General features: G+C 39.2%; 2 protein-coding genes, 4 long non-coding RNA genes and 3 pseudogenes across 50 annotated transcripts, besides 18 other annotated features; 6 read left to right on the forward strand and 3 right to left on the reverse strand.

Annotated features, from left to right (window-relative positions):
- H3P13 (H3 histone pseudogene 13) lies at positions 7,876-8,713 on the reverse strand (annotated as a pseudogene).
- Positions 11,203-11,282: a silencer, noted in NCBI's record as "silent region_14922". NCBI's record gives its function as "represses an Ori minimal core promoter by ATAC-STARR-seq in GM12878 lymphoblastoid cells {active_cell/tissue: GM12878}" and the evidence as "EXISTENCE:reporter gene assay evidence [ECO:0000049][PMID:35858748]".
- Positions 11,293-11,632: a silencer, noted in NCBI's record as "silent region_14923". NCBI's record gives its function as "represses an Ori minimal core promoter by ATAC-STARR-seq in GM12878 lymphoblastoid cells {active_cell/tissue: GM12878}" and the evidence as "EXISTENCE:reporter gene assay evidence [ECO:0000049][PMID:35858748]".
- Positions 11,293-11,944: a biological region, named in NCBI's record as "H3K27ac hESC enhancer GRCh37_chr3:179370658-179371301".
- Positions 11,301-11,944: an enhancer, noted in NCBI's record as "H3K27ac hESC enhancer chr3:179370658-179371301 (GRCh37/hg19 assembly coordinates)". NCBI's record gives its function as "activates a minimal SCP1, AML or CMV promoter by ChIP-STARR-seq in primed H9 embryonic stem cells {active_cell/tissue: H9 hESC(primed)}" and the evidence as "EXISTENCE:reporter gene assay evidence [ECO:0000049][PMID:30033119]".
- Positions 11,471-147,832, forward strand: USP13 (ubiquitin specific peptidase 13). Of its 6 annotated transcripts, none has more exons than NM_003940.3 (21): positions 11,471-11,824; positions 40,309-40,434; positions 48,672-48,732; positions 59,439-59,560; positions 65,365-65,507; positions 67,204-67,388; positions 78,371-78,465; positions 79,833-80,020; positions 88,620-88,691; positions 89,047-89,140; positions 98,678-98,803; positions 100,628-100,781; positions 103,474-103,648; positions 110,716-110,804; positions 113,163-113,285; positions 115,483-115,509; positions 119,543-119,686; positions 122,433-122,599; positions 124,126-124,279; positions 140,170-140,254; positions 142,479-147,832. In NM_003940.3, the coding sequence occupies exons 1-21, from the start codon at positions 11,657-11,659 to the stop codon at positions 142,570-142,572; spliced, it is 2,592 nt and encodes an 863-aa protein (NP_003931.2). In that variant the 5' UTR covers positions 11,471-11,656; the 3' UTR covers positions 142,573-147,832. The 6 variants fall into 6 exon arrangements, with proteins under 6 accessions (NP_003931.2, XP_011511571.1, XP_016862915.1 ...); XM_017007425.2 differs by lacking the exon at positions 11,471-11,824 and adding an exon at positions 12,089-12,181; XM_011513269.2 differs by lacking the exon at positions 115,483-115,509.
- Positions 86,690-87,269: an enhancer, noted in NCBI's record as "H3K27ac-H3K4me1 hESC enhancer chr3:179446047-179446626 (GRCh37/hg19 assembly coordinates)". NCBI's record gives its function as "activates a minimal SCP1, AML or CMV promoter by ChIP-STARR-seq in primed H9 embryonic stem cells {active_cell/tissue: H9 hESC(primed)}" and the evidence as "EXISTENCE:reporter gene assay evidence [ECO:0000049][PMID:30033119]".
- Positions 87,270-87,848: an enhancer, noted in NCBI's record as "H3K27ac-H3K4me1 hESC enhancer chr3:179446627-179447205 (GRCh37/hg19 assembly coordinates)". NCBI's record gives its function as "activates a minimal SCP1, AML or CMV promoter by ChIP-STARR-seq in primed H9 embryonic stem cells {active_cell/tissue: H9 hESC(primed)}" and the evidence as "EXISTENCE:reporter gene assay evidence [ECO:0000049][PMID:30033119]".
- A 949-nt stretch (positions 147,833-148,781) lies between the features above and the next one.
- Positions 148,782-154,327, forward strand: LOC124909464 (uncharacterized). Its single transcript, XR_007096183.1, has 2 exons — positions 148,782-151,055; positions 154,112-154,327. It is a non-coding gene; the product is annotated as an uncharacterized LOC124909464 (long non-coding RNA).
- PEX5L (peroxisomal biogenesis factor 5 like) lies at positions 153,389-395,368 on the reverse strand. Of its 38 annotated transcripts, none has more exons than XM_024453591.2 (17): positions 332,447-332,656; positions 331,590-331,749; positions 330,025-330,096; positions 259,101-259,166; positions 256,573-256,677; positions 246,104-246,215; positions 238,360-238,554; positions 233,785-233,908; positions 232,758-232,854; positions 217,493-217,588; positions 178,291-178,407; positions 174,292-174,435; positions 170,232-170,302; positions 167,902-168,099; positions 166,703-166,868; positions 166,105-166,262; positions 153,389-160,463 (listed from the first exon to the last, which is right to left on the reverse strand). In XM_024453591.2, exons 2-17 carry the CDS (start codon positions 331,680-331,682, stop codon positions 160,259-160,261), a joined length of 2,019 nt encoding a protein of 672 aa, XP_024309359.1. In that variant the 5' UTR covers positions 331,683-331,749; positions 332,447-332,656; the 3' UTR covers positions 153,389-160,258. The 38 variants fall into 38 exon arrangements, 37 of the variants coding, with proteins under 37 accessions (XP_024309359.1, XP_024309358.1, NP_001336318.1 ...); XM_024453590.2 differs by having other exon boundaries at positions 332,443-332,656; NM_001349389.2 differs by lacking the exons at positions 331,590-331,749; positions 332,447-332,656 and adding an exon at positions 395,010-395,368.
- Positions 170,043-170,092: an enhancer, noted in NCBI's record as "active region_20871". NCBI's record gives its function as "activates an Ori minimal core promoter by ATAC-STARR-seq in GM12878 lymphoblastoid cells {active_cell/tissue: GM12878}" and the evidence as "EXISTENCE:reporter gene assay evidence [ECO:0000049][PMID:35858748]".
- Positions 241,640-241,699: an enhancer, noted in NCBI's record as "active region_20872". NCBI's record gives its function as "activates an Ori minimal core promoter by ATAC-STARR-seq in GM12878 lymphoblastoid cells {active_cell/tissue: GM12878}" and the evidence as "EXISTENCE:reporter gene assay evidence [ECO:0000049][PMID:35858748]".
- Positions 256,625-280,330, forward strand: PEX5L-AS2 (PEX5L antisense RNA 2). Of its 3 annotated transcripts, NR_110061.1 has the most exons (4): positions 257,968-258,008; positions 258,622-258,675; positions 260,357-260,517; positions 279,981-280,330. It is a non-coding gene; the product is annotated as a PEX5L antisense RNA 2 (long non-coding RNA). The 3 variants fall into 3 exon arrangements; NR_110059.1 differs by lacking the exons at positions 257,968-258,008; positions 258,622-258,675 and adding an exon at positions 256,625-256,782; NR_110060.1 differs by lacking the exon at positions 258,622-258,675.
- Positions 300,747-300,826: an enhancer, noted in NCBI's record as "active region_20873". NCBI's record gives its function as "activates an Ori minimal core promoter by ATAC-STARR-seq in GM12878 lymphoblastoid cells {active_cell/tissue: GM12878}" and the evidence as "EXISTENCE:reporter gene assay evidence [ECO:0000049][PMID:35858748]".
- On the forward strand, positions 315,169-338,475 carry LOC124909463 (uncharacterized). The gene is made up of 2 exons (XR_007096182.1): positions 315,169-315,291; positions 337,992-338,475. It is a non-coding gene; the product is annotated as an uncharacterized LOC124909463 (long non-coding RNA).
- Positions 320,345-320,394: a silencer, noted in NCBI's record as "silent region_14924". NCBI's record gives its function as "represses an Ori minimal core promoter by ATAC-STARR-seq in GM12878 lymphoblastoid cells {active_cell/tissue: GM12878}" and the evidence as "EXISTENCE:reporter gene assay evidence [ECO:0000049][PMID:35858748]".
- Positions 372,786-373,285: an enhancer, noted in NCBI's record as "H3K4me1 hESC enhancer chr3:179732143-179732642 (GRCh37/hg19 assembly coordinates)". NCBI's record gives its function as "activates a minimal SCP1, AML or CMV promoter by ChIP-STARR-seq in primed H9 embryonic stem cells {active_cell/tissue: H9 hESC(primed)}" and the evidence as "EXISTENCE:reporter gene assay evidence [ECO:0000049][PMID:30033119]".
- Positions 395,434-395,483: a silencer, noted in NCBI's record as "silent region_14925". NCBI's record gives its function as "represses an Ori minimal core promoter by ATAC-STARR-seq in GM12878 lymphoblastoid cells {active_cell/tissue: GM12878}" and the evidence as "EXISTENCE:reporter gene assay evidence [ECO:0000049][PMID:35858748]".
- Positions 431,766-432,431: an enhancer, noted in NCBI's record as "H3K27ac hESC enhancer chr3:179791123-179791788 (GRCh37/hg19 assembly coordinates)". NCBI's record gives its function as "activates a minimal SCP1, AML or CMV promoter by ChIP-STARR-seq in naive H9 embryonic stem cells {active_cell/tissue: H9 hESC(naive)}" and the evidence as "EXISTENCE:reporter gene assay evidence [ECO:0000049][PMID:30033119]".
- Positions 437,108-437,632: an enhancer, noted in NCBI's record as "H3K4me1 hESC enhancer chr3:179796465-179796989 (GRCh37/hg19 assembly coordinates)". NCBI's record gives its function as "activates a minimal SCP1, AML or CMV promoter by ChIP-STARR-seq in primed H9 embryonic stem cells {active_cell/tissue: H9 hESC(primed)}" and the evidence as "EXISTENCE:reporter gene assay evidence [ECO:0000049][PMID:30033119]".
- Positions 460,494-460,994: an enhancer, noted in NCBI's record as "H3K4me1 hESC enhancer chr3:179819851-179820351 (GRCh37/hg19 assembly coordinates)". NCBI's record gives its function as "activates a minimal SCP1, AML or CMV promoter by ChIP-STARR-seq in naive H9 embryonic stem cells {active_cell/tissue: H9 hESC(naive)}" and the evidence as "EXISTENCE:reporter gene assay evidence [ECO:0000049][PMID:30033119]".
- Positions 469,037-469,940, forward strand: LOC124909465 (uncharacterized). Its single transcript, XR_007096184.1, has 2 exons — positions 469,037-469,101; positions 469,827-469,940. It is a non-coding gene; the product is annotated as an uncharacterized LOC124909465 (long non-coding RNA).
- Positions 493,092-493,593: an enhancer, noted in NCBI's record as "NANOG hESC enhancer chr3:179852449-179852950 (GRCh37/hg19 assembly coordinates)". NCBI's record gives its function as "activates a minimal SCP1, AML or CMV promoter by ChIP-STARR-seq in naive H9 embryonic stem cells {active_cell/tissue: H9 hESC(naive)}" and the evidence as "EXISTENCE:reporter gene assay evidence [ECO:0000049][PMID:30033119]".
- Positions 520,318-520,408, reverse strand: RNA5SP149 (RNA, 5S ribosomal pseudogene 149; annotated as a pseudogene).
- Positions 523,843-524,343: an enhancer, noted in NCBI's record as "H3K27ac hESC enhancer chr3:179883200-179883700 (GRCh37/hg19 assembly coordinates)". NCBI's record gives its function as "activates a minimal SCP1, AML or CMV promoter by ChIP-STARR-seq in primed H9 embryonic stem cells {active_cell/tissue: H9 hESC(primed)}" and the evidence as "EXISTENCE:reporter gene assay evidence [ECO:0000049][PMID:30033119]".
- Positions 524,344-524,844: an enhancer, noted in NCBI's record as "H3K27ac hESC enhancer chr3:179883701-179884201 (GRCh37/hg19 assembly coordinates)". NCBI's record gives its function as "activates a minimal SCP1, AML or CMV promoter by ChIP-STARR-seq in primed H9 embryonic stem cells {active_cell/tissue: H9 hESC(primed)}" and the evidence as "EXISTENCE:reporter gene assay evidence [ECO:0000049][PMID:30033119]".
- GAPDHP36 (glyceraldehyde 3 phosphate dehydrogenase pseudogene 36) lies at positions 570,621-571,644 on the forward strand (annotated as a pseudogene).

A 576,716-nucleotide genomic window follows, 5' to 3' on the forward strand; every position in this document is an offset into this window, starting at 1 on the left:
CCTTCTGCCATGAGTAAAAGCTCCCTGAGGCCTTTCCAGAAGCAGATGCAGCCATGCTTTCTGTACAGCCTGTAGAACTGTGAGTCAGTTAAATCCCTCTTCTTATAAATCACCCGGTCTCAGATATTTCTTTATAGCAATGTAAGAATGGACTAATACAGTCATGTATTAAACTTTGCCCTATACACTTCTTGAGGGCAGGCATTAGAGCTTTGGATTTCAGCTCTTTCATTTCCTATCTGCTAAATGATGACAAAGGGCTAGAAATTCCTTAGCATAACATAGGGGAAGGGTCTCAAGAGACAGAAATGCTGAATTTGCTCTATAAGAGATATTTTCAGTGGGCCTAGAATCTTTTTTTTTTTTTCTTCGTCATGATGGAGACTTGCTCTGTAGCCCAGGCTGGAGTTCAGTGGCACAACCTTGGCTCACTGCAACCTCTGCCTCCCGGGTTAAAGTGATTCTCGTGCCTCAGCCTCCCAAGTAGCTGGGAGTACAGGCGCCCACCACCATGCCTGGCTAATTTTTGTGTGTTTGTATTATTATTATTATTGAGATGGAGTCTCGCTCTGTCGCCCAGGCTGGAGTGCAGTGGCATGATCTTGGCTCGCTGCAACCTCCGCCTCACAGGTTCAAGTGATTCTTCTGCCTCAGCCTCCTGAGTAGCTGGGACTATAGGTGCGTGCCACCATGCCTGGCTAATTTTTAGTATTTTTAGTAGAGACGGGGTTTCACCATGTTAGCCAGGCTGGTCTTGAACTCCTGACCTCCGGTGATCTGCCCGCCTTGGCCTCCCAAAATGTTGGGATTACAGGTGTGAGTCACCACGCCCGGCCTGTGTGTATGTATTTTTAGTAGAGACGGGGTTTCACCATTTTGGCCAGGCGGGTCTTGAACTCCTGACCTCAAGTGATCTGCCTGCCTCAGTCTCCCAAAGTGCTGGGATTACAGGCATAAGCCACTGTGCCCAGCCTAGAATATTTCAAAGGCAAGTTACTAATGATTCCAACAAGTCCAGAATGCTGGTGACAGGATTTACTGATGTGGGCTTTCTGATCCCTGTGGGGATGGGGGGAGTCCTGGGTGGACATTGTGGGTGGTAGTGATTTACTACCAGGAGGAAAGCCAGGGTGGTTTTGATATTAGGTAGCGGTCTAAATGTGATTAGCAAATCTCAGGGAATGGCTAATTCACAGATAACTCTGGCTGTGGTTCATCATGGGGGTCCCAGGAGTGCAAGCAGTGGGCATACCACTAAGATCTCATATCCCACCATCCCCAAGCTCAGCAAGCAGAGGTCTAAATCGAGCCACCATGCTAGATAGTCGTGATCACAGCCAGGAGTTAATTGGCACACCCAGAGTTCCTTGACTGAAGGAGAGGGAGTGTTCCTTGAGGAAAGATGCTGCAGAGCTATCAAATATGGACAGTGCATAGCTGGGTGTGGTGGTGTGTGCTGATAGTCCCAGCTACATGGGAGGCTGAGGTGGGAGGGTCACTTGGGTCCAGGAGTTGGAGGCTGTGAATAGCCACTGCACTTCAGCCTGGACAACATAGCGAGACTCCCATCTACAAAAATATATATGAGCAGTGTGAAACTTCCTCCTGCCCTTCTCTGCAGCCACTCCTCTAGTGACTGTGCTCTCCAAATCTTTTACAGCAAAACTGGCTCAGAGCAAAACTGGAGCCAGTTGGAATGCCATTCCCATCTGCCAGCATGGAGGCTTATTGGGGGCTGAGTATATATGGGGTTCTGACCCTAGTTCATTTCATGGTAGGCCCACTGGGACCCTAAGCTCATCCTGTGACTGTACCACAGTTCCTGAAAGTATTATTGGAATTCATAGCTGCAATAATCTCTAGAATCTTCACATTGGCTCCCTGACCTGTGAAGTAATTACTATAGTACGAAGGACCAAGAGGATGAACTGGTGTTCCCCGTCCCTAACAAAATAGAAATATGAAACAAGACTGCAATCCTAGTGGAACTGCAGGAATTTATGCCATTACCAAAGATCCAGAAGAAACAGACTTCGTGATTCTATTATATTCCCACCCTCTATCTTGGCTTTAAATATAATAGAGAATGATGTTGGGTTATGGTAAAGTTAACAAGGTGGTGATTTCAATTTGGTTAATATCCCAGGGATGGTCTCACTGAAGCAAATTAATATATCTCCCCGCAGGCCTTTGGTTTGCCACTGCTCATCTGGTGAAAGCATTTTCCCCATTAGGATAAGCAGGTTTGCCATTACCTGAGGGTATGCAGCACAACTTTACTGTCTTACTCAAGGTCAAGTTCATCATCTTCAGCTCTTTATCACCAAGAATGAGGAACTCAGCCAGGCACGGTGGCTCATACCTGTAATCCCAGCACCTTGGGAGGCCGAGGCGGGAGGATCACTTGAGGTCAGGGGTTCAAGACCGGCACGGCCAACATGTTGAAACTCCATGTCTATTAAAAATACAAAAATTAGCTGGGCATGGTGGCGGGTGCCTGTAATCCCAGCTCCTTGGGAGGCTGAGGCAGGAGAATCACTTGAACCCAGGAGGTGGAGTTTGCAGTGAGCTGAGATCGCACCATTTCACTCCACTCTGGGCGACAGAGCAAGGCTCTATCTCACAAACAAAAACAAAACAAAAAAGAATGAGGAACTCTTTGGTGAGCTTCTTTGGATTTTGGAGGCAATATGTATCATATTTAAATAGCTTGCTTTGACCCATTTACTGGGAAATCTGAAAAGCAACCTTTGGTCTCATGGTTAATATTTTATTACTGTGTCCACACTGAGCTTCTCTACCTGAATGGAGGACAAGACTCCCTGTGTGTGCATGGAACTTGTGGTGGGCATGAGGAGCGATGGTGCTGTCAGAAGGGCCTGAAAGACAATCTGACTACCTCTGTATCTTATGAGTCAGGCTCCTGGAAGGACTGTGGGGAGTCTTTCACAGCATGAAACCAGAAAATGTGAACAGGCATCTCACATTTCCTCTTAAGCTGAATAAGAGCTTACCTCATCCTGATGTTAAGAGGTGCTCAAGGAGTTTGTTCATTCCTGTGAACCTACCTTGTGGCTAGGTGGCTCATTTATAAACCTAATAGCAGAAACCTGCTTACTTTTAAATAAACAGTGAAAGAGGGAAGCAGATAAGAAAGATGGCAGATGAAAGTGAAAACTGATATGATCACTGGCAGTATATAAAGTTAACATTTCCCTCTTATTCACAAAAAGAAGTGGATACTCAGCTGGGTGTGATTGGCTCACACCTGTAATCCCAGCACTTTGGGAGGCCAAGGAGGGCAGATCACTTGAGCTCAGGAGTTCAAGACCAGCCTGGACAACATGGTGAAACCCAATCTGTACTGAAAATACAAAAATTAGCCAGGCATGGTGGTGAGTGCCTGAAGTCCCAGCTACTTGGGGGACTGAGGTGGGAGGATTGCTTGAGCCCAGAAGTCAAAGCTGTAGTAAGCCGAGATTGTGCCACTGTGCTCCAGCCAGGGTGACAGAGTGAGACCCTGTCTCAGAAAAAGAAAAAAGAAAACAAACAAAGAAAAAAGACTGGGAGCGGTGGCTCACACCTGTAATCCCAGCACTTTGGGAGGCCGAGGTGGGCAGGTCCCTTGAGGTCAGGAGTTCGAAACCAGCCTGGCCAACATGGTGAAACCCCCTCTCTACTAAAAGTATTAAAAAATTAGCCTTGAGTGGTGGGGCGTGCCTGTAATCCCAGCTACTTGGGAGGCTGAGGCAGGAGAATTGCTTGAACCCGGGAGGCGGAGGCTGCAGGGAGCTGAGATCGTGCCACTACACTCCAGCCTGGGCAACAGAGCAAGACTCTGTCTCAAAAACAACAACAAAAGTGGATACTTAATGCAAAAGACTAAGTTAACAAATAAAAGCACAAAGAAAAAACCAACAACAGAAATAACTTTATCACCCAGAGATAACCACTGCTAGCATACACCCTATTCCAATCTAGACTTTTATCTATGCTATAAATATGACATATGTTTACGTATTTAAGCGGGATAATAGTGTATATATTTATTTATAGTCTTTTTTCAAAGTTTTTATTATGGTTATCATCTTTCCATATCAATACTTTTTTTTTTTGACAGAATCTTGCTCTGCCATCCAGGCTGGAGTGCAGTGGTGTGATCTATACCTTCTGGGTTCAAGTGATTCTCTTGCCTCAGCCTCCTGAGTAGCTGGGAATACAGGCATGTGCCACCACGCCCGGCCAATTTTTAAAAATATTTTTAGTAGAAACGGGGTTTCACTGTGTTGGCCAGGCTGGTCTCGAACTCTTGACCTCAGGTGATCCACCCGCCTCAACCTCCCAAAGTGCTGGATTACAGGTGTGAGCCACCGTGTGGCCGTCAATAAATATTCTTATGCCACATGATTTTCATGGGTACATAGAATTCTCTCAAACAGAAAATGGCATACATTTCTTAACCAGTGCCTTAGTGTTCTACACGTAGTAACCAGTGCTTCTTGCAGAGGCTACCTGCGATTATAGAAAATTTTATGAGTACGCCTCCACAGTGAGTCTTACCATATATGGCTTTGTAGGATCCCTGCATGTTATTGGAAGACATCTGAGATCAAGAGTTATTCTATGTATTAAAATAATTAAGATTTTCTTCTCTGTAGATTTTCCCAATTCCCCTTTTTGACATTCGTCATAGTAACTAATATTTATATCACATTTTAATGTAACCTCTGTCAGTTCTTGGAATAACATTTGTGCAGCAATTAATTTTCCTAAAAGACACAATGCAGACTGCAAAACAATTTTATTACAATGTCACTGATGTGAGTCATTCATTTGGGAGATACTTATTGAGTGCCTGAAATAAAACCATCTAGGCTGGCAATATTCTACACTGAGTTTCCATAATGTGCCCCGCCAGAAAACACTAAATCTTAAAAGGTTTGAGAAGATAGAAATAAAAGGGGAGAGCTTTCATAACGGCTAGGGAAGAGTAAGCTGAGCTCACAAGATGTGTAAGAGTGGGAGGTAAAGTCTGAAAGATAGATCATTGCTGGGTGGAAGAGGCCCTTGAATGCCTCAGTCTATCTTTTAGTCTATCGTAGCCTGGGCTCCACCCTGAATCGTGAGAGGAGGGTTTGGAGCAGTAGAGTGACATGGTGGCCTGACACACTGATGTGGCAAAAGTCAGTTCATAGTCTTCATGTCTCTTAAAACCTCTGTAGTAAGACTTTGAATTTATGTTGGAAAATTGTTTACCCATCATTTCTTTCCTCTTGCTCATTGACTGGGATTCACATACAGAAACTAGCCTAGTAGTAAAACAGTTATGAATTCATATGTAGGCTGGGCACAGTGGCTTGTACCTATAATTCCAGCAGTTTGTGAGGCCAAGGTGAGAGGATCACATGAGCCCAGGAGTTCAGAACCAGCCTGGGCAACACAGCAAGACTCTGGTTCTAAAAAAAAAATATTAGCCTGGTACAGTGGTGTGTGCCTATCGTCCTAGTTGCTGAGGAGGCTGAGGTAGGAAGGATCACTGGAACCCAGAAGCCCAGGAGTTTGAGGCTGCAGTGAGGTTTGATTGTGCCACTGTGATATATAGCCTGGGCAACAGCGTGAGATCCTGTTTCTAAAAAAAAAAAAAAAAAAAAAAAAATTCACATGTAGAATCTGCAAAATTAAGTTTAAATATTCCAGTAATTGAACCAGATGTTTTCCTAAAATGTCATGATTAACACAGTGGTCATACGTCAGTGAAGCTTCTTTTACTAACATTTTTGTCTGGATAATTTTTTTTTTTTTTGAGATGGAGTCTTGCTCCATTGCCCAGGCTTGAGTGCAGTGGCACGATCATGGCTCACTGCAACCTCTGCCTCCCAGGTTCAAGCAATTCTCCTATCTCAGCCTCCCAGGTAGCTGGGACTACACTACAAGCGCCTGCCACCACGCCTGGCTAATTTTTGTATTTTTAGTAGAGATGGGTTTTCACCTTGTTGGTCAGGCTGGTCTCGAACTCCTGACCTCAGGTGATCCGCCCACCTTGGCCTCTCAAAGTGTTGGATTACAGGCGTAAGCCACCGCGCCCGGCTGATAACTTTTTATATTACAAAACAAATGCGATATCATTGGAAACATTTTGAAAATAGAAACAAAATCTTATAACTTAATCCCAAACATAACTATTTAAATTTTCCAGTCTTGTCAAAATGGCTATTTATTTTTACCCAGTTGCGATAATGTTATATAAGTATAGCAAGCATGTTAAGCAGCATTCTATAAACATATTAAATCATTCATTTTCATAATTATCATTTTAAGTTTGTATAAGCATCTTTGAGTAGATGTATCTAATTTAATAATTTCTCTATCTTTAGATGTTTTCTATTTTTCCCTGGTTTGATTAGAACTTTCCATCTGGTATGCCATTGGCATTCTGGTGCACAGAGATGGATTCAGGTGTGGTATCTCCTCAGTCCTCTGAGAGGCCGTGGATGGGACCTGTGGTGATCAGAGTCCTCAGATTAGTAGGCTCTGGCTAAAAGACACATCCTTGACTGATTATTTCAGTGGGTTGTACAAATATCATTTTCAACGTGTGCCATTATATGAAAAAAGTTGGAATGCGTTTTTATAGTGATGCAACTTCAATTTCTATTACTATTACTAGTCATTGAACTTGTAGTGTTTTTACAATTGAGTTTTAATTACTTTTTTATAGTTTAATGTATTTTAATAGCAAAGTTACAGGAACAGCACAGAAGACAGACAACATTTAAAAACATGGGCTAGTTGCAGTGGCTCACGACTGTAATCCTAGCATTTTGGGAGGCCGAGGTGGGTGGATCACAAGGTCAGCAGTTCAAGACAAGCCTGGCCAAGATGGTGAACTCCTGTCTCTACTAAAAATACAAAAATTAGCCGGACATGGTGGCGGGCACCTGTAATCCCAGCTACTCAGGAGGCTGAGGCAGAGAATTGCTTGAACTCGGGAGGTGGAGGTTGCAGTGAGCCGAGATCACACCACTGCCCTCCAGCCTGGGCAACAGAGTGAGACTGTCTTAAAAACAAAAACAAAACAAAACAAAACAAAACAAACAAAAACCAAAAAAAATGTACTTGCATGTAGGACAACACAGAAAGTATAGTGATGGAATATACTGTATGATAAAAATGATACAAACACCATTTAGTTGCCGTCAATAAGAAATTTACTTGTTTTTAAAAAAATCCAAATGCTGGCATTGTCCAGAAAAATTTAACACGTTTATTATAATTATTATAAAGTTAAACTGCTGAAACTTGTTCACTGAAACATTTTGACTCGCATTAATGCTTTACGTCCCCACATTTATATTAAAAATTCACACACAAATGAAAATGGAAAAACTGCCAATACCTGATTTCTGTCCCCTATTTTTCCACTCGCAATCATATATACTTAGTACGTTTTGACCCCATGGGAAAAAAAAAATAGATAACGTTCAGAACTACCAACAACAGGTAAAAGAAATTGTGTGTGTGTGTGTGTGTGTGTGTGTGTGTGTTAGAATGAAGTGTTTCCCATCATAGTGGCTTCTTTTTTTTTTTTTTTTTTTTTCTGAGACAGGGTTTCGCTTTTCTTGCCCCAGGCTAGAGTGCAATGGCGCGATCTCGGCTCACTGCAACCTCTGCCTCCCAGGTTCAAGCGATTCTCCTGCCTCAACCTCCTGAGTAGCTGGGACTACAGGCATGCGCCACCACACCTGGCTGGTTTTGTATTTTTAGTAGAGATGGGGTTTCTCCATATTGGTCAGGCTGGTCTCGAACTCCCGACCTCAGGTGATCCGCCCGCTTCGGCCTCCCAAAGTGCTGGGATTACAGGCGTGAGCCACCGTGCCCAGCATAGTGGATTCTTAAGCACATTCTTCAGGTATGTGGTGTGTTAGCTGGATGTCTTTTGGCATAATTGTTACATGTTCGGCATGGATAGCACACAGGTTGGTGTCTTCAAAAAGACCAACCAGGTAGGCCTCACTTGCCTCCTGCAAAGCACCAACAGCTGCACTCTGGAAGTGCATATCTGTTTTAAAGTCCTGAGCAATTTCTCGCACCAGACACTGGAAGGGAAGTTTGCGAATCAGAAGTTCAGTGGACTTCTGATAACGTCTAATTTCACGAGTGCCACAGTACCAGGTCTGTAATGATGAGGTTTCTTCACCCGTCCAGTAGAGGGCGCACTCTTGCGGCGTTTGTAGCTAGTTGCTTCCTGGAGTTTTTTTTGTTTGTTTTTTTTTGCTTTTTGTTTTTTTTTTTTTTTTGTTTGAGACGGAGTCTCACTCTGTCGCCCAGGCTGGAGTGCAGTGGCGCGATCTTCGCTCACTGCAACCTCCGCCCCCCAGGTTCAAGCGAGTCTCCTGCCTCGGCCTCCCGAGTAGCTGGGACTCCAGGCGCCTGCCACCGCGCTCAGCTATTTTTTTTTTTTTTTTTTTTTTGTATTTTAACTAGGGACAGGGTTTCACCATCTTGGCCAGGCTGGTCTTGAACTCCTGACCTCGTGATCCACCCGCCTCGGCCTCCCAAAGTGCTGGGATTGCTTCCTGGGTTCTTTACCACCAATTGATTTTTGGGCAGTCAGCTTTGTACCAGCCATGGTATAGTGACCTCCTTACTTAGACCCGTTCTTCTGCTGGAGCGTGGCGAGTGACAGGCGGCGCTGGTGTTGGAGAGCGATGGCTGAGTTTTAATTAACTTTTAAAGCAATACTTGAGGCCGGGCGCGGTGGCTCACGCCTGTAATCCCAGCACTTTGGGAGGCCGAGGTGGGAGACCAGACTGGCCAACGTGACGAAACCCCGTCTCTACAAAAAAAAAAAAAAAAAAACAACAAAAAATTAGCCTGGCGTGGTGGCGTGCATCTGTGGTCCCAGCTACTTGGAAGGCTGAGGCGGGAGAATCGCTTCAACCCAGGAGGCGGAGGTTGCAGTGAGCTGAGAGCGCGCCATTGCAGTCCAGCCTGGGCGACAGAGGGAGACTCCATCTCCAAAAAGAAAGGGGGGGAAAAAGCAATACTTGCACATAATACAAATGGAATCATACAGAAAGCTACAAAGTGGTAGTGTAGTAATCTGTTTTCACGCTGCTGACAAAGACATACCTGAGACCGGGCAATTTACAAAAGAAAGTTTTATTGGACTTACAGTTCCATGTGGCTGGGGAGGCTTCACAATCATGGTGGAAGGTGAAAGGCACGTCTCAGATGGAGGCAGACAACTGGAGAGAGCTTGTGCAGGGAGACTCACGTTTGTAAAACCATCAGCTCTTGTGAGACTTATTCACTATCACAAGAACAGCACGAGAAAGACCTGCCCCCATGATTCAATTACCACCTACTGGGTCTCTCCCACAACACGTGGGAATTCAAGATGAGATTTGGGTGGGGACACAGCCCTACCATACCAGGTAGTAAGTTCTCCCTTAACCTCAGGCTTTCAGTTCTTCTCCACAGAGCCTGACTAGTTTCTTGTGTATTGCTCTAGAGACATCCTAAAGCCAAACAAGTGGGCATGCATACACATATGTATATTTTAAGGGGCTACATTAAAAATATTTACTACAAGTACAACCAACTGGAATGAAGGCCCATGGTATATAGGATGTGCCAAAATGCCTACTGCATATTATCAGCCTTGCATGTATTCCTTGCTTTTATACACTAGTTTGCTTAAATTGCTTTTATCATCTAGTAATAATTTGGAGATTGTTCCACATCAGCACACGTAGAGCAACTTCATTCTTTTCAATGGTACTGTATTTTAACCACTTTCTACAGAAGGATCTTTAGGTTTTCCCCAGACGTTTGTTACTCGAAACAGTGCTCTAACAAATATCTTTACACAGCCTTAATTTATCTGTTGCATAAATGTCTAGACAAGGAAATGCTGGGGAAAACAGTATGCACATATAAAGTTATGACTGGTATTATTACATTTCCTTCCAAAGAGGTTTATCGTTTTTATCCCCACCAACAATGTAATGAGGGTCTACTTCCCAAACCCATGCTAACTCAATATATCTTTACCAGCCCAAAGGATGAAAAACAGTGTCTCACTGATTTAATTTGTATTTAATCTAAGATTAAATTTTAAGTTTTGTAAAACCAAGTTTATCTCTGTAATTGGAGAAAACATCATCCATTAACGTGAAAGGTAATAAGCTGATGAGACTAAATTCAAAGCAAAAGCTCGCTGAGAGGATCTGCCCAATGAGGAAGATGACAGTAGTGTCTGATTTTTTGCTCAGTGCCACCTCCTCCTTTTCCAACAGATAGCATTTGGGAGTGCTGAGTTATAAGAAAGTGTGGTGCGCTCGAGGCTTGCTTGAGGGTATGGAAATCTTGAGATAGGTCTGGAGAACCAGGGAGAGTTAAAAGAGAAAAAAAGTAAGAAAAAAAAAAGAACTTAAGGACTATCTGATCTGAGAGAGGCTTACAAAAATTAGCGTTTTGGTTCACTATTTCTCGCTATTTCTGCATTTCATTAACTGGCAGGGATCACTGGATACTCTGTCATGAATACATATGTTGGGTGTAGTTAGAGAACCTCAATGTCATTGAACCCGTCTTGTGGGTTTTTTGGAGAGAATGAGAGTATGCTGGGAGACATGCTCTGCTTGCAAATGATCAACCCCCGAGGCCAACCCCATTCATCATTTATTTTGAGGAACTGATGATCAAGACAGGAATATGTATGCCTGCCTACAAAATCCTCAAATCAGGCCACTGAATGTTCGACATGAGAACTTTGAATCACATAGAAGATACTCCAAAGGCAGAGAAAAATAGAAAGCCTTCCGACGCCCTGAAAAAATCTTGACCATCCCTGACTTCCCCCAATATGTAAGAAAACCTGTATTATTATTACACACACACTCCCACACACACCCCGCCCTCCCCCACACACACACCCTCTATCCTCACTCGATCTTATTCTATTCGCTCTATTTTTGAGCCTTGGATGTTAAAGTAAGGAACGAAGCTTAGTGGGGAAGCACTGAAGTGCATGGCGCAAATTTAGATTTAAGCCTCACGTTAGATTTCAGATTTGCACATCGAGTCCCGCCCCTATCCAATCCGGGGACGTCACCGCCCTAGTCTTCGGCTGTTTTAAAAGCAAGCGGTTTTTAAAACCCCCAATCCTGCTCTTTGTGTTGGCCTCCTCGGAGTTGCCCCTCTGCAAGCCAACAATTCGGGATAGAAAACACCTCCGTGGTGTTTTCCCGGGGCCCTCCCGCGCCGCGTTCGGCCGCCAGCCCGCTCGAGCTCCCGCGCCAACGCCTCAGGGGTTCGCCCTCCGCCCCCCGCCGCCGCGCCCGGCCCACGCGCAGGGCCCCTCTCCAGCGCCCCCTCCCCGGCACGCTGCGGCTGGCGCTCCCCAGCCCCGCCTGACGCTGCAGCTGGGCCGGAGACTCGCCATTGGATTAAAAATAGCGTCGCCAGTCCGCCCCAAGCCCGCGGTGCCCGCTCCCGCCCCGCAGCCCGCTCTCCCCGCCCGCCCCGGCTCGGCCGGCTGCCGTTGCCCGCGCAGCCCGCCCGTCAGCCCGCTCGCTGGCGCCGCCGCCGCCGGCAGACCCCGCGCTCCGGCTCCGGCTCGGCTCGCTCGGCTCCGGTGCGCGCCGAGGCCATGCAGCGCCGGGGCGCCCTGTTCGGCATGCCGGGCGGCAGCGGAGGCAGGAAGATGGCTGCAGGAGACATCGGCGAGCTGCTAGTGCCCCACATGCCCACGATCCGCGTGCCCAGGTCCGGCGACAGGGTCTACAAGAACGAGTGCGCCTTCTCCTACGACTCTCCCGTAAGTGAGGCGCCTCGGGGGAGGGTCGCGGGGCCGGCGGCCTGCGGCACGTGAAGCCGGGGGAGAAGATGCGCAGTGGCGGCCGGGACCTCTTCTCTTCCTCCGGGCGGCAGAGTTGGCTCAGGAACACTGCAGTTCGGCAGACACTTAGTGAGCGCCCCAGGGCTGCTGCAGCCGAGGACTGGCTCGTGCTGGTGGTTTTGCTCCGCCAGCCTCCCCAGGCTGGAAGGGCCCGATTCCCAGCAGCTTGCACACAGCCCCGCCGCCGTTTAAAGATAGATGAAATACAAGAGTTCCCTGTTCCGAACTGCACGTTGCAGATCGTTTGCGTCCTCCGCGGGGCAGAGCGCAGGGCGGGTAGGTGGACGGGATGATCCCCCCACACCCCGGGACACACACAGCCCTTCTTTTTCTGGGACCACTTGCTTTGCTCAGGGATCCCCACTTCTGGACAATTCTGATTTGCTCTCTGAGCTTTTCTTCCACCAGTTCCCATTTCACCCCACTCCTTTTCTTGTCTTTAGAATGTCAGGGCCAGGCGCGGTGGCTCACGTCTGAAATCCTAGCACTTTTTAAGAGGCGGAGGCGGGCGGATCGTTTGAGGTCAGGAGTTCGAGACCAGCCTGGCTAATATGGCGAAACCCCATCTCTACTAAAAAAGAACCCCAAAATTAGCCGGGCGCGGTGGCGGGAGCCTGTAGTCCCAGCTACTCGGGAGGCTGAGGCTTGAGAATCGCTTGAACCGGGAAGGAGGAGGCTGTAGTGGGCCGAGATCGCGCCACTGCCCTCCAGCCTGGGCGACAGAGCGAGACTCCGTCTCAAAAAAAAAAAAAAAAAAATGTCAGACGAAACCTTCCGGTGCCTCCACTCGGGCAGCAGAAATAGGGGATCTACTGGATTGCGATGGTTTTCTTAAGCCTTCCCCACCTTGCCCTTCTAAATGAGTCACTTGGACTGACATGCGCAAGTATAAATTATTAAAAGTTCAATCCCGAGTCGTGACCTCGGAGAATGAGGAGGAAGCTGAGAGGGATCGCCGCCTTCCACCCGGGGCGGTTGGTGGTGGTTTTCACCTGGTTCTATGTGAATGTGTGAGAAGCAGCAGGAGGGTGAATGTCCCTTTCAAAAGTCAAAATGGGCTTCAAAGTGACTCAGCTGTCTGGCGTTTATCATGTCTTTTTGAGGACCAGGTTATTTTTATCCACCCACTTTAGATCTCATATGTCACCCGGCAGATCTCAATGCATTGGGAGGCGCATGGATTGGATGGACCGAGGCAGGTCTCGCAATGGTCTAATGTATTTTATTCATAGCATGTGGACTATTGTCAGAGGGGAAAAGAAAAGTCCAAATGAGCGGCAACATTTCCAAAGTTTCCTTTATTATCTGTGGGTTGATTTTGGCTGGCTTCAAAGCACTTTTGCTCGACACACACTGGAGTATCAGAGTTAGTATCCTCTCTGTGACATTTAGTTTTTTTATTTATGGTAACTCCATATCATTTGAGGGATGAAACCTAACTTAATTTTTGATTGTTTACTTTTTTTTTCTTTCGAAAAGATCCACAGAGTGGAGTGTGACAATCGGCAGTCCTTTTTTAGGATGTTATCCATAAATTATTTGAAAATGCCATTTTCAGATTGTATGGCCAGTGTTGGGCAGTTCCCACTAATAGCTTCTAAAGGTGGAGAGGGATGATGGTCCTAACTTAAGCAATTGACAGATTGTTACCTCCAGGAAGAAGAAAGTGGCCTAAGTTTTTTAGGATAGCACAACATGGAAAGTGGGTCAAATGACTTTCCCCATGTTTTGATTTGGGCTCTTCTTCAAGTTCTGCTTACAAACTTTGCTCTTGGAAGTTTTTGCTGCATAATGCAGTGGATAACAGGTGTGGGAAAAAAGGCTGATTGTTTTAATTCATTTCCACAAATAGTTATTGGGAGCTTACTGTGTGTGTTTCTAGAATGTTACTATTCTAGAAACATCTCGTCCAGTGTAGACTGATGATTGCAATCATATCACAGCAGTTCCTTAGGGGAGACTGGGATTATTTACAAGGCTGATGAATCAGTATATTTCATTATCTATGTTTCAGGGGAGGAAGGGAAGGTTTGATAATATTTATCTTAAAGCACAGTGCGTGATAATGGGAAGGTTTTTTTTGTTTTGTTTTGTTTTTTTTTTGAGTTTTGCTCTTGTTGCCCAGGCTGGAGTGCAATGGCACAATCTCAGCTCACTGCAACCTCTGCCTCCTGGATTCAAGTGATTCTCCTGCCTCAGCCTGCCAAGTAGCTGGGATTACAGGCGTGTGCCACCACACCTGGCTAGTTTTGTATTTTTAGTAGAGGTGGGTTTCGCCATGTTGGTTAGGCTGCTCTCGAACTCCTGACCTCAAGTGATCCACTCACCTTGGCCTCCCAAAGTGCCAGGATTACAGGCGTGAGCCACTGCACCCAGCCAGTATTTTGTTATGGTATGTAACACTATACTATGAATCCAATAAGGGATTCTTCAGCACCTACTATGTGCCATCTCATACATGCATGACTGTAAGGAGCATAAAGAGCAAAATCCATTGGTGCTAAACACGCCAGAAACTTTAATCCACAAGTGCCACGGGATGTCTTAGGGAAAAGGCCAAAACCAGCTGAGTGGAAAAAAGAAATCATCCCTGCATTGGTTACTGTTGAAAAAGGTTATGTACAAAGATGGCTAGAAAATAAGGGAGATCAACATTCAAGGCCAGGGAAATTATATGTGCAAAGAAGATACAACGTGTGAATATTTCCCACTAATTTGCCTGTAATGTATTTGGAATAAAAAGATACATTTGGCAAGTAGCAAGAAGTGAGGTAGAACCAAGTAGAGAGTAGATGATGGGGGCCTTGAATCTGGAAAACATTTGATCTTGATTTTATATGGTCAGTTATGGAAAGCTATTCTTGGTCATGTGATTTAAAGTGGTGTTGGAGGAAGATTGTGAATCAACAAATTCACAGTGTACCTACCATGTCTAAGGCACTGTCTGTAGACCTTTGCCATTCTTCACCTTTGTGGGATATGAGTAGTGTATTAGTATCTCTCTTCCCTTCTTCCCACCTCCTAGGGCTTAACACATAGCAGATGCTCAATAACAGCTATTTTGGGATGAGTGAGAATTTGTTTTTCACCTACCTCTTTGATTTCATCCTGGACCCACCCTCCCACCTTGACGTGTAGGTTCACCTCTCCATGGTTTGGTTCATTGTGCAAGGTCTGTAATGCACCTTCCCAGTGGAGCTTCTTTTCAAGACTGAATTCAAGTGGTTCTTGCTCTATGAATCATTTCCATATTGCCTTCCACCAGACCCCATAAGCATTCCTGTCTAACCCCCAGTGACATGTTCACGTGCTTGTCTCTGCCTTTGAGTGCGACCTTCCTGGAGAGTGGGGACTTTGTGTTATTTCCAGCAGCTGGTCTAGCATCTGGTATATATACCAGGAGCTCAGTGAATGCTTTGGAAATGTATGAATTCCATGGAGTTACAGGCCCTGCACATGGTGAGGATAAAACATATGGGAAATACTGAGAAAGGAATCATGGGGGATTACCACATAGAATGAGGTGATTTCATTGATTGTTGGGGACAGTCGTGAAGGAGAGAGCCCAGACTGGCAGTGTTTGAATCCTATCTCCGTCACTCAGTGTGTAACTTCTCTGAGCCCCAGTTTCTCCATCTGTAAAATGGAGACAGTAACAACCTATCTCAAAAGGTTATTTTGTGGATTAAATAAATTAATACATAAAGTGTGTCTGGCCAATTAGTAATCACATACACATTTGCTTTAAAAAAGGAGGAAAGGCCGGGGCGCGGTGGCTAACGCCTGTAATCCCACCACTTTGGGAGGCCGAGGCAGGTGGATCACCTGAGGTCAGGAGTTTGACAGGAGGTGGAGGTTGCAGTGAGCCAGGATTGCACCACTGCACTCCAGCCTGGGCAACAGAGTGAGACTCCGTCTCAAAAAAATAAAATAAAATAAAAAAATTAAAAAGGAGGAAATAGAGAAGAATGGAAGGAAGAAAGAAGAAAGAAAAATAGTCAGTCATGGCCGGGTGCTGTGGCTCCCACCTGTAATTCCAGCACTTTGGGAGGCTGAGGTGGACAGATCACAACATCAAGAGATCGAGACCATCCTGGCCAACGTGGTGAAACCCTGTCTCTACTAAAAAAAATACAAAAATCATCTGGGTGTGGTGGCACGCACCTGTAGTCCCAGCTACTCGGGAGGCTGAGGCAGGAGAATCGCTTGAACCTGGGAGGCAGAGGTTGCAGTAAGCCGAGATTGCGTCACTGCACTCCAGCCTGGTGACAGAGGGGAATTCCGTCTCAAAAAAAAAAAAAAAAAAAAAAAAGAAAGAAAAAGAGTTAATCACAAGTTGTAAGCCCAAGAGTCTGGTTGTCAGGGGTTGTGTAGGAAGTTTTGTGTGCTTAAGTGGAGGAGGGATGTCTTGGTTCACACTTCTGCTCATAAGCCTCCCTGGACCAGCATGGAAATCTCCTCTCATCTCTTTGGTTGTTGAGCTCCTCATTTCTATGAGTGTACTTTGTCCTGTGTCTCTTCAGTTTCCAGGTGGTCAGTTCCAGTGAGGCGAGTCTCTGGCTTGTCCATGTGTAAGACTCATTTCCTTTTCTTTCTCAGCCTCCTGAGTAGCTGGGATTACAGGTGCCCACCACCACGCCTGGCTAATTTTTTGTATTTTTAGTAGAGACGGGGTTTCACTATGTTGGCCAGGCTGGTCCTGAACTCCTGACCTCGTGATCCGCCCACCTTGGCCTCCCAAAGTGCTGTGATTACAGGCGGGAGCCACTGCACCTGGCCAACTGATTTCCTTTTCTAAGACCACCTTCCTCTTGTGATCATTTGTCTGGGCTCTCTCTCAACCTTCATCTTCTGCTTCAGACTTCATCCTTTCCTCTGAATGCCTGCATTACGTAGAGTCTGTGTCATGCCGCACAGCGGTTCTAGTCTGTCCTCATAGTTGGCTCTCTTGTGCTAATTCTGCCCCCCTCCCCACCTGCATTGTAAGTGGAGCTGTTTATGCCTTGCCTTAGCTTGGGTCAACTGAAAACGGGGAGGCTTAGACAAGGCAGTTTATTTTGGAAAGTTATCCCAGGGAACAGAAGTGGAATTATGAGCAAGAGAATAGTGACAAAGAGAAAGAAGGAAAGCCAGTCCAAGAGTGAGTTATGGAGCTGGCTTCCACAGTGGGCAGCTAGAGCTAAACCTCACTGGGGACTCCTTGGGTAACTGCAGAATGTGCCTCAGAATTGTCCACTTGAGATGGAGCTGGGGAGAGTACTGTATTTATCCACTGGCTCCCATCCCCCATTGGTCAAGGTTTGTTCTAGGGGTGGAAAAGCCCTCGCTCTTCCAAGTCTGTATTTATAGGCACTAAGCCTGCAAATGGGAAGTATTTTGACAAGCTGAGCAGGACCAGCAGCAGCTGAGAAGCAAGAGGTCCTCAGTGCAGCTGAGGCTAAGACTGTTGGGCCACACCTGCTGTGACAATCAGCTGCATACAGTGGCTGAACCAAAAAGGTGGCCGGAGGGGATATGATACTCAGCATAAATGGTTGCCCCTTACTCCCACCTCTTCTTCCCTTCTCGCATTGGGACTGTTTTTTAAGAAGGAGCTTTTTTCCCATTTTTGAAAGCTCTGAGATGGCTCGGTGATATTGAGATGTCACTGTTGGTTCTTTGTCTTCCTGGGAGTCTTTGGAAACTCTGATGGACAGGGGCCATCAGGTGGGAGTGGCTGGTTTAGATATCCACCAGGAAAGACTTTGAGATCTCCATCTACTTGTGGGAACACTTCATGTTAGGGGCTCAGTGAATCCTCTGTCTTTCTGTCCTTTCTTCCACAAGTATTTAGTGGTGTGCCTGGTATTCTCTCAGGCATTGCCAGTAATAATAATGACATCTCACATGTATATAGAGCAGTTTTCAAAGCGTGCTCCCTGAACCAGCAGCACTAGCATGTCTTGGGAACTGCTAATTCTGTTTCAGAAGATCTGGGGGTGGGGGTGTAGCAGTCTGTGTGTTAATAAGCTCTTTGCATGATTCTGAGACATGCCAAAGTTTGAGACCGAGTGATAGGGCACTTACTAGGTGCCATGCATCATTCCAAGCCTTCTAATTATTGCATATATTATTATACCTACATGAACTCATTTAATCATCACAACAACCCTATGTTATATACTATTACCATTTTGCAGATCAGGAAACTCAAGTACAAAGATCACCCAGAGAGTAAGTAGGAGAGCTGGGATGTGAATCTGAATTGTCTGACTCTAGAATCTGTTTTTAAAAAACCATTTTGGCTGGGCGCGGTGGCTCACACCTGTAATCCCAGCACTTTGGGAGGCTGAGGTGGGTGGATCACCTTATGAGGTCAGGAGTTCGAGACCAGCCTGGCCAACATGGTGAAACCCCGTCTCTACTAAAAATACAAAAATTAGCCGGGCTGGGTAGCGGGCGCCTGTAGTCCCAGCTACTCAGGAGGCTGAGGCAGGGAGAATCGCTTGAACCTGGGAGGCAGAGGTTGCAGTGAGCCAAGATCCCGCTATTCCACTCCAGCCTGGGCGACAGAGCGAGACTCTGTCTCAAAAAACAAACAAACAAAACATTTTAACTCGATTTAATTGTACAATTCAGTGGCATTAAATTACATTCGCATGGAAACATTTTAACTCGTTTTAATTGTACAATTCAGTGGCATTAAATTACATTCGCATTGTTGTGTAACTATCACTATGCATTGTTGTGTGAATATCACTACTGTCGATCTCCAGTTTTTCATCCTTCCAAACTGAAACTCTGTATCCATTTGACAATAAACCCCCACTTCTCCCTTCTCCTAGCCCCTTGTAATGTCCATTCAACTTTCTGTCTCTATGAATTTGCTTATTCTAGGCACTTTATATAAGTGGAATCACACAGTATTTGTCCTTTCGTGTCTGGCTTATTTCATTTAGCATAATGTTATCAAGGTTCAGTGTTGTAGCATGCATCAGAATTTCCTTCCTTCTTAAGGCTGAATAATATTCCATCATATATATGTACATGTATTACATTTTATTTGTCCATTCACCTGTTAATGGACATCGGGTTGTTTCTACCTTTTGACTGTTGTGAATAAAGCTGCTTCAGTTGTTGGTGTACAAGTATTTGTTTGAGTCCCTGTAGATTCTCTGCATTTTACCATTGTACTATGCACGTTGCCTTGCAGTCAATGAGACTTCCCATCATAATGTTTACTTGTAGGGAGAAAAAAAAGTTAATTTAGGATCTCTGTGGAAAACTCTTCCTCCTGATGGATAAACTGATACAAGGTAGTAAAGCAAAATTTCAGAGCAGACAGACTTTTTTCCACTTTGAAGATATAAACTTAAAGTAAATCTTATTAGTTTCACATGTCAAAAGCTTCCTTCCAAAAGCAACTAGCTGAAAAGTTGTTCTCGAGCAGTGATTCTCAAGCTTTTTGACCTCTTTATACTCTTTAACTATTTTTGAGAACCGCAAAAAGCTTTTGTGTGATTTCTGTTGCTATTTACCATATTAGAAGTTAAAACTGAGAAAAATTTAAAACAATTTGAACAATTACATTCTATTGGCTTTTGAAATGATGTCATTGCATGTCACGTAGCCTTGGGAAAATGCCACTGTGTGCTATGAGAGAATGAGAGAGAGAAAGGCAAGTAACTTCATGTTATGAAAATAGTTTTGACCTCCCAAATTACTTAAAGACTCTGGGGTGTCAGAGGGTTACCAGGCCTTACTTTGGAAACCAAAGTTCTAGAGTTTAGGCAAGAAGATATAACCACTTATTCCAGTCACTTACCTCACCTGAAATGTAGCCTATGGGTTCACATTAAATTATTATCTTAATTTTAGCTCAACCATAGATGTCATATGTTGCATGCACATTCTTTTTGAAGCAAATTAAAATTTAGAGAGTTTGATTGACACTTTTTGAAAAAATTAGAGCTACTTGAGCTGGGAATTTACTATTTCATAGATAGGATTTTTTTTTTTTTATTCTCTGAACTGTGAGTTTCATTGTAGGGTGACCTGGCTGGGCTGTTTCTTTGGGGAAGCTTAAATGTTAGTGTGATTTTTTTTTCTTCCTTTGGCTACCAGGTAGGAGACTATTCTAATCTCTTGCCTGGAAAATACAGGCCTGTCTACCAGTATTTAGGGAACTGAGTGGGAGTGGAGGGTGAAGGTGGTCTCAGCATCTGGGTATTCGATACCAGCTGGATATTGCCTGTAGGTTCTCAGCTGTGTCCCTGCTTTGCTAAGCTTCTCCCATCATTGCAGGGGCTGGCTCCTGGACATTGCATTTCCCAGAGTCCCTTGGTGGCAAGATTCTGATACTGATTTTTCCAGTAAGAGATTTAGAAGGCAAAAGAGAAGGAGAAGCCACTTTGCTATTGCAACTGTGGCACCTGGTCGATGTGAGGTTTTCCTAGCAGCATCTGAGTGTCCTTCTGGGACACAGTTACCTCAGTGGTGGGGATTCTGACGTCATCTGTGCAGTTTCTTGTGACGCTTGTACATCCTGAGTTCCTGAACATAGGCAGTGATTTCTCTGACTGTGGCTCTCATGCCCTTTCCATGATTTTTTAAGCTTTTAATTTCCTGTATCAAATCTCTTCCTGCCTGTAATACCTGAATAGCATCTATTTTCTGACCAAATCTGGACTGATACACATACATTCTCTTAGTCCCCATGTTCGTGATGGTGCCTCTATTCTTAACTAAGCTCATTCTTCCCCAGCGCTGAAACCTTTGTTTTTGTCTGCTTTAGAGAATCACTCTCTAGTTCTTTGCCAGGAGAGGGAGGGGCCTCTTGGAGTGGAGGTGAGGTTTGGGGCTCTGACGGCTACATAGAAAACCTTTCTCTTTATTTTAGCTCCTACTTCACCCCATCTTCCAGAGTTATCTTGAATTGCCAGTTCTGGAGTCTTTTGGGCATTCTGGGGTGAAGATCAGGTTGGATCTTGGCTTTCCCTGCTGCTGGCCTAGGATTCAGCTCTGTTGCCATCTTAGTCTTTTAGCATTCATTTACCTGCCGTCCAGCTTTCCAGACTTTAGTGCTATAGCTTATGTCTTGAAAAAATCCCTTTGCTGTCCTTTGATTGGGGTTTCAGAAAGGAGTGAAATGGATGTCTTTGTGTCATTTGCCATGTGTACCCTAAAATCCTGCTTTTCTAAAATCATAATCAAGAAGTCACTTGCTGTCCCTTTTGGACAGTAGTTCATTACCTTTAAAGTTGTACCATTTTTAGAGCTTTGGAATGTGAGAGATGATGCTGATCCTGTCAGAAAGACTTTTTGGAAAAGTTCATGTTCTCTGCTCATTTTGGATCTGGACATCTGTGCAACTCTGAATTCTCTTTTTCCTCCCCTGCATTCCTCTCCCTATGGACTGGAGCTCAGTTAAAGGAGCGGCCATCCATTTTAGTGCCCCAGATTGAGAGGTGTATGGTATCATCCATTCTACCTCCCTCTCTCTCTTTTTATTTTTTAAGTTGTGATAAAATACATATAACATAAACTTTACCATCTTAACCATTTTAAAATGTACAGTTCAGTGGCATTGGAGTACATTCACACTGTTTTGCAGTTATCACCACTGTCTGTCTTCAGAATTCTTTTCATCTTGCAAAACAGAAACTCTGTACCCTTTAAACAATGACTCCCTGTTCTCCCCTTTTCTCAGCCTCTGACAACCACCATTCAACTTTTTGTCTCTAAGATTTGGCCACTCTAGGTACTTTATACAAGTGGAATCATGCAATATTTGTCCTTTTTGACTGATTCATTTCACTTGGCATAATGTCCTCAAGGTTAATCCATGTTGTTGTGTCAATTTTCTTCCTTTGTAAGGCAGGATAATATCCCATTGTGTGTATATACCGCATCTTGTTTATCCAGTCATCTGTCAGGGACACTGGGTTGCTTCCACCTTTTGGCTCCTGTGAATAGTGCTGCCATGAACATGGCTATCTCACTGTCTCTTTTAGCATCATATCCCATCAGTCACCAAATTCTGGTATATCCTCCTCTCTCCCTTGCACTGCTAAGGCTCGGGCCCTCATCCTTTCTCACCTGGACTGTGGCAGAAGCTTCCTAACAACCACCTTACTTTCCCTTCCAGTCTGTCACACTACACTCTTGGATATTTTTAAAATAGGGGTCTGATCATCTCATTTGCCCGCCTTGAAATCCTCAATGGTGCCATTCAGACTTTTCTAACATGGCACATCACCTCAGTTTACCTTGTTGATCCAGCTTTCCTGCCCCTCTGCTTACTTTCTGTCTGTCCCAAAAGACTTTCCATTCTCTAGGTGCTCCATGCTCTTGCCCCTCCATGTGCTTGCTCATGCTCTTGCGTTGGCCTGGAATGCATTCTCTCACCCTCATCCTCCTGGAAAAGCCCTGTTCGTCCTTTAAAGCCAGCTCAGATGTTCTTTGTGAGGACTCCTCCCATCCTCAGAAGCTGAGTTAGATATCTGTTTTCCTTTGCCTTCACTTTGTACATCTCTGTCATGGGTGGGATACAGATTGTGGGGATGTGGAATAGCTGAGGTCTTGGAGAATTAAAAGGAAAAGAGTAGAGAACTGAAAACTACACAGTTTGTGAACCTGTGCCATTAAGCCTGCATCTTTTCTGATTTTCTGGGTGTGTTTTTTTTTTTTTGGAGTCTTGGTCTGTCGCTCAGGCTGGAGTGCAGTGGCATGATCTTGGCTCACTGCAACCTCTGCCTCCTGGGTTCAAGCTGGGATTACAGGTGTGTACCACCATGCCCGGATATTTTTTTTGTATTTTTACTAGGGATGGGGTTTCACCATGTTGGTCAGGCTGGTCTCAAACTCCTGACCTCAAATGATCCACCTGCCTTGGCTTCCCAAAGTGCTGGGATTACAGGCATGAGCCACCGCACCCAGCCGCCAATATGATATTTTCATGTTATCTTATTATCTGAAACATCATAGGTTTGACCCTTGAAAAGCCAGGGAAAAGTGTCTCGAGTACTTGCTGAATGTTTTATATGTTGTGATTCTAGGGTGCTTGGTAAAAGATCCCACATTGGGCCCCTCAGGGAGATGACAAGAGGACTGGGATCTATGGTTGCAGATCAGGCCTCTGTCTGGTCTGTTCAGTATTGTGGTGATCAGTTAGGACTCCCCTTGTTCCCAGGCACAGGGAAGATGTGAACAGGAACACCTATTTTTAGGGCTAGAACAACAGGACAATGTAACAATGACAAGAATTTAATGAATCTGAATACGCCTCTGGACAGAGATGTTGCTTGAGGTGCAAGATAGTATGTGCCTCATGTGGTAAGATTAAAAAGGAAAGATGGTGCGTGGTGGCTCACACCTGTAATCCCAGCACTTTGGGAGGCTGAGGTGGGCGGATCACCTGAGGTCAGGAGTTCAAGATCAGCCTGGCCAACATGGTGAAACTCCGTCTCTACTAAAAATACAAAACTTAGCCTGGCATGGTGGCAGGTGCCTGTAATCCCAGCTACTCAGGAGGCTGAGGCAGGAGAATCGCTTAAACCCAGGAGGCGGAGGTGCAGTGAGCCAAGATCGCGCCATTGCACTCCAGCCTGGGCAACAGAGTGAGACCTTGTCTCAAAAGAAAAAAAAAAGATTAAAAAGGAAACATTCTGCTTTGTGTTAGTTAACAAGTGTTAATACTGACTTATGGCTTCCTGTGCACTCTGCACTGCAGTTGGTATTATAGGGGTAGAGAGGGTGTAAGTGGGAGGGAAACAGAGGACCATGGCAGGATCTCTATCGTAGTGGAGTGTGTATGCTAATTTCAAGTGTCTATTATGGAAAGTCTGGCATGAGGACATAACCGCTTGAGCTAACTCCAATCCGTCAAGTGTCTATTATGAGTCAAACACTATGCCAGGCACTTTTATGTACGTCATCTCATTTAATTATGATAGTAATTGGCTTACATGTTATAGTTACGATTTTGCCCCTGTTTTACGGATGAGGAAATGGAGAGTCAGAGAGGTTAGGTAATTTGTTCAAGGATTTGTTCAAAGATGGCTTCATGACAGAGGTGGTCTTTAAGCCCTGATGAGTCATGAAGTTAGACCCTGCAGCACTTATAGGATATTTAAGGCTTTTCTTTTTTTTGAGACAGAGTCTTGCTGTGTTGCCCAGGCTGGAGTGCAGTGGTGTGATCTCGGCTCACTGCCACCTCCGCCTCCTCGATTCCAGTGATTCTTGTGCCTCAGTCTCCTGAGTAGCTGGGACCACAGGCATGCACCACCATGCCCAGCTAATTTTTGTATTTTTAGTAGAGGCAGGGTTTCTCCATGTTGGCCAGGGCATTCTTGAACTCCTGACCTCAAGTGATCTGCCTGCCTTGGCTTCTCAAAGTGCTGGGATTACAGGCATGAGCCACTGCACCCAGCTGGATATTTAAACTTTAAACAGTGTGGTGCTTAAAATTTGTGAGAGGAGATTTTAGACCTGGGAATAATCAACAAAATCTAGTAGAGTTACTGGCGTGGACAACTGGATGGAATCCGAAGAGACAGTGCTTTGGAGGGGTAGGGGTGGACAAAGGTATGGAGTTGGGACCAACTTGGCTTGTATGTGAGATAGTAAATTGTCTTATGGAAGAGAAGATTCCTGGGGAGACTGGAAGGCAAGGTTGAATCCTCTGTGGGATGTGAAAGAGGTTGGTCTTGATAAGGTTAGACCTGAGGGACCAGCCACTTATGAGCAAGGGAACAGCATGAGGATGGTGGTCATTCCGGAAGTGGAATGAGGAATAGGTGGGAGTGGCTACAGGAAGCAGGGTTGAAAGTAATTCACATATTGTATCATTTGTGTAAAGCTGCTGAGTTGCTCTTTTGGAGGTGCCATTTGGGGCAGGTTCTGCCATTGAGTGTCCAGCCTGTTCTTTGGAAGAAGCCTCAGTTAGTGTGAATTCTCTTTCTAGGTCCCCAGTTTCATTGCTGGACAAAAGCTGATTAGGGCGAGTAGGCTGTGAGAGCCTCTAAGTCTTGCAGCTCCTTCACCAGTGTCTCGGAGCCCAGCACTTTGGGTCTTGCCACTGTTTTTGTCAGGGAGCTGTCAATCTGGAGTGGCCACTTCCCAGGGACTCCAGCTGTCCTTTTGCATTTGGGGAGTGGAGCTGGCAAAGCCTGCTGAAACCTCTCTCCTGCCCCGCAGGAAAGCTTGGCAGGGTGCCTGGCACAGGCTGCTTACTTGAGTGGGGCTGCTGTCCTTTGCCTGTCCCTCCTGCTTTCCTTGAATGAAAGTCTTGAAAAAAAGAGAAACTGCTCTTTTCCCCAAGCCCCCACGAGAGCATGTGCTTGCCGACAGCCGCCCACCTGGCTCCTGTCACCAAAACGACATCTGCTTCTCAGTAGCACCAGGCAGCCCGCAGGGGGCTAGACTGGCCTGGGCTCAAATCCACCTCCACTTACTACTTAGTAGCCATGTGACTTCAGCAAATGCTTTAATGTCACTGAATTCCTGTGAGCCTTGGTTTCCCCCTCTGTAGTAGTGCCTTACCTTGCAGGGTTGTTGTAATCACAGCTGCCCATTCAACATATCTTATTGCTGTCCTCTCTGGAACTCTCCTCTCCCTAGCTCTCACTTTTAAGCTAGTGGATCTGTAGCAGAGGTACTTGCCCTTTTATCAGTGGTTTAGTGAGCGGTTCCCTTCGAGAAGAAGATGAAATGGCATTTACGGAGTCTTGGGGTTGCCGAAGAGAGACATCTTTTACTCGGTAATTCTGCATAAGGCTCTCCCCAACAGTGAAAGCTTTTGCTGGCCTCTTTGATGGGAACTCTGTTCTGGGCCATTATTCATACTCAAATTCAGATCAGAGGGATGGGCTTTTATGGGTTAGCCTGGAAATTCAATCTTCATGTTTATCAGGGGGATTTCATCCTGAAGAAAATCATCACTTTTAAAAAATAAAATAAAAATAAGAAATGACTCTAAAAGGTGTACTGTTGACAAGGTGGTTTCACATTTTCTTTTTGTATGTGTAAGCCGGGAACTGCTGCAGGTGCTCAGTTGAGTGTGTTCGTATGCCGATGGTTTCCATGTTCCCCATTTGTCCTGAAACTGTTGTAGTAGCTGGACCTCGTGCCCTGCCCCTGGCCTTCCCCAGCTGCAGTGGGGGACAGCATCCTCATTGCTCAAAATACCCAGAAGAATGATTCTTTTTTTTGAGACAGAGTTTCGCTCTTCTTGCCCAGTCTGGAGTGCAATGGAGCAATCTCGGCTCGCCGCAACCTCTGTCTCCTGGGTTCAAGTGATTCTTCTGTCTCAGCCTCCTGAGTAGCTGGGATTAACAGGCATGCGTCACCACACCTGGCTAATTTTTATATTTTTAGTAGAGACGGGGTTTCTCCATATTGGTAAGGCTGGTCTCGAATTCCTGACCTCAGGTGATCTGGCCGCTTTGGCCTGCCGAAGTGCTGGGATTACAGGTGTGAGCCACCGTGCCCGGCTGATTCGGTTTTATACTTACCAAAAAAGTTAATAAATGATGCCTCAGTAGAACAGTAAGTTTATAGTGTAGTCAAAACTTAGTTGTTCAGCCTCTGCCTTTAGCTGTGCAGGACCAGGCTGTACAGCTCTAATGCGTAGGAGTCCTCTGCAGAAAGGGAGACACCCAAAGTCAGAGCAAGCTGGAGGAATCATTACTGCATTAACATTTCAACATTTATTTATTTATATTTTTTTTAGAGATGGGGTCTCGCTATGCTGCCCAGGCTGGCATCGACCTCCTGGGCTCAAGTGGTCCTCCCGCCTCAGCCTTTTGAGTAGCTGGGACTACAGGTGTGCACCACCATGCCTGCTGCTGGATTAATATTTCTGGTTTTTTCTTAACATTTCATGGCCACAGATGTTTTATCAGTGTTTAGCAGTAAGGCCTATACTCTCCTGGGATTACATGCGTTTGTTCTTTCCTACTTAGTTTATGTGAACACATTTACTTCAATGGATCTGCTGTTGAAACCAAGATTTTGGATTTTGCAACTATTGTATGCTGGTAATTCTGTTTTACTGGTGACCTGTTTGGTTATTCCCTGCTATCCAGTCTATTTTCTTTCTTTCTCTGTTTATTTGTTTTTTGAGACAAGGTCTCACTCTGTTGTCCAGGCTAGAGTGCAGTGGTGTGATCTTGGCTCACTGCAACCTTGACCTCCTGGGCTTAAGTAGGTCTCCTGCCTTGGCCTCCCAAAGTGCTGAGATTACAGGCATGAGCCACTGCGCCCAGTCCTATCTTCTGATAGTGCTTTTTCTCCATTATATTTCCCCCTTCTGTGTGCTTGCTGCCCTTGATCTGGAATCTTGTTTTACTTTCTTATTGTTCACCTGCTTCTTATCTATGGGTGATTAATTTGCTCATTTGCTTCTTATTTATGGGTGCTTAATTTTTGCATTTTAAAACTCTTGTCTGGTTTGCTCTAGAAGCGAGAATATACTGGAGATCTGTGCTCTGGTTATTGGAACACTCATGTCTTTCATTCGGACATGGAAGTACCTGAGAGGTTGAATTAATAGGTAGGTGGTGGCTTGATGAAAGCAAAAGTTGGGCAGAGACAGGAGGGTGCTCTTATGGACTCAGTAATGAATCAGAACCATTAGGAGTTGTCCTCACTTCCACCCTTTTCCACATGCCTCTACATCTAATCCACCTCCTGGGCTAGTGCGCTCTATCCTAAAATTATATCCTGGCTGGGCGCGGTGGCTCACGCCTCTAATCCCAGCACTTTGGGAGGCCAAGGCAAGCAGATCACCTGAGGTCAGGAGTTTGAGACCAGCCTAGCCAACATGGTGAAACTCCATCTCTACTAAAAATACAAAAATTAGCCAGCATGGCGGCACACGCCTGTGGTCCCAGCTACTTGGGATGCTGAGGCACGAGAATCTCTTGAACTCAGGAGGCAGAGGTGCAGTGAGCTGAGATTGCGCCACTGGACTCCAGCCTGGGCAAAAGAGCAAGACTCCGTCTCAAAAAAAAAAAATTAAATAAATAAATAAAAAAAATAATATCCTGACACTGCCCGTTTCCCTGTCTCTGCTGTCAGCCCCCTTCCCTCCTCCTCCTGCCATCTTCCCCAGGCTAAGCCACCATCTGGCCTTGTTTAGACAGAGGCTGTCTAAAAGAACTTTCTGAGATGATGGAATTGTTTTGTGTCTCAGCTGTCCAGTAAGGTAGCCACTAGCCATCTTTGGCTGTTGAGCACTTGAAATGTGGCCAGTGCGGTAGAGGAACTGAATTTTTAATTTAACTTAATTTAAATTTAAATATGCACATGTGGCTGGTGGCTACCATATTAGACAGTGTGGGTCTAGACTATAGCCTCTCAAATGTATATTTTCTTGACCCCCCCCTCCATAATTCTTCCACAGTAGCCAGAGTGATCTTTGAAAAATGTAGATGAGATCATGGCACTTCTCACTTTAGAAGCCTCCAGTGGCTTTGCTTCTGCCCAGTGTGCACCCAGCTCTCCCCTGGCGTGCCAGGCTTCCTTGAGCTGACCTTTGCAGCCCTCTCCTCCTGTACTGTCGCCACCTTTTTCTCATGCTTCTCCAGGACCCTGCTGGCTTCCTACCCTCAAAGCAGTAGCCAAGCCTTTTCTGGAGTGGGGACCTTTGCACATGCTTTTGCATCTGGAGAGGGTACTCTTCCTTCTTTGCTTGCCTGACTGCTCATCATCTTTGAAGTCTCAGCCTCCTAGAGACAACCCTGTCCCCCATCTGTATAAAGACCCCAATCCTCAGGCTCCTCTTATCACTGCTGGAAATTATCTTCGATGTCTCTTTCTTGCGTGTTGCCTGTCTCTCTTTACTAGGACTTAAATGTCATTAGGGCACCACCCTTGCTGGGTCTCTGATGTCTTGCATTGAGGGACTGAACACATTCCTTCTGCCGCTCACCCCCATGGCCTTCTTTTGCCTCTAGAGAAGACATCACGGCCTCACTCTCACGGCTTCTTTTCCATTCTCCACATTGAGCATCCCCTTTTGTAAACATGAGTGGGAGCCAACTAGAGTACAGTGTTCCCGATTAGTTTCATTTTTCCCAGTTGTAATCACAGTCTCATTTGCCTCCCTGAGGTTACACGCCGTATCACCTCTATTTTACTTGTTCCTGAATTTCCTCAGCTACAAATCTCAAGATATTCTCTTATTAATATCAAATTATTGGCCGGGCGCAGTGGCTCATGCCTGTAATCCAGCAATTTTTTTATTTTTTTATTTTTTTTGAGACAGATTCTCGCTCTGTCACCTAGGCTGGAGTGCAGTGGCATGATCTCCGCTCACTGCAACCTCTGCCTCCTGGGTTCTAGCGATTCTTCTGCCTCAGCCTCCCGAGTAGCTGGGATTACAGGTGTGTGCCACCATGCCTGGCTAATTTTTGTATTTTTGGTAGAGACGGGGTTTTACCATGTTGGCCAAGCTGGCTCGAACTCCTGACCTCAGGTGATCCGTCTGTCTCGGCCTCACAAAGTGCTGGGATTACAGGTGTGAACCACCATGTCCGGCCAATCCCAGCACTTTCGGAGGCCAAGATGGGTGGATCACTTGAGATCTGGAGTTCGAGACCAGTCTGGACAACATGTCGAAACCCCGTCTCTACTAAAAATACAAAAATTAACCAGGTGTGGTGGTGGGCACCAGTAATCCCAGCTACTTGGGAGGCTGAGGCAGGAGAAACCCTTGAACCCGGGAGGCAGAGATGGCTCCACTGCATTTCTGGGCAACAGAGTGAGACTCTCTCAAAGATAAAAAATTAAAATCTCAAGTTATTGCCACCATGCTTTACTTTGAGTAGTGGGAATATACAGCCCCCATAAAGCTGTGTGGTTGGGAAGCCAGGTTTGAGAAAAGGGAGCATATCTAAATACATTCAGTTAAAAAACTTTTATTTATATTTTAATTAAAAAATGAATCTATGTTCCTGAAGAGAAATTTAAAAATACCAGAAGAAAACAGGAAGAAAAAAAATTCCCACATTGTCTCCCCATGCTGAGATAACAACATACGCCAGGAAGAGTGTGCATGTCATGTATATTATAACATCATACACAGTGTTTTGTTACCTGCTTTCTTAGCCCAAAAATACTATGTACTTATTTTTCTATCAGTAAATACTCATCCACAAGTCAATTTTAAATAGCTGAAGAGTGTTACATTTCATGGAGGTACCATAAATTATTTGGCAAATCTGTTCTTGGCCATTTGGGTTACTTCTTTTTATAATTACAAGCAGCTCATTTGGTTAATTTTTTTTTCCTGTCCGCTCTTTTTTGAGTCGATGTTCTAGAAAATACGGTGTTCTGGTCTTCTTGGCCTTCCTTTTCCAAGGGTGTGTGAGTCACCGTCTTCCCGCGGTGTTAGTATGTGATTTGTCCTGGCGTGGATTTGTTGTGACTCCATCTACCTACATCATGTTTCTCTTTGCAGCAATGACCGCTTGTTTTCCACAGGAGACACTGTTCTGTAGTTATAAAAACAAGTGTTACGCAGCGACTGTTTCCTGAGCGCGTTGCTCACATAAGCTCATGCTCCCTTCCTGTCTTCCAGTGGGAAGGCTGGTTGCCAAGAAAACATCATCATAAACAAAGTTCTCTGAACACCTACCGATTGACAAAGTAGTGTATTTTTATTTAAAATGACTATTCACTTGCTACTCTGAAACATGTTGCAATCTTGACCTTTATATTTGCCACCGTTTTAACATTCTTTTAAACGGCAGGCAATATAAAATCAGTGACTTTGTCTTTGATGTTATTTCTGAATAGTACATAGAGGGATACAATACAAAGTAGCAAATGAATGGCTAAGTATATACTGTATGTATATTGAAATGCATTGAAGACAGGATTTTAACAATACATGGGGCTTCTAATGCTGCTCCTTTCTTTTTCTTTTTTTTTCTTTTTTTTTTTTTGAGACAGTGTGTCGCTCTGTTGCCAGTCTGGAGTGCAATGGCGCGATCTTGGCTCACTGCAATCTCTGCCTGCCGGGTTCAAGCAATTCCCCTGCCTCAGCCTACTGAATAGCTGGGACTACAGGTGTGTACCACCATGCGCGGCTAATTTTTTTGTTAGCTGGGACTACAGGTGTGTACCACTATTCCCGGCTAATTTCTTGGTATTTTAGTAGAGATGGGGTTTCACCATGTTGGCCAGGATGGGCTTGATCTCCTGACCTGCCTCCCAAAGTGATGGGATTACAGGCGTGAGCCTCTGAACCCGGCCAGTGCTGCTCCTTTCTTACCGTTTGATTATGGGGCTGGAGAAGTTGTCAAGGGAAATCATTATAGAGCCCTGTGCAGTATTTCTTGACTTTCTTCTGATTTTGGATGTCAAAGTCTTGCATCTTGGTCAAATTTCTGGTTAGTGCATCATAAAAATGATCATTAGAATCCTATTTAGCTTAGGATTGTGCACAGAACTGCACATTGGTCATTCTGGGCTGGGTGTCCTCTGAGCACCGGAGGCAGGTAGGATCCAAGGTGGGACGGTGGTGCAGAGAAGGCAGCCACTTTCCTGAAGAACCATGTGAGACTGGCTTGGTTACAGCAGGTGGGAGAGCTGGGGCAGTAGGGTTCAAGTGTCCAGGCTGCTAAGAGTGACTTCAGCCAAACAAACCTGAAAAGCTAGAATTTCTGCTGGTGCCTCAGGCTGTTTTTCTATGCGTGGCCATGAGTTTTATTTTGAGAATTCCCATTGTTTAGTCGTGCCAGAGACTTTAAGTGGAAGCTGTATTATGATGCATTTTAAATTCAGATCAGAAGGGCACTGAGGAATAGTTTGAGAGAGAGAGACCCAATAACAAATAGTGGAGACAAAAACTATCATTCATCCTACAAAAGTTTGTTCAATCCTGCCCTGTAGCAGGTACTGTTTTTGGGATTCAGTGGTGAATATGACACAGTTTTCCTGCCCCCCCTGCCCTGTACCAGGTACTATTTTTAGGATTCAGCAATAAATGATACAATTTTCCTGCCTTCAAGGAGCAAATGTGTATTTCAGCTTCTAAAGGTACTGGCGGCAAACTCAAGGAAGCCTGGGTTTCTCATAGCGATAGATTTCAATGAGCATGACACTGATTGTGAAATGAAAGCAGATTTAGGGTCAAGGACTGTCAGAAGAGGGGCTGAGCAGGGAGATGTGGGAGTAGTTCCTGGGCAGAGACTGGCAGAGTGTGGCGTTTGGGAAGCGCCTGCAGTGAGGAGGCATTGATGGGGCTGCTGTGAAGGCTGCAGGCCTGACCTTGTGTCCTGAAAGTCTTTTAGATAATGCTTTCCTGGCGGGTGAGACACTCTTAGACTTGGGCCGAGTTCACCTAGCCCTAGACAAGTGCTACCTAAAGTGTGTCAGCTGACTGGGCTGAGAGATGAGTACAACACTAAGAGTAGTGTTTCGAGATTTCTTTCTTTCGTTTTTTTCTTGAGACGGAGTTTCGCTCTTGTTGCCCAGGCTGGAGTGCAATGGCGCGATCTTGGCTCACCGCAACCTCCGCCTTTCGGGTTCAAACGATTCTCCTGCCTCAGCCTTCCTGAGTAGCTGGGATTACAGGCATGTGCCACTACGCCCGGCTAATTTTGTATTTTTAGTAGAGGCGGGGTTTCTCCATGTTGGCCAGGCTGGTCTCGAACTCCTGACCTCAGGTGATTCACCCGCCTCAGCCTCCCAAAGTGTTGGGATTACAGGTGTGAGCCACTGCGCCCGGCCTGTTTTGAGATTTGTATAGCAACTTGACATTGCAGCCACAGCCAAGTGTGTGACCAGTGGATCTGTTTGCCCAGGACATAGACCAGTTTGGGTTTTGTGGAACTTAAGGTGTGTGGTGAGTAAGACCATATCTGGCTGGAGCTTTGAACTAGTCATGTGCAGTGGGAACATGTGTCTTTCCTTAACAAATGAAAACAACACAAAACAAAAAACAAAAACAACCTCATCCATCGTGACAATAGTTGGAGAAGCACCACTGTAGACCAAGCAAGACTCATTACACACAATTCATAACTTTGTCTTTTTAAATAATGTTGCAGTATTTTCTTGTGCTTATATGTCACAGTTTCTTAACTCCTCTATTTGGGGCCATTGCTACATTATTTTATTATAGATACTGCATGTGTGAATATTTTTGCACAAATTAGTTTTTTTTTTTAATTCTTCTCTCGGGCCTGTACCCAGAGGGGAAATACTGTGCCAAAGGGTCACTGTTTTTTTGCTCTCTAGAAAGGCTGAGCCGATTTATATTGTAGGAGAGGATATACGGGTTTTCTCTGTGGCTTCAGGCTGTGCAATTTTAACAGTTTTTGCTGGTTTATGAGGCATGTACCTGTGCCTTGAGATTGTTTTAATATGCCTACTTAAGGGGGTTGTGAGGATGTGATGGTTTGATTTTAATATTTTCTCACATTGGAAACTAAATGGTTTTTTAAAAAATTCTTTCCTAGCACTTTGGGAAGCCGAGGCAGGTGGATCGATCACAAGGTCAGGAGATTGAGACCATCCTGGCTAACACGGTGAAACCCTGTCTCTACTAAAAATACAAAAAATTAGCCAGGCATGGTGGCGGGCGCCTGTAGTCCCAGCTACTCGGGAGGCTGAGGCAGGAGAATGGTGTGAACCCGGGAGGTGGAGTTTGCAGTGAGCAGAGATCACGCCACTGTACTCCAGCCTGGGCGACAGAGTGACACTCCATCTCAAAAAAAAAAAAAAATTTCTTAAGTTGAACTTGAATGTTGACATTCCCTTTTAAAAGTGGGCTGAATATATGAGTCTGCTCTTTTTAGTTTTGTAATTGCTTATTTCTTGGATCTATTTGGACTTTATTACCATGTTTCGTATAAGTTGTAGATCTAGGTTAATTTTCTTCTATACTGATGTTAATTTTCCTAGTAACTTTTATTGGTGATTCTTTTCTGCATTTTTGTATCTCCTGTGATTTGACATATATTAAATAGTTATCTTAGAATGAATATATTTGTGGGGCCTCCATTCTTATGCTACCATTAATATTTTAAAAAAATTTACCCAATGCTATATGAGTTTTATCTGTAACCTATTTTATTATTATTATTATTATTATTATTATTGAGATGGAGTCTCGCTCTGTTGCCCAAGCTGGAGTGCAGTGGCATGATCTCAGCTCACTGCAACCCCTGCCTCCCGGGTTCAAGGAATTCTCCTGCCTCAGCCTCCTGAGTAGCTGGGACTAGAAGCGTGTTCCGCCACGCCTGGCTAATTTTTGTGTTTTTAGTAGCAATGAGGTTTCACCATGTTGTCCAGGCTGGTCTGGAACTCCTGGCCTCAAGTGATCTGCCCATCTTGGCCTCCCAAAGTGCTGGGATTACAGGCTTGAGCCACTGTGCCCAGCCTGTAATCTATTTTAATTTAATAGAGCTGTCTACCACCATTACTTTAAAAAAAGTTTTATTTTGTATCCTGCCTGATATGGTTTGGCTGTGTCCCCACCCAAATCTTATCTTTGAATTGTAGTTCCCATAATCCCCACATGTCGTAGGAGGGACCTGGTGGGAGATAATTGAATCATGGGGTTGGTAACCCCCATCCTGTTCTCGTGATAGTGAGTGAATTTTCATGAGATCTGATGGTTTTATAAGGAGCTTTTCCCCCTTTGCTCAGCACTTCTCCTTCCAGCCGCCCTGTGAAGAAGGTGCCTTTCTTTCCCTTCACCTTCCGCCATGATTTTGTTTCCTGAGGCCTTCCCAGCCATGCGGAACTGTGAGTCAGTTAAACCTCTTTCCTTTATAAATTACCCAGTCTCGGGTGTTTCATTATAGTAGTGTGAGAATGGACTCATACACTGTCCTTTGATTCTTCCAGTTGCATTTCACTGTCATCTTGAACCTGGCCTGATTGCTTGGCTGCCCTTTTGTCCACATGGAGGCATGCGCTTTACCATGCTTTCTTGGGTGGTGATCTTAGTGAGAAGATGGCTGGTTAATGAGAGGATGAGGTTGAGGGTTTGAAACTGTGAGTCAAGAAGCTTAGCTTGATTGTGGGCTGTATACCATTCTCTGTGCTTTGGTCACAAGGAAATTGGGAGACAGTTATCCACATAGACTTTTTATCAGGATTGAAAGAAGCTGTTGGGAGCAGAGGCCATCGGGTGCTGACTCTGTATGTGAAAGACAGTGTATGATAGGACCAATATTTAGGTATTAATAGGGCAAGAGAGAAGAAAGCATGGATTATTAGACTGGGGTGTTTGTTTGTTCTATATGTGACAGGTTTGAAAGGGTTTTCTGTGTTAATGTTCCCTGAATTTTAAGAACTACTGGTGAATGTATTGGGCAGTGCCTCCCTGTCAGCACTGGCCATGTAAAGGGGCACACACTACCTCTGTGGCCAGCCTTGGTGTCCAGTGGAACATGCCTGTTGATGTTTTTTTTCCTCGCTCTATTGCGCAGGCTGGCGTGCAGTGGCATGATCTCGGCTCACTGCAATCTCTGCCTCCTGGGTTCAAGCGATTCTCCTGCCTCAGCCTCCCAAGTAGCTGGATTACAGGCACCTGCCACCATGCCTAGCTAAGTTTTGTATTTTTAGTAGAGACTGGATTTTACCACGTTGGTCAGGCTGGTCTCGAACTCCTGACCTCAAATGATCCACCTGCCTCGGCCTCCCAAAGTGCTGGAATTACAGGCGTGAGCCACTGTGCCCGGCCACCTGTTGATGTTATAATGAAATCCTTCCTTATGTGGCCATTCCTCTCTGAGTGTCAAATAATTTTTCTCTTTGATTATGGACTTCGTGACATTATCAAGCGGCTTCAGAAATTGAGAATTCATGTCTGGTATGTTAAATTTCTGGCCGGGTGCAGTGGCTCACGCTGTAATCCCAGCACTTTGGGAGGCCGAGGTGGGTGGATAACAAGGTCAGGAATTGCAGACCAGCCTGGCTAACATGGAGAAACCCCGTCTCTACTGAAAATACAACATTAGCCGGGTGTCGTGGCGCATGCCTCTAATCCCAGATACTTGGGAGGCTGAGGCAGGAGAATCACTTGAACCCAGGAGGTGGAGGTTGCGTTGAGCCAAGATCGCGCCATTGCATTCCAGCCTGGGCAACAAGAACAAAATTCAATGAGAAAATAAAATAAAATAAAATAAAATAAATTTCCATCAGATTCCCTAATAAGTAAAAAACTCTTGACAATGAAATTAGCAAAGACTATGATTACTTAAGAAACTATAGACTCTTGGATATAGAGTATTTCTATATTTTTCTTTAGAAAAATACTGTCCTTGAACATTTTTGTTCTTCTGATTGCTAATTTCTTGGTTCTTCTACTAGTTGCCTAGTGTTTTTTTCTGACAGATTAATATTTGTTACTCCCAGCCTATGTGGCTGTCAGACTCACTTATTCTTCCTCCTGCTTGTTTTCCCCAATTATAAAATGATTCAGATAATGAGATAATAATAATTAGCCCATAATGTATAATAAACAACATTTATGTATTGCCATATAGCACAGAAAGCACTTTGATATATTTCACCCCCTTTAAATTTCATGCAACTCTGTGTCGTGGGAATTATTGCTACGGCCATGTTTATAGAGGAGAACACTGGAGCTCAGAGCCCTATATGGCAGCCTGCCTTAGGCCAGAGAGCTAGCTGGTGACAGAGCATGACCTCTATTACAGATCCCATATTTTCCCCAGTAAATCTTCTGGTTCAAATTCATTGACTGAATTACATTTTATTAGAAGAGAATGGAACTTTTTAAAAAAATCACAATGGATTTAATGAATAATTGACTATTATAGTGATGCAGTATGTTTTTCTTAGGAGGTCTATCTATCCAAAGAACATGTTTATTTAGAAAACTCTTGAAAATACTTACCTAATCTGTTGATTAAATGCATGTAATGTGTTGTCTCTAGTTGAAGGACTTTTCTAATTTTATTTAAATGATTTCAGGTAAAGGCAGAAAAGTTATCCACAAGCACAAGCTATATTATAATTATAAGCTTTTTTGGATGCTATTTTTTTTTTTTGAGACAGGGTCTCTTTCTGTCACCCAGGCTGGATGGCACAATCATGGCTCACTGCAACCTTGACCTCCCTGGGCTAAAGTGACCCTCCCACCTCAGCCTCCTAAGTAGCTGGGACAAAAGGCTGGCTAATTTTTGTATTATTATTTTTTTGTAGAGACAGGGTTTCTCCATGTTGCCCAGACTGGTCTTGAACTCCTGGGCTCAAACAATCTGCCTGCCTCAGCCTCCCAAAATGCTGGGATTGGATGCTGTTTTGAAGTCAAGCTTTAAAAATTTCATTTGCAAGTGTTTGTTGCTAATGTCTGAAACTGCAGTTGACTCTGGTCTATTAACTTGTATCCTGTGATCTTGCTAAATTCACTTATTGCTCTTACTAGTTGTTATTTTCACTAGTGTGTGTAGATTCCTTAGAATTTTCAATATGGCCTGTACTGTCATTAGGAAATAGAGACCACTTTACTTCTTTCTTTGTGATCTTTATACCTTTTATTTATTTATTTATTTAGTTTGCTTATTGCAATGTATATGCTACAGTAGGAGGCACATACTTGAGTTAATGCTGTTAAGTGTTCACATTGTGAGAGGACTGTTTATATCCTCACTTAGAAATTCCAGATACAATGTTAGAGAATTTGATTATTAGAAAATTGTTTAAGTTAACAATCTTTATTGGAGTTTTAAACAATTATTGGAATTTTAAACAATTTTTTGGAATTTAAAAAATTTTATTGGAATTTAAACAAATTTTAAACAAATAAATTTTAAACAAACAAATTTTAAACAATTTTTATTGGAATTTAAACAAATTTTAAACAAAATTATTGGAATTTTAAACAATTTTTAAATATATTTGTAATAAACATCAATGTTTGTTTTGATATTGTACTTTGTGCTCTACTGAAATGCACTGTAAGGAATTTTGTAAGGTATTTATTGGCAATTTTGACAGGCATTCAAAAGTTAGTTTTACATTATTTTATTATTATTATTTTTATTATTTGGACAGGTGAGACTAACCATAGCTTAAGAAAATCCACTTCCTTTGAGGAAAGGTTGGCTAATTTTGTAGCCTAAGTTTACAGAAAAGCATGTTAAGCAAAGTGAGAGAAAACAAGAGATGAAATTAAGATAGAAAATCAAGTATCTAAAATTCAGACATATCCTTGACTGTTCATTGTAGCAGTATGTCTTTAACTAAATAATATTATGTGCTTTGAAATGTGGCATAGAGGGATAAAAGGAGAAATAGATTCAACTCTAACACTTCCATGCTGTGTGAACTTGGGTAAGTGACCTATCCTTAGTTTTTTTTTTTTTTTTTTTTTTTTTTTGATACTGTTAAGTAGAAATAACAATAAGCAACTTGCAGTGGTTAGCATTAGAAATAATATACATATACATAAGATGGGCATGGTGGCTCACACCTGTAATCCCAACACTTTAGGAGGCTTAAGTGGGCGGATTGCTTGAGCCCAGGAGTTTGAGACCAGCCTAGGCAACATGGCAAAACCCTATCTCTACAAGAAATGCAAAAATTAGCTGGGTATGGTGGCACGTGCCTATAGTCCCAGCTACTTGGGAAGCTGAAGTGGGAGGATCTTGGGCCCAGGAGACTGAGGCTGCAGTGAGCCGGGATCCTGCCATTACACTCCAGCCTGGGGAACAGAGTGAGACGCTGTTGAAAACAACAACAACAACAACAACAACAACAAAAAGAAAGAGAGAGAGAGAGAAAGAGAACAATATACATGAAGCATATCAGACATGCAATAACGTGCATTATAAGATTTCATCCTTTATTATGTACTTATTGTTATTGCAGATTGAGCATCCCTTATCTGAAATGCTTGGCACTAGAAGTGTTTCAGATTTTTAAATTTTTTGGATCTTGGAATATTTGCATTATATTTACTAGTTCAGCATCCCTAATCTGAAAATCGGAAATCCAGAATGCTCCAAAATCTGAAACTTTTTGAACAGCAACATGATGCTTTAACAAAAATGCTCATTGAAGCATTTCAGACTTTTGGATTAGAGATATTCAAGCTGTATTTATTACATTTTTTTTTCCCCCAAGACAGAGTCTTGCTTTGTCACCCAGGCTGGAGTGCAGTGGCACTTAGCTCACTGCAACCTCCACCTCCCAGGTTCAAGCGATTCTCCTGCCTCAGCCTACCGAGTAGCTGGGATTACAGGCACGCACCACCACGCCCGGCTAATTTTTGTATTCTTAGTAGAGACGGGGTTTCACCATGTTGGCCAGGCTGTTCTTGAACTCTTGACCTCGTGATCCGCCTGTCTCAGCCTCCCAAAGTGCTGGGATTACAGGCATGAGTCACCGTGCCCGGCGCTACATTGTTATAGTTTATTCATGAATACTGTCAAATATCATGTGTCACCAAAAGAAGGGAATAATATCTTTGAAGAACCCTTTCCTGCTAAAAGGACCTAAAACTTTGCATTCCTCACCAATGAATGAGGAAGAACGATAATAAAATATCACAGTGAAAATTTTGCCAACTTTCTTCTATCTTTCTCTTCCTTTGCTCTATTGTCAGACAAGCATGTTTATTTCCTAGAGCCTCTGAGGTGAGAACCTCACTGTGAACGTAGCCAGCATTTGGGAAACGATTGCTCGGCTGTCCATAGGAGCACTTGGAGCCAGGGCTGGGGTGAAGCCACCGCTGTGGGTGTCTGTGGAGCTGCCGAATAGTCATTGATGATGACTACAGTGTTGTGACCAAGCGAGTTACAGAGAAACGCCACACTTTGAGACAAATTAAAGAGTCCTTTATTAGCTGGCGACCGAGAGGCAGCTAACGCTAAAAATTCTCTCGGCCCCTGAGGAAGGGGCTAGTTTTGTTTCTATACTGTGGTCTAAATAGGCGAGGGGGGATTTTAGCTGAAGCAATTTTTACAGAAGCAGAACTGGCAAAAAGTTAAAAAAGTAATTGGTTACAAATGTAGTTACAAAAAATAAACAGTTCCAGGTGCAGGGGCTTAAACTATCACAAAGAGATAAATGCAGGGGTTTTGGGTGCCATCCACCGAGCGCGTCCTCAGGAGCTGGCGGTGCAGCTTGCCTCAATATCTTATCAGTAGGTACATTCCTGGACGTGCTTTGAGTCAGTTTACACTAGTTACGCCTTAAGGGAGGGGGGTGAAAGGGGGCTGCAAGTGAAGAAACTAAAATGGAGTCTGTCCGGCTCTCTGTCTGCTAGGACAGAGTCACTTGGGTTAAAACAAGGTAGGGTATCACAGCAGGAGCCTCGGTGGCCCTTTGCCAGGCCTCGTCTTCAGCGTTTGCCTTCCTTCCCTTTCCCTCTTTCTACATCTGACTACTGGGCTAGGTGTCGTCGGCTAATGTACTTTTTCTCTTTCTTCTAGAATTCTGAAGGTGGACTCTATGTATGCATGAATACATTTTTGGCCTTTGGAAGGGAACATGTTGAAAGACATTTTCGAAAAACTGGACAGAGTGTATACATGCACCTGAAAAGACATGTGCGAGAGGTGAGAGCGGCACTTTCAGAGAACTGGCCTTGATGTCTTCCCTGTAACGTTGTCTCAGTGTGCTTTCTCACGTGGAAATTTGACCATGCCCACATAACTTCCGATTCCCTTTGACGATGAGAAACAAAAACAGCACTGCTTGCAAAATCCAGAGAGTCTCCCAAACCTTATCGTAACCAGTTTTATTTTTCTTCCTCTAAACTTCTGATTGGTGTTTTTAAGAATACATAGATTGACTAATTGGAAAAAAAAAACCGAAACTAGGTTTAAAAATACAGAAAAGTACAGAGACACCCATGGATCCAAAAATCATAAAAAAAAACCATTTGAATGTTCCTGCTTCAGATGTGTTTTGTTTTGTTTTTTAGTATAAGAAATAGAGCTTCCTTAAAAATTCAAGTTCCTTTTGTCCCTCTCCCTCGCCAGAAGTAACCACTGCTTTGAACTTTTTCTGTGTCATGCATGCCATTATATTTTATTAACAAATGCATATTCAAGAACAATATATAGTATAACTTTATATGTTTTAAAGATGTAGATAAATGCTATCATACGCCTAACTATAATTCTGTGAAGAGTTTTTCCCCTCGGCATCCAAATGTTTCATTTCTTTTGGAATCTGTCCATGTCGAGATACATCTGGATGTATTTAATTCATTTCAATAGTTTGGTTTTTCATCTTATGAGTACCTTGTAATTTATTTTCTTCTCGTATTGATGAACATTTAGATCATTTCTATTTTTTGCTACTGTAAAGAATGCAGCAATTAACATTTTTATACACTTCACCTGGGGGTACATGTGCCAGAGTTCTTCAGGAAATAGATCTGGAAGTGGTAGTGCAGGCTCATGTTATGCTTATCTTTGTTTTTATTAGATAGTGCCAAGTCTCTCCCCAGAGTGATTGTACCTATTTACACTCTGATCTGCAATAATTATGATTTCTTGCTTTCCCACACCCTCACCAACCCTTGGTCAGAGTTCTGTTTTTGCCAAATATTTAGATGAAGTGGCATCTAAATATTTGGCACATCTCTTTGTACTTTCTATTCTGGTTTTTTTTTTTTCTTGTTGGATTTGCCTATTTATATTTTTGGCCTATTTCTTTATGGATTTATCTTTTTCTTATAAGTGTGATGAGTTATTTTTACATTCTGGATACCAAACCTTTGTTTGTTACATACTAGATTTCCTTTGAGTCTGTGCCTTACTAAATTTCCTTTGAGTCTGTGGCTTGTCGTTTTACTTTGTTTATGAATTATTTTGTAGAATAGAAGTTGTAAGTTTTGAATTAGTTAGATTTATTAAACTTTTTGTCGTATGAGTTGTGCTTTTTGTATCTTGTCTAAGAAATTGTTTCCTACCTCAAGGTCATAAAGACATTTTATACTAGTCTGTTTTCAGTTGCTGATAAAGACATACTTAAGATTGGGCAATTTACAAAAGAAAGAGGTTTAACAGACTTACAGTTCCATGTGGCTGGGGAGGTGTCACAATCATGGTAGAAGGCAAAAAGGAGCAAGTCACATCTTACGTGGATGGTAGCAGGCAAAGAGAGAGCTTGTGCAGGGAAATTCCCATTTTTAAAACCATCAGATCTCATGAGACTCGTTCACTATCATGAGAACAGTGCAGGAAAGACCCGCCCCCATAATTCAATCACCTCCCACCGGATTCCTCCCATGACATGGGGGAATTGTGGGAGTTATAATTCCAGAGGAGATTTGAGTGGGGACACAGCCAAACTATATCACATTTTTTACAGTTGTTTTTAAATTTTTATTTAAGTGTGTGTGAACGTGACTGTTTTAACATTTTAGGTCTTTAATCCATCTATAACTTATTTTTGTATTTGTATGAAGAATGGGAATCTATTTTTTCATATTGATAACCAGTTGTTTCACTATTCATAGAGCAGTACAACTTTTCCCAGTAATTTATAGTATCACCCTTTTCGTTTTATTTATTTATTTTTTGAGACGGAGTCTCTCTCTGTCACCAGGCTGGAGTGCAGTGGCGCGATCTTGGCTCACTGCAACCTCGGCCTCCTGGGTTCAAGTGATTCTCCTGCCTCAGCCTCCTGAGTAGCTGGGACTACAGGTGCGCGCCACCATGCCCGGCTAACTTTTGTATTTTTAGTAGAGACAGGGTTTCACCATGTTGGCCAGGATGGTCTCGCTATCTCGACCTCATGATCCGCCCCCTTCGGCCTCCCAAAGTGCTGGGATTACAGGTATGAGCCACCACGCCTGGCAGTATCACCCTTTACACACACACACACACACACACACACACACACACACACACACATTTTGTTTGTTTTTTGAGACATGGTCTCACTCTGTCACCCAGGCTGGAGTGCAGTGGCGCCACCACGGCTCATTGTAGCCTCAACCTCCTGGGCTCAAGTGATCCTCCCACCTCAGCCCCCCAAGTAGCTGAGACCACAGGCATGGGTCACAACATCTGGCTAATTTCTGTATTTTTTGTAGAGATGGGGTTTTGCCATGTTTCCCAGGTGACCATGGTGCTCCGTCTTGTGCTCCTGAGCCTAAGCAATCCACTGGCCTCAGCCTCCCAAAGTGCTGGGATTACAGCTGAGAGCCACTGTGCCTGGCTACCCTTTTTATATTTTAACTTGCTGTTCACATTTGGGTCTCTCTTCACTCTCTCAGTTGTGTTCTGTTGATCTTATTTGTCTGTCTCTGCATTGGTATGGCAAGCCTTGATATCTTTTAGTGCAAGCACTTTTTCCATGTTTATTTATTTTTCTTTCTTTTTTTTTTTCTGATGCTGTGGTTGAAGCCATATTTATTTTTTTTTCCAGAATTTTCCTGGGTATTTCTAGCCATTTATTTTTCTATATGGATTATGGAATTAGTTCATCTAGCTTAAAAAATCCTATTGGGATTTTGATGACAATCACATTGAATTTATAGATTAACCTATAATCCACATCCTTGTGTAAGCTCTATGAGGGCAGGGACTTTCTTTGGTTTTGTCCACTGCTGTGTCCTTAGCACTTAACAGTGCCTAGCATATAGTAGGTGCTTCATAAATATTTATTAAGTATTTAACATATCGTACCTCTTTTTTCACATTTCCTTTTTGTCATTCAATAATTTTTGTAATTTTTTATAAAGGAACTCATATTTTGTTAGATTTTTTTTTTAGTACCCTATAATTTTTTTTTTTAACCATTACTGCCATCCTTTATTTTTTACACATTAACTGGTTATTGATGGTATTTGGAAATATTGTTAATTAATAAATGTTGATTTTATATTTAGCAATGCTGTTCAACTTTTACTTTAGTTATAATAGTTTGTGCACGATTTTGGATCTTCTCAATGGTCAATGCTGATTTGAAGTTTCTCTAATTTCTCACCTTAGCCTTCCTAATACAGTCTCTGTTTAAGTTCCTAACAAAGAAGAGGGGGAGAGCAGGAGGAAGAGAATGAAGAAAGGCCAGAAAGTCAGATAAGGCATAAACTCAATGATCAGGTTCAAAATAATTTTGACTTGCTACTGAATGATTTCCACTCACTAATTCTGTTAGGTGGTACCTAATAATTCTTGTGAAGTCTGTTTTGTGACTTAATATAAAGTGATGAAATTTTAGAAAACTAAAAAAAAAAAAAAAAGAAAGAAACAGAGGCCCAGAGACTTAGTAACTTGCTCAGGGTCACAAAGTTAGCAGCAGAACTGTGGAATGCTGGTAAACTTGTACAGTTAGCTCTGCCTCTGGAATTTTGAGTTAAATGTTTCACTCTCTGACCAAAATTTCTACTCATTTTTGCTCTTTCACTCATTTATTCCTATTTTGATCATTTGTTGTAGGTCCTGAAGACCTTCAGGCCCGTGACTTGTTTAGCTTACTTCTCATGATTCATTTTTTTCAACATTCTGTAATCCACAGCACCCTGAACTGACTTTTATTCTCCTGTCTTGCCTCCTTAACTGTCCTCCAGAACTCCAAACAGTTGCTCCATTGATGTCACTGTCTACTTCCATGCACAGACTGCTGGAAACCCCACACTATGATGGGTTTGAGCGTGTCACATTTTGGGCCTTTCCTCTTCCATTGCGCCCTCTCCCTGCCCAGCAAACCTTCTAGTCTGTATCCTGTCCCACTCCCGTGAGTGGCCATTCTAACCTTTGGATGCTTTCCTTAAGCCTTTTCTATACATTCCTTGGTATCCTCATCATACTCATAAAATTATCTTGACTTGTACTTTGCAGGAAAAAAGGGAATCCCTGGACAGGAACTCACTTAACTTATTCCTTGTGTCCTGGAAGCTCACTCAGTGGCTCACACCTGTCATCCCAGTGCTTTGGGAGGCCAAGGTGGGAGCCTGGCTTGAGGACAGGAGTTTGAGACCACCCTGGGCAACATAGTGAGACTCCGTCTTGACAAAAAATAAAATAATTAGCCTGGAATGGTGGCGCATGCCTTAGTCTCAGCTACTTGGGAGGCTGAGGCGGGAGGAATACTTGAGCCCAGGAATTTCAGGTTACAGAGTGAGCTATTATCAGGCCACTGTACACCTGAGCAACAGAGTGAGACTCTGTCTCTTAGAAAAACAAAACCAACGCCACACAACCATCTTTCTAATTTGTGTCCTTCTTCAGTCATTGCATTCTTTTATTAAAAGCTTCTTTAAAAACTTTTCTGATCTGGTCTGTACTACATCTGCCACTAAGACTCAACATTGCAGTCTGATCTTGTTAATCCACTAACACTGCCCAGGTTGTCAGTCACCTCTTAGGTGTCACACTTGGTGGATATGTTTTAGCTCTAATGTTACTTGACTTTTTGAGTATTTGCATGTTTGAGCTTGTTTTCCTTTGGAACTGTTCCTCTCCTGTTTTCTTTGACACCATTCTTTCTTGGCTTCCGCTTATCCTTTCTCAGTTTCTTTCACCAACATCTCTTCCTTTGTTTACCTCTTAGTTATCGGCATTTCCTAGGATGCCATTTGGCCATCCTGTCTTCTTCCTCAGAAGGATACTTTTCTTCATCAGGGTTATCCATATTTTTGTTTAACCACTTTCTCTAAGCTGATGACATTCAAATTAATATCTCTCTGGAGGTGAAGATCTGATCATCTTATTCTGATCTGGATTTTTCTACTCCAGCATTTCATAGGTACTTCAAGGTTGGTGTGCCCAGACTGAACACAGTATTCTCTTGCTAAAAAATTTCCTTCCTCTTCAATTCTGGAGACCTAGATATTCTTTGATCTGCTTTCCCTCTGTGTCTTACTGGTGATCTTGTTACCTGGGCTTCCCAAATAGCTCTGAGGTCCACCCTGTCTTCTCCATTCCTGCTGTTCTTGTCTGAGTGCTCATTATCCTTAAAAGGACTAGTGCTGGCCAGGTGCGGTGGCTCACACCTATAATCCCAACATTTTGGGAGGCTGAGGTGGGTGGATCACCTGAGGTCGGGAGTTCGAGACCAGCCTGACCAACATGGAGAAACCCTGTCTCTACTAAAAATACAAAATCAGCTGGGCATGGTGGCGCATGCCTGTAGTCCCAGCTACTCGGGAGGCTGGCGCAGGAGAATCGCTTGGACCTGGGAGGCTGAAGTTGCGGTAAGCCAAGATCATGCCATTGCACTCCAGCCTGGGCAACAAGAGTGAAACTCTGTCTCAAAAAAAAAAAAAAAAAAAAAAAAAAGGACTAGTGCTGTTGCTTCCTGACTAACCTTCCTTCCCTCAAACTTGCTGCCTTCAATCCCACCCAGTCTGCACACTGCTCCCAGAGCCATCTTTCCAAATGCACATATCTATGGCACACTGGCACTTAAATCTCTGATGTTTCTCCCTCTTCTACAGGATGAAGTCCAAACTCTTTTGCATGTAATTATAAGGTGCTCATGATCTGGAGCCTGCAGCCTTTCTAACCCTCACTCTTATTTCACCAAGTTTGTGCTCCAGACATAGCAAATCACTTCTTCTTTCTGGAGCACACTGTGATTTTATGCTTTTGTGTATGCTGTTTTCTCTGTCTAGGATGTCTTACTTCTATCCCCACTCCCCTCTTACCTGTTTTACTCCCTGTAATCAGGATATCCATCCATCCATCCATCCGTCCATCCATCCATCCATCCATCCATCCATCCATATATCCATCCATCCATCCGTATATCCATCCATCCGTATATCCATCCATCCATCCATTCATCAATCCATCCATCCATCCATCCATCCATCCATCCATCCATCCATCCAACAAATATTTACTCAGTAGCTGCTATATGCCAGGATTGCTGCTGCTCTTACCAGCCCTGCCCACACCCTTTTCCTCAAATGAACTGCTCATTTCCTCCTTACGATATGACTGTGCCTTTTTTGAATCTTTCTTAGCACTCATCAGAATCTGTGGTACCATTTGTTTACATATATGCTCCCCTACTATGCTGGCTAGCTCCTTAAAAGATGGAACATGTCTTCATTCAGTTGGAAGTCTGAGCTCCAGCATAGAATCTGACACATGGGCACAGTCATATTTGCTGATGGAGGAGTTTTATTTTCTCAAACCTTGTTGATTTTGGTTGTTGACTGATGCAGAGGTGATGGTCTTTAGAAGGAGGTTCTACTTTTTTGCAAGTCTAAGATGTGAATCTCACAGTCTGGGACAGGCTTGTGTTCTAGCAAGTTTTCATGCAACCCCTCCTTGTTATCCTTCCGGCATCATGCAGGAAGGGAGGAGGCAGTGAGACTAAAATAATTAAAAGGACACCATACAATTCTGTAGAGAGATTTCAGGGGACCTCCAGGATTGTTAAAGGTGCTTTGCAATAGGTTTTATTTCATCCCTTTTTGAAGCAGTTAAGTGGAAAGGGGGAAGAAAGAGGCTCTGAGATAATAGAGGAGCGACTCTAAGAGAGGAGATGTGCATTTGGCATCAGTATTTGGAGGGACAGGTTTTTGAGAAAGTGTTCTGTAATGCAGATTCCTAAGATGTGAACTGTAAACCTGTAGTAGAAGCTGTAAAAACTTAATGTGAGAATCACAAGGATGAGTCAGCCTTCAAAGTCAACTATTAAAATGTGAGAAAGCAGACTTAGGACTCATGAGAGGACAAACTGAGAAGCAGAAAATGTGCAGCAAGGTCTCGACACCTGTGGCTGCTTGGAATGATGCGGCGTTAAACCCACACATGGTGGTCTGCTGGAAACATGCTTTTTTCTAGTAACTGAAAAAACATACACTGTGGAAATATGGTTTTGGCATTATACTTGATTTGAGAGTAAAATGTTTTGTGTGAGCATCAGATGAATGGCCTCTTTTGTATTACCACTCGATGGGCATTTTATTTCATTACTGCTGATGGCTTCCATCATAGGTAGAAAATACACGATGCTGGGTGGGGTGCGGTGGCTCACACCTGTAAGCCCAGCACTTTGGGAGGCCGAGGTGGGCAGATCACGAGGTCAGGAGTTCAAGACCAGCCTGACCAACACAGTGAAACCCCGTCTCTACTAAAAATATTAAAAATTAGCTGGGTGTGGTGGCAGCCGCTTGTAATCTCAGCTACTCGGGAGGTTGAGGCAGGAGACTCGCTTGAACCCAGGAGGCGGAGGTTGCTGTGAGCCGAGACTGCGCCACTGCACTCCAGCCTGGGCGACTGTGTGAGACTCCATCTCAAAAAAAAAAGCCAAAAAAAAAGAAAATACACGATGCTTACGATGGCAAACATAGCCACTTGTCGGTGCTCCAAAAATGTTTAGGGAGGTTAGATTGAGATTTCACATGACCAGACTATCAATGACTATTGATATTTATTAAGCCTTTCAACAGTAGTTGTTAGGCATGCCCAGGGCCAAGCACTAGAGACCCACTGGGTAAGCAGGAGAATAAGATCCTCACCTTCTGGAGCCCCATCATCTTTCCTGAGTTTTTCAATGTCAGGCCTGGGCTCCTGCCCTCTTGGGAGCAGGTGCTGATTTGAAATTTAAGTATCGACTTCACCTTGATCCCTGGTTTCCATTTCTTTTTCCAGAAGCGTTTTCTTTATAATTTAATAAAAATAAGCAGGTGGATAGCATTGCCCTTCACCTACCTGCATTAACCTGGGTCAGTTCCCTGTTTATCCTGGAATTGCTAATCTAGATGGAATATTTCTTCTTGGCCTTCTGTAAAAACTAGGAACCTCTGAGATGTGCTTTTCCCTCACAAAGATGTTTATTTTATAGGCCGCATTTTAATGATCTTTTGTTTTCTTTTCAGAAGGTAAGAGGGGCGTCTGGTGGAGCGTTACCAAAAAGGAGGAATTCCAAGATTTTTTTAGGTAAATAGTTATCAGTAGCATGCTCAGATTTTGTGTTTGTGTGTGTGTATATGTGCATACTCATGTGCATCTTTGATTTAGAGTAATAGGTTGTTTATTGCTGTACAATTTAAGGATGAGAGGCACAGATTTAAGGCCCGCCTCCACTTTGCGTTTACCTACCAGTGAAGTGTGCTTTTAGCCCTCTTAGTTGGGTTTAGTGCTTTGAAGCAATTATACTTACAGTGACTTGAGAGTAATTATAATTCTGCTTCAGTTCTGTTTATTGCTTACTTTATTTTTATTTTTTGAGACAGGGTCTGGCTCTCTCGCCTAGGCTGGAATGCAGTGGCGCCATCTTGGCTCACTACAACCTGCGCCTCCCGGGCTCAAGCCATTCTCCCACCTCAGCCTCCCAAGTAGCTGAGACCACAGGCACACACCACCACGACTGGCTAATTTTTTGTACTTTTTGTAGAGACGGAGTTTCACCATGTTGCCCAGGCTGGTCTGGAACTCCTGAGCTCAAGCGATCCAACTGCCTCGGCTGGGATTTCAGGCGTGAACCACTGCACCCGGCCAATTTTTTGCTGACTTTCAATAGCTGGCTCTTGCAGTGACTCACGCCTGTATTCCCAGCACGTTGGGAGGCTGAGGCAGGAGGATTGCTTGAACCTAGGAGTTTGAGATCAGCCTGGGTAACATAAAAAGGCCCTGTCGTTACCAAAAAATTAAAAAATTAGCCGGGTATAGTGGTGTGTGTCTGTAGTCTCAGTGACTTGGGAGGCTGAGGCAGGAGGATCACTTGAGCCCAGGAAGTTGAGGCTGTAGTGAGCTATGATTGCCACTGCACTCCAGCCTGGGTGACAGAGCGGGATCCTGTCTTTAAAAAAAAAAAAAAAAAGAAGTCAATTTTTTTCTTTTTATTTCTAAAATTAGCCAAACTACAGACTTCATTCAGATTTCATAATTTTTCTCCCGCTCATGTCCTTTCTTTGTTACAAGATATGATCCAGGGTTCCGCATTGTATTCAGTTGTCATGTTTCTTTAATCCTTTCCAGACTCTGATCATTCTTCAGTTTTTCTTTGTCTTTAATAATTGTGACACTTTTGAAGAGTGCTGGTCAGTTATTTTGTAGACTAGACCTCAGTTTGGCTTTATCTGATGTTTTCTCATGAAAAATGTGAAGTATGTACGTATGCATTTTTGGAAAGAATCCTACAGAGATAGTGTGCCCTTCTTAGTGCATGGTATCAGGGGTACATGATGTTAACATGTTGTCATACTGGTCATGCTGAACTTGATCATTGTTAAGGTAGTGTCTGCTGGGTTTCTTCACTGTAAAGTTATAGTGTAATTAAGAAATATTTTGAGAGTGATACTTTGAGACTGTGCTAAATATTTTGTTTCTCCTCAAAGTTTTGCTCACTAATTTTAGCATCAGTGGACCTTGCCTGCAATAATGATGGCTCTAGTGTTTGACTAATGGTGATTTGAAAATTTCCCTTATTGGAAGGGCCAGTTTTGTTTATGCAAGTGACTACTGATTTCTATATCATATAATTATGGTCATATTAAGCTTCTGATATGGTTTTCTCAAGCGAAAAAGTGGTTTGATAATATTTGACCAAACAAGTTTATGTGCCTAAATGCCTCAGATTATTGTTTGAAAGGATTTGCAAAATTGTTTCCATAGTATGATTTCATTTTTGTAAAAAAATCCTATACATACATATACATATGTATATACAGATATAGACATGTATATGTATGTATGCATGCATGTATGAATGTATATCTGTGTGTGTGCACACACTTCTACACACACATACACATGTGTACATATATAACTGGGAGATCAGAAGAGTCTGGAAGAATACTCCAAACTGTTAATAGTAGCTCTTTCCCGGTAATAGAATGGAAGTGATTCTGATTTTCATCTTTTTGCTTCTCTATATTTAAACTTTTTCTGTAACAAACATGTTACTGTGATGAAAAGACACATGAATTATTTGAAAAGTGAAGCCATTGAAAACTGTTGTGGAGCTGAGTTTCTTTCCTGGTTTGATTCTCAGTTACTCTGTGCTGGATCCAACCTTGCTGTCTTCTCCTGCTTCTCAGCTCATGCTTTTCTGTACGAGGCTTATCTGCAGTTGGTTCTTCTACCTTGGCCAATCTTCCTTACTTCTCAACCTGTCTTTGGACCACAACCCAGTTTAACCAACTAAACCCAAACCAAGCTAGCATGAACCCCAAAGCTGAAATTATTGAATATCTTCTGATGCTTTGGTTATTAGTCTTCCAGCACCTTTGCACTAATATAGATCATATGATTTCATTTGAATTAAGTAACGTCAGCAGGTTCTTCTTGAAGGCAGAACTAACTAAACATTTCGACTTACCATTGTTAATTTTTATTATTTTCTTTGGTTGAATGAAGAAGTTAGCTGACCTTGGCCTTTAATTTTTGTGTCTTCTTTTCATAAGACCTGGAGGTTTGATTTTTTTCTAGTGATTATTTTGGTTGTAGAGGATATTGTCAGGAAACTGTTTTAGAAATTAATTTGAAAGTTAGCACTGAGGTTTTGTGCTTCAAACTGTGTGGACCCCTTCCTTCCATTCTTCCGTAGGGGACTACCTACCATTTTGTTTCAGTGAGGCTTTTTCTACAGGTTATTCTCTGTATTCAGGCAAGATTTCATATCTTAGAAAACCACAAGGTGCATATAGAACTCACAGCCCCAAAAAAGTGTTCTATGACTATATTAATTTAAAAATGAATGCCATTAGCCCCACATTCCATTTCTCCCTATTGTTTTATATCCAGGTTCTTTACAAATTTACCTCCGTCATCCCAGTAGGAGTTCTTTCTTTTTCGGTTTTTGAGACAGGAACTCATTCTGTTGCCCAGGCTGGAGTGCAGTGCCACAATCATAGCTCCCTGCAGCCTCACCCTGCCAGGCTCAAGTGATCCTCATGCCTCAGCCTCCCAAGTAGCTGGGACTACAGGCACACACCACCACACATGGTTAATTAAAAAAAATTTTTTTTAAAGTGATGGGGTCTCACTGTGTTGCCCAGGCTGGTCTTGAACTTCTATGCTCAAGCAATCTTCTGACCTCAGTCTCCCAAAGTGCTGGGATTACATGTGTGAGCTGCTGTGCCTGGCCAGGAAGTTATTTTTTACAGGAATTCATTTTTTGCAAGTTCTGATTTAAAGCCCCCTCAACTGATGCTTCTCATCTCCTAGGAACAGGCACTTTTCTCTTGTCACATTGGTCCCAGCCCTGAGTTAATGTGACCTATAAATTAATTTCAGTGATGGGCTGTGTATTAGGGTTACATCTGGTTTATGTAACGGTAAATTTAAAACACTAGTAACTTTGTTTATTTATTTATTTATTTATTTGAGCCGGAGTCTTGCTCTGTCACCCAGGTTGGTGTGTAGTGGTGTGATGTCGGCTCACTGCAATATCCGCCCTCCGAGTTCAAGCAATTCTCCTGCCTCAGCCTCCCGAGTAGCTGGGATTACAGGTGCCCACCACCATGCCCAGCTAATTTTTGTATTTTTTTTTTTGTAGAGACGAGGTTTCACCATGTTGGTCAGGCTGGTCTCGAACTCCTGACCTCAGGTGGTCTGCCCACCTTGGCCTCCCAAAGTGCTGGGATTACAGGCGTGAACCACCACACCTGGCCTATTTATTTTTGAGACAGCATCTCACTGTGTCACTCAGGCTGGAGTGCAGTGGCATAATCATGGACACTGCAGACTCGGCCTCCTGTAGGGCTCAAGTGAACCTCCCACCTCAGCCTCCCAAGTAGCTGGGACCACAGGCATGCGCCACCATGCCTGGCTAATTTTTGTATTTTTCTGTGAAGACAGGGTTCTGCCATGTTGCCCAGGCTGGTCTCAAACTCCGGGGCTCAAGTGATCTGCCTGCCTTGGCCTCCCAGAATGCTGGGATTACAGATGTGAGCCACTGTGCCCGGCCGATTCTGGTAACTTTAAACAAGATAGATGCTTATTTTGCTGTCATGTAGAGGATGTTGGGAAACAGTAAGTGTGGTGATGTGATGGCCTCATGTTCACCAGGGATCTAGGCTCTTCCCATATTCCTGCTTCACCCTCCATCCTGGCCCATGATTTCCAACCTCATGGTCACCTTACGGTCCAAAATGGCTACTGGAACTCCAACCATCACATCCTGATTCTGGAAAGCATGAAAGAGGAAAGGGGAGGCCGGGCGCGGTGGCTCATGCCTGTAATCTCAGCACTTTGGGAGGCCAAGGTGGGTGGATCACCTGAGGTCAGGAGTTCGGCAGCCTGGCCAACGTGGTGAAACCCTGTCTCTACTAAAAATACAAAAAATTAGCTGGGCATGGTGGCACATGACTGTAATCCCAGCTATTTGTGAGGCTGAGGCAGGAGAATTGCTTGAACCTGGGAGGCGGAGGTTGCAGTGAGCTGAGATCGCACCATTGCACTCCAGCCTGGGCAAAGAGTGAAACTCCATCTCAAAAAAAAAAAAAAAAAAAAAAAAGAAACAAAGAAAAGAGGAGAAAGAGGAAGGACAAAATAGTCTAATCTCCCAGCAGAGTCACCTTGCCTTTGTCAGCCTTCTCATAGAGCCCCCAATCAGTTTACGCCTCTCTGGCAGAACTTGGTCACGTGGCCACATCTAGCTGCACAGGAGACTGGAAAATAAAGCCCACCAGCGGGCTCCGCTGAGTAAAGTTGGGGTCTCTTATTAGGAAGAAGGGGACAGTGGGTATTGGGAGGCAGCTAGTAGCCTCTGCCACAGACTCTTTCCCTCAAAGGGATGCTGGGATTGTTTCCTCATGGAGAGGAAGATAACTCAGAGCTCTCTTGCAGTTTCTCTGTTATTTTTTGGCTAGGAAGTACTATTTCACTGGTACTGAAATGAAATTATGATGCTCCTTCTTCGGCTTCATGAAGCAGATGTAGGTGGCCAATGCTTTATCTTGGGTGGAGGTGTTTTATTCCCATTCATTTGATGACTTTGTGAATAATTCCTTTTCCATCAGCTCAACAGTGACATTGAAACCATTGAATCATTTGGTTACAACCTGCAATTGACTTTACAAGGGAAGCTGAGGCCACTGGCTGGTGCCAAAAGGCTTCCTGGTGTCCTGAGCAGCACCCTGCCTCTCAGTGGTCAAATCACTTTCCCTCCATATTACTTTGATGTTCATTCAAGTGAAATGACCTCAGTACTAGCTTTTGCTGCTATTTTTTTTTTTTTAACTAGCAACGACAATTATTGGTAATTGAAAAATCATTTAAATTCTATACTTTTAAAACATTTAGGATTAAAATTTTTTTTCAATATGTACCTCATGGGTAAAGCTTAAAATTGAGAAGTTATAAAGGGCTCCTCAGTGAAAATTAAGTTTTTTTCCCCTCCCTTCCCTGTATCCTAGCCACTTGGTTACTGCCTCCAGAGACAAATTTTCTGTGTGTACATCTTTGTATATATTGTGTATTCTCTCAGCGATTGTCTATACATAAGTAATGCTTTTAGATTTCTTTTTTCTGTAGTCCCTAGGGAGCCATTAACCCTTCGGCTCCCAAACTGTGTTCTGAGGCACCCTGGAGTGCTACAGTGAGCTCACCAGGGCACTGAAGGATATTTTAAGTCTCTGAGGGAACATATTGGTGCTCAAACATTGCATGAACTAAACACAGTGTAGTTTTACTATTAGGTTACCCTGTATTCCTTCCAATAACTCCATATCTTTGTAAAGCTGGAGTTTTTTTTAGTGGTTTCTGTGGTAAAAGTCAAGCACCATGTGAAAATCAATGTGAAATAGGAAATAAGGGTGGCAGTGGCTGATCCGATTCAGGGAAGTTGTGCATTGCCCAACAGCTGAACACATCCCATTAGTGAAGGACTGGGGCTATTTCAGAGTAAAATATTTTTTCTTTCAACTTATACGTATTTTTTGCTAATGGTTAGTTGTTAGAACATAAATACTTAACCAAGTTTTTTTGATCTAACTACTAAATAAACAGAGCCATTAGGCATTTTTTTTTTTTTTTTTTTGAGATGGAGTCTTGCTCTTGTTGCCCAGGCTGGAGTGCAATGGCATGATCTTGGCTCACCGCAACCTCCGCCTCCCGGGTTCAAGCGATTCTCCTGCATTAGCCTCCTGAGTAGCTGGGATTACAGGCGCTGGCCACCACACCTGGCTAATTTTTTTGTATTTTTAGTAGAGACGGGGTTTCGCCATGTTGGCAAAACCTGACCTCGAACTCCTGACCTCGTGATCTGCCCACCTTGGCCTCCTAAAGTGCTGGGATTACAGGCGTGAGCCACTGCGCCTGGCCAGGCATTTCTTTTGGCTTAGGGTTGCTGTGAAAAAAATTGCTGGGATGCTTAGGGGTGCTGTGAACTGGGAGAGTTCAGCTAGAAAGGGACACTATTAGGTTGTGTTGTAGAAAGATAACTTGGAAAAATATGAAAGTTGGTGAGTTTGGGGTATAAGCTGATATGAAGGAGATAGTAGAGAAGCGAGGAGGTAAGGGAGTTCTGGATCCTTCAAGAAATACCCTATGGCTCATAATGTGATTCTGCCCTAATTCCATATATATATATTTTACAATAAAGCTACAGATATGCATAGATATATAAATAACTGGTAATGCATTTAATTTAAAAAATACCATATGTTTGATACATCATAAAAAACAGTGTTAAATATTTACATCTTTATGGAGTCTGTCCTAGTTTTCACAAATAGGTGTAAAGGAGTTCAGTTCTCTGTGTCTGAAAGTGGAACTTCCAAGGAGCCACCACTTCACCTCAGAAAACTTAAATTCCACTTTTTTTTGGCTTAGACCAGGTGTTTAAACTTGTTAAGGAATAGATTGAAAACAGAAAATTTGTGCAAAGTTTCGCTAATGGGCCTGTTCAGAAAGTTCATCTGCCCCTCTGATAACCAGAAGGTTCTAATAAACTACATTTTGCTATTTCTTTCTGAAGTGGGTAAAATAATATGTTCTTTTGAAGGTAAATAGTTGGTTAGATTTTGCAGCCCTTGGACAGATCGCTTACCTCCAACAATTAAAGTTAATATGGTCAGGGTGAGAGAACACTGACCTGGGAATCAGAGCCCTGGCTTTGTGTAGGGACCCATTCTTTCCTTCACTGTCCTTCATAGCTTAGGCATCTTGGGGAAATGGGTAGTCCTAGCCACTTCTCCCAGGGATCTGGGAGGATCATCAAAGCAGAGTTTATATTTATTTATTTATTTTTAAACTTAGAGAAGGCTTTCTTGGGTATTGCCACTTAATAGCCACAATAGAAGGTAGCAGCTGGGGAGAAGTTGGGGGTCCCTAGGGTATGATTACTCTGTAGCTTCTTCAACTAAATATTTTTGGGGTGATGAGACATGATTTAGAGATGTGGAAATTTTAGGTTATACTTAGGGCTGTGGGGTCATATGTGTTCAAGAGGAACCTTAGATTTGTCCCCTGAAATCAGAATGTATGTTACCTCTGATGGACTTTTCCCTAATTTGGATTAAGTTTTTTGGGAAAGATCATGCCCCTCTTCCATTCCATTGAATTAAAAGTAAAAGTAAACTTAAACTAAGTGTAAAGAAGCACAACAAAGTTCTGCTTTTCTGCATGACAGCAGTCTTGCTTCCTCTTAAACATCTGAGTCGCCAATTAAAATACAATGCAACTCTTTTGATATTCTTGTTTTGCTGTTGTTTTTAGCATGTTGATGTTGTTGACTTCCTGAAGTCCCCATTCACAGACATTTACAGGGTGTGTAGTGTGTGCCAGGCACAGTACAGGGGCTAGGAACATAGGAGGTAAGACTCATTTCCGGCTCTCTGAGCTGACAGTCTAGAAGAATTTGAAGGTGATAACTTCTGAATACTCAGATTTCACAGAAGATCCCCACATGGTACCATGGTCTTGCAGCCAAAGGGAAGGGAAGGCACTTTTGGTTGTGTTAGTTGTCAGGAATAGGGAGAAAGTGATGATGATGATGGTGATGGCAGATATTGTTTGTGGAGTCCCCTAGTACCTACCAGATCCTGTACTAGGGTGCCTTAAAACTTTATCTTGTTTAATCCACTTAACAGTCTTGTGGGGTAGATAATATCTATGGTTTACAAGAAGAATGAACTTAGAAACAAATTTTCTAGGGTTACATAGCTAGTAAATGCCAGAGTGGGGTTTTTTTTTTTCTTGTATTATATTTATGCCAGGTAAGATTTGAATTAACTTTAAATGAGCATGTTTTCTGTGGAAAGGAGACAGATAATATCTTGTATGAGCTGAATCTGCACACATAAACACAAGATTTATGCCCTGGTTACTTAAAATTGTTATATATACAATATTATAATAAAGAAAAATTTAAGAATAAAGTTCACTCACTCTATTTCCATTTGTTTAGGTTTCTTTCTCATTTTTGTCTATGAGCATAATATAAAGTCTTTACAGTGAAGATGAATTTTGTGTTTTTAGCATTAACATAGCATAAACATTTTCTGTTCCTACATAGTCTAAATAACTATGATTTAAATAATATTCTATTGGGTTGAATACTATTTTTTTTTTTTTTCTGAGATGGAGTCTTGCTCTGTTGCTCAGGCTAGAGTGCAGTGGTGCAATCTCGGCTCACTGCAACCTCCTCCTCCTGGGTTTAAGCAATTCCCTGCCTCATCCTCCTGAGTAGCTGGGATTACAGGTGCGTGCCACCACACCCGGCTAATTTTTGTATTTTGAGTAGAGACAGGGTTTCACCATCTTGGCCAGGCTGGTCTTGAACTCCTGACCTCGTGATCCACCTGCCTCGGCCTTCCAAAGTACTGGATTATAGGTGTGAGCCACCATGCCTGGCCGGGTTGAATACCTTTTTTTATTAAACATTTAGATTCCAACTTAAAAAAATATAAATATTGAAGCATTCACATTTTCATAATATATAGAATCTTTCTTTGAATTATATCCTTTAAATTAATGCCTGTACTTACTAATTAAACTTCTTTAATATTACATTTTGTCAAATGAACCTCACTTCTATTGCTACCTAGTAATGTTTGGTTTGGTTCTTTATTTTGGTATTTCTGACTCTTACAATTTAGAATCTTTTATTAAAACATTGAAACCAGGCGTGGTGATTCACGCCTTTAATCCCAGCATTTTGAGATGCTGAGGTGGGGGGATTGCTTGAGGCAAGGTATTTGAGACTGGCCTGAGCCACATAGTGAGATCCTGTTTTTACAAAAGATAAAAAAAATTAGCCAAGCCTGGCAGTCCTAGCTTCTCAGGAGGGTGAGGTGGGAGGATAGCTAGAGCTTGGGAGTTTGATGTTGTAGTAAGCTATGATCACACCAGTGGACTCAAGTCTTGGCAACAGAGTGACACCCTGCCTCAAAAAAAAAAAAAAAGCTTAGATTGCATTTTAGCTGTATCTTATTTATTTTATTTATTTATTTATTTATTTATTTATTTATTTATTTATTTTTACTACAAACTGCCCTACCTTTGGGAATTTAAGAGCAGAGCTGTACACAAACATATACTAGGTTTTTGATTGAAAACATACAAGGTAATAACAGAATCTAGATCCTTTGGTTCTCAGGTGGGTGCTCCATTAAGTAAAATAACTTTCTTCTGTCTATAGAGCCTATGTTTCTGTGTGTGTTCATGGGCCTGTTCATGTGTAGGTTTGTGTGCATGTGAGTGGAATAGCTAGCTCTTTGTCACCATAGTTCCAAGCATAAATATACAAACATGATCTGGGATGCTGGCATCCCTGTGAAAGTGATGCTGAAATGTCCATATACATATTGTGACAAGACATTTCCCTGAGCCTTCGTTTAACCTTTACCAGAGATGAACCAAGCAAAGAGGGGACGACCTGATAGGTAACAGGCTAGAGGAGCTCATCTTCCTTACTGAGAATTCTCCACAGCTGAGGACAATATGACTACTCACATTATAGGGCTTCCACCTCGGATCTACTAGGCAATAACTCAACACTTTAAGAGAGGGAGAGGGAGAGAGCAAGAGGGAGATTTTGTTTTTAAATAATAGCTAACATTTATTGACTACCTATTATATGCCAAGCCTCTTGTTCTCGTTTATCTCCTGTATAAACTATGTGAGATACATGCTATTATCTTCATGCTATAAATGAGAAAACTAAGGCTTAGAGAGTTTATGACTTGCCCAAAGTAACATTAAGTTTTGGAGCTAGTCTTGAACCTAAGTTTGTCAACTCTAAAACCATACTTCCATATTATGATGTTGCAAAAAAAAACCCCAAGAAACCAAACAACCATTCCAGCCTATTGTTGTGAAATCAGGAACCAGGTACCTGACACATCGTAATTACCAATCCTTGCCTTTTTAAGAGTTTCTAAGAAATTTTCTTTCTGAGAAATTCCTTCTGAGAATTGAGTATCTTGCACATTTGTCTATTTTAACTGTAAAGCTTTATGAAATGGCTCAGTCTTCATACATCAGTCACTGATACATAAGTATTCATAACTTGATGGAAAGGCCTGCTATTGGTGGTTGAGGACAGATGGACGGCCCTGTCAGAGGAGAAAGTTGTAAATGTCACACCCTTGGTATTTCATCATCACCTTGGATTTCTGGCTTTTCCAGTGAGTGCTGCCATAGTGTGGGATATTATTTTCCTCACTTCTTGTTCTTTGTTTTTGTTTTCTCCTCAGATCTAGATACTGATGACGATTTAAATAGCGACGATTATGAATATGAAGATGAAGCCAAACTTGTTATATTCCCAGATCACTATGAAATAGCACTACCAAATATTGAGGAGTTACCAGCCCTGGTCAGTGAGTGTGCACGGCTGCTAGCTAGATGCGCATGGCTCTGTGTCAGGTGTGTGTGCGTGTGCGATGTGTGTGTGCGGGGGTGGGGTGGGGTGGGAAAAGCCGGTTGAATGAGAGAAGAGGATGAAAATGAGCATGAACACGCACATACCTCTTCTCTTCTGTGACAGGAGTCTTGCCGGCTTACATTTCAGTAGTGCTGGGCCTTTTGCTGTCTCTTACTTCAAGTGCTGTTAGGGCTTTGTTGCTCATTAGCTGGTCTCTTCCAGGTTGGGCTGGCTTCTTGCCTCCTAAATCACAATCTGTTCCTTAGATTTTCAAACTCTGCACCCCAGATCTACAGGGACTGCTGGAGAGGGACTCTTTTCTGATCAGAAGGATAACAGTCTTTTTATCATGTTTATTATGTTGGCCTTCCATGTAACATTTTGTTTGGAAAAAAATAGAAGTGCTCCACTGCTGAAACAATAGCGACGCAGTTACAAAAAGAACAAAGCATTTACAAACTACAGATCTGCGGGAGCTCTGGGATTAAGTGAACCTTCTTTTCAGTTTTACTCCCTATGTGAACTAAGACTACTTCCTAGGTTTTAGATATTTTTAGCTGTGAGCTTCCCCCTTCCTCTTCCCTTCTCTTTTCTTCCTTTTCCTTTCTTTCGAATCCAGTTTTGTGGACGGACCGTAATTTTCTTGAATGACTTGAAGCTGGATCTGCTGGTAGTGATAGAGGGAAGCCAGGTTTTGTTTTCCTTCGATTCTCGCGTGCTGGAAGTGGGCGCAGAGTTCCTGTGGGGACCCTGTTTTTCCTGCTCTTTGCTCATTTCTTGTATTGCCTGTACCACTTTGTCCTCTTTCCTTTTTTTTGTTTTGGTCTCCCATTTCTTTTTCTTTGTTTTTTTTCTTTTTTGAGACGGAGTCTCGCTCTGTTGCCCAGGCTGGAGTGCCGTGGCGCGATCTCGGCTCACTGCAAGCTCCACCTCCCGGGTTCACGCCGTTCTCCTGCCTCAGCCTCCCGAGTAGCTGGGACTCCAGGCGCCCGCCATCACGCCTAGAGATTTTTTTGTATTTTTAGTGCAGATGGGGTTTCACCATGTTAGCCAGGATGGTCTCGATCTCCTGACCTCGTGATCCACCTGCCTCGGCCTCCCAAAGTGCTGGGATTATAGGCGTGAGCCACCGCGCCCGGCCTGGTCTCCCATTTCTTTTCCTCTTTCCATTCTGTGCACACCTTGCCTTCCCAGAGCCTGGCCACAGATGGCAGTGGGGCCAGGGTGGGTTGAGTTTAGACATGCCTGTTCATTTTTTCCCTCCTCAAACCATGCCAGAACCAAAGCCAGCTCTTTAGGTCCCAGAGTCTTCTGGACGTTGCATGACTCTCTCTGTAGCCATCTGCTCACTTGTCCCTGCCAAGAGGGGACATTTGTGCTTGGGGTTTCCATGTCACTAGGGACTCGGTTTCCACCATTCATTCCCTTTTGCCCCAATCTACTTTATATCTAAGATCACAGAAATCAGAATTTTGTGTGTATTTATTTATTGTGCCTCTTCTTTTAGTACTAAGTGCACAGTGTTCAGTAGGGCATACAGAATTAAATTACCTTTGCTTTCTCCAATTCCATGTTGACTCATGTGGCTGTTACCAAGGATAAAATATATTAGTGGACAAAATGGCCTTACCTCATCCCATTACCTGAAATTATATACCAATGCTTATATTTCTGTAATACTGAGAGTTCTTACTGCCTTGTTTAATATAACTCTTATTTCTGCTGTCAGAAGAGAAGAAACATTGTGAATAAATGTTATGATAAATTATTTTCCTTTCAGCCCCTCATGAATAAGTCTTTATGTTAAAAAAATTAATAAAAAAGCCTTTTCTTATTGTTGTACTTGGAGTATAATTTGAAATGTGAATAGTCTTATTTAAAATAAGAGAAGTGCCATAGAAATCTGAATCCAGCAAGATATATCATCATTTTTACTATAGAGTCTTTTAGTATTAAGAAATACTTTAAGAATGAAAAAAGAAGAGAGAATTATTTGGAAGATGAGGGTGGGGAGATAAAAGGAAAAGCCTGGACTTATCTGATGGTAATGGATAGGATTTATCTACATAGAAGATGCTAGTTACTATATTTTCTTTTCATGCTTTTGCTATATTTTTGGTGTTCGACAATTCTCTTTTTAAACTGTTAAATAGCAAAAATTATTGAGCTCAAACCATCTAACCAGGTGATTCTTCCTTCATCTTCTGAGTGTTTTAGCACAGAAGAATTTCATTTTCAGAGAGTGACTCTATAGGTTCTACCAGAAAGTTAAAGCACCTCTGGGTGATGCTGGGTTCACAGAGACATAGCACTGTGAGCTCGGCAGGGGTCTTAGAGCTTGAAATCCAATGCCTTCATTTTTGACATCAGGAATTGGAGCAGTGGTGTGCTTGTAAATGTTTAACAACAGGCTCCCTAGGGAAAAAAAGCTCTGTTTTGTAGTGTCTGCTGATTCCATGGTGTAAATACTCCCACCATGACTGATTTCAGGTTATCAATATGACGTCACTGAATGCGGTGTTGGAAAGAGATTGGTAGTAGCAGACCATTGTACAGAATTTCCAGCATTCCGCTGACATGCATGTAAATAAAACCTCAAGAACACATAGATAATAATGAGATACAGTAAAACAATTAGGAAGTGAAGAATTTTTGATTATATGTCACCTTTTGAAAACATTTTATTTAGTCGTAAGTTTTTATGATTTAACGTTTTATAATGGCTGTGTTTAGCAACCATCTTGCTGAATTTCTTAAAATTTAAAGCTGGACTCTTATGAGCCAGTTTGAGCCAGTTCCAGTGCAGAACTGAACTGGAGGCTTACAAAGGCATGGGATGGAGCCAGGACTAGTACCAAGGTCTTTTCGCATCACTTGAGATAACATATCCAGGGAAAAATAGTTCACAGTGTGATTACAGGATGATGGATCCTGACCTTCAGCTGTCACCCATAAAAAGGGCCTTTAAGTGATTTTGGATGATATTCTGAAAACACTGGATCAGTGTTTGATAGGCCCAGAAGTCTAAGGATGTTTTGTTGGTTGTCACCCACAAAGATATTCAAGGACAAAGGAGAAGATTCTATTTGAGTCTTGTTCAGAATCACAGTGCACTGCAAACCAGAACGTTTAGAAAAGATCTAGTAGGGGTGGAGACAGTCCTAAGGAGGACACAGACATGATTTGGGTAGTTGATGAAACAAACAAGGAGGTTATAATAGGTCACACTCAAAAGATTAGGAGGCTACACAACAGCCTCCTTACTGTGGTCTTTCCTTCACGCCTGCCCTCTTCCCTGCACAGCAGCCAGTGTGATCTTCTGTGAAAATTAGATCCTATCCTTCTTCAGCTTAAAACTCTCAACGCTACTGACCGATGACACTGGGCTACTCACAGTCAGGAACAAGGAAGAAGTCCTGGCCAGAAGTGCTAAGGTGGCATGTCCCAAACCCATAAAGCCTGGAAGGGGCTTGTGGTGAACTCAGCTCTATTTTCTATGGGCATTTCTGGAAGGTGATGGGGGATGAGTTTTCAAAATGGAAAGAAAAAGCTAATTATACAACAGCATTTGTAGTGGGAGATAAATGGGCTTTTGAAAGGCTTAACTATATTTATTAAGTCCCGATCTCTAATGGATTATAAGCTTGTTGAGGCCGGGGACCTCCTCCTTGTTCCTGACTGTGAGTAGCTCAATGTCATCAATCAGTAGTGGTCAGTATAACCTTGGAGAGTTTTAAGCTGGAGAAGGATAGGATCTAATTTTCATAGCAGATCACTCTGGCAGATCACTCTGGCTGCTATGCAGAGAAGAGGGGCAGGGCTAGAGGGAAGGCCACGATAAGGAGGTTGTTGTGAAGCTATCAGGGAACCATGATGGTGGCTAGGACCAGGAGAGGTGGGGTTGGAGTGGACATGAGGCCCATCGCAGGGCTGCTAGAATTGCCTGTGGGCTAGGTGGGGGTGAAATGGCAGCTGAGGGAATTTCCTCCATTGTTTCTTGTTCCTTCCTTGGTTCTAGGGTCAGAAGCCAGGACCCAGACACATGGGAAACTGCTACTCAGGGGAAAATGATCAGCTCACTGTGCAGGATATGAGTGATGTAGATTACAAATTTTGTTATTTATTTATTTATTTATTTACAGTTTAGTGGAGTTTATTATATTAGAGTTGGGCATCCATCACCACTATCTAATTTTAGAAGATTTCTCTTGCCCCACTAAAAAACCCATACCCCTTAGCCATCATCCTCCAGCGCTTCCTCCATGCTCCGCCTGTGGCACTCACTAATCTACTTTCTAGCTCTATAGATTTGTCTACTCTGGACCTTTCATATAAATGGAATCATGTAATATGTTGCTATTTGTGACTGACTTTTTCACTTAGAATATATTTTCAAAGTTTATCTATGTTGTAGCATGTATCAATATTTCATTCTTTTTTATTGGCAAATAACATTCCATTGTATGTACATACAACATTTTGTTTTACATTCTATTTGTTATGTCCATAAGCATTTGGGTTGTTTCCATTATTTTTATTTTTTATTAAAAAAATTTTTTTTTGAGACAGGGTTTCTCTCCTGTTGCCCAGGTTGGAGTGCAATGGTGTGTTCTCAGCTCACTACAGCCTCTGCCTCCCAGGCTCAAGCGATCCTCCTGCCTCAGTCTCCTGAGTAGCTGGGACTACAGGCGCATGCCACCACACCTGGCTAATTTTTGTATTTTTAGTAGAGATAGGGTTTCACCACGTTAGCCAGGCTGGTCTCGAACTCCTGACCTCAAGTGATCTGCTGGTCTCGGCCTCCCAAAGTGCTAGGATTACAGGTGTGAGCCACCATGCCCGGCCCCATTTTTTTGATTATTCTAAATAATGCTATTATGAACAGTTGTGTACAGGTTTTTGTGTGGACACATATTTTCATTTCTCTTGGATATATACCTATGGTAGAATGGCTGGGTCATGCGATAACTCTGTTTAACCATTTGATGAACTACTGAACTGTTTTCCAAAGTGGCTGTACCAGTTTACTTTGCAACCACAATGTAAGTTTTTAAAAGATAGCTAGAAATAGCTTATAGCATTAAGCCAATAGAACATTGGCTAATAGGCATATGGCCAGAATCAATTGGGTAGGGAGAGGGCAGAGAGTCTGTTTTCCTCCTCCCCTGTGGTCAGTTGGTGCCGAGCAGTTCATCACAGATTTGCTCATGATGTGGACTAATCTGGCACAGAGACACCCAGGCATGTCCCTGTCCAGGGTCACATTTGCACCAGATTAAGAAATGGAGCCATGCTGCTTACATTCCATTCAAGTGCCCTTGACCACATGCCATTGTGTGATGAGTTGAGGATATTGGATATCTGAGTGTACATTTGTTATGAGGAAAACACACCACTTGGGTAAATCCTGGGCATTCCTGTATCTAATTTCACCCTTGCAAATTGTTCACCTCCTACTTTTCACCCTGCTTGCTAAGTGGTAGGAATTGTTAAATCTGACCTCTAAGCTTGGGCTTAGAAAATGAATTTAGTTTCTTGCTATCTGTGACATTGTCAATACTACAAACACTAGGCCAGGGACAAAACCTAGCTTGATCCAGGGAAAGTGCAGGAAAACAGGATCCCTCTCTTGCGACAACTACGCTGTTTGCGTTTCTTCAGTTTTTAAATTCATATTCTAGTGAATTTGCTATTCACTAGCAAATCGTTATTTTCTCAAACTGTTTTTATATATTACATCTGGGTTTGTCTTATAGGTAACAATTGCTTGTGATGCAGTTCTCAGCTCAAAATCTCCATACAGAAAGCAGGACCCAGACACGTGGGAAAATGAATTGCCAGTATCTAAATATGCCAACAACCTCACCCAGCTGGACAATGGAGTCAGGATTCCTCCAAGGTGAGAGTCAGATAGCAGAATGGAACTTTACTCCCTAAAACTGTCCAAAGGAATATTTGTTTTCTACTTCTTTTTTGAATAGGAAGTTATATTTTTTCTTACCAGATGCCTTTTATTAAAAGTAAATATAAAACTTCTCTAAAATTGTCTGTAGCTTTGTAGTAGATGCTGAATGTGCCCAGTCCATACCCCTAAGCCCTTCCCTGCCCTGAAGCTGCCAGTTGCAAGCACTTGCAACGCTTTGCATGAGAGCTTTTTCTGCTTGCTGAAGCCAGTTATGCCAGTGCACGGGACAGTCAGAAACATCAGAGTGAAGCTCCCTCCCTCCTCCTGGAGCAGCCCTAAACCGGTGACTGTGGCATGGGTGGATTAATACCCCAGTTTTCTGCCCCTGCAGGTGGGATATCTGTCTCTTGCAATTCCCCATGTGGCCTGAGCCCCAGTCGCCCACAGTGTACATTTGCTCACTGACATATCCTGTACCAGCTTCCTACCCTTTCTTGTCTTTCTTCCCCACTTCCCTGGGATCACCTCCCGGACAAGCCATTTACCTTCACTTTTTTGTCTCAGAGTCTTGTTTTAGGGCAGTCCAACTTACAAGTCTTTGGTTGTCACATTTTGGCTGGAATACTCTTTGGGCTCCATTCATATCTCCTCTTATTAGGTGCTGGTGTGTTTACAGAGGCAGGTGTTGGCGGATAGGCAGATGGATTAGGAATGTGTCTGATTTGGTTGAATCCTGACAGTTGCATGGCATTCACCTTCTGTGTGGTCTTTGGAAACGAGAGTTACTTCTGGACCTCCATTTCTCCGTTTGTAAAAATAGAGATGGTAATACTGATGCTGAAAGGTGTTTATTAGAATTAAATGAGACTTCTGTAAGGTACTTGGCATATAGTTGACGTTTAGCATTTAGTCAAGTTGGTCTCCTTTCTAATTAATTTAGATTTGCAGTGTAGTCGGATTTGTATAAACTAGCTTTACTGTATGTGATTAATGCTTTAGAACTTTAGTCATTTATACACACAGGATTCTTAATATTTTAAACTTGTTCAAGCTCCATTGTCCCTCATAGAGGAGTTTTAAGGAAATGAACTCCTCTCCTAGCCTGAAGTTTTGTGTCAGTTTTCGAAAGTAAAAAAGCCACTTGGAGATGCTGGGAGGGGCTAGTCCACATCTGGGAGGCAGGCAGGGTGCTGAGTGATCCTGCTGCTCTGGGAGAGGAACAATAATTTTTTTTTTTTTTTTGAGACAGAGTCTTGCTCTGTCACCCAGGCTGGAGTGCAGTGGCACAATCTCGGCCCACTGCAACCTCCGCCTCTCGGGTTCAAGCAGTTCTCCCTGCCTTAGCCTCCCGAGTAGCTGGGATTTGGGATTACAGGTGCCCACCACCACACCTGGCTAATCATTGTATTTTTAATAGAGACGGGGGTTTCGCCATGTTGGCCAGGCTGGTCTTGAACTCCTGACCTCAGTTGATGTGCCCGCCTCGGCCTCCCAAAGTGCTGGGGTTACAGGCGTGAACCACCACGCCCGGCCAACAATGTCTTGAGGGGAGAAAATGGGGAAGCATCAGTCTCTGTTATTCCACTGAGCCTTTGTTGTGACCTGCCTACTTGAAACCCTCTGTCTTCTTAGATGTTAAGTTTTAAAATTATGCCCTGGCTGTTCTGACTACTCTCCAATGGCTTTCCAGTGGTTGGAAGTGTGCCAGATGCGACCTGCGAGAAAACCTCTGGTTGAATCTGACTGACGGCTCTGTCCTGTGTGGAAAGTGGTTCTTTGACAGCTCTGGGGGCAACGGGCATGCGCTGGAGCATTACAGAGACATGGGCTACCCACTAGCCGTGAAACTGGGAACCATCACTCCTGACGGGGCAGGTGAGTGCGCCTTTACCGACTTTGGGAACATGCAGTGGCTTCCTCTTAGATTTAACCAATCCCTGAATCCAGGTGGTTGGAAGGTGCAGGCTCTGGATGCAGACAGCCCAGGTTTGAATTCTAATTCTGCCTCTTATTAGTTTTGAGGTCTTGGGCAAGTTTTCTAATCTCCCTAAGCTTTAGAATCCTCATCTTGAGGATAACGATGATGATACCTCTTTCCTGTGTTTGTTAGTGTGCATAAAGCATTTAGCTCAGTGCACGCTGTAAGGTCCTAATACAAGTTGCTGCTGTTGTTATTATCCTTCTGTGTATCTCTTGGCTAAGGAGGACAGAGCAGGAAACAGGATTTGTGAAGTGAGTGTGCATAATCAAGTCTACTGTTAGAACAGCAGGAGGAAGCCCTGGAATCCATTACAGGGATTAAGTATCATTTTAGGAACAAATGGATTAATTATGGAGAATATGAGTTTTAAAGGATACTGTGCATTAAAAGAGTCCCTGAAATCACCTGGCAGTGATGGTGTTCACATTCTCCGGGGGATTAGAATTGTTTCCTTCTTGCACTGTCAGCTTCAGAGTTGGTTCTGTTTCTTTTTGTCCTCACATGGTGTGCTTTGAAACATTAGCTTTTGGCCATGTTTGTACAGTTAATACCTTCTACCATTTTGCGAGGGAAAAAGGCAATAATATCAGGATCAGTAATGAGAAACTTAAATATTGAGCAGTGGCTATGAGAACCCATCATCTAATCATCATTGGAAACATTTGTTAAACACAGATCTGGACTGATACCCAGCTGGTCTTCTCCATTTTCCCAGGCTTTATTTAGTCTCTGTTTCTTCTTTGCTGTGAGGTAAGATGTTTTTAGGGGAAATATAAAAACATGTCTTCTCTCTTTTCTCTTTTTTCTCTGTTATTTTTCGATGATGGAATTAGCCTGCTTCAGAGTTAATTGCCCAAGATCTTTTCATTAAATAAGGGGACATGGCTCACCAATCATTGTTTTTTCATTGAACCGGTGTAGTTTTTCATTTGATACATAACTGAGGACTGGCAGTTAGGTCGTGTCAGGATTCTTTGGTTTCACATTTTAGAGAATTTTCCTGCTTTCAAGTTTTGTGGAATTATTTTAACTCATTAAAGACAAGTAGCTGAGAAATCCTAGCTATTGGTACCAAAGATTTTCCCCCAAAGTGAATAAAGATACACAAGCCCAGGTCTTATCCTAAATCTTCCAGGATTGAAAGGAAATTCAAGACAAGCGTTTGGATTCAGGGTTACAGCGCGGTGTTTACAGGTGATTGTTATTCAATGAGTGGGTGTTGAATGACTTTTCTCTAAGCCCTTCTCCTTGTCCTTTTAGGGGATTGTAGAAAGATTTGCAATGTAGGAATTCTGTCGGATAAAGTTGCAAGGGGACAATAATTCAGATTTTCCGACTTTCTATGCTGTCTTGTGTAGTTGCCTTTATATGACCAGTTATTGGAAATTCAGTTCTCAGAACAGCCTGTTCAACACTATAACTGTTCGTATATGCAGCTTAGTTCTTCTGACTTTTTAGGATGAAAGCAAGTCTATGTCTTACTCATCTTTGGGTTCTATACAAAATCTTACATGTCTTAGGCACAAATACTTTTGTTAATTGAACCAACTGGTATATAAGCATTTAAATACAGTCCTGTGTCACTTAAGGATGGTGATATGTTCCGAGAATGCATCATTAGGTGATTTCTTTGTTGTGTGAACATTGCAGAGTATACTTGGACAAACTTAGATGGCATAGCCTCCTTCACAACCAAGCTATATGATGTAACCTGTTGCTCCTCAGCTACAAACCTATACAGCACAGTACTGTACTGACTGCTGTAGTAACACAATGGTAAGTATTTGTGTATCTGGACATATCTAAACATAGAAAAGATACAGCAACAACATGGTATAAAAGATAGAAAATGGTCACCTGTACAGGGCACTTACCGTGAATGGAACACGCAGGGCTGGAGGTTGCTCTGGGTGAGTCAGTGAGTGAGTGGGGAGTGAGTGTGAAGGCCTCGGACTTTAGTGTTCACTACTGCAGACTATAAACACCATACACTTGGCTACACTAAACTTATGAAAACATTGTCCTTTTCAATAATAAATTAACCTCTTACTGTAATGTTTTTACTTTATGAACTTAATTTTTTTAGCTTTTGGACATTTTTGTAGTAACACTTAGCTTAAAACACAAATACATTATACAGCTGTACACTTTTTTTTGTTTTGTTTTGTTTTTTGAGACAGAGTCTCACTCTGTCACCCAGGCTGGAGTGCGGTGGCGTGATCTCAGCTCACTGCAACCTCCACCTCCCAGATTCAAGTGATTCTCCTGCCTCAGCCTCCTGAGTAGCTGGGAGGTGCCCCAACCACGCCCAGGTAATTTTTGTATTTTTAGTAGAGATGGGGTTTCACCATGTTGGTCAGGTTGGCCTTGAACTCCTGACCTCAGGTGATCCACCCACCTCGGCCTCTCAAAGTGTTGGGATTACAGGCGAGAGCCACCATGCCCAGCCAAATTTTTTTTTAAAATATCTTTATTTTATAAGCTTTTTTCCATTTTTATTTTGCTTTTTAAACGTTTTTATTAAAAACTAAGACACAAACACACACATTAGCCTAGGCCTACACAGGGTCAGGATCATCGGTATCACTGTCTTCCACCTCCACAGGTTGTCCCACTGGAAAGTCTTCTGGGACAATAACATGCATGGACCTGTCATCTCCTATGATAACAATGCCTTGTTCTGGAATGCCTTCTGAAGGACCTGCCCGAGGCTGTTGTACAGTTAACTTTTTTTCGTATATAAGTAAAATAACAATAAAAGTATAGTATAGTAAACACATAATATGGTAACATAGTCATTTATTATTATTATCAAGAATTATGTACTGTACGTAAAACCATATGTGCTATACTTATATGTGACTGGCAGCGCAATAGGTTTGTTTACACCAGCATCACTACAAGCATGGGAGTGATGTGAGTAATGCTGTAATGCTACAACATGATGGTTATATCACTAGGTGGCAGGAATTTTTCATCTCCATTATAACCTTATGGGACCACTGCCATATATGCAGTCCATTGTTGACCAAAATGTTGTTATTCAGTGAGTGATTGTAATTAGATTCTATTTAAATGTATGCTAATAATAAAGGCCAAGAATTAATTCTATTCTTTGTGTATCTTTCGTTTTCTAGAAGCTTTCTTTTCTAATGGGAAACTTATTTTAAAATTGCTAAATAGAGTAACTCTAGTTTCTTTTCTTTCAGTTTTAAGAAAGTTTTATATTTTCCTCTTGATTTTGCAACAAACAGATATTCAGTGTAACATATGTAGAAAACAGAGATAAAAGTTTAGATAAATCAATACAAAATACTAGTAATACCACCCTGTAGACTACTCACTGTTAATAATTTAGGTATTTCATTTTAGTCTTTTCTCTTTTTTTTAAAGGGTTAATCAGTTCATACACACACATGTACACACGCACACCCACCTCACATTTTTACAAAAATGTGATCATACTGTATAAAGTTTTATTCCTTATTTTTCTCTATTTAACATTATGTTTTTCTATGCTATTAAATATTCTTCAGTATTTTATGATGGTTTCATAAATCATTTCACTATTCTGTAAGTGGTTACAATTTTTTTTCTATTCTGATGAACATCCTTGTATATATGCAAATCTTTGGGTGTTTGTCTAGTTATTTCTTTAGAATAAATTGCTGTGACAAAAAGAGTTAAATCTTTAAAATTTTCAGTTACCAAGATTCTCTTTTAAACAGTTGTAATAATTTACATTCCCATCAACAGTGTATGACAGTACCCATTTCAACAAATCCTTGACAACTTTTTTTATTAAGACTTAAAAAAAAAACCTTTGCTAATCTGGTATCTTGTTTTAATTTGCATTTCTGATGAGGCTGAATATTTTTCTTAGTATTCTTGGCCATTTGTAGTTCTTTTTTGTGAATTTCTTAGGCCAATGTTTTTGTAGGTTTAGGTTTTTAAAAATTGTTTTTTAAGAACTCTTTGATTATTAAGAATATTAACCCATTGTCTTCCATAGTTGTTACTGTTTTTGTGAAGAAGAAATAACTTTTAAGGTTTTTCTTGTCATATAATTGACAGTATTTGAATGCATCTGTTTCAATCATAGAAAGTATAAAACATTTGGCAACAGCAATGCAGATCGTATACACTGTGATAAGGGTTGTGAATTCATTTAGCTAAAATAATGTTAACTTTTTGAAAAAGATCAGGCTTTGATTCCTGCGAATATTGTGCAGAGTCAGTTTTAATAAAAGTATTTTCTGTCTAATTGTAATTTCATATTAGTTTATGGGATGCATACATTCTATTTTGGTTTCCTTTAAATCTGTTTAATAGATCGCAAGCTGTAACATATTGTTTATTTAAAAGCCACATAAATTAATAAAAACATGCATAAAGTTTCCTTAAATGTCTAATGATGAGCCTTGTGGACATTGAGGCCCAGGGGTAGGGTGCCCTCTGTCTGGGGGTAGCCATCTCTCGGTGAAGTTTCCACTGCTGAGGGTCTGCTCTTCCACACTCGCTGGGCTCACTCAGTCCAGTTCAACTCACAAGAGACGAAGTCTCAAAGTCAGGGCATTTGTTTTTTAGTTCATAATGAGAGCCACAACTGCCAGTAAGTAGGATGTTTATGTCCGCTTGACCAGTACATTCCTTCCCTGTGGGAAGCTGAATTATATTTAGAAGATTGCTTAGTGAACGTGGAATCCAAGAAGGTTGTGGACTCAAATATTTAATGGTAGTGTGATCTGATCATCCTGATTTCCTTTCCCCCAATAAGGACATATTTGTCTAATGAGACACTGCTACTCATCCTTGAGGTCTCAACTTAGATTTAGTTTTTCAAAGAAGCCCTGGTCCCTCAGTCCAGGCCAGAGTGGTGGCATGCATAGCAAGAACGGGCCCCACATGAAATTCTACTCTGGGTCCCCATGGGTACAGCAACAAACAAACCAAGAAGCAGATCACTACACAAACAAACAAAAAGCTTTCCTCTGTGGGAGGACGCATTGTTTCGGCGAGGCAGGGATGAGGTTCTTGGTAGAAAGGGAGTAGGGCAGGACGGAGACGGGATAGGGTGTGTTTTTCTTCCATCACAGAAACTAGTTTACCCGAGAAGATGCTTTAGTGTCTTGGGTGATTGTAGGAGAGTCTTCCAGAGATGCCCAAGGCAGCTGTGAAATTGCCTCTTCTATTGGCTGTACCAGCTCCATAGCATCTCAAGCTGGTCTTTCTTCTTTGGTCATCTTTACCCCCGACCTGGGCATAAGCTCCCTTGAGTTTCTCCCAGCCCCAGGGTTTGGAATCAGGGCACGGACTACTTCATGTTAGTTTTGGCCTGGCCTCGGCCCCTGCTGTGTGCCTCTGTGGTACTTCCTGCTGCTCTGTCATGGTACTTTCCACAAGACCCTGTTAACAGTTTATTTAATGGTGGTCACCCAGGACGGCAGGGCCTAAGGCCACATTTCTTGGGCACTGTTATATCTCTAGCATCTAGTAGTGTGCCTCACACATAGTAGGTGCTCAGCAAATATTATGGAGCAAACAAATGGAGGAAGACACACCAACAAAATCTGCTTCTATTTGGGAGGCTGTGTTTTGAGGATTGCTTGGGCCCAGGAGTTTGAGACCAGCCTGGGCAGCATAGTGAGACCCTGTCTCAAAAATTTTAAAAAAGGCAGAGAATATTGGCTCCTCTGATTTACCTTTTTTCTACTTTACTGACATCTTTTTTACTCTTACCTGTTTTCCTTTCCTGACTACAGTCTAGGTTTTGTCTGTCCTGGCGGTTCTCTTTCTTTTCCTTTTTCTTTTTTTTTTTTTTGTTTGAGGCAGGGTCTCACTCTGTTGCCCAGGCTGGAGAGCAGTGGTGGAATCATGGCTTACTGCAGCCTCAACTTCCTGGGCTCAAGTGAGCCTCCCAGCTCAGCCTCCCAAGTACTGGGAGCACAGGTGCTTGCCACCACACTCCATACTCGGCTAATTTTTTTCCATTTTTTTTTGTAGAAATGGAGTCTTACTATGTTGCCCAGGCTGGCCTTGAACTCCTGGGCTCAAGTGATCCTCCTGCCTTAGCCTCCCAAAGTGCTGGGATTATAGATGTGGGCCACTATGCCTGGTCCTGTTCTCTCTCTCTATTTTTTTAAATTGAGACAGAATCTCACTATGTTGCCCAGGCTGGTCTTGAACTCCTGGGCTCAAGCTATCCTCCTGCCTCAGCCTCTAAAAGTCCTAGGATTATAACCTATTCTCTCTTTAAAGAGATCCTACATGCTGGCCTCATTTAATTTGTGTTTATTTTTCTTTCTTTTTTTTTTTTTTTGAGATGGAGTCTCACTTTCTGGCCCAGGCTGGAGTGCAATGGTGTGATCTCAGCTCACTGCAACCTCCGCCTCCTGGGTTCAAGCAATTCTCCTGCCTCAGCCTCCCAAGTAGCTGGGATTACAGGCACGCACAACCACGCCCAGCTAATTTTTGTATTTTTAGTAGAGACGGGGTTTCACCATGTTGGCCAGGCTGGTCTCGAACTCCTGACCTTGTGATCCGCCTGTCTTTGCCTCCCAAAGTGCTGAGATTACATGCGTGAGCCACTGTGCCCGGCCTTGTGTTTATTTTTTTAGTGTAGCTGCTGGAGTTGTCTTGTTTTTCTTCTTTTCCTGTCTGTTGCAGATGGCTTAGAGGCACACAGATGTGAACTCCCGGTGGAGAGATGCAGTTTGGGTGGACAGATCTGCACTGACTCTGAGGAGAATCTCTCTTCATTTTCTCCTCTCCGATTTATTACTTGGTGTTTGACCAGGAGCTTTGCTTTTTCTCTCCATTTGTGAGAGAAGGGCACCAAAGCTGGCTTTCCTAGTTTTTGTTCTGTTTTGTTTTGTTTTGAGACGCAGTTTCACTTTTGTTGCCCAGGCTGCAGTGCAGTGGTGTAATCTTGGCTCACAGCAACCTCCGCCTCCCAGGTTCAAGTGTTTCTCCTGCCTCAGCCTCCCGAGTAGCTGGGATTACAGGCATGTGCCACCACGCCAAGCTAATTCTGTATTTTTAGTAGAGACGGGGTTTCTTCATGTTGGTCAGGCTGGTCTTGAACTCCCGACCTCAGGTGATCCACCTGCCTTGGCCTCCCAAAGTGCTGGGATTACAGGTGTGAGCCACCGTGCCCGGCCTTCCATAGTTTTAACACAAGGACTTGCTGAGGTACATCCTTACCTCTCTCTCCCTTCTACTTTCCTGTAGGGGAATCTGGAGGGAGAATTTGGACTTCTGCCATTTTCTGGGGCCTAGGATAAGGGCATAAAGTCACATGACTAAACCATGAGACCCTTCACACCAAACCAGCATTTCTTCTAAGACTATTTGAAATATTAAACTTTAAACTTATGAGGGCAGGGACTCTGCATATCTTATTTAACATTATATCCTCAGGGTATACATGTATTTGGTATTTAGTTAATATTTGCTGAATACGATGAATGAGTGAGTTAACCTTGGTGGTTGAACAAGGATGACCCGCGCCAGGCATGCTAGACTTAACAGCATAGTCCTAATAGCATACCGTCCAATAGCATCGTTTTAATCTCTGGGAATTACTTAGAAAACATTTTTTCCATCAAAATATAATAAATTTAGAAAAAACAGAGGAGAAAAAAAGACATCTTCTCATTCAGAGATTACAAATTATTATTACCATTTTGATCTGGGTTCTTACAGATTCTCAATCTTGCTTCTGGTTCATCTCTATCTCTGTCTCTGCTCTCTAAGCTTTTCCTTAATTAATATTTGAGCTTACTGCACATACTGTTTCCTAGCATGCTTGTCACAAAAGGATATTCTTGTTCTAAAATTTTTTTTTAATCTTTTTTCTTCCGCAGATTGCTGCCTCATGCTCTTGTGGTTTAGTTTGTCATTTAACTTGAAATGAAAGGATGACTGGTTTGCTTCTAAAATGAATGCAGTTACTCATGAAACACTGCTTGGGCTATTCCTGGGAGGATACCTCTGTGAACTCCCTAACTGTGGTTCTTGGCTTCAAGTTTTAGGCCAAGCTGGGGAGCGTGATGGATAATACTTGTCAAAAGTTGCCTATTTACTACCATAGTTTCTGCACTAAGACCTGACTTTGCTAAGCTGAGGTTGGGAATAAAATGAGTTTCCCAGTGAAAAACATACAAGACAGCATTTTCAGCCACTGAGGCCACTGAAAACTTTTTTTCTCTGACTACATATTTATAAATTCTTCCTGATTGCCAAGTTTGAAGATCACAGTTCATTTTCAGGTTTCTTGTATGTTACTCACTAAACACTTTTTGTCTTGGGGATGAGAAATAACTATAGCATTTGACCAAATCATGTCATATTTTTGGAGCAGTTAATGGCTGGAGGTATGAAATATGATTTTCTCAATGTGGCAAGAGCCTAATGGGTTACGAACTGTGGAGGGCTGTGTGGTTTTCACTTATTTCAAAATCCTAGGCCAATGCCAGTGGTTCAATTCTGGCAGTTTTATTATTTTCTAATACAGCCCTGATCATTAGAGGCTTAAAGTCTTAAGTCTTCAAACTATCTCCCTAATTAATAACAACTAAAGTGCCTAGGGAGTGCCATTTTCACCTTGAGCTAGTATTTAAGTGGAATTTTTTGATCCCTTGTCATAGATTAAAAATACTGTTGATGTATTTGTTTCAATTTATTAGTTCAAAGGTTTTTGCTTATTTTATTAATATTTAAACTTTTGGAAATGTTTCTTAATTGGGCTGAGATTTTGTCTTTTGTTTCGCTTTTGAGAATGCTGAATTATATTTAAAAAATATAAATGAGGGTTGCTATCCACAGTTATCATGGGCCTCTGGGGGAAGAGGAATAGAAAAGACAACTACACAATGTTTAACTTATTAATAATAGACTGAATTTCTTTGGGGAGCAGCGAGTCTCCATATATCTGGGTATGGGACAGAAGGTCACATAGCTTCTATGCATTACTTTTTTTCCTCCTGGTGATGTTCCAAGGAGTAGGGAGCTCCTTGGACAGTCTGTCTTATACTGTCCCTAAGAGTGATATCTTCATATTCATTTTCCTTGTTACAGATTTTGTTTTTCAAATATAAGAGCAAAGAAATTGTGGGTTTTGAGTCTTCATTCCTTTTAAGGGCTTAGGTTGGTTCTTCACCAAGTCTGTTGGTATCCTGTTCTGATACATACATTTTTTTCTTTTTTTTCCTTCTTTAGAAACTTTTTTTTTTTTCCTGTTTTTTGGAGACAGGGTCCTGCTCTGTCACCCAGGCTAGAGTACAGTGACATTATCATAGCTTACTGTAGCCTCAAACTCCTGGCCTCAAGTGATCCTCCTGCCTTGGTCTCCCGGAGTGCTGGGATTACAGATGTGAGCCATGTACCTCGCTGGTGTCCTGATATACCTTCATAAATATTCTGTTGTAGAGGGAAGAAGATTGGGCCAGGAGTTAGACTACCTGGGTTCTGGGCCACCTGTGGCCTTTATGAGCTTCTTTTCCTTATCTGCAAGATGGGCTTGAAAATGTCTCTTCTGTCCTCTTCACCACACTGTGTGTGAGGATGGATAGGGCAGCGGATTGGATAGCTTTGGAAAACCAAACAGTCCTCCAACTTCACTGTGCACCTGAAGATCTCGTTAAAAATGCAGATTCTCATTCAGTCGGCCTGAGGCGGGGCTCAAGATTCTGCATTTCTTTTCTTTTCTTTTTTTTTTGAGATAGAGTCTCTCTCTGTCGCCCAGGCCAGTGGCACGATCTTGGGTCACTGCAAGCTTCGCCTCCTGGGTTCACGCCATTCTCCTGCCTCAGCCTCCCGAGTAGCTGGGACTACAGGCGCCCGCCACCACGCCCGGCTAATTTTTTGCATTTTTAATAGAGACGGGTTTCACCATGTTAGCCAGGATCATCTGGATCTCCTGGTCTCGTGATCCGCCTGCCTCGGCCTCCCAAAGAAGATTCTGCATTTCTAATGAGCTCCCAGGTGAAGCTACTGCTTTGAGTCCATACACCCCACTTTGAGAAGCCAGGTTCAGTCAAAAGCCTCATGTTGTCAGGTGGGATATTATTATCCGGAGGAAAGAGGCAGCCCACCTCAGCACAGAGCTTACCAACACTAGCGTCTCTCAAATGGCTGGGATGTGGATCCCAGAGGCCCTGGGGCAGTGGGGCAGGGCAGGGCTGGCTGGAGTCTTGAGTATCCCTGGAATACCAAACATATGGTCATTTTCTGTGTGTACTATGAGGTGGGCCATTAGGGAAGCGCCACACAGTCTTCACAGATCTCTCGCTGGTTCTGTGAGATGTGGACCTGAAGGTAGGAAAGAAGGGATGTCGGGGGCAAGTGGGAGGTAGAGGCGGTGAGTGGTAGGTTTGAGAATACAGAGGGTTTCATGGGCAGAAATTCATTTTCTCAGATGGAACAAGCTGCCCTGAGGGCCTGTGTGTTCTCTCTGTTCCCCCGGAGGTCCCCCCTGCCGTGGCGGATGGCCGTCATCCCCTCCTCCTGTGCCCATCCCTCTTCCTGAGCTCAGAGTTATGCCACTGTGGTTTTAGTTAGAAAAATCAAGTGTTAGGCATTTATACTTGTATACTTATTAGATACTGTTCTTTTTTGTTGCTTTTCTTGTTTTAGAAAACTTAAAAAAAACTTTCCAAAATGTGAAAAGAATGACATATAGGTATATTTACAAAAAATGCCTACATATTATTTATCATTTATCATTCGTCTTTCCTCTTGTTGAATGTTAGAAAGTTTTCGTTTTGTTCAGTGATATAGCCCAAGCCTGGTGTACAGTAGGAGTTCAAAAAATATGTGTTGGATATTCAGTGACTTGATTACTGATTGCAGTGCTTATTTTCTCTTCATCCGCTAGATGTTTATTCTTTTCAAGAAGAAGAACCTGTTTTGGATCCTCATTTGGCCAAGCACTTAGCGCATTTTGGAATTGATATGCTTCATATGCATGGGGTGAGGTCTCCTTTTGTTTCTGTTTCCATCTTGCATGGGGTAGGGGTGGGGAGACGGCAAGGGAACTGCTTGATTTATTTAATATATAATTCCTCTAACGTGGATCTTCATTTTATAGGTTTTAGCTTTTAATTGTTGCATTTACTTCTTGCATTTAATTAGTAGATGTTTTCTTTTGGTTGCCAGCTTAGATTTTTTATGCTGTAATAAAAATGGCACCTCATCAAGTACTCTTTTGGTTTAGTTGGAGTTTACTTGCAAAATTAGTCTCCTTTGATGGGCAGTCGTGTGAATCATTCTTTGTTCGCGAAACGCAGATGGTGTAGGGAGATGACCTTTAAAATTATCTGTGACCAACATCACTTTCATTAATTTCAGGGAGGGAAGCAAAGCTCCTAGGGGATAGAACGAATAAACCAACACATTACTGTTGATAGAGAAGCTCTGCTTCATTTAATACTGTGTTTTCAAATTGATGTCATGACTATATAATATTTTTCCTTTAAGGAACTATTTCAATGTGCGTTTCGTTTTAGCCCTTTCCTTCCAGGTCGCCTCCCTCTCTTCATGTTCCTATTCTCTTTGTCTCCTCTTTGTCACTCATTTTTACTTTTTTGTTTAGTTTTTTCTGCTCTTCTTTACACCTCCCTCCTTTTTGTTTGCTGTGTTGCATTGAATATTCCCTTGAATTTAGTCTCCTTGCTTCTTTTTTGATTCCTATTTGTTCTTCATCCTCCTCCTATCTCTTTCCCTTTCAATCTTTCTCTCTTTAAAATCTTTTTTTTTTTTTTGAGATGGAGTTTCGCTCTTGTTGCCCAGGCTGGAGTGCAGTGGCGCGATCTCAGCTCACTGAAACCTCCGCCTCCTGGGTTCAAGCAGTTCTCCTGCTTCAGCCTCCCGAGTAGCTGGGACTAAAGGCATGTGCCACCACACCCAGCTAATTTTTGTATTTTTAGTAGAGACGGGGTTTTGCTATGTTGCTCAGGTGGGTCTCGAACTCCTGACTTCAGGTGATCTGCCCACCTCAGCCTCCCAAAGTGTTGGGATTACAGGTGTGAACCGCTGCGCCCGGCCTCTCTTTAAAATCTTTTTCATGTGTGTTTTAAAAATTGTGGTACAATATATATAATATAAAAGCTACCATTTTAACTGTTTTTAAGCGTGCAGTTCTCTGGCATTATGTACATTCACTTTGTTGTGCCACCATCACCGTCTCTCAGTCTTTTTTATTTGCATTGTTTATTTCTCTATGTAATTGGGGAAAAAAATGGCAGAAACATCCTATGCTGTTAGAAATAATTAACGGGACATGACCTTTGAATGGGAATCACATTTAAAGTTGTTTTTCTTCGATGACTTTGTCTCAGACAGAGAATGGGCTCCAGGACAATGACATCAAGCTGAGGGTCAGTGAGTGGGAAGTGATCCAGGAGTCGGGCACGAAACTGAAGCCAATGTATGGTCCTGGCTACACGGGTCTGAAGAACCTGGGCAACAGCTGCTATCTCAGCTCTGTCATGCAGGCCATCTTCAGCATCCCAGAATTCCAGAGAGCGTAAGTGCCTTCCATGCAGACCAGGGCACGCGGCACCTCCCTGCCCCATCTAGGTCCAGTCCACTCAGTGTGCGCTGCGAAGCCCATCTTTATTGCTTCAGGACATTTTGCCACCTTTTCTCTGGCCTGCCTTCTACAGAGACTGGGTGAGAACACTTGTCAAGTATTATGGGGATCAGGTGAGATAAGAAGAGCTTTGTGGCCGGGCGCAGTGTCTAACGCCTGTAATCTCAGCACTTTGGGAGGCCGAGGCGGGCAGATCACGAGGTCAGGAGTTCAAGACCAGCCTGACCAACATGACGAAACCCGTCTCTACTAAAAATACAAAAATTAGCCAGGGGTGGTGGTGCACGCCTGTAATTCCAGCTACTCAGGAGGCTGAGGCAGGATCACTTGAACTCAGGAGGCAGAGGTTGCAGTGAGCCAAGATCATGCCACTGCACTCCAGCCTGGGTAACAGAGCGAGAATCTGTCTCAAAAAAAAAAAAAAAAAGAGCTTCGTAAACTCAAAAACACCATACAAGGGTTTGTTATTAGTAATGGTTTCTGCTTTTTGACCATCACCCTATGTACCAAGAATATATTAATCATTAATCTTCACAGCACATCTGCCAATTCCCTCCTATAGATGCGCTAGGAGAGATCCGGTGGTAGGTCTGGTTAGTGTCTCTCTTGTGGGGGACTGGAATTTCCTGAAGGATTTAGGGCTTTCATTTTTTGCTACTTACAGTGTGGTTCATAGACTAGTGCAGCTCCTTATACTGCTGGATGTGGGCCTTCAATGAGATAAGTTTGGAAATCGAGAGTGAGCATTGGGAAATTGTAACAATTTGATGTTGCTGTTGTGTTTTACAAGTGGCATTTCATTTTTCTAATAATTTCTTGGAATTGTATTTTTTAACTTATTTTTAATTATTATGGGTACATAACAGGTGTATATATTTATGGGGTATATGTGATATTCTGATACAGGTACGCAATGTGTAATAATCACATTGGGGTAATTGGGGTATTCATCACCTCAAGCATTTGTCATTTCTTTGTATTAGGAATATTCCAATTTCACTCTTTTAGTTATTTTAAAATATACGACAAGTTATTGTTGACTGTAGTCACCCTGTTGTGCTATCAAATACTAGATCTTGTTCATTCTACTTATACTTTTTTACCCATTAACCATCCTAATTGTATTTTTAAAAAGCATCATCTGTCTGAGTTGAAATAAACAAAAAAACTGACCCTTTACCGCAGATAATTTGAGAGGCACTGATTTAGGTGCTCCCTGACTGTGCTTGTACAAGACTGCCTTCCTCCTCCTACACCGAGGGGGACAGCAGCTATGTCTGTGGCTGTTTTCTTCCTTGGGTGTACTGAGGACAGGGAGCTATAGAGCCCAGGGGCTGTGGCTGGTACACTCTCAGGCAGCCACTGCCTACGTGTAGAGAATCATCCTAATGTGTTCCAGAGGTAGGTTTCCACCTTAGTTTAAGTGCGGAAGAGGACATATATGTGCTGAGGCAGGCAGGTGACATGCCAGGAATAGTCCAGGTCATGTTTTACCCATGTGGAGTTGAAATCCTAATGGCTTTAACGGCGGTTCATCAAAAGTATGTCACATACCCTTCTCTTTCCTCCCTTGGTGTTTGGAGACATACCTCTTCTTGCTGTTTTCTGGCTTTGAAAATTTATGGTGCATTTTCTATGTCTATTTTTCATTTTTTCATCCAGCCAATAGAGAGTGAGTTCTTTTCTGCTAAGCAGTGTGCTGAGTGTGTGGGGGTCAGTGGTGAACACAAGGACATGGTCCTCACCCCCAGGCATGAAGTAAGCAGGAGATACAGGCATTAAGAAAATAATCATAGTAACAACTGCATGCTTATAAACATGGTACATTCCATGATGGAGAAAGGAGGGAGGTGGTCAGAGAGGAGCCTATGAAGAAGGGACACACATCCTGATGCATGTGCAGGAGGAGTGAAGACAGGCTTTATGTTTTTGAGAATTTAGTATTTGAATCTCTCCCTAGTCTTGTTTCAAGAGTCTTAGAATTTTATATTACTAATATTTTACATTCTCATTCTATTTTCTAAACATTTACTAGATATATGAGAACATGAGCAATGAACTATTCATACATGTCTTCAGTCTTTTCACCCTTTGACCAAATATCACTGGATTGAAATACTTGTTCTTCTCACTTCTTTTTCACCAGCAGGTCTAACTCAGTGGAGTTAGATTCAGGAGCAGTGTCTTCATTTTGAAAGTAGAAAAAGTGACTCAGGGCCTGGCATGGTGGCTCATACCTGTAAACCCAGTACTTTGGGAGGCTGAGGCAGGAGGATTACTTGAAACCAGGAGTTTGAGGCCAGCCTAAGCAGCAAAGTTAGATCCCATCCCTACAAAAATTTAAAAAAAAAAAAAATAGCCGGGCGTGGTGGTGCACACCTGTAGTCCCAGCTACTCGGGAGGCTGAGGTGGGAGGATTGCTTGATCCCAGGAGTCTGAGGTTGCAGTAAGCTGTGGTTGTGCCACCGTACTCAGGCTGGGCAACAGAGTGAGATCCTGTCTTTAAAAAAATAATAAGAAGGCCGGGTGCAGTGGCTCACGCCTGTAATCCTAGCACTTTGGGAGGCCGAGGTGGACAGATCACCTGAGATCAGGGGTTTGAGACCAGCCTGGCCAACATGGTGAAACCCCGTCTGTACTAAAAATACACAAATTAGCCGGGCATGGTGGTGTGTGCCTATAATCCCAGCTACTCAGGAGGCTGAGGCAGGAGAATTGCTTGAGCCCAGGAGGCAGAGGTTGCAGTGAGCCGAGATTGCTCTACTGCACTCCAGCCTGGGCAACCAAGTGAGACTCTGTCTCAAGAAAAAAAAAAAAAAAAGAAAGAAATAATAATAAGAAAATTAAAGAAAGGAAAGAAAAAAAGAAAAATGACTCAGAAAGATTAACTGGCTTATGAACAGCCGTAGCATAATTAGGGAACTTGGCCTGATTCCTTGGTACCCTGTCTGCCATTTGAACCTAGTTTACATTTCAAAATAATTTTTATTGAGGATTAAATCTAAATAAACTGGTATACAAATGGAATGACAACCAAGGTAGATTGCTAGATAGCAAAACTACATCTTTTTAAGAATTGCTAGATTACAAACAGGAGGTATAACATCTATGAAAATTATCTAGCGTTTCTTCTGCATTTTAATTTAATTTTGTTACAATGGAAGATTTCCTTCATCAGTTAGAAAAGGGATATACATTGATAGCAAAATGGACTTCTCTCTTTTTCTCCCTGACCTCAGGTACCAGCAAAGTGAACTTTTCTGACATGAAAGATTTATTTTTGGCTGGGCATGGTGGCTCATGCCTGTAATCCCAGCACTTTGGGAGTCTGAGGTGGGCAGATCACTTGAGGTCAGGAGTTTGAGACCAGCCTGGCCAACATGGCAAAACCCCACTCTACTAAAAAATTAGCCAGGCGTGGTGGTGCGTGCCTGTGACACCAGATACTCGGGAGGCTGAGGCAGGAGAATTGCTTGAAGTTGGGAGGCAGAGGTTGCAGTGAGCCCAGATTGTGCCACTGTACTCCATCCTGGGCGAGGGAGTGAGACGCTGTCTTGAAAAAATAAAATTTATTCTCTTTACTCTTCTATCTATCTTGCCTTAAAGCATAAGCCTATTCATTAGTGTTCATCTTTCCAGTGAGTTTTTTTTTGTCTTGTCAAGTTTTGAGATGTGATTAAAACTGGATCATAAGAGAGCTCCTGAGTTCATCATGTTATATATTGTTAGGAATTCTTCAGTATAGTCCCTGCATCTAAATAGTTTAACTCTGAAGTTTGGTTTATGTCTTGTTTGTCCTTTGAATGGGACTGGCCCAAAGAAGCATGCTCTGTTAATTTTCCTCTAGGTACATAATCTGAGCTACAACTTCTGAGTCTGTGGACAGCAGGTGCCTAGAAGTTTCTAGTAGTTAGGGAATCCAATTAGAAGTCATTGCCAAGTAATAGTGTATCATGGTTCTCTGCTAGGGTTTCATTGCAAAAATGCTTTTTCTGTTTGGTTATTGGTACTCAGTTATGGAAGTTAATCGTGTGATTGTGTGACATAAATGTATTCATTGAACAAATATTTATTGAGTGTCTTTTACATGTCAGATGCTGTTCTTGTGCTGGAGATGCAGTGATTTAGATAAAGTTGCTGCCTTCATGAGATGACATTCTAGTATGTAATCTCTGGAAAGACAGATACTAAACAAGATGTATTAGTCTGTTCTCATGCTGCTAATAAAGACTGATTCACTCTCACGAGAACAGGATGGAAAGACCTCCTCCATGATTCAGTTACCTCCCACAGGGTCCCTCCCACCACACATGGGAATTATGGGAGCTACAATTCAAGATGAGATTTGGGTGGGGACACAGCCAAACCATATCACAAGTAAATTATAAAACTGCAAATAGTGATGCATGCTAAGAAGAAAGTCAGTCAGAAGCAGATGGTAGGGAGTGAGGAAGGGTGGGGGCGGCCCCTCTTGTTTTATCTGAGGGTCTCGGGAGGCGACTTGTCAACAGGCTTGAGAAGGAGCTGCCAAGCAAGGATCTGTGAGGCAGCATCCCAGGAAAAAGACAGCAGAAGGCATGACCTTGAGACATGAGCAAGTCTGTCATGCCCTGGGGCAGCAAGAGGGACAAGTGGGGATGTTGTGGGCTGGGGGAACACAGTGGCAGATGAGGTCAGAGAAGTGGGCAGAGTGGGCACATGAAGGGCTGGAGAAAGGGATCTGCTTTTGGATTCTTCTTCCTAGAGCTTTCAGGCGAGAGTCAAAGACAACAGGGAAAGAACAACACAAAGTAGAGGGTGTGAAATAGGAAGTGAATTTAAGAAGTGAAAGGAGTGATTGTGCATTATGATTGGAGATCAGTGTTAAAGCTGGCTTTGCTCTGTTAGGATAAGCTTGCCAGGAGGGATTATAGAGTGCTCCAGGGGCAGTGGATGGGCAGACACAGCCAGCAGAGTGGTTCCGAACTTGGCCTGGTGCCTGGCTGCATGGGTCCATTCTGGGCCTCATTACTCCCTCCCTGGTAGGCTTTTTTTTTTTTTGAGATAGGGTCTTGCTGTGTCATCCAGGCTGAAGTGCAGTGGTACAATCACGGCTCACTGCAGCCTTGACCTCCTGGGCTCAGGCAATCCTCCCACCTTAGCCTCTCGAGTAGCTGCAATTATAGGTATGTACCACTGCACCCAGCTAATTTTTAATTTTTTTTTGTAGAGATAGGGTCTTATTTTGTTGTCCAGGCTGGTCTCAACTCTTGGGTTCAAGCAATCTTCGCCCCTCGGCTTCCAAAAGTACTGGGATTACAGGTGGCTTGGAGACTTTTGAAGCTACCTAATGAATTTGCATCCCAATTTCTCACCTCTCAAATGAGGATAATGATAACAACAATCTCTTCCTCATACGGTTGCAATGAAAACTCAACAGGCTAATATAGGAAGCCCTCCAGAAAACGGTAGCTGTCACTGCTGTTACCATTATTATTCATTTTGAGATTATTGGAACAATTTTTAATGTTTTTTTTTTTTTTTTTTTTTAATTGATCATTCTTGGGTGTTTCTCGCAGAGGGGGATTTGGCAGGGTCACAGGACAATAGTGGAGGGAAGGTCAGCAGATAAACAAGTGAACAAAAGTCTCTGGTTTTCCTAGGCAGAGGACCCTGCGGCCTTCTGCAGTGTTTGTGTCCCTGGGTACTTGAGATTAGGGAGTGGTGATGACTCTTAAGGAGCATGCTGCCTTCAAGCATCTGTTTAACAAAGCACATCTTGCACCGCCCTTAATCCATTTAACCCTGAGTGGACACAGCACATGTTTCAGATAGCACAGGGTTGGGGGTAAGGTCACAGATCAACAGGTTCCCAAGGCAGAAGAATTTTTCTTAGTACAGAACAAAATGAAAAGTCTCCCACGTCTACCTCTTTCTACACAGACACGGCAACCATCCGATTTCTCAATCTTTTCCCCACCCTTCCCCCCTTTCTATTCCACAAAACCGCCATTGTCATCATGGCCCGTTCTCAATGAGCTGTTGGGTACACCTCCCAGACGGGGTGGTGCCAGGCAGAGGGGCTCCTCACTTCCCAGTAGGGGCGGCCGGGCAGAGGCGCCCCTCACCTCCCGGACGGGGCGGCTGGCTGGGCAGGGGGCTGACCCCCCCCCCACCTCCCTCCCGGACGGGGCGGCTGGCCGGGCAGAGGGGCTCCTCACTTCCCAGTAGGGGCGGCCGGGCAGAGGCGCCCCTCACCTCCCGGACGGGGCGGCTGGCCAGGTGGGGGGCTGACCCCCCCACCTCCCTCTCGGACGAGGCGGCTGGCTGGGCGGGGGGCTGACCCCCCCACCTCCCTCCCAGACGGGGCGGCTGGCCAGGTGGGGGGCTGATCCCCACCACCTCCCTCCCGGACGGGGCGGCTGGCCGGGCGGGGGGCTGACCCCCCCACCTCCCTCCCGGACGGGGCAGCTGGCCGGGCAGAGGGGCTCCTCACTTCCCAGTAGGGGCGGCCGGGCAGAGGCGCCCCTCACCTCCCGGACGGGGCGGCTGGCCTGGCGGGGGGCTGACCCCCCCACCTCCCTGCCAGACGAGGTGGCTGCCGGGCAGAGACGCTCCTCACTTCCCAGACGGGGCAGTTGCCGGGCGGAGGGTCTCCTCACTTCTCAGACGGGGCGGCCGGGCAGAGACGCTCCTCACATCCCGGACGGGGCGGCAGGGCAGAGGTGCTCCCCACATCTCAGACGATGGGCGGCCGGGCAGAGACGCTCCTCACTTCCCAGATGTGATGGCGGCCGGGAAGAGGCGCTCCTCACTTCCTAGATGGGATGGCGGCCGGGCAGAGACGCTCCTCACTTTCCAGACTGGGCAGCCAGGCAGAGGGGCTCCTCACATCCCAGACGATGGGCGGCCAGGCAGAGACACTCCTCACTTCCCAGACGGGGTGGCGGCCGGGCAGAGGCTGCAATCTCAGCACTTTGGGAGGCCAAGGCAGGCTGCTGAGAGGTGGATGTTGTAGCGAGCCGAGATCACGCCACTGCACTCCAGCCTGGGCACCATTGAGCACTGAGTGAAGGAGACTCCGTCTGCAATCCCGGCACCTCGGGAGGCCGAGGCTGGCGGATCACTCGCGGTTAGGGGCTGGAGACCGGCCGGGCCAACACAGCGAAACCCCGTCTCCACCAAAAAAATACGAGAACCAGTCAGGCGTGGCGGCGCGCGCCTACAATCGCAGGCAGTCGGCAGGCTGAGGCAGGAGAATCAGGCAGCAGTACCGTCCAGCTTCAGCTCGGCATCAGAGGGAGACCGTGGAGAGAGGGAGAGGGAGACCGTGGGGAGACGGAGAGGAAGAGGGAGAGGGAGAGGGAGAGCCAATTTTTAATGTTAAAGAGAAAAATTACCCAAACACTTGTTAAAGATGATAAGGCAGACTTTATTCAAGGGGGTCCATGGCCATAGGTATAGGAGCACTGCAACAGGGCCTGGCAATGGGGGAGACATTGGACTCAACTCTGATTCCAACAAGGTCAAGTGGGGATTTATAAACAAGGAGTTGGGTGGGGCCAGGGGATGGAAAATCACAAAGAAGAAACGTCAAGGATTAGCTGTTTCTGGCTACCCAGACTTAATGGGATTACTGCTGAAGGCAGGCCAGGCTGGTCAGACAGCAAGGATGGGTGATTTTCACTAAACTGACTTAGCAGGATGCTTACTTAAACTGGATCTACAAGGACAGAGAGGGAAGCCCAAGGACGGGCCCAGTCAAGCAGAGGCTTCAGAGGAGCCTGATGATGTTTTGGTTAAGTCGAGTCTTGTCCCTAACTGTACTGTTGTCTTTATTTATTTATTTTTTTTTGAGACAGAGTCTTGCTCTGTCATCCAGGCTGGAGTCTGGTGGCATGATCTTGGCTCACTGCAACCTCCACCTCCAGGGTTCAAGTAATTCTCCTGCCTCAGCCTCCCAAGTAGCTGGGATTCCAGGCACGTGCCACTGCACCTGGCTATTTTTTGCATTTTTAGTAGAGATGGGGTTTTGCTGTGTTAGCTAGGCTGGTCTTGAACTCCTGACCTCCGATGATCCACCCGCCTCAGCCTTCCAAAGTGCTGGGATTACAGGTATGAGCCACAGCACCTGGCCTCTGTACCACTGTCATCGAGGTGGTGATTATTGTGATGGCTTAGCCAGTGGTTCTTAACTCTGGTTGCGTGTTAGAATCACTCAGGGAACTTTTAAAAGAAATTCCAAATCCCAGGCCTCAGTCTCACGCAATGAAATTGGAACATTTAGGGGTGCTTCTGGTTTTGATATATGTAAAAGAAACTCTTTGGGTGAATCTAACTTACAACGAGGGTTGAGACCCACTGATAGAAGCATAAACGTTTCAGGAAGGTCATGAGTGCTGGTAGGGGTAGAATCTCATGAAAAACTTTTCTTCAGGTAGATTGTTTAGTTTGACAAAGGGGCAAGAAGGTCTTAGCAAGAATTTTGATGGCTTGTTTTGGTTCTGTTCTTCTTGCAGTTGCTATGTTTTAACTATTGCCTCTCATTTTCTAGGTATGTAGGAAACCTTCCCAGAATATTTGACTACTCGCCTTTAGATCCAACACAAGATTTCAACACACAGATGTAAGTGCCAGATTTGTATTTTTTTTTTTCTAGAAAAAGCATCCAATAAAATGTTCATAGTGGATATCTCTGGGTTGCAAAATTAAAGGCAATTCTTCATGTATTTTTAAAAAAGTGTTCCAAAATGAGAATGTGTTACTTTTATAAGAAGATAAAGTTATCTACAAAGGACTGAAGAAAATTTGAAACTGGTATCAGTATGAAGCAGAATCAAATAAATAAGTTATTTGTGTGTAACGCAGATCAAATGCTCCACCTAACAGCAGTTGTACTTATTGATATTCATAGATAAATTTAATATTACTATGGAAAAACAACAATGACCTTTTTGTTTCTGTTTCTCTGTCCTGGCCAGGACTAAGTTAGGACATGGCCTTCTCTCAGGCCAGTATTCAAAGCCTCCGGTGAAATCTGAACTCATTGAACAGGTGATGAAGGAGGAGCACAAGGTATGTGTCCGAGCGTTTGCCATGTTGACATGTAGGTAGGGAGGAGCTTTAGAATGTGGGTTTCCTATGATTTGGCACATGGTGGCCATAAATTTAGCAAGCTGTCAGAATAGTAATGTCATTTCAGTGTCTAGGGTGCCTGTCTGTATGCTCTTAAAAATTGTGACAAGGAATAGCCAGGGTTGTGTTTATAGAGACAGTTGCTTCATGGATTATACATGTGTGCCATCATTAACCATCTTTAGAAACAGTATTCTTTATAAAATAGAGCTGAGATCGAAGGACTAAATCTCATAAAAATATAAACATTTTCCCTTTGGTAACACAGTCTCGGCACTTACAGTGTCTTCCTTCTCCTAAGCCTCAACTTTCTTGGCTAGAGTTTCTCAAGAGTCTGGTTGTTAAAAAACAACACACAGGGTCAGGCATGGTGGCTCACACCTATAATCCCGGCACTTTGGGAGGCCGAGGTGGGTGGATCACCTGAGGTTGGGAGTTCGAGACCAGCCTGGCCAACATGGTGAAACCCTGTCTCTACTAAAAATACAAAAATTAGCTGGGCGTGGTGGTGCACGCCTGTAATCCCAGTTACTCAGGAAGCTGAAGTGGGAGAATTGCTTGAACCAGGAGGTTGCAGTGAGCTGAAACTGTGCCACTGCACTCCAGCCTGGGCGACAGAGTAAGACTCCATATCAAACAAACAAACAAACAAAAAACAACACATAGATTCCTTAGTCCCTCCGTAGGACTGAGGAATCAGAATTTCAGGGGAGGGCTTGGCATTCCTCAGGTTTGGTAAGCTGCCGGGTGGTTCTTAAGCAGGCTCAAGTAGGAGAAACTCCGTGGGCCAGTCGTTACTAATTAATAGAACCACTGAAAGATAGGCTTGATGTTTTAATGGCCAGACCTGCATTTCCACTGGACCCTCCCTATGCTGCTTGTTGTACAACTCCAGAGGGTACTACTCATAACTTGGTCTTTTTGAGTGGTGCCCTTGGAATTGTGTAGTGCACAGCTTACGCATCTGTGTTTGGCACCGTCCTCTCCCGTTGCCACAGATGCCCTGAGTGGAACGCGTGCCCCACTTCCCCGCCACCTGCTCTGGCTTCCTAGTATCCTGTCTTGACTTACTGGGCAGGCTCGTTCAGTTCTGTGTCTCAAGTGTTTATCTTAAGGCAGTCCTTCTTAGCCAATACCTGTAGACTGAGAGCAAGAATCAACAGTGAATAAATACCCTCTTGTTCATCAGGAAGCCAGCTAGTTGTGGAAATGGAGCAAGCAAGAGAAGGGAGATTGTGGAAAGAACATATAGAGGCAGCCTTGGGGATGGGGAGAAAGAAGTAGGTTGTAAAGAGGGTGGAGAGGGAAACAGACATTCTGAATGGCAAGCCCAGGAGACCAGAGGGGTATGGGAATAGGAAGAACTGAAGTTCTCAAGTTGCATTGTTACCCAGCATTGTAAGATAGCAAGGTCCTTATCCACCAGAGGCTGGAAGGCTCCCATCTGAGATACAGTTGAGGAGGTGGCTTGAGGGTAGGGCTGGAGTATGGGGTTATCCAGGCTTCTTCTACTTCTGTGCTTCTGTGAAACTTTGAAGAGGTGATTGTGGATAAACCTCAGTCCAAAATTGTGTTATGATTGGATTGGTTCTGCGTTCTCAAACAGGCGGTGTCACTTCTTGCATGGCTCTTCTGGGGCAGGGTCCATGCTCTGTGCTGGTGGTGAAGGAGCTGGGAGTCGGACTCAGGAGCCTGGCTTTCCCTTCTGGTTCTGCAAGGAGTTGTGTGACTATGGGCAAGTCATGCCACCTTCCAATCTCACCATTCAAGTGGCAGAATTGATCTAGGTGGTGGTGGTGAATGTTTTAGGCCCAGGAGTCCCCTTTCTAATGTAAATAAAATCATGGACCTTGCGTGACCGTTTCTGTGCTCTTGGGATCTCCTCATTTGAGAAAATGTGAAATGAAAAATCATCAATTTAGTGCTGTTTGGAAATAAAATTTGGTTTTGTTAATATTACAGTGTCCTTTTATGTTAAAAAAAGTAGTTCTTATATGAGCAAGGCACACTATCTATGCAGTCTACAAGTAGTATCTGTTTGGAGCCCTTGTCTCTCTTCCCCCACTGGATTCGGTGGCTGTAGTGTAGTAGCTCCTTACATCTCCAGGGTCTGAGGCTTGTAGGTGGGAGCCACTGCTCTGGATCAAGGTATGTGACCTGGAAGCACTTGGGCCATCTCTGGGATGTGTTTTGCTTGGTCCACACATAAAATCTAAATTTCCATCTTCTCTTAACCATTCAGAACGTCTGACAGTCCCAGGCCCGCAATGACAGCTGGAGCCAAGGGGCAGCCCTCCCTTCACACAGGACACACAGTCCCCAGCTGGCTCCGGTCCCTTTGTGACTCATGACCTGACTGGGACTCTGGGTATTTGGATTTGTGACCCTTGATCTAGATGACTTGTGAAATCCTTTCCAGCCCTCAGGTGCCACGATCTAGTGGTCTTGAAGAAAGAATCTTGATTATGAGAAGCATATATGTGCATCTAGGCAGGGGCAGGGAGGGCCCATCCAGCTGGGTGGGAGACAAGTCGGTCTTTGGTCCAGCATCGGTAATATTTCTTTAACACTCAAATAGAGCTCACATTGACCATGATTTTCCTTGTGGCCCTGGGGGTGTCCGTTTCAAGCTGTTCCTTGAATAGACAAATAATTTACAGCAAAAATCTCCACTTTCCTTGACAGTAGAAGGAATTAGTTTCTCAGGCATCACGATTTTCACTGGCAGTTGGTTTCAAAGGAACCAATTTGTGAGACTCTTTCCTTTTCTCAGTTATCAGAAGCCCTTTGGAAGGATGGTCCTGTCCCAGGCCTCTGGTGTTTGTGACTTATAGATGAGCCTGAAATGCCCCAAGAGAGGGAAAGAAGATTCACTGAAACAGAGAAGGGGATAGATGATGAGAGGAATGTATGGTGTGGGGGAGAGAGCATGAAGGATGGGTCAGAGCCATGTGGCAGAAACGCCTTTTTACGGGGCCACCACCACGCATGGTCTTAATAACTAGCATCACATAGTGCTTGCAAAGGGCCAGGCTCTTCCTCTATATTCACTGATGCGGAAACGGATGCACAGAAGCCTTGCCCAAAGTTGCAAAGCCAGTGAGTGGCAGAGCTGGGAATTATATCAGGCAGTTTGGCTCTGGAGTCTGTGTTTTTGATCACCGCATTATCCTACTTCCCTAACAGTTGTTCCAAGACTTATTTCAGGCTCCCAGTGCCTCAGTGTGTGGATGGTGGCAGGTGGATGACAAAAGGGGGCGTTTGAAGTTTGCAGAATTACCAGGTAGCCCAGTTATGAGGGTTTCTCACTGGCGTCTTCCAAGTTGAGTCATTTCTAGAATATATACTTCCCAGTATTAAATTAATCTGCTATAAACCAAGGTTAAATCTAGCTTTTTATATATGCATGCTTAATAAACATTGTCATGCATAAAAAGGCAGCAGTATTTATTTGTGGTACCGCCATTTTTACTTAAATATGTTGAATTGAATTTTAAGATTAACTTGCACTTGCAGTAGATAATAGTTACTATAAAAGGGCATTTTTTTCTTCAAAAAATATTTTCTCTATCTTTATGCATTCTAAGGCAGTGCTTTCAAATGTTTTAAAGCTGAACACTCTACCTCATTTCTTCCTCCAAAGATAACATATCTTAAATAACTCTGTATTCTGAATAAGCTGCATTTCTTAAGCGACAATTTATTTGATTTCTCATCTAAATAATCCTCAACACATACTTGCTGGTCTCAACTTTTCATCAACGTGAGATAACCAGTGTTCTGCTTCAAGGTGGTATAATTTTAGCTGTGAACATAAGAGCTTTGTTTCCCTTAACCTCTATTTTCCTAGGTTAGACACATGTAACCTTTCTGATTCACCTTTGAAATATGAGTAATAGTTCGGGAATGCCCCTGTCCTCTTAGCTTAGGAGATTTGGGGTTTGGGCCTGGGTTAAACACTTACTGGTTCAAGGTTTATTGTTTAAGGTTAAAAATTTAAATCAACAGACTTCATACACTTTTGTTTTAGGGACAGGCAGACATGTGTCTATCTTCCTTTTATCCTGTGGTTTAAAAGTATCTGTGCAAGTATTGCTGTGATGTGATAAAAGCCTCAGTCTTGCTGCTTGCTTATTAATTAAAGCATTCGGCTCAGGGGAATATGGTGGACTGTGTCTGGCTGTCTGTGTGGTGCACTCTGTTAAACAGAAAGTCCTGTGTAAGCATTTGGGAGAGATTCTGAACACTGAAGGCCTCCCTCTAATTTTAGCTGATCTGTTTTGCAATTGCTGATGGAGAAAGTAAGTACAGTATCTTATTAATATGACAGATTCCTTAGTTGGATGCTATTTTGGTGACTTCCTGGGTCTCTGTGTTATAAAGTTAGTGGTCAGGACTAGCCATTGCCTCAGGTGTCTGAGAGCCAGCTCTCAAGTGAGAGTGTGTGTTCCCTGAAGGCAGGGCCGACTCTTGGTCAAGTTGGGTCTCTGCCTCTCATCTTGTGAGGTGTTGGGCCCATAGGGGACACTCAGGTGATGTCACTGGCTCATTGCTAAATGGGAAACATGCTTTCTGTAATCTAATTCTTTGGTTCTTATTTTGGATTTTTGGTTTCTTTTAGGGAACTGCCTTGTCCAGAGCCTGACCTTTTTTTTTTTTTAAAGGAAAAATTATTTAAATTTGCATATATATACAAAAGTAGAGAGCAAAGTATAATGAATCTCTATGTACTTGATGTGCAGCTTCAATAATCATCCTGCAAATCTGGTTCCACCAGTTTCCCTAAACTCTTCACTCTTCTCTTTCATTTCCTTTCTCCTTTTCTCATTTTTTCTCTTCCTCTCCTTTTCCTTCCCTTCAGTATTTTAACATAAAATTTAAACATCCTCCTTTTCACCTATAGATGTAGTTATGCATCTGTAACTATAATACCTTCTTTCTTCTTTTAACATAAATATTGTATTAAAAGTTTAAAGTGTCCAGCCAGGTGTGGTGGCTCACACGTGTAATCCCAGCACTTTGAGAAGCTGAGGCAGGAAGACTGCTTGAAACCAGGACTTTGAGACCAACCTGGGCCACACAGTAAGACCCCTGTCTCTAGAAAAAATAATAATAAAATAATTAGCTGGGCACAGTGGCGTGTGTCTGTAGTCCCAGATACTTGGGAGGCTGAGGTGGGAGGATCACTTGTGCCCAAGGGTTTGAGGATGCAGTGAGCTGTGATTGCACCATTGCCATCCAGCCTGGGCAACAGCAAAACTTCATCTCTTTAAAAAAAGCTGTTTGAAGTGTTAAAAGCACAGCAGCAAAATTAACAACCATCCCTTAGTATCACGAATACCTAGTCCATCTTCTGATTTTTTCCTGCATTATCCAAGATATCTTTCTAAAGTCCCCCTCCTTTTCTTTTTGCAAACTATTGATTTGTTGAAGGAGCTGGACTATTTGCTTTAAGTTTGCTCTAAAGATTGCTTCCTTGAGGTATTGTTTGACTTGTGTTTGGTATAAGGTCGCTAGATCTGGAGGCTTCATGAGATTCAGGCTCAACTTTTTCAGAGCCTGACTTTCTAATAACTAGGTGTGAAGTGAGCATATTAATAGTTGACCACGGGAATTAGTAAGACGTCCCCTCTGAAAGCAGAGAGTAGGCATGGGGATGGGTGTTAGCAGATGGGACCAGGTGATGATCAAGGCACTAAGCTTGAAGTAGATGAGTTTGAGCTAAGATGCTCTAACCCAGCTGTGAACCCCAGGAACTGGTCTGCAGCATGATGTGAAGAGGAGGAGGTAGCATCTGGTTAGGGAGCTTTTTCAAATAACTTCTAAATGATCGACAACTCTCAAGCAATAACTTGACTGTTGAATAGAAGATTAAGAAAAGTTGGTTAAGGAAAACGAAGAAATGAAATGGTCACAGAAGTGTGGGAGGGGAATGGCTGAGAATGGGCCACAGTCCAGGTATGGGGCTGAATTTCTAGTGTTTCCCACCATGGTCTCTATTGAAACTTCTCCTTCTGGTTGTATGGCCACATGATGGCCCAGAGCAGCAGCTAGCTCTTCAGAATTTACTGGCTTGTTAAACTTCCCAGAGCGGCTGCTTGCTATGGTCTGTGTTGGGGACTGGCAGCCACACAAAACTTGAATCACAGATTATAAGAAATAACACTATCAGCAGCAGGCAGTGAATGCATGCTGATGTGAATGCCTAAACAGAAATGCACAAATGCCAAGGGATTTATTCCAAGTGGTGCCTCCATACTCTTCAAAGTGGAGAAATAACTGTTGGACTGGCTTGTGATGTTGGCCCTAGAGTTGTGTAGGCTTGAAGAAGGGTTATGCAGACTCTTGATGTGTTGTCTTCTCTTTAGCAGCTAGTAGGATGGACTCAGGGACCTCAGAAATGAGATGTTGGCACATGTATACCAAAAACAGCATAAGGACACTAGAGAAAGGGAGTGGAGAGATTTTTTAGCTTTGTGACCCTGGACTTAATAACTCTGTGCCTCAGTTTCCCCATCTGTCAAGTGGAGAAAATCATCATCACCACCTCATGGGGTTGGGTGAGTTAAGAAAAATATATATGTAAAGTGTTAAGAACTGTGCCTGGCACGTAGTCGGTATTCATCCAAGCACCTGAGATTTTATAGCTCTCAGTAAATATCTGCTTAATGAGTACATAAATGTTAGCCATTATATGAAGCTAGGGCATTATTATTGCATGCTCGTGTCAGCTGATACTATGTGATATATATCAGCACTGTGAATGAAGAAAGTCACAATTTTTACATAGGTTTCAGGAGGTGTATATACAGGTAGTAAAATTAATTGTCAGGTAGTAAAATTAATTGCGCTTTGGCTAGCGCTGGAAGCACAACTGAAGCCGTGTATGTGTGTAAGCTGGTCATTTATATACAGGTTGTTAGTCCTTAGATGCCCAAATGCTGCCACTTTGAGGAATTCTTTGAGAGCTACCAGTGGTGTTTCAGGTCCTCTGTGGTGTTCCCTAACATTTGTTATCGATGCGTGTGTATGTCTCTCATCTCCTCTGTTGTCCGTAAGCTCCTAGAAGGCAGAATCTCCAATAGTGCTCTGCATGAAGCAGGCAGTCACTAAATACTAAATGCCCAGACCAGATTATGTTTTCAGCAAGACAGGGAAATTCATCAGATTTTTATTAGAAAACACTGCATAGAACATGTGTGTTGGAGGGATGTTATATATGGAGCTGCCTCTTTGTCGCAGGGAGATAGATAAAGGAGTTTTCTCATCAGCTGTTGCATATGACTGTGATTCTGCAAACGTGTCATCGTCCCCAGACTATAGGCATGGACCTCCATGAGAATTCGAGGAGGTGTAAGACATGGCCTCCACCGCAAAGGCTGCAGAGACAGACCAGAAGCAGGCTGAAAGTTAAAGAAGGTAGAAGGCATTTTGTGCTCTGGACTTCAGAGGAGAGGAATATGGTCTGCAAGCTAAGCAAAGGGAGGTTTTATGGAAAAGTGGGTGGGTAGCAGCTACAGCCTTTGCAGAGAGGACATAAATTACTTCTTTGGCTCAAATGACAAGGTGAGGTTTGTATGACTGAGACCTAAGTGTGCTTACTTGTTTTTGCTACAGACAGCCTGGAACTGGAGTTAGAGCCACTCTGGTTAGGCTTTGTTAGCTGCATGGCAGTTGGGTGTTAAGACCACTTTGAGTTGAAAGGCCTATCTGGCACTTCTCTGCCAGTCTCAGCTTCCCGAGTGAAGATAAGACTAGTGTCCGCTTTCTAGGGTTACTACAAGTATTAACGAGACAGTAGGTATCACCATTAGTAGATGGGCTGAACTTGGAGGAAACATTTGGGAAACAGCTTTATCAGGTGCACATCTTTATTGCCAAAGGTGATGTGGAATCTTCCTACCTGCCTCTTCAGAGCATCCTGGGCAGATCCCCTAGATTCCTTGTGATTTTCTGTAGGTTACCCGTATTAAAGAGCCAGTTTTAGTCTTCTTCATTCTACCTAGCTCAAGAGTTTCAGAAAACAGCAGTGCTGAAGCATTAGTGTCAGCATCTAATTTTGTTTTGTTTTGTTTTGTTTTTGGTTGTGGGGGCGGTCTTTGCTCCACTTATTTGCCTCTTTCCACCCGCTGCTGGCCCCTCCATAGTCAAGGGTCAAGGGGATTGGAGATTAGAGAAGTAGGCAGAGTCTTTTCACTTGCCAAGTGCTGGTGGGCTCCCTCTGGGCTGCCACATGTCTCCTGTCATGGCTGGCTTTTTTGTGGGGGAACATTGGTGGTTCTTTAGAGCTGCCTCCCCGCAACTGTTATACCACCCTCAGGGACCTTACAAGGACCTTTCCCTGATGCTCTGTCCAGCTGGCCTCGGCAGCCGTCACCTCCTCCTGCCCTGAGCCTTCTCCACTGGCAGATAGCCTGCCCACTTCTGTAGGGTCCTGCATGGGGCATTTGGCTGCCTTCTGAGCTGTCCTGCTGGTCCCCCACGAAATCCAGCATCCTCGTCCTGCCAGAGTTGCCCTGCTGCCTGTTCTTCCCCCGCAGCCTTTCTAGCAGCTGCAGCCAGGTGAGGGGCAAGCCCTCTACAAGCTCCTGGAACTCCCTGTGCTCTGGTCCAGAAACAGTATGGGGTGGGCTCGTGAGCTTGAGCAGCTCTGCAGTGCTTCACTGGGCCGTGCAATGCCATTTTTCTTTCTTGTAAGTGCTCCATTCTTCAGGAGGGGTCCTCTCCTATACCCTCATGGAAGGGAAGGGGAGATGCTGCAGAGCTCTCCTCTCATTTATTTATTCATTCATTTATTTATTTATTGAGATGGAGTTTTGCTCTTGTCGCCCAGGCTGGAGTGCAATGGTGTGATCTCGGCTCACTGCAACCTTCACCTCCCGGGTTCAAGCGATTTTCCTGCCTCAGTCTCCTGAGTAGCTGGGATTACATGCACACGCCACCATGCCCAGCTAATTTTTTGTATTTTTAATAGAGACAGGGTTTCGCCATGTTGGCCGGGCTGGTCTCAAACTCCTGACCTCAGGTGATCCACCTGCCTCGGCCTCCCAAAATGCTAGGATTACAGGCATGAGCCAACACACCTGGCCTCTCTTTTAACTTCCATCGGAAACCTCTCCTCCCAAGCTTGCTTTGAAATGGGCTGTGACATTTGGTCACTGCGTAGCAAGTCCTGTGAGAATGAGCCGAGTGCCTGACTTTAGAAAGTGAGTACTTTCTAAAGTGTGTGTCACCTATTGTCCTAGTTTTAAGTAAACAGGAAGAGTCTCATCCTGTGTTCTTCATAAGGTTCATAGTGCAGGGCCTGGCACATAGTAAACACCCAGCGAGTATTGGCCACTATCATTATTTACCTTCTTTGGGCTGTAGTTTTCTCATCTGGAAAGTGGAGTTTATGGTGGGTTCTGCTCTGCTTGCCGCTTAGGGCTGTTAATTTGCATGAAAGTATCATAAGTCCATTTCATTTTTATACATTAGCCACAGCAGAACGGGATCTCTCCGCGCATGTTTAAGGCCTTTGTAAGCAAGAGCCACCCGGAATTCTCCTCTAACAGGCAGCAAGATGCCCAGGAATTCTTCTTGCACCTGGTGAATCTAGTAGAGGTGAGTAGTCAGTCTTCACGGATGCTCAGCGGGGTTGTAAGAGGGTGCCGAGCCACTCAGTGCAGTCTGCTGTGGCTTGATCAGAATGCCTCCCCACTCTCTTTCTTCAATCTCTCCTGTTAAAGCTGGTTCAGAATCAGATCCCTGGAAACTCTCTGCTCAGCCAACTTGATGTGACTGCTCTTCACACTCCAGTTTCCAGACACTTGTGGATCTCTGTGCTTCTTTTAACCTGTATGTGTTATAGGAGTGCTTGCCAGTTATTCCATTCACAATTTATTTTTTTCTGGTCTTTGTGACAAAGTTCCTTAAGAGCCCTGCGTGGTATTTGGTGTCCTCCTGCCACTGCTCAAAGATGATGAGTCTGCTTACATCAGAATCGAATGCCATTAAAAACTTTTTTTTTTTTTTTGAGACTGAGTCTAGCTCTGTTGCCCAGGCTAGAGTGCAGTGGCACAATCTTGGCTCACTGCAACCTCTGCCTCCTGGGTTCAAGCAATTCTACTGCCTCAGCCTCCTGAGTAGCTGGGATTATAGGAGCCTGCCACCACGCCCGGCTAATTTTTGTATTTTTAGTAGAGATGGGGTTTCACCATGTTGGTCAGGCTGGTTTTGAACTCCTGACCTTGTGATCCACCCGCCTCGGCCTCCCAAAGTGCTGGGATTACAGGTGTGAGCTGGAAAGCCACTGAGAATTCCTGAGTAAAGCCTTTTTTTTTTTTCCTGGTTACAACAGTGTTCTTTGTGGAAAATATAGAAAACACAAAGGAGAACATCAAAATCCCCCTTAATGCCACGCCCTGCAGCCAGCCAGTGTTTTTTGTTTGTTTGTTTGTTTGTTTGTTTTTGTTTGTTTGTTTTTGACAGAGTCTTGCTCTTGTCGCCCAGGCTGGAGTGCAGTGGCACGATCTTGGCCCACTGCAACCTCCGCCTTGCAGGTTCAAGTGATTCTTCTGTTGTTTGTTTCCTTGTTAGAACTAGGCTGCAGTGGTTTCTCTTGTCTGCCTCAGGGTTACTGATTCACATGTCTGCTCAGGTCCATGATCTTTTCTAACTCTGTTTATCATTTATTAGTGATAACTTTTTTTTTTTAGAATAAAGCCTCCCGAGTAGCTGGGATTATAGGCACCCACTACCATGCCTGGCTAATTTTTTTGTATTTTTAGTAGAGACGGGGTTTCACCATGTTGGCCAGGCTGGTCTCGAACTCCTGACCTCAGATGATCCACCCGCCTCCGCCTCCCAAAGTGCTGGGATTACAGGCATGAGCCACTGTGCCCGGCCAACAGCCAGTGTTCACAGGTTGGCATCTGCCCCTCCCATCACTTTCCAGGTCTTATGTTAATTCTCTACATGCTCTTCTGTAAGCAGTGTTTTCACTTAAATGTTTGCCACATCATCACATCTGTTAACAGAGCATAATTTCTGTTTTATTTGTACCTAATTTACATGAGTGTATTTATATAATCATATTGTACATGTTTTTATGTTTCCAGGGCAGCCCTTTATTTTTTTCCCTTTCTCTTTTGATTGGCTTCTCCTCCTCCTTTCTTCTCATTCCATGAATTTCTCTCCCATGGTTTTTAATTTAATAATATTGAAATAGTAATCCATGATGAACTATATTTTATTTTACCAATCCCCATTTTTGGACTTTAGATAAATTCCAGTGTTTTTCTATTAAAGTGCTTTGGTGAATGGGCATGGCCAGAGGAAATGTTTAATAAAGCCAAGTGTTTACACCGGGTTTAGAGTTCATTTTCTACTAAGTCTTAGTGGCTCAATATTCATACATTTACTAACCTGATACAATCCATCCTTCAGAGGAACCGCATCGGCTCAGAAAACCCAAGCGATGTTTTTCGTTTTTTGGTGGAAGAACGCATTCAGTGCTGTCAGACCCGGAAAGTCCGCTACACGGAGAGGGTGGATTACCTGATGCAGTTACCTGTGGCCATGGAGGCGGCAACCAACAAGGGTAACAATTCCAAAGCGGGAAATTGGTACTGTGTGTCTTCATATGGGAAAACCCTCAAATCAGAGAGAATGGTTTAGTCACTGAAGTGTGTCAGGAGTAGACCCAGCCCAGGTGATGTCTGCTTTGCACATCTCTTTTCATCTCTTTGTTAGTTCCCATGTGACTTTTCCTTTGAGAAGAATCAAATGCATCACAGGTTTTATGGAGGCGTTATGGTTGGAACCTACGTCACTGCCTATAAATTTGGCCAACTACTGAATATGGAGTCAGCATAATTTTGGGGAAAATTATTGGTAATGATGTATGTAGAAAATTCTTTAACACTGTCATTTATAAGTTGTGCTATAAAGTCTGAGGGAAATGATCAGGACTGCATTTTTTAAAGTTAGACATTCGAGCAGAGGTCTCTTGAAATAATCCAGCTTTGGCACATGAGTATTTGAGCCACCTCTTCTGGGAGATAAATTGTGTCAGGGTTCTTTGTAGAAGCAAAGCCCATTAGAAGGGTCTCTGGGCTTTGGAAGAGAGAAGGAGGCAGAGATGTGGCACTCATGTTTGGTGCCTTCTCCTTCCATCAGTCTAAGCTGGTTCTTCCTAGGCAGAATAGACAAATGGCATTTCTTCGAATTAACATCGTAGAAGCAAAAAAGACAAAATAGCTGCTGGATTGTGCATCTCCTGTGAACTAGTCATTTTTGTAAAGTTCAGCAATTCCACTATGCAGCCATGAAAAGGAATGAGATCATGTCCTTTGCACATGGATGAAGCTGGAAGCCCTCATCCTCAGCAAACTAACACAGGAACAGAAACCAAACACCGCATATTCTCACTCATAAGTGCGAGTTGAACATTGAGAACATATGGACACAGGGAGGGGAACATCACACACTGAGGCCTGTTGGTGGGTGGGGGGAAAGGGGAGAGAACTTAGAGGACAGGTCAGTAGGTGCAGCAAACCGCCACGGCACACATATACTTATGTAACAGACCTGCACGTTCTACACATGTATCCTGGAGTTTTTTTGTTTTTTGTTTTTTTTTTTGAGAATAAAGAAAAAAAAATTCAGCGGTTCCCTGGATGGCCCTTTTTGCTCTTTCTTGTGTGTGGGGGGTGGTGGGTCAGTTTATGATGTTAGTTGGAAAGTGATGATTATGATGATTTAAGATGAAACGATTTTCATTTTCTATATGCTCATGCAGTTTTTGATCAGTTTCAAAATCCTTTTGGTGTAGAAACAAGGGAATGGGAGTCTGCTGTTTGTTTCCTTGTTAGAACTAGGCTGCAGTGGTTTCTCTTGTCCGCCTCAGGGTTACTGACTCACGTGTCTGCTCATGTCCATGATCTTTTTTTAACTCTGTTTATCATTTATTAGTGATAACTACTTTTTTTTTTCAGAAAGGAGATTTATAATTTAGTCTCTGGAATTTGACTGTTGGGAACACCTAATGTTAGCAACCTAGATATAAGTACATCATAAACTGATTGGGGACAGGGGAATGAATTTTAAACCATCTAAGATGTGTTTAGGAAAACACATATGTGCGTAAGTGTACCTACAAACTGATAAATAAGGAGTTTTTTTTTTTTTTTTTTTGAGTAATACAAAAGAAATGACCAGAAAGGCCATTCAAATTGACATAAAATTTTGACTACAGGCTAGTTTCCAGGACCAGATCTGCTGGTGCTTGGGAGGTTCCTCTTTTTCCCTTAGTATTTAATCATTTGAGTAGGAATAGCACAGAGGCCTTCTGGGTTGGTAGCCCTGATGTCTGAGGTGTTGGGTAACCTCCACAGGAAGTTGTCTCGGCAGTGTTGGTTACTGTCATGGGTTGTTTGATGGTGGCTAACTGCAGTCCTGTAGTTATCCTCCTCCTTGGCCTCACAGGGACCCATGTGGGACCCATGACCTCTAATCATAGTTGCTGGTGGAACCAAATCAGAAAATGTGTAACACTCGATCTGGCTCTTGCCAGGCGCTTAGTGGTGGTTCTGTTTTTTTTTTTGTTTTGTTTTGTTTTTTTCTGCCTTTGGTTATTTTATTTTAAAACAGCTTAAAGTTAACAAGAATGTTTTTGTTACTTTTGTGTATGTGTGTGTGATCATTGGCAAAAATTGATCCCCTTACACAATGTAACATCTCTTTCTGGCCTTATCTGTTGGGTTGTGGAGGGAGTGCTGATCAGAGTTTTAAGTCCAGCTTTGCCAATAATTGGCTGGTTTTGACTTTGGGCCTCAGTTCTTCAGCAAGGCAGTGAAGGACTGGGAAGACGTGAGCCCTTGGACCTTTTCTGGCTGTGAAATACTCTGATGCGAAGGCCTTGTGTTGGGAGGATGGCATTTGAATAATCCCAGTATTGGCCTTTGGACAAACCAGGTTCATGGGCATTTATATCACACACATGGTCTGGCCCTCTCACCCACCCAGGCCAGGCCAAGCTCACACTTCCCTCCTGTCAGTCGCAAAGGGGAGCATGCAAAAAGATGTAAATGGCTTGATACCACCTGTTGGTGCAACTCTAAAGACAGCCCCAGAACAGCCTTTCAGCAGGGGCATCTGGCTCTGTAAAGGGCGACAAATAAGCAACTCTGGCCCAGCGCAGAAGCCTTCAGGGAAGACTGTCCAAAGAGGGTGCTTTTCATTTCCACAGGGTAAGAGCGATTGCAAGGTCTTTGATTTGCTCTTTCACCCAGATGAACTGATCGCTTATGAACTAACGAGAAGGGAAGCAGAAGCAAACAGAAGACCCCTTCCTGAGTTGGTACGTGCCAAGATACCATTTAGTGCCTGCCTTCAGGCCTTCTCTGAACCAGAAAATGTTGATGATTTCTGGAGCAGTGCCCTACAAGCAAAGTCTGCGGGTGTGAAGTAAGTGTGTGTATATGTGGTGGCAGTGGGGTGAGGAGGGGCCTTGAGGGGTGGGGACAGGGGTAAGGGAAAGGGGGTGGGTGTTATTTGTGTCTGTGTGTGTTTGTTCATGTGTGATGGATGGGATTATGGTTCACACACCCTAACTGTCGTCAAACTTCACTTGTGTGAGACCTGTCCAATAAAACAGGCCTGTGATTTATATTACGTGCTAAGGAGGGGTTTTCTTTTTTCTTTTTTTAAATGTAAGGTTGTGATTTATTCTCTATTAGGAGCCTTCCTTCCTTCCTTCCTTCCTTTCTTTCTTCCTTTCTTCCTTCCTTCCTTCCTCCTTCCCTTCCTCCCAACCTTGACCCCACCCCCAGCCCCTCTCTTACCAAGAGGATACAGCCAAGAAACAATCCCCTACCCGCAAATGGCAAGAATGACATTATTCATGAAGAAATTACAAAAATGCTGAAGACAGGCCTCCATATTTAAACTCCATTGTGCTATATTTTAACTCCATAATTAAAGACTTAGTCTAGAACTTGGTTGGCTATGTTTCTCCTTGGAGACTAGGAGTCTCAGGACATCTCAAAGTGGACAGGAAGTCTCCTGAGCATTGTTGAAACGAGCCGCTCAGGGTTTAGTCAGATGTCTTGTTTTCACATTGTGAGGCTGGTTGTCAGACACATAAAAGTTTTTTTTTCTCCGTCTGCCACCCTAGTTGATTTGATGCAGTCGAGTCCTTGCCAACACACTTCATATCACTGCACTTAATTGGAAAAAGAGTGCTTGCAGTGGCATAAAACAAAGGGAGGTCTGAAAGTTTGGCTCCAGGAGTTTTGCTACGTTCAGATATTCTTTGGCCATTTTTCTTTGAGGCTAAGATTGAGATTTTGGCTAACATAAAGGGGATTAAAGGATGGAACGGCTGGTGTGGGCTGTTTTTACCATGGCCTCAATAGCAGTTCAACCTATATATATATATATAAAATTTTATATATAAAATGTATATATATAAAATTTTATATATATACATATAATATATATAAGTATTATATATATTTTTTAGAGGGAGTCTCGCTCTGTCACCCAGGCTGGAGTGCAGTGGCATGATCTTGGCTCACTGCAACCTCTGCCTCCCAAGTTCAAGCAATTCTCCTGTTTCAGCCTCCTGAGTAGCTGGGAATGCAGGCACATGCCACCAAGCCCGGCTAATTTTTGTATATTTTTTTTTGTTTTTTTTTGAGACGGAGTTTTGCTTTTGTTGCCCAGGCTGGAGTGCAGTGGCACAATCTCTGCTTGCCACAACCTACGCCTCCCAGGTTCAAGTGATTCTCCTGCCTCAGCTTCCCGAGTAGCTGGGATTACAGGCCTGTGCCACCATGCCCGGCTAGTTTTGTATTTTTAGTAGAGATGGGGTTTCTCCATGTTGGTCAGGCTGGTCTCGAACTCCCAACCTCAGGTGATCCTCCCTCCTTGGCCTCCCAAAGTGCTGGATTACAGGCATGAGCCACCGCACCCAGCCAATTTTTGTTTTTTTAGTGGAGACAGGGTTTCACTATTTAGCCAGGCTGATCTGGAACTCCTGACCTCAGGTGATCTGCCCTCCTCAGCCTCCCAAAGTGCTGGGATTACAGGCATGAACCACCATGTCCGGCCTCAACCTATATTATTTGTTCTCTGTGAAACCCCTCCCTCAGGCTTCTGCTATGTTTCAGATTGTAGAGTTCATATGTTAAAAACAGGAAAGCAAAAACAATTTATTTCAAAAAGGAAAAACAAGCCATATTTGTTAAAATTATTTTTAAAAAGCTCCCTATCCAAGGGAGATTAATAGTAGTTCATTCAGGTATCAGTTGCCCATCACTAAGTGAGTTTTTATCCTAGGACTGCTCAGTTGTAGGTGTGGGTGGTTGTGTGTGTGTATGTTGTGTATGTGTGCACATGTGCATGTGCCTGTTTGTGTCCTTGCAGATAACAGTTGTTGAGTTCTCAAGTTCAGTGTGAGAGATAATTTATTACAACTCAGAGATATCTTTGGGCAGTTAGACCTCTACACACTCTATTAGTGATGGAAGCAATTTTTTAAAATCATTGACAGTAGGTTTAAGACTGATTCCTCGAACATTTATCCTTTTCTCTTTGTGCTTTTGTTGTGATTCCATTTTGGAGGTGGAAGGTGATTGTGGGGTCTGGAAGCTTCGAAATCCCCAGCATCAGGTGTGAGCTGCCGACTGGGGTATTGTTCACTTGCCTGGCCCTCGGCCACCCCTTTCTGCTCTTCAGAAAAGGGGCCTGGTGTCTTAGAAGTGCAGGATGTGACACACTGTCTGTGCCTGCCTCTCCCTAGAAGTGTCCTGCTAGGAAGCAGCCTTTTCAACACCTGGAAATGGCCCATCTTTAAAATGGGGACTGAGAGGCATTAGCTTTCCACAGAGAGGCAGATTCCCTGAGCCCAGGGCTAGTGGTCAGGAGACCTGGATTCTTCTCCTGTGTCTACCTTCCACGTTAGCTTCTGTCCTGGGGCAAAGTCACCGCCCAGTGATTCCATCTGTAATGGAGAAATGATGCTCTCCTGAATTTCTCCTCAGATGCTACAAAATATTCAGTTGTAGGCAGTGCTAGCATATCTATCTAGAATCCTGGAGGAGGGGTTTCTGCTTCCTATAGTTCTTACAAGGAGCTTTTACCTTTTCCTTTTTGTCTGCATACACACATGCTCTTGCATGTGCCTTTTATATACATGAGAAGAATTAGTACTGGGTGTATCCAGTTGTTAGTAATTGAAAACTGGTCCTTGTGGGAAAGAAAAAGATGATGTTAAAGGTAATAAAGCAACTATCATTTATTGCACATTTGTTATTGCCAGGTCATGTGTTAAGCACTTCCCATCAATTATCATATTTCATCCTCTTAGTAGTCTGAGGTAGGTCCCATTATTTTCTCATTTTATGAAGGAAGAAATAAAAGAAGTAATTGGCCAGTAAGTGGCAGGCATGGGATTCATTCCAGTCTGATTGAGTTCAAACTCTAAATGCCTGCTATCAAGCACCCCCATATTCCTTGTCATGCTTGCTTATCCTTACATTTTTGTAGAGCCTTGCTTTTTCTGTATTATGCTTTATCATGTTTCAAATATTAGTTTTGAGAAAACCAGTTCAGTGGATTTCTAAGAGATGTTATTTTTATTTCCAGCAATGTAGGCTGTGATTCAGTCTATGTTTTGTTAATTTGGGGCCTTGGGTTTTTCTTTTGTTACACCCAGAGCCTGAAGACCAGGAAGAGGCAAAAAATGTCCTAAAGATCTTGGCGGATCTTGCATCAGTATGGGCCAGGCCTTAAGACCCTTCTCTTAAATGATCATGAACAGACCATGTCTGGGAAGAATATTAGTGCTTGGAAAGTTTATTCACCCAGCAAATATTATTGCTCACTTAGTATATTCTAGGCAATGGGTTGAACAAGACCTAATTCCTGCCCTCAGAGAGCTCACAGATGAAGAGTTGAGAGGGAGAGATTTTTACTTACCCATTCTCATTTATAAAGAGAAAAGCATAGTGTGGGGTTGCAGAGCACAGACTCTAGGTAGATGCCCAATGTTTGAATGCCCAGTCTAGAACTTATTGGTATGCAACCTTGGCCAAGTGATCTCACTGCCATAAGCCCAGCTTCCCTATCTGTAAACTGGGGATAATAATGGTACTTTCTTTACAGGGTTGGGGTAAGGATTAAGTGAGATAAGCCATGTAAAGTGCTTCACACAGGGCAAATATAGGATGGAGTTGTTATTTCTGTTATGTTTATCTTCGTTTTTTTGTCTTTGATGATATAATTTGAGTGTGGTGGATTAATGGTCATATTTTCAACCAGTAGACAGGAAGATTATGGTTTTTTTTAGTTGTTAGGTTTTCAATACTGTAGACATCTTAATGTCTTAATGTCAGGAAGAGGTACAGTTTATATTTCTTTCTCAATAAAATCTTTATCGTATTTTTGCCTTAATTGTGATTTAGTGAACAATCAATATATTTTAAATAATGCTAACAGGTTGTTAACAACAACACAGTATTGTTGTTGGGACATATTCTAAGCACTTTATATGTCTTAAATCATTTAATTCCCATAACAGCTCTTTGAAGAAAATTTGCTGTCTATCTAGATCTCTTTGAATGATTTACATTCTAATGATCTTTATTTAAAACATATCATTTTTCAAGAAATATTTTAATTCCAGAAATTAATTTTAGAAATAAAAGAATAAGCTGAGCATAATTTATAACTGTGCTAGATTTAACTAACTTGATGTCCCCAAACTGCAATAAATGAATGCAAAGCATAACTTTTGAGATTGATTTGAACAGATATATATTGAACAGTTACTACATGTGAGCGATTCAACTTGAGACCCTATAGAGATTACAAAGATGAATAAAGAATGTTTTACCCAATAGGGCAAATATTATGTGAACACCATCTAAATCTACTTTCTGGTACTTTTAGATTGGCGGCTACCTATAACACAGTGATGTGTTAAATTATCCCTGCCCCAACCTTGAGTTATTCCACTACCGCTATTATGGTATTACAGCTAACACTCCGCCTAGATACTGACCACAGAGCAGCTTCAAGAGTCTCAGGGATCCTGAGTCATATTTTGGAAATTATTGGTTTACCAATGTCTTTTGGTTGATTTCACTGTTATGTATTTTCCAGATTTTAAGCTAATATGGTAGGAAGAGTAGGTAAGAAAAAGAACATTTTTACATTAAAATATCATGGCCGGGTGCCGTGGCTCACATCTGTAATCCCAGCACTTTGGGAGGCCAAGGTGGGTGGATCACCTGAGGTTAGGAGTTTGAGACCAGCCTGGCCAACATGGTGAAACCCCATCTCTACTAAAAATACAAAAATTAGCTGGGCATGGTGGCAGGCACCTGTAATCCCAGCGACTCAGGAGGCTGAGGCAGGAGAATCACTTGAATCCGGGAGGCAGAGGTTGCAGTGACCCGAGATCACGCCATTGCACTCCAGCCTGTGCAACAAGAGCAAAACTCTGTCTCAAAATAATAATAATAATAATAAATATATATATGTGTGTGTATATATATATATATATGTGTGTATATATATATATATATATGTATATATATAAAATATCAGACAGAGTTTGTTGTTTTTTTGGTGCAGTTGAGGACTTGGTGACATTTAAATAAGAATAATGTGTATTACTGCTTCTCAGAAGATAGAAAAACCTAATTAGAGATAATATATAATTTCTGGAGAGTGAGCCTGGCTAATAGTAGATTAGTTGCTTGGGATGATAAAGCTCCTGTTTTCTGAATTGCCTTTATTCTTCTACCAACTTTGTAATGGAGAATTTGAGATACAGGGAATTTAAATAACTTGCCTGGAGGTAAAATACAGATAAGTGACAGTTCAATTCAGCATCCAAGGCTTTATAGCTTTTACCTCTTTCATGACAAAATAATCATGCTAATTCCTTAGGTATATACAATACTTTCTAGTGCGCCAAGCGGTTTCACATCATTTCATGAACATTGCACGGCCTGGCAGGTAGACATGATTAGTAAGTCCATTTTGTAGATGGATCAGGGAGTGTCAGTGGTTTGCCCAGATTTGGAGTGAATGAAGTGGCATTTTCAAGACCCACATCCACATCGTTTGACTGTTTTTTGCCCCGTGTTCTGTCCCTGCGCTGTGCCTTTTCTCTGACACTAGGGGGAAGCAATACATTTGCATTTGTTTTCTAACAGAAGATGCATTACAAATAGAAGGCAGTGACTTAGATTTGAAAAGTGGAATAGGGGAGGATATTCTAGAATTTTTTATTTTAAAAGGTATCTGTGATACCTATAAACAGCTCATTTTCTTTTTTACATATACCTACCACACCCACATTGACTACAAATAGAAATGGTTGTTAAAAACAAAATGATAAATGTGGAGTGAATGAGCTGGAACTAGGGTATGAATTTGGTGTACAGGTTGAACAGTCTGTGTATAAAATTGCCAAATCCATGCCCAGGAAATTGAGCCTTTCTGAAAGTTTGAAGAGGATTCAAGATACTGGTAATGTGTATTAATTTTAAACTTCAAGGCCCAGATTCAGATTTTTTGGATACTTATCCCATAATATGTCTACCCCTAGGATCCATGTGGCCATGGATTAAGTACCGCAGTATTTTAATGAGGCCCTGGCATTTCCAATAGTCAACCTCAGCCAAAGTTGCAGTAAGCCCTTCGTCCGCCAACTCTGCGCTATAAGACAGTGACTCTGTGTGGAAGTGGAAGTGGAGGTGGGGGTGTTTCAGGATCACCTGGGGAGACTTTTCAAACCCCACATACATGTATACCAAGCATGCATGCTGTAAACAGTTAAAACTATGTATACTAAACTCTAGCAAGGATTTCAGAAAAAATAAATGGTTGAAAAGCACTTTTCAGAAATATAGAACACCACAGCAAAGTAAAAGTAACAATTTTGAAACAGGTCCAAAAGCATTCTTTTTTTTTTTGAGATGGAGTCTCACTCTGTTGCCCAGGCTGGAGTCCAGTGGCATGATCTCAGCTCACTGCATCCTTTGCCTCTGGGGTTCAAGTGATTCTCCTGCCTCAGCCTCCCGAGTGGGGATTACAGGCGTGCCCCAATCCCCACTAATTTTTGTATTTTTGTGCCTGGCTAATTTTTGTATTTTTAGTAGAGACGGGGTTTCACCATGTTGGCCAGGCTGGTCTTGAACTCCTGACCTCAGGTGATCTGCCCACCTCGGCCTCCCAAAGTGCTGGGATTACAGGCGTGAGCCACCGCACCTACCCAAAAGCATTCTTAAACGATAACATTCTACATTAAACATTTTCTTCTTGTGAAGAGGCCAGGACAAATGAGCAGGGGAGAGCGAATGTGTGTCCACTTACATGTCTGTGTTTGCATGTTCCTCCTCTTCAGTTCAGCCATTGGAATGGCCAGGTGTGCCTCAGACAAAGTTGATATGCTTTTTGAACTGTATTCACAATTCTTATTGCCTTGTTTCATTGATATATCCCCTTGTGTTTCCCAGAACATCTCGCTTTGCTTCATTCCCTGAATACTTGGTAGTGCAGATAAAGAAGTTCACTTTTGGTCTTGACTGGGTTCCCAAAAAATTTGGTAGGTATCTTTTGCGTGCTTTTGCTTAAAACATCAAATGAGCCATTTAAACAACATGGCATGTGAAAGAGCCCATGTAGTTGGCTGCCACAAACAGTTCCATTTCATTCCATCATTCTCACCTTTCTGTTTTGAATCAGAGTATATGATAAGAACTGACAATAAAAATTGCCATCTGCTTACCCACCCCTCCAGTTATGGTTTCTGGAATGACCAAATTCTAAGAGTGTAAACAGAATCCTCACATTGTCAAATAAACAGTGCTTTCCAAACTTTAATGTGCATATGAATTATCTGGGATCTTGGTTAAAATGCAGATGCAGATTGGGCAGGTCTGGAGTGGGCCTGTGATTCTGTGTTTCTAACAAGCTCCCACGTGATGCTGATGCTGTTGGTGCTGCTGGCCCACAGGCCACACTTTGAGCAGCCAGTGGTTGAAGATGCAGTCTCCTCATAGGATCTCTCCTCTGCCTCTGAGCAGGCAGGTGTGGCTAATGACATTCACTTAATAAAGTAGAAAAAAAGCCAGTTGCATTAGACAGTAAAACAAAAGGATGTGATTTTGGCTTCATGAGGCTTTCTTCGTGCTAATTTTTAAAGTTCCTGACCATTGTTAGAGGTTAATTTTCCAGACGATACATAAAAGCCTTTCTCCAGCATTAAGATCTAATACAAAGGGTGTTACTAGGTTGTCCTCAGTGGTGTGGAAGAATGTACAGTTTCTCAAGCAAGAACCTTGGACTATTTGCCAGTCTTTTAAAGTTTTTATGTTTTTAAGTACTTAAGAAAAAACCCAACTCAATCTTACGCTGGTTAACTAAGCACTCGTCTGAAGGGGATAGGTAAAAAGGATGTAGAATCGGCTGGAGTGATTTCCTAGAGACCTCCGGCACTAACAGTTACGCAGCACTTGTTTGCCACGTGAAATTGTGCTGGGCTGTTACTGATCCTGCAGGAGATCCTCCCTTTTCCTGGCAGAATAGTTTTGTGAGCAGGGGAAGGCAGAGGGCAGGATGCTGACCACTCAGCTTTTCTTCCATGGACCTGAAAAGCACCTGAGAGAAAAAACTTTCTGGCTCTGAAGGCTTTGAATTGCCTTGGAAATAGTTTGCTTATTTTATTTGTCCTTGGAATTTCTGTAAAGGAATACAAAATTTGAATCATATTTCATTGACTTGCTGAATTTTAAGGAACCTCAAAATGTTCTTGAATGAACCTGAATTTTTCTCTTAAGGAGCAGTTGTATTGATTTTGATGGTGAGTTTTTATGTTTGGTTTTGCTGCCCCCTGAAATTTAAATTTGCTTTTTTAAACTAAGCTTTGTTCTTTGGGTTGTTGTTTTAAAGTAGGATTTATGTACCTGGTATCATAACTGATTTTGGGGACAGTATTTTCAGGTTGTTTGCTAGCCCAAAAGATGTATCCTGTACCAATATTTGAACCCATTTTTCATTATTATCATCTGAATATGTGCAGCACTAAATCTTGACAGGGTATTAGTCTGACAAATTTTGTATTTGAATAAGTCAACACAATAACAGAGCCAAGAAGTTAAAAAAAGTACTGTAAAGATAATACACTTGAGATTCAATTAATTTCTTTAAAACTTCATTATTTATTCAATATCTTAGTTAGAATATCCACAGTACCCATCATGATCTGAGAACGGGTTGCATCATCAAATGGGGTTGCAAACTCAAATGCCTAACAAGGACAGGGTAATCTAAATGAAAGAACTGGGCTGAGTATAGGAGGCTTGTAGCTAGCTATCTTGGTCTTGCTTGGGTGTTCCCACTTTGAATAAAAAGATGAACTAGAAAAACTGCCATAAGACTCAGAGTAGCACAAATATGATGCTCAGGGAGCAACAAGGAGCAGTGGGGTCTGTGTCAGACTAACATTGCACCATTGTCTAGGGTAGAAACTGAAGATCAGCTCCCGATGGTTGTTACCATATGAGAATGTGCTACAGCTTTATGCTTTTCAAAATAAGCTGGAAATCTGGATTTTACCTTAAATCTTCTGATTTAAACATTGGAATTTGTTGTCCACACTTTTAAAATATCAAACAGATTGTGTCTGGGCCACACATGGTCTATGGGCTGCCAATTTGTAACCTCAGGCTTAAATGATTTGCTCTTGTTTGGGGTGAAATCCTGCCACCCACTGTATTTTTCCCTGGGTTCTCCACTAATATCTGGTTAGTCTTCATGAACCTGCTGGTCGAGCAACATATTCTAGGGAATTGAAAAACATCCCTTAGCTCTGTCTAGACACATGCATGTAGAGTTATAGTGCTGGTATTATAATAAGGTGATTATGGAGAGCCCAGTGGATATAATCTCTCTCATTTTGCAGATGTTTCTATTGATATGCCAGACCTACTTGATATCAACCATCTCCGAGCCAGGGGGTTACAGCCAGGAGAGGAAGAACTTCCAGACATCAGCCCCCCCATAGTCATTCCTGATGACTCAAAAGGTACCATCTCCTGCCAGGAGAATATGCGCTACCCTCCCACCCTGTTCTATAGGAACAGTCTCTTTCTTCCACCACTGTGTTGCTGCTACCACCACCACCCATTGGTGGTCTAGCTGCCTTGCTGTGATGTAACCCACCACCGACACAGGAGGGAGGCATGGCTGCAATGGTAAACATAAAATAGACATTGTAAGAGGCACAGACCCATCATGTGTGGTTGAAATGGACAGTTTTTTTTTGTAGGCTCTTAGTCTAGGGAAGCTGTGTCATTCTTGGGAGTACCTTTGGACAACCTAAAGGGGAAATTGAACAGCGTGAGTTGGTTTTAAAACTGTGATGGCATCTCACCTCCCCAGCTTTTTTACTGCATCATAGAAAGGAAGAGATTTGAGTTTCTCTTTGACTCTGTGACCCCATCACTGGTCATTGTTCAGAACACATAACATTTTTTTTTTTTTGAGGTGGAGCCTTGCTCTGTTGCCCAGGCTGGAGTGCAGTGGCACGATCTCGGCTCACTGCAACCTCCACCTCCTGGGTTCAAGCAATTCTCCTGCCTCAGCCTCACGAGTAGCTGGGACTACAGGCGCGTGCCACCATGCCTGCTTAATTTTTTTTTTGTAGTATTAGTAGAGATGGGGTTTCACCTTGTGAGCGAGGATGGTCTCGATCTCCTGACCTCGTGATCTGCCCGCCTCAGCCTCCCAAAGTGTTGGGATTACAGGCGTGAGCCACTGTGCCCAGCCTCATAACTTTTTAATGGAAAAGGATATGCCAAAAATAGTTGTCTCACCTTTGTGAGTTCAAAAACAGTGTCAGAAAAATCTTGGTTTAACTATTAGCTCAGTTATCCTGATGAAATCAGTTTCATTCTGGCTTTGTTTGCTCACCTGTTTACTGTTTATCTTCCTAATGAGTAGATTAACTCATAACGACAGAGCACTCTGGGACCCTCTGCTAAAGGTTTTCCATCAGTTAAGCAGTGAAGGTGACCATGGTCAGGTATAAAGGAAGGGTAAGATGAGTCTAGAAGGAGCAAGATAGGATTCAGATAGGCATCTGTATTATGTTGTTCTCTAACGCTGGGTCAAATGCTAAATTATAGAGAAAGAGCAGAGAAGGGACATTCTAGGTCACGTAGTACAGGTGGTTCATTAAAGGGGTCAAAGAAGGATCAGCATGGGCATCAGATAAATACAAGATGGTTTATTAGTACTGCTCCAGCTCTCTCTGATGTTCATAATAGAATCTTTGGTTTGTAGTTATACAGAGATCTTAGAAATACAGAGAGGGCCAGGCGCGGTGGCTCACATGTATAATCCCAGCACTTGGGGAGGCCAAGGCGGGCAGATCACGAAGTCAGGAGATTAAGACCATCCTGGCCAACATGGTGAAACCTCACCTCTACTAAAAATACGAAAGTTCACTGGGCGTGGCCACACTTGCCTGTAATCCCAGCTACTCAGGAGGCTGAGGCAAGAGAATCGCTTGAACCAGGGAGTCGAGCCGAGATTGCGCCACTGCATTCCAGCCTGGCGGCAGAGCGAGACCCTGTCTCAAAAAAACAAACAAACAAACAAACAAACAAACAAACAAAAAATACAGAGAGAGGCTGGGCGCAGTGGTGCATGCCTGTAATCCCAGCCCTTTGGGAGGCTGAGGTGGGAGGATCACTTGAGCCCAGGAATTTGAAACCAACCTGGTCAGCATAGTGAGACACTGTCTCTACAAAAAATAAAAAATTTAAAAGTTTGCCAGGCGTGGTGACTGGTGACATGTGCCTGTAGTTCCAGCTACTCAGTAGGCTAAGCCAGGAGGATCACCTGAGCCCAGGAGGTCGAGGCTGCAGTGAGCCATGATTGCTGTACCACCCTCTGGGTCTGGGCAACAGAGTCAGACACTGTCTCCAAAAAAAAGTTTTTTTTAAAGAAAAAATAATAGAGACATAATAGGGAAATAGTAGTTTGTTAGGATAATAATCAAAGCATCATGTTTTAACTAACCTAAACGCCTGAAAGCTATTACTTTCTCTTATTACTGAGGCTGGGGTGGTCTGCGTGTGGTTGAGGGATTGACAACAGTGTGTGGTCCCCAGGAGTGGGGAGGGCATTGGAAATGCCCTGGATCAATGGGTTTTCTTTTTTCTAAAACTCCTCAACATGGTTTGGTCTCATTTTCTGTCCTCTCCCTTAATTTCCAGATCGCCTGATGAACCAATTGATAGACCGTATGTATCTTTAAAAATGTTTCTCAATGTCCTACTGTTGTTATTAATCTGATGAATTTGTCTGTGAAAGTTCAGTAAAGAGGCATTGTTCTGTACGTGTGTGTGTGCAGCTTTTCCCAGGTGGGAACGGCTCTGTGTCTGCTAGTCAGTGACATGCTGATCAGGTGGCCCATGGGGCTCAGGAGAGTGACCATTAGCATGAAGCTAACTAGCCCTGGGTCAGAATCTTGGCCTGTGGTTTATGACTGTGTGACCTGGAGTAATTTACTTACCTTCTCTGAGCCCCAGTTTCCTCATGTGTGAATGGGGCTAGCCATGGCTACTGAGTAGACCTCTTTGTGCAATGGTGGCACAGTGGTCAGTCACTTTTTCCTATCCTGCTGTCAGACACATAATGAAGACACATAGCTGACAGGACACAATAGTGTTAATTAATGCTCTCAAGGATATTAGTTTGATTGGATTGTTTGTTAATTTTATAGCCTTTTAGTTCCTAATCCTGTGGGAGTTGATACTCTTGGTTTTCTACAAAGAACATAAAAAATAAACGATAGACAATATTTAGATATTAACTAGGAGAAAGAGAAAGCATTTAACACTAGATACTCTAAATCTTTTGGTCTGTAAAGTCTTTCAAGACAGTAACTAATATTAATTTAGGAATCTGAATCTTACACATTGCGAATGATTGATCATGTAGCTTAGACCTCTATGTCTCCTTTCTTGAAACAATTATGTTTTGCCGATTGTTAGAGGAGTAATTAGAGTCAGCAAGGGTCAGCCTGCCATGATCTTCACATGCAACCTGGTAGGACAATGGGTAGCCTGGGACATACTGTTCCCACTGCGAATAATCTAATTGTAATAGCCACTGCTAAAGTTTTTGAATGCTTACCATGGATCATTTAGCATTTATTGTTCCATAAATTCTTTCAACGGTCTACAACTCTACTTTTTATAAAACAAGGTCCCAGATCTCACTGGGACAGGTCTACAACTCTACTTTTTATAAAAAAGGTCCCATATCATGGTAGGAAGGGCAAAGCAGGTGACATTTTATAGAGGATCAAACTTCCTAGATCTAGGAAGTTTTGGAGACCGAAGACCTGGGACCAGAACTAGGGCTAGGAGTTACCTTGCTTCTCATGCCACTAGACTATCCTGGCATGTGAGAGGTTTGCTGGTTGCGCCTGATGCTGTGGAGAGCTGGCCTGCAGGATCTCACTCCATGGGAAGTGATGGGCATTTGGAATTAACTGTGCCAGAGGAGCCTGCCTCTGACGGTGAGAGCATGCAGCCATTTTTTAGTGTTGCTGATTTGGCCATTTATTTCCTCCTGGATCTAAGCATGCTGTCTTACCAACAATCAGGAGAAAATAAAACTATCTGTCATGAACTGACATTTGCATCCTACCTTTCTTAAATTTTTTTTTTTTTTGAGACGGAGTCTTGCTCTATCACCCAGGCTGGAGTGCAGTGGCGCGATCTCGGCTCACTGCAAGCTCCGCCTCCCGGGTTCACGCCATTCTCCTGCCTCAGCCTCCCGAGTAGCTGGGACTACAGGCGCCTGCCACCACAACCGGCTCATTTTTTGTATTTTTAGTAGAGACGGGGTTTTACCGTGTTAGCCAGGATGGTCTCCATCTCCTGACCTCGTGATCCACCCGCCTCGGCCTCCCAACGTGCTGGGATTACACACGTGAGCCACCGCGCCCGGCCCTTAAAATTTTTAAAAGAATAACTTTATTTTCTCATTACAAAAGTAAAAAGTCATTTAGAGATTATGGAGTAGGCAGAAGAATCATCCATGGTTCCATCACCCATCTATAACCACTGTTGACATTTGGAGTATATCCTTCTATTATTGTGCCTGGCTCACTTTATTTTTCACAAAAATGGAATTACACATTTCTTTTTTTTTGAGACGGAGTGTCACTCTGTCACCCAGGCTGGAGTACAGTGGCACAGCCTCGGCCCACTGCAACCTCTGCCTCCCGGGTTCAAGCAATTCTTCTGCCTCAGCCTCCCGAGTAGCTGGGACTACAGGTGTGCACCACCACGCCTGGCTAATTTTTTGTATTTTTAGTAGAGATGGGGTTTCACCATGTTAGCTAGGCTGGTCTCGAACTCCTGACCTCGTCATCTGCCCGCCTTGGCCTCCCAAAGTGCTGGGATTACAGGCGTGAGCCACCGCGCCCAGCCGGAATTATGTATTTCTGGTCTAATATTATAAACATGTATGTTTGAGATTATATCTCTATCTATATATCTTTTAAGACTAAAGTCTTAAAAGTTGTTGAAAGGTGCCCTGCAGAGTTTCATAGTTTCTTTACTATAGGATTCTTTATTACAGAACTTTTGAGTCTTCACTGTGCTAATGCACATCATGAATTTCTAAGGAGAGGATAGACTATGTAGGTTTAAAAACTTATCTGATCACAGAAACTCCGTTTTTGATTCAATGGTTACATCTCTTAGAATACTAGGATCCTGTAGAACACAATTTGGGAATCACTGTTGTCCAACATTATTGTTTTCTGAACATTTGACCTGGATAGGATGTTCTATGTATCTTCCTTGTAAGAGAGCACTTTGGTAAATGCATTTTTTTTTTGAGACGGAGTCTCACTCTGTCACCAGGTTGGAGTGCCGTGGCGCGATCTCAGCCCACTGCAACCTCTGCCTCCCGGGTTCAAGCGATTCTCCTGCCTTAGCCTCCCAGGTAGCTGGGACTACAGGTGCACGCCACCACCCCCAGCTAACTTTTGTATTTTTAGTAGAGATGGGGTTTCACCATGTTGGCCAGGATGGTCTCCATCTCTTGACCTTGTGATCCACCTGCCTCGGCCTCCCAAAGAGCTGGGATTACAGGCGTGAGCCACTGCACCCACCTGGTAAATGCATTTTCAATACAAAATTTTTGTAGAACAGCTATTTCTCTTCTCGGTTCTTTTCCTGATTGACAGAAAATTGACAGAAGTTTTAGTAGAGTCCTCAGGACATGGAAAACCCAAGGGATATATTTTATATTCCTGTTTTTTCTCCTCTTTTGGTGTAATTTGAGAACAGTGTGTATGTGTATGTATCTATACATACACACAGATTTACACATACATCTCTATCAGTATCTATATGTTATTAACACAAGAAAACAAAAGCCTCTGTATCTGAGCCCAAGTTACTTTGTAAAGCCGTCTCTTAATGTTTTTTTTTTTTTTTTTTTGAGACGGAGTCTCACTCTTTCGCCCAGGCTGGACTGCAGTGGCGCTATCCCGGCTCACTGCAAGCTCCGCCTCCTGAGTTCATGCCATTCTCCTGCCTCAGCCTCCCGAGTAGCTGGGATTACAGGTGCCCACCACCACGCCCGGCTAATTTTTTGTATTTTTAGTAGAGACGGGGTTTCACCGTGTTAGCCAGGATGGTCTCGATCTCCTGACCTCATAATCCGCCCGCCTCGGCCTCCCAAAGTGCTGGGATTACAGGCGTGAGCCACCACGCCTGGCCTCTTAATGTTTTAAGCTTGTATAATTAAAAAACGAACTTTTTCCTTCTATACTTAACATTTGCACTCTCCGTTTTCCAGAGCTGCTTGCTTCCTGTGATTGCCAGATGTATCTATAGGCCTGCAGTAACTTTCTGTGAGGTTTAAGGAACAGGCTTTTAGGCCTGTAGATAGAGCTTTCTGTTCAAGTTTCAGTCATAGGAGAGGCTGTCATAGAGGTCTTGAGAATGCTCTGAAATCGTTCTGGGAATACACTAAATCTCCCCATATGAAATTAGAGAATCGTTTTTCATTGCTTGCATTGTCCAGGTAATTAACCTGGTTCCTATGTGGGTCAAAGATATAAACTTAGCCCAAATAGCTTTAATATTTGTGTGGCTTAAAACAAAACTAAACAAAGTAAAACCATTATCTACACCCAACAGAATAGCACTTTCTTTGGGTAGCATGTGGATAGGAGAGTGGAGAGTAGCTAAGACAAGAAGCGACAGTTTCCTCTTTCACACTAGAATATCCTGTTGTGCTCTGTAGCATCAGACATCGATGAGTCATCAGTGATGCAGCTGGCCGAGATGGGTTTCCCGCTGGAAGCATGTCGCAAGGCTGTGTACTTCACTGGAAATATGGGCGCCGAGGTGGCCTTCAACTGGATCATTGTTCACATGGAAGAGCCAGGTAGGTGGCGAGAAAATGGAATGGCTTTGGAGTCTGATGTGACCCTCAGTGATGCTGAGTCCTGGTCCTTCCAAGGTCCCTGTGGATGTATCCCTAGAAAATGACTTTATAGTTCCTAATCTCCTGCAGTGGAGGAGAAAGCCAGTCTTTTTCTTCTTCTTTTTTTTTTTAAAAACAGCAGCTTTAGGCCAGGCGTGGGGGCTCATGCCTGTAATCCCAGCACTTTGGGAGGCCAAGGCAGGCGGATCACGAAGTCAAGAGATGAAGACCATCCTGGCCAACATAGTGAAACCCCATCTCTACTAAAGATACAAAAATTAGCTGGGCATGGTGGTGCGTACCTGTAGTCCCAGCTACTCAGGAGGCTGAGGCAGGAGAATCGCTTGAACGCAGGAGGCGGAGGCTGCAGTGAGCCAAGATTGCACCACTGCACTCTGGCCTGAGTGACAGAGCGAGACTCTGTCTCAAAAAAACAAACAAACAAAAAAACAACAAAAAAAACCCCAAACAGCTTTATTGAGATATAATTCATCCCTTTAAAGTGTATAAGTCAGTGGCAAAAAGACCAATAGAAAGATACGGGATATACTTCTAACTAAGCGATGATGAAAATTTGAAATGGAAACATGGGCATGAAGAAATGGAGGATGTTTAGTTAGCTTTTTCTTTTATCTACTTTATTAAGCTATAATGCATATATTCATCTGTTTAAAGTGTACATTTCAATGGTTTTTCATAAATTCACAGTTGTGTAACCATTACCACTATCAAATTTTAGAACATTTTGTACCCTTCAAAAGAAATCTCATACATAATAGCAGTCACTCCCCATTTTCCTGCTCACCCCAGCCCCTGGCAACCACGAATCTGTTTTCTGGATCAAGGGATTTGCCTGTTTTGGACATTTCATATAAATGGAGTCATATAATAAAAGGTCGTTTGTGTTTGGTTTCTATCACTTAGCATAGTGCTTTCAAGATTCATCTATGTTGTAGCATGTGTCAGTACTTCATTCCTTTTTACGGTAAAATAATAGTCTGTTGGGTCGGGTTTGGTGGCTTACGCCTGTAATCCCAGCACTTTGGAAGGCCAAGGCAGGAGGATCATTTGAGGTCAAGAGTTCAAGACCAGCCTGGCCAACATGGTGAAACCCCATCTCTATTAAAAATGCAAAAATTGTCTGGGCATGGTGGCGGGCACCTGGAGTCTCAGCTACTTGGGAGACTGAGGCAGGAGAATTGCTTGAGCCCAGGAGACGGAGGTTGCAGTGAGCTGAGATCACGCCACTGCCCTCCAGCCTGGGCAACAGAGTGAGACTCCATCTAAAATAATAATAATAATAACAATAATAATAGTCTATTTTATGGGTATACTATATTTTATTAATCTTTATCAGTTCATGGACATTTGGGTTATTTACATTTTTTGGCTTTTATGAACAATGCTGCTATAAACATTTTTTACAAGTTTTTGTGTGGATGGACATTTATTTTTACTTCTCTTGAGTGGAATTGCCATGTCATATGGTAACTCTATATTTAATTTTGAGGAACGACCAAACTGTTTTACACAGTGGCTGAACCATTTTACATTTCCACCAGTAATGAATGTGAGTTCCAATTTCTCCATATCATCACTAACCCTTATTATTATCTTTTTTATCATACCCATCCCAGTGGGTATGAAGTGGTATCTTGTGGTTTTGGTTTGCATTTTCCTAATGACTAATGATGTTGAACAACTTTTCGTATGTTTATTGACTGTATATCTTATTTGGAGATATGTCTATTCAAATTCTTTGCCCATTTCTAATGAAGTTATCCTTTTATTATTGAGTTCTAAGAGTTCTTTACAAATTCCAGATACGAGTTTCTATGAGATATATGATTTGTGTTTTCCCCCCCATTCTGGTGTTTTTTCACTTTCTTGATGGTATCCTTTGAAGCACAAACATTTTTAATTTTGATGATGTCCAATTTATCTTTTTTTTCTTTTATCACTTGTGCTTTTTGTGTTGTAAATAAGAAACCATTGCCTAATCCAATGGCAAAGACTTACTCCTGTGTTTTCTTCTAAGATTATTATAGTTTTAGCTCCTATATTTAGGTCAATGAGCCATTTTGAGTTAATTTTGTGTATGATGTGAGGTGAGGGTCTGACTTTATTCTTTTGTATGTGGATATCCAGTTGTCCCAGCATCATTTGTTGAAAATAATGTCCTTTCCCCACTGAATGGTCTTGTTGAAAATCAGTTAACCACAGGTATATGGTTTTATTTCTGGAATCTCAATTCTATTTAATCGATCCATATGTCTGCCTATATACCAGTACCAGACTGTCTTTTTTTTTGAGACAGAGCCTTGCTCTCTTGCCCAGGCTGGAGTGCAGTGGTGCAATCTCAGCTCACTGCAACCTCCGCCTCTTGGGTTCAAGCGATTCTTGTGCCTCAGCCTCCCAAGTAGCTGGATTACAGGTGTGCACCACCATGCCCTGCTAATTTTTGTATTTTTAGTAGAGACAGGATTTTGCCATGTTGGCCAGGCTGGCCACGAACTCCTGACCTCAGGCGATCCACTCGCCTTGGCCTCCCAAAGTGCTGGGATTACAGGCATGAGCCACTGCGCCTGGCCCAGACTGTCTTGATTATTATAACTTTGTAGAATCATGTTTTTCCTTGTTAGTGTTGTTTCAGGACAAAAAAAAAAAAAAAAAAAGGAAAAGACTTGGGTGTGGTTATTTTTCTCAGATTTTGCTGAGCCGCTGACCATGCCTGGTTATGGAGGGGCAGCTTCTGCTGGAGCCTCTGTTTTTGGTGCTTCTGGACTGGATAACCAACCTCCAGAGGAAATCGTAGCTATCATCACCTCCATGGGATTTCAGCGAAATCAGGCTATTCAGGCACTACGAGCAACGGTGAGCATGAGAGACTGTGTGTGTGTGTGTGTGTGTGTGTGTGTGTGAATTTATTTCTGTAGCAGTTGAGACTTTCCAATGTACTTTGATCATTTTGATTCATGTTTGATTCATCTAACTGTGAATCTCATCATAGCCCATAAAGATTTATTTGCATATTATAAATATAAAGCTAAAATGAATGATTTTCACACAGCGAATGAGATAAATAAATCTGGGGTAATATGAGCAAACTGAAAGAAACTTGATATCATCTTGAATGTTTGTTAACAGGGGGTCAGAAATTTGACTTGGAGGCTGCTTGTGGCCCTAGAGGAAAGAGGGATGCATGAAATTCCATGTTCAGTAAGAAGTCCTTTAGGAGATAGAATGCTTTTCTGATACCAAGACCTTGGGTAAATGTCTCTTAAAAGTCCTCATAGAAAACTGAATGGCTCCTTGGAATTCTCTGCTGCTGTTTCTCTCTGCAGAAAGAGAAGGTTCTTCTGGTAGCCATGAACTTCTTGATACCAAGAAACAAGGGACTCTGAAACTACAGGGTAGACAATTCCCTTCTGCAGTGCTGATATCTGTTTAATCTTGAGGGAAGGTACTTAAAAAACAAAACAAAACCCATCCTTCCTGGTCACACCATAATCCATTTTTGAGTAGATATCTGCTCTCAATTACTTCTTGCCTATCCTGATGGGGTGCCTGCTAGGATCCGTTGCTGAGGTCACAGTGGCTCTTGATTGTCTCATGAGGATGTGGCTAGGACAACCTGTCTCCCTTTAAGATGATTAAAATATCTCAACCAGAGTTTGTTTTACTTGGGGTACTTTCTTGTGCTCCACTCATTTTATTTGCCTGACTGTTTCATTAGAGGTTTTATATCTATACAAATTCTTTAACCTGCCAGAAATATCACAAGCTGAGAAAGATGGAAATATTTTTATGGTCAATTAGTTTGAAGTACATGGAGTTCAGTTTAAACAATTATACTTAACTAATCAGTGTTGTTGTCATTAATCAAGATATTAATCTTGTCTTTACTGGAATTCAAACATTTTACCAACATTCCAGGAGAGAAGGCTCTAACATAATACCACACTGGCATCCCTCTATTGTTCAGTTATCTGCAGAAAATACAGTTGGTAGAGAAGGTAGTGTGTGCAATTAAAGTGGCTTTAGAAAGAGCTGCACTTAAACAAATGCCATACCCTTGGTTATTCCACACCTATTATTATCAGCATCTTCCTGCAGAAAAGCTGAGCTAACATTGATATAAACTTTGGAATGCTGATCTGCTGCTTAGAACTCTTTTCCAGTGAATCCAATTACAGATGTCAGCTGGGAGACTTGCAGAATGCCATGCCAACTGAACGTGCCTGTCATGCGGAGTCAGAGCTTCTTACTCAGTGGCACTTAGGACTAATTAATTCAGACCTCCTTCCCTATCTGCCTGACATCTAGTTGAAATGGTCAGGACATAGTGAGGCCTGAGGCTGCATGCATTGTAAAAACATCTGTTTCTTTTTTGTTGTTAGAATAATAACCTGGAAAGAGCACTGGATTGGATCTTTAGCCACCCTGAGTTTGAAGAAGACAGTGATTTTGTGATTGAGATGGAGAATAATGCCAATGCAAACATTATTTCTGAGGCCAAGCCCGAAGGACCTAGAGTCAAGGATGGATCTGGAAGTAAGTTCTTGCCTTAGAGGCTGTCTGAGCAGTCAGAACTATACGTTCAGCTCATGCCCTTCCCTCCCACCACAACATAGTCAAGCCTTTGCCATCATTCAAAAGTTAGCACAGATCCCATCTTCTTCGTTTTTTTTTTTTTTCTTTTTTGAGACAGAGTCTCACACTGTTGCCAGGCTGGTGTGCTGTGGCGCGATCTCGGCTCACTGCAACCTCCGCCTCCCAGGTTCAAGCCATTCTCCTGCTTCAGCCTCCCGAGTAGCTGGGATTACAGGCATGTGCCACCACACCCAGCTAATTTTTGTATTTTTAGTAGAGACGGGGATTCACCATGTTGGCCTGGCTGGTCTTGATCTCCTGACCTCGTGATATGCCTGTCTCGGCCTCCCAAAGTGCTGGGATTACAGGCATGAGCCACCATGCCTGGCCAGATCCCATCTTCTTAGAAATGGTGCAGTTTGCCACTTTGCATAGGCCCCGGTGATCTGATAAAGTCATGTCAGAATCATGTTGCTTGGTCATGTTTGTGCCCAAGTTTAGGGCCAACTTTGATTTTGTCTGTTCCTTTGAGGTAAAATTTCTTCATGGACCATGGGAGCTTTTGTCAAAAAGAGAACATTTGTTTTCATGGTAGTGTTTTTTGAGTAGTAGCAAAGTGGTCTCATCCTTGATCATATCGTTACCCGTACCAACTACTAATAATATCCTGAAGGGGTGTCTCAGGATGACAGGAAGAGGCGCCATAGGCCGTTGTTCTGCCTTTTAATAGCAAACACTTATGTATGTCACTATGTGCCAGGCACTGTTCTAAGCACTTTGCATATCAACACTCATGTAATTCTCACTACAACTGATTTTACAGGTGAGAAAATATAAGCATAGAGAGCTTGGGTACCTTGCCAAAGGCCACACAGCTCTTAAGAGATGGAGCCAAGATTCAAACCCAGAATCCTTGTTCTTAACCTTTGTGATATCCTGTTTCTTGGGCTGTCATTGCCTGTAGAATAACATTCAGGCTCTTTAGCTTGGCATTCAGCACCTCCTCCAGTCAGATCCAGGCCACCTGGTCTCCCAGTGTCACTTCTATACTCCCTATACCTGCAGCTGAGATGCCTGGGACTGTAGCCACACTCTTAGCCTACTCAGCTGTCAACAACTCTCTTCTCACTTAACCTGCAGACTCAGGTTAACCCCTATTTGTGAAATGAGCCTTCTCTCCCATCACTGCACACTAAAATTCTCATCATTATTTAGAACTTGGCCACAGATTCCATTTCTCTGGACTGCCTTCCTAGATCCTTGTCATAATCAGCTCATGCTTACCTCATATGCTAGCAATAATTATACCAGTATGAAAAATACTCCCATTTGTGCCATCTTTAATCCTCACAGTAACCTTATGAGGTACATACCATTATTATCCCCATTTTACAGGTGAAGAACCTGAGATAGAGAAGGCTAAGTAATAGCTTGTCAAGGTCTCATAGCTAGTGATGGATAGAACCACAATTCCAGTGCAGGCAGTCTGCCTCCAGAGCCTGTGCCTGTAGCCACTGTAATGCATTGTTAGTTTTTTTTGGTTTTTTTTTTTTTTGAGACAGAGTCTCACTCCATCACCCAGGCTGGAGTGCAGTGGCACGATCTTGGCTCACTGCAACCTCCACCTCCCAGGTTCAAGCGATTCTCCTGCTTCAGCCTCCCGAGTAGCTGGAATTACAGGTTTGGGCCACCACGCTCCCTTGTTAGTTCTTCTGTTGTTGGAGGTATCAAGTTGATCTTGCAATAAAATTACTTCTGTAGGTATTTGTGTCTCCCATTTGACTAGGAGCTTGCCCAGGGCAGAGGCCATTTGGCTTTTATAAAACTCATGGTGTCTAGCATGGTGCTAGACACATAGAAAGTACTGAGTAAATAACAGTTGTATTTAACTAAATCTACACTAGCAGCATTTGTTCCTATAATCATATAGTGGCAGATTTACTCATTAATGTTCTTTCCAGACCTAACATGTACGTATTCATATACAGATAGAAAGAGACGGTGGGAGGGAACTGTCTTCTTCTTTTTTTTAATATAAAATAGGAATTTCATCACTGAAACTGTTTCAATGCCAACTGGATAAGAAAGGATGAGATGTCGTTCTCCCAATTTCCATACTCATTTAAAGTATCTGGTATTACTTTTCAGAAATTACTAGCTTGCCTAAAATATTTAAAGCTGTAACAGACAGGTTACTCAATAATGTATGAGCAGGATTTATCACTTATTACACATCCATCAGTTCACTGCTTCATTGATTTTCCATAATGGGCATTTCCTTGGAGAGGATGAGTCCCTGCGGAAGGAATTAACCACAAGATGGGGCTGTTGTAAAGCTGCCAAGGTTTGGCTGCAGAGGGAAGGCGGGTCTGATCTTTAGGGTTTCCTTTCTTCTGATGGAGCTCGGAGGCAGCAGCCACTCTCTCACAGATGGTCAGTAATGATAAAGAACAGCCACATCATCTCCTCAGGGCTTACTCTACCTCAGAGTGATCTGTAGATATTCCTGCCACTGCTGGATTTTGAGGTGCATCCTTGAATAGGATGCTGCCAGGTACCCTTTAAGGCACTATGGGTCAACCAAGGGATTGAGGGTGAGAGTAGCGAAGGAGCACTATGAGATGCACTTAGAAATCGCATGCAAGATATGCAGGATATAAAGGCAGTAGTAGATGAAACATTTAATTATGAAGACAGAAAACAGAAACCTAATTTGCCAAATGCATTTTGAGTTTGATTTTACAGAACCACAAATGTTTTCAAAGTAGCTTCCCCAGCACTGTGCCTGGCCCATGGTGAGTGATCAGCAAATAACTGATTGAATGAAGAATTAAGTGAATGCCAGGAGGTAATAGACTTTGATAGCATTTTTGCTGCTTCCACAAAGTTCTATATAGAGGGGTTGGCAGTATACTACTATGTTACATTGCATGAATCAAAGGGAGGGGAAAACATGACTTCCTGTACTTTACTATATTAGCACACAAACTCATATTGTGAGTTGTTGCTTTCTTTTTCCTTTGTAAAAAAATTAACACTTATATTGAAGGATATATATTAATTTTAGCAACTTAAGGAAATATAGATATATGAAAAGACAAAATTAAAAATTACAATCTTACTCCCCGGCAATAATGACAAAATAATGTTTTGTTTATATTCTCTAGACCTTTTTAGACAAATGTATAAAAATGAATATAAATCTAAGGTTGTTTAAATATAACATTCTATTCTATATATACATTGCTATTTTGTGACTTGCTTTTCCTTTAATGTAATTAACATGTGATTAACATGTGATGAGGCTATGATTAGCCTGTGAGTTATGTAGGTGTACATGTATATACATCTATATTGTTGAACATATATTAACAATATTCTATTATAAACATGTACCATAGTTTATATACCTAATTCTAGGTTAATTAGGTATCATTTAAATAAAAGACCACATTATTACAGAAAGAGTTTCAAATAATGAAGATATTTCCACATTCAGAAGATGACCACTATGATTTTTAAATAATGAGGTTTTTTTGAGACAGAGTTTTGCTCTGTTCCCCAGGCTGGAGTGCAGTGGCATGATCTTGGCTCATTGCAGCCTTTGCCTCCTGGGTTCAAGTGATTCTCATGCCTCAGCCTCTCGAGTAACTGGCATTACAGGCATGCACCATCATACCTGGCTAATTTTTTGTATTTTTAGTAGAGACGGAATTTCGCCATGTTGCCCAGGCTGGTCTCCAACTCCTGAGCTCAGGCAGTCTGCCCACCTCTGCCTCTCGAAGTGTTAGGATTACAGGTGTGAGCCACTGCGCCTGGCCAAATAATGAGTTTCTTAAAGGATGAATTCAATTCACAGAAGTACAGCATATGCCTAATGTAATCCCTATCCAGGGAATAAAAGCTTGTTCAGCATTTTCCTCCTTCCATCCCTTCCTTCTTTCCTTCTTCTACTAAAAATAATATTGTGATAAACAGCCTTGGGCCTTCATTTGATTATTTGTTAAGGGAAGTTTCTGGAAGGGAAGTTTGTGAGTGAAAAATACATATTTTTAAGGTTTTAATGCAGATTACCATCACGTGACTCTCCACAAACACAGCAGGGGGCCACATCCTGGTCACACTGGTGACTTTCCGGTTTCCCCAACGTTCCCCAGCAGTGCTTTTGGTTGAGTGCTTTTTATATTTTTTGTATCTTTATTGCCTAGTTATTTTTCTTCTCGTGTTAACAGCTTATTTCCTTTGGCCAGTTTCCCACTTTTATTGAGGTTGTCAGCTTTCTTTTATTGATTTTTATGAGAGTTTCATGTACTGTAGATTAGTTTGGGAATACCTGATCACTTTACAATATTGAGTTTTTCTAGCCAGAAACATATGCTTCTCCTTTGATTTATTCGCCCCTTTTCTAACTCTTGCAAAGCTGTATGGTTTTCTTCATAAATATGCTAGGCATTTCTAGTTTAGTTATATCTCGAAATTACATTTTCACTGTTACTTATGAATACAAATTTTCCCCATTGTATATTAAACATTGCTGCTAAATTATATAAAGGTACCGATTTTGTAATTGGCCATTCTCTAGGGGTTTGACTGGCATTACATTAAATTTATAGGTTAACCTGGGAAGATGTGTGTTCTGTTTAGCTAGGTTGTTTAAATTCCCAAGTCATTTCTTTTTACTTTTTCTGGTTGGTGAATTGACTGAGGTATATGACTTGAGAATTTTTTTTTTTTTTGAGATGGAGTCTCGCTCTGTCGCCAGGCTGGAGTGCAGTGGCGCCATCTCAGCAAACTGCAACCTCCAACTCCCTGGTTCAAGCTATTCTCCTGCCTCAGCCTCTGGAGTAGCTAGGATTACAGGCACGCGCCACCACACCCAGCTAATTTTTATACTGTTTTTAGTACAGATGGGGTTTCACCATGTTGGCCAGGATGGTCTCCATTTCCCGACCTTGTGATCTGCCTGCCTTGGCCTCCCAAAGTGCTGGGATTACAGGTGTGAGCCACTGCACCCAGCTGAGAATATTGAATACAATTAAAGAGTAGGGGTAATTGGTGTTTGAGGAACCAAAACAAACAAAATAAAAACAACTTCAGTTTTCAGGGTTTTAAGTGGCAAGAAGTCCAAGACAAATCTGTCTAAGCAAAAAGGGAAATATTTTCTCATGAAAGCTGGCAAGTCCTGGGGGCACTGGGCTGCAGGCCTGCCGTGATTCAGGACTCAAATCCTTTTAGCTGGATGGGCCCCTTGGCTCTGCTTCCTCTAGGTTGGTTCCAGTCCCAGACAGGCTCTCCCTAATGGCACAAGATGGCTGCAGCGCCTCCCACAACTATATCTTTCCAGGTTAAAATCTAGCTAAGTCTTGTCCCAGAGTTCTCAGCAAAGGTCCTGAGAGCCTGAGACTCTGTGAGACTCCGTTATGTGCCCTGTCCTACTCCAAGTCACTGAGGCAGGTTGATTCAGGCCTGCATTATGGGCCTCACTCCTAGAACCTGAGGGTGGAGACATCTTCCATCCTCTCACCTGAGCTGAGAAGGGACAGGTTGATCTCCTTCAAGCACTGGTTCAAGTGTGGTTCGGACTAATAGAATCACCTGAGAACTTGTTAGGACTGATGTTGCCCCACTTCAGACCTGCTGAATTAGGAACTCTGGGTGAGGCCCAGTAATCTGTGTTTTAACAGGACATCCAGGTGATTCTGATGCAGCTTAAACTTGAGAATTACCACCTTAAAAGCAGTGTTAGGTTACTGTTGCTTTAAGAAGGAGGGTCGTGGCTACTGGGACTTTGTCACACCAGGTTAACACTGAAATAATAAGGTAGGTGTTATGAAGTGGAAAAAAGCTATTATTACAAGGGTAGGGATTAAAGAAGTACAGGTATCAAATTTTTCCTTTTAGGAATATGTTAATTAAAAATCACTGTTTCCATTTTTCTGAATGTGGAAGTAATGCTACTGCATGAAACGATTATCTAAATGGCGTCTAATTTGTTTAAAAAGGTTAGTGCTATTAACACTTGATGAAATAGTGGCTGTCATTTCCTGAATGCCTCCTCTGTGCCAGGCACTTCCTTGACCACTTTTCCTTCACTGCTTATAGGGAGGTATTCTGATGAGGAAGTGGTGACAAAGCTAAGTGGTTTGCTAGTGGTAGAACCAGGTTAGAATTCAGGCCTGTTTGATTTTGAAGGCTGTGCAGTTTTTCCTTTATCCCCGATTGAGTCATCTTATTTCACATTTTGTATTGGAATGGAGACGAGAGTCTATTTTCTACCATGTTCTGCACATTTTAGGGCTAGCACCTAACTTTCTGTTGAGTTTTTTAAAACTTTAAAGCTAGAAATCAGGCCGTCACTCTGACCTATCGGGGCTTCTGCTATGTGCAAAATCATTTCTGTTTTCATGTTTCACTTAATGAGCATTTAATTTTTCTTAAGAAAAGAACTCACTGATTGCCAATGAAATTAACATGTGATTAGGCTGTGATTACTCAGAGCCTGCTCTGGCTCCTTCAGCCACTTTGGTGTAATGGTTTAGATGTCTCCGATGCTGCTGAGATTTTCCAGGCAGGGAGCAGAGAGGCGTTCATTTGCATAACGCTGGGGTTCCTGAGGTGCTGAGCTCCCTGAGGAATGCCACCCAGAAGAGGATCTAGGGGGCAAAAGGTACAGCTCCCCAGGGAAGCTAAGCCCCAGTGGTCGACTGGAAAGTCACATAGACACTTCATGCCACTGGTGCTAATTCTCCTCCCACTTAGCACTTGTTGCAGTTCCTAATTTTTTCAGCGGTGCTGTTGAAAGTTAAGAGGCAGCCACTCTTGAGTAAACTGATTTACACTGAAGGATAAATGATGGAGAACTATTAGACTTGGAAGGAAGTGTTTGCCTTTCGGAGCATTCGGCATTGTAACCGAGAGACTGGTAATTTGGAGCTGGCTAGGGTTGGGGGAAGCAATTCGTAGACCCTTTACAATTCTGTTGCTATCAGCTGCCTTCCGATGTTATTGATTTACCTAGGTCTGTCTTCTCTTTTTGAGAATTCAGAAATTTCTGAAAGCTCCAAATACTCCTCCCTCCCACACTGTTTTTTCTCAGAGAGGGCATGAGGGGAAATCAAGCTGTTGGAGAGATTGAACTTGTTGTATATTGCGCCTGATATACTTTGGATGTTTGTCCCCTCCAAATCTCATGTTGATATGCAAACTGCAGTGTTGGAGGTGGGACCTGGTGGGAGGTGTTTGGGTCATGGGAGTGGATCCCTCATGAATACCTTGTGGGGGAAAAGCATATCCCAGATAAATACCCAGATATTGGGTGCTTATGAGGCAAATGTTAGTAAGTTGGCAATTTTATTTCCCCCGCTTTGTACAGAGGGAGTTAGAGATAGGCAATGACACAAATTAATCAAGTAAAGAGCATTGGATGAGAACCCAGTTTTTCTCACCAGAGGACTGCTGTGCCTCTGGGGTCTTGGTAGTTATTTTAGGGAGTGTTTTGATGTCTCTGTGTTCTGAGCACTCTCTGTAGACTAACTAAATAATGCGTCATGCCCTGATGAGATACTGCTGCTTTGTAAATATTTTAGATGCTATAATGGCTTATAAAATTAAATTCATTTAAAGACACTTCTGAATCCAGAGTTGCTTTTGGTCATTACACTTGTTAAAGCATAATTTTCCAAAAGGCAAGATCATGACTTTCAGGTAAATGTAAAATGAACACATATCACAGATTTTAAAAAACTCATTAATTAATGAGAGAATCAGTCAGATGTTACTACTGGTTTAAAAACATTTGTGGAACTAGGATATTTAAAGACAATTTCAAAAAGAAATGTTAGGATGAGATTGCCAGGTTAGGTTAAAAATTAGTCAGTGTCTGTCAGGACCATAAATCCTTGAAATAATTATATTACCAGTTTATACCCCAATTTATAAATCTATACATCCTTGAGGATATGTGTTCTACTGGACAGAATTTTTTTGTATCTTTACTAGATAAAAATCTACAAGTTAGCAGGTAACATCACTAAATATGAGATCTTTAATCAGTAGTGTGTTAGTAGTTTTATAGTCATTGCTGTAAGAGAATACCTGAGAGTGGCTAATTTATATAAAAAAAGGAGGTTTGTTTGGCTCATAGCTCTTCAGAGTATACAAGAAGCACAGTGCTGGATCTGCTTTTGAAGAGGCCTTAGGAAGCTTTCAGTCAATGGAAGGCAGAGGAGGAGCAAGCGTGTCACGTGGCAAGAGAGAGAACAAGCGAGAGAGAAGAGGTGTCATGTTTTTTTAAACAACCTCTTCTCCCTTGAACTAATAGAGTGAGAACTCACTTATTACCAGGAGAGGGCACCAAGGTATTCATGAGGGATCCACCTCCATGTCCCAAATACCTCCCACTATGTCCGGAATTGGTGGGTTCTTGGTCTCACTGACTTCGAGAATGAAGCCGCGGACCCTCCCTGTGAGTGTTACAGTTCTTAAAGATGGTGTGTCCGCAGTTTGTTCCTTCTGATGTTCGGACATGTTCAAAGTTTCTTTCTTCTGCTGGGTTCCTGGTCTCGCTGGCTTCAGGAGTGAAGCTGCAGACCTTCACGGCAAGTGCTACAGCTCTTAAGGCAGCACGTCTGGAGTTGTTCGTTCCTCCTGTCCGGAGTTGCTCATTCCTCCCTGTGGGTTTGTGGTCTCGCTGGCCTCAGGAGTGAAGCTGCAGACCTTTGCAGTGATTACAGCTCATAAAGGTAGTGGAGACCCAAAGGGTGAGCAGCAGCAAGATTTATTGCAAAGAGCAAAAGAACAAACCTTCCACAGTTTGGAAGGGGACCCAAGCAGGTTGCCACTGCTGGCTCGGGCAGCCTGCTTTTATTCCCTTATCTGACCCCACCCACATCCTGCTGATTGGCCCATTTTACAGAGAGCTGATTGGTCCATTTTACAGAGAGCTGATTGGTCCATTTTGACAGGGTGCTGATTGGTGCATTTACAATCCCTGAGCTAGACACAGAGTGCTGATTGGTGTATTTACAATCCTCTAGCTAGACATAAAAGTTCTCCAAGTTCCCACTAGATTAACTAGACACAGAGCACTGATTGGTGCGTTTACAAACCTTGAGCTAGACACAGAGTGCTGATTGGTGCCTTTACAAACCTTGAGCTAGACACAGAGTGCTGATTGGTGCATTTACAATCCTTTAGCTAGTCACAAAAGTTCTTCAAGTCCCCACTAGATTAGCTAGATACAGTGCTGATTGGTGCGTTTACAAACCTTGAGCTAGATGCAGAGTGCTGATTGGTGCATTTACAAACCTTTAGCTAGACACAGCATGCTGATCGGTGCATTTACAAACCTTTAGCTAGACACAGAGTGCTGATTGGTGCATTTACAATCCTTTAGCTAGATGTAAACGTTCTCGAAGTCCCCACCAGATTAGCTAGACACAGAGTACTGATCGGTGCATCCATGAACCCCAAGCTAGACACAGAGTGCTGATTGGTGCATATACAATCCTCTGGCTAGACATAAAAGTTCTCCAAGTCCCCACCCGACTCAGGAGCCCAACTGGCTTTGCCTAGTGGATCCTGTGCCAGGGCCGTGGGTGGAGCTGCCCGCCAGTTCCGCGCCACGCGCCTGCACTCCTCAGCCCTTGGGCGGTCGATGGGACTGGGCACTGCGGAGCAGGGGGCGGTGCCCCTCGGGGAGGCTTGGGCCATGCAGGAGCCCACCACGGTGGGGGCTCAGGCATGGCAGGCTGCAGGTCCCAAGGCCTGCCCTGTGGGGAGGCAGCTGAGGCCTGGCGAGAATTCGAGTGCAGTGCCAGCAGGCTGGCACTGCTGGCGGACCTGGCACCCCCTCCACAGATGCTGGCCTGGGTGCAAAGCCCCTGACTGCTGAGCCCATGCTCACCCAGAACTCAGTGCTGGCTCGCGAGCATTGTGCGCAGCCCCGGTTCCTGCCTGCGCCTCTCCCTCCACCTGCGCCTCTCCCTCCACACCTTGCAAGCAGAGGGAGCTGGCTCCACTCTCAGCCAGCCCAGAGAGGGGCTCCCACAGTGCAGCGGTGGGCTGAAGGGCTCCTCAAGCGTGGCCAGAGCAGATGTCACGGTCGAGGAGGTGCTGAGAGCGAGCAAGGGCTGCCAGCACGTTGTCACCTCTCACCACCAGGTCCCACCTCCAACATTGGGGGTCACATTTCAACATGAGATTTGGAGGGGACAAACATCCAAACTATATCAAGTAGTAAATAGTGAGATGAACTAAGTTCATCCCCCTAGATCAGGAGCCAGCAACTTTTTTCTCTAATGAACCAGATAATACATGTTTCAGGTTTTGTGGGCCATATACATGTCTGTCTCATATTCTTCTCCCCTTTCTTCTCCTTGGCAGTACAGGAACAGGTTGTGGGCCAGATTTGGCTAATGGGTCACTTACCAATCCCTCCCCTAGATAATCTTTGGGTGGCCTTACCTCTATATGACATTGAAAGGGTATGCTGCCCACCTCTTTTACCTTCCAAGTTTCATAAACTCTTTTTAAACAGTCCTTTCTCAAATAACAAAATCAAAGAGTACAATTGCTGTTAGGTTGGGTAGGGATGGTAGTGTCAACATTTGATGTTAAAAAATCTTCTTCTTAGCAAGGTTGGGAAGATTTTCCTGGAGTTCAAAAAGGACAAGTTTTGTGGGGAGGAGAAATGTTAGTTTCAGACACAGTTTAATTCTGCCCATTAGGAGGGACACTGTCCACTAGATGTGAGACATAGTGGTTTTGTCAGTTTTGTCTAATTCTTCCAGGTACTTTGAAGGTTTTTCTGTTGAAAGTTTTTCTAACATTTTTCAAATGTTAGAAATTCCTTTTTAAGTAAATAGGAAAGGCAGCTTGAGATAAGATAAACATTTCAAAATTTTGACTTTCATCAGAAAAACTTAAATATTTTTTAGTGTGTGTTTTTTGGAGCGTGTTTTAGAGTGCTGGTTTTTTTTTTTTTTTTTTTTTTTTTGGGAGGACGTCTCTGGGAACTTAGAGAAGAATCAACAGTAGCTTCTCTCTCTGGTGAATTCACCTTGACTTTCTCTTTGGAGACAAATATAAATTGAGATTTATTACCTGTTTAGTTTTTGAAAATGGGTTGAGAGAGATTCTCTTTTGTTGTTGTTTCCTAGCAGGAGGTCGTGAATAATGCATGGAGCAGTTGCTTATATTGATAAACATGGTTAATTTAAATAATAGGACTAAGATTTATGCTAACCTTTTAAATTTTATTTTTGTGGTTCTGAGTATGTACATGAGTTGTTTTTAAACAAAGAGAGGAAAATGCTTTTGGGGGGGCTTTAGTGACATGTTTGGATATAGTGGGATGTATGGATTTGTCCTTTCTCTGTGTCTGTTTTGTCAACCCATTGGCTGTGTTGGTATCTGTGCTTTGTTTCACTGATGTGACCCTGTCTTATGGTGGGAAGTGCTCAGTAAACACTCTGTTGAATTGCTGAAGCCATTGTTTTGCAGGACATCCTTGTGGGGAAAAGCCTTGATTGGGGTATTGTATCCTCTCTCTCTCTCTTTTTTTTTTTTTTTTTTTTCTTTTTTGAGACAGAGTCTCATTCTGTCGCCCAGGCTGGAGTACAGTGGTGCGATCTCGGCTCACTGCAGCCTCAATCCCCTGGGCTCCAGCAATTCTCCCACCTCCGTCTCCCGAGTAGCTGCGACTACAGGTGCACGCCACCATGCCTGGCTAATTTTTTTGTATTTGTAGAGACAGGGTTTTGCCATGTTGCCCAGGCTGGTCTCAAACTCCTGAGCACAAGCAATCCATCCACCTTGCCTCCCAAAGTGCTGAGATTACAGGCGTTTGCCACCATGCCTGGCCTGTATCCTCTCTTCATTTCATGAAAATTCTTAGAGAGCAGCCACATTTTTGGGAGAGCAGTACTGTCTCTTAAATTTAAGATTAGGAATTTGATATAGAATTAATCCAAAAGGGCTTAAAAAGCCAACAGGGGCCAAGAAACACAAGGATCTCAGCTCACTCCCTTTCTTGCTTACATAGGGAGGTAAAGGTGGGTTCTTAGTGTGGGAGACAGAACTGGAGGGCAGACAAGGGTAAGGTGCCTGGATCACTGTTTCAAAAATAAATACCAGGCAAAATGATTATCATTTACAACTTTTTTTGCCTGGCTTCTGATTTCAAACCTGGGATTTTTTTCTTTTCTTTTTTTTTCAGTTGATGTGATAGCTAGCAACAGAAATTTAGTTAATTATGGGAAAGGCAATCTTCTCGGATTCATTTCTGATTAAATAATTATTTCACCAGTTTATACCCCAATATATGCTTTGGTAGGAGGTTTACAAAAATATATACACTATAAGAAGATACAAAACAAGTGAGGAAATGAAGCGAAAGGAGTCATTCCTTCATTCATTCATTTATTTATACATTTAACAGATACTTATTAAGTACCTACAGTGTGCAAAGCACTGTTCTCTGTGCCTGAATACTCAGTAAACAAAACAAACTCCCTGTCCTTATGGAGCCTATTCTAGCCTGGGGTAAAAGCTGATAGACAATAAATACGTGCACAAGTAAGAATGTGACATGGTGGCTGGGCATGGTGGCTCATACCTGTAATCCCAGCACTTTGGGAGGCCGAAGTGGGTGGATTACCTGAGGTCAGGCGTTCGAGACCGGCCTGGCCAGCATGGCGAAACCCCGTCTCTACTAAAAATGCAAAAAAATTAGCCGGGCATAGTGGCGTGTGCCTGTAGTCCCAGCTACTTGGGAGGTTGAGGCAGGAGAATTGCTTGAATCCCGGAGGCGGAGGTTGCAGTGAGCCGAGATCACGCCATTGCATTCCAGCCTGGGTAACAAGGGCAAAACTCCGTCTCAAAGAAAAAAAAAAAAACGAATGCGACATGGCAGGTGTTACTTTCTGCTGTATGGACAGGAAAGCAGGATAAGGGAAACGGGAGCAACAGGAGTGAGGGCGGGTGTGGAAGGAGGGTTACTATTTATAAGGAAGGTTCAGGAAGGCCTCTCTGATGAGGTGACATTTGGACCTGAGATCTCAATGAAGTGATGAGTGAGTCACATGACATCTGAAAAAAGAGAGTTTCAGAAAGAAAGAGCAGTAGGTATAAAGGCTTGAAGGTATAACAGCTTGAAGGTCAGGGCTTGCCAAGCATGTTTGAGGAGGAGCCCGGAGGCCAAGGTAGCTGGACCAGAGTAAGGGGGATGAGGAGAGGAGGTAAGAGGATTTCATAGGCCACTGCAAGAGTGAGATTTTACTCAGTGATACAGAGAGCCACTGGAGGGTTTTGGGGGCCGAGTAATGACCACAATTTGACTTCCATTAAAAAAAAAAAGACTAATGGGCCTGGCGCGGTGGCTCATGCCTGTAATTCCAGCACTTTGGGAGGCCGAGATGGGTGGATCATGAGGTCAGGAGATCGAGACCATCCTGGCTAACATGGTGAAACCCTGTCTCTACTAAACATACAAAAACATTAGCCAGGCATGGTGGCACGCGCCTGTAACACCACTTGGGAGGCTGAGGTAGGAGAATCACTTGAAGCCAGGGGGTGGAGGTTGCAGTGAGCCGAGATTGCGCCACTGCACTCCAGACTGGGTGACAGAGCGAGACTCCATGTCAAACAACAACAACAAAAAAAGAGAACAACAGAGTGCAGCCAGAAAGGCAGCTGCGCCCTCACACGTTCATGGGCAACCTGGCACTAAACCGTTGGTAGATGACCTGCTTCTGGGTCGGGGTTTTGTACGTAGCAGAGCAGCTCCCTTGCTGCAATCTGTTGAAAGTCAGCCTTTGACGCAAGGGTTTGTTAAAAAAAAAAAAAAAAAAGAAAAAGAAAAAAGAAAGAAAAAAAACCACTCTGGCAGCTATGGTGAGAATAGTTGGTGGGGGAAAGGGAGGAAGCAAGGAGTCCAATTAAGAGGCCATTGTAGTAATTCAGACAAGATATTATGGTGACTTGGATGAGGGGCTACAAGTGGAGATTGTATGAAGCATTTGGATTCTAGATACAGGATTTGCTGATGGATTGGACTTTGTCTTGCTGATAAAGGGTGTGAGAGAGAAGGCAAGATTTTGTCCTGAGTTATTGGAAGAATGGAATTGCCATTGACTGAGATAGATAAGGCTGAGTGGAGAATGATCAGCAAACTAGGAATGGAAGAGATCTTCCTCAACGTGATAAAATGTATCTACAAAAACCCCACAGTTCACCTTACACTTAATGTGAAAGACTCAATGCTTTCCTCCTAAGATCAGGAAGAAGATAAGGATGCCCGCTTTTGACACTTCTGTTTAACATTGTACAGGAGGTTCTAGCCATTGCAGTTAGGCAAGAAAAAGAAGTAAAAGTTATTTGGATTATCAAGGAAGAAGTAAAACTGTCTCTATTTGCAGATGACATAATCTCATATATAGAAAGTCCAGAGGAATCGACTAAAAAATGATTAGAACTAACAAATGAGTTCAGCAAGGTTGCAGGAAACAAGATCAATATACAAAATTAAATTATATTTCTATACACTAACAATGAACATTCCAGAAATGAAATTAAGAAAACAATATCATTTACTGCCATAGACTAACATGATATCAGCCAGAGAGAGAAAGAAAGAGAGTCTGGATAGGGGGGGAAGAAGAAGGTTTGAACCCCAGATCACCAAAATTCAAAGGTCGGGGAGATGAAGGGAAGCAGTAAGGCAGTAAGGCAGCTGTACAACCAAGAGAGTCATGTCCTGGAGGCAAGTATTTGAGAACGGAGGTCATCAACAGAATGTGATGCTGCTGAAGAGTGAGTAAGATGAGGACTAGGGATTGACAGCTGAGTAAGTTGAATGAGCCTGAGTGAAAAGCAGGAGAGAAAGAATGAGAGACAGAGGGGTAAGAGAAAAACTCTGTCCAGAACCAATACTTCTTTTGGAAAATGTAGTAAAAGTGGAGCACTAGCAAAATCAATATGCAAGCCCATTTTTTTCCTTATTAAATTCAACAGACATACATTTTACTCTCATTTACTCTAAAGTCTTGTAAATGTGTTCTCTCAGTTTCCATACTACCTCATTGTAGTCTGTAACGGTTTGCTGAGTGGACTGGTACTTGTCCATGGAAGCCACTTTGGCAACATGAACTAAAATGGATTCAACATGGATATCATAGAGTACTGGGTATGATGCAAGAGGTACCTGTTAGAGAATAAACATTGGTCTCATCCTCTCAGAGGCCATATATCTCTTTGTTCAGAAAACATGAAGCCTGAAGTTTGGTCCCACCTACGTTATAATCATGAGCAAGTGAAAAATCTTGCACAAAGCATTATCCTTTTCTACAAATGATAACAGTTATCTGCTCTCTTCCTTATAATTTTGACATTTGTTTGGTATTTCAGTCTGAATTGCTCATTTAAGTTTTATACAACCCTGCGAAGTGGGTGGATTTTTTTTTTTAATCCCCACAAAGAAACAGGCTCAGAAAGAGGAAACAACTTGTCCACCCTCGTGCTATTTGGAAGTGATAGAGCCAGGACTACCCTTTTAGATCCATAAGCTTGCCACCAGACCGGGCTGTGGGATTTTTTAAATCCCTTTCCACATTTGAATTTAACATCAGCTGTGCTTTGATAATTTATGTCCTATTTTTTGATCACAAATTTGCAGGTTGAGTTTAGTGTCCCTCTGAGTATGTGTGTGTTGTCAACATAGCAAGGTAAATAGACCTTGTCTTTCAAATCTAAACAGTTGCTGGATTATACTATGGTTGGTTTTAAATTCTAACCAGAAGTGCTCTTCATTCTGGAAATGCTGCCTTGTAACTGAGTTGTTTCCTCTTTCACAGCATATGAGCTATTTGCATTCATCAGTCACATGGGAACATCCACAATGAGTGGTCATTACATTTGCCATATCAAAAAGGAAGGAAGGTGAGTCATTTTTAGAAGGTAAATGTTAGCTGTGATTTATTGAGTACCTACTATATGCCAGGCACTCTCCTAGGTACATTGTATGTTATCTTATTTGGTTCTCACATTGGTCTTGTAAAGGGTATACTGTTAACGCCCTTTTGCACATCAAGACACCGAGACTCAGGGAGGCTGAATAGCTTGACCTTAGCTAGTAAGTAGCTGTGTGAGAGCTGATATTCAAAGCCACTTTCAACTATCATACCAAGGTGACCTCCCAAAATAAAGATGCATCCTGCAGCAGAATGTATGCTGTAATTGGAACCTCCCTAGGATTGCCATATTTAGCCAACAAAAGGAAACAAGACAGGAAAAACCAGGATGCCCTATTAAATTTGAATTTCAGATAAATAATGAATAATTTTTTAGTATAAATAAATTTCAAATATTCTATGTCCCAAATATTATATGGGGCATGCTTCTACTGAAATTTCTTATTGCTTACCTGATACTCAGATGTAACTGGGTAACCTGTGTTTTATCTGGCAGCTCTAAACCTTCAGTGCTTTGCCTTACTACAGCCTTGCAGTTGGCTTCTCAGCCTTCTTAAGTAGAATTGTTAAGTGTGTAGTGAACCGGAAATGAGACAGTTGTGGAATGAAAGGCTGCTGCTTTCTTCAGAACCTTCTCCCTGGGCTGGATCCCTACAGGACCTACTGGTGCCCTTCCTGCAACTCCAAACTGAGTAGCCTGTGGGTTGGCACTTCTGCTTGAGGGCAGTGCTCAGGCCATGTGGATGCTGGAGAAATGCCTGAGGGTGGCCTCTTGCTCCATGGCTCCCACTGCAGGAGTGGCCATTTCCCACCTGGACTCCATTGTGTTCTTCTGTGGTGTGTCTTTTTAGTTTTGTCTTCTTAACTTGGTAAAATAGTTGAGCACAGGAATTTATCTCTTTTTTTTGAGATGGAGTTTCACTCTTATTGCCCAGGCTGGAGTGCAATGGCACAATCTCAGCTCATTACAACCTCCGCCTCCCAAATTCAAGCAATTCTCCTGCCTCAGTCTCCCAAGTAGCTGGGATTACAGGCATGTGCTATCATGACTGGCTAGTTTTGTATTTTTAGTAGAGATGGGGTTTCACTATGTTGGTCAGGCTGGTCCCAAACTCCTGACCTCAAGTGATCCACCCGCCTTGGCCTCCCAAAGTGCTGAGATTACAGGTGTGAGTCACCGCACCCGGCTGGGACTTAATCTTTGTGGTGAATTGTTTTTATTACAAACACGATAGCGCTTTAAAAAACACTTTATGGAATGAAGTCAAAGAAAATAAAATAAAAATGCTTTTTAAAAGAAAAATAGCTTAATTATAATTTTAAAAGCAATAAAATTCATAGTAAATAATTTATAAATATAAAAATATACAAAGAATATGTACCCTGGAAGCCTAACAATAACCATTGTCTACATTTTGATATACTTTTCTTTGTTTTATTGTCTCACTGGAAGAAAGTATATATATGTCTATATGCACACATACTACATATAAATAAACACACGTATTTACAACTTAACTAAAAGCTTAAAGTATGTGCAGAGTGCATACAATTTTTTAACCAGTAATTTCCCATTTCATATTATATCATGGTTATTTTCTCACTTTGCCAAATATTCTTTGAAGAAATTTTAATAGTTCTATAATAGTTCACTGCATGGATTTTTTTAAAATTCTGGTTTTAAGCTAGTTTTATACTAAGACTGAAATAAGCATTGTTGTACATAATTCTTTGACTCAATTTCTCAGGCTATCTATGGATTTCTATAAAGGGAGTTATGGGATCAAAGGTTAAAATGTTTGGAGGTTCCTGATACATTTTAGTAACTACTTTTTGATGGAGCTTAAGAATCAAAAAGCAGTTGTAGCTGGGTATGATGGCATGTGCCTGTGTTCCCAGCTACTCCAGAGGCTGAAGCGAGAGGATCCCTTGAGCCCAGGAGTTCGAAGCTTCAGATTGTGCTACCTTACTCCAGCCTGGGGAATAGAATGAGGCCTTGTCTCTTAAAAAAAAAAAAAAAAAGCAGTTGTGATTCCCTACCAGCATTCTGTCCCTTTTTATACAACGAACTTGAGTATAGTACCTTAAAACATCATGGTTAAGTGTTGTGCGCCATATGATTTAGTGACTTCTTTGTGTAAAGTTTCCTGGAACTGACTTAAATCCATCAAATGCTTCTGTCTTATTTTCAGATGGGTGATTTACAATGACCACAAAGTTTGTGCCTCAGAAAGGCCCCCTAAAGACCTGGGCTACATGTACTTTTACCGCAGGATACCAAGCTAAACCTCAAATATAAAAATTGGCGAAAAGAAGCCATACGCCTTTTTAATTTGCCAAAAAAAAAAAGAAGAAGAAGAAGTTGAAACAACTAGACATGAAGGAATATATGGGGTATTTATCGTTTATTTAAAGAGCACGATCAGTTGACACCTTCTGAAATAGAACTGAGAAGAAATTTCTATTAGTGATGATACACTATTATATTGTAGATAGTTTTTATAAATGTTCAAAAAGATGATGATATTTAAAAACAAAAAAAGTATTCATATTGCTGGTGGAGGATCTGCCATCAGCACATCAAAAATGGGGATGTGCCCCCAGCCCTCTATTTTGCTTTGGGGGTCAGTGATAGTGGCCTCTGGAGAAACCAAATAATGTGGCCAGTGGTGTGGCCTTACCCACAACAAATGAAAAGCCCACTTGTGTTTCATATAGAAAATCAGCAGTTGGGTGGGGCTTTATTTGTGACATAATTTTTTTCATGACATACAATAATTTCTGATGTATCCATGTAGATATTATGCTCTGTCCATAATAGAGCCTCTGCAATGAAAGATATTTTTAATTTGTCACATTAAAATTCATAATACGATTGTGTGAATGTGTGTGAGACTGACTGAGAGTGTGAGACTTTTACTAGAAAAGTGAGTCCACTAGAAAATCTGTGACAAGTTGGTTTTTAAAGTCTGAACAGTTGATATTAAGCATATCTGAAAAAAGCAAGTAAATATTTTAACAAAACTATGACTCAGGAACCTTCGAGAAGATTAGTTCCCCACTTAGATTTTTAAGGAGTAAAAAGGGCTGAGTTATGCCTTTAAGTGCTGTCAAGAATTCACTTGGGTTTGGGACATTTGCTGGTGTAATGCTAGATGCCCACAGCAGCATAATATTGTACTTTGTCAAAGGTAGGTAAATTCTCTGTTTCTCAGCAGCCCTTTCCCCAAAAGGTATGGTGTTTATTTTTAGTAAAAATAGCTAATCTCTTTTTACCATCTCACATGATAACTCTTTGGAGTCATGTCAAGTGCCCCAAATTTGTCTGTGATTTTCCCATCTCTGAGCTCTTTATCTGCCTCCGTTTCCTTGTTTTTCTGGGGCCAGAGTCTCATCTCTGCCTTTTTTTGGTGTATCACCTTCTGACTTGCCTTCATTGCTTGTCTGATGTGACCAACAGTGTGATCTTGGACACACTAAGGATTTTAGATGCAAAGAAACTTTATACAACATTATGAAAGACTATCCTTTCCATTTTGGTTATTTCAGCATTTTAGTTGCAACCTGGGATTAGATTAGAGTTTCCAACGTGATGAAAAGTGGAATGATAGCATTCTATAATTTCCATAATTTTCCTACTGGTCCGTACCAAATTCTAGAGTCTCTGGAGTTGCTATTTCAGAGTATTTGGTCAAACGAAAAAGAATTTATTGCTGTCTGTTTAACATGTATTTGTTTGGTTGAAAGGATCTTTTTAGAAACTGTAGGAAAATAAACAGAACCAACCAGGTGAAACAAAGCACAGACATTGGGTTAGGATGTAGTGAGTTGTGAACAATCAGGATTCTGGGTGTGATGGGGGTCCCTGTCTCATAGGTGATCCTTTGGTGCCATGTGACCGAGAGACATGGTGTCTAAGGCCCATGGCCTGGAGACCTGGGTGCTGCTCCTAGCTGACTGTGGACCTTGGGCAAGTCCTTCATCCGTCCTGTGCCTCACTGTCCTCATCTGAACAATGGTATGATGACACCTGCCCTCTCTTTCAATCATGCTTTGAGGATACAGTGAGATTGGTTACAGTGAACCTTCAATGAGTAGAATGTGGTATGCCATGGTGGGTTGTAGTAGATGGTGCTCCCTGCCTTTTCTCCTCTGTTTTCCTCAATTTGGGAACAAATGAGATTGGCAGAAGGAGGGAGCTCACGGTGCAGTACTTTTCTACCAAAGTGTGCCCACTGGTGTCACCTCCTAATGTTAACTTGGATTTCCTAAAGCAGTCCCACTCTGTTATGAGAGTCACTGACTCCCGTGGACATCCCCACAGTAAGCAGCCTTACAAAATCCAGTCCCCTTAGGGCAGAGTGAGTGTCATAGAATAATGACTCCAAACCCACGTCAAAAATGGCTTGTTTTCAGCGATGTTATAAAACAAAGGCCTGTTTTTTGGAATTGGGGGTGACTGGGTGGTTTGGATTGAAATGTGGACAAAGATAGCATGTGTATTTTGAATAAAATAAAAATTTTGTAATAAAACTTTTAAAAATCAGTGATGTAAAATCAATATTTAAGACTATAGGCTATAAATTGTTTGATTTCATTAACTAGCCCTTTTGATGCCTAGACATGTTGTAAAAAAATTGTGCTATGGCTGCCTTTTCTTCTGCCCCACAACACAAAGGGCTATTTCTACAAGGCAAAGTTTTGTATATGTGCTATTCTTTACTTCAGATTGAGAGTTGGGAAAAACTGGAGTAAATAATGGGTTTCTTACTTGCTTAAAAGCATATTTATATGTGTATCTCAATATATACAAGGCAGGTTCCCCTATAAAAGTCTGGAATGTACTGCTTAATTTTACACTTGTGTAGACACGATTATTTGTGACTGAAAAGTGGAATAACGTGTGGATTTTGTCAACTCATTATCAGTCTGTTAGCAGTCCTCTATGTGAGGCATGGTGGTCTAATTGTGAAATTCTCCCTGTATATGGGTGTCTGTGTGAAAGACAGCACTTTCTTCCTGTAAATATCTTTTGATATCCATTTATGTAGAATTCCAATGAATATGTCTTTGGAAAAGGTAATGTATCAAAGTTTTTATTTTGCCAATTGATCTAAATGCCCATATAACTAATCAGAAATCCAGTTTGGTTCAGATTGGGATTTTCTTTTAAAGAAAAAAAAAGTATGCAGAAAAGACTATTGGAAGAATCATGTGTTAGTGACACTTTACATCAACGTTGCTTCAATATTTTGGAATTGACCAGGCTGCTTTCTCCTACCTGCAAGAGAATGTGCCTGACATTTCCCAGTGCTTACTTTGGGCTATAGGAAGTCCAGCGGGGATAGCTCGAGCCTCTTGCTCCCTGAGTCATTTATTCCCTTTACCTGAACAGAGCCTTACCTGCAATTCATAGTGAGAGCACCTGGGTCTGTATCCTGACTCCACTCTAAGTGAGGTGGGACTGAATCACTGTACCTCTCTGGGCCTTTTCATTTGAAACAAGTGGGTTAGACTAGATTAGCTCCAAAGTCCTCTCTTGCCCTAACATTTTATTTTTATTTTCCTGTGGTTACCACTAGGGTCTGACACGTAAAATGTGAGGGATCACTTAGAGGTTTGGATGTTATATTTTTGCATTGTTACAGCTTATACTCCCCAGTTGAGGACCTGTGTCATTCTTAGTGGCCCCACGACCCCTCTGTTTGTATTCCTGCTCCACTTATCTATACTTTTTTGGGTAATCATCCCACTTTTTTTTTTTCTTGAGATGGAGTCTCGCTGTGTTGCCAAGGCTGGAGTACAGTGGTGCAATCTCAGCTCACTGCAGCCTCCTCCCGGGTTCAAGTGATTCTCCTGCCTCAGCTTCCCAAGTAGCTGGGATTACTGGCGCACGCCACTACGCCCAGCTAATTTTTGTATTTTTAGTAGAGACAGGGTTTTGCCATGTTGGCCAGGCTGGTCTTGAACTCTTGACCTCAACCTGCCTCAGCCTCCCAAAGTGCTGGGATTACACGCATGAGCTACCGCGTCCAGCCCCACTTTTTTTCTACTCTTGAAAAAAACAACTTTCTAGTCCATGAGGTACTTTGGCTCCATCCCCCTCAAAAACAAAACAAAAAATCCATTTAAAGTGTCCTCCTAGAAAAGCCTCAGAACTGCCTTCAACTACATCTGTCACCTTTATAGAATATTTTGAAATTCTGGAAGAGGATGGGAAACAAAATTCTAATTTAGCTAGAGCTGTGATCCCCAAATAAGTGCTGACAAAATTGTCTACCACAGAAAGGCCGTCCTTGTCATCTTGTAGGCATCACTGCTGCTAAATCACATCAGTACATGCCTTCTGTGGGGAGATGGCAGGGGGCAGGGGCAGGACCAGGGGATGGGATTAGATAAAGTGTGATAATGTCCTTTAGATAAAAGAAATCCTACGCTATAGAACAAGGTTCTGTACTCTTGAGTTGGTGTCTGAGATCACCTGCACAGTGTTACAGAGATTTTCCACTCCATAAATCACTCTAAAAGAGTTTGCATAAGACTCGGTAGACCTGTGCTATTCAATGTGGCAGTCAACAGCCATATGTGGCGATGACTACTCAAAGTTTGGCTTGTTCAAATCGAGACTGTGTTGTACACATACAATACACACCAGATTTTGAAGGCTTGGTACCAAAAAGGAATTTAAAATATTTCACCAATATTTCATATTGATAACATGCTGAAATGACACTATTTTGGATGTACTAAGTAAAATATTAACAATTTAATATATTTATATAATTGAAATTAAAATTCTTTTCACCCATTTTTATTTTTTTAAAAATGTGGCCCCTAAAGAACTTCAAATTAGACATGTGGATAACGTTATACTTCTATTGGACAGCCCCACTCTAGACTTACATGGTGTGGGGTAGGCAGTGAAATCCGTAAATAGGAAACGCAATTCTGCAAAGTATCTAAATAGACAGAAACAACACAAATATTTTTGCTGGAGTCAGGAGCACTGTGAGGCACAGAACATCTCCCAGAAAGCAGATTTTTTTTTTCTGCCGAAAAACCAATATATATATGTATGATCCCAATTAAAAGACAAAAGCAAATGAGCCCCAAACTGCCTGTCTTCAGCTTTGCCTGGGAGCTGCTACCTTTGCTCTTCTAGCATCTTCTAGGTACCAAGGATATTAGCCACTTGAGGGTGTTGGGCATATTTGTTTCATTGTAGGCAAAATCCTCTTGTGGTTTCCCCTCCCCAGGTATTGTTGAGTCTGTTCAAAGCTGGGTGTGTTGAAACACTGCACAAATCCTGCCACTCTTGATGTGCCGCTTGTCTCAGCCTTGGCAGAGGCTGAGTCTGTTCCTGTGCCCACCTGTCCAGCAGGTTTTGATGTTGGCTCCTGAAAGAGTTTGTATTTATTTTATTTTGCACTAGTCACAGTTGTTGTTAAACTGTATCAAATGTTTTGGGAGATTATTTGCCTGAGATGGAAAGAGAGATGGATGATTTATTGCTTCAATTGTTTTAAATTAAAAGCTATTCTCACAATCTGAGGCCCTTTATGGCTCTTTTTTTCTTTAATTTTGAAAAATGCCAAGTAAACGGATTCTGCCATTGATTGTTTTCATCTGTCAGTGGAACAGGTAACTTGAGACAATGACTAATCTTATTTCTTTTTAGGGGTTCTTGGCGTTACCAGGCAGCCATCACAGTGGACCATCAGTGGTGGCACATTGTTACCTCTGTGGAGGAGGGAGGATTTGGGGCAGGGCGGAGTCTCCTGCCTTGGACTTTATCTGCTGGATGTCATGTCACAGATCTTTCTCTTGTTCCCTAGATCTTGGTTTGCTGACAGCCCCCTTAACACATATAAAAGCAGAGTGGGCACACGCTATGTCCAGAGACTTAGGCATTTCGATGACACTGTGTCTCTAAGGCGTATGAGTTCTCTCTTGCTGCTGTGACAAATTATCATGAACTCGGTGGCTTAAAATAATACATGTATTACTATGCAAATGGTCTTACAGGGCTAAAATCAAGGTGTTGGTAGGGAAGCTGTAAGGGAGAATCAATTCCTGCTTTTTCTAGCTTCTAGAGTCTGCTCACCTTCCTGGGCTCCCGGTCTCCTCACAGCATTGGCATCACTGCAGCCCCTGCTTCCGTTGTCACATCTCCCCTGGCTGACTTACTTCCCTCTTATAAAGACCCTTGTGGGCCAGGCATGGTGGCTCACACCTGTAATCCGAGCACTTTGAGAGGCCAAGCCAGGTGGTTCACTTGAGGCCAGGAGCTCAAGACTAGCCTGGCCAACATGGCAAAGCCCTGCCTCTACTAAAAATATAAAAATTAGCTGGGCATGGTGGTGCATGCCTGTAATCCCAGCTACTTGGGAGGCTGAGGCAGGAGAATCACTTGAACCTGGGAGGCTGAGGCTGCAGTGAGCTGAGAGAGCACCACTGCATTCCAGCCTGGGCAACAGAGTGAGACTCCAACTTAAAAAAAAAAAAAAAAAGACCCTTGTGATTACATTGGTCTCACCCAGATAATCCAGAATATTCTTCTCAAGATCCTTAACGTAATCACACCTGGAAAGTTGCTGTTGCCATGTAAAGTAGTAACATATTCACAGATTTTGGGTATTAGCATGTGGACATCTTTGCTGAGGTATTATTTTGCCTACCACATAGGATATGTTAATCGGTGCTTAAAAATCCATTCGATGCTCAAATTTTTTAGAAGAATGAACCTATGTATTTTTAAAAATCCAAGTAAATGACCAGCTTCAGTGTTCTGCCTTATGTTTTGATGAGGGGAATAAAACAGTGAGGGAATGATTGGGATAGTGAAGGATTATTTGCCACCAGAGAATGCTGAAGTTTTTGGGACAATGTTTGCAAGCCCCCTTCTAACTCACCTCCATTTGCTATATCTCTTCGTGCCTAATGGGGGATTTTACCAGTGTGAATATGCACTGTTGAATTTTTGGTCCTGCTTTTCAAATGCTGTCAGTGACAAACTTCAGTTGTAGTGGGAAATTTAATAGGAAACAGTGAGCCATCTCATCCCTCATGCAACCAGTCATTTAAAAATCAACTAGGAAAAGTCTTTCAGTGTGGTAGGGAGGTAGGGTGGTATAATTGCAAGAGTGGAGGCATACAGACTTGAAGTCAAATCCTGTTTCCAACACAGACTAGCTATGTGACTTTGGTAAACACATAATTTCCTGAGATTCAGTCTTTTCATCTGTGTAGTAGGCATAATAATAACTGAGGTGAGTTACATAAAGTATATGACAATCTGGTGAACACAGGGCATTTTTATGTCACATTTTCACCCATTTAGCATTGACTCTATGGAGGTTTTGACCCTTTGTTTTAATCTAAAAGATTTTTTAAAATATCAGAATTATACGAACATTGATGACTTTTTTCCAAGAGTATTTTTCTGGAGATAATTTCGTTAAGTCAGTTAATTTTGTTAATTTAAATAGTATGGCTCATCATTCAATAAATAGTAAACATCTACTATGTGCTATGTATTTTTTTCTTAGAAGATATCTGTAAATAAAGACAATATTCCTGCCTTTGTTGAGTCTTATTTTTTGGCAAGGAGAGACAGATAGTAAACATAAAAAATAAGTAGATTCTATAACAAGAGGTATTAAGTGCTATGGAAAAAAGAAAACACACCAGAGAGGTGAGGGTGCAGATTGCAGTATAAATAGCATACTTAGGAAACAAATCATCTGGAGGTGAGATTTGAACCAAGACCTGAAGGAAGTGAATGGACTCATCCAAGGGGATATTTGGGGAAAGAATATGCTTGGCAGAGGAATTAGCTGGTGCAAAGGCCCCACAGTGGGGCATGTCTGCTATGTCAGAGGAGCGTCAAAAGGATGAGTATGGCTCAAGAGAATGGAGTGATGGGGAGAGTAATGGGAGAGGAGGTCAGAGAGGGGCCAGATTGCCTGGACCTGGGAGGCTTTGGGAAGGGCACTCCAAAGTGCAATAGGAAGCTATTATAGGGCCTTGTGCAGAGCAATGACCCAATCTGACTGAAGTTTCATAAATTCTTTGTTCAGACTAGATGGTAGGAAGGCAAGGATAAAGGTTGGGGCTCCTGTGGTCAGCAACGTGGGAGGATGATGGCTCAAACAGGGCAGGAGCAGTGAAGCTAGTGAGAATGGTCAGATTTGCGATACATTTAAAGGTAAGACCCTGAGGATTTCCTCATGCGTAGGATGTAGGGTATGAGGGAATTGAGAGTAGCTAAAGCTAACCCCAAAGTTTTTATCCTGAGGAACTGAAGAGTGTAGTTACAATCAACTAAGATAGGGAAGGCTTAGTGGGATTGGGGTGGTAATGGTGGAGAAAGATGACCGGAAGTCCAGTTTAAGATGTGTTAAGTTTGAAACGCCTATTAGAACTCCGTGGTTGATGTTGAGTAGGAAGCTGGATATCCAACTGATTTTGGGAGAGAGTTCTGGACTAAAAATAGAAATTTGGGACTTGTTGGCATCTAGATGCTATTTGAAACAATGGGACTGGGTACAATCACCAATGGAGGAAGACAGGAAATAGAAGTCCAGGGACTGAACCCTAGGGGATTTCCACCTAAGAAGTCAGGGAGAGGACAAGCCAACAAAGGAGACTGAGAGGCGTGACCGTCAAGGTGGAGGAAAGCCAAGAGCATGGTGCCTGGAGTGGAAGCCAGGAGAAGGAGGTGTCTTACTGAGGCGAGAGTGATCAACTTTCCAATAATCGTTAATAGGGTATGTAAGCTGAGGACTGACAATCAAGGTCCTGGGTGATCTCTGTGGGAACGGTTTTGGAAGCACGGTGAAAGGAGTGGGTTGAAGAGAGAATGGGAGGAGGGAAATTGCAGATAGTGAATGCAGCCAACTCTTTGAGGAGTTTTACTACTATGGGAAGCAAAGATGGGAGTGGTGGCTGATGGGAAATGGGGTGAGGTCAAGAGAAGGTTTTTGTTTTTAAATGTGAGAAATAAGATGGTCAAATAGAAATAGAAATATTGAAGATGTAAGAGAGAGACGGAAGATGTCCTTGAGCTGATCTGATGTCCTTGAGCAGGGAAAAGGTGATGGGATCTGGTGCCAAAGTGGGGAGCTGATTTAGGCAAGGACATAGAAAGACCATGGCAATAGGAGGAAGGCAGAGACCAGGAGTGCAGCTGCTGGTGGTGAGGAGACACACTGCTGAGAGTCTGACAGTTCTCTTTTGCCTGCTTTATTTTCTCAGCAAAATAGGAAGCAAATCCATCAGCTGAGAGCGAGGATGGGGGAATTTAGGGATTTGAGGAGAGAGGAGAAAGTGTGAAATAGTTATCCAGTTCAGCTATTTCCAAGCTTTTGAATTTTTTTCTATTTTAATGAAATTAGTATAATTGGTATCAATTCTGTTAATTTTAGGAGGGCCATCTTGAGTCATCAGTTAATTTTAAGCCTTATTGATTTTTCCTTATGAAAACTTCTGCTATTGCCGATTCCCTTTTGCAGCCATTATTTCCACCAGGTCCAGCTTTACTAGTGAAATTTTGCAAATCTAAATTTTGTCAAGAAGAGTTTCTCCTTTTGTCAATTTTTAATCAACAGCAGACTTTACCATGAGCAATGTTAGCTATCATATTGGTTATTTTTCTCAAGCCTACTTTTTCCTGGGTCAGTTTTTACAGTTCGTAGAATTAGATGTGATCTTTAGTCCACTTTTAATCTAGGAGTGATTTTTTTTTTCACCATATACAGTTTTTGCTTTTATGTTCATTATATGCAGTAGGCAGAAACTTGGGACAAGAATATCCATTGGAGTTAAATGGCAGAGTAGAAACGTCGAGCCTAGGAATCTGCCACAGTTTCAGTAAATATCAGCTGCTTCTGTGTCCCCCTTTCAAAGAACTCCAGTTGCTTCATTTCCAGATGGCTCAGGGAAGCAACCTTAAGCATGGGGCCTACTGAGGATCAGCAGGTTAGTTCCACAGGGAAAAATACTAAAATTAGCTGTCAGTTCCCCAAATTCTGATGCATTAAGATGATTACCAGGTAACATTATTTATTATAGATGTAAGAAAGAAAAAAAAAAGTCCTTCACGAGCCCTAAAGTGTTGGGTCATTAAGATATTACTTTAAGGAAACTTGTAAAGAATATAAAGAACTCTTCAACCTTCAGTTTCTCTTATATACACATGGAGAGAACGCAGCTATTTCAGGAAATTCATATAGTTTACATTTAAAAAGTGGAAGTAGGGGATATGAAATAGGCTTGAGATATTCAAGGAGTGGGGGAGAAGCCTCAATTTATCACTACGTAGTTGGATTTTTATCTTACATAGCGCAGCAGCGAAGCGGGAAAGAAATATGTACACCTTGATTTTATAGGGGAAAAAATGGAATTTTATGAAGGTCAGGGGCTGCCTCAGATTGACAGATGGAACAGTGACAAGTGAGAAAGGGATGCTCCAGTCTCTTGCTGTATAGCTCTCTTCGCTTAGCCTGCAGTTCCCTCCCCTGCCAACCTGACTCAAGGACTTTATTTTGAAAATGGTTTGGAAGAACAGAAACCTCAGTCTGAACACCGTCATCTTTGCGTGGAGCAAATTTGCCCTTGAATCTGCTCTGGGAAGGCCTCCCATGATCTTCCACCTGCCAGGCTGTCTACTAAGGTCGTGCAGCTCACAGCCCTCACCACCCCAGCCCCCCTTCTTCCTGAATGCACACTAAGCTCATTGCTGCCTTGGGATCTTGCACAAGCTATTGGCTCTGCCAGTAGCGTTGTGCCAACTCTACCTGTCAGCAAATCTCAGTCCAAATGTCATGTAAGAGAAAACTTATCTGACCACCTACAGATAAAGGAGCCCCTCCACTCATTCTCATAATAACTTATTTGCCTTGTTCTAGTACGTTGTAGCACATGGCATTCTTATTTGTTAAAGTATTTGTAGGCATCCTTTCACAGAAATCTAAGTTCTTCAAGGGCAAGTTTGATTTCATTCACTTACTACTGTGTCCTACGCCCAGAATGGTGTCAGCACATAATTTGTATCTAAATATTTATTGACTGACCAGAAAACCAAAAGACCCTAAAACTGAAATTTATTTTAATATTTTTATTCTAAAAAGAATCACAAAATTCAATTTCAGGTTAAATAATATTTTAGTCTTAAAAAATTAACAAAGGAGGAAGATTTTTAAAGTTTTGTTTTATATCCAAAAATGCATTCCTGATTTCCAGATAGCTCATGCAAAATCATATGTAGTGATATTCAATATTTAATAAAAGGACCTTTAGCCAGTAGTACAAATTGGATTCCATTTGATCAGAAGGAGTTCTGATCCCCAAATCCCATTTTGAAAGATTCCTGAAAAGACCTCGAAGCCGCAGACAAAGTTTATTTGAAAACATAGTTTAAAATTGCACAAATATAAATACAATTTAATAATGTGAAAAAGGGAAGGCATGCTTCCAATAATAGTACAAAAATACTACCTTAATCTTGTTACGCAAATTAGAAGCCAACTGAGTAAATTAAACACATCAATATGATAAGAGGTTATTTTTATGGTAGTAATTTTATTTCAAAGAGCAACGCAGGGAAATACTAAGATGAAGCCTTAATACCCAACAGAGTTGTGCTATGATACATATTATTTCACTAAATCACTGATACAGTATCACATAATATGCCAATCACTTTAAAATCCCCTCCCCCCCATTGCCATTAATTTACTATAGGTCACTTAATTTGAATTGGTATTAATTTAGTAACGCAATGTAAACATTTAAACTTAAATTTTTTTCTTGTTATCTATTTCAGCCTGAAAATGAAATCCCAAGACTTTAAACATTTATGAGCATGAGGAGGAAGCATCACAGAAGAATTGTCTCAAAACAACATTTTTAGATTAGATTAGAGATGCAATATTCATAGATATATAAAATATGTAGAAATGTCTTTTCTAAATAGTTAAATGTTTGTTACAGTTTGTAAAAAGTTTAATAAATTAATCAGTTTTTTTTCAACCAATGTAAACAAATTTGGGCAATGTAAATTGAAAGTTTGGGTTAGATGATATATAGGGAACATGAAAGGAAGTTGGTAAAAACTTAAGTTTGCTGTATTTCCCTTAACTACTGGTAATGTAGTCCATCATGAACACATTTCTCACATGGCAGAATTCTTGTATGGTATCCATGCAGAAATGCTATATATCTCAGTGAAAATGCCAAATGCTCGAATTACCGAGCTGAGTGTGTATACCTCTTAGTCTTTTTGTGTTATACCATTTCCCTTTCCAAGAAATCCAAAGAACACGACCCCTCCCCCTCCCCCAATGAATGATACACATTTTATAGTTGAGCAAAGAACTGCCTAATTGTTGTTGTTGTTTCCATCTTAATATTATTTTGAGTGCAGGCTTCTATTAAGTATCCCACGGAGCTCATCAGGGTTTTGCTCTGACATTCTGCAGCATTGCAAGTTAGTTTTCTCTTATAGAGAAGGTCCTGAGAAAACAGTTCTGACATTGGGACACTTGTCTCTAGACTGTGTTATTTTGGTATTTCTGCAGAAGCTGCAGGTAGTGGAAACTTCGTTCAAGGCAAAATACCACATGAGAGGTTGTTAAACCTCACAGTTTAATTTTCTGTGTTTTTTTTTTTCCTCTTAACTGTTTAATGCCTCCCCACAATCGTCTTTGCTATGTGTGTTATGTGTAGAATTCTGTCTTTGAGTTCATGGTATGTGTGTGAGGGTACCGGGGTATATGGAGTGAGTAACAAAGCTGTTACTAATGTAAGACCACATGGTCTCACTGAGCTTTGCTCTCTCCCTTTCTGGTCTCCTCATAAAATAGGGGTTATGGGAAAAGGCAGTGAGAAGATTTCAGAGTTGGTTCTGAGTGACCGTGAAATCACCTCATCACTCCCTAAATATCAGTGTTTTTAGACCTGTTGATCAAGTCCAGTTTCTCAAGGGACATTTAGCCCAAGCAGCTCAACTACCATACAAACAGGGCTGTATCAGAACAATGTTGTGATACCCCACACACTTGCTATGTGACATTTATGAAAATTAAGGCCCCATATCTACTTCGTTGTGTGATGATTTTGATGTGCCTGACATTACCCCAACCTCCTCGCCTTATTTAGAATATCAGTTTTTCTAATTTATTCCCAAACTTTTAGAAAAATTTTGAAATGCATTATTAAGAATTTAAAGTCGAAACCTTTATGTGCTGAGGCAGTCAACATGATTTAGTTTAGTAGCATTCAGACACTTGGATTTGTTTAAGTTTGGGATCTGTTGTGCCTCAACTGGTTTTTGAAAAAGTGTTTAGATGTCCCAGATTCTTCAGAGGATTAGTTTGGCACTGGTAACACTGTAGAAACCAGATGTGTGAATATCTGTAAAGTTCAGTGTGATAGCATGAAAACAATCTCAAGGATAGGATAAGAAAAGCAAATAGAAAAACTGTAACACAAAGTTCATAAAAATGCTCCCTTGTATAGAGGCAAGGAACAACAGGCTAACCTATGAGACTTAATCATGCACTGTGTAAATTTAAATTCAGTCAAGTTATCTTGCATGCTTTGGTTAATATTTGAGTAGGCAAATTTGCAATACTAATGCATGCAATATTTTTGTACCTGAGGTTATACGTTTTGCTTTTAAAAAATTGCTTTTTTACAAACTTTATGCCAGAGTTTATCTATGAACACTCTTTAAAAAAAAAAAAAAAAATATATATATATATATATATATATATCTACTTCTTAGTTCAAAACAGTTTAATTTCAACCAGTTCTATAACTATTGAGATGATGATAGGGAAACTGCAGTAAAATGTGGATACGAAATGAATTTGAAATTATTTTACAAGGTTGAAATCATAAGTGTGCACGTGTAATAATTTCTAAAATAAGAGGGTTCAAAAAGGATGGCATATAAAGTAAGCCTTTAGAATACCCTGTTTCTAGAATGTTCTAGAAGTATCTCAAGATATAAAACAACAACCACCACTGCTACAACAACTAGCTTAAAGTACAGTCCAATCTTGGGGAACTGATTCAGGGCAAATGAGGAAGGGTCTCAGAATGATCAACTTGCTTTCTCTGTATTCCCAAGCTCACAGACAAAGTTTATGATAAAGAGTTTGGAAGCTTTTATTATAAAAGTGGGACTAGCTACAACTGTATTCAAGTCTTGCTTGTATGGGAAGAATATACAAGAAATATTTATCTATACAAGTATTTAGACATGGGTCCCACGTTCAATATAATAGTATCTTAAAGAGAAGAATGAGGAAAGTGGCATGAAACTCTAAAAGTGAGTTTGTGAAACGTAAGTGGACATTCCTACCCAGTTATGTTTCCTTACTTTTCTGTTCTAGTAGGAATCCAGATTGACTGAGAAAGCACGGTGCATAGTATTCTATTAAAATTTCCTGGTGGACGAGATCTACCCATTTTTCAGGAGTCATGGGGAGTGAGTTTTGGAGGAAGTAAAGGGAATGAATCAGTATGATTGGCCCAGTGAGAGGGATTTTTATTCCTCCTCCTCTCCCCTATCCCTCTGTCTCCTCCTCACCAGGAAGGTACAACAGCATGTAGAAGTAGCCTACTAGAAATGGTTATATTTTGAAACTCAGCAATAATCACTGGCTTTCTCTTTATTTTCATCCAATCTACAGGCGAAGTCAGTCCCTGGAAGTCACCTGTATGTAACTGAAGTCACCCGTATGTAGCCATTCTAGTAAGAATACCCTCTTCTAGGAGCTGTTAGGCTGTTATACATTAATACATGAAAAAGGAAACTCAAAGCCTTCTCAGAGTACCTCAGAAGGGAAATAAGGATACCCTCCCCTTTCAAACGGAAAGAGTAATTTAAATGACAATTTCATGCCATGAAGATAAGATGCCAAAAATTGTTCTGCCAAAAAATAAAGTAGATGCACTTCTAAGAAACAAAACATTTACTGTATATGATTTATACAAAAAGACTGTTCTAAAGTCTTGCTACTGATTTCTTGGTGGTGCTCTATTCCTATAAACTGTCACTTTTTTGTTTTTTTTGAGACGGAGTCTCGCTCTGTCACCCAGACTGGAGTGCAGCGGTGCAATCTCGGCTCACTGCAACCTCCGCCTCCCTGGTTCAAGTGATTCTCCTGCCTCAGCCTCCTGAGTAGCTGGTATTACAGGTGCATACCACTACACCCGGCTAATTTTTGTATTCTTAATAAAGACGGGGTTTCACCATGTTGGTCAGGCTGGTCTCGAACTCCTGACCTCGTGGTCTGCCCGCCTCTGCCTCCCAAAGTGCTAGGATTACAGGCGTGAGCCACCGCACCTGGCCTGTCACTCATGTTTTAATAATGGTTTTAACTTAATTTTATAAAAAATATTATTGAAAAATGCAACTCTTTTCCTCTTGGGCCGTAATTCTGGACTTCTTGACAGCCTATAAAAATCTTAGATCTGACAGATACTACATACACTAGAGAAAGTACTACTAAATGCTCTGCAAATTGCCAAATAATGGTAAGAATGGAAGATTGTTTAGTCTTCCCTAAAACAGCTCCTTGGAGTTTGTGTTCCAATAGCAAAATAAAACTTGGGCCACAAAATTTGCCACCATTTAGCAACAAATTAATTATTTGACATTTATACTAGTTTCAGGCTTTAAATCCAGGCTGCAGATTCAGCTGCTGCTCAAAGTATAGAATGGCATCACAGAACACTTACAAAGTTTGCTTTGAATCCTTTGTTCAGAGGCTATTCAATCCTTTGTCCATGAACTATTCATGCCGACTTTCTGGTCAAGGTACAGAGATGGCAGGAGGAAGGAGCAGGGAAGGAAAGGATGCTTAATCAGGCATATTCAAGCAGGCCCTGCCATGGCTTGGAGGCTGGCCCCAAGAGTCCTTACCAGACTGGGTTTCTCGAATTCTACAATTCTTACAATACCATTCTTGAAAGCATTGTTGAGCTTTACTTTGCTGCTGAGACTGTAGAGAAGCACGGTCTGAGACTGGGTGGTCGCTGCTACCCATGATGAGTGCCTGAATGCCTCTGCCTTCTGCTGACCAGCTGGAGCTACCACCTGGCCCAAGTCAACTTTGACAATGACTATCAAAACCTGGCACTCCTCACAGTGGCCTCAGCTTTTTGTCTTTATAAACTAGAATAGGTTATAACATATGTAAGCCTCAAGGACTTGTGGTTTCTGTTAACTTGAGGCCCTCTCACAACCCAAGGACTTCAGATGTAACAGAGGAGAGGATTTTATTCCTGTACCTCGCATTCAATTGATAAGCACGTGTGCACATTTACTCCTCAGTAGAAGCTTATTCCCCAGCCAATTAGACTGTTTTGATCCCAATTCTGTGGAGTCTTTTTTGTTGTTGTTGTTTTATTTTTTGTGGGTAGCTATAATCATGAGCGGGATGAGCTATTATTATCAAAGAACATAAATAAAAAGTTGTTAGGATTAGCTACTGTGGGGAAGGTTCTAGACGAAGGAAGGAGACCAGGTAAAGAAGAATGGGATAACTTCTATACCTGACATTGGGAAAATTATATTCTGATTAGCATTTTGCAAAAAATGTTCCTAATTCTTTAAAAAATGTATCTTTCAAAATAATCACCAAGCCCCAAACACATACAAAACACTGTGGAGAACTAAGTGGAATTCAACCAATTAAAACACCACTGCTAATAGAAAATTCCCAATACTTGCTAAATGTTCAAAGAGCCAAAGAGGCATGCATCTTTCATATGAAATCACTGGCATTCAGTGAGATTTGGTTTGAAAGTGTTGCTCTTCTATCACTTAGAATGCAAGGGGATGAACAGTGCAGATTATTATGAAACTAAGAAAACATAATTTTTAGGAAAAAATGTTATTTATCACTCTTAAGAAATATTATTTAAAATATTTATGGTTTAAAAGGAATATTGGTGTGCAGGGCAAAGCCAGTAAAGTATGACACTTAAGCAAGTTAATTTGAACTCAATAGAAATCACGATACCATCAAACTTTCTTCCTGCAGAGAATGCATGAAGAGACAGTACCTTGTGTCTTACTTATGTTCATACAGACCCAGAAAGCACGTGAATGAAAAGATCTGTTTGCCATATTTACGCCTTATGTCATCGTATCTGCTTTAAGAAAAACACTTCTTCAAAATCCTACACTATGAAAAACTGTCTTCAGGAATTGTTTATTTGGTCCGTTGATCTAGTGAGGCTGAGTTCTTAAATCTTTCACCCCCAAGTTAAAAATTGGAGCAACAAAACAAAACTCCAGCAAGGCATAAATAAGATATTAAAGTGCATATATACAATACCAGAAAAGTTTAGATTGGGAACAGCAAAAATTTCTAGTGCAAAAACTGCTTTTGCCAGCAAAGCTCCCTCTCTGGAATCAAAGGGCTACAGTAAAAGTTAAAATTGGAACAGGTTTAAGCAATGTCTGTCTTTAGTCACAAGTTAATATATGTGCATGCACCAATGGCCCAAACTATGTTCAGTCTTGCAAAAGAAGACAGTTCAGAAACAGTCAGAATTTCCCAATCTGAGGCAGTGCTTTTTCCATGTTTCCCATGAACAAGTTCCTCAGATGTGTCATCAGCTGCAAGGGGAGACAAAAAACCCAAAGAACATGTGTTGCAATATGCTTGCAACTTGTGGAAAGAGTATTCAACACACAGTTACTTTATCTTGGTTTGTCTTGAGTCTCTTAATTCTTCTTTTGAGCCTGACTTTGACTCTATATACAACATTTTGTGCTTTTGGATCTGAACAGAGACTGGGCATTGTCCACAGGAATTAATTTCCTTGGGCTATATGACCATGGCCTTTTGAATATTTGATTTATCCTTTTGAAATTCATAATAAAATAGTTTTTGATTTTTCAGTACAATCACACAGATCAGGGATTATTAGTACTGGTATTATTCTTTCTTCAAGGATCCAAGTTGAAAGCTCTTAAGAGGACATCCAGGTCACCAAGATTAGCCGCCTGGAAGAGTTCTGGTTGGTCCATCAGAGAGAGCGCAATTCTGAGGGCAGCCCAGATATTCCCAGAGATTGCAGGATGAGGAACTTGCTGCTGATTCCTGCTCTTTCTTTGCAAACTGAGGGCAGTGAGAAAATTGCTGACCGCTTCTCTAAGAAGGTAGAAAAACATATTTTAAAATGAGTCACATTTCAGAGTTAGCAAATGTAAACAAAACAAAACAAAATTGGATTAAGTGATTTTAATCTAAAATCTTAAATCACCTCTTACGTGTTCTGGATGATCAAATGAACAACTTTCTAATTCTCTTATATTCTTTAGTGAGCAATCATTGTTAAATACAGTGAGGTCAGAAAGAAAAAAGAAAAGCAGGCTGGACATGGTGGCTCAAGCCTGTAATCCCAGCACTTTGGGAGGCCAAGGCAGGTGGATCACTTGAGGTCAGGAGTTCAAGATCAGCCTGGCCAACATGGTGAAACCCTGTCTCTACTAAAAATACAAAAAATAGCCAGGTGTAGTGGCATGCCCCTGTAATCCCAGCTACTAGGGAGGCTGAGGCAGGAGAATGGCTTGAACCCAGGAGACAGAGGTTGCAGTGAGCCGAGATCACACCACTGCCCTCCAGCCTGGGCAACAGAGTGAGACTGTCTCAAAAAAAAAAAAAAAAAAAAAAGAAAAGAAAAGAAAAGAAAATTTTATTTTAGGAATGTCACGTGGGAGAGAAAGAATAATAGCAAAACCATGCAAATTCATTAATGCATTCGATTTTCCTCTGCTCTAGGAATGATTTGAACACTTAATGCATTTGCAGATTTGATTTCTATAACTAGGTTTAAGAGGAAGAATATAGCCCTACTTAAAAACAAAGTGGTCTAATTTTTCCCATTAGTGCTAGATGTATGGAACACAGCTAGAGTAGATTGAGTTTATTACTGGGCACCTGTCTTGAATCCCAGTTATTTAGCAGTAGGCAAATTTCTTGTTTTTTTTTTTTCCAAGGATTACTTTCCCTGAGTGTGTAATAGGGATAATCAAAGGCATTTAAAAACTTTGTGAGGTGCAGTTGAATCAATCTACATGAAAGCTCTTATCACTGAGTAAGATCAATAGTCCTCAAAGTGTGGTCTGGAGAAGCTTGGGAATCAATGAGGTCAAAATTATTTTTATGATAAAGCTAATATGTTATTTGATTTTTTTGCTTTCATTTTCTCACATGCTTACAGTGGAATTTTCCAGAGACTACATGGTGCATGATATCGCAACAGACTGACTGCAGAAGCAGGTGTGAGAGTGTGTCTTCTAGTAAGCAAGATATGAAACAAACTTGCAAAAATGTGAAACAATGTCACTTTTCCCACTAGACTGTTTGTGTTTTGGAAAATATTTTTTGTAAAAAATATTATTTATGATAACATGTAGTGAGTTTTATTCTTTTTAAATGAATCTTTAACAATGTTTTCAGTTTAATTTCCAATACGGTAAATATTGATAGATATAACCCACATAAACAAAAGCCCTTTTAGGTTCTCAATAATTATTAAAAGTGTAGAGGGGTCCTGAGAACACCAAGTCTGAGACAAGCCGAGTTAGATGCTGTCTGAAGTCCTTCTAGCTCCTCTAGCCCACTAGTCCACTCTGTTGCTCAGGTGCCAGGTGCACCTGCTGGGTCTGCCCTCTTCAGCAGCCCCATTTCACCCCAACCTTGTTGAGTATATCTGACACACTGATCCTTCCGAAGAATAATCATGCCACTTTAATTTGCATCCACTTTACTGTTCTCAAAAACTTTTCATACCCTTGATCTCATTTAATCCTGCAAGGTAGGTAATAAGCATCTGGTAAGAAACTTTGAAAATGAGACTGGATTTCTAATTCTAATGCACATAATCCAGGGATTTGCTCATCTATATTGTTAGATCTGCCTGAAAATAAAAGGTAAGTGAGAAATGGTCATGGTGTATGTAGCAATCTGGATAATGGAATGGAGTAGGTGTTCTAATCACCCCCTCTTCTGGGTTTCTTGTAATCAAGCAAGAGAGGGAGATTTATAAATGGATGGACATAAGGAGCCTACTTGAGTAGACCTTTTTGCCCCCACTTCACAGGATGGCAGCTCTACTGATGTCTCCCAGTTTTCTCTCATAGACCCAGACCTGCAAGAACTCGAGGGAAAGGAAGATCTTGAAAGCCTCTCATTCACTGGGTGCTTCCAGCTCCAAGTGTGTGGTAATGGTTTCAGAGGGATTTGGAGAGAAACAGAATAGTCGAACTTACCTCATCAAACGACTCCAGTTTTTATTGTCCCCCCATAAAGATAGTCTAAACCTGCTCCCCTGCTTGTGAACTCAGAGTCCTGTTGGGGGACTCAGAAGGTTGTACATATATATGTGTGAATAGTTTTCAAATGTTTCACACATGTATGTATAAATAATTTTAAATGTTTGTGTATATTGTCATGATTAATAAAAAGCCCATTCATTTAAAAGCATCACGTTATAGCTTTCCCTCATTATACTCACACTAAAAATATTACTATCAAGCAGGATGAAATTTTCATCCAAAGGAGTCCTCATTTTTGAAAAGGTTAAGACTCATTGGTCTAAGCTGTAGTCTGGAGCTCTATTGACAAAGGTGTAACATTTAGAGCTAAAGCCAAGTTTCACACCAACAATTTCCTCTCCTTATTTTAATTGTATATGGTACCAGGGTAGTGTTTGCCTTTGACTCTTTATGGAAAATGTGATGACAAGCAGCAAATGTTACAGCTACATACACCGACACCTGCAGTTCTTGAGGGAGCGGTCCCAAGACGTTTGTGAAGTTGAAAGTACTTAAACCAGCTCCTCGCTTCCTTTTGAGCTCTTTCTCTATTGAGGGTTGTTATTTCCTGAGTATGCACTTATACCTCAAATTATACTTCTTTTCAGAATTCATTTAAGATTTATGTCTCTCTCTCGCCGGGTGTAGTGGCTCATGCCTGTAATCCCCGCACTTTGGGAGGCTGAGGCAGGCAGATCACTTGAGGTCAGGAGTTTGAGACAAGTCTGGCCAACCTGGTGAAACCCTGTGTCTACTAAAAATACAAAAATTAGCCAGGCATGGTGGTGGGCGCCTGTAATCCCCGCTATTCTGGAGGCTGAGGCAGGAGAATTGCTTGAACCTGGGAGGCAGAAGTTGCAGTGAGCCGAGATTGCACCACTGCACTCCAGCCTGGGTGACAGAAGCCTCCATCTCAAAAAAAAAAATTACGTCTCACTCGATGGTCTTTTTTTTTTTTTTTTTTTTTTTCAGGAAAAAGCACAAAATTCTTACCACTTCTCAGATTTCCCCCACCTGGCATGACAATAAAAGACCCACAAAACTTAGTCGATACGTTCCAAAGTAGCCAACTGAGTAGTGTTGCCAGATTTAGCAAATAAAAATACAGAATGCATAGTTAAATGTGAACTTCAGATAAACATCCCTTGGTATCCGTGGGGGATTGGTTTCATGAACCCCTGAGAATACCAAAATCTGAGAATGCTCAGGTCCCTTGTATAAAATAGCATAATATTTGCATATAGCCTGCACACACCTCCCATATACTTTAAATCATCTCCAGATTACTTATAACTAATAAAATGTAAATGCTATGTATTTGTCATACTATATTGTTTTTTAAAAAGTTGTGTTTTTTAAGAAATGTATTCAATCCACAGTTGGTTAAACCCACAGATGAGGAACCCATGGATATGGTGGGCCAATTGTACAGTAACATCCCATGCAATATTTGGAAAATACTTACACTAAAAACTTATTTGTTGTTTATCTGAAATTCAAATTTAAGTGGGCATTCTGTGTTTTATCTGGCAACCCTAAAATTGACTTGTTCCAGTATGGGAGACTTTCTGCTTGAGGATTTAAAATTTACACCTTAACGGAGGTGGCCATTTTTACCTGTCATGAGCCTTCATGGGTCCCTGAAAACAGTAACCCTGCTGAATTTTGTATCTGTGAATGCCAAGAAAGTATTTTATTGGCCACTCAATTATTGTTTTCTAACCCTAAGAAGTTATAATTAAGAAAAACTCATCTAGGAGCTTTATAAAAGCCTCCTTTAATTGAAAAAAAATATATAAAATATACATAGTATATATATAAAATGTATGTAATATTTATATATTTCTTTTGTAAGAACAATTATAACAATTACATTATATGTTTTATATATATATATGTATTTTGTTTTACATCTCCCTTGTTCTAAAAAAAAAGGAATCTAAGGTGTCTCATAAAATACATATACACAACATATCTAGAAAAAAAGTGAATGAAAGACGTAAATAGGAAATCTGGCCGGGAAAATCAGATGAAGCCAGGAATGAAGTTAGGATACAAAATAGACATCCGCAGGGCTTGGACAGCTGATGTGTAGGGGGGTGGCACAGAGTCAGCTCTGGGCTTTTGCACAGCTGATGTAAACAGGGCCTCTGCAGTGGCACATTTCACAGTGTCCATAAAATAAAGCAAGCCGCTTGGTAAGGAGTCATTCAGCTCTTCCTGGTTTTGATCTGAGAAAATTCTCTTGACACAGTTAATCTAGTGACTAATGCTCTTTGTAAGAGTTTTTTCGTACAGTGCAACAACTATTTTCTAGGATCTCAATGTTTGCCAGTGGCAAAATGCACCAATGCAGTTCAGAAGCAGTCATTCTTTAGATGTCAAAAGAGTGAAATCTAGTTATACAGTTCTCTGATGACTTACTAAATAAATAATAGTAATAAGGATGATGATGGCAAAAATAATAATCATCATAATAAATGCCTGCTAGGCATTGAGCATCTGCTCTGTGCTAGGCAATTACATTTAACCTGTACAAAATCCTGAAAAATAATCATTACCTCTTTCTCTCTCTTTTTTTAACAAGTGAAGAAATTGAGGCTAAAAATTATAGACCAGAGTCACAAAACCGGTACATGGCAGAGCTGTGATTTTAACACAGGCTTGTCTGATTATTAAAGCCTGGCTCTTTCAGAGAATGAGAAAGGGTTTACATCTTTTGTGGGGTTCAAAACTAACATTTAGTTCTTTTTCCAAATTATGAAAGTAATACCGGTTTATTTAGAAAATAGAAAAAATGGGAAAAGAAAGAAGAAAAAAGATTACCCATACTTTCATTATCTGAAAGAAATAAAGGTCATTTCTAGGCCCTGGTAATGGGAAAAAGAAAGAGAGGACGCAGACCTTAACGACGAAGGACGAGAATGAGAAAGGCATTTTAAACTATAAGCCCAGTTGTGTTTTTTCTTTTCTCCCAACTAACTTGATTGGTATATTAGGTTTAGAAAACCTGGACTCTTAGTTTTGCTTTGCTAAACACTGATTCTGGGACTTTCTGAAAGTCATTTTGCCAGGTCCCCTTGCCCACACCCCCAAGGCTCTTTTTTCCTTAAGTGGAAAATGAAAGATTGACGGGTACTATTTCTTGAAGAGTTGCCCTTGGGGGTGTTGAAAATGCTGATAACTTGTCCTAATCCAGGCCAACTGAATCAAAATCTCAGGGGCCAGGAATTGGGAATCTGCATTTCCCAAGATGCGGAGCCAACTGCTGCTCTCTAAAGATTGAGAACCAGAGAAGCACAGGGTTCCTGCTCAAACAGGCCTTGGGATCTGAAGGCTCCACATTCACCCTTAACGGCAGGAGGAGGAATACTCCTACCAAGGCAGGCATTTTTACTTGGAAACAACCTTTCAGATTATTCGACCTCAGTCCTGGGCATGGCCTTCATCCTTGGCCTGTTGCTGTACTTCACCTGTAGGCGCCCAGGTTGATGCAGCTTATTCCTAGGTTGTATCTGGACCGGATGAATCCTGGCTGAATCTCCAGTGCTCGCGTATAGGCCTCCACGGCTTCCTCGCTGCGGTCTCCGTTCGCCAAGGTCGCCCCGAGGCGGTTCCATAGTGAATAGTCCTGATGACAAAATCAGAACTTTCTAACAACCCAGTACAAGGCACAATGACAGAGCATTCCTGTATTTCTCTGCAGAGAAAGGAAGATGGCTAAAAATTTATGCAGTGCTCATGGATGGAGACCATGGCCAGGTGAATTACTAAAAAATCTTCACGGACAGTTTTGTCAAATGACTTTCACTCGTCAATGAACAGCTACCATTTGATGTTGTCATCAACAACATCAATTAGTGTTTCTATTTTAGGTATTTCAATATTAGTGTTTGTATTTCAGGTATTTCAATATTAACAGCCACAGTAGCACATTATTATTAGTACCCATCACTTTAAACCATTGGAGTCAGGGAAATAAAGTGCAGAAGAAATGTAGACGGTGTAGCCTGTGAAAACTTATTTGTTACAGAGAACGCTGTGGTTTCTTGCTGTGCTGTGCTGTCTTACCTCTGGCCGAACAGTTAAGGCAGCGTTAAATGCATCTATTGCTCTATTAAATTCTCCACTCAGGTGGAACAGAACCCCTAGACCTGTCTGCAGGTCTGGGTCGATCATATCTCCATTTTGGTGGGCAGCTTCCAGATATAATTCCTTCACCCCTTCCAGAACAGAGCTACAAGAGAAAAAAAAAATTAGATTTGTAATCCAAATAGTCAGAACATAAATGATTTACTGTTAAATCCCTTGACTGTATTTCAAGAAGTCTCTTCGTTACAGACTGGAAAATTTTGCTTAAAATACCTTAACTCAATGAGAGGACTATTAATGCTGAATGTTTTAAAATATGGTTGAATTTCATGAACTATTTTGTTGTACACGGATACAGACTGTGCTAAGTAAGGTCTTCACGAGGCGAGTTCTGTTGACTCTATGAGTGCCAATGTGGAAAACCCCACAGCTAAGTTTCCCAAGGCCTCAGTGAATAAGGATTTAACATAAGGATTTATTGCTGATAGAAAACAAAATTTCTAGGCCGGGCGTGGTGGCTCACGCCTGTAATCCCAGCACTTTGGGAGGCCGAGGCGGGCGGATCACGAGGTCAGGGAATCAAGACCATCCTGGCTAAGGTGAAACCCCGTCTCTACTAAAAATACAAAAAATTAGCCGGGCGTGTTGGCGGGCCCTTGTAGTCCCAGCTGCTCGGGAGGCTGAGGCAGGAGAATGGCGTGAACCCGGGAGGCGGAGCTTGCAGTGAGCCGAGATTGTGCCACTGCACTCCAGCCTGGGCGACAGAGTGAGATTCCGCCTCAAAAAAAAAAAAAAAAAAAAAAAAAAAGAAAACAAAATTTCTAGAAGACGAGACTTTCATTTTCCCCATTCCTAATTCTCAGGCTGGATAAAACTTGGAGCATTGGTATTTATTATACTTCACCTTGGGTGAATTCTGTGTCCAAAGCATTTGACTTTAAAATGTGGCACTCAGATAAATGTCTGTGAGTGCCCACAATGTAGATCATGTGCCCGAAGGTTGGCCCTGGTCTAAGCATTAATCTTTCTAACGAGTGATGCTCCTCCAGCAGAATACTGTCCTGCAAACCATTCTGGAGTGGGTGGTGTCTAGGGTGTGAGGCTCATTAGTTGCCCTTTAGGTGATTCATTGTATATATGGGTGTTTACTGCCAGCTGTAATATAACGAGAAGGATACCTATCAACTGGGGACTTAGACATCCGCCGGGTGAGGCCTGGAGATCCCTTCTTGCTTTTCACAAGGTATTTGTACTTTGGATTTTGCTTAATCCAATTCTTCAGAGCGTCACAGGCATCCTGCTGATGGCCAGTGTTAGTATAACTCACAGCCAAGGCCATCAAAGCTTTTAAGTTGTTGGGCTGTAATTCTAAGCACCTGAAAAAAAAAAAGAAGCCAATTTCAGATTTTTTTTTGAGCCACAATCTAACAGTTCTTCAGAAAATGTGGGGGGTCTTTATTAACTAAATACTGCAAAAGCATTGGTAAGCTTGCTTATGTCAAGTTCCTGGAAAGCACCATATTTATCCACATAAAAATGGAGACCTCAGCATATTTTTAAGAAAGTTAAAACTTACCCTAATGATTGCTAGGTTTGGTAATTTTAATAAGTAGCTTTAAAACTATGTGGCTTATCCCTGCACATGATTTATTAGTGCTTAATCTAATGAGATCTCATGAGAAATAGGGGATATCATTATTTTAATGCTGCTTTTTTTTTTTTTTTTTTTTTTTTTTTTTTAGACAGAGTCTCACTCTGTCACTGAAGCTGGAGTGCAGTGGTGTGATCTTGGCTCACTGCAACCTCTGCCACCTGGACTCAAGCGATTTTCCTGCCTCAGCGTCCGAATAGCTGGGATTACAGATGCCCACCACACCCAGCTAATTTTGTATTTTTAGTAGAGACAGGGTTTCCATGTTGGCCAGGCTGGTCTCAAACTCCTGACCTCAAGTGACCCGCCTGTCTCAGCCTCCCAAAATGCTGGGATTACAGGTGTAAGCCACCACACCTGGCCTCTACTACCAATATATTAAATATCTATTATCCCCAAAGAGAACTGACTTGAATGTAGACATCTAGATATGAAAGATTTTACAGTCTTTTGCAAAGGAGAGGGAAATTCCTGTGTTTTCAGAACTACTGATGTGGGTTTACAGGAGACACAGGCTAAAGCTACTCCCCCTCATTCTATTCCACTGGCCTCTAGCAAGGGATTTTCAAACTGAAGTGCATGTGAATCATCTGGGGTGTCTTATAAAATCTTCATTCTCATCCAGTAGGTCTACTGGGGTGGGCCTGGGATTGTGCAGGTTTGACAAGTTCTCAGGTGATGATGAGGTCTCTGGATAAGACTCTGAGGAGCAAGCCCTAGGCAGGACATAATACCACTCTGTGGTGGGCCTAATCTCCCAGATTATCAGCACTGGGTAGAGAGGTTCTTAATTCTGGATGCACATTACAAACACCTGGGAGTTTTAAAACTATTGCTGCTTGGTTCCCAGCCCTGATCAATTAAATGATCATCTCTGGGCTGTGCTTGGGCATTATTTTTCCCCTCCAAACGATTCTAATGTGCATGTGTATACAGGGTTAAGAACCACTGACTCAGAGCTCCAGATGTGGAGTTGGGAGATGAGGGTTCAAGTTCTGTCTCTGTTACATACTCTCTGTGTGACCTTGACCTTTCCTGATCCCCAATTCTCTCATCTGTAGGAAAAGGCTCTGAACGCAGGGCCACACCCCAGGCACCGTTACTTCATCAAATACCAACAGAATCTTGAAATCTAGGATTCCAAGATTGTAAAGCCCTAGAATTGCAAGAGTCTAGAATTCTTACAATCTGATATTCCAAAGCTATAGGATTTATACACATACATTATGTATGTACATTCATATAAACACCATACATATAACATATGGAATGTATGTGTGTGTGTGTGTGTGTGTGTGTGTGTGCATATGTATACGCACACATATATATTCTCTTCCTATAGCACTATATTAAAGGCACTCAAAATAAAAGGTAGGGAAAGTGGAAGTCTATTTGGCAGAGGCTACTTTTCCAGGGTTTAAATAGGAGCTCTAGTCAAGTAGGGTGTAATATTACACACACCCACTGTTCCCATCCCTCCTGCTCCAACGTCATCCAGACCATTAGTCAGTACTCCACTTATTTTTTTTGAAGAATATTTTCAGATGTTTCAGAAGGCTAAAACGTTAAAAGGAACTATTTATTCAATGAGTCTACTTTATGACTGGGTTTAACACAGGCTTTCTCTGGTGCCAGTGAATGTCCATTGATTTGTAGATAGTAAGACATTGTTAGGAACATGACTTCATTCTAAGTTGTTTTTCAGAGCTAAGTGTGAGTGATATGCGGTATCTCAGCACTTATCCTTTACAAATTCTTTACACTGTACTTCAGTAAAGATCAAAAGACAAATCTGAAACAGGAAGTTCATTAACAAGTATCCACCAGGCCCATGATTTTGCACTTAGCTTCCTTTACCTCTGGAGGGCGACAATAGCTGCTTGTTCATTTTCATTCTCCGCCTGGGTTATCCCGAGGAACTGCCATGCCTACGAAAGACAACTGATGTTAACATTGCAAGATGAAGCAGAATTACTCATGTGCTTCAGTTGGTTTGTTGACCTGTGATGGATCCCCTATGCAGAGCAAGCTGTCTCATATGTGAGCGCTATATAAAAGGGAAAAATATTGTATGCATTTCTTCATTCAAACTCTCTTGTGACACCTGGCTCAAGATCCTCTGTCATTATTTCCAAATTCGTTCAGTATTTATCCTTTCCTATAACCCAGTGCGATGGAAACCTCTGAATTTCTGAGATTTCGTTATATTAGGTATCTTAAAACCAAAGGATAAATATATAAAATTATACGATTGTGAGGAAAAGGGGTGGAAATATAACCCAGAAATGTAGCTAAATGAAATTTACAATAAGGAATCTCAAGATGTACAATATTAACTTAGCTTGTATGAATGAAAGTCACTTACTAGAAGAATTCACAGGAGATTTAGGAACTAGGAAAAGCAAAACAAACAAAATCTCCCATGATGTGTTCATTCCTCTAAGGTAATCACTGTTAAAATGCACAAAACATATAACACAATCATAATGTAGACATAATTTTATAGTCTACATTTATACATTTCATCGTACCTTAAGCCCTTTTTCATGTTTTTACAAAATCCTTGTAATTTTTAATTTGGATTTTGTTGAATGGCTATTCCATTATTTACTCAACAATTCCCTTATTGCTTTAAGTTGGTTGCAATTGTTTGCTATTGTAAATAATATGAAGAACATCTTCAAGCAGATAGCTTATGTTTTTATATCTAGAATTAAAGTTTTTAACACAGCAAATTTTTCTCTGTATACTCATAAGAACAATAACTCTCACACTGTTATAAGAGTAATACACACAAGCAGAAACCTCTCATTACACACATTGTCTTCAAATTTGCTGGGGGTGGAGGTATATTAGGGTCTTAAGGTTTAAAAATGTTTGGGGAGTGTGTAACTCTCCTTCCCAAGGCTGGGAGAGTTACACACTCCCCAAAGACTCTTACACACTCCCCAAACATCATTTTAGATTATACCGTTTTAAAACAAAACTCTATGAAAGCACAGTTATCTTAAAGTGCCATTTGAATGGTTTTGGCTTTTCCTCTCATGGGTTATAATTACATATACCTTATAAACTCATAAAAATACTGATTATTCCTCCCTCCAAATATCCTTGATTCTTTTAAATCTCTTAAACATACAGACAGCAACCTCTATTTTGATTTCACCTTTCATATATCTTAGAATGCTTCTTAAGAAAAGATTGATGAAATAGTCTTTCTCTGGGGACGTTTTTCTAGCCTTTGGCCATGGTGTCATTTTCACTGTCTGCAGTGTTATTACTTTAACTTTGAGGTCTCCATAGGTTCAGAAGCCCTGGGTCCTTGTCTGGAATTTGTTAGTTACCACAGGCCCTCATTTTCTTATTTATGAATCTGAGATCGTAATATGTCCTTAAAAAAATCTTCCAGGGCTGTTGTGTCAAATAATGTAATATATTTGAAAACGCCTTGTAAAATACATAGCATTTATGTAAGATGACATTATTATTTTTAGGGGGTGGCCTATAGTTTCATATTAGTGTAATAATTTCCTCTTCTACAACGAGAATATATCTTTCATTTTATTTATTTTTGAGACAGGGTCTTGCTCTGTCACTGAGGCTGGAGTGCAGTGGCACGATCTCGGCTCACTGCAACCTCCGCCTCCTGGTTCAAGTGATTCTCCCACCTCAGCCTCCCGAGTAGCTGGGATTACAGGCATGAGCCATCCCACTCAACTAATTTTTTTTTTTTTTTTTTTTTTTGAGACGGAGTCCCGCTGTTTAGCCCAGGCCGGACTGCGGATTGCAGTGGCGCAATCTCGGCTCACTGCAAGCTCCGCCTCCCGGGTTCACGCCATTCTCCTGCCTCAGCCTCCCGAGTAGCTGGGACTACAGGCGCCCGCCACCGCGCCCGGCTAATTTTTTGTATTTTTAGTAGAGGCGGGGTTTCACCTTGTTAGCCAGGATGGTCTCGATCTCCTGACCTCATGATCCACCCGCCTCGGCCTCCCAAAGTGCTGGGATTACAGGCGTGAGCCACCGCGCCCGGCCATTTTTTTTTTTTTTTTGTATTTTTACTAGAGACGGGGTTTCCCCACGTTGGCCAAGCTGGTCTCGAACTCCTGGCTTGAACTGATCCTCCCGCCTTAGCCTCCCAAAGTGCTGAGATTACAGGCATGAGGCACCACGCTTGGCCTATCTTTTAAAAATTCTAATATTTTGGTTCAGAATTTCAGCTTTCAGTTCAACCCCATTTCACTGTAAGCCTTTTGAACAAGATATTACAAGATTTAAGTAGTGATCAGTTTACTCATTCTTCCTACATAAAGTACAACCAATAATAAAAATGAAGGCTAAATATTGATGTGCCAGGCACTGAGCTGAGCACTTTATTTGTGTGCACTAATTTAATCCTTGCAACACCCAATGAGATAGTTACTATTAGGATTTCCATGTTACAGATGAGGAAACTGAAACTTAGAGGGTTTAACTGATTTGCCCCAGGTCCCATGGCTAACAGGTAGAACAGGGATCTGAACCTATGCAGTTGGGATAGCACAGCCTAGATGCTTAACCACTATTCTACATTGCATTCTCAGCACCAGTATATATACCGGTCGCTACAATTTCTGCAGATTCCCTTGGGAATATTCTTTATATGATGATTCCTGAAAATTACAAATGAAAGAAGAAACCATTATATTGACACTATCTTATGATAGGCCTTCACAGGTTTAGGAATCTAGGGGATTAGGACTGCAGAAGCTTTTTGGTGGTCTCCCAGCCTCTGTCTCTAATCACTCTTCTCATCTCGGAGAAAGGGGTTTTTCTAACATGCAATCTGTTGGTATGTCTCTCCTGAGTACAGGCCCCTAGTGGTTTCCCATGGCTTTCAGATGAATTTCAAATTCTTGCCTATCTCTTCTTGCCTTCCCTCTACCATTCTCTCCTCCCCTCTTCCTCTTAACAGGATGCTTCATGCCCCTCTGCCTACCCACATAGCGCTCTCTTGTAACAAAAACTTGACTCCCCTATTGCCTTTAATTCCTGCCCCCACCCTGGCTTCACTTGTGCAGAAAGGCTGGATGCTTTCTAGTCTCTCAGCATCCTGTGCACACTCTGACATTGCATTTATTACACTACATTGATGTTTTTACTTGTTTTCCCAGATAGACCATAAAGATGTTTTCCACCTGATATGTTTTCTCAGCTTTTAATAGTTTAAGCCAGGACCTGGTCTAATTTTTGGAACATAGTATGTGTTCAATAAATGTGGCGTGAGTAAACCAAGGGTGATGTACAGTGTGACACAAGAGCCAGACATCACTATATACTGTCCCTTGAAAACTACCGCTATATACTGTCCCTTGAAATCTACCGCTGGGCGCGGTGGCTCATGCCTGTAATCCCAGCACTTTGGGAGGCCAAGGCCGGTGGATCACTTGAGGTCAGGAGTTCGAGACCAGCCTGACCAACATGGTGAAACTCTGTCTCTACTAGAAATACAAAAATTAGCTGGGCGTGGTGACAGGCACCTGTAATCTCAGCTACTAGGGATGGTGAGGCAGGGGAATCGCTTGAACCTGGGAGGCGGAGGTTGCAGTGAGCAGAGATTGCGCCATTTCACACCAGCCTGGTTGACAGAGCAAGACTTGTCTCAAAAAAAGAAAACTACTGATAAGCCTTCAGGTTGGTAATTTTGATTTTTCTTTTCCTGCCCCCAATCTTTATTTATAGGCACTGTAAACACTGCCAATTAGAAATTTGGTTAGAAAACGGGTACTTATTTGTAACTTTTAAACAAGTAGACTAAGCTAGGTTAACTCCTCTGGGAACCTTTACTTGATGAAAAGCTGACCCAGCAGAGTTCTGTGTTATCTGTCCCTTGTTAGCACATGCCCTTTCTGAGTCTGGCAGAATGAAGGGAGAATGACACCTCTGCATCTCCAGGGTCCTGAAGAATTGCTGCTTCCATGAACAGGATGGTGACTGGCAGATCCCCTTCCTTCAGCCTTTTTAAGCCTTCTTCAAATGCTCCAGGCCAGTCCTTGAAGGGGTTTTCAGTGTGAAAGTAATATCCCTGCAACACAGAAAAAGGCCAGTGCATGAGCCATTGATTTCTCTTCTCATTCTCACATTCAATAAGTTCTCATTAAAAAGTCAGGAAACAACAGATGCTGGAGAGAATGTGGAGAAACAGGAACACTTTTACACTGTTGGTGGGAGTGTAAATTAGTTCAGCCATTGTGGAAGACAGTGTGGTGATTCCTCAAGGATCTAGAACCAGAAATATCATTTGGCCCAGCAATCCCATTACTGAGTATATACCCAAAGGATCATTCTACTATAAAGACAAATGCACACATATGTTTACTGCAGCACTATTCACAATAGCAAAGACTTGGAACCAAACCAAATGCCCATCAATGATAGACTGGATAAAGAAAATGTGGCACATATACACCATGGAATACTATACAGCCATAAAAAGGATGAGTTCATGTCCTTTTCAGGGACATGGATGAAGCTGGAAACCATCATTCTCAGCAAACTAACATAGGAACAGAAAACCAAACACCGCATGTTCTCACTCATAAGTGGGAGTTGAACAATGAGAACACGTGGACACAGGGAGGGGAACATCACACACTGGGGCCTGTTGAGGGGTCGGGGGCTAGGGGAGGGATAGCAACAGGAGAAATACTTAATGTAGATGATGGGTTGATGGCTGCAGCAAACCACCATGGCACGTGTATACCTATGTAACAAACTTGCATGTTCTGCACAGGTATCTCAGAACTTAAAGCATAATAAACAATTTTAAATTAAATTTATTTATTTTGATTAATTATTATTTATTTTAAATTTAAATTTCTGCTTTTCCTTATTATGAATATAGTACATTTTCATTGTATAAAGTTTAGATAATACTAAATAATATAAAAAGATACAAAAAGTTACCTGTAATGCCACAACCGAGATACGACCACTAATATTTTTGAGTTTGCTTTCTTCTGATATTTTTTGTTCTTTTTGTTTCAACAGTTTCCCCTCAAGATTTTAAAAATACTGATTCTTTAGACATGTTTTTGCTAAGTGCTACCACCCATACCCCGAAATATGAATCCCACATACTGTATATCTGTTTACCTACTAGGGCCCTTTGGAGAACTACAAACCATTGTCATAGCTAAGAATTTTTTTGCCTTCACCCTGAACCAGTTTTTGCCTGTTGGGGGCTATATTGCCCCTGTTGAGCATGCATGTTTTAAAGTTAAAGATTTTTTTTTAATTGTAAAAATTTAAAGAATACAGGATGTATAAATAACTGGTATTTTCTATGAGCATATAAATTAAACAAGTAGGCACATATTACATAGGCAGTCTTGTAGCTTAGGCCTCGCTTAGTTTTATATTGTGATTTCTCTATGTTATTAAAATTATTCCCATGGATAGGCTATATTTATTTACTCAATCCCCTATTGATGAACATTCAGGTTATTTTAAAGTTTTTGTTATCATAAATAAAACTACGGTGAAAGCCTTATGCACAAATCTTTGCTGCATGTACTTATTACCTTAGGATAGACTCCCAGAGGGATTTATTAGGTTAAAGGTTATGAGCTATTTTTAAGCCCTTGAAATGTGTAGCTAAATTGTTTTTGAGAAAAATTTGTCCAATTTAAACTCTCATCTGAAGTATCTGAGAGATGTTATTTGTTGCAATTTTACTTGCATAGATTGTCATAAAATCTTTTAAATTTGATAGATACAAATAAGCTAGTGTGTTGATGATGTTACTAAGGTTTAAGAGTAGATCAAGTGGAGGCCTTCAGTCTCCATAGGTGCTTAGAAGGACAAAATGCCCCATCAAAAGCCACAGGGTGTGACTGGCTTATGTGGGGTTAGTGTGGGTATGGGGTTCTGGGAGTAAGGGGCTATGGAGCTCAGGCAGACCTCGGGGGCACGAGTTACAGCCCAGAGTCTGATGATCTGAATCAATGTCCTGTGTTCTCACTTAGCTATGATTTCCTTGTGGAAAAGACAGTTACTTTTAATGAGATGGTTGTTCTAATTTTATGAGATTGCCTGGCCCATTGAGGGACAGAGTATTTGGAGGAGAGAGACATTTTAATGACTATGTAGATTGCAGATCTACTAAAATCGGAGACTATTCGTCATCACATCCCCAGTACTTAGTGTAAGAGTAGATACTCAATAAATATTTGTTGCATTAGCAAAATATCATGAATGCTATCCAGAACTGAATATTACTGAGACTTCCTCCGCCACAAAATAATAATATATACTTATCTATATATAGTTTTTCTTTTATTCTTTTAATTAATTAATTAATTTTTAATTTTTGTGGGTACCTAATAGGTATATGTATTTATGGGGTACATGAGATATTTTGATACAGGCATACAGGCATACACGTATGTGATGTGTGTAACAGTCACATCAGGGTAAATGGGATATCATCACCTCAAGCATGTATCCTTTTTTTGTGTTATAAAGAATCCAATTATACTGTTTTAGTTATTTTAAAAGGTACAATAAATTATTGTTGAGTGTAGTCACCCAATATGCTATAAAATACTAGATTTTGTTCATTCTATGTAACTATGTTTTTGTACCCATTAACCATCCCCAGTTCCCTACCCCCCTCCCCTGCCCATTACCCTTCCCAGCCTCTGGTAACCATCATTCTACCCTCCATTCACATGAGTTCATTTGTTTTAAATTTAGCTCCCACAAACAAGTGAGAACATATGAAGTCTGTCTTTCTGTGCCTGGCTTATTTTACTTAACATAATGACCTCCAATTCCATCCATGTTGTTATAAATGACAGGATGCCATTCTTTTTTATGGCTGAATGGTACTCCATTGTATATATGTACCACATTTTCTTTTCTTTTCTTTTTTTTTTTTTTAAGACAGGGTCTCATTCTGTTGTCCAGGCTGTGTACTGACACCATCACAGCTCACTGCAGCCTTGACCTCCTGGGGTTGAAGTGATCCTCCCACCTCAGCCTCCTGAGTAGCTGGGGACTACAGGCGTAGTCCCCTATAGTCTCCTGTAGAACTGTAGAACTACAGTTCTTTCTTTTTTTTTTTTGGTAGAGACAGGGTCTCACTCTGTTGTTCAGGCTCACATTGTTTTTTATCCATTTGTCTGTTGATGGACACTTAGGTTGCTTCTATATCTTGGCTATTGTGATATATGCTCTTTTAGGTAAGAAAGTTCCACATTTTTCTTTCAAGTCATTTACACTTATTCCTCAGTGTTCCCCCCAACCCCACCAAGTGTTTTTAAATGCATAAATCCTAGAGCAACTGGGACTTCATGAGTGATTTGGCTGGTTGTTCACTGTACTTGTGCATTTGCTGGGGCTCCTATCAGGGGAGTACCTCTAAGGAATCCTCTTGGGACTTTACCTGGTTGTGTGAGAGCATCTTTTCCACAGAGTTTCTTTGCTGGCTATATAATGACCACCTGTGAAATATAGCCCCAAGTCTCCACTTCATTCCCATGCCACTGGTATCACTTCTGTTGTTGGTAAATCAACAGCACTCACATGACTGGCTGACAAGAGTATTGTGACATTAGACCAATTCTTGTTCCAACCCACCCTCAGTGTCAGCTAGTTCAGTAACTGGCTAGCAGTCAGGATCCAAGCTCTGGTCAGCTGCCAAACTGTCTGTCTGAACACCGATAAAAATAAGAGCATTTCATTCCAACTTGGCTGCCTTCACACGTTGGATAATTACGTTGTCTCATTCTATCAGAATTTCTTCTAGGTCAGATTGACATTAAATTGTCTTTTTAATTACTGTGTTTTTGACAGAATAGCTATTGACTAATCTATAAAATATGATCCAAAAAGGTGGAGAAAAGTAGTCAGCATGTATAGGAACAGAATTGGTTACCTTCTCACTAGCCGAGATGGTTACTTGGTTCTGGGCTTCTTGGTTCTCAGATATCCAGTTCCTCCGAGCCATTTCTTCCCATTCTGCTTGCATCTTATCCCAAAACTCTGTATCTGACTGGGAGACAGGAAAAATGAATGGAGATGGATTTAAGAACATGCCACATCATCTGTGTTTTTCTTCCCCCCCTAATAGATAAAAGAGGCTTCTGGGGAGGAATAAAATGGCTGATGACATCCAACTGATAGGCGTGGCTGAAGAGCTTCTGGAGGGTACTCACTGGTCAGAGTGTTGAAGTGGATTAGCTGTGGTTTTCTCCAGCAGGAAAATAACTACCATCAGAAAGACCAGGACCACATATGCCAAATTCAGCTAAAAACCCACTAGTTATGTACAGTTTCATGTGTGGGCACTAGGCTACATTTTAGGAAGGGCAGTCTCTCCCAGAATTGCTCCTAGCATATAAAGAATTAGAGCAACTGCTTTGGGACTGGCTGAGCAGTGACTTGGGAGGACAGCCAGGTATGGACAAGAGAATGAAACATTAGTTGATCCTACTCTGTGTCAAGCACTGTGCCAGCAGAAAACAGAGCCTGGAGGGTTATGGTCCCAAAGCTAGGACTCACAGGATCCGAACCTCATCTGCCTTCCAAGCCCACACTTGTAAGCTTATGGCAAACTTGGTCTGCTGGTGCTAAAGAATGAGGGACCCTGGTGTGAACCTGACTGAATCCTCTTCAAGGACTTTTATGTGGCAGGATTTTTTGAAAAATGCTACTTTGTTTTTGTTTCCTTGTAGTTTCCCACACATCTTCGGTAAGGGAAATCAGGCTGTTTACTCTTCTTTACTTCAAGGGAGGTGTGTGTTCCTAGACTGAAGAAGATTTTTGCTGCAAGAGCTGTCCCTGGTTGACTCCTATTTTATTAAGCCTGAAGAGAGTTCTTTGGGTGGCCCAAGGGGCAGGAGGAAGAAGCAAACATCTTAAAGAATTTAAGAGAGACAGAATTTTCCAGGGGTAGGGAAAGAGATGGAGGGTGGCAGGTTCTGATTAGTGGGAGACTGGTGCTCAGTTTTTAGCTATTTCCCAGGCAAACGAGCTTGATATCAGAGAGGAGGACTGTGGATATATAAAGAAGGCTCACTTGAACCCCTGTTCTCACATGGCCGGGAAATAGAAAGTGAATTTCAAGGAACCACTTTGGCCTTGGATAGCTGTTAGTGGTCACCATGACAGCCAGAAGCGGCGGGGCGGCGGGTGGGGGAGACTCTGTCCTTGTTTTCTGACACTACATAAGCCTTCCATATTTCATATTTCATGCCCTAGAGTAAGTTCTCTACCAGCCTGCTAAGAGAGACACTTGGAAACCACTTTATTTTCTTTAAACAAACAAACAAAACAATGAGTATTCCTTGAACACCTGAATCTGGGACTGAAATTCATACTCTTTACAAATTGCAAATCTCAGTGTCTATGATTCGAAATCCTGTGACTTGTTGATATACCATCACACTGACTTGAGGTTAACCTTCACCTTTTAATCTTCTGGTCTGCCTGGGCTGTGGCTGCCCTGAAGCAAGAACTCTTCTTCAGAGTTGCTTTGAGTGGTAATTATAATCTTATTTCTTTTAGATACAAATGTTCATGGAATAAGAACCAGCCCAATGTGATAATCCCAGGCTACTAAATAGTAGCTCTTGCTCTTGCTTTATTATGTCCAGAATTCTCATTCCTCTCACAGAAACGGGTTCTGCCCCTTTGGCAAAGGCCTCCTCTCAACAAGGCAGCAGGCATCTTGATAATCTATGTCCATGATGCTGGAAGCACATGGAATGGCTACTAGGTATCCAGGTTCAGCTCAGAAATAAAAATCAAAATTTATTTTTAATGGCTTTTTCTAGTAGAATAACACATTGTGCAAACAGAATGATCTCAAATATACAATAGCAATGGCTAGATAAAAGACTAGGAAGAAATATGCCACCATGTTAATAGAAATGTGCCTTTGAATGAAGAAATAATGAGGGATGTTTTTCCTGCCTCTTCATACTTTTCCTACTTTCTGAATTTTCTATGATGAGCATACTTTGCTTTTATAATTAAAAAATAAGGTTAAACAACAAAACAAAAATATCTTTCCTTTTTTTAATACCACAAAACCTGAATTATTAGATACTAAAAACTTTGGAAAATATTTGGGGTAATTCATTTTTTAAATAGCTTTTCAAAGATGCAGGTTTAACCTGTCTGCAGTAGAAGGAAAGACAAATCTATCAAGTGAATTTTACAATGTTTGCTGACTTTCCCAGACTCCCATTGGGTGATACGAGAGGCCAATGACTGCATATACTTTCCAAGGCAAATACATTCATCTAGTGAGAGTCCTTGGAATTTAAAGCATATTACAAGTCTTCTGCATGAAAGAGAAGGATTTGATAATGTGTACATCTGAGTTACCAAAGGATGCATTACCTTTGTTGCAGCTTGAAATTAGAGCAGTAGATACATAAATAAGGCTGCTTTGGAAAACTGAGAGAACCTCAGCTGAGGTAGAGCTGCTGGGCTCTCACTTAATGAGATACACCAGAACTCACTGTTACCACTTAAAATGAGTTACTGCTGACTAATTAAAGTGCAGAGCACAGTTTTCATTTAATTACAGAAGACTACTTTTAGTATAATCAATTTTCATCCTGTTGCAGAATCCAGACTTCATTCACGTAGCTACAATTAACGCTGCTTCCTCTCACTATTTTAAATGAATTTTAGAGAAACCTGAAACATATCTGAATTTTAAAGACCTTCGACATAACTGAGGGGATTTTATTTATTGATGATTTTCTTAGCTCTTCTGGGATTTTGGTAGATTGCTGTTTATACTCTGTGTAACAAGCTATCTGCTTATATCAGAAATGAGCTATTATTTGCCATCCATATCCATGTCTAAGAATAGTTCTCTGATGATAAAATATAGTACATACTCATAAAAACATTGGGATATGCAGCATGGTGGTTAAGAATAGCAGCTTTCCCCTTGGATGGACCTGGGTCAAATTCTTGTTCCATCATTGCCCTTTTGTGAATCTCTTAATATTTCTAAGTCTTATTTTCCTTATATTTAAAATGAAGATATAATAGCAATTTTGGTTAGTTGTTATGACAACTAAATGAGAAAATGCATCCGTGGCATAAAGTTCATGGTAGGTGCTCAAAAAAAGTAAGTGTTCTTGCTAGTGTCTTTGTAGTATTGAGAAAAATATAGAGAATAAAACAAAAATCACGCACAATCGCAAAGCTCAAATATAAAAGCTGTGCATAGTTTGGTGTTTTCATCTGCTGTAAAAACATATTCTTCTTCTAGACATCTTCCTTCTCTTCATTTAAATCTTTCCCTTCCATCTAATTACTCAAAAATAAGATCAAGGTTAAGAAAATTATGGTAAAACCTCTATAATGGACTGTTACGCAGCAATTAAAATGATGTTTATGAATAGTTTATTATAATATTGAATAGTTCTTGAGTTATAATGTTTCTTGCTAAGTAGTATAATCACAATAACAGAAAAACAACCACAATAATGATTTGGGGGAGAAAAGACTAGAGAAAGGCGCTGTATAACTCTTTTATGGGATGAGGTTATTAGTAATTTATCCCATCAGTTTTTAATGTACTTTTTACCATTTTCCAAATTTTCTATTGCTAGCATACGTTATTTTGGTGGAAAAGTAAGATTCGGTTTAAAAAAATGCTTACTTCTTTTCAATTTCAGTTTCTCCATGATGTTTTCTTCAACATTCCCACACTAGAGCAATCTTTTGCCTCTGAATTCCTTCATCATTGATATTCTGTGTTAGTGGTTTGAAAGAAGAAAGATGTGTGCTTGAATTTGAGCAAGTCACTTTAACTCATCTGTAAGTTATTTTTCCTCATTTGTAAAGTGAGAAGATTGGGTTCATTAGATAGCAGCTCAGGCATCTTTGTCTACATGGATTGACTCAGATCAGAATAAGGCAGAAGGAAGATCTTAGCACAGAATCACATTTTTTTTTAAAGGGGCCTTCTAGTCTATTTAATAATCTCCAAAAATTATACTTTAAAATGTTTTCCCAAAAGTACATTGGACGTTATTTTCCTTCACTTTTTTGATTGTAAAACTGGAAAACAAAATTTTTTTATAAGAACCAGGGCAATATTAATTAAATATTAATTATATTAAGATATGAAGAATAAGAAAAGAAGCAATTTATTTTAGAACAGGAAAGTTTAAGGGATGGCAGCATATTATCAATTCCAATTCACCAGTTTATTTTAGTCATCTAGTTAACATAGAGCTACTTTTGATTTTGTGGTCAAATGTAATTGTCAGTTAGAAAGATCCTGGGGTTGTGCTGTAAAGGAACTAATCAATGTGAGATTAAGTGCCAATTCTTCCTGGGAGGAGTCTGGATTTCTTTTTGCCTCTTTAGACTTCCATTGATTAACTGTCACTGGATCAAAACTTGAGAAAACCAAACCAAACCAAACCAATCCAAACAGCTCTGCCTATGCAGAAGAAAAGAAAGTAGGCCAGGTGTGGTGGCTCACGCCTGTAATCCCAAGACTTTGGGAGACTGAGGCAGGTGGATCACCTGAGGTCGGGAGTTTGAGACCGGCCTGACCAACATGGAGAAACCCCGTCTGTACTAAAAAATACAGAATTAGCCAGGCGTGGTGGTGCATGCCTGTAATCCCAGCTACTCGGGAGGCTGAGGCAGGAGAATCACTTGAACCCGGCAGGCGGAGGTTGTGATGAGCCGAGATCGTGCCATTGCACTCTAGCCTGGGCAATCAGAGTGAAACTCCATCTCAAAAAAAAAAAAAAAAAAAAAAAGCAGTACTTCTTTTACATGACAAGGAATGAAAACCACTATGCAAGTTTGGATTAAAAATTTGCCCCAACAAACAATTTTGCTGAAGTGAAATTATGTGCATATCAATGTGGGGCTTCACTGCCCTGGGGTCCAGTAGTCCAGGCTGGCCAACGGTAACTGAGTGTTTCTACTCACCATATTTCCTGTTGAGTAAGAGCTCAATACTAGTTGAAGATTTTATGTGGCTGCCCAAAGAACATATTCAACCCAGAGCTACATCACAGATGTGCAGTGTTCTCATGGAGGATGGGATAGAATTTCAATTGGTCAGAATTAGTTTGAGCTCTTAGTATGGTGCTGGGTGTCCCATGTAGTGGTCTCATTGACAAACTGGAATCTCTTCAGGCATGAGTGACCTTGGGCAGGAGTAACCCTGCTGATGAAGAATGGGTAAAGGAGCAACTCACCTGCTAACACAATCATCAGGGGGATGCTGAGAGCTGAGCAAACCAGCCCAGCTTTGTTTTGCAGATGGCAGAACCAGGATAAATGAAAGGCAATTCCAGGGGGACAAATTTTTATCAAATGCAATACAAAACTGCCTGAAAATGAAATGGGCTCCTCAACCTTAGAAGTCTTCAGGGATGGAATGACCAATGTGAGGAGTGCTGTAAAGATGATTCACAAATCAGATGGAGGTTTGACCCAAAGAATTCTTTGGTCTCTAACAACTGTGAGTGTCTCTGGTTGCAATGTTATTAATGAATTGATTTACTGAGCCAAACGGGAAGGCTCAAAATTAATCAAATCTCTGTGAGATAAACATGGATCTGTCATGCATTCCCCTTTCTCAATCTAAACAGTATAGGTCTCAATATTGGTGGGGGTATGCTGGAAAAAAAAAGGAGTTAAATTTTAAAAAGAAATGAACAGTGTATGGAGGAAAACAGATGGGCTTTGGCCTCAGGTAAAACAGGCTGTAATTCTGGCTAGGCTCCTTGTCACGTGACCTTATGCAACTTAGTTCACCTCTTTAACTCAGTTTCTTCATCTGTAAATTGTAAAAAATCTCTTAAGAGTAAGCGTTAAGCGAAACAATGTATGTGAAGTGCTTAGAACTTGTAACATCTAAGAGCTAAGGAATCAGCAGTTAATGCTATTTTATTGCTTGGAAATGAAAAATAATATTTCCCAGGATACAGACGGAATGCAATCTTATAAACTATGTGAATTGTGTGGTTCAGAAGTATGGCAAAACAAAAATATTGGTACTAGCACTCAGATTTTTCTAGTGACGGAGTCAGCCATCACTCCAGATGCTGGCAGGCACCTGGACAAACAGCCCGAGGCTCTCACCAAGCAATGTGCCAGCAGGGTAGCTGCAGAAATGTGGGGAGGAAAGACTGGAAATGATGGGAAGGGGAGGAATGAGCACAGGAGGCTGGAAATAAACAATATAAGGTTCAAGAAGTTTGGTAGAAGGAAATCAAGAGCCATTTCTAACAGAGGAAATCCTAGATAGTGTTCTGTTATTTCCTTTCTCTTCCTCCTTACCCAGCAAGAGGGCAAACAGAAATGGAATATTAAAGAACAAAGAGCAAAGTATGTTGTCTAAATAGGAAGGGGTCACTTTTGAAAGGCTTTTAGCATATTCATTAGCAAACGAATGTCTTTGCAGAACTGGAATTTCACATGATTATATCTGTGTTCTTGGCTCCTGTGGTATTTGCCTTCACAAAAAAAGAACTGCTGTTAATGTGCAATGGAATATGCTGAAGCTTTCTGTGCTTCAGGCATAAGGTTTTGCAGGGCCAGTTTCTCAGTGGCTGTTTTTTATTGCAGCAAGTAGGGGCTGGTGACTAGGGCTCCTTTACCATGGGCATGAGGAGATGGGGACATGTAGACATGGGCAGAGGGTCTTGGGGTTTGAATCTTGTCTGTGTTCCGTATGATAACAGGTTATGTGATGAAAAAAGCCAGCAGTGAACTAGAGGAGTGGGAGTCAGTTCCTGAATGGGTTTCTTTTTCTTTAGACATGTTTACAAGTCATGAAAACTCACCAGGAAGCTCTCTACTTGTTTTAAAAAATAAAGTATTGCACATGTTTACTAAGCCTAAACTACATGTTTGTCACTGTGCATTGCATTATGAAAATATTTAGGAAATGAAACAAGCCAGAACAAAAATATCTAGATGTGGATGCTACCCTCAAGAAGCTCAGTGCCTAATGATAAAATAAAAATAGTGGTAACTGTAATTCAGGACAGGGTGAACAATAAAATGCAAAAAGAGATGAAGTTACTTGCTCAGTCTCACACTATCATTGGTAAATGATACAACCAGAAATCAAAATACTTCATTCTTTTCTTTGACAGTCGATTGCTTCTTCCCCAAATGGCTACAGCAGTTTTTCTGGCTCCCATCTCTCCAGAACCTTGTCTCACTTCATTAAGAGTTTGTCTATTGCTCTGTCTTTGAATGCCTGCCTTGACAAATAGAACACAATGGGAATACCCGGGCGTGACTTTTGAGGCTAGGCCCTAAAAGGTGATACAGTTTCTGCCTACCTCTTCCTGAGGACACTCACCCTTGGAATCTAGCTACCACCTTGCAAAGAAGCCCAAGCCTCAAAGGCCCCATGGAGGTGTTCCAGCCATCAGTCTCAGGGATGTCTCGAGTAACTACAAGCATAATCCATCCAAGAATCTGTTTGTGAGTGAGTGTGCCTTCAGATGATTCCAGCCTTCTACCCTCATCTTCAGCCTTCAAGCCACTCTGACACCTTGTGGAACAAAGATGAACCATCCTCTCTGAGCCCTACCCAAATTACAGAGTTTTGGGCAAAACAAATATTGTTGTTTTAAGCCACAGGTGTTGGAGTAATGTGCTACACAGCCATAGTAATTGGAACATCTTTTACTACTTTAGGCCAGAGGACTGGAGTGGGGGAGGAAGATGAGGCTTAGAGAAGGGACTTTACTCTGGAGGCTTCTTTGAAGGGTTGGTAGGCCAACGAAATGTGTTAGTATCTCCCAAAAGACTGTTCTAGGAACAGAGTTCTGTGGCCAAATGAGCTTCAGCTACTTTAGGTTAAGCTAAAGGCTGCAAATTGGTAGCCTACAGGTCAGATCTGACAGAAAATTCAGTGACCAAACTTTAGTCAATCTCCCCCCAGCCCTTTTCTCAACTAGGCTTCAATCCCAGGTTTCCATATCTGTCCTTGTGAAGTCTAGTTTTAGCAAGAATCCTGCTAAATCAGTCTAGACAGAATTCCTCTCTTGATATCTGATTGCCTCTACATCTGACCAAATTTTTCATTCCCACCATCCCCCAGGTGATGTCTGATCACCTGGCCTGCCTTCAGCAAAAATCCTAAAAAGGTAGGTTCAACCAGAATCCCCCCAACCCCTGATGTCTCTTCTTAGTAATTTCCCATTCACTGATACCCACCCTTCTTTGGCTGGATCCCTGCTTGTCCATGCTGTATTCGGAACTGAGCCCAGTTCTATGCTGAGGTCTTCCTCCCCCTGGCACCCACTGCAATAGTTCCTGAATAAAATCTGCTTTTACTGCTTTAACGACTGTATGTCTCTGGTTTTCCTTAGCAGATCTAGCCAAGATACATGTTTTCTCCCTTCTCATCCTGGATGAGAAATTTCACATGAAAACCCAGATTTCAGACATTTTGTGAAGATCTGTTAATACAAGACCCACATTTCTAGAAGCAGCAACTTTCAGATGCTGCATGTAGTCTCTGCCACAGTCAGCACCAGGTCCATACCTTTACCTGCCTGGCCCTGTAGCCAACTGAGTTTGCAATTTCTGGACATAAGGAAACAGGTTCCTTACTGTGTAACTTCCCAGGATCTTCATATGTTAATGTATATTTTAAATCTCTGAGAGGGGTATGTGAGCAGCAGTCTCCTAAATGTATTTTACCTTTAACTATGTGTATGTGTGTGTGTGTGTGTGTGTGTGTGTTTAGGGTTCTCTAGAAAATGTTGAGATAAAGCCTTAGTGTATGAGCATCTAAAGTTCCACAAAAACAGAGACCTTTGGTGGGCTAATTTTTGTGTATCCTGCGACCAGCTTTCAGGAATAAGAGTCTATGACATAGTTTGTTTTACGTGATTGCTTCCAGTGAAACTCATCTCCAATTAGCCAGCAGGTTTTCTCATCCTCACATCTGCTGTGTGAATCAGAATTCTTCAAGATTTTGTTGCTGTTATTATTCTAGAAAGGGAAATGAAACCCAGAATGTGGAGAAAAGAATTAAAATAATTTTTGGTGTGTTTTTGAGAAGAACACTCATTTGACATATTCATCTTCTCAGTACTAACCAGTAATTTAAAATGACCTTTGAAACTGCATATAATTATGTATACAGAGTAGACAAAGACTGGAAGAAACATGAAAAAATGAAAACAGTTAATTTATTAGTCTAGTGGGATTGCTGGGGAGTTTCTGACCTCTCCAAACCTTTTCCAATTTCCTTTACTATTTTTGCTTTTCTCTGGACTGTTTCAGTTGATGCTGCCATACTATAGTTGTTTTCAAAACTTCTGAAGTAAGAGAAATTCTCTGATAAAGAAATTGTTTTCTGATGACCAAAAACTTTTAAGTTCTGTGGTTGGTTCAGGGCCTGCAAAATTAATAGCACCAAACAGTGCTTTATATTGGGAACAGTGATTAAGAGCAGGAATCTTGGGGTTAGATCAGGTTAGAATCTCAGTACTTAATGGTGGTGTGACCTTGGACAAGTTACTGAATGTCTCAATGTCCCAGTTTCTCCACCTTAAAATGGGAGTAACACTTTGCTGATAGGGCTGTTGTGAGCACTGAGTGAGATGAAGGAATGTAAAGTACTTGGCTTAGAACACAGAAAGTGCCCACCCGGGGGCGGCATTTATAGCTACAACTAAGCAACCTTATGTCTAGGAATGAACGGGTTCTTTTCTCCCGTTTTCCTTTGATGCAGGCAAACGTCAACAGAGGGATTAGTTTAGATGCATTTTCCTTTGTAATATTTTCCTTGGTGATAAATAATTTAAACTTGCTATATCTTTTTTTTTTTTTTTTTTTTTAAGACAGAGTTTTGCTCTCGTTGCCAAGGCTAGAGTGCAGTGGCGTGATCTTGGCTCACTGCAACCTCCACCTCCCGGGTTCAGGCGATTCTCCTGCCTCAACCTCCTGAGTAGCTGGAATTACAGGAGCCTGCCACCAGGCCTGGCTAATTTTTTTTTTTTTTTTTTTTTTTTTGTATTTTTAGTAGAGATGGGGTTTCACCATGTTGGCCAGGCTGATTTCGAACTCCTGACCTCAGGTGATCCACCCACCTTGGCCTCCCAAAGTGCTGGGATTACAGGCTTGAGCCACCGCCCGGCCTTAAACTTGCTATATCTAAAGCCCATATAGATACTACCTTTTACTTTGTGGAAATAGTATTTTCCTCTCATTCTTTCAGAATATTTGGAGGGGGGAAAAAACCTGTTTCATTTTGGCAGAGAAAGTCCAATTTAAAAAATCACTTATATTGTATTGATCATATTGCCCTGATATTCTGATTTCCTCCCCCGCCCCCCCCCTTTTTTTTATGACTACCTGATTGTCAAAATGGTTGACCAAATGTAAAGACAAAGTCTGGATCTGGCTTCTTATCTTACGAGGCTATTGGGTAGGAAAATGGTTGAAGCTGCTTTGACGCTGAAATCAAACTGGCTGACTCAACAGCAAGGCAAGGATTCTGAAAAGCTGGAGGGAGCTTCCAGCCATGGATCTGGTGCTGGTGGCATCACGTGGGAAGGTGAATGTGTCTGTGTTACCTTGAGCTAATATACAGCTATTCGTGCCTAATGTGGAACTAGGTAGTTTCTGTTATACCCACCAATGCCTCAAAAAATTCCAGATGGCCAAAATCATCCCATATTTTCCTGGTGTATTGATTTATTGGCCTATGAGGATTAATTTGGACAGGACTAGAGAAATATTTTCTCTTCCAAGGATACTAGGCATTTGATCTAGCTTCTTGGCAGCAGCTGCCTCATTCCTGGTATCAAAACAAAGAGAGGCTCCCCAAAAATGCCAGGCCAGAGACTCTACTGGCCAGAGAAAAAACCCCACTCTCTGAGAACTGTTTTCCACAGATCCTGACAGACAAAGGGGAGGAGACTCTAGATGGACTGACATTCCTCCATTTTCAGTCACTTGCCTGTATTAGCAAGATTTGCTAGACTTTAACAAATGATATATATCTGCATTCATCTCGGGGCTATTATGTAAGTAAGATCACATTTGGAAAGCAGGTCTACCATTTTAAAAAGAAATATGGCTGGGCACGGTGGCTCACGCCTGTAATCCCATCACTTTGGGAGACTGAGGCAGGTGGATAATGAGGTCAGGAGTTCAAGACCAGCCTGGCCAAGATAGTGAAACCCATCTCTACTAAAAATACAAAAATTAGCCGGGCATGGTGGCGGGTGCCTGTAATCCCAGCTACTCGGGAGGCTGAGGCAGAGAATTGCTTGAACCCAGGAGGCAGAGGTTGCAGTGAGCTGAGATTGCACCAGTCCACTCCAACTCCAGCCTGGGTGACAGGGCGAGACTCTGTCTAAAAAAAAAAAAAAAAACCTACAAGACCGCAGTGCTTTTCTAATGTCTTTATAAGATAGATTTTTTAAAAATATGGAACCTCTTTGAAGTAATTCATAAAATTTGAAGGGTAGCATCTTCTCAAAGTAATCATATTACACTTTCACATTAAATTAATTTATTCAGAAACATTATGGTTAAGCCTACTACGTGGGAGGCAGTATTTTAGTCACCAGAGTGTAGCAGTGAGCAAGAGAGATGCTCACCCTGCTGCTGGAGTGTGCAATTTGCTGGGGCATAGACAGATGCAATACAGCATTATAAGGGCTGGGGTAAGGGGGAGGAAAGGTGCTCTGGGAGAGGAGAGAACCCAACCTAGACTTAGGAGTTCAGGAGTCTTCTTGGAAGCAGATAACACCCAACTGAGACTGTAAGGTTGAACAAATGTCAGCCATGTAATGGCACGAGGAAAGAAAATTTCCAGTAGGAGGAACAGCATATGTAAAAGCTAGGAGAAGGATTACAGGACCCATTCTGGGAACTGATTATGACGATGCCAGTGTAGACCTGAAGGCAGAAGGTGTCAGAGGTGAGGATATAGAATATTCAAGATCAGAAAAGACCTTATACAGTTAGACGAATAAGCTTGGACTTTGTTCTAAGGACAAGTGTAAAGCCATTGTTTAGATCGGTGTTTTAGAAAGATTACTCTGGTTGAAATGAGGAGAATGGAGTACATAGGGCATTCTATTCTCCACACCGAAGACAGCAACATGTTTATAAGGCTGTTACAGTTGTCTATATAAGAGATGATAGTGACTAGGGTAGGGTGCTGGCAGTGGAGAACGAGAGAATTAGGTGGATTTGAGAGATCTTTAATAGAATCCATAGGACTTGGTGTTTGATTAGATGTTGGGGTGGGGTTGGGGGAGAGCTACAGAAAGAGAGAGAGAGACAGAGAGAGAGAGATAGAGAGGGAGCCTTCTCACTTGGGTGATCCTATTCACCAACTACCTGCCAACAAACCTTCCTGCTTACTTACCCACCCACCCACCTGCCTACCTACCCACCAACCTACCTACTTATCCACCCACCAACCTTTGTATTTACTTACCCACCCACCTGCCTACCCACTAACCTTCCTACTTACTTACCCACCTACCTACCTACCCACCTACCCACCAAATTTCCTACTTACTTACCCACCCCCTCACCTACCCACCTACCCACCAACCTTCCTATTTACTTACACACCTACTCACCTACCTACCTACCCACCAACCTACCTACTTACCCACCCACCTACCTACCCACCTACCCACCAACCTTCCTACTTACTTACCTACCCCCTCACCTACCTACCTACCCACCAACCTACCTACTTACCCACCCACTTACCTACCCACCAACCTTCCTACTTAGTTACCCACCCACTTACCTACCCACGTACCTACCTACCTACCCACCGATCTACCTACTTACCCGCCCATCTACTCATCTATCTACCCACAAACCTACTTACTTACTTACCTACCCTACCCACCTACCTACCTACCCACCAACCTACCTAGTTACTTACCTACTTACTTACCCACCCGCCCACCTACCTACCTACTTACATATTTAGCTTTGTAACTAATCTTCAACTGTTAAACTAAATAATGCCTTCTTTGAATCATAGCTTAGGCTAAGGATGGGAGTGGAGTGGGGAAAGGAATAGTTATGTTTTCTTTTCTTGCTTATTGTCTGATAGAATCTGGGCCTTAGGACATCCAGTCCAACTCCTCCTTATGAGGATGGATTGTGGGCAGTAGGGCCAAAGAGAGATAAATTAGGAAGCAATTGCAGTAATCTGGGTTTAGCCTGTATGATTACAGTGGGAATGGAGAGGAAAGGGTGAATCTAAGAGGTTTTCTGAGTGAAGAAATAAGAGGATTTAGTGACAAAACTGCATTACTTCTTACAAAGAGCAACAATATTGAATATGTATAGTTTTAAAAGAGCTTTCAAGTGTCTCAACATATTTGACCTTTACAAGTTACTTGTCCAAGGTCAATAGCTAGTTAATAACATAACCAGGGCCAGAACCCACATCTCTTAATTCTTACTCTTGCACACTTTTCATTAATGCAATCTTGCTTCCCCTCAACCCTCTCTGCCTCTCTAACCTGTTCTTTGCTTTAAGGATCAATCAATATTGTAGCTTGGCAAATATTATCTAGGTTGGACAAAAGAGCAGAACAGAGCCCTTCTGTTTATCTCTTGTCACTTAATTTTCTGAGACAAACCAAGTTCATTCTGTTTAGAAATAGAAGGTCAGTGATTCCACTCTCAGCCTCTTTTCTATCAGGAATGAAAGAAACTAAGTGGGATGTTAAAATGGGACTCTTTCAGTGTTGGCTGTGGTTCCAAAAGAACGAAAAAAGAAAAAAAGAATGAAGCAATAGGTGCCTGACTACCTAGTCTACCTATGCTGGACTTGCAAAAGGAATGGTAAAGTCTCTCTCTCTCTCACACACACACACGGTTTTTCATTTACAACATTTATAAATTTTTTACTTATTATTATTATTCTTGCCCAGGCTAGAGTGCAGTGGTGCAATGATGGCTCACTGCAGCCTCAAACTCCCTGGCTCAAGCGATCCTTCCACTTCAGCCTTCCAAGTATCTAGGGCCACAGGCACATACCGACATGCGTGGCTAAATTTTATTTTTATTTTTTTGTGGAGACAGGGTCTCCATATGTTGCCCAGATTGGTCTAGAACTCCTGGGCTCAAGCGATCCTCTCTCCTTGGCTTCCCAAAGTGTTAGGATTATAGGTGTGAGCCACTGCACTCTGCCCAAATACAGATTTTCAACATTTCACCTATAACTCTGATAAAATGGCTAAAGTTGAAGGAGCCAAGGGAGAGTATTTCTAGGAAAAGAATGGTGAAGGATGTGTTTCTCATGGATCAGATCTGGGCCACCAAGGAGTGAGGCCGCCTGGAGCCATCTTGAATTCCACCCAGGTGCCTTCCTGGAAGGGTGAGGATTGGTGACAGTCTCACTGAAACTGCAGTTGGATATTCCCTGCAGGAATCTCTGAGGGACCCACAGAAGCAGAACATGAGAGAATGTGCTTGTGGTAAACATCCATCAAGCCCAGAGAGCACCTAGGCTGGCTCATGACTGTACCCACCACACATGGCTGGGCTCCTTTGCTGCCTCTCACTGCTTTGGGCCCTGCCGTGGAGGCCTTGGAGACTGTGGCTAGTGAGCAGAGGGGGAAGGAGTAGGGCCGGGAGAGAGAAGGTTGGGCAGAGGACTAGGCCTAAATGTGCTCCTAGCTTGGGGAGTGGGAAACTCTAAATTGTGAATATGTAAGAGTCATATAATTACTATAGAGGACTGGATGTTTTAGTGATTGAAACAATACTGTCCTTGAGACCAAAAGTGTCTGGAAGCTTTTTATTATCTTAGAATGATTGGAAAAGCTATGGGACTGTTATGGGTTGAATTGTGTTCCTCAAAATGATATTTTTAAGTTCTAACACCCAGAATTTATAAATATGACCTTGCTTGGAAATTGGGTCTTTGCAGATGTAATCAAGTTCAGACGAGGTTCTTAGGGTGGGCTCTTAATCCAATACGGCTGATTTCCTCGTAAGAAGAACATGTAAACAAAGAGAGGAGATGCCATTTCAAGACACACGAAGACATAGAAGGAAGATGGCCTGTGAAGATGGAGGCAGAGACTGGAGTGGTGTGGCTACAAACTAAAGAGCACCAGGTTCCTGGGGCTACAGAAGCTGGAGGAGGCAGCTATGTTCTTAGACTATGAAGCTGAAAAAGCCAGTTCCTGACCTCAAGGGTCTCACAATCACTTGGAAGGAACAGCTGGGGTGTTGAAAAGTATTCTGCACCAAGTCAGAAAACATACACTCTTGTCCTGGTGCTACCACTCCCCTAGAGATGTGATCTCAGCCAAATCAAATAACCTTTCCTCACATCCAAATGTTTGGAAAATATTTCTGTAAGTTGTGAAGAGTTATACCAGGGTTAGGTGATGTTATTGTTGTTGCTTTTTTTTTTTAAATAAAAACACTTTTCTTATATCATTTGAATGTTCACAGAGATGTGAGACAATATATCAGTCGGTAATGGTTGCTGCTAACTAGCACAGCACAAAACAATCCTAAGTTCTGAGAGGACAAAACAGCAATAGTGGCTTTGTCTTTTTTCTCTGGGAGGCAGAGCTTGTGATTTATTTTTTAAAAGTATATTTAGAATCTGAAGAACATTGCTGACTCAAGAGAAATGTGAATTGAAGGTCATAGTTGCATCTAAAGTTATGCTGTCATGACTTTTGAATAATTAAAAGATTGTTTTCAGGGATAATTGTAGTCCCACATTTTAACTAAATATTTAAGGAAAATAAACGATAAACATGCTCTATTTTCATATGGGGAACTCCAAAGAGCCCATTAACTGTCCAGATGGCCCGGAATGGGATTAAAGCAGATTTAAATTAGGGATCACTGAAATCTTCAAAATTAGATTTAAGTGGGTGTTAGGAGAGTATTTTAGAGACTTCCTAAAATTCACTCAAAATATGAGAAAACAATGATTTTTATTTCATTTAGGTATCTGTATTGGTATTTTTTGATCAAATACTTCAGAAAATTTTTAGAAAATAATGTAGGCAAACCAAGTTCATTGTAGGCAAATTAGACAAATACATGAACAAAAAGAAAAAATAACCTTCCTAATTTTACTGTCTAGATGTAATCACTGAGAGCACTTCAGTATATCTTATTTTAGGTTTTCCCCTTACATTTACATGTAAAAACCGTTGCTCGTCAACTCTGAATCCAAGGGCCAGTTATTTCCTTCTGTGAGCTCTAGTTTTCTCATCTATAAAAAGGAGTTAAAATGCCTACTTCACAGGATAGTCAGGAGGAGCACATTTTATAACACTTATAAAATATTTGGCAGAGTGGCTGGAACATAAGTGCTCAACAAACATTAGATGTATACTTATTTTGTGAAAGTAGAACTTTACTGTGCACATAATTTTATAATCCTTTATTATGGATATATTTACATATCAATAAAGAGGCCATTGATTTGCACTGAGCTCCTATACTAGGCCCAAGAGACCAAATCAAAATGGAGTCACTCATGCTGAAGTTACAGGCCACCAAAACTAAGTGATTTATTTGACCTTTTGAGAAATCAGGAGAGAGAGAAGAGACAGATCCCCAAACAGGCCTCTTTTGGGTCCCTGTTTCTGTTTTCTTTAGCCTCTTTTTTGCTTATAAAGTCAACTTCTTCTGCACAGCTCATCAGATAACCTTTTCTAAATTTTTAGAATTAGGTAGACGCTATGCTTATTCATGAATCACAAATAAAAACCAATTAGATCATTTAACCAAATTTGTTGTGGTTTTGTCTTTTGACAGTAGTCATGGGATTATTCAGGTGGTATATTTTAGACTAAAGTCTGAAGTCTACCTTGGTTTGGGCTTCTTAGCCTTGAGAGATTTTGAAAAGTCTAATCTGAGATACCTTATCAAAAATGCCAGCAAAGCAGACTTAAAAAGAGCCTATGTGGTCAATCACTATTCATGCTGCAGTTATGTAAATAATCAGGCCAAGTTTGATGAGACTATTTTGCAAAAAATTAGTCTTACTTTGATTATCTTTGACAGAAATGGGGGTGACTATAGAGAGAAAAATTATATTTTAGAAGAAAAACTATAATACATTGTTGTTAGATTGTATTCCTATTCATTTCTTTTGAGTTTTTGTTATCTACCTGTAGACTGGACTGGATCCTAAATTCTAGTTTCTTTCAATATCTGGCTATAAATTTTCAACTAAGAAAAAGAATTGCTCTGTTCCTGAAAACCTATAAGCTGAAAGTGAACAATTCAATAGAAATTTCAGGGAACAAGTCTCATTCCTTATATGTAGGCCACACTGAGTTTACCAAAGTACCTGATGCCGTAACTGAGACCTTCAAACTGCAAATCAGAATGAGAAGTTGTTGACTTCCTACTGTGAACAGCTTTTCCCAAGACATTGGAACAAGACTCCTCATCATGATGAGACTCTTAACTCTCTTAATTTTTCTTCACTTATGCCTACCTCTTTCACTTGGCAGGATAATGCTGTAACTTCACAATCAGTAGCTTCTGTGAATAACTTGATGAAGCATTGGATCCATTATGTCATCATGCCATACCCAGATCTTTATGCAGCCTAAGAGATCCTTTAGTCCACCCGGTGGCTAACTTTAGCAACATCCCTTACATAACTGTTTGCTCAATTGGTACAAGTGGTCCCTTTTATAGAGTTAGACTTTTAGACTAACTTGTTCGCACTATCTGTTCTGATTTAACCCAGTCATGGGATGCTAAATAGTGGAATTGCTACCTACTAGCTGAACATGGAGAAATCTGTGCAGTTGCTGGCATTTCTTGTTGCACACGGATAAATACGTTGGGTATTGTCAAAACTCAGTTGTAAAAATTAATAAACAGGCTGCTTGGTTAAAACAGGTAGACTCCTCATCTGGCTCACTGTTGGATCTATTAGATTTTAGTTGATTTAGTTCGTGAGAACCCTGGCTAAGGAGTGCATCCAAACTCTCAGTATTATCCTCCTGATGGCCATAGAGTAGTCTTCCTGCTGTGTTGCATTCCCCCAAAAGTTTTAAATGTTTGCATGTAGCCATCCATCAAATACCTACCTTGGCCTTCCAGTGTTTGCTGAAAAATCAAATTTTTAGATACAGACTGTCAATAAAGACGTTATGTATCTTTTCTTTCAAGAATAATCTTAAAATGTTTTTGAAATTCTTCAAAATTTCTGGCCTTTTAGTGGCATTCCTTCTTATTACCTAGTACTAATAACGTTTTTTTCCACTTGTGTTTTGTCTGTTTATTCCAATAACAATTTGAGAAAAGGAAATTAAAAACAGGTAAAAATCAGAGATATCATGTGATTCAGATTTCAGAAAAATTAAAGTTTCCTTAAGTTGCATTTAACTTGGTTGTACTGGGCTGCCTCTACATACTGATATGTCCTCAAAACACAAACATTCAATTTCAAGAGTATTAAAAGTAATGGTGACCTTTACTATAGCTTCTCTTAAACAAATATCAACAGTCACTTTTTTAAAAGCCAAACATTCATTTGCTTCTGATAAGTTCTGTGAGTTTGACTAGGAATTAAAATGTTTAGATTGTAAACCTATGTCTTTTATTAGGCCTGGGAAATTTTACATTGTTATGTACAAAACATCACTATCCTTGTTGCTGCAAGACTTGGGTTTGCATCTTGACTGTTGTCTAACTAATAACTGTTAGAATTATTTTGAAGATTAAGTAAGATAGAAAATGTGTGTGCAAAACAGTACAAGCTTGACAAATAATAGATGCTTGATACTTGTAGAGGATGGTAGGATAAGAGCAAATAAAGATATTTCTCAAATTAAGGAATTTTAAAAAGAAATAATTTAGCCATCTATTGATTGTTTTTACTTAAGAAGGAAACGCTTTATATATATATTTTAAAATGTTATCTTTTATCCTCAGTGTTCTGACATAGCTTGCTCTCCAATGACAGGCTTTTAAGGAGAAAAAGTTTCCAACACAGGCTGTTAAATGTATTCGTTGTTATGGAGAACACAATCTCTAAACTAATCAGCAAATCCAGACTCTGATAAAGAAAGGCTTTCTCATTTGAGAAAGAAAAAAAAAATCTATTTTTTTTTCGGTAGAAAGACAAGGGGATACATTTTGCAGGTGATATATGAGATGCAATGTTACTGATTTTCTTTTCCACTTGGCCTTGAGGTAAGGAAATGAAGAGATTCAAGAAAAATTCCAGTTCCAAGAAGATGATTGAAATCTGTTTACAAAATTAGGTGTGGATTAAAAAGCAACTGACATAAATTAAAGGTTTTCAACTAAAGACTTAATTGTTCCTAGGCTTTTATACTGTTTTCTTTAAATACACTGTAATTCAGCATCATATTTTTCAAATGGTGACAAAAATACCCACTGTATTCTTTAGCTAAAAATTACATTAAAGATGAGTTGAGACCCACTTCGCAGTCAGGCTTTTACAGATGTAACTGCTGGATTCCAAAATAATAAACATTGTCACTTGGTTAAATTTTTCCAAAGGAAATAAGACAGAAATGTCCAATTGAGCGCTAGATTATTAAATCTTAACCAAATGTAGCTATTGGCTAAAGTCTTATACTGAGAAAAAGAAACAGGATTCTTTGGGTCCATTCACAGAAGGTTGAGTTCTATTTTTCAATGCCATAGAAACTCACATAACTTCTGTAGTTTTTCTTCACTTGCACTGAGTAATTTGTGATTATACATCCGTGCACCATCCTAGGGAATGGAGATACAGCAGTAAGACAGGGCTTCCTGCTTTTAAGAGTTTCCAGTCCAGGGGAAGGATATGATAATAAAAATACACAAATAAATGAATAATATAATTTCACATAGTTATTAGCACTGCAAATAAATAATTGTTAGAATAATTATGGAAGTTCTTTTTGTTTGTTTTTGTTTGTTTTTAAGAAAAGTTGATCAAAAAACACCTCTCAAAGAAGGTAACTTCTGAGCTGATACCTACATAACTTGGGTAACAGCATTCTAGGCAGAAGATGCAGAGATGAGAATGAGCCTGGAGGGATGAAAGGGTAGAGAGGCCAGTGTGGCTGCAATGTCCTGTGGAATGAGGAGGAGGGACAAGAGGGAATGACAGCAGGGGCCAGATCAGGTCCCATGGGCCATAAGTAAGAATTTTGCATCTTGTTTTATTTGTAATGGAAAACTATCGTCAAGTTGTTTTTTGTGTGTGTGTGTGTGTGTGTGTTTTTTTTTTTTTTTTTTTTTTGAGATGGAGTTACTCTCTTGTCTCCCAGGTTGGAGTGCAGTGGCATGATCTTGGTGCACCGCAATCTCCGTCTCCCAGGTTCAAGTGATTCTCCCGTCTTAGCCTCCTGAGTAGCTGGGATTATAGGCATGTGCCACCATGCCTAGCTAATTTTTGTGTTTTCAGTAGAGACAGGGTTTCACCATGTTGGCCAGGCTGGTCTCGAACTCCTGACCTCAGGTGATCCACTCACCTCGGCCTCCCAAAGTGCTGGGCTTACAGATGTGACCCACCGTGCCCAGCCTACTGTCAGGTTTTAAGCAGGGAAGTAATAGGATCTGATGTACACTTCGAGAAGAGACTCGGAGTGCTGTGGTGAGAGGGGACTCTAAGGGAGCAAGACTGAAAGGTGGGAGACAAAGTAGGAGGCCATAGCAGTGGTTCAGGCCAGAGATGCTGCTGGTATGGATTAAGGTTTGAGCAGGGGGGATGATAGAGGTGGTTTGATTCCATTAGTTTGGAGGTCTTTCCAACAGAACCTCCTGCTGCATTAGCTGGGAGCCTGTAGGAAAAGGCAGGGCATCATCCGGGACTGCAGTGTGAGAAGATCATGGTGCTATTATTGAACTGGGGTAGGAACTGGCGTGAGACGGAAAATCAAGAGCTCGCTTTTAGATATGTTAAGTACACAATGAATATTAGACACCCAAGTAGCAGTATCGGTAGGCAATTAGATATTCATTCAATTTGGGATCTCTGAGGAGAGGTCAATATTGAAAAATCAGATTAAGAGCCATCAGGATATTTAAATCTATGAGACTGAAAGAGATAGCTAAGAAGAAAAAGTAGATGGAAAAGAGATACAAGTGGGGGAGACAGAAAAGGAGACTGGGAACGCATCGCCAGTGAGGTGGGAGAAAAACGAGTATCTACCACAACCCATTGCTTGGCACAGAGCCCACATTCCATACCAGTCTGCTGACGAAAGCTTGAATGATTCAGTTTCTGCCTCCTCTGCCTGCTTCTTCAGCTGATCTCCCACCAGCCCCCGCCCCAACCTGCTTTCTAACCACACACTCATCTGCGCCTCTGTACATTTGCATGTATTCTTCCCTCTGCTTCGAAGGCCTTCTCTTTCCATTCCACTTCCACTCCCTGTTCCAAATGTGTGTGTGATGCCTGTTTTTCCCTCAAGTACTGGCTCCTATGGGAAACCTTCTGTCTCTGCCAGGCCAGGTGAATCCCTTCTATAGGCACTCAGAGGACCAGGGGCTTACTTGTGTTACAGTACTTAATATATTATATTAGGATTCTTAATTATCTTTATTTTCTACCAGATTCTGAGCAAGTTGAAGGCAGAGATGGTGTCTCTTATTTCAACATCTCTCATGCCTAACATAGGGTCTGATAGACAATAGTCACTTAACTATAATGCTATATAAACAAATGAATGCCTGATTAAATTTTGGGAGATTTAAATTCATTCAACTTCTTAAAGTACTTGAAGTTGTTTTCCCTCACATATGTAGTACACTCAGATTCTATGAACAGGTTACTGCCTTGTTTATCAACTCAGAACAAGGTGGCACAACATGATCAGAGATTCCTATTTTGTGCATATTTTACTGAAACAGGAGGTGCCTTCTGTATGTGTCACCTACATATTTCATACAGGAAAAACCTCCTTCAACAGGGCTTTAGAAATGTATCAATTTCACCACCACAAATTAGATGTCACTGGTATAGATGAGATAAATAGCACACAGCATAGTTCGTCATGTCATAAATGTTCCTTGGCAGTCAGCATACTTTAGTGGATTTATGTAAAATGCTCCTGTTCCTTTGAAAATACTCCAAAGGTCCTGTAAAAATCATGAAGTGGTCCAACAAACTGGAATAATTTTGCTGGATCACAATGCTGCTCAATTGATCTCATTTTAACAATGGGGTAATATTATACATGCACCAACTTTTCAAAGCTTCTGCCTTCTAGCCTGCTGCTGCTAAGGTACAGGTGTAACACAGCTGTGATGTGGAACCAAGTCTTCCCATGCAGTCAGATTGAGTCAGGGCTCTGTCATCAAAGCTCTGTAACTAGGACGGGTAGCTGTTTCTAGTTTCATTTGCAAATGAATGGACACAGCAGGACTTCAGAAGGGTTCACATCGAATGGTCATAAATATACGAAGAACAAATTTAGCACTCTCCAGAGCTAGTGTTAAGAGCTAAAACAGGAAACTATTTAATAAAAATTTTAAAAGAGGGCTTATGTTTATGTCATTCATCCTTCCTGAATCTTGGTCCAATTTGAAGAACATCAAACCATATTTTAATAAATATTTTATAAATATTTTTATAAATAGAACAGTATGTAGAGTCATTTTATTGAACTTTGAGCATCTACCCAGAATATGCTTTGTAACATGTCCCTTGTAATTAGTTTTGTTGAGATGTGTTAACTTCAACGAATATACTAAAGAAGGCAGGAAGACCACTGAAGAGTGATAGAGAAAAATCTGAGAAAACTAAGGAAAGCACCATCAACAGCAACAAAATTAGAGGATGAAAATACGTTGTCCTCAAGAACTTCACAGGACATAGATTAAGGAATGATTTTTGGCAGAAATTGGAAAACATACTCTGGGCAATATAGTAATGAGAAATCCTGCATTTCCCCCCTTACTTGGAAAGGGACTTGTTAGGTAAAGATTTGGCAATGACAGAATTTAGTTAGGAGTGAAAAACAACTGAAGCTGGTGATGTAAGTTCATGCAAGGAACTCAATCACAAATTCAATCATACTAGATGTTCTCTTTTCCCATCATGGCTTAAATTACTGGAGCAGAAATTTAGAGTAGACATAAAGAAAATATATTCTGATTGAAACGACTGCAAGACATCGAAATAGGTTACCTAGGAAAGTTTTGGAATATTCTTTTTTAGTGATTACTAAAAAAAGAACTGATACTCAGGGCTGGCCCTAGGCAAAAATGAAGAATCATAGACACAGATCATCACGGCAGGACAGCCTTAGAAATCATTGAGTCCAGAGATTCCCAAACTTGTCTGCACATCAAATCACCTGAAGATCTTTTCAGAATTCCAAAGCCCGGGTACAACCAGGACCCAACTAAATCACAATCTCTGGGGATGGGACACAGGCATCAAGATTTTTGGAAGCTCAGCAGGTAGTTCCAATGGCAGCCGAATTTGGGTATCATGATGTAATCTAATGGTATCATGTTATAGATGAAGAAACTGAGGCCTGCAGAGAGAAAGGGACTTTTCTAAGACTGCTGGGGCAGCAAGTAGTGGAGAACTAGAACCTGTCTCCTGACCCTGATCTAATACACAAGGTATATTTTAAGAAAACAAGCAAACAACATACCTTATAAAATGAATATGTTGTCATTATAGGTAATTTTTTTAAAATATGGAAATTGTCAATGAAAAATAATTATTCAATCTCACCATCCAGAGATAAATTATTAATCACTGTTGATACTTTTGCATTTCCTTCTACTCTTTTTCCAAGGTTCTGATGTACTTTTTAATTTTTGTAAAAGGTCAGCCCTTATGGGAAAGGCTTTCTGGGAAGTTATAGGTACAGATAGTGCTTGGGGATACTGGGCCACATATCTATCTACCTTTGCTTCCCCTTCCTCCCATGGACACACAGCATGAGGTCCCATCTTTCCTGACACCTGCATGTAGCCTGATAATTAAATGGGTTCAGGATGGATTATGCAAGTTCTTCCTGAGTAATGAGGCAGAGACCAGGTGTAAAAGGCATCCTTTGCAGAAGTGGTGTCAACCAAAGTTGTACACCCATATTCAGGTCTCTGGAACCAGAGGAAGCTAGACTGAGAAGCTGCATCTGCTTCTGCTCATGTGACCACTTCACTTCCATTATGCTCCGGATCCTTGCCTAAATAAATCCAGAACCCTAACTTTACAGTGGTCTGTATATATTTGAGTGCGTGTGTGCATGTGTGTGTGTTCTCACCCATTTCAGGCAACCTGAAGGATGCAAAGCCGTTATTTAGAATGGGGTCATGTCTTTATTACTTGATCCAAATAACCACTGTGATTTGGTGGATCTGTAAAATGAAACTTCCCTGATGAAAGAAATAACTCTAATTTTGAAGACCATATTGTATTATTGCCACCTGGCTAGTTAAAACTTCAATCTAATTTATGAGGTGACTCTTAATTCTGATTCTTATAATTCAGTGTCTATTCATGATAGGTGGGAAGCAAATGCTTTAGCATCAAAAATAGATCATTTTGGAAAGGAAGACTGTCTTTAGAAGACCAAATGAGTCATAGACAAGGAAGCGGTTAACTTCAAATGCATCTTTCAGCTGGGCGCGGTGGCTCACGCCTGTAATCCCAGCATTTTGGGAGGCCGAGGCGGGCGGATCATGAGGTCAGAAGATCGAGACCATCCTGGCTAACACGGTGAAACCCTGTCTCTACTAAAAATACAAAAAAAATTAGCTGGGCTTGGTGGCAGGCGCCTGTAGTCCCAGCTACTCGGGAGGCTGAGGCAGGAGAATGGCGTGAACCCGGGAGGCAGAGCTTGCAGTGAGCCGAGATCATGCCACTGCACTCCAGCCTGGGCGACAGAGCGAGACTCCATCTCAAAAACAAAACAAAACAAAAAATATTAAATAAATAAATGCATCTTTCTCCAGTGTGTTCTTTATTCACCTTGGAGGCTACATTAATATCTTTAACAAACACCTTGCTATCATTACAGAAACATACCTAAGTTTAACTCACCCAGATTGGTCATACTTATTCTGTGAAAATTAAATCTTTTTTTCACATTTACGTTTAAAAATCGTGTGATCTATCTATTTCTCTTCTGTAGCCAGATCAGATATCTAATCCTGTACATATTTGCATAGCCACTTCATCGATGTGAAGGACAGGGATTCACCCCTTTTATATGGCTACTCCAGCTTTTTGATGTGGGAAACAATTTGTGTCTAATAATCCAATAATCCAATATATTCTGATTTTTTGGGGCTTGAGGTTATTTATTCATTTTTTACTCTTTTGATACAAGGTCACTAAGATAGGATATCCCTATAAGTGTTTTATTCTCAGATTTTACCATATAACTCAGCTTTTTACAGGAAATCACATACATATCCAATTATTTGCTTGTGGCTCATGTATGGTATGAATACTTTCTGGGTATGTTTTAATACTCCACTGCACTTTCCTTAGTCTCTTTCCATGCCTCCAATTCTCTCAGTCCATTAAAGGTAGCTCTGCCCTTGTCACTGACTGCTGGATATTTCCAAGAATATCAAGTAATTTTAATATACATTAAAACAGATTAATAAGAAAAATCTGAGATAAGGAAAGAAAAATATATTTCCAACCAAATTCCAAGTTCAGATAATTTCTAGTACTGTTTACTATCTGAATTCAGAGTTTCCTTCTTCTATCAACAGCTCCAAGGAAAAGTGCAAATGTGGTTTCTAGTTCTGCCTGCCAATAATCAGCAATGTATATTTGTTTCCAAGTCCCTTAACATCTCTGGATTTCAGCCCCTTCTCCACCATGATGGGTTGGGCCCTATAAATCCCTGGTATGAGGCCCAAACTTTAACATGGCCTGTGACATTTCACAGGACACTACCAGGGGTTCCAGAGAAGACCTCTGGGAATGTCATTTATATCTATGATGGGCCAGGCGCGGTGGCTCACGCCTGTAATGCCAGCACTTTGGGAGGCTGAGACGGGCAGATCACCTGAGGTCAGGAGTTTGAGACCAGCCTGGCCAACATGGTAAAATGCCGTTTCTACTAAAAATACAAAAATTAGCCGGCCATGGTGGTGCGTGCCTGTAATCCCAGCTACTCAGGAGGCTGAGGCAGCAGAATCACTGGAACCCTGGAGGCAGAGGTTGCAGGGAGCCGAGGGCACACCACTGCACTCCAGCCTGGGTGACAGAGAGAGACTCTGTCTCAAAAAAACAAAAAAAACTATGATAGTTAGTTTTTAAAATTTGTTGTTGATACATAAGAGTTGTACATATTTATGAGGTATATGTGATGTTTCGTAGGCATACAATGTGTAACAATCAAATCAGGGTAATTAGGCTATCCTACACCTCACACACTTACCATTTCTTTGTGTTGAGAACATTTCAAATCTTCTAGCTATTTTGAAATATACAATAAATTATTGTTAACTATAGTTGCCCTACTGTGCCATTCAACACTAGAACTTATTCTATCTTACTATATTTTTGCACCCATCAACCAACCTCGTTTCATCACCCCCACCACCTCCCCAGCTGTGATGGTTAACTTTATGTGTCAACTTGACTGGGCCATGGAGTGCTGAGGTATTTGCTTCAACATTATTTCTGGGTGTGCTTATGAGGGTATTTCTGAATGAGCCTAGCATTTGAATCAGTAGACTGAGTAAAGCAGATTGCCCTCCGCAGTTGGAAGAGCATCATTCAACCTGTTGAGGGCCTTAATAGAACAAAAGGCAGAGAAAGGGAGAATTTACTCTCTCTACCTGGTTGCTTGAGCTGAGACATTGGTCTTCTCCTGCCCTCAGACTTGGTCTTACACCATCAGCTCTCCTGGTCCTCAGGCCTTCAGATTTAGACTGAGCTAACACCAAAGGTTCTTCTGGTACTCAGTCAGACCTTTGGACTCAGACTGGAACTACACCCCAAACTCACCAGAGTCTCCAGTATGCAAATGGAAGATCTAGAGACATCTCAGCCTCCACAATTGTGTGAGCCAATTCCTGATAATAAATCTAAATATGGAGATATATATAGAGATCTACATATGAAGATCTCGCTCTCCCTGCCTCCCTCTCTCTCTCTCCCTTTCTCCATGTGTGTGTGTGTGTGTGTGTGTATATATATATATATATATGTATATCCACCCACCCCACCCAACCAATAGGAGATATGTCTGTATATATTGATATATCTCCTATTGGTGATATAGTGTGATATTGGATGGGGTGGGTGGATATATATGTGCATATGTATTTATATATAGATATCTGTATATTGATTGATATATAGATAACTGTATATTGATTGATATATAGATATCTGTATATTGATTGATATACAGATATTGGTATACAGCTATATCTCCTCTTGGTTCTGTTTCACTGGAGAACCCCGACTAATATAAGATCTAAGGTACTGATGACTGATCACCTGGGAAGAAGAGGTATAACGGGTTGCCCTCATGGAAAAGGATTATTCTCTTAATCAATAGGAAGTATTTAGTTATTAAACAGCTATATACCCAGCATATTAAAGCATATTATATGAATAAAGTCAAATGAATAAAGGAAATTCAAGATGTCTCTTTGCCCACAGGGAGTTTACCAACTTTCCATTGAATCCTGAATGGTTGTGTATTTGATGTTCTACATATTAAACCAATAAGCAGCTTAAGTGTTTTTAGTCAGAAAAGAATATTTAGTCATTCAGTATTTTGATTTTACTTTATAAAAAGTTTTTTTTTGAGACAAGTTTTGTTTTTTTTGAGACAGGTTCTCTCTCTGTTGCCCAGGTGCAACAAACAGGAATCCCTGCAGCCTTGACTTCCTGGGCTCAAGTGATTCTCCCACCTCAACCTCCCGAGTAGCTGGGACTATCTGTATCACCATGAGTGGCTAATTTTTAGATCTTTTGTAGAGATAGGGTCTTGCCATATTGCCCAGGCTGGTCTTGAACTCCTGGGCTCAAGTGATTCTCCTGCCTTGGTGTTCCAACGTTTGGGTATTTTTTTTTTTTTTAAATAAAAACCAGAATAAGCAGATAGCTGACTTGAATATAGAACTAAAGACCAAAACTATTCTAACCCCTGGCTTCACTGTAAGGCAAAAATAAAGTGTGTAACCTGCAGATCTCATTATTGTTCCTTTTCAATAAACAACGAGTAACAGTATTCAATGCTACAGAAAATTTTATAGAATACTGATGATTGATTTATACAGTGCAGCACTGCTAAGAAAAATATAGGATTTTGAGCATTCGACAGAAATAAAATTATGTTATTCTTCCTATAGAAGCAAAAATTTGGCTGGGTGTGGTGGCTCACACCTGCAATCCCAGCACTTTGGAAGGCTGAGGTGGGCAGATCACTTGAGCTCAGGAGTTCAAGACCAGCTTGGGCAACATGGCAACATTCCGTCTCTACAAAAAATACAAAAATTAGCCAGGCATGGTGGTACATGTCTATAGTCCCAGCTACTCAGGAGGCTGAGGTGTGAGAATTGCTTGAGCCTGGAAGGAGGCGAGGCTGAACTGAACTGAGATCATGCCACTGAACTCCAGCCTCAGTGCCAGAGTGAAACCTCTCTCAAAAAAAAAAAAAAAAAAGAAAAGAAGAATTAATAGCAACTTCTCTCGACAGTAAAATAAATGTGTGCATGTGACAGAGAAACAGAAAGAGTGATGGTTTCTAATATTCCCACAACTCAAAGTTTATTTAGAATATCAGAGCTGGAAGGGCCCTGTGGCAGAAACTACTCATTGCCAATCAAAATGCCCTCAAATTGTGGTAATTGAATGGTGGCCATTTCTCAGCTTCCCTTGCAGTTTGGGGTAGGGGTCAGTGGGGATGGTGGTGCTGTGGTGTGCTTGACTAAGACCCTGCCAATGGCGTGTGAGGAGATGAGATCTGAGTCAGAGCTTTTAGGAAAGTGGAACTGCCTCCTCAAGCTCTTTCTTCCCTGCATAGAATGGAGCAAGAATTGAACATGCAGATGAGGATGACACCCTTGGGGATGGAGGAGAAAGAAGTTACAAGGAACAGGGGACCCTGGATAATGGCATGGGGTAGGTCTTCCTGCTAGTTTGGGACTTTTATTGCACACGAAAGAAATAAAGTATCTTGTTTGGGCAATTCCATTTTGGGGAATCTTTTATAGCTACTAGTGTTACCCTAAGTAATAAATGGACCTCAAGAATCATCAATACCAGTTTCCTAAACTTTATAACTTTTGTCATTTCTGTACTTTATTGCTATTTATACAATGTATTTTGTAATTAATACAGTTCTATTACTTATATAGGCAAAATCTACTTAAGCCTTGCCTAAATTATGTCTGTGAAATCGCCAGTTTGAAGTGCTAATTATATTTTTAAATATATATGAAAATAAATGCACAATTATTAAAATAAAATGTTCATCTGTTTTCCATCTGATCTCATAGCACATGAAATCCAATTTAATTTCAACCACGCATTTTACTAATGAAAAAGCTGCGGCCCAAATGCCATATTTTCAAAATTAGACTGAGGACCTACATCTAGTTTGAGACTTTTTCCACATACCTTATTATGCTACTTTCCTTTTTCTTGTAAGTTTAACATGTGATTCCTGGGCACAAAGCCTTCCAAGAAATGATTCAAACTACTTGCAAGCTACTGTCCCACTGGTGTTTAGAGACTCTCTTTGAAGAGAAAAGAGTAAAAGTTATTGTCCTGGACATGCCAATGGACAAACAGAAGCACAGAATAGTCTGTAACTCCTCAAGGCTGGCTCACATAGAGTTTATGTCTTTTCATGTTCACTTTCTTCTCCATTTATTTGCTCGGTTAGTATGGATTGATGAGATCACATCCAGAATGCAGATCGTGGATTTCTCAGATTTAAAGTTAAGGGAATTTTCCAAACTACTTTTTGGTCTGGAGGTAGTCTACAAATCTGATGGTCTAGAAGACTTATCAGTGAATAACTAAGGTTTTGTTAGAATGGGTCAAATTAAATATTTTTATTACTTTAGGATTTATATAGTAGATATCAAAAAGAAGTGAAATGATATGGCAACTACCCATAATTCTGACCTTAAAAATTTAGAGATAGACTGTAAATCCCTCTTTTTTAACTGATCACTTATCCACAAATTTATCTAAGACTATCTTGCCTTATACTTTTTTTTTTTGTTTTTTTGATGGAGTTTTGCTCTTGTTGCCCAGGCTGGAGTGCAGTGGCGTGATCTTGGTTCACTGCAACCTCTGTGTCCTGGGTTCAAGTGATTCTCCTAACTCAGCCTCCCAGGTAGCTGGGATTACAGGCATGCACCATCATGCCTGGCTAATTTTTGTACTTTTAGTAGAGACGGGGTTTCACCATGTTGGTCAGGCTGGTCTTAAACCTCTGACCTCAGGTAATCCACCCACCTCAGCCTCCCAAAGTGCTGGGATTACAGGTGTGAGCCACCGTGCCAGGCCTTATCTTGCCTTATACTTTTATCCTTACCATCTCTCAGCATTCATTGCAAGTGATTCTACCATTATTCTTAACTCTGCTTCATATTGTTTTTGGAAGTAAAATTTTATTTGTTTAAAACAGAAGAAAATCTAATCAATGTGAGAGCAAAGGGAGTTTTGCCATTTTCCCAATGAACTCACACAACATATGATTTATCTACATTTGACTTGTGAAGGATGTTAGCTAACATGACAAACCAATCTTTAGGAAATCTCTATTTTAAGCAGTTAACTTCAAGATTTCTTTAATATTGCCCAAAGAATGTTTTCATACATTATCAGAAGATTTTCTCCTTTTTGGATACTGAATCTAAGTTAGAATGGTTTAAGGAATGTTTAATGCATCAGTTCTTTCCACTTCAAAGAGGTAATATTGTCATAGAAAGCAAAAGAAAATTTGAGGAGGTGCTAGAGATGGATAATTTTCTTGCTAGGAGGACACCCAAGTTAGCAGTTTCTTATATAATCCTATATTAATAAAAGCAGTTCAAGAATGGTCTCCAATTTTGTTCAATAACTTGATATTTCTGAGATGCCTATCAGACCTATAGTATATACACTGGGAATAATTTCAGGTAAAAACAAAATTTCTATATGGAAAGCACTTTTGAGTTTATGTCACTGAAGCTGGGTTTAGCTGTTGTGTTGTTTTGAGTATGGCATCTGTTAGTTAAAGTTAAAGAGAAGTAAAGAAAGTCACTGTCAGCCTGTTTGGGCTGGTATAACAAAAATTCCATAAACTGGGTGGCTTATAAACAGCAAACATTTATTTCTCACAGTTCTGGAGGCTGAGAAGTCCAAGATCAAGGAGCTGGCAGATTAGGTGTCTGGTGAGGGCCTGGTCTTCATTGAAACTGCTTTCTTGCTCTATCCTTACATGTTTGTAGGACAAACAAGCTCCCTCAGATCTCTTTTATAAGGGCATTTTCCACCTTCATGACCTAGTCACTTCCCAAAGGCCCCATCTCTTCATACCATCTCACTGGGGATTGGGCTTCAACCTATGAATGCTAAAGGGGCAAAACATTCATACCATAGCAATCACCTGTATTTCTAGGACAAGGAATTACTAGTTAGCAGTAAACTTTTTCACTGCCCATGTTCTTATAACAGTAATTACCAATTTGCTATGATTTTTCATAAAATGCTGTGGGAGGCAATGTTAGCTTGAAGCCTTGAGGGTTGTGCCCTCTGCAATAGGACATATAAACGGAAGGTTAGAAAGCTGCTTTCAATGAAGATTGTCATGAAGAGAGGTCTAGGAGCTTTGCAGAAGAAAATGCAAAAGTCCCCAGCCAGATCCTTGGTGAAGGGCTGAATGTCCCCTAAGGAACATGGACTGTCACAAAAAAGGTTTTCATTCATTCTCTTTTGGGGATCAGAGAGGACAAGCTTAGAACCAGCTAGATAGTAGGGGAATAGTTTGAAAAATTCCCATCCAGAATGAATGAATACATTGTTTCTGTGCTACAAGGGTAATCTTCCAATTTTGGGAGTATTAAATGGTGTTAGGAATGGAGATGAGGAAGAGAGTAGTGGAATGGGACGAGGCTGGGGACTGTGAGGAGTAGTTATCGAATGCTGCTTAACAAATCACCATACACTTAGCAACTTCAAGCAACACGCGTTTACTATGTCACACTGTTTCTGAGGGTCAGGAATTAGGGAGTAACTTAGCTGGATGGCCTGACCTGGGGTCTTTTATGAAGGTGGAATTAAGCTGCTGGCTGGGCCTGCAGTCATCCCAAGGTAGGGTCTGGAGAATCCATTCGCAAGATAGCTCCCTCATGTGGTGTGGACAGGAGACCTCATATGGGCTGCCAACAGTCTGCATGATGTGGTAGCTGGGTTTACCCCAGAGTGAGTGATTGAGAGAAAGAGCAGGGAGGAGGCCACAGTATATACAATGACCTAATCTTAAAAGTCACACACCATGACTTCCACTTTATTCTATTTATGAGAAGTGAGTCACTAAGTCCAGCCCACACTCAAGAGGAAGAGAACTAAGCTCCCATATTTTGAAGGGAGTATCAAATAATTTGTGGACATGTTAAACTATCACAAGTAAGGTTTCACGTAAAGCTAAAGAAAAGAGAAGTGGGGGACGAGAAGAGCCAGAGTTCTAGAATTTAAAGGTCTTAGTAGAATTTAATAGTCTCAACTGATTTGCCAGAAGGATGTAAGGATATGCTTCCTGTTCTTGCCTCTGATGACTGAACTGTACTCTACTTTGTCCATACATCCTCATTTTTTCTCATTTACATATTTCATTATTCTTTAAAAAAATTTGCTCATAAGAATACCTCCTCAGGGTAAAAGTAGAGCTGTGAAAACATTGCTTAAAAGGCATAAAACAAGCATTATAATAATATTAGAGTTAAGCAGAACGTGATTTTGAATCTAGGGGGAAAAGTTCATCCTTTGTTAGTCGGTCAGTAAGTTAGTCATATACCTTAAGCACTCACTAGTGAAGAGATGTTTAGATGAAATAGATGCATTAAAATAATAAATTGTTAATTTGTTCATTTATTTATCCAGTAAAAATTTGCACCAGACTCTATGGCAGGTGCTGGGAACATAAAGAAGGATGAATAAAGAAGGAAGTCACAATCTGGTATGGGAGATCGACATGAAACCCATAATAACTATATCACATGGTAAGCTATACTTGAGTGATCACCTGGTTTGTATTTGTCTGTGATTCTTCACCTTAATTACTCCTTAAGGACAGAATTGATCTTATTCAATTCTCTATTACTAGCACCCAGCACAGTGCCTGGCCCATGGAAGCAGCTAAGGCATGTCTGATGAATGTGTTGCTAAATCCAATGTATTCTAAATGTTGCAGCACTTAGAGAGACTAGCTAAACACAATACCAGATGCTGGCTGGCTCTCTTTCCCTTCCTGCTAACGTTGATGAAGGAGGTATTTTTGGCTTGTGGTTGCAGTGTGCTGACTTCTTACATGACCTTCTCTCTCCTCTGCAGATGAAGCATAATTCTCTGTAGAAATCTCCACTCCTGGGAGGCAGCTTTGGGCCTCACTGAGCTCTGGGAGCTCCTTCGCAGTTTGTCACTCCTGTGCCTCCCTGTGCATCCTTCCTAGGGACCTAGTGGACAGTGCATTTAGGCTGCTGGCTATAAGGAAAATCCAGGGGGAAGCATAGAGGAAGCTCCTCTCTCTTTTGTTCAGGGAAGATGCATTTTATTTTTTAAGCCCAGAATGGGAGTATCTATCTCTTTGTCCTAAAATTACAATACTTTAGGTAGAGACAATTTTTCTTTTCTCTTCTTCCTCCTCTTCTTCTTCTTCTTCTTCCTCTTCCTCTTCCTCTTCTTCTTCTTATTCTTCTTCTTCTTTTTGGAGGTAGGGTCTCCTTCTGTCATTCAGGCTGGAGTGCAGTAGCATGATCAGGGTTCACTGTAGCCTCTACATCCTGGGCTCAAGCGATCCTCCCACCTCAGCCTCCTGAGTATCTGGGATGACAAGTACGTGCCACCATGACTGGCTAATTTTTCTGTCTTTTTGTAGAGATGAGGTTTCACCTTGTTGCCCAGGCTGGTCTCAAACTCCTGGGCTCAGGCAATCTGCCTGCCCAGGAGTTTGAGACCAGCCTTGGCAATATGGTGAAACCTCACCTCCCAGAGGACTAGGATTACAGGCATGAGGCACCACGCCAGACTTGATGTTTCAATACAATGTTAAGATATGGAGGAAAAGATCCTCACCCATATAAGGCTTAGCTAGAGCTAAGAGTTCAACGTGAGCTTGAGGAATGACAGTCTTTGCACATAAACAGGTTCCCAGGTCATTTACTACAAACAATACATGTTCATGTGGTTTTAGTTGTCTTTTCTCCAACAGTGGATAATGTATTTTAGGGCACTTCAGCCAAAAACTTAGTCGATTTGCACATTTCCAGGTATTAATATAAGTAAAAATGGGTTCATACCATCTAAAATACAAAATATGCCCAATGTTACTGGCAAGATTGGTTGGAGCCTGCATTCTTATAAATGTGTCTCTCTGACTGACATCAAGACCAAGACAATTACAGAGGACACTGCAGCCCAGTCCCAGGCAGAAATCTGTATGCTTCAGGCAGAATTGTTTAATGTCAACTATTAAAATGGAGATACAGTTATGTTGGAAGGTTATATGGCACTTTATATACAACAATAGATAGATGAAAAAAAGCGTTACCCATACAGAGTGATTAACATTAATTAATGAATGAATTTCATTCATCCATCCATTCAGTCAACAAATATTTATTGATTATTCGTAGGCACCAGACATTGTTCTAGATATTAGGGTACAGTGGTAAATAAGAGACTAGGCCCCTTTTCTCATGGAGGCTACATTTTTAAAGTAGAAAGACAGATTATAGACAGATAAATAAATAAAAACAAACAAGAAAGGACCCAGTGATAAATACTAGGATGAAAAACAAAGGCCTAGGTGATGCAATGGCAATTGAGTGATCAGGTTCAGCTTTTCTGAGGTATTGGCAATGCAGCTAAAATTTGAATGTCAAGAAGGAACCTGCCACCTGAAGATCGGAGGAAAGAGTGTTCCATATAGACAGAAGAGAAGGTGGGGACAGTGGGCAGTAAACTTGGGTGTGGGAGAGGAACAGAGAGAAAGGCAGAAGCCAAAACACCTGGAGCTCAGTAAGGGGACTGAGAAGAAGAAGAAAGAGTGGAGAGGTGGCCAGGTGCCGATCATGAGGCAGGATGATAACAAAAAATGGAATAGAATGTAAAATAGGAAGAACGTTGGAATCAGATGATATAAAAACATAAGGCAGAGATTTTGGAAAAATTCAACTTGCTCCAGGCATGATTTTCATCTGGAGCTTACTAGTATTTAAAATTGCCTCTGATGAAAGCAATCTGCATCACCATTCTTTGTCTTGAAATAAAGAATAAGACACTTTTAGTCCTTTTAAGAATCTTATATCCCACTGTAGTGTCCATGACTTACAACTTTCCCCTTGATTATCAACATAATACATCTTTATGAAAGAACATTTGGAAAATACAAATAAGCCAACAGGAGAAGCAAAAATCCATTCCAAATCCAGCCACCCAAGAATAACTATTGCTAACATTTGGGCACAGAATCTGCTATGGTCTGAATGTGTTCCCTCAAATTCGTATGTTGAAACCTAACTCCAAAGGTGATATATTAAGAGGTAGGGCCTTTGGGAGGTGATTAGGTCACGAGGGCGGGGCTGTCATGAATGGGATTAGTGCCCTTACACAAGAGGCCTGAGGGAATTTGTTAGCCTTTTTTGCCCTTCTGCCATGTGAGGACCCAGCAAGAAGGTGCCATCTATGAGGAATGGGCCCTCAGCAGACACCAAATCTGTTGGCAACTTGATCTTGAGCTTTTCAGCCTCCAGAACTGTGAGCAATACATTTCTACTACTTATAAATGACCATATCTCAGGTTATTTTGTTATAGCAGCTCAAATGGACTAAGACAAACTCTATGTTCATACAATGCAGTGGTTCAGAATACAAACTCTGGAGTCTGGGTGAGAATCGTTGCTTTGCAACTTGCTAAACTTGTTTTTCAACTTGCTAGTTGACTTTCAGTCTATCTTAATGGCTTATAAAATGCCACATAACTGTCTGCAAGGTCTTTAAGCCTCAGTTTTCTCTTCTGAAAAATGGAATAGTAATCTTACTTTCTTCATAGCACTGCTGTGATGATTAAAGGACATAAGCCATGTAATTTTCCTGATTTAGTACCTCACACATAGTACATTCTTTAACATGTTACCTATTATGCTGTTATCATTTTACAAAGTTGGGATTATACTGTAAAACTTTCCATATATAAACTACTATTTCAATTATTGCTAGACATTTTTAATAGTTACATAGTATTTTGCTATAAGGATATGATATAATTTTAGTTAAACTCTGTTATGGGATACTTCGGCTTTTTCCAAATTTTCACTATTCAATGAAATTCTACAGATAAAATATTGCAACTTTCAAGTTACGTCTCTAGGATAAATTCTATGAAGTGGCTGGGTCGATGAGCATAAATATTTCCAAGACTCTTCTGAGGCATATTATTATGTCTTCCGCTATGAATTTAGATAATACCCTGGGTAAGAATAATGTCTGGAAGTAAATATGTGTGAAGTTTTGGAGGCATGATTTACCATCAGCTTAATGTAAATACTTTATCTCCTCCTTCCCCACGCATTCACACACTTTTTTCTCCACACCTGTTCACACCTTCTGGTGGGCACCATTTCCCTTCATTCCTTAGGGAGGCTTCCCAGTACCAGGCTTCTGGTTAAGCAACTCTGCTTATAGTTTTCTGATTTGCTGGGAATTCTGTACTTACCATTCTTTTTACTTGAAGACATAAACTTACAGGGTTTTAGTATATTGGGAATCCAAGCCCCTCAACTTACAGGTGATATGAAACTAAAGTAGAATGAACAAGTGGTTTGTCCAAATTGGTCCTGTGGACCATGCTATTGTTAGACTGCTAAGTAATGCTGGATCATTTCTTTATCTTTAGAACCTAGATCAGCAGCCAGTACACGTAAACAGCCAGTATGGTTTGCTGAATGAATAACTACTTGAAGTAACTTGAAGCCTTCTAGGATTTTGTAACTGGAAAGGATCATAGAGGCATGGAAACTGAGGCCTAGATTGGTTAATGAGATGTAGGTAGTTATATAACTTTAGTGACAAGTTGGGATAACAACTCAGGTCCCAGTACAGACAAGGAGAAGCCAGGAGATGTGGCTTGCTGGGGTGAGATGGGCATGAAGAGGAAAGATTAATTCTGACTTGCTCCAGAGGGGGTAAAACCAAGACCAAGCAAAACTGCAAGTTGCTGGTAGGCCAATTTCAGCATAAGAAAGAACTTTTTGATAATTAGTACTGTCCAAAATGGAAATGGATTTTCTTGAAAAGAAGTGAGTAGCCCCTAATTGGAAGTGTTCAAATAAAACAGGGTAATAATTTGTGAAGTGTTTTAATAGAAAAAATTTTTTTGGTTTGTGTGTCTGGTGGGGATAAACGACTTCTAAGGTCTCTATCAAAGCGAAGATTAAATGATTTGTGAATATATGTATCTTGATAGATAGATAGTCTTCCCTTGTTGATCTGTTACTTTGTAATTAAGTCTTTTGAATGTGAATTCATTATCTTTCTCATTACAGATACATTTAAATGTCTTTACTTACCCAAGATTCCATGGGTTTAAAATAATCGTTTTAGTGGTATTTCAGTGTGCTACACACAGTAGGAGTTCAAAAGATAAAATTTAAATTAGCTCTTAACTTTGGAAAACCTACATTTAAAGTAAATTGAGCTACAGGCTCCATGCATTTGAACAATTTGATTGAACTCAGCTGGTCTCAACCAAATACATCAGTTGATCACATTCAAGAGCACTAAATATTCATTAGCTTTTTTTTAATTAAAAAAGGATAAAATTAAGGAATTTGGGTAGATGGTATTGTGGTGAAATAAAAGTGTTCTCTTATTGGCTTTCTGAATAATAACCTGAAATTATGGCTGGAAGTCTTTCCCAGAATTGAAAGAATCCTTTAAATATTAAACTGCAAATATAATTTTATTGCGCTTCAGGTATAGAGGTACTGAAAGACCACCCTTTCAGTGTAATCCTTTCATGCAAATTCTAGGAAGACAAGTCATATAAATGAACCATATTCCAGAAATGCTTTCAATTTTCAAGATTTCATATCCATAATAGAAACGGAGTTTCCAACAAGTTCATAAGTAAGTTCAGTGAAAAGCTCCACACTCAAATAGCAATCTAGCAAAGCTTTGATGAGTAGCAGAGATAGCATCTGTGATGCACTCTTTTTGAGTCTACCCGGGAAGGAAATGCATTAAAAAAACAGCAAAAGTTGCTTTCTGTTTATTTAGGTTTTTTTTCTTCCCTTTCTTCTTTTCTCCCTCCTTTCTTCCCTCTTCCCTTTTCTCTCTCTCTCTTTCTTATTAGAAGACTAAATACAGAAATCAATGTTCCAATCAGGTATTCATTTGAATTATCAACAATTTTTGGACATTCTTAATAATAAAATTTGCTCAAGTCAAGAGGGACAATCCATTAGCTAGAATATTCCAGCCATGCCCTTTTCTCGCCTACTTAGGAACATATATATCACACGGGCAGCAAGATCTTCTGTTTCAGACATTGTGCTAGATGCTAGAGAGATAAAAATATAAAGCATGAACCTTGGCCTCACAGACACCTAGCAAATCCATAGCATTGGTTCACCATAGAACCTAGACTAGACTCAGAGTTCTTTCTGACCCAGGACTCCTGACAGTCATTGCTAATCTATCACTGCATTGGCATAAGAGGTAATATATATTTGTCATCCCTGGTGGGAAATCAAATGTTCTCTGGTACATTGATTATACCAGATTCTGTACCAAATGATTGTCTCATTTTGACAATCATAATCATGGCTATTTCATGTCTATAATGTAAGACCCATTTCATTTCTATCTTGCTGAAGTTTGATTTTTCAAATGCCACTCTCAGGAGCATGAAACAGAAAAAACTAATTTGAAGAAAAGTTACCTCCACTGCTGCTTTTGCCCTTTCAAACTCTTCTTCTAAGGAGTGGTTTCTAGAAAGTAATGCGCTTCCCCAGCGATGTTCTTTGGTCAGTCGAGCCTGAAATCAATCATACACATAGTGTTATAATATTAGAATCACATGTTATTATAGAAATATACAGGTGCTTTTCCTTTTCCCATTTCACTTCCCTAGAGTTCAAGAATCATCTGTGACTGATGACATTTTTGGAGTACTGTGCTGGTATGATGTTGCCTAAACTGAGATGCTGTCAAAATGTGTGTGAGCATGCATGCGTGATTCTTCCAACAGTGGGTCTCAGCCCTGGACATATTGAAACCACTCCTCAGGCCTCATCTCCCAAAGATCTTATTTTAATTGGTCTCGATTCCAGGCCTTGATATTTTAGTTAACCTCTCCAAGTGATTCTGATACGCAGCTAGGATGGGCAATCTCCATTACAAGTCTAGCTTTAGAAATTGATATTCAAGCTTTCAGCTTGTGAGGAAGATCAGCCTCCGGTTAAAAACATAAAAGCTGCAGAAATGAAAGTGTGGCTTCCAGGCCTTTCTCCGTATGTACACAGCAGATCCTCATGCATAGTTCTCTTCCTTCTGCTTTCCCTCTGTTGGCACTGTCTTATGTCTCATTTCTTAGGATATTGCTCTCTATTAAATAATAATGAATCACTTAGATAAAATCATGTCTGATAAGGCCAACTGCTTTGCCACAATTAATAGGCAATGTAATATTTACACATCTTAACTTAGCTAAATGCAAATATTTTCAGAAGACCTTTCCCCAAGAGTCCGCTGTAGTTTTTAAAATGTTATTAATTTTTAATTTCACAAAAATTGAATACTTATTTCGAAAAAAAATTAATCATAGAAAATAAGAGGTGGACCACTAGACCTTTTTCTCTGCAGTTACATAAACATTTAAACACATAATGTGTATTGTAATATGTACAGTAATATGTTTCAAAAACATATGAAACATAAAAGGCATGCAATTCTTCAATGTTTTCACTCAACAATTTACCTTGGAGAGTTTCCATTTTTGTTTTTTGTTTTTTTTGGTCAACCTCTGTGCTCTACCAGGGGATCCATGAGGATAAGAATCTTGTTTGGTTACTTTTGTACTCCCCATGCCCAGCACAGGGCCAGACAAGGGATGAGTGCCCACATACGCCTAAGGGCTGCAGGATGAGGCATGCACTGAGACACAGTGAGGCCTTGGGGAATAGGAGGAGAGGGGCTTGAAATGAATTTCCCCGGTCCCTTTTATTATAGAGTGGAGGTGGGGTAGGGAGGGTGACTTCTTGGTATGTGTGTTAGATTGCTCTGTAGCAGTGATGCTCAACCCTGGCTTTCCGTGGGAATTACTTGAACAGGCCTGGGCCCCACCCCAACCAATTAAATAAGAAACTCTGGGGGTGGGACCCGGGCCTTTGATGTTTGAAAAGCGCCTCTGGTAATTCTGAAAAGCAGTCATGGTTTGAAAACCACTGTTCTACAGCAAAACTTTCCTCTTCACACAGCACTTGCCCTCCAGATAGCTCAGCTGCTCTTCATTCATTTCTCTACCATTGTTGGTCCTGAAGGGGACCCCCCTCTTCTATTGTGACACGATAGTACTACCAGACACCGCTCTAAGTAATTTAGACATTATAATTTATTTTGCTTTTTTGGAGACTTCATGAGGTAGGTATTATCAACTCCATTTTCAAGATGATGATGTTGAGATACAGAGAGCTTAATTCGCTTGCCCAAAGTTATACAGCTAGTAAGTGGCAGGGCTGGTACTTCAAGGCCATGCTCATAACCACTGTTCTACACTGCTTCTCCCAGGAGGCTGTGCTCACCCAGTCATACCAGGAAGACAGAAAACAGAGAAAGGCTGCCCCTGGGGGGCCGTTGCATAGGTGAGGAGTCAACAACGAAGCCCTAAGAATACTGTGGATTGCAAGCAATAATGAAGTAATTATGACCGTAAACAACAGTGTTAGTCTGTGTTTTGCTTTAATAAATGTGGAACGTTTATTTATTAAAACATTAATTTATGTTTCCTCCTCTTTGTTGGGAATACTTCTGTATCCTCAGTATCTCCTAGCAGGCAGTAGGTGCTCCATAAGTAGTCAATAAATAGTTGTTGAAAATACGCTGTCAATGAATAGATGCGTGAATGAATTAAAGATATTTTCTTTCCTTAGCCCCAGAAGGTGTTCTCAGTCAAGGTTCTCTGTTCAATCCAGGAGGCTAAGGAGGAAGTTATAGGAGACTGAAAGGGGTCTTGTTTTTTGTCCTGGATCTGGAGTGGCAGAGGTCTGTGCTAGCAAGGTCCTACTGCCTGGGCTTTAGAAGTGGGCAATGGCAGCTGAATGCCGGAGGGGCCTGCCTAGGAAAATGCAAGGCCCGCAGGCAGCACAGGGGTGAGGCGCCTACAGGGGTGTCTGTGGTCAGAAGAGGGAAGGGTGGCGGGGTACCTCTGGGCTTGCAGGAGCATCAGCGCCTCACTGTTGGGTGGGCCAGGCTCATGGGCCACCATGAACAAGTAGCCTCCTTCTTTAGGCCCCATGAAAGCTACTACCTCCTCCTAACCCAGACACCTGACACAGGGAGGGTGACCTGAAACATAAAAGTGAAGCCAACTATCATATCATCCTGGCAAGTAGGGTCTTAGAGCCAGATTTAATATCAGTAAATAAAAATAATAAGACGTTTCTTGTACTCCAGGATTGTGGCAGCCAATTTATACTCTTTGCAAAAGCAAAAGAACTTGTGATAGAAAAATGTATGCCCAACTTTGAAAGAGGCAAATTGAGGTTGTGTGATTTCTTGATATCATGTGAGAGAATTTTCTAAGTCTTCTTGACCCTTGTGTTAGTTTCTTATGGCTAGTGTAACAAATATAAACTACCACAAACTGGTTGACTTGAAAGGACAGAAATTTATTCTCTCAAAGTTCTGGAGACTAGAATTCCAAAATCAAGGCATTAGCAGGGCCACGTTCCCTCTGAAGGCTCTGGGGGAGAATCTGCACCACGCCTCTCCTAGTTCCTAGTGGCTTCAGGCATTCTTTGGCTTATGACTGCGTCACTCCATGTTGCCTCCTCTTCTCTCTCAAAACTCCGTCTGCCTTACTCTTATTAGGTACATGTGGTTGCATTTAGGGCCCACCCAAATAGTTCAGGAAAGCCTCCTTCTCCAGAGTCCTGTAATTTAATCATGTATTTTGCTATATCTGGCCACCATTCAGCCAACTACAACCCTGATCTGACACTTTTGGGCCACAGTATATTCGATGAACAAATATAAACAAATATAAAGGGGAAGACAGTTCACAACCTTTTAGGATTAAGTCGTTAGGATGCTGTAACCTAGTAGAGATGTTAACTCCAACGGTGATATCTTATTGTCTTGTAGAAAGTTAGCCGATCTTGTATCTAACTAGGGAAACTCATTTTGGCATTTATTTCCCAACTGGCTTTATAAAGCTCTGTTCCTCATTGTTTTGCTTTTGGAACCAACTCTATTGTCTTCCTGTTGGTTCCTTCATTAATAAAATAAACATATAAAAATTTCAAGTGTGGACACATGGTAAGAAATAAACTTTCTGAGAAACTGAAGAAAATGCAAATAAATGAAAAAAATCCCGTGATCATGAATTGAAAGGATTAATATTGTTAAATTTCCCAAACACTCCCTAAAGCAATCTACAGATCCAGCCCAATTCTTATCAAAATTCCCATGATGTTTTCCACAGAAATAAAAAAAAATCATAAAATTTGTACAGACTCACAAGAGACCTTGAATACCCAAAGCAATCTTGAGCAAAAAGAACAACATTGGAGGGATAACACTACCTGCCTTCAAAATATATTACAAAGCTATAGTGATCAAAATGGCATGATAAGAGCATAAAAACAGGCATATAGACCAATGGAACAGAATAGAGAGCCCAGAAGTAAACCCATGCATTTATGGTTAATTGTTTTTCTACAAAGTTGCCAAGAATACACAATGGAGAAAGAACAGTGTCTTCAATAAATGGTTCTTGGAAAACTGGATATCTACATGCAAAATAATGAAATTACACCCTTTTCTCACATTATATACAAAAACCAACTCAAAATGGATTGAAGACTTAAATGTAATACCTGAAACTATGAAACTGCTAGAAGAAAACACTGGGGAAATGCTACATGACACTAGTCTGGGCAAAGAATTTTAAAAATATGACACTAAAAACATAGGCAACAAAAGCAAAATAGGCAAGTGGAATTACATCAAACTCAAAAACTTCCACACAGCAAAGGAAACAATCAAGACGACAAAGAAACAACCCTCAGAATAGGAGAAAATATTTGCTAACCATACATCTGATAAGGGGTTAACATCTAAAATATATAAGGAACTTAACTCAATAGCAAGAAAACAACTTGATTTAAAAATGGGAAAAGGACCTGAATGGACATTTCTCAAAAGAAGACGTACAAATGGCCAATAGATATATGAACAAAATATTCAACATTACTAATCATAGGGAAATGCAAGTTAAAACCACAGTGAGATACCACCTCACACCTATTAGGATGTCTGTTATCGAAAAGATGAAAGATAAGTGTTGGAGAGGATGTGGAGAGAAAAGAACCCTTGTAAACTGTTGGTGGAAATACAAATTAGTGTAACCATTATGGAAAACAGGACGAGGGTCCTCAATAAACTAAAAGTAGAGCTACCACATGATCCAGCAATTCCACTACTGGGTATATATCTGATATGGTTTGGCTGTGTCCCCACCCAAATCTCTTCTTGAATTCCCACATGTTGTGGGAGGGACCTGGTGGGAGGTAATTGAATCATGGGGGCAGGTCTTTCCTGTGCTGCTCTTATGATAGTGAATAAGTCTCATGGGATCTGATGGTATTATAAGGGGGAGTTTCCCTGCACAAGCTCTTTCTTTGCCTGCTGCCATCCATGTAAGATATGACTTGCTCCTCCTTGCCTTTCACCATGATTGTGTGGCCTCCCCAGCCACGTGGAACTCTAAGTCCATTAAACCTCTTTCTTTTGTAAATTACCCAGTCTCGGGTATGTTTTTATCAGCAGCGGGAAAACAGACTAATACAATATCCAAAGGAAATGAAATCAGTATGTCTAAGCAATATTTTAATTCCTGTGTTCATTGCAGCATTATTCACAATAGCCAAGATACAGAATCAGTCTGTCTATCGATGGAAGGAAGGGTAAGGAGAATGTGATATATATAGATGATGGAATGCTATTCAGCCTTATACAAGAAAGAAAAACTCATTTATGACAACATGAATGAACCTAGAGGACAGTGTGTTAAGTGAAATATGCCAAGCACAGAAAGACAAGTACCATGTGATCTCACTTACATGTGGAATCGAAAAAACTTGAACCCATAGAAGCAGAGTAGAATGGTGGTTACCAGGAGCTGGAGGTGAAGGTTGAGGGGTTTGGGAGATGTTGGTCAAAGGATATAAAATTTCAGTTAGATAGGAGGAAAAAGTTCAAGAGATCTATGGCACATTATGGTAACTATCATTAATAACAGTGTGTTATATTTTTGAAACTCGGTAAGAAATTAGATTTTAAGTATTCCCACTATAAAAATAAGTATGTGAGTGAATGCATATGTTAATTAGCTCAACTGAGCCATTTTACAAAGTATATATATTTCAAAACATCATGTTTTACATGATAAATATATAAAATTGTAATTTGTCAGTAAAAAACGAATTAATAAAAAAGGAAAAATCTTTGTGCATTTATATAATGTCATGAATGACCCATGAATGGCAGTAGAGGAAAGTGAAAGCACTAATATTTTTTTCCCAGGGCACGTCCTTTTCTTAGCAGGCACTTCTCACCAGTAAGATACAACCTCACTTTCCTGTGAAGCCTGACCTAACAGGATCCATTACTGTCCTTGGCTTCTTCCCTTCGTCAGTGTTTCATGCACCAGCTGCACTGCGCATCACAGGATGCAAAGGGCACTGGAAGAAGAGGCAAATCTCTCCGAATTCTAGGCTTACAGTTCATATTCTCTTTGCCACTTAAAACAACAAGTGCAAATAGAATCTTACTGTGTAAATGAAATTTTATTTTCATAGTACAATTACTGTTTAGGGAAGTGTTATTTTCCACATTTTTAGGAAGGCCTTAGATTATCATTAAGAAGAGTGTTATCTATGTCACATTTTGAAACCATTTCTTTTGCCCAAGAAAGTATAAGATAAATGCCATCAAAGATCAGTAAATACTGAAGGTAAACAGGCAGTTTTCGAATAGCGATTAGTATGCGGTTAAAGATCCTGAAACTTTTCTGCAACTTAGCGGTGTGCTCAGACATACAGGTTTAGGATTCAGAATGAAATACAGATTATAACATATGGTAAAGATCAGCCTTCCTTTCAATGCAAACTTTTTTTTTTTTTTTCATCACAGGCAAAAGCTGTGGGAAGGGATATATACATATATACAAAAGTAATGCTTATAAACTGGTTATATTGCTTAGTACTTACATAAAGGTATGGTAAACAAAACAACTACACGTTACACTTATACATTTGAGTTGCAGTTGTTTTGACAGCACAGTGACTTCTAAACCTTTGTGGGCACTGGAATCACTGGAAGGCCTTGTTAAAATGCAGATTGCTAGGCCCCACCTCCGGGGACTCCGATTCAGTAGGTCTGAGGTAAGGCCCAGAATCTGCATTTCTAACAAGTTCTCAGGTGATACTGGTAGTGCTAGGCTAGGAAACTACACAGAGAACCTTTGATCTAGATATTGGCATTATGTGTATATAGTTCACAAATGTACTGGAGTTCACAAATGTACTCTAATGTAGGCATTTCTTTTCTCCTTTGCATGATTTTGAAAAATGCTCCACAGCTATAGCAAGCTCCTGGAAACATCTTGGGTTTACAAATGGCATTTTAATTGGTTTAACTTAATTGGATTGTAGGATATTGCACTCTCCAAAGAAGAAAGCATTAAGTTCCCCTAACTGTTGATTGTTCTGAATGATAAGCACTAGGTAAAGAGAGAGAAGAAAGGATTTAACAGATTTTTAAAAGGAATGTTGTATTTTATTTTCTTTGTTCTAGCAAAACTCCGTTGGCTAACCACAATGACCGTTGTTAATAGCTTCTCATACAATTGCCTATATATTATCGCTGGAGGAGAAAAAGGAATCTGTTTAACTGTAGAAAAGAAAAATATAACAACTAGCAGACCTTGACTGACAGAATAACACGGTCATTGAAAGCATATGCTGGAATCAGATTGCCTGAGGCCAAATCCTGGTTTACCATTTACTACCACCTGGTGACCTTGGACAAATTACTTAAACTATTTTCATCTGTAAAGCATACGGTCACATGTTGAGTCCCTATAAGGACTGATGATAACAATTCATGTAAATACACCATACATAGGACATAGTACGTGCTTAATACAACTTTGCTTTCATTATTATCTTTCTGGTTAGTGCCTACCAGGTGTGACTTTTAGAGAACTTTTGTTTAGTGGTTGGCAGAGACTAGTTGGAATCTTATACTAGAATAGATCATTTAAACACTTTCCTCATTGAAATACCCAGGATTTTTTTTTCTTAAACAGCTAACAAACATTTGTCATTGAAAGTACACACGGCCGGGCACGGTGGCTCACGCCTGTAATCCCAGCACTTTGGGAGGCCGAGGTGGGCGGATTGCCCGAGCTCGGGAGTTTGAAACCAGCCTGGGCAACATCGCAAAACCCTGTCTCTACTAAAAACACAAAAAATCAGCCGGGCATGGTGGCTGGTGTCTGTAATTCCAGCTACTCGGGAGGCTGAGGCAGGAGAATTGCTTGAACCTGGGAGGCAGATGTTGCCGTGAGTCGAGATCGCGCCACTGTACTCCAGCCTGGGTGACAGAGCAAGACTCTGTCTCAAAAAAAAAAAAAAAAGAAAAAAAAAAAAGAAAAGAAAATACACACAAAAACTGTCCCTTGTATGTAAAGGAGCCAATTCCTAGAGCTTTGTACAAGGCATGGCAGCATATAGTCCCCATCTCCCTTCAACTACCAAATTCTATGTTGAAGAATATTGAGGCAAATAAGTGCTGATTTGTGAACAGTCTATTATCGGGCAAAACTAAAAACTATTATTGAAACTAGTTTTAAAAATGATCCAGAATAAAATTTTGGGTTTTTTTCCTGCCCTTTAATTAACTTCAGCTGCTACTTCCACATTGTTAAATTTGATTAGTTGTTTTCCTTTTTTGTTAGGATCCCTTATTTTCCACTTCCACAAATATTTGAGAATGTACTGTGTACAGATTTCCTACTGTGCTGGAAGTGGTCTTTCAGATTTCTTTCCTGCCTGCCTGCCTTCTTTCTTTCTTCGTGACTTCCATCTTTGTTTCACTCCCTCCTCATTAATCACTCACTGTGTGTGGCCTGGAGGGAAAAAGCCATGTTGAAGTGGCTCCTGTACTGTATTCCAGCAAGCAAAATTATTAATATTGATAGTGTATCTAATAGTTTCTGTTAGACACAAAGATTTCAGCTTTAGTCTAACTCCTCTTTCCAATGCTTTCCTTGCCTCGCGGAGAGTAAACATTCAAACACATTTGTTGAACTGAATGGAATGAAACGGAAGCCATCAATACTTCTAAAAGTAAGGGCTTGACAATCATTTTGGAAGAGGAAGGCACAAAATTGTGTATGGCCTGAAATCAGATGACAATCCTAATTTGTTTTACAAAGATTCTGGAATAAAGTGATACACATTCTTTAAAATTACTTAATCATATCAACCCTGTAAAAGTAAGTAATAATCAGAGTTTGCAGTGAGAAGGGAAATTGTGAATTATCTCTGGTGGATAAGCATGATGTGGCTGAAAGGAGGTGGTCTGTAGTTAAGAACAAATGCTTTATTATTTATGTATTTATTCTTCTTCTTCTTCTTTTTTTTTTTTTTTTTTTTTAGAGATGGGGTTTCACTATGTTGCCCAGGCTGGTCTTGAACTTCAGAGCTCAAGGATCTGCCTGCCTTGGTCTCCCAAAGTGCTAGGATTACAGGCATGAGTCACCGCACCCAGCCCAATAACAAAGGCTTTAGGAGCTAATGGGTTGATTTGAGTCCTGGATCCTTTCCTCTTTAGCTGTGTCACCTGGGGAAAATTTTGCTCTCTAAGATGTATTTTTCTTCTGTGAAATGGGGATTATATTAACTCCCAAAGTTATTGTAAGAATTTCAAATAATATATAAAAATATAATCTCATATTACACATAGGAAGTAGGTATGCGATAAATAACAGCTACTAAGATGCATTTCCTTTTACATTACTCCTTTAGAAATTTAGAAAACATACCTGCACTTAAGGTTTAAATTGCTCTGGTTTGGGATTGAAGGAAATCAAAATGTTTTACTCCAAAATATATTTCTTTGACATAATCTGAAGTGGCCCTGCAAAGCTGTCTTTTGTTGGGGAAATTCGCATCTGTAGATCTGTAGAGAATCTGTATTAATGCAACCAGCACTTCCTTTGCCCAGATCTAGGAAAGATTAACTGAGAGTCTGACACCTTTAAAGGACTGAAAGGAAACATTTACCAGCTATTCTCTCTGAGACTCCTACCTGCCAGAGGCTTCATCTATATGATAAGGCCCCCTTTGCTAGCCAAGCCTCTTCCTTTCTCCCTCCCATAACGCATCCTGCAACCAAAACCTGTTTTTGCCCATGCTCTGAGCCCATATTCTCTCCACAACCTCAAGATGGTATATAAGCTTCTGTACCTCACTGGGGGGTTGGGTCTTCGTTCCGAGGGCTCCTGTGTATACACGTTAAGAACATCTGTATGCCTTTTCTCCCATTAATCAATCTGCCTCATGTCAGTGGTTTTTCAGCGAACCTTTAGGGGGACCAAGGGCTTTGGTCCCCTCAGGATATTGCCAACATTTAAATTGTTCTGGTTTGGAATTAAGACTATGTGAATGGAAGCATTTGCTGTGCCAAAGTCAGCAAAATCAGTGAGTTACAAAATTGTGACTTGGCACTTGGAGAGCTGGCTGCTGCACATCCCAGTAAAATCTAACCGAGGTCTGCAAAAGCCTGTCTTGGAGCTCCCCTTCCAAGTGTCCAAATCCAAAAAGGCTTGAACCATCAGTCTCCAGCAGAAGCTGAATTATTTTTCTTTTGCCTCACTAATCACTATCTTAACCTATTTGTGGAGAAGGGTAATTTTATGTTACTTTCTGTGTTTTTCTTAATTCTTCAAGTGTTTTCTAATTTTTTGGGATATATGACTTTTAAAAACAACTCCAGGGAATATTAGTTACACAGTTTGGGTAAGTGTCAAGAAACTTTATTCTTAAAAACACAGAGATTATATAATTTATTATCACCTCCAGTCACTCTGATTAGTGTATTGTTGGGGCTCAGAAAAATGGTACCCCAAAACATGGCACTTGGACGTGCCGGGTACTTTGAACTAAAGAGGCAGCCTCAGAACCAAGGTGTCTCTGACCTTTTCCCATTCCCCTGTCTCTTGCCCCTCTGCCTCCCCTGAAGCACAGGTAGGGACTTTCTCTGAAGTTCCCAGAAGAAATGCAATCTCCTTAGAAAAGATTAACTCCCAGGAAGGAACACTAGAGTTGACACCACACCAACTCAGTTAAAGATCCTGAAACTTTTCTGCAATTTAGCAGTGTGCCCAGACTTGCTGGTTTAGGATTGAGAATGAAATACGGATTATAACACATGGTAAAGATCAGCCTTCCCAATATGGCTTTTGTTATATATAGATATCTATATAAATCAACTTCTTACATATTTTAAGTTCAGCCTAAAGATTTCTCTGTACATAGTGAGCTATAACCTAAATAGAAGCGTAAACAGACTGTAACCTACTGTTGTGCCAATCATGGAGTTTTGGCTGATCGAAGGGGACTCAGATGAACTTTACCAGGCTGAAACTGCCCCCACAGGGTTGACAAGAATTGCATGCCAGGTTCTGGACAGAAATATGGTGATAATTAAGCATAAATAAGGCTGCGCTTTGTCCCACTTCCTTGTGGCTAATAGTCACATAGCAGTAGATACTGACAATTTATATCCTCATAGTTCCTACAGACAGGATCTCTGACATTCAAATCATAAGGCTTTTGTTTAAGGATCATTAAGATATTTTTCAGACCCTGAATTCCAGCAACCAGTTTGAAGACCCCCACAGATGAATGGGATCAGCATGAGAACACAGCTTCTTCATCTCTCTGTCCTATAGCTTCACTCTGCACTCTTCAACCAGTTAGTGATCTCTACACTTCTGCCCACTCCAAGACCCTTAAAAACCCTAGCCCCAAACTCCTCGGGGAGATGGATTTGAGGTTTCCTCCCATCTCCTTGTTGGGTGACACTGTGATCAAACCTCTTTCTCTGTTGCAACTTGGTGTCTTGGCTAACGGACTTGCATTGGGTGATGAACCTATTACAGTTACCAGGCTATTGTCTGTTCTTCAGGCCCCTTCATTTCCCCTAAAAATAATTTACTCTTCCTCTAAGAGTACCATCATTCCCTACTTCCCTCTCCTCTATGAAGAGGATATTTAGGCTCCAATCATCTGGGCCTTCCCTGAGTTTCATACTTTGTGTGACTCTCCGCATGCTTCCACATCAATCCGTTTGCATGCCTTTCCTCCTGTTAACCAGTTTGTTTTGTAGACTCAAATTCTCAAAACTTCCAGAGGTGGAAAGAAAGTTCCTTTTATCCCTACAGCATTCAAAACACTATTTGAAAGAGGCTAGACTATGTTTTCCTTTTCCTCATCTTATAAAGAAAATTTGAAAACATTAGTTCTTCACATTGTGAGCTTCCATTTTCTTTGTGATTCTGAAATACAATTTTTAAAGGAATTTTGTAAATGGGTCTTCACCTGTTGGGTCACTGCCTCATATAATTTATGTTGGCTTGAGAGAGAAGAAAACATCTCCTTGATTTTCCTGTGAACCATTTGAGTTATACTTTTTTTTTTTTTTTTTTTTTTGGCTGAGTCTCGCTCTGTCACCCAGACTGGAATGCAGTAGCACAATCTTGGCTCACTGCAACCTCTGCCTCCCAGGTTCAAGCAATTTTCATGCCTCAGCCTCCTGCGTAGCTGGGACTACAGGCATGCACCACCAGGCCTGGCTAAATTTTGTATTTTTAGCAGAGATGGGGTTTCACCATGTTACCCAGGCTGCTTTCGAACTCCTGACCTTAAGTAATCCACCCACCTTGGCCTCCCAGAATGCTGGGATTACATGCGTGAGCCACCACACCTGGCCCCATCTGAGTTATACTTTTAAGGTGAATTTTTATACCACCTTCATGATTTTATCTATATAAATTGTTCATAGATTAAAAGACAAAATATTTATTTATGCTTCTAACAGTATATTGTTAAATCAACTCCTTACATATTTGAAGTTCGGCCTAAAGATTTCTCTGTACATAGTGAACCATAACCTAAATGGAGATGTAAACAAACTGTAACCTACTCCTGTGCCAATCACACAGTTGTGGCTGATCAAAGGGGGGCAATTGTTCAAATCGTGTTCAAATAAGGCAAATGCCAAGCTGTAACCAATATGGCTGTTTCTGTTCCTCACTTCAGTTTTCTAGACATCACTTTCCTTTTACTTTCTGTAAATCTTCCTCCCCGTAGCTTCACTGGAGTCTTTCTGAGCCTACTCTGGCTCAGCAGGCTGCCTGATTCGTGAATTGTTCTTTGCTCAGTAACTCTGTTAAGTTTAATTTGGCTAACGTTTTTCTTTTCTTTCTTTTTTTGAGACAGGGTGTTGCTCTGTCTCCCATGCTGGAGTGCAGTGGCTCAGTCTTAGCTCACTGTAGCCTCTGCCTCCCAGGCACAGTCATCCTTCTACCTCAGCCTCTTGAGGAGCTGGGCTACAGGCTTGTGCTATCATGCCTGGCTAATTTTTGTGTTTTTTGTAGAGACAGGGTTTTGCTATGTATCCCAGGCTGATCTCAAACTCCTGGGCTCAAGTGATCTACTGCCTCGGCCTACCAAAGTGTTGGGATTACAGGCGTGAGCCACTGTGCTCAGCCAGATTTTTCTTTTAACATCTTTTTGTCTTTTATTACAGGTAGATTGATCAGGTTATTCTCTTGCTGTTTGAGTGACTTGGTGTTTCAGATCTATTAAGTCCCAAATTCATGAAATTTTCCTAATTTAACCATAGGCTGAAATTAAAACTAGGAGATTATGAATTTCCTTAGTTTAGGCAAATCTGCATAAGTGAACATGCAATGTTTTTAAAAAAACAAATAAGAGTAAATTCTTTACAAATAATTGATAACTCTCTAAAAGGATTCATTAAGATTTGTCCAGATAGAAAACTCTCAGGTGCATTTTAAACTATGTTTTGGAGACAATATAGAAAATTTTCTAAAGTATTTTGTCTTTGTTTAAAGTAAGGTGTACTGATGGGTAAGAGGAAGGACAGTTTGGTGGGACGAAATCAGACAACCAGCAGGAGAGTTGCAGTCACTGGAATAACATAAATGCATCCTGGGTCTCTATGGCAACCAGGGACACCAGCTGATCTTCCACCTCAGCTCCTTGTAGAACAGCCCACCTGTGCCAAGTCTCACCTGCTTTAGAAACAAACGTTTTATTGCTACATTAAATTGTTCCAAGAATTCCAGTTTATGAAACAGTACCAATCACTTTAGCTGAGCCTAAATCTCTACTGTACTTATCATGAAATATTTTTCTGATATAGTAAGTGCTATAAATTTCCTTTTAAAAATACATTTAGAGTGAGCACCAAGGAAAAAACTACATTTTCATGCTACATTTACAATTCTTTGAGGTTTGCAGGGCTATTTATTCAGGAAGTTAGTGGACTTGTTTCCCAGCTAAGATCTGGGAGCAGTAATCGTCCTCTCTTGTGGAGGGTCAGGTGTTTGTAGGGGGCGCTGCTGGTGGCTTAGAAAAGTTTCCAGAGGCTTTCTATTTGCTGAAGATTTCTTCTCTGTCTGTGTCCTACCTCTCTCTGCCACTTACTAGTTGTGGGTCCGCGGACAAGTTTCTTCAGCTCACTGTAACTTAGTTTCACTGTCTATAAAATTGGACTTACCTGATCGAGTGATTTAACAGAAAAAAATGAGCTAATATGTAAGAAGTCCTTATAGCACTCAGTAATATCTGCTATTATTATAATTATTTGTTTATTTCACCTCAGATAGTATATTTCCTCTTGGTTTCAACATCTAGTAAGCTCAGGAAAATTTCTCTTGCTTATTTTATCACACTTATTTTCCTTAAACACTGAATCTCATCTCAACTAGATTGTAGAATGCATGAATTTGGATGCACACAACTTATGATATCTTCGTGGTTTTAGATCAAGGCCTTTAAAAGCGTTCAAGGGAATGAAAAGATTGAGACTGACTTTGGCCTTCTTAGAACCATAGGAGATATGGTCTTAATCATAGGAGATAACTAGTTATAAAACAGCTAGTTAAACTGGACTTAAGGTTCAAGTAATGGACAGACAGACCTGGTTCACACCCTACTTCCACCAGTGATTTAGCTGAGTGTCCCAGGAAAATGTGCTTGACGTCACTGAGACTAAAGAGTATCTTTAAAGTGAGGTTAATAATAATTCACAGGATTATTTGAGTATTTTATATATAACACTTAAAAAACATACGTGAAGTCCCTGATACTTAGTAGCACTCATAAATAGTAGCTCTTATTGTCATCATCATGACTCCTAATACTATAATAATATATTTCTCAGCATGACATTTATTTTAATGTGACAGTCAGGGTACCAATGTGTAGTATATTCCACAGGGCATAGGTGTGAATGAACACTCAAGATGCAATTTCCTCTCCATCGAGTTCTGTTATGTAAATAGTGCTAATAATAGAGTAGAACAGATTTTGTATTACAAAATAATAGAACAGTAAATGGTAGAACAAGGAAAAAGTGCTAAGTACACAGTGAATTCATTAACACATTTTCCAGCCAAATGTGTAGATATACATATATATATATATATACACACACACCTATATTTCAGCTATTTTAAGTATTGAGATAGCTACTGAATGAAACAGCACATGAAACGCAATGTACAAAAAATACTTCAAACTTTTTGTACAAAATGAAAATAAAGCATTTATGCTATACACTATATATAGGGAAAGATGTGTTCATTGAATAATCAGTTTTGTTACCTGAGTCGGAGCCACTAATTCCAATTCTGAAGCCGACTCAGAGTTGAGGGCGCTTTTTCCACCACTCAGTTCTGGTTGAGATCTGTGTTCTGAGGACCTATAAGGGATGCATTAAGGAAATTAAACGTACACTAGAAACAAATTAAGCTATAAATCCAGCCAAGAAACTAGGTAATTTGGATCATTGAAAGCCATGATGTCAAAGCTCTCATCAAAATTCTGATGATAGAGATAAGTTTCATGTATTTCTATTATAATGGTCACTTTCAGAATGTAAGAGGCTACAGTGTGCTAGGTGTTATTATCTTCGATTAAAAATTCAGTTCGATTATGGGCAAAAAGTAAATAAATGCAGTACCATTTTTGTTACAGAAAATTCTGTTTCATAAAAAAATTATGGTTTTTTTTTTTGTTTTTTTTTTTTTTTTTTTTTTTTGGTAGGGGAAGAAACTTCCCAAAAAGTGTCTCAGGAGAGATTTTATCTTTATATAGAATTTGCAATGTCATGATAAGTGGAGATGTGGCAGGGCAGTAGGAGACGGAAGCCAGACACTGCCCTTTAGGAAGCTTCAAAAATATGGTACAACTCAGGTGGCCAGATTTTCTCATAAGCATCAATGCATTATTCTTAATTATTTGATTATCTGATAGTGGATGATGGAGCAAACCAAAAAAGGTACCTGTATAGCTGCAAAAATTTAACTATTATTTAATATATTGAATATTATCATGTATATACACGTATACACCTATTTTTACTAATTAGCACAGTTACACATTCAGAACATTATTAACAATGTTGATTTAAGAATCTCTCAAAATGCTTATTGACTGAGACTGAGTTGCATTGATTTTTGACAGTTGAAATGAAATAATTTGAGTTGGTAGAAGCCACAATAATTGGTATTGTTATATAGGGGTTACATGTGATGCCAAGTATTTGGATTGACTTAACTCTTTGGCTATTTCAGTGCCACTCATAAAGTTGATACATAAATGGCCGTTTTCTGGTATTAAAATACCTTACCATAAGAGCTCTTTTGATCCAGTTCTAGATGAGGATGATTTTCTCTCTGCCATTGGATGTCCCTTGGTATTTCGATCTCCATGAAACTTAACATCGTCCCATTTTTCCAGTTGTGTTTGAATGTCTAGTAAGTACAGAGGAAGCAGGTGAGGCAGGTGGCGGCAGGGCGGGGTAGGGGGAGCGGTGGCGGGGAGTGGGGTGAGGGTGGAGCGTGTGGTGCAGAGGGAAAAAGATTAATTAAGATTGAAAAATCTTATCCAAGGGAGCTTCATTGAACCAATGTTCCCAAGCCCCAAGATCAACCTTTATCTTTCCAATGTTGCATACAAATTAAAACTTGTGCAGCTAAATAGAAATCTCCTGTTAAGATAAATTGCATTGCTTTTACAGTTAAAGCAATCAAGTTGTTTGACCTGAATTTATTTTTGAATCTGTGTACATTCTGAATCTTGTATATAAGCCTGTGCGATCTGGTGTAGAATGTACATCTGGAGCACTACTCTATCAGTCTCTGGCTAAAGTGGGGGCTTGGGGGCTTTGCTGGCATGATTCTGGAAAGAAATTCTGTTTAAAAAGATGAGCTTCAGTGTTAAAAGGAGGTGGGAATAAATCAGAAAACTTTCATAGCTTTTGAATAAAGCATGTAATTTTTCACCAAAAGGAGAGAATTTATAATGGGGGAGAGAGAGAAAGGAGGCAATGAGGACAGCCAAGGGAATGCTGGAACCATTTTATCCCTGTGGCTTAGTTCTTACAGATAAAAAATCTGGCTGGATTCTCTCATTAACAGGTGTGTGGCTGTGAATAAACCACTGAAACAATCTTGGGGTTCAGTTTTTTAGTTTATAAAAAGATCGGGCCAGGTGGTGGTGGCTCACGCCTATAATCCCAGCACATTGGGAGGCAGAGGCGGGTGGATCACCTGAGGTCAGCAGTTCGACACCAGCCTGACCAACATGGTGAAACCCTGTTTCTACTAAATAAAAAAAAAAAATGAATGGGGTGTGGTGGTGCATGCCTGTAATCCCAGCTACTTGGGAGGCTGAAGCAGGAGAATTGCTTGATCCTGGGAGGTGGAGGTTGCAGTGGGCCCAGATTGCGCCTCTGCACTCCAGCCTGGGCAATAGATCAAAACTCTGTCTAAAAAAAAAAAAAAGATCAGTTTGCAGTAGATGTTCTCTAAGGTCTTTTTTCCCCTTCTTTTTAAAAACTGTGGTAAAAAATACATAACAAATTGACCACTTAAACCATATTTTAGTGTATAATTGAGTAGCATTAGTACAGTCGCACTGCTGTGTGACCATCACCACTATTCATCTCCAAAATTTCTCATCATTTCAAACTGAAACTCTACTCATTAAACACGAACTCCTCATTCCCCCTCCCCCACAAACCCTGGTAACTTTTATTCTACTTTCTGTCTATATGAAGTTGACTATTGTAGGTACCTCATACAAGTGGAATCCTCCAATCCAGGTTGATTATTCCTTATGCAAAATGCTTGGGACCAGGAGTGTTTCAAATTTGGGATTTTTTTTCTTGGTTTTTGGAATATTTGCATGTGTCATAATGAGATATCTTGGGGCTGGGACTCAAATTTAAACACGAAATTCAATTATGTTTCATACACACCTTACACACATAGCCTGAAGGTAATTTTATAAAGTATTTTAAATAATCTTATGCATGAAACAAAGTTCTGACTGTGACTTATCACATGAAGTCAAGTGTGGAATTTTCCACTTACAGATTTTGGAAGATTTCAGATTTTCGAATTAGGGATGCTCAACCTGTATTTGTCCTTTTGTGCCTGGTTTACTTCACTTAGCACAATATCTTCAAGGTTCATCCATGTTGTAGCATGTAAGTTATTCCTTTCCAAGGCTGAATAAGTTCATTGTCTGTATATACCACATTGTGTTTATCCATTCATCTCATGATGGGTTTCAGTTGTTTTCACCTTTGTACTATTGTGAATAACACTGCTATTCTTAAAGGTGCTTTTAAACTAAGTACTTTTACAACCTTTTCATAGGACATTTTCTCAGAAGCAGAGAAATAAATGTTCATCATTTGCATGCTTATTGTGTTATATTGTAATATATTAATATATTCTTTTTTTTAAGACAAGGTCTCACTCTGTTGCCCAGGCTGAAGTGCTATGGTGCAGTCACAGCTCACTGCAGCCTCAATCTCTTGGGCTTAAGCAATCCTCCTGCCTCAGCCTCCCAAGTAGCTGGGACTACAGGCTTATGCCACTATGCCAGGCTAATTTTTAAAATTTTGTAGAGATGGGATCTCACTATGTTGTCCAAGCTGGTCTCAAACTCCTGGCCTCAAGCACTCCTCCTGCCTCAGCCTTCCAAAGTGCTGGGATTACAGATATGAGCCACTGCACCCAATCAATGTATTAATATATTTTAATCTAAATCTATAAATGTTATTAACTTATTTGTACAACTGAATAAACCTAGATAGTGAGGAAATAGTAGAGATAGTTATAAAATTTCCCTCCAAAGACAGACCTCAAAGAGGGATGGCAGGGGAGAGGCGTTCCTGTGTATGCCACTAGTTTGAACAATGGCTTGGTTCTCTTTCCTTTCTTTACAATCTATCCCTGGAAGAGCTCATCTACACCCATGGTTCCAATATCCATTCACACACAGGCTTCTGACTTACAAATCTCCATTTCCTACTCAGTTCTTTTTCTCCAGTTCTAGACCTATATACTTAACAGTCTAATGGAGGTATCCACAGAGAAGTCCCATAGTTTCCTCAAATATAGCAGGTTCAAAGCTGAACTCAATAGTTCACTCCTGCCCCTCTTCCATCTTCTATCATGGAGCTTGGCATGTTCTACATGTCCCCATTGCTCACGTATACATATTATCTTTGTTTCCAAGTCTTGTTTTAATATTTTTTGGAACCTGTCTCTCTCTTTCTCATTATCCCCCTTGTCACTATTGGATCTCTGTACTGGTCTCCTTGCCTCTATTCCTTTCTCAATAAATCCACCAGAGAAGGATTTTTCTAAAATAGGAACTGTTGCTGTCATTCCTCTTAGCAGAACCCTTCAAACATCATCTCTCCTCCCCCAGTCTTCAGTGCATGACATCCAAGGATTCCTATGATCTCACCACTAGTGATTTTCAGTCTTTTTCTCTCACTATTCTACCATCCTTGAGTACTACTGAAATACGTATATTTACTTAAAAAGACATCTTTCCATGTTTATCTATTTGTGTGTGAATACCTTTCCTTTCTGCACCAGGGATACCCTGCTCTGTTCTCCCCACCTTTCTCCTGATCTATCTTGAATCTGGCAAATTCCTATGCATTCCTCAAACCTCAGCTCACATAGTACCTCTTGTAAGACACCTTCTCCCACTGGCTGGAGCAATGGCATGATGTGGAGGCTCATGTAGTAACTGATGTGGGTTTTCTTTCATTGCTACATATAGTTAATATTTTATTATAATCATTTAATCATTTTTCTATCTCCCTACTAGACTGTAAATTTGCTAAGGCACAGAGAGCTTATATTATTTATCTTTGTATTCCTAGCACATAGTTTGTGCTGGGAATATGGTAGATACTCAGAGAAATGTTTGCTGAACAAATGAATAAATTAATTCATGACCATTTAACATGTACATATCATAATAATAAGTGATTTCATATATTCCCATTTATTCCTCACAGCCTTATGGATAAGCTATGAATATGATCTCCTTATGAATGTATATACAATATTCACCTCCCCACACATATACATACACACACAGCAGTCAGTCACAGCCAGGGAAGATTCATGTTCCTCTTGGCTTTCTAAGATACCTGTCACTGTTCTTTCTCTTGAGAAAGGAGAGCTTAATGTGTCTGATTCCAGGAGCTGAGAATTAAGCTGTCCTTTCTCAGAGGAGGTAGAATACAGTGGAAAACATATGGGCTTTGAGGTTGACTAGAACTAGGCTCAAATTTCAACTGTTCTTCTTATAAACTGTGAGATCTTGGGCAAATTGCTTAAATTTTGAAACTTGGTTCCTCAGATGTTTCAAAGAGTTGTGATAATTTAATGAGATAATATATGTAAGTAATGTACTGTGGTTCCTAGGCATTGTAACCCACCATCAAATGGTAGCTGTTATTATTGTATGGCATGTATTCCCAAACACGTTTGTGACATACTGTTTCATCTGGCTGCCCCTGGGCCTTGCATTAGAGTTCGTTACTCACAAGTCCCTCTTTCTCATCCTGGACTGAGTGCTCCTACAGAGCAAGATGCACATTTTATCTTTATTTGTAACTTTAGTGCCTAACCTGGCACCCAGCACCTATCTATAACTCAATATTTGTGGGTCGAATAAATAAATGAATCAATCAGTTATGCAAAGTTGAGCTCCCCAATTGCTGTACAGTTCAAGCTCAAAAGAAGCTATGTCCTGTCCAGTTTCCACCATGGAATGCCTTTTCTACTCCTTTGTTCTCTGTTTAATGCCATTGGTGGAAATTTCCTCTTGTATCCACATCAGCAGAGCAAGGTTGAGCATCCATAGCCGCAAGCGATTGCCTTACCTAGATCTAAGGATGAAGTCTCCGGGACTCTGAGAGGCTGGCCTCTCTGCTCAGCATCCGTGCTGATGAGGTCAGATCCATCGGCCTTTTTCTTGAGGGATGAGGTTTTTGATGAGGGCTCTGACTTCTTGGCTTTGGTTTGGGTTTGAGAGACTGGTTCACTCAGGTCGAGGAGATCTAAGCCAGTGGTCAATACTACCAGAAATGGAAGAGGTTAAGATAAGCCCATTTACTACTCTGAAATTATTTAAAATAGGTTTCAGTTGGGTACAGAAAGATTTTATGTTTGTAGGATAGGTTAGAATAAAATTACGTTAGCTCATCATTGATTTATAGAGACAGCTTGTTAGACTGGGATGTTTGCTGCATGTTATTCTTATAGTTGGTATGGCACAAATTGGTAAGAAAGGACTTAGACCAGCCTCAGCAATGATGAAGCTTTGAATGAAATTAAAATGATCAAACTGAATCTGAGTTCAGGTGCTATTTACTTTATTGCTTTGCTTTATTTATACTGAAGGTTATTTTAGATTGCAATTTCCCAGAGAGGAGTCAATCTACCATATTCAGAGATTTAGTGAAGGTTTTGAATGTCTTTGTGTTTTAATTTTAAACAATAAAGTATATGGGGTATAAAGCAATGCTGTTAATCATCTTTTATTTAATTAAGCAGTTCAATCAGAAAATGGCATCCTGTTTGGGTTCACCCAAGAGAGGTATTTTATAATCCATAGTTGATGAATAGGTACACATGTTAATGCCTTTGCTGTTTAGTATGCAAATTTGAATTTCAATGTAACTAACTATAAAACTGTTACACTTTTACTTCCTAGCAGGTTGATTACATTGCATTAAATACTCTAATGAAAGCAGAAATAATAACTTGTTCAAATGCAAATAAGGCAAATGAGAATTAAAAAAGCAAGTTTTATAACCTTAGCTTCTTCCTTCTTTTACAGTGCACGTAACCAGTGTTTGACTAGCTCATTGTGAGAGATAGAAAATTCAAATTGGAGAAGGTCCCTACAGCTCTACCTTTCCACCAGTCCCTGCTGTTTCACTGGCCCTGGCACTGCACTGGAGAGACTAGCTTCTGAGCAAGATCGGTGGCTCCCTGGCCTGGAATCTCTTCACCCAGCTCACGTAGGAAAGCCACAGAAAGACAAAGAAACCACTTGCATTAACCCTTTGTGGCAGTCTACAACAATGACTGCAGCACTCCTCTTTAATCTCCAAGCTTTTCCTCTAGGTGGGGGATGGATTTTTGCTGATGTCTCAATACTCTTCTGTCTGCTTCTCCCTTGTACTCAAGGCAGGGGCCGGGCTCCATTGAACTCACAACCTGGATTTCTTTAGTAGTGCATGGGCTTCATGAGTTAACCATTCCTATGGGATCTTTAGGATGGTGTGTCAAACTTTACTCTTAATAATCTTGCTTTCTGATTCCAATTCCAAGTCACAGTGGTTGGATGTTGTTGGTGAAGTGGAAACATCTGGCTCTGTCACGGCTTAGTGTGTGACTTGAAGTAAGTTTCTTGATCTCTCTGAGTTTCAGTTTCCTCATTTGAAAATGGGGAATTAATTGTCTTTTAGGGATAAGATGAGGATTAAATGATCTAATGTATGTAAAGTGCCAGGCATACAATAGGTACTCAATAAATGTGATTTCCATTCTTTTACAGCCAATTTGTGATTTTTTCTATCCTTTTTGTTGTTGTTGTTGATGTTCTCCTATTTTCACTGCTCCTTTTTATTTGAGACAAGAATCAGATCCATACACTGACAGAAAGAGAAAATGCTACTGGGAATAAAACTGAAGATGAGACAAAGATATTGGTTCTACAGAGGATCCTATGAAGTAAATTTATCATAAAGTGGCCTGAAAGTGTCAGCTTATCTCAACAGAATCTTCCTGAGGCAATAGGAACCACTTCCCAATGCTAAGATGCCCTGAGATACGAGGGATGTTTTGGGGCTAGGAAGTACTTGAACGTGGAGGGAAAGAAGTGACATTCAGAACTAAGCTGCCTGGCTTTATGTCTAAAATGTAAGCATGGCAGACAGCCAAAATAGGCTAGAATGCCTCACATTTTATATCCACTGAATGGTCAAATAGAAATTTCCAGACCACTATTATGTTGGCAAGGAGTCTAGGCCCAATGTGATGTCCTTATAATGGAGGAAAGGAAATTGATGGCATAATATAGAATGCCATATACATCTTTTTACTAATTGTACAAACAATTAAGAGTTAGTCACTTGCTCCTAGACTTTTAGAAGCAAATTATAAAATTGTCTACTTGAACATAGGAAGTACATTTGTTATGGAATAACAGCTGGCAAGTACTAATTTAATTCTATATCTTCTTCTCACATTCAGAATAAATGAATTACTAAAAGGGTGAACTGTGAATTCAAACTTGGCTCAGTAAGGTTCTTTCCCCCTCCAAAGTGTCCTGGGCAATTCCTGTATTTGTTCTGAGCTCTTTGTCCCTTTGTTCTTTTTCTTGCAAATGTGAAACAAATGCTTGGCACACACAGAAAGCCTAATTGGTTACCCAGCTGATGAAGGAGGTGGCTTGGAGGTCGAATGGCCAGCTTTGAAGCTGGGAAAGTCCCTGCAGAGTACGTTTTCAAAAGGAGAGAAGGGTGGGTGTAGCCTTTCACTCTCTGGAGAAAGACAAATCACATTTTAGCATGTGTGTGTCCTTTAGCTAAGATTTAAAAGTAAGAATCTTATTGCTCCACACAAAGACAGCCCTGGTATGGTAGGTGGTGTCTGCTCTGCTGATTTCTTAAATCCTATTTTAAAGATCCTTCAGGCACATGAAGTTTTGGGTTTCAGTATCTGTGTGCTTAAATTAAGAGCACCAACCGGTGAGGTGTGTTGGCTCATGTTTGTAATCCCAGTGCTTTGGGAGGCCAAGGCAGGAGGATCGCTCGAAGCCAGGAGTTTGAGACCAGCCTAGGCAATATAACAAGATTCAGTCACTACAAAACAATTAAAAAAATTAAAAAAAATTAGCCAGGAGTGATGGCTATCACCTGTAGTCTCAGCTACTCGGGAGACTAGGTGGGAGGACTGCTTTAGCCCAGAAGTTTGAGCCAGCCTGGGTGACAGAGTAAGACCCTGTCTCTAAAAAAAAGGAGCACAAAGGAACAAAGGATAATCTCCTCTTACAATGAACGTGAAAAGTGTGTGCGTGTGTGTATGCACATGTGTGTGTATGCGTGTGATAGTGTAGATCTAATAAAATACCTTCAGGGTGTAATCTTATTGTCACATATGCAGACTTTTCTCATGGACCACATGTCAGTCACCACTCACAGCTTCATAGGCTGTGGGATCCCACTGCCCAGAGGATGTCGCTGACTTCACTTCTATTTGCTGTAGCAGGGGGATTTCCAGCTCAGTTGCTTCTGAGCAGGCTATGTTTTGCCAGTCACCCTTGTAGCACTTTGTCCTGTCTTCTTCACTTTAGTTCAGCTAATCTATTTTGGTGTCCTGATGTTCCGTGAATATTGTGCATAAAATAAGGCAGCACAGGACAGTGGTTAAGACTGTCTGAGTTTGACTGAGTGCAGTGGCTCATGCCTGTAATCCCAGCACTTTGGGAGGCTGAGGCAGGCGGATCACCTGAGGTCGGGAGTTCAAGGCCAGCCTGACCAAAATGGAGAAACCCCGTCTCTACTAAAAATACAAAATTAGCCGGGCGTGGTGGCACATGCCTGTAATCTCAGCTACTCTGGAGGCTGAGGCAGGAGAAATTGCTTGACCCTGGGAGGCGGAGGTTGCGGTGAGCCAAGATCATGCCATTGCACTCCAGCTTGGGCAACAAGAGCAAAACTCCGTCTCAAAAAAAAATGTCTCTCTGAACCTTAACTCTGCCCACTAAAATAAGGATAAAACTATAAAGTATTGGATGAAGTGCTTATCTACAGCTCTTGGAACAGCACTATAAGCATAGTCATGATGCAAATAAATATTTATCGCTACTAGAAGATTCTACTGAAAGCATTCATGCTTGACACAAACTGTAGATATATGAGGTTGGAAATGATTACAAAAACTATTTATTGAAAATATACAATATGGTAAGTGCTTATGAGTGTTTCCTTACTTAGTCTACATAACATTTCTGTGAAAAAGGTATTCTAATTTTACATATGAGAAACTTGAGGCTTGGCAATATTAAGTAACTTGTCCAAAATCACACAGCTGGTGTGGTAGAAAAACGCCCCCCTCTAATATGGCCACATTCTAATCCCCAGAACCTGTAAATATGTTACCTTGACATGTCACATGGCAAAAGGGACTTTGCAGATGTAATTAAGGATTTGGAGACTGAAAGATTAATCTGGATGATCCCTGTGGGCCCAATGTAATCACAAGAGCTCTTATAAAGTGCAGTTAGGGGGGTCAGAGCCAGAGAAGGACATGGAGACCAATGTGAGAGAGAGAGCTGCTGCTTTTGAAGATGGAGCAAGGAGTCATAAGCCACCAAATTGTAGGTGCCCTCTAGAAGCTGGAAAAAGCAAGGAAGTGAATTCTGTCCTGGAGCCTCCAGAAGTAATGTAGTTCTATTGACATCTTGATTTTAGGATAATAAATTTGTGTTGTTTTAAGCCATTAGATTTGTGGTAATTGTTACGGTGACAATAGAAAACTAATATAACTGGTATGTCAGTGTTTACACCAGGATTCAAATACAGGATACAGGTCTCATCTCTCCATAGCCTGTGTTCTTGCACAGTCCTCTCTAGACTTTATCTAAACCTTAAGGCAGGGTGCTGACTTTATTGATAAGGCTTTGATTCATTTGTTTGTTTAGCTTCTAATTATTTGGCAGTTTGGATAGTCCAAGGAATGATTTAAATAGTTGGCAGTCTCAAAAACTTTTGTTCTTCAGATAATCTAATAGAACTGGGTGGAAAAAAATTATAATTTAGAACTTCTATGAGGCAAAAGATACGTTCTTTTAGGGTTCATAGAGAAAAAAAATCACTGACCGACCTCCAGAAGAGGTAAATATTTCCTAAATTTTTTTTATTTTGTATTGATTTATATAAAAACTAGATTTCTTACGAATTAAAAATATATAATATTTTTGCCTTGAGATATACGCTTAATATTAAAAACACTTATCAAATAAGAGTCTTTCTTCAGGATAAAAATCTGTGTGAACCAGGTGCACTGAATAATGGAGGTGGGAAAAAATAAATCCCCAGTCTCAGAACACTATTTTTCCAGACCCCCTACGTTGGAGAGTATTATGGATTGAGTGGTCTATGTAGAAGTCCTAACACTGAGTACTCAGAATATTACCTTATTTGGAAACAGTTTCATTCGAGATATAATTAAACATGAGGTCATATTAGAATAGGGTGGGCCCCTACTTTAATAGGACTGGTGTCCTTATAAAAAGGGGAAATTTGGGCCAGGCGCGGTGGTTCACGCCTGTAATTCCAGCACCTTGGGAGGCCAAAGTGGGCAGATCACAAGGTCAGGAGATTGAGACCATCCTGGCTAACACAGTGAAACCCTGTCTCTACTAAAGATACAAAAAATCAGCCAGTCGTGGTGGCAGGTGCCTATAGTCCCAGCTACTTGGGAGGCTGATGCAAGAAAATCGCTTGAACCCAGGAGGCGGAGGTTGCAGTGAGCCGAGATCGTGCCACTGCACTCCAGCCTGGGTGACAGAGCGAGACTCCGTCTCAGAAAAAAAAAAAAAAGCGGGGGGTGGAAATTTGGACACAGAGACAGACATGCACACTGGGAAGCACACATGCAGAGAAAACACCACATGAATATTGGAGTTATGCTGCCATAAACCAAGGCAGTACCAGAAATTAGAAGAGAGGCCTGGAATAGATCCTCACTAAGCACGTTCATGGGGTGCATGGCCCACCTGAAAGCATGATTTTGGGCTTCTAGCCCTCAGAACTGAGATGGTAAGTTTCCATTGTTGAATCAACTCAGTGGGTGGTACTTTGTCACAGCAGCCCTAGGACTAATACAGAGGGCAACATTGTAGATATTGGGATTGCAAGAAATTACACATTCTTTTGATTTTTTTCCTACAGTATTTCACAGGTCTCTCTTCCATATGTTAGAACAATCAAGCTGAAAAGAAGCTTTTGAATCAAATCTTATATTGCTCTCTCAGGGTGGATCCTTTCTAAGTGACTTAGTTTTCCCATCAGTGAGAATTGGAGCATGAAGAGGAAGTTTGCAGTGCATACAATTCTCACTGATTCACCTGCAATTGGACATACAAGGTTATCTGTATTTTCCTGGGGTAGTTCTCGAGTTTTGAAGGGGCCAGCTCTTGTTTCACGGATCAGAGGAATGAACCTCATCTGATAGTATGTGAACTTGTTTAATTTCCTACCTAGAATTTGCCAAGTACCATTTAATTTCTTGATTACTGAAAGTGAGAGCTGAATTTAGAAAATGATTGCTGTGGTGTGATATAAAAAAGTCAACGCAATTGAAAATGAAAGTGTAGGGAATACATATTGTTCTCACCTAAAATCTAACAGAAATTTTTACACCAGTTAGAGTTTACATGGTGTTAAGCTTTTTCATGGATTGCTTCCTTTAATCTTTCCAATGAACTTACGAGATGTAGATCTTACTATTATCAGACAAATGAAGAAACTGAGGCTTAGTTAAGCAACATGCCCCTGGATACAGAGCTGGGGTTGGAATTCATGGAGTTTGAACCCAGAAACTGTAAAATATGACCTCACATAACAAGCCTGTCTATCTCATGCTAGTTACTCTTCTTGTAATTTTTGGCATTTTGGAAAAATCACGATTTCCTTCTCCTGTGATTTTATTCACTTAGAAATATAATGAAAATATGCAAGCCAACAGCAAACTGAGGCCAAGATGACAAAATGGAACAAATTTAACAAGACAGTATGTGATTATCCTTTTCTTTTTCCATTAAATTCCGCTCTGCACATCCAACATAACCTTTGTTCTTTGATTCTGAACATCATTTTTTCATTCTTATTTGAATGACATGACTTTGAATGTGAATGCTGACCAAATGAAATCAATGCAGAAAGACTGCCTCTACAAGGGAAGTGTAATTTATGCCAGTGGCATCCTGTACTCACTCATTGGATTAATACTTATTGAGTGCCGATTCCTATATGTGACAGGCACCGAGCAGGGGATGGTTTACTATTTGATAATGTTTAATTCCAGGAGAACATTCAAATAGATTGTTGTAACGGGGAGCAAGTAACACATTTACATGACAGAAAATGAAACCGGCTCTATACTATCCCAAAGCTGCAGGATATTTTGTCATTTAAATCCACTTGAAAAGGTTGCCACATTTTTATTTACTGGACTTCCGTTATACAAAATATTTCCAGAAATAATTGGACCATCAGCCAGAACTTGAAAACCTTACTCTGAAAGAGATGTTTTTGTTTTAAAGATTTTCTAATGTGATGAGACTTTAGATATAAATATGCAAATATGAAAATATACATGAAAACATGATTCATTGCTAATAGTGGTATACTTATGTTCTGCAAAATTGGTTGGGTAATATACATTGCAATTTCTGTGATTTATTGGTTTATGCTAAATAGTATACATTCTAAAGTTTCATTTGGTTGCAAACGTTCTTTCCTCACTTAAAATGTATTATGGAAAAAATGTGCATTTTACTATAGTTAAAATTAACTCTAGTTGAGGAACAGTTAAAAGTGAGAGAATTACCAGCTGTATTGGATGTTACTGGCCTTGCTATTGCTTCCGATTTGGTTTCACAGAGAAAGTCATCGATGGAGGGACTCAGGAGGGGTCTGCTTTCTTGTTGCTCATTCACCAGCTGAGAACAAATGAACAGAGGTGTCAAAGGGCTTTGTTAAACTGCAGAGTCAGATGAATTAAAATGCAGCCTTGCAACAAAATGAGAATAGCAAGCCTACCAAAAATAAATAAATACATAAATAAATAATGGGGTGGGGGCAAGAAAGAAAAAATATCAAGAGGTGGGGAATGAGCCTTTTAGCACTGTCAACATATTTTTGATGCAGCCAACTTCAATGTTTAAAGCTCAAGCCTTTCCTCCCCCCTCCTGAAATATGATTATTCTCTAATTTCAATATATAGAAAATGACACGTATTGAATCATAGTTGCTAAGGGCCAATCCCACTCCTCACCTGGACAAAAGCTCCTACTGAGACCTGGACCAGTGGCTTCAGACTCAAAGATGACATGTTCTGGTTAGCACTGCTCAGTCAGTGTTTATGTGGGGAGTGCAAACACACGGATCAGTGTGGGTGGATAAATGCCTGCCTCGTCTCCCTCTCTTAAAAAGCTCAGGTCACCTAAAAACACACCCTCTACATTTCCTTGGAATGCTTTTGTATTACATAACAAATATTATTTTGGGAGAGTAGAAAATATTGTTATATTAACTGTGTAGGTATCTAGTACATGCGTTTATAAAATCTATTTGTAAAATATATCTCGGTAGATTCAATTGTGTTTTCCCATTAGCTCATTTTCTAATTTCAGCAATCTTTCAGTTTGATTTTTTAGTGGATCTCTAATTATCAGTGGCAACCACTATTTACTTTCAATCATTCTGCACCTCTTTGAATCCCGTCTTGCCGAGTTATGTTTCTACGGTTAAGGGAGAAAACACACTTTTGATACTCAGGTGGTTGATCCCTAAATTAACTGTTTTTTTTGGGGGGGGTGGGGGAGCTTTTATATTTGCCTTTCATAAAACAGGCATAATCATCTAGTTTTTTGCTTAAGAAAAAGACACACCTCATAATCTTTAGGTTTTTTTGTTTTGTTTTGTTTTTTGTTTTTTAAATAGGCACAGGATGTCTGTCACCCAGGCTGGAGTGCAGTGGCATGATCATAACTCACCGCATCCTCGAACTCCTGGGCTCAAGCTATCCTCGCATCTCAGTATCCCAAATAGCTGTGACTACAGGTGTGCACCACTATGGCCGGCTAATTTTTAAAAATTTTAAATTTATTTTTATAGAGACAAGGTCCCACCATCTTGCCTAGGCTGGTCTTGAACTCCTGGGCTCAAGCAATTCTCCCACCTCGACCTCCTAAAGTGTTGAGATTACAGGTGTGAGCCACTGTGCCTGGCCAATCTCTAGATTTTTTAAGAACTTATTTGTTAAGTTGCATTTTAAGAGGCATAAAATAGCAAATGGAGTGCTTTGGAGTATTACCAAATCAAAATATTTTATATTACTCTACTCACCTTCGCTACATTGTTTCTCTGGCACAGTGTCAGCAGTCTCATAGTTTAGAGCTGATGGAAGGTGGCAGGGGACCTGAGTAATGGTAACTATGGGGAGAAAGTGCACTTCTTTTATTTCTGAAAGGGCAATATGGAAGCACTTAGTGGTCTTTTGGAGACTGGAAGCCAAGAGACACATTTAGTACTCATATGCATGCTATTTAAAGATGGATAAATCTCATTTAAACATGTGTAAATCTCAGATGTCCATTAGAGTTTAAGATTTCAATATAGAGTTGGTAATTAGATTTTTATACATATTAATTTGTTATTGAGGGATGGGCTTTGAGAACGCTTTTCTTCTTTTAACGTTCAAGTTACAGGGATAGATCTTTCTTCAATTATTGTAAGCTTTGGTATTACTATGTATAAAACCTCGCAGATTTTGCTAGGAATCAAATCCAAGGCCTCTTTTGGTATTAATCTTTTATTTTAGGATGCTGCTTTGACTCATGAGTGAAACTCTGAGCCCCAGTGCTTTTTATTTTTTCTGAATTTGAACATTCCTGGGTATCACCCATTCTATATATATTAAAATATTTTTAAATGTTGAGGGACTATGAGCTGCCTATGTTTCAGGAATAAAATATATTTGAATTTTTGTAAATGCTATGGTCTATTTGAGTTTAGGAATGATTTGTAATACTTTCTGGCATAAAAGTCAATTTTATTATCTGGAAATGTAGTTGAAAGCACTGGTATAGAATACAATATACTAGAAAATGATGAAATAGCTAAACATCAGTGATCCGGTGAGCTCATCTAAAAATATGATTAGTGTCCCAGAATCTGTATCTCATTTGTAGTTAGTGCATGTCCAAACTGTACATATGTAACAGTTTCCAAAGGACCTGTACATTGATACATATTTCCTGGTAGGACTTGCTCTTTTAACCATATGTGCTTAATGTAATGAACTCATCTAGTGTGATCAACGCAGTGATGAGGTCCTACTTTCACAAACAATGCCCACCTCCACACTGTGGCCTTCTCATGGCTGTGAAGTGCGATCTGAATTCCACTGTGTTATACGCATTCACAGAGGATGAAGGTTACCATCAAATATGGCACCACCCTATACGCATAGAAATTATTGTAACAGGGTTGCATTTACTAAGCAGTGCATTCTGATGACTGGCCTCTGGGTCTAGGTCTTATTTACCCATTGGCTAAATTGTATAAAGCGCAAAGACTAAACTCAACCAATACAACTGTGACTTTCAAAGTATGAATATGTATGGACAATGTCATAACTATCTCTTTGATAGTCATTATTTCTTTGAAAAAAAGTTTAATTTCATTGACAGATGGCTAAGAATAACTGAGTTCTCTTATTCATAATTTTGAGAAATATCAACGTTATGTAGGTAAGTATGAGCTATATTCCGTGGAAAATCCCCTGTACTCTTTCTTTACTTTGGATACAGTTAAATGCCTTAGTAAAAAAACAAACAAACAAAAAAAACTAAGAGTTTATCCCTAAATCACAGTTCTGTGTACATATATGTGTGGAATAGTGATATAGGCCTACATTACCTATAGTTTTGGAAGACCAGGGTGTTAGATTTCTTCAGATAGTTTTAGCTGCAAATGCATAAAAACTATAGTCTAAATTTGATCAAGTAATTCTAAAAGTAAAATGTTTGTTAACATCTAAATGGAAAGCAAAGGAAAAGGCACAATTCAATGAGAGCCCTGTCCTTTTGGGCCTGTCTGCTTTACCAAAGGTAAAAAAATTTTTTTTTTTTTTTTTGGAGTCCGTCTCTTTATTCAAACTTTGGACAAATTTTCTGGAGAAAGCACACTAGCACTCTCAGATTTACTCAGCATACAAATAAAGGGATACCAAAGGAGAGGCTATTCTGAGAGACTTCAGGAAGCCCAGGACAAAGGCGTGGCATCTCCAGTCTTCTACACCTCTGCCTCAGGAAGTCTGTGTCTTTCCACACCTACTGTCTTGTTTCTGACCATAGTTCACACCTGGACTGATGGAACTGTTATAACTGCCTGACTTCTACAACTAAGCTACTCCTGTGGCTTTCTTCCACAAATTCAAATCAAAGAAGGAGTAACAAACTACCTTCTGAGTCAGTGTTTTTCAAGCTGCAGCACAATTTAGCTATTGAGAAATGCTTGGGCTGAAGTGGGGGATAATAGCAGGGCTCAAGCGTGAAAGACCAGATTACAGATAGCATGGAAAGGTAACTGAAACTGAACAGAAAGTTTTTTGGTTTTGATGGGAGATACGGAAGATGAAACAGGAGATATTATGAAGATACGGAAATCTTTCCTTATAAGCTCTGAAGCCAGAGAATATCTTACTTATATTTATATCCTTCACAACTTCAAATAGAATGTCTATGTCTAAAAGGGGTTCAATAAATGGCTATTAAATGAGGAAGTGACTTTGCAGAAACTGAAGATGTAAAAATACCTATCTAAAATGGTCCAATTTTAAATTGCATCTTCAGTTGCAGGAATTTAGGAATGATTATTTTAGTCATAGGAAGTCCCATTTTATTTATATTTGCATAGATTAAGAATAGCTTTTTCCATCCCTTCCTCTTCATTTTGAACAAGTTTATGATATTTCCTTTGGTGACTTGAGAACAAATACATGTTTTAGATCATAAAAGAAAATTTCAAACTGAATTGAGTCTCCCAATTATTCCCTTTAAGCTTAATTTCCAAATTGTATAACATTTATTCTTTCCTTATGCATTAGTAGGATAAGGTTTCTTGACTTTCTTTTAGTTTGAAAATAACTTTATGAACTTCTCTTATTTTGTCTTTTGGGTATGGAGTATATTGATGTTATACAAATAATAAAAAGTAACCCAAAGGTTTCTAATTTTTTAAAATAACTGAGGTGAACTGATTGCAATTTTGGTCTAGTCAGATTATCATAGCTGAGTTAAAATGACCCACTTCATTAGTTGCTAAGGCCTTTGTCTCAGTTTGTCCACATTTTAAATTTTCATTTCTTATTCTCCCCTTTCCTCTTCTCAATATTTGGATCAGTTCAAAGAACCTTCTATAATGGTGACAGATTCTTATTTCTCTTTCAGGATCCCATTCAACTGGCACATTGTCTAGGAACCTTCTTTAGTGCCAACCATTGAGTGCCTCTTTATAGCACCTACATGTTCCCATGTCTTGCCCAGTGTCATACTCTTAGTTTTATCTGTCCCTCTCCAACTGCCAACTAGACTGTGACTTCCTTTAGAGTAGAGATCTCATCCAAGAATTTTTTTTGTATTCAACAGTAGCAGTTTAATCAATGTTGACTGATTTTATACAGTCTAACTGAATGGTAAACTGTAGAAAAGAATTATTGCATGGGTGTCCTCAATTTCCTACTGGATTTGATCAATTCACAGAGAGGTCAGTGGTCCTCAGAAATGTTTGCCAATTTCTTTGCCGGTTTTAAACCACACACTTGAGCCCATTTCCTCCCAGTCACATCTTTTAAATGTTTGGAGACCTACTGATACCTAAGAAAATGTTTCCAAATACAAAGCTTCTACCAAGAATGTTAAGGCTTCTACCAAGAAGTCAAAGTGCCAAGAGAGAATGCCTAATGAAAAAAAATTAAAATAAAGGTCTAAGCCTACCCCATACCATTCGACACTTGAAGAAGGACTTGGACCAATGTGAATGAGAAGCCAGCAACACTTCATCACAATCCTATTCCCTCCATGCTGATTTTAAATCACAGATTCAAATCTTGAGATTTTGAGGGAAAACCCTTAAGTGGTCAACTGACACAGAAACAAAGGAAAACTCTTTTGTTTAGAAGTAAGAAGATAGGTGAGAACTTGCATGTAGGGGCTTGTTGTCAATCAGAATGCAAAAGACTATTGAACCATTACACCTTCTTTGTAATCAAATATTCAATCAAATGATTTCACTTGAATTATGACTTACTCAGACTGGCCAGCTGATGTAATTAATATTAGCTACCATATCACCAAACTGCTTCATATATCAATACAGTGTTTTCTTTGTGTGGAACAAAGGCAGATTATATCACCCAGCTCTTAAAACTTTATCTGAAACTACATTTGCTTTAGCTCCACTTGAATTTCTCAATTTCAATGTTTTAAAATTAAACTATTAAATAATCTAAGCTATAAGAAACTAATAAGATGAAAAGATGTTTTGCTTTTAAATATTTTTTGTTACTTAAACTACAGTGTATGTTTATATTGTTTGTTTTGTGACTTAAATCTTGTTTCGTGACTTGAATCTTTGTGTTTGTCTTTAAAGAGATATATTACTTAGATGTTTCATTCAAAAATATAGAGCTCAAAGTTTCTGATAACATATTACTAAGAATTAACCCTAAAGCACAATACATTGTAGATGATAAAACAATGTCTGTAAAGGACAATAATCCATTATTCTGTAGTTTCACATTTCAGATTGATGATCTTGAATTGTTTTAAAGTAAAATATTCTGTTTTTATATTTAAGCATTTGGTACTTCAATAATAATTTTTAAAGTTAAAACATTGAAGCTAATAAGTTTAAAACAGCTGACAAATATCTCATATTTGTAATGTTGATTTAGAAAATTTATAATACTATGGCATGTCTTTTTACCTCATTTAAATAATAGAAAAATTTTAGAATTGTTTTGTTTATATATGAATGAAACACAAATATCTTTGTGAGTTTTGAAATTCCTCTATTATTTGTGATATGGTTTTTTTTGAGATGGGGTCTTGCTATGTTGCCCAGGCTGGTCTCAAACCCCTGGCCTCAAGTGATACTCCCATATTAGCCTCCTGAGTAGCTGGGACTACAGGTGCCAACCACTTCACCCGACTCTGTGACATTGTTAATTTAAAGTCATTTGTTAAATAGGCCTTTAGTCATAATCTTATAATTGAACTACTTGTTTATGGTTTTATTAGCCCTATCCAAGCTTAGAAATTTATTCGGTGTCTGTCAATATAGTGACCATACAGTGAGTGATTCATTAATATCAAAGCCAAGTCAACTGACTGTATCAATTGAAAAGATAAAGACAACTAAATCATTACCATGCAACCGCTAAAAATCCAGATTTTTAGAGCTCTGTGATCGTAACTCTGATGCCTGACAGAATTCATTTCTTCTGAGCTTATAGTACTAATGGACTGCCCCACCCCCCACTTCCTATTAGTCTTCTGGTAACGGATAATCAAGTGATAACTTTCAACTCTTTGACTTGATCTAAATCTCAACCAGCTAGCTACAACTATTTTCCTGACAGGATAGCTAGACTTTTGTAAAATGTGAATCTATTCCCAGGGAAATGAACAGATCACAGCTTGGGTAGTGCTAACAATAAATTAAGGCAGGCAGGAGAATGTAATTAAGACAATTTTTTAAGTTAGAAATGGAAACCCAAACAAGGCTGTACTTACTAGCAGCCTTGAAAATATTCTTCCAATCGAGGACATTACTTTTTTATCTTTATCAGAAACAAAAATTAAATTAATACTGAGATATAATGGGTGATGACAGATAGAAAAAACAAAGGCTGGGTTTGGAAAAAAAAGTCCCTTAACAAGAAGAGACCTGCAACACAGTTTTAAGACACTGTGTTCAACAGGCAAAGATAAATGGGCTATACCTTGCTAAAAAAGTATCTAGGAGATATGGTCAAAAACAAAACTTCTGAAGGTTCCTCAAGAGAGAAAAGTATTCACTAAAGTCATTTCATTCTCATAAAGAGAATACGTTTATTTCTATGATATAATCAATCTTCTGGCAAACGGCTTTCCCTTCTATTCTCAAATTGAATTTGTTTATACTATTACCCTTTAGAATAGAATATTCTGTTCAACAGAATTATGATGAGGGCCTCATGATTTAAAAATTTTTAGTGGCTACTTTTAAAAAAGTAAAAGAAACAAGTGAAATTAAATAAGATATTTGATTTAGCCAATATATCAAAAAATCCAAAATATTACCATTTCAACATATGATCATTATAAAAATCGTTAATGTGATAGTTTACACTTTTTTTGATTACTCTCTGAAATCTGGTGTGTATTTTATACTTGCAGCACATCTCAGTTTGGAGCAGCCACGGTTCAGGAGCCACATAAAGCTCAGTAGCTCATGGCTACTGTACTGGACAGCACAGGTCCAGAGAAACTTTTTTTCCTCAAAGACTTGATTCACATATTTTCTTCAAACCTTTCATCAACACATGCTTTTTTACATACTATTTGATTTAAGTGTTAGTCTTGGACAGCATGAACTTGAGCTTCTATGAAGTCCTTGCATATTGTTTGCTTAATATGGAATGAATGATTATTTTAAGCAAAAAACAGCAGCTGTCAGTGGTCCAGCAATTTCTGAGTTCAGGTCACCTGGCCAACACTTCAGCATTATTCAATTTGTTTGGTGTAATATAGACAGCTCCACTAGAGTATGTTTGGCTTAATTCCTCTAAAAGTTGAGGAACACACAGTAATAATCACATAATACAAAAAAGTTCTAGAATATGGGATTATTCTACACTTACAGTCTGTTGAGTGAAAAGTTATGAAATAAGATAAAAGCTCAGTGTTTCAGTGAGTTATTTTCTATTTTATGTATCGTAATTATCCCAATGACATTATTTATAGAGTAGTAATTATCTTCAGACATATCTGGAATCTATCACATGAGCATCTGGCATTGACATACCAGTGATGAAGATGAATCAATGTATTCAGCAGTATGTGGCACTATGTTATAAGGGGCTTTACAGGAGACACTGGGACAAACGTGTCAAGACAGTAGTAGTACATTCACACAAGATAACAAGTAAGAATGTGGTACGATACACGGACTAGATGCTATGGTTGTCATGGGAAGTACTCACTTTTTCAGATCATTCTGCTTCTTTTTGGTTTGTGCATGCCACTGGTGCATAGCAGGGAAGAAGCCACTTGTGTATAGTGGAAAAAGTATATCAACTAATAAAACTGCATTTGACTGAGAAATAATTGTATTACAGCTGTCACTAAATTAATTCTGTAATACTATCAACACAACAGGTGCATTAAATTTTTTGAATCAGAACTCTGTTTGCTGATTCATAAACCGGCCAGTATGCAACAAGAATATGATGCATCAGATAAAGCATTCTGTAATCTTCATGCAGTAAAGTGTAACTAATACCTCAAAAACAGTTAATGCAACATTAGACAGGGATTAAAGGAAGAACTTGGTACAAACAAATGTCCTGGATATGAGAAAATGGTAATAATCACAATTTCTTTTCTAAATTAAAAATCAAAAATGTTATTTTGCATTAAATTTTAAATGCAAGCCTAGGTTATAATGGTAATTTTGGACATGTGAAAAGATTATCAGAAAGTACACAGCAATGCGTGATTTTGTGAAAAAAGAATCTTGGGTACTGGAACCTGCCCTAGATTGTGAAGTCCTGAGGTGATATGTTACAGTACAACTGTGCCAATTGCAAATTTGGTTAGGTCTTATCTACCGTTGTATGGCTCTGCCCTTAAGCAAGAACTTCAAGTAGTTCTCACCTTCCATAGCATTCACCTGAGGGACTGTGGACTTAAAATTTTGGACATGGGAGTCTACAGAGGTCTGACTCTGATTCAGTGTAAAACTGTATATGTTTTACTATGTATATTAAGTAAAGAATGAGGAATTTGGTAAATATCAAGCAAATTTCTTTCCAATGATTACCATGTGTTATTAGGAAGTAGCATCTCTTCTTTTGGGATAAAAAAAGCTGAAAACATAAAATGTATCCCAAAGTCTTGGGAATCTTTAATAGCTTTAAAAATTATTTAATTTTGATGTTATATGTTATAATTTTTATAACTTACAACATAGTATTTAGAATAAAGTAAAACCACACATGTTGGCAGCAGCTGGGGATGAGATCCGCTGATATTCTAAAAATAAGTTGCCATAATTTAGCTTTTGATATAAATGTCTTTCATGAGGACTGTAAATGGACATTTTTCGAATTCTAGGCATGTTCATATAATCGGAACTGAATCATATAATCGGAACTGAATGGAAAAAATGAAATGTTTAAAATAATCTAATCTAAATTATAAGATAAATGCAAGTAAAAATATTTCTCATTTGCGATTTTAAAACTGGTAGTTCCACAGAGTGGTGATGAGTACATTATACATATTTATGTAGATTTTACAGGGTGTTTCAAAAGTCCCCGAGGACATATAGGATTCACAGTCTCCACATGTCTTTGCATACAAATGAAGACTTTTTTCTATACTTGTTATAATAAATGCTGAAAATGGCTCTCATGTGCTTATAATAGAGATGACATTTTTGTTCTCAAGGTCACTATGTATAAGAGGGGTCACAAATGCCATTTTCTGCATGGGGACTCAGGGACTTCTGGCTCATTCCTGTAAATTAGTTATCCACATAAATATGTATAGACATATATGTAGTATGCATAGTCACAACATAAATATATTTAACATTTAAGAAAATTTAGATATTCTACTGGTAAACTGACATATGTATACAATATAACTTGTTTTTATTCATAGGAATTTGATTTTTTTTTGTTCAAATGTACTGTTAGCTTAATTGTTATTTCTTTCCCAAAGTTTTTAACAAGACTCCTTTATAAAGAAGCAACATGTTTTACTTGCACATATATTCTCTTTCTCTTTTGTCTTAACTAAAGTTGAGTAATGAAATTAATATTCACAAATAAATAACTAGATGGTGAATTTTTCTTTTTTTAGCAATTTTGGTTTTCATCTATATTTGTATAATTGTTTCATTGAAACTGTCTTTAAAAAAATTGGTTCAAGAGTTAAAGTTTTTTTTTTCTAGTTAAAAATCACAATGTCTGATATATTAACATATGTCAGCTTCCTACAGAAACCCTATGGGTCTGCCCACCTGTGATGTCATAGTAAGGAGGGGCTTTTCTTCAGCAGACTCCTCCCTCGGTATCTCCTTCATCACCATGGCAACAGCCTTATCTGCCGCCCTAGAGCCTTTTCCCTATAACAGTGAAATCAACAATGACTGTGTCAGGAGAGATCTTTAACTTATTATTTATTACAAGATATTCTAATGTTTAAAGAGCAATCCAACATAAATGAAGAGGTAGGCTGCTGCAAGTGAATCTTGAGGCTTTTGGCTGAGGAGAAAACACACAAAATCTGAAAAAAGATTATTTGTGAACTTTTAGTTAGCTACTTTTTCCCCTTTACAGCTGACATATTACATTTAATTTTAACATAGTATTTTATATGTATAATATGTTTTAAGGAAATTAACATGACATGAATTTTTTGTAATATCAATTTAAAAACACTATGGGTTGCCTGCTACGTTCATTTATAAATTATTACTACATAATTCCTAAATATTTTGAATGACAGGAGTTTGGGATAGAGATTAGAAGCAGGATCCAACTCCCACAGAGGGCTTTTGCTGGGTGATCTCTGGAGTCTTTGCCATTTTTGAGTGGATTGGGATAAAAAGAGTAAAAATGTTGCAAAATATCTAAAAATCCTCCAGTGGCTTGACATAACAGTAATTCACCCAGTCTGTTTTGTGGAGATGGTATAAACTTCATGAAAAAAACATTTTGCAACTTTCAATGTTTTTGAGACCAAATAATTTTAATAGAGTTTTAGAAGTGTCTTTTAACTGAAGAACCCCATAAATACAGACATAAAGGATAATTAATACGTAAAGGATAATCCATAACTGACGTAAAGGATAATTAATATTGTGGCACTAATCTATATCTCTCTATATATCTATAGATACAAATGTATATGTATATATATAGATAATATGTATACAAACACATACATATCCCTATGTTATTTGTCTCAAAGAAGTAGAATTATAAACTGTAAAGGGATATGGTGGCTTTCTGTTATTTGAGTTTACCAGATTATTACATTTTTTGAGACTAGATATGGTATAATGGGAAAGCCCCCCAAAATATTACCTTTCCATCCCAATTAGAAAAATTTCATACTATGTAAAAATTAAATAATCCTTAAATACTTTAAAAACAAAAACTTCAATTTTCTCAGGTCTCTGGGTAAAGCCTCCCTGAAGAAAATAATTTTATACTAAGAAAAGATATGAATATTTGTGTTGTAAATCTACTTAAAATACAAATGTAGCAGACAGACCTATCACAGGCAGAGAAACGAAAACCGACATATGGGGGTCTAATATTGGAAAAGGGAATTAAGAGCCAGGGTTGATATTAACTCAGAACTTAATAAAGCTTGATCGTTTCCATGCAACAAAAAGGATACAATTACATCATTATCTTGTGCTTTCAAAGGGCTTTAAGTATTTAGAAGGTAGGTTTACTCTAGGGATCAAAACATTATCCATTTTCTCAGGCACTGACTTTCTAAAATGTAGCCAGAGGCAGCTTTTCTTTATGAGAACAAAGAAAAACTTTTTGTATAGCTAATAGATTTTTAAATGTGTGTATCTGTTTACAATGCTGAAAGTTTGTTTCTTTGTTTTGTTTTGACTTTATAACTAGCATTATTGAATTATAATGTGTTATTTCCAAGATGGAATATCAAATACTAGAGATTTTATTCAGCAGATATGTCAGTAGTAATTTTCATATATGTATGTGTTTTGAAAAGTTTATATGGCCACAATTCATAGAATAACTGACTTCTGGAAGAATAAAGGATAACTTGATTCATTGCATAACAAATTGAGGTGCACAATGATTCCAGGTTTCTTCTTTAATGAAGCAATGTGAACTTCCTAAAATGGAGATGCAAACAATTCTGAATTCTGGGAAAAGATTTATTATGGCACTATAACTTGTTTACATTTTATCAAAATATAAAAATTATTTGGATGAAACATCACACGCTATAAACTTAGTACATCTTTATAAGCTACACTCATTTACAGACTAAATATGGTTTATAACAAATATTTTTGCAGCTTACGTTTTTCAAGAGAGCAAAGTCATTTGTGAAGAATTCTTTCCATGCTTCAGTAAGTTCTAGTAATATAGCAATAAACAAAGTGGCATGCTTATATTTCAATTCCTATTATATTTAAAATAACAAATCTAATGTTACAAGGTATAATTTAATTTAAGAAAATAATAATTTAGATTCTTTTCTTGGGCTAAGAAAAAATGTCAATTGATAAGCATCTCAAAAAATTTCAGGTCAATTTTTCAGTACATTATTTATTTGAAATGCTACCAATCCATAAACTACATAGAGATACTTTTTTACATGTGCAACTATAATAGCTAGAGTTAGCAAGGGACATGCCATTTCACTAAAACAAAAACAAAAACAAAACAAAAATTAGTCCTTTCATGCTGAACTCTAGAACAAAGCAGTGGTCAGCTAGAAAGGATGTACAATAAATACATGCGGTGCTTTTTATTTCTTGCAGAAAAAACCCACCAAAGCCAGGGTCAGGTCACTTTTTTGAAGACAGTGCCACTTTTTCTTCAAGGTTACACCTACTACCTGAAAAGAGTCATGACACACCCATGTTAGTGCCTGCTAGCAACTTTTTTCTTTACAGCCTTTTTTGGCTTTTGCGATAATACCCCATGAGCGTCACTGTTTTACAAGTGCGGTACAGTCTGAGGACAGAATGGGAAGGTCTGCCACAATGACATCTCCATGGTACCAGATACAGTGTCTAAAACCACTGCCAAATCAAGTGAATACACTCATGTATCAATGCAAGATTTCCCCCAAATCAAATTGCCTCCTCCACCTGTTATCTTAAAATCAAGCTGTGTTATTTCTGACTTGTCTATTTATCTCGTGGGATAATGCTTCCAGAAATCAGAACCTGACTGATAATTGGCTTGGCAATTCATGGAACTTTACAAATTTGCTTATCAGCAGCTCTGCAGGGCTGATGACAATATAACTGTGCAGGTTTCTTTCTTTTTTGAAGGCAGTAGCTTAAAACATTGTAAGATATATATGTAATTGTTCAGACTTCAGACTCAATTTTCAAAAACATTGTAAGATATATATGTAATTGTTCAGACTTCAGACTCAATTTTCAAAAACATTGTAAGATATATATGTAATTGTTCAGACTTCAAACTCAGTTTTCAAAATATAACCACACCAAAGGGTCGGTTTTCATCTATTATGTGAGACAACATGAAGACAGACAAAATAAAATATACACTGAATATACATTCAAGCATATAAGCAGTTTATAAACTTTAGATAACATTAAGTCTATATGCTTCTATGCCACTCAGCAACAATGGAAAAGAATAGTGACATTTTAGAAGTTGATTATCATATTGTGGTATCCTCCAGCAATAATTTCAGCCTATTTCTTTTCAAGTAATATTTCAAAATCACTTTTTCCCACTTCCTGGTTTAATTTCTTGAAATAACGTTGACTGGAAAAACAATAACAACATTAAGGGGAAACATTTTTCTCAATGCTTTCCTGTGGAAAATTATTTGATATTTTTATTTCTTCCGTCATTTGTTTCTTCACTTAGGAAATATACAGAATGACAGCTTTCCTAACAGATAATAATTCTAGAGAATAATCTTTTTATTAGGTTCTATTATAAGAGCAGGCACAAATGGATGAAACACAGGGAGTCTAGCAGTGCCATTAACATTTATTAAGAAAACCAAGTCATGATCCACTTATTTCCGTTTTTAAAATACAGAACATAAGAAACAGCATACACAATACTGGACATCACAGGACCCTCTCCGGCTGGATACCAGGCTGTAGAACCACCAGATGCTTCAGATGAGAAAGGTTGGATCTGTTTCACAGGGAAGGGGCTAAACTGTTTCAAGAGGCGACCACGCGCTGGGCACTCTGGTAAATGTTTGACATAATTTCATTTATTTGATCTTGTGGTGGTAACTCTGTGGGGTAGATATTATCTTCCATAGATAGTTGAGGACACCAAAGCCCAGAGACAGTATGATGTGGCCAAGGCTTCAAAGCCATTCTGTGGCCGAGCCAGGACAGGAACCCAGACCTGTTTTCCAGGCTTTTCTGCTTCGTCTCTACCATACCGGTGTCTGTTCACGTGGCTTAGTGAGGCTGGAGGGCTCTCCCTGCTGCCCTCTCTGACTGCCATAAATGTCCGTTGTTCATGATCTCGCTCAGATTTGGGGCGGCAGCCACTTCTCACTATAATCACATAGGCAAACATTTTCTGAGAAATATCTTCTTTCTCTAGTCTGGAATGGTCAATAACTTCACTCACAAGCACGTTTCTAACAAAATGCTTTTGCTGCTTTTATCTTCACAGAAAAGTAACCTAAGTATTTCATATATATACAAACTTCTTTTTTATTCTGTAGATCTTAGTAGGTTTATACGCTTTAGCATCTCTCTAATTCTTATTAAATGCTAGCTAAATGCCATTAAATGCCACTTTTACTAAGACTTTCTTGAGATCCGTTTTGGTGCATAAAATACTTAAAGTATGCAATTCCACAGTTACACAGGCCACTGGTGTAGTTGCAGATTCTATTACTGCTACCAAGGAATTTGTAATTTAAAACTTATTTTCATTATTTTTAAAACTCTCAACAATTATCCAGAGTTTCTTTATCAGAGATATTAAACAGAAGAAATTGAGATAGGTTAGATTAGAGGAAAAGTAAAAGACTACAATACTAGACATCTCTGCCAACCCAAAATTATCTAACATATGAATTTTCAAAATAGCCCTCCTTTTGTTCTGATTATAAAAATTAATATACTTCTTGCCAAAAATTGATAAAAAACAGAACTAGGAAAACAAAATTAACAACTCTAATATTTTCATGAATTTTTTTAAAAAAATTATTTTATTTTATAATACCAGCAATTAAACAATTTTTTAGGCTGAATATTTAAAGAATAGACCTATTAAGATCAAGCCTACAAGTATGAATATATTGAATATATTTCTTTATGTATACATACATGTAAACAAACTCCTGCCATCTATATATTTTTGTTTGTTTGTTTGTTTTTGAGACAGTGTCTCGCTCTGTCACCCAGGCTGGAGTGCAGTGGTGTGATCTCGGTTCACTGCAACCTCAACCTCCTCGGCTCATGTGGATCCTCCCACCTCAGCTTCCTAAGTAGCTGAGACTACAGGTGTGTGCCACCACACTCTGCTAATTAATTTAAAAAAATTTTTTTCTTAGAAATGGAGTTTTACTATGCTGCCCAGGCTGGCCTCAAACTCCTGGGCTCAAGCAATCTTCCTGCCTTAGTCTTCCAGGGTTCTGGGATTACAGGTGTGAGTCACCATACCTGGCACGGTCTTTAGTTTTGCATATACTAAAAAATTCTGGACCCTGGATTAAGCACCTGCAAAAAACTAGCCACCAAAAGGCTAATTTTTGATGGTTGCTCTTGTCTGTCATGCACAGAAGCAGGATAATCTTCTTTCACTTGGCGAGCTAAATGTCAAAGTTAGTGTCGTAAGTGTCATGCTCTCTTCAAACTCCCAACACAGGAAAAGGTCAGGGCAATATTTTGCAGTGTCCTTTCCCAGTAAAGTGTGCTCCTGTAGATTTCTTCCAACACAAATTAGGGTTCAGGACATGTTGGTTCTGTCTTATTTCCTTCCCAACAGAATGTTTTGTAAGTTTTAAAAGTGGTACAAATAGCTAAATTTTGACATACTGGTCAATCCTTGTTTCTAAACATTCTGAAAGAAGCACAGATCTAGGTGTAAACAACTGGGAAGCATGGACAGAATTTGCTTGTCTTAAATAGAGATTCATATGTGGAATTTACAATCCATGATGAATTTACCATTGGTTCAGTGATCTGTTTGCAGCTGGAAAATGTGATTTACAATTCCTTAATCAGGGTAGTCAAGTTGCAGAAAAGAAATTGGTGCCTATCTATTTAATATAATGACACAGGGTATTGAAAAGAAAGATTTCCAGTTGACCCTTTATGTATTTCTCCCTTACTGTCTCTTTTTCCCCTCCAGCATTGCTTTCTCCATGCAACAGGTGCACATTTCTTCAGCCATCATCTTTTCTAGGAAGTCTTCTGGGATTAATGAGGAGTTACACTAATTACATTCTATTATATAACTCCTGGACCTTCCATTTGTGTTTTGTGTTAATTGACACTATTTGTTTTACCCAGACTGGGAATGTGATCAAGTGGGGGAAGGGAGCAGGTGGGAGAAAGTCATGGATACCAATCTCTACGGTCTTTGATTCTAAGCCTCCACTTATGAACATTACTGGAATTCCATGGCCACCATATGTATACTCACTTTCCTTGGTCTGAATGATTGGAGCAGGGTGAGATTATGACTTTCATGGGCCCTAGGCACTTTTGGCTTCACGAGCTACTGCCTTAAAAAAATCATATTCTATTACTACATTGGGATAAAGACAAAAATAATCCAGACTGTACTTATTATTACATATTAATTGTTACAAAATAGTCCATTTTGGGGGGTTCTGATTTTAAGGGAGAGTGAAGTTAAATCATTTTCGTGGGTGCTTAACAGTATTATGGGCCCTATGCACTGTGTCCACTGTGCCAAGTGGATAAATTGGCCCTTCTCCTTCTGAGTTGGGGTCGTCTCCTCGACAGTCAGTGTGCTTTCCCTACTGCTGCTGTGCTGTCCCTGGAGTGGCTGTCCTGGTTGTCTCTGGGTGATCTATGCTGCTTCCACCCTCCTGCATGCCCATCATGGCTCTTCCTGCCCTAATAGCCCCTTTGGCTACTGCTGCTGGCCTCACTGTTTTTGTTAAGGAAATCTTTCCTAACAGTACTCACAAGCCTTTGAAACAATTTTTTTTAAATTGACAAACAATAATTGCATGTGCTCAAACAGCAGCTTTCATCTTGTAGTTCTTAAAACACACTCTCTAAAAGCCTGGACCCTTTAGACCTGAGGCAGAAAGCATTGGCAAGTAATATCCATGCTTACTCTAAATGTAACCCCTCCACCAGACAACAGGCCTCAGCCTGCCTCAGGGTGGACTCCTGACCATCCAGGGGCACTTCTGAGGAAGTTGAGTCAATCTGTGTCCTTTTTTTTTTTTTGAGATGGAGTCTCGCTCTGTCGCCCAGGCTGGAGTGCAGTGGCGCGATCTTGGCTCACTGCAAGCTCTGCCTCCCAGGTTCAAGCCATTCTCCTGCCTCAGTCTCCCGAGTAGCTGGAACTACAGGCGCCCGCCACCACGCCCGGCTAATTTTTTTGTGTTTTTAGTAGAGACGGGGTTTCACCGTGTTAGCCAGGATGGTCTCGTGATCCGCCCGCCTCGACCTCCCAAAGTGCTGGGATTACAGGCGTGAGCCACCGCGCCCCGCCAATCTGTGTCCTTTTTTTGTGGTGGTTGTTAAAAATTTAGTCTATTAGTCTTTAAAAACCAGAGTCACTGATTGGCTCCAAAGAAGTTCTTGCCATTTTTTTTTTTCCTGACGATGCAGTTGGTCACTTGAGGAACAGAACTGTCCAATACCCCAAATTTCTGAGTTGTGCCTGCAGACTAAGCTCCTCCTTGGGACCTTGTTATTATCTTTTATTTTGTAAACTATTCCTTGGCTGTGTCTCACTAATGAAACTGCCTTATGAGAGCAAAGATTGTGTTAATATCTTCTGAACCATTTCCACATTGTTTGGTATAGTCCTCTATGGGCACATAAACGCTCAAGTGCACTCAATAAATATATGTACTGGATATCTTTTTCAAATTATTTCATACTGAAATTACATTATATGGCCAACTTTGATAGAAGGTGATTTTGAATTAGATGAAAAGTTTTAATTAGACTTTTAAGGAAATAAAATAGTTTCAAGCACCTAAATAAAAATTCATTAAAATTAATAAGATGTTGCCGGGTAAAGATGCTTAAAACTTGCTCCGAAGGACAGATAAGGCTTTATTTTTAATTAATAATATCCCTTTGTCCACAAACAATTTACCATTTGTTTGTTCTTTTGAGAGGATTAAACATTCCCCCATCTCACTCTTACCATGTCCCAGGACTTATTTACCCTCTTTGTTTTCCAAGCAATCTTACCACAATGGTCAAGGCAATAGCACTTGATCTTCATTCATGTATAGCTGGCTTTGAATCAGTAAAGTTTTAATATCAGGCTTCCTCTGATGAATGTGGTTCTAAGTTACTAGAGATTATTTTATCCTAAGGATGAGCATCTCTATTATACACCTGCAAGCAACTTTTCCTATCTAGGGTGGTCTATCTTAAAAACATTTTTTTCTTTTGCCTTTGGCCTTACATTGAGGCTGGCATAAATAATACATATTTCATAATTAATAAGTAAATGTAGAAAGATATGTTGTTTTATTTTTTATATGATAAATCCCAAATTTGTTATAGTTTGAGAGGCCTTTGAGGATTGTGTGAAATATGTAACAAAAAATGTAATACCAATTAAAGGGTTATTGGTATTATTTTTCAATTCCTTGTCAAATATCTCAGATCATTTGCAAACAGGCATTTTTTTTGGTGTTATTTTTAAGTAAAGGAAAATGACTAAAATACAAAGATATAAAAATTACTTTTTCTAAAAATTCTGCCCTGCCTCCCCAAATATAAGAACTCTAGACTGTTTGTACCTTACTTGCACAAATGGAGGGACATCTTAACATTCAAGAGAAAGTAAAGCATGAGAATCATTCATCATCAACATAGGTAGTTGCTTAGACTATGCTGAAGCAATGGTGTTTTGGGCATAGAGGGAGGTGAGACATAGCCTCTTTTGGAAAGGAAGTAGGGAAAGAGGTCTTGAGGCCTGGTTTCTCAGTGTATTTTATGATTGGAAAGTATTCCAAAGTAAATATAATAAACAAGATTCCCTGCAGGTAAATATGGGGTCAAGACAATGAAAATGTTCCCTTGGATTCATATGATTACCTTTGGAATTCTTTTACTTATCAGGGATTAGATGTATTTCCCCAATTTCTTGCCTCTAGTAAATAAAATATATATACCAAATTAAAAAAAAAAGTCACAAGGAAGAATTTCATCCTCCTACTAAATTGGAGGCCATTAAATGTTGAAGGTCATTATCTTGGAGCAAGAAGATTAAATTCTCCTTTTTTTTCTTTGTTTTAGTTTTGAGATGGGGTCTCTGTTGCCCAGGCTGAAGTTCAGTGGCGCAATCATAGCTCACTGTAAACTTGAGCTCTTGTACTCAAGTGATCCTCCTGCCTCAGCCTTCTGAGTAGCTATGACTACAGGTGTGCACCACCGTGTTTGGCTAATTTTTAATTTTTTTGGTAGAGGTGGAGTCTCGCTATGTTGCCCAGGCTGGTCTCAAACTCCTGGCCTCAAGTGATCCTCCTGTCTTGGCCTCTCATTGTGCTGAGATTACAGGCATGAGCCATCATGTCTCGTCTTCCCTCCTTTTTTTAAAGATGAAAAAAACTGTATGTTAAATATTGTTACTAAATTATTGAATCTAAGAGCAAACTTATCCAGATGTCATAAGGTAGAATTATACTATATCATTTTTATTCCAGAGGAAGGCAATTAACTAGTGAATTGGAATTCACCCCCTTTATGAATGTTTAAGGCACATTCTACTGCTAATTGCTGAGCCAGAATTGTAGACTCAAGTTGAAGCCTGACTATTCAGTAGCCTTCTCTGTGGCTTTCCCCATTTTCTGGCAGGTGCAAGTGTTTTTATCAGCTGGTTCCCCAGTCACCAAATGTCCGAGTTTTGTTGATATAACTTAAGAAAGTAAACTACAGAAACTAGGCCAAGTTTACAAGCTACTAGCCAAGAAGGTCTGCAGCTAAGGTACTCCATCTGCCTGTCTTCCCTGAAACAGCTCCAAGAGAGAAGCTGAGACTTTGGGAATTCCTATTCTAAAATTGTGGAATTGACTCTGGCACCTCTGCTTATCCACATTTCTCTGGGGGTCATTGGCAACGTGTGGGTTGGCTCCTCATAATGCTCTTGGGTTCCTTAAAAGCAGATGAATAATAGTCTCTCACTTTGTGGAGAAGAGTTAGGAAAAGTATAGAAAGATCTTAAAGCTGCAAGCCACAGTCAGCGTGTAGCTGGGGGTGGTCAAGGTGATTACCAGCTAATGGAGCCAGTGGAGCCTAAGTGGTCAGTGGAGGAGAAAGTAGGAAGGCCACGTGGCATGTTGGCACCAACACCCAGACTGGAGTCAGAAGAGAGGAGTTTCAATCCCAGCTCTGCCTTTTATAAACTCTTCTCTCTAAACTTCTGTTTTATCTTTTTTTATTTTATTATTGTTATACTTTAAGTTTTAGGGTACATGTGCACAACGTGCAGGTTTGTCACATATGTATACATGTGCCATGTTGGTGTGCTGCACCCCTTAACTCATCATTTACATTAGGTATATCTCCTAATGCTATCCCTCCCCCCTCCCCCTACTCCATGACAAGCCCCAGTGTGTGATATTCCCCTTCCTGTGTCCATGTGTTCTCATTGTTCAATTCCCACCTATGAGTGAGAATATGTGGTGTTTGGTTTTTTGTCCTTGCGATAGTTTGCTGAGAATGATGATTTCCAGCTTCATCCATGTCCCTACAAAGGACGTGAACTCATCATTTTTTATGGCTGCATAGTATTCCATGGTGTATATGTGCCACATTTTCTTTATCCAGTCTATCATTGTTGGACATTTGGGTTGGCTGTTTTATCTTTTGAAAATAGGATGGCATTACTGTCTACTTCATAGATTTTTGAGAATTACATGAAATAGTACACATGAAAGCACCTTCCATAATGCCCAGCACATAGTAGGTACTGAAATATGAATTGACTATGAACTATGACTGCTAAGCTCATGGGCTCTGTTGGCTTAATTGTCTCTATGAGACAGGTGGCAAAGTATGCAATCTTTTGCTTGTATTCATCCATGGAATAAGTGGCAATGGTTCTCCTAGTCTTACTGTTGCAGAGCATTCTATCATCTGAATGTACCACAATTTACCCATTTAACTGTTGATGGATATTTGAGTTCTTCCAGTTTAGGGCAATTATAGAGAACACTGCAATGAACTTGAATTTAGAAGCCACAGGGGACCTAAGAAGACCAAATAAAATAAACTGAAAAATAGATGTGAAAAGAGCAGAGAGACTTAAATATCAGCAATAGAAGCAGCAAATAATGAATGTACAGAGAAAATGCGTTATCCATGAGCAAATTAAGAGGAAGTCTGAGTCTCTGTAGCCAAGTTGAGATGACTTAAGTCAAAGCAAAGACAAGTGTTGAGATGACTTAAATTAAAAGAGACTAATAGGGTACAGAGATCAAGGAGCAGAAGCAAGACCAGGATGCTGAATGTAGCCACAAGCAGATAATAACAAACCAGTTTCTAATGATTTGGGATTAATAACTGTCAGGAGCTGAGTTGTGTACTCCCAAAATCATAGGTTTTCCTATCTCATAGATACTAAGCCCCAGTATTTAAGACTGTGACTGTGTTTGGAAACAGGGTTGTTAAAGAGGTAATTAAGTTAAAAGGAAGTCATTGGAGTGGGTCCTAATCCAATATGACTGGTATTCTTATAAGAAAAGGAAATTAAGACACAGACATTCACAGAGGGAAGACCATGTGAAGACACAGGGAGAAGACATCCACTGACAGCCAAGGAGGGAGGCCTCTGAAGAAACCAACCCTGCCCACACCTTGATCTCAAGCCTTCAGCCTCCAGAAACGGGAGAAAATAAAATAAATTTCTATGGCTTAAGCCACCAATCTGTGGTACTTTGTCATGGAAGCCCTAGTAAACTAAACAGTAATAGAACAACCACCCATGAATGACTACGAAGCGGTCTTACTCTTACATCTCTGTTTAGAAAAATCCAGAAAGAATTCACTAACAATGTTACTTTAAGCCTTCTTAGCTAATTCCTTTTGTGGTTTCTAGTCTGTTCAAAAGGACTTCATAGGGATTGAAAACCAGAAATTTGGAAGCCTTGGCCTCCTACAACATGCCATGACCTGACTGTCAAGGAGAATTGCCCAAAATAAATGTAAATGAAGATTGTACCTCAAGTGGTCATTCAGTGCCAGCAGAGCTGTGCTTTCTCTCACCAAATGGAGGCTTTAGTCACATGACCTCAAATTACAGTTTTGAACTGCTTGAAAACAATTTTCTTGTGAAAAAGCAAATTTCTTTTGATTTCTAAATGTGAATGCTCCAAGGAAGCTATTTGTTTCCAGCTAAAAGTTTATTAAATTATATACACTTAGAGGCTTCTATTAGTTAATATAGACATTAGTCAAGATATATAGTTGATATGTATGTAAACAGAAAACAAATTAAAAAAAGAACATTTGGAAAATAATCCTGTACCACTGATAGTTTTTAAATTTTATTTGAAGAAAGCTCTTGCCAGTATCTCTGTAGCATATTCTGGGGTAGGGCTTACACCTTGTCTCTGCTGTCAGACACAGCCTGACTCGTTTCAACTTATAAATGAAGACATTAGCTTAGATGATATCCATGGGGGACTTTAGATGAGTTAGAACCCTGGGAGTGGCAGAATATTTTAATAAAGCCAGTTTCCCTTTTTCTAATCACCATAAATGTATAATTCACCTTTCTATGGGTATGCAGATGATGTACAAGTTCATTTAACTTTTCTGTCAAACTTTCTGGTTATAATCACAGTATGGATTCATTTCAAATGTAGAACACCTCTTATAAATGTCAATACACGTATGAAGTTTGCTCTTGGAGCTACCATTTAAGCACTTATTAAAAGAAAAAAAACCCTCTCAATTCTCTTCCCCACCATACTTATTGACATTCATGAAGATGAGAGGCTAGCCTAGGAGTACAACCAGGTAGCGCACTCCAGACAGAAAAATTCCAGTGGTTTTGAAGCCAGTGTCTGGGCTGTGCTTAGACTCAAGTCCCACAATCTATATTCCATATTTCTGTTCTTAGAGGTTTGCTTTAACTGACAAAACAGAAGGGGAAGAAAACAGTTGTCAAGTGCCTGCCTTTTCTCGTGTGTTATTCTGTTTGCTTATCAATTCCAAGCTGCTGAGGGATACCCTAGCCCAGTGGAATGTGGCAACATAGCTTTATATGTGTGCTTGCTGAGGTTAGGCGGGGTTTCTGTTGATAGAACATGGGACATGGTGCAGGGAAACAAGGAGTTTGAGACTCAGAAACAATAATACTTTCTTGTGTGATCTCGGGCAGAGATCTTTTTTTTCTCTAAGTTGGAGAGTGCCAATGATACTAATAACTGCCTTACTGACATGGCAGAGTTTTTGTGAGGATAAACTAGGTAATATATGTAAAAGTAAGAATTCAATACGCTCTAATAATATTATAAATCAGCAAAATCCTGTTAGCTGAGTAAATTATTTTCCATGTCTATTTGGGAGTCCATAGAATCTGAAAGGACTATTTATAATTTGAAATAGTAACTTGATAATGCTACACTATAATGAAAAAGTTAATGGACTTCTCCTAACAATAGAAATCCAAAGCAAGTCTGGATCTGGTCCATTATAGTTGCAGTTGCAAGACTCCAAGGTACCGTAAGATTGCTAATGAATTCACAGACTGTTTTATGTGCTCTAGGATTGACAAATATAGAACCATGTTAGGAAATCTATCCAACCACAGTTATATAATCACAACAAAAAAGATGACTTTCAACTTTCAAAGTCTAAGAAAGGATTCAAAATAGAAGACTTTAAGACTGCTGGAATAGTTCAAGCAATTCCAAAACTATATATTTTTACTAATTAGTACACTGGTTTGTCTGATGAATTATAAATAGGCATCACATATCTTGTTTCCAATTTGGAAAGACTAGAACACTTTGGTGGACTGTTTAGTTCATAAAGGTATTGGATCATTTCTACTCTTTACTGGGCATGAAACATGATTGCCTGTATCTCTCTATCTCCTATACTGGAAATATGCCCATACTCTGTGTCTCAAGCCATTGTTAATGGAAGAGTAATTTGATAATATTGGTTTCAAGTTGCTTAAAAGTTTTTCTCAATCTGCTATAAATGGACTCCCCACTAACCCCTACATTTTCTTCTTTCTAACTCTCAGATATATATCAAAAGAGACTAAATTAACATTTAAAAGTGATTTGGCCTGAACTCAGTTCAATCTGCTAAATAATGAATTATGGCCTTTTGGGTCCAAAGATAAAAGCAACTACATGATACTGATGTTTTATGAGACAGGTTGAAATTGATACTAATTCTAGGTAGATGTTATATGTACAAAAAATTAATCCTTTAAGTTTAAGATCCTAGTTATTCTTACATAAGCATATGCTATTTATTTAAATTAAACTTTTAAAAGGTTCTCAGAAAGCAGAAGAGGTTTTAGGTCCTCCACTGAAGCTATTCCTATAAACACTGAATTGAAGAAAGCTCAGAATGGTTTTAGCCTATTAGAATTTATGTTTGAAAATTTAGAATTGGTCGAATCTCCACTCCCCTATTAACAATATCACAATATTTTCTTTTAGTCACATATAACCTGTTCAAGTGCAATAAGACAAAAAACCTGATTAACTAGCATTCCCAATTATTTTTTCCAAAAAATTTCATGTTTAGGAAAAAATGACAAGCAAACCAGCTCGTTTAAAGGATTCTAAAGATTCCAAGTTATGGTCCACAGTCAATATATATTCAGCCCCAACTCTGACAACTATATCTAAGGAAACATCCATTAAGGAAAGATAAGTGGGTAACAGCCCTCAGGCCTGTCATATCCTCATCCTTCAAAGAAAAAATTAGGTTTAGCATATTGTATTTAGTAATGTAGAATGAAGTATTCACACATGTTAGAAAGACTTGCTAGTAAGAAAAGGTGTTTTGTTCCCTTTAGTCAGTCTTGAAGAGATGAAAATTTTCAGCTAATTAGAATAGCCAAATGCCTTTGAGTGTTCTCATTAATCAAAATTGTATGGTATTTCTTCTGCTAGACTTCCAAACACAGAGACTTGCTTTTAATTTCTTATACTTAACAGCTGATTTTCTCAGAATGTTGCCACCAAGGTCATGGAAGGAAGTTATTTCAAAGGCTTACTTTTCCTTAGGCCATCACAGTTACTTTAGGTATAAATTATATGTCTATGGGTAATTTATTCAATGATATAAAAACATAGACACATTTTCTGGTTTTGTTTCCATTTATAATAAACTTCTTTAAAGATCTTATTGCAAATTATTTTAAGAGATTTTAAGTTTCAGTAAAAACTTAACCTAATCTGTTGTAGGGCTTTTTATATTTAAGTCATCAAGATTTAAAAATTGCAGACATGTTTTTTCTTTTTTTCTCAAGAACTTAAAACAATTTGCTCAGTAGGCTTAGAGTTTGAGCTTTTCTTTGAAAAGTGAAAATAAAGATGTTTGCATTTTTCCTCATTAAAAGTTGCTTATTTTCTTAGAGAATATTTAATTGGAAATAGAAATGTATTTCTTGCATTTGGATATTTTAATATCATAGCGTTTTTTGCTACAAGAATAAAACAAAAACTATGTCACAGTAAGCAAAGAAAGTGACTGACAGTTTTTGCAAGAACTTAACTTGGATTCGTGTATTACAGAATTCATTGTCTAGCTAGGACTCTTAATTAGTACCATAGAATTTTATTAATTTTTTTCAGCTTAGAGTCTGTGAATGTTAATTATTTTATTTTTAAGTTATATCATATCATGTTAACATTTTTATCTCTTTCTCCTTTTCTAAAATGAGCCATGAAATTATATACTTTAGAACTCTAGGATCTTTTATAAATATGATTTCTCTGTATATGATATTTGTGACTGCACAGGCAAGAGGAAGGACTGATAAAAATACACCAACTGAATTTTTCTTTGACTAACAGAGATTGATGTTTTAGATAGCAGACATCTCCTTAGGTGCAAACATGGCTCTTAGAATGTCAGTCTTATTACAGGGTGCCAAAGTTCCACAGAGGATAGTCCAAACTGTAAGAGTTGCCTGGCATCATGGAATGTTCTTGAGGAAAGGGACTCTTGGAGCCCTTTTCTCTGCTTTGATGTGCAGGCTCTTCTTCCAACACTTCCTCCCCGACAGCACTACACTAGCCAGCTATACTACACTACTCACCATTACACATTAAGTCTCTAGAGGTCCAAGTTACTGTGCTCTGTCTGCAGAGGCTGTTTCCTTCACTTGGAATTCCCTTCTCGTCATCTTTACTTGGTGAATTCCATGTATTCTTCTAGATTCAGCACAATCACCACTTTTTTTTAATGGAGGTCTACACTATGATTTTCTTAAAGTTGGATATTGGTTCTCATTCTGTTTTGTGTTGCCACAGTCATGTGGGCACAAAGGTGTTAAATGAAGGCTTACTGGATGGATGAATGAAGGCATGAATGGATTGATAGGTGATATATCTGCCTAAGACTCTTTGAGGTTTCTTCCAAAGTCAGGTTACAGAATGATAAAACCATCTCCTTCCCAAACCTCTCCACCAACATCCGAGGCAAAGACAAGGGATGGTGATGGCTCCTGGCTAAGAATTTAAAGGAGTTCTCCTCAGTGATAATTTCAAAACTTTTGATCTCTGTAGCTAAAAGAAAGGTTGTTATGAATTTATGGCTCAGCCATGGGACATTTTTATAATTTCTGCAAAGCCTTTGCAGTGATAGTGAAAATCATATTTACTTTAAATTAAAATATAGTAGCAGTTTAGACAGGGAGAAAGGAAAGAAAGAAGATTGGCTAAAAAAAAATCCTCTACATTATCTAATTAAATGAAATAATTTAATTTAAACACCTTCTATAAGATGCAGCCTTTTTGCTTGTGATTGAGAATGGAGCCAAGTTTTGCACTCAGATTGACAAGGTGTGGAATAAGGAGACAAGGAAGTGATTCCTTTGTATGCTTTGCTCAGTGTCATACATATAAAGCCAAGAAAAGCACCTGACACAGAGTAGGTACTCAAATATTTGTTGAATGATTTTTTAAAAATCCACAAAAAACTTTGATATAGCAGAAGCAGGAGCTCAGAACCAGAGAAGTTAGCATCCCCAGAATCCATAGAAATCTTGTGAGGCAGTGCTGGGATGGGAGGTTTTGAATTTTACCGTGCAGTAGTGCTTTGAGTCAATCTTGTCTGGATCTGAAGATGTGGGGAGACCTAGCTGGCATAGAGATTAAATAAAATAAAAGAGAAGAAACTATAACTTTAATCGAACATGCCTTAAGGAAGAACTAGTACATTCGTATTCAGTGATATTGAAACCAACACAAATTACCTTAGTGATGAGAGATGTGCAGAAAAGTCACTCAATTTTGAAGATTACTGGAAAAAGTTGAAAATTGCAGTGATGTATTATGTGAAAATAGAGTGCTTATGTGTTCTGCCAGGAGGAAGGTAGAGAGCATTTTCTGACTTTCTGAATTAAACAATTTCCTGAACAATCTGAGAAAAAAGGAGGCACAGGGAGCGTGTTTATAAAGGTCACCCCTGGAGAAGATGGCTGTGTATGAGATGTATTCTCTACTTTGAAGCCTCCAGGAATAGAGCACTTCTTTATTTGGTGTGTGACAGTGAATATAACAATTTCTGCTTCTAAAGAAACTACTCAGAACTGCAAACTTATTTGAAGAGTGTGATGGTCCAAAGAAGAGATGGGCATCAGAGCATCCAGTTAATAAAAATAACTACCAAAATAGTATTCAGCATGTTACAAAGTTTCCAGTTGAATCTCACAAACACCTCTTTGAGTGGATACAATTATATCCTCATTTCACAAAAGAGATACTTGAAGCTCAGAGAGAATAACTTAAATCAAAGCCAGTAGCCTAGTAATAGCAGCAGTAGTAGTAATGGTAGTAGTAATAATAATCACTTATTGAGCATCTAAAATATGCCAGGTGTTGTGCCATATACTTCATACATATATATTTTGATAGTACAGTCATGCATTGCTTTATGACAGGGATACAGTCTGAGAAAAGCACTATTAAACAATTTGATTGTCGTGTGGACACTATAGAGTGTACTTACCAAAACCCAGATGATATAGCCTCATACACATCTAAGCTATATGGTATAACCTATTGCTCTTAGACTCCAAACTCATATAGCACGTAACTGTACTGAATACTGTTTGCAATTATAACACAATGGTTAAGCATTTGTGTATCCAAACATATCTAAATGTAGAAAATGTAGAGTAAAAATATAATATAAAAAATAAAAAAATGGTATACCAATATAGGGTACTTACCATGAATGAAACTTGCAGGATTGCAAGCTGCTCTGGGTGAGTCAATGAGTCTGAAGGCCTGAGACATTACTGTATACTACTGTAGACTTTATAAACACTGTACCCTTAGGCTGCACTAAATTTATACAAAAAATTTTTCTTTCCTCAATAATTAAATTAAGCTTAGCTTACTGTAACTGCTGTACTTTATAAGTTTTTAAATTAACCACCCCCCCTTTGTTTTTGAGACAGCGTCTCGTTTTGTCACTGAGGCTGGAGTGCAGTGACATGATCTCGGCTCACTGCAACCTCTGCCTCCTAAGTTCAAGTGATTCTCCCACCTCAGCCTCCTGAGCGGCTAGGATTACAGGTGCACACCACCACTCCCGGTGAATTTTTGTATTTTTAGTTGAGATGGAGTTTCACCATGTTGGCCAGGCTGGTCTCGAACTTCTGACCTCAGGTGATCCACCCGCCTCGGCCTCCTAAAGTGCTGGGATTACAGGAGTGAACCACCATGCCCGACCTAAAAAATCCCTTTTTGATCCTTTTGTAATAACACTTAGCTTAAAATACAAACACATTGTATGGCTGTAAAAAAATATATTTTCTGTGTATCCTTATTCTATAAGGTTTTTTCTATTTTTAGATTTCTTTCTTTTTCTTTTTTCCTTTTTAAAAATCTTGTTAAAAACTAAGACACAAACACATTCATTAGCCTAGGCCTACACAGGGTCAGGATCTTCAGTGTCACTCTCTTCCACCTCCACATCTTGTCCCACTGGAAAGTCTTCTGGGGCAATAACATGCATGGATCTGTCATCTATGATAAAAATGTCTTCTTCGGGAATCCTTCCTTACAGACCTGCCTAAGGCTGTTTTACAGCTAACTTTTTTTTTTTTTTAAAATAAGCTGAAGGAGTATACTCTAAAATAATGATAAAATGTATAGTTAAGTAAATATATAAACCAGCAACATAGTTGTTTATTATCATGATCAAGTATTATGTGCTGTACATTATTGCAGGTGCTATACTTATACATCTGGCAGCACAGTAATTTGTCTTCACCGGCATCACCACAGACAAGGGAGTAATGCATTGAGCTATGACATTAGCACTGCTATGATGTCACTAGGTGATAGGAATTTTTCAGTTCCATTAAAATCTCATGGGACCACTGTCGTATATGTGGTCTGTTGTTGACTGAAACGTCTTTTTTTTTTGAGACGGAGTTTTGCTTTTTGAGACGGAGTTGCCCAGGCTGGAGTGCAATGGCATGATCTCGGCTCACCGCAACATCCGCCTCCTGGGTTCAAGCGATTCTCCTGCCTCAGTCTCCTGAGTAGCTGGGATTACAGGCATGGGCCACCATTCTTGGCTAATTTTGTATTTTTAGTAGAGACAGGGCTTCTCCATGTTGGTCAGACTGGTCTTGAACTCCCGACCTCAGGTGATCCACCTGCCTCGGCCTCCCAAAGTGCTGGGATTAAAGGTGTGAGCCACTGCGCCTGGCCTTGAAACGTCTTTATGTGGAGCATGACTGGACCTAAATTACAACTCTTTGAGGTATATGCTTTCATTATGACCATTTTAAAGATGCAGAAACTGAGACACAGAGAGGTTACCTGGGAAGAACTAGTAAGTGTTAGAGTGGGGACAAAGTCCAGGGTCTGGCCTCAGGGTCTGTGCTTTTAACTACTATGTTTTATTGCCTCTCATTAGAGCTGGATTAGAAGCCAAGTTTGTGCATTCTTGGGCCCATGTTGTCAGCCATGACCCTCTACTATCGCTAGGTTCTACTTGGTGGTACTTCACAATTTCCACTGTCATCTATCTTCTCCTTGAGCAAAAGCATACGGATTCCAAGTAGCAAAATCTGGATACATTCATATTTTTATATAGGTCACACATTTGGTGGGTATAGTAAAATCCAGGATTTGGGGATAGGTACGTCTGACTTTCAAATTTATGCTCTTTCTTCTAGAAGGCACTGTGATAGCTCTATGTTAAAATAAAATTCTTGAAGACATTGTGGCACAGTAGCTTTTTTAAGCGTCACTGAAGTGGCTCATCAGTAAAACTCCCTTTCTACCTCCCTCTGGACCAAGGGGGCAAAAAGCCTAAGTTTCAGTCCTAGTACTTCCACTTAGAAGGGTGTGGCAAGGTTGCCTTTCTGAGCTTCTCTGTTCTTATCTGTTAAAATGGGAATAATGACACCCATTTCACAGTGTTGTAGCCAAAGAACCCAGTGCAGGAAGTTAATATTGTGGGCATTTGAGAATCATTAATTTCTTCTTCTTTCTTCTTTTTTTCTTCTTTCTCCCTCATCTCTCCCTCATCTTGGGCAAGACAGCAAATACCATGAATTTTCAATGGTATAAGTGCTATGCTACAATTGGTGTGTATCTGTGGATACTCCTGTGACACATCCACAGACAGCAGAGAATAAAAGAAAAGGGTTCTTACGGAATGAAAAGATAAGATTTTTTCAGAGTCCTCAAGTTCTACTCAATTCTCCAATGTACTGTATATCTCAGGCCAGCTTAAGGACAGCTGTGGATTTGGAAGAACATTCCACAGGTTCTAGGGCTTGGTCAAGTACTATTTCATTCTATGCTCTAGTGGCTTCACATCTGTACATCCTGGATTGTTTTTTGTGTACATCAGTTATCAGTAAAGTGGAAAAGCAAGGTCAGGGAAGTAACAAGACACTGCCAAACTCTTTATGTGGGAGATCAAATGGAATCCTTGAAACACTCCAGCAAAGTAGGTTCTAATACTTCCTTTAATAATACTTAAGTTAAAGTGGCAGTGGTGAGATTTGAATCTGGGTTTGCTTAACTTTGAAGCTGGAGATCTTCCCACTACCACAGCAAGCAGCCTCTCTCTAGGTACTTGATAAGTATGTATGAGCTAAATAGAAATCACTTTTAGGCTTGTGAAAACCTTTCCCAGACTTACTCCTTGTTAGGGGCTCGTTCTTGCATTTTGGCAAATGACTAGGGGCTCTTTCACAGGCATCGCTGGGTCACGCTTGATGGAACTCTGGCTCCATTCTGCTTAGGAATGCAGGGTCAGAGCTTAGTAGAATTTTTTCTTCCCCCTCGAGTAATTCGTCTGCAAATAGGTTAGGCTGCCATTGGGTCAGCAGTCGATGTGCCTTGAGTAGGTGGTCATGATCTGGACATACAAGCAGGCACTTCCACACTCAACTCTATCTTTGTGGTAAGAAGAGAAAAACCCAAAACAAATTAAAAACAAGTAACTGTTTTTTCTGAGATGAAGTCTTGCACTGTCACCCAGGCTGGAGTGCAGTGGCGCGATCTCAGCTCACTGCAACCTCTGCCTCCCGGGTTCAAGCGATTCTACTGCCTCAGCCTCCCGAGTAGCTGGGATTATAGGTGTGTGCCACCATGCTCAGCTAATTTTTGTATTTTTAGTAGAGATGGGGTTTCACCATGTTGGCCAAGCTGGTCTCGAACTCCTGACCTCAAGTGATGCACCTGCCTCAGACTCCCAAAGTGTTGAGATTACAGGCATGAGCCACTGAGCTTGGTCAACTTTTTAAAGATAGTAGTTAAGTTTAGAAGTGCTTGCCTTTCTTAACTCTGTGCAGAGACACCTGGCAAAATGTCCATTAGAAAAACAACAAGAAGGAGGTGTTCCTTCAGGCTCCCTGCTCTCACATTTATTCTCTGGAGGCAAAACCAAGTGGAGTGGAAAGAGGGAGCCTCACAGTTCTGATCTGAGTGGAACCTCCATTATGTCTGTCTGTCATCTCTCTTCCCAATCAGAACCAGCGTGCTCCCTTCCAGGTGGTTTCTCCTTTCTTCATCCTGCTCTTTTTAGAGGGAAATATACTCAAGTTTCTTTCTTTCCCTTCTCAATTTCTTCTTGATTGAGTTGGGTTGGGCCTTTTGTAAAATCAAATTTGTGTGTAAGCATCCATCCCTCAGCTTTAAGTGAGGATCTGAAACATCTATTTTTGTGATGCAGAGTTTAAATCAGAAGCATTTGAAAAAAATATTTTATGTTATGAAGTGGGAAAAGGGATAGGCATTAACAGATAACCTGTTATATAACAGGTTAACAGGTGAACCTTACGTGTTTGATCTCCTCGCAAAAATCTTACAAAATAAAGGTATTATCCTGTTCTATTTTAGAAAAAGGAGATCTGTTCAGAGAGGTTAAACTATATTCCCAAGATCACTGGTAGAATACATATCTATTCTCAAGACACGCCTTAGTAAACTTTTCACATCTTTACAAACTTAAGCTCCATAAGTACAGAAGCCATATTAATTTTGTTCAATATGGAATCCCCATCATCTAAAAGACTCCTTGGCACTTAATAAATGCTCGGAAAGTATTTTTGAATGAATTTAATTGTACCTTGCTACATAATGGATATAAGTTAACTTTAAAAATTAATAAAATAGAAAAAGGAAACACAATGTATACACAGTATAATATATACACAGTATTTTTTACACAGTATAAAATCAAAGGAGAAAACAATGAAGTCCCATTTTCCTAAGCCCCTTACTATTAACTAGGGACACTGAACCCTAATCAATTACACAGTTTTTTGGTTTTCTTAAGATAGGAAGCAAACCAATTGCTCAAGACACATACAGCTCTTCCAGAAATAAATCTTCTAGGAAATTGTACCCTAAAAGGTGGTACTTGGTAACATAATGGATGAAGTCCTAAAAATATCTTTAAGGGAGGCATGGTAATAAATGGGATTTTTTAGGACTCTAGTCCTAAAAATTTGGACTTTCCACATTGGGTAATGTGGAAAGACACAGTAAGCCAAAAGCATCACATCAGCCAAAAGTATCTCTTTCCACATTAGCCAATAGCATGTCACACTAGAGCACAATACAACAAACATCATCATGTAAATCAAACAGGTGCTTAAGGAACTCGCAGAATGAAGGCTTTTCCTTAAAGAATCAGTCTGTGCAAGTAGTTCCTATCTTTCTGATGCTGGCAACTCACATTTGAACTAAATCACAAATGTATTCTGTTCAATTATTTGCTTGGAGTTCATCTGAAGTTTTTCGTGTCTAACCTCTTGATCTTTATGACTATTCTTCCAGTACTTTGCAACCTACCAAGTATCATCACAAGAGCTATGAAAGTGAAGAGAGACATACGTTATCTAAGAATCTGAGAGAGATGACTCAGTCAGCATCCTCTCTCTTGGTGTACAATGGTAGGGACAGCTACTGTGTCATCTGGAGCATGACAATGAGAACACAGACACTGGATCGTCCTGATATAGCCTGCAGTCCATCTGGGCCTCTAGACATTCATTTGCATTTGCATTCATGCGCATCCCCTACTACTCCAACTCCTACACCTTTTGGCAGGATATATCCACACAGCTGGATTGGAATCACAAGATGTTTTTATTTTTTGCCTCATTAAACTAGTTTCTCTCAAGCAATGTGTGTTTTCTTTATATTCCAGCCCAGAAATCATTTAACAGGAAGAAGGCATCTCAGAGATGTGCTTCAGAAAAGGCTTATGAATGGGACACAAAAACATATTGCATTCACATAATTATCTCTCCTCTCCTCACCCCCCCACCCCCAACACATAATGTATATTCTGTAAAAAGTTCTCTCTGGAGCTCACTAGACCGACTTGTAACTGCTGGGATTATGATTTGTTGCTTGTAAGATGATGGATCATGGAGCAGTAAATCAGCCAGTCAACAAATATTGCCAAGCACTGTCCCAGGCTGGGGGAATGTGGCAAACAATACAGACAGATGTAATCCTTGTGGAGTTTAGGATTTGGAAGAGATGAGAGATATTACGCAAATAATTTCAAGCATGGTAAATGCCATTAAGGAGAAAGCACAAGATGCTACGGGAAGAGACAACAGCAGGATGTAAGATAAACACCTCTTCCTTTATTTAAATGTGCCAGGAAGATAGCTTTCTCCTGATTGTCCAGTGCTGTTTTTAGAATTTCACTGCTTCCTTTTCTTTTCTTTTTTTTTTTTTTTTTGAAGGAGTCTTGCTCTGTTGCCCAGGCTGGAGTGCAGTGGCGCGGTCTCGGCTCACCGCAACCTCTGCCTCCTGAGTTCAAGTGATTCTCCCACCTCAGCCTCCCCAGTAGCTGGGATTACAGGCACGGGCCACCATGCCTGGCTGGCTACTTTTTTGTATTTTTAGTAGAGACGGGGTCTCACCATGTTGACCAGGCTGGTCTCAAACTCCTGGTCTCAAGTGATCTGCCCACTTCGGCCTCCCAAAGTGCTGGGATTACAGCCGTGAGCCACTGTGCCCAGCCCTTTTCTTAATTCTCATATCATATGTCTGTTTGAAGGACAAAATATTCACTGAAACTATTATAAGCTGTGATCAGAATGTTATTCAACTAATTTAAAAATCTTCATAATTCATGTAGAAAGATCAGCCTTGCCTTTCATGAAAAAGAATTTCATATTCATTTCATAGAAAATGAATTATTTAATTGGGAATTTTAATATTTTGGATATTTGCTTTAAATTCTCTGTGAGTCAGTCTGTTCAAAAACCTCAAGTGGGCCAGGCACAGTGGCTCACGCCTGTAATCCCAGCACTTTGGGAGGCCGAGGCGGGCGGATCACGAAGTCAGGAGATCAAGACCATCCTGGCTAACACGGTGAAAACCTGTCTCTATTAAAAATACAAAAAAAATTAGTTGGGCTTGGTGGCGGGCACCTGTAGTCCCAGTTACTCGGGAGGCTGAGGCGGGAGAATGGCCTGAACCCGGGAGGCAGAGCTTGCAGTGAGTCGAGATCGCGCCACTGCACTCCAGCCTGGGCGACAGAGCGAGACTCCATCTCAAAAAAAAAAAAAAAAAAAAACACCCTCAAGTGAATTCTTGATTATTCTAATAAAGGGAGAATTGGCATAAATATTTATCCAGTGAGATTGGGTTCAAGTTCCTCCAAAGAACACTGGGGAAATTAAAATTGGTAGAAGTTTCTCAAAATGCAGCACCTGCATCAGCAGCCTCAGCATCAGCATCATAGGGGAACTTGTTAGAAATGCAAATACTTATAGCCCACTCTCAAACAATTAAATTAGAAACTAGGGGTGAAGCTATCAAGCTGTGTTTCAATAACCCCTTCAAGTGATTCTATGCATGCTAACGTTTGAAAATCACGGGCATAAGGCTTAAGATCATGGTTTTGAAATCACACAGATCAAAATTGAACTCCTAGCTTTCCCACTTAGTAGCAGTATGACTATAGATAATTTCTTTATTTCTCTATTTCCTCATCTGTAATATGAGCACAGTAATAACTGTCTAACTTCTAAGTCTGACATAAGAACTAGATGAAGCAATGCTTATAAAGTAAGCACAGTAAGTGTTTAAAAAGTATCAGCAGTTATTTTTAAGAAGTTTTAGCTGAGTTTCATCTATGCGACTGGCCTAACGAGAGTTATTGACCTTGTTTACTTGCAGGAAAAAATGGAACTAAATTTGTTTCTAATAAGGTGAAATCATGTTTACGTCGGCAGTGAATATCAAAACCTACTCAGGCATCAGAGTGAGCAATGTACTTCACAGACTTAGAAAAACCTCAAAACTAAGATATATAATCAAGAGATATCCTTCAGCTGCCACACTGGGAACACTGGGTTGAAAAGCCGCTCTCAGACTAGGTTTTCAGGCTTCAGTATCGGGGATAGGTTTGACCTAGACCACTTCTGTGACATTTGCCTGAGACTTGAGATGAGATTTTGTTGCTGTGCTAGCTCAGCTGATACCTGTCTCCTTAGGGCTCTTTATCTGAACCTTTCCTAAGACACTGATCATCTCTGCCACGTACTGTAGTTATTTATGGGCATGCCATTACTCCCCAGCTAGATGCCACCTTCTTGGGACGGGGTTCAAAGCAGAGTCATCTTCATAGCTCCCTCTCTCCTATCATCAATGTCGAGTCCCTGGGAGAGGATTGATGTTTTTGGAATGAATAAACGAGAGAAAGCATGTTTTTAAACCTAAACGCAAAGCTGAAATAATTTAATTCATACTCTTACCACGGCAAACACTCACGGTAAGAAGAGAGACAAGCTGTCTTTTCTAAAAGTGAAATTTGATCCTTATCATGACCTAGAAAGGCAAAGGAAGCAAGTGGATTTCACCTCCTAAATTGGCAAATTGCATGTGCTGTTCTTATTAAGCCCTGAGCCATTTCAGGCCAGGACCATGGAAATATACTTACCTGCATTTCCATGATCCTAATAATCTCTTAGGACCATGGAAATATACTTACCTGCAAAAAGGATGGCATTTCCTTGCCTCCTTATACCTTAAGTGTATTAAGAGAGTCAACAGAAATTACATTAATTTTTATATTTTAGGGTATAGAGCAGTATGTTGCACATAAGAGAAAATTTTTTTTGAGCAAATGAATTTTTAAAAAGTACTGCAAAGCACTTAACTTGGCAAAGTAAGAAGAAAGCAATCAAACAAATATAATAAGATTATTTATTTATCACTTTCATCTTAGATTCTAGACATTTCAGCTCTCTTTCTTACCCAAGTTGGAAGGCTGTGTGCAGAATCTGAGAGGTAAGAATTAGAAAGTCCTAAGGAGGAAAGAGTTCACATCAGAAACTCATCTTCCCTTTCCCAGGGAGGTTGCTCAGAGGCCAGTGGAAGTGCCTTGCTTAAAAAGTTTCTATTGGCAGCACAGTGTGTTTTCAGTAATAATTCTGGTCATTCTTTAAACTCTGCCTAATGTTATTTTTCTTAATTTAATTTTTTGAATAGGTGTTACATTGATAGCGTTCAAAAATTTTAAAAAGGCATCCAGTAGAAAATCTTCCTCACGCCCCTACTCCCCATCTGCCTAGCTCACCCGTCCATCATGCCCTATCCATAAACACTGTGGTTAGTTTTTTTTATGTGTCCTTCCAGAGTTTCTTTATGTCCATGCAAGTGAGCACAGATACTACACATATTTTTATCCTATCCTTCTAATGACAAGAAGTAACATACTGTACCAATTATTGCATACTTTGCCTTTATTACTGGATACATCTTAAAGATTTTCCTACATCAGTGCATAAAGAATTTATTTTTGTTATATCTGCATAATAATATTCAGTTATAAGATTATATTTACTTTATTGATGACAATTTAGATTATTTCCTATTTTGACACAGAATCATTGCTGTAACAAATAATTTTGTGAATAGTGCTACATATTATGAAGGAACAGTTTTAACTCGCTATCTCTAAATTTAGGAAAATTAACTTGATATTAGGCAAAACAAAGAAAAATGATACCAATATTCTATGCCAGTATTAATGTTTCAATTACTTGATTTAATTATTCTAATATTCTGCCCAAATCTTCTTATTCACATACTTAATATACCACAACATACAAGTGCAGGTAAAATTATTGGAGAAAATGTCAGCATCACAAGGTTTCTGATGGACCATATTGAAAATTGTTTTCTCTCTGTGGTCTACTCTGTGTGCTATTTACTCCACACATGGCTTTACTCTTGATTTAAAACCAATCTCCCCCCTCCAAATGTTTCTCCTGAGTCTTCCAATATTTCTGTTTTTGGCACTAATATTCACTCAATTGCTCAAGTCAAAAAGCCTGGCAATTATCCCACGTTCTCTTTTTTCCTCACCTGCAATATCCAATCCATCAGCAGAGTCAATAAATCTTGAATGCGACCACTTCTCGCCACCACCACTGCTGCTACCCTGCCCTCATCTCTCAGCTGGACTCCTGAACTGGTCCTCTTGCTGCTGGACTGTTTCCATCTGACCCCACAGTGCTCTCCTTAACAACCAGAGGAAAAGGCAAATCCGATTACATCAGTGCCCTCGGACCAGCCAGCCAAGATTGGATCCTACTTTCTCATTCATCCTGGAGTCAGAACCTCCTCCTGCCCAGCCACACTTGCTGTTCTTGGAACTTACTAAGGCTTGTTCCAACCTCACAGCTTTGCAGTTGCTGTCCCTTCTGCCTTCCACCAGAACTCCTCGGCCTCTTTTCATATTCAGGTGTCAATTCAAGCATCACCTCCTCAGATGGGCCTCCTGATTACATCATCCAAAATAGGCCCTCCTTTGCTTTATCTTGTGCTAATTCTGTTCAAAGTCCCTCCATCCCTTTATCTCGTGCTAATTCTGTGCAAAGGACTTATTGCCAATTATGGGTATTTTTCTATGTTTGCTGTTGTCTCTCCAACTAGAATGAGGCTGTTCAGGAAACCCTGGGCTTTCTCCACAACTGCCACATTCACAACATTTAGAGTAATGCCTGTCACATGGTAGGTGTTCAACAAATATCTGTGAAATGAATGAGTAGATACAAAATAAAATATTGTTTAACCGTGTAAACTTTCTGGGTAATTTTGGAAATGGCTTCAACTCATAGAAATGGTCACCATCCAAAACAATTTTTATGATTTCTGGGTAATGCCCCATTTTAGTGTGTTTAGGAAAAAAGTAATGGTGTGGACTTAGGCAGATCCGGGTCTCAGTTTTGAATATATATGTCCTTGGAATTTTTAAGCAAATTGTTTAAACTCTCTGGAAGTTAGTTTTCTCAGTTAAAAAATGAAAGTTTGAATTTTGTGAGCTCAAATTATTTTTAATTATCTATTAATTAAACAAGTATTTACTGAGCATGTAGTATGTCCTAGGCATTTGGGATCGCTGGTGAACAAGACTGATGCCATCACTGTAAGCTTACAGCTTAGTGAAGGACTCGGGTTCTTCCAAATGGTGAAACGTGTGATAAAGAGAGGCACATGGTACAATGGAGCACAGACAGGGACCCTGACTAAGTGTAGGCTCTCAGGGTAAAGACAGAGGCTGTGGCTTGAGATCTGAAAGATAGTTACGATTAACTAGGCACAGAGGGGTTGGGAGTCCTGCCAGTGTAAGGAGAGAGGCATGTTCTAAGAAGGGAAACAGGCCAGTGTGGCTGCCTGCAGAGAGTGATAGGGAGAGGTAGGCAGGGGCTAGCCTGTGTCACTCAGAGAGTGGTATGTGGACTGTGAACTGTTTGCTACCTTACTGGGGATGAGGCAAGTATAAAAATTGGAAGTCTACATTGTAGAAATTTTTGTAGCCATTTCACAAAGTAATTTTATGTTTGTTAAACTAATAATAAAATTGGGCTTGCATTTTGTGTGACTTTTTCCATTTCATTTATTTGAAAAATTAATTGTTATTTTCTTTATAAAATCATCAATCTGCAAGGAATTGGACATTAAAAAAACAAAACCAAACAAAACCTGCCCTTCACCATCGTTTGTGTAACCTTGCAAGCTAAGTTAAAGATTTTGGTTTTCATCTTATGAGAAATAGTGTAAACTGTAGCAAATGCTCATGTCACTAGCACACTAGTTTGCTGTTTAAATGGGGGAAGTTTTAGCCAATAATTTTCTTTTCTATTGTAATTATTTAACCTAATATATCAAAAATTATCATTTCAATATGTGATCATAAAATATTATTAATGAAGTATATATTTCTGGGACTAAATCTTTCCAAGTCACTCTGTATGTTAAGCTTCCAGCACATCCCAATTTAGGCAATGCATTTGAATGCACAGGTCTTGTTTCCCCACTTTTATTTATGTTAAGGTTGATCAGTGGGTCCAGGGACTATCTGCCTGTTCCTTTCATATAATTGTTTAACATTTGCCAACAATTCTCTTTACTTCAGTAATAGTTGAGTAAAACCAGTTTGCACGCTTACAGGAAGCCAGATTGTGAGCCTTTGGGTGGGCTTATATGCTCCTGCATCACCAGAGCCTACTTTATTACAGAGAGAAGCTCAATAATATTTGCCAGATTAAATTACAACCATAATTCAGAATAGCCATTCTCAACATTTTCAGCCTGTGATCCAACTGGGAACACCTGTACCCATCCCTTTTGGAGGAGGTCCCAGGAGACAAAGAGCCATTTACAAATGGCTGAGGGTGGGGACTGAGAGAGTGCTAGGGCCTCTCGGGGACACACACCCTTCCTTCCCCACTTAAGCTTCAAACAATGTGTCGAGGGGCCTTTAAAAACCATTTACAACAAATGGTGGGTAGGCAGTGGACAGCATTTAAACAGTTGTGTATCTGAGTTACAATCTCAACTCTCCAACTGATTCTGGATTGAATTTTAAGCATTTTCCATCATTTCCTGCAAGCAACCATCACCTACCACCGGAAGCACAGTTCTGTGTTAGATCTAAAACTCAGTGATTCTTATAAAAACCCAGCAGTCCCTTTTGATGTGACAGAGAAAAATTGAGGGCAAAGACCTAGAGTTGGCTTATACTCATTCCATTTTATCACATAAAGAACAAAACTACTGGAGCACAAGCCCCAGTTTTTGCTGAAGGCAATTAAATCCTAACCCATTCCAGCAAAATCATCAAGATCCAGGCTTGAAGCCCCTCCATGCCATTACCTTTCCATACATTCTCCTTAGTCTGATGACTGAAATTTGTAAACAGCTGTCCCTGTCATTAGTGTGAGTTACTGAGAATCCAGCTGTAATTCTATTCTTCTTTTCTAACTCTGTTAAGTTATATCCAAAAAGGGAAACATGTCAGGCCAGTAGGGCTCACATGATAATGACTTATTCCATCAAGTCTCAATAATCTTCTAATGAAGAAAAGTACCGGCAAGGATTACCTAAACCAAGGGATAATCCTAAGTGACATGTTTAGAAACCCTGATTTTTTTTTAAGGGATTAGCTCTAGCCTCCCAAACAGTTAAAAATCAGGTTGCTTCCCTAGCTGACAGCAGGGGGCAGCAGATCAGAGTCAGTTCTGTGCAAGTGGTTTCAAGGATGGAAAATCTGTGATGGAAAAATCCTCAAAGTACTTAAATCTAAATATAGAAAACCTAAAAGTTGATTCCTCATTTAAAATTTATTTGACAAAAGAGTAGAGCTAAGTATAAAGAATTTTGCATTTATTTTCAGTCCATATTCTGTATTACATTTATTTTACAGTTCATATTGCATTAGGTTGCATCTTGTGAAGTTGCCATTTTTTTTTTTTTTTTGGTAAGTCAGAAGCTGTTAAATATTGGTAATTTCATAGGATTAAACCTTATAGTTTGGAGCAGCATTTAGATATAGAACTACTCTTTAAGTATACACAAAGAACAGGCACATGTTTGCATTTGGCAACCGCCCCTGGTTCAGAGAGATGATTATGAGTCCCTGTGGACGTTAAGATCAGTTCCTGCCTAATGCCCCTGCCCCTGCCTCTTCCTGCTCCCTAAAACTGGGATCATGGATAACCTTCAACTCCCATGACATCTTTTCCCAAACCAATCACATCTCCAGTGTCAGTCACTCTGTCCCCACCCACGTTTTTTAAATCTGTCCCGGTGACCTGCGTAGACCTATCTTGCTCTTTCTGGTTCTCTTGTTGTTTATCAGACCGGGACATAGCTGGGGCTAAAACCACGGGCTTCCACATATTCCCCTTCCTTTCACACTCCCAATTTTGAAAACAAGGTTTTTATGTCTGAGTTGCCAAGCCTGAGTGAGCTCTTAGTCTGTTTTGTATGTATTTTTCAAAGTGTGGTTCCTGGACCAGAAGCATCAATATCACCTAGGAACCTTTTTGAAAACAAATTCTTCGGCCCCACTCAAACCCACTGAATCAGACATTCTAGATGTGGGAGTCTAGCAATATGAGCTTTAACAAGCTGTTCTGGTGATTCTGATGCCTGCAGAAGTTTGAGAATAACTGCACTAGGTCATAAAACTGTTTCTCTTTTGATTTTTGTTTTCTGTTATCAACTGCTTTGTATACCTTATTCTTTTTTCTAGACAGTGTCTAACTTCCTTTCCAGAGGCTTAAAGTTCAGCTTAATCCTAGATTAGTAGCTGCACTCCTGTTATATATGGAATAACTTCCTAGTAGCAAAATTCCAACTTCCTGGGATGCTGATATCACCCAGTCTGGCTTCTGCAGTGCTAGCCTCTGCCCACATGCTGGAATCCATGAAACTGGCCAATGGTGTCAGTACAACTGAAGTTTGTGGTGCTCCATGAATATGGTGCTTTGCCTACCCACAGAAGTCTCTTATTGATTGGCACTACCCCTGAGACTTGTCCTGTACTATGTCTGGTCTTTCTCTAACTTACTAGGACAAAATAACCATGTTTGGGCTTTAAATATGCCTCATGCTTTCCTGGTTGTTGAAATCCTATTTGAGCAGTTAAAACAAGAGGAAATGTTAGGATCTGTCATTCAAAGTGGATAATTTTACTCTAAAAATGGTCCAAATATTTGGTGCTTTTTCTAAAGACATTTTATGCTTGCTTAAACCTTTCATCATTTTTATCTCTGTAGCAACATGGAGGTAAAGGAAAATGCCACCTCATACAAATGTAAATTTTGAGAAAGAAACGCTACTATTTAAGCACAGTTTTTTTCAGACAATCCCTGTTTGCTTATTTGTCCATTTCTCCACTGGATATTGAGTTCCTTGAGGAAGGAAATATTTGACCTGTTCAGCCTTGTATTTCCAGCAGTAGCCTATAAGACAGTACATACCTAAGAAATGTTTAAGAAATGAATAAATTAAAAAACACACACACATACACAAACCCACTCACATACAGAAATAAATGATACATTTCTCCAACTTGTCTAGATTATTAAATGTTTTTCAAATAAAAAATGAATTCATTGCATTTGACCAAGATTTAAGCTGAGTGTCTATTGTTGTGTTCAAGATAGAAGGCTAGAGTCGAATTGGTGCCAGTATTGGGACCTCTGTCAATAACGGACCTGGCAAAGCTACTGTCCTAAGAATGCAGATCATCATCACATCTCAGGAGGCAAAGGCCTCAAAGGACATCTATTCAATCCATTCCATTTTTTTTGAAGGAGGAAACTGAGGACCACAGAGGTGAAGTCAATTTCATAAGGTCACTGAGTTGGTTGGGGGCAGACTTGGAACAGAGAGCCCAGGATTCCTGACTTTTAATCTCTTCACGGTCTGCTTTCGAAATAGCTTTTTGCAATTATTTATAATGATAGAACCACATTGGAAAGTTTGACTTTTTCCCAAATACTTTTTTTCAAGATTATAAATATCTTAGAAAAATGACAAGATGCCTGAAGCCGTATGTTCTGATGTATTTAAATTATTCTTATCTGTTTCTTTTAAGAGAAACTTGCTATAATTTTTTTTCTAAAGAGGTTCAAAGAGGCAATGTTTCCAAGCTTACAAATGAAAAATTCATTGGATACAGCACAGCCCAATTAACTCGAATGTTAACCAGAGGGTTCCTGAGATGATCAGTTAAGTTCACATGTATCTAAACTCAATTTTCTTTAACTTCATTTATAATGAAAGAAATAGAAATAAATACAAGTTATCAATTTTTGTCTATCAGATTGGCAAAGATTAAAAAGTGTGACAGTGTTTTTGGATGGCAGATTGCTGATGGAACCAAACTTCTAAATGCATATATGGCCTTCTATCACTAATTTCACTGCTAGTTATTTCTATTAGTGATAAAATTAGAAATGTGCAAATATTTCTATGTACAAGGATATGTTTATCCTAATCTTATTTAGAGTTATAAAAACTAGAAGCAACATACCTGTCTATAAATAGGTAACATATCATATATATACATTATAACCCAGTAAACAAAACATTATGCAGCTATTTAAAAAGATAAATTATATTTATATTTACTGAGACTGGAAGATCTCCAGGACATAGGGAGCAGGGGAAAAATAGGGTTCAAAACCTCAGGTATAGTATAGTCCTTTTTACATAAAGTTGTGTGTGTGTATGTGTATGTGTGATTATAAAGAGATATATGTAAGAATACCTTTTAAAATATTGACAGCAATTACCTACGGTGAATTTGAACTGCTTTTTATTTTGCTGTTTACGTTTGCTTGAGTTTCATATATGAGCAGGGATAAGCTTTAAAATTAGACCAAAAAAGTCCCAAACAAAACAACCCTACCTCCCCAGAAAAGATCTATCTTCATGTTTTAAACAAAATAAAGGTAAATAATGTTTTAGTATTGCCAAATTCTGCTTCATGATATTCTGAGGAATGGGTACTAGGCAAATGCATATAAGACATTTCAAAAGCCACAAGAGATAGGATTTCAAATATTGTTTGATTTGATTCTTATTTAAAATTGGAAAAATAAAAGTTAATTTAAGCTCTATTCACATTCTTAACTTTTTTAAAGATACCTTTGATGAAGTAATTCATGGCCCCAGACTTAAAAAAATTAATAATTATTTAAATTGACAAAAATTGCATATATTTATAATGTACGATATGATGTTTTGAAATATGCATGCATTGTGGAATAGCTTCATTAAGTTAGTTAACATATGCATTACCTCATATATTAGCAATTTTGTGGTTAGAACACTTAAAAATCTACTCTCTTAGAGATTTTTGAGAATACAATACATTGTTGTAACTATAGTCCTCATGGTGTACAATAGATCTCCTGATCTCCTAAATAACTGAAATTTTGTATCCTCTGACCAACATATCCCCAACTCCCTCCAGCCCACACCCACAGCCTCTGGTAACCACCATCCTGCTCTCTGCTTCTATGAGTTCAATTTTTTTAGATTCCACATATAAGTGAGAGCACATGGTATTTGCCTTTCTGCACCCGGCCTATTTCAGTTAACATAATGAATGACCCCTGACTTTGATCCACATATATCTTGAATTGTTTTTAGCACTGATGGCTGCTCTGGACCATGTGTGTTTGTCCTGCCCATGTACCTAAGCGACTCTTGTTACCAGGAAATCGACAGCCAGTCATGGAAATGATTATGGCCACCTGCTGCGTAAGTGCTATATGCACATGTGCCTTCTGTGCCAAAGCTATCATCCACAGCACCAGCTCATGCTGCTAATGCTGGCATTTTCCAGGGAAGCTTGTCCTAGATGAAGTGACTGGAGATAATGGAGTCATATACAATTCTCTTTTTTTTTTGAGAAAACTAATTTCAATACCAGTGAAATTTCTATTGCTAAAAAGCCAGCACTTTAACTGAATTTTTAAAATTCTAAAAGACATTGGAAACTAGTCTGAAAATTGGAACTAGGAACACTGATGAAATACAAATGGAATTTTAACTGTTCTGGGTAGTTACATCAAAAATCTTTACTTTTCCTCTTCCTATTTCAAGGTTCAGCAAGGAAGTCAATGTTTTTGGTGACAAGTGAGTGATGGGGAGAGAGGCAGGAGCTCCATTAACATTTGTTGAATGAATGAAGTTTCACTTTAAATTAAAATTTTGCAAGCATCAGGCTCACCTGAAGAGCCTCACCCTCAGATATTCTGATTCAGTAGGCCTTTGCAGAGTCCCCAAATTTGCTTGTAGGTGGTGCTGACCTGCTGGTCTTAGGACCACCTTGAGTAGCACTGCTTTAGATTGCAGTCTGTTCCCTATGTTTGAATTGTGACCCACTCTGACATGCCTGATGGCAGAACACTTCTCTAGCTGGGAAGGTTGTGCCAGGACTCAGAAGACCCAATGGGACACAAAAGAAGAAACGGATATCCTCTCTGACAAGCCAGGCAGATCTGCCGAATTTGGCTTGGCGATTGATGAGCAGAGCAAATGCTCCAGCCAGCTTGCTGTTACGTCCAGCCTGCACCAACTCTATCCAGATCAAGCAGGTTGGCATACAATTCATGCATATGAATAGCTGCTACTCTGGAGGATATCTTATATGTATTTTCATAGAGTAAAATTTGCATTTACATATAGCACATTTCTGCACAAGTGGATATGGCAAGATCTATGTATACATATGGAAGGAAGGAGGATTGGAAAGATTATGTGTACTGAACCAGGGATTAAGCTAAATGTCTGTTGAATAAACCAGGCTATTTAGGGAAAAGAAATGGTAGTGAGAACTATCATTTATGAAGCCTCTGTTATGTACCATGCACTAAGAACCTTCATGAACATTGTCTCAATTAATCCTTAGCACAAATGACACGATAAGGTGGACACTGTGAACCTTATTTTGTGGGTGAGGTCTCTGAGTCTCAGAGGTTAAACAACTTGCCTAGTAAAAAATGAAATTACAGAATGGCAAACCTGGAATTTGAATTCAGTTATTGTTTTCAAAGTCTATACTCTCTCCACTTTATTTCCATTGACATAACATCAAGCAAATAAAAATTATCTAACCAGAAAATATTATTATGAATCTAATATCAATTTGTATTCCCTATGCCGTTTATTACTCTCCTTGTTTGGGTTTTTGCTGAACACACAAAAGGGCTCAATACTAATACTCTAATTGTTTGGAAACTATAATCTCAAAAATATTGATTTCCTTATGTGGTAGCATTTGATTGTATTAATGTATTTTAAAAAGCATTTTCTTTTTACTAGTTCAGTATCATAAATTAGAGAGTCACTGTGTTTATGTGCCTTCCTGTTATAAATGGTCAGATGTCAATATTAAAGCATTTTGGATAGAAAAGGACCTGATTTTGGCAGAAATAACTTGGCCATGAATAAACCCAGAAGTGAAACCAAGCTTATGAAGGCCTGTATGATCTTTTCATTATATGAGAATTAAAAAAAAAAAAAGAGTTGCATGCAGTGTAGTGGCAAAGGGGCAGAGGGGCAGACTTACTCGAGTCCTGACTTACAATATGAAACATGCTACCCTAGTCACAAAAATGATACTTTTGAATAATTTATAATAACATGGGAAAAAGGCACTGTGTAATGCTATGTAAAAAAGTTTCAGAATTAAAGTGTACATGCAGTGTGACTTCAATGAAAGAAAACCATATACACAAAGAAAGAAAGATTTGTAGGAGCTACAACAAACTAGTAGAAATGACTGCATTGTGGGATGTGCTTATGGATCATTTTTGCTTTCTTTTCAAAACTTGTAAGTATTTTCCTGTTGCTTATTTTCTACCACGAGCGTATATATTTCTGTTATTTATTTTCTACCATTAGCATCTGGGCCACTGGGGCCTCCACCCCATGCGGGATGTGCTTTTGGGTTATTTTCGCTTTCTTTTCAAAACTTGTATTTTTCTGTTGTTTATTTTCTACTATGAGCATATATCACTTTAATAATGAGAAATACATGTTTTTTAGAGTTAACCAAGTAATTCTTTTCCTATCTATAAAAATTTGCAGGTAGTCACAATTATTTTGGTAGTTGCATGGTTTGAGTGTCCCCACCAAAACTCACGTTGGAACCTTGATTCCCAGGGCAGCAATGTTGCAGGTGGAACTTTTAAGAGGTGGAGCCTGATGGGAGGCATCTGGACCATGGGGCCTCCACCATCATGGGGAGCTTGATGCTATTCTTGTGATAGTGAATTCTCACACATGGGACTGGATTAGTTAGTGTGAGAATGGGTTGCTATAAAGTGAAGTTCCTCCTCATTTTGGCTCTTTCTTTTTTTGGCATACCCACTTTCCCTTCTGCTTCTCTGCCAGCTGCATGAGGCCCCCACCAGAAGCTGAGCAGATGCCAGCACCACGTTTCTTGGACTTCACAGCCACCAGAGTTGTAAGCCAAATAACTCTCTTTTCTTTATAAATTATCCAGTCTCAGGTATCTTGTTATAGCAACACAAAACGAATCAAGACAGTAGCTGTCATCGCAGTCCACTGTATGTTGTATGTGTGTTTCTGTCGGTGTGGGTAAGAAGGAGATGGGGATAGGGTAGTGAGAGTGGTGGAGTTGAGCCAAATGATTCCTTACTGATTATATTTTTCTCCTGTCATTATTTTCAAGGGTTCTGGAATCAGGTTCATATGCTGTCAATGTACTTTATTTTTCAAGGTGCAATATACTAATATATGTCAGATGGGATTCATCTATGTACTTGAACATGTGGAAGACAAAGGAATAAAAGAAGTTTCTACATATGTAAGAGAAAACCTATCTCTTGGATTCTTAGAAAATAAAGTGAGTTAATAAACCCAGTAAAATAGTGCCTGGCATTTAGGAAATGTTAGCTATTATTATTTCATCAAAAGGAGCTGCTTTTCATTTTAAACTTAAGCTCTGGGTCTTATATTTTCTCCTTTATGTTGATTCTGAGTAACTTAATTCTGCCCTGTTAACTTTCCAGATAAACCTTCAATTTGTAAAGGAAGCTGAGTTCTGAAAAAATGAGGCCTTTGCTAGAAGGGCTGGACACAATTATGTGTAGGTACCCTAGAGACAAGGGACAGGGTGCCATGTACCTCTCCAAGAGCCTAGTCACCAAGGAGAAGAGTCAAGCAGAGCAGGGATTTATGGGGTTCTTGAGCCACCAGCCTTTCTCTGTTGAGCTCTCTTTAGCATCACCTTGAAAAGCTTAACCCTTTACTCCATGGCTATCACCACTATCTTCAGCTCTGAGATTTAGTCTGGGCTTTCTGAAAAGAAAAGTAAGAGGAATACATTTGACAGCTTACATGACAGCATGAGTAACCTTTGCTACTCGTTTATATTCTAGGTATATAAAACTATTACTAAACTGAGTGAGGTTGGTGAATTATCTTGTACTAAAACAGAATCAGTGGGGTATTAGAGTAGCATAATCAGTCAATACGTTTATTGTGCCCCTCATATATATATATATACATATACAAGGTGCTAAAAGAAATAAGAACAAATGTATATAATTAGAGCCTACCCTTAAGGAGCTTCAGGCCATCTTGTGTGATGGAGTTTACCATGTTACAAAAGTAAAAAGTTCATATTGTTTTATATTTAGGGAACTGCAGATGAAATCCAAACAAAGTGTGGAGTCTACTTAATAGTAAGTACCAAAGGACCAAGGTTGGTTCATTAGTTGTAACAAATGTACCACAGTAATGTAAGATGTTAACAGTAGGAGAGACAGCATGCGGGGTACATGAGAACTCTGTGTATTATCTTTGTACTTTTCTGTAAATCTAAAACTACTCCAAAATAAAAAAAAAAGTTTATTGAAAAAAATAGCCTCTGAGAAGCACTGGACATTTTTGCCTGCAAGCACACTTATCATCTTTCAACTCTGGCCTCCTTTCATGTAACCATAATAATATAATGACCAATCATCTTAATTTTATTTCTCCAGGAAAGACCAGTGTGTTCCCTAGTTCCAACTACACAGAACCTAGGCTTTGGGGTTTCCCTTGCAGTGTATATAGGACACATGTAGCCTCATGAGGTAGAAGTCAGGTCAGCTCTTTGGCTTGGGGAAAGCAGAATGTCCTAATTTTTTCTGAGTACCTGCTTGTAAGGATTTGGTAACTCTGGAACCTTAGTTCAAGAGTTTTGGTATTATTTGTTAGGACTACCCAATATTAACCAGGTTTTGTGCAAGTGGGACAGAAAAGAGGCAGAGAAATGTTTCTCCTGTGTGAAATGATAATGTTGTCTCCTCTCTGGGCTTCAGTTTCCTCATCTGGAAAGTGGGGTGGGATCCACCAGTTCTAGCATTGCTTGGCAGCACCACCTCTACCATCTCCACCTCTACTTCCAGCGCTTCCATCGACTCCACCACCTCCTCCATCTCTACCTCCACCACCACCGTCACCACTACCTTCACCACCTCCAACATCACTCTCACTAACACCATACAATTATGGAACCAGAAGGCATACTAAATATTATAAAAATGGATTCTGATGAGGTAAACATCTTAAAGGTAAACTCTGCAGAGGTGAACATACAAAATGCGGCACACCTTCTCAAATGGAGATTCATAGAGATAAAATTGCTCATGTCATCTAGGCAAGAAATTCTTCCTTTCATCTATTAAAATGTGGGCTGGCTGATTACCCTTTTTCCCACTAGGTTCAATGGAGTTGAGATGCTAATGAAGGCACCCTGTCCATTACTAACTTACATAGATGAGAGGTTAGAAGGTATTTAATCTGTTAATCCCTTCAAAATTGTGCATCTGCACAAAAGGCCTTGAAATCTGGTTACTCTGGAGATTTAACAAGAGCTGTTTAGTATAATTAGATCAGCATGATGAATACAAACCTCTAAACTATCATTTAACACTATGGTGTGCAAGGGAAATAGCGTGTTTAACAAAACTGTCTGCATCCATCCACTGGGGTTGGCATTATAAGGTTCATTAACTTATCCACACAAAATAAGAGTTTACGGGAAAAATATCACAGAGGAACACAATGAAAAAGATAACTATTTTAAGTGAGGCAAAGGAACTCTCAACATAGACATGCCTCAAGGAGAGGATGTGAATGTTGGCTATAACCTGTAAATTCCTTTCTTAAAGTGTTCCAAATTTATGGATGACATTACTTCATTTTGGAAACTGACTTTGGGGCATGCTGCATTTTGTAAATGCTTTAAGACCTGCAGCTGCTGCTTCCTGCAGGGTGTGAGACCAGTGCTGGATTGTCTTAAGCCATTAGACCCCAGTCTTAAATCTCTTCTGGAGTTCAGTGCACCGTCACTTACTGCATTAGAGGTTAAGTTCTGAGGCAGCAATTGTCAGAAGTATTTTCTTCACAAGGAGCATAAAACACGAGCCCTGAAAGGATGACCTGGTCTAGTAAATGGCTCAGGGGCTGGGAAAAGACTGCATCATGCTGCTGAAACTCTGCCTCACAAATTTATGCCATTTGAATTCCTTTGGGAAATTCACTGCACCTAAAAATTACACTTCAGTATCCTTGTCCTGAAAATTAGACTTTCTACATGGTCTTCACTTTTGATTGAGTAGGCATCCTTTGAAATGAAGATGCTTACTGAAGAAACCAGGAGTGATCAGCTCTGAAAAACAGGATTGATACCTCTTATAAGACAGTGTTGGTAAAGCCTTCTCAAAATTCTTAGTCCAGTGGCTCTCAAAGTATGGTTCCTAGACCAGAAGCACCCACATACCTCGATAACTTGTCAGAAGTGCAATTTCTCTACTGAATCTAAAACTCTAGGGGTTGGGCTCTGTAATTTGTATTGATGGATATTCTTGAAGTCTTAAACTAAAGCAAGATGTTCAGAGGGTTCAGAAGAGAGGAAATAAAATAGGTCTTGGGAATTAAAGCTTCAAAGAAAGTCTGAAGCAAGTGGAAACTGGGCTTTAGGGGTAATGTATGTGTTAACTACAGATACATAGACTTCTGGGCCCAGAGGAGAACTTAGAACATATAGCCCAGTTAGGCCCCTCATTTACAAAGGAGCAAAGTCAAATGATTTGCCAATTCACATTCCTAGACTTCTTCATTACCTAGAGCCAAGTGCCTCAATTAGCATGTTCATAAGCCATAAAGAGGTTACAGCTGTGCACTCAGGCCCCCCCACTGAGTGAGCAGACAGGTGTGAATAGCCAGGTCTCCTTGGTGAGTGTCCTGAGAAGAGCAGGTCTGGTGGTGTACATCATGCAAAGTTGGAAGACATGAACCCAGAGGAAAGCCAGAGAAAAAATGAGTTGGTATCATTTTGATCAACTTATGGTCCTATAAATGAGGGTGGATAAAAATAAAAGGAAAGTTATATGATGACAGCCAAATAGTTCTCCATGAGCACATCCTAGAAATGCTGACATAGGGGCTCCTCAGCATTACATGAGGTGCAAAATTTTAATTTATTTTTTTACCAGAATTTCAGGAAGAGGGATGGACTATGTGCTGGTTCTTGTTGGGTACTAGTCAGTGCAGGTGACCTGATTATGCTTCCTAGGGACTGTGTGCAGAGGGAACAGTCAGACACAAGGAGCCTGGACTTTGCAGACAGGGAAGTGGGCATGGCAGCATGGCATGGATGAGGAAGGGGTGGATGAGAATGAAGCTTGGAGGAGAGGAATGGGTAAAGAGAAAGAAAGAGATGGAGAGGTGGGAAGAGAGAGAGAAAGCTGGGAAGAGAAAGAAAGAGGTGGTGAGAGAGAGAGAAGAGTGAAATTGAATTGAGCAGTTACTGTGTGTGTTGGGGGGCGCTGGGGGATGTGGAGACGTTTAATGAGATGGAAAGAGACCTACAGAAGGCTTTTGAGAGACTTTCTGCATGAAGTGCTACGGGATCCCCTTAGTTGCCACTATCAGGAAACTTCATTAATGGTCTACGGTTTCTTCAAAGCTTATGCCATCTGGCTACTGTTTCTTTGAAATGGTACTGCATGAAGAGAGAACCATGTGGGGCTCCAGTTATATACTGGACATAGAATACTCTATACAGCATTAATTTACCTCTAAAGGAACAGCAACCCATGCTCCACTTTTGCTCTGCCTGTATATTTAGAGCAAGACGTAACTCCTTAAGAACAACATGGATCCAATCCTCAGAGGCCTAATTTAGAGAAATGTCTCCTTCATTTATTGAAGCTTAAATAATACATTGGTACAATAGTGTGAACTTACCATTTTAGTCCAAAATAAGGATCTTCTAGCACGAAAAGAGAAATAAGTGACCTTTTACAATGTTGAGAGGTTTTAAAAATGTAAGAAACAGGAGGGGAAGAGTCTTGAGCTACCTCTTTTTCCCCAAATCATTTAATGAGTGCTTAACATGTGCCAGGCGTTATGGTAGGCCAGAGGTAGAAAAGATGAATAAGATATAACCAGCGGTCTTTCACTTTCAAGAAGATTGAAATGTAACAGTGGCAGACGCAGTGGATAAAATACAGTGCAAATAATAGCAAGTGATAGAAGTATGTGAAGGGTGGGGCACAAGATTAGAGCCATTTATTGTGCGCCAAGCTCTACTGTAAACATTTTAAAATTTGTTTATTTTATTGTGTTAAAATATGCATAATATACATTTACCATTTTGCCGATTTAAACATGTACAGTTCAGCGGCATTTATACGTTCACATTGTTGTGTGATCATCTCCACACCTTTCCCCCAACTGGAATTCTGCAGCCATTAAACAAGAACTCTTGCCCTTCCCCTCAGCTCAAAATTCTCTACGAGGTACTTCATATATATGGAACCATACAGTATTTTTCCTTTTGTGTCTGCATTATTTCATTCACCATGATGTTATAGTAAGCGTTCAACATTCAGTACTTCATGTAATTCTCAAAATAACTTTATCAGGTTGGTGGCATTTCCCCCATTTCACAGATGAAGGGACTGAGAATCAGGGAAGGTATTTGTTCAAAAGTCACAGTCAATAAATAGCATAGTGTGAATTTGAACGCCAGTCTGTGCGATGCCAAAATCCAAGCTCCTACCCACAACATTGATTAACCTGGTAGAAAAGAGTGAGTAGAAAACTTTCCAACACAGCTCATACTAGTTATAAGAATAGAATATTTCTCACTTTGAAAATGAGATTATTTGGCCAGGCCCAGTGGCTCACGCTTGTAATCCCAGGATTTTGTGAGGCAGAGGTGGGCGGATCACGAGGTCAGGAGTTCGAGACCAGCCTGGCCAACACAGTGAAAACCCGTCTCTACTAAAAATACAAAAACTAGCTAGGCGTGGTGGTGGGCGCCTGTAATCCCAGCTACTTGGGAGGCTGAGGCAGGAGAATCGCTTGAACCCGGGAGGCGGAGGTTGCAGTGAGCCCAGATCGCGCCACTGCACTCCAACCTGGGTGACAGAGTGAGACTCCTCAAAAAAAAAAAAAAAAAAAGAAGAAAAGAAAAGATTATCAGCTTTTCAAAGAAAAGGTTGATTGGAGGAAGAGGATCTGGATTTAAAGTTCACTCTGCTTTTTACCACTGGAGGAAAAGCTGTTGCCGTCTGTATGTACTTCTAGTCTATTGAACCCTTCCAGAAACTGGCCTCCGGACTGAAATTAATTGTGACAGCCCTTTCTGCATCTTCTCCCAAGAAGCCTGGGCCTCATTTCTCCTCCGAGGGCTCCTTTTCGTGGCTGCTATTTCTGCTGCTTTGTTTTGGAGCACTTTGCACCTGGAGCCTGAGGAGGGCCACTCCGAACCCGATGTCCCTCTCGCGGCTGTTCTGGCGTGGGATGTGTCCGCAGTTGCCAGAGCAATGACAACACTGCGGGACCGCGGAGGCGGCTGGGCGGGGCTGGAGCCTGTGACCGCGCCCGCTGCGCGCATGCCCAAGGCCCCAGCGCTTCTGCAGGGCAGTGGCACCGGTAGGCACTCGGAGGCGCGGAATCTCCTTTATCTTGAATTCTTTGGTCCTCACCTCCCTCCCACTGCACCCGGATTCCCTCTCTCGACCCAGGCGCATGAGACGGATGGTTTCTTCCCAGGACTCTGCCTTCACTGGGACGCACACATGGAAGACAGTGGACTGGGACAGAGTTCACCTGTCAACTGAGTCTCCTGTATACTCGACCCTGCTCCAGCCCTTCAAGGCCAGCTGCCTTTTGATGGGAACAGGGAGTTAGCATGTGTGGTGACCTGAGCTAGAACAACCAAAGGACGCAGCTTTCAGATTGATCTTTTCTTCCTCTCTCCATTTTGTCCTCTTAGGTTACATATAGTAGACATAATGGAAAGGCCGTATTACTTTGGCATCAGGAGGCCTGCGTTCCAATTCTGGCTCTGCTACTTATGGGCTATGTGTCCTCCAGCAATGCAGTAATGTCCTCTGAACCTGTTTCCTTATCTGTAAAATGGGGATAGTAACAATACTAACATCCAGTGTCGTTGTGTGACAATCAAATGACGTAACATATACCAAAGCACTTGCAAAAGTAATGAACTATATGAGTTGAATATTATTGTTGTTATTATTATTTTACTATATTTACTTTTAGAATCCTGCTTACTTTCCTATTTATGGTAGATGAAGATTGCTCTGGATTTCAAGCAAGCATCTTTATATTAGGTTAGCGCTATCATCAGCATTTGCACTGTATGAACACTATGCCCTGTATGGCCAGCAGCCACCTTGGCAGTGGGGAAACAAATCATTCCATCTCTTAGCACAGAGATTCTTATTCCTTGTATAAGTGAGTGAATTGCTCATTTGTTGCACAATTAATCACATCTACTTCCTCATTTCCTAAAATGAAATCATCTAATGAATTGGATGAATAAAGAGGAAAACTGGCTTTTAATTCATTTATCCAAAGTATTTAAATGTGTAATAATTAGCCTGCAGTAAATTATTGTGAGGAGAACAGAAACTCATGTCCAATTAGTCGAATCCTTTCCTATAGAATTTAGGTATGGAAATTCAGTTTCTGCTCACTGGAAGCTAACTTTCTGGGAAGCTGAATGTGGTCTGCATTCTGTGTGCAATGTTTTATTCCACCACGTGGAGAATCACAATAAGACAGCAGAGGCGGTGAGCACTAAGCACGTGACATCTGTGGCCCGCTGCTGTCATTATATATGAGAGAGAAAAACAAGGCTTGAATTCTTAGATGCTCAAGTCAGACAAAGGTCTCTTGAAGGACTCAGTAACAATTCTCAACACAATGCTTAATTCTACCAATTGTGCTCCATCTCCTTTTTCCTTTCCACATCAGCTATTCAAATTCCCTGGGTAAAGCAGAAGGAAGCAGGACCAGATAAGGCTTCCTGGTAAAACTGGGTAACTCACACATTGAGGACAAGTGATGCCTACTCTCAATGGGGCTCTCTCAACAAACTTGCCAGAAGAATATGCCCTCCCCCCCCCAAAAAACTGAAAAAGTTTATAAACTTATATTCCACTCAAATTACAATTAGAACAATTTATGAATTCAAAGGCTACTTTTTAATATAGAAACAGGTCATCATGATGTCCGGGTAGTTCATCAGGAGCCATTACAAATTTTAGGGAATGGAGGGAATATATCAGAAATTTTAGAAATTTTGTGTCCACAAATCTCTGTTGGAAGAGCAACTATTAACTCAGATGATAGCAGACTGCTACTTTCAGAGATGCATAAAAGATGGGAGGTTTACACTCAATCCAGCCTTCTAAGAAGAGACTTTTGCTCAACAAAAATCAATAGACACTATGGTCCCCACTAGAAAGGCTCAGGTAGTCTGGGGACTTGAGTTCAAATCCAGTCTTGGACACTCAAGCAGTTTCCTTAACCTCTCAGTCTTACAGCTCACCATTTATGATAATGGGGATAAAAATGGCTATCTCACAAGACTGTTACGAGGAATAAACGAAATGCCTGGAAAGGTCTAACATGGCCTGGCAGAGACCAGGAGCTTAATAAATGTCAGTTTCCCATTCTCATCCCTTCCTTTTCCTCCAGTTCAATAAATGTCTTTTTTGAAAAACAGAATTATGTTCTTTTAAATGACCTTATCACATGTTACTGCTATACTGAGTTTATAAACCAATTCTGGTAAATCTTGTAAGATTCCAATTTATGCCCATTTTAAGGCCGTTTTCAACAGTTTTCAATTGATGTTCAAGGAAGGATTGCAAACATTTGTTGAGCACCTACAGTACATTGAAGGGTTTCCCCATAACAATGTGCAAACTCTATCTCTACACATACAGAAACAGAAATCACTGAAATGAAGTGAAATGCAAGATTACAAAACTAGTAAGTGGGCAGAATCAGGACGTTCACTCAGGTCTCTTAACATCTCCCTCTGTGTCCGCTTCACAAGGCAAGGTTGCCTGTCAATATGTTTATTTCTTGATAGCAGGTTGTCATGCTGATTTCAAAGTTACATTTGAAATGAGAAAAGCTGTGCAATGCTTGCACTCAGAACTTCTGTTTTATAGTCTTCTTTGGACATAACAGAGTGAAAAATTGAAGCCAATTTGCAATTGGTTCCCTTGTTATTTAATCGTATAGAGCCAAGTTTACCGTGGTCTTCATATCACATCTCTAGCAACCAGAAGAAGCTGGCAGAATGGGGATTCTCAGCTTGCTCCTTTTTAGAATGGTTGGGACAGGGTGAAATCACCTAAATTTTAAGTATTGGGACACCAGGGCTGGGACAGATTTCCTGAATGATGACTCAGGTTTCTGAGCTGGTGTCCCTACTGAGAGAGGATATTTGGAACAGTCATTAAGAGCACAGACTTTACTTCCTGGCTGAGATCCTTTCCCTGTCACTTAATACTGTGTGCCATTAAATAACTTTCTAAATCTCTCTAAGTCTGAATTTCCTCATCTCTTAACTCAGGTTAATGGCATCTACCACTTGAGGTTGTGATAAGGGCTACAGACATAGTTAAAGACTTGTTAGCATGATGCCAGGCTATCTAATAAGACTGCAGTCTCCATGGGAGGTTTTGTATCTGAACAGTTCCCACGGAGGCTAGTACAGGGCATGACACACGCTTGAAAGGTCAATAAACATTTAACAGAATTGTACCTTCCGTCCATGGGAAGACACCTTTCCTTGGGAGTGCTACAGAGGTTTATTCAGCTCTGTCCTCTTGGCGTGGAGCTTTCTGCTTCATGGCAGCCAGTTCCTTTGCTGGACAGCTCTGATAGGAAAGTCTATGAAACATATCCGATCAAAATTCACCTCCTTTTACTTCTATCCACTAGTCTCAGTTCTCCCACTCGAGGTCACGCAGTATATTTCATGCCTCTTGTGTGTGGTTGCAGAGGGAAATGGCATGAATGTTATTTTGCAAAGTTGGAAAAAGAAAGGGTAAAAGCTGGTGACTTGCAAGCCAAATTGAGTGTACAGATAGATGTGTTGATCTGCAGTACTGAAAGTTTTTTTTTTTTTTGCATCTGAATGTTCTAGGGGTATTCATTCTTTATTTGCCACTGTCCTTACCTCTCTTCATTGCTCTGTACTTGGCCAGCTTCACTCTGCTATGTGACCACCTCTACCATCCCCTAGCCTCATCCAAGGGCTCTGATTTTGTAATTCACAGTGAGTGGAAAGAGTTTTGAAATCAGAATAATCTTGAGCTTCAATCCAGGCTCTTGCTGGCTGTATAATATAGAGTAAGTGAACTAATTTTGGTGAGTTACAGCTTTCTTAATGGTAGATGAGGTGCTCTCACTTGCCTTCCAAGATTGCTGTGAAGAATAAAGGAAATAAAGAGCCTAGAATAGTGCAGGACACAGGGCAGGGTCTAAAGAAATCTAAATTCACTAGACACCATCCCTTATCTCCCAACTGAAATTCCTTGTTTACAGGTCAAACACAGAGACTGAAGAAAGAAAAAACATATGCGATAGAGAAGTTAGATGAGAAACTGTTAGAATAGAGGGAATAATGACAACAAGAAGAAAGTGAGAAGATAAAACAACCAATTCACAAAGCACATACAAATTCTTAACTCTAAGTAGAGTCACTAACAGGGTTTCAATGGCTACTCAAAAAGCAGAAGCTCTAGTGAGGTACTGATTAAATCAGAATCCCTGGGCGTGAAACCTAGGAAGGCATCAGTATTTGGAAAAAATCTTCACATTATTCCAGTGTGCATCTGTGACTGAGAACCAGGAGCTAGAGGCTCTCTCATTAATAACAGCACACAGCTATAATGTGAGAAAAGCTTTCAGTTAGTGGAGGCAGCTTTTTCCAGTTTGGGTGGACCAACAGTCCACCTCTAAATGGTGTCAAATAGAGCTGCACTATACATGGATTTTTTGCATTGACAAAAAGAGAAGAATCAATGAGCAATATTTGATGTATATTATTAACTCTGTCAGTAGCAGTGGGTATGTATTGAGTAGCCTGGCTACAAGGGGTTTCATAGTATATGAAACATGGACGCCCTACTTGGGTAATTTTCAATTGAGTGGAGGCTCACACACATTAATGAGCACAGCAGACATGGAAAATCTCTCACTGAGGTATTGTGAAAGTACGCTCATCTGAGAAATTGGTAGTGGCCTTTCTCAGTTCCACAGACTATGTGTTTATCAATCAATTAGAAGCAGGATTGAAATTTCCAAACACTAAAAAATTCTGCAAAGAGTGTAATTAGATTCTGAAACTTAAAAGATAGAAAGCATAATGATAATACAGTTACCATTAATTGAATAAAAATTATATTTTTATTATAATAAATATTACACAATAATTATCGTTACCATTAATTGAACACCTACTATGTGCTAAGAATACATTATTTCAAACCCTTACACCAATTATGGAGGCAGATATGACTATCTTTGTTTTTCAGCCAAAGAAAAGAGTTTCAGGGAGCTTAAGGAACTTAACCATAATCTCAGCTAGGAAGTGGTACAGTCAGGATTAAAACCCAGGTTTTTTTCTATTACAGTAGTAGAATAACACAGGCTTATTCTACTATAGTACCTTAACATTCCCAAACAAAGCAAAAACAATATAAAGATAGTACTGACGCAAAGTAAATAGCATTTTTTTAACTTTGTAGTTGCCAAATTTTAAAAATAATAACCATATTTTAAATGTAATAATCAAAAAAGTTACTTTTTTTTTTTTTTGAGACGGAGTCTCACTCTGTCGCCTAGGCTGGAGTGCAGTGGCATGATCTCCACTCACCGCAAGCTCTGCCTCCTGGGTTCATGCCATTCTCCTGCCTCAGCCTCCCGAGTAGCTGGGACTACAGGCACCCGCCACCACGCCTGGCTAATTTTTTGTATTTTTAGTAGAGACAGTGTTTCACCGTGTTAGCCAGGATGGTCTCGATCTCCTGACCTCATGATCTGCCTGCCTCGGCCTCCCAAAGTGCTGGGATTACAGATGTGAGCTACCGTGCCTGGCCAAAAAAGTTACTTTTAAAGGAGAAGAAAAGTGAAGAATAAGAACAGGGATTGGATTTACTATTTAGAACATTGTTATTAATCAGATGCTTTTTCTTAGTTAAAAGCATTACCATCTAGGAATAAATAAAATGTGTTTGACTTTCCATAATTATAAATAAATTTCATAAATTTATAATTCATAGCAAAGGGCCTGGAAGTTCAGTTCACATTTTCATATTACAGTATTTGCATTTGAGGCAGATATCCCCTAAAGTTATTAAATGATCAATCTTCCCCAAAGAAGCAGCAAACAAAATCCTGAGCAATTCTCACCTAGCAAGCTGTCTTCCTTCTTGAAGGATTTCAGCATCTGTTTGGTCTTTATCTAAAGTATCTTCCAAAAACAGCTCAGCTTAACTTTCTCCTGTTTGGCTGTGGTCAGCAAGATGAGAAATTATCAGGGGGAAAATTAGAATTTGGAAGTGGGCACTGACCGAGTTGTCATCTGACCAGAGAAGATGAATAAGAAGATAAACAGGAAGGCAGCATGGGAGAAATACAATTAGACGTGTGGATCCACGGAGAGAATTAGAATTCAGCAAAATTCCCTCCGTGCAGGAGCTACCAATTCAATTCTGTAAAATTGTAAATGATGCTATCACTTTCAAAACTGGGTAGGTGCATACTGTATTTCTTCACTTCTACCCAATCCCCAATCCCCACCAGCTGCTGAAAAAACAAAGTACTAGATAAACAAAAAGAATGCCTACCTTGGATTTTCTCTCTGCGGAAGCAGTCGACTTGTTTATTAATCTGAAGCTTCTAAAGCTATTAATGTTCATTGTTAAAATGCAATTTTAACAGAATTGTATGAACTGGCAACTAAGAAGTTTTTTAGAGCATTTTTGCTGATGTTGATTTTAAACACAAGCAATCAGTATATCTACATTCGTGCAAAGAGACTTTAATAATATTTAGTTAATATGACATTATACCAACAGTGAGCAGATCCCATGACTAGCTTTCCCAGTGACGGTGCCGTTGTGTCTCTTCTATTTAGATGAAACATGTGGCCGTATTTGTAGCTGAGGTTTGGAATGGCATTATTTCCAGTCTGATTAACTGTACAGGTCTTTCTCATAGTTTAGTCCGTGTTGCAATATTCTATTTTAAAAACTTGTTTTGGGAAGGATTAATAAATGGTAAAGTACAGAACTGAAGAGTAGATTTTTAAAAAAAAAATAAGTAGTTTTAAAAACCACTTATTATTCCAGCATCCAGAGAAAATTACTACTAATATTTTAGAATGTTTCCTTAGAGCCCTTTTTGTTAAGCATCTTAACACAGTGGATCTTTCCAAGTTTTTGTCTTGCCTTTGTTTTTGCTTAGTATGTTTTAAGCATTGTTGCATGTCAGTATAAACTCTGTCAGCATGACTTTAAATTGCCCCTAGTATTCCATAATATGTAAGCACTAGAAATTATTTCCCTTAAAAAGTAAGACCAAGCAACTGCTCCCTTTAATTTAGAACCCATTAAGTATTACTTTATATAAAACATCTGGTAGGACTACACACTAAATTGCCTGTGTTCACACTGGATTGCCTTACAGAGTATCATACTTTGTTTCCAAGCAAAACAAAGACACTGAGTGGAGACAGGTGGCCTTCTTGCCCCAGCTGCTGCCTTTTTCATGCAAAGTAAGTCTAACCAAACCCTCAAGGGTAGGAGGAATAGGGAGCCTCATCTGACAAGCAGGTGAAGTCTGAAATAATCTCGTGATTATGGACAGGTTACCTAGAGGGACAGGCATTTATTAAAAACCTGCTATAAGCAGGAGAGTGCTAGGTGCTGGGAATATAAAAATGAATAAGATGCAGTTTCTACCTTAAGAGGGCTGGCAACATTGGCCCAGTCTGCACACCTGGGTTCAACTTTAGTTTCTCTGGAACTCTGTCCTCATCTTGGCTGGACCCTGACATCTCACCTACCACTTGTGAGCCTTCTTCCCCCACCATCAGCCTTTGCTGAGGATCTGCTGTAAAAGGACCGGCCTATTGGTACTGTGAAACTGTGGTCGAAGGACTGTGTGCTCTCTGGCACTGCCACCTGAATTTTCTTGGTCAGTGACAGTGGCTTTACACTGCAGGCTCATTGATGATCAGGTCAGCTTTTAGTCTTTCCCACTGCCCTGTGGTGCTTGGTCCTAGCATGTCTTATAGTCACACTTGCTAGGCAATTGGTGCAGCCTCTTAGAAAACACCTCTTTCAAGGACAAAAAAACAAACACCGCATGTTCTCACTCATAGGTGGGAACTGAACAATGAGAACACTTGGACATAGGAAGCGGAACATCACACACTGGGGACTGCTGTAGGGTGAGGGGAGGGGGTGGGGAGGGATAGCATTAGGAGATATACCTAATGTAAATTACGAGTTAACGGGTGCAGCACACCAACATGGCACATGTATACATATGTAACAAACCTGCACATTGTGCACATGTACCCTAGAACTTAAAGTATAATAACAAAATTTAAAAAATGTAAAAAAAAATACCTCTTTCCCATCTTCTCACATCTTTAGTTTGATCTAATAGCATCTATTGAGGGCCCATTGCATACACTATCCCCAGCAAGCACATGCTGTCTAATGCAGGTGTAAAGACTGGACTGAGCTGCTGAGGCACTTACAGTCTAGTTGAAAATATTCAATGAGCATGTGGAAACAAAGGTAAGATCATGATAACATGCCCCTCACTGGCACTGCACGTAAGTCCCAAGAGGTCAAAGCAAGTAAAACAATAGTAGTGCAGGGGAGATTAAGGGTCTCCTGGCTAAGTGAGTGATGGATGAGGAAAGGCTGAGAGGAAATTGGTAAGTATTCTGAAACGGAGACGTAAGAGGAGGCAGGGAGCAAAATGTGTGTTGGAGGAGGCATATGTGTGGTGCCCAATGGCAAAGGGTACCAGATTGCACTGAAACAATGAACTCTACAAGATGTAAGTCCTGCTGGCCTTTTCTCACTTTAGAATATGCATAGTCTGTTCTCTTTTGTCAGGGAAATGCTGAAGGCTATTACAACGGAGACTTTGCATATTCCATAAAAAATGTTATTCTTGCTTCCTCTCCCTCCCACCTCAATGAAATAATATCGAGCTTTGTGACTTTATAAGACTGAATTAAGAAAATTCTGAAAAATGGGCGATAGATGCTTATTTTCCTTGGTCACTGACTTTAGAGAAGACAATTATTTTTGTCAGTTTGAGTGTGATCATTAGAGTTGAGATTACTAGCTTTCTACTCCCGTGTCTTTCTTCCTTAGTAACATGGTTTTCAGGTAGATATATTACCATGCAGAATAAATGAGTCTATTTCCTAGGGGAACCCATCTCCAGTAGCCAGTTTTGACTACTTGATTAAATTCTGGGCAATGAAGTATAAGCAAATGGTCTCTATGAAACTTCTACAAAGACTCCTTAAAAAAAAAGAAAAAAAGGAAAAGTAGATTATTTTTTACCTTTCTAGCCCCACCTTTCTTCCTGCTTGCTGCCTCGAACTCAGAGATGATGAATGAGGATTCAGCAGCTATTTTAGAATATGAGGACTAGGTCCTCTTCTAAGGTATAGCAGAGCAAAGAGCTGGAAGAGGCTTGCATTTCTGACCACTTAGGAGATCTTATACCAACCCCACATGATATAATACCAGATTTCCTTTTTGTGAGACAGAAATAAACTGCTGTTTTGTTCAAGCCACTTTGTTTATATATGAATTTTGTAAGTACATAGAGTGTATACTCTCAAAAAGAGGAGCAATGTTCATGCCATGTGGTCCATGGGGAGTGTTCAATGTTGATGATGGAGGTGATGACGATGAAATGAAAGCCAAGAAAACAAAATGGCTTAAATAACTATGTATTTTCTTTATATTTCTCTTCTTTATTTCCACATCCCAGCTCCTTCCAACATATTTCCAATAGTGGAATAGACCTTTATCAATGATAAATTTGTGATAATTTACAATTACAAAGCAATTGTTACAATAGTGACTTTTTCCTCTTAAACTCATGGTCTTTGAATGCAAAAGTAATGCTTGCTTCTGCTACTATACTTTGCTTATATTATAGATTTGCAAGAAAGCTTCTTGGATCTAATAAGGCAGATTTCCAAAGCAAAGGTAGCCTTGTTTAGCTGCATTTAATCCGGATTCTGTAATATCAAACAATCTGGCATAACAACAGACGAAAGGCATACTCTTGTCTCTTTAGGAAACAATATACCCACTGAATTTTATTTCTATTCTAGCTTTGTTTCAAATGTCGAGAAAGAAATATTTTTGGATTTTTTTTTTAAAACTGTATATTTCAGAAAGGGTCTACCGCCTTTGCTAATACTCTGTACCTGTAGCAGAAAGAAAAGGTCGGGGGGTGTGGGAAGAAGGGAAAGATGTGTATATAGCAGAATGACAATGAGACTGTTGAGGATAGTTAACAATTTGTAAGTTCATCTAATCACTTACTTTTCAATGACCCTTTTGAAAACAGCATACATCGTATCTATTCAACAATGATCTCCTCTTTAGGGAGAACCATAAACTACTGCTCAAGGAAATAAGAGAGGACATAAACAAATAGAAAAACATTCCATGCTCATGGATAGGAAAAATCAATATTGTGAAAATGGCCATACTGCCCAAAGTAATTTATAGATTCAATGCTATCCCCATCAAGCTATCATTGACTTTCTTCACAGAATTAGAAAAAACTACTTTAAATTTCATATGGAACAAAAAAAGAGCCCGTATAGCCAAGACAATTCTAAGCAAAAAGAAGAAAGCTGGAGGCATCACGCTACCTGACTTCAAATTATGCTACAGGGCTACAGTAGCCAAAACAGCATGGTACCGGTACCAAAACAGATATATAGACCAATGGAACAGAACAGAGGCCTCAGAAATAATGCCACACATCTACAACCATCTGATCTTTGACAAACCTGACAAAAACAAGCAATGGGGAAAGGATTCCCTATTTAATAAATGGTGTTGAGAAAACTGGCTAGCCATATGCAGAAAACTGAAACTGAACCCCTTCCTTACCCCTTATACAAAAATCAACTCAAGATGGATTAAAGACTTAAACATAAGACTGAAAACCCTAAAAACCCTAGAAGAAAACCAAGGCAATACCATTCGGGACATAGGCATGGGCAAAGACTTCATGACTAAAACACCAAAAGCAATGGCAACAAAAGCCACAATTGACAAATGGGATCTAATTAAACTAAAGAGCTTCTGCACATCAAAAGAAACTATCATCAGAGTGAACAAGCAACCTACAGAATGGGAGAACATTTTTGCAATCTATCCATCTGACGAAGGGCTAATATCCAGAATCTACAAGGAACTTAAACAAATTTACAAGAAAAAAACAACCCATCAAAAAGTGGGCGAAGGATATGAACAGACACTTCTCAAAAGTTTTTTTTTAATTTAAAGATTCTGCTGCTGATACCATTCAAATCTATTGCATGCAGGTGTAACCAAGGAGGTTTACATTGTTCAGTAAAAAATCTTGATCAATTTAACATTAAAAGATTTCATTTTGTTTTGAGAAGCAGGAGGGCTGTATCATTCATAAGTGCCTTTAAGTTGGTTTCCATGATGCTGTAGGGAACATCTCTAAATGATCCATCGTCAGTGATGGAAAGACTGTTAAGTCTGGGGCCTCACTATGACTCAGGATGGAAATGGAGTAGTGATGTTAGATAAGCTAACCCACCAAAAGCAAAGGTGCAAACAGCCTCGCCGATGGATGAAATAGGAGGCTCAAAGGTTGACATGCAGTAAATCATAATGGAAGGAGTGAAAGAGCTGAAAAGGGAAATGATGACCAACTGAAATGAATACAGTGAGAAAGAAAATGCTTAGCAACTAATGAAGCTAAAAGTTAGCAAGGTATTATAAATATCCCCAAAGGCAAACTATTTTGCTTCCTTTTATCTACTTGAGTCTTCTAGAAAGATTATAATTTTAACCTTGTGTCTCTCAATGTCGTTAATTCTATAAATCTAAGGAGGGATGTGAGGCATGGTTTCATCTGGCTACAGGAAATTGCAGCTTCTTAAGGTCCAGAGATTTCTTTTTTTTTCTTTTGTACCTGCCTTGGATACATTTACTATTTAAGTTCCACAAGAACAAGCCCAGAAATTAACCATTAGTCGGGGGGGGGGGAAAAAGTCAGCCATGAGTAAAAGGGCTTCAGCACTCTCAGAATGGGAGAAAAGCCTGGTGAAATAAGCCATTTGATTTTTCTAGTACAATGTATCTTCAGGCCAATTATGAGTAAAATACAGACATATTTGTGTGCAAACTAGGAAACAGAACAAAACAGTCTTTATTTTCATGTGTTCTTATGTTCCAAGAGAACCCTCTGCTTGCCCTATTCCGTGATTCAGTACTGGGCTTCTTCCAAAGAATCACCACAGAAGAACTGGCAAGTGGCAGCAGGTGACCGGCAGGGGATTTCTGGGACCTTTTTTTTGTTTGTTTGTTAATGTAAAGAAGTCCCTTTTATTTAAACTCCTAGTGGGTACTAGGCATTGTGCAGTAACTACTGATTGTATCTGTAAATTCAAGAAAATGCAATGCAGTTTCGTTTTCTTGATGGCTGGTGGGAAGGTGATTGACAGAGGTGGAGCGCGGGCTTTGGAGGCAGACAGACCTGATTTCAATTCTATGTTTGCTGCTTGACTAGCTATGTGACTCTTTTCGGGTTTCTCAGCCCTTCTAAGCTTTGTTTTATTTTTTTTTTATTTTCATCATTCTGAAAAACTGTCATAATTATACCTCTCAGGATGCTGTCTGGCACATAGTAGGTGCTCAACAACGTGAATTCCCTTTGTTCTTCCCTCCCCCTTACCCCACTTACAAAGTGACTAAATTGGACAGTTAGGGCATAAAGTATGACCCATTCAACTCTTCAGTCTCATCTACAGTGTCTATATTTGTGTTTTAAATGACCTCTGCACAAGCTGATTCACCAAAATTTCTCTTCACTCCCCCTTTCCCTAACTCCTGTCCTATAATGTGGCTTCCCCAAGAACTTTAAATCTGACACATATATTTATTTTATTTTTTTTAGATAATTTCTTCTTCCTGATAGGCTGGAAGTTCTGAGGAAGCTAGAGGCAGGCCTTCCTCATGTCACAGAAGCATGTTTCTAAATAAGGAAGAATAATAAGAACTAATTTGTGGTTACTAACCTTTGGTACAAGTACAGCCTGAAATAATTGTTCCAAAGACAGTTTGTTGATAGAGGGCCTAATTCCCTTCAAAACTATACAGGGTGGTTCTAAATGTCAACTTACTTCGTGAGAGAAAGTTCTCGTTTTCTTTGGCACCTTGCTGAAGCTAATTGGGTTTCTTTGTGTTTTGAGCGATGTTATGTGACTTTTTTTTTTTTGCTGAAGACTCACTATGAGTTCTGCTATGCTCTTTTTTTTTTTTTTTTTTTTCAAAAAGAAGGCACAGGTGTTAACGAAATTCATCTGGGAAGTGTTTTTCTAGTCTTCGGGGACAAATATGTTTTCATGTGGGCTATGTAATTTCTTGACTGCTAAATAAAGTCTGGGAGCCTCAGCATGATTTTTGCTGTTCTAGGAAAAATATTGTGTTCATTTCAGAAAAATAGAATCTATAGTGATTAAAGTACCATTATTTCTTTAGAACTACGTATTATAATATAATCTTTTGGGGCAGTTGAAAAACATAAATATGAGTATTCACTTTTTTCTTATTACGATTAGAAAGTTATCTAAATAATCACTCAAAAAACCCAATGTAATTAATTTGATGAGTTATAAATTCATAAAATCATGCCATACTTTACCCCCTCCCAAAGTACTACCGATGTAAAAGTAATCATTATGGATGTGTTCATTTTTCTACAGGGGATTTAATTTTTAAATTGCTCTTAAACACAAGAAAGTGATTCATAACCCTAGGGCATTAGTGGCTTCCTTACAGACGATACCATCTTGGATTTATTCACAGGAAGTAATCCTCTCGAGTGGCTCAAATGATTATTTTTATAGTTTTCCTTAAGAAATTCTCCCAGAATTCTTGGGAGATAGAAGTAGGGAAACTATTATCATTTTGCTGATAGGGAAGTCAAGGCTTAGAGATGTGTTCAAGGTCAAATAGAAAGTCATTGGCAGTGTCAGGAACTTGAATTTTAGCACCCTCACTTGTATTTCAGCTCTGCCTTATAGATCTTAATAACTTTCTGTACCTTTGGTTCTTTATCAGTTTAAGAGTTTTGCATTTTGGAGCCCTAGGAAAAATGGTAAAATCTAGAATGCTTATAAAATAATACATTCTAAAACGAATTCACGATTATTTCTTTTCATCACTGCCTTTCAATATGAAGCAGTCTTAGGTCTGAATTCTATATCCCCTTTAGTGGTAACCACTTCATACAAGTTGCTTAGACTTCAATATGGGTTTCTAGAGTGTATTTTTTGGGCATAAGAATACCCTAGTGGATATATATATCTGTGTCCTCAATGAATGAGGTACCAAAGTAAATTATCTCCTAAGTTTCATGTGGCTGTAAAAATATTTAGTTAGTTTCTTTTCTCAGCTAACTTAAAAATTCATGCAAACTGAATTTATGCAAATCCGTGTTTGTGGTTTGGCTGTGGTCAGCCTCAGGAAACAGAAATGCTGTATAACTGCCACATAGAATATAGTTTAAACCTGAGGTTTTACGGAGCGACGCAACATGCACGGTGCCATCTCCAGTGATGCTTAACGGTGCATCCGGGATATGAAAAGATGACACTGCAAATTCCCACAAACATCATGCAGAATTCACGGTAAGTCAGTACGTATATGTCTAATCATAGTAATGTACATGATTTTTTTTTGCAATCCCTTCTTTTCCTCTTTAATTTGATAACTTGCATCTTAAAAGATGAGTAAGGTTTGAATGGTCACTGCATGAGCCAGTGAAAATCCTGGAAAAAAATTGCCTAAGGATCACCTTGATTCAATATAAGGAAACCACTAAAATGACATTTATAAAACTATGTAGCAATGTGGAAAAATGAGCGTAACATAATGTTACATAAAGAAGCAGGTACAAAATTGAATGCACACCGACTGCGACTATAAAAAAATTAAAATTATCTTGCAATTATGCAAAAGTGAGAGTATGCAAAATGAAGAGTTCTCAGGACCATGGGTGATACTTTCTCTCTTGTCCAAAATTTCTGGAGAAAGGTTTCATATATACATCATAAGCATAATGTAGCTGGGGAGAAGGGCCCCAAGGGTGATTGCCAGTAGTCTAGCATTAACAGGTAAGGCTCAGGGAGGAAGGCTGGGGCGCTGCTTTTGGGAGGATCACAGAAGGAATCACAAGGAGCTGGGAGGGGCAGAGTCATGTCAGGTGAAAGTCTAAAGGGGTGGCTAAATATCAGCTCTCAGACCACTTCTGTAGATGGGCATGCAGTGACACTGGACATGTGCCAACAACTTGGGATAAACTAGCTCTACTAAACAGATCAGCAGGAACTTCAGCCTGAGAAGAAAGGTCAGCTCCTGTAGGGCAGCTGGTGGAGTGACATTTTCAGAGCACAGAAATATACTCCCATAACAGAAAGCTGCTCAACAAATACTGAAGTGACAGGCTTTCTGGTTTTGTGCCAGGTGTAGAATTTTTCAAATGTGGTGGGTACAGAGGTAATTCTAATGCAAAGTAAGGATTTAATTTATCATACGTAGCACCTCAGACACAAGCACTTGAAACATATGTAGCAACCTCAATGCAATACATGGTTGTTATTGGTTATATTACAGGGCCATCTGGTCACCTGGTCCTGGCCATTCAGTATTGTGTACTGCCCCAGTGGCCTCAGAATGGGCACGTATTTAAGGATTAGGCATCTGCTCTTTTTTGCAGCTTTGCTTTTGATTATGCATGTTTATGGCTATGTAGCCACACATTCTCCTTTTCTCTATTTCTTCTCTCTCTCCCTCTCACACACATACACACACACATGCACACATATATACATACACACTCTCAAGAATACTTTTTTTTGGGAAGGAAAAAATATATTTTCCAGTTTCCCCATCTTAATGTATTTATGCTCTTCTTTATCATATATGGCATATCTTTCCTTTAAAAATAGGAAGGCTTTTTCAGATTTTACCATCTTATGTTATTTCCTAACAGTCAAAATTGCAAGAAATTTCCTTAATAAGTGAGGGAGGTATGATGAAAGGAAGTTTTTAAACGTGAACTCACTTGACCCAGCACTGCCATGTACTGCCGCACAGGCTGTGTAGAGAGCATAGCCTTCTGGGGTTGTGCAACACAGCAGCCCTGTGTAAAATTCCCTTTGCCCCATTGTGTATTGTAAAATGGGTATGATAGTAACCTACATGGTGAAGTTGTTGGGAGGATTAAATGAGTAATATACAAAAAGTCTTTGGAACAGAGTGTAGCACATACTAAATGCTGTGTAAGTGTGTCTTGTTATCATTAGTCTTTTAATAAACGTGGTGTAAGACCAGAAGAGCTTAAGACAAATATCGGGTTAACAAGTTTCACCTCTTGGTCTCCCTCATTTATGCTTTCTTTTTGTTACAATTTGTTTTACAGGACTGATTACTGAGTAGGTTCGCTTTAATGACGAGGCAGGAAAGGAATATTTGCAAGGTTAGGGACATTCAGATAAAGGATTTAAGATACTTAACTTGTCTTTATTCTTTTTTGTAGGCCTAGAAAATCAAAATAAAAAATTAATGTCTTTATCAAAGTATAAATGATCCTTTCCTGACACCAAAAATTGGAATAACATAAACCAATGCTTCCTAGGAGCCACAGTGTGTACAGGATTCTTCTGCAGGGCTTGTTAAAACAGATTCCTGAGGCTGAGGCAGGAGAATGGCGTGAACCCTAGAGGCGGAGCTTACAGTGAGCCGAGATCGCGCTGCTGCATTCCAGCCTGGACGACAGAGCGAGACTCCATCTCAAAAAACAAAACAAAACAAACAAAAACAAAACCGAAAAAAAAAAAATAAAAAAAACCAGATTCCTGGGCCCCACCTCCAGAGTCTGAAGCTCAGAGTATAAATTTCTAGCAAGCGCCAGGTGATGCTGATGCTGTGGTCCATGAACCAACCACTCTTTGAGTAGACAGGTTCTAAAAAACATCTTTGGTAATTGTTCCCAAAGCCCACGTCTCCTCCTGGGAACACGTGGAGCACTGGAAAACCTTGTAACTTTTTCTGGACTATGATTAGGGAAGGAGGAAATAACGCACATCTTAGTTCTTAGAGTTCTGAGGCTCCCAAATGCTCCTGGGAGCCCTTGGTTCCAACTACTGCAGCACGGGCACTGTAACTGTCTGTTGACTGTAAGTCCAACCATACCGGCTTCTTAAAGGCCGTGACTATGGTTATGTTATCTCTGTGTTCCAGCACCTAGCAAACACCTACCAAAAAATTAGGCTGTAAATAAGTTTGTGTAAAATAAGTAAAATAGATTAAATCATTTCCATCAAAATAATGTATTTTTTCTTTTTTTTGAGATGGGAAATAATGTATTTTTTTCAAAAGCAGCATTCTATCTTCCTCCTGAAGTTATTTCATAATAAAGAAAATGAAAAATTATATTTTTTCATATAGCTTCTCTCAGGATCAGTATCAAAAAAATATGATTCCCTATTTAGTTCTCTCACCCCGAACACTGAGGCTAAATGTCACCAGCATTCCCTGACCTGGCTCTGCTGTTTCTCCACTGTTCCTTCTCACTCACCACATGGGAAGAACCACTGTGGCAGCAGAGCAGAATAAGGACAAATTATTTTTTAGAACTATAGCAGGTATTACTGTACTCAGTGTAACTATGTGTTTTCCTCCAAAACTATGCCTAGAATATATATAGCAAAATTGTTTACATAATAAATTTCTCCAAGTAATAGAGTCTCAGATTTTTCTGTTTCTCCATTTTCTGCCTCTTCTTTTCAAGAGCAGGCTTTATGTTTTGCTTATTTTTTTTCTCATTTCTCCCTTATATTTGTAAAGCTGAAGAAGTCTGTCCATCTACAGAACCTAGGGGGACTTGCTCTTTCCCTCTTTGTTCTCTTACCATTTGGATTCTCCAAGGGGCCAGCCTTGGTCAGAACTATGAGGAGGTCTCCTTCCTTGCAATCTATATCCTCTACTTCTAGCAGATATGCCAAAATATTTGTGATATATGTTATATTCTTACACATAGGCAGAAGGAAGAGCAAGAGCAAAGTGTGAAGGGAGGAAGAACATCAAACACTCGATGCTTCAAGGTGTTCAGTATGAATGGGGCATGAAGTTGAGGGGGCATTAGATAAGCACAATGAGGTAGTTAGGGGCTGGATGACAATGGACAGCCTGCAAGCCCAGTGGAGGAGTTTGCATTTTATTTGGGAGACAGTGGGAAACATTAGTTCTCACTATGTATTGGGTGCTCACCAGTAAGCTAAGCAGTGTTGGGGTCCATGGGGTATTGCTACTGTTGTTCATAAAAGTCCTGATCCAAGGGTATGATTTTAACTCAAGTTCCTTGGAGTCTGGATGCAAAATTAAAATGGCTCATTCATCTAGACAAAAACAAGTTGCTTCCTTTTTTAAAAAATGCAAAGTTTACAAGGTTTTACATTTTTAGCTTAAAAATTTAACAATATCTAACCTGTTTATGAGCTCAATATGTTTTATCTTGTAGTAAATGATTTGATTAATGAAATCCATCAACTTATGCAACATAGCTCATTTTTTTCAGGGACTACTCCAATAGTTCATAAAATTTCATGTGTCAATTTTGGGGACACATTTAAAGTTTAAAGAGAGAAGCTGAGAATGCAGGGAAGTGATAACTGAACAACCCTTGACTGGAAGAAAACAACTTCTATGCTTAGTGTTTTTCTACAACAAAATTAGTTAATTATTCACAAATTATACAAATGAGATAATTTTGTTAGAAAACAAAGTGATGAATGAATGTTTTTTCTATTCAGAACATCCAGCACAAAGCCTGGATGGTACATTCTCTCACCATTTCCATTTCTTTAATAAGTTACTTATTCATATATTTCAAGAATGAGATCATTTGGCCAAAAAATACGATGAGGAATAAATAACAATTGTATTGAATGATCACTTGTGTATGTGTATGTGTGTGTGTGTGTGTGTGTGTGTGTGTTTCCTAGATCACAAGACAGGAAGGAAGTGGTACCCATTTCAACTGGGGGTAAACCATGTGAAAAATTAAACCAAAAATGGAAATGACAGAATTCTAGAGTTGTTTTGGAGAAAAGGAAGAAAGCAATGGAGCATAAAAAAAAAAACAGGTTTGCAAGAACTGCATTTCTGTCAAACCTTATATATGCAGTGTCAGAATAAGAGACACGTTCCAGAGGCAGGGATCAGAGAGTGGTGCTGAGCAGAGAAGAAAAGACATGCACTGTAAAGTCTGGATGGAGAGAAGTAAAAGCGCAACCACAGAATGACAAGGTCGGGGCAATGGCAGAGCGTGGGCATCTCAGTCCAAAGTCGAAGAGAAAAAGGGAACTTTACTCTGTAAACTCTCCCTGTTGTTTAAATATGAAAATAAGAAAAATATTTTGTATGGTCTTCCTGATCCTTTGTCATTTTTATTATAAGTGATAAAATTGAATTTATAACATAAATCATTGAGGGACAAATATTTCCACTCACAACTGGTTTTCAAAGCCCTTCTGACAATAGACGCTGATTCAATCAGTAATCACCGAGTTCACCTGCATGGTTCATTAGACAAAAGCACTGGCAGCTGACTTCAAAACGGATGGGCCTGAAAGCTGAACTGTCGATACGGTTCACAATCACCATGGCCAGTTGAGGGGGAGATGATAAACTGAACCAGGTGGAGAGGCCCTGAGAGATGAGCTGTAGAAAAACCATCTGTGTCAACAGGGAGGAAACACTTTGTTAATCCCAGAGTAGTTTAGGAGATTTCAAAGTTTACTTTAAAAATCTTTAATATCTATACCCTGATGGATACTGGGAAGATGTCACAAAGTTTGTGAGAACCATTTTATGAAGAGTTAGGAGGTATCTAATATAAACATCTTTTTATAAAAATCTATCAGACAAATAGACTTTTAGCTGTGCACTTGAAATACACACTTTTCTCAAATGACTATTCTGGTTTGATTACTATGCTTATCTTACCAACATGGGACATTTGGAAGAAAGGAGAGGAAGTATCATAATTTAGAAAGGCAGTTACAGGAGTGGCTGAATGAACTCAAGACTAGAGGCTGCAGATCCCAAGTTCAAATATTGCCTGTGATGTGAAGTAACCTGGTGAACCCAGTCAAGTTACCTTTTTACTCCAAGACTTGCTTAACTTATTTTGATTATAACAAGTAATATGATTAAGCTTCTTAGAACAATATCTTTTCATCAAAGTTTATCTATACACCTAAGTTGTTCCTTAAGTGCTATCACCATAATCATACACACTCCTTCCCCTATTAAGGTGACTAGAAATGGGTTCCATGGGATGGAATTTTTAATTTTTTAATCCACTGGATTAGATTATCTTCTGAAATTCCTTCCAGATCTAATATTTACAGTTCTTATTTTGATCAGATGAACCTACTTAAAAATCAACAGCAAAAATAAATAAGTACGGCAACACTCCTTCCACAATAAAAGGCTGAATAGGTTTCTTTTCAATTTCTCTACCAAATGGCTGAGTCTAATTTTAAGTACTACTGTCTCTGACTGTTACTTTCATATATAACATCATTTTTACACTCAACCTGTCAGCTCATGTCATTTCAATTATGCATTTGTTTTCTCACTGACTAAACATTGTGCCAGCACTTCTCCCTATTAGATTAAAAAGAAAGAAAACATGGGCTATTTGAAAATGACTTAACAGCAATACATTTTTCCAGCTTGAAAGTCTAGTATTTTTCTTTTATGCTGCATGTAATGAACATAGGCTGAATATTAATATCTTAAAGTAAAGATACCTGATAGCATTTCAGATATTTGTTGAACTTGAGATGGTGACTCATGATGTCTCTCTTGGTGATTACAGTTTTTAACTGAGCCCTGTGAGTTAGTTGCATTACTGCTTGGAAAACTGGGGAAGATGGACTGGTAGAGGAGAGCTAGGTGTGTGCTTGTTACTCAACAATGCTAGAACCTTGTTTACTCACAGAGATGGCTAGGCTGGCAAGAGCAGAAGACAGTAAACACAGTCCTGCATAGGTAGAAACATCAGCAATGCCTCCTGCTCATAAATAACTGCCCTACTCATTTTATCAAATGGGGATTTTTTACATTTTAAATTGGCCAGTTTTCTTTGGAAGTACTTCAATTTCCCAAGGAACATAAGGCCAGCGTCAATGATAACTTAATGTCCATTAATTTAATCAGATCAACAACTAGGTTAGGTTAATTTTCAATGGGGAAAGTGTAAAATGGGAGAGAAACAGAGGAGAGCACATAGGACTCTTCCTGGATCTTAGAGACTCATGAATATAGCAAGTCATAAACTGGACCCCATGGGTTGTATACACAGACTATTTTGTCTGATTATATACTGTTTAAAATTTTAAAAAAGATTATAAACATGTAAAAAAGCAGAGATTAATGCCTTTTTTGAAAAATTCCTATGTGTGGTGACACTGAGCCCATTTCCAACAAGGTGGCAATCCGCTGAAGCTGATACGTGCTGCCACCTCTACTGGGGCCAGCTCCCACCAAGTAGCCACTGACTCCCTCACTCCCTATGTTTCTTATGCACAGTCTACTAACCTCATTTCTGGACCTGGATGATTGGAAAAGGCATTTGCATCCATGACCCCAGACTAGACTTTATTGTTTAAAATAATTATAATTCAATGTCCCCAAATTCCAAGGACATCTTTTTTTTTTAACTCTTAATTTAGGTTCAGGGGTACATGTACAGGTTTGTTATATGGGTAAATTGCATGTCACGGGGATATGCTGTGCAGATTATTTCATTATCCATTAATTCATTATTTCATTATTCCTGTGAATAAACTTAATAATCAGGTAATAAACATATTACCTGATAGGCAGTTTTTTGGTCCTCACCCTTCTCCCACCCTCCACCTTCAAGCAGGCCCTGGCGTCTGTTGTTCCCATCTTAATGTCCATATGTAATTGATGTTTAGCTCCCACTTGTAAATGAGAACACGTGGTATTTCCTTTTCTGTTTCCTGGTTAGTTTGCTTAGGAAAATAACCTCCAGTTCCATCCACGTTGCTGCAAAGGACATGATCTTGTAAAAACCCGGGAAGATAACCTAGGAAATACTATTCTGGACATAGGATTGGGCAAAGAATTCATGACGAAGATGCCAAAAGCGATTGCAACAAAAACAAAAGTTGACAAATGGGACCTAATTAAACTAAAGAGCTTCTGCACAGCAAAAGAAACTGTCAACAGATTAAGCAGACAAGCCATAGAATGCAAGAAGATGCTTGCAAACTATGCATCTCACGAAGGTCTAATACCCAGAATCTTTAAGGCACTTAAACAAATTCACAAGCAAAAACCAAACTACTCCATTAAAAAGTGGGAAAAGGACATGAATAGACACTTTTTAAAAGAAGACATACACACAGTCAACAAGCATATGAAAAAATGCTCAACATCACTAATCACTAGAGAAATGCATACCCAAACCACAATGAGATAACAAGGGGATCTTACAGCTATTTAGTCTAACTATCTACCAACTACCACCATGCTTTCACCTCAGTACCTGCCATTTATAAAGCACTTACCGCACGCTACGTACTTTGCTAGGCATTTATATACAAGAACTTATTTCTTTCTCCCAAAAACTTTATGAAGTAGATATTTTCCTCATTTTATAGCAGAGCAGCCTGTGGCTCACAGAGCTGGTTAATTTTCCCAAACAGTTATGACATGGCCATAGCCTGTTTTCACTCAGATTTGTGACTGTAAAGACCTTGCTCTTAACCACTGTGTAAGAGTGATACACACACATTCTGTGTTATATTCACAATGCTAACCACATGGCATGGCAGAAGAGCTGGCACCGCTGAAAATGTGCTAGACTAGAGTATCTGACACTGTTCCACAGAAGGCATGCCGAATGTCTAATAGTAAACCAGTGGAAATAACCAAAGTGAAAATGTCATGATACCACAACCATCTCCAACTCACCATTCAGGAGGCACGAGTTACAGAGGAAAAAGTCCCAAAACAAAGGAGTGGTGGCCCTGGATTCTAGACTTGGGACTGACCAAAGGAGGCCAAGCTGGACACATGGCTCTACAAGGGAGCATCCTCATTTGAGCCTCACAGCAGGCATCTGAGCAGATGCTATTATTGCATTGTACAGATGAAAAAATGTAAACTCAGAGAACTTAAACTGCTTACTCCAAAGTCTTCTGCTTAGTAAGCGGCAGGGCCAGACTAGGAACCAGGGCAATGGATTCTTTCCTCAGCTATCTTACCTGCCTCTGTGCCGCTCTATGACACGTGACTCTCTGTATTTTCTGGCTTTATACCACCAGACTTTAACAATCGGTCGTAAGATTCTAAAATGAAGGATATTAGATTTGCCCTTTGTGTTTTTCCTAGAGTCCAGTGATGCTTAGGAGAATCAGTACATTAAATTGAAATGCATGAAGCTAAACAAACCAAAAAATAAACTCAGCATCGTGAGTTTACAAGGAAAATACAAAGTAAGATAATTTGCATTACTGTTATTTTGCCCTCCAAATTATCAGTAACTCAGAATTATTTTTATATTACTTGATACAAATAGAGAATATTTAGGAATAAAACACAGGGTGATTATGCTTTCACTCTAGTAACTTTTCTATTTAACCTAATGGAAGAAATTTCCCCCTTCTGTGTACAATATTTATTGATGATAAATAGTTTGCAGACAAGATGGGATTGATTGGACTGCAACAGTGAATCTTTGTTTACTCCAATGCTGATTTCAGATAGATAGCAAATTTGAATAGTCTCTCTCATTCCAAATAAATCTGGCTTCTTTTCATTCAATTATTTTTCATCGATCAATCTTTCCTGAGGAAAACACTAATGAGCCTATGTCTGCTGTGAGTGTAATTAAGGCAACTACAACTGCATAATGTGCTGTGTCCTTCGAATGTCTCAGAGTTTCATGCTTCAGAATCTGCAGGCTGAGCAGGTGGTCTCCTTTCTGCAACTCTAGAGGAGGTTTCTGTTCTTCTGACCAAATACAGAGTTCTAAGAAGGTACCCAGGGACAGTGTTACACCTAATACCAAGAGACAGGGTATCATACTTTGTAAGTGTCCTCAGGGGTAAATGGGATCTGAATTACATTTAAATTAAGTCACCACATTGATATGACCAAGAAAGCATTGGCCAGATGGGGCTGGTGACCACAACAACGACAAGGCAGGAACACATATTACCCTCATCCTTTTTACTATTTGTGAGTCTGAGACCAAAGTTAGTTGCTTAGATGTTGGTAGGACTATCTATTAGCACCAGATAAGCTGGGTATCTTCTCCGTTAATCTGTTTTTCTTGTTCTTCCATTTTAATTTCATGTTGGCCTATATTTTCCTCTTGAGGATCCATTTTCACAACAACCACTAGGACAGAATTGCAATCCAACTTGAATGCTTATGAGCTATTGGAGACACAAGGGTGAGGTTATAATTTATCTCTTCTTTTTCTTTAGAAAAAGATCACAGAAGTTCTAGTGTCCGTTGCTTTCTGCTCAGGCTTCCTTTACAAGGTGAAAATGAGACTCTCAAAAAGGCTGTAAGCTAAGATGAGTATGTGTTGTCTCTTCCCAGGGCCCCTTCTCATGCCTGGTAGACGTTCTCCTTGAGGAGGTTGTGAGAGGAAAGGCAAGCGGTCTTCATAACTACTTTTAGCTCTAGTTTTATTTACATTTGCTTTAAGGGGCATTTATCTCCTGACAAAGCCATAGGGCTCAAGAGGGAAGTAAACAGTTAAGGAGTGTTTGTAGGGAAGTTTATTCCTGTGAGGGTTCAATAAATAAATGTTGACCAATTACGATAATTCCTAGTAGATGGTTATTTTATACAATTAGAGCACTGAGGCAAAACAGCTTCTTAATCCATTCATAGCATGATCAGTAATGAGCAATGGTACAGAGCTATGTGAGGTGACAGAAAGAGCATGGGACTGGATGGCAGGAGGGAGAGCTGGCTTCTAGGGCTCTTCTGCACCTAATCAGGGAGTTGGGCAACTTAATTCACTTTTCTGGATCTCAAAGTTCTCATTTGCTAAACTGGGGATGAAGGGAGGTGGAGAGTGAAGTGGTGATGCCTAGCTAATTAAAATGACATAAATGTTATACACTTTATAGAGCACTTTTACATATTTTAACTCAGAGAAACTCTAGGAGGTGGGAAAAGCACAGTATCATTTTACAAATAATATCAGAAAACTTATTTGAAAATGAGAAAACTGAGCTTAGAGAGGTTCAAGATTACCAGATTTCCATGTGGATTTAGCCAGACTGCAAACCTGGTTCTTTAAAGGTACCTTTGGTTGTAAATGGCTGTGGTTTTCTTGTTTTCTGGTCTTGTTATTACGTTAAATGCTGATGAATTCCAGTTTTTAGATCCCTGGGTAAATGCCAGGTTGAAGAATGTTAAATTTATCACAAGTTACATATTTTTTCCTCCTTTAAAACTGCATTAGTTGTTTTCTCTGACCCGGTGATTCATAAAGTGTGGTCTGGAACCAGCAGCAGTAGCTGAATACTTAGAAATGCAAATTGTCAGGCTGCACGCATCTCAGACCTGAAGAATAAGAAACCCCGGGGGTGGGATCCAGTAATCTATGTTATATCAAGCCCTCCTGGGGATGCTGAAACAGCTAAAGCTTGAGAACTATTGCTCTGACCTGGATATACTTGTTCCCCTTGTAACTGGCTGAAATTTGACATTTCCCAACCTGCTTGCACTAAAGGCTATGAAACTGCAACTTTGAGTCCTATAACCCAATAAATCCACAACATGCTGTTAAACCCATTTTTACAATACATGAACCTGTAACTGTATCCATCATATAATCAAAATAGTCTATAAATTTATTAGTCTTTGTTACCTCTTTTAAGTCTACTTGGAATTTGAAAACATTTTAAAAAATTGTTATCTAGGTCCAGCTTATCATAAACCTTGAGTTAAGTTGGCTCTAACTAAAAATAGTAATTTATAATAGAATGAATTCACTAAAAGTGGTTAATGTTTTTAATCCCTTAAGTCAAGGCACTTGACTATCTACTCCCACACTTGAAATATCAGTAACTCCAGAAGGAAATTAATGTGTACATGAAACCTAAACAAGACCCTCCTTTCCTCCATTTAGGAAGGAATAGCTTCACAAATAATAAAAATATGCCATAATAGATGTTTAAAATTTATCTTTTAATATTTATTTTACAAAGACAAATATAGCATTTACTAATTAGTTATATTATTTTTATGTCAAATGTTTGGGTTTTGGAGGCATTAAGATTTTAATCCAATACATTCCCTTTGATTACCTTCTACGCTTAAAGTTTGAAAACCTTGGAGATTTCTGGTGGAAAATATGGACTCTGACCCCAGTGTGATACATTTCTATTTAAATGACTGTGTGTGTGTGTGTGTGTGTGTGTCTGTGTGTGTCTGTGTGTCTGTGTATCATATGGCACCTATTACCATAAGACATCAACACTCATTTAAGTGTTCTCTGAAATGTTTTTATACATATCCCAAATAAATTTTGTCAATACAATTTCACAAAGAGAGAAACACAACATTGTCTTTAAAGAATAGAACCTTACACATTTCCGAAATACACTTTTTTTTCCATGTTGAAATAACACAGAAATCATCTTTTACCTCCTTGAGAGAAGGCAGCCAGGGAGAACAAAATCCACATACATGGTGCTGCTTCTGTTATTAATTTGCTTATATAAGCAAGACTGTAGGCTTTCCGTGGAAGTACAAGATTTGCAAATCACATGACTGATAAAATGGCATATAGCATACACAGCATTTGTAGAGTGACAGCTTCTGAATGACAGATTTAAAGAAATTAGGAGACTTCTGCCCATTGCAGCATTCCAATTATTTTATTTATCCTCTTTAGATTTTCTTTTGGCACCACTTACTGAAAAATCTACTTGCAGTTACATGAAGATTAACTATAACATATTTCTACCATGTTTTTGAAAAGATATAGGAAGAATAAACTGAAAATAAAGATTCCTGACAAAATGGCATATAATGCTATAGAGTTTTAATTTTATTATACATATAAAATACATATATATGTATAATGTCATCATATATGTATAACTCATATCTACGAGATGAGGCAATATTCATTTTCTGGAAAACAAATGTACATATACATACACACATGCTTAATTTGTTGACCTCTTAAACTTTGGGATAATTTCTTATAGCTTTATAAAGACCAATTACAGTGTTTCCCCAAATATTTTACTTTGAGATATCAACATTGTCGTTGTTTCAACCTAGGATTTGCTCACAACATCAACACCAAATAAATCTTTCAAAAAAAGGAAGGACTACTCTTTCTGCCAACAGCAAACACCAAAGCCAACTCATATTCATAATTACTCATCTTTTGAAACATGTTTTGACATGAATAACTCAGCAAAGCTGAGTCACTGCCAAACAGTACCAACTTGTGCAATGGCACTGGAAGAAATGTGATAACTACAGAGGCAAACAGCGACTCTGAGAAAATTGAATCCACCCTCATTTGATCCAGGTAATAAAAGTGCTATTTTCTGAAGAAGCAGGAAGGTTTTGTTCTCTTATTTTTTCTCTTTTTTCTTTAAGATTCCTTAACAATTAGTAAAATGTGTTTAGTCACAACAATAGAAATTTTGTCAAAGGTATCATGAGAAAAAAAGAACAATGGCTTCCTTTGGCTTTTCACCACAAGGATCTCAAAATATAACTTTGCAGTTTTCTGAACACCAAAACTCAGTTAAAATGCAAAGATTTAGGCAAAAAAGAAAGAAAGAAAAGAAAAGCTTTGGGGTAGGAAGATAGTAAATAAGAAGAAAAAAAGAATTTAACTTCTATATGATTAAGGAAGAAAATAACTAATTTTTCATTTTATTAGAGAAATGTACACATATCTGTATTCTCATAATATACCCAGGTGTATTTTACTAGTTCATTTGCCAGGTGGGTCCAGTCCTTTGATCAGAATCCCAGTCTATGGGTGGGATCAGACATAGACTGCATGCCCCAAGTATTTAATCTGGCATAAAGTGATAGTTAATAGCCCAGTAGATCACATGGGCTACAGTTCCACCCACCTTATTAACTAAACTGATAACTTGGCACTCCACACATCCCCTACCCTGTTTTACCCAGGAGCAGGAGAGCAATGATAAGAAAAACTCGGAAGCATTTTGAGTGAATGCTGTAAAATCAATATATTCTGCACCTCGGTAGAGAGATGTTTTGGCAAGTTTTTCCAGAAGACCACCTCAGTTACCTCAGTTATTCCAAGACTAACAAGCAAGTCTCTAAGTCAGTTATTTCTGGTTGCTACCTTCTGATGGTCATTTTTCCTTTTTTCAGAAATATGTACAACAGCTCCCTGAATGCAACTGTTATGATGCAAAACAAACTGCATGATTAGGAAATTGAGCAAATTCAGGTGCCTTTCTGTAAATTACTGACTGCTTTCTCTCTAATCTCTTAATCTACTCAGATCTCTTTGAATTATTTCTCTCTCTACAGCTTTTGCGTCGCTCTCAGATGCTGTGCCACCCAGGCATTAAATAAATGTGCAGTTATCTTGTCTCCTTGATAATTAACAGAGATGTTAAGGGCTAGTACCAATTCAGTGGCATGGGCTGGAAACCTTCCATTACCTGGTATGTCATTGTTTATGCTCTATTAAGCAGTTTTCATTTCACCTTATGGGCCCATATAACATCCAAGCTAGTGGTTTCTCAAATTACAGGTGGTACTACAGATTTTATTAAATAGCCTCTTCTTTTTGTTTTCAGAATCATCTTTATATATATTGCAGACAATCTGGAAAATTAAATTGGGCAATATATATGTCTTAAGGTTTTCAGTTTTCTCTCTTTCTCTCTCTCAATTATATCCATTGTTTTACAAGATAGAATAATGGCAGTGTTTCTCATTTTCAAGATAATATATTTTATTGTTCTTGTTTATCTTTTTCCCAGATTATCATTGGTGTTTTGACTCATTTTATCAAGAGATGCCTTTAATTTTCCAAAAGTTCTTTTGTTCTAGCTTTATTTCCATCATTCTTACATACAAAATATGCATGTTGGCATCATGCAAAAGTCAGTGGATCAGAGGCATCATATGGAGCGGCTTAGCTGCTCTCAAAATCTTGTTATGCAGGCTTTAGTCAGACAGGCTAATACAGCTGCCAGAGAAGGGCTGAACACTCAAAAGGCTTTAGTCATCAAAATATACAGTAGAACAGTAGAAAATGTACGTAAGTATTCACTTACCTGCTTTTGATCAACAATTATTTCGAGGTCTTCATCACTGCTTAGTTTTCCATATCCTTGTTCTTTACTTTTCTTGTGAAAGAATAATTTTAAATGATCATTTAGTTTCTATCCATTAACAATCTTAATTCTACTTAATATTTTTAAAGATAAAAGTCTTAGCCTTGTTCACCAGTCATAATGCATCATTCTTTATATAAATTGCTCATGTACAACAGCAAATGTTTTTATTGTTAAACTGCTGTCTTATAATTATTCATTAACAATATCTGCTTAGCCTCCACTACCCAACTTATACCTTTAATCTTTTTCTCAATATTCTTATGCTTCTCTTTTTAGTTCTATAGTATCAGAAAAGATTCTTTAACACTTTGGGATAAATAAGCAATTCTTTGAAGAGCCTTAGCACATTTTTCTTAAAGATTGAAAGTTCATTTAGCTTTATACTCAAGACTTCCAACTATTCAATGTTTTGTTTTAATGTCTTACATATTTTTAAGAATAATAGAAGTATTATGCAACTCAGATAATGAATCTTCAGATTTTCAACATTTGCTCACAAGTCAGATGAATACTGACATTGGAAAAACCAACTCAGAAATAATTTTAAAGAGATAACTAAAATAATTTACAAAATTAGGTATTCGAAAAGTTGGAGGACAGACTATTTTAAGAGTTTATGTAAATGCACTTTTTTTTTTTTGGCATTTTGTCATCATTTATTTTGTCCCAATGACCACTCTCCATCTATTTCCTCCATTGCAAAATCTATAAATTCTAAAGTTAGAAAAGGACATAGATAATGATAATCATTTTACACTTGTGCTACAGCAGAAAGATAATATGTCTGAGCCTTTTTTTCTCCCAACGCAACGGTTGATGAGAATACTAGAAATGTCATGTTGTGTCTTCATACCAGCAACAAATGAAAAATAAAAACCACTACATAGTTAGCTGTAGTTCAAGGTTATTTATTTATTTTAAAGATTCTTGCTTTAGTTATTAACTACATCAACTTGAATTAAGGGAATTAAAAATACTTATGTTTGCATCTACTGTGTCATATTAGGGTCCTCATCTCATTCAGGGAAGAGATATATCCTTCAGTGAACATGATATAAATCTTCACACTGTGAGCACAATTCTTATTTTTTCCCCATAACATTCAAAAACCAGATTTACACATTTTTTTCCCGCAAAAACATATCTCCAATTTTTGTGGGTTTTTTTTTTACTGTAATAAAGAGATTTCTGCATCTTCCAAGTATTAGGATGCATAAATAAAACACAAATTCTCATTTATATATTAATGAACTTAGCCACTCAGAACAGAACAGATGGCCACAGCATTTCTCCCTATTATTATTCTTGTCCTCATTTGAGGTTCCATTTCAAGATTGATGGAAAACAAAAAGAACAAGGTTGGTTTCAGTCAAGCTGACTTCCTTCCTATCATTTTGCTTTTGTATTCTTTTTGTTCACTGGTTGCCATAAGATTTTGTCTAGAGTGTCTCTAATGTAAAACACTTAGAAGTGCCTTTCCAAATATTGATCTGTATACGTACCAAGTAGCTCATTTGCATGACCCGGTTTCTGGACAAAAGGGCATTAAGTAGAGATGGAATGTGGGTCCTTCCATCCATTTCACTGTCAGACATCCCAGAATTCTTTATGCCACTGGCAGTGGCTTCCTTGCCAGAACTTGCTGACCAGAGAACCACAGATCTTGCCCAGGAACAGCATTAATAATGTACAACAATAATTGAAGTATTCCTGAATCATTGTCTTGACTTTGTAAACATTGTGAAATTTTTGGCTAGCACAAAAAACTCACTGAAATGAAAATTTCTTTTTCTAACTAATTTTTATCCATGCACTTCTATGCTCTTTGACTGTTGTTCCCATTTAATGTTTTAAAAAATCTACCTATTTTAAATTATATAATTTTTGTATTTACTTCTCTGCATATGGACTCTTCAGCCTCCTCATCATAAAAGCTCTTGATTTCCCCTTTTTAATCTCCTATTCTAAACTTTCTTGACAATCACTGCTAACAGATAGAATGTCAGCACTCACAGAACATCATTCGAAACTGCAACTTCTACAAATACCAAAGTCCGCCTCTCCAATCTCAACTCCTTATCTAATTTAGTAGTAAATTTTCCTGGGAAGAGGCTAGTTCAGGGAAGGAAATTATGTCCCCCAACCAATCTAAATAGAAGCTGGCATTTTCCAAGAGTGGGAGGAGGCATTTAGAGCTCTGGTTTTGTACTTAAACCTCTAGTCTCCAAACAGCACACAACAGTACACAAAGCTGGAGCCTTACAGTTTTACTCTAGAATTAAGCAATATTTTCTAGTTCACCCCATAACCCCGGGGGGATTAATCCTTTTCTAAGCCATAATGGTATTCACTCACTTACTGCTTATTTCTAGTGCGAGCATAATCCTCTTTCAAGCACTCAGCTTCCCACTTTGCTTAGCTCAGCCAGCCCAGGCAGGGATCTTCAGCTCTCCTCCCTCCTCCCAGCCGGGAATCCCTGTCTTCTATCTATGCACTTTTGTCAAGCACAAAAAGCAAGTCCACAGCTTCTGCGTGGTCTTTCACAGTAGCCAAAGGACTGAACTAGAAGGAAAAAGAAAGCTAATCTCTCCACCTTCCAAGTGTGAGGGGGCAGGGCTTCTGTGGGAGGAGAAGCCACAGGGCAATCACTTCCTGTGCTCCTCCCACCTTCAGTGGCAAGACACTGGAGCTGAGGATTTCCACTGAGGCAGTAAGGTTAGGCCCCTGTCTCCCTGGCCTTAGCATGCTGCCCATTTATGGACGACTTTGTGCACTGTTCCCCTAGGTGCAGCCGAGGAGGGAGCATTAGTGCAGTGGAGCTAAAATGGTGAGGTCCTAAGGCGGGAAAGGGGAGGAAAGAGCGAAAGGACATAGTCTTTCTTTGCTGACAGTGCTTCACCCCCATAAGAAGCTTTCAGCTCAGGATAACGTGTCCAACTTCTGAAACCCCAAACACAGTATCTCCTATCTTTCCACACCATTCTGAATCCTTTCTGACCTGCAAGAGACGTATCTTTGTTAGTTCTTTGTTAATGCTGATAACTTTTTTGATACTATTGCATTAGATGGGTAACTTTCTTAAGAACATTGAGCCTAACTGGTAATCTTGCCTCTCTACAGACTTCCACCATCTCTCCTTAACCCTACCTCCTGTTTCCTACCCCTTTGTCCTCTCCTCCACAAAAGTAAAACAGAAAGGTGAGTTTATTTTAATTAAATAAACTTGCATTAAACTTGGAAAATCTATAGAAAAATATAGGCCAGGTATGGTAGCTTAAGCCTGTAATCCCAGCACTTTGGGAGGCCTAGGCAGGAGGATCACTTGAGGCCAGGAGTCCAAGACTAGCCTGGGCAACATAGCAAAACCTCATCTCTATAAAAAATTAGCTGGACGTAGTGGCGTGCACCTGTAGACCTAGCTACTCAGGAGGCTGAGGTGGGAGGATCGCTTGAGTGCAAGAGTTTGAGGCTGCAGTAAGCCATGAATGCACTATTGCACTCCAGCCTGGGTGACAGAGTGAGACCCTGTCTCTAAAATAAAGAAAAATTAAAAAAAGAAAAACAATATAATGGCCACAGATATGGGATGTATCATATAGGAACATTTTGCAAGTAAGTAACACAACAATGAAATCTGATGGGCTAGAGATCTGAAAAATGAAGTAACTCCTGTTCATTGCAGGATATGAATTTCTTAAAAGTAAGGGTTTTAATTGAAAAATACTAGTTGTGTATGAATTGAATTAAAAGGACTCTTCATACTCATTAGGAATGGAATATATAAAGAACATTTTGAAAGGGAAAAGGAACACTTGATTTGGCTAATTGTACAAATTAGCCCTAACTGCAATTTTTGCCTAACTACAGATGTCAAAATAAATATAAAGGTTTGCATGTAAATAATTCAAATTTTTAAAAATCAATGCTGCTATGAATGATACATAGTAGACATGAATTTATTAAAGCACATGTCACATATACAATATAAAATATAGCTACAAGAAGAAAAGACCTTCTTACTGTTTTCTTCATGGTTGTCAGGATTCAGTTCCTATCCTCTTTTTCACCTATCTTCAGCCTTTTCTCTACCACTTTCCTTCCCACAGCTGCAAAATTGCTCAGATTTTCCCTGTCCTAAAAGGTGATTTCCTCATATCTGCTTTTCCTTGAAGACTTTGATCTAATCTCTCTTTTGAGTGTCAATGAGGAGAAGGGTTGAAAAAGAAGAAAATGTGCTGAAAAGATACTTGCTGAGTTTGTGGTGTCTTTGGAAAGTTCATCCCAGTGGAAAGATCCAGTCACCCATTTGGATGTAGGTGTCTGTATCTAAGAAGAGAGATAAGGGCAGTGCATATAGATCACTAGGGTTAATTGAAATTGCAGGAGTGGATAAGCTCACCAAAGAAGAAAACACAGAGAAGGAAGAGATGAGGACTACGGCCAGAGTCCTAGAGAACAGTTGCATTTAAGTAATGGGCAAAAGGAAAGAACTCAGTAAATGATGAGGAAGAGGAGTGGTCACGATGCAGGTGGCGAATTAGTGGAATACAGTCAAAGGAAACAGAGTTCTGATAGTGTCAGATGCTGATGAGAGGTTACATAAGGATATGAACTAAAAACTTTCAATGTATTTGGCATTTTGGAAGTCATTAACGACTTCAGGAACAGAAGTGGTGAAGATGGAAGCCAGGTTAGAGTAAATTATTGAATACATTGGTGGTGAGCGTAGGAAGATAGTGAGAAAAGACTTGTCTTCCCTTAGGAAATCTTTCTTTTCTTTTTTTTTGGAGGGGTGTGGGGGGAAGGAGTCTCGCTCTGTCGCCCAGGCTGGAGTTCCGTGATGTGATTTCGGCTCACTGCAACTTCCGCCTCCTGGGTTCAAGCGATTCTCCTGCCTCAACCTCCCTAGTAGCTGGGATTACAGGCACGTGCCACCACAGCTGGCTAATTTTTGTATTTTTAGTAGAGACGGGGTTTTGCCATGTTGGCCAGGATGGTCTCAAACTCCTGACATCAGGTGATCCACCCACCTCAGCCTCCCAAAGTGCTGGGATTACAGGTGTGAACCACTGCATCCAGCCAGGAAATCTTGAATGGAAATGGAAATGGAAAGCAGGAGTAAGAATGCTAGCTAAAAGATAGAAAGTATAGGGAAAGAATACTGGGAAATGTATAACTGTTTCCTCCTTCCCTTGTGTAAAGATACTGATCATGTTTATAATTCATGAAGAAGGAACTAGAAAAAAAAAGTGAAAATATAGATACCAGAGAATGAATGGGGATAATTCATGAAGCAAGAAAGTAACAGCAACGATCCTTTGGAGAGAAACTGGTTCTCTTTTAAAATTTATTAATACAATTTTGTGCTGTATATTTGTAAGAAAAAAATCTTGAAGGATGTATACCAAATACTAAAAGTCTTTTTCTCTTGGAGATGAGGTTGTGCATGATCTATGCTTTTCTTTATACTTGGGAGTGCTTTTTGAAACAATAATGAATTTTTTTATAATTAAAGAAAAGTAAACAAAATGTGATTCCTTGAGAGATCCATAACATTGCCACAGAAAATACTCATTTAAAGACTTCTTTGCAGTAAAAAAGATGGGGCCAGGACTTTACCCTTCCTTTATGATGTTCCTGGGAATGAAGGTTTTTTGTTTTGTGTTTAAACGCTCGTAGAGATACATGTTGCAGTTTTTACTTGCGACCCTTGCAGTAAGCCTGGTAAATGGTGAACTGAATGCTTTGTTTATTGCATTTAATATGCCCCTTTCCTCTTGACTCTCCCTTATAATACAAAGCTTCTCAGTTCTTTGACAATATTTTGGTTCCATGTCCTTTCTTCTTAAAAATATCCACAGTGTCAACACAGCCACAGACTCATTTCTGTGGCAGCCAAAGAGGCAATGAAGAGAGAAAACAGGAAGTAAGGAAAAAGGATAAATTTTTCCCAAAAGGCCTGGAAGTAGAGCTTGAGAGTGATCGCCTTTCAAGGACGTAAGCTCAAATAGACCTTTTGAATGGAGAGTAATTGCCTTACCAGTTAAAAATGCAATTTTCAGATGTTTAATTTTTCTTAGGTATGGGGGAGATCAATTTTCTGAAGGGAAATTATTATTTTTACAGAGAATCATTTACAGAGGGGCTGGTTAAGTCTGGCATTTTTTAAAGAACAATTTTTGTCTTGTCTTTTTAAAAGACACTCATGGGCTTTTCCCCCCTCTCTAACTGTGATCATGCTACGGTAAAAGAGAGTGGCCACACAGTACACTTTTTTATTTTTGGGTCAAGCATGGGCAAACAAAACATATGGCAATCAGACTCACTTCTGAATGTACGTTGTTGGGTGAGAAAAGAAATATAAGGACAACAAGTATGTTGTAGCATTTTAAACTGTTTTGCCATATGCATGAGCCCAGACATTTAGTAATTTTTTGGATTTTAAGGTTAAATCTAATTGGAAAATAGGTATTCCAGTTACTAACTAGCTGGATAATAAGATGGCAGGGAATCACAATACTACAGCCTGGCAGTTCCCCCTTAATGCTGGTTTTTCTACCTTTAGGGTGGCTTTTGGTCTGTACATTAATAGCCTGAAGGGTTTATGAAGCATCTTGAAAATATTTTCTATTTTCCAAGATTTCAAAAAATAAGAATGTTCCAACATAAGTATCCATTAAGATTACACAATCTTACATCATTGTCCAGTGACATTTTCTTAAATATACAAATTCAACTTTAGGTATGTACCTTTTAATATATCTTTTCTAGTATTTTATCATGAAAATTTCAAACACACTGCAAAGTTAAAATAATTTTTACAGAGAGACCCTGTGTACTCAACTACCTAGATTCTACTAACTTTTATTATACTTGCTTTTGCCCCAAATTTTTCACCCACTTGACATATTTTTAAAGTATATACACTATCACATTTCTACACATTCTTTCCTTCAAGTTTTATTTTATCTAATTTACTTTTAAAAACTCAGAAAAGTAAGACTATTGTTTCAAAAAGCTTCCAAGATCAGAGCACTAAAGTTTAGGAGTTGTTTTACTGAAAATCTTTGCTTTTATTTGGAAAGCAAATCAGTGAACTATATTCTCACCATTAAGTGTTGTATAGGTCCCATCACTAGGATTAGGAGGAACGATTTCTGATCAAAGCGTTAGGATTTTTATAGCTCTCAGTCAAAAGCTAGTGAGCAAACAACTCAGCTTTCTGGGATTAATCCATGGAATGATAGGCAGTTCAAGATGATATTAATTACCACATCCTCAAGTTTATGTCCTTTGATCATCAATGTTTCCTGCATCTATGAAAAACAGCAAACAACCTCACTATACTCTGGGCTATATAGTATGTAATCACCTCTGGTACCTGCAACGAAAGTGGCAAGTGACTTCTCAGAGGGGTTACATTTGCTTTAAGGGACAGTACTTGGCTGGCATATTGAGATCAAGTAGGCAGAAAACAAAAATTCAACTTGAAATTTCAATTATGTCAGATTCAGCAATGTTCCACATTACTTGGAGGACAATAAGTAAATTCATTTTAATCCTCTTTCACCCTCAAAACCAAATTCAAATTTTAAAAAAAAAACAAAGATAATGTTCTTCTAAACAGAAAATTGAGTCCAGTTTTTCTTTCAGCTGGCATGTTCTTGTCTCCTTCCCTATAGACTTGTCTCTAGAAGTTATAAATGTAATCATAGGATGCAGTGACCAATATGTAAAAAATTGTTTTCTGTGGGCTGAAGATAATGATGATTGAAAAATTATATATTTTAATCTGATAATCTCTCTGGCAGTCTTAAGCAGTCTGGGTGCTATTTCCAAAACAAGATGAAACTAGCAAGCACTCCTTTTTGGTGGTTTTAACCCTGTCATCCCCGACACAACAGGACTGGAATGGTTGTTGGTGGAAGATGGTGCAGAGTCTAAGAGAATTGACGTATTATCTTGGATCCCAGTGGCAAGGGAACACTTCTGTCCTACAATAATCTCTCCCATCCCCAACAGGAAAAAGGTAAATTGTGTATTCTGTTATCTCTGCAGTCTGAGAAAAATAACAAATAATCTATTTTAAGTGAAAATTTATTGCTTGATGTTCTGCTTCTGATCCCCGTTGACACATTATTTTTTATTTTTGTATGCATTGGCCCTATTAGATGGGGATGAAACCTTGTTACAGCAATCTCAAACACAGGTGTACTTATCATTGGCTTTTCCAGCGACTCCTCTTCCTTCTCACTGGCAGCCAGCACACCTGGCATCCCGCACCTGCCACTGACTTCCTTTTAACAACTGATCTGGACATCATGATTTTATGACCTTGCAAACTAAAACGCGATCTCTTTACTGTAATAAAGAAGAAAGAAAAAACCAGCTGCTTCTATAGGCATTCTGTATCCTCACTTAATTTTCCCTCGATGTTTATACCTTCTCTAGACCAGCATATTTTTTTGGAAACTCTGACACATGCTTGAGAAAAATTTGCCTATGAAATTTTGTTTCTGACAAGAATCAACCCAAAGTTTGTGCTTCGGCCATAAAATTCATGCAGAAAGTTATTTATTTTTAAGCTACATGTATGTGACTGAATGGCTTATAATCAGCATTTCTATTATGGCTCAAATGACTTTTGAGGGTTATTATTATTATTATTTAGATTTTATATGGATCTACACACAGTCATGACATCTTAGAATAAATCTTTCCTGTTCCTGAGAGTGAAAACACTTCCTGGAGGTATAACTCATTACTCTCACCCCTAGATTCCATGGCCTTGACAACTGCAGGCATCCTAAGTTAACATCACAATTCTTGTCATTTCTCGATCAGTCTCCTTATGGCTTCTTTTGCTCATCCTTTTTCTCCAATGGCTTATATATTCACTATAACAACATTATAGATAAGATGTGACAATTTCTAGAGGGTAGGCGTGCCTACCATATTCTTCATGAATATCCTTCATGAATAAAGAATTCTATACTCTTCTGAGCTACAAGATATGTAGGAACAAGAAAGATCTGGGGCCACAGACAGGTGGTTCATCCACTGGACATGTGACAATCAGTTAAGAAATTAAAACAGCAGAGTTGGCCAGGAGCGGTGGCTCACACCTGTAATCCCAGCACTTTGGGAGGCTGAGGTCAGGAGTTCAAGACCACCCTGGCCAACATGGTGAAACCCTGTCTCTACTAAAAATACAAAAATTAGCTGGGTGTAGTGGCGAGCACCTGTAATCCCAGCTACTCAGGAGGCTGAAGCAGGAAAATTGCTTGAAGCCTGGAGGCGGAGGTTGCAGTGAGCCGAGATTGTACCACTGTACTCTAGTCTGGGTGACAGAATAAGACTCCTTCTCAAAAAAAAAAAAAAAAATTAAAACAGCAGAGTCTCAAGGATGCACAGCCAAATCCAAATCATATCCATCACTTTATCACAAACACCAACTAATGCCTTGCTTGATATAAAAATTATTACTGCTAATGAGGAGGATGGGGTGGCTGGAACAGAGTTGCCCAGGGTTGTGGGGGTTGATCCAGACGAGGCTGGAGAGGAAGGCCAAGTCTTGAAAATCACATTAAGGTGTTTGTTCTTTATGTTAAGAGCAATGTGGAGCCATTGCGGGGTTTTAAGCAAGAGAGTGACGTTATCAGATATGTGCTGTAAGAAGCCCACTCTGGCTAAAGGGTGAGGAACGGATTGGAGGAAGGAAGGCTGGAGTCAAAGAGAGAAGTTGAGAGCCATTGAAGTGGTCAGTGCATGACAGCCTGGAGCCTGTTTAGACGCTGGTTGACAGATAGCTGACCCCACACCAATTTTATAATGACATGCTTCATTCATCACTTTGTGTATCATGAGATTACTTTTTCAACACCAGCTTCTCTAGGTGATAAAAGCATCTATATTTTTCTGTAGTCAAGAATTAAATTAGCAGAGTATGGGCCTACAACAGACACATCCTAGGCACTCAACTTAGTAATATGAAAAATTATTTTTGAAAAAATTCAATGAAACAAATAATGAGAGAAAGAGAGAAAAAAACTTGGGCTAACAGGAAAAAATTTTGTGCTTAGTGAAGGATGCATATTTTTCCATTCTGTAAACAGTATCTAAACTGTTCTTGTTGTTTCATGCTATTTGAAAAAAAAAACAAAGGGAGTCTGTTTAAAAAGATACAATGTGAAATTGTTCAGTGCTGTAGAGCATCTAACAGGATTTATTGTGTTTTTTTGGACAGCAACAACAGGAACTATTTATGCAAATCTAAGAACTAACTGCCCAGGGAGTATAAAATATTGAAAAGAAATATATTTACTTAAATGTATTTGAGGATATCATCAAACCTAATGTGTTTTTAAGAGAATTGAGGTGGCATATTTAAAGTGTGTTTAAAGAACTAGTTGATTCCCTTGCATTTCACTTGTTTTTAACGTATCAGAGGACAAAACCTTATAATGGGGAAAGATTGGCAAGGTAAGGTAGAGTAAGGGACACTTGATCATAATGTTTATCCTCTTATTCAAAGTTTGTAATCCTCTCACTCAATGTTATCCGCTTACTCAAAGTTTGATTCTTGCTTCTTAGTGAGACACTTTTGTTCTTAATATTTAAAAATAATAACGTGTTACATGCAAAATATTGAAGTATGTTCAATTACATGTAAGCACACCTCAGAGTTACAGAATGGACTTATGTCTACAAGATCACAGTATCCCAGTGAATATAGATGACTACTGACGATCTTCTTCCATTTGCACTTTTAATCTTTGCATCTTTCCTGTCTTTCTTCTTTAGAAATCAAATCCCAAATCTTAGGTGCTTCAATTAGGGAAATTGCCAGAAAATTTTACAGAGACAATGGGAAAGATTTCTTGAACAATGCAGACCAGAAAAATTTCAGTGATGAGGAGCATGAAGCTAGTATTAACTTGAGAGCACTGTAAGAGTTCCTTTGATGACTCTTCTTGCAATCTCTGATTAATATCCCACAGTGAAAAATGTATTGGTAATATACTGAGAGACAGAAGAATGACTGATACTTAAGGACTATAAGTGCATCTTTAGAAGTAGACACAGGGTTTAACGAAAAGTCTTTTACAAACTGCATTCTTATAAAATTGTCCTGGGTAGGTGAGTGTGGGGATTTTAAGGAGAGATGAAGCAAGGCTTTAGTAAGGAGCATCTAAAATGCCATGGATGGTACCATGTCCTAAATAGAGAAAAGCCTTTTTAAATGATCAAAGTATCATTTTTCTTTTAAAAAAAACCACTAAAAATCTTAATCATGTATACAAGTGTACCTATTACATTGTAGGTATTTAGTAAGTTTTTTTGAATAAAAGCATTTGCTTTATAACAAAAAGGAAAATATTATTTTCACTACTCTTAATCTCCCTTACTGTTTCTTGCTGATGCTATTACAAAAAAGTTGTATAACTACTTTCAATCTATTTTTATACATAGATACATGTATGCATGCATAAATATACATATTTATATGTAAGTATACCAATATATACATATGTATTTAATGACATGAACATGACTATAGTATAAATACTACTTTTTAATAAAAAATAAATTGCGACTACCTTTTCATATTAATACACATATATCCACCTTACACATCCAAATCTACCTTAAATTAATAATTTTTATTAAGAAAATTCAAGAAATCCTAGAAACCATCAGAATAAAGAATCTACTTAACACTTAAGAGACAATAGCACATAAGTATTGTCTGCAGAACCCTGATGGTTCTTCAGAAACTTTGAAGGGAACTGTGAAGTGAGAACTATTTTCTTAATAGTACTAAGAAATTGTTTGTCATTTTCATTGTGTTGAAATTTGCACTGATGGTATAAAAACAATCTTGTTAGCACCTTGGCATGAATCAAGATACTGGCACCAAACAATACTAGTTGGGAAATAAATTAGCCACTTAAAAAAAACTCCACCATTTTTACTTAAAAGTATGACAAGCTATGATTACTCAAACTTGGGACCCTGGCTTTTTTTCTTTTTTCCTGAAAATTAATGAAAGAAGTCATTAATTTCAAAGAAAACAACCAATAATGTTTGTTGCCAAAATTAAATAGATGAATGAAAATTAGAGATTTAGAAACTTGAATCAGCCACTGTGAGCTCAATAGCTTCTCAATAGTTAAAGACGTTTCTGATGAGATCAGTAGTGACATGAATGAAGTGTTTTTTGATATTGTATAATGAAGTATGACAACATTGGAAGATATGAACCAATGAACCAATCTCAGTGAACCAATATTTTTCAAATGACCAACACTAGAATGTTACCAAAATCATGCATGAGTTAAAGATCCATTCAAAGTGTAAGGGAGACCAATGGATGTTAACATAAAGAGTGTACCAAATTTATTAATATGACTTCAGATTTCACAGTGCTACTAAACCTCAAGAAATTACATTTCTCAAGTTTTGGTGTAGTATGAAAGAATATCCACAGTTATTTAAAAAGGCTTTTAAAATACGATTTCCTTTCTCAACTGTATATTTGTGTAAAGATTTTTTTTATTCCTATATTTCAATGGAAAAATCTACTGCAAAAGATTAAATGCAGAAGCAGATATGATAGTCTAATTTTCTTCTATTAAGCTCTTTTATTAAAGAGATTTGCAAAAATATAAAACAATGTCATACATCTCACTAAAATTTTTTTTTGGAAATGAAGTTTTTAAAAAAATTGTGTATGTGTGTATACATGTAATGAGTTGGTTACTGCTATTTTTCAATGATTGTATAAGTAAATAGTTAAAACTTTGCTTAATTTTTTTCTAATCCAGTAAGCGTGAACAGATATAAGCCACATAAACAAAAGATCTTTGGGGTATTCAATAATTTTCAGAAGGATATAGACGCATGGAGACAAATGTTTGAACCACTGCTATTCTAGAAATAATGTAAACTTTTTCTGAGTTGGTAGAAAAATTAGCCTTTGGAAAATTAATTTTTGTTTTTCCTTTCTCTAATAATTATAAAGTCAATTTGTCTTTTTTAGATTCTCATGGAAAATTCCATAATAGACTATGCCAAAAATTATCTCATTAGCCTTATGATAAATAGCTCTCTGTTGCTTAGTATATATCTGAATTGTATTTAATGATACTAGCTTTAGTGCTTACAAATACTTATATTTGAGTTATATCCTTTAATCTTCATAGGCGATTCCAGGAAGGTAGGTATTTTTCTCCCCATTTATACTGAGGAAATGAATTTTAAGAGAGAAAAAGTGCTTTGTCTATCTAGAAAGTGCTTGAACACAAAATCAAATGCAAGTCTGCTAACCTTGTGTTCCCGTGCTCTTTTTTTACCTTTGGATGGAAAAAAATAGCTTTTTGGTTATTATCAACGTAGACTATGCACTTCTGCTCTTGTACAATCAAAGCAAGGGCTGAGTATTGAGACACCTTTTGGATTTGGGCACAGCTCCTGACTTCTTTTCTCCTAGGCCATTTCATCTTACAAGGATTACAGGAAATAATATATTCCAAGGCCTCTAGAACAGTGCCTAATATATAATGGTCTCTGTTATTATTGTTTTTCATGATTAGCATAACAACATAACTCTGTACATGGCCAGGGTAGCTTTGGCTTCATCCAATTCAAGCATGAAAGGTCATCTCGGTCACTAAGACAGAAATAGAAGAATGGCATATGCAAAAGCTTCAGAACAATTCCAGGTCTGAACAATAACCAAAATGCAGGCTTTTCCAGGCTGGAAGCCAAAGCTCATTCTGTATATGCTATTGATCTACACCTCAGCTCTATATTCAAATTTAGGGGTGACCAGATAGGTCAAAAGGTCACTCTTCTGCTTGCCAGGACTGGTTCAAACCAGCTTTGAGTAGCTGCTGGATATCACCACCTTTAATCACTTCTTCCCTGTCCTGAGCTGAGGCTGCTGGAGCCATATAAAAACCCTTGAGAATCCAAGCAAAGCCAGTCCACCTTAGCTTAAAACCCCCTTTTCCCCTTATTTTCCTAGTTTGGGTCCTGTTAGCTTCACACCTGAAGCCTCTCTCTGCCCAGTACCTTCAGAATAATGTGCCATTTGAATGGTCCAGATGGATCTTGATTAATACCTCTCTGGGGGCCTTTCTGCCTCCCCTCAGTCCCATTTTGGGTGCGCACGAGGAAACTGCTTCTGACCCAGGCTTCCAGTCCACTCTTGTGGAGGCCGCACTCGGGCTAAAGAGGTTTACAGTGTGCAAGCAGTGAGTGAGGCTTCCTGGTGGCCCATGCAGAGTCCTTCAACTGCTTGGCATTCAGGGGCTATACTGGTAAGATGTGGCTGGATGTGGATGTTTCTGCAGGAAGTAATTGGTTAGTGGAGGAATATTAACGGTATTGATCTGGCTCTCTCTGCACATTGATCCCAACGTAGTATATGTACATATTGATACCTAATAAGATAATAATGATAATAATAACTGACATTGATAGGAACAATCTCATGTAATTTAAAATATATATATATATATAACTTTATGTTTATGCAATAATAATAAAATGAGAATGATCCACTAAACATTGTGGTTTGTTATAGTAAATTTACCCTGGGGAGGATGCTTTGCTATGTGCTAGGATGAAAAGTTTGCATATTTTATCACATTTCATTCTTAGAATAATTCCTTGAGTTTGTTTGTATTTTCCTTGGTTTCCAAATGAGGAAATGGAAAGTCCTAACCATTTAGTAATTTTTTTTTTTTTTTTTTTTTTTGAGAGGGAGTCTCGCTCTGTCACCCAGGCTGGAGTGCAGTGGCGCGATCTCGGCTCACCGCAAGCTCCGCCTCCCGGGTTCACGCCATTCTCCTGCCTCAGCCTCCCGAGTAGCTGGGACTACAGGCGCCCGCCACCACGCCCGGCTAATTTTTTGTATTTTTAGTAGAGACGGGGTTTCACCGTGTTAGCCAGGATAGTCTCTATCTCCTGACCTCGTGATCCGCCCGTCTTGGCCTCCCAAAGTGCTGGGATTACAGGCGTGAGCCACCGCGCCCGGCCAACATTTAGTAATTTTTTTTCAGGATCGTTTGAAAGGTCACACAACCTATAAATGGCAGAGCAAAATTAGAACTTAAGATTTTCTGACACTAAAGGTTAGATTCTTTTCAGCTCAGCCCCCTGCCCTCAGCATATTTCCATTTCATTGAAAGTTCGAATAACATAATGCAAAAATACATATTTGATTAAATAAAAAGAAAAATATCAAAAGGTCAACAGCTCTTTATTACTTTTTTAGACAAACTTTCAACTCAAGAACTTGAGACATGTAATGGAATAAGTAAGAGGTCAGTCTCTGAGGTCATGTTGCTTGGTTCAAAGCCAGGTCTGCTATGTACCAGTTGTATGGCTTTGAGCAAATTGTTTACCTTTCTGTGCCTAAGTTTCCTCATTTGGGAATAATAACAAAACCCAGCTCCTTCAGTTGTTAAGAAAAAAAAATTAATTAATACATGTCAGCTGCTTAGAACACTGCTTGACATATTTAATAGCACTCATTAAATATTATTAGCTGATATCTTTTCCTCCCTCCCTCCCTTCATTTCCCTCCCTTCCTTCCTTCCTTTCTTCCTTCCTTCCTCCTTCATTCCTCCCTTTCTCTTCCCTCCCTCCCTCTCTCCCTCTCCCCATTTAAAAGGTTGAATTAACAATGTGTAAACAACTAAACAATCTTTCTAGCAAGTTAGAAAAACGCACTAAAGATGGCTCAGAAACTCAATATTGAAGTTTTGGGGGTGCTGGGATTTAAAAATAGAACCTGGTGAGAAGCAGTCTTGCTGTGTCAACTCTTAGAATTCTGTATTAAGAAAATCCAGAAAAGCTTTATTTTAAGCAAACTCTGAATGGCTTAGCTGCAGTTCATGGATACATCAGAACATTCCCTTGATGGTTCACTTTCTTGTGAACTTAAAATCAAGCAGCATGAAGAGTTCTAGTTCTGGCCTGACCAATCCTCCTACCCCCAACCTTACAAAAAGCCAACTGAACCAAACTCAGGTGCTGCTAAGTAACTGGAGCAGAACCCCAGCAGTGAACCTTCACTGCCAACCATTTTGAAGTCCACCTCTTTGTTAAATCTTCTTTTAACACAGACTGGATTTTTTATAGTATATTTCAGGGATGATGTAAAATATTAAGGATACAGAAAAAGAATGACTGCAGATGGTGGATTTGGAAAGTGGGTAGAGAAGAACTTTGGTTTGTGTCAAATCAGGGTTCTAGCCTTGTTTTGATCACTTTTTTCTCATAGGGCTTGCCATTTCAACTCTTTTGAGCTCAGTTTTTCCCATATTCAAAGGCTTGTACCTTTGAGGTACCTGAAGACCAGACGATCTTTCACATTGTTAATCCTATGATTTCATTTTTTAGCTATTGGAAAGTCAGTTCATTAGTAATTTTGTAGTGATTAAAAAAGAGGGCTGGGCATGGTGGCTCACGCCTGTAATCCCAGCACTTTAGGAGGCCAAGGTGGGTGGATCACCTAAGGTCAGGAGTTTGTGACCAGCCTGGCCAACATGATAAAACCCCATCTCTACTAAAAATACAAAAAATTAGCCGGGTGTGGTCATAAGTGCCTGTAATCCCAGCTACTCGGGAGGCTGAGGCAGGAGAATCGCTTGAACCCGGGAGGCAGAGGTTGCAGTGAACTGAGATCATGCCACTGGGCGACAGAGTGAAAATCTGCCTCAATAAATAAATAAATAAATAAATAAATAAATAAAATAAAAAAAGAAAGAAGAGGTCCATTGTTAATTAAAGCAAGAAGCTAACCCTGATAAAAATATACCATTAACCCAAATACCCAGGAGGATTTAGTGTCTTCTACCAGCTGTTATGTACACTTCCCCCACATCTGTTAAACTTAATATTTCATAATAACCAACTGAAATGGTGGCAACAAACCCAAGTCTCCATTCTAATGCAACAAATAAAAGTAGTTGAAATTGGATGTGTAAATACGTTTCTCAAGAAGGAACTTGCTGGTGCTCAGTTGTCTTTAAGTGTGTATGTAAACACCTGCTTTAGAAAAACTAAGCAGACAACAAGATGTAGAATTCACTGAAGATACATTTGTGGAGACACAAATGTAGTTAGGAGTTAAATCATAGGTAACAACCCTGAAAGAAGGTAGCAGCACAAAGAATGGAATTGCCAGGTTTTGGCAAGTTGGGCATTGTAAAGAAATAAACTTGGATATATATTCAAGTGCCATTTTTGGAGATTATTTTCTGAAAAATCAGTAAAATGCCATTATCAAGATAAAACTTCAAAATGCAAGTATACATATTGTCTCACAAAGAATGGGGGATGGACTTGGAATGCTGATTCTAGCATTGGTCTTGGAATTGACTGACTTCATTAGCAATATCTTGCATAGACCTTCAAGGAAACAGAAATCCGTGGTAGGGATAATTCTGAGGCCATGGAACAGAGCTAAGTTGTCTGGTTCTACCCACTATAGGCAGACAGGGACCATGGTCTGGCATCTTATATGTATTCTTCAGCATATCTAGGAAAGTTTAGATGCTTCGTAGAATTAAGAAGTATCACCACGATCTAGGAGAGCATGATAATACTTTAAAATGAGACTATCTCTACTAATGATTGACTGTTTTGAACAGAGTTCCTATATTTAGGTATAACTTTTTCAGAAATGCTCACCATGCTTAGTTTACATATTCAACCTTCTACTTAAAAACCTCTCATGACATATGTGATAGATATGGGATTTCCTCTTTTATTTTTAGTAGAAAAATAAAAACAGAAATGTCAGATAACTAGTTTACAAAATTTATCCATTTATACATTATATTCCTACCATACTAGCTATGTTATGAGATGCTTAAAAGTATTATTTTCCTTAATGACATAATTGACATATTTATATCTCAATGTAATGATATAAAGCAATTGTAATTTATATCATTTGTAATGATATAAAGCAATTTTTATTTCCCATAAACTTGGCCTTATGCACTTAGATTATGAAAATGATTGATTGAGAATAGTGGCTTATTCAATCAACTTTGACACAATTATTCCATGAATATTGTTTATCAAAAGAGTAGTCACCTAAAAGAATTACATAAAAAATCAAGTTTGGCTGTTTCCACAGCATATATCAATTCAAATGATAAAAGTGTGATTTGTGTATCAATATAGAGGTGCCCTGAAGTTAAGAATATGTTATTTTATACCATAAAATCACATTCAGGTTTTGCCACTTTCCGATAAACTCCTTACCACATATTTCCCAACATTCACATGGAGGGCACTTATTAAATTATAGCATTAAATGTTGCATAGTTGAGCTGAAAATTACTTATAGGTACAGATGATAGTGCTTAGTTGATAAAAGTCAGTACATCTTTATTTCAGTGCTGCCATGGCCAGTCAGTACCATTGGATCTTGTGCCAGTTACTTAATACATTTAAACCTTCATTTCCTCATATGTAAGGTGAATGGATCAGATGAGATTATTTCTAGTGTCTTCCAGTCCCACTATTCTATGCATCTATGCTTATAAAAGCATGTTTCTTTGGTCGCATTTAGAAATTTCACATAGGTACTTTAATCATTTGCACTAGAGAAAAGATCTTGGCCCATGTCTTTCTTACATATTTCCCCCATATTTTAAAGTAACATGAAATTCCTTTCATTAGCTCCTATTTCTCCTCACGGTATGTCATTCTGATATCTTTTTTTTTTCTTTCAGTGATAGGGTCTTGCTCTGTTGCCCAGGCTAGAGTGCAGTGACATGATCAATGTTCACTGTAGGCTCAACCTCCCAGGTTCATGTGATCCTTCTGCCTCAGCCTCCCAACTAGCTGAGACTACAAGTGCACAGCACCACACCAAACTATTTTTTAAAAAAATATTTTGTAGAGATAAGGTCTCAATATGTTTCCCAGGCTGGTCTTGAACTCCTGGCCTCAGGTGATCCTCCCACCCCTGCCTCCCCAAGTGCTGGAGTTGCAGACATGAAACACTGCCCCCAGCCCATTCTGATATCTTTACTGTTGGTTGTTAGTACCAATAATTCCTTGAGTGCTTACCTTGTCCCAGGAACATTGCTCAGCATTTTACTTACATTATTTTGTTTAATTTTCACAGACTCCTGAGGTAAGTACTCTTATTATTCTTATTTTATTGATGAGGCAACTGAAATGTAAATGTGCTGGGTATATTTCCATTAGCTCACTTGGCTAGTCTGCTTTGAAGCTATGATTAAAACCTGTTTATATAATTCCTATCCCCATGTATAAACAACTCTATAATACCCCCAATGGACACAGGATGTGCAGCCCATTATCCCTGAAAAAATCTGGGGACATGCCTAACACTTAGGAACCACCACACTCCTTGCATTCTACATGTATTCCTGAGTGTAGCTGAAAACTCTGGAGACTCCTGGCAGCCTGCTTCCTCACCTCCACGGAGATAGCACCAAACCGACTTACTGTCTTTAACCTGACTTGGAGCTCCCGGATGCTTGCCCATTTGACCTCTGGTATCTGTTGATTGTATAGCACTGGGGCAGGCCACAAATAATTTCAAGTATGTGCTTATTGCATCCTGGATGCACTGTCACTCCAGCTCATCAGGTTTTACAAGCATAGTCGCAAGGCCAAGGTGACTATATCTACTGCAGACTCATGCTGTTTTATAATAGCTGGATCCTCACAGCTGCTGGGCAATTTCTTATCATCACTGCTACAAAGATTGACCCCTTTTGCCAACCAGAGCTCTTTCTTCTTCAGGATGACCTGGCTGCTTTCCTGAGCTGCCCAAGGTCTCAGCATCCTTTTTTTTCCCCCTCTACTCATCTCTGGGTGTTTACCCTCTGGTTCTTTCTTTTTGTCTATTTTTTAGGAGAAAGCATTGTCTGGCAGGATGAAGCTCTTTACCTGTGGTTCAGATCTCATTGCCCTCACATTGATTTTGCCACTTTGCTTCACCAGCTATTCATTCACATGCGTCTTCCATCTCTGACTCTCCCTCAGTTCTTTCCCTCTATGTATAAACAGGCATAGCTCTTCTTCTGTCTAAATAATTTCTAACACTATACCATCCATTCTCTTTCTCCCTGTCTCTCTTTTCTCTTTAGAAGACATGATGTTCCTTTTCTGTTAACTTTTCAAGAAGATAAATCATAGGTAGACATAACAAAGTATATTTTCTTAGCTTTAGTTATTTATTTGATACAAAAAAATCAAATCTAGGCTCATTCCTAGTTCCTAGATATTTAATTCCCATGGCGCTTATTTATAAAAGTAGCATATTAGACATTTGTTTTTGTTCTTAAAACATAGAAGGAGACAATACTGATGTTATCTCCTGAGCCCTACTTATGTGTGAGGGTCTGTGAGTCATAGGCATGAATCAGACCCCAGAGAACAAATAGTCTAATCATCAAAATGAAGACAGAGTAGAGACACAGAAAGCAGATATACCCTGATGTGACACTATATGCAATATATTCTTCCCAGCCTCATAGAAGTGTCCAAATTGTTAGATTGCTTAAGATTTGGTCATGCCAGGTATATTATTTAATTTTGAAAGCCAAAAGGAATCTTAAGAATATTTAGTCTGACTTTCATTCCCCCATGTTACAGATAAGAGAAAAAAGGAGGCTCAAGAAAGGTTGAATGATTTACTTAACGTCACACAACTTATTAATGACAGAGTTGGTGCTAATCTAATCTACAGTGCTCTTTTTATTTTATCAGGATTAAAAAATCTCTTCAAAGCTTCATTTTAGCGGTTAGCATAATTATGATGCATGGTAGGTGCTCACAAATGTTTGTAATGCAGATGAGAAAAATCAATGACTGTGTGTTTTTTAAACACTGAATTTTATGCCAGAGCTGGAGTAGGTAAAACAGAGATGCAGTGGAAACGTAACAGATGGCTCCCACTCAGAAAAAAGTACTGTGTGTAGCATGTAAGTCCTCAATAATTATTTGTGGAATAAATAAAATTTCCAGAAATGGAGCAATTAAAGAACAAGTATTAAATTATGTGGAGCAGCGCACACGAATTTCAAGATGGTTAAGAAGCATGTGAGATAAAATCATAATACAAGAAGACTTCAGAGGGAATTCATAAGACTTTATGAAGAAGACTTCATAAAGTATTTGATTTTTGACCTGGTTCTTTGCATGTATGTATGTATGTATGTGTCTATGTATGTATGTATGTATGTACATATGTATGTATTTTTCCTTGCAGAACGCACAGTCTATAACTTAGTTTTTAGGTGATGAAAATAAGATTTAGTTAAAAGATTGTATAATCATTTTTACTGGGTGTGGATAACACTTAAAAAAAAACTCCCCCCCGTTATTACAAGAGTAACATGTTCACTATAGAAAATATAGATAAGAAAAAGAAGGAAAGAAAGAAAAACTAATATAACCACCAGCAAGAGTTCACTGTTCACATTTTGGTGTATGCTCTTCCAGAGTTTATATAATTGTCTGTTTCTTTGATTTCCATTTATCTGATTACTAGTCAATTTGAGCACGTAATTAATAAGTTTTTCATCAATTTGCACAAGTTCTTTGGCAAAATGCCTACTCATATCTTTTGCCCATTTTCCTATTGAGTTTTTGATAAATACAGAAATGATTTTCTTAGAAAGGGATCATAGTGTGTACAATTGTCCCTTGGTATCCATGGAAAATTGGTTCCAGGACTCCTCATAGATACCAAAACCTGAGGATGCCCAAGTACCTTATACAAAATGCTGTAGTATTTGCATATAACCTATGCACAACCTCCCATATATTTATTTTATTTTATTTTTATTTTTCAAGATGGGGTCTCACTCTGTCACCCAGGTTGGAGTGCAGTGGCATGATCTCAGCTCACTGCAGCCTCCACCTCCCATGTTCAAGTGATTCTCCTGCCTCAGCCTCCTGAGTAGCTGGGATTACAGGCACACACCACCACACCCGGCTAATTTTTTTTGTATTTTTAGTAGAGATGGTGTTTCACTATGTTCGCCAGGCTAGTCTCTAACTCCTGAGCTCAAGTGATCTGCCCGCCTCGACCTCCCAAAGTGCTGGAATTACAGGCATGAGCCACCGCATCCGGCTTTCCCATATACTTTAAATCATCTCTAGATTGCTTATATCTAATAATAGTCACTATTCCCTAAATAATACAGAAACACAGGAAAATAAGTCTGTACATGTTCAATGCACACACTTTCTTTTTCAAATATTTTCAACCTGCAGTTGCTTAAGTCTACAGATGCAGAACCCATGGATACCAAAGGCTTACTATATATCATTTTATAATTGCTTTTAAAATTTAATATATTATGAGCCTTCTTCCTGTAAATATGTGTAGTTCCACAATGTCACTTTCAATGTCTGTGTAGTGTTACATAGTTTATCTCTAATGGTGGACATTCAGGTTTTTAGATCAGTTTGCTGTTGTCCAGCTTGCCAACTGCCACCCAAGGAAAGCTATCACAAGCCGAGCCATTCCAGACCAGAAGAATCACCCAGCCATCCCATAGATAAATGGGAAATAACAAATGTTTGAAGTTTAAGCTGCTACATTTTTGGAAGGTTTTTTATACATTAAAAGTTAATGAATGTGAATTCTGACCTTCAGATTAACCTTTGCCAGCTTCTAGTGTGTGATGTCTTCTGGTTGTGGGAATCCACTCACTCAAATCTTCTAGCAAAGTGCTCCAAATATTTTTCCATGGCCTCTTTGTTACCCCTCCATTTTTATCCAGCTCCTCCTCCTGGGCTATCTTTTGTCCCTCAACCCCTCAGACACCCCTTATCCCAGAGTAAAGTGTTTAGGGCACACTTGACACCCCTGGATAGGGCCAGAGGGGCTGGGCAAGTGAAGGGAGTCATCATCCACTGGCTGGAAAAACCATGTACATAAATGTGATGGTTAATACTGAGTGTCAACTTGATCGAAGGATGCAAAGTATTGATCCTGGGTGTGTCTGTGAGGGTGTTGCCAAAGGAGATTAACATGTGAGTCAGTGGGCTGGGAAAGGCAGACCCACTCTTTATCTGGGTGGGCATCATCTAATCAGCTGCCAGCGTGACTAGAATATAAGCAGGCAGAAAAATGTGAAAAGACTATACTGGCTTAGCCCCTAGCCTACATCTTTCTCCCGTGCTGGATGCTTCCTGTCCTTGGACATCGGACTCCAAGTTCTTCTGTTTTGGGACTCGGACTGGCTCTCCTTGCTCCTCAGCTTCCAGATGGCCTATTGTGAAACCTTTTGATTGTGTGAGTTAATACTTAATAAACTCCCATCTATATATATGTAGTTAGTGTGAGTTAATACTTAATAAACTCCCCTATATATATATATGTAGTTATATATATAGCATAGAGAGTATATATATAGTATATATATACACACACTATATATACTATATATATACACTATATATACACACACTATATACATACTATATATACTATATATGTATATACACTATATACTATATATAGTGTGTATATATACACACACTATCTACATAGTGTGTATATATATAGTATATATATTTTTTATATATGTATATAGTTCTCTCCCTCTGGGGAACTCTGACAAATACAGATCTTGGTAACAGGAGTGGTTCTAGAGGAACAGAATATTAAGGATGGGGTTCTTTGGTTGGTTTTGGGGTTTCTGGAGTTGGCTGCTTAATATGATTAGACCCCAAAATGCCAAGGACTCTACTTCTAATAATATGGAGAACACTGATAGTCCTTAGTGTGAAATGTTTAGAGAGTTATGCAAAATAAATGCATTTGACACTCCTGATTCACTGCTTGTGAGAGGCAAGCTGTTTAGTGACTCTATACATAATACCTCTGACCATATGTGGAGAACCAAGGAACATGATGAAGCTTGTTTGTTGCTCCTTAGTTCAGTAGACAAAGTGATGAAAGAAACTGATGAACTCAGGGATTCTAACTCCCGGCTTCAGAAGCAAATAAGACTCATATCTACTAAGATTGCCCTGACTGAGAGTCTTATCTCCTGTAGAGAATGAGCTGAAATTGTAAAAAAACAGACACAAGCTCTTATGAAGCAAGTGGCTGACCTGCAACGAAAGGTGCATGCACAGCCTCTCCAGGTGTCTACTGTTAAAGTGAGCGCATTGATTGGAAAAGAATGGGACCCTGCAACTTGGAATGGGGACGTGTGGGAGGACCCTGATGAAGCTGGGGACACTGAGTGTGTAAATTCTGATGAACCTTTTTTGCCAGAAGAAACAGCTTCCCCATTCCCGTAAAGTGGCAACATCCCCTTTCCAACCCACACTGCCATCAGCCTTTCCACCTTTGTCTGAGGAGATAAACTCTGCTGCCTGAGGTAAGAGTGGTGGCCTCCCTTGAGGTAGTTGCCAAGCAAGATAATGTTGATTCTCATCAGGAGCCACCCCCAACACCCCTGTTAGCTTCTAGACCTATAACAAGGCTAATGCCCCAGCAGGGCCCTAGAGGTGAGGGTGAGGAGGTGTGCTACACTCGAAAAGAGCTGCTTGAGTTTTCTAATTTATATATGCAGAAATCTGGAGAGCAGGCATGGGAATGGATATTAAGGGTGTGGGATAATGGGGGAAGGAACATAGAGTTGGATCAGGCTGATTTTATTGATTTGGGCCCACTAAGTAGGGACTCTGCATTTAATGTTGCAGCTTAGGGAGTTAAAAAGGGTTCTAATAGTTTATTTGCTTGGTTAGCTGAAATATGGATTAAAAGATGGCCCACTGCGAGTGAGCTGGAAATGCCTGATTTCCCTTGGCTTAATGTAGAGGAAGGGATCCAAAAGCTTAGGGAGATTGGGATGGTAGAATGGATAAGTCACTTTAGGCCTACTCATCCCAGCTAGGAGGGTCCAGAAGATACACCCTTGACCAATGCCTTGTGAAATAGATTTGTGAGGGCAGCACCTGCATCTTTGAAGAGCCCTGTAATTGCTCTTCTCTGTATGTCACATCTAACCATGGGAACTGCAGTCACTCAACTACAAAATTTAAATACAATGGGAATAATTGGATTGCAAGGTGGCAGGAGCCAAGTGGCAGCTTTCAACCAACAAAGGCAAGGTGGGCGTAGCTACTGTAATGGACAGCAGAGGCAAAGCAGCAATCAGAATAGTCTGACTCATGTAGAGCTCTGTCATTGGCTAATTAATCATGGTGTTCCTAGAAGTGAAATTGATAGGAAGTCTACCGCATTCCTACTTAATTTATATAAGCAGAAAAATTCCAGGTTGAATGGACAAAAGACTAATTTGAATTATAAAAACAGAGAATCATAGCTCCTCAATCAATTTTCAGACTTGAGCCAGTTTACAGACCCAGACCCCTTGAATGAAGGGGAGGCTGGGTCCCCCTGAGGAAGGATCCCACTACATCACCAACAATTTATGCTGTTAATCTTTCTCCTATCCTTCCCCAAGGAGACCTCCAGCCTTTTATCAGGGTAACTGTGCACTGGGGAAAGGGAAGTGATCAGACATTTCAGGGACTACTGGACACTGGCTCTGAGCTGATGTTGATTCCAGGGGACCCAAAACAGCATTGTGGTCCTCCAGTTAAAGTAGGGGCTTATGGAGGTCAGGTAATTAATGGAGTTTTGACTTACAGTGGGTCCAGTGGGTTCCCTGACTCATCTTGTGGTCATTTCCCTAGTGCCAGAATGCATAATTGGCATAGACATGCTTAGCTGGCAGAACCCCCACATTGGCTCCCTGATTGGTAAGGTGAGGGCTATTATGGTGGGAAAGGTCAAATGGAAGCCATTAGAGCTGCCTCTACCTAGAAAAATAGCAAATCAAAAACAATATCACATCCCTGGAGGGGTTGCAGAGATTAGTGCCACCATCGAGGACTTGAAAGATGCAGGGGTGGTAATTCCCACCACATCCCCATTCAACTCTCCCATTTGGCCTGTGCAGTAAATGGATAGATCTTAGAGAATGACAGTGGATTATTATAAGCTTAACCAAGTGGTGACTCCAATTGCAAGTGCTTTACCAGATGTGATTTCATTGCTGGAGCAAATTAACACATCTCCTGGTACCTGGTATGCAGCCACTGACTTGGCAAATGCCTTTTTCTCCATTCCTGTCCATAAGGCCCACCAGAAGCAATTTGTCTTCAGCTGGCAAGACAAGCAATATACCTTTATTGTCCTACCTCAGGGGTATATCAACTCTCTGGCTTTGTGTCATAATCTTATTCAAAGAGACATTGATCACTTTTCGCTTCCAGAAGATATCACACTGGTCCATTACATTGATGACATTATGCTGATTGGATTCAGTGAGTAAGAAGTAGAAAACACACTGGAGTTATTGGTGAAACATTTGTGTGCCACAGGATGGGAAATAAATCTGACTAAAATTCAGGGACCTTCTACCTCAGTAAAATTTCTAGGGGTCCAGTGGTGTGGGGCCTGTCGAGGTATTCCTTCTAAGGTAAAGGATAAATTGCTGCATTTGGCCCCTCCTACAACCAAGAAAGAGGCACAATGCTTAGTGGGCCTATCTGGATTTTGGAGGCAACACATTCCTCATTTGGGTGTGTTACTCAGGCCCATTGATTAAGTAACCCGAAAGTCTGCCAGTTTGGAGTGGGGTCCAGAACAGGAAAAGGCTTTGCAACAGGTCCAGGCTGCCGTGCAAGTTGCTCTGCCACTTGGGCCATGTGACCCAGCAGATCCAATGGTGTTTTAGGTGTCAGTGGCAGATAGGGATGCTATTTGGAGCCTTCGGCAGACCTCTATAGGTGAATCACAGAGGAGGCCTCTAGGATTTTGGAGCAAGGCCCTGCCATCTTCTGCAGATAACTACTCTCCTTTTGAGAGACAGCTCTTGGTCTGTTACTGGGCTTTGGTGGAAACTGAACGTTTGACAATGGTTCATCAAGTCACTATGTGACCTGAACTGCCTATCATGAACTGGGCGCTTTCTGATCCATCTAGCGATAAAGTGGGCCATGGACAGCAGCATTCCATCATCAAATGAAAGTGGTATATACATGATCAGGCTGGAACAGGTCCTGAAGGCATAAATAAGTTACATGAAGAAGTGACTCAAATGCCCATGGTCTCCACTCCTTCCACCCTGCCTTCTCTCTTCCAGCCTGCACCAATGGCCTCAGGGGGAGTTCCCTATGGTCAGTTGACAGAGGAAGAGAAGACTAGGGTCTGGTTCACAGACGGTTCTGCAGGATATGCAGGCACCACCCAAAAGTGGACAGCTGCAGCACTACAGCCTCTTTTTAGGACATCTCTGAAAGACAGCAGTGAAAGGAAGTCTTCCCAGTGGGCAGAACTTCAAGCAATGCACCTGGTTGTGCACTTTACATGGAAGGAGAAATGGCCAGATGCTTGATTATATACTGATTCATGGGCTGTAGCCAATGGTTTGGCTGGATGGTCAGGCATTTGGAAGAAGCATGATTGGAAAATTGGTGACAAAGAAATTTGGGGAAAAGGTATGTGGATGGACCTCTCTGAATGGTCAAAAACTGTGAAGAAATTTGTATCCCATGTGAGTGCTCACCAATGGGTGACCTCAGCAGAGGAGGATGTTAATAATCAAGTGGATAGGATGACCTGTTCTATGGACACCACTCAGCCTCTTCCCCCAGCCACCCCTGTCATCGCCCAATGGTCCCATGAACAAAGTGGACATAATGGCAGAGATGGAGTTACACATGGGCTCAGCAACATGGACTTCTACTCACCAAGACTGACCTGGCTACAGCCACTGCTGAGTGCCCAATTTGCCAGCAGCAGAGGCCAACACTGAGCTCTCAATATGGCACCATTCCTCGGGGTGATCAGCCAGCTACCTGGTGGCAGATTGACTGTATTGGACCTCTTCCATCATAGAAAGGGCAGAGGTTTGTCCCCACTGGAATAGACACTTACTCTGGATATGGGTTTGCCTATTCTGCATGCAATGCTTCTGCCAAGACTACCATCCATGGAATCACGGAATGCCTTATCCACCATCATGGTATTCCACACAGCATTGCCTCTGACCAAGTCACTCGCTTTATGGCTAAAGAAGTGTGGCAGTGGGCTCATGCTCATGGAACTCACTGGTCTTATCATGTTCCCCATCATCCTGAAGCAGCCGGATTGACAGAATTGTGGAGTGGCTTTTTGAAGGCATAATTATGAAGGCACAATTACAACGCCAACTAGGTGACAATACTTTGCAAGCCTGGGGCAAAGTTCTCCAGAAGGCCATGTATGCTCTGAATCAGCGTCCAATATATGGTACAGTTTTTCCCACAGCCAGGAGTCACGGGTCCAGGAATCAAGGGATAGAAGTGGAAGTGGCACCATTCACCATCACCTCTAGTGATCCACTAGCAAGATTTTTGCTTCTTGTTTCCATGACATTACGTTCTTCTGGCCTAGAGGTCTTAGTTCCAGAGGGAGGAATGCTGCCACCAGGAGACACACAATTTCATTAAACTGGAAGTTAGGATTGCCACCTGGACACTTTGAGCTCCTCCTACCTTTAAGTCAACAGGCTAAGAATGGAGTTACAGTGTTGGCTGGGGTGACTGACCAGGCTATCAAGATGAAATCAGTCTACTACTCCACAATGGAGGTAAGGAAGAGTATGCATGGAATACAGGAGATCCATTAGGGTGTCTCTTAGTATTATCATGCCCTGTGATTAAGGTCAATGGGAAACTACAACAGCCCAATCCAGGCAGGACTACACATGGCCCAGACCCTTTAGGAATGAAGGTTTGGGTCACTCCTCCAGGAAAAAAAACCACGACCTGCTGAGGTGCTAGGTGAATCAAAGGGAATACAGAATGGGTAGCAGAAGGAGGTAGTCATCAATACCAGCTATGACCACGTGACTAGCTGCAGAAACAAGGACTGTAATTGACATATTTCCTCCTTCTTTTGTTAAAAACATGTTTGTGCATGTATATACTTGTACTAAGAAGATATGTTGATTTTATTTCCTTTTTCCCTTATCACGTGACATCAGATTTATTGATTTCATACCAGCATTTAAGTATTGTTAACTTTATGTAGTAATATTTAGGTTGGGGATTGGTGCATTTCTGGTTGTACGAGGATAGTTGTATTATGTTAGGTGTAATTATGACCTTATTATTGTCTTTATTGAAGATTATGTGTGATCTCAGGAGATATGTGTGGGTTCAAGTTGACAAGGGGTGGACTTGTGATGGTTAATATTGAGTATCAACTGGATTGAATTGAAGGATGCAAAGTATTGATCCTGGGTGTGTCTATGAGGGTGTTGCCAAAGGAGATTAACATTTGAGTCAGTGGGCTGGGAAAGGCAGACCCACCCTTAATCTGGGTGGGCACCATCTAATCAGCTGCCAGCTTGGCTAGAATACAAAGCAGGCAGGAAAATGTGAAAAGACTAGACTGGCCTAGCCTTCAAACTACATCTTTCTCCCGTGCTGGATGCTTCCTGCCCTTGAACATCGGACTCCAAGTTCTTCTGTTTTGGGACTTGCACTGGCTCTCCTTGCTCCTCAGCTTGCAGATGGCCAATTGTGGGACCTTATGATCATGTGAGTTAATACTTAATAAACTCCCCTTTATATTCATATATATATATAAAATAAAATATATAATATATATGGATATATAGAAGATATATATATATATCATATTAGTTCTGTTTCTCTAGAGAACTCTGACTTATACACCCACCGTCTCTCTGATAAAAACGAACTTGGTAAATAAACTCTTTGTGCACATGTTAAAAGAAAACAAATTTTTTTTTTGTTGTCATTGCTCATAGAGGAACGCTTCAAACCATATATTTGTAGCTAAACCTATGTACACATCTTTTGGACAGAGGGTTGATAAACAGTGTTCACTACATTTATTTTTCATTGTGCTTTCAAGTAATAACCTGTGAATTTTATTTGAAGTCATTAAGTTTTAATCATTTTTAATAAACTATTTTATGCATATGTTTTATACACATATGCAACTTGACATAAATGCTTTACTGGGGTAATATCATATGTGCTATTTTTATAGTTTAGTCTTTTCTTTTTTGCTTACCTACCCTTCCTGCTTCCCAGTACATTTACATCATCAAATACACACTTATCCATCCATGAATAATCAACAAGATAATGTTTATTTTATCTATATTATCCATAGTCATAGCCAAACACACATATTTGTAGGTAAATATATTTAACCATATACATATAGACGTTAGCTGGGGTTGTCGTTATTTTACAAGTAGTATGATATTGCACTTACTTCTTTGTACTTGTTTTTCATCTCTCAACTATACTTCAAGAACAACCACCTAAATCCATCTTCATAGCTCTATTTCATTCTTTTTAATGCCTGCATGTTATTCTAGGTATGAATGTACCATGAACTTCTCAACTTTTTAAAAAATACGAGCATTCCTTTGGTTTCCTTTTTCTCCTAACTGAACAATGCTGCATTTAGTATCTTTGTGCATATTTCCTTAAGTTCTGGTTGCTTTAGTGCCATGTGATAGATTCCTAGGGATGAGATTGCTGATTAGAAGAGTGTATTTTTTATTTAAAAATTGTTTTACGATGTTGCCAGGTTACAAGCTTGCTGACTGCCACACAAGCCTTTCTTAGTTATGCCTTTTCTCCTATTCTTGACAGAAACAGGTATTATTACTTTAAAAATATTTTTAAGTCTGATGAGTGTAAAGTGATATCTTTCATTGCATTTCCCTAACTATTAGTTAATTTGATCATCTTGTTATATGTATTGATCATTTGAAGGTTCTCTCCTAGAAAATTCCCATTTGTATATTATCCCCAGTTGTAAATTGTGTTTTGGGTCTGTTTATGGGCAATTTGTGAGAACTTTTTGTATAGTATATCCATTTACTCTTTGTCAAATGTGTTGTAAATATTTGTCCAAACCTGTATTTTTCTATCAATATAATCCTTTTGGGGGGCATATTAATTTTTCCATCAAGAAATATATTTTCTTCAGTTTTAACTATAGCTAGAAATTCAGCTGCCCTAGAATTGTGTGAAGACTACCTCACAAATAGTATTTCACAAGAGAAGACTGAGATAATGGCAAATATAATAAACCTCTTCCTTGCAGAAAAAGTTAGGAAGTACAGTAAATAATCTTGCTAAATCAGGAAACAATTGCAATAACACAAATTGTCCCATAAAGATCTAAATTATCTTACATTTTCATAGCTTGTTAAATTTGGAGCGTATTTTATCTTCACATAAATTCTCATTTCACAGGGTAGGAAACGATTATAGATGAGACCAAGGAGTTTCTCTTTTCAAACAGAGAAAAGAACGATAAAAATCGAATTCATTCTGTGTTATTAACGGAGATGTAAACTGACACAAATCAGGTGAGGATTTAGAGCCTGACTTCAAATACCCTATTGAGACTTTTCTAAATAAAGCCAGAAGTCTTAGCAGCTCTGTAAACAAGGTGATTCAGAAAACTCAGTCTCTAAAGGGAGCTTAGCTCATTCTATCCTATCATGTGAAACATGGAAAACATCTGGGATTTAATCCATTATTACAACAATCTGTATTATGCTCCATGCTTATGTGTTTCTGAGTGAGGAGCATATTAGGTTTTGTAAAAGACTGTCTAATTTATGTGGGCTCAGACTGGGCACTAAAAAAAAGAAAAAAAAAGAAAAAAATAACCTGCCATAGATTTTAATACCAAATTGCAGAGAGCCAAAATATATTTATTTGACCAAATTTGTATTAGTGATATTTTAATTTTTTAAATAAAATGCCACAAACATATGTAAACTGGAAAATGATATATATAGGTCTTTCTTATTTCAACAATTTAATATAAAATAAAAATGGTTTAATCTCACATATCTAAATGCTTCAGAGTCCTCAGATCTTTGATTCAAGCTCAAGTATGATACAACCGTTCTTCAATTTGGAAAATATTTTTATTATTTTATAAGAAAGTGTCATGAGTTTAATCTAAATTTTTCAATAAGAACAAAAGGCAACTAAATAATAATGACATCTTAATGCTCCTTAAAAGGCTACTTTTGGCTTCCGTTGGCTACTAAGGTGATATTAAAGAATAAATAAATTTCTTAATATCCAGTAGACATCTGTTGGACAAATAAGTGAAGGGAATTCACACAATAGTGATTTGAACTTACAAATGAGCCATGTGAAGAAATGCTCTAGCAGCTTCTACTGACCACTGCTTTTATCCCAATCAATATCTTCATTGACTATTTATACAGGACGTCTTATGTTTGTCCCCCCGCCCAAGAGGTGTGACAATTTCAGTTATGAAGACAGAGTGATATTTGGAACAGCCTTTTCAATTTGGAAGCAATGTTATTTGAATAGTAAGAGTTTAGAAAGGTCATCCTACAAATTTATTTTTTGCCGTTGAACTGACTAAAAAAACCCCTGGCTGGGAAATTAAATCCTGAATATCTTACCAGTAGATTTCTATGGTCCTCAAACGTAATGTTTAGAGACCACTGATGCTAGCTACATTGATGGTCAAATTTAGTCAGACACATCAGATTATATTTTCACAGTTTCATATTCAAAATAGGCAAGCCAAATTTGTTTTTAGTTATTAGTGAAGAATATTTATTTTATGGTAAGCATTTGGTAAAGTTTGGAAATAAGATGGAAAGGAGACTCAAACTGCAGATAAATCTTTTTGGTCAAGCTAATGGAAACTATATGTGTTTCACAAAGTACTGAAAAAATGTCCAAACAGCTGGGCATACTAATATGAATGAAATGGTTCCAGTTCTACAGTGGGACCCAAACCCATACCAAACAAAATGAAATAGAAACTTGGTATGAACTATCTAATTTATTGTTTTTGTTTTGTTTTGTTTTGTTTTTTGCCGAAGTTCAAAGTCTTGCTATATAAATCAGAGCTACCCGGATTTATGTTAAAAAATGACATCCCTGGGCTCCACCCAAGATATACTGAAGTTAAACCTCTGGGAGGGGCCCAGGAAGCTGCACTTCCAAAAGCAGCCCCATGGGACTATTTATGCAGTCAAATTTGAACATCACTAATTTAGACCAAGCAGAATATCTAGTTGCCTTCACCAACTGTTTAATCTGAATCATGCTATAAGAATTTGAATAAAAGAAATGTGAAATGCATACTAGAATTAGTTAAAAATTGAGCATCTCATATTGATCTTAGGTAAAATTTTGCTTAGTATTTTTGTAAATGTGGTGTCTAGAATACATTAAAGTAACTTCACAAAATATGTCAGAGGTTTTAAATATATTTAAAAATTGAAAACTTAGCTCGTGAACACTTTCTATTATTGTGTTAATGTTTAAGCATAAGAGAGTAACTTTTTTTCTTATAACATATAGCAGGAATGTGTAATCTTTCTGACTGAAAGAGAAATAATGTATTAAAAATAGCATACGGAATGGTAAAATCATAATGAATTACTCTGCATCAAATTGCTACTTCTGAAAATAGCTAAGTGTAAATGGATTGATGAGCGGGGATTTTAAAAAGTTTTTATTTTTTTTTGTTTGTTTTTAGAGATAGGGTTTTCCTGTCACCCAGGCTGAAGTACAGTGGTACAATCATATCTTACTGTAGCCTCAAAATCCTGTGCTCAAGGGATCCTCCCACCTCAGCCTCCTGAGTAGCTATGACTACAATCATATGCCAACACACCTGGCTAATTAAAAAAATATTTTTGTAGGCTGGGCGTGGTGGCTCACGCCTGTAATCCCAGCACTTCGTGAGGCCAAGGCGGGTGGATCACGAGGTCAAGAGATCGAGACCATTCTGGCTAACATGGTGAAACCCTGTCTCTACTAAAAACACAAAAAAATTGGCCAGGCATGGTGGTGGGCGCCTGTAGTCTGAGCTACTCGGGACGCTGAGGCAGGAGAATGGTGTGAACACGGGAGGTGGAGCTTGCAGTGAGCAGAGATAGCGCCACTGCACTCCAGCCTGGGCGACAGAGCGAGACTCTGTCTCAAAAAAAAAAAAATTATTTTTGTAGAGACCAAGGTCTCACTGTATTTCCCAGGCTAGTCTCAAACTCCTGGTCTCAAGTGATCCTTGGCCTCTCAAACTGTTGAGATTACAGGCATGAGCCATTGTGCTCAGCTAGGTGAGTCTTAATTTATTTCTCAAAAAGGTATGCCTTTCTTTCTTATCTTTTCAAAATAGAAATTTTTACAAATGTGATATATCATTATTAGACATGAAATATCTAGGCATTAGAACATCCATTTTTACCATGTTTATCTTTTAGAAGTCTCCTGCTATTGTTATTAATTCAAACTTTTTCAATACTACCTCAATCAAGTGACACAAAAAAGTACCCAGTTTTCCACTGGAATAGTACTCTTTAATGTATTCATTGTTCTCAGGTTGTTCTGTGCTTCAACCTTGAGTAATTAACAAAACCTCTCTGTATTAATTGCTGATCCCTCCCTTGATGGCAGTCTATGACATTGTTAATTAATTGCTTCAGCAACCTTATTTCCATTCATACCAGGCCTTATATTCCCTTCGCCACTTCCTTCTTTATTATTATTTTTTTTGCTATAAATGTACACAAAACCTAATCCCTGAAGTAGTGAAAAAAAAAGTTTTAAAAGTTTTCATTATTTTTTTTTCATTTTTACAAAAAATATATAAGGTCATTGACATTATACAAGGTCAAAAGCACACCCTAATCTGTGGAAGAGAAACATACCTATTGCTTTTAAAAGTGTCAAAGTTAGAGGAAGTTGAGGTGAGGGCTTCTGGGAAGGAGAATATAGAAAGTGGAAACAAACTCTCCAATCCCATCTTTTGGTACCATTTCTTGTGAATTAGTCCGTTTTGACACTGCTGGGCAGTGGCATACCCAAGACTGGGAAGAAAAAGAGGTTTAATTGGACCTACAGTTCCACATGGCTGGGGAGGCCTCAAAATCATGGCAGGAGGTGAAAGGCACTTCTTACATTTTGGCAGCAAGAGAAAATGAGGAAGAAGCAAAAGCGGAAACCCCTGATAAACCCTTCAGATCTTGTGAGACTTATTCACTATCATGAGACTAGCATGGGAAAGACAGGCCCTCAAGATTCACTTACCTCCCCTTGGGTCCCTCCCACAACATGTGGGAATTCTGGGAGATACAATTAAAGATGAGATTTGGGTGGGGACACAGCCAAACCATACGATTCCACCCCTTACTCCTAAAAATCTCATGTCCTTACATTTCAAAATCAATCAGATCAAATCAATCATGCCTTCCCAACAATACCCCAAAGTCTTAACTCATTTCGGCATTAACCCAAAAGTCCACAGTCCAAAGTCTCATCTGAGACAAGGCAAGTCCTTTCTGCCTATGAGCCTGTAAAATAGAAAGCAAGCTAGTTACTTCCTAGATACAATGGGGGTACAGGTATTGGGTAAATACAGCTGTTCCAAATGGGAGAAACTGGCCAAAACGAACGGGTAACAGGACCCATGCAAGTCCAAAATCCAGTGGGGCAGTCAAATTTTAAAGCTCCAAAATGATCTCCTTTGACTCCAGGTCTCACATCCAGGTCATGCTGATGCAAGAGGTGGGTTCCCGTGGTTTTGGGCAGCTCCACCCCTGTGGCTTTGCAGGGTACAGCCTCCCTCCTGGCTGCTTTCACAGGCTGGCATTGCATGTCTGCGGCTTTTCCAGGCACACAGTGCAAGCTGTCAGTGGATCTACCATTCTGGAGTCTGGAGGACAGTAGTCCTCTTCTCGCAGCTCGATTAGGCAGTGCCCCAGTAGGGACTCCTAGTGTGGGAGTTCCTAGTGTGGGAGCTCCCACCCCACATTTCCCTTCCACACTGCCCTAGCAGAAGTTCTCCATGAGGGCCCTGCCCCTGCAGCAAACTTTTGCCTGGGCATCCAGGCATTTCCATACATCTTTTCAAATCTAGGCAGAGGTTCCCAAACCTCAATTCTTGACTTTTGTGCACCTGCAGGCTAAATACCACATGGAAGCTGCCAAGGTTTGTGGCTTGTACTCTCTGAAGCCACAGCCCTAGCTGTACATTGACCTCTTCCAGCCGTGGCCGGAGTGGTTGGGACACAGGCACCAAGTCCCTAGGCTTCACACAGTGCAGGGACCCTGGGCCTGGCCCATGAGGCCACCTTTTCTTCCTGGGCCTCTGGGCCTGTGATGGGAGGGACTGCCATGAAGGTCTCTGACATGGCCTGGAGACTTTTTCCTCATGGTCTTGGGGATTAACATTAGGCTCCTTGCTACTTATTCAAATTTCTGCAGCTGGCTCAAATTTCTCCCCAGAAAATGCCTTTTTCTTTTCTATCACATAGTCAGGCAGCAAATTTTCCAAACTTTTATGCTTGGCTTCCCTTATAAAACTTGATGACTTTAACAGAACCCAAGTTACCTATTGAATGCTTTGCTGCTTAGAAATTTCTTCCACCAGATACCCTAAATCATCTTTCTCAAGTTCGAAATTCCACAAATCTCTAGGGCAGGGGCAAATGCTGCCAGTCTCTTTGCTAAAACATAACAAGACTCATCTTTACTCCAGTTCCCAACAAGTGCCTCATCTCTTCTCCATCTGAGACCACCTCAGCCTGGACCTTACTGTCCATATTGCTATCGGCATTTTGGGCGAAGCCATTCAACAAGTCTCTAGGAAGACCCAAATTTTCCCACATTTTCCTGTCTTCTTCTGAGCCCTCCAAGCTGTTCCAACCTCTGCCTGCTTCCAAGTTCCAAAGCTGCTTCCACATTTTTGGGTATCTTTTCAGAAACACCCCACTCCTGGTACCAACTTACTGTATTAGTTCGTTTTGATGCTGCTGATAAAGACATACCCAAGACTGGGAAGAAAATGAGATTTAATTGGACTTACAGTTCCACATGGCTGGGGAGGCCTCAGAATCATGGCAGGAGGCAAAAGGAACTCCTTACATGGTGGCAGCAAGAGAAAATGAGGAAGAAGCAAAAGCAGAAACCCCTGATAAACCCATCAGATCTCATGAGACTTATTCACTATCATGAGACTAGCATGGGAAAGACTGGCTCCTGTGATTCAATTACCTCCCCACTGGGCCCCTCCCACAACACATGGGAATTCTGGGAGATACAATTCACGAAGAGAATATGGGTGGGGAGACAGCCAAACCATATCATCTTGCTTTTTCATTCAGCTCAAACAGTTCATTTTAGAATAAAATGTTTTGATTAATATGTTTGCATACTTCAGATTAACCAAATAATTGCTAAGGTTTAACCTCATTTCATTGTGTATAAACATAGTGTTGATGAATAAATGAAGATTTTACTCATCATTGCTATTTCTAATTGGTTAAAGGCCAGTTTTAAAAAAACTTATTTTTCCCACTCATTGGAGTTTGACCTTCATGTGTTATGCTCTCTTCTTCCTAATATTCTTGGTTACAAAATTGAGAGAGTCTGCATTTCTTTATGGATTCATTCACTAAACAGATAATTAATAACTACTATACAAGGGTTGCTTGTAGGGGTTGTTTTCAGATCACATTCCTTAACTTTTCTTATATTTTTCAATATTTGGTTCTATCTTGTTACACGTCCTCATAAGGCACAATAGAGTAATTAATTACTTTATCCCAACCAGGAATTAACAGAGGTATGCCTATCTACTCTCTTATCACTTATTAGATTATATTCAGACTTCCTCCAAAAAGCATGTGAAGCAGTTTTACAAATGTAAGCAATAAAACAAGCAAACAAAAATTTAAAAAATAAAAACAGAGGAAAGTCAGTAAAAATGATCAAGGAAGCAGAAGTTTGTAGGAACTCAGCATGAGTTACTGAAAAAATTTTTTTCTTTTCTTTTTTTTTTGTTTTTAGAAACAAGGTGACAGGGTCTCACTATGTTGTCCAGCCTGGACAGGAACTCTTGGGTTCAAGCAATCTTCCTGCCTCAGCCTCCTGAGTAGCTGGAACTATAGGCACCTGTAGTTCCATGCCTAGCTCTATTTTTCTTTTCAACACTTGTCATTCTGCTATATAGTTGTTTTTTTCCTCTGTCTCATCACCAGGATGTAACTTCAAGGGCTTAATTTAGTTCACCTCTATGTGTCTGGCCTATAGAAAGTGCTCAATAAATGCTTGTTTATGGCTGTGGTTCTCCATATTGGGTGATTCTTCCCTCTCCTCCACCTGCCAGAAACATTTGGTAGTGTGTAAAGACTTTTATTTATTTATTTATTTATTTGAGACAGAGTCTCACTCTGTTGCACAGGTTGAAGTGCAGTGGCGCGATCTCGACACACTGCAAGCTCCGCCTCTAGGGTTCATGCCATTCTCCTGCCTCAGCCTCCCGAATAGCTGGGACTACAGGCGCCCGCCACCACGTCTGGCTACTTTTTTTTGTATTTTTAGTAGAGACGGGGTTTCACCATGTTAGCCAGGATGGTCTCAATCTCCTGACCGTGTGATCTGTCTGCCACGGCCTCCCAAAGTGATGGGATTACAGGCGTGAGCCACTGCACCCGGCCTCTTTTTTTTTTTTTTTTTTTTCTGTAGAGATGGAGGTCTTACTATGTTGCCTAGGCTGGCCTTGAACTCCTGGGCTCAAGCCATTCTCCTGCCTTGGCCTCCCAAAGTGTGTCTAAAAATAGTTTTGATTATTATAACTGGGAGGGTGCTAGTGGCATCTAGTGGGTAGACAACAGGCATGAAGGCACTCTACAATCCAAAGGACAGTCCCCCAAAATAAAGAATTATGTGTCCTGAAGTCTTAATAGTGCTGAGGTTGAGAAACCCTGGCATACCCTCTACATAAATTACCACTGAGAAAATGTAACACGTTTGCCTGGAGAGGCATAATTACAGGGGTGGTTTATCAAATGACTACACAACTAATGTTTTCTCCTAGTTTTCTTACTTTTAAGGCAAATGAAATGAAAAGGTATCTAAAACTGCTCTTCTTCAGTAACTTCCTTCTCATCTAGTATCAATCTCATACATTTATCTATAGAAAACTGACATTTCATTAGAAGACTTCAATAATGGCCTCTCTTTTCATCTTTGCCATATCCCATTGCCCCAACTGGCTTTTCTTGTATATATTTTGTGGCATTGTTAATAATTTTGTGTAATTTGTTAAAGTATTTTTTAAAAACGTGCTTCTTGACATTACTCCTTCTTAATCTCACCTATGAAATGAGTTACATTTATAAAAGAGAACTGGCAAGGGGAAGTGGAAGGCGTGCTGGTCTGTTGAAGACCTGTGTTCAAATACAGGGTCTTCCACTTATTAGCAGGTTAATTGAGATGTAAGTGTGAGAGTACCTCACACACGGCCCAGATAGCGAAAGTCTACCACCATCCACACCACTTTCCCTTCCTTTCTATCAAAACTCTGTGAATTACATGAAACTGAATACACCTTGAAAAATATCCTTAGTGGTCGTCACCTAAAAGCAAGGTTAGCTCTCAATTACAGTGTATTATTGAAATCCAAATCATGAGTCTAACAATTTTGTGGCAGATGAAACTTCAGAACCAAGGTTGGATTAGAAGTTCCTTCATATCTTTTTGTTGCTAAGAGAAAAGCTTCTAGGCAGTAAACGACGATTTAGCTATTCAGAGCAGGTGGCTTCATTATTTTAAAATGTGTTAAATTACACTAATTACCAAAAAGGGCAGTGCAAGCCACTGTATATCGTAAGAAAACAGTAGCATGCTCCTCCAGAAAAGAAGACTGAGAAAATGCATGTGACTTACGGTTACTAAGATACTTGATCATTCAGAAGTTGCCAAGCATTTTACTAATGTAACCTTATCCGTCTTCTCCATCTTATACCATTATAGAAAAAATTTAAAAACGTGGAAAAAAGGAGCATTTTTAGTAGGTCTTTGTGATAATTTGCTTAAGTGATTGTAAATAAAATAGAATCTTTAATTTTGAATAAAAATGAGATATAGTTTGCTAATGCAGTCTTCTACCCCCATAACTGAAATATGAGGTTCCATTAGACAGTGAGCTATCCCTCACTCCCTCTTTCATCCCTTCCTCCTGCTCCCTTCCCTTTTTATCCTTTTCAAAGAAAGGACAACAGACCACATTTAAAGGGCTATTTTTTAAACTCAAAAAGACTGAAAAGAGCAAGAGTTTTTCAAAGGCAGAAAGCAACCAGGCACTGAACTTTGGAAAGAAGAACGACCATGAACACAGCTTCTTAGCACTGACTATCTGAGATGAAGCCATAAAATTCAGTATCCAACTTGGCAGCTGGTATTCTTATAGAAAGAAAACAATCTTGCCCCTTAATTTGATTTTTTCCTCTTATCATCTCACAGCAATTTGTCTAGTAGAAGGGAAACGTGTGGCCTAAAATAACTTAATCCTTAAATGGATTTATATTATCGTAATTCCATCTGCCCCAGGTTTGGTAAATAGCCCATCACACAATAGTGATACAATCTCTAATCAGGCTTTTAGAAACTACTCTGAGATGAACAGTGAAGAACAGGGTTCCTAATTTAATTTATTTGTAAATCTTATGATAATAGACAGATATTTTGCCTTATGTATATGTTAACGCTGTCTGTCAACCATGATCTATTTAGGGTTATTTGAAGACTAGCATAAAACAATATTGATTTAAGCAGAGTATTTTTGTATTCTTGCTTTTTATGGGAAAGAGGCAAATAACCCTCCCTCTTCCCATCAAAGCAAAATGATAACAGATTTTATTTTTTAAAAAAGGAAAGAAACAAACTGGTAGGTTTTGTTTTGGAGTCAGTGCAATTTAAACCCATTGTCTTCTTTAGAAGAATTATATGATTATAGCACTCAGCAAGGAGAATTGATGTAAAAATATTGACCCTGGTCTAGGTACTACAAAAAAGAGTTAAACTTAATAAGGCAAGTATGTAAGGTAATAGATAAAGGATTTCAATAACAACAAGAAAATATAAAGGTGAATGATACTTATTTTATGAAATATACAAGAGAATAATAAATTCCAGTATATGAAATATATAGCATACTTTTGAAGAATAAGTTAAATTACCTATGATAATCCATTTTTAATACCTATATCTTATTAGGTTGTCGACCTAATAGTAAATCTTTTCTAATTTTATATGATCAAACTATTCTTTGGGATGCAGAGTTAATTAAAAAAATACGTCTCTGAATCACACTGAAAAAAATCAAGTATTCATAACATGGAGCTTAAAAGAATAAAATTCTATTCACGATTATGTTACAAAGTGATTTTTAAAAAAATTATTCAGCAGTCTTCCATAAGAAACTGCAATGGTCCTCAGTTGAGCTTTCTGTAGTTTTGGTAGCAGTATTTCTTTCTGGATTGAATTCATTTTAGGAAAAGTGATCAGTTTTGCTGTCTTGGGTAAATCAGCATTTACGTTTATAAAACTGAACATGCACAGATTATTTTATACAAGTACAAAACTATAAACAATTGGTTCTTAATAATATGCCCTAGCAATGTATTACCCATGACACTTTTTGTAATGTTAAAGCATTAAATGCAACACATATAAGTCTTCATGTGTGTGCACACAAGTGTATGTTTAAAATTCTCAATACTTCGTTTTTCTCATACCCAGATTAGGTCTCAGTAAATCAAAATGATGGCAAAGAGTATATTTGGGCAACAGCAATATACAAGTTTACCATGCTTAAAATTCTTACTTCTCTTACAAAACAAAACAAATTCCTTAAACCAATGTTTTAATCTTTAATTTGTCATTTAAATACTTATTTTCTATAATATTTGGATCACTTGTGACTAAGGGCTCCATAGTCACAAGTGATCCAAATTAGTTGTGACTCTATCTGGTGTCTTCAACTATGGCTTGGAACTACAAAACATTTCTTTAGAATTGATGGCATTGCCAGAGAGGACTGAAGTTTGTATGTGATATGCTTAGTAGAACGCCTGGTATATGTAAGCATTCGAGACAATTTAGCTATTGTAATTACTACTCAAACAATAGGGATAAAATGTAATTTGTATTTCATAGTTCCCTGAGGGTATTCACCTCCACTTGTAGAAAGAATGCAGGAAAAACAACTGGAAGAAAATAATAATGATTGTATTATGACTGATTTTTAACTTTTTTCTACCTTTCTTTTTGTCCAAATTTTCTACAAGGAACACGTGTGACTTTCATAATAAAAAATCAAATTTTAATTTTTTCATTGCCCTTTAAATTTTGTTGAACCTCTTTAGCATGTCTGTTTGTCATATTCCATTGCAAACTGCAATAACTACAAGTATGGACTGAAGGCATTGAGAAGTCTTGGCACCATTGGGTGGGAAAGGGAGTAATGCATCCATGCTCATGCCCTTGAAGAGTATGAAAGCAGAATGAAAATTAATGAAATGTGTTTTATGTTTTCTGTGTCATGTCACTAGTTTCTCTTAGAAAATTATTAGCTGAGGAAGGAACTATCCTGAATTCTGTGCTTCAATTAAGGGACAATGTCTAATGCACATCACCTTAATACCAAGAAGAGATTAAAGAATGCAGACACAGGAGATCGAGACCATCCTGGCTAACACGGTGAAACCCCGTCTCTACTAAAAATACAAAAAATTAGCCAGGCGTGGTGGCGGGCGCCTGGAGTCCCAGCTACTCCGGAGGCTGAGGCAGGAGAATGGCGTGAACCCGGGAGGCGGAGCTTGCAGCGAGCCAAGATCGCGCCACTGCACTCCAGCCTGGGTGACAGAGCGAGACTCCGACTCAAAAAAAAAAAAGAATGCAGACACAAAACTCCCAGGTTACAGGAAAGTAGGGCTATTACTTTCATTAAAACTTAAAGATAAGCTTAGAGTTTTAGTCTCTATAAAGCATGTCTAAAGTTTAAATCTGGAAAATTGTTTGGAAAAACAAAATAAACCACGGAAAGTAGTGTAAAAGAAGCTAAACTTTTAAGTCATATAAAAACAGTTTTAAAATTCATTATAAAAAGTGTGTGTTCTATTTTATATGTATAATACTACTGGAAAAAAAATAAGGCAAGTCTCTTTCCACTAAATTTTTTCTTTTTTTCTAGCAGAGGAACAAAGAAAAACCACAAACGAACCCCGAAATCTGAATTGGGATTATTATGGTGATTTCGATCTTGCAATTGCAGCTATTTCACCAAAGGCTTTTATTTCATCCTTGCACTGTACTTACCATAAGATGCTTGCTACATGTAAACATCAGTACCTATTTCTGTTATTGCAGAACCATTTTATTCAGCACTGACATAGAGCATAAACATGAATAAGGTATATTCTTTTCAAGCAAGAAATGTGAGAGGTAAACACAAATAGCAATAACATACTTGTAAAAGTGCTCTGAGAAAGAAACAGATGAAGTGCTGTGGGGATTACCGGCAGAAAGGGCTCTGTCTCATTCCTTAGCAGAGCCTTAGAGAAATGTTTTGCTGGAAGATGGGTTGGCTCCGTAAACCCCTTGAGGACAGGAACCACACCTCATTCATCTTTGTATCCCTTCCTGCTAACATTTGATGAATGTTTAAAACACATTTTTTAAATAATATTGTATACAAGGGAGTTGACTCTGGAGCCAAATTTCTGGTTCAAATCCCACCTCTGCTAAGTTAGCGAACGAGCTACCAAATTTTAATTATATTTTATAGAAAACTTGTTTTCTCCAAAACGAGGTGTGTGTGTGTTTTAATTCTAATGTCATGCTCTTAGTATAACAGAAGAAAAATGTTTCCTATTGAGGACTCCATTCATGGTAGAAACATCCATAATTGTCTTACATGGTGAGAGAGTCTTTAAAATTATCATCATTGTATATTATTAAAAACTAAAACAAAGCAGTATCCCTGATGTCTAATTATAGTGAATTGTTCCTTAGTGTTTTCATGGACTTCTGGGAATTCACAAAATAAACAAACTGAGAGGATGGCCATGGTTATTCATGAACTAGAATTTCAGAGTTAGAGAGGGCCTCAGACCATTCTATATATTAATCTCCTCACTATTGGTGAGGAAGCCAAGCTATAGAGAAGACTTAAGTCAGAAGAATGAAGGGCAATGATAGAAGAGATTTGAAACTAATTTTCTTGACTTTTGTCTTGATACATAGGAGGTACTTCATAGAATATAATAATATATAACATATAATATATAATATTTAATATATTATATATAATGTATAATAAATAAACAAAAGTGTAAAAGTAGGATGAATAATCAACACATGAAATTATGAAAAGGCATAATGGGATATTTGGGTTTAAACTACAGAGACAGAGAAATAATGGCTGATAGTGATTTAGGTCACAACAAGTGAGCATGACTGATTTGGGGAAAAAACATTCTTTTCCACAAAGAGAAGTAAGTGCTGTAACACCACCACCACCACCACCACCAACACTCAATATCTTATCTTTCTGTTTTTAATTCTATCCTTAATTTTATTCTAATGTGTTAATCTTATCTCCAGAAAAATGTGGCTAGGTCATACCATGGGGAAGGATGACTTTGATCAATGATTATATCATAATACTTAAAGTTTTATTAAATCCTTACTGCTATCTCTAATGTTTAAGTTAGCCTCCTATTAATTGGATGTCAGCTCAGTGCTATGAAATATTTTTATATATCTATCTCTCTATATATGTGAATGTTTAAAATCATGCCCTTGTCTTTAAGAAATTTCTAATTTAAAATAGATGAGATTCACAAGGTACTAACACAGTTCACCTATCTCTGCAACTGACCTTTAATTTGGTTGTTTAATTTGTCCTTGAATATACCTGGTTCAATTATCACGCAGGAATGAACAATACAGAAAATTCTTGCTGATTTTTATCACAAAAGAAGTAGACATGTACCAGCAGTGCAGCTGGAGCCAGAGGGGCTCCAGAGGTGACAGTGCTCTCAATAAATGCCTGACCTTGACCTTCACCCATGAAGTGAATGATGCTGAACTTCCAAGAACTCAGACAGGGTTGCAGATGGATTTTATTACCTTTCTGATGTAAATCTATACTTAGTTGTAAAGTGTTATTCTTAAATGTTCCTACTTATTAATTTAGCTGATTTATTTGCATTTATATTTGAACATTTCTTGCAAATGTAAATAGCTTTCCATTTATGCTCTTGATCATTTGCTTTGTCAATAAACATACTTAATTCCACAGGAATCCTAAAGAACAGAGCATTATAGATTCATGAATCCAAGTATTTAATTTCATATTTTATTGCTAACTTTTTATGTAAAAAGAGTGAGTAATGTTCATTAACACATCATATTTATTTATGAAGTTATATTTTCATGATGAAATTTTATACTAGCTTAACATCTATACAAGATTTTCTCTAGTGGGTAAATTGCTGTCTCATGATAAAATAAAAAAAGATCTGTTTACAGATTTGAGTCTAAATTTTGGTCTAAAGGAAATCGGGAGAACCACTACGCCACCATATTTTTGACTTATGAATAGCTTGAAATGGCTGTTTACCAAACTTAAATGTTTACACATCCCCAGACGGAAATATCTTTTATGATTTTCTCTCTGCTGTTTTGGGAAAGGGACATTTTCCTCACATAACATCTAGGTTTTGAAATAACACTGGAAAAAAGAATATATGGATTACAGATTCAAGCCCCAGGATGCCTTTGCAAGTTTCTCTCTCTTATACATTCCTAAAATGTATTTTAAAGCCGTTATCAGTGTGAACTATGTGAAAAGTTGCCATTTTTAATAGAGATTTTAAAAACCATTCTATTTGATTGGGGACTATCTTTCAATATTTAATTCAAAACACTATACATATGACCTATTAATTTACTCTCAAACTGAGTGTGTACTTCTGTCACTCATGTACAACTGAGCCATATTTTCAAATACCCATTTTCCATATACTTTATATATAATTATATTTCCTTATAAAAATTATTTATTTCTTTATTTTATTTAAATCTGATCTTCCTACATAAGTTTGTGTCTTTTCAGCTAACTTTTAAGTTCCCAAATAAGAGGGAATATCATAAAGCTTTGTTTCTGTAAGAAGATAAGATGCTAAAAAATATTTGATAATGAATGAATGAATAAGTATTTACTTCTATAAACATGACTTGGATAAGCACTTCTGAGAAAAGGTTGAGGTTCAGAGAAAGGAATCACGATTCAAAATAAAGAAAAATTAAGATGAAGAATGAGGACTCAGGGTAGGTGGATATCAGATATGCTGAAGAGATCTATTTCTTATTCTGCTCTGTGTTTCTCAGATTTTATTTTAGCACCCACAGTTTGGAAATCAGATAAGCTTTCCTGGGAGTATAGCCAAAAGGCAAAGTGGATTTCAGCAATTTCTATTTATTATGGTTGTACAGTGTGTCAGGAACTGAATGGAACATATACGTTACATTAGAACATCCTTTCCCACCAAAGGCAGTGTTCTGGTTCCTCATCTATTAATATATACCATATACCTCATATGAACAAAAGTAAAACATACGTTGTTTCATATAATATTTTTATACATATATATTATGTCACGATTAGTTTTATATTTGCAATTTTTCCATCATTTGGTAGGTCTGTGTTAACCTTTCTATTGAATGGGCTGGAACCATTTTAGCCAGTGAATATCTCATGTAAGAATATTCTAAAAGAAATAACACAGAATGCAACATAGTCTTGCTTTACCACTAACCGGCTGATGACAAGTAACTAACAGTCGGTGCCTTGGTTGGTGATATGGCCAGTCCTTCTGACTTGACAATGCAGTTATGAATATAAACTATGTTATAAATGAAAACATATTTTTTGAAGTGAAAATCATGTTAAAGATAGCGCCAATATTTATGGCTGTGCAAGTCATTTCCAAACCTGCCTTTCATTTTATTCGTTTTTAGAGAGGGGAAGAGCTTCTGTTGGCCTGGGAACCTTGTTCATTCTAATAGGAGAGTGGGTGCTGCTCTGAAATGAAAAATGACACACACGAATTTGCAGAAAGCTTGAGGTAAACATTTAGACAGCTCACACGAAGCCTTTCACCCAGGCCTGCCTGTCTTACTGGGTGACATCCAGTTGCTATGCTTCTCAAAGGGCTCCCCCTGCCTCTGAGATGGCTCTCTAAGGTTGCTGCAGATTCAATTTGTTCAAGTTGTCTGTTTTTTGTTGTTGTTGTTGTTTGTTTGTTAAAATCCAGAACAGCAAGCCTAGAGTTTTCGGGCCACTCTATTAAAGGCATCATAGAGCCACAGAAATCAATACAATCAACTTTATTTCACAATCAGGTGTGAATGGTCAATATGCAGAAATCCATTTCTTCTAGCTCCGTGTATTGGTGTCTATTTTAATTGTGTGCATAAAGGAGTGGAACGTGTGAAGGAAGTGTGCCAAACAATCTTCTCCATTGCTCAGTAGGGTAATGTCTTGTAGGCTGTGTTTAGGGCCATGGAATAGATCATAAAGGTTTAAGGCCATATAGGGTCACAGTTGGAAATAAAGTCAATAATTTGAACTCCAGGTCTCTGGGATTTTATGTTTCTCTGTAGACTGTAATTTACTCATATAATCGTGCTTACTTAAAGAATGCATATATAAATGCATAAATATTCCTCCCAGTCAACCAACTTTTTCTGATCTCCAGTAAATCAATGTTTGCCAAGAACTTTCACTGTCCCAAGGTATTAAATTTGCTAACATTCTATAAAAGTGTGCTCCTGGCTCTGGTTGGAATTTTAGCCTCTGGTTTCTACTTCTGACTTATGAGGATACCTCATTTTAAATGTGCAAACAGGCAATTTCAGTGATTTAAGGTAGAAGCATACCTTGAGGTTCTAGTTTCCCATTTTTATTTATCATCATATTTCCTCCTTCAATTCTCTCTAAGTGGGTATACCAAAGGCAATTCACAATTCTGCATCTAATATAACTGTCAATGAAAATATTTGTATTTCCTTGGGACTGAGGAAATCAGAGAGATAAAAGGAAACAGAAATACTTCCCACTGCAACTAACTTATCCCATTAATTAGTTTGAGGGTATAATTTCCATATGATCACCTTATTGTAGAATTTTAAATGATGGGAAGTAGTGGTCTCTGTTTTGATGAGATAATCTTTATCAACTGGATAATGTCCCCCCTCAATAATATAAGGATATTTCTAAAGCAGAGAATCCAGTATTAAAACTTGGCAACAAATCTGTGAATGTTCTTATCGACAAGAGTCAGAAATCAAACAATTAGGCTTCTTAACGAATTAATGTACACTTCAATTTTCAAATTTGAGATGGTCAGAGAGATTAAGAAACTTGTCTAAGGTCACACAGGTAGGAATTGCTACAACTTGGATTAACATCTCATCGAAAATTTCCCCCATGTCTTCAAAACCAGAAGAAAAATATGAAAATAATCTTCTCAGTCAAATAACGCCATGATATTCATTTCGCTTACAATTATATAATCCATGGGGATAAATAACAGATGATTATCATTTCATATAATGAGCAAATCATGCAATTAATTGATAAAATAAAAATTTAAACCAATACAACAAAATATTAGAACTAAGTAGAAAAAGTAGAATAAATATAACATTGGTCTAATTTTATCGTAAAGTTAGATCAACAGCTTCTCCCCCAATAAAATCTAATTTTACACATATATCCTATTTTACATATATCTTATATATAAGATTTATACACATGATAAACTCTAGATACTATTTAAATTGCTTTTTTATTACATTAAGTACTATCTCAAAATGTTAATTTATTAAAGTTTAGTTTAGAATAATAAAATTATTTTACTGGGAAAAGCTTCAGATTCTACCAGTCCTTTTGTGATGTGAATGAGAAAACTGAAACCCACAGAGATAAAGTGATGTTTCCCAAGTCATATACAAGTTAGAGCAGAAACAGGCCTGGGATCCAAGTGTTTTGCCTGTTGGCTTATATTCTTTCTTTTGTTCTTCACACTTGCCTTAAAAAAAATCAGACAGGAATTTGAATGCATTACTCAAGAATAATTGATTTTTTAAAGGGAATAGTTCATTTTCATAATAATTTAATTTCATCTTCAAAGATGCTAGATAAAATGCTTAATCTATACTAGTCTATGGGACTCTTCAGAAGTTTAAATCAAACCAAGCAGACTAATTAAGGCTAATTAAAAGATGAATTTGTTCAACAATTCTTTATTTAATCCAACATGTATTGCTTGCCCACCATGACTAGGCTCTGTGCTAGGTACCAGGGTTGAAAAGATGAACAAGATACAGCCAAGAGAACCACCCCACCAAGAAGTAGGGTAAGGGGAGCTGAGACAGAGTTCTGCACAGGCTCAGGGTGCTATGAGAACATGAGGAAGGCATCTAACCCAGCCCTGGAGGTTTACGGAAGACTCCTTATAGGAAGTGATACCTTCAGCTGGATTTTGAAGGATAAGCAAGGATCGGCCAGGTAGGTGAGAATGTGGGTGACCCGGTCAGAGAGAACATCACTAGAGAAGGCCAGAGGCATGGAGGCACAAGTCCAATTTGGGGACATGTTCAAAATCTAGTAAGGTTAGAGTTTGGAGTTCTTATGAGGACATTGTAGATGAGAAAACAGCAAAGTAGGGCTTATAAGTCATATATTATTGTGGAGGCCAGTGTTTTTCATACTTCAGTGTGCATTAAGTTCAACTGTGGAATCAGAGTCCCAGGCCTCGTTCTCAGGGAGCCTTATTCAACAGGGCTGCAGTGGGGTCCAGGAATCTACATTTCTAACGAGCATTCTAGACAATGATTCTAAAGATGATTGCACTTAGAAACACTATTATAGATGATGCTTAACATGAAAGGACTTCAAATAAAAGGATGATATGAGAGAGGAGCGGATGACTCCCAGGTTTCTGACTTAGGTAATTGAGTGGATGGTGGTGCTATTACACAATCCAGAAAAATAGGGGAAGAGGTAGGCCTTACGGAAGTTGGTACAGTTGGTGGTGGTGACAGTGAGTCCATATCTGAACATGTTGACTTTGAGTTGGAACAGGTACAGGTAGTCAGTTAGTGAGACTGGTGTTAAGTTGGGGAGATGTAACTGGTTTGTGGACAAATATTGAGGATGAGCATAGATGCTTAGTTACTTTAACATTTCTTTATCTGTTTAAGCATTTATTAAAACACCAGAATAATGTGCAGTATAAGCCACAGGTAAAATAACAATTTTGGACAAATGAGACCCAAAAACACATGTATTTTAACTCTTAAAATAGAAGATGGGAGTAATGCTTCCTTGATATAACACAGAACATTTAATTTCTATTACTTATTGATTCTGAAACCAGAATATAATCACATGAATGTGCTAGGAGTTGATTTCTAAAATATTAATTTTAACAAAATCAGCTATGAAAGAAAACATGATTTTTATTTTGGTATTTTAATTTTACATTGAATAATTTGATCAATGCTATCACATTCTGATTTTTATAATGTTACTTCTTAGTCCTTCCACACTCCTAAATTAATTGAAAGTTTAAAATTAATTTTAAGACATTAGGGAACAAATGTTCCATTTAAAATAGATATTTTAATATGAATTGAGATTAGTAAAATAAGAGCTGTGCATATTTCCTCCACAATAATTTTGATCCTGCCATTTAGAAGTAGTTTCCTTTCAACAAAGCTGGTGTTTTCTCTTCCTGCATAAATGGATGTCTAAGATCATAAGAAATTAAGAGAACTCCCTCAAATAAATAGCAACGGATTTTTCTCAAGTAAAGTCTTGTATTTAAAAGAGGGGTTAATTTAAAGGAGGTTAAAACATTAAAGTAATACATGAAACACTTGGTTAACTACCTTATTAATGTTGAATGTTTTACAATAGCAAAGTACAAAATAAAACATAAAAATATTTAGGTAAGTAATAGAATTTTGAGTGGGGATATTTCAGCTTGGTTTATACATACAATCAAGATAATATTGAGGATCTTGAAAAGTGTCTCCACACTGGGCTTCTGAGCTCCGATTAATCCCATAGCCTCAATATTATTCTGGCCTTCTGGGCATTTCTGATTCTAGAGGGGATTTCTGCATAAAAGATGGGTGTTTTGTGACTGTTCTGTACTCCACTAAGCAAGTGCACTCCATCCTACACAAAGGGGCTCTCAGAGTATTACATGCATAAATGTTACAGGTGTTGAGTGCAGAGTATCGGTAAAGCTATTTGGATTCTACATCTGTGTTGAGTAAGTGGTAGAAAGAATGCATCAGTGATTTCTACCCTCCAAGGCCACCGCAATGTCCAGAAAACTTGCAAAATCATTTTATCTCCTGTTAGTTGAGTCATTTTGCAGCGGCTGAGGTACCGACATGGAGATATGGCCTGAATTTGCTATGCAGGCGCAAGCAATAGAGTGAAAAACAGAAGACCCAGATTCTACTCCTCAGTCCCCAATTGATTTGACAAGGAAGTCTGGGGGAGGTGGTCCAACCTGTATGCTGCATTCTCTTTATCAGCATGACAGAGATAAAATATCTATCTTTTGCCAACCTCACTGAGGCACTCTAAAGATTAACTTTTACGAACATCTCACTGTCACAAAAAGTGACTATTGTAGCAGAGATATCAGTATTATATCACAAATAAGAATCTGCTATATCAGGGATAGCTTTACAGGAAAATGTCTTATTTGCAGAATGAGGAGACATACGGCAGCATGCTCCCAAACAGCACGTCCTCTGAAGAATTAGGAGAGGCTGATCTTTGGCTTCGTAAGAAATATCAAGCTTCTCGATGTTAGCAAAATTTTAAAATGTATTTTCCATTATATGGTTAGTAGTAAACTGGGGGAATCGGCCCTGACCAAGCACTCACAGATGTATTGTATCACTAATTAGAGGCCTGATAATAATAGAATCCTAGAGCTGGAAGGAAAGCCAGTAAGCCTTTAAAGAGACCATCCTCTATAAAAGCCTTAGCAAACACATCCAATTTGTGTTTGAATATATTTGGTAAAATAGAGCTAATTTATTCACCTTTCACCACTCATCTACACACACACACGCACACACACAGAGAGAGAGAGAGAGAGAGAGAGAGGGAGAGACTAGCTGCTTGGTAGAGGAGACCCCCTTCAGAGCCATACCTAGCTCCTTGGTAGAGGAGACCCCCTTCAGAGCCATACCTAGCACCTTGGTAGAGGAGACCCCCTTCAAAGCCATGCCTATGGTTGTGCAGATTGGCTGTGCAAAGATGTCTGGGTGAGGGGGCACTATTCAGGTCTGAAATCCAACCCTCTACCTCACATACCAAGTGTGTGCCTGGGTGTGGGATTGTGTTCCCCAGGAAAAAACACAGTCTTTGTATATTTGGTCCACCCAGAAAGGGTACATTTTTATTATTTGCACAAAGGTAGTACATGTCACTGGCACTGGTATTTCTTGTCTCCTTTTAGAAAGACCTCTGTGTTGACATGGGATTTTTGAATCTTCTTAGCCTGTAACTGAATGGGAAGAATCACTCCTCCGTATTTCGGGCTCACATATAAGAGTAACTGTGCCCGGCACTTTGGGAGGCCGAGGTGGGTGGATCACGAGGTCAGGAGATTGAGACCATCCTGGCTAACACTGTGAAACCCCGTCCCTACTAAATATATATATATATATATATATATATACACACACAAAAAAAAAAAAAATTAGCCGTGCGTGGTGGCAGGCGCCTGTAGTCCCAGATACTCAGGAGGCTGAGGCAGGAGAATGGCGTGAACCCAGGAGGCGGAGCTTGCAGTGAGCTGAGATCATGCCACTGCACTCCAGCCTGGGAGATGGAGCGAGACTCCGTTTCAAAAAAAAAAAAAAAATAGAATAAAAGGAACCCATGGTTCAGATAGGTGCACAAAATAGACAAGTCCACTGGATGACCATTGTATGACCATTGTGAGTACAGCTCCTTCCTTGGATCTGATGTGAAAAGCTGCATGTGTGTGTGTGAGAGAGAGAGAGAGAACTCACATGTGCATGCATGTGTAACTGGGGAGGTCAGGGCTGGGGGTATAAGCAACCCTTACAACAGGGTATAAGCAAATGACAGCCTCCGACAGCAGTTCCGACATCATAACGTTCTGTCATAGCCTCAGTTGTCTCAGGGGTGTGTGTGTTAGCATTATTATCAAAATTGTTGTTGACAACCAGCTGAAGTGGTGAAGAGGTGTCCAGAACTTTAGAGGAATGGCTTCTAATTCCACATGATCTTGGCTGGTTAGAGATACAGTTAGAAACCATTAGAAGAATCTATTATATTTCTAAGTCTGCAGTCCTAAATTGTCCTCCAGATTTAAAGAGGTTGAACCCATTAAACTGCGTAGACTGCTTTGACAGTGGAGTGTTGGTTAATTACAGTGGCAATCTAATTATAAGGTTTATAAGGTTTCCCTGTAATTGATTTCATTTCAAGTGTGTAGAAACTTCACTTGATATGCATTTGTTTCCACAGCTCATGGGAATAGACCAGATCCTGAGGCTGTGTGTATCTTAGCATCACGGAGACCATCTCAACTGCACTTTGGAGTCCTTACTCAGGACAGTAAGGACTCTTCTGAGTATTTCACATTCATTCATTTAATCATCAAGTCATCTATTCATTCAATAAGTACTATGTAAAGAGTATATACTTTGCACTACTAGTCTCCAAGAATATAAAGATGTATTGGATAAAGTCACTGCCACAGATGAGCTTACAAGAAGTTGGGGAGACTGACAAAAATAAATAATTAAAGCTATATGTTAATTATGGTATTGTATTATCAATGCATGTAAGCTGCTAAAGAAGCATCAAGAAAAACATCCTTAATTCTGCATTGCTGGGAGAGGGGTGGTGGTGCAGAGCAGCACTCACTGAGGGGGTAACATTTGAAGGGAATAGTGACGGATGAGTAAACATTCAGAGCGTATGTAAGGCAAGGAATTGAGGACGAGGAAATAAAAAAAAACTAGAACTGTGAGAAAACAAGAAAAGTAAGCATCTGCCACTATTGTGAACAACAGGTATAACAGGCACGCCGTGGCTAAACTCTTTATTCCACAGATAGTATGTTAAGAAACATTTTGGTAGCTCTATAAAAACATAAGAGCTAGTATAATTGATAAATTATTATATTCTAAGACCCTTATACCTTCATTATCTCATCTAGTCCTTATGAAGTCATCACAATGTGTGGGTACTTTTCTTATCTCCCTGTCACAGGTGAGGAAAGCGGGGGTTAGGGAGGATAAGTTCAAGCAAAATCATAGACACTATGTGGTGAAGCCATGGTTTGAACTTGGGGCTGTTATGCTGGAGCAGAAGCTCTTAAGCACTATGTTTTGTTCCCTCTTCAAATGTGAGGAATTATTAAGCGACGTATGATGAATGTCATCAAAAGCCTTTCAGCATTCTTTTTTTTTTTTTTTTTTTTTGCAATTTGGGAATAGGCAATTAATTGAAGAAATCTGAGCCATCAAGACCTAGCCCTCAGTTTCCTCACATGTGAAATGACCAAGTTGTGCTATGTGAACTCTAAAGACCTTTATACCTCCAAGATTCCATTTTAATTTAATCTTTCCTCAAGCTTAAGAAGACTTTCTTTTTGTCTTACATAAATCTTCCTAAAGGGTTATATAAGAGACTGTATATCAATATTAATGACTCAAATGCACAGGGCATCTTGATTATCATCATCCTTTGCATGAATATGAAACATGAATGTGCCCAATATTTCACAGTAAATTCCCGCACATGGAGGAAAAAGATGTTCTTATCATTAAGGTATATGATATGTATTTTAATTCCCTAATTAATTACTAAACTCTTTATATGGCTCTTTCTAATATCTCAAAAAGGAGTGAGCAGTAGATGGACATTGATCAATGATAGAGGAACCATTCTGCTCTTCTCTGCTACATGATTTAATAAGCCAATATAAGCTAGTTCTACCATATTCTCTTACAGTCCTGTCTCTAATGGCAGGTAGTACTAAATAAACGCAGGCTTAAAGAGAATTATTTCCTTTCAACTCTTATCTCTCAAGCCAGGCTGGACTCTAGTCAATCAAGATAGAGACCAAGGTGTCTATTTTACATTCAAGCAATATCTGAACATGTTACGGTGGACATTCACTTAAAAAAAACTTCCCCAAATCTAAACTCTCTTTCTACATTTGGGAAATTGCCCACACTCTCAGTCTTGGTGAGAAGCCAATATGCACTTTTACAGACTATCTTGGAGCCCCGGTATGAACGTGTGGCTCAGCTCCACCAATCAGCCGTATCTGCCCTCCATTTTGAAATAGGATTTTGGACACAGACAAGTAGCCATGGTAGAGAGTCCATCCTGGCAGTAAGGGCAGCCATTGAAGCTGTAACATGGGGTTTCTGTGGGCAGCAGCAGCAGCAGCAGCAGGGTAGTTGCGGAACCAGTGTCTCAGGCCTGCTGAGTCAGGGTGCAAGCTCTGCTGTTCTTTGTACTGTGAAGGCAGCAGTGGGGTCCACACTGACCTGTTCAGGGCTTGACTTGGGCTCTGCCCCTGCCTGTTCCCTGGACCCTTCACCCCTAGCCTAGATCTAGAAGTCTGCCAGTGCCCCAATGTACTTTTTTTCCAACACATTATTTATTTTGAAATAGTCTCTTAAGCTTACAGAAAAATTACAAAAAGAGTACAATGGACTCCCATAAACCCTTTCCCCAGATTTAGCAGTTTTTAATATTTTGCTGTATTGCTTTATCATTATCTTTCATTCCTTCTCCCTCCCTCTCTCTCTATGTATATATACACACACACATGCATACACATAAGATTATTAAATATACACACCATGCTTTTTATCACTTCATACAGTACGTGTATGTCCTATGAACAAGGATTTCTTTTTAACATAGCCACAGTATAGTCATCCAGTTCAAAAATGTAAAAACAAAAATAATACTGATCAAAAGTCCATATATGAGTTCTGGTCAATAGTGTGTGCCAAGGGTGTCCTTATAGCAATTTCCTTCCTAGCCCAAGATCCAGTCTAGGATTATATATTGCATTTAGTTGTCATATCTCTTTGGTCTCCTTTTAATTTGTAACAGCTTCTCAGCTTTTTCTTGTTTTTTCATGACATTGATATTTTGGAAAAACACAATCTGCTTATTTTATAGAGTAGCCTTTATTTTGGGTTTGTCTGTTTTCTCATAATTAGACTCAGGTTGTGCATTTTTGGCATGATTATTACCTGAGTGACGCTGTCTCTTTTTCAGAGCATCATGTCCAGAGGCACATGCTCCATCTGTCCATTATTGGTGATGTTGATTTTGATGACTTAGTTAAGGTGTTATCCAATTTAGCCATTGAAAAGTTCCTTTTTTTCTTTTGTAATTTATGGATGACATTTTGATGCTATGTAAATACCTTATTCCCATACTGCCTTCCTCCTCAGATTTAACATCCATTGATCATTCTTATTTGAGTCACTTTTTACTCTGGAGATTGCAAAATGGTAATTTTTAAATCTTCATCATTCTTTCTATGCTTATTCAAATGGCCAGTCTAGTCAGTCCAAGGAGAAACAGTGGTGAACACCTTTAGAACAAGAAATGTTCTAAATTTCTAATTCAATTTTTCAGGGCACTTTATTTCACTTGTAAAACATGCTTACAGGCCGTATTTTCTTCCATTGTTAGCCAAATGACTGCTAAAGCAACATATAAAATATCAAATAGTTATACTACAACTGAAAAGCAGAAAAATATCAATTTTAATGACTAAATGCCAAACATCTAGCTATTTGGAAACTGTCAGTGGTTTATTGTAATATTTATTTTCATGTTGATTTTTGAATGTAATAAGTCTTAAAATAGAGAATTATGGTGTAATGAAAATAATATACCAGGGTAAGGCAGATTTCACTTCAGCACTAGCTCTGTTAACTAACCAGTGTGGGACTTTCTGAGCAAGTCTTCTAACTTTTCTGGGCCTCAGTTTCCCCATCTGTGAGATGAGAAGGTTGAAGAAAACTTTTTCAAAGGTTCTTTAAACAAAGGATTCTGTGACCTCAAAATTGAACATTAACACCATCGTTGGAGACATAAGGAACTGTTGACCTAGAATATTTTAATCATCACATTTAGATTTAAGATTATTTTGGTATAAAGACCAAATACCTGTGAAATAACTCTCAAGTGATTTAGAGAATAGAAACATCAGAACACTTTATAGAACAATTTAATATAAAGAAGCTAATGCACTTTTAGGCTGTCTGAATAGGTATCTTTCCCAAGAGACAGATAATCTCGCAGTGGTTGGAATTCACCTGATCACATCTCTAGCAGTGTGTCTTGTTTGGAGGGCCATATTTTCGTGCAGCCTTTAAAACATCAGAAATATCATTATGAGAAATGCTTGAGTGCACTGTTTATCTTGGAGGAGAAAAGATTTAAGGGAATGGGGACATAATAGTTCTCTAAATAAATAGTTTATTTTGTTATTTTTTAATAGAGACGGGGTTTCACCATGTTGGCCAGGCTGGTCTCGAACTCCTGACCTCAAGTGATCCACCTGACTCAGCCTCCCAAAGTGCTGGGATTAGAGGCATGAGCCACCTCTGTTTGTTTGTTCTCCAAACAAACGAATTGTTTTGAGAACTATTATGTCCCCACTCCCTTAAAATAAATTAGAAATAAATAAAACTATGTATTTATTTATTTGTAAATAAAACAAATAAATGTGTTAGGTGAAGCATCATAGGTTTGTTGTGCATTTTTCCAGAAGGAAAAACTACAACAAATTGGCTGGTCGTTATGGAGTCAATATAATGAAGACATTTTTATTCAAGTATAGTTGTGATAGCTGCTCTTTCCAGCTCTTCTTTCAGGGACTTCGTCTTGCCTCTGTGATGTCAGAAAGCTACCTAGGAATTAAGCTTTCTGCTAGGGTCTCAGCTCAATAGATCACACATTGTTTTTTACCTACAGTTTTCTCAGACCTGTGCTTCTCAAATGTTAGTGTGCATATAAATCACTGGTTCCTTCAAAAAAATCAGTTCCTGATTCAGTAGGTCTGGAGTTGGACTTGAGATTCTGCATTTCCAATAAGCTCCCATGTATCTCATGTGTACATAATCCCCTGCCGAATCAAATGTTATATCCCTACATGATCAGCAGATCACTGAGGATGGGCATGCACGTTACAGTTAACAACCATGTGAAGGGAGGTGAAGGGGTGCTTTGCAGCTCTAGCAGGTTCATTTGCTCATGGTGTTTTAATTTTTCTTCTTTCTCACTTTCTTAAGGAGCTTCCATATTTTCTGACCTTTCACTGTTTCTGATCACTTTTCATGACAGTACTGGCAGGGCTCTGTCAGAGGCTCACCCAAATACTGACAAACAGGGAATATTTTCCCAGGAAATGTTGGATTTTGCTGGTCATTACTTTAGTCGACTACAACCATTTCGATAGGGACACAAACTCACATATACCTAGTGTGAGGGTCTTTCCCATGGTGCTTCTCACTGGGTTTCTCCACAAGGCATAATGTCTTGGAATAGGGGCCTATGTGTGCACAGTGTCACTGTGATCTGCTCACCCATATCTCTCCCTTCACCCTACGCCTCTTCCATCTCCAAGAGGGCATCTTGCCAAACTGGGTGCTAGATCCGGTACATTCTTATTGTCTCCACCTTGAGGAAACTTTTTACCTTACCCTAACTTAACACCAGTTTTAACCCTCAAGGCTGTATAGAACAATGTTATCCCTTTCCTAAATAGCCAGCCCTTCAAATACTTATATAGAGTCATCATGGTCTCCTTGAGTCTTTACTTTCCCAGCCAATATCCCCAGTTCTTTCAATCATTATTCATATGACATGGTTATGAATTCCTCTACCATACCAGTTGTTTTAAGAACCACATGATTTTTAAGAGGGTGTGTGGGAGTGGGGATTTTGTGACTCCCTAGGTAGATTTCTGGCATCACAACAACACCGTTCTTCTCCTGGAATTTCCATGATTCATAGATCACCATATGGCATTCTGTTTGGGGAAAATAACTTGCTACATCAAGTCTCACTTGCAGGGTTTATCTGGTTTTCCAGAGGTACGTGCACATGAGTAGAAACTTTGGGGAGTTGTGCATGCACCTGAAATTCTAACTATTTCACTTGGGTCAGGTTAACCCCATTTTGGAGCTGCTGGCGGGGATTTTTGTCTTTTTTTTTTTTTCAATGAAATGGCAAAACAGCCTCTTCCTATCTAAATGAGCTCATTATTTTTCATCTGTGCTATTTCTTACAGTGGTGTCTAAAAAACAATCCAAAAGTTTGATCCATTTAGTGAAATCTTACATGGAGTATGACAATGGATATTTATCTAATGGATATTTATACTAATAAAAAAATAGTATATTTGTTACTAACTAGTAAGAATCAGTCAGCATGACATTATAACATTGGCAGTGTGTTGTATTATTACGCCTTGAGCAATTGTCTTGATAGTTAATGAATAGAGTATTAACTATCTTCCTGTTTATACTCTATAATATAGTAATATATAAGCTATAATAATTTTTCTGAGCAGACTGGGAAAGAAAGTCTCATTTGGTATCCCTACTAAAGGGGATGGTATAGGTGAGGTGAGGTAGAAGTGGATGAGGTGGGGGGTAAGGAAAAGGTCACTGAAAGAAACATAACCCCCACTTCATAGCACTCTGGCCTTGGATTCATGCAATAGTTCAAGATGATTTGTGTTTTATATGTTCTGAATTATAAAAAGGTGAAAAATGTTTCAGGAACTTGGTTACTAGTTTTCTCTGTCAGCATATTTGAAATTATATTTTTAGATGTCCCAAACATTCAGATTGGATTTAGGTTTCTTAATAAGGACACACTAGGCTGGAGTTTACCTTTACATTTAGCGTTAGAATTGCACACTGGTTATCCTATAAATGTATCAAGAAGGTAATTTTAAAATATAAAACCTTTTAACAGCTTTAGCTTATGTTGGAAACATGTGATCTCAATGAAAAGTGTAAAAAAGCAGCCTGCCAGATGTTTTGACTACATGGTGTATCACATCTTAATGTTTCCAGGATTGGCAGTGGTAATACTAGAGATTCAAAATTGTAGAGTTAACAAGTTGTGTTTTAACCTTTTCTTATTCTTTACTTTAAAAAATGTTTTATAATAAAAACATTTATATGATGAAATTTTTACTTTCAAACACATGTTTTTAGGAGGAATATTTATAAACCACAAATAAAATCTACAAAGACTATATTGTGTTTCTTATAGTAAGTATATAAACTATTGGCCAGTATGGCTGGGGAATGAGATTTTCAGATTAATCAAGTATTCTGCTAATGCATACCACAACTATTATAACTTTCAAGTGTTAAAAGCTCAACACTACATCCATACCAAACATGATTTGCATGTGAATATACAGGAAGACACTTCAGAATCTTGCTGGAGCTTGTGTCATAATTTTGATCAACAGCTTAAATGTACATGAATTTGCTTCAACAGAGTTCTAGTTAATATTTCATCATACTTATGCTCATCATTACCTATAAGATGACATTTGAGGAAGAAGACCAGGTGCCACTTGAACTGAGATAACAAAGGGGGAGAGGAAGGCAGCAGCAACCACTGACCAAAACAACACAACAAACCCCAGCACTGCTCACTCTCCTGAAAATGCCACCCCCGTTCCAACTCTAAACTAATCTCAAAGACTCGCCTCTGAAAATGTGTGTATGTGTGTGCGTGCAGGTGGTTTATTGCTATTAGTCATATCTTTGCTAGCAGTTAATGCCTTAGCAAAGGGTTAAGAAAGAAAGAACACAGGATGGAAAAGGGTGAGCCGGGAGCTGCGGTTCATGCCTGTAATCCTAGCACTGTGGGAGGCAAAGGCGCGTGGATCGCTTCAACTCAGGAGTTCAAGACCAGCCTGGACAACATGGTGAAACCCTGTCTCTACAAAAAATACAAAAATTATCTGGGCATGGTGGCATGCACCTGTAGTCCCAGCTACTTGGGAGACTGAGGTGGGAGAATTGCTTGAGCCAGGGAGGCATAGCAAGCAGTGAGCCGAGATTGGGCCACTGCACTCTAGCCTGGGGGACAGAGAAAGACCCTGTCTCAAGAATTAAAAAAGGTGGTACCAGGAGGGAAAAAAGTGGATCTGTTAGAGAGGTGGAAGTACCCATGATAAATATCATCTGCTTTACAGTTTTGCTGAGGGCCTCAATTATGATAACCTACTGTTTAGGGTATTGAAAACAACGTTCTACAGTCTTACCTTCAATTGGTTTCTTATGTATTTTGTTTCTAGTGAACCTAAATAAATCACCAGGGGCGAGATCTAATGTACTAACATAACTTAAATTACCTAAGCTATTCCCCTTTGTAGAGATTTTAAGAAAAATCTTAAGTAAAGTCATATAGAAAAACAAATGCAAAACTCCCCTGGGGGAAAACAAATGGCTACTTTTTGGGCTGTTAATAATCTTACAATTTTTGTCATTTAAATTTTCCTTAGTTTATGTCTTGTGAAGCTAGAGGGTGTGGAATGATTCCCCAGACAGCTTGAATAAGTCAAAAAGTCTGCTTTGAATGCCTAAAATAAAGATCAGTTACAATTACAAATAGATTTTTTGTTTGATTGCCTTCTGAAATAACTTTCTTTTATTAAAAAACCCATTGCTGTGGATTCTTCAATAACAATTCAAAAAATCTTAGTAGAAAATTGAAATTATATTTCTCTGTATTTATACCACCCCAGAAATAAAACAGCTAGGTTAAGAAAACATTGAGAGACATGTAATAATTTCCTCTAACTGGAAATGTTAACTCAAATGCACATAGGCAAATAATCACCTCAGCCCTGAACATACAGAGGTATTGGTGGAATTAAGACCATAGGCCCTCAATGAGCAACAGAGTTTTGTCAGAACCGATGCTAAAGTATATTCAATCATCATCAGTGCCCTTGGTCAAAAGAAAAAAATAAGTAAATCTAAAACAGTCACAAAAGAAGCAACCTTTGCTTCATTTACTGGGGTGACTAACTCCCCTTGGAAATAATTGGTAAGGCAGCTGGATAAAAACATAGCTCCAGGACCCTGCTCCTAAGAAATATACCTGCGGCTTTTACTATGAAACCAAGAAATATCTGTTACTCTATGCTCTATCTGTAATAGATGCCAACTTTTATTTTCTAATGAACTAGCAGAGCAAACCAAATGTGTGTTTTTAAAAGTCTGCGGTTTCTAAAATGAATTCAGATTCTACCATAAACCAGATGAATTAGCCATATGTATGAGAATTAATAGACTTTATCTGCAAAATCATTAAGTTGCAAAAACAAAGGCACCACAGGAGTTTTAAATTAGACTATTTTTAAGTCTTCCTGAGAACACCTGCCCCTACTTCAAACTGCTAATTTACAAAGCACTTTATTTTAAAGTCTCTTGGATACAGAAAAGAGAAGAATTAGAATGCATAGCAAAAGATTGCAAACATTTCTGTTTCACTCTTGTTTTAAGGTATCAGTCAAGTAACATTATGTTTCAAATTAACTCCAAAGCTGGCAGAAATGTTAGTAAATCTGCTTATCCCTGGTCCACTTTACCAAATATGGATTCAGATTTTAATCATACACATTTTGGAGTGTTTGGAATGTGTTTCTTCTTATCTGTGATTAGAGTCAGGTACACACAGGAAGATGATAGTATCTCTGATAAGGAAACGTTATTTTGTCCATAGGCTAAATAATATTCTTTGGGGGAAGAGATATGAGTTTAAAATGTAAGCCAACAAGTATATTATGAATCAATCTGTCATAGGTATTTTTTTGTTGGGGGGAGCAGATGCCCATTCAGATCATCATACTATTGAATAACTACTAAACGTACCTACTAAGGCCTCGGAAGTTTTATGCTTAACATTAATGGTTAATAGTAAGTAGGAAAAAAGTATTATGCTCTGAAATTTTGGTGGATGTATTGATTACAGTCTTTATTTAGTAATGTTTTAATTTAAGCTTGGCAGCAAAGATTTGTGAGTTTTACTGCAAGTCATCATATTTGCTGTTACAGCAGTGCACAAGCAAAAGACATTAAGTTGGGAGAATATGCAGAGTCTTATATTTTGTTTATTCTTTCAAAGTGAAATTAAACCCTCAGACATTGTTCCAGGCAACTCAAGTTTCAATAACATTCTCCTTTGAGATATTGAGAAAATTGAGTTAAAATTGTTTTTGGGTGCATGAATTTACCATATTGTTGCTTCGATTCTTCATTCACAGTAACATATTTTTTAAGCAACAAAACAATACTGTGCAAAGTTTTTGTTAATTTCCCCTTAGTGGTCAATTGTCAATTTTGTGTAAATGAACAATTTTTTGAGGGTTGACTCTATTAAAATCTTCCTGTTTTACCCTTGTGAAGAAACTGTTTAAAAAACAGATAATATATAAAATTGTAAGTATCATTCTTGGGTGAAGATGAAGCATAAAACTATAGTAATAATTCTTTGTTAATTTTTTCAGCAGTCATTATTTGAATTCTTCTATGTTACTTAACTTTTCAATTGGTGTAGCTTTTATAAGAAACATGCAGATCACATTGATCATATATAATATTTAAAAATATACTTCATTCACTACTTTTTGTCTATCAAATGTGATATAATCACATTAATAATTTTCAAAACAGGATGATGTTAGTCATACGGGAAATCTTTTGGAATTCTGGCACTGTATATTGAGAATTCTTATAAAAATTGAGACTATGATGAAATATTGTGTTTTATTTAAAAATGGATTATAGTCCAAAAGAATTTCCCTAAGTTATGGAAATTAAATCTGGGTAGTACTAAGTCATAAATATAACAACATATTTATCTATTTCCAATTGCTCTAAAAGACACAGAAGCAAAATCCTCAGTATTCATAAATGTTATACACCAGGATAAAGGCATCACACATAATGATTGTATTTGACCATCTTTGGAATGGAAAGGAAGCCCAAACATCAAACCTGATGACTAAACCATTTAGGTGCGATAAAGAGTCCAGTTCATACTTTAGAAAGCTGAGTTAGTATTTTATTTTTCTCCCAAAGCATATATCTGCCTTTATAAGAACCAACCAACCGTATGAATGAGAACTGGAGTCAAGGTTAAAGTAATCTTGCCCAAGAGAGTAGAGTGTGTTTGCATCGGAAAGAAGCAGCGGCTCAGCTCAGATGAATATTAATAACAACCGGAGGCAGCACCTCCCCTGAAAAACATTAGAGCTCCTTGGACATGTGTTTGAAATTCATCCTCCCAAGTCATCCTGTGACTATTGGAGTAGATGGCAATGTCCCATAATGTGAAGGGGGAAAATACACTATAAATCGTTTTTTAAATATAACACTTTAAAAAATGAAACGAAAGTGACAGAGTGTTCTAAGTCAAGCAACCTTTTCAGATGGTAAAGGAAAAGCTTTGTCTTTCCTATTATTGTTTGCCCTTCAGTTGACATACATGCTGAGATGCATCAATAGGATTACAACGGAAACACGGTCATCTCTAGGGTTTCCTCTGTTTCGATTCCTTGATCCTGTTTAAAGAAACAGGCTCAGGGAATGCACAGAAAACAAACTTCCCCAATCGAAGTTCTGAGGTCTTCCCTCCCCTTCTCCCACCTTCGGAAACCGGTCTAGTTTTCCCGGCAGCACCGGACAGAAATGTCACGGTCATGTTGCATCACTTCACTTGTTGAGCTGTGCGAAGGCAGCACTTGACCACAGAAACTTGGTGAACCGCCTTGCTCTTAAATTAGCCCCCAAGAATTCTCTCCAGCCCTATAGAAATGTCTTACCTGCATGTGTCCCTGGTACATTCTGCTTCGGTTTCTTCAGGGCTCCCTGAGGCCACCGGATGCTTTTCCCCCGTGCTTACTTGCCCACCAAAAGAGGGGAAAAGGTGGGTGCACAGCGGGTTCTCAGAGGGTGCTCCTGAGCCCCCTGGAGCTCCGGGTACTCGGCCGGCCGGCGGCCACTCGGCAGCGCTGCGGGCTGCCGGGAACTGTTCTCCGCTCGGGGTGCTGAAAGCGGACGCGGGAGAGCGCGCAGAGAAGGCGAGGAGCCGGGTCGGCCAGGCTCTCCTGCAGGCGCGGGTCCTGCTCGCGGGGCGTCTCTAGAACTCACTCCTTCTTCGCCGAACTCTTTCTCGCTTCCTGCCAGGTTGCCTCATGTCTCTCTCTCTCTGAGCTGCGAACCCCCTCCTCCCAGCCCTGACGTGAGCGCCTACACCAGCCGCCGCCGCAGCTGCCGAGCGGGGCGCGCGCCGTTCTCCCAGCCGCGTGCCTGCCGAGAGGCCGCGGGACCGGGCACGCGCGCGCGTTCCCAGGGGCCTGGGAGCGGCCCGAGGGCGGCCCCGGGCGGTGCGCGCTCCCCGAGCGCGTCCTCGGGGCTGCGCGCGCGCGGCGGCAAGGCGAGGTGCCGGCAGGCGGTGGTCGCGCTGGTGTACAACGCCCGCAGCAGCGCGGCGTTCAGGTGCGGCGTCGGCGGGCAGGGCGATTCTAGCGGAGAGGATGGCCGGCCGGAAGAAAGGCGGGAAGACATGCATCGTCTCTCCGGGGGCCATCCACCGCGGCTGAGCCTGTTATCCTACAGACATTATAGGCTGAGTGCAGGGGTTGCCGAAGAGTTTACTTCGGTTCTGATTCAGCTCTCGAAAGTTACGTCCGTATCACCCGTTAAATAAAGACTCCCCGCTCCCCTCATCCCCAGTTCATCGCCGAGCATTCTATTTAAAACGGCAAACCCTAGTCCCTGAGGATCTGGCATGTTTTATTTTTTTCCCTAGCACGTAACATCACCTAACATCCTTTATATTTTCCATATTTATTTTATGTACTGTCTGTCTCTCCCTCTGTACAATGTTATTTCCATGAGATCAGGGACTTTTTTTTAGGGGGGTGGAGTGTTGCACTTGGTTTTGCACGTGTGTGCACAGTAAGGTATTTAGTACTTCCTGACACATGGCAGGCACACAATAAATATTTGCTGAATGAATAGACCTTTACTACTATACACTTACACACACATACACACATATATGAAGAGTGCATTTAAATATGTCTCAAGTTGAGACTGGGTAGTTTGATGTGTCTACACAATAAATGTTCATATATACACACACACCACGGGGTGGTGTATACTGTGATTACCTAATTTTGTTGGTAAAAACATCTCCAATTCTACAGGCCCCTCATATTATGTACAGCATGATATCCCCAAAATATTGCATATAGCATAATATGCTTTTTATAAAGTTTAAAAAATCCCTAGAAATGTCAATGTGTATTCATATATTCATATACAACAATATAAAAAGGAAAGCAGTGGAACAATGAATATAGTGTTCAGAGTGTTGGTGACCCTGGGTGAAGGGAGGCAGGGAAATAGATGGGGAAGCATTTCACTTGAAGTTTAGATGTTAATGTCTTATCTTCTATGCCGGGTAGTGATTCATAGGACACCTAATATCCTATTAAAAATTACTGTGTAACTAAATAAAATAGAACCATGTATGGACTAATGAGGAGAATGTGAAATGAACAAAAGGATGTGAAATGAACCAATTCAATGCATCTGAGGTCCTAAAACAACCAACCAAACAAACACAAAAGGACTAAGACCTGTAAGCAGGAGACATGGATTCCTATTAGATTCCACTAGTAGTTACCCTTGGACAATTTCCTTTTACTACTTTGGACATCAGTTTTTTCATGTCTAAACTCTGTATAAAAAACTTATTTTTTTTACCCTGAAAATAGAGATATGTTCATAAGCACTGTAAACTGTAAAATGTCATCCAGTTCTTATTTTATTGTTCTTTATAGGACAAAGCACAGGACTTGGAGTCAGCAACAAGAGGTGCTAGTTCCATCTCACTACCTCAATGCTCTCTTGGGCAAGTGTACCAACTCTCTATTTCCTCAATTTTGAAATAAGACAAATATCTACCTAGTGTGCTGCACAGAGCTGCTGAGGACTGAATGTATGCAAAGGAAGTTGTAAATTACCAACCATGATATATGAATATGCAAACAGACTTTTTTTTCCCAGTTCAGAAAAGATGAGGACTGATTTTCTGAGACCTCAAGTACTGCAGATTTTAAAATGGTACTAATTATCATATAATACTATCATGTTATATAAAAACTGGGAAAAGTATAGTGCTTTGATTTAAAAGTACTAGAAATCTGTGAAGTAACAATAGGGTCAAAGTTTTCCAATCCATTATATGCTTGTTATTATCTAACGGCAGGTTCAAGGAGCCAACAACCATAAAAGCATTTGGATCAGAATGGCAACTGCCTAGTGTTGAAGCTAGAACTCAATATATTCTCTTCTTAAACCTGAGTCACTGATTTCGTTACTGCCTACATTCTCAAAATCTCAGGAGTGAAAGCTTTCCTTTGTGAAGAATTCCTCTTCACACTTATTCCTTCTGTTAGAAGATAAACTAAGGCACATTAAAATTTTAAAGGGTTTTTTGAGCAAATAGCCATTCATGCATCAGGCAGCAGCAGACCGAAAGCAGTTGGGGACTCTGTCGGAAGTCGTTAAAGGGAAAGATTTTATAGGGTAAATGTGGAAGCAGAGCAAAGAAATTATTTGGTTAAAGAGGAATACTGGATTTATTTGGATCATTCTAATGGAAAGTCCATAGTTAGAGGTTAGTTTGTGGTTTCTGATTGGTTAAGCTTAACTTTCACTTTCCTAGACTATTTCTTAGACTAGGAATGAGATTTGAATTATCTTTATTTTCCTCAGAAACAATGCATGTCTAATAAGCTAGGTCCAGAAAAATATTTTACAAAAGATTTATTTTGTAATTAAATTTGAAGACCCTTGTTACTCAAAACGTGGTGTGTGGACCAGCAACATCAGCATGTCCTGGGAGCTTGTAAGAAATGCAGACTCTTGGGTGCCATTTCTGACCTACTGAATTAGAATATGCGTTTCAACAAGATCCCCAGGTGCTTGTATGCACCATAAAATTTGACCAGCACTGTGGCCTAGAAGGTTTATTTATTCATGTAAATATGTGGCAAAGCTAGCTCTTGCCTTTTGCAGTGATAACACATGAGCAACCTCAGTACCACTAGAGAAGAAGAATGCATATTGCACTCCATTTATAAAATAATCTCACTGTATTTTGAGTGGTCAGTGGACTTGGCATAAAATCATAGCACATTCAGCTTTCTTACAGCAAGAAATGTGCTTAGTACCACTGCAATTTTAATCACTGTAATACAATTAAATAATTGAGAGGTAGCAGTAGAATCTATTTTGTATTGACAAAATTTAATTTTGCTTATTAGTAAGCGAATCCTCCTGCATTTCAAATGGGTATTGAAAATTCAGGATTTATTAAATCTTTGAAAAAACTTAGTAAAAATGATGAGGTTAGTGTTCTTGTGGACTTAAAAATCAGAGATAAGAGTCTTTTGATGATTCAATCATTCTTTCATAATCTGTAGAATTCAAACTCTGGTGCTGAAAGATGGTGCAGGAGAGAACAAAAGTCAAAATAATTGTAGACCAAAATTAAAATGACTAATTGGTATTTGTTGTTCAATCAGAAGGAGGAACATTTTGTTAAAGTTTGCCCACTTACCCTTTTTGTCTCTTCGACACATAGAATGAGATTAGCTGGTGTTTCAGGGCATTTGATCTGGAAAAAATTTGGGAACCCCAGGCTGCCAGGAAGAATTATGAATAATAAGAGTATGTGGACTCTGATGACGAGGAGATGGCAGCAATGTTCTTCCAAATGAACAAACAAGCTGGATGCTTCAGAGCTGGGCCTCCTATTAAACCAATTTAAGAAATTACACTATATTTGTTTACTCTTTAGGACAATGTTTTTTCAGTGATCCAATATTGCTTTTAATATTAAGTGTACTTTCTAGAGTTTCTTATTCCTGGTGAGAAAACATTTGTGAACAAAAATATTTCTTGCTTTTGACTACTCCTTTCTACTGTTGCCACTGCCATCCTAGCCCAGATTCCCTAAACCTCTTATCACTTAAAGCTAGTTTTATCACCTCCGTTCATCTCCTACATCAACCTGTCATATACATCGCAGCCAGATTAATTTTATAAAGGTCAGCATTAATCACAATGCTGCTCAGGTCAGAAATCTTTAGTGGCTTTCCATTGCCCACTAATGTCCCAAAACTTCAGCTTTTTATTCACAGTCATGGAATATCGTTTGCTGCCCAGAGCAACATCCTCTTCTAGTGGCAGGAAGCCTCTTTTCTCAAGGCTCTTTGCTTTGAATAACCATCTCTTCCTCACTCTGGTCCACTTGTGTGGTAGGAAACATTTTACTACCAGGCTTTGGGGTTGCAACATAGCACCCAGGCTGAGCCAACCAGTGCATTCCGTCCCCATTGGTCACAGTTGGAGATGGGCATATTACCCACGTCAGTCAATCAGGGAAATGAACTCAGCTCCAGGACTACTCGGGAGCAGATTGATTCTTCCTCTGGACTGGATGTTCTACTGATGTTAGCTTGGAACTGCCAGAATCCAGCACACCAACTCTGAAAAGAAAACCAACCTGGGGGAATAATAATCCAGGCAGGCTCCAGGAGACAAAATTTGAGCCACTAAATAAACCACACTTAAAAGCTAGTCTAAAGTAATCTTTATTTCAGCTAGTGCCATCTCTTTTCTGGTTTACTGGATTTTTGGTCACTTGCAACCAAAAGAATACTTATGAATACAGTGGCTTTCCATAGACTGACCCTGTCTTTTTTCAGTTCTGTATGTTCTCTACCTTTTGCAATAACCCTGCTTTTTAATTATTCCCCAAAGTCAGCCCAAGTTATACTCATACTCTTGCCTCTTCTTGGAATGTACTCTCTCTCCCCACTCCTCTTGAATAAAAGCTCATTCATTTATCAAATTTGGTTTCCAATTCCATTTCCTTCCTGAAGCCTTTCTTCATCCTCTAACTGAATACTTCTCTTTGCTGGGAACTTCTTTATGATACGCCAAATGACATTTTTTTAAATTATAGTTTTTCTTTTTTTGTTGTTTTGGAGACAAACAACAAACTGCCGTCTATTGTTTAGACGGCAGTGCGGTGGCATGATCATAGTTCACTGTAGCCTCAAACTCCTTGGCTCAAGTGATCTTCCTGCCTCAGCTTCCTGAGTTGCTGAAACTACAGGCATGCACCACCATGCCTGGCTAATTTTTTTAAAAACCTTTTTTGTAGAGTTAGGGTCTTTTTATGTTGCTCAGGGTAGTCTTGAATTCCTGGCCTCAAGGGAGCCTTGTGACTCATCCTCCCAAAGTGCTGGAATTACAGGTGTGAGCCACTACACCAGGCCCCCAAAATTTTTCTTTTGTTTAGTTATTTCTGTGCTTTTTAACTCTCTATTAGACGTAGGCAGATGTAGAGACAAGAACCTTGTTTTATTCCTTTTTATTCTTAAATAACTTATGAATCATGTATGCAGAAATACCGCCCAAGGTAATTTATAGATTCAATGCCATCCCCATCAAGCTACCAATGACTTTCTTCACAGAATTGGAAAAAACTACTTTAAAGTTCATATGGAACCAAAAAAGAGCCCGCATCGCCAAGTCAATCCTAAGTCAAAAGAACAAAGCTGGAGGCATCACACTACCTGACTTCAAACTATACTACAAGGCTACAGTAACCAAAACAGCATGGTACTGGTACCAAAACAGAGATATAGATCAATGGAACAGAACAGAGCCCTCAGAAGTAATGCCACATATCTACAACTATCTGATTTTTGACAAACCTGAGAAAAACAAGCAATGGGGAAAGGATTCCCTATTTAATAAATGGTGCTGGGGAAACTGGCTAGCCATATGTAGAAAGCTGAAACTGGATCCCTTCCTTACACCTTATACAAAAATTAATTCAAGAGGGATTAAAGACTTAAACGTTAGACCTAAAACCATAAATACCCTAGAAGAAAACCTAGGCATTACCATTCAGGACATAGGCATGGGCAAGGACTTCATGTCTAAAACACCAAAAGCAATGGCAACAAAAGCCAAAATTGACAAATGGGATCTCATTAAACTAAAGAGCTTCTGCACAGCAAAAGAAACTACCATCAGAGTGAACAGGCAACCTACAGAATGGGAGAAAATTTTCGCAACCTACTCATCTGACAAAGGGCTAATATCCAGAATCTACAATGAACTCCAACAAATTTACAAGAAAAAAACAAACAACCCCATCAAAAGGTGGGCAAAGGACATGAACAGACACTTCTCAAAAGAAGACATTTATGCAGCCAAAAAACACATGAAAAAATGCTCACCATCACTGGCCATCAGAGAAATGCAAATCCAAACCACAATGAGATACCATCTCACACCAGTTAGAATGGCAATCACTAAAAGGTCAGGAAACAAGAGGTGCTGGAGAGGATGTGGAGAAATAGGAACACTTTTATACTGTTGGTGGGACTACAAACTAGTTCAACCATTGTGGAAGTCAGTGTGGCAATTCCTCAGGGATCTAGAACTAGAAATACCATTTGACCCAGCCATCCCATTACTGGGTATATACCCAAAGGACTATAAATCATGCTGCTATAAAGACACATGCAAACGTATGTTTATTGCGGCACTATTCACAATAGCAAAGACTTGGAACCAACCCAAATGTCCAACAATGATAGACTGGATTAAGAAAATGTGGCACATATACACCAGGGAATACTATGCAGCCATAAAAAATGATGAGTTCGTGTCCTTTGTAGGGACATGGATGAAATTGGAAATCATCATTCTCAGTAAACTATCGCAAGAACAGAAAACCAAACACCGTATATTCTTACTCATAGGTGGGAATTGAACAATGAGAACACATGGACAGAGGAAGGGGAACATCACACTCTGGGGACTGTTGTGGGGTGGGGGGAGGGGGGAGGGATAGCTTTAGGAGATATACCTAATGCTAAATGACGAGTTAATGGGTGCAGCACACCAGCATGGCACAGGTATACATATGTAACTAACCTGCACATTGTGCATGTGTACCCTAAAACTTAAAGTATAATAATAATAAAATAAAAAAAACAAAAAAAATAAAAAAATAAAAAAGAAAATTCTAATAACTGTAGAAAATAAATTAGAAGTATTGAAACAGTATGAAAACCAAGAAAATAAAATAATTCTAAAATAATTTATTCTGAATATGAATTTAAAATATAATTCTTTTGAATAAAATATTAATGAAACTGTCATTGATTTTATGTAGAATCACGCAATATTAAGGCTGGGGAGAAAAAGCTTATAGCTCTGTGGACTGATTCCCTGCTTTTTCAAGTAAAGAATGTCAGGAGCAACAAAGTCAAGTGCCTAATTCCTAAAGTGATTTTTTAATGTGAAATAAATTATTCTATTTATGAATAAATAAAGGAATTTGGGGGTATAATTAACTCAAAGTACACTAGTAATGACCAAATTCAATTCATGCCACAAAATACTGACATCTGAAAAAATATTTTTGATGAATTAGTACATTAGGGAGAAAATATAGTGGATGAATAATTAGACTTAGGAAAAGGTGACTATCCTCATGAACATTTGCAGAAAGGCATTTCAGGAATATTATTGAACCAAAGCTCTACTTTATATCAGTGAAAATGACGTTGGTTTTGTTACTCACAAAAAGAAGGGATTTGATTTTTAAAAGAGTTCATGCTGCAGAAAGAGATAAGCAAGATTAAAACAACTATAGAGGTGATAAAATCTTATAAGGAATTGGGAATTATAGTTTCTAATCCTGGTTAAAGTAATTATCTTTCCTTGAGTATCCTATTCTGATTTACCTCTTTTACAACAGACAGTTGTCAGCAGGAAAATGAAATCTTAAGGCTACTTTTGAAAAAAGAACTAAGATTTTGATGTGATATATAATGCCTATGTGTAAATGCTTGTAAAATTAAAATGTTTTAAAACAAGGTAATTGGTATTTGTTACAGCCTATGGCATTTTGCAACTGGATGGTAGAGCTTAGGTTTTTTAATTCCAAAAAGGGTGAATCACTAGAATATTATATATTATTGTAATAAACATTCATAGTGTCTTAGTTTCGACTCATATCTCTCCTGGACTATTTGTGAAAGCCTCCTACATTTTTTTGTCCTCCTCTTTTTCTTCATTCTAGTCTATTCTCTATGAAGTAATGAAAGTCAACATTCAAAAATAATTGTAAATTACTTTTAAATATATATATATTTGAAATAAATTAACTTTCTCCATTAGCAGGAGGATAAAACCCACATTTTATTTTAGAGCAAGCAAAGCTGTTCACTATTATTCCTTCCAAACTTCTTTTCCTACAAGTACCCAATTATAGTTTAGACTTCTTCAGCTGATGGCAGTCCCCTGCATATGCCACAGTGGGTCATACCTCCATGCCTGAGCATTTGATGTTCCCTCTACTTGCAACTTGCTCCCTTCCTTCTTCTCCTTCAAGTGCTAGGAAATACATATGTTTGCTTCAGGCCTTTGTTCAAGTGTCAGCTCCACTATGATGTTTTCCTTTACTCTGCATGCTTTATTCGTGATTACATAGTGGTTGCATGCACTCCTCAACAGTGTTATCTCACAAGAGTGTAATTGTTTATTTGCAGACCTGCCTTCTCCACTATGCTGTACATCCTAGCAAGCAGAGATTGTTCTTATACACTACTGTTTCCTCAGGGCTGAGCACAGTGCCCAGCATTATTGAATGAATACATTTCCATCTTTCCATTAATAGTCTTTTCAGTTTTCCAAAGTGATGCAGTCAATTTTTTGTCAGTAAATATGCAAAAAAATGAATGTTAATAAAAAAAATTATGAATTTTACTCATTTGGCAAAATAAGGAATTCAGCATTGAAAACCAACGAAGTCTTTTAAGCCCTCTAATGAAAAGTTATTTTCAGGCACATGTACTATTAACTGTATCAGAGATAAAACTAAAATGGATTATGGTAATCACTTTACTGCTGAAGAAATTGAGAGCTGGACAAGTTAAGGGACTGATCAGATCAAGGTCTCAGCTCTGGCCAGTCCTCTTTGTCCACCTCAAAAGAGCTGGAATCCCAGGAAAAGGAATGTGAGAACCACTTGACCAGCCTATCAGACCTTCCTGAAAATCAGGGACACCTAGGCCAGTGTTGAAGCTGTGGTTCTTCTAACCAATGTGAAGAAAGATAAGGATTTGAGTTGGGGGGCGGCGGGGGCGGGGGGGGTGAAAATTTGGTAGATTCTCTGCTCTAATGAATGGATGAGGCTCATTTTATACTAGCAAATACTCCTAAGGAAATTGATTCAGTTTGGTAAATGAAAATATACTTGAGCTTTGAAATTTCTCAGACTTTGAGAAGAAAAATTATTCACAACATAAATGACAGAAAATGGGCAATTATATTGCAAATACCTTTTATGAATATATTTTTGAAAGATAAAAAATCCAATAGGAACAAGGGCAAAATATAAAATAAAAATTCACTAAATAAAGAAATTTAAATGTTCAAAATAATAAATGATTAATAAATAAAGAAGTTAGCAAAAATAGTAATGAAAGGAATGGTTACTTAAACATAGCAGTGTCATTGTTGCTTATTGAGTTGGCAAAGTTCTCTCTCTCTCTCTTTTTTTTTTTTTTGAGAAGATGCTCAGTATTGGAGATGTGCTTGAAACTGACCCTTTTCTACATTGCAAGGGGCATTGTCCTTAGTGCAACTTTTCTGGAGGATGGTTTGGCAATACAGATCAAGAGCTTCAAAAATAGTAATGTCCAGTGACAATATTTCCACTTTCAAAAATTTTTAAATAATCATGAATTTCCACTAAGATTTATGTATAAAGAATTGCTTTTTAATAATGGGAAATTGGAAACAACTTAAATGACCAACAATAGGAAAATGGTAATTTATTCATTTGAGTATGATAGAATACCATTCATCATCTAAAAAGAGTGATTTAGAAACTAATGGCATGGAAAATATGTTAGTAAATATTAATGAAAAAAGTGATTTCTATTATAATATATATAGCAGTATATGTGTGTATATATATACATAGGGCATATGTATGTGCATGTGTACATATATATGCATATATATATAATATAATCTCTTGCTGTCTGACTCTCTCTAAAGGAACATTCACTATAATTATTTTTGAAAACAATTACCAAAAATTGACAAAACAATTCACCATACAAATTCATTATCTTAAAAAAAAACTTATGAGGAATTTGCCAACACTAGCTAGGGAAAATTAGTAATGTGAAAGCAAGAAGGTGTACTGACCACTGCAGTCTTATTGCACCTATTCCCTATAAGAGTTTAAACATGCTGTGAATTATCATTTATGGTCTTTCCAACCCTTTCCCTGTGGATCTAGATATTCAAGGGTACCAGTGATTGCTTCTGTGAGGCACCCGAAGGGGTCTACCAGCCCAGGTTTAATTCAGATGTTACTTTAATTATCTGATTCATTATTTTATTGTTTGCATTACAGGCACACTTTCTGTAGTGTAGAAGGAAAATGTAATTTACATTTGCTAATGTACAATCTCCATGTGTACTGCATGCAAACATGCCTACTAATGAGTTCATTAAGAGTTTAATAATTAGGTAATTGGTGTTTTATCTGCTTTATATTATGCAGAAATTCTTGGCGACTTGTTATATTGGTGTTTAAGAGTGTTTTAATGATATTTGAGGAAATTATTTGGAGGGTTTTGATGGGTTGAAAATTTTTTTCATATTAAAGTGATGAGATATAGGCTCCTGTTAACTGAAAATTTACTATTTCAACATTTTTTAAGAAGCAGATTATTTTCAGATAATGAAGATAATGAGAGATGCTTATATATGTGTGTAAGTGTATGTTTTCAATATTTGTTCTAGAATCAAATACCTCTGGGATGCTAGTAGTGATGCCTACTCTGTGAGTTTATGTTGAGTTTTGCATTGTAATTCTGTATTTTCTAAGTTTTGCAAAGTGAGGTTTGCCATGAAGTTTTGCCAATAAAGCAAACAAACTAAAAAGGAAGATAGATAAATGAGGGTCCCAGACTTCATTTCAGTGACTTCAGTGAGGCGGGAAGAAATTGAGTGCTATTTGTAAAAGGGGTGTGGCAAGAATGTGTTTTTGGTGAAAACATGATGAAAACCTAGAGCATATGACACGGGTTCTGAGAAAGGAGTGAATAGCTACTTAGTAGATTCTTCTGTGTTGCTCTTTTGTATCTGAAACATTCATATAATTTTGTGTCTTTTGAACACCAGTGCAAGTCAGAGGGTAGGACTCAGAAACTCTAGGGGACAATCACAAAGGCATTTAACATTAGGCTGGATACCTTGTATTTATGTTATCTGTAAGGAGCTAACATGAATATTGACAAGTACTGCTGAAAATGTGTGGTAGAGAGATACAGAGTTTCTGTAATTCAGCTGTTCCTAAGTTTCCTATGTTAACAGCAGTGATGGTTCCTCATCTCGCTTGATTAGGAGGAAGTCCTGTTTGTTACCTTCTTCCTCTTTTTGAGACTCTCCAGTAATATATGTCTTCTCATCTGGACAGTTTCTTTAGGTTTCTTGGTTTCTCATAACCATTTCTTAAGGCTTCTGCAGCAATTCACACAACACCTTGTTCCATGTGTGGACCTAGGTCCCATTCTAAATCCCCCAGACCTGTAAGAGCAGGCTGTGGTTTTAAATAAAACTTTATGAAAGGCTTGAGGCTAACAGAATGGGGTTTACGATGCAGAAGAAAACCAACTGGAGATTAGATGTTGCTATTCCCAACTGGCCATTCTCCCATTTTCCTTGGCCAGTGCCATGTTAGAGAAGTGTGTTCTTCCCCATCATTTAGAGGTGGCATTGACAAAATACTCTCTGTTCTTGGGTTCAGAACCCCTAAAATTGGACAATTTATGGTTTTCAGAAACAGCACTCAATGAAGAGGCCCTTTATTTATAATGCAGTGCAGTTTAGCTCCTCATTGTCCATTTGAGATTAGGATCTTAGTGTGATAGCTGTCTTGCTAAAGTTATTGAATTGTTTTTTTTCTCAAATAAGAGTCCTGAGCCATAAGGGTGAAATCAAGCCACCACCATGAGCAACAGAAAGAACTGTAGAAACTTTGACATTACAAAAAAAAAAAAAAAAGTTTCAAAAAGTTTCAAAGCTCTTAGAATCAATTCCTTGGGCTTGGCTCAAGTTCAAAAATCTGGTTACTCAGCCTATTCTGCTCTTATCAAAAGGTTTTGCAAACAGAAAATTTCCTCAAGCACTTAAATTAGCATGCCATGATTGGTTGGAGTGTATGTGAGGGGTATTTTCCAAAGCTGACTCCAGCAGTCACGTTTTCATTTCTCCCTGTTACATTTCTAATGAGCCACAGATGGAAAATCAGAATTAATAATATCAGAATTTGCATATCATTATTACCAATGTAAGATATGCAAAATGTCACTGAGTCCCAGCTCTTATACCTACTAGATATATGTGGCTTTTGTAAGTCACTGAATCTCATTCAGCCTTAGTTTCTTAACCTGAAAAATGGAGATAATACTTACCCTTAAGGTTTATTGCAAAGATTGTAGATCAGTTCCATAAATTGCTGGGCATGGTGTCTTGCACATCACAGATAATGAATAAATTATAGCTATTGTGACTATATGATGAGGATTCATCTTCACCTTTCTTGCTCCTCTTTCCCTCTGTCACAATCACCTGGCAAAAACTCAACTTTGATTAGATTCAACTTTCTACTGTTTTCACACCTGCAAAACATTGCTGGCCTCATCTGACATTGAAAACCACAAGCCGTGGTGGCTCACGCCTATAATCCCAGCACTTTGGGAGGCCGAGACAGGCGGATCACCTGAGGTCAGAAGATCGAGACGGGCCAACATGGCCAACATGGTGAAACCTACTAAATACAAAATACTAAATACAAAAATTACTAAAATACAAAAATTAGCCAGGCGCGGTGGTGTGCGCCTATAATCCCAGCTACTCTGCAGGCTGAGGCAGGAGAGTGTCTTGAACCCAGAGGCTGTGTGAGCGAGATCGTGCCACTGCGCTCCAGCCTGGGTGACAGAGGGAGACTTCCTCTCAAAAAGAAAAAAAAAAAAGAAAAGAAAAGAAAAAAGAAAACCACAAAATTCGAGTACATTACTGATGCTGCCCAGCAAATCTTGCTACATTTCTTTAGTCAATCTACTGTTACACTCTACTGATCCCAAGCACCTCCTTCCCCCTCTTCACCCTCAGCTGGTTACTTCTTTCTTTAATTTCACTGGGTAAAGAGGGAAAATCAAGAATATAATTTCCTTATCCTTCTACCACATTTATTAATCTACTTGTATTTTGACCTGAATATTTTACTTTTCCATTTGTTTTAAATGACAAACTTTCTTCTCCCGAGGCCAGCTCTTCCTGTTGTGAACTGGATGCCACCCTCTTTTATCTCCTCAGGAACTTCATGCCTGCACTTTTCATCTTCATTTTGCATTGTAATTTGTCCCCTCTCTACTGGCTCATTTCCATTAGCCTAAAAACGTGTAATATCTCCCACCTCAAAATAACAACATACTTCCATGCCTTCTCGATATTCCCCATCTACCAAGCCTTTTCTCTGGTCCTTTATAGCTAAACTCCTTGAAACTTGACTATTTCAGCTGTCTTTACTTTCCCTCCTCAATTTCTCTGATGTCAAATCTATTCAGGTCTTTGTTCATCCTGCACCACTAAAACTGCTTTTGTCAAAGTCAATAATGACTTTTATGTCATCAAATTTAGCGGTCAATTTTCAGTTCCCATCATACTCAACCTGTTGTCAGCATTTGTCACAGACTGTCACTCCCTCCTTAAAACGTTTTCTTCGTGTTACCCCATGGACATCACTCTCCTTGGCTTCCTCCAATTTTGCTGTCTGACCCTGCTTCCTCTCATTGGTTGGCTTTTTCTCAGCTGAACATTGTTGTGCTTTGGGGCTCAGTCCTTGGGCCTCGTCTTTATCTCCATGCATTCTCTAGATGACCTGACCCAGTTCCCTGGCCTCTCTACACTGATGACATTTTTATGTCCAGCCCTATTCTCACCCCTGAACTTCAGACTCATATTTTCAACTGCTTACCTGACGTTTCCACTTAAATGCCTAATAAACATTTCAAACCTAACAAGCCCCCACCAAATCAAACTCTTATTTCCTACTTCCCTCTAAATCTGTTTTTCCCGCTGCTTTCCCCCTCGGTAAATGGCAACTCCATTCTTGCAGCTGTTCAGGCAGAAAACATTTAAACATCCTTGACTCCTGTCCTCTCATACTCTAGATCCAATCTATTAGAAAATTCTGTCAGATCTACCTTTGAAATAGGCAGATTACTTCTCTCCATCTCTCCAACTACCACTCTGGTCTGGGTTGTCATTATCTTTCACCTGGACATGCCAGAGCCTCTTAACTGGTCTTTCTGTTTCTGTCCTTGCCCATCTGCAGACTTTTCTCCACAACAGCCAGAATGATCGTTTTCAAACACTATTCTGTTCAAATCTCCACATCTCACAGTAAAACTCAAGTCCTCGGGCCTGCAATATTCCAAGATCTGCCCACAGTAACTACTTTGACCTCAGCCCCTCTTACATGCCCTTTTGGACAGTTGGCACCAGGCACACTAGCCTTCTTGCTGCTCCTTGACCTCCCAAGAATGTTCCAACCTTGGAAATTTTTACCTAGAAGCATCTTCCTTCAGATATCTGCATGGCTTGCTTTCTCACTTCCTTTAAGTCTTTCCTCAAAAGTCATTATTAAAGATACCTCTGTGATCATCCTACCTAAAATAACACTGTTACTCTCCACACCCTTTGTCTTGCTTTAATTTTTTTATATTATTGTCACCAGTTGGCTTCAGTATATTTTTCTATTTATTTTTTGTTTTCTCTTACTGCAGTACTAATTCCCTAAGAGCAGAGACTAATTTGTCTAATTACTGCCACATCTTTAAATATATACACACATATTTAATACATATATACACATATAATATGTATACACATACATATATGTACATAAACATACATATGTACATATTTGTATGTATATTTATATTTTTGTTGAATAGATTACAATTCAGAGGACCTTCAACTAGGTCTAAGTTACATTTACCTATGGAAGTATCCAGAGATTGGACCGTTTCTCTGTGAAGCAGCTTCTTCACATGACCTCTTGCTCTGCTTACTTTCTAACCCAATTTTGATATCTGCTGATACAAACCAGTATTTCTTCCTCCATGTAGAATCTAACCACAACCAGTGCCTAGGACTGTTATGCTTGCCTGACTTTAAATGGCTGATGCCCATGCCTAGCCATAACCTGTGTTCCTGACGCCCCTGCTTATTATGCTAGCAGGTCAGCTGCTGTCTGAAGCCTAGCTTCACAGAATTATCTCTGATAAATACTCTGATATGTTATAGCAGAGATGCTCAAACTTTATCATGTATAAGAATCACCAAGCGAATGTAATAAAAATCTAGACTAATTGGCTTAGGCCCAGGGATTTGTACTCTGAGGGTGTGAGTGGGGCATTTTTCAGTAATCATTTCAGGTCCTTCTGATGCAGGAAGTTCTCAAATGATATTTTGACTACACATTGTTTATGTTCTCTATCACCCTAATAATCTACATACTACTGTGTTAGAAGATTTTCGAAGGGTTGGAATTAGCAATGCTGCAAATGTGATCCTTGTTACAAATTCAGAAATGCTTGTATTTTGGATTTTGGTCTGGTAGCCTTATTTTTTTTCTTGTAAGTTCTGGGTGAGTTGTGACATACAGCATATATCATTAGCTCTGGAAATGTCACTATGTGGACCTGGGTGCTCCCTATATTGCCTCCAAGTGGCTTAGAGGCAATAAGTGAGATGAATTTTAAAATTACACAGACATCTACAAATAAATAGGAGAAAGAGAAAAGGAAGCAGTGCTCACTATCTGAGAAATGCAGGTTGTTGCTGGATGGGCCTAGGCATTTGTGAAAAAGTGCAGTGTGTTACACGTAACCTCATGATATAAGCCAATGAGAATAGGAAATATGTGCTGAATTCAGACTTGTCCTTCTTAAATATGTTCTCAGTATAACTTAACTCATTTTTTAAAAATGCTCACAGTTTTAAGCCTTACCCATCATAACACAGTGACAGAAAGTAAGCTATTGATTTCTGGTTAAATGAAATGCTTATCACTTCAACTACCTTGTGAAGTTTGTAGAACGTGGTTTATGTTCAATGAGTAGTCACTCTTTTTTTCAAACCTTTTTTTAAAAGCAATCCCCCACACCTGCCAAAGGTCTCTGCTACATTGTTCTAACATATAAAGCACATAAGTAACTGCTATATCTGGTTACTGAGGCAGCTGTGCCTAACTGTGATAAATACATTAAGTTACATTCTAACATACCCAGAATATTACTGACAGTCTAATGCTAAGAATTGTCTTGAAAATATAATGTACTAAATCAGTTATACAGGGAAATATATAAGTAATAGATTGCCTTTTGTTAGATGAATATTTATAAGTTAAACCTAAACTCTGACTAATAGCAGCATTCTTATTTTTAAAAAAATATTGTAATCTTTTATGTCTGTTCTAATGGGGTAACTTTATGTTCAGTATTACATTTCTCTACAATGATTAAAAGTGGAGTTAATCCTAATGGCATCTCTCATTATGAGAGTCTGGCATTTTTAATTTTGCAACTGCAGAATATCTCAGAATAGCCTTTATTTGTGAACTGGCCACCTGTACTTTTGACTTTGGGCAAATATTTATTGAGAACTTTATATTTACAAGCTGCTGTGCTAGAATTATAATAATAATCCCTAATTTATCATAATGCCTTACATAGTACAAATTGTTTTCAGATTTAAATGACTCTCACTTGATCTGCACAAAAACCTCCCAACACAGCCAGGGAATATGCCAGTATCTTCGGGTGACTTTACTACAGCTCCACTCCACTGCTTCTCATCCTGGGATAAAATAATCAGTTTAATCAATTTAATATCCAGGACTTAAGAGAAAAAGGGGAGCTAGAAACCAAACCAGTAATATTAGTTGTTCAATTAAAATTTCAGTGTTGTTTTTATTGGCCTATTTTTATTCAGATTTTAATTAATATCTGAGCATAAATATATCAGCACATAAATTAATTATTGTTGATGAGATGGAAGAAAATGAAAATAATAAATTATCCCACATACTAGACTCTGGTGAATATATTTTTCTAATCTGCTTGGGTGTATATAAAATTACACTCAAGTACATTAGCAGAATGATATTCTAAAGGTCATATTAACATTTCTGAATAACATTTATAAATATGGAAATTTCATATGATAACTTCAGGTACATGTGAAACTGCATATGAAATATAATCTTAATTTTAAAATATATGTACATTATACACATACATATAGAAAAAAGAAAAATATATCACAATGTTAATAATAGGAGTTCAACTTTATTAGTCATTAGGCAAATATAAATTAAAACCACAGTATAACAACATTCTGTCTATTGAAATGGCTAAAGCGTAAAAGAGCACACCAAATTTTGGTGAGATGTGGAGCAACTAGAGCTCTCATACTCATCTAGCGGGAGTGTAACTTGGTCCAACCACTTTGAAAAACCATTTGGCCATATACTAAAGTGAATGTATGGATATCCTGTGACCCAGCAATTCTACTCCTAATTATATCTCCAACATAAATGTATATATATATGTTCACCACAAAAGATGTACAAGAATGTCTATAGTAGAACAATTTGTAATTGCCCCAAACTGTGGCATATTCACAGCTAAAAGAATGAGTAAAATATAACTATACAGAACAATATGAATAAATTTCACAAATGCCCATATTCTCTTAATTTAATGTTAAGAAAATGAAGATGTATATATAAAAATGTATAGAGCCAGGCACAGTGGTACATGCCTGTAATCTCAGCTACTCAAGTCTAGCCTAGGCAACACAGTGAGACCTTGTCTCACATATATATATTTTTATATATATATGTATGTATATGTCTCATATATGAGATATACATATACATATATATTTATATGTATACATATTTATATGTATAAATATGTATACATATACATATTTATATATGTATATGTATATCTCATATATGAGACATATACATATATATGAGAGCTCATATATGTATATGAGACATATACGTATGTCTCATATACATATATATGTATATGACACATATATGTATACATATATATGTATATGACACACACATATATATGAAACCTTGTCTCATATATATACGTATATCTCATATATGAGACATATACATATACATATACATATACATATACATATACATATGAGACAAGGTCTCACTGTGTTGCCTAGGCTAGACTTAGTATACATAAGTATATGTATATATGTACACACATATATTTACATATATACAAAAATATATATTTTACAAATATATATATACACAGACACACACAGATAAGTCAAAAGCACACAAAACTTAAAACTTACCTATGGCATTGGAAGTCAAGATATATTTTTGGTGGAGTGTTGTAACAAAAGGAGGCATGAAATGGGAAAGATTCTGAGATGCTGATAACATACTATTTCTGGATTTGGGAGCTGGACGCTGGTTACACAGGTGAGTTGTTTGTGAAAAGTCAACTGATCTAAACGTGTGGTTATTGCAATTTTCTTTGTGTTTTAATAATTTAAAAGTTCCATAAAAGAAAGAAAAGCATTAACTTTTCTTTCTGGGATATGAGCAGATTCTTATTTATACCTTTCATTGTCTTCCAAATTTTATATAATGAACATGTAATACTCCTATAATTAGAAAAAAGTTACTGAAAAGAATCTTTTCCAGCTGAGTGTGGTCCTCATGCCTGTAATCTTAGCACTTTGGGAGGCTGAGGCGGGTGTATCACTTGAGCCCAGGAGTTTAAGACTAGCCTGGGTAACGTAGTGAAACCCCAGTCACTTGGGGAGAACAAGGCTGCAGTGAGCCATGATGTGGCTCCAGTCTGGGCAACAGAGTGAGACTGTGTCTCAAAAAAACAAACAATGAAACTGGAAACCATCATTCTCAGCAAACTATCACAAGGACAAAAACCAAACACCACATGTTCTCACTCATAGGTGGGAATTGAGCAATGAGAACACAGGGACACAGGAAGGGGAACATCACACACCGGGGACTGTTGTAGGGTGGGGGGAGGGGGGAGGGATAGCATTAGTAGATATACCTAATGCTAAATGACGACTTAATGGGTGCAGCACACCAACATGGCATATGTATACATATGTAACAAACCTGCACATTGTGCACATGTACCCTAAAACTTAAAGTATAATAATAAAATTAAACAAATAAAACAAACAAACAAACCTTTTCCTATGTGGTTTCTTAAATGCATTAATTATAACAATAATAATTTCAACTCCATAAAAATAAAAATTAAAAAGAAGTCTTTCAAATCTGCTGTCTCATTATCCCATGCAGCAGTCAAGGCAGCCATCATTATTTCCTACTTCCTTAGAATCTCTTTGGGTTAGATTCAGGAATTTGAATTTTTTTCAACATCCTTAGTTTATTCTTGTTCACAGCTGATTTTGAGAACTAGGCAGTGCATAAGGTTGCAAAGGGAAATTCCTTACAAAAGAAGAGCAAAATGGGGAGAAGTTTGTTCTCTTTGCTAATCAAAGTCATTTTCATGGTCACAGGTGATATTGCCTAAAAACTTGAAAGTATTTTCACGTATGCGTTGCATATGTAAATTATGATATGTCAGAGAAGATTACTCTGCACTGAAGGCTGGCTCCATTATGATCTAAGAAGAGTTCATATAACATTGAAAATAATAAGTAGTTATGTGAGCTCATTGCCCAAACTTGCCCAGTTTGTGATTTATGTGAAATTATGTCAAGATGATCCTAGTAACTGCATTGTGCCCAAAGACTATTTGTAATAAACATTTATTTTAATCTGAATTCTCATTAAAGACATTATTGATCAGTATTTTTTGAGTGTTTGTTATGTATTAGGTATTGAAAAATAGAACAGGATGTCAAATAACACAGCTATTTCCCTCTTCTAGTCTCCACTGCTTCGAAGATAGTATATAGTAATGATCTGTGATTGGAGAGAATTTCAGATGCAAAAATATCTAACCATGTGCTCCTGTGTAGAGGATAATGTGATTAGGCTGCTAATTTTTCATCTTAAATGCTTCATATTTATGAAGCTCAGCAAAATTTGCATTACTCTCACACAGTAGTTTCCAGACTAGATAAATCCATAGCACGTAATTGTGAAATTACTTCCAAATGATAATCTTTTACTATTTTCTTCTAATCAATGCCACCTGCCTTCCTTTTACTAACCATAGTTATTTATAATTTTTTCCACTTTGTGCTTTTGTAAAATGTCCTTCACTTCAGAGGCAGGTGAAAATAATTCGAAAGAGTCTTTAAGAGTCTTCTGAAGGCATGTTTTGAGCTTGAATAATATTATAATAAATTATTCCCCAAACAATACTAATTATGACTATCTTGACTCTATTTTTGAATAAAAAATACAGTTTTGCTTCAAAATGCATTTAAGCAGAAATTTTAAAAAGATAAATACTTCATCTGTGTGCAATTTTCTAATCTATTTTTCTAGGTTCTGCTTCAAGAGTCTTGGATGTGTTTAATTAAGGTATCACAATTATTTTTATGATAGTTGATTGTGATGTCAGGGATACCAAAACTCTGAAGGAAGTAGGTTGGCAGGAATCAAAATATATTTTCTGTATGTATGTGACTTCACTTACAGATAAATAGTCATCTTTCTACTACCGTTTGTACATAAATAAATGCATCATGAAGTGATTCTAAAGAATAGAGAGTTTTACTCTCATACGTGACAGTGGTAGCAAATGAGCCCTAGAGATGTTAGGGGCCACATCCAAGCACACACAGCTGGTTAACAGCAGCTGTTTCTCGTTTTTCAAAAAAGTTCCCGTGACTCCCACTCCTTTGCTCTTTTTATTCCTACAGAATCAGTTCTACTTTTTCAAATGCATTGTCCTATGATAGTAAAAGGAGCAATAAAATATCTGAATAGTATTAATATTTATTATTTTAACCTATGATACCTTCTGATAAGAATCTAAGAAGTCAGTATGGCACTGTTAGATATAATCTATGTTTTAGCCAAACTGAACTTCTTGGAGTCCTCCCCAGCGTCACTGACTGCTCTTCATACTTCCCCTGTTCTTCAGCTGGCTGCCTACTAGTTCTCACTTCTTATTATAAATTGCTAAATTAAACCTCACTTTATTCATAAATTTATGAAAAAGAGTATAGAGTCAGGACACATTTGCATAATGTGTGCCTTTGCCTAGAATTAATGGAAGTGAATAACAAAAATATCAAAAACATAAACAGAGGCCAAACTTCAGCTTTAGGAATACCCTAGGTGCATGGCTATAGTCATATTACAAATCTGTCAGATAAGACAGCTGAGGATGCTAAGCTTTGAATTGGTAAGTGAGTATGGAAGTTCCAGTGGTGAAAGAGAGCTGTGAGAGAACAAAAGGAAATGGCTCACTTGAGACTCATCCTTCTCCCACAGAACACAAGAGATACAAATCTAATAGAAAAACTATATTATGCTACCATTTTAACTGCCTAGATGGGGTTTTAATGGGAATCTGATGCATGATTGGAGACAAGATTAAGCTTAAAAAGATAACTGTGAATAATACTCAGTGGAGGAGGGAAATAGATTTGTAGCTACTTAGTGAAATCTGTAAAAGGCTGATTAGGGAGTCCAAAGCTGGGGAACAGAAAATATGGTATAAGGTGTCCTTTCTTTAGAGATTATGGAAAGCTCTCAGAGCAAGGTGCTCAACAAATTTACATAGAAGTAGGTAGATAAAAATTTCCCCAGAGATACTCTTCACACAACTTCCAGCAAGTGAATGATTAATTAAGAACTATGGGCTTCAACACTAGGTTTCTAGCTCATAGCATAAGGAAAAATACAAGCCATACCAAGGTAAACAAGGAATACAACCTTAGTGAAGTTCAATGAAAAATAAAGCATTCTATAGCTATCTTGACATTGGAAGTAGACATCTATCATGGGGAACAAATGAGTATGACCCAAGTCTTTTCAGCTTTACTAGAAGTTAGAAGATAATGGAATAACACTAGAAGGTTTTGAAGAAAACAGGCGTTAGTCTTCAAGGAAGGAGTTTAAAGCTTCTCTTCATTACTTCTTCCACTCCAGGAAAGAGGAGAGTTGATCTTGTTTAGTCAGATACCACAGCAACAAGTAGGCTTGCTAGTGAGGCATGTCATGTATAATAAAAGTTAAAAGATTATTGCTAATGGATATGTCTCTTTTTTCTTGTTTCCTGTCTGTAATGTTGAGGTGGTAAATACAAAGAACTTTGTTTCAGCATTATGGAAGTAAAATAATCCAGATCAGCATTCAGAATTAAGGAAAAATTATTATCTATGTTTGTTTGTTTATACTGCACTTGGTGCTGGAATGTGTATATTTTATCAACCTGGGAAAAAGATAGAGCCTATCTTAGCCTTAGTTTTCAAAAGCTGTGTAAGCCTAATTTACTTATAGCCTAGGAATGGTTCAGATGGGCCATTCCAGGCCAACAGAGTTCTCTGCACTGGGCTCTGGGAACAGTGTTAACAGTAGTTAACTCAGAATGACTCATAAAGGATTAGAGTTGGAAAGTAATCCACAGCCTCTGTTCAAGATGTGGTTATGATTTCATGTTTGAGTCCTCACTTGCCATTCTAAATATATAGCAATGATAAACTCTAAAATGAAAAAATTGAAAAGACATGGCTGAACTAAAAATTTATCTATGCATCTGAAATTGTAAGAGAAAACTAAAAATAGTAAATTATAAGCCTGCTAAATTTTGGGACCAGAATTAGGCAAAGCTGGGATGGAGTAACAGGGACTAATGGTGGCCCATGTAAAGCAGGAAACTGGGGCCAGGCTTACTGCTTAAAAACAGAGGCTGTGTTGGAGCTTCATAATTTATGAAAGGAGGTTGTAAAAAGCCGAAGCCAATGATTTCCTGGGTTACAGATTGCACAGAGCTGAGTATTTTGAGAGACAGAATTACCAGAAGCAGGCACAGATTCAAATCTAGGAAATGGGCCAATCCACCCACTTACTTATTGAATAAATACCGGTACTTGAAAGGAGACCCTAGAGCAAGTGGAGCTTGCTGATAATCGTGGTGCTCTTTGACTTGTAGACGCACCACCCTGATCTCTGCCTTGATCTTCATACGGCATTGTCTCCTATCTCTTTATGTTGTTGTTCTCCTATGCATGTCTGCCTTTTTGTCCAATTTTCTCCTTTTAATAAGGACATCAGTCATATTGGGTTAGGATCTATCCCAATGACCTCATTTTAACTTGGTCACTCCCGTAAAGACCCTGTTTCCAAACAAAGTCACATTCCGAGGTACTAGGAGGTTCAGACTTTAACGTATCTTTTTGAGGCAGACACAATTCCAACCATAACACTCACCAGTCATTTAATAGGAAAAGTAGAGTGAGACCTCAGGAAATCAAAGAGCAAGATAACCAGAAAGAAGAGCAAAAATTCTCATCAGCAGCCAGAGTTCTCAGAAGACAAAGGAATGTCTTCAAATAGTTGAGGGAAAATAACAGTTAGGCTAGAATTCTATATCCTATTAAAATATCCTTCGAGACTAAATGCCAAATAAATCATTGTTTTCAACACATAAAGACCAAGAAAGTTTACCACTCATAGATTCTTACATAAAAACCTGCTAAAATGGAATAGAGAAAGGGAAAAAGTAGGATTCAAGGACCTACAGTGAGTTCAGAAATTGGTGAAACATATTGGCATATGCAATTAGCAACTACATGTAAAAAAAAAAAAATTTTATATGAGTGCTACTCTTAAAGCGGAGCAAAAGAACCTAGTTAACAAAACCAGGAAACATTGGGAGAAGAAGGGTAAAATAAGAGCTTACCTTATTTAAGAGAACAGAAAAACTGTGTTTGTTGGAGGAACTTATAGCTAGATACGTATGACAAATGGGTATCAGACAAATACAAGCAACAAGAAAGTAGGAAGTAATGATATTCATATCAAACAAAGTTGATTTCTAGGCAATAAAAGTGGCAAAATATTAATGTTACAAACATTACAGATTCATGAATCAGGAGAAAAAAGTGAGACCTACAATGAGAAAAAGAATTAATATCCCCATTGAAGAATGGACAATGGTCGTACAAAGGTGATGAACAGAAAAAAATACAAATTTCCAGGAAACATGAAAAATATATCTAACTGCATTAATAATTCCATCAGTGCAGAATGCATGATAAAATATACTTTCACTTTTGAATGAGTATAGGTTAAAAATATTGACAAAATTCATTATTAATGAAGGGGTAGGGAAATAATAACTCATGATTTATTGATGGGAGTTACATGGGTAGTTCTTTCTTTAAGTAATTTAGTCTATATATCAAATTGTAAAGTGAGCAAACTATTTGACCCAGGATATTATCCTACTTTTAGAAATTTAAGGAGATGATTACAAAGGTGTTCTTCACATTATTTATAACACCACCTTGAGAATTCAGATAGGATAAAGTAATCATTTTAAGATGACAAGGCAAAGCAGCATAAAACAGGGAATTTTTTCAGGCATCTTCATTTTTCTCTTTAACTTTTATCTTAATAACTTTAAACCACTTTTGCATGAATTATAAATGCTCCTTGCTATAAATTACAGAAACAGAAGCTTTCCCTTTTAAATTGAGAACGTGATTGTATTGTCGTAAACTAGGAATTCCCTGAGTAGACAATAGCCAACAAGACATACTTATTTTCAGAAAAAAGGATTTAAAATCCGTTGCTCCCAAGCCAAAGTCATCTTTCTTGGCAGACATCCTCCATCACATTAACTCATTAAGATACTCGCAGCTAGTTTATGTGGAAGGATTTCATTAGCAGTTCAATTATAGGACTATGGTTTTAACACTTTATCTGAAAAATGACTAGGGTGAAGTCATATAGCCCTGTCCTGTGGTGAAGTCACAGACATATACAGGTACTAGAGAGGTAAGGTAATTGAGTAGAGCAGCCTGGGTGGAAAATGTCGTCAGTTGGGGTAGCATAGAACCTATCTCAAGAACTCTGAATAAGCACCGCCATGCTGGAACATAGACTCAGGGTTTCTAAACCTTTATATTGCTCTAGGACTGGTGTGTGTGTGTGTGTGTCTGTGTGTGTGTGTGTGTGTGTGTGTGTGTGTGTGTGTGTATTAAAGCCCCCCATTTTTAAATATTGACTTAATGTTTAAGAAGATGTTTTTTAGGTCAAAGGAAACATGTCTATAAGTCATATCTGGTTCACTGACTATTTGTTATCTTTTGTCTTTAGTGGAGGAAGTTACTTTGGTGACCCTTCCTTTCTTCTTCAGCCTGGTAGCTATGCCGGAACCTTTACTGAGGAAAATTTTAGCCTACTATCCTCACTCCTTTCCCTGCACAATTTATCCCACCTTCTGCTTCAACATATAAAATGGTTAAAATTTGTACTTTCTTGGGCCATTTTTGGCTTTGTTCTAGTTTAGTCAGTATTTTTTATTTTCCTAAGAGGAAATCGACTCTATATTTTGCTTTGCTCATTAGTAAAGTGGTAACGATCAGCCCTTACCTGGGAATTAGACTTCCTGGACTCCAGATCTTGCTGAAGACTAAAACCTCAACTTCTCTCAATTTTTTCCCCAATTGTTTAGACCTCATTGGAAGAAAGAAGATACTCATTATTTACTTACTTCCTTTTTTAAAAAATTTATTTTTATTTTTATTTTTTTTACTGTGATCTTCTGTAAGAAAGTCTTCAGCTTTAACACCTTAGATTTTTTTTCCTTCCTTTGAAAGTTGGTTACAAATTTGACCTGCATAGTCTTGTGGTTCACAACACCCTTAAATGCCACTGGGTCTAAAATATTGTTTGAGGCACTGATAACGTTAATTGCCAGATGTTTAAGGCTCTCAATGAAATGTCCTTTCTCTTCTACATCTGTACCAGACAATCTTGCAACATCACAATGGTGTGCTTTGGCCAACATCCAAGTGCCTCTTTCTTGAATGGGGAATCAGAATTCCTTGGAATAATCTCCATTTTTTGCAGTTAGGAAATTTGGTGGACAGTCTCTCTAATTGTTTCACTCAACCAATAAGTCCAGACTTTGGGGGGATTCTGTGCTGTGGGCAGTGAAAGCTACTAGATTGGAACATTAAATTAAGAGTGTATCACCAGGTCTCTGGTCCATTTTAATGAAAGCAGCTTTTTCAGAAACGTTGTATCAGCTGAGATTAGCTTACCACCTTTCAGGGCCCCTCTTTCCTGGTTATTTTCCACAGAAGTAGTATTGTGGTATATGTGCCCAGGTCACCATATAAGATTGTATAAATTTTACTGACTAGTCCAGAATGGTAATTTCCCTCACAGGATCTGGTTCCACCAGTGAGGTATGTTCCATCACTATCTTCTTTAGGAACAGTGTCGTTCGAGATAAGTAATCTTCATTTCCCATCTTTACCTTTTCAGTAGTTGAAGGCCATTTTTGACAAAAATGTTCTCCCTCAGCCCATTCTTGCCACATGTAATTTGCTGTCTACACTGAAGCCAACATGACCTTTCTATGATGCAAATCTGATCATCTCATGACACTACTTAAATCTTTTCAGTTGTCTCCTGGTAAAGTTCCCAAATGCCTTGCCATGTATTATAAAGCCCTTTAAAATGATACCTACCGACCTTTAAATCTCATTTCTCACCACTCTTCTTTGGTAATCTGATCATTCTGAATTATATTCAGTTTTTGAAATAATGCCTTTCTCTGTTTCCTTAATCTTTAAGTCTTTGAACATCATTGTCTCTCTGAAATTCTCTTTCATTTGCTCTTCACCTGGCTAATTTATGAGAACACTTCAGCTCTCATTGTGATATCACTTGCTTAGAACGTCTTTTCTGATCTCCAATCCTGACTTAGATGCTCCCTCTGGTGTACTTAACCCATACTACTTATAACACATTGTAATTGTCTATTTACTTTCCTATATGCCAAACCCCAGTATACTATACCATACATTCCAGAAGGCTGAGATCATCTTTGTTTTATTTCCCTAGCATTCAACACAATGCTAGGCAAATAAAATGCCTAATATTCACTAAATGCCAACCACTCACTCACTGAATGAATGAATGAACTGGAGTAGATCTTTGCTAGAGATATATACTGTGAGCAAAGTCTATATAGAAATTAGACTATGCCAAAATGAGGCTTTTGTGGGCATATATATATATATATATACACACATACATATACACACATAATCTTTTAAATCCATATATAATAGCATTAAGCAATATGGAAATTTTTTTAGCATTCAGGATTGTTAAATATATATTGAACTCATGACAAATAAATATTAATGGCAAAGTTCCTATCATTAAACAGATGTGTGAACCTCTAGGCAGAATGTTGTGTTAGATGAAGTTTCTGCTTGGGAACTAAATTTGACAGACAACATGCAAACACAGTACAAGCCTTAATTATGCTCAACAGAAGGAGGAGCTATGAGGTTCTCCAGATTGCATGTAAGCTTTTTCTCAATAGGATGTTAAATTTATTAGTATGGAGAAGACTGTTTAGAAATCTGTTGCACTTGAAATTATGGGGGTTACCAGCTTAGGCTTAGGAGTCAAACAAAGGTTAAGTCTAATACTGGCTCTTCTATTTACCGCTTGGTCAAGAACCTTAATGATGCTGAAACTCAGTTTTTGAGCATAAATGGGATAATAATAATACTCCTTCCCTAGACTTACTGTGAAGATTAAATGACATTAACTATATTCTTGGCATAGTATTAGGTACAGAACAAATCTTCAGTAAGTGTTAGATACTGTAATTCTTTAGTCCACCCTCACCATCATATAGGTGAAACCGAGGCACCAAAGATGCATAAATGAAATCACATATGGTCTCACAGCTAGTTAGTGACAGACAGAGGATTATAGGCAAAATCTTCTATTCTTCATATGTTTCTCTTATACCTGGTGCTCTTCACCTGCTTGTTGGATGAATATAGTGTATGAATGCAAATGAGCAGGTGTCATAACTCAGAAGGAAAAGATTATAATCACATGGTGACAATGCTTTTATGAAATATAAGTATTGTTAACTTCTTGTAACTCTTCCTATATTCTCTGTTAATTATTAGTAGTAATAAGGAAAAAAAAGAACATAACTATAAAAGCAAAAGAAAAAAGCCATCATTTGAAGAAGATGATGATGAAGTTAGAAAGGATGTTAGCTGTGTAGACTTGCTCTTTTGTGTTATAAGTGCAGTACTAAGATGGTAAGTATGTATTTGATATCAGAGATGACTTCACTATAGGCAAAATGTGTGGCAAAATGGAGAGGGAGCAATTTGAGGATCAAAAGGAGCATTCTTTGTCCATTAGGTTTTTAAAAATAAGTTAATAGAGGTGCATGAGAGCTTAAATATTTATTCTTTTGATTTTTAAGGCTTTTCTCTTTAAAGAATAATTTTTGAAAATGCAACTATCCTAATATGTTAATAGGAGTTTTTCTAGGGAATGAGACACATGATAGGTAATGAGCACATAGGAAGTTGCCAGGAGGCTGATTAATAAAGCATACTTTAAAAATAATAGTTCCCAGTTTGGGCAAGATATATTTCTTTATTCATTTCAAAAATGTTTAACAAGACATTCATGTCCAGCTATTACTACAATATTGGTTTTGGACTTTCCCTTCTGACATAAAAAACTATAGAAGTGTACAAATTAGACAAGGTAACTCTTTATTGGCACTGGTTAACACGCAATGCACTGAGAAGTCAAAAATTTTAAAGACACACTGAAGTACTATACAATACTGCAAACCATTATAAAATAATAACTCAGAGAAGAATGTAAAGGATAAAGGGAATTGAAATCTGATCATTTGATTATTTAATCTCAGTTTTTGTTGTTCCTTACATTTCTTTTTGAGTCTTTTCCTTGATTGTATTATGTCCATTATTCAGAGACAAGTTATTACTAAAATTCTTTTTTTCAGCTAAAATTCTCTCTGTCTCCATTTTGTTTTTGTTAAGTTTAAATGGGTATCTATTGTTTAGATGTACAGTATGGTGTCAAGTACACCCTCCACCTTGTATGGTGGACAAGTGTTCCCTCCACCTGGTGAGATCATTAGCCATAATATCTTATTTCTTTTGAGAGGTGTTTGATCTAGGTTGGCCAAATATGAGAGTATATGCTAAGCCTTTACCACACAGGCTGTGTGTGATCTAAGTACAGACAAATATTTCTGCAAAAACTGATGCAGATGTTGGAGGGAGAGAACCTATTTCCTTCTGAGATCGCATGTAGGGAAGACATGATCTGGAGCAGCTGGGTGGGGGCAGCCATCTTTGCCTCCACTTGGGTGAGCCTGTGGTGAGTGAAATCAACACAGAGGAAAGTAATGCTGAGAGAACAAGAGAGATGTTTGATGACCTCTTGGATCCAGCCTGCTTGTAGACATTTGAGTTATGTGAGCAATTAAATAGTGTTTCCTCCTTTTTGTTGTTGTTGCATAAGCTAGTTTGAGAGGCTTCTGCTAGTTGGAGAAGCATCTGCCATTTGCAACCAAAGGAGACCTGATTAATACTGCTAGCCTAGGACTGCTGTTTTAAGAAACTTTCCACAGAGAGTTCTAGAAGGAGCCTGCAGGAGGTATTCAATGACCTTACAAAATAGTAGGAGTTTGATTGACTTTTTGGAAGAATGAAAACTGAACATGCTCATTCTTATTCTCAAATCTATTGGGGAAAAGCAGATGGATCTAGCAATCTCCAGTAATTGCTTACTTGGCTAAATCATTAAAGACTACAGGGATTTGCCATTTTATGAAATTAAAAGACGAAACAATAGGGGCTATTACCCAACTTCTGAAAAAGAAGAATGTATGCAGGTTCTTGGGGCCCAGCAGGAAAGAAGGTTATAATCAGTCCATTAGTCTTACAGTAGTTAAAAGTTGCATGCTTTGTGCCTTGCTATGGTTAGCGTCAGCTATTTTCTAGCTTCCACACAAGGAGACTTTCCATGTTTTCTGGGAAAAGAGTTTAGGATCCAAAATGTTCATCTTTCAATTTAGGTTTCTTCAGGGAAGAAAAATAGCTAGTCTGTAATATTGACCGCAAAGAAATATTGGATATGAAATCTCTGATTGAGACATCTGAAAGATTACAAGTCACACTGGCAGGGCAGAGGTTAAAGGCAGACATCCTACAGGGAACCCTTGAGTTAGACCATCCTATTTTTTCGTTTTAACAAGATAGCACTCAGATTGAGGCAGGCCAAGCAATAACTCAGTGGCATCCTGAGTCTGAAAGGGAAATGCCAGGAGGCTAAGAATCCTGGAGGGCCTTACAGGAGGGCAATGCAGTAGGGTCTCTTAAACCAATACTTGCTGTATGTCCTTCAAAGACGCCCACCTCCCCCAGCATATGAATCAGAAAATTTGGAAAATAAAGAGAATACTCATGAGTGAGTAAAACCTTTCTTTGCAATGTTTTGTCATATTTCCTTCTAGTATTTTTACCTTTAAATATGTTCTTTAAGTAGTTATTACTATATACAAAAAGTTTAGCATTGTACTTTTTAAAACATTATAAGCAATTCACCATGTGTTTACATAACTTTTGTAACAAACGTTTTAAATTATTATATGCTATTTTTATCTACAAAAATAATTCTTATGTTTTAGATAAAAATCTCTTTGAGAAATATAATGAAACTTCTACACCAGTGATTCTTATCCCTCAGCGTGCTTCAGAATAACATGGGAGCTTTAAAAAGATCACTGTCCAGGCCTCATCCTCAGAAATTCACATTTAGTTAGTCAGGAATGGGGCCCAGGCACCAGCGGAAAAAAAAAAAAGATGATTCTAATGTGTCCAGGATTAAGAACAACTGATACAGCCCGCACCCCCCAAATATATATGCCTGTAAAATCTATGTACAGCAGTGGGGTTCATAAATTCTTTGGTTTTAAGAACCCTGAGTTATCATCTAGTTTTATGTAATCTGGTGTATGTAATTATTACATAATTTTTAGACAGACTTCTTCCAAGGTTTCCCCATTATAAATAGTGCAGTGCAGCTCTGGATGTGTGGATGTACATAACATTTTTCAGAAGTAAGGTTTCCCTGGGTCAAAGTGTGTGACGTTCTGTGACTCCTTCTACATATTACCAAATGCCTCACATTGGGTCCTATTACCATATTTTCTTTTGTCTCATATATGTACATATCAGTACTCAGCCAAAGACTCAAGGGTGTCCCTCTGCAGATCTTTGGAGCTCTCTCTCTTCTGTCCAGCCTCTCTTCTCTACAGTACTCTTCCTCATAATTTCTAGTAACTGTGACCTCTCTGAACTTCAACTTCTGTCTCCTCACCTAATCAAGATTAAAGGGCTCTGTTTGGATTTCCTCTTGTTCTGCAACTTACAGCACGGAAACTGCCTCTAGGTAGTAATCTGGTACAATAGTGTTTGTTTTCCTTCTCCCTGTATCACAGTCCTGTGCTATTTCTTTCCCATTATCTGAAAACCAGTTTCGTGTATTTTTTATGGTTTTCTAGTTGTTTAAAGCAGATAGAGTAAACCTGGTGGCCCTCTTACTCCATCTTGGCTGGAAGCAGAAGTAAGTCCATTTATATTTAACATAATTACTAATATGCGGGGATTTATTTCTACGAACTTATTCTGTGCTTTCTACTCTTTCTCTTTGTTCTGTTTTTCCTCCTTTCTTGATAGTGTTTTTCAGACCTTTCTTCAGGAAGTGCTCAAGACTACTTTTGGCAGTGTGTATAAGAGATGTGTATACATGTAGGTAGGTAGTCTTATAAAATATAATGTTTGCAAAAAGAGTGCATCGCAAATAAAAATTGAAAACCAACTAACCAAGACACTTTGTGATAAGTTATACAGCTAATTCGACAGCCTACTATGTTTATCCATTTAATATTTGATGAACATATGGATATCAAGGACAATGCCAATATGTGTTAGTTATTTCAGGGATCACATTTCTGTAACAGATTTCAAGCACTTATTTCTAACAAATGAAAATTTCAGGCATGTTCTTTAGTCTATTATCATATTGGTTTTCTGTGATTATATTCACCTTTGTATTGGAGTTATTTGTATAGATCTGCATCTGTCTCCTTTATGAGACTCAATGAACGAGAGGGCAGAGATCTAGGTACCAGCTTGTGGTAGATGCTGGAGAAGTATTTAACTAATCGACTTGCACGGAACTGTGGAAATAAAATTGTAAAAACATTGTTGAAAAAGGAAAGCTTATGGTTCCTCCCTGAATTTTTCAGGTCAAAGTTGGCTCTGCCTTTGTTTCATCACTGTAGTTCTGTTAAATATAGCGCTTTATAGATATTAATATGGTTGCAACTATATTATCTCTGTTAAATATAGTTCCATATTATATATAGATGTGTTGTTATGTATATGAATGTTAGCTTCCCCTTTTATAGATTTGACCTGTGCTTATACAGTATGGCTCAAGCACCTAGAACAGAATCAATTGCAGCGCCTGTTAAAGATGCAGATTTTTTTGATCTGTACACATGGACTATGCAATTAGACTCTCTAAGGAGGGTTACGTGAAATGTACATTTTAAAGCAGTGATTTAGGCATACGATTCTGATTTATTAAGGAAAATAAACCATGTTTTTTGTTTTGTTTTGTTTTGTTTTGTTGCTGGGGAAGGGATTCTCACTAATTCAGAACTGTGCCCTGGTCCTCCCATCCCAAGATGGGTAGAAGGCTGTCCTAGAATACTCATGGCTTATCTATTTAGGAGTAAGATTATTTCAGAACATACCCCTTATTTACTGCCTTCTTTAGAGATTACTAGTAAATTAATCCTAATTAAGAATATGAAACATTAATGAGGAGCAGTTGTGGGTTCAGCAGCTAAGTGCTGCTCTTACTAATGAGAATAAACTCTTAGCTGTTTTAAAGCAGGACTCTTTAGCATAAAATACTTGGGTCAGAAGTCTTTACCACCACCATAGCTCAGCTAAGCCCTCAGAGATGACCTCTAATGCAGCCAGGAATGAAAGAACATCTTTTCTCTGGCTTATTTCTGTGGGCCAACCTGGACTTACTCTGTGGATTGAGCCCTGGTTTCAAAGTCTGAGCAGAGTCTGGGAAAAATGAAGTCTGGCTGTGTGCTAAAGTCTGGCTGTGTGGCATTAGATTCACCACTTGGCCGTATCACTTACTGGCTCTTTGACTTTGGGCAAGTCCATCACTTTCACTTGGTTTTAGCTCCTCTGGAAAATAAATATAATCATACCCTACCTATTTCATCAGGGTATTGTAAAATCCATGAGATAATACCTCATCATGGTTTAAGTTCCTGGCATTTCAGCATGCAGGCAATGAAAATTTCTCCTTATGATCCCAGCTCCTTACATCCCTAATTGTATCTGTCTTTTGCCCTGTCCCCCTATTACTTCTTACCAGGTGTGAATTGGGGCAAGGGAGAAAAAAATGATTTGTTCAGACATATAAATACACAACAAAGTATTAGTCAGTGCATCAAGCTAAATACTTTAAGCTAGCAATGATTCGTTTATGTATTTATTCATTCATTTGATAAATATCTATTAGCCACCTACTAGTAAAATATATTTAATTTTGTTTTATAATATTTGTATTAAAGATAATATATATTTTTGGATGAGTGAGTAAAAAGATGATTAAGTATAAATCCAATGTATTGAGACTCTAGATGGTAGCAGCAGCTGCGTGGCTGAGTAAGGACATAAGCCGGGTCTGTGGAAATGTTATAGAAGTTGGTCTAAAGAAAGGTTATATACAGAAAGACTATTTGAACAACAAAGGACTTATTAAATTGAATTCATGTTCAAGGGGAAATTATGCTTGAGCCATGAATGACAACCTGTCAATCAAAGTAAGTTTCAATATCCAGGGTAGGAGGGAGGGAAATATTTAGCTCCCTTCTTTCCACATCAGATCTGCCCCCGCTTTCCACCCTTTTCTTCACTCACTTACTTGCTTGCCCTCTAAAAGATGCAGAGTGGCAACTTGCTTCATGGTGGTCTTTTAAGAAATGAACCTGCATTCTACTTCCTGTTTCCTACTTTAAAGTGAAAACGAGGTCAAAACAGAGTTTGGCTCTTCGAAACTAGCCAAGGCAAATTAACTCTAACATTTCTTTCTGTCTCTTCCATACATTTAGTTATTTGGATAAGGTAAGCTGGACCTTTACCCCTTCAACTTCCTTCTGTTTCATGATCAGTTAGATGTGGTAAGATCCCAGGATTTAGATTTGGAGGAACTAACACCTTTTAGTCCTTGAGCCTCTAAGTAGTGTGGAATCTACCTTTTACCAGTGCTTGTATGAATTTAGTTCTGTAGTATAATAGGAAATCACACTAATAACTAGAATCAAATGCACTCTTCCCCTCAAAAAGGATAATATGGGAAGAATTCCAAAAAATAAAACTTGGGAAAGGCTCTATAGTAAAATATAGTTGCCCAAATATCTCTTTATTTCATTGGGTTTGTCTAGGCAAGTTGAACATTTCTGGTCCAGAATCTTTAGTTAATCCCAACTAAGATACAATGAAGAAGTAAGACCTCAGAACTACTGTATTAGAGTTTGTGGATAAATGTAGAGTTATAACAGCCAGTATAAGTATGAGCAAAGACTGGGATCATTACCTTGAATAAAATGGTATGATTTTTCACAGAGCTTCTAGAGCAGTTTCTAAAATAAATATGGAGAAGATAGAAGAGCCAAGAATAGCCAAAAGATTTTAAAAACAAAGAGTATGAGGGGATGTCAATCATTACTGCATACCTCCGTACTTATTAAAAGAGGAAGAATATCACTGAAAAGGCTCTTAATAACATAACATCTGGCTTATAAAAATCCTGAGTTAGGAAGGACATTCCTTACCTCTTAGATTTATATACATAGGTCCACGAACTCCTTGATTGCATACACCCCATTATTAATATTTCATGAATCTTCCAGATTCATTCATTCACAAATATTTATTGATCACTGCCTATGTGCCCAGTATTTTGCTAGTTGCAGGGAACTGATTGCTAGTTGCAAGATAAACTATTCTTCCTTGCTTTCCTCAAGCAAATCTCCAACATTGAAGTGAATTACCTAATGTGATAAAAACAGTAAGTGGCAGTGTGCGGTCTTCTAACTCTAAACCCAATCTTTGAGGTAAACAAGGTTGAGAATTAGGAGAGATCTAGCAGACGGTATTTTAAAAGATAGAATAAAACTCTGGGGGAAGAGTTTATTAGCAAAGACACTTAGGCCTGGACATGTGGGAGGGTTTCAGTGAGGGGGGTAGGAGATATCAAAAACACACTCTCTTCCTTTTGGGATAAAAATACTCTAAAACTAATTATGGTGATGTTAGCACTACTCAGTAAAGTTGCCAAAAATCATCAAATTGGACACTTAAAATAGATGAATTTTATAATATGTAAAATGTAACTCAATAAAGCTGTTAAAATATTTTTTTTTAGCTGTGACATGAAAAAAGCTTGGAAGTCATCACTCCCACACTCAAAATGGTAAAAACATTGAACAAACTGAAAATCAATGACATTTCTTAAGTCCATCAAAGAAGTAAGGTTACAGGGCAAACTACCTCCCCACTGCCCTCTAAATCTGGAAAGACTGGCAAATACAAAGAATCAGAGCCAAGATCAGTTTACCTGAAGCAGAAGCCACCAGAACAATAAATGGGTAGAAACACTTGTATGGTAATTTTGAGGAATTTCTGGAAGCTGAGTGTACTAGCTTGAGGTTTAAACTCTTAAAGGTCTAGTCCCTATGGAAGCCAATACTTTGCAGATTTACCTCCTGGAGCTTCACCAGGTTCTTTTCTTGAGGATCAGAGAAAAATTTCTATCTGTATTTGGAGAAGAGGGAGGGGAAGAGTAACCATTTTGAATATACTCAGAATTCCTCCATAACAAAAGCCTACCCTCCCAGGGGAGGAGGTGGAGCAATATGGTGGAATAGAAGGGCTCCAGCAATCATCCCCCACTCATCACAAAGACACAATTTAAGAACTGTTCACACACAAAAAAGCACCCTCATAAGAAAAAAAAACTCGGTGACCACTCAAAGTACCTGGTTTTAACTTGATATTGCTGAAAGAGGCACTGAAGAGGTAGCATTAACAGTCTTAAATTGCTGATGACACTGCCCCCCACATCCTAGCAGTGGTGGCGTGGTATGGACAGCATTTCTGGGTGCTGGGGGAGGGAGAGCAAAGCAATTGTGAGACATTGAACTCAGTACTGTCTTGTTATAGCAGAAGGAAAAACTGGAACAAATTCAGCTAACACCTGCCCACGGAGGAAGCATTTAAACCAGCCCAAGCCAGAGGGGAACTGCCCATTCAGCTGTTGGAACTTGAGTTCCCACAAGCCTCGCCACCATGGGCTAAAGTGCTATGGGGCCCAAAATGAACTTGAAAGGCAGTCCAGGCCACAAGGACTGCAACTCTTACGTGAGTCCTAGTTCTGAACTGGGCCCAGAGATAGTGGACTGGTGGGGACATATGACCTACTGAAACACCAGTTGGAGTGGCTAAGGGAGTGCTGGCATCATCCCTCCCCTAACCTCAGGCTGCATAGCCAGTGGCTCCAAAAGAGAATTCTTCCTTCTGCTTGAGGGGAGGAGAGGGAAGAGTGGGAAGAACTTGTTCTTCCATCTTGGATACCAGCTGAGTCACAGCATGTTAGGGGATGAGTCAAAGACATGAGGCTTTAACTCCCAGACAACTTTTCCAGACACATTCTGGGCCAGAAGGGAACATACTGCTTTGAAGGATCTAGTTCTTGCAGAATTAATTACCTGCTAACTGAAGAGCTCTTGGGCCTGGAATAATTAGCAGTGATACCCACATCAAATGCCTTGGATAAGACTCAGACTTGCTGGCTTCAGGTGAGACTATGCACATTCCAAGCTGTGGTAGCTACAGGGCAAGCCCCCTTCTGCTTGAGAAAGCAGAAAGAAAAGTAAAGAGGACTTTGTCTTACACCTTAGGTACCACCTCGGCCACAAGGATGTAGAGTACCAAGTGGGCTCTTGGGGTCCCTGATTCCAATATTTGGCCTTGGATGGCATTTATATACCTGCCCTGGGCCAGAGGGGAGTGTATTGCCCGGAAGGGTGGGTCCCAGGCCAAGCAGCATTTGCCGCAAGCTGACTGAAGAGCCCATGGGCCTTAAGGGAACATTGGCGGAAGTCTGGCAGTATTTCCAATGAGCCTGTGGTGGCAGCGGCTATGTAATGAGGTTCCTCTGCCTTTGGAAAGGGGAGGGAATAGTGAGAAAGACTGCATTTTGTGGTTTGAATGCCAGCTTAGCCGCAGTACAATAGAACACCAGGTAGACTTCTAAGGTTTTTGATGCTAGTTCCTGGCTCCCTGACAGCACCTCTGGATCTGCCTGGAGCCTGGAGGAACACATTGCCCTGAAAGGAAGGACATAGGGCTGGCTGGCTTTACTACCTGCTGATTTTAGAGGCCCAGGGCCTTGAGCAAACACAGGCAGTAGCCAGGGGATGGTTACAGCAGGCCTTGGGTGAGACCCAGTACTCTGCTGGCTTCAGGTCTGACCCAGTACAGTTATAGTGGTGGTGGTCTTGGGGTGCTTGTGTCACTTCACTCCCAGCTTCAGATGGCTCAGAACAGTGAGCCATCTCAGAACAAGACTACTTCAAGACATTTAATAATCAAACTCCTAAAGATCAAGGATAAAAAAAGAAACCTAACAGCAGCAAGAGAAAACAAATAACATGTGAATGGAGCTCCAATACATGTAAACAGCAGACTTTTCAGTGGAAACCTTACAGGCCAGAAGAGAGTGGCATGACATATTTAAAGCACTGGAGGAAAAAAATAATTTACCCTACAATAGTATATTCAGCAGAAATGCTCTTCAAACATGAAGAAAAAATACTTTCCCAGACAAAAAAAAAAAAAAAAAAAAATGCTGAGGGATTTCATCAACACTAGACCTATCCTACAAGAAATGCTAAAAGGAATACTTCAATCAGAAAGAAAAGGATCCCAGCACTTTGGGAGGTCGAGACGGGCAGATCACGAGGTCAGGAGATCGAGACCATCCTAGCTAACACCGTGAAACCCCGTCTCTACTAAAAATACAAAAAAAACTAGCTGGGCGTGGGCGTGGTGGCAGGCGCCTGTAGTCCCAGCTACCCGGGAGGCTGAGGCAGGAGAATGGCGTAAACCCAGGAGGCGGAGCTTGCAGTGAGCCAAGATTGCACCACTGCACTCCAGCCCGAGGGACGGAGCGAGACTCCACCTCAAAAAAAAAAAAAAAAAGAAACAAAGAAAGAAAAGGATATGCAGAATAATGAACCTAGACCCCCATCTCTCACTCTATACAAAAATCAAATGAAAATAGATTAAAGACTTAAATCTAATACCTCAAACTATGAAACTACTATAAGAAATCACTGGCAGAAATCTTCAGTACGTTGGTCTGAACAAAGATTTCTTGAGTTATACCTCACAAGCACAGGCTACCAAAGCAAAACTGGACAAATGGGATCACATCAAGTGGAAAAGCTTCTGCACAGTAAAGGAAACAATCAACAAAGTGAAGAGACAACCCACAAAATGAGAGAAAATATTTGCAAACTACCCTTCTGACAAAGGATCAATAACCAGAATATGTAAGGAGTTCAAATAACTCTATAGAAAAAAAACTGATAATCTAATCAAAAAACGGACAAAAGATTTAGATAGACATTTCTCCAAAGAAGGCATACAAATGGCAAACAGATATATGAAAAAGTTCCCAACATTACTGATCATCAGAGAAATACAAGTCAAAACCACAATGAGATATTATCAAGTTATAATGGCTTATATCCAGAGACAGCCAATTACCAATGCTGATGAGGATGTGGAGAAAAGGGAGCCCTTGCACACTGTTGGTGGGAATGTAAATTAGTGCAACCACTATGGATAACAGTTTGGAGATTCCTCAAAAAATAAAAATAAAAATAGATCCATATGATCCAACCATCTCATTATTGAGTATATATCTAAAAGAAAGGAAATCAGTATATTGAAGGGATATCTGCACTCTAATGTTTGTTACAGCACTGTTCACAACAGCCCAGATTTGGAAATAATCTAAGTGTCCATCAACAGATGAATGGATAAAGAAAATCTGATACATATACACAATGGAATACTATTCAGCCACAAAAAGAATAAGATCCTGTCATTTGCAACAATATGAATGGAACTGAAGGTTATTGTGTTAAGTGAAATAAGCCAGGCACATAAAGACAAACATCACATATTCTTACCTATTTGTGGGATCTAAAGATAAAAATGATTGGAATTATGAAGACAGACATTAGGAGGTTTGTTCCTAGAGCCTGGGAAGGATAGTCGGGGGGTGTGGGGGGAGGTGGTGATGGTTAATGAATACAAAAATATAGTTAGAAAGAATAAATAAAACCTACTATTTGATAGCACAACAGGGTGACTATAGTCAATAATAATTTCATTGTACATTTAAAAATAACTAAAAGAGTATAATTGGATTGTTTGTAACCCAAAGGATAAATGCTTGAGAAGGTGGATACCCCATTCTCCATGATGTGATTATTACTCATTACATGACTGTATCAACCATCTCATGTATCCCATAAATATATATACCTACTACGTATTTACAAAAATAAAAAATTATGAAAAGAAAAAAATATCCTGCCATGCAAGGGGAACTACATTACCAGAGTCTTACCTGATGTAGGGGAGGGGCAATTGGCCAGATCTAGCCCTCTCTATCCTCCCTGCTACAGATAAGAGGACAAGGGGGAAGAAAAAAGACTAGTCCCTGAGAAAACTTAACACCAAGAAAAGACAGCTCTCATTCAGTATTAACAGGTGATTAGTTCCTAGAACCTTTTCACCTGTGGATACCAAAATCCAGGGACACTTGAGTTCTTCAAAATATAAAATTGTATGGTATTTGCATATAACCTACGTACTTCTTCCTGTATATTTTAAATCATTTCTAGATTACTTACAATACTGAACACAATGTAAATGCTACGTAAATATAGTTGTTATACTGTATTTCTCCTTGAGATAAATCTTGCTATGTTGCCTAGGTTAGCCTTGGACTCCTGGGCTCAAGTTTTCCTCCTGCCTTTGGGTCCTGAGTAGCTGGAACTGTAGTCATATGCCACTGCATCTGGCTTGTTTATAAATTTGTATTATTTTAAATTATTTTGAATATTTCAATTGAAAATTGGTTGACTCTACAGATACAGAACCTGTGACTACAGAGGGCCAACTGTACTGCTGAAGGTCACAGCCCAGGAACCCAAGCTGAACACCAAAAATGAGATCTTATCATAAGATTATAGAAAGCTTCTCATCAATAACACTTTACTATCTGTATTAGTCTATTCTCACATTGCTATAAAGAAGTACCTGAGACTGGGTAATTTATAAAGAACAGAAGTTTAATTGACTTACACTTCTACAGGCTGTACAGGAAGCATGGCTGAGAGGCCTCAGGAAACTTACAATCATGGTGGAAGGGTGGAGGCAAAGCAAGCATGTCTTCACATGGTGGCAGGAGAGAGAGAGAGAGAGAGAGACAGAGAGAGACAGAGAGAGACAGAGACCAAGAGAGCAAAGGGGCAAGTGCTACACACTTTCAAACAACCAGATCTCATAAGAACTCTATTTTGAGAACTCCAAGGGGGAATTCCGCCCCCATGATTCTATCACCTCCCACCAGCCCCCTCCTTCAACACTAGGAATTACAATTTGACATAAGATTTGGGTGGGGTCACAGAGCCAAACCATATCATTCCACCCCGGCCCCTCCCAAATCTCATGTACCTCTCACATTTCAAAACACAATCATGCCTTCCCAACAGTCTCCTAAAGTCTTAAGTTGTTCTATCATTAACTCAAAAGTCCAAGTCCAAAGTCTCATTTGAGACAAGGCAAGTCCCTTCTGCCAATGAATCTGTAAAATCAAAAACAAGTTGGTTACTTCCAAGATACAATGAGGGTATAGGCACTAGGTAAGACCAAAAGGGAGAAATTGGCCAAAACAAAGAGGCTACAGGTGCCATGCAAGTCTGAAACCTGGCAGGGCAGTTATTAAATCTTAGAGCTCCAAAATAATCTCCTTTGACTCCATGTCTCACATCCAAGTCACATTGACACAAAGGGTGGGCAGCTTCACCCCTGCAGCTCTGCAGGGTACAGCCTTCGTGACTGCTTTCATGGGCTGGTGTTGAGTGCCTGCAGCTTTTTCAGGTGCACATTGCAAGATGTCAGTGGATCTACTATTCTGGGATCTGAAGGATGCTAGCCCTCTTCTCATAGCTCCACTAGGCAGGCCCCAGTGGGAAATTGTGTGGGGGCTTCAACCCTCTATTTCCCCTCTGCAGTGCCCTAGAAGAGGTTTTCCACAAGGGCTCTGCCCCTGCAGCAGACTTCTGCCTGTACATCTAGGCATTTCCATACATCCTCTGAAATCTAGGCAGAGGTTCCCACACATCACCTCTTGCCTTTTGCACACCTGCAGGCCCAGCACCACGTGGAAGCTGCCAAGGCTTGGGGCTTTCACCCTCTGAAGTCATGGCCTGAGCTGTACCTTGGCATCTTTTAGCCATGGCTGGAGCTGGAGCAGCTGAGATGCAGGACACCATGTCCTGAGGCTGTGCAGAGCAGCTGAGTCCTGGGCCTGGCCCGTGAAACCATATTTTCCCTCCTAGGCCTCTAGGCCTGTGATGGGAGGGGCTGCTGTGAAGGTCTCTGAAATGCCCTGGAGACATTTTCCCCATTGTCTTCACTATTAACATTTGGCTCCTCTTTATTTATGCAAATTTCTTCAGCAAGCTTGACTTTCTCCCCAGGAAATGGGTTTTTCTTTTCTACCACATGGCCAGGCAGCAAATTTTCCAAACTTTTATATTCTGCTTCCATTTTAAATATAAGTTCTCTTTGCTTATGCAAATGAGCTAGGCTTTTAGAGCAACCAGGCCACATCTTGAATGCTTTGCTACTTAGAAATTTCTTCTGCCAGGTACCCTAAATCATCTCTCTTGTGTTCAAAATTTTAGAGATCCCTGGAGCAGGGGCACAATACTGTCAGTCTCTTTGCTAAAGCATAGCAAGTGTGACCTTTGCTCTAGTTCCCAATAAGTTTTTCATCTCCATCTGATACCACCCGGCCTGGACTTCAGTGTTCATATCACTATCAACATTTTGGTCACAATCATTCAACACGTCTCTGGGAAGTTCCAAACTTTCCCACATCTTCCTGTCTTCTTCTGACCCCTCCAAACTGTTCCAGCCTCTGCCTATTACCCAGTTCCAAAGTTGATTTCACATTTTCAGGTATCTTTATAGCAATGCCCCACTTCTCTTATACCAATTTTCTGTATTAGTTCATTCTCACACTGCTATAAAGAAGTACCTGAGACTGGGTAATTTATAAAGAAAAGAGGTTTGACTCACACTTCCACATGCTGTACTGGAAGCATGGCTGGGAGGCCTCAGGAAACTTAGAATCATGGTGGAAGGGTGGAGGGGAAGCAAGTATGTCTTCACATGGTGGCAGAAAAGAGAGAGAGCATGAAGAGGAAAGTGCTACACACTTTAAAACAACCATATCTTGTGAGAATTCTATCATGAAAACAGCAAGGGAGAAGTTTACCCTCATAATTCTATCATCTCCCACCAGGCCCCTCCTTCAACATGGGAAATTACAATTCAACATGAGATTTGGGTGGGAACACAGAGCGAACCCATATCACTATCACATCAGCAAAGCTGCAGTATAGTATCAGTGGATTACAATGAAGAGAGGTACAATACACAAACTCAACTTAAGAAGGAATCCTTAGGTAAGCACAAAGACAAGAGGGGAATAAAACACACACACAAAAACTAGAGGCAACTAAAATCTCTGGTATCTACAGCCACAGTAAATAAACATTAAATACAGTGGAGTGCCTAGTTAGATTACCATAAAACCTCACACCAAAAGCCTAATCACCCCTGTTCCTATTACCCAATACATTATGTCTGGCTTTCAACAAAAAGTTACAAGGCATGCTCAAAGCCAAGAAAAAATATAGTCTGAAGAGACAAAGTAAGCATCAGAAATAGACTTAGATATAGCACAGATTTTGGAATTATCAGATGGTGAATTTAAAATAACTATGATTAATATATTAAAGAACTTGAAGAAAAAGTTGACAACATACAAGAACAGGTGAAGAATATAAGCAAAGAGATGGAAACTTTGGGAATTAAAAGAAATGCGAAGAACTAAAATCTTGTAAAAGAAATAAAGAATGCCATTAATGAGCTTATCAGCAGACTAGACATTGCCAAGGCAAGAATAAATAAACTTGAGATATGTTAATAAAAACTTCCCAAACTGAAACGTAAACATCGTTTAAAAAGAACAAATATGAATATCTTAATAAACTAGGAATATTGGAGAACATTTTCAACTTGATTAAAAATAGCTATAAAAAATCTATAACAAATATCATAATGCTGAGACACTCAAAGCTTTCCCACCAAGGAACAACATCCCCTTTTACCACTGCGATTTTAGTATCATACTGGAAGTTTTAGCTAATGCAATAAGACAGGAAACAGAAAAAAAGGTATACAGATTGGGAAGGAAAAAATGAAGCTGTTTGTTCACAATTTTCATGATCATCTATGCAGAAAATTCAATAGTTGAAAAAACACCCAACTCCTAGAAAAAATAAGTGATTATAGCAGGGTTGCGGATTATAAAGTTAATACACACAAGTCAATTGCTTTTCTATATACCAGCAGTGAACAACAAGAATTTGAAATTTAAAAATACAATAGCATTTACATTAGTGCTCCAAAAAATGAAATAACTCGGTAGAAATTTAACAAAATATATATAAGATCTATATTAGGAAAAGTAGAAAAGTCTGCTAAAAGAAATCAAAGAACTAAATAAATGAAGAGATAGTTCATGTTCATAGATAGGAAGACTCAATATTGTCAATAAATCAGTTTTTCCAAACTTGATTTATGGGTTCAATGCAACAGCAATAAAGTCTCAGCAGGTTATTCTGCTGATGCTGACAAACTGATTCTAAATTTTATATGGAGAGGCAAAAAATCCAGAATAGTCAGCACAATATTGAAGGATAACAAAGTTTGAGAATTGACACTACCTAATTTCAAGACTTACCATAAAGCCACAGTAACCAAGACAGTGTGGTACTGATGAAATAATAGACACACAGATCAATGGAACAGAATAGGGAGCTCAAAAATAGACCCACATTAATATAGTCAACTGATCTTTGACAAAGACCCACATAAATATAGTCAACTGACATTTGACAAAGGAGCAAACAACTAGACATTCAAATGCAATGCAATTAAAATAAATGTAGACACAGACTCTCTTAGTTCATTTGTGTCACTATAAAGAAATACCTGAGGCTGGGTAATCTAAAAAAAAAAAAAGTTATTTGGCTCATCTTCCTGCAAACTGTACAAGAAGCCTGTCACCAACATCTGCTTCTGATGAGGTCGTCATGGTGGAAGGTAAAGGGAGCCACTTGTCACATGGTGAGAGAGGAAGCAAGGTGTGTGTGTGGGAGTTTCCAGACTCTTTTTAACAATCAGTTCTTTTGGGAACTAAGCATGAGAACATACCCCCTCAAGAATGGGCACCAAGCCATTCATGAGAGATTTGCCCCCATAACCCAAACACCTCTCAGCAGGCACCACATCAAACAATGGGTATCAAATTTAAACATGAGATGTGGCAGAGTCAAACAAACCATATCCAAACCATAGCACAGATTTTAACCCTTCACAAAAATTGACTCAAAATGCATAATAGACCTAAATATAAAATACAAACTATAAAACTCGGATAATAGACCTAAATATAAACTATAAAACTCTTATGAGATAAAATAGAAGAAAACCTAGATAACCTTGGGGTTGGCAATGACTTTGTTGATACAATACCCTAGACACACTCCGTGAAAGAAAGTATTGATAATCTGGACTTCAATAAAATTAATAATTTCTGCTCTGCAAATGACACTGTTAAGGGACTGAGAAGACAAATCATAGACTAGGAAAAAATAATGCAAAATTTATATCAGATAAAACACACCTTTAAAATATACAAAGAACTCTTAAAACTCAATGGAAACAGGATTCAATTAAAAATTGGGCAAATAACTCACTGAAAACCATATAGATGGCAAATAAGTATATAATAAGATGTTCCACATCATATATTATTAGGAAAATACACGTTAAAGCAACAATGAATAGCACTACACACTTATTAGAATGGCTAACGTCCAGAGTACTGAGAACACCAAATTCTTATGAGGATGTAGAGCAACAGGAACTCTCATTCATTACTGGTAAGAATGCAAAATGATATAGCCACTTTGAAAGATAGTTTGGTGGTTTCTTACAAAACTAAATATACTTTTACCATGTGATCCAGCAACCATGCTCCTTGTTATTTACTCAAAGGAGTTGAAAACTTATGCCCACACAGAAACCCACACACAGATGTTTATAGCAGCTTTACTTATAATTGCCCATATTTGGAAGCAACCTGTATGTCATTTAGGAGCTGAATGAATAAACTGTGTTTTATCCAGACAATGGAACATTATTCAGGAATAAAAATGAATAATTTATCAAGAAATGAAAAGACATAGAAGAAAGTTAAATGCACATTTCTATGTGGAAAAAAAGCCAATCTGAAAGACTGCATACTATATAACACTCTGGAAAGGGTAAATCTATGGAGACGGTAAAAATATCAGTGGTTGCTAAGGGTTACTGGGGAAGGAAAGATGAATAGCCAAAGTATAGAGGATCTTTAGTGCACTGAAACTTCTCTTTATGATATAATGGTGAATACGTGTCACTGTAATTTGTCCATACCTACAGAATATGCAAGACCAAGAGTAAACTTTATGTAAACTATGGACTCTGTCTGGAAATGATGTTTTAATGTAGGTTCATCGACTGTAATAAACAAACCACTTGGGTGGTAGATATGACAACAGGGGAGGCTATACATGTGTGGGTGCAGGGGACATGTGGGAAATCTCTGTACCTTCTGCTCCATTTTGCTGTAGACCTGAAACTATCTAGAGAATAACACCTATTAAAAATATAGAACAGAATATCAATGAACTGTGAAAAAATTACAAAAGGGGTAAAATAGATGCAATGAGAAAATGAATAGAAAAGGGAAGAAAAAGGAATAGAAAAAAAAGTGAAAACATCTGAAAACATTCCAAAATTAATGACAGACATGAAACCACAGTTCCAGGAAGCTCACAGAGTGCCAAGCAAGACAAATATAAAAAAGAGAGAAAAATCAAAACCTAGGCATGTAGTATTCAAACTTTAGAAAATCAAAAACAAAGAGAAACTCTTAAAAGAAGCCAGAACAAAATAAAAACCTTACTCGAGAAGAACAAGTATAAAGGTTACATCATACTTCTAGTCAGGAACCATACAAACAAGATGAGAATGGATATTTAAAGTGTTGAAAGAAAAAAAGAACTACCAGTCTAGAAATCTGTATCCAGAGAAATCATATTTCAAAAGTAAAGGAGAAATAGACTTTCTCAAAGAAAAACTGATGAACCAGTACATCTTCCCTGAAATACTTGTTAGGAGAAGTTCTTCAGAGAGAAGCAAAATGATATGTGTTAGAAACTCAGATCCACATAAAGAAAGGAAGAACATCCGAGAAGGAATAAATAAAGATTGTCGGCTGGGCGCGGTGGCTCATGCCTGTAATCCCAGCACTTTGGGAGGCCGAGGCGGGCGGATCACGAGGTCAGGAGATCGAGACCATCCTGTCTAACTAAAAATACAAAAAATACAAAAAATTAGCCGGGCATGGTGGCGGGCGCCTGTAGTCCTAGGTACTCGGGAGGCTGAGGCAGGAGAATGGCGTGAACCCAGGAGGCGGAGCTTGCAGTGAGCCTAGATCGCGCCACTGCAGTCTAGCCTGGGCAACAGGGTGAGACTCCGTCTCAAAAAAAAAAAAAAAAGATTGTCATGGTTTGAATGTTCCCTCTAAAAATCAGGTGTTGCCCACGTAATACTATTAGGAGGTGGAAAATTTAAAAGGTAATTAGGCTATGAGAGGCCCTCCTTTATGAATGCGATGAAGACTTTTATAAAAGAGGTTTACTGCAACATTTAGCTAGCTTGCCTTTATACATGTTGCTGCATTCCTCTCCTCCAGAGGATGCAGCCATCATCAGACAACGGAACCTATTAGTGTCTTAATCTTGAAGCCTCCAGAAGTATGAGAAAGTAAATTTTTATTTTATAAATTACCCACACTGTGGTATTCTTTCATAGCAGCACAAATTGGCTGAGACAGAAATTGGCACCAGAAGTGGGCTGTTAATATAACAAATATCTAAAAATGTGAAAGTGCCTTTGGAACTGGGTAATGGGCAAAGACTGAAACAGTTTTGAAGCAAATACAAACAAAAGTCTGTTTTGCCATAAAAAGAGCATTAAGGGCAATCCTGGTGAGGGCTCAAAAGAAGAGAAGAGCTTTAAAGAAAACCTTAATTTTCTTAGAGATGACTTAAGTTGTGACTGTGGAGATTATTCTGATGAGGTCTCAGATGAAAATGAAGTATATCTTATTGAAAACTGAAGGAAAGGTCAGTCTTATTATAAATTGGCAAATAACCCGGCTGAATTATGTCTGTATCCTAGGGCTTAATGAAAGGCAGAAGTTAAGAGCAACGAAATGTGATATTTGGCAGAAGAACTCTCTACACTCTAAAGTATCCAGGATGCTGCATGGCTTCTCTTTACTCCTTCTAGTAAAATGAAATAAGAGAGACATGATTTAAAGATGAAATTTATAATTTAAAGGGAAGCAAAATGCAAAGATCCAGAAAAGTCTCAGCCTGGCCATGTAAAGAATAAAAATAAACATGTTTAAGAGATAAAACTCAAGTTGTGGTCAGGCAACCATTTGATAAGGAGATTAATATGGGTAAAGAAAATCCAGGTGCTAGTCATCAAGACAATGGGAGAATGATGGTCAAGGCATTTCAGAGGTCTTCACAGCTTCCCCTCCCATCAGAGGCCCAGAGTGCCAGTGACTTGGGGGCAGAATGGTTTTGGAGGATGGGTCTAGGGTTCCTGTTGGACCTTGAGGCTTGCTGCCATGGCTGTCTCAGGTCTCTGCTTCTTGCATTCTGGTGCAGCACTCTTTGGCTACTCTAGCCATAGCTCAAGTGGGCCCAGGTGCAACTCAGGTGCTGCTCTGAAGGGTGCCAGTGGTGAACCTTAGTGGCATCCACGTGGGTTTATCTGCAGGTGCACAGTGTGATATGGTTTGGCTGTGTCCCCACTCAAATCACACCTTGAATTGTAATAATCCCCATGTGTCAAGGGCGGCACCAAGTGGAGATAATTGAATCATGGGGCTGGTTTCCTCTGTACTGTTCTCATGGTAGTGAATAAGTCTCATGAGATCTGATGGTTTTATAAACAGGAGTTCCCCTAAACAAGCTCTCTTGCTTGCCACCATGTAAGTTGTGACTTTGCTCATCATTTGCCTTCCACCATGATTGTGAGGCCACCCCCGCCACACAGAACTGTGAGTCAATTAAAACTCTTTCCTTCATAAATTACCCAGTCTTGGGTACGTTTTTATTAACAGCATGAGAACAGATGAATACAGAGTGCAAGAGCTGTCAAGTTATGGCTTCCTCTACCTAGATTTCCAATAATGTCTCAGACAGCCTCAGGGCCCAGGCAGAGACATGCTGCAGTGGAGGTGCCTCGCAGAGCCTGCACTAGAGCAATGTCTAGTGGAGTTATGGGGTCAGGGCTGCCCCCAAGACCTCAGAACTGTACAGCCACAAACATGCAGCACCAGCCTGGGAAAATCACAGACATGTGACTTTAATGCACGAGAGCTAAGGGGTGTGCTGCACCCAACAAAGCTGTGGGGATGGGACTGCCCAAGTCCTTGGGCATCAACCCCTGCCCCAGTGTGTCCAGGAGGCAAAACATGAAATCAAAGCAGATTATCATTAAGCCTTAAGATTTAATGTTGTTTGCCCTGTTGGATTTTGGATTTACTTGGGACCTGTTACCCTTTCTTCTTTTCTAGTTCTCCCTTTTGGAACGAGAATGTTTGTCCTTTTCCTGCACTAGCACTGTATTTTGGCAACACATAACTTATTTGATTTCACAGGCTCACAGCTGTGGGGAAATTTGTCTGGGGATTAATTGTGCCTTGAATCTCACCCCTATCTGATTTAGGTGATAGCTAGATGAAACTCTGGACATTAGAATTTAAAGTTGTTGCTGGAATTAGTTAAGACTTTTGGGGCTATTGAGATAGAATGAAATGGATATATTTTTTATGTGAGAAAGACTTAAATTTTAGGGGCCAGGGGCAGAATTTCATGGTTTGAGTGTGTCCCCTCCAAAATTCAGTTGTTGCCAATGTGAGTATTAGGAGATGGGCCTTTATGTGGTGTTTAGGCTAGAAGGGCTCCTCCTTCATAAATGAGATTAATGCCCTTATAAAAGAGGCTTCACACAACACTTGGCTCATTTGACCTTCTACTTTCTGCCATTTGAGAACATAGCATTTCTCTTCCCCAGAGGATGGAGTGCTCACCAGACAGTCTAACCTGTAGGTACACTGATCTTGGACTTCCCAGCCTCTAGAACTGTGAGAAAATAATTCCTGTTATTTATAAATTACCCAGTCTATGTTATTCTTTCATAGCAGCACAAATGGACTAAAATAAAGATAAAGTAAAATCTTTTATTTTTAAAATTCTTAATTGATCCAATGGATTTTGTTTATTCAAAGCAATAATAATAATAATAATGTTTTGGTTGATTATAGCATATGAATAAATGAACTGAATGATGATAATGTAAAGAATGAGAGGAAGAATTTGAGAATACTCTGTTATGAGGTATCTGTATTTCAGCTTGAAGTGGTACAGTATTATTTGAATAAATTAGTTGTTAATGTATATTGTAAACTCTAGAGCAACCACTAAAAAAATTTATGATATGCTATTTACAGGCTAAACAAGGAGAGAAAATGAAATCATGTAAAATACTCAATCAAAACCATAGACGACAGAAAAAAATGAGAAGACAAGTAATAAAAAAAAGTGCTGTTATGTTGTTTTTTTAGTTTGTATCCTTTTTTGATGTATGTGGTTATTACTATAAACTTCCCTCTTAGTACTGCTTTCACTTTAACCCATAGGTTTTGGTATGTTGTGTTAAAATCTTCATTTGTTTCAAGAAACTTTAAAATTTCCTCTTAATTTTTTCATTGATCCAGTGGTCATTCAAGAGCATATATAGCGTTGCATATACATATATATATATATGTGTATATATATATATATATATATGACTAATATATATGGCATTTATATATGCAATTGTTGTATCCTCTTGCTAAATTAACTCCTTTATCATTATGTAATGACATTCTCTGTCTCTTTTTACAGTTTTTGTCATGCAATCTGATAAGTATAGCTTATATCAAATAACTATAGCTCTTCCTGCTCTTTTTTGGTTTCCATTTGCATGGAATATCCTTTTTCATCCCTTATTTTCAGTCTATGTGTCTCTTTATAGGTGAAATATGTTACTTATAGGCAACAGATCATTGGGCCTTGTTTTTTTAATCCATTCTACCATTCTCTGTCATTTGATTGGAGAGTTTAGTCTATTTACATTCAGTGTTCTTATTGATAAGTAAGGGCTTACTCTTACCATTTTGTTATTTATTTTCTGGCTGTTTTGTGGTCTTCTCTTCCTTCTTTTATTTCTTTCTGTCTTTCTTTTAGTGAAGGAGATTTTCTCTGGTGGTATGTTTTAATCTCCTGCTTTTTGTGTGTGTGTCTGTTGTACGTTTTTTGATTTGAGGTTTACTATGGAGCTTGCAAATAATATCTTATAATCATTATTTGAAACTGATGACAACTTAACACTGATTGCATAAACTAACAAGCAAAGAGAGAACTAATAAAAACTACATTTTAACTTTGTTCTGCTTTAAAACTTTTTGTGGTTCCTATTTACATCTTATGGTACTATGTCTTGAGAAGTTGTAGTTATTATTTTTTACCAATTCATCTTTTAGTTTTTCTACTTAACATGAGTAGTTTAAAACTCACAGTTACAGTGTTACATTATTTTGTGTTTTTCTGTGTACGTACTATTACCAGTGATTTTGCACCTTCAGATAATTTCTTATTGCTCATAGGTCCTTTTCTTTCAGATTAAAGACCTCTCCTTAGCATTTCTTGTAGGATAGGTCTGGTGTTGATAGAATTCCTTCGCTTTTGTTTTTCTGGGAAAGTATATTTCTTCATGTTTGAAGGATATTTTCACTGAATATACTATTCTAGGATCAAAGGGTTGTTTTCTGTAATAACCAGTGATGATGAGCTTTTTCTTTCGTATGTTTGTTGGTCACATAAGTGTCTTCTTTTGAGATACCATCTCACGCCAGTTAGAATGGCGATCATTAAAAAGTCAGGAAACAACAGATGTTGTAGAGGATGTGGAGAAATAGGAACACTTTTACACTGTTGGTGGGAGTGTAAATTAGTTCAACTGTTGTGGAAGACAGTGTGGCGATTCCTCAAGGATCTAGAACCAGAAATACCATTTGACCCAGCCATCCCATTACTGGGTATATACCCAAAGGATTATAAATCATTCTACTATAAAGACACATGCACACATATGTTTATTGCAGCACTATTCGCAATAGCAAACACTTGGAAACAACCCAAATGCCCATCAATGATAGACTGGATAAAGAAAATGTGGCACATATACACTATGGAATACTATGCAGCCATAAAAAAGAATGAGTTCATGTCCTTTGCAGGGACATGGATGAAGCTGGAAACCATTGTTCTCAGCAAACTAACACAGGAACAGAAAACCAAACACCGCAGTTTCTTACTCATAAGTGGGAGTTGAACAATGATAACACATGGACACCAGGAGGGGAACATCACACACTGGGGCCTGTCAGGGGTGGGGGCCTAGGGAAGGGATAGCATTAGGAGAAATACCTAATGTAGATGATGGGTTGATGAGTGCAGCAAACCACCATGGCATGTGTACATGGAATGTAACAAACCTGCACATTCTGCACATGTATTCCAGAACTTAAAGTATATAAAAAAAGGAAAAGGGTTGTTTTCTTTTCTTTTTAGCACTTTAAATATGTCATGCCACTTTTCCTGGCCTGTAAGTTCTCCAATGAAAAATCGGCTGTAAGATGTATTGGAGCTTCTTTTTATGCTTTTTCCTTTCTCTTTTAGGATTCTTCCTCTATACTTGACTCTTGGGAATTTGATTATTAAATGTCTTGAGGTAGCCTCATTTGAGTTAAATCTGATTGGTGTTCTATAACCTTGCTGTACTTGAATATTCATTTTCTTTCTGTAGGTTTGGGAAGTTCTCCATTATTATCCCTTTGACTAAAACTTTCTACTCCTATCTCTCTCTTTGTGTCTTCTTTAAGGCCAATAACTTTCAGATTTACTCTCTTTTAACTTCTATTTTAGGGTCAGGGGTACATGAGAAGGTTTATTACACAGGTAAACTCATGTCTTGCTGTACAGATTATTTAATCACTCAGGTATTAAGCCCAGTAATCAATAGTTACCTTTCCCACTCCTGTCCCTTCTCCCACCCTCCACCCTCAAGTAGACCCCAGTGTCTGTTGTTTTCCTCTTTGCATTTGTAAGTGATCATTTAGCTCCCACTTATAAATGAGAACATGTTATATTTGATTTTCTGTCCCTGCAACAGTTTGCTAAGGATAATAACCCCCAGCTCCATCCATGTTCCAGCAAAAGATATGATCTCATCCTTTTTTTGTAGTTGCACAGTATTCCATAGTGTACATGTAACCACCTTATCTTTATCTAGTCTACCATGATGGGCATTTAGGTTGATACCACGTCTTTGCTATTGTGAATAGTGCTTCAATGAACGTTCTCATGCATATGTCTTTATGATAGAATGATTTATATTCCTCTGGGTATGTATCCAGTTATGGGATTGTTGAGTTGAACAGTTCTGCTTTTAGCTCTTTGAGAAATCACCATGCTGCCTTCCACAATGGTTGAACTAATTTACACTCCCACCAACAGTATATAAGTGTTCCCGTTTTCTCTGCAACCTTGCTAGCATCTGTTATTTTTTGACTTTTGAATAATAATCATTCTGATTGGTCTGAGATGGTATCTCATTGTGGTTTTGATTTACATTCCTCTGATGATCAGTGATATTGAGTGTTCTCCCATATGCTTGTTGGCTGCCTGTATGCTTTCTTTTGGGAAGTGTCTGTTTATGTCCTTTGCCCACTTTTTAGTAGGATTGTTTGTTTTGCTGTTGTAAATGTGTTTAAGTTCTTTATAGATGCTGGATATTAGACCTTGTCAGATGCATAGTTAGCAAAAATTATCTCCAATTCTGTAGGTTGTCTGTGTAGTCTGTTGATGATTTCTTTTGCTGTTCAGAAGCTCTTCAGTTTAATTAGATCTCACTTGTCATTTTTTGCTTTTGTTGCGATTGCTTTTGGTGTCTTTGTCATAAAATCTTTGCCCGTTTCTATGTCAAGGATAGTATTGCCTAGGTTATCTTCAAGGGTTTTTATAGTTTTAGGTTTTACAGTTAAGTCTTTAATCCATCTTGAGTTGATTTTCATATATGGTGTAAAAAAGGGGTCCAGCTTCAATCTTCTACATATGGCTAGCCAGTTATCCCAACACCTTTTATTGAATAGGGAGTCTTTTCCCCATTGCTTGTTTTTGTCAGCTGTGTCAAAGATCAGATGGTCATAGGTCTGTGGCCTGATTTCTGGGCTCTCCATTCTGTTCCATTGGTCTATGGGTCTATTTTTGTACTAGTACCTTGCTGTTTCGGTTACTGTAGCCCTATAGCATAGTTTGAAAATAGTCTATGGGTCTATTTTTGTACTAGTACCTTGCTGTTTCGGTTACTATAGCCCTATAGCATAGTTTGAAGTTGGGTAACATAATGCCTCCAGCTTTGTTCTTTTTGCTTAGGATTGCCTTGGCTATGTGGGCTCTTTTTTGTTTTTCTAAATTTTTTTAATAGTTTTTTTTCCAGTTCTGTGAAGAATGTTGTTGGTAGTTTGATAGAAATAGCATTGAAACTTTAAATTGCTTTGGACAGTATAGCCTTTTTTTTTTTTTTCTTGAGATGGGGTTTTGCCCTGTCACCAGGCTGGAGTGCAATGGTGCAATCTTGGCTCACTGCAACCTCCGCCTCCCGGGTTCAGATGATTCTCCTGGAGTAACTGGGATTGCAGGCGCCTGCCACCACGCCCAGCTAATTTTTGTATTTTGAATAGAGACAGGGTTTCACCATGTTGGCCAGGCTGGTCTCGAACTGCTGACCTCATGATCTGCCTGCCTCAGCCTCCCAAAGTGCTGGCATTACAGGCATGAGCCACCGCACCCAGCCTAGCCATTTTAATGATATTGATTTTTCCTATTTATGAGCATGGACTGTTTTTTCATTTGTGTCTTCTCTGATTTCTTTGAGCAACGTTTTGTAACTCTCATTGTAGAGATCTTTCACCTCCCTGATTAGCTGTATTCCTAGGTAGTTTATTCTTTTTGTGGCAGTTGCAAATGGGATTGCCTTTCTGATTTGGCTCTCAGTTTGACTGTTGGTGTATAGAAATATTAGTGACTTTTGTACATTGATTTTATATCTGGAAACTTTGCTGAAGTTGTTTATCAGCTGAAGGAGCTTTTGAGCTGAGACTATGGGGTTTGCCGATATAGAATAATGTTGTCTGCAAACAGACAGTTTGACTTCCTCTCTTCCTATTTGGATGCCATTTATTTCTTTCTCTTGCCTGATTGCTCTGGGTAGGACTTCCAATAATATGTTGAATAGAAGTCATGAGAGAGGGCATCCTTGTCTTGTGCTGGTTTTCAAGGAGAATGCTTCTAGCTTTTGCCCATTGAGTATAATGTGGGCTGTGGGTTTGTAATAGATGGCTTTTATTATTTGAGGTAAGTTTCCTCAGTACCTAGTTTATTGAGAGAATTTAACATGAAGCAGTGTTAAATTTTATTGAAAGCCTTTTCTGCATCTATTGAGAAAATCATTTGGTATTTGTCCTTAGTTCTCTTTTTATATGATGAATCACATCTATTGATTTGCATATATTGAACCAACCTTGCATCCTGGGGATGAAGCCAACTTGATCATGGCAGATTAACTTTTTAATGTGCTGCTGGATTCAGTTTTCAAGTATTTTTTTATGATTTTTGTATCTGTGTTTATCAAGAATATTGGCCTGAAGTTTTCTTTTTGTTTTTGTGTCTTTACCAAGATTTACTCTTTTGATGCTTTATTCTAGATCTTTTGATGTGTTTCATCATTTTTTATTCTTTTTTTGTCTCCTCTGTGTATTTTCAAATAGCTTGCCTTCAAACTCATTAATTCTTTCTTCTGCTTGATCAATTCTTCTGTGGGAGACTCTGATGTATACTTCAGCATGTCAATTTTATTTTTCAGCTCCAGGATTCCTGCTTGGTTCCTTTTAATTATTTCAATCTCTTTGTTAAATTTACCTGATAGGATTCTGAATTCCTTCTCTGTGTTATAGTATGTTTCATTGCGCTTCCTCAAACAGCTGTTTTGAATTCTGTGTCTGAAAGGTCACATATTGCTGTCTCTCTGGAATTGTTCACTAGTGCTTTATTCAGTTTGTTTGGTGAGGTCATGTTTTCCTGGATAGTCTCAATGCTCACGAATTTTTATTGGTGTCTGGACATTGAAGTGTTAGGTATTCATTTTAGTCTTTGCAGTCTGGGCTTGTTTGTACCCATCATTTCTGGAAAGGCTTTTTAGTTATTCAAAGAAACTTTCGTGTTATGATCTAAGTCTTTGGTCACTGAAGCCATAAGCCATATTAAATTTAGGGGAAGCCCAAGCCCAGTAGCACTGTGGCTACTGAAGATTCAGAGGGGTAGCCTTTTAGTGCTCTTGGGTAAAATTCAGGAAAATTCTCTGGATTACCAGGCAGAGACTCTTATTCTCTTCCTTTACTTTCCCCATCAAAAGTGGAGTCTCTCTGTGCTGAGCTTTCTGGAGCTGGGGGAGGGGTGACATAGATACTTCTGTGGCTACCCCCAATGGCACTGCACTGGGTCAAATCTCAAGCCAACACAGCACTGGGTCTCACCCATGGCCCAAAGTAAACAGTACCTGGCTGCCATCTATGTTCACTCAAGGGCCAAGGGCTCTCCAATCAGCAGGTGGCAAATCCAGACAGAGTTATATCCTTCTTTTCAGGGCAGCAAGCTCCCCCTGGCCCTGGGTGGGTCTGAAGATGCTGTGTGGGATCCAGTGCCTCAATTTGGGAAACTTAGGAATCTACCTTGTGATCTATTCTGCTGTGGCTGAGTTGGCACCCAAGACACAATGCAAAGTCCTTTCCACTCTTCCCTCCCTTTTACACAAACAGAAGAGGTTCTCCTCATGACTACCACCACTTCAGGCCCATGATGAGTACTGCCTGAGTATTGCCAATGTTTACTCAAGGTCCAAGGTCTCTACAGTCAGCTTGTGGTGACTGCTAGGCCTGGGACTCTCTCTTTAGGGAAGTGGGCTCCCCTCTGGCCCAGGGCAGGTCCAGAAATGCTGTTCAACAGCCATGGCTTAGTATCAGGGACCCAAAGTGCCTACTTGGTCCTCTACCCCACTGTGGCTGAGCCGGTACTCAAGCTGAAAGAGAAAGTCCCCTTTATTTTTCCCTCTCCTTTCCTCTAGTGGAAGATGTCTCTCCCCATAGCCACCATAGCTGGGAATGTGCTGCGTCACACCTGAAGCCAGCACAGCTCTGAGTCTTACCCAACGCCTGTGGCAAGTACAGCCTGTCTACCATAGCTGACTGTTTGGGAACTAAAAGCTCTTTAGTCAGCAGGTGATAAATTATGCTAGGACTCTGTTCTTCCCTTCAAGTCAGTGGGCTCCATTTTGGCCCAGGGTGTATTTAGAAAAAAAGTCTTCCAGGATCTAGGGCCTAAAATGCAGGTGTCAGAACTCTACCTGGTACCCTATTCTACTGTGTCTGAGCTGGTATCCAAGTTGTGAAACAAAGTTTTCTTTAGTCTCCCATTCCCTCCCCTCCCCTCCCCTCTCCTCCCCTCCCCTCCCCTCCCCTCTCCTCTCCTCCCCTCTCCTCTCCTCAAGCAGAAGGAAGTAGTCTCTCCTGGAACTGTGAACTGTGCTGTCTGGGGTTGGAAGAGGGGTAACATAAGCACTCCTTTGGCCACCCCGGCAATCACTTGGATGGTTACAACCTTCTTTAAACCTCCTTTTCCAGTCTAGTCCTCATCTAACCTCCACTCTGATGCAGGAGTGGTCTTTGTAAAAAAAAAAAAAAAAAAAAAAAAAAAAAAAAAAATCCCAATCATGCCCCTCTTTGCTAAATTTCTTTGTAACCTTCCATTACCAAAATAGGAATTCCAGAGCTGAATCTTCATCAAAATTACCTGGGGAGCTTAAAATAGACACACACACACACACACACACACACACACACACACACACACACACACACACACACACATACGGTTGCATGACCCCCCAAGTCCACTGGCTCAGAGCCCAGCACAGCACCAGGACCTGCCCAGGAACTGTAGTTCTTATGGCCGAGACTGCACTTCAAGTTTATTTAGGACCACAGAGCACCTTGCCCATAGTGGCAGGGCCTGCTGGAACTCAGGTTCTGACCACTAGGATGCAATTCCCCTCTGGATAGAGCTGATCTAAATGCTCCCTTCATGGGTACCCACTGAGTTCTGCCCGGTGTTACTTTCTCCTGTGACAGGGAAGCACTGAGTTCCAATGCAAAATCCCACAATCACCGTGTTCTCCCTCCCCTGTGTACAGATTCTCTCTCTGTGCCATGCTTCCACGGCCACTGCCGGGGGATGGGGGAGGGGTGGTGCAGGTGATTCAAGACTGTCTTTTCTACCCTATCAGTGCCTCTTTCCTGAATATGATGTTATAACCAGGTACTGTGATCATTCATCTGACTTCTGGTTCTTATGAAAGTACTTTTTTTGTACGGATAGTTGTTCAATTTGGTGTTCATGTGGAGGGGGAGTGGCAATCACTGGAGGTTTCTATTTGGTTATCTCACTCCACCTCCTCCTCTAAGTTTCTTTTGTGTATTATAACCGTTAGGTTGAACTATATGAAATTGTTGATAATGAACTGTTTTCACCTACAAAAATGGCAATTTTCTACAATCCCACCAAATATAGGTAGTTGTCTGTGTGAGATAAGAGGTCAAAGATAAAAGATTACACAGTTTTAATTTTTTTCTTTTGGGTCCTTGAGGTTATTTGATATGGCTGTGAATAATTTTATCTTTGGTACAAAAAGTTTTATTTAAGTGAATTGTTCAACAATGTGCTTTAAAATATCCTAATAAACAAACCCAACATTTACATCACTAAAGGTACAACAAAATTTTAAACACTATGGTGGAGCTGAATTTCATTTAAAATAAAATTCCAATTTTCTAGCTTTTTGTGGATGAGCATTTGAAAGTTTGTACTGTCAATTGTTTTACTCCATAAATATTTGCTACCAAAACAAGTGTTCATTTTGGCCTGTGAGCTATAGAATTATTTTAGAAGGCCCTAGAAACACCAATATAACTTCTTGGTAGCACTGTTAATAAAGGGTGTACTGAGTTGCTCATTCAACATGACACCTACTCTACTTACTGGCTTTAAAGGATCCACAGAGCTGAAAAATTTATTAAACATTCACCAGCAACGATAAGAATTAGACCCTATGCTTTCTGTGCATATGAAAACTTTAAAACTTACCCTCCCCAACCAAATACAAAAAAACACTACTCTGGACATGCTAACCACAAAGCAAAATAATCAACCAAGCTTAAATCTAATCCACAAGGGTTGTTAATTCAGTTTCCTACCTTTCACCCAAATATGCTTCCTCACTCTCTTGCCACTGCTCTAATTTGGGCCTTCATCAACTATTATTTGGATTGTTACAACCTTCTTTAAACTTCGTCTTCCAGTCTAGTCCTCATCTAATCTCCACTCTGATGCAGGAGTGGTCTTTGTTAAAAAAAAAAAAAAAAAAAATCCAATTGTGCCCCTTCTTGCTAAATATCTTTGTGACCTTCCATTACCAAAATAGGAATTCCAGAGCTGAATCTTCATCAAAATCACCTGGGGAGCTTAAAATAGACACACACACACACACGCATGCATGCACACATACGCATGCATGCACACATACGCACACAGATATGTGTGCATATGTGTGTATATATATATGGATATAAACAAATACATGTGTGTATATATTTTTTATTTATCTTGGCTCAACTCTAGGCTTACTAATTCCAAACATTTGCAAAGTAGCTCTATGGAATCTATGTTTTTTTAAAAATAAAAGTGATTCTGATATTCAGTGTATCTGGGAAGCAGATATACTGCCTAGAAGATAAAGTCCAAGCTTCTAGAAAGGCACAACAGAGCCTGTATGATGTGATCATTATGTCCACACCTCCTGGCTTTCTTCCTCATGCTACCTTTTCCCAGTCATACTGACTTGTTTTTCATTCTCTCACCATGCCGTTTTTACTCATGTTTAGCATATGCTCTGTCCTCTGCCTATAGGCCTCTACTCATTTTGCTTCAACTTTGTTTATCTCATAAGCTCTTGCTTATTATTTATGCCTCAGTTCAAATGTTGTCTTCTCTGACTTTTTAAAAAGAAATGTCTCCAGGAAATTTAAAGGATCCTTTTTCATGCTTTCAGGCATTCTTGTTCCCACCTCTGTTGCTATATTCAATGTGATGTAAATATTTATGCCCTCACTTCTCCTCAAATCAGTTCAAAGACTAAAGTCTTTTTTTATTAACAATGCAAGCACCTACTATAACATCATGTGAATGGAGGTGCTCCAATGTTGAATTCAGTGACTGAATGAACAAATATAGTGTTAATGAGCTCTTGCTATTCAAATAGCAAATATACAAAAATTAGAAGATCCAACTCAACTGCTTTACTGTTTATTGATTCAACTAACATGGATGATCACATTCAATGGCCCTTGCATGGTGCTTGGTATTTCCCTCTACAGTATCTTGTTAAATCTTCTTAGTGATCCATGGGAAGGCATAGGATTTATTTATCTGTACTTAACCTTATAGTTGAGGTAAAGACAGAACTCAGACCCGGATCTTCTGTCTTAATTCTGTAAGTTCTTTCTTCACACTCTCATAGCCTTACTTCAGTAAAAATAACAACCATATCAGAGAAAATTCTTTTGGGACTCAGAAGAATGAATTGAGGCCATGTCCCATTACATTCTAGAAGAATATTTTTCAGGATTTATTTTATAAACATTTCAATAAAACATTTGCATGTGAAGCAGGTCTTAATAAACATTCATGTCCTGACCAAACAATTTTCTTCTTCTGTTACGGGAACTTGAGCTATAAAGGCAAGAGGCATGAAAGAATATCAGCAAAGCACTTTATGACAACCATCCTGGTGAGCCAGTAACTCAGAGAAAGGTAATTACAAGAATCATCAGAAAGTGTTCTCAGCCCTAATAAAAGCTTTTCCTTGGGGAAGCTCTTGCTGGTAGTTATTCACACAAATTATTTCTCAGAAGCCCACAGCAGATTGCCTAGACCAATTTTCAATTAAACTTCAGTGCTTTCAAAGTGGTGAAAGAGTGAAAGGCTTTTTTTTTTTTTTTAAGAGAGCAGTTTTCTGCTAACAAATAACTATGTGCCATGGTATGAAATTTAATAGTAGTTGTGGCATTGTATAACAAAAAGTAAACTGCAGTATATGAACTTAACAAATTCTTGGTCTAGATGCTGCTAGCTTATTCTTTCCTAGAGGCGTCAAGCAGTGACAAATCATGAAAAAGGTACTACCTTGGCTCTTGATTCCATGGCAGACTGTAGAGGTATCTAAAGTAAGGCTAATCATCTTAGCAAGAATTATGAGTGAGGTTCTATTACGGTTTTCCCTGCATTTTTGTGTACTAGCATATTATTGGTGGATATTAATGTGAAACTTATTAATAATATCATAGCCAAAGACTCTATAAATATAATTGATATGCCTACTCTATATTTCCATTGCTTATTTTGTATTTTGACCTTTAATGAGAGCTAATATATCACAAAAATATATTGATATGATTATCTCAAAAAGCTATAATTTCCTTGAGGGCAGGGACTGTGATTTAATATTTTTTGTTTTATTAATATTTGAATGAATGAAATAATGGAATATGTATCATCACATTTTCGATCATGAATAATAAACATTTGCTTTTGCCAGCCTGGCATCATTTCCTTCTTCTTCTGGCAATGCCACTTCCATTATCCTATGGAAAATCACTCCTTCCTCACTCTCAATGCACATAGTATGGAAATGGGATGGGGCGGGGTGGGGTGGAAAAATAACTTTAACATTAATCCCAGACATGGCAAAACTATATATTCCCTTCCTTTGGCTCAGTGATTCACAGATAGGCATGTAAGTAAAATTGGTTCAAATGGAGTGAATCTTGGGACTTTTGCTGGGTTCACTGGAAAAGAGTTACTCTCTTTATTTTCAGATTGGCGAAATAATAGAACTAATCATAGAGTGCTTGGTGGTAATAACAGAACCACATGGAAGAAGAATAGTCAAGAATGAAGCCAGTGTAGAAGGATGTCTTAATCAGCTGGGGCTACATAACAAGACACTATAGAATGAGTGGCCCAAATTGCAGAAATTTCTTTCTCACAGTTCTGAAGGCTGGAAAATCTGAGATTAGGGTGCCCATATAGGGTTCAGGAAAGGGTCCACTTCCTGATTGACAGATGGCCACTTTCTTGCTGTATCCTGGCAAAAAGCAGAGAGGGAGAGCAAGCTCTCCTGAGTCTCTTCTTATAAGGGCACTAATTCCATCATAAGGGCTTTACTCCCACAAACTAATTACTTCCCAATGACCTCGTCTTCAAATACCGTCACACTGGGGATTAGGGTTTCAACATATACATTTTGGGGGAACACAAAATGCATACATAGTCTATAACAAAGAGAAGCAAAATTGGAAAAGAGAGACTCTAGATGAATGCAGCTGGGCACCAATACCGGCTCTGCTTTAGGCTTCTCATTTATGTGAGCTAATAATTTCCCAATTACTTGACCAGTTTGACTTGAGTTTGTGTCGTTGACTCCTGTACTGTTTTTACTAAGGTTTAAAAAATCTTTCAGATTAGATTCCAATGACACCCTATGATGCTAGAATAGTCAGCATGGGCTAATTGGCCTCAGCCATTCTCCAACACTCCCGAAATTTGGTATTTATCAAATGAATAAAGAAACAAACAAATGGATAACTAAGTTGATATATAGATAAATAGATGAAGGGATAATCTGCAAAAAGACGTGATTCACAGGCCTGAAAATAATTGATTATTTAGCCAAATGCTCCCGTATCCATCGTCCCGCACGGAGCTTTTGGAGGCCAGGTTATCTTCCTGTGTTCAACATGGCACTGAAATAGTTAATCAGCTTCTTGAACTACTTCAGAGGGTAACAATTCATGGGCCCAGCATATCTTGGTCAACAAGTCAAGTTACGTATTTTACAGGCTAGAGAATGGAAGGTTGACATTTCCCAGGGTTTTTCTCATCTCCACTTTATAGGTTTGAGAAGTAAGTCATTTTTGATGCTGAGTTTCCTCATCGATAAAGGGGAAAGATTTATCTGCTATATGCATAGCAAAGAAAAGAAGATTGAATAAGGCAGAACTTTTGGTGGTAAAGCTTCAGTGGTGGTTTTATTTTTATTATTTTTGTATAAAATAATACTGGAGAACAAAATACTGGAGACTTTGGTGAAGAGCCTCAGGACTTTGCCTGCAAATTAGCTGTATATTCTAGGATACAATTACAAATCGTGGTATTTGTTTCACTACTTGAAAGGACTGGCTGAGGAGACATAATCAAGAGCTGAGGGAAGAAAATACAAGTCAGTTTAAATGCGACAAGGGATTTTGGGTCAGTGAAGTCAATCAATCTTGCTTAGAGACGTAATCAATAGACGAGCCACAAGAAAAGGGAGGAAGATCTCTACATCGGTCAGCATAAATTTAGAAAACATTATATAATTTTAGAATTTAGAGCTACAAACATAGTCGGCTCCATTGGAATGTACCCAAAACAGGATTTGAATCTCACTCTTCTTATAACCCCCCATCACCTCCACCTTTTGGAAATTGAGAAAGACATAAAACCTTGGTTTTTGTAACATGGAAATAAAAATAATTTTTGCATCTTATCATTGCTTAGTTGTTAAAATAAATTATATGATGAACATTGTTATGGTTAGCGTTAACTTAATTTAGTATCTAACATGGGCCAAGCACTGTCCTAAGTGGCCAGTGGATGGTCTCATTAAGTTCTCAGGAAAACCCAATGAAGTAGGGGTACTATTATTTATATTTTACAGGTAAGAAAAATAGAGTGGGCATGGGGTGTCACACAGTTCATGCACTTTGCCTAAGTTGCACAGCTAGGAAGTGACAAAACAGGTTTTTCACTGAAGTAGTCTACTCTAGAATTCTGCCAGGATTTTAAGTTTCTCTGTATTGGTTTTCTCTCAGAACAGATAGCAAAAACTTAATATATGTATATAAGTTGACATCAAACCATGCGCACATTGACACTGTGGAAGATGAATGGGGTTACCCAAATGGGAATAAAATATAGCAGAGAGGTGACTTGTCCATGGCTTCATTTTCACAAATGTAGTGTTAATTCAAGATCTAGGTGCCTTGCTCTAGATCTAATGCTGGGTCTATTTTTTTTCCTCTATCCATGCTGGCTTCTTTCCCTATCTAAAATAGTAGCTCCCTTATCTCCTGCCTCTACAGTTTGAAGCAGAATGGTGAATGAATTTATGCAGCAGCATCTATGTAACATTCTCCAAGTTTCTTAAATTGTGATGCCTGCAGCAGGCACCACCTTAAATCATCAATTTACTGAGATTTTGTCACATCCAGTAAGAAGAGCCTGAACTTTGGGCACTGACTTCCTGCCTACATGGACTCTGGTTCATACGATGCCTTTCCTACTGCATAAATATTTAAAAGATGGCCTAGATAATCTTTTGTTGTATAACTTCTCGAGGTCCTGAAGTCTTTAAACTATTAAAGAGAAGATTAAGAAGACAGAGGCAACCTTTACCAGATATTAAAACATAAAATAATAATACTTAAACTAGTATGGTAGGGCATAGGAATAGACAGATCAATGGAACAGAACTTGAAGCCCAGGTACAAATACAGCAAATAATCTAGTATGTCGTAAAGGTACTTAAATCCATAGGGAAAAGATGACTTACTCAATAAATACTTTCAGGGGAAATAAGTAGCCATGTAAGACAATAAAATTGAAATCGTATCCTAAGTCTCATGCCTAGATAAATTCCAAAAATACCAAAATTTTAAATGTAAAAATTTAAGGAAGGGCCAAGATGGCTGATTAGAAGCAGCTGCAGTCCATGGCACTTACAGAGAGGAATGAAAGGAGCCAGTGAATTCAGCACCTTCAACTGAAATATCCAAGTTCTTGCATTGGGAATGATTAGGCAAATAACTCAACCCGTGGAGAATGAAGAAAAGCAGGGTGGGGCAATGGCCCACCTGAGAGCTACATAAAGTGAAAGCAACCCCCACACCGAGCCAAGGGAAGCAGTGAGTGATTGTGCGACCCTGCCCAAGAAACCAGGCATCTCCCACAGATCTTTGCAGCCCACGGATCAGGACATCCCCTTGTGAGCCCACGCCACCAGGGCCTTCGGTCCCATACACGGAACTGTGTGGAGTCTTGGCAGAGCAGCCACTTAGGCACACATAGAGACCGAGGAGTTTTACATACTCCGGCTCTGGGATCTGCGGCAAGGTGGGAGATCCATGCGTACATATCTCTAGGAAGGGGGCTGAATCCGGGGAGCCAAAGAGCATCGTTCTGCAGGTCCCACTTCCATGACACCTCACGGGTTAAGACCCACTAACTTGGAATTTCAGGCAGCCAAAGTCAACAGGCTGGAGTCTGCCGAGTCAGGACTAAATTCCTGAGGGGAGGGGCGGTTGCTATATCTGCAGGTTGGTAGACTGAGCCATTCCAGCCTGCCTGCCGGCTTTGAAGAATACAGATGATCTGGAATAAGAAGGGTCCCCGACAACATAATCCAGCTGCGTTGCCAGATTGCAGACAGGCTGCTTCTTTAAGTGGGACCCTGATCCATTCCTCTTCACTGGGCAGGACCTCCTTGTGGGGGCTTCAGCCACTCTAGCCAGGGTTCTACGGACAGAGCCCTGATCTCTTCCTGGGATGAAGCTCCTGGAGGGAGGGGTGACCACCATACCACTTGTTTGGTAGACTCAGCTGTTCCAGCCTGCAGGCTTTGGAGAACACAAATGGTTCAGATGAGGAAGGGTCGGTCCCCTACATTGCAGCACAACTGCTCTTCAAAAAAGCAGCCAGACTGATTCTTTAAGCAGGTCCCTGATCTCATTTCTGCTGATTGGGCAATACCTCCCAATAGGGCTCTCCAGCCACCTCTTATAGGTGCACTTGGGCTGGCAGCAGGTTGGTGGCTCCATGAGACAGAGCTTCCAGAGGAAGGAGTGGGCTACTATCTTTGCTGTTTCACAGACTTCACTGGTGATACTTCCAAGTACAGGAAAACCCAATGCAACTAGGGTCTGGAGCAGACCCCCAGCACACTGCAGCAACCCTACAGAAGAGTGGCCTGACTGTTAAAGAAAAACAAACAAGTAAACAGAAAACAACATCAAAAAAACCCCATTAAAAGCCCCATTCAAAGGTCAGCAACCTCAAAGATCAAATGTAGATAAGCCCACAAAAATGAGAAAGAATCAATGCAAAAACACTTAAAATTCAAATAGCCAGAGTGCCTCTTTTCTTCCAAATGACCACAACACCTCTTCAGCAAGGGCACAGAACTGAGATAAGGCTGAGATGGATAAATTGACAGAAGTAGGCTTCAGAAGGTGGGTGATAATGAACTTTGCTGAGCTAAAGGAGCATGTTGTAACCCAATGCAAAGCAGCTAAGAATCATGATAAAACAGTACAGGAGCTGATAGCCAGAATAACCAGTTTAGAAAGGAAAATAACCAACCTGATGGAGCTGAAAAATACAACATGAAAACCTCACAATGCAGTCACAAGTATCAATAGCAGAATAGACCAAGTGAAGGAAATAATCTCAGAGCTTGAAGAATATCTTTCTGAAATAAGACAGGCAGATAAGAATAGAGAAAAAAGAATAAAAAGGAATGAAGAAAAACTTAGAAAAATATGGAATTATATAAAGAGACCAAACCTACGACTGATTGGGGTATCTGAACAAGATGGGGAGAATGGAACCAAGATGGAAAACATACTTCAGGATATCATCCAGGAGAACTAAAGACAAAAACCATGTGATTATCTCAGTGGATGCAGAAAAGGCCTTCGATAAAGTTCAACATCCCTTCATGTTAAAAACTCTCAACAAACTAGGTATTGAAGGAACAATAAGAATCATCTATGACAAACCCACAGCCAATATCATACTGAATGGGCAAAAGCTGGAAGCATTCCCCTTGAAACCTGGCACAAGACAAGGATGCCCTCTCTCACCACTCCTATTCAACATAGTATTGGAAGTTCTGGCCAGGGTAATCAGGTAAGAGAGAGCAAGAAAGAGTATTCAAATAGGAAGAGAGGAAGCCAAATTATCTTTGTTTGCAGATGACATGATCCTATATCTAGAAAATCCCACTGTCTCAGCCCTAAAGCTTCTTAAACTGATATGTAACTTCAGCAAAGTCTCAGGATACAAAATCAATGTGCAAATATTGTTAGCATTCCTACATACCAACAACTTGCAAGCAGAGAGCCAAATCATGAATGAACTCCCCCCATTCACAATTGCTACAAAAAGAATAAAATACCTAGAAATACAGCTAACAAGGGATGTGAATAACCTCTTCAAGGAGAACTACAAACCACTGCTCAAAGAAATCAGAGAAGACGCAAACAAATGGAAAAACATTTCATGCTCATGGATAGGAAGAACCAGTATTGTGAAAATGGCCATACTGCCCATAGTAATTTATAGATTCAATGCTATTCCTATCAAACTACCATTGACATTCTTCACAGAGTTAGAAAAAAACTATTTTAAAATTCATATGGAACCAAAAAAGAGCCTGTATAGCCAAGACAATCCTAAGCAAAAAAGAACAAAGCTGGAAGCATCACACTACCTGATTTCCAACTATACTACAAGGCTACAGTAGTCAAAATAGCATGGTACTGGTACCAGAACAGACAAATAGACCAATGGAATAGAATAGAGAACTCAGAAATAAGACTGCACATCTACACTCATCTATTCTTGGGCAAACCTGACAAAAACAAGCACTGAAGAAAAGATTCCCTATTTAATAAATGGTGCTGGGAGAACTGGCTAGCCATATGCAGAAAATTGAAACTGGACCCCTTCTTTACACTATATACTAAAATCAACTCAGGATGGATTAAAGACAAAAATTAACTCAAGATGGATTAAAGACTTAAATGTAAAACCCCAAACTATAAAAACTAGAAGAAAATCTAGGCAATACTGTTCAGGACATAGGCATGGGCAAAGATATCATGATGAAAATGCCGAAAGCAATTGCAACCAAAGCACAAATTGATAAATGGGATCTAATTAAACTAAAGAGCTTCTGCACAGTAAAATAAACTATCATCAGAATGAACGGACAATCTACAGAATGGGAGATAATTTTTCTGATCTTTTTATCTGACAAAGGCCTAATATCCAGAGTCTCCAAGGATCTTAAATGAACTTACAAGAAGAAAACAAACCACCCCATTAAAAAGTGGGCAAAGGACATAAACAAACACTTCTCAAAACAAGACATACATGCAACCAACATATGAAAAAAAGCTCAACATCACTGATCATTAGAGAAATGCAAATCAAAATCACAATGAGATACCATCTCACACTAGTCAGAATGGCTATTATTAAAAAGTAAAAAACAATAGATTCTGGTGAGGTTGCAGAGAAAAAGGAATGCTTTCACACTGATGGTAGAAGTGTAAATTCATTCAACCACTGTGAAAAACAGTATGGCGATTCCTCAAAGACCTAGAGGTAGAAACACCATTTGACCCAGCAATCCCATTACTAGGTGTATACTCAAAGGAATAGAAATCTTTCTATTATAAAGATTCATGCATACATATGTTCATTGCAGCACTATTCACAATAGCAAAGACATGGAATCAACATAAATGCCCACCAATGATAGACTGGATAAAGAAAAAGTGGTACATACACACCATGGATTACTATGAAGCCATAAAAAGGAATGAGATCATGTCCTTTGCAGGGACATGGATGGAATTGGAAGCCATTATCCTCAGCAAACTAATGCAAGGACAGACAACCAAACACTGCCTGTTCTCACATATAAGTTGGATCCAAATGATGAGAACACATGGACACATGAGGAGAAAAAACTCACACTGGGGTTGTTGGAAGGGGTCCCAACAGGAAGCATCAGGAAGAATAGTATGGATTCTGGGCTTAATACCTAGGTGGCGGGATGATCTGTGCAGGAAACCACCACGGCACACATTTACCCATGTAACAAACCTGCACATCCTGGACAAGTACCCCTGAACTTAAAATGAAAGTTGAAGATAATTTTTTTAAAAATTTAAATGTTTAAGACGAGGAGAATGATCAAATAATCCAAGATTGGGGAAGGCCTTTCTAGCTATGACATAAAACTCAAAAACCACAAAGATAAAGATTGATAAATTTACTTTCATCTATGTTTTAAATTGCAAAGATTGAACATATTCTAAGACAAATGACAAAATATGTAATAGGAAGATATTTGCAACTAAAGTAACAAATAAAGAGCCAGTTTTCCTAAAATATAAAACACTTCCACAAATTAATTAAAAAAAGAAGGACACTAACCCAATTGGAATAAACAGACAAAGAATATGAATTGGGAGGTCACAAAAAGGGAAATATAAATAATACTTTAATATAAAAGTGTTTGTCATCATTTACATGGTATTTATATTACATTTATATTATATGACAGATTTTTCACTTAGCAAAGAACAAAATTTTGATGATGCACTGTGATGGTGAGAATGTGGGGAAACAGATACTGTCATTACATTGATGGTGTAAGTGTAAATTATCCTATGGAGGACAGCTTGGCAATATCCATCAAAATTACAAATGACATATATCCTTTGATCCAACAATTCCACTTGTAGGAATGTATCCTATACATGAGGGAATTGATATGGAGTTATCTATCTATCATCTATCCTCTATCTATCGTAGTACTTTCATATGGTTAAAAATACAAAATATAAAAATGGTCAAGAGTGAAAAGGCTCCTTCCCTTCCATGTTCTCTGGCCACTCAGTTCCTTTCCCTATATTCAGTTCTCGTGTATTTTAACAAAAGCTGTCCATGTTATCTGACAGATATGAAGCTCTCAGTAAAGGCCATGACTTCAGTTCATTTTGTCGCCCAGATAGTTTGATCTCCAAAATTGTCAGATGTCATATTATATATATAGTATATATATATATAAACTCCAATATATACTTAAGTGAAAAAAGCAAGGTGCAAGACAGGATATATGGGTATACCATCATATATAAAATATATTTAGAAAAACACATGAGAACTGAATATAGGGAAAGTTCTATACTGGCCAGAGAACATGGATGGAAAGGAAGCTTATCACACTTGACCATTTTTATATTTTGTATTTTTAACCATATGAAAGTGCTACCTTATCAACAAATAAAATGTAAAATAAAAAAATAAGCATTAATCCTCCATATATATGGCTACATTTAAAAATAGATTTTATATGAGTTTATGATTGATAAAACGTGTTAAGGGGAGTGCTGAAATAATTTTAGAATAAATATGTTTTTCAGCAATGTTATTCGATAAGCACAGACCTCACCTTCTTTTTATCCTCTTAAATTCCTATTTAAGAGGTAAAAAAAGTACACAAATGAATTTTTTTAGCTGCCTCAGAAACCAAGGCTAAATATCACTATTTAGCCTTGAATAGGCATTTGAAAAACATCTATAAGGTAAAATAGTGATTCGATTGATGGGAAAAGGTGGGAGATCTATGGTCTTGTTCCTGGTAGCCAAACAGGAAAAAGCCCCATCTACATGGCACAGCTTTCTAAGAGACAAAGGTTTTCTGACCTGTATATGGAGAGCAAGGACAATCTGAGGGATTCTTTAGTGGTGTCTCTTTGGCTTCCCCTCATGTTATAGATTGGCTGCAATAAAAGTACCTGGAAGGACCCCAACCTGGATCCAAGCAACAACTGTCACTTAACAGAGTTCCAGTTCAGTGAGGGGCCTTTCCTCAGGGATGCTGTCCGTGTTATCTTACAGATATGAAGCTCCGAGTAAAGGCCATGACTTTGGTTCATTTTACTGCCCAGATAGTTTGATCTCCAAAATGGTCAGATGTCAATATTTACATATTTTTAAATGTTATGCCACTGATCTGAAAGCAAAGCCCTCTTTGGAATTTTTGAGTTAAATTTAACTCTGATTTGACTTCAGGATCACTATGGACAGACACAAAACTTCCTCCTTATGGATTAGTAAACAAGGAAAATCATAGAACTTATAAAAAACTCTGTGGCTTGAGATACCGTGAAGACTTACAGGAAGACTTATAGGAGTTGACTCCCTCTGCAATAATAAAAGTAGTATATGTGGCCATTTATCTGACTGCTCTTAGCTTCATCTTGCCCTTTCAAGCTTTGCTATATATTACAGGGAAATGGAAGTCTGAAAGCTACCTTTCACAGACTCCCTTACTAGCATGGTTCTTCTGGGTAGGGTCTATCAGTGAAAAGCACTGTTGGAAATTAGACTGAAAGGCATGAGGAAGAGAGAAGTAATCTTTCTTCCTATTTTAGGTTTTTGGTGGCTTCTCCAGCAGTGACAGCTGCACAGGAAAAATGCAGGCTCCTGGGTTCTTCAGATGTAGTTTCAGCAGCAGTGCAACGTGAGTGCTCTATCATCCCCATCAACATAGTGCTCAGGTGCTCTGGCTCCGGCAGCAGCTGTATTAGAAGTATTTGAGATCCTGCAGCATCAGTGGAAATGTGAGTTCCAGGCTTCTGCCATAGAAGCAGCAACAGTGGTGATAATGGTGGTAGCAGATGCTCCTGTAGCCTTAGTGATGAAGTTATTGTGGGCACTATATACTCTTTCCCCATTTGTCCTTTAGCTTAAGTGGGCAGTGGCTTCCTGAGTTACTAATAATATCCTCCTTTTTAAAAAAATTATTTAACCCTACTATCGTTTTTGTAACCAATGTCCTATATTACATTTCCATTGATTGAAAACCTAGCATAATTTCTTTTCCTTACTGACTGACATACAAAGCAGATTAATATTTAGGAGATTCATAATTTTTGGATTCAAGGAGATTGAAGATGTAAGAGAATGTACTTTTTTCAAATCAGTTTGGGATACCACAGAAAAGCAACCATGTAAAATAAAGAAGTGCTATGTGGAGATGAAAAATAATATTGCTATATTTTAAAGCACCATGAAAACTCAGCAGAAGAGCAAAATAAGGCACTAACTCATTACTCTGAAAACTGATCAAAAAGGTAAAGGATCAAGCATTTATTTTCCCTTTCCTGTATTTCAGGGTATTTCCGGTATTTCAGGGTAACCAAATAGCTATTGAAGGAATATTATTCTTTAATAAAATTATCATAGCTAATATATGCAGGACAAATGACAGAATTAGAAAATTGCAATTTTGCTATACCAATGGAATAATGGATCTAGGTTACAATCATCAGTGGCTGCTAACACCATTAAGTGAATGGTTAATGGAAAATTATAATGGACAGATCCCAGTTGACCACCTGAGCCCCCTAATTAATCTTAATATCACCAAAAGTAGACCAGATATTATGTGCACATAATGTAAAGCCACAGAAATTATACAGCACCTCTTATAAAATATTCCTGAAAAAAGACTTTATCTAATTAAGCCTGCAAGTATAACTACTAATTCAAAGAAAAAAGAGAGACAGGAGAATATGCTAATTTACACAAAAAGAAAAATAAGCAAAATCCAGAATGTGGGAAGTTTTAATTGTTCCCCAAAATAAATGATATTGGAAGGAAATGGGGAGAACACACTAATAATCATTAAAACAGCAATCAATCATTGTAAAGTGTGGCCCTTATCAACAGGAAAAAGGTAGTTCTTGGGAGAACTACGGCAAATTAGACACAGACAAGTCATTAGATGATATTAAACAATTATTGTTAATTGTGTTGGGTGTGATAATGTTGTTTTGTGTGTGTTTTAAGAAAAATCCCTTTTTCATAGGTATGAAGTCTTTATAGGAGAAATAATATAATGCATGAATTTGCTTTAAAATGCCCTAGTATCTCCTTTCTATTAAAAGAAGAAAAAAAGAGTTTTGTAATGGGTAGAGATTAAACAAGAACAGCGGACTGGTTATAACTGTTGTAGTTGCGTGGACTAAATATGAGAACTCATTTTATTATTTTTTTGTATGACATTTCTTCTAATGAACAATTTAAAATAATTTTGTTTACAAAATGCTTTTACGTCTCATGTTTTTTGTTTGTAATTTTAACAGCTAATTCCCATACTTATAAAATATTTAAAACCATAGCAAATATTAGGATGTGTTATCCCAATTAGTTTGAGTTTCAAGTTTATGCTGAGAAGCACTGCACTGCTCTAACTGTACATCAGGATAGATAATTCATAAAGACAATGTTTAAAAGACATCCCTGCTTTAAAACAAGATAAATACTTCAATTGACCAGAAGTGGAATGTAACACGGAGTAATGTGAGAGGGGCTGAGGCTGCAGGCCTTTTGGAGTTTTGGTTGTTTACACTAGAAACACAAAGAAAAATATTTGTTTACCAGCCTGTCACCATTATAAGACAGCGAGCTGCTTAAAGATGGAGGCCATCTGTCTTCATTTTAATATGTCTTGAAAAGTGCCTAGAACATATTAGGAAATAATTCAGTAAATAATGAGCAAACAAAAAGCTCAAAGAAAAGGATGCAAGGGTCAAACAAAATGCAAGCCTAAATTTGCACAAGCACTAAATGGATATGTGTTATTATTCTTCTGTTAATAGAACAGTGAAAAAAATCCTCTCTGTAGGACTCAAGAGCTCCTAGACAATGATTTTTTGTTTTTGTTTTTGTTTTTGCTTCTCATAGGAAGAAGACTGATAGAAGACTGTGGCCATGATTTACTGCCTGAAGCAAAGTACTGCCAGCCAAGGTACCCCTTTGAAAAAGAAAGATGGCAAATCTGCAATGGGAAAGAAGAATGCGTAACAGTCACAGATCTCTGCTTAAAACCTCTTTGTTTAGAAATCCTGCTTGCTTTTTTTTTTTTATTATACTAAGTTTTAGGGTACATGTGCACATTGTGCAGGTTAGTTACATATGTATACATGTGCCATGCTGGTGCGCTGCACCCACTAACTCGTCATCTAGCATTAGGTATATCTCCCGATGCTATCCCTCCCCCCTCCCCCCACCCCACAACAGTCCCCAGAGTGTGATATTCCCCTTCCTGTGTCCATGTGATCTCATTGTTCAGTTCCCACCTATGAGTGAGAATATGCGGTGTTTGGTTTTTTGTTCTTGTGATAGTCTACTGAGAATGATGATTTCCAATGTCATCCATGTCCTAAAAAAAAAAAAAAAAAAAAAAAAAAAAAAGAAATCCTGCTTGCTCCTTGTGGTGATAGACATATATATGTATGTGTATATGCAAATAAATCAGAGGGAAATGCATCCTTTACATCACAAATAAAGTGAAAATGAATATTATTGGACCTGGACCACAATTTCTGCCCCAGTCAAGGTATAAAATAAATCAACGTTACCCCACTCTTTTACCTGGAACTGTCCCAGTTTTTCTCTTAGGGGCTTGTCTGGATGTTGATGGCCGTGTCCTATGCATGTTTCTTTTACTAACACCAGCTGTATATTTTCCAGGATCATGCTGTTTGGACTATCAGACAGGAATTGAGGAGAGAGCTACAATCATTGTGGAAAATATTCGGATAGTGCTTACATGATACATGACCAATAATAAAGAAAGCAAAATTCTCTCTGTCTCATTTTTTAATCATAAAAGCCACATTATGGTTTATCCAGACAGAAGATGCAGGCTTGTAATGGTAGGCCCTAGGAAACCACCTCAAAATGAAATGCTGACCTGCCTATATGTTACAAATCTGGGTGAGATTTGGCCTTTACCCATCACATAAATGCTCAGTTGCTGAATGATATGCAAGACAAGTCATTATTTCCTAAAAGGAACTCTTCCAACTTATATTGAGAGAAGAATTATGGCCTTTTGCATTTGTTGCTCATTTTAATTAATAAAAAATAAAATACTAACATCCACACTTATGGCATCACTTCATTTATATAAAATGCCTTAGCTAAGTATTGAAAGCTAAGTTCTAGTGTAAATTCTGACTGGCCAGTTGTGTGATTTCAGGAAAGTCACCTGACACTTTGAGCCTAAGTTTTCATACTTCTAAAACGAGGGGGTTGGGCCAAGGCTCAGTTGGGTGGTCTTTAAAGTTTTTTTTTTTTAGCTCTGTCATGTGAATTTAGGCTCTATAATGTATGTGAGTAAATTATATAAGGATTTGAAATGGCACATAGACATGCAGAGAAATCAATGAATAATAATTTTGAGAATTTGGAGTACCTACTATTATGTGAAATGATACAGCAAGAGAGAGAAAGAAAAAGAAACAAAGAGTGTTCTTTGCTTTTTGTTTTCACTGAAGTTCATTAAATGGTCCAATTTAAGAGCTATGAAAGATAGAAAATGAATTAAAATTTTAAGTATTGTGTATGAACAAGATCTTCTAAGATATAAAGTTACCCAACTTTTAATTGTAAAGGTCATTTACCAGTATGAACTTCTCTGAACAATAATAACCACATTACTACTCATTTATATATTTGTAATTAGTTGCTACTCTTTCTTTAGAGGGTTGGCAGGCACTTTGGTTTGTCAGCCACCAAAATTAATTGTAATCATATGTGATTATTTGTATGCATATGTGTGTGTGCATGTGTTTTTAATCCTCCTGTTACAAGTCAGCAGTCAGGAACACAAACTACACAAATCCAGATACTGTTGCTAATACATAGCCTCAAGAGATTGGCATCAGAATTCCTAGAGTCTGCAGATATGGTCCTTAGATATGAATAAATGACACTCATTTATAACCTGCTACCTCCTTTTGGCACATCATAATTTTATCTTCAAAGTCTTGTGACATGACTTACTCTGTTTTCAGTCCCTGCAAAGTTGTGTAGTTAAAGTGGGAGTGGTATCAGCAAAAAGTGAGAGAGGGTGATTGATATGGTATGTAATTACTTTAGGTATAAAGACTTTGGCATGTTGTTTACGAGAAAATCTATCTTGTTAGAAAGTCACCAAATGATGTATTGGAGGGATAGGATATTTGTTTAAATTGCTATTTAAAATTTCGTTTTACTATAGATAGAGAATCACACAAAAAAATTGCAGTGTAACTTTTTAAAAATTTAGGAATAAGAGGCAGTGTGGTATAGTGTTGAGAACGCTGGGCTGAGAATCAGAACTTTTACCTATTTTGTGCTTCCTCACTTCAAGCTGTGTGAGCTTGGGCAAACCTTTCTACCTCTCTGAGCTTTGTTTTTCTCATCTGTAAGTTGAGGGTAATATGACTGGATTTGTCTACCCCACAGGGATATTAGGGGCTCCAATAAGATATAGGACATGAGAACACGTTTGCTTGTGGTAAAGCAAATAACTGATACAAAGGATTCTTTCTCATTATTATCAAGAAACGTATGTTATTGATAGTTCCTATCATCACAGCCACGGAAGTGTTTAGAAAAGCCAAATTCCCTTGTTCTAATGTCTGTTCATGAAATGTGAACTCTAACTTCACAAGTCACACAATTCCCCTGGATTCTACATACAATTCCTCCATGTTTTCTAAATATTTTAAAGAGAATGGCTTAAATACACTATAGTTCTTCTCCTGATTCAAAAGTATTTGGATGATTTTAAAGACCTGCTTTACCCAACTACTGAAAATACCTTTCATCTTGAAGACCAACGGAATGTGCGTCCAGTTTGTTAGTCTTAAAATGTATATGTGGGCCAGGCGCGGTGGTTCACGCCTGTAATCCCAGCACTTTGGGAGGCCGAGGTGGGCAGATCACAAAGTCAGGAGATTGAGACCATCCTGGCCAATATGGTGAAACCTTGTCTCTACAAAAAATACAAAAATTAGCTGGGTGTGGTGGCACATGCCTATAATCCCAGCTACTTGGGAGGCTGAGGCAGAACTGCTTGAACCAGGGAGTCGGAGGTTGCAGTGAGCAGAGATCGCACCACAGCACTCCAGCCTGGTGACAGAGCGAGACTCCATCTCAAAAAAATAAAAAAATGTATATGTGGCTTTATGTGTTCAAAACTGATGCCAAACCTCACCTCACAGATATTCTCTGCTTGTACTATCAGAATCCCATTTACCTTCATTGAAATCACTTCAAGATGTTGCTTTCTTATGGCTTCCATTCACTCTGCCAACAACGCAACAGCCAAAGCAACAAGCATGAGAGCCTCCATGCATTGACCTCTGACCTATGGGATGCTTACATATTTTACTTCATTTCTTTCTTATGACTATCCAACAATGCTGATGTTAGTTTCTCATTTTACAGAAAAGAAAACTGTGGCTTATAAAGGGTAAGTAACTTCCTGAAGGATACATAGTAAACAGTGGAACTAAGAATTGAATTCAGAGACACTTAACAGCAAAGTCTGTGTGGGCTCAACAACCAGAATATCTCCTGCTCCCCTGTCCTATTTCTTTCTTCCTACAGGTATGGATTTTATTAAACCCTGAGTATCTGGCTTCCTCTGGTGATATACTCAACATTTTCAAAACAGCCCAAATACACATAATGACAATTTTTGCCTGTCAGCATTTCAGCATTTTTTTTTAATTCTGAGAGGATCCTATCAAATTTGGTAAGCTTGATATGTTCTGTAAACCCCTGCTGCCTCTTTTAATGTAATCATTGCTTCCTGGAGGCTGGTTCCTAGGGACAAAGCTTCCTCTTCCATAACTTTTCAGTGAAGGATTTACTATGTGGTGGGATTAAGTGCAGTGCGTTTCACAGCTTTGCCACCTCAAATGACATTTCTCAGTCAGCACAGTAGGTTTCCCATATGTATTGCCACAAATAGTAATTCTTCCTCAGAGTTCAGGAAGATTTGCGGAAACAAGTATTTCCAAATTAAATCTTATTCGCAGTTTCTGCTCAGCATAAACCAGCCTAACTTGATGAGTGCCTTTGACATGTTGGGGAATAATTAAATTTAATTTTCATTTACAGGATAGAAATGAAGAACATTTCTGCAGCCCTGCAGTAGCTGACACGATTGCCTTCGAGCTCTCAAAACAGAAGGGAAATAGAATTCCAAGAGAATAGTGCATTCTTCAAAGTTCTAGGACAAAACATTCTAGCCTAATACAATCTCTGCTGATACGGCAGCTTTTTATTCTAGCCCTTAAGAATGTAAGCGGGAAATACACGTGATGGATTTTTTTTCTTTTGAAAAGATATTAATAGAAAGGTAATTTGACCTATTTAGCATCAAAATGTTCTTCAAAAATTCATTGGCTCTAAAAAGGCAGGCCTGAGAAGAAAGCTATTACATCGTATCTTCCAAATGGTCAGCAAGCTGCTGGAATGGAGTGGGTTCTTAATTAGTGGACTCTTCAATGTTACTAATAAAAACTAAGACAATAGCCTTAATGTATTGAGAATATCTTATGAATCAGAGTTTGTGTTAAAATGTTTCTAAACCTCCAAGTAACCCTATCAGACAGCCTTCTTATACCTATTTACATCTGAGGAATCTGAGCCTTACAGCAGTGAAGCAATTTTCCTGATGTCTCCCAGCCAGTAAATAACCAAACTGGGCATAGAGTCTAGAGTCCTGGTAGCTCCAAAGCCTGTGCCCCTTCTAATGCAATGTATCATAAGTAAGAGTACAATTTCAAAAAGCAGACATGTGCTTTTAAACTCATGCATTGCCACTTTGTGGCTGTGTAAATTCAACATTTCTGAAGCTCAGATTCCTCATGTATAAAACAATAATAAACATATAGGAAGGCCATCGTGGGGATTCAATGAGTGAATACACAGAGAGTCCTTAACTCTCTGCATGGCCCATCACAGTACTTAGTAAGTTTCAGCTGTTTTACCTTGCCAAGTAGACCCTCTTTATGGAGGTTAAGGCATGGAGAGTTGGGCAGTCAAGAAAACTACCACTGTAATACATGATTGAATTGGCTTAGAGACAGTAAACAGATTCATTGATAACTTAAAAGAAAGGGGGTTAAAAGGAGCTATGACCCACAAATCAAACCTTGTTGCCATATGCTATTCAATCTGAACACAAGCAATAATGATGGAAGGACATCTTAGACCTATTCATTCACTCATGCAACAGATTCAACTCATCTATTTGCTTCTTTCTCCTGAAGAATATGAAATTATGGGTCAAATTCACCCCTGGGTAAGAGTTGCCCCCATCTGAAAATCCCAAGGTGTGTCAGAACCGTGAACAGAGGGCTGAACTTTATAAAGCTTGAGCCAGTTTGCTTTTATTAAACTCATTACTGTGTACCACTCATTTATTTTAAAAAATGTTTTTAAAGTGAGGTAGTTTCTAAAAAGAATACAGAATAACTGTCTTTGTTGTCTAATTCAGAGCTCTTTACTGAGAATTCTCTTTATTTTAACTTTTTATTTACATATTTTTTGGTGTTTTGACGGGAGACACTAAAGGTAGACTGAGGTAAGGTAATCTGAGAACAGCTCTGAGGGAAATGGCGCCAAGGCCTGCAAGTCCCTACCGGGGCTTAGATCTGTTTCAGTGAAACAGCTTTGCTCTCATACACAGCTGTATCAATTACACTGATTTGAAAGAAACAAAACACCTTTTGTGCTTGTCTTCCTCTGGGTTCTTTTTCATTCTTGCCAGAATTCTTTCTCCATAAGAATAATAGCGAAGATTTGCTTTGCAAAACTCTGTGCTCAGAGCTGGAAGTGGGGGTTGAGAGAAAACAGGAATTTGATTCTGATTTTTTTTTTTTTATCATGTAGTAGGCTGAGATTTTCTCCGGTGTGATAAAAAATAAAATGAGGCCAGATGGTAGTTGTTTATGGGTTCTGAAGTAAAAGTATTAAGTCATTAAAATTGGAGACTTCTCTCATTTATGCCAGCTTCTTCTTCTCATTAAATCCATGTTTTATGTGGATGAAGGTGCAGAGAGAGGATGTCTGGGCAGCAGATCCATATGCTTCCTTGCATTGGGCTCTGGCAAAGCACTTCTTTGCTCCTCTCAGATCTCCAGCCTGGAGTGAATGTAAAGGAATGTGTTTTCCCGAGAGGATTCTGGAAAGGTGCATACCAGTCCCTGTGCTTACAGCTTTCTTGTTGATGATAGGAAAAGGTTATCTATTCCCAGCTGTGAGGTGTTTCAAATCTGAATATACTCTGAGGTCCATTTTTTCGGTGTAGACTTTTCTGAGGACTCCTTCAAGAACAGCTTATTTTCATTGATGGATATAAGAGGGACATTTTCCAGGGTAATGAATCCTAAATGGAGATGCTCAAAGTTGGTTTGAAAACTGCTGGCTGATGTTATCTGTAAAAAAGAAACGATGACATTGTCCTGCTGTCAGGTTTTTAGAGGATAAAATCAATACAGTCCCTCCATGCTGCTGGGAGAAATGTACACCAGGTTGGGACTTACCCTGCTATTTCATGTAACTCTTGTCATATAAATAACCCCAGAGTTAAGCAAACAGCTTGTCTTAAAAAGTTCTAAGGTATAGGTTCCATTTTGTCAAGGAACAGTTTTTTTCTTGTTCAGCCCACACTAGTTCTCATGTGGTAGTTAAGTTTACAGGGAATTAGACTGATTGGGTTTGAATTTAGGTTTAAGTCCTAACTCCTTCTACTCACCAACCACGTGAACTTGGATAATTACTCTACACTTCTAAGCTACAGTTTCCTCATCTGTAAAATGGTGATATCAATAGCTGTTACCTCATAAAGTCCAGAGGCTAAATTGAGCAATGCATGTAAATGTATTTTTACAGTTCCTGGCCTGTGGTTCCTGGCTCTTGATAAGAAATATTCATCTTAAATAATGATATCTATCTAATCTTCACCACTTCTGATAAAGAATCCTTTACAGGAAACCTACCAAAATAGATGAGAAGGCTTCAGAAATCACCCGGTGAATTCAGAGCCTCCATGGGGAAATTCAACGGCCAGCTGCTTTTTATAATTGATGAGAAACAGGAGTGTTGTGTCAAGCTGCAGAGCTCTCCCCAACAACATGGTGTGGCTGCATGTCAAGGACCCCACACTGTCCCCCACAGCGTGGTGTGACCGCATGTCAAGGACGCCACACTCTCCCCCACAGCATGGTGTGGCTGCCATGCCAGGGACCCCACACTGTCCCCCACAGCGTGGTGTGGCTGCCATGTCAGGGACCCCACACTCTCCGCCACAGTGTGGTGTGGCTGCCATGTCAGGGACCCCACACTCTCCCCCACAGCGTGGTGTGGCTGCCATGTCAGGGACCCCACACTCTCCCCCACAGCGTGGTGTGGCTGCCATGTCAGGGATCCCACACTCTCCCCCACAGCGTGGTGTGGCTGCCATGTCAGGGACCCCACACTCTCCCCCACAGCATGGTGTGGCTGCATGTCAGGGACCCCTGTGCTGTGATGCTAAGTAGAGCTTGGTGTTGGAGGGGCAGGAATTGGGATGAGGAAGAGTTGTGGGAGACTTTCATTGTTTTGGGAGAAGAATCCCCTCCTAGGTCTATCTCATTCTTTTTAAAAAATTAGTTTCCACTTTTTCTTGGAAATCTAGATCTGAACAGAGGCCTAACTCATTCTTAATCTAGTGTTCTGGGACAAACAGAGAGTGAGGGAGAAAACACACACACACACACACACACACACACACACACACACACACAGCGGAAAAGGAAGTCCACCAAAGCCTTGGGGAGCCTCTTTTATATTGAGATGAGGAAAGACCATGGACAGACTTCTCACTGCAGAATTTTACTGAAGCCTTCTTTCAGCATTTCTCAGTTCCAAAATGCATACTCTGAGTTTTCAGAGCCTCTGAACCTTGTTCCCTTATTTAAAAATTTTACCTCTAAAAGCACACAAGTGCTTGCATTCCATCGATTCTAAAAATAAAATGTAATTATATGTACAATATAGGAAAACATTTTTGGAAAAAATAACGTATGTAGGGAAAGCTTCCCTTTATCGCCACCCAGAAACTAACCATGTACATATATGCACATATATGGTTTGTTTGTCAGTAATTTGTGATAGGAATGGGATCATAGTATACATATTTTTCTGTAATTTTTTTCACTTACCAATATATCTATAAGATTTCCAAGACAGTACATATATATCTAATTTATTATTTTCAACTGTTACATAGTATTCCATAGTATAAACAGCTGATAATTTAAGAATTTCCTCTATTGATGATTATATTTGGTTTTTAATAGTTTACTATTAAAATGATATAGCAGTAAGCATCCTTTACTGCTTAGAAATAAATGCTTAGAAACAATTGTTGAATATTAGAATACGCAAATTTAAAATACTGATCAAAACTATTATTTCCCTTCAAAAATATTGTACCAATTTATATTCCTTGCATGGTTATGAAGAACTTGCCAACTGTATACTATTTATCATCTACATTTTTGCTTATCTAATAGGTGAAAATTATTTTATTAATATTTTAATATGCATTGCCCTGATTATTTATAATGTTAACTCTCATGTTAACCATTTATATTTCTTCTGTGAATTGTTTATTTAATATCTTGCCTATCTTCTATTTGGTTTGTCTTTCTTTTCTTATTAGTTGGTAACTGTTGGCTATGGATAGGTTTTTTTTTTTTTTTGCGACACAGTCTCTCTCTCTCTCACCCAGGCTGGAGTGCAGTGGCGCAATCTCAGCTCACTGCAACCTCTGCCTCCTGGGTTCCAGTGATTCTTGTGCCTCAGTCTCCCAAGTAGCTGGGACTGCAGGCACACACCATGATGCCCAGTTAATTTTTGTATTTTTAGTAGAGACAAGATTTCACCATGTTGGCTAGGCTGGTCTCGAACTCCTGACCTCAAGTGATCTGCCCACCTCAGCCTCCTAAAGTGCTAGGATTATTGGCATGAGCTATGGATAGTTCTTATCAAGAGCCAGGAAACATGGGCTAGGAACTCTAAAAATGCATTGATATGAATTGCTCAATTTAGCCTCTGGACTTAACTATGAAGTAGGAGCTATTAATATTCCCAATGCTGGCCTCATAAAATGTGTTGGAAAATGTTTCCTCCATTTTTGTTCTTTGGAAGATATTATGTAGAATTACTTTTCTTTCTTAAATATTTCTCCTTAAATGATAGAATTTAACAGTACAACCAACTGGGTTGCAGTTTTCTTTCCTCCATGGTTTTAAACTATGAATTAAAAATTTTTAATAGATATAGCATTATTGAGGTTATCTGTTTCTTCTTGAATGAGCATTGATACTTAGATTCTTTCAAACACCACGTCCATTTAATCTAAGTTGTTGAATTTATGGGCATAAGTATTCTCTTATTGATTTTTCCTAATGGCGATGGGGCCTTTTTTTTAAATCTTTTTTTTAATTATACTTTAAGTTCTAGGGTACATGTGCACAACGTGCAGGTTTGTTACATATGTATACATGTGCCATGTTGGTTTGCTGCACCCATTAACTCGTCATTTACATTAGGTATATCTCCTAATGCTATACCTCCCCCCACTCTCCCCACCCCACAACAGGCCCCAGCGTGTGATGTTCCCCATCCTGTGTCCAAGTGTTCTCATTGTTCAATTCCCACCTATGAGTGAGAACATGCGGTGTTTGGTTTTCTGTCCTTGTGATAGTTTGCTCAGAATGATGGTTTCCAGCTTCATCCATGTCCCTACAAAGGACATAAACTCATCCTTCTTTAAGGCTGCATAGTATTCCATGGTGTATATGTGCCACATTTTCTTAATTCCGTCTATCATTGATGGATATTTGGGTTGGTTCCAAGTCTTTGCTATTGTGAATAGTGCCACAATAAACATACGTGTGCGTGAGTCTTTATAGCAGCATGATTTATAATCCTTTGGGTTTATACCCAGTAATGGGATGGCTGGGTCAAATGGTATTTCTAGTTCTAGATGCTTGAGGAATTGTCACACTGTCTTCCACAATAGTTGAACTAGTTTACAGTCCCACCAACAGTGTAAAAGTGTTCCTATTTCTCCACATCCTCTCTAGCACCTGTTGTTTCCTGACTTTTTAATGATCGCCCTTCTAACTGGTGTGAGATGGAATCTCATTTGTGGTTTTGATTTGCATTTCTCTGATGGCCAGTGATGATGAGCATTTTTTCATGTGTCTGTTGGCTGCATAAATGTCTTCTTTTGAGAAGTGTCTGTTCATATCCTTCGCCCACTTGTTGATGGGGTTGTTTGATTTTTTTATTGTAAACTTGTTTAAGTTCTTTGTAGATTCTGGATATCAGCCCTTTGTCAGATGGGTAGATTGCAAAAATTTTCTCCCATTCTGTAGGTTGCCTGTTCAGTCTGATGGTAGTTCCTTTTGATGTGCAGAAGCTCTTTAGTTTAATTAGATCCCATTTGTTAATTTTGGCTATTGTTGCCATTGCTTTTGGAGTTTTAGACATGATGTCCTCGCCCATGCCTATGTCCTGAATGGTATTGCCTAGCTTTTCTTCTGGGTTTTTATGGTTTTAGCTACGGGGTCTTTAGTCATATTCTCTCTTTTGTTCCTGATATTGGTAATTTGTAGCATTTTTTTCTTGTTTAACATTTTGGTCAGTATTTATCAATTTTACTGATTTTTCCAAAAGATCAGCTTTGGATTTTATTAATTTTTCACTATTGTTACTCTATTCTTAATTTCACTTACTTCTGCTTTGTTCTTTATTTCAATCCTTTTGCTTGCTTTGGATTTCATTTGCTCTTCTTTTTCTGTTTCTTATGTGGAAGCATAAATCATTTACACTTTCTTCTTCTTCTAATAGCATTTAATGATATAAACTTTTCTCTAAGCACTGATTTAGTTGCATACCACAACTTTTGTTATGTTGCATTTTCATTTGCATTCAGCTCAAAATATTTTTAAACTTCTATTAAGAATTCCATTGATAAATACTTTTTTACTCATGGGTTATTTAGAAGTGTGTTGTTAAATTTCCAAATACTTGGCAGAAGGTGGGGAGTGGTTTCCAGATTTCTTTCCGTTATTGATTTTTGGTTTATTTCCTTTATGGTCTTAGAGCATACTTCGTGTGATTTCTATTCTGTTAAAATTGTTAAGGATTGTTTTATGTCCCAGAATATGGACTGTATTAGTGAATGATCCATTTAAATTTGAAAACAAATGTATTCTGCTACCTTTGGTATTAGTAGTTCTGCAGATGTCAATTAAATCCATTTGGTTAATAGTATTACTTAGGTCTTCTTTATCCTTGACAATTCTCTATTGATTACTGAGAGAGATGTTTAAGTCTCCAACTGTAACTGTGGATGTCTATTTGTCTTTTTATTTCCATTAGTTTTTGCCTGATGCATTTTGAAGTGCCTGTTTTGTTTTGCTTTTGTTTTGAGATGGAGTCTTATTCTGTCACCCAAGCTGGAGTGCAGTGGTGCGATGTTGGCTCACTGCAACTTCTGTCTCCCAGGTTCAAACAATTCTCCTGCCTCAGCCTCCCGAGTAGCTGGGATTACAGGCACCCACCACTGTGCCCAGCTAATTTTTTGTATTTTTAGTAGAGATGGGGTTTTACCATGTTGGCCAGGGTGGTCTTGAACTCCTGACCTCAGGTGATCCGCCCGCCTCAGCCTCCTAAAGTGCTGGGATTACAGGCGTGAGCCACTGTGCCTGGCCAATGTGCCTTTTTTGTTTGTTTTGTTTTTTGTGCATCCACATTTAGAACTATTATATTTGCTTGGAAAATTGACCCTTTTCTTGGTATATAATAGTGTTCTTTATCCCTGATAATAATCATATCTTTTGTTCTGAAATCTAGTTTCTTTTAGTTTAGTCTAACTACTCAAGCTTTCTTTTGGTTAGGGTTTGATATATCTCATCTCATCCTTTTATTTTAACTTGTGTATTGTATTTGAACTTTAAACAGCTTTCTTACATAGGCAGCATTGTAATTGGGACTTGCTTTTTAAATTATATCTGAAAATCTGTCTCCTAAGATTTTATTTTTAATTGACAAAAATAGTATATATTTATGATTTGCAAAATGACATTTTGATATAAGTAAACATTGTGGAATGGCCAAATCAAGCTAATTACATATGTATAACCTTGTGTACTTATAAATGTGGCCTAACACTTTCTGCTCTCTTAGTAACTTTTATATATACAATATATAGTTATTAAGTATTGAAAATTTCTATCTTTTAACTGGTGTATTTAGATCACTCACATTTAATGAGATTAATGTTGTAGTTAATAAAAAATATAACATTTTGCTGTTTTCTTTTATTCCATTGGTTCTTTGCTTCTTCTTTCCTCTTTTCTGCCTTCTCATGTAATAATTGAATATCTTTTATGATACCATCTGATATGGTTTAACTGTGTCCCCCACCCAAATCTCATCTTGAATTGTAGTTCCCATAATCCCCAAGTGTTGTGGGAGGGATCAGGCGGAGATAATTGAATCATGGGGGCAGTTATGCCCATGCTGCTGTTCTCATGATAGTCAATGAGTTCTCACAAGACCTGATGGTTTTATAACGGGACTTCCCCACATTTGCTCATTCTTCTCCTTTCTGCCATAAGGTGAAGAAGGATGTGTTTGCTTTCCCTTCTGCCATGATTGTAAGTTTCCTGAGGCCTTGCCAGCTATGCTGAACTGTGAGTCAATTAAACCTCTTTCCCTTATAAATTACCCAGTCTTGGATATATCTTTATTAGCAGAATGAAAACAAACTAATACACCATCTCATCTACTCTACGACTTACTATTTGTACTTTAATTTTTTTTTTAGTAATTGCTCTAAGGGTAACAATATACATCTTTAATTAATCAGAGTCTATCTTCAAATAATACTAGTATCACTTTAAGTTGTAATTATAGGAACCTACAAAAGTATATCTGCAATTATTCCCTCCTCCACTTTGGGTTATTGTTGCCATACCTTTAACTTTTACCTATGCTATAAACACATACTAAATTCCTTCAATTTTTGCTTAAAGTCAGTTATCTTTTAGAGCAATTAAAAGAAAATCTTCACTGATTCCACTTCTAGTGGTCCTTATTTCCATGTGTATATCCATGTTTCAGTCTGATAGTATATTCTTCCTGCTTGAAGAAATTCCTTTAACATTTTTCTTGTAGACTAGCTCTGTTGGTAATGCTCATTAGTTTTTGTTTGTCTGATAACATCTTTATTTCTTCTTTATTTTTGAAAGAGATATTCAGTAAGTATAGAATTCTGGTTTGACAGTTTATTTCTTTCAGCTTATGAAAGATGTCATACCACTGTCTTTTGGCTTGCATGGTTCTAATGAGAAATCTGCTGTAATTCTTACCTTTGTTTCTGTCATTCCTAAGCTACATAACTCTTGCTTGTTGTCTTGCTCTTTTTCTGTTTTCTCCCACTTATTTCTTTCATCTATGGTTGCTTTGAAGATCTCTTTGCTTTTTATTTTCAGTAGTTATAAATATGTTATATATTGTGTTTTAGTGGTTTAAATTAATTAGTTGACTAATATTTTGTATTCATCCTATTTGGTATTCTTTAAGCTGTTTGAATTATTGATTTGTTGTCTGTGATTAACTCTGAAAAATTTTCAGATGTTATTTCAACTATTTCTTCTGCTCATTTCTCTCTATTCTCCTTCTCGAGTTCCAGTTTTGCATATGTTAGAATGGCTGACATTTTTTTGCCCAGTTCTTGGATGTTCTCTTCTGCTTTTGTGACTCCTTTTTTTCTCTTTGTATTTCAGTTTGGTCAATTTCTACTGATCTATCTTCAAGTCTGATTTTTTTCTTTAGCTAGTGTTGAGTCTGATAAACTCATCAAAAAAGATTCTTATTCTTGGTTTAAATGTTCATTTCCAGCATTGTCATTGATTTTTAAAGATTATTTCTATTCCCTGGCTGAAATTACCTCTCTGATCTTTCATATTATCTATCATTTCCAGAAATTTCTTTCATATATTCACAATTATTTAAAATTCTCTATTAGATAATTCTAACATCTATGTTATATCTCAGGTTGGTGCTAGTGATTTCTTTGTTTTTGCCAAATACATATTTTTGTTGTTGTTGTTTTGTATGCTTCACAATTCTTTTGAAAGCTAAACATCTTGTGTAGGATGATAGAGACTGCAGCAAAAGGTTCTTATATCTGAAAATTGGCATTTCTTTTTTTCCTTCTAGGGCTTGATTGTAGTTATTCAAGTAGCAGTTTGCTAGGCTTGAGATATTTTTGTTGTTATGGCTATCTCCAATGCACCATAGGCTTCAAATTTCCCATATAGATTTGACCTTTGAAGAAACATGGGTTTGGACTGTGTGAGTTCACTTATATGCAGTTTTTTTTTCAATAAATATATTGGAAAATTATTTGGAGACTTGTGAAAATTTGGAAAAACATTAAACTGCATAGTCTAGAAGTATTTTAAAAATTAAGGAAAATTTAGGTATGTCATCAATGCATAATACATATGTAGATACTCATTTATTTTATCATTGACTGCCATAAGATATACACAAATTTGTTTTAAAATGTTAAAACCTATCAAAACATATGCACACAAACACAAACCATATATGGTGTTATTTGCACTTGAAAGAAATGTAAACAAATGTAAAAATACAGTATTAAATCATAACTGCATTAATTATAATACAGTTATAATATGTATTATAATTAATATATATAGAGTATGTATTAATTGTAATACATACTCTACAACTGTAATAATTTTGTAGCCATCTCCTGTTGCCATTGTGATGAGCTTGTATTATATTTGCTTAAAATGTCATGTGATGCTAATCATCTCCTTGTGAGCAGTCCATTTCTCCAGGAAACAGCATATTCCAGTAAAAAGTGACCTCTCATGCTTTTCACATATTTTTCATCATGTATAGCACAATGTTGTAAACCTTGAATAACATCATGGGACCCATACAAAGTGCCATTGGTGATGCTAGAAGTGCTCTCAACAAACAGAAAAATCTCATGACATTATAAGAAAAAGTTGAACTGCATGATATACCATATATTGAGGTCTGCAGCTGCAGTTACCTGCCATTTCAAGATAAGTGAATCCAGTATAAGGAATGTTATTGAAAAAAAAAGACAAGAAGAGAAAATTCATGAAGCCATCTCTACAGCTATGCCAGGAGGCTTGAAAACCGTGCACTATTTGTAAACGTTTTATTTTGTATTGAAAATGCAGCTTTTATGTGAGTGCAGGAGTGCCATAAGAAACATATACGTATAGAATAATATTATTTGAGAAAAAGTGAAGTCATTAAATGGCAACTTAAGGGAAAGGAAGGTGAAGGATTTAAGGCTGGAAAATTTAATGCCAGCAAAGGATGGTTTGATAATTTTAGAAGACGTCAAGATAACAAGAGAAGAAGCTTCTGCTGACCAAGAGGGAGCAAATGAGTTCCCAGACATCATTAAGAAAATCATTAAGGAGAAAGAATGTCTGCCTGAACAGGTTTTCAATGCAGATGAAAGTGCCCTATTCTGGGAAAAAAGAAAAGCCATAAAGGACATTTATTATCAAAGAAGAGAAGCAAGCACCTGGATTTATGGCAGAAAGGAATAGACTAACTCTACTGTTTTGTGAAAATGCAGTCAGGTTTATAATCAAGACTGCCCTTATGTATAAAACTGCTAACCCATGAACCTTAAAGGAAAAAGATAAATACCAGCTGCCAGTCTTTTGGTAGTATAACAAGAAGGCCTGAAAAATGACAGCCTTTTTTCCTGAATTGGTTTTATTGATGCTTTGTCCCTGAAGTCAGGAAGTATCTTGCCAGTAAGGGACTGGCTTTTAAAGTTCTTTTGATATTGGACAATACTCTTGTCACCCAGAACCCCATGAGTTCAACACCAAAGATGTTGAAGTTGTCTACTTGCCCTCAAACACAACACCTCTAACTCAGCCTCTAAATCAGGGGTTTATAAGAACCTTTTAGACTCATTGTATACAGTACTCTTTGGAAAGGATTGTTAATGCTATGGAAGAGAACTCTGATAGAGAGAACATCATGAATGTCTGGAAGGATTACACCTTGAAAATGCCATCATTGTTATGGAAAAAGCCATAAAAGCCATCATTCCCCACACAATAAATTCCTGCTGCAGAAAGTTGTGTCCAAATATGGTGCATGACTTCACAGAATTTACAACAGAGCCAATCAAGAAAATCATGAAAGAGATTGTGGATATGGAAAGAAAAAGTTTGTGGAGGTGAAGTGTTTCAAGATATGGAGAAAGTTAAGAGCTAATAGACACCACACCAGAGGAATTAACAGAAGAAAACTTGATGGAGGTGAATGCTTCCAAACCAGTGCCAGATGATGAGAAAGAAGACATAGAAGAAGCAGTGCCAGAAAAAATATTCAACATTAATCAATCTGGAAGAAGGGTTTCAATTATTAAGGACTGACTGACTTTTTTTAAAGACATTGACCCTTCTGTAATATGGGTGCTGAAACTAAAGCAGATGGTGAGGAAGGATTGGTTGCATATAGAAACATTTTTAGAGAAATTAAAAAGTAACAATTAAGACAGAAATTACAATGTATTTCCTCAAAGCGACACCAAGTACGCCTGCTTCTTCTGCCTCCCTTTTCACTTCCTCCACCTCTTCTGCCTCTGCCCCTGAGAGAGCAGGACCAACCCCTCCTCTTCCTTTTCTTCCTCAGCCTAGTCAATGTGATGAGACAAGGATGAAGACATTGATGAGTGATATGGCTCCAATGAGTGGAGGAACACCAGATTCTTGGTCCTCATGCCGGTTTAGATAAAATGACACAGAAACACGTGGAGTGGTTTTAAGGAGTGGAGAGTTTAATAGGCAAGACAGAAGAGAGAAGAAAGAAGGAAGAAGCTCCCCTGTACAGAGACAGAGGGAGGGGGTTTCCAAACCTTAAAGAGGAGGTCCCCACCTGCCAGGGATACCAGCCAGGTATATACACAGAGGCTGGAGGAGTGAGTGTCTGATTTGTATAGGGCTCAGGGGATTGGTTTGACTAGGCATGTCATTTGCATAGCCCGTGAAAAAGCTGGCACCTCCCACCACAGCCTTTTAACATGCAAATGCTTGGGAGGCTGAGGTGGGCAGATTACGAGGTCAAGAGATTGAGACCATCCTGGCCAACATGGTGAAACCCCATCTCTACTAAAAATATAAAAATTAGCAGGGGGTGGTGGCGCCTGCCTGTAGTCCCAGCTACTCGGTAGGCTGAGGCAGGAGACTCACTTGAACCCGGAAGGTGGCAGTTGCAGTGAGCCAAGATGGTGCCACTGCACTCCAGCCTGGCAACAGAGTGAGACTTATCCCCCACACCCCCCCAAAAAAAAGCAAATGCAGGGCACCATGATGTTCTACCCACGTGGGGATATGTGGGGGTGGCCATGTTGCCAGGAACATGTGGGGCAAGGGCAAGAAGGCCATGGGAATCACCATGTTGGGTGGACCCAGTTTCTAATGGCTTGCATTTGCATATCAAAGGTTGCCAGGTTGGCTCTAAGAGCCGGGGCTTTACAGGAAACTTTCCTGGAGCAGCTTTAAAAATGAAAACTTCCTAAGGACCCATTTTTCTATCTGCCTAAAATAAGTTCTTAACAAATCCTACAACACGAGGACCCACTTCCACTTAATAAATAATAAATATATTTACAGTTCCTTATGATTTTCTTAATAACATTTTCTTTTCTGTGGCTTCATTGCAGGAATACAGTGTAATACATAAAATATGTATTAATTGACTGTTTATGTTATTGGTAAGGTTTCTTATTAACAGTAAGCTATTAGTTGTTAAGTTTTTGGGGAGTCAAAAGTTATATGCAGATTTTCAATTGCATGGGGGGGGAGGGAGTTAACGCCTCTATCCCCCACACTGTTCAAAGGTGAACTGTACTTTGTGTCAGGGTGTGGGCTGGATTATCGAAGGAATGTCTTATTGAGTCTAAGTTTTAAGTCTTCCCTTTGTACTTTGCCTCAGAGAGGGTAACTTTGCATGCCCTTTTGTTCCTCTTGCAGTATTTCTCTGCTGTTACTCATTTTTCTAAGCTTGTTTAGCTGACATTGGGCAGTGATGGTTGTGAGAGGGTATAGTCTCTGTTTATCTGAATAACCCTCAGTTTTAGTATTGTCTGATGTCACTAAGTCTTGGGGGTATGACTTCTCAATTCTCTTGTCTCTCCTCTGGCAGTATTGTGAGTTTGGGACATTATCTTGTCCCTACTCCAGAAACAGGTTTTACTTTCCCATTCCCTTTCCCCAGCTGTAATGAGTGTTGTTATAAATAAAGTTTCGGTGCCACAAAAGGAATAGCACTTGAATATAAAATCTTCTTTTTAATTCTCAGCAAGGCAATGTACTTCTATAGAAGGGTGCGCCCTTACAGATGGAGCAATGGTGAGCATGCACTTTGGACAAGGGAAGGGAAGGGGTTCTTATCCCTGACGCACATGGCCCCTGCTTCTGTGTTGTTCCCCTATTGGCTAGGGTTAGACTGCACAGGCTAAACTAATTCCAATTGGCTAATTTAAAGAGCGACAGGGTGAGTGGTTTGGTGGGAAAAATGGTTACGGCAGAGCAGGAAATAGGAATGAGTCAGGGTGGAGAATGAGCAGGTGATTGGAATGAGTCAGGGTAGAGCAGGTAATCAAAAAAGGTTGCTTTATGAGGAAGTTAAGTTTAAAAGAAGAAGGCAAAGAATTGAACATATTGACATATTGATTCTTTGAAGAGAAATTTAGAACTCATATCTAACAGTGTTTAACAATGTCCTAAGAGCAGGGTGCTTGTTGCCTTTTAATCAGATTAAGGCTCTCATTCTGTAGTAGAAATATGAGGAAAGATCCAGTTATATATATTTTTTCCTCCCCAGCTCTACACCACAATAGTTTAAAAATATTTTACTAGTAAGTTTTTCTCAAGTGTCCTTAAGATGTCCACTTAAAAGAGAATTGTTACCAAGAGTAGGTAGACTGTTAAGTGCTTAATATCCTTAACATATCGAAGTAGTGAATTACTTTAATAGACACCTTAATATTAGATCATTCTTTCAATCTTGAATAATTCCTTAAGCATAAAATATTGTTTTGTCATAGTTTAGTTATTATTTTATATAATTCTGGATCTATATATGTAGGTGAAAATGACCCATATTTTTCTTTTTTTGTGCTATTCTTGCCAGTTTTTTGCATTATGTATAATATGAGTTGAAAATTGTCTTATCTTTTTCTGTGCTGTGGAACAGTTTATATTACATAAAAATAATCTCAGAACTGCTATGTCTACATTGCATCCTCTTGTGTAGTTACCTAGGTGATAGAACACTTTTCTAGCCTGTGATTTTCTGTTCAATTTTCTGCAGCATTTTTATTCCTATCGTTAGGATGACCATATAACTTATCATCCCAATGGGGACATCTTTGAGTATGAAAGGATGCACCATTAATAATTATTATAGCAGGACAACAGGTGTAAATCATGGTGTTGAAGTGCAGCAACCAACAGTGAGCACATCCCTACGTGACTGCTTCAATGTTGCAATACTTAAAGGCAGTTAAGTATTAAGTATGATTCCAAGGGAGAAAATAAAAGGAAAAAAAAGAGAGGTGAGGAAAAGAGGAACAAAGTATCTCAAAGCTCAAATATGTGTTAAATCCCTCCTTAGTGATTAATATTCTGATGGAGATTGGAGCAGGATGGGGAAAGAAATAGAACATCAAAAATGTACAAGATATTGCTTCTGAGAGGGTTCCCAGTGTAATTACAGAAAGAAAATTAATACATAGGAAAGAGCTGTAGAAGATAAACTGTTGTCATGTTTTAAATTGTGAAAAAAGAGTGTGTGTGAATCAAAGAAAGGGGTGATAAGTGAGACAGAGGACTGCTTATGTACTCAAGGAAGCTTTTAATTTTTTTGTTTTTGTTTTTTAATTAGAGACAGCCATAAGTACTACAGAAAAAGGAATTTGTATCTGCATCAAACTACCTAGCATAGTGCCTGCTTCATGATGTATGCTTGATAAATTGTGGTTATTACTGTCAGTTCTCTGAGCCCAAGCTAAGCCATCATATCCCCTGTGACCTGCACGTATACATCCAGATGGCCTGAAGCAACTGAAGATCCACAAAAGAAGTGAAAATAGCCTTAACTAATGACATTCCACCATTGTGATTTGTTCCTGCCCCACCCTAATTAATACTATATATTCTCCCCCGCCCTTAAGAATGTACTTTGTATGCCTATCCCAAACCTATAAGAACTAATGATAATCTCACCACCTTTTGCTGACTCTTTTTTCGGACAGCCCGCCTGCACCCAGGTAAAATAAACAGCTTTATTGCTCACACAAAGCCTGTTTGGTGGTCTCTTCATACGGACGCGCATGACAATTATTATTATATTAGACCACTTAAAGAATTTAAACACTGAAGGAAGAAAGCAATGACATATGAATTTGCATTTGAATATGCCTTGCTTAGAAAAATTGCATTGCTCACATTCTGTTAGGTTTAGATTATTCATTCATTCACTGCATTTCATTCACTGAACTCTTTAAGATGCTTATTGTTGAATAACTGAATTCTATTATGCTAATTGTTAGAAATATGTAGATAAAAAATCTGACACACCCATCCCTGAACAGTTAATAATCTAGCAAGACCTACTTTGGTATATGTAGTGAGACAAGAATCCAACACATTCTCCAAGAGACATAATAAATGATTTATCTGGAAGAGAGATAACTACATAGTGCAGTAGTAGTAGTTTAGCCTGAGAAGTCAAGGAAGTCTTTCTAGAGTTATGGTTGACCTATGCTCTGAAGGGCTTATAGGAATTCACCAGACAGAGAAGAAAGCAGAGAGAAAAGTGGGCAGAGTATTCCAGGGGAATAAGTTGAGAGAAGGCCCACAGGAATGAAATACTTCTGAGAAATGTCAAGCAGCCAGAAGGACAGACCATAGAGTATTGAGGGAGTAACTGGAAAAGACAGACACTGGAAGAGAATGTAAGGCCAGAGGTAAAAGGTTGGGTTTCTTTAGTAGTTACTAATGGCCAAGTTTGAGTCTATTAAAATTATAAGCAACTGTTTTGTGGTGATGGCAGAGGGAAGAAGGTTCTTCACTGTGTCCTCAGAACTATCTAAGCAATACCGCATTTGCATCCTATGAAGATGCCCTCGATTCCATTAACTATACATCTATATTGAATTATAGTTTATAGTATTTTTAGCTATTAAAGCTCCACATTATTAAGTCAGGAAGTGTGTCCATATTATATAATTCTATATCAAAGCTGTTCCAAAATTACCCTTAATAGGAGTTAAATCAGTGATCTCAATTTACAAAGATCATTAGAAGCTTAATTGCAAATCACATTAGTGTTAGAGGCCATGTGGAAGTTTAAGTCTTTCAATATACAATAATGTGACTCTGAGATTTAAAAAAAAGAGGCCCAGAGTGAAAATCACACACCAAAGAAACCATTTCAGAAAGACAACCTCAATGAGTAAGAGAAAACTGATTTTGGAGAACTCGGAAGTTGCTAGAACACTTCTGAGTGTTTAAAACACAGTCATTCTAGGTATTAGAATTATAAAATACTTGCAAAAAATATTACTTCCATCACCTATAAAATGAATATTTTTTAGTTGTTTTTCCATAGCCAGATTTTTCAACTATCCTCCATAATGTCTGCAATGAATCTATTGTCTATCTTGGAAGCTGAAAGTTACTCTGAAGTGATGCTTTCTGGAAAGACCATCATTTCTTCTCCCCAAGCCCATGTCCCAATCCGTGAGGCATCAAATCAAGGTAATGTTTCATTAATACTATAGAGCACATAATACCTATAATGTTCCACAAACACTGTTCTGGTACATGGGATACATTTGTGAGCAAAATAATTTCTATTGTCATGAAAGTCACATTCCAGAAAGAGATTTATGCAATACGCGTATCTAAACATATGTGTTGTCACCTTGGTTTCAGAATTATCTTTTAGTCCAAGTCTTCTCGAACTTGAATATGCAAAGGGTCATCTTGGAAATCTTGCAGATGCTGGTCAGTAGATCTGGGTGGGGCCTGATACTAAGCCTTTCTAAGATAGTGAGTGATGCTGGTGCTGCTGCTGTTACAGTCTTGTCAATGCACCACAATGTGGCAGTCTCTCATGGTTTGAGGTATCACCTGGAGTTCTTTGTCTCACGACCAAGAAATTTAAGGAGCATGGACACCAAGGATGAAGTTGCAGTGAAAGTTTAATAAGAGAAAGAAGAAAGTTCTCCACTGCAGAGAGGGGGCTAGAAAGAGGGTTGCCATTTTACGTTGAATACAAGGACTTTTATAAACAGGCTGGTGGGCCAAGATGCTTTATTTGCATAAGGCAAAAAAAAAAAAAAAACTCATCAGGACTAAGTGTTTCATTTGTATAGGGTGTAAATTCCTGACAGTTCCACCCTGTCCCTCTAGTGCACATGCGGGCTCTTAGCCTGAGTTACTCCATGTTGTTTAACCTCCCTTACCGTGCATGTGTCAGGGGGCGGAATTTTTAACTGTGGACATGCCTGGTTCTGTATATCTTATCTGTGCATCTGCAGGCATGTTTTAGGCAAAACCCCCTGTACAAGTTTCCTTATCTGAGTATGCCCCAAAAAGGAAAGGGAAATGCACACTGAAGCCCACCGTGTATATCGTGAAACTTACTGGCTTCACAGAAGGCTTTTTTTTTTTTTTTTTTAATGTTGGACCTTGCTTTTTTATCTGTGCTTGTAGCTTGATCTTCCAGGCTGCTCTTTTTGTTAGAAAATAATTCTTCTGAGGACTTGTCCTAAATATCTGCCTAACTTGCTCCTTCCGCTCTCCTTTCTCACTGGTCCATGTACCACATTTGATAGCAAGGTAACTGATGATTTCTCTCTGTTTACTATCCAGGAAAAAAGTTGAGAAAAATCTTCTAAGGAAAAGAAGAAAAAAAAAGAATATATATATTTTTTTGAGACGGAGTCTCGCTGTGTCCCCCAGGCTGGAGTGCAGTGGCGTGATCTCAGCTCACTGCAAGCTCCGCCCCCCGGGTTCACGCCATTCTCCTGCCTCAGCCTCCCGAGTAGCTGGGACTACAGGCACCCGCCAACACGCCCGGCTAATTTTTTGTATTTTTAGTAGGAACGGGGTTTCACCGTGTTAGCCAAGATGGTCTCGATCTCCTGACCTCGTGATCCGCCCGTCTCGGCCTCCCAAAGTGCTGGGATTACAGGCATGAGCCACCGCGCCCGGACAAAAAAAAAAGAATATTTTTAATCGTATAACCTTGAAAAGCTTATATGATTTAATCTTCTTTTAGAGATTCATAATGAACATTACCATATGAAAAGCTCTGACAATTTTTCAATAAATAAAACTTTAACTTTTTTTTCCCTAAAGTGTCCAAAAGACATTTGTCCAGGAGTCACTTTAGTTTTCACTTGAGGGACTCTTCATGTTTGCTGTTAGCCATCTACAGATTTTTCTTTTACTTACCTGTTATCAAATAATTTTCCATTTTGGAATCAAAGTTGTAAGAACCAAAAATGGAATTAGCTGTGGTTAAAATTAAAATTACTTATAGATAATAATGGGATTTGATGAGAAACCCTTGGAAAAAAATAATCTTGTTGACAAAAAATAAGTCTGAAAATTCTAGAGCTTTACTGCCCTTTGTAGCAAGATAAAAAAAAAAGAATAATAAATATTAACATTTCCAGGACCATAAAACTACAAAGAATGAAGAGATTCTTTGAGGCTAGATAATTGTGGCAAATATCTTATGCAATTTTAAAACTATTTATCTTGTTTCTTGTTACCATGATCACAGTTTCTCTTTTTTCCATACTTAAGAAGAACAAGAAGCTCTCTGGGATATTCCACTGTTTAACTACAAAGTTTACAAAATATCTTAGGAAAAAATACCTAATTGTGAGGCTTGCAATAACCATAAATCTTAGGTAATATATTGATATAAGGAATCTTATTTGTTTACTTAAGCTGTAGGTAAACTCCCCAGGCTTGTGTTAATTTTAGCCCACTCCTGTAAACAAGCTCTTCAAAAGCCTGGTGTCAATTAGCTCACTATACTACATATTGTGTGGATTGTTTTGTTACTGAGAAGTACTTTACTATAGGTTACTTCCTCTCTGCAGGCCTGATGGAAATAAAGGGTGCCTCTAACAGAGTTTGATCCAAACACAATGGGAAGCTACATCCTTCCACCTGTATAGTCCACAATTTTGTGGATATTTGAGACTGATCCACTCCACAGTTGGATGTAGAAGGTACAAATGTAGTAATGTGACTTGCAGAGCAGCACCTATCTCACCCCTGCTGGAGCTTAGAAAATGATATGCCAGAGTAGGGCACTTTGACATGCTGAGGACTTTGAGCTTTTAAGAAGCAGCCTCAGAATCAGGCTCTCTGGCCCTCTCCCACATCCGTCTCTCACCCCTCTACCTCTCCCAAAGCACAGGAAGAAACTTTCTCTGAAGTTCCCTTACCTGACTGAAGGAGGTTCCTCCAGAAGAAATGCAGTTTTCTGGGACATCCTCCCTATATATAATCTCATCAAACATAGAACATTAACTCGAAGAAGGGAAGATTACAGTTGACACCACACCTGGAGCCCAGATAAAATTTGTCCCAGGCTATTGTCTGTTCTTCAGGCCCATTCTCACCCCAAACATAATTTACTCTTCCTTTAAAATTGCCTACAACCCCTACTTCCCTCTCCCCTATGAAGAGGATATTTTACCTTCAATCAACTGGTCTTTCTTTGATTTCCATACTTTGTGTGATGTGGTGTACTTGCACATTAATACATTTGTATGCTTTTTCTCCCATTAATCTGTCTATTGTCAGTTTCTTTGTCCACTCAAATTACCAGATCTTCAGGGAATGGAAAGAAAGTTCCTTTCAACCCTACACCTCTAACACTGAGGGGTAATGGACAGAGGTAAATAATGTTGTTAGTGTCCCTTTACTGTTGTGAAAGAAAAATATCTTTGATACCCAAAATCACTAAGCTAAAAGGAAAATTCAAGCTGGGAGCTGCTCAGGGCAAACCTGCCTCCCGTTCTGTTGAAAGTCATCCCTCTGCTCACTGAGATAAATCTGATTGCGTCCTTTGTAAAGGCTAATCAGAAACTCCAAAGAATGCAACCTTTTGTCTCTCACCTACCTGTGACCTGGAAGCCTCCTCCCTTCAAGTTGTCCTGCCTTCCGGACTGAACCAATGTTCATTTCACATATATTGATTGGTGTCATGTCTCCCTAAAATGTATAAAATCAAGCTGTGCTCTGACCACCTTGGGCACATGTGAACAGGACTTTCTGAGGCTGTGTGACAGACACACATCCTTAACCTTGGCAAAGTAAACTTTCTAAATTAACTGAGACCTGTCTCAAATTTTCAGGGTTCACACTGTCTACAGAGACTGGAGGTGGCAGGCCTGGCCCCAATGGGACAAATGCTTTACTTTTAAAGCTTCTGCTTGTGTGTGACTCAGGTAAGCGTAGGGGAGAAAAGATAATGTTTTCTTTAGCCTTCATAGTTCTTAGTTGAGATAGGCCCCTATAGAGCAAGACAGATTAACAAGAGAAAAACAAACATGTTTATTAACATGTGTATGTCATATATTTGTAATTGTAATAAGTCTGTTGTGCAATATGCACAGCAGGTCAATACACCAAAACAATGCGTTGCAGCAAAGAAAGACATTTAATTGTAGGGCTGGTGAATGAGCAGATGGGAGGACACCTCAAATCCATTTTCCTGAGGAGTCTGGGGCTACAGTTTTAAGGATTTTGGAGTGGGCTGACGTGTGGAGATCGTTCATAGGTCAAAGAGTGCAAGGAGAAGTCACGGGACAGGGAGCTGAAGAAATTGTATTCATGCTGATTCAGTTCCTCTGTGGAGGTCTTTAAACTGCTTGGCATCAGTTGTTCCACCCCAACTCAGGATCTACTTAAGGAATTCTTAAACAAAAGTCTTATGATTCTAATGTCATAAATCCTATCTATAGAATAATGGGGATGCAAATGGTCAGTATCTAGTACTATGTGACTTTCAGTTACAAGGCTGTGGGTCAAATGTAGCCTGAGTAATGCTTCATTATAACAATATTTCAGTCCAGAAATCTTGTTAAACCTGTGAAGATAGCTTCATATACCTGGGAGATACCCAGAGAAATGAGTAAATCTCAAACAGGTGGCTTTGAGTTCAGGCTTAAATAACATCCTCTGCTGAAACAAAGAAGAATGTAGGGAAGGCAAGGTTATGGGGAAGTGGCCAGAAAAAGCACTATAAACAAGGGTAAGGCTTGCTTGCAGATTTATGTCAGTGCCTTCTCTGTTTATGAGTCTCTAGTGATTTAAAGTCATCCTTCTCTTCATGGTATAAAGAGGGAGACATGTTTACAAATGGAGATTTCCTTTATAGATGTCAATTTCTCTTATAAAAGATAACTTCTGTTTTCAGAGCTTCTCCCATCGCTGCAGTTTCTCAAAATAATCAGCTCAAAATAATCCTCATGCCACAGAGGCATTTTGGGGGTGGCATACCCTAATCTCCAAAAGTCATACTTTGGGGTGACATATTTTGGTCTCTTTTATAGATATCAGGATGTTCTGTTGTTTGGCCGGGCTCCAAAATATATCTCATTCCTTTTTTCTTTTATTTATCTTGACGATTCTGCCTAATAATGTATACCAATCTCTTTCTTTGGGGCATACATGATATTCTGAGACCTAATTATTTGCTTCAGAACCAAATCTGCATTATTCTATCATAGTTGGAACATTTGTTTTATATAATGACAAAATCTACTGATGTTTATACCTTTTGGAAAAGGAGATGAGTATTAACCTCATTCCTTCAGGTTTTGCAGAACCAGAAAAGTTAACACTGAATAGGATGGCTTTCAAGACAGTTATCTTCAAAGTGACTTTTTGAGAGATTATTTCAGAAATAACAAGTGGAAAAAGGCAAAATCATCTGCACATAATAGACATGTACTGTTTAAAATTCTTCCTTTTTGAATAAAGTTTTGTTTTTTGTTTTTTTTTTTTGAGATGGAATCTCACTCTGTCACTCAGGCTGGAGTGCAGTGGCATGGTCTCTGCTCACTGCAACCTCTGCCTCCTGGGTTCAAGTGATTCTCCTGCCTCAGCCTCCCGAGTAGCTTGGATTACAGGTGTGCACCACCACACTCAGCTAATTTTTGTATTTTTAGTAGAGACAGAATTTCACTATGTTGGCCAGGCTGGTCTCAAACTCCTAATCTCAGGTAATCCACCCCAAGAAATGGTTTTATAGGCAAAAATGCACCTAAAATATAGTGTACTGATTGATCCCTCCTCATTTTACCGGGTTAAAAGGCCTTCCTAGCCTCATTACTCATCAAGTGATATTTTTTAGTGGTGTATCAGTTTCAGGCTTTGAGAGTAGTTCTTTAGTAGGACAAGAATATCTTTGTGCCAGCCCCATTGTATATCATTACAGTACACAATTATAGGAAAACAAAAGTAACAAAATACCTACAGAAACTCAAAAGGTAGTTTCTGTGAAGTAGAAAATCTTTAGCATATTGCATAGGTGAACAGGTCCAAATAAACATTAAGGTGAGGAACAAAACGTCATTTTAGGGGGTATCTGTAGTCTATTATTAAATATACAGTGTACATTTTATTTTACTCCACATAAAAGTGCAGTTCAAAAGAATATGCTATTTTTCATAAAATATTTTCTTTAAGTTCAAATATTTAAGGACTGTACTGAAGAAACTGAGTAAGTTACAATGGTTACTCAATCACTTTAGCCACCGGGATTCATTAGTTATTTATTTGTTGAGATATCATAATTTTTAGATTGCTTCTTTATATCATATTACTTGCTACTACATTTATCTTCAGCTCCACATTTGGCAACTCTTCGCTTTTATCTGACACAATATTTCCAAAGTAGTTTTTACTTCTTCTTCAAATACTCTATTTAGGAGACTTTAGACAGAAATTATATCAAATGTTGGCACCTTAGTGTTTTAGCATTACTTATTATTGTTTTGTAATTATTTCATTCATGTTTTAAAGGCAGAGAATAGATTTTTAGGGAAATGACGAATTTATATGTAGTAATCCCCAAAAGTCATTTTTAAAAGAGAATACTGCAGCGGTAATGTAGTGGCTGACTTTTAAGTACTTTACTTTCTTTTATAGCAGAGTCAGCAGTTGTCATTTCTTTCCTATGTGCTAAGCCCTAAAACATATGCTTTACATAGATTGTCTCATTTAGTCTTCATAACAAGCCTGCTTTCTAAGACCTCAGCTGAAGTAGAGGAAGCATGTTTTAAAAGGATTTTCACAGAATTATACAGTCAATAAGTGACAAAGAAACGTAAACCCAGACAACTCCAATGCTTGTGCTCTGTCCCTATACCTTAATGCACCCTCTCCCTCCATGCTGAGATATTAAAATTTTAGGCAACAGAAACTAGAGCATTTTTTTATTACTCATTTTATACTCATTGTGTTAGTCCATTTTTGTGTTATTTAAAAGGAATACCTGAGACTGGGCAATTTATAAAGAAAAGAGATTAATTGACTCACAGTTCTGCAGATTATACAAGGATGGTACTAAAATCGACTTGGCTTCTGGTGGGGCCTCAGGAAGCTTACAATCATGGTGGAAGGCAAAGTGGGAGCAGGCACATCACATGGTGAGAGCAGGAGCAAAAGAGAGAGAGGTGGGAGATTCCACACTCTTTTAAACAACCAGAAGTTATGTGAACTCAGAGTGAGAACTTACTCATTACTGTGAGGCTGGCACCAAGGCATTCATGAAGGATCTCCCGCCATGACTCAAACACCTCCACCAGGCCCCACCTCCAACACTGGGGATTATATTTCAATATGAGATTTGGAGGAGACAAACATCCAAATTATATCACTCACTCTGCTAACACAGGTCACCAGAACATTGAATGACTGAAAGGAGACACATTTTAGGAAGTCAGTACTGAGAAGGTCTCTGGTGTGAATGCCATTTTTTTTTTTCTCATTACTGTTTCATAGACATCAGTGTCTGGAAACTTAAGAGAGCTGGTTACATACAGAAATCTTTTATGATTTCTTTTTTATGTTTGCTAAGAAAAACTATAATAAATTTAAGAACTTAAAAGCCAGAGAGTAAAGGCAATGAAAACTTCTGACTGCTGGAAAGTCCTCTCCTTTCAGAGGCATCTTGTTCCATCTTACAACTGAGGTAAAACCAGGTAGGGTTTTAAGGTAAAATGACCCTACATCTTGGGGTCACAGAGTTGGAAATGAAGATTCAAAGGGGTGCTTGGAAAACAAAACACTTTTCTAGTAAAGGCTGGGAAAATGAACAGAGTTGAATGAGTGGAGATTGAATACAATTGAGCATCTCTGAGAAATGTACCTACCATGAAAGCTTGCTCTTTAGGTACTATCTACATATCCCAAAAAGGTTACATTGTTGAAGGTAAACATTTTCAGAAAAGATGTGGCTGAAGAAGAAGGGACTCAATAAAATTGAACAAATCAGTTAACAAATATCTGTTGATAGTTGTGTCAGCTCTGAATGTACTTATTGGCAAATAACAGAAAGCCAGAATAACATTGACCAGATGAACCAGTCTAGGGCTGTCTGGTATGGATGGCTCAATAGTGTCAGCAAGGACCCAGACTCTTTCTGTCTTTCCATTCTGACATCATTAATCTGTAGGTGGTTTTTTTAAAATTATTTTAAAGAATTTTTTGTCTCACAATCTCAGGAGTTTTCTTAGATCTCTGTCTTGTGTGTGCATCCAGACAGGAAGAGGACAGAAGAACATAGAAACAAAAATTATGCTTTTACCTAATGTTCCAATTATCTATTACTGCATAACAAACTACCTCACAACTTATAGTTTTAAACAACAAGTTTAAAATATCGTATGTCCTGATTCTGTAGGGCAAGAAGTTGAAAAAGCTGGTGGTTATAGTTGGGGATTGGGCAGGCATCTTCCACTCTATAAAGCCTCTCTATATGGCTAGGTTGGGCTTCCTCACAGCATGGTTCCCTCAGAATAATCAGATTTTTTGTATGGTGGCTCAAGACTCCAAAAAGAAGGAAGCAAAAAGATATAGAGACCCTCCATCTTCTCCTTTCAACTCTCAATAGGAGTGTCAAAGAATTTACTTCCATCTTTACCACAGTCTGTACTCTTGCTATACATTATTTACATTCCTTCCACATGCAGAAGCACACTTGCCTCCTCCCAAGACCCAGAAAACCTCCTTTCATTATGGCACCAGGCTTAGGCTCAAAGTCTAGAGTCTCATGATCTATATCATATTCAGAGATAGTTAAGACTTCTTGGGTGTGGCTCCTTCTTCTAGTTCCACCAATACGGTGCCTTTTTAGCTGAAGACCTATGAGATAAAGAGACAAGTTCTCTGTCCATCATACTCCAGCATACAATGGTTAGACAAGCATAGGATAACTACAATAAAGACTTTCATTAAATAAAGGGGCTATCATCACTTCCATCATATTTTTTGGGTCAAAACAGTCACAGGTGAGCCTAGATTTAAAGGGAAGAGGACGTACAACACACCATTTAATGGAAGAAGTATCAAAAGATGTATGGCCGTCTTTTCCTTAGCCACATGGAGTGGCACCAAGCCATTCATGAAGGATCTTTCCCCATGAACCAAACACTTCTCAGTAGACCCCACCTCCAACACTGGGAGTTACATTTCAACATGAGATTTGGAGGAGACAAACATCCAAATTATACCACTCACTCTGCTAACAAGGTCACTAAAATGCTGAATGATTGAAAGGGGACACATTCCTTCCTATGCTCTTCATTTGGGATGGGAAACCATCCATAGGAACTTCTACCTACATCTGGTTGACCAGATGTGTGGAGTAATGGCCACCATTGGGAAGTTGAATACAGTAAGGGAAGACAAGTATGAAGAGACTTTTATGTAGCCAAACAACAGTGCCTACAAAAACTTGTTTACTATATGCCAGACACTGTAAAGAAACAAACTATCCCTGGCTTTCAGATAGATTATCAGCAAGGTAGAGAGACAAATGTAACAAATAGTGACTTCAGTGTATTAATGGCCAAGACAGGGACATTATTTTTCATCCAAGAAAACCTAGGCAAGAAAATCACCCCAGAGAATATGTTGCTTTAACTGAATCCTGTAAAATGAATATGAGTTACTCGGTTAAGATATGTGTAATGGCGATCAGGGAGTGGGAAGGGAGGGGAGCATTTCAGGCAAAGGAAGAAGAATGGGCAAAGATCCAGAGTCAAAAGAGATGACAATGCATTTAGGGAGCACAAGAAGTTCATAATGACTGAAACAGAGCCTGAGAGGGTGGAGAGTAGAGAGATGACACTGCCTTTGTATTTTGAATCTAATAAAAATAACACTCCAGCATTCCTTGAGACATGAGCTGAGTCATTCCACAGAATTAAGCCACAAAAGGCATAATTCATCAACAGTCAAATTGGAAATGAAAATTTGTGTACTACTATGAATTTCTATATTAAAATTTAAAATAAGGCACTTGGAACCAAGGTTTTCATCACATGATGACTGCAAGTTATGATTGTCAGACATCCTATCAAACATTCCAATTTACACTGTTCCCATTTAAGCCATTTCAATCACTTCATAAGAGCTCTATTGTATACTAACTCTGTTTATAAAAGCAACACCAACATTTAATAAAATATCATTTTGCCGATGCTTACTTTTAGAACAACCTCTTTGTAACTGGAAAATATAGTTGTCGTAAGAGTTTAGATAAGCTTGTCTCGCAAAAATCTGCCCTATTTTTTTTATTTACCCCTCCTCTCCCCTCACCTCCCTTCCCCTTTCCTCTCCTCCCCTCTCCTGACTTCCTTCCTCCCTCCCTCCCTTTTCTCCCTTCCTTCCTCCCTTCCTTCCTTTCGCCACCCCCTTCTCTATTGTCCTAACTATAGTTTTCACTCTACTTTTTCCCTTTTGAGACAAATAGTTCTTTCATACCTTAAAAATCTCCTACGTCTCTGAGAACTCTGGCTCTTACCATGTCAAATGTCATACATAAATGTCTAGAAAATGTTAAATCCCTGAAGGTAGTAAATTCATCTCTTACTTTGTTCCTTTTAATTTTAAATTCTGGTAAGCTCATTTCAGTTATTTGTCCTTTGCCTGGTCATTAAAACAGAAAAGGAAATAGTCTTAACTGTAAAAACAACAAGAGTCCTCCTTATAGCAGTTTAAATTCAAAATAACATATCCATATTGACTATTGTGTGTGATAGTTTATGTATTGGCATTCTAAAAATATCTTCTTTCAGGTTGAAACAGTATACTTCATGGCTTCTGTTTGTTTAAAAACTTTTATAATATCCTGAAGTGATAGAATTTTATGAATAAAAGACCATCTGGCTCCTCAGAGTGTGTGAAATTTTTTTCAGCTTCTTTGAATGGGGCTTTATTTTCAGTAAGAAGCTACATTTAAAAAATGGATTTGTGATGAATAAACAAGTGAGGCCTTGTAAAGTGCCAATTTTGTCTTCCAGAGGAGCCTTTCCTTATCTCTTATTTCCATCTTTTTATCTTTCCTATGTAAAAATTGGTCTAGGTCTCTATTACCTGCCTTCATCTTAAGTTTCACCCAAAGGAGTCTAGAATTGAATTACAATGAGCCAAGTAACTGATACCATTGAATATGGAGGCCTTCTGTATAAATTGGAGAAGACAGCATACTCTCCCTCTCCCAAGATTCCCAGAAGAGTAATGGTCAATAGTTTAAAAAACCAGAGATACACCTGCATCACTCCTGGAAATGAAAAATGGTGTCATTCACATTCTAGAAGCATCAGCAATTTTCTATTAATAGAATGCAGGTGGGACAGGACAGATGGAGACAGAGTTGACTCACAACTTTTCGCTAAGAAACAAAAATTGTGCTAGGGAACTAAGTGATGTGCATTAGCAATATTAGGTTATGTTCTGTAACAAACTATTCCAGAATCTCAGTGGCTTACAAAACAAATAACTGTTTCAACATATAAATGCCCATATACAACAACAGTAGAAGATATAATGAAGTAGTTAGTTGTTCATAACTTTACATGGAATAACTGGGTGCCAAAGTTACAAATATGGATTGACAGAGGTATGTTATATTGGTGGCTCAAGCTTTACAAGAAGAATTGCGAATGAGGAAGTTATTTCCAAAATAGTAATCTAGCATTTGGTCAAATTTTGAACAAAAGAAAACAGTTGCATTCTATAAAATTCAGTATTTCTTACAATTATTTTAAAAATTATGCTTCTATATGACATAAATATATGTTCTAACATAACTATAGTGTTTACTTATGTGATCATCCAGTAGGATGTTTAAACTTGTGTGGGCATGAGAAAAGTCTTTATTGTGTGGAACTTTTCTTCACATTTTAGGATGTCTATTATCTAGTATTCCTTACCTACACACTCAGAAACAATAGTCCCAGCCTTCATGGAAAACAGGTTAGCTGTTCCTCAAAAGATTAAAAATAGAATCACCATATAATCCAGCAATTCCACTTCTGGGCATATACCCAGAAGGACTGAAAGTAGGTCTTGAAATGATAGTCATTATTCATAAAAGCTAAAATGTAGAAGTAACACAAGTGTCCATTGATGCATGAATGGATTAACAAAATGTGATATATATATATATATAACCCATTCTTCCATCGATGGACACTTGGGTTGCTAATATTATTCGAGCTTAAAAAGGAAGACAGTTCTGACATAAGCTACAACATTGGTGAACCTTGAAGATATGATGCTAAATAAGATAAGACAGTCAAAAAAAGATAAATACCATATGAGTCTACTTATACTAGGTACGTAAAGTAGTCAAAAATCAGAGACAAAATCTTAAATGGTGGTTGTCAGGGGCTGGGTAGAGAATAAAATGGAGAGTTATTGTTTAATAGGTAGAGAGTTTCAGTTTTACAAGATGAAAAAAGTTCTGGAGTTAGATGGTGGTAATGATCCTACAACATTATGAAAGTATTTAATTTTACTGAACTGTATATTTCAAAGTGGTTAGGATGATACATTTTATGTTATATGTATTTTACCATAATAAAAAAATTGGGAAAGAAGAATAATAGCCCTTCTGAGTCACTGAGACAAGCAAAATTGCCCCAACAAATTTTCAAAATTCTAAGACATGGTACACTTCTACTGAGAACCACTGGACTAAACAAACAAACAAACAAAAACAAACAGGATATACATGTCTACTAAAACATAAGACTAAAATAGGAACAGAAATAATATAAATGTCAAGAAAGATAAGATAAAGGAAACAGCAAGAAAATATTAAAACAGAAAGCACCACAAATAATGGCAAAAAAAAAGCTCTGTTTTTGCCTAGGATGTAGAAAACTAGAGTGTAGTATCCATTCTAACAACAAGAAAAAAGCCAAATAAGCATTTTATGTCATAAATTTCCTTGAATTCATTGGAGAACTGAAGTTTCAGGTTAATCAAGTAGCCTGAAATTTAAGGAAAGACAATTATTTTCTTTTTTTTCTTTTTCTTTTTTTTTTTTTAGATGGGTTCTCTCTCTGTCACCCAGGCTGAAGCTCAGTGGAGTGATGTCAGCTCACTGCAACCTCCGCGTTCTGAGTTCAAGCAATTCTCCTGCCTCCTGAGTTCAAACAATTCTCCTGCCTCAGCCTCCTGAGTAACTGGGATCACAGGGGCATCCCACCATGCCTGGCGAATTTTTGTATTTTTAGTAGAGACGGGGTTTCACTATGTTGGCCAGGCTGGTCTTGAACTCCTGACCTCAAGTGATCCACCTGCCTTGGCCTCCCAAAGTGCTGGGATTACAGGCATGAGCCACTGCGCCTGGCCAAGACAATTCTTTTCAAGGGGATGGGGATAAACACTGATTCACCTTTGGCAGAGCACAGGAAGAAAAGACATTAAGCACCATTCAAGCTGGCAAGAAGAATTAAGGTAAAAATTTTAACAAATTTCTAAAGGCCAAATTTGGGCTAGCATGAGAATATAGAATCCTTGGGGTCCACAAATGCAATTGATACAGTCTTATAAAAAATGTAAATGGCTTTAAATAAAAGCATTTGAAAAAGGACCCCTGAAATTAGTTTCTCAATGTTTAATTAAAAAAAAATACTTGGTAAATATTTGCTTTAATGAAAATATCACCTATATTTTTGAAACCTTTTTAAAATGGCTTTTGTATCTTTCAGGAATGGGATTAAAATATATATTTCAATGTATATACTTCAAAAATAAAATTTTATCTTTTGTTTTGATTCCTTGCTCTGAATATTCCCGTTTTTATATTATCTCTCTTTCACTAGTTTCATCTTCTCAAGTTCTCCTCCAACCCATTTTCATGTTTGAGATTTTTTTATTTCATAAATATTTGCTCAATTCTATACTACTGCATCCAAAACAATGTAATTTTTATATTATGAAGTTTAATTTCAGGAATCACAATGATTACTTTGCTTTGTACCCATAGTTATGGCGTGTTTAAGTGGATTCAAAACTTGCTGCCAATTTTATTTTTCTTACTGTGAGTTCTCCATTTGTGGGTTAATGTGTTGATTCATTTTTAAGTTTGCTGGATAGCATGTTGAAGTAGATTTTTCAGAAAAGTGTTATGAGGTCCTGAGTATTGGAGATAATCTTTTATTTTCCTTCTTTTGTCAATGATAATCTAGTAAATAAATTTTGATTCACATCATTTACCCCTCAATGCTCTGGAGACATTAACTCTTTTTTTCTTTCAAAAATATTTTTAGGTGAGGCTAAATTTAACATAGATGTTCCTAGTTCTTTAATAATCAGCTAAAATATTCAAGACCCATCTGACATAGCTCTAGGAAGCCTGGAGTGTCATTGTGTTCCCTTCCTTTAGTATTTTTAAGTGTTTCAGTTTCTCGTAGTTTGATTCCAGTTGTCACTGACCACATTGTGCTACCATAGGTCACTACTCCAGCCTTCCTTGTGCATTTTCTCTTGTCATCTTTCCCTTAGTCCTCTCTCTTGCTTTGTCCATGCTAGTGTAGATTACTCCTGATGTTTTTACTGAAGTGTATACTCATGCTATTCTTCTAAATTCTCAAAGTAAGGCAAATATCTGTCTACAGTATTTAACAAAGTTTTGCTGAATGTGGGGGTTATGTGTGAAAAATTAACATGGAACATTGTACAGGGTTTAAAAGTATAGACTCTGTAGACACACTGCTTGGGTTAGAATTTCATCTCCACAATTCACTAGTTTATGGCCCTGGACAAGTTATTTAATCTTGCTTTACTTGTTTTCTCAATTTTAAAATAGGAGAAATAATAATACCATCAGGAGGATTATATGAATTATAAATAAAGTCTTACAATAGTGCCTGGCACCTAGTAATTCCTATGTGAATGTGTGTTAACTAAGTTTTTTAAAAGGTTTGAAAAAGGTGAACTCAAAATGCTTAGCAAATGTCAGTATTGCTAGAGTTCACTGGCAGCACTCAGGAGATAATAGCTAGAACACACTAAAAAAACAGTAAATAATAGTTGCTGTTGTTATTTACTTTGTGGCACTTTTCTCTACCCCTCCTAAGTCACATATAGCATGGGTCAGCTTATCTGCCAAGGATTGAAATGCTGTCAATCCTATCTCCACTACTTTAAACCTAGGTTTCCAAGTATGCTTTAGGCTCAGGAAGAAGAAGAAATGAAATGACTACACATTTCTTACCATCACCCCCACACACGAGCCACCTCGAACTCAGTGAAGATATCAGTGAAGATAATATTCTGTATTAGTATGCACACAAACTTAGAAGTTAAGATGTTAACTGACATCTCCTTTCTAAAAGAGATTCACCATAACCCAAAGGCCCACTAAACTGTTGGTCCCAAACCAAAGTGCTCGGCTTCTAATGGTGATTTCAAGAGTTCACCTCCAATAGGGGAAAGAAACTTCTGGCAACATCCAGCAATTTGTTGTCATTGCTCTCATAGGATTTTTTATTTACCTTTGAAATTCATGAACTTTATCAATTAAGTCACGTGTTAGAGTCAGCTTTTGTTTACTTTGTCTATAGGTTATCATAGCATAATTTCCCAAAGTGTCCAGTACATGGTTATTTTTCATCTTTGGTTTCTGTTGTTGGTTTTATTTTTAGATACAATTTTTATGATCTATAAGTCTTTCAGTGGGAACTTTCAAGAATAGGAAATTTAGACATATTTGTTCAAATATTCACCTTATCCAAAGCTGGAAACAATTATAAAATAATGAAAATGAGAACCCAATTTTTAAAAAAATATTAGATATAGCTAAAGATTTATTCAGAGGTAAATCTATATCTGTAAATATTTTCAAAAATTAAACAGACAAAAATTATGGAGTCAAATGTTTTACTTAATAAGTCAAGAAAAATAAAAAACCAGTATTTAAAAAAATTTTAAAAATAGAAGAAACGAATTTTAAAACAGAATTATGTCATAATTATGAAGAAGATTTTAAAACAGAAATACAGTCAAAATGACAAGTCAATTTAGCAGCCAGAGTTTTGGAAAGCAAAAATAAAAGACAGTGAGAAAAAAACAGACAGTTTTTCTTCCAAATCCAATTTAAGAGAAAGAAAACATACAAAAATTATAATAGGAAAGGCTATATAAAACAGGTGATAAGGTCATCAAAATTATAGAAATAATTATATACAATTTTATGGTAATCAAGTTGAAAATTTCAAACAGATGATTTGGAGGAAAGTAAATTATTAAGTCTAAGATAAAAAATTGAATAGCAAGAAATCAGAGAAGAAATGGTAAACATATTTTCTTATAGCATATACCAAGGATGAGTCCACATCAATTAAATACCTAAACATGAAATGTAAAGCAATCAGATTAATAGAAGATAAAAGGGGAGAATTTTATTTCCACATATAAGTGGGAAAGGAGTTATTAAATAGAATTCAAAAGAAACTATTTTTTTTTTTGAGATGGAGTTTTGCATTTGTTGCCCAGGCTGGAGTGCAATGGCGTGATCTCGGCTTACTGCAACCTCTGCCTCCTGGGTTCAAGCATTTCTCCTGCCTGAGCCTCCTGAGTAGCTGGGACTACAGGCATGCAGCACCACGCCCAGCTAATTTTGTATTTTTAGTAGAGATGGTGTTTCTCCATGTTGGTCAGGCTGGTCTTGAACTCCTGACCTCAGGTGATCCACCTGTCTTGGCCTCCCAAAGTGCTGGGTTTACAGGTGTGAGCAACCACGCCCAGCCCAAAATTATCTTTTAAGGAGCAATAGGTAGACTGATAGCAAACTTCCCAGTAGCAAAAGCAGATGTCTGAAGGTAATGTAAGAATGTCTTCAAAGGATACAGTCAGATAAAGTATATCTGTCAGATAAAGTGTTATTCAAGAGGGAGAAAAGACTGATCTCTTTCAAAAACTAGAAAGTTTATCACTCACAGACATTTATTGAAGGAATTGTTCAATGTACTTTTAAGGGTAGCCAACTATTTGGGGATAAAATGAATAAGAAAACTTAGTTGATTCAGTAAATGTAGAAACGGGAAATTTGGTAAATTGAAAATAAGGTAATGTGGTAGAAACAAATACAAACATATCTGTAACAAAAAATAATACAACTGGAGCAAACTCACCATTTAAAAGAAAATTTCTTAGGTTTAAGACAAAACGAAATAATACAATACAATATCAAGGTAGCTGATATTTCTAAGAGGCCCATTCAGATTACAATAACCTAAATAAATGATTAAATATAACATGTTCTAGATGGGATTTTAAAATCCTTCCAGTATGTTATTGCCTTTATTTTATCTTTAAATTTAACACAATTTGATAAATAAAAATCCGATTCAGAAATTTACCTAGAAGTGGAAAGGCCCCCAAACTGGTAAAACAACTCTAGAGAAACACCATTGAAAACAATAAAAATGTATAAATGAATTAAGTCTCTAAAACAAAATGCTGAGCTGAGAAGAAACATGCTATAGAAAAGAAAGAGTATAATATAATTTAGATAAATTTTTGAAACACAAAGTAGTATACATATTTTATCTACCTATGCATATTTAGTAATTAATAATTAAGTACATGGACTGGAGAAATACACAGCAAATTCATACTTGTCTTCGAGGAAAGAGAAGAGAAAAGTGCTTAGTTGAAGATCAAATGAATTTCAATTTTATTTATTTATTTAATTTATTTAACATTTTTACTTTTAATTTTTGTGGGCACATAGTAGGTGTATATCTTTATGGGGTATATGAGATATTTTGATACAGGCATAGCAACGTGTGACAATCACATTAGAGCAAATGGAACATTCATCACCTCAAGCAGTTATTTTTTGTTTCCGTTACCAACAATCCAATTATACTCTTTTAGTTATTTCAAAATTTACAATAAATTATTGTTGACTATAATCATTCTGTTGTATTAAATGCTAGATCTTATTTATTCTATCTAAGTATATTTTTGTACCCATTAACCATTTCCACCCCATTACCCTTCCCAGCCTCTGGTAACCATTATCCTGCTCTCTATCTCCATGAGTTCAATTGTTTTAATTTTTAGCTGTCACAAATAAGTGAGATCATGTGAAGTTTGTCTTTCTCTGCCTGGGTTATTTCACTTAACATAATGACCTCCAATTCCATCTATGTTTTTGCTTATGACAGGATTTCATGCTTTTTTATGGCAAAAGATAAAATCCATTCCTCTTTTGATGGATGCTTAGGTTTGCTTCCAAATCTTAGGTCTTGTGAATAGTGCTGCAATAAATATTGGAGTGCAGATATGTCTATGATATACCGATTTCCTTTCTTTTGGGTATATACCTAGCAGTAGGATTGCTGGATTGTATGGTTTTATTTTAAAAGATTAACTAGCAAAATAAAACATTAATTTTTAAAAAAACTGCAACAAATATGACAAATGTTATTATATGTTATTCTAGATGATGTGTATGTGGGTTTTGAAATATTACTCTTGATCTTTCATTAACATTTTACTAATTAAAATGGAATACATGGGAGAATAAACAAAACACTGCTAATACTGTTGCAGAAGGATAATTTCACAGATATCTCTCAATCGTGACCGATCAAGCTGGCAAAAATAACTGAAATGTAAATATTTTGAATATACTATGAATAAAGCTATCTGTATATATAATATTCATAAAATACTTATAAAAATTGATCATATAAACCACAAAGTGCGTGTAAATTTATTTCCAAAGGCAAAAATTATAAATGTCACAGTCCCTCACATCAATGAAATCAAATAGTAATTAAATATGAAGAGTTAAACTCAACAGTTCAAAAGAACATCAACAGAAAGAACTCTTTCAATTAAAAATACTCAATTTTGTATCAATGAGGAAATCCAAATTACATTAATAGGTTATTAAATATAGATGAAAGCACAAGAATTGCTATAGATATTTCAGGAAATCCCACAGCATGATAGAGAAAACCAAGAGAATAAAATAGAAAAACTCTCTCTAGAGAAAACAGAAATAAATTAGAGAAAAAAAGAGAACTTCAGAAAGAAAACACCAATTAGTATCTTGAGGGAAATTTCAGCCTGTATTGCATGCAAAAACTAGTACTCTCTTCTATGGAAAAGAAAATCTTAGATAACAAGATGAAACTCTTGGAAATTAAATATATGTTTGCCACATTTAAAAAACAATGTAAGATTGCAAAATAAAGTTAAATAACTTATACGCGATGTAAAATAAAAATACAACCATAAAAAATATGTTTAAAAGGTGAAGAGATATAGAGGGTGAATTCTAGGATCCCAGTGTTCAATTACTAGACCATCCAAAAGAGAGTCAGAGAGGAACTGGTAAGAGAGTCATTAAATTATAAATTCAAATGTTACAATTACAAAATTATGATATCCTACAACTTAAGGGAAAATATTCATCTAGTGTTGGACAAGATGAATTAATAAAAGACTCAAACCTAGATATATACATGTGAAGTATTAGAAAATCAAGTAGAAAGAGAAGTTCCTAAAACTTCCAAAGCAAACAAAAAATAATCTACAAAGGAATGAGTATTCAACTGAAATCATGCTTCTCAGAAATGCTGGCTGTTATGAGACAATGGAGTAAATGCCTTCAAGTATCTGAGGAAAAGTGATTTTCAGCCTAAATTTCTTTTTCTAGTCACATTACCAATCAAGTGTGAGGACAAGGTACATCTAAAAATATGTAAGGACTCAGATTGTGTTTCTTGGGATTTTTTTTGAGGATGTATTCTGTTGAAATAAGGGAGTGAACTAAAGCAGGAGGCCAAAGATCAATGAGGGGGAGTGCAGTTTTATATGTGACTTAGAAGACAGTCCACACTGGAGAGTTGGGAGGACAAAGGGCTACAAGAACAACAACAAAACAACTTAGAATGTGATGGAACACGTATTGTGATGGAGATCTTGGAAATATCTTATGCAATTAAAGCATGGAGATGAATGCTATCAGAGATTCCATGAAAGCAAAACAAAACTATACAAGAAAGTCATGATAAAGAGAGGCAGCCATCTAAATTGAGGCATGACTGGGCTCGTTCAGTAAACAAGAGGAATAAATTTCAACTTGGTCTAGGAATATTCCCCTTTAAGTGGCACACGCTGACACTGAAACTGTTAAAAACAACTGAAAAATGTGCCTAGTCATTAGAATGTAATAATCATTTGTTGGTTTTCAACTTTAGGATTTTATAGTTTGTAGGCAAACCATGGATGAGCTAAGACTACAGAAGAAAATGAAAATGTTATTAAAAATGACAATGTAAAAAGCTATGGAAAAGCCAACATCAGCTGGGATTTGGAAGAGCAAGAGAAGATGGGTAATAATGTTATCATCATACACAGAGAATGATTAAAAGCTGTGCCTATTGTTATTGGGAAAAGAAGTACTGATTTAAGAATGTTGCTGTAAATGGAAATTAAAAATAATGGTACACTCTGGCAAGAAAAGAGGGAGAGGAAAGGTGTGATAGGAATATGTTAAATCCTTATTTATCAAAACAAAATTAATAGATGATATCCAAATCATGTGACTCTTGATATAGAAGTTTAGTGATCTTATTTAGAGATAAGTAGAGCATCAATAGAGGCATTAAAACAAAACTTATTAATACTGTTATTAAAAGTTAGAAGCATTTGAGTGAAGGTGGGTAATGCATCAGCTGGTTAATTTTCTTCATAAGTCTTTCAGAACTCTGTTTAACCATGTGCATGTTACTTCGAAAAAATCTGCAATTCAAAGGTTATGTAAAATAAAATGACAGTGAGGAAACTACACAAGAAGACACTGGATATAGAATGTGATCCAAAATGAATTCAGAGATAAATTCATAGTCTCAAAGACAATTATAAGATAAAAAAGAATTAAAATAAATGAAACAAGCATTCAATGCAAGTTAGGAAAACATGGCTAAAGAGATCAGAAAGAAGCTAACAGTAAGGATACAATAGAAAATTATAAATTATAAAAAATAATAATGTAGTATATCTGACACTATTTTTAATGCTTTACATGCTTTAACTCCTTTAAATCTCATAACAAACTATGAGGGAGTTGCTGTTACCATCATTACTTTCAGATAAAGAAATTAAGGTTCAGATACATAACTTGCCCAGAGCAAGAATTCCAACCAGTGGTATGCTAGTAAATGCTTGGCAATATTTGACAAATGGCTCTCCTCCCACTTTCTGTACTTCCCATCCCACGAATCCCTTATTTATAGTGTTTGCAAGTACTCCCATCATAGTCAACTTCAAGCTACCAACAAATTGACACGATGAGTGGAGTTGGGAGGAGATGCACACAATTTGCTCACATGAGCCTATTCAAGTGGCCTCTAGCATACTGGATTCAAACCCAGGCAATCTGGCTCTGGAGGATCAAAGCCAAAACCAACACTGATGGCATTCTAAGGATATTTCAGTTAATATGAGTTCTAAGAGAGAGAGATCATCTGTTACTCTTAGATTGCCAACATTATTATTATACTACATTATTAACTAATGCAACGAAACAAGTAAATTATGACATAGTTACTGGAGTGATAAAAGTGGCATTTAATTCCAGTCAAATAAAGTATGGATTTAGTAAGTGGCTTTGAACAATTGGGCATTTATTAAGAAGGTAATCAGATTAAGCCCTACCTTATACTATATGAAAATAAATTCCGTCCGGTGCTGTGGCTCATGCCTATAATCCCAGCACTTTGGGAAGCTGAGGAGGGTGGATCACCTGAGGTCGGGAGTTCAAGACCAGCCTGAACAACACGGAGAAACCCTGTTTCTACTAAAAATACAAAAAAATTAGACAGGTATGGTGGCGCATGCCTGTAATCCCAGCTACTTGGGAGGCTGAGGCAAGAGAATCGCTTGAACTTGAAAGGTGGAACTTGTGGTGAGCCAAGATTGCACTCCATCCTGGGCAACAAGAGTGAAACTCCATCTCAAAAATAAACAAATAAATAAATAAAAAATAAATTCCAGAAGAATTAAATGTCTAAATATTATAAACTCTGAAAATATGAGAGTACTTTTGTAGCTTTGATGTAGACTTTTCTCAGTAAGCCACAAAGTAAAAGATTAACATATGTATGAGTATGTGATAAATAAATCTGAAAATATGCATAATCAGTAATAAATTAGCAGCAAATGTGATTATTTCTGGGGCTAGGACTGGATGAGGGATATATAAATACAGATATAGATATAGCTATGAAATCTTGGTGATATTTTATATTGTGCTTTGGGTATTTTTCAAAGAAAATATAGTTTAAAAATAAAGGAATACGGCCTGACCTACAATTTTAGACTAAGTGTATTACTTTCTGGACAGTGGACATATACAAATGGAGTAAGAGGGACTAGAAAATAGGAATGGACTAAAAAGCAGAGAAAAATTAAAGGAACTCATCAAACTGCCTCTCCTGTCATTCCTTCCTGCTCAATGAAAGGCTTCAATTTTAGTTTGTGTTGTATATTGGTCATTTTAACTTTCAAGGAATAACTAATTCTCAAATTGTATGCTCAATGTAACTCACAAAAAACAAGGAAAGCTTTCTAACTCAATTTGTTTATTTATTTAACAAATATTTATTGTGTGCCTGTTTTACTAGATTCTGGGTTTATAGTGTTGAATGGGAGTTCTCATGGAGTTTAAAACCTAGAGAATCATAGTAAAATTAAGTTATTATTACATGTACAGTTATAAAATTAAAATCTGGCAAAGACAACAAACAGCAAAACAAGAAAAAACAATCCCAGAACACTGAAGGATAGACAGATTCTATCAAATATTAGTTAATTGAATTTAGTAGTGTATTAGGAGACAGTCATGCCAAAGCCAATTAGGTTTTATTCCAGACATATAAGGATGATGCAGCATTTAAAAAAATATATTGGTAATACCATCAGTGGGTAGAAAAAAATACAACATATCATCTCTATAAATGTCAAAAGATGTTTGACATTATCCAATACCTGCTTCTTCATTGAATGTTAATTTATTTAACATAGTGGGGAAGACAGGAGTGACCAAGAAATCGCAATACAGAGAGAAAAGGGATATGTTGATGGAAGTACAGGTTCTAAGTGGCCAGACATTGAGGACACTTCTCCCATCTTTGTGTATTTGGGAAGGCTTGCTGGTGGAAGAATAGGAGTTAACCAGTAAAGAAGAAAGAAAAGAATTTGGGACAGAAGAAATAATATTGAGAAAGACCACAAGTTGAGAGAAAATAGAATACAGCTACAGTGTAGAGCTAGAGTTGGCTAGTGGCTAGAGATGAGGCTCACGGGATGAACTGAGGATCATTTATAACCTTGTAAGCCATTTTAAAGAGTCTGAATTTATTTTTATTTTTATTTTTATTTTTTTTTGAGACAGAGTTTTGCTTTTGTCGCCCAGGCTAAAGTGCAATGGTGCGATCTTGGCTCACTGCAACCTCTGCCTCCAGGTTCAAGTGATTCTCATACCTCAGCCTCCCGAGTAGCTGGGATTACAGGCACGTACCACCATGCCCAGCTAATTTTTGTATTTTTAGTAGAGATGGGGTTTCACCACGTTGGCCATGATGGTCTCAATCTCCTGACCCCATGATCCGCCTGCCTCGGCCTCCCAAAGTGCTGGGACTACAGGCGTGAGCCACCGCGCCAGGCCAAGAGTTTGTACTTTATTCTAAGAGAAACAGAGAGCTGTTGAAAGACTTTGGGCAGGGGTGGGACATAGTTTTGCACTTCAGAAAGTTCATTTTAGTGGCAATGTGAGAATAAATAGGAGAGGCTCAGCACTGGTGGTAGCTAAAAGTTCATGTGACAATAGGAAGAGAGGAGATGACAGCATAGATCTAAGGCAGTAGCAGATCTAAGAGGCAGAATTAAGAGATATTTAGGAGGTAGAATTAAGAAGTCTTAATGATGACTACATATGAAGAGAGGAAGATAAAGGGAACAATCAAGAGCTCCTTGGCTGGAGGTAGGAGTCAGTAAAAATACTCAGTGACAGTGTTACCACTTTCTTTTTTTTAACTGACATATAATAATTGTACATATTTAATGGATACGTAGTGATGTTGCAATACAAATAATGTATAGTGATCAGATCATGGTAATTAGCATATCTATAGTCTCGAACATTTATCATTTCTTGGTTTTGGGAACACTCAATATCCCTTTTCCAGCTTTTTGAAACTATGTAATATATTATTGTTGACTATAGTCATCCTCGAGTAGTAGAGAACACTAGAACTCATTTACCCTATCTAGCTATAATTTTATATCCTTTAACACATCTCTCACTATCTCCCCCTTTCCCCTATCCTTCCCAGCCTCAAGTATCCTCTGTCCTACTTTTTACTTCTATGAGATCAACTTTTCTTAGCTTACACATATCAGTGAGAACATACAGTGTTTAACTTACTGTTCCTGGCTTATTTCACTAAACATAATGTCCTCCAGTTTCATCCATGGTATCATCCATGGTACCAATAATAAAATAACAACATTGTATTCTTTTTTATGGCTGAATAGTATTCCTTTGTGTACACATAACACATTTGCTTTATCAATTCATCTGTTGTCGGACAAGGTAGATTTCATATCTTGGCTATTGTGAATAGTGCTGCAATAAACATGGGAGTACAGATGTCTCTTCGATATACTGATTTATTTTCTTTTGGATAAATGCCCAGTAGTGGGATTGCTGGATCATATTATAGTTATATTTATAGTTTTTTGAGGAACCTCCATAGTGTTCTTCATAGTGGCTGTACTAGTTTACATTTCCACCAACAGTGAATAAGAGCTCCCTTTTCTATGCATCCTCACCAGTATTTGTTGACTTTTTTGGTCTTTCAAAATAATATTCATTTATAACTGGGGTGAGATGATACTTTATTGTGGTTTTGATTTGCATTTCCCTGATGACTAGTGATGTTGAGATTTTTTTCATATATATGTTGGTTACTCGTATGTGTTCTTTTGAGAAATGTCTGTTCAGATCATTTGCCCATTTTAAAAATCAGGTTGTTGGGTTGTTTTTTAGCTATCAAGATGTTCGAGTTTCTTGTGTATCCTGGATATTAATTCCTTGTCAGATGAGTAGTTTGCAAATATTTTGTCCCACTCTATAGGCTGACTTTTCACTCCTTTGATTATTTCCTTTGCTGGCAGAAGCTTTATAGTTTGACATAATCCTGTTTGTTTATTATTGCTTTTGTTGTCTGTGCTTTTGAGGCCTTATTAGTAAAATCTTTTCCCAGACCAATGTCCTGAAGGATCTCCTTATGTTTTCTTCAAGTAATTTTATAATTTCAGGTCTTACATTTAGGTCTTTTGTCCATTTTGTGTTGATTTTTGTACAGAGAGGTGGGGGTTCTAGTTTTATTCTTCTGCATATGAATACACAGTTTTCCCAGCACCAGCTATTGAAGAGACTGTCTTTCCCCAGTGCATGTTCTTGGTGCCATTGTCAAAAGTCATTTGGCTATAAATATGTGGATTAATTTCTGTTTTTTCCATTCTATCCCATTAGTCTATGTGTCTGTTTTTACACAAGTACCATGCTGTTTTGGTAATACAGCTTTGTAGTATATTTTGATGTCGGGTAGTGCGATGCCTCCAATTTTGTTCTTTTAAATCAACATCAATTTGACTATTCTAGGTCTTGTGATTCCACACAACTTTTAAGATTTTTTTTCTATTTCTGTGAAGATGTCATTGGAGTTTTTATAGGTTTTGCATGGACTGTATAGATAGCTTTGGGTAGCATGGTCATTTCAACAATATGAATTCTTCTGATTTATGAGCATGAAATGCTTTTCCATTTGTTTGTGTCCTCTTCAATTTATTTGATCAGTATTTTGTAATTTCCCTTGTAGAGAGGTCTTTCACCTCCTTGCTTAAATTTATTCTTAGGGTATTTTTTTGTAGCTATTATAAATGAAATTGCCTTTTTGATTTCTTTTTAAGCTAGTTCATTGTTTGTGTATTGAAATGCTATTGATCTTTGTATATTAATTTTCTTCCCTGCAATTTACTGAATTTGTTTATCAGTTCTAAGAGTTTATGATAAAATCTTTAGGTTTTTATAAATATAAGATCCTGTCATCTGCAAAGTGGAGAAATTTAACTTCCTCATTTCCAATTTGGATGCCCTTTATTTCTTACTCTTGTCTTAATTGCTCTGGCCAGGACCTCCAGTACTGTATTGAATAAGAGCCATGAGAGGGGGCATACTTGTCTTTTTCCTGTTCTTAGAAAAAAAGGTTTCAGCTTTTTCCCAGTTAGTATCATGTTAGCTGTGGGTTTTTTACGTATGGCCTTTATTGTGTTGATGTAGTTTCCTTTTATTCCTAATTTATTGAGAAGTTTTATCATGAAGGGGTGTTGAATTTTATCAAATGCTGTTTCTACATCTACATCTATAATCATATAGTTTTGTCCTTCATTCTATTGATGTGATGTATCATATTTATTAATTTTCATATGTTGGACCAACTTTGCATTCTTGGGATAAATTCTACTTGACCATGGTGTACTATTTTCTTGATGTATTGTTGGATTAATTTTGCTAGTATACATGCAGGTTTTTCATGTATGTTCCTCAAGGATATTGGCCTCTAGTTTTCTTCTCTTGTGTCCTTGGGTTTGGTATCAGGATTATGTTGGCCTCACAGAATGAAGCATTCCCTCTGCTTCAAATTTTTGGAAGAGTTTGAGAATAGTTTGTGTTAATTGTACTTTATAGGTTGGACAGAATTCAGTGGTAAAGCCATCCCTTTCCTGGACTTTTCTTGGTTGGGAGATTTTTAATGAATGAGTCAATCTTGTTACTTATTATTGGTCTGTTTGGGATTTTTATTTCTTCTTGGTTCAATATTGGCAGGTTGTATATGTTCAGAAATTTATTTTTTTCTCTAGGTTTTAAAATTTATTGGCATATAGTTGCTCATAGTAGTCTCTAATGATCCTCTATTTCTGTGGTATCTGTTGTGGCATCTCTTTTTTTGTTTTTGATTTTATTTATTTGGGTCTTCTTTCTCTTTTTTTAGTTAATCTAGTTCACAGCCTGTCAATTTTGTATATCTTAAAAAACAACTTTTTGTTTACTTGATCTTTTGTATTGTTTTTCTAGTCTCAATTGTGTATATTCCTGCTCTAATCTTTATTATTATTATTTTTGTGCTCATTTTGGGTTTGTTTTTGGTCTTGCTTTTCTAGTTCCTCAAGATGCACCATTAGGTTGTTTATTTCAATTTTTCTAATTATTTATTTATTTTTATAATTTCAACTTTTACTTTAGATTCAAGGGGTACATGTGCAGGTTTGTGACCTGAATAAACTGTGTGATGGTTTGGGGTATGACTGATGTTGTCACCCAGGTACTGGATATAGTAACCAATAGTTAGTTTTTCAACCCTTGCCGGCTTGCTTCTATTCCTCCTCCTTTTAGAAGTCCTCAGGGTCTACTGTTGCCATCTTTATGTCCATAAGTACCCAATGCTTAGCTCCCACTAATAAGTGAGAATGTGTGGTATTTGGTTTTCTGTTCCTGTGTCAATTTGCTTAGGATAATGACTCCCAGCTACATCCATGTTGCTGCAAAGGACATGCTTTTATTCCTTTTTATGGCTGCATACTATTGCATAGTGCATATATACCACATTTTCTTTATCCAGTCCTCCTTTGATAGATACCTAGGCTGATTCCACATCTTTGCTATTGTGAATAACACTGCAATGAACATATGGGTGCCTTTTTATAAAACAATTTATTTTATTTGGATATATACCCAGTAATAGATTCCTGGTTGAATGGTAGTTCTATTTTAAGTTCCTTGAGAAATCTCCAAATTGCTATCCACAGTGGCTGAACTAATTTGCAGTCCTACCAACAGTATGTGAGTATTCCCTCTTCTCTGCAGCCTCTGCATCTGGTGCTTTTTGGTTTCTCACTGTGGTTCGATTTGCTTCTCTGATGATTAGTGAGATGGAGCATTTTTTCATATGTTTATTGGCCACTTGTATGTCTTCTTTTGAGAAGTGTCTGTTCAAGTCTTTTGCCCATTTTTTAATGGGTAGTTATTTATTTTTTGCCTGTTCAATTGTTCAAGTTCCTTATAGAGTCTGGATATTAAATCTTTGTTGGATTTTGCGAATATTTTCTTCCATTCTGTAGGTTGTCTGTTTACTCCCCCCCCTTTTTTTTTTTTTAAGAGATGAGGACTCCCTATGTTGCCTTGAGTTGTCTTGAACTCCTGGGCTCAAGCCATACTCCTGCCTTGGCCTCCCAAAGTGCTGGGATTACAGGAGTGAGCCACCAAGCTCAGCCTGATAGTTTCTTTTGCTGTGCAGAAGCTCTTTAATTTAACTGGGTCCCATTTGTCAATTTTCGTTTTTGTTGCAATTACTTTTGAGGACCTAGGCCAAAATTCTTCCCAAGGCCAATGTCCAGAAAAGCATTTCATAGTTTTTCTTCTAGGATTCTTATAGTTTGAGGTCTTATATTTAAGTCTTTAATCCATCTTCAGTTAATTTTTGTATATGGTGAAAGATAGGGATCCAATTTAATTCTTTTCCATATGGCTGGCCAGCTAGTCCAGCAGCATTTATTGAGTAGGAAATCCATTCCCTATTGCTTATTTTTGTCAACTTTGTCAAAGATCAGATGGCCATAGGTGTGCAGCTTTATTTTGGGTTCTCTATTCTGTTCCATTAGTCAATGTATCTAGTTTTGTACCAGTACCCTGCTATTTTAGTAACTGTAGTTTTGTAGAATAGTTTGAGGTTAGTTAATGTGATGCCTCTAGCTTTGTTCTTTTTGCCTTGGATTGCTTTGGCTACTCAGGCTTTTTCTGGGTTCCATATAAATTTTAGAAGTTTTTTTCTAGTTTTTTGAATAATGATATTGATAGCTTGAAAGGAATAGCCTTGAATCTGTAAATTTTTTTGGTCAATATGGCCATTTTAACAATATTGATTCTTTTATTCCATGAGCATGGAATGCTTTTTCATTTCTTTGTGCCATCTATGATATTGTTCAGTAATGTTTTGTAGTTCTCCCTGTAGAGATCTTTCACCTTCTTGGTTAGAGGTATTTCTAGTTTGCTTGTTTGCAGATATCATAAATGTGATTGTGTTATTGATTTGGCTCTCAGGACATTATTGGTATATATTAATGCTACCGATTTTTGCACATGGATTTTGTATCCTGAAACCTTACTGAAGTTGTTTTTCAGTTCCAGGAGCCTTTTGGCAGAGTCTTTATAGTTACCTAGGTATAGAATCATATTGTCCATGAAGAGACAGAGTTTGGCTTTTTTTCCTATTTGGATGCTTTTATTTCTTTGGCTTGCCTGACTGCTCCATCAAGGACTTCCAGCCCTACATTGAATAGGAGTGTGAGAGCGAGTAATCACTGTCTCCCTTCCAAGTACTAACCAGGCCCGACCCTGCTTAGCTTCCGAGATCAGACGAGATCGGGCGCGTTCAGGGTGGTATGGCCGTAGACAGCAATCACTGTCTAATTCCATTTCTCAAGGAGAGTGCTTCCAATTTTTGCCTGTTTGGTATAATGTTGGCAGTGGGTTTGTAATAGATGGCTCTTTTGTTTTTTAGGTATGTTCCTTCAATGCCTAGTTTGTTAAACGTTTTTACTATGAAGAGATGAGATATTGGATGCTATCAAAAGCTTTTTCTGCATCTATTGAAATGATTGTATGGTTTTTGTTTTTAATCCTGTTTATGTGGTTGGTGAATCACATCTATTGATTTGTATATGTTGAACCAACCTTGCATCTCAGAAATGAAGCCTACTTGATCATGGTGAATTAAGTTTTTGATGTGCTGTTGGGTTTGGTTTGCTATTATTTTTTGAGGATTTTTGCATCTATATTCATTGGGGATATTGGTCTGAAGTTTTCTTTTTTTGTTGTGTCTTTGTGATATTTTGGTATCAGGGTAATGCTGGCTTTGTACAATGAGTTAGGGAGGAGTCCCTCCATTTTTGATTTTTTGAAATACTGTTAGTAGGATTGGTACCAGCTTTTCTTTGTACATCTGGTAGAATTCAGCTATGAATCCATCTAATCTGAGCTTTTTTTTGGTAAGTTTTTTATTTCTGATTCAATTTTGGAACTTGATATTGGTCTGGTCAGGGTTTTAATTTCTTCATGATTCAATTTTGGGAGATTGTGTTTCTAGGAATTCATCCATTTCCTCTAGATTTTCTAGTTTGTGTGCATAGAAGTGTTCATAATCATCTCTGAGTATCTTTTGTGTTTCTGTGGGGTCAGTTGTAATGTCACCTTTGTCATTTCTGAGTGTGCTTATTTGCATTGTCTCTCTCTCTTTCTGTCTCTCTCTGTTAATCTAGCTAGTGGTTTATTGATCTTGTTTATTCTTTTAAAGAACCAATTTTTTGTTTTGTTGATTCTTTGCATGTTCTTGTTTTTCTAGTTCCTCCAGGTGTGACATGAGATCATTAATTTGAGAACTTCCTAACTTTTTGAGGTAGGTATTTAGTATTATAAACTTTCCTCTTAACACTACTTTTGCTGCATCCCAGAGACTTTGGTACGTCTCTGTTTTCATTTATTTCAAGTAATTTTTAAATTTATGCCTTAATTTTATTGTTTACTAAAATCATTCAGGAGCAAATTGTTTAATTTCCATGTAATTGTGTGGTTTTGAGAGATCTTGTGTTGATTTCTATTTTTATTCCACTGTGGTCTGAGAGAGTGGTTGGTATAACTCAGGTTTTAAAAAATGTATTGCAGTTTGCTTTGTGGTCGAACGGTTGATCAATCTTGAAGTATGTTCTATGTGCCAATGAGAAGAACGTATATTCTGAGGTTGATGACTGGAATATTCTGTAGGTATCTGTTAGGTTCAATTGGTCAAGTGTTGAATTTAAGTCTGTAATTTCTTTGGTAGTTTTCTGCCTTTATGATCTGTTTAATAATGTCAGTGGGGTATTGAATTTCCCCACTATTATTGTGTGGCTATCTACATTTTTTTCACAGGTCTAAGAGTACTTGTTTTATGAATTTGGGTGCTCCAATGTTGGATGTGTATATATTTAGAACAGTTAAGTCTTCCTCTGAATTGAATCCTTTGTTCTTATGTAATGTGCTTACGTGCTTGCTTTATTTATTTATTTATTTTACTGTTGTTTAAAGTGTATTTTATCTGGTAAAGGGATAGCAGTCCCAGCTCTTTTTTGTGTTCCATTTTCATGATAGATTTTTCTCCAGTCCTTTACTTTGAGCCTATGGGTGTCACTACATGTGAGATGGACAGATGGACTTTTTTTTTTAATCAAACTTGCCACTTTGTCCCTTTCAAGTGGGCTGTTTAGACATTCAAGGTTAATTACATTCAAGGTTAATATTGATATGTTAGGTTTTGACCATTTCATGGAGTTGTTAGCGAGTTGCTTTAGAGTTTTTATCACGTGATTGCTTTACAGGGTGTGTGGGCAATGTATTTAAGAGTGTTTTTGTGGTAGCAGGTATTATTTTTTGGTTTCCATGTTTAGAACTCTCCCAAGGATCTCTTATATGGTTGGTCTAGTGGTAATAAATTTCCTTAGCACTTGGCTTGTCTGAAAAATATTTTATTTTTCCTTTGCTTATGAAGCTTAGTTTGGTGGGATATGAAATTCTTGGTTGGATTTTTTTTTCTTTAAGAATGCTGAAAATAGGCCCCCAATCTCTCCTGGCGTATGAAGTTTCTGCTGAAAAGACTGCTGTTAGCCTGAATGGGTTCCCTTTGTACATGATCTGACCATTTTCTCTTACTGCCTTTAAGATTTTTTTTCTTTAGTGCTGACCTTGGATAGTCTGATGACTGTATGCCTAGATGATGTTTGTTTTCTATAGTATCTTGCAGGTGTCCTCTGGATTTCTTGTATCTAGATGTCTGTCTCTCCAATAAGATTAGGACATTTTGTTGAATTATGTCATCAAATATGTTTTCCAGGTTGCTTGATTTTTCTCTAGCTCCTTCAGGAATGCCAATAATTCACAGGTTTAGTCAATTTACATAATCTCTTATTTCTCAAAGACTTTGTTCATTTTTAAAAAATTTTTTGTTTTTGACTGTATTAGTTCAAAAGACCAATCCTCAAGCTCTGAAATTCTTTCTTCTACTTAGTGCAGTCTATTGTATTTTGAAATTCATTAAGTGAGTTTTGTAATTCCAGGAGCTCTGATTTTTTAACATGTTTATCTCTTCCTTCATTTCCTGGATTGCTTTAGAAGTTTCTATGTTTTTATTTTTAACCTGGTCTTGGATCTTACTGAGTTTCCTTGCAATCCATGCTCTGAACTCTTTATCTGCCATTTCTGAGTTTCTTTTTTAGGGACCACTGCTAGAAAGTTAGGATGTCCCTTTGGTGGTGTCACTACATCCAGATTTTCCAAGGTGCCAGAATTCTTGAGCTGGCCCTTTCTCATCTGGGTAGGCTGGCACTTTTAATCTTTGTAATTATTTTTGTGTGCGTAGGATTGTTTCTTTTACTTTCTTTCCCTATAATGTTATTGCTCTCTTGTTCTTTCCCTTTCCCTTATCCGTTCTCCTTAGATAGTGTGACTATAGAAAATGCTGGGTGGGGTCTTTTGGTTTTGCTTCTGTAATTCTAGGCACTTCTGTTGGCAGGCTTTATATTGTGCTGTGCTGTTTGATGGTTAAGAGCTGGCTATGGCCAATGCAGCTGGGTATATACTTGATCCTTGTTTGCTGGGAGAAGTTCTCTGTTGCCTGAGGCAATGGGCTGATTTATCAAGTGCACAGTGGCTTGAGCTCTCACTTCAGCCCAGGAAGGCAGGGGTTAGATGGGCAGTGCCAGACTGGGCACATCTGCCTACAGGTTTCCTGATAGTCACTGCCAGCACTAAGGGAAAATCCAGTTGGCAGTCACCAAGTGGCCAGTGATGTGCCTAGGTGTGGAGCTGGAAAACTTCTTCAATCCCAAGTTATCTGCATGGGGATAGGAGGCAGCTTAAACTCCTAATCCAGGAGAATGGGTGTTCTAGATGCCTGGAGATCTGCCTGGGTGTGGAGTGGAAAGGGCCTTCCTGCACTGAAAACTTTGCATATGAATGGTGGGGCAACAGAACCAAGCACTCAAGGCTGCTGAACCAAGGAGAGGTGCCTGACCATGAAGTAGAGACTCTCTGGACCCAGATCTCTGCACAGGAAGGGTGGGATGGCTCAAGCTGCCAATTTGGGTGAGCAGGTGCTATGATTTCCTGGAGATGTGCCTGGGCTTGGAGCAAAGAGAGGCCCCCTGCACCAAGATCTCTGCACAGAAGGGGTGGGGTGACTCAGGCTGCTAAACCAGGAAAGCAGGTGCTTTGAATGACTAGAGATCTGCCTGGGTATGAAGCAGAGAGGGACCTCCTCCTGCACAGGAAGAGTGGGGCAACTCAGGCTGCTGGTCCATGCTAGCAGGTGCTCCAAATGCCTAGAGATCTGCCTATGTTTGGGGTAGAGAGTGCCCCCATTCTACCACAGTCTATGCACAGGAAGGGTGGGGTGGCTCAGGCTGCTGATCCAGCAAGTGAGTGCTCTGAATTCCCGAATTTCTTCCTGGAGATGCAGCAGAGAGGTCCTTGCTGTGCCATAATCTTGGAGGAGCAGGCTGGGGCACTTAAAAATGAAACACACAGACTGGCTCCAGGTCACCACTCTGGCCCTGGCTGCAAGTCTTGTTGCCCAGGAGAAACTGCAGCTGCTGCAGCATCCCTCCCACCCTAGGCTTATAACAGAGGAGAACACAATTCTAGCACCTGCTGAAGTGCTTTCCACAGTTCTGGCTGTGGAGGCCCCAATCCCACTCCAGAGGAGACGTTCCAGTCTCTGGCCCAAGATAAAATGCCTCCCTGGCCATGCTATCAGGTGTCCAAAGAATGGTTGACTTCATATGTGCCTTGATTAAAGATGGTATCCTGCATTCATTTCTGTGTTTGGGAAAGTGCCTGCAGCTTTTCCTGGTTTATTTCCCTTACAGTGTCTCCAACCCTTTCCCCAAGTTAGCTCTAGAGCTTGGGAAAAACACAATGCTCTGCCTTGGCCTGGGTTGCTCAGATCTCCAGTGGAAAGTTGGCTCACAGAGGCTCTCTGCCTCTCTTGTATACTGGGAGTTCACACACTCTTATTAGCCAGATGCTGTCATGGAGGCTGTTTGTCTGTTCTCTTCTCTCTAGGATTTGGGTTATCCTTCATGATTCTGGTGGACTCTTCTTTTCCTTCTTGAATTAAAGCTCACTGAGTTGATCTTTATGCACCATTTTGCTATTTCCGAATGGCTGAGGCATGCTAAACACCTCTGATTTACCATCTTGGAAAACCAAACACAAAGCAAAACAAAACCTTTTTCTAGTTTTTGATTTAGCCATTTCTTGCTATAAACTTGTCTTCTGTTACTGCTTTTGTTGTGTCTCATAGGTTGTGGTATGTTGTGTTTCTAGTTTTATTTCAGAAATTTTAAAATTTAATTTTTAATTTTTTTCTTTACCCTTTTGTCATTCAGGAGCATACTGTTTAATTTCCTTGTATTTGTGTAGTTTCAAATGTTCCTCTTGTTATTGATGTCTAGTTTTATTCTACTGTGGTCAGATAAGATACTTGATAAGATTTCTATTATTTAAACTTTTTTGAGACTTGTTTTGTGTTCTAACATATGGTCAATCCTGGAGAATATTCCAGGTTCTTATGAAAAGAATGTGTAATCTGCAGCTGTTGGCTGAAATGTTCTGTGTCTGTTAGATCTATTTAGTCTATGGTGCAGTTTAAGACTTAAGACTTTCAGAGACACATGCACGTGTAAGTTTACTGAAGCACTGTTCACAATAGCAAAGACTTGGAACCAACCCAAATGTCCATCAATGATAGACTGGATTAAGAAAATGTGGCACATATACACCATGGAATACTATGCAGCCATAAAAAAGGATGAGTTCATGTCCTTTGTAGGGACATGGATGAAGCTGGAAATGATCATTCTGAGCAAACTATCACAAGGACAGAAAACCAAACACCGAATGTTCTCACTTATAGGTGGGAATTGAACAATGAGAACACACAGACAACACAGGGTGGGGCACATTACACACCAGGGCCTGTCATGGGGTGGGAGAGTGGGGAGGGATAGCATTAGGAGATATACCTAATGTAAATGATGAGTTAATGGGTGCAGCACACCAACATGGCACATGTATATATATGTAACAAACCTGCATGTTGTGCACATGTACCCTGGAACTTAAAGTATAATAATAATAATAAAAGATTTTAAGACTTTTTAAGTTTATTTATTTATTTATTTATTTATTTATTATTTGGTCTGCCTGTATTGTTTCAAAAGACCTGTCTTAAAGTTCAAAGTTATTTCTTTTGCTTGGTCTAGTCTATTATTGAAGATCCTCATTGTATGTTTTTTTTCATTCATTGAGTTCTTTAGCTGTAGGATTTCTGTTGTTTTTGTTTTTAAGTAATATCTGTCTGTTTGTTTAATTTCTCATTGAGATAATAAATTGTTTTTCTGATTTCATTGAATTGTCTGTTTGGATTCTTTCCTATGATTATTATTTTGGTTTTTTTTTGCATTTTGTATATTTCCTTATAACTGTGGTTTACTAGTGGAGAATTATTGTTTTCCTCTGGAGGTGTCATGCTTCCTTGCTTCTTTGTGTTTGATGTGCTTCCGCAATGATTTCTACGCATCTGGTGTAAGAGTCACCTCTTCCAATTTTATGGAGTAAATTTTGTATGGAAAGACTTATTTATTTAGATGGGTCTTGGGGGTTGATTCAGTGGGGTGCATTGGCTTTCATTCTAGATGGATGTGGTAGTATAATCTACATGTAGTTTTTTTCAGCTGTAATCCATGCTAGTGATGTTTGTGAGTGTCCTTATGACCTAAGCTGAGAGAGTTTGTGGCAGTGGTTCTGTAGCTTTGACAAGGTTGGGCTTGCTGGTCTATTTCTAAGGTCATGGACATGTGTTTGCACATAATGGTCAGCCAATTTGGGGTCTGGCTTGCTGTGGTTGGGGCCATAGGGCAGTTACTCTGGTTGGGGGAATGGATGCCTGGTTGCTTGGCCAGCCTGGGAACATGCCTAACAGAGGAGGCCTATGGGGCTTTCTTATCAGGCCCAGGACATGGGTGTCCAGGTGCTCAGTTGCTTAGATGTGTGTGCACCAGGAAAAGCCCACAGGGCTGTTTCTCAGGCTCAGGACACATACACTCAGCTGCTTGGTCAGCCTGAGGGTGTGTATTCCAGGGAAGCCTATGGGGCTGTTTCTTGGGGCCTTTGGACAAGCCAGAGGTTTGTCCATGGGGGTGGAGTGGGTACTGTGTGGCTGTGTCTCATGCCCTGGGCATGCAAATATAGCTCCTGTGCCAGCCTGGGGGTGCATCAGCTGCTTGGTGGCTCAATACCTCTCCTTCTTGGGGGAGGGCATGCAGTGATTGGGCTGGTTCAAGGGTAGGTCCGCCATGAGCAGGGCTGCCAGACTGTTCCTTCAGCTAGAAGTAGTGTGGCAGGGATTAGTTTTCCTGCTCTGTAGGGTCAGAGTCACAACCAATCTTGTGCCTAGGCTCTGCATAGATGGATTGTGATGTTCAGCCACCCATGGGGGCTTGGTTGCATGAAGATGGAGCCCTACTGCTGGAAAGGTGCAGTGGATACTGGCTCCCAGGGGAAGGTTCACTCCAGAGGTGGTTGTGATCTAAGATTGTGCTAGCTGTAACAGCTTGGCCACAGGTGCTGGATGGGATCTGGATGAGTGCACACTTTGTGCTCTTAATCAACGGCAATACAGCTGTGTGAATTCCTGGCAACTCTCTTAACTGGCCTCAGGGATTGTGAGGACTGTGGGATTCTTCCATTGTAAGGGCTGTAGGTGTTTGTGGCCACAATGGGGGATGATGGGGATCATCTGCTTACTTTCTCGCTGCATGGGGAGTCTCTCCTGTCTCTAGAATGATCTGGTTCAGGCCAGGAAGATGGGGTTGCAGAACTATGTGCCTCCATGCTGCCCACCTAGATTTCCAATCGCTACAGATGTGTCTCCATTCACCTCCCCCAGTGCTCCAATGCTCTTTTCAACAGTGCAGTCAAATCTTAGCTGTTTATCCATTGTCTTGGTTCTCGTTTGGGAGGCAAGTGTCAGGTGTCTCTAGTCAGTCTTCTTGCTGATGTCACTCCCATCACTTTCTTAAAGAGATAAAAGTTATTGATTTGAAACTGACAAGCACATTTATTCTAAATAATAAATCATTAAAGACTTTCCTATGCAAATCTGTAACAAGATGATGTCCATTGTTACCACCATTACTTCATGCTCTTTTTCAAGTGGTAGGAAGTGTAATAATGCAGTGAAAAAATGAATAAAAATAATTCTTGGAAGCCATACAACTATTATCATTATTTGCAAATGATATGACTATGTACCTAGAAAACCTAAGTGGCTCAAGAGGAAACCAACTAGAAGAAATTAGCAACATGTAAAATTCATGTTATAAAATGAATTTTATGAAATTCAGTTTTTCATTTAATTAACAAAAACACATTAGAAAACATAATTTAAGTGTCTGACAGACACTTCTCAAAAGAAGACATTTATGCAGCCAAAAAACACATGAAAAAATGCTCACCATCACTGGCCATCAGAGAAATGCAAATCAAAACCACAGTGAGATATCATCTCACACCAGTTAGAATGGCAATCATTAAAAAGTCAGGAAACAACAGGTGCTGGAGAGGATGTGGAGAAATAGGAACACTTTTACACTGTTGGTGGGACTGTAAACTAGTTCAACCATTGTGGAAGTCAGTGTGGTGATTCCTCAGGGATCTAGAACTAGAAATACCATTTGACCCAGCCATCCCATTACTTGGTATATACCCAAAGGACTATAAATCATGCTGCTATAAAGACACATGCACACGTATGTTTATTGCGGCACTATTCACAATAGCAAAGACTTGGAACCAACCCGAATGTCCAACAATGATAGACTGGATTAAGAAAATGTGGCACATATACACCATGGAATACTATGCAGCCATAAAAAAGGATGAGTTCTTGTCCTTTGTAGGGACATGGATGAAATTGGAAATCATCATTCTCAGTAAACTATTGCAAGAACAAAAAACCAAACACTGCATATTCTCACTCATAGGTGGGAATTGAACAATGAGAACACATGGACACAGGAAGGGGAACATCACACCCTGGGGACTGTTGTGGGGTCGGGGGAGGGGGGAGGGATAGCATTGGGAGATACACCTAATGCTAGATGACGAGTTAGTGGGTGCAGCGCACCAGCATGTCACATGTATACATATGTAACTAACCTGCACATTGTGCACATGTACCCTAAAACTTAAAGTATAATAATAAAAATAAAAAATAAAAAAAATAGAGGCAGAACCACTAAAAAAAAAAGAAAACATAATTTAAAACTTTATTTTCAAAACAAAATCCAAACATGAGATACCTGTTAAATAGATATTAAATTTTTTAATATATTTAAAAATTAATCAGTATTGATTTGAATGAAGACATAAAACTTTACTAATTAGACTTGCATTAAGTTGTTGCATGTGACGATACTAATATAAAGTTTCTCTGATTTATAAATTTGATACCATTTGATTTTAAAGTTAAACTAGAAAGTGTGAGAACAGCCAAAGAAATATTGAAATTTTAAAAAGGAAGAATTATGATTAGGAATTATACTGCCAAATATAAAAATATATTTTAAAATCATGATAATTAGAAGTCTGGTACTAGTACATAATTAGATGGAACAGTAGAATAGATTAAAATGCCACAAAACATTGCCAGTTATATGCCAATTTTTATAAAATTGTTTTTGTATGAAGAATGTAGCACTTAAACCCAGGAGAAAAAGATGGGAGTGTAATTGAGGAGATGAATTTATCTTCTCTCCCTATGGAAACCCTACTAAAATATTAGTAAAAGGATTTTTAAAAGGCATAGAACTACAAGTACAAATGGATCAGGAGAGGAGACAAAAGCAAATGCGAGATGATAAATTTTTGCAAGTCAGAGAGCAAATGTAGGAATAGTTAACTCAGCACGGGGAAGAAACTATAACCTAGGTGACAATGAAATGAAGTCCATGCACAGAGGATAGTGAGATAAAGTTGAAAACAGAAGGGTTAGGGGATGCCTATGTCCTGAATCATGTGACCCCCCCAATACCTTTCCCATAACAACAGCCAGTCGTTTACCTAACTCAGGCTGAAGGCAAGAGGATTATTTTCTTGGAAAATTGAGAAGGTGCCCCAATGTCAGTTACAATTGTGTTCCCTTACCTAAAAAGCCATCTTTCTGCTCAGTGGCTCTAAAACAAAGCTTACTAATTTAAAAGCTCATCTTCCTTTCCCCTTTGCCCAGACTAGCTCCAATCAGCATTTTTGAAATCTTTCTCTTAAATATGCACAGTACACAAAGGATTACTAGAAAATTAAGAAAAATCTCCAACTCAAAATAAAGAGGCCAAAAGAAATAGAAAACAAACAAATAAAAATCCTCAGAGAGAACAAAGACCAAAAAAAGCTCACAAAAAGAAATGTCTTATAATTTGTATCCTCAGAAGGATAAATGAAGATATTGTATCCATGAAATACTAATAGGATAGTATATAAAATTTTTTAAAAGACTAAGAAAGAACTATTAGAAATTAAAAAATGAGAATGAGAAAGGCAAAAACAACAAAGGGTTGGAAGATAAAGTTAAGGAAGTATTACAAAAGGTCAAACACAGAAAACCGATAGAATAGATAAATGTATAGAAAAAATAATTTTTTAGGATCAATCCATGAGGAAAAAACTATTTAATTAATGAGTTACAGAAAAAGAGAACAGATTGTGTAGGAAGGATATATTGGAAAATGTATGGAAGAAAATGTCTCAGTACTGAAGATCTAGGTTTTTAGATTAAAAGAGCCAATTGATTACCAATAACTTCCAACTCTTCTGGTGATTAACACTAACAATAGATTCTAGTTACTGGTAGCTATCTGGTCTCTATTACTTTGGAGCACTGTCATCATCTTGGCTATTAGATAGCCCAATTCTGTGACTATCTTTTCTACCATCAGCACTGCTTGCAAAGGACAACTACAACCAAACCCTTAATGATGCTGGTGTCCCTCTCAGTGGCAGATTCCCAACGGTCTGAGTGGAGGATGTGTCCTCGTTAGAACATAGTTTATTGGTTGGATGTCAGGATTTTCATAATGTATCTATTGCAATATGCCCACTTCCTTCAGACTCTTTATTCCCATTTCTGTCAGCTTCCAGGACAACTTGGATATTTCAGTGCCACTGGACATTGGCCATTACTTTTTCTGTGTCTAATAACTACCCTCACATTGATTTTGCCGTGTTTCCTGTGGTCCTTGTCTGAGTGACAAAGCTCATGTCTCAGGAAAGTTCCTCAAAGCCAATGAACACTCCTTTTTACCAGTACATTTTGCCAGACCACTAGTGAAATATTTACCAATTGAGCTGCCATCTTGTGCCAGGTGTCATCTATGACTACCCACGACCCACTCACCAAATGGAGATGTTGTACTCTATACTCACCAGGCAGTGTGTGAGCCAGTCCCAAGGCCCTATCTGTTTTTTGGACCACTCTCAGTTCAACTTGCATGAGTTGTCTGAGAAGCGGATGCCAAGACAGGATTAGATATGCAAGATATTTGCTGGGAAATGCCTATGAGGGATAACGGAGGAATTTTGAGGATACTAGGAGAGTCATCAGACTATCATGCAAGTATGATTTCTTTAAAAATAAAGGAATGGAAGGAAGAAAGGTCTTATAGTGAAGTACAATTCTAGGACAGTTTGGCAAGGCTTATGGGAGTTGAGCCAAAGTCACCTGTCAAAGTTGTCTTCTGTCTCCCAGGATTGGGCCTGCCATATACTAAGAGCAGCCTGTGAGAAGTGTGGCCTTGCTATAAATGCGGTCCTGGATTCAGAGCTGAGAAGTTTTGGCTACCAATCAATTTTGTTTTCCATAGTAAGAGATCTCAAAGGCACTTTTTGTGGCCACAACACTGTGCAATAGTAGATGTGGGATGTGTGTGTGTGTGCGCACATGCGCACGTGTGTCTTTTGAAAAGGCATTCCATGAAGAAACAGAAGATGAGAATACCCATAAGTAAGAGAGCTGAGAATTTTCAGTAAATTAAAAGGAGAGACAAGTAGGTATTAGCCAGGATAGTGACAATGGGGATTAGAAATAGGATGAAGAGTGATCTAGTTAGAAGCAAAGAGTGTGCAAAGTCCAGAAGTAAGTGTGGTCATGACACACTCACAAAATTGCAAATGGTATAGCATGGTTGAAGCATAAACTGTAAAGAGATTTGGAGAGGTTCAGTGGTCTTGGATGAGGCTGGAGAGACAAGCAGGAACCCAGTTATGGATGGCCCTTCAAAACCCAGTAAGGAGTTTAGACTTACTTCTAAAACAGTGGTGAGTTATTCAGAGCTTTAAGAAAGGAGATTCTATGACCAAGTTTGTATTTCTGAAGGATCACTTTAGCTGTATCATGAGGGATGAATTAAAGAAGAGCAAATGAGATCCATTTAGGAGCTATTAGAGGAATCCAGGTAGGAGTTGATGATGACCTGGGAGTATAATAATGACAATAGGATTAGAGAATTGAGACTTATTCAGCAGAAATTTAGGAGAGACTTAGAATTAAAGACTCTAAGATTAACTGGATATGTGACATGCAGGAAACGGATGACTTAATCACTAATGTGGCCAATTTTTCTTGCTTGAGATCTGGGTAGAAGGTGGTATCAGTTACTCAGAGAATGTAGGAAAGAAAATTTTGGAAAAAGATAATGGGCTTTGAACAAATTGTACATCATCAGTGCATAGGTGTTTAGTATGCATTTTAACATGTGGGTCTGAGTTTGGGAGTGAAGTCTAGTCTTAAGAAATAGGAGTGGTCATTGTAGCCATGAAAGTAGATCGATTGCATAGAGAAGATATACCAATTAAGATTCAAAGAAGGCCCATAATAGAACGGCTCATTAATGCTCTCAAGATATTCTGCTATAGATTTATATTATGAATTTATGCTACCATTACCTTATTGTCAGACTTATTTTTTTTCTCCAAATTTTAACTCTTACCAAAGACCTTGCAATGAATGGTTCTGCACATAAATCTTTGTCTAAATTTCAGATGATCTTCTTAGCACAGATGCCCAGAAGTTGCATTACTGAGAATTTGCCCTACTTTGAAGTGATTTGGAAGCCTGTTGATCATTCAAAGTAGTCTTATGAAGAAACTGAGGTTGACATAGTTTGAAAAAAGAGACTGGTTGATCTGTTTGTTTATTTTTTTTTCTCCCTCTCTTTTTTGAGATGGGGTCTTGCACTGTTGCCCAGGCTGGAGTGCAGTGGTGCAATCTCCATTCATTGCAACCTCCACCTCCCGGGTTCAAGCAATTCTCCTGCCTCAGCCTCCCGAGTAGCTGGGATTATGGGCACTGGCCACCATGCCCGGCTAATTTTTTGTATTTTTAGTAGAGACGAGGTTTCACTGTGTTGGCCAGGCTGGTCTTGAACTCCTGACCTCATGATCCACCTGCCTCGGCCTCTTAAAGTGCTGTGATTACAGGCGTAAGCCACCCCACCTGGCCTGATCTGTTCTTTCTAAGGTGGAATGCAATTGGGAAACATAATCTTTCTACATCTTATTAATGAAAGTTGTGCCCTCTTAGGGTCTCTCACATGATAGACATTATAGGAGGAGTATTTGGGCCATCAAACAAAAACAAACCTCAAAGGCGTACTCACGAGGAGCTTGTGAAGATGAAACAGAGTTGTCTCCCCAATTTTTCCAGGGAAGAGAAGGGGTGGTGTTGAGCTTGAGATCAGGAATGTGGGGTACGGTTACCCAGCAAGAAATACTCCTTTGCTTTCTTCTTGGTCTTAGTCATCTTTCTCTTTCTTTTCCCTTGTACAAGTCTCGGTGACACTTTGCCTAAAGCTTCTTTGCTGTTCTCTTTGTCACTGTGTCCCTTTGAGGCATCATGGGAAGATGCATGAGCTTCAGTATCACAAAGACCAGAGGACATGACTCAGTTCTTCCACTTATTGATGGTGTTTCAATTATTTATTGCTGCAAAACAAATCACCTTATGAAACTGTGATTTGGGCAAGATTTGGCAGGGACAGCTTGTCTCCACTCTACTTAATGTCAGCTGGCAAGGCTCAAAGGCTGGAGGCTGGAGTCATCTGAAGCAGGGTTTCTCAACCTTGGTGCTATTGACATTATGGGTTGGATATTCTTTGCTGTGGTGTGCTGTGGATTGTAGCATACTTAGCAGCATCCTGGCCTCTACCCACGAGATGCCATTAGTACTCCCCCTCTAGTTGTAACAACCAAAAATGTTTTCAGAAATTGTCAAATGTACTCTCTGGAGGTGGGGGGATAGCACAAAATTGGCTATGGTTGAGAACTGATCTGAAGGCTTGTTCCCTCAAATATGAGGTAATTGATGCTGACTGTTGATTGGGACCTTAGAGACAAATGTGCAGTCCGGAACAATTACACATGGTCTCTCTCCAGTGATTCCCTTTCTCTCAACATGATGGCTAAATTCCAAAGGTAGATGTGGGCAGGGAAAGCAATACTGCTTTTTATGAAATAGCCCTGGTTGCAGCTTCACTTCTGACACATATTCTGTTAAAGCAGCCACAAAGGGCATTTCCAGTTTCGAGGGGAGGAGAGACAGACTGCATCTTTAGGTAGAGTGCTAATAAGGTTCTGAAGAGCGTGTGGGACCCAGAATATTGCTGTGGCCATTTTTGAAAAATACAATCTACCACAGATGGGAAGAAGTGGCCTCTTCATCTATTAGTAAACAGAAGTATTTACTAATCTGTAAAATAGATGAACAATAATCTTATTTTGTAGGCTTGTTTGGAGAATTAAGTGATGAACTTTTTTTAAGTAGCAACCACAAAATCTTAACCTGTAAATGATTTACATGTAATTGTTAAATATGCACTTATGAGTCTTATACTCCTTCTAATTCTATAAGTAATGTTTCACTGGTTAACTTAAAGAATTTCTTGTTAACATCCCTGAAGTTTTCTCCAGAGGGTTCAAGAAAGAACTGGGATATTGTGTTGGGAGAGTGGCTTGAGGCCCAGAACAAGAGAATGTATGGTGGCTATGTAGCCGTATATGTACCTGAAGTGGATCTGGTGTGCAGAAAACTGTCATGGAGTGGGGGTGTGTGTAAGAGGAGAGCCTTTGGAGAGTTGATGCAAGTGGGGCTAGGTTCAAAAAGTGCTTTCTGCCATAAGCTAATGGGACACGAAATATCAGGCTCAGTATTGTACACAGTTGCCCTTATCCAGACTAGTGTGTAGCCACAAAATTTTCCCTTGTAACACTTCCATCAACCAATCTTTTCTGACATAGGGGCATTGTGATAGAAAAGTCCTTAGCTGGTGATGTACATAACTGTATCATGAAAACTCTTACTTCCTAGGATTCCCAATATGGGGTCCAACCTCAAGTATTTCCTAACTGTACATCTTTCAGAGAATGAACTAACGGAAATTTTTAAGAACTGCTATATTACTTTAAAGGATTAGATATGCAGGGGAAAGTAACAACAATACAAAGAAAAAGTGAATATGTTTGTCTTGGACTGCATCAACACAGTTGGTTTTCTCCGAGATTGAGTTCATATAGTTCAAGATACACCTTGTTCCAAAACGAAGAACAGCTTTCCTGGGGCAACTCAATCTTTATTAGGTTTTTCTTCCACAAGAGATTCCTCTGGCTGAGCAACTTCATTGCCTTCTGGGAAAAGATGTTCTATAGCATTGTCCTCACTCACTGGAGATTGCTTTCTGGAATAGCAAGTAGTTGACGTTAAAGTCTGTGTGCTGGCATATTATGATAAAAACAAGCCATCATCCTGCCACCTGGCTTCATGAACCTTACAGTGTTGGAGTTGGGCTCAGTTGCAAAATTCGAGACGGCAGCAACATGATTGAATTGTTAATTTAAAAGTCAAATGAAGGTACAAAGGGAGAAACTAATGAAGTAAGACAAAGCCCTTGATATTTGTAGAGATTTCTTGTCAATAGTGGTCAAGACCAACAGTATCTTGCTCTTGGTTTCAATAGGAGTCTTCAGTGCATTAGGATTCTTAATTTTCCACCAACTAATCCCATCCTGGGGCTCTAACCTAGAACTTATTTCAAAATAAAGAAAATTTAAAACCCTATCTCTCAAAAAGATATGTATTGCAACATTATTGACAGTGAAAAGTTGATAACAATGTGAAAGTCCAGCATCAGGAGTATTGTTATGTAAAGTGGCACATTCAGTGGACAAAATATTATACATTATTAAAATATTGGTTGCTAAAAGCAGGGAGAATGACTGGGTATAATTCTGAATGAACATGACAATATCTAAAATTATATAAATATTGTAAGTTCTTTTGATATTTGTTAAACATTATAAGTTCTTTCTTTTGATATTAAAGTACAGGTAGAGAGTTACATTATAAAAATTGAAATACAAATATATAATTTCATTATTAAAATTTTGAAAAACTCAAAAAAGTAATAATCCCTTTTTGTGGTTCTCTCTAATATTATTTTTGTTTCCAAATGTAACTATTGTGAATGTTTCTCATTTCCTATATACATGTCCATGTGGCATTTTTTTCATAATGAGATTATATCAAATCTGTTGTTCTACAACATGCCTTTATTATTTAATGATATGTGTTACAAAGTTTTTCCCTAGTTGACACTGCTATTGTTAACATTGCTTCATATTTTTAAATGTCTATTGAATTCCCCAATATAAATATGTTGTAATTTATTTAACCATTTTTCTACTAATGCAGAATTAGATGGTTTTTAATGTTTTAAATTCTGCAAGAATGATGTAAGGAACATTGTTGTATATTTATTTTTGTGAGCTTGTCTGAATATTTCTGAAGGATGATACTTAAACATAGAATTTAACAGATATTGCCAAATTTTCCCCCGACAACCTTTTTCCAATATATACTCCAACAAATGAAATATAGCACTGCCTTTGAGAGGCCGAGGCAGGCAGATCACTTGAGGTCAGGAGTTCGAGACCAGCCTAGCAAACATAGTGAAACCCTGTCTCTACTAAAAATACAAAAATTAGCCGGGGGTGGTGGTGGGCACCTGTAATCCCAGCTACTCGGGAGGCTGAGGCAGGGGAATCGCTTGAACCCAGGAGGCGGAGGTTGCATTGAGCCGAGATTGCGTCACTACACTCCAGCCTGGGTGACAGAGTGAGACTCCGTCTCAAAAAAAAAAAAAAGAAAAAGAAATATAGCACTGCCTGTATTTACAAGGGAATTTTTCAATCTTTTAGATTTTTGCCAATAAATGATGCCTCATTGTTTTATTTTTAATTTTCTTGATTACCAGTAAAATGCCCTTATTGGCTGCTTATATTTCTTCTTTTATGAATTGCTCATCTGTATCTTTATCAGCATTATTATTTCAATTAGAAAAAAATCAGGAAAAAAGAAACACATAAGATTTTAATGGTAGTTATATTAGGGAGTAGAATGATAGGTGATATTTTTTCTTTTCTGTAATTTCAGAATTTTAATGTGATGACATTAAAGGTGTTTGTTATTGTAATGTAGAGTCACAAGTACCCCATGGTTGTCTTTAGTTATTTCTACTCCCTCAGGAGCCTCTTGAGGACTGTCTACTAACAAGAAGCCCAGACCTTTAATGGGCCTTGGAAAGCTGGAGCAGTTTGCTTACATGCAGAAGCTGCATGCCTTTTTATAAGCTTGAAAAAGCAATCCTGAGAGTAGGTTCTGAACTTTCTGCTATGGTAAATCCCAGATCCTTTGCATTATCACCACTGAAAATTTGGCATCAGCATGCTTCACCTATCTATGCTTTCAGCTGGTAAAATTACGTAAGTTAATTGCACAAGAAACTGCTAAAAGAATAAAGGTGATAAAAATGAATGATCTTCTCATAGGAATATTCTTTATGGAGGAATATGACTCAATATTTCATAAAATAGTGATTTATTCCTTGTTCATATTGCTTAAAATGTATCTGAGGACTGCAGCTCTGTTTGGGGCTCCTGAATAAATTCTGATACTGGGAAGAATGTAAGGAATGAAGAACATGCCAGGGTACTCAGCACAAAGTAACTTCAAGACCCTGTATTGATTTAAATCCTTTTATTATTGACCTATGCTCAGGCAGGAGGCCAGGAGGAGGTTCCAGGCACCTCTTGGTATATATGGCATAGCTTGGGGTGGGGAGCGGACCAAAGTGAAGACCTTAGTTACCAAGCTGCTGCAACGATCTGGACATGAGGTGGGAAGCAAACAAATTCAAAAGTGGAATTAACTGAGGAAGACTCAATACCTGGAGTTGGGCTTTGGAGTTAGACAAACTTGGACCCAATCTTGAATTGGCATCTTTCTAGTTGTGAGACTTTGGGCAAGTAATGTCTTTTTTAATTTCAGGTTTTCTTTCCAACTGAAAATGGGGATAATAATAAGTTGGCCTGTGAAAGGTATTGTAAGAATTAAATGAGATAACGTAGGTAAAGTGCTTTGTATAGCACATAGCATAGAGATACTGCTTAATAAATTACCTCTTTGATTTTATTGTTTAAAGTTTAATAAGGCTAGATAAGGTGGCAGAGACCCAATCACAGAGACTGGAATTTGAATTTGGATTCCACACCCTGGAGGGCTTGAGGAAGGAAGTTCTGTGCTGTCTTCTTTCTTTCTCCCTATACCTGTTCCTTGATCTCTGTTCTCCCAGTTCATCTGAGATTTAGAAGCAGTGCAGGTTCACCTGAGGATGAAAGATTAAACTATTTGGTTTATGCCTATTTAATCCCCCTAGTCTAAAGGCAGGATTGGCTTCGGATCTCATAGTGAGGATAAAGTGGAGCTTTAGGGGATTCCTGAGGTGAGGGCAGGGGGCCAGTTGGAGAGTGCTGACAGTAGATGATCTGAGAGCCATTCTAGAGAAAGAAAAAAGAAAGGAAAGAAAGAGAGAGAAAGAAGGAGGGGGGAAGGAGGGAGTGAGGGAGGGAGAAAGGGAGGGAGGAAGGAATCTTCTCTGACAGTTCAGGGTATCAGTGAAGGAAGGAGAATAGTCAAAAACACATGAACATTTTATAAGCTGAAAGAAAATGTAGTAGTAGAGAACAGGATTCTCCCCCACAGCACTTCTCATATATTTTGCCGCTCATGGAATTGGACCAGCATTCAAAGCAAGTCTTGACCTGGTGCACATAGTTACTTACCATACTGTAATTCTTAACACTTCTGCTCTCCATTTGACCATCTGCACTTTATTTGAAAGACCTCTGTCAGCTCCTTTTCATCACTTATTTACATGTGTTTACGTAAAATGACTCCCATAGCATCTGAGATTGCTATTAGCAGCAGCCAACAATTTTTACAAATTGTCTCTGACACAAACTGCTTTCCGAAAGAATTTGTGTCTTTTACCACAAACTGATTTTGCGAAAGAGTTCACTGGGAATAACTTCTTGATTGTGTAATATCTTTCCACATGATTCAAATGTCTGATACAGAAAGTCATGTATTGCATCAGTTAATACAAGTAACCCATAACAATTGACATTTTAGAATTACTTGTTATAATATTGATAGACACTGCACTGCACTAAGAATTCTACATGCCTTATTTCACAATAACAACATTATTCCCATTTTATAGATAAAATTTAAAGTTTAGAGAGATGAGATTACCTGCAGCTGCTACAGAGCAGAGAAGGGGTTAAAATCCAGGCTGCGAACCTTACTCTGAGCATCTCAGGTTAGGTCCTGAGTGTTCATAGCAAAATTACAATAGTTCCTTGAAGCCATGTGCTACACCTTACTGGAATGTCAATATATGCTAGACTCTTTCATGAAGATATTTTATATTAAACAAGCATGTGTCACTGGAATGCATAAATTCATCAGTTTGGAGTAGAAACAGTCATCACAAATCAGAACTCTGGAGTATGGGAACTCTGAGACTCTCACCTACCTACTTTATCAGGATGTCTGGGTCCCTTCCTTCCCCTTCCCCTTCCCCTTCCCCTTCCCCTCCCTTCCCTCCCTCCCTGCCTCCCTCCCTCCCTCCTTCCCTCCCTCCCTCCCTCCCTCCCATCCTCCCTCCTTCCCTCCCTCCCATCCTCTTTTCTTCCCTCCTGGGCCTATTCTGTCTGTAGGGATTAACGCCTTCTCCAAATGCCAGGCAAAGAAAAGGACAAAATCCAGTGAGTCTTCTAGCACTGATGGTTTGGACACTGTCACAACATGTGGCTGTGGGACTCTGATATCAGAGGTGCTGGTCCAGGCACATGACACCCTTGCTGACACAGGATGCAGTGGTGCCCCATGCTTGGCCTCCAAGGTTACTGCATCTTAGTTTACGCTTCTGAGGTCAGCCATTGCTCCCCCAAACATGGTTCTATGCTTGGTAGATGAATCTGGACAAGCTTCCAAGCCTCAGCCAAATATAGTGCCATAAAGCATTATATTTGGAGGAAGCCATCTTTTCTCACAAATGTGTAGGCCCAATCTACCTTTTTTTTCACTTACGGTGAATTACCCTTGGATAATGAGGCCCTTGGTAGGTTTTCCAACCAGCAGACTTTTGTTGGTTAACCAAACCCAACAAGTTGGTCCAAACCCAACAAGGATTAACAACAACAACAACAAAAATGAACTTTAAAACCTGAAAGGGCTCGTTAGGTTTCTTCAGAAAACCTTTTAACTCCTTATTCAAATTGGCTTACCCTCCAAACAAAGTTTAGCATATCATGGGATATTACGGTGACAGGAATACTTTATCAATCACTTATCAGCACTGATTCCCAGGAAAAATGGGCCAGTTCACATTAGGTGGGCCTATCTAAGGATAGCTTTGAGTTATATGCAGCTTAGCCCTGCCTCAGAAAGGGGCCAAAGTTTTACTTTATTCAATGCCTGGCTCCCCATTTCATGCTCTAGTTACCTTTTCAGTAAGATAGAGGAAAAATTGAGAACTACACTAGGGCCTCAAGTGTAAAGACATTGATTGATAGATCATAGGTCTTATATTGAACATTTTGAAACCCTTTCAGGTCTAGAGTTTAAAATTTTTATGTTACATAATACATAAATAAAAACATAATGTATTACTTTACTGTAAAATTGATTAGTGTAATCTGTATTCATATATGTGTAAGACTATCAAATTTTAAAAAGAAGTCAAACTGAAACAAATTCAACCAGTCAGAAATCAGCAAGTCTCCTATCAAAATACACTCACACACAAAGAGTTTTTTTTTTTTTAAATGTGTTAGGTAAACTACAATGATACTCAATATGATATAATGACACTGTAATCCTAATAGGTCAATTCTAAAAGGAAACTACCTATGTTGAATGTCTGGTTAAAAAGTAATATTTTAGTCTGAACAAAAATGTTGACTATTAATAATGCAGTAAAATAGAAAAATCCTATTCAGGTGAGAATTCCAGGTTATCTAACATGACAAAGGGGGCAGATTTGGAAGAACACAAGTTGGTTCCTGTACCATAGTCTTCATCTCTAGAGAACGTTTGGTAGCTGACTCACACATTGGTGGCCTATAGTGGCCAAATCGTGCTGACTGTCATATTTTCTTTAGGCAATACGGTGTTGCAAACATCTTGAATAAGTTGCCCACATTTTCTAAATTGTGAGATTAAAAAAAAAAAGAAATTTCTGAGTTTCTCCAAAAAGAGAATTAGCAACAATCACGGTAGTGCTGTATATAAGTCCCCATTAGGACCGCTTGTCTGTGATATGCCAGAAAGCAGTGTTCGTGGTGATTGTAAGTAAGTAATGGTCTCTAGAGTTACACAGCATTATGGTCCTTGACACCCCATTACTCATTTATGTTACCTAGGCAACCCATATTTAAGGACTCTGTATGCCACAAACCGTGTTAATCACTATTTCTCTTCTTTTCCCTATGGAAAACTGTCAATGTCTAAATGGAGCTCATTCAGGAGCATAAAAGAGTCACATCAGGTGAAGTCAGGACCAGTGAATCACCACAGTAATGCTTCAGGGTTGGTCAAATAGGAAAAGATGGAGGAAATTCATTTGGCAGGCAAAGATGACAACTAGAAAGCCTCAAATAAAAATGGGTCCAGGAAGCAAGATGGGGAGATCTATAAGGTATATTTTTTAAGAATAGGCAGGTTAGAAATGACCATAGTTATCCAGCAGCAGATTATTATTCAAGATCTAGGAAAATAGTTGAATTCCAGGAAGCTTGTCTGTACAGAAATGGAATCAGCAACAGTACTGGGTTGAGGGGAGTAATTTCTAATTCTGAGAAACAAGACAGGATTCTTTCATACTTCCAGAAGTCAGAAATGAAGCATGTAGCCAAAGCTGGGGTTTAGTTGCTGGTATTGCTGTGTGTGCTGGAAATGCTATATATGTATCAGATCAGGCAGATCTGGGGCCAAGCTTCCAAACTAAAAATCTTAAGCCCATTAAGTTATATGCCTAATTAGGAGCAGAACTAGTCAAATCCAAGAGCAAGGGTTACACACACATCCCACATGGAGCCTCAGATAGTGATTATTGCACCCAGCCATGGAGGTTGGACTAAGAATATGCAAAGGGTCTAAATAATGATTAGAGTCAGACTAAAAGAAAAGTGCTGATGATTTAAAATGCCCTGAAAACATTGTTGAAGAAGAATGGCCAACATTCTGTAATTGAATTCAGAGAGTTGAGTGCTTTCTTGTCACTTAACACATTTCTTTATGTTCACATTGAGTCATTCCTCTCGAATTAATATAGACCTATGGGTCAAGAGTTTTCTTGAATGTTTCCAATCCTCAGTTAATCACTTTTTCTCCTTCTATTTTTTTATTGAGATGGAGTCTCACTCTGTAGCCCAGGCTGGAGTGCAGTGGTGCAACCTCAGCTCACTGCAACCTCCGCCTCCCGGGTTCAAGCAATTCTCCTGCCTCAGCCTCCCAAGTAGCTGGGATTGCAGGCGTGTGCCACCATGCCCAGCTAATTTTTTTTTTGTATTTTTAGTAGAGACGGGGTTTCACCATATTGGCCAGGCTGGTCTTGAGCTCCTGACCTTGTGATCCGCCCACTTTGGCCTCCCAAAGTGCTGGGATTACAGGCGCGAGCTACCGCGCCTGGCCGTTAATCACCTTTTCTTATTAGGAAAACAACGTGTTCCAGATGCTATTCAGTTTGTACCCACATTCCCTAGGAACTGTGGGTCTGGATCCAGTGCCATAAAAATGTGGTGAGAAGATGAAGCAGCCTGAACACTTTGACCACCCACTGAGAAAGCAGTCTTCTCTGGGCAAGTGTACAGTACAGCTTAGCTATAACTCCTCCATCTGACTCTGATTTTATAGTACATTTCCTAAAGACCCAGAAAAATCACAAAATGAATGAGTCAACAGTTCTTTCCTTGACACTCTAATTACTTGAGCAAGTTACCAGTTACTTCTGCATTAATTCTTACGACATTCCAGGACATCACATGACTAACTAGAACAAACATCCGAAGAGGGACCAGCCCTAATACTAGCATTAACCATCAAAATGGGTTAGAGACTATGGAAACAGCTCTAATTTCTATCTATTCTAATTGGCTAGTAAATTGTAATAAAAATAATAGTAGCATCTATTATTACTCTCATGTATTACTGACAATACTCTAAATAGGTACTAGGCCCTCTACATCTCATCTGAACAATGATGGCTCCATTACTAATTTGAAGGGTTTTCTGGATTTGTGGAGACTTGTCCTATAGCTGTGATTGTATAACAAGGACATTATTTTTTCTTATTTTTGTTCAAAAAGCATTATCCAAAAATTGGAAATGAGGCAAAAAGTAGGGCAGCACATTTTTTCACTGTCTTCTGAGATTTGTCCAAGGAAATTTGGGGGAATGTACTTTGTCTAGACTTAATAAAGATACATGTTACATCTTAACTCGCAGATTTTTCTCTGGTAAGAATACAAATAATTTGCGTCTGGTTGAAAAGATAGCATCAAAGGCTATGAATTTTTGCCTTGCAGAATGTTAACCAAATTTGTATCTATTAGCAAATTCATTTCATTCTTTTGAGTAATTGACTCTATACATATTCATTTCCAAATTCTCTCTTTGAACCTGCCTTACCATCTTGCTAGTTTTCTTATTACTGAGTTGAATAAAATATTTGACAGTATTCATTTTGTATTTGCATAAGAGTAATGTTCTTAACTTTTAAAAAAATATAACAGATGTGGTGGAGGCGGTGCCATTGCTGCTCTTGTTGGGATTAAGCAACTTCTGCTTGGGTTTATAGTCCTGCTGAATACCACTGAAAAGGCCCTGGATTCTTCTACAGCCCAGAATTGGCAGCAGCAGCTGTTGGGTACCATCAGAAGTAGAAAAATAATGTTTTTTCTCTTCCGCTCATCTTCCAAGTTATTAACAGAGCCACTGGAGCCTCCTCTTGAATACGGTAACCAGAAGTAAGTTGACAAGAGAGTATGGAAAATAAGGTTTGTAGACTTCTTGCTAACTATAATATTAGAAAGAACATGGAAACATTAGAAAGGAATGAAGCAAATAATTGGCATGAGGAGGAAATGCAGATGAAAGAGGACACTAACAACATCCCTTTATAAAATCTATTTTGTGCATGTAATTATAAATCCCATTTTACAGAAAATATGGGCATAGAGAAGTTAAATAACTTGCCCACAATTACACAGCTGTCATGTGGTAGAACTGGGATTTGGATGAAGGCTTCATTCTAAATATTGGCTGTTTACCCATCATGCTATATTGCCTCCCCTATGAGGTGGGTGACAGGAGCTGGCAGTGCAATATGGCAGTAAGTATTAAGGAGACTAAACAGAGCTGATGGGAATCCAGGAACCAGCAATATTGGAAGCCTGAGCAAGCAGTTAGAAGTCTGTGGCTCCTAATATGTCACCATCCATCAGTTTGAAATTCCAATTCCAAACCTGGGAGTGAAGAGAAGTGAAAGGAAATAAATGAAATATAAGGCAAGTTACTAGACAGAGGTTGAGGCACAGGAGAACAAGCCAAGAATCCTTTATTAGTTAGGCACAGATAAAGATTAGAAAAACATGAGTCTAGGTTAAAATATTTAGTTAATTAATTGAAGCCAATGCTGGGTATTTCAGGGGATATTATAATTGCATCTTAGTTTGATTTCTTTTCTTCCTGTCGTCATTCTGTAGTGATTAAGGACAAGGTGAACTCAGACGAATGTTTGCCCTCTCAAAAGAATTGGAAGGTTTCTAATACAAGGAGAACTCTGAGAGAATGAGCTTACATAAAAATACAGGCTAATGTCAGCATAGCCATGTTTAAATTCACTCTAGAATAGGAAAACATTTATCAATGAGATTTCTGATCACTTTTATGACTCACTCACTCATTGATTAATCTAAAAACATAAATTAACCACTAAATTAAATCCTGAGAATACAAAGATAAATCAAACTCACTTCTTGCTTTCAAAGTGCTTATGGTCCAGAAACTAGTCAAATATGTAGGCAGTGATCTATAATGTAAAGCAAAATTAAATCAAATAAATAAGTAAAAAATTGTAGGACAAGGCCGGGTATGGTGGCTCATGCCTGTAATCCCATCACTTCAGGAGGCCAAAGTAGGTGGATTATTTGAGGTCAGGAGTTCAAGACCAGCCTGGGCAATGTAGAGAAACCCCGTCTCTACTAAAAATACAAAAATTAGCCAAGAGTGGTGGTGCACACCTGTAATCCCAGCTCCTTGGGAGACTGAGGCATGAGAATCACTTGAACTTGGGAGGCAGAGGCTTCAGTGAGCCAAGATTGTGCCACTGCACTCCAGCCTGGGCGACAGAGCAAGACCCTGTCTCAAAAAAAAAAAAAAAAAAAAAGTGGGACAAGATTACATAATGTCTCAAATTCTCACTGAAGGGTGAGAGGGGCTTGTGGAACAGATTCCTTTGTGGTGACTCCTTATTAAGGGATGATCATACTATTCATATGACTTGCATCTATTTTAAAAATTTTATAATATTTTGTGCACACTTATCTACATCCGTAAGTATGAATGTATCTCCCTAACAGTTTTTGCTTTTAAAATTTATATCAATTTTCAACACCAACACGCACACACACACACTTACTTTTATAATTGAGCTTAACATATTTGGATGTACCCATGGGGTAAATTATGGAGTGGGCTGAAGTAGGGAAGGGGATGAAAAGATGTCTTGAACTTTTTTCTTCATACATGATTATTTTGATTGATATTTTCAAGAAATTATGACATACCTTCATAATAATTGTCTTTATAAGTAATACCTCCTCCTTTCCCAGATCAATATGATTCTGGCAGCAGAATGTTGTAGGACTGATGACAGGAAATGTTGGCAAGCACGCTGTCTTGGAGCAATGGATTATGGAACTTGAGCTAATTGTGTTGGGTCCTAAATGCTTGAGTACTCAAGAATCTTTTGGCGGAAAACAATTGGAAAGTGAATTTAATCTGGCCTAAGCATAAAGGGAACTTATCCAAATTAACTGAAAAGTCCAGGGGAGATGGCTTTTTCAGGCATAGCTGAATCCTGGTACTTAAAAACTACCACTAGAAATATTTCTCTCTCCATGTCTTGTGTCTACTTTTCTCTAGCTGGGCTTAATTTTCCAGCGTGAAAATGGACACTTCAGTCCCAAATTAACATCCTACTGGGATAGGAATCCCAGCAGAAAGAAGGCTTTTTATTCCACCAAATTCTAGCAAAAGTCCCAGAGCCAGCTCTCTTTGGCCTGACTTCATCCATACACCAATCTAAGGGTTGTGATGAGCCATGTCTGCCTAATTTCTCCACACCTGGAGTATCTTCCTCTGATATGGGAAAAGAACAAAAGTCTAAAGGACATGCTTAAGGCTGTTATCAGAAGGAAAATGGACTATGGGTAAGAAAACAACAGAAATGTCATTGAGCTCATCCATTGTACATGTGAGACAAGGGGGCATGAAATCTTTTTTAAGGTCTTCATCATGAATAAGAAATGAGAGAGTCCAGTTTACAATACACTACAGTGTGGTGAATGGTTGGCTTCCTGCATATGTGACAAAAAGATGACCTCAGAAGCCACAGTAGATGATGAGTTATTTATAAGAAAATGCTGCTCTGGTTGTTTTTAAGATAATGAAAAAAATTCCATATTGCAAGATATGAATGCATATTCTCAGAATAGCTAATTTCCTCACAAGGAGATCCTTCAGTGCTCGGAGAGTCATAAGAAGAAATGTTCTCACTTGTGTATGCAGATGCCCCAAAGACTGTCATTAGAGAATGTAACTCTTTTTTTCTTTAAATTATAGTAATTAGAATGTGCTGTTTCCCATGAGCAGCAACCTACCTTCCCAGAATTGTGTCTACTTCTAGCTACCTCTTTTGCTTATTCATTCTCCTTCCCCATTCTCCTATTATTGATTCACTAACTGACATTATTTTTGCTATACAGTACAATGCAGGCACTTGCTAAGCAAGTATATGTTTCCATTTGTCATCTGCCTCTTAGTTCACATCTCCATCACCCTCGTTTCAGTTTTGAATGACTTTCTTCTCTCTTTCTTAATGTTGGTTTCAGCACTGGAAGCAGCTTTGTTACAGGGGGCTAAGAACTGTGTGTCTGCCAAAGCATTTCTCATAAGTGGTTGCTCCAGAAACAAGTCTGAAAGATTGTAAACAACAACAACAACAACACAAAAACAAAATCCGCCGCAATCTGTGGGATAGAATCTGAGCTCATCCACTGCCTCATCATCTCCCCACCCACTGCCAGCACGACTACACCATCAGATACTGATTATGGTTCATTAAGAGTTGGCATATTTTTACTCATTATACCACTCATTACAGTTTAGAATATATAAAATACTATCCACTGCCTAAAGTTACTGTAGGGAAATAACTACACAGTACTCATATTTCTTCATCCTTTAGTGCCACAATTTTCTTTCCAGATACCTGCTGTGGAAGGGATGTGGGATTGAATAAAATAAGATTCCTTTCAACATTTTTTTTTTTGAGACAGAGTTTCGTTCTTCTTGCCCAGGCTGGAGTGCAATGGTGCGATCTCGGGTCACTGCAACCTCTGCCTCCCGGGTTCAAGCAATTCTCCTGCCTCAGCCTCCCAAGTAGCTGGGATTACAGGCATGCACCACCATGCCAGGCTAATTTTGTATTTTTATTAGAGATGTGGTTTCTCCATACTGGTCAGGCTGGCCTTGAACTCCCAGCCTCACGTGATCCACTCACTTCGGCCTCCCAAAGTGCTGGGATTACAGGCGTGAGCCACCGCACCCGGCCCCTTTCAACATTTTTAACACTGAAATTCTAATGTAACTAACTATGGTTCTATGAGTTCACACGAAAATCTAGCTTGACTTTTTTCCTCAGTGAATATCTATAACAGCCTCTTGCCACACTTAAGGTGTTATGGTTTTCAGGAAAATAAATCATAGAATGTTTGCTGGAGTATCATTGATAATTAGAAATAAAATAAATTTATCAATGTAAATTTTGCTTTGTGAACTTGTGTCTTTTTTTTTTTTTTTTTTTTTTTTCCCGAGATGGAGTCTCGCTCTGTCGCCCAGGCTGGAGTGCAGTGGCATGATCTCAGCTCACTGCAAGCTCCGCCTCCCGGGTTCATGCCATTCTCCTGCCTCAGCCTCCTGGTAGCTGGGACTACAGGCGCCCACCACCACGCCCAACTAATTTTTTGTATCTTTAGTAGAGACGGGGTTTCACAGTGTTAGCCAGTATGGTCTCGATCTCCTGACCTCGTAATCCGCCCACCTTGGCCTCCCAAAGTGCTTTTTACAGGCGTGAGCCACCGTGCCCAGCCGTGTCTTTCATTTTTAACCATATTTCTACTTGATGTATTGTAAAATACTCTAATGTTTATTAATGTTCCTTGTCATTAGTTATAAATGGCAAGTGGATATCATCCAGCATTTTGTTTGCTGGTATATTTTGACCTCAGTTCTCATTCCAGCTTTGCTTTTACCAGATGGCTAGTTTTGGGCAAGTACTAACCTCTTGACGCTTCAGTTTGTCATGTGGAAAAAAAAAAAAAAAGTAGCTACTAATATTTACTCAGCATATGTGCAGGACTGTTCTGAAGATTTATCATGGGAATGCAGATTAAAAAGGTTTTGTGAAGTTATAAACTACATATAACTATTTTAAATTATAAATACGTATAAAATATGGCTTGACTCCAGACCATAAGTTCCTAGGGAAAAGCACTTGGTCTAGTTTGTTCATCACAGTGCCTCATACAATATACTTATTTCTCTCAATAAATATTTGTAAATGAATTGATGATTTTCCTGGTCTACTTAGGAGTAGGCTAGGGTTAAGGGTTGAATTGTGTTCCCCAGAAAGAGATATTGAAATCCTAAATCCTGGCACCTCAAGACCCTGGAAATAGGGTCTTTGTAGATGTAATGAAGCTAAAATAAGGTCATACTGGATTAGAGAAGGTCCTAATTTAATGACTAGGGTCCTTATCAGAAGATTAATATTTAGACCTAGAGACAGAGAGAAGGCTATGTGAAGATAGAGGCAGAGATTGAAGCAATGAGTCTATGAGCCAAAGAACACCAAGGATTGCTAGCCACCATTGGAAGTGAGAAGAGTGAAGGAAGGATTCTCCCCAGAGCCATTAGAAAGAGCACGACCCTGCCAACACTTGATTTAAGACTTCTAGCATCCAGTACCGTGAGAGATTAAATTTCTGTTGTTTTAAGCCACTAACTTGTGGCAAATTGTTATTGGAACCCTTAGGAAGGTAACATAGCAAGGGCCCCAAACAATGTGGTACATGTCTATGATAATGTAGGGGATCAGTATTTGATCTCAGTCTTTACACTCAGGCTTTTTATTTCAGAGAAAATTCGATTTACCTTGACTTAATATGAATGAATGAAAAAAATTAACTCTATTTAATAACAGAGATGCTTTTATCATCATAAAGGAAAATAACAATATCTATTAAGCATCATTTGCAATTAGTCCGTCTTAGACAATACAATTTTAAGCCCACATAACTGCCTGAATCATCTCGTTTTCTGCCAATCACTTTCACTGAAACCATTTCTCAACATACACTCCTTAAATGACAGTAGGCCAATAACTTTATATAATTCTCAAAAGATAAATTGTTGATCATTGCACAAGTCATGTTTTCAGATACCTTCTCTTTTTAAAAATAAATATTCTTATTTTCCCTATGGAACTTTCCAGCTACCGTCTGTCATTTTCATAACTTGGATAGTTAACAACTGCTTACTTGTAGAAGTTAAACTTGATAAGCCAACAAACTATGGTGTAACTCTGTCCCCAAATACTTAGTGAGCACATAGGGATTTGAAGACTGAATTTGCCTTCTAAGAGAGTTTACCTTTGGACCACAGATTTTGTAGGGCAATATAATTGGTACATTCATGTTGTGGACATTATTAATCAGAAATGATGGAATTTGATTGTTAAGACAGCTTTAAGTTCCATATCAATTTTGCTATCATCATTGAGATACAGCCTTTCATCTTTTTTCAATGCTAAAATGGTACTAGTGATTCACAAATCACACTTATCAGGTACTCCTAACTTTTCAATTCAGTCTTTCAAATAGAAGCACATACTTTACATTAGAAAATCCCAACTGACAGTTTTTTCTTTGCAAAGGTACTTATGAACTATTATACAAGCATAAAAAGTTCTCCATAGGTGTATCCATAGAATAGAATTTAGAGAAACTTCTATCTGGGTATCCAATTAATATTCAAGAACATTTCAAATATGCCAAAATTTTTCATGAATTATGCATTGTTTTAGTTTTCTATAATCTCCTTACTTTCTTTGAAATATGAACTTTAAATCTTGCCCTGATTCCTTTAGTTTTTGATATGGCATTTTTATTTGAATCATTTTTGAGTTCTAGCTTTTTCCAAAAAATAAAGTATGATGATTTGCTAAAATTAGAATGAAGCTTTTAAAAAGTCTAAAACTGCCTTAAGTCACACAAAGTTGTTTTTGATGTTTTTCTTTATGCATGTAAGTTCTAATATCATGTGATGGCATTTTATTTTTTTGAACAGGATTGTCATAAGTCTGAAGAATATATTAGGTTTTATTTTGTAAAACTCTTTTGCTCAGAAAAGCAATAATCTCCAGGCCAATATCCAGGTTGACCCACATCAACTCCTCCACTGAAAATATAGCATATTATTATATTTTTGTCCCAACAAACATCAAATAATGGTAAGGCTTTCTTTTTATTTTTCATGTTATTTTGGAATCATTTGTTTACCTATGCCTGTAATCCTACCTAGGCAGTATATTTATGCAAGATATTACAATAAAAAGGAGGCAAGGACAATGTCAGATGGGGTTAGAGGATAATTTTATAATTTATTAATATATGAATGTTTCTTATTATAAAAAATTGTGTTAACAACATTTTCTTCAATATTATCATTCAAGGAAACACTTGGAATATCTACATTTTGGTAAAATAATAATTATTATTTTTTTTGAGATGGAATCTCGCTCTGTCGCCCAGGCTGGAGTGCAGTGGCATGATCTCAGTTCACTGCAAGCCCCACCTCCCGGGTTCACACCATTCTCTTGCCTCAGCCTCCCATGTAGCTGGGACTACAGGTGCCCACCACCATGCCTGGCTAATTTTTTTTTTTTTTTTGGTATTTTTAGTAGAGACAGGGTTTCACCTTGTTAGCCAGGATGGTCTCGATCTCCTGACCTCGTGATCTGCCCGCCTCGGCCTCCCAAAGTGCTGGGATTACAGGCGTGAGCCATTGCACCCAGCCAAGAATTATTTTTAAAAATATGTTTGGGAATCTATTTGAAAAGCATCTCCAATGTAATAAGTTTTACATTTTGTTTTATCTAATCAATGCTGAAATAAATGAACCTCTGCTTCATTCCTTCATTTTTGAAATTGTATCAACATATCAAAGAAATGAAAGATATTTTGATTAAACTATTACCCTGACTAGAAAAGATAATATTCCTGATACATTTTTCAAAAAATCATTAGAGTTTAGCAAACCGGATTTTTAAAAATTATAGACTTGGATATAGAAAAAAAAACTCATTTGATCTCAAGGGTAATTGTGAGAAATATGCAGATGTATTTTTAAAGACCTTTTTGTTTTGTTTATAAGAGATTTTTCATTAAATCTCTTAAATCCTTAAGTCACCTGTTTTACCAGTTCTATTGCTTTCCTACAGAATGTCACTACTTATTCAAACTTTACTTACAGGCAAAAAAGCATAGTAAAACCAAGCCAAAATCTATCTCACCTATTTCCTAAATGTCAACCAAATCTTACAAGTATACACTCCCGGTAAGAGGTAAAGGAGTATTCTCCTTCCATATCTTTTCCCACCTCTCCATTCTGGCTGACCCTATGTTAAGATCCATTTCCTCCCATTTTCTCCTTGGTGTTCCTCTTGGCTGTTACTTTGCCCCATTTTGACCCTTTCTCATCTTTATAGATGAAGATTTCCAGACTGAGAGAGGTTTAAGCAACCTACTCAAAGTTATAAAATTAGTAAGTGTTGACATCATTCTGTGTGACACCAAAACTTTTACTCTTTCTACTATTTCAAAGACTTCTCCAGCGAGAGTGATTTCACTTACCCTTGTGTGTTGGATACCAAAAATAAGTACAACAGAGCAGTGCCTCTCAAACTTTAACGTGTATACAAATGACCTAGGAATCTTGTTAAATCAGATTCTGATCAGGAGGCCTAGGGTGGAGCCTGAGATCCTGTATTTCTAAAGAGCTTCCAGTTCCCAATGAGGCTGCCATACTTTCAGTAGCAAGGCCTTACAAAACCTAGCAGAGGTTGGATATGGTTTTTAAATCTACTATTTAATTTTATTCACTAGTTTCCCTATAAACACTGCAGCTTTTAGTGAATGTTATTTCTTCTTGAATATATTTAAATGATGATCACAATAAATCTAATATTGCCCATTTATTATTACAGTAAAACAAATGAGACTGAAATAAAGAAATTAATATTCAAGAGTATTAACTCATCTGCCAGTTCATTGCAGTGGAGCTGGTGGAGCCATCATTAATAAATGAGTTGAAGGAGACAGTGGGGACCCAGCAGACAATTTTGAACATGTGCTGTCACAAAGAATATAATGAGCAGCAAGGGAATAACTTGGATAGTTACTGAAGGAGATGCAAATCACTATAGGGCAGATTGGAGAGCAAGTATGAAAGTAGGAAAATGGTTGTGTTCTCGAAGAAGCATGGAGTTGGGGCAGGTGGCAGCAGGTAAGAATGGGGAACATACCTTCAAGAACTAGACAAACCTAAGTTGGAATCTTAGCTTTGCCACTCATACTGGACATAAGACTTTGAGCAAATCTCTTATCATCACTGAACTTTGTTTTCTAAGCAGCAAACATCTACTTTTCAGTGTTATTGTTAAGATTAACAGAATAATAGATGTAAAAGAACCCGACACATAATAGCCAAGCCATGAATTGATGTGTCTTTTGCTATGTCTGCCTGAACGTGATATGCTACATGCAGATTTTAGGCACATATCTTTCCTTGAGGGTTTTTTTTTCTCCCAGATTTTTCTTTCTTGCCCCCTCTCTGGAGTTTTTGTCTAATTGTCCTCAGCACCAAATAGTTTCAAAGAATGGGATGCTGAACAATTAATCCAATCCTAGAAAGCATGCTCAGCTGGTATCTGGGTCAGTCAACACCACACTTACATTTGCACATATGTTATGGTACCATGGATTGTAAATATTTTACTAATTATTCCAGTTGGGACTGGGTCCATCCCTATAGTCATGAAATCATGTCTGCTTGGTTCAGTCAGAAAGCATTACTTGACATACTTGTGTGAAATAAATTTTGCATGTGTTTACAGTGCAGAGAGAAACCAAGAACTTTAAATAATGAGCAATTGAAATTCTGAAAACGATGAGTTCCATCATTTTTAAAGCATATCCTGTAATGAATTTCTGTTAGCATATGATACTTAGATCTATATTTTTACTTAGCATGAATAAGTTTTCTTGGCACCAATCTCCTTTTTCTCAAATCTATGAGAACTGAAGTTAGTCCTTCAGCGCTATTTTGGATGCCATTTTAACTGATGAGCAATGGGGCTTGAAGAGGAGGGTGGAGGTAGGAAGCTGGATCTAGGGATCACTAGTATGCTCACCAAAACAACAAAGTGATTTGAGTTTCCCTATCCAGAGATGGGAAATTTGGGGGAATAATGGGAATGTTTTATAGCCACTGGATTAAGAAGGATGGAGAGAAATGACTTTTCTGGGAAGATATGTCCAGCTACATTATGGAGACAGTACTAAAATTTTTTAGAGCTTGTTGTCTGTGAGTAAAGCAGGCACTTCTGGATGTCCAAGAGCCTAGGAAATATAATGTCACTAAATGAATTTCCCACCTCGAATTCACAGATTTATCCACTTCCTTTGTATCTATCTTTCCCTATCTTTCTTTGCCTTCATCCTTATCTAGCTGAGATTCCACAACTCAGTATCGTGATTCCCTTTCCCCTCTCCTCTCCAATCACCCTCTCTGACAAAACCGCATTGTGAATGAACCCACTACACATCTTTGCTGAGACTTTACCACGGCAGCTAAGTGGGTGGCAGAGAAGAACTACATCCCCCAGGCAGACTTACATTGTTCCCTTGCTTCAACCAAGCCTTTGACATTGCTCAGAAATCTATTTTTTCAGTAAGTTTTATCTTCATCATTAGTAACTAACAGCTTACACTTTCTTTATTCTTCTCTGACTTCCCCTCCCCTCTTCCCACCATTGCCATTACCTGCTCTGGACATTGGCTAAGACATTTTAGAGAAAACAGAGGTTGTCTAATCTTTCTACTTTGACACCAAATCTGCAATGCGCTTCGCATCTCATTTCCAACCCTTTTTTTGTAGATGGCCTTTGTAATAAACAGAATTTTGTCTTCCCAAATTCATATGTTGAAGTTCTAACCCCCAGTATCTCAGACTTTATTTAAAAATAGAGGCATTAAAGTGGCAACTAAGGTAAAATTAGGTCATATGAGTGGGTCTTAATCCAATATTACTGGTGACCTTATAAGAAGAAGAGATTAGAACAAAGATAATACTTAGGCTGAAGGAAAAACAAGTGAGGTCGCAGTGTGAAGGTGGCCACCTGCAAGATAAGAAGTGGGGCCTCAGAAAAATCCAAACCTACTAATAGCTTGATCTTGGACTTCTAGCCTCCAGAGCTATGAGAAAAAAGTTCTGTTGTTTAAGCCATTCAGTCTGTGGTATTTTGTTATGACAGTTCTAGCATACTAATATTGTCTCATTCAAGACCCATCTTAATTTTGTTTCTTTCTCAGAGAGAAAAGACATCCCAATCAAAATTAAGCTTATTATATTTTGTATGTTCTATATTTTTCTTCACATTATTCATCACTAGTGGCAATACTATATTTATTTGTTTATTGTCTCTCTCTAGATTTTAAGATCTGTGGGGATGGGAGACGGGACCAGTGGCAGCATCAAGAGGTGGGGAAGTAGCAACCCTCCAGGAGTACTGCCGTGTGTGTGTGTGTGTGTGTGTGTGTGTGTGTGTGTGTGTGTGTGTTTGAGATGGAGTCTCGCTCTGTCACCCACACTGGAGTGCAGTGGCACCATCTCAGCTCACTGCAACCTCCACCTCCTGGGTTCAAGTGATTCGCCTGTCTCAGCCTCCTGAGTAGCTGGGATTATAGGTAAATTAGTTGCTAATTTTTGTATTTTTAGTAGAGACAGGGTAATTTTTGTATTTTTAGTAGAGACGGGGTTTCACCATGTTGGCCAGGTTGGCCTCGAACTCCTGACCTCAGGTGATCTGCCCACCTCAGCCTCCCAAAGTCTGCCCCATGTATATTTGATATAAAAATTGGCATTTTATTAGCGCTGTGTAAAGTTTTATGCAAAACGAGATTCAAGACAAGTTTCCTGCCCTCCTTTCAACCAGATTTTACCTCTAAGCCTCTTTTACATAGAAGTTATAAAGCTGATTCTCACTGGGCCAATGTGTGTGAGTCACTGCTGTATTCCTAGTACCTAACACTATTTCCTGTACATAGCATTGGATAAATAGATTTTTCTGGAAGAAATGAAGGAAGAAAGGAAGAAGGGAAGAAAGGGGAAGAAGTTGAGACCGTAAGGAAAAACAATTACCTGCCATAGATATGTCTCAGATATAGCTGATTGTGAGGTGAGTAGACAACTTTCCACTCAGTGGGTTTTAACTTGGGTCTGTGGATGTGAGTCACAGTGAGTCTATTAAATTTCTTGTGATCATGGATTAACTAAGAGGCCTGGAGGCTCATTAGGTAACTAATTTTACTTTAGTTACCACTTTAAAGCCTCTATCTCCAACTGATTTGCTTTTGACCTCTGGACATATTTGGTTAACCATTATTCTAGGTGTCTATGAGAGTATTTATGGATGAGATTAATATTTGAATTGGTAGACTGAGTAAAGCAGGTGGCCCTCCTCAATTTGGGTGGGCCTCATCTAATCCATTGAAGGCTTGAATAAAACAAAACATGGAGTAAGAGAAAATTTGCTTTTCCTACCTGTCTTCAAGCTGAGGCATCAGTCTTCTCCTGCCTTCAGACTTGGACTCAGGCTGGAACTTACACCATTAGCTGTCCTGGGTCTCAGGCCTTTGTACTCAAACTGGAAAGGGAACTATACCATCATCTCCCCTTGGTCTCCAGATTGTCAAGTGTAGATGCTAGGACTTCTCAGCCTGCATAACCACACGAGCCAGTTCCTTATAATAAATGTCTCTATCTCTCTACACACATACACCCCTCATATTGGTTTTGTTTCTCTGGACAACCCAGACTAATACAGGCACCTAGGACATATTATATTTGTGGATTCTTAAAGGTCAAAGAGAACTTAGAAACTATTTTAAACCTAAAGCCAATTATTACCCCATGAATAGCCATCTGAGTGAATTCCTACAATTTGAGACAGATTGTATAAGAACAGTGCTTGCCAATGCAACAAAAGTACTTGAAAACTTTATGTAGAATGTTCCATATATGCATTTCCATATATGCATCTTTACATTTATCCGTAGAAAGGCTAGGTTTTCATCTGTATTTTTTAAACTTTTTTTTAACGGAAAATGTAAAACATACACAAATGTAGAGAGAACAGTATTATAAAGCCCATGTACCCTTCACTCAGCTTCAACAATTAATTTATGACCAATCTTACTTAATCTTCACCACCCCCTATTATTTTGAAACAATTCCCAGACAACATATTGTTTTATGAATAAATGCCAAACAACTAATTTACAAATGCATTTTTAGAACAGAACCCTCTGCTGATTTGAAGATTGCCTGTATTTCCACCTCATTTTCAATAATGGATTTATTAATTTTCCACTCTCTTTCTTATGGACATTCTTCTGTATACGGGAAAGAAATTAATCACCCTGCCTACTACTTAGCTGCATTTTTCTATTTATGTAGACTATTCTGAATAGTGGGCGAAATTTTGGTTCTGTTATTAATTATGTGACTCTGGGCAAGATTTTAGCTCTCTGTGTCTCAGTTGCTTCATCTGTAAAATGAGAAAATATTTGAGGATTTTTTTCCTGGCAGTCAACAAGCTAGCAACTATTATTACTATTATTATTATTTAATGTGGGAGCTGGAGCTAGAATAAGTGGGTGAAAGTAATGACTTATCTGTAATTCTTGTAGTAACATCAACAGCTGCATGCTTAGCAGGTGCTCAGAAAATGCCACTAAGAAGCAAAGAAGTCATCCTTTCCTCTTTCCATCTAGAGAATGCCAGGTGTCCTCATGTGCCCTTGTAATAGCTTTCTCCAGTGTCAAGGGGATAACGGGTCAGACTGATCCCCTCTCTAATGGCATGCAGTTAGAGTCTCGGCTTACGTCTGCTGATAAATTATGAAGCAAGCCAACAGATCCTGCCTGCAGTCAATTATCCAAGGTCCATGAGTCTCAATCTTCAAAGGGGCCCTCAATAGGGACTATGTAGCAGCAGAAATGAGAGCAAATGGAGAAGTAAAGAAAAAACAATTCCATCTGTCAAACTGATGATGGATGCTGTCCAAACCTGTGAACAAAACCTGAAGTGCTAATTCTATGCGCTGCTGATGCCTTTAATTATGCGACTTTGACAGATGGAAAGATCATTATGCAGTTTTTATTTAAGAAGCTCATGCAACTGTAGTTTTTGTGCCAAGGGTAACCAGTCACATTAAGGAATTTGCCAGAAAGTGTAACTCTACCTTATTTATAGCTTACTAGGTCCTAATTATGCTTCCTAAATGGACAGTCCAATAATAAGGCAAACACAAAATATACGTACTGCAAATTACTACACAGTAGTGACATGTCAGAACAGGCAGCCATTTTCAAATCACAAAATTATTTCTCATCAGGCAATACACAGCAAACACACTGCAGATAATGCCATGTTGAGTTAGAATTTCAAAGGTCTGAAAAGGGTTTCTTTCTTAGTCGTGATTTCAGCAAGGCCTCCAGAAAGTTACAGAACAATCACTGTTTGATCCCCTTTATGTAGCTCATACCTATTCTGATTCTGAGGATTTTCACCAGCTCTTCCTTCTAGTTACCTGAAGTATTGCCTTTAGTGTCACCTGCATTGATGTTTCACTTAGCCCTGAAAACCACCCTCTTAAGATACTTTTAGCTTCTTTTCTCTGATGTTGCTACTTAGGTGAGGCTCTGTTCTGCTCATCCTATCCCCATCTCTTTGTCATGGGCTTTTTCTAAATAGGAGACCTAGAGTTCCAGAACATGAAAGTGACCATGGCTGTATAACCTATAGGTGGTTACCGAGTAGTAAGGGCAGTATCTTTTTGGTTCCATGGCTGCCACTCAGTCCAAGACTTTATCATCATAAAGTTATTACAGTTCCACGGCCACAGCCTCCTCACTCCCTCCCCTCCTGACTCAATCTGCATACCCTTGCCAGATGGGTCTTCTTCAAACACAATTTTTCACACATTTTCCCTTGTCAAAAACCTTTAATGAATCCCTTGCCCCAAGATTAAGCCTAAAGTCTAGCATTCAATTTCTTTATGACCTGCCCCCTATTGACCTTTCTGCTCCTGCCTCTGTGCTTACATATACTGTCTGCTCTAACCATAATGGAGAGCTCACCATTTTCTGGCTTCTCTCTTCTAATCTCTATTCCTTTGCACATTCCCATTTCTCTGCCTCAGACACCTTCCAGATAATCTTTACTTCTTTGAACCCTAGATTTCCTTTACAATTGAGGCAGGAGGACTCTAATGTGTCCACCTTCAATGCAATTTTGAATGCTGGCCACTTGTGAGGATGTTGTATTCATCTGTTATTTGGAATATTTTAAATTAGTATCCTTTCTTTTTATATTCCCAATTATTTTATTTCCAAATAGACTGTTAGCTTGTATGTATAAACAACATACATATCTTGCTAAATTATATGGTACCGAAGTTTGGAACTCTGAGAAGCAAAATACTGTAACATGAAAACATGAGGATTAGACTCAAATAGATTAAAACTCTGATCCTGGCTCTTATGAACTGTGTGCCTCTAGATGAGTTACCTAGACTCTCTGAATCTCAGTTCCTTCATTTTTAAAATATGGATAACAGCTTTCTATCTTAGAAGGCTGTTGTAAGAACTAAATGGCATAATGAATTAAATGTCCACAATAAATTAGAGCTATTAGGATATTAAATCTATCTTGTACTTTCAAAGCTGAGCATAGTGACTGGTAAATAGTTGACATTTAATAGACATTAATCGAATTAAACTGCATTTATGCTTTCAACATTTAGCTCTGGCTACTGCCCCTACTGATATGAGATAATGAATCTTCCAACTTAGTTGCACTCTTTAAAATCAAGAATAAAGGCTGTTAAGAACTTAAAGATTAATATTATAAACGTTTATATCATTATTAAAAATATCTTCAGTTATGAACATGTAGATCTAAGTGGAATGTAGACCTTAATGGAGTTTAAGTGATGGGAAAGATTCTTGACAGACCAGTTAAGATGTGCCTGCAGATGTTGCGAACTGAATACAAGAGAAACAAGTGTCACATAAATTTCAGTAAAAGGAAGAACTTGCCTATAGAAAGGAAGGTTTTAGGGAGAAGAGAATGCGAAGGAGAAGAAGAGCTTCAGAAGTTGGGGAGGGAGATTGTTATAGTGGGGACAATGAAGATAGAGGACACTTGGGTTCTAGTTCAATTTTTAGCTTAAAACTAGCTCTTCACATTGGACTCTTCTTTCAAGTCCAGGGGGTTGGACTAAATCATGATTTTACAAACTTCAGTCATCTGGGAACCATCTTGATTTTTTCTATATCTGAGAACCATGTTGTTGTGCCGAATCTCTATTAACCTCAATAGGGAAGGCTCCTGGTTCAAGATGCTAAAGAAGAGACCCAAAGCCAGCAAATGAGACATGTAGTTTTATTAGGGACTTATGTACGGGGGAGAGAGTCCAGCGGCAGTGGACTAGACAGGAGAACAACTTTGCATACAGTACAGTGATGGCAGGCTGGACAATGTATCCGCCTTTCATACAGTGCAGTGGTGATGGAATAGACAAAATAACTGCAAGGCCCAATGGTAATGGGCTGGAGAGAAAAACTGCAACCACCTGCAAACAGCATGCAGTTTATAATGTATTTCCACTTGACACTTTCCTCCTAATGACTTCCACCTGGCAATCTTCATTTAACCCAAAACTCAGGGCATCAATCCTCTGTATGGCCCATGTTCCATGGGACAAGCTGGGGGCTCAAATGTTCCTCATAGACAAGAAATGAATCTCTGGGTTGTCCACTCCCATATTCCCTAGCTCAGAACACACATTTAGGTGCATCTGCCATACAGGGTCATTCTAAGGGTATGCTTAAGTTATTGCCATCAGGTGTGTTTATCCTACAACCATGACCTATTATTTACTTAATATTTTCTTCAAATTGATTCACTTGAATCACTGGGAGGGTGGAAAAAGATGGCCAAACAGAAGCCACTTCCAATAGTCCTCCCCTCAGAGAATGACTGAACCAAATTGAACAGCTATCCACAAAATCGACCAATTATCCACACAAAAAAGCACCTTCCCAAGAACCAAAAATGAGGTGAGTTATCATAGTACCTGGTTTTAAGTTCATATCCCTGAAAAAAGCACTGAAGAGGGTAGGGAAGACAGTCTTGAATTGCCTTCTCCATCCCCTGGAAGCAGCCACGTGGTGTGGGGGAGAATCTTTGTGCTTTGCAGAGGGAAAACATAGATCGTAGGACTTCGCGTAGGAACTCAGTGCTGCCCTGTCATTGCAGAAAGCAACACTGGGCAGAACGCAACCAGCCACCACAGAGGGTGCTTTTAGACCAGCCCTAGCTAGAGGAAATTGCCTACCCCAGCAGTCAGAACCCAAGTTCTGTAAAGCCTTTCCACTGTGGGCCAAAGCGCTCTGGAGTCCTAAATAAACTTGAAAGGCAATCTAGGCCACAAGAACTGCAATTCCTGAGCAAGTCCTGGTGCTGTACTGGGCTCAAAGCCAGTGGACCTGGGTTTGGGGGGCACATGGCCCACTGAGACACCAAACAGAGCAGCCAAGGGAGTGTTTATGTCACTGCCCGCCAACCCCGGGCAGTGCAGCTTTCATCTTCAGGAAAGACTTCTCTCCACTTGAGGAGAGGAGAGGGAAGAGTAAAGAGGACTTTGTCTTGCAGCTTAGGTACCAGCTCAACCACAGTGAGGTAGAGGACCAAAGGGGCTTCTGGGGTCCCCAATTCCAGGCCGTGGCTCTTGAACAGCATTTCTGAACCTGCCTTGGACCAGAGGGGACCCCACTCCCCTGAAGACAGTGTAACAGGCCTGGAAGCATGATTCACCACAAGCTGACCGTAGAGACAGAACTTGGGCCTTGAATGAACATTGGCAATAGGCAGTAAATGTTGTGGGCCTGGGACAATGGTGACTATGGGGACAGAATCCTTCTGCTTAACAAAAGGGGAAGGAAGAGTGGGAGGGGCTTTGTCTTGCAGCTTGCATGCCAGGTCAGCCATAGTAGAATAGAGCACCAGGTAAATTTGTAAAGTTTCTAACTCCATGCCCTGGCTCCCAGACTATTTCTCTGGACATGCTTCCCTGAAGAGAAGGACACAAGCTTGGCTGGCTTCACCACCTGCAGATGGTAGAACCCTAGAGTTTTGAGTAAACGTAGGCACTAGCCAGGCAGTTACTGTGTTCCTCAGGCAAGGCCCATTGTGCTGAGTTTAGCTCTGACCCAGCATAGTCCCAGTGGTGGTGGCCACAGGGGTGCTTGTGTCACCCCTCCCCCAGCTCCAGGCAGCTCAGCACAGAGAGAGCCTCTGTCTTTTGGGGGAGAAAGTAAGCAAAGAAAACAAGAGTATCTGCCTGGTAATCCAGAAAATTCTTCAGGATTTTATCCAAGACAATCAAGGCAGTACCTCTATGAGTCTGCAAGAACCACAGCATTAGTAGGCTTGCAGTGCCCCTAATGCAGATATGGTTGCGGTGAGCAAACACTTAGATCACAACACCCAAGTCCCTTCAAATACCTATAAGGCTTTCCCAGGAAAGGCAGGTATGATATGATTAGGCTTTGTGTCCCCACCTAAATCTCATTTTGAATTGTAATCCCCATAATCCCCAAGTGTCAAGGGAGAGACCAGGTGGAGGTAATTGAATCATGGGGGTGGTCTCCCCTATGCTGTTCTCCTGATAATGGGTGAGTTCTCATGAGATCACATGGTTTTATAAGGTGCTTTTCCCCCTTGGCTCAGTACTTCTCCTTCCTGCCACCTTGTGAAGACAGTGCCTTCCTTCACCTTCACCTTCCACCACGATTGTAAGTTTCTGGAGGCCTCCCCAGCCATGCTGAACTATGAGTCAATTAAATCTCTTTCCATTATAAATTACCCAGTCTTAGGTAGTTCTTTATAGCAGTATGAAAACAGGCTAATACAGGGTACAAACAAGCCCAGACTGCAAAGCCTACAATAAATACCTAACTCTTCAATGAACAGACACTGATGAACATCCACAAGCATAAAGATCACCCAGGAAAACCTGACCCCAACAGTTGAAATAAATAAGCACCAGTGACCAATCCTGGAGTGACAGAGATATATGATCTTTCAGACAGAGAATTCAAAACAACTGTTTTGAGGAAACTCAGTGAAATGTAAGATAACACAAGGAAGAAATTCAGAATCCTATCAGATAAATTTAACAAAGAAATTGAAATAATTAAAAAGAATCAAACAGAAACTCTGAAGTAGAAAAATAAAACTGACATACTGAAGAATGCATCATGGTCTTTTAATAGCAGAATTGATCAAGCAGAAGAAAGAAATAGTGAGCTTCAAGACAGGCTATTTGAAAATACACAGTCGAAGGAAACAAAAGAAAGAAGAATTATTCTCAGCAAACTGTCGCAAGGACAAAAAACCAAACACCATATGTTCTCACTCATAGGTGGGAATTGAACAATGAGAACACATGGACACAGGAAGGGGAACATCACACACCGGGGACTGTTGTGGGGTGGGGGGAGGGGGGAGGGATAGCATTAGGAGATATACCTAATGCTAAATGACGAGTTAATGGATGCAGCACACCAACATGGCACATGTATACATATGTAACAAACCTGCATGTTGTGCACATGTACCCTAAAAGTATAATAATAATAATAATAAAAATTGGAAAAAAAGAAAGTAGAATTTTAAAAAAAAAGCATGCCTATAAGATCTAGAAAATAGCCTCAAATGAGCAAATCTAAGAGTGATTGTCCTTAAAGAGGACATAGAGAGGGATAGGAGTAGAAATTTTGTTCAAATGGATAGTAACAGAAAGCTTCCCAAAACTTAGAGGAAGATATCAATATTCAAGTACAAGAAAGTTACAGCACACAAAGAAGACTGAACCCAAAAAGACTACCTCAAGGCATTTAAAAATGAAACTCCCAAAGATCAAGGATAAAGAAAGGGTTATAAAAGCAGAAAGAAAGAGAGAGAGAGAGAGAGAGAGAGAGAGAGAGAGAGAGAGAAAATGGTTCTCTAATACATCTATCAGCCCACTTCTTGGGGGAACCTTACAGGACGGGTGAGAGTGACATGACATATTTAAAGTGGTGAATGGAAAAACAAAGTAACTTGGAGTAATATATCCAGTGAAAATATTCTTCAAACATGAAGAAGAAATACTTTCCCAGACAAACAAAAGCTAAAGGATTTCAACACCAGACCTGTCTTACAAGAAATGCTAAAGAGAGTTCTTCAATCTGAAAGAAAAAGACATTAATGAGCTACAAGAAATCATCTAAAGGTATAAAACTCACTGGTAATACTATGCACACCAAATAACAGAATATTATAACACTGAAATTGTGGTGTATAAACTACTCATATCTTGAATAGTGATATGGTTTGGCTGTGCCACCACCCAAATCTTATCTTGAATTGTAGTTCCCATAATCCCCATGTGTTGTGGAAGGGACCCAGTGAGAGGTAGTAATTGAATCATGGGGGCAGTTACCCTCATGCTGCTGTTCTCATGATAGTGAGTGAGTTCTCACGTGATCTGATGGTTTTGTAAGGGGCTTTCCCCCCTTTGCTCAGCACTTCTCCTTGTTGCCTCCATGTAAAGAAGGACGCGCTTGCTTCCCCTTCCACCATAATTGCAAGTTTCCTGAGGCCTCCCCAGCCATGCTGAACTGTGAGTCAATTACGCTTCTTTCCTTTATAAATTACCCAGTCTCATGTATGTGTTTATTAGCAGTGTGAGAATGGACTAATACAAGTAGAAAGATTAAAAGATGGGCCAATCATAAATAATAACTACAGCAACTTTTAAAAATAGACAGTAAAATGAGATATAAATAGAAACAACAAAAAGTTTAAAAGTTGAAGGATAAAGTTAGAGTTTTATTAGCTTTATATTTACCTATTTGTTAGTTTGCTTATGCAGTCACTGTTAAGTTGTCATCAGTTTAATATAATGAGTTATAAGATAGCATGTGCAAGCTTCATGGTAACCTCAGATAAAAAAAATCATACAACAGATACACAAAAAATAAAAAGCAACAAATTAAAACATATCATCAGAGAAAATCACCTTACAGAAAGAAAAGAAAGAAGGAAGACAAGACCACAAAACAACCGGAAAACAAATAACACAATGGCAAGGGTAAGTCCTTATTTATCAATAATAATTTTGAATGTAAATGGACTAAACTCCTGAAAGAGATAGTGGCTAAATGAATAAAAAAAATAAAAACAAGACCCAGTGATCTGTGTGGCCTGTAAGAAACACACTTTACTTATAAAGACGACATGGACTGAACATAAAAGGATGGAAATAGATATTCCACGCAAATGGAAACCAAAAAAAGAGCAGGAATAGCTATATTTACATCAGACACAATAGATTTTAACATAAAAACTATAAACAGAGACAAAGAAGGCCATTATATAATGATAAAGGAGTTAATTCAGCAAGAAGGCACAATAATTTAAACATATATGCATGCAATATTTGAGCACCCAGATTTACAAAGCAAATATTAGAGAGAGAGAAAAAAAAAAGAGAAAGAGAGAGAGAGAGACTCCAGTACAATAATAGCTGGAGACTTCAACATCCCACTTCCAGCACTGGATAGATCATTCAGACAGAAAATCAACAAAGAAACATTGGGCTTATTCTGCACTATAGACCTAATGGATCTAATAGATATTTACAGAACATTTCATCCAATGGTTGCAGAATACATATTCTTCTCCTCAGCACATTAATCATTCTCAAGGATAGACCATATGTTAGGTCACAAAATGAGTCTTAAAACATTCAAAAAAATTGAAATAATATCAAGTATCCTCTCTGACCACAATGGGATAAAACTAAACATTAATAAAGAGAGAACTTTTTGAAACTATAGAAACACCTAGAAATTAAACAATACGCTCCTGAATGACCAGTGGATCAATGAAGAAATCAGGAAGGAAATTTAAAAACTTCTTGAGACCAATGAAAATGGAAACACAACATACCAAAATTTATGGGATACTTTGAAAGCAGTACTAAGAAGAAAGTTTATAGCTATAAGTGCCTACATCAAAATAGTAAAAAGACTTCAAATAACCTAACAATGCATCTGAAGAAACTAGAAAAGCAAGAGCAAACCAAACCTAAAATTAGTGGAAGATAACAAATAATAAAGATCAGATCAGAAATAAGTGAAATTGAAATCTTAAAAATACCAAAGATCAGCAAAATGAAAAGTTAGTTTTTCTGAAAACATAAACAAGAGCATCAACAAACCTTTAACCAGACTAAGAAAAAAAAGAGAGAAGACCTAAGTAAAAAAAAATCAGAGGTGAAAAAGGAGATGTTACAACCAATTCCACAGAAAATCAAAGAATCATTAGAGGCTACTATTAGCAACTATCTGCAAATAAATTGGAAAACCTAGAAGAAATGGATAAATTCCTAGACACTTACAACCTACTAAGGTTGAACCATGAAGAATCCAAAGCCTGAACAAATAACAAGTAATGATATTGATACAGTAATAAAATGTCTCCCAGCAAAAATCTGAGACCTAATAAAGTTCACTGTTGAACCTTAGCAAACATTTAAAGAACTAACACCAATCCTATTCAAATGATTCTGAAAATATGGAGGAGGAGGGAATACTTCCAAACTGATTCTACAAGGCCAATATTACCCTGATACCAAAACCAGAAAAAGACACATCAAAAAATGAAAACTACAGGCCAATGTTCCTGATGAATATTGATGCAAAATTCCCAACAAAATAATAGCAAACTAAATTCAAGAACACATTAAAAATTTCATTCATCATGATCAAGTGGGATTTATCCCAGAGATGCAAGGATAATTCAACATATGCAAGTCAATTAATATAATACATCATGTCAATGGAATGAAGGAGGAGAAACCATACGATCATTTCTAATGCTGAAAAAGCATTTGATAAAATTCAACATCCCTTCATAATAAAAACCCTAATAATACTGACTATAGACGAAACATACCTCAACATAATAAAAGCCAAACATAACAGACCCACAGATGGTATCACATTGAATGAGGAAAAATGGAAAGCCTTTCCTCTAAGATCTGGAACACAACAAAGATGCCCACTGTCACCACTGTTATTTAATATAGTACTGGAAGTCCTAGCTAGAGCAATGAGAGAAGAGAAAGAAATAAAGGGCATCCAAATTGGTAGAGAAGAAGTCAAATTATCCTTGTTTTCAGATGATATGATCTTATATTGGGAAAAACCTAAAGACTTTATTTAAAGAAAACAATTAGAATCAATAAATTCAGCAAAGTTGTAGGATACAAAATCAACATATAAAAATCTGAAGCATTTCTACATGCCAACGGCATACAACCTGAAAAAGACATCAAGAATGTAATCCCATTTACAATAGCTATAAATAAAATAAAATACATAGGAATTAACTTAACCAAGGAAGTGAAAGATTTCTACAATGAAAACTATACAACATTAATTAAAGACATGAAAAAGGACACACAAAAAATGGAAAGATATTCCATGTTCATGGATTAGAAGAATCAGTATTGTTTAAATGTCCATGCTACCCAAAGCAATTTATAGATTCAGTGCAATCCCTATTAAAAAAATGACATTCCTCAAAGAAATAGAAAAAAAATCATAATATTTATATAGACTTTCTAAAGACTCAGAATAGCCAAAGACATCCTGAGTAAAAAGAACAAACCTAGAGTAATCACATTATTTGTCTTTAAATTATTCTAGAGAGCTACTGTAATCAAAACGACATGGTACTGGCTTAAAATAGATACACTGACCAATGGGAAAGAATAGAAAGCCCAGAAACAAATCCATACACCTATAGCAAACTCATTTTCAACAAAGGTTCCAAAAGGATACACTGGGGAAAGGACATTCTCTTCAATAAATGGTGCTGGGAAAACTGAATGCCTGTATGCCAAAGAATAAAACCAGACCCTTATCCCTTGCCAGGTACAAAAATAAAATCAAAATGGATTAAATACTTAAATCTAAGCCTTTAAACCATGAAACTATTAAAACATTAGGGAAACTCTCTAGGACATTGAACTGGGCAATGATTTCTTTAATAATACTGCACAAGCACAGGCAACCAAAACAAAAATGGACAAGTGAGATCACATCAAGTTAAAAACCTTCTGCATAGCATAGGAAACAATCAACAAAGTGAAGAGACAAACCACAGAATGGGTGAAAATATCTGCAAACTACCCATCTGACAAGCGATTAATAACCAGAATATATAAGGAGTTCAGATAACTCAATAGGAAACAGATCTAATAATCTGATTTACAAAATGAGCAAAAGCTCTGAATAGACATTTTTTAAAAGAAGACATACAAATGACAAACAGGCATATGAAAAGGTGCTAAACATCACTGATCATCAGAAAAATCCAAATGAAAACTACAATGAGATCATCTCACCCCAGTTAAAATGGCTTATATCCAAAAGACAGGCACAATATCAAATGCTGGTGAGGATGTGGGAAAAAAGGCAATGCTCGTACACCGTTGGCAAGAATGTAAATTAGTACAACTACCATGGAGAACAGTTTGGAGGTTTCTCAAAAAACTAAAAATAGAAAAAAGGCAATGCTCGTACACTGTTGGTGAGAATGTAAATTAGTACAACTACCATGGAGAACAGTTTGGAGGTTTCTCAAAAAACTAAAAATAGAGCTACCATATGATCCAGCAATCCCACTGCTAGGCATATACCTAAAGGAAAGGAAATCAGTATACTGATGACATATCTTGTACTCACATGTTTGTTGCAGCACTGTTCACAATAGCCAACATTTGGAAGCAACTGCTGTGTCCATCAGCAAACAAATGGATAAAGAAAAGGTGGTCCATATACACAATGGAATAGTATTCAGCCATAAAAAGAATGAGATTCTGTCATTTGTAACAACATGGATAGAACTGGAGGACGTTATGTTAAGTGAAATAAGCCAGGAACAGAAAGATAAACTTCACATGCCCTCACTTATTTGTGGGAGCTAAAAATTAGAACAACTGAACTAATGGAGATAGTAGGATGATGGTTACCAGAGTCTGGGAAAGGTAGTGAGGGGTGGGGAGTGGGGATGGTTAACAGGTACAAAAATATAATTAGATATAATGAATAAAATCTAGTATTTGATAGCACAACAGGGTGACTACAGTCAACAATAATTTATTGTACATTTTGAAATAACTAAAAGAATATAATTGGATTGTTTGTACACACAAAAGGATAACCACCTGAGGTGATGAATACCTCTTTTATCCTCATGTGATTTTTATGCATAGTATACCTTTATAAAAGTATCTCATGTACCCCATGAATGTATAGACCTACTATGTACCCACAAAAATTAAAAATTAAAAAGAAATGGAGTCACTTTAACTCAAATAAATTTGTTATCAAAGGAAACTAGGTGTCATTACCATAAGGAGAAAACCAGAATCCGTTGTTATAAATACAAGAAAACTGTGAAAATAAACAAAAGCAGAGCTATCTTAGCTAGACAAGAAAGATTCCAGCCTGAATCTGCCTTCACTTTGATAAAAAGGGAGATTGTCTGGTATTAGAGAGATATTAGAGAAAAACAGCATCAAACTAAGATTCCTCCTTCATGTAGTCAGAATATATCGAAAGAAAATTGAAAAGGCAGTGACTTCCTCACTCACTCATTGTCAGTTATTGCCCTGCCCCCGCCCCTATCAGGCTCCTTTGGACTCTCAGCAATGGTACATTCAGTCACACTTAGCATATGGCGAACAGAGCAAAAGTGAAAAGTTTGTTTCAAAAGTCACAGGCCAGGGTATAGTATAACAAAATACTTATGGTTACATAATAGTTTTGTTTCCTAAAGAGAATTTCATCTGACAATTTTAAGAAACTGTGTTTGCAGAATCTCTGAACTATCTCGGTAATCAATTAGAAAATAGCAATCAAAATACCTCACTTTTGGAGCTTGCTTCCCACCTCCCCCCTACCCCTGCCCCCCTCCAAAAAAAAGCACTTTATCCCATTTGATAATCTGTGGGTGAGAAGAAATGTATATCAACTCTGGAACAAATCTGAGTAAGTTGAAATCCAAATTCCTCTCTCTCTAGGTCTATTGCCTTAAAAAATCATTTAATGTCATTTATTTCTATTTCATCATTTGAAAAAGGAGATTAATAAGCCTTACTAATTGTTGTAAGAATTAGAAGTAATGCATGTAAAGAAACTAACACCTAATGTGATTTTAAAACTTACAGACTCTCTGCTCTTCCCATTTGACAGACAGACACATCTTCTCATACAGGGACAGCGGAAGCATCGTTGAGACACATGCTGAAGTGATGGCAATGTGGATGTCGTTGCCATCACTGACCCCTTTGTTAACATCAAGTACATTGTCTATGTGTTCTAGTATGATTCCACCAAATAACAAGTTCAACGGCATAGCCAAGACTGAGAACCAAAAGGTTGTTATAAATGAAAAACCCATTTCCATCTTCTAAAAGTGAGATCCTGACATGAAATGGGGTAATTCTTGTAATGAATTTGTTGTGGAATCTACTGTGTCTTCATTTTCTTGTAAAAGTCTGACTTCATATGAAGGGTGGAGCCAATAGGGTCATCATCTTTGTCCCGTCTGCTGATGTCCCCATATTTATGAGCATGAATGATGAGAAGTGTGACAACTCCCTCAAGATTGTCAGCAATTCCTCCTGCACTACCAAGTGCTTAGCCCTCCTGGCCAATGTCATCAATAACAATTTTGGCATCACGGAGAGACTCAAGATCACAATCCATGCCATCACTGCCACCAAGAAGACTGGGAAGGCCTCTCTGGGAAACTGTGTTGTGACAGCCATGAGGCTAGCCAGAACTTCATGCCTGCCTCTACTGATGCTTCCAAGGCTGTAGGCAAGGTCATCTCTGAGCTGAATGGAAAGCTCAGTGGCATGGCCTTCTGTGTCCCCATCCCCAGGCTGTGTCTCCAGCTTTCTATGGACTGTCCAGAGAAAGCTGCCAAATGTGATGACTCCAAGAAGGTGATGAAGCAGACATTGGATATTCTCCTAAAGGGCATCCTGGGCTACACCGAGGACCTGGTTGTCTCCTAGACTCTAACAGTGACACCTACTCTTCTACCTTCCATGCTGGGACTGGCATTGCCCTAACAACCACTTTGACTAGTTCATTTCCTGGTATGACAATGAATTTGGCTACAGTAGCAAGGTGGCAGACTTTATGGACCACATGTCCTCCAAGGAGTGAGAGCCTCCTGGACCACTAGCCTCAGTTAGAGGATAAGAAAAAGAGAGAGACCCTCAGGTGCTGGGGAGTCCTTGACCCAGTTCAATCCCCCAACACACTGTGAACTGCTCATAGAAAGATGTGCCTCAAAACTTTAATTAGACCTTACAGTCACAGAGGTCTGCTTCCATCTCAGTGGAGCAAATAGACTTTAATAATTGGACTTTAAATGAAATTGAAACTCACTCACCATATGTTTAATGCATCTCATCTAATGAGTAAGTTCTTGTGAGATTTGTTCCCGTTACTCTTCCCCTCTTTGAGCACTGTGAAATCATAAAAAATTCTTTGTATGGCAATAAACTGTGTGATTTATGAAATCATACTTTGAACACCTCTTTACTTTAACCATGCAAAACACCCTCCCAAACAGAAGGAACTGCTCCCTCACTTTTGTCCTCTTTGCACTTGTACTTACATTATCCTCACATTTTAGAATGGTTTTCTTTTGCATGTGTGTCACTTTCCTGCCTGTGAGCTTCTAAAGAAGGAGAACATATGCATGCCCCTTTTGTAATCAGTGTCCAGCATGTCATCTGGTAGTACACTGTACAGGCTCCATAAGTGCAGGCTGACTTGAATTCCGTTGAATTTATTCTTTTGACAGAAAGCAAAGAGTGAAAGAAATGTAACTTCATACCAGCAAAAATGTTTAGCATAACACTGGTTATGGAGAAGTTATGTTGTTCTTATGTCTTTGTTTGCAAATGGTATAATAATTTGCAAATAAATTTACAAATTTGTTAAAACACAAATCATGTAATCCTTATAGCAAGGTAGAAAAATGTATATGCTGATACTTGAAATTTCTTTGCATTCTGGGCTTTGCTAAGAGAATAAGAGCCCATGTCAAGAGTGCTAAATTGAAACTGCCAAAGTACCTAGTTGCTGCGGGAACTTGGTAAGAGTCATGCAAATGGATACAGGACATTGACCAAACTTAAAGAATGAACAAAATAGAATCAACTCAAACTTGCTGCCCAAAATGCTGTCAAGGTCTTTGCTTTGCTTCCCTGGGGAATTTTTTTGGCTCTGCAAGATACCTTGGGACCAAGTAAGAGATAATTTATTTCAAAACGAGATGTCCTATTTTTGGAGGACTGCCCTAAATTTTTTCTTTTGTCTATAATAATCTATTGTCCTGGATACCAAAAATAGTACCAGGCAGGGATCATTTAAAGCTCTTTGGTAAAAGGCAGTAATGCAGCCTGCTAAACTTATTAGAACAAAAGAGGTAAGCTTCAATCAAAGAGAACTTTGGAACTGTCTACAGTAGTGAAAACATGGACTAGTACCTCCAAAATTTTTGTTTTCATTTTTATTTTCTCAGAGTTAGAGAAGGCCCCAAGGAGTAGACAGGGTAGAAATTTGACTGGATAACAACTAATTGGTGAGCTTCTTTGGGGGAACCTACCTCAAAAACAAAACAAAACAAAAACAAACTCATAAGCAACCATTTTAGAACAGCAAGGTTTATTTAAGTTGGATTATGCTGGGGAACTGGGAAAGGAACTTCTTTTTGCTTGAATATTGCTGAGCAGGGGCCTCAATCCTTCTGGACAACACAACTTCTTTACTGCATCTTCAGAAGCTATGACACTCTTCAATCATCTTAAGGGGGTTTTAAGCCACAAACTTGGTGGCTTAAAACAAAACAAATATATTCTCTTAGAATTCTGGAGGTCAGAAGTCTGGAATCAGATTTACTGGGCTAAGGTAAAGATATGGTGAGGTAGGTTCCTTCTAGAGGGTATAAAGGGAGAACATCCATTGCCTTACCTTTTCCAGCTTCTAGTGGCCACTAGCATTCCTTGGTCTGTGGCTCCTTCTTCCATCATCAAAGCGCATAAATCTCATGTCTGCTTTCATCATCATCCCATCATTTTCTTCTCTTCTGTAGTAAAATCTCCCTCTGCCTCCCTTTATAAGGACATTTGTGATTACACTTAAGGCTCACTTGGATAACCCAGGATAATTTCCTCATCTCAAGGTGCTTAATCAGATGTGCAAAGTCATTTTTGCCCAGAAGGTAGCATTTACAGGTTCTGGAAATTAGGATGCAGATATCTTCAAGGGAGTAGGGCTGGTGGTTTGCATTATTCAGCCTATCGCAAATGGCTAGTGAGTAGAAGAGGAGTTAACCTTGTTTCGTGTAGAACTGAACATAACTACCCATGGCAGAGGGATTTTGGAAGTTGAAAGGAAGTGTTTTGGATTATCAACGCTTTCCAAAAGTAGAGAGGATTTTCTTGGGTCTGTGAGAAGATGTTAAACTGGAATTATAACTATGACCCCACAATACAACACTTGGGACATCTCAAAGTGAATTTCTAGGCAGAAACAAATTTTTGAAGGAAAATTACCCCACAAGGAGACTATAAGAAATCAAAAGATTAAAGAAGGCGGAAGATTTATGAGAGATTTCCTTAAAGGGAACTTCTATCCTCTCTCTGCTTCAAAGGGAATATGGTAAAGCTGTTTCTCCTTCACTTCCAGCCTAGAGGGAGTGGGCTTCCAAAAGACCACTCTGAAAGTACAGAGGAGCCTTGAACTGGTGTGTGACACACACGCAAGAGGCTGTGGCTCTCAGCCTTAGTGGAAGTGTGGAAAGAAATAGCCTGAGTCAGATGAAAATGCTCTTTCTCTAATGGTGGGTCCAAAGGTGCACAAAGCCCAGAAAACATACGTGGAATCTGCAGTAAGGTTCTGCTGAAGAGAGCTGCTGCTGGAAAGTGAGTGGAGTCTAGTAGAAGGTCTGAATAGAAAGGACTACTGGAAAATCAGAAACTGAGGTGAGAGCTAGAGCAACCAGCCAAAGTGTGGGGCTACTGACATCCTGGAAGTCATCGCAGATTGGCCTAGCAGGAGAACCTTGGAAGAACCCACCTGCTCTGTCTACTTGGGAACCACCAGTTTTAATCATTAGCCAGAACCATGGACTGTGGAGCCAGCTTAAGGCAGCACTGTGACACGTGAGTAGATCCAGATTTTTTGAGTTCTTAAGCTTGTAGAATTTGACAGGTTCTCTTTAATAAAAAGAATAAAGCATCACAGATAGAAAATTAGTGAGGAGGTCTTGGAAGGGGTTTTTGCAAGTGAAGCTGCAAAAGTTTGATTTAAATAGCTGTATGTTAAGTCCATAAACTAAGACCTTTTGGTTCCATTCCCCTCTTCTCTTCCTGTATGCCAACAGAAGGGTCTGAGACTAAAGAAAGGAGCAGCTCACCCCAATAAAGGGCTTTCCTGGAGTGGGGTACATTGGGATGGCATTCTTGCCTTTGTATAAAGATTGAAATGTTGATTAACATATTAAATTGTATATTTAATTACAGAACTGAAAATGTTCTTTAGTGACTTAAAAAAATACCGTAGCATTGTGTATTACTTAACGAGTGCCCCCAAAGCATAGGTTCTGCCAGAGTTTCTATTTAGTGGCCAGAGAAAGCCCATCAAATACATTTTAAAGTGGCAATGGGAAGTGAAAAATGAAGTATTTTGATTACATTTAATGAGCAGTATTGTTCAACATCCTGGATACAGGTGGTGGTAAGTTCTTCACCACTGGCATGTGCAAGCAGTTGGTGATAGCTTGTCGGGGTGTCATAGAAGAGATTTAAGCATCTGAATTGTAGTTCCACTAAGTGACTCTAAGATCACTCCTTGTTCTGATGGTTTCTGGCTCTATGCTACTTAACTTGCTAAGAAAGGCTTTCTGAAGAAAAGTTTTGATAGTGAGAATGAGAAGCAAGCAGAAGGGCAAGGCATTCCTGCAGTGGGTAGAGAGATGGTATTAAAACAGAGAGGAACAGATGCAGTAAATGCTCCAAACAAAGAGCATATACTCTTTTTGAGAAGAGGAAAATGTTGATCTCTTTTAACGAAAACCCTAATATAGAGTGAGAAAAATAGGCGAGATAGATTTAAAATTTTAAATATTACTGCCAACTTCCAGTTTTTGGTCTGACATGTAAGAATAATGAAAGTCACCACTCTATCTTAACTAGTAAAAAGCTAAATAAGCAGCTTTCCCTATGACCTCAGCTCTGTTAGGAATCTAAGAGCTACTGATGTTTCAGTTGGTTTCGCTTTTTACTAGAGAAGGTAAAATAATAACTTTCATTTTTATTATTCTTAATTGATCCAATAGATAATATTTTGTTCAAAATAATAATAGTAACTACATATGCTTACATATAAGTGAAATGAGTGACAGCTATAATACAAGAGACGGAAGAAAAGAATTAAGGTTATGTTGTTATTATAAGGTGCTCACGTTACTGGTGAAATGGCATAGTGTTATTTGAAAGCAGGCTTGAATTAGTTGTAAATGCATATGTCAAACTCAAGGGAAACCACTAAAAATGTATAAAAAATATAACTGATATGCTAAAAAAGAAGAGAAAATAAAATCGTAAAAAAATACTCAATTAACCATCAAAGGGAAAAAGAGAAAAGTAGAAGACAAAAATAGGAACAAAGAATAAGGGCAATAGAATTGAATAATAATAAAGATAATAATGGCAAAAGAAAATGAAAACAACTTATCAAAATTTGTGAAATGCAGTAAAAACAGGGCATAGAGGAATATTTATAGTATTAGATGTGTATTTTAGAAAAGAAGAAATATTTAAAATCTATTTTTTCACCTTAGGAGTCTAGAAAAAGAAAAGCAAATTAGGTCCATAATAAGTAGAAAAGAAGAAATAATAAAAACAAAACAGAAATCAATAAAATTGGAAAGAGAAAATCAATAGAGAAAGCAAATAAAACCTAAAGATGGTTCTTTGAAAAGATCAATAAAATCAATAAGTATCTAGCTGGAGTTAGAAAAAGAGAGGATAGAAATTACTAATATCATAAATGAAAGAGGGGACATCACTACAGATCTTGTGGACATTAAAATGATAGTAAAGGAACACTATGAACAACTCTGTGCCCACAAATTTGATAAGCTACATGAAATGAACGAATTTATTGTAAGACACAATATGCCAAAACTCATGCAAGAATAGACAATATGAATAGGCCTATATCTATTAAAGAAATTGAATCAATAATAAATGTTATGGACTAAGTATTTATGTCCCCCAAAATGTATATGTTAAAATCCCAACCCCCAGTGTGTTGGTGTTA

Source organism: Homo sapiens, chromosome 3, assembly GCF_000001405.40.
Source record: "Homo sapiens chromosome 3, GRCh38.p14 Primary Assembly".
NCBI classification, from domain to species: domain Eukaryota; kingdom Metazoa; phylum Chordata; class Mammalia; order Primates; family Hominidae; genus Homo; species Homo sapiens.

Coding starts and splice junctions, on each gene's coding strand:
- USP13 (NM_003940.3), top strand. CDS start 11,657: ATGCAGCGCCGGGGCGCCCTGTTCGGCATGCCGGGCGGCAGCGGAGGC. Junction 40,435..48,671: donor TGAAAAGACATGTGCGAGAG/GTGAGAGCGGCA, acceptor TTTTCTTTTCAG/AAGGTAAGAGGGGCGTCTGG. Junction 65,508..67,203: donor GGAGTCAGGATTCCTCCAAG/GTGAGAGTCAGA, acceptor ATGGCTTTCCAG/TGGTTGGAAGTGTGCCAGAT.
- PEX5L (XM_024453590.2), bottom strand. CDS start 332,468: ATGCTCGCACTAGAAATAAGCAGTAA. Junction 233,909..238,359: donor GACTTCATCCTTAGATCTAG/GTAAGGCAATCG, acceptor TGTACTTACTAG/ACATTCAAACACAACTGGAA. Junction 170,303..174,291: donor AGGACCCTGGAGATGCAGAG/GTGTCATTCTCC, acceptor TGTCTTTCGTAG/GCATGGCAGTTCCTCGGGAT.